Consider the following 576,716-nt stretch of genomic DNA (forward strand, 5'->3'; position numbering starts at 1 on the left):
TTGTAACTCTCCAATGGCTACAACTGTCAACAATATCTGTCAGCTGTTTCGGTCAAAATATTATGTTTTTTACTGAGCCACAATCATTCAATCAATCCTTCTCATTTATAGAGCAGAAGAAGTGAGGTCGTCTCGTGCTGTATCATGTAAAATAAACGTGATTTAATCCAATACAAATATGTTTATTTACTTGTGAGTTATAGATAATGTTGGTTAGTAACAGTAGGACTTCTACTTTAATACGTAAAATTGTTTATAAAGCCAATTTAATTGTCTTTCGGATTTAAAAAGTCAGTTAAGTTTATTTCCTATCTGGTACACTCAGAAAACATTGTATAGTTCAAAATATTATTAAGTTTGAGCGGAACTTAACACTTGATAGCATTTTTGTTCCCGATTTTTCAATTTTAAAAAGAGATGTGTGTAAGGACATGCCATTGCATAAGCTATGTAAGAGGAATTATGCATGATAGAAATTGAGGACATTTTATAAGATTCTAAAATATTTTTTATTTAAGAAGCAGCTTTATGACAAGATTATACATATATAACGTTAATTACCACGCGAAAACATGATAACTAAATCCTCTAACAATGAAACATTCTTTTAATAACGTCTTTTATTACCTCGTTATTTTTGTATTGTTACATATTACAGACATTGAGTAATAAAAATACATTAAGTTGGCTTTAAATTGTATAAATAAGAAAAAGTTATCAGTTTTAAACAAGAATGATATTAGTTTTTAAAAGATTTTTTGTAATCCCTCTATGCTTGCTTCTTAAAATACATCAGGAACGTATCAAATTAATCATAATGACTAAAATCGATGTTATGCAAATTATTGCTCTTAATTTTTATAATATTACTCATAATTGTTACTTTGTGGAAGGTTCTGGAATTATTCGATATTGTTTATTTACATTTATTTTTTTACAATGATAGCGAAAATCGATTACATGCGATTCCGTGAAGTTGAATGTCAAAAAATTGTTATGTAATACCAATAAATTATATTAATTTGTACTTCTCTTATTTTGCATCTTTCTCTACTGAAATTATTTTTAAGTAGTATACCATTAAACATATTTTAATTAATAATGAAAAAGTATTAAAATATTTAAACTAAATGGGAAAGTGTTGCCATTGTCAAATAATGAAAGCGGACATGGAAACACCATTTGACAAACTTGCTTCGCTAGAATTAGAATGACATTTCTTGAGTTGACTCGATTTTGAGGACGGTAAAAATAAAAGTTTGAAAAGAGAAGTGTTCCGCGAAAGTGATAAAAATCTTGTGTTATTTAATTTTCAGTAGTACAATTAATTTATTTTAAGTTTTTGTTAGGTGTTTATACATGAATATTCGTTATTGAAGTTGTAATATTTATAAATTACGACATGATTATTGAGAACCCAGACGCTTTCAAATCTTGGTTGACGTCCATATTGGAACCACTGTGAGTAATTTGTAACTTGTTAAGCGTAATCCATCGATGCACAAAAATATATATTTACTCAATAATATTTAAAACGACGTTAATTTTGTGTTGAAGGTACAATATATTTACTTAATAATAAATCTAACCTAAGTTTTAAAAGTTGTCCAGGTGTCACATTACAGTTTCGTAATAATCTTATCTGGTCTTCAATATTATAAAATTCACATAAAAACTTCATTTTAAAGACAAAAATAAATTGTTACAACTGTTTATCAATTCAAAATTCTATTTCTTGAGATCATATTTACTCCTCATTTTCCAATTACATTCGATTAGAAATTATTTAGATATGATAATGATCGCTAGTTATTGTAATCAAATTATTGAACGTATACCTATTTGTACTTACATCAAATGCTGACATATTCAGCAAACAATAAAGAAAAGAATCCTCACTTGCATATCTCGAAAAAAGCATTCATTTGTTTTTTTTTTAATTATTTATAAAATGGCTTAGGCGCCATTGCTGAGAGTACAGCATAAAAATATTCGTAGTGGATCTAGATGTGACCAACATAAAAGTCCTCACTTTGCTATATTTACCACCAAAATTGTTTCTCCGTTCCTGTACCTGTGAATGCTGCATAATAACATATAAAATTTGTCAATTTGTGTTACCCAAATGATGTTATTACATATAAGTATATATAAACTATCAGTTAATAATAATCAAAGGAAATCATTGGTTGTCTAAGTCAATACAATATTTAGCGGAGATATATTTCTAATACAGTTAATTGCCATTTGCAATAATTTTTACTGTAAATTTTAATTTAAAATTCATCAGTTTTATATATACATATATAATTTTTTCTTTTTGTACATTGCACATTCGCATGTACGAAACAAAAAAGTCCCTGTTATGTGCAAAAATAACGTGATATCATGTTAAAAGAAATTTTTATTGACATTTAAACAAAAATTGTAGGACAAGCGAAATATCTAGTCACAGTCATAGATTAAATTACTGTTGGTAAAGTTAATCCTATATAATCTATCCATGTTTAATGTATAAATTATTACCGAGAGAATTATAATCTATATCTAAAGAGCTTAATATATGTTTCAATAAAACCTATATATATATATATATATATGTGTGTGTGTGTGTGTGTGTGTGTATGGACACATGAAACGGCGTATATGTGTGTGTTGGTGTGTGTATAATTAGTATCGGACACACACAGAGATATGAAATCTATTTCTGTGTTTAATTTCAAATAAACTCTGTGTTGGTATTTGATATAATTTTAGAACCTGTTGATAGTTTTTTTAAGCTATTTTCATTCTCGATGCTGGTTTTATGGTATCATGAGAAAAATTAATGTTCTATGTAATTAAGGAAAACATACCTAAAGTAAGGAAATGAACATTTCTAAGTGAATTTAAGGATATTGGATTTTAATTTTATTGTATATATTTATACACATATATATATATATATATGCAACTAATATGACATGTTAAGTTTATGTACATCAGCTTCATGGAATTGTAGGATAAATTCTAGGCTATATCATATCCTGATGCCTAAGTTAAAGTACAAGAAGGTTTCATCAAAATCAGTAGAGCAGTTTTTGTGTTAAAGAGCAATAAACATACATACTTACAAAGTAACATTTTTACTATTAGCAGGATTTACAAATAAGATCTCAAACCGCATCTGTCTGTATGTGAATCAATAGTTGTTTAATTAATTTATTAATGAAAAAGTAAAAAGCAAGACATAATTATGTTTACTTTCTCATTTATATATATACATATAATTAATTAAAAATCTAACACACAATATATAAGAGAATTTTTATTGTATATTAATTACTTTTAAAATGACCAAACATACATATTTAATAATATCCTTATCAGTTACAAAAATTTTTTTATCAGTTGTGTCACCATTAACATGTAATCTCCCTTCAAAGATAATATTGTATGATATATGTATTCACATAAGATTTGTAACATACTGTACATTTGTTATTTCAAAATAATCGCCATATGTATATAAATTTAGTAAATCATGTCTGTCTGTAATAATTTTAATGGCTGTGTTCATTTTAATGGAACTCAAATCATAGATCAGTTTATCAAGTTCAAGAGGACAGTCACAGTGTAACTAACTGTTGCCTGTCTTTGCCCATACTATAGCTCCCTTTGAGACATACTATAGCTCCCTTTGAGACAAACATTATTACCACTATGAGGTATAATTAGATTTATTGAAGACCTTTTTATCAAAACCTGACTTGTGACAACAGAATTGGCAGTGCTATTTCAGTTAATTTAAAAATAACAGAAACAAATATTTAATTAAATGCTTAGCATCCATCTTCCATAAGTCAGTTATAAAGGTGCCTAAGTTACTCTCTATCATTGTTTGTGAGTGAAATTACCATCAAAATTGGTTCAGCATTACTAGATACTAGCCTGAATAAGCAGGCAGCCAGACAGACGAACAAAAAATAAAAAAAACATGTTATGTGTAGGTATTGTATATGCTAATATATTAGTTTAAAGTTATTTATCATTTAAATCAGATATATCAAACTAATTTCACAGAGACTAAGAGAACTGTCTCCAATACATTATAAGATCAGGAATCTGCTAGTACTAAGGTTATATAAAAAAAAAAAATTAAAATAAATTATTATTTAACTATAAAACTTAGTACATGTTCATTTTAACTATTAAAGTGTCCGTGTATTCAATGATGTTAATCGTAAATTCTGAACAGATGTGACGCGGACCCAGCAGCGCTGGCGAAGTATGTGTACGCGTTGGTGAAGAAGGACAAGTCCTTGGACGAGCTCAGGGATGGGATGTTGGATCAATTGGATGTGTTCCTTCAGCAGGGTGAGTGGCACATCCGTACAGAAGCTCTTCATCATGAGAAATTGATAACAACATATAAATGAAACTAATATTTTCGTATTACTACGCGTTATCTTGTTATTTTTAAATGAATATTAACGAATATCTTAGATTTCATTAATAGAAGCTCTTCATCATCAGAAATTGATATCGACGTGTAAATGTAACTAACATTTTAAACTACACACTCCTATCTCGTCGGCCTGTGATCATTGCTGCAAACTAACGGACACGTCGGGAGTATGTATTCAAAAATAATAAAACGAAGCGCAGTAATCGGAAAATATTAGTCTCGTTTAAATGGATACTCGCGGAAGTGTTAGATCTCATTGTACTGCTATACTAGCCGGCACGTAACTTGGGCAGAGACGATAAGGATCTAGTGACCACATTCAGTTGCACTAATTGTACACGCATAAACTTATCCCCACTACGACAAAGCATGCCAAGTTACGTGCCGGCTAATGTAACACGAAATCTGATCAGTCAAGCAAGAAAACATTTATGTATTTAACCAATTTGAGGGAATCAGTGACAGAAGTTTGAAAAATTTGAGAAATTTACGAATATAATGTTCAGTTCGACAAGCAAATCGTTATATTTAAACCTATTAGATATATGTAGGTTATTTACCTTATATGTCATTATAGTTATATAACTCTAATTCAATGAATTTATAACCTAACATCCAAAACTGCCATTGATTTTTAATATATCGTGTTCCAGAGACGAAGCCGTTCGTAGATATGCTGTTTAAGTCTCTGGAGAGTCAGGAGTACTTGAAGCCGTCAGCGGAGTCCCGCGAGCCCCGCGAGCCGTCACCGCAGCCCGAGCAAACAGAACCCGACAAACAGCCTGAACAAGAAAACCATGGTGACATGACATACTAATATATATATGAAAGCTCGTGAGCATGTCTGAGTTTGTGTGTTTGTTGCTCTTCAACACAAAAACTGCTGTATGGAATTTGGTGAAAGTTTACAGTGATGCAGCTCAGACGGCTGAATGAGACATAGGTTGTGAGTTATCACGACATAAGAATTGTATATGAAGTGACTACAGATGTCGCTACCGGTTGGTAGACGTAATGTGGTTTTAATAAACAATTACGTATTTTAAGGAAGGAAGTCGCGGGGAGGATTTGTATATTATAAACATCATCACCATGGCTCTTTGAATACAAAACATTAATCAAAAATCTAATATTATCTAACATATCAAAAATAAAACTTTATCCTTACCACAAACTGAAAACGCACAGTATAAAGTTTCCGATTGTTCTTCCTATGTTCATACTATTGTATTGGTAGATTCATCATTACTAACAACTGCACATTTCGTTTTCAGTGTCAACAGCCCCTACCACGGTTGTGGAGAAGCCGCCAATGCGTCGCTCACCTCCTCATAGAGTGGTGGTTCCTCGACTGAGACAACATCCACAGCACGAGCAGACCCTCGTGAAGGTACAATGACTTAGTCTTTTTTTATGAGAAAGTTGTCAAATGAGCAGACGGTCTATTTGATGGAGCTTAGACACCGTTCTCCATGGACATCTGTAACATAAGGTGTGTTGCGGTTGCGTTGCCGACCTTGATTGTGGAAGAGGGAGAGGAAAGAGTGGGAAAGAGGAAGCGCAACCGTCTCTCTCACTCGTCAGACGAAACGCAGCCATTAAAGACTACTTCACGAAGCTCTTCTGTGAGAGGATGGTACTTCCCTGGTCGAGCCAGCCAATGTTCGAGCTGTAGCTACTAGACCACAGCTAGGCTCTACCACCACTGGACATATGTCACTCCTATAAAGAAATATAAAAATTGTAGCAGGTTCAAATCCTGGTGCACTATCATACAAAATTATAGAAACAGTATTACGCCTGATAATGCTATCAATTATAACAATTGATTTTGCATTAAGTCAAGTACAAAAACTCGATTGATTTCAAGTGTACATCACTAACGCGTAGAATACAAACGTTTTACAGTTGTAAAGCTGTAAAGTAAAAATAGGTATTCGTATAAATAAAAGGATACAATTAATTTTCAACACTAAATTGGATGGATAAATTTTTTTCCTTATACCTTTGTATTAAAAATGTATATTTTCAGGTGCTACCGACGGAACTCCTAGAAGAGCCTGTAGATGCACCTAGGCGGAGGGACAGGAGAAATGATTCTGTTAGTATATAAACATACATATATATATATATACATACAAAACAATTAGATTTGCTTATATAATGAAAAATACGAGTTTATTTAGTTGAAAATATCTCATAAACTACCAACAGATATACAAAATACGTTTAAAATACTGTTGTTTGCTATTAAATTACAATATCTCGTTGCTCCCCATTCATTAATCATTCAGGGATCATCTCTTCCATCTCCCTTCCTTCCATATTTTATAATTATGTTGTTCCACACTTATTCCACACCTGTAATCTTACCACTAGTTTACACGGTCGGACTACACACTGAGAGTTTAGAGTATTTCATTCATACACCCAAGTTGATACCATGTTGTACGAAGATTTATAATGAAACTGAAAATTCCACATATTATTTGATTATGGAGACTTGTAGTAAGGATAGTTTACTGTTAGTTTAACCTGTGTACTGATAGTTTGACGTATTTTACAGGCACGCGATAAAGAAGACCGCCGTCGTCGTAGATCTAGGTCGTGGGAGCGGAGAGCTAGACGAAGGTGCGCTAGGTACGCTTACTAACATAGATGTATGTCGGTTCATCACTAACTATCTCCTCACCCATACACATTGTATACAGAGAAAAAATATATAACTAAATATCAGTAGTAATCTCTCTCTCTCTCTCTATATATATATATATATATATATATATATATGAGATTACCTGAAAGATATATAAAAGTTGTTTTGTTTTTTCTCTCAGTACATAATAACACCTCCCATGCTAATCGATCCACATCAAATCAAATCACACTAATGATTATAAGAACATGAACAAAACATTCAATACATAATTTTAATATTCTATTAATAAATACTTATATTGTAAATAACATTAATCAGCGTTACAGTGTGGCGAGCCTTATACGTAGAAGTATAAGGCTCGATTCACATGGTGATGCTGATCACAATTGTTTTTGTATTTGACAAATAGAATATCCTCTGTTTCTGGCGATAGTGTGAATTCAGTCTTATTACGTATGCAATAGGTATTATAATATCACTAATGATTTTTTGCAATGTACTTAAATTGCACGTCTGCGAAATCTGTAACCCATTTTTATTTTCATGTATCTCTTTTGATTGAAAACTGGCTTCCGGCGGCGATAAAAAAATATATTTTTCGAAAATTATGATAATTTGAGCACTTTTCACTATATTCCATATTGTATATGCTCGTTTGAAGATTTCCCGCGTGCTACGGGTTCGGTTCCCGGTCACAGCAAGCTGGGAATCATTCAATCGTTGTAAGGGGGAACCCACACTATATGAGATCGAAGACTTTCGCGAGTTTTGTTCATTCAAATGAAACTAATATTTTTCGGATATACTATGCGTGCTATATTTTTGTAAAAGACTACATACTATTTTTTTTTTTTTACTAAAGAAGCACTCGTAGTATATCCGAAAAATATCAGTTTAATTTAAACCACACTAAATAATAAATTAACTAACAACATATTATTTCATGTCTATAACTTAGGGATGCTATTTTTATGACTGTAATATTGTAGTCTACAATATATGTGTGTGCATATGTTTGTATGTATGTCTGTATGTTTCACAGACGCTCGTCCCGCTCTCCGTCGCCCCGCGGCCGTTACCGAAACAGAAGCCCGCCGACGCTCGATCGCCACGGTTCTAGATCACGGTATACTATCATACTCGCAGTAACATAGTTTAAATGCTGTATATAAATATATATTTTTAGATACTGTGTCAATTATTATCGTTATATGTGAATTAATGTTTTGTCTCCAGATAATAAATATCTTTATCATATTAAAATACAAAAATACATAATGTACATCGGATTTAATACAAATTGGTTGTCTTTAAAGAGTGACGTCAGCATCACTGACGTCACTTCCTCCAGTACGTTCCATGATATTTCCAAATGAAGCCTCAATTCTTCTCGATATCCGTGTACTTCTAGAAGGTTCTTCATATTCACACTCTTCAATAGTACACACTCACTGAACTTCACCGTCCGTCAATACCAATAAGTTTTTATAATAACTGGTGACAGCCTCAAGTCATTTTCATGTCGCATCCGTCATTAATGCTGATAGCTCCGATATATATGTTTAATATTATAAATGATCTTCAGATCGAGATCGCCGGTCCCGATCAGGGACAGAGAGTTGGAGAGAGAGAGAGACAGAATGAGACCGCTGAGGGAGATGGACAGAGATAGGATGTCAAGGGATAGAGAGCACAGGGACAGGATCACCCGCTCCAGGGATAGAGAACGGTGAGCGACATAAACATATATATATATATATGTTTGTTAGTTTGTTTGACATAACAAACCTCAGAAATTTGTAAAATTCTCTCAAATCATTGATAATTCCTATATTATAAAACTATTTCAAGTGGGATAAACACAATTAAATAATTTAATTTCACCGACAAAGAGAAAATCAATAATTTTATTACAGGAACTTAATTTCTTTGTATAGTTTGTATAACAAAATGTATGAAGCAATAATATACTCTTCAGGTCTAGGGAAAGGTCAATATCACCTCATGAAACCAGGATCGAGCATGCTGATGTGTTTAAGAGAAGGTGCAGAGACTTTGATGGTTTGTATGAAGATATTATATTATTGTATGTATGTCTGTGTGTAATTTAATCAAAAACGTTTATAGTACATATAAAATAATTAAGTGCTAGAGAATTTTTTTATATATTTTAAATATACAAGAAATGTCGCAGTTTTAATATATGTCGTTTTCCACTAACTAATCTAAAAGTCATTAATTTAGTTCAGTTTAATATTACGTGAGATCTAAGTTAGTTTCTAAATTAGCAACAAAATAAATATATTAATTAGAGAATATGCTATAATGTCTGTAATATATAGAAAATATATTTTTTGGACATATCTTATTTAATTCAAGTGATTTAAGTATTTATCATTTTTCTACTTTTCTTTCATTTTAAATCTTATACCATACAATATAATAATTTAATAATCAATTATTAGCAATAATCGATTAAGTTTGAAAATCGATTGTTAAGATTAGTTAGGATTTGATGTGAATATTGTCTAAACAGATATTTTGGATCTGATGCGTTGGTAAAAAAAAAAATTATAATATTTTGCATATTACGACATATAATTTTAGTTAATGTATATATCTACCTATATATACTATAGTGTAAATATTTGAAACTTATTGTTTCGAGCCATATTGTATCTGTGAGCGATTTAGTAGGAAATTAGCGTTTGATGGTAGAAAACGGTTTTAATCATATTGTTTTTATATTTTATAGTGAAGGGTTACTGTATGCGTGGAGACCTCTGCGAGTGGGACCACGGCGCGGACCCTGTTGTGTTGGAAGACGCCGCCCTCACCAGGGTACTGGCTGGACCTCCCGCACTCGCTGGTACGAGATACACACTCACACAGACACACACACACATGTGATATCTCAAAATATATTGGCACAAGTACATATTCACACACACGCAAGCACAGACACAGTGTTAAGGTGACTCACATATATAAATAGATTATAGTGGTGTGCATTACACATTTACATACACACACATGGTTAAATGAAAATAGCACGGAGTACAGGGCACGGAGTCGCCGGTGGGGAATGTACCCTAATACATTGACAAAGATAATGTAGAAAACGGTTTTAAACTGAAACATGCCGCATCTGACTTTATATCAGAGTAAAGCTATGGATTGTTAACTCAGTACTGTATGTGTAAGAAAAATTATATTTATATTGAATATTTGTTGAAAAATATTACCCACCATTCCAGAATACAATCCCGCCGCTCCGGACATCTGGTCTGGCGGAGTGGTGGGCGCTTTCCCCCCTCCACCGCCGCCCCACCACCTCGCCCCCCGGGAACTGGTGCCCATACCACGGTAAATATATATCAAAAAAGTCTTTCATGAAAAATCTCTCCAATATAACATATAAAGATATATCCAATGAAAACACGCATTTTGCAATACATTTTTTAAGTATAAAAATGTATTGCAAAATATATATTAATTTCATATTTTCCAGTGTTCGTCACGAGCCGCCAATGGGAGCAGCTATGCCCCCTCCACCAAGACATCCCCCTCCACCCAAAAAGACCTTTGAATACAACAGATTAGGTAATAAATATAATGATAAGTAAACATTTCATATAAAGTATCTTAATTTACATCATGTTAGTTATTTTTTGACCAAATAACCTCACTCCAATGTTAATTTTAAATATATAAGGACATATCGTTGGTCACAATGAACACTGATGTTCTTCACAAGCATTAATTTATTACTGGTCAATCAAATATATTGATTTCCTATAATCAGTGCTAATCAATACGGAAGTATTTACTTATATCAAGAAGGAAATAGAAAGTATATAACGGTAAAATTATTATCACAAACGATATTCGAGCCCGCTACTATGGAATATAAATGCCAAGTTATTTAATAAAAAAATTTCATACAGTATTTTAACTGCTTATGTCCTTATTAGTTAGGTTTCTATACAAATAATAATATATATATATATATATATATATATATATTTATGTCATATATCTCCAGGTCCGCCACGGCCGTTCCAGTCCAACGCGAACTGTTCATTGGAAGTGAAGAAAGTACCTCGCGGCTTGAACGACATAACACATCTGAACAATCACTTCTGTAAATTCGGCAAAATTGTTAACATACAGGTCGATATACTTATAGTTATATAATAATGTTATATCTCTATAGTCGCCATATTTATAGTATAAATGTATCTCAAATATTAATTTATACATTAACTTGGTGATATCTAACACTTGCGAGTGCATTCATATAAATAAAACTAATATTTTCGGATTTACTACGCGTTTTCGGTTTAAAGACATTTATTTCTCATAATGAACACAAAAGTTCACTTATAATAAGAAATTACAAGAATTTTGCTTGTACAATACATAAGGGTACATTTAAAAGTCTGCCTTATGAATTATATACAGTAAAATGAAATGTTGCGGGTAGTTATATTACACAAGCATGTTTAGGTAGGCGTTACATTAACTTATAAATTATTTTGCACATATTCCATTACTTGTATATATTATCTTGTAATATATTAACAACATGCATACATCCACATCTCGTCCGTCCGTGATCACGGTTGCTGCGATGTAACCGAAACGTGGGTCTGTAGTTGAAATAGTAAAAAACGCGTAGTAATCAGAAAAACATTAGTTTTATTCAGACAATAACTTGATAAATAACTCAATAGAGTTCTCCTGTAGCTAATCTTGCTATATCAGGATGAAGAAAAAAGTTAAAATCGTGCACAGAAATAAATGAGTGTATCAGATAATACAACACGCGCGTTGTTGGCAGATCATTATAATTTTATTATTATCACAGATTAAATATATTTTTCATATTTATACACTAGTATAATGAATAGACTTAATTTTGACATTTTTTTTTTTGTAAACTTCTACAAGTTTTTTCTACTATAGATACTTCAAGTACACCAATTATTTTCTATGTAATTAATACTATCAGCAGTCATTATGATTGTACTGTAATTACTTAGTTTTTAATCACTATATTATAATTAGTTAATTACTAATATAATTACTCTGATAATTTGTATATATATAACTAATAATTTAACGATCGTAGGTCTGTTTTGAGGGGGATCCAGAAGCGGCTCTTATAACGTTCTCGAATCCGACCGAGGCCAATGTCGCGTACAAGAGTACGGAGGCTGTGCTGAATAATAGATTCATTAAAGTCTTTTGGCACAACCCTGAGGTGAGAATTATTTTGATATATCTCAAAATTATATTAAGTTATAGTATTTAAAATTATAGTAAGTTTTTCTTATATATTATTTGAGTTTCATAATTTTAATATGTTCCTTTAGACAAAAACTCTCACGTTTTGTTTTCATAGACTGTTACTTTGTAAAACAGTGCCCGGGTACATGATATGTAGTAAGTTACAATAGTACTTAGTTCTTAAGCGTATACATTAATATATATTTTTACATTTTTCACAGAATAAACAAGAGAATACAGCACCACCGGGACAACAGGCGCACAAACAGACGGACAGACAGAATTCACATCCAATGTCACACAACAAGGTGCTCATCAACAAAGAAAACATGAAAGCGACAGCTGACAACAAAACTGTTGAGAAGGTTTGTGCCTTATGTAATATATAGACATACATACATACATTTGGTATATATATATATCTTCCCGCGACTATTTCCGTGACACAACATATTATAAATATCTCTATATAATAATAACGTAGCCTATAATGATATATACATGTATGTATGGAGTATAGTCTGATTTAGACTTCTCACCTTGCTAGACTATGAAACAGCAATAATTATTATATATATCAAAACTATCAGTATAATAAACGAGAAACTATAAAATACGAAACCATAGAAAATACAATAAAATTGTCAACATTATCGTTTCAGAATACCAAAGAACAGTCTAACGGTAATGATGCCCCGGCACCTCGTCCGAATCCTCGCCAACTATCAGAGCATCACCGACGCGCCCAGGAACTGCTCCAATCACAGCTGAGGCAGCAGCGGTTGATGATTGAGAAGCTCGAGGCTGGAGGTTTATCAGATCAACAGAGGACAGCTCTCATGGACGCTATCAAGGCGTCCCATGACGGTATAGAGAAGCTGAGGGAACAACTTGTCGCTTACAACGGAATGAGAGCACAGATGCAGGTGATTATTGTTTACTATTAGAACAGCGTATACACTCAAGTGACTCACATTACTCACGTACAGAGTATAGAAGGGGTAATTAACACTTAGATGACAGGACAAGTAACTCACATAGATGACAGGACATGTAACTCACATAGATGACAGGACGTGTAACTCACATAGATGACAGGACGTGTAACTCACATAGATGACAGGACAAGTAACTCACATAGGTGACAGGACGTGTAACTCACATAGATGAGAGGACGTGTAACTCACATAGGTGACAGGACGTGTAACTCACATAGATGAGAGGACGTGTAACTCACATAGATGAGAGGACGTGTAACTCACATAGATGACAGGACAAGTAACTCACATAGGTGACAGGACGTGTAACTCACATAGATGAGAGGACGTGTAACTCACATAGATGAGAGGACGTGTAACTCACATAGATGAGAGGACGTGTAACTCACATAGATGACAGGACGTGTAACTCACATAGATGAGAGGACGTGTAACTCACATAGATGAGAGGACGTGTAACTCACATAGATGACAGGACGTGTAACTCACATAGATGAGAGGACGTGTTACTCAACATAGATGAGAGGACGTGTAACTCACATAGATGAGAGGACGTGTAACTCACATAGATGACAGGACGTGTAACTCACATAGATGAGAGGACGTGTTACTCACATAGATGAGAGGACGTGTAACTCACATAGATGACAGGACGTGTAACTCACATAGATGAGAGGACGTGTTACTCAACATAGATGAGAGGACGTGTAACTCACATAGATGAGAGGACGTGTAACTCACATAGATGACAGGACGTGTAACTCACATAGATGAGAGGACGTGTTACTCAACATAGATGAGAGGACGTGTAACTCACATAGATGAGAGGACGTGTAACTCACATAGATGACAGGACGTGTAACTCACATAGATGAGAGGACGTGTTACTCAACATAGATGAGAGGACGTGTAACTCACATAGATGAGAGGACGTGTAACTCACATAGATGACAGGACGTGTAACTCACATAGATGAGAGGACGTGTAACTCACATAGATGAGAGGACGTGTAACTCACATAGATGACAGGACGTGTAACTCACATAGATGACAGGACGTGTAACTCACATAGATGACAGGACGTGTAACTCACATAGATGAGAGGACGTGTAACTCACATAGATGAGAGGACGTGTAACTCACATAGATGACAGGACGTGTAACTCACATAGATGAGAGGACGTGTTACTCAACATAGATGAGAGGACGTGTAACTCACATAGATGAGAGGACGTGTAACTCACATAGATGACAGGACGTGTAACTCACATAGATGACAGGTTACATGAACTAACTCACAGGCGGCGAAATATTAGTTATTAAAGTTATCATTAGTATTGTTTTTATGATCTCAATGTGAGCAAGTCGTGCGTTATAAGTGATACCTCTTCCATGTCACGACTGTTATAACGTAAACAGTGTAAACATCCCAGACTATACTTATATTGTATACATGTACATACAACAGAGTGATTTACAAACAGGAGGATACAGTCGCCCGGTCCATGGCGCGCCTACAGCTGCAGGTACCGGCGCATGCGCATGTTGACATGCTCACGAACATGCATACATGCACATGCCGGACGTGACGTAACGCGTAACACATACCAGACAGACATACACATGGGGATGTTATGGATAACTATATATATATATATATATATATATATGTATGTCAGGCTCATGTTTCACTTTGGGTTGCATCAAAATCGTAATCAGTACCTGTGGTTATCTTTTTTACAAATGTTAAGTCATCCGCTCCACGGCTTACCGTATGCGACAGTCCCATGCCGTCCCCATGCATTATGATCGTTTGTGTGGCATGTCACCTGCTATATGTCGTGGTTTCGAAGCTTGCTGTTCGAGTGAACTTATATTTATATGAGCATTCAGACTGTATTTAATCAGAACGAAATCATATGTCAGCATGACATACGCATGCGCGTACAAACGAACACACAGGACATCATAGCATACTTACAATTAGTATAAATTAATATATTACCCGTAAAAAAATATAGTTTTTTTTTAATTATTAGTAGTTTCCTATAGTGTTAACCGATTTCAACGTACAAATTAAAAAAAAATCCCGGGTCTCTAAATGTAAAAAAAAAGTACTTAGATGTAGGTATTTTCTCTTAGTCGCGTTTAAATACTGGAACGTATATTAATATAAAATTTTTGAACGGTATAAGAAAGATATGATTTTTCTTTAAATAAATTCTCCTTTAACTATTTTTGAAGTCGGTTAAATGTACCAGTTAGTTAGTTGTTCAGGTATTGTTATAATGTAGATTACTTAATTATGACTAGATAAAGTTATGTTAGAGACGAGAAGTAGTTATAAAGAAGGTATCGGTTTTTAATGAAAAAAAAACATACATACATACATACGTACGTAGGGCCAAATGTATCATAGGTTTTTGTCATATAATCAATTAAGCATTCATTTGGTGCGCTGTACAAATGCATTTGTGCTAATCACTAACTTTAAGTATAGCGATGACTATATATATAACTAACACCGTCTGTCTGTCCGTCAGGCTAACGTCAAGAAACCGAAAACGGCCCAGGAGGCGCAGAAGGAGATCCTGGACGCGGAGCTGGACATCATAACCAAACAACAGGTTGGTTGGACTGTTAGTGTAACACACACACACACACACATGCATACAACATTAATAACAAGTCAGTCATATCTTCCCTGTGTGTAGTTAATTTGCAAAGATTAAAAAGTATAAAAATATTAATTTTATTATTATTTTTGCTGTAATAGTTGATTGCTTGACTGAATGAATGATTGATTGATTGAGTTCACGATGCATTCATTGATTGGTTAAGTGCTTGAACATTTGTTTGTATGTTTGATAGCTTACAAGATAAAATGATTATTCTCTGAGCTCCTAAATGTTTTACTGTTCAACAATCGGTTGAATGGTTGATTGATTCACTGAATGCTTGATCGATTGATTGATTGATTGATTGAATGCTTGCTAGCTGATTCATTACTAAGCTGCATATTTGTTTGTATATGTCCGGAATTAATTTTTCCTTCAATCAATTTCAGGAGGGCCAGGACGTGTCGGAGTTGTCGCAGCGCATAGCGGCGCTGAGGAGGGCGGCGGCGGCCCTCGCGCCGAGGAGGACCAATAGGTAGATACTATATATAGGAAATGAGTTACGCACAGACCGACACCCCGCGGACATAGTATATTATATGTTATCTGTATTATAATGTCTAGCCGGCTTAGAAGATCGGATGTAATATTAAGATGTTCTTTTATTTGAGAGGTAATTATAAATATTATACGCGGGCAGTTTAAATGTCTAGACGATGTGATCAAAATTATATTCACTTTTTAATTAAAAATCATATTATCATATTTATTTCTAAAAACACTAGATTTTTTTTTTTTTTAATAAAATGACATCTATGTGATAATATACAAATATTCCTCCGTATGACTAAAGGGAGCTTTTATATCTCCTGTTTAATATGAAAAGAATGATATCTATGCCATTATTACAAGTTTAAACTCAAAACCTACAGTTTTTAGTTTATCATTCATATAAATTGGTACATGATACCGTCACGTCTGGTGTATGAATGAGAAACCACTAACTGTAGGTGTTGAGTTTGAAGTATTATACTCATATTAAGGCAAGGGCTTTGTATTATATAGGATGTCTGTAGCTACATTAAATTAATGTCAGATTTTTCCCATTCTATACAACAAGCTACCGAATTGTGAAGAGAAAGATTAGGTAAGGTGAACATTTAAAAATTAATATGTTTTGTATAATTATCAAGTTTTTGCTCGGCTTGTTTTGACAATATTTTTTTTGTTCTGATAAACATCGGAGATTATTTCTAAGTATTTTCACTTGAACAAATGAAACAAATGCAAAATTAATGATACATATACAGATATATTATTTTATCCTTAATTTTTTTTTGTGAATTCTTTGTATATATATATATATATGTAGAATATTACTTAAATTTTCATAGTAATATAATAAAATGCATAGAGAAAGATTATGTCTGTGAATGTTTTATCGAGTTGTGAAGCTGTACATTGCAACATGATTTTTTTATTTTAATTTACCTAATCATTTTGAACTATGTAACCCACATGATGCGCACGGTGAGTCATGCTACTATAAACTCTGTTAGCGCCCTGACGGGGAACATGGACACGTACATACATATATTTTATATAACTATTGACATTTGTATTCGGTATGTTGGTACACATCGCTCAAAAAAGTCGATTGGTCTCTTAAATCACTCTGAGAAGCATATGTTTGTTTTAATTAATTTTAATGTCAAAAATGCAAAAATAAAATATTATAGATTTGACGTTACGGGGCTGTCCTTTCTGGCGTTTTATATCGACTATGCTATGTATAGGACTAACCTTATCCGTGTGCTAGGGGGGGTCGCTTCAACCCGGCCATGCGTTTCTCGCGGGCGTCGAAGGTGTTCAGCGTCAACCAGTCTGTGGACCATCGGCCGCGGGCGCTGCTCGTGTCCGGCTTCGAGCCCGACGAGCTCGACGCCCTGCTGGCGCACTTCGCGGTGAGCAGACACACACACACACACACAATACATCATGATACATAAGCATTACCACATTTTATTTAATTTATATAGTTTTCAGCGTCTGTAGTGGAATTTTACTTTACAAAAAACAAATCTGGATCACGTAAAGCGTTTTTAGTCAACAAATAGAACGATAAGCAAATTACAAACGCGAAAACAAAATGGCTGACGTGTACCGAGTTCCTATCCGTCTTAATTTAGGGAAGTCCTGTTAATAATAGTTTTGATTGTCCATGTGTGTTGCAGCAATTCGGCGAGATCACTGGTAAGGAGGTGAACCTGTCCGTGCCGGAGCTGGTGGTGCAGTACCGGGCGAGGCAGCACGCCGAGCACGCCTTGCACGCCGCCAGGAACTACAGCGACAGAACGCTCTCGGTGAGGGGAGGGGGAGGGGGAAGCGCTACACACACACACACACAAAAACATCAAAGAATATAGTTGTCTTACAAAGCCACCACGTTTAAATGACAAATCAAAACTCAACTAGAACCAGCTCGTTTTGAAGATTTTTAACTAATCATACATTTTAAAGGTTCGGCTCAAATTAAATGCGTGTTGCCTATACATGTATGTACATACTATTATATTATACAGGAATCGGACATGAATTTGTCAAAATTTCGATAGATTTAATCAAATCACTATACATACACTGTACCCAAAGCTTATCATACAAGCTCCACTGAGGATGCAGTCAGGGTGTCACTGCGAGGAACCTGACCTCTTGGACGCAAAATCTTTTGTGTCAAAGCCCACATCATCTTCTCGTCTAACACTAACGTAACACCTTCCAGATCACGTGGGTAACGAACAGCAAGCCCATCGCAGCGCCCGCCCTCAACGGAGATTCATCTCACGAGATAAAGGACGTCACGGTACGGAACCTGCTCATGATACAATAACTCCGGGACAGTAGGAACTAGTATTGGATGGTAAACGTGGCAGGGTGTATGGGTCAGGGTGGAACGTGACCAACGTTTCGGGTCAATGTCCCGTGTTTATTTTGTATTTCTGAGCCTGAGTTCGCCTTTTAATCTATTACAATCATTCATTCATTCAATCAATCAATCAATCATTCTGTAGACTATATAACATTGGGATCCTTTGAATCTCTTGATTGTATTAAAATAAGGACTAAGTGTTTAACGAGCTCTGCTTCAGTATCTTAATAAAATACAAGTTTCTGAGATAACAGCATACAAACATAACTTATCATTTAGTTAGTGATTGAAAATTTTAATAATATATGCGTATAATGTTAACAGAGACCAGCTCGTCTGGACGAGGACGAAGAGGACGAAGAGCATCGCTCGTGGAGACGCTGACGCTGATACGGAACACGGAACCCACCCGCAGCGGACCGGACGCGGCGAACCGCCCGCCCGCCCTCAGCCGCCCTCACGCACACACCGGCCTTAATATATTTAGTTACCGCCCGATGTTTACACTACTGTAAACAATATATTAAACCTTTTTATCATACTGTGTGGACGCCTTCATGTTTGTGAGACATACTACATCCGAACGACTCTCGCTAACACCTGTATTGACTAGGATATTGAGAATATATTATATACGTAGGGTAGACATATATTTAGTTTAGAGAACCGCTAGTGATTTGAAATTTATACAGATATAGCATTAGTGTAAGGTCAGACTACTATTTGAAGCGTATCATGTATTTTATACCTCAAGAAAGCAATAATATATATAGAGCGGGCGCGCGGCGTGGCGGGCTACACACTAACTGACGCTTCCATAGTACTTATAAACTTTAAGCGAATGTAACGCGGCGAGCCAGGCGTTTTAGTACAAGCGAGTTTATCGTAAGGTTAAAAGATATTGTAACTAATTTATACTGTGAGCCCGCGAGCTGTACGGAACACGCGGATCAGATCTGGGAGCGTACTGCGGTACGATGTGTTTTTTTTTTTTGTAAAATATTTATATTGGCACGATGATGTCGCTCTTACTGTCAGTTTGACGGTTAGTTAGTTAGTTACTGAACTACGGAAGCGACGTTGGACTCGTCAACTATGAGTGCCTATGTTGCACGTCAGACTGACAGTAATAAAGGACTCTTTTTTATCGAGTTGTTACTTAGGGCGTGTCGGTTTAAGTTTGATTTTTTTGTATTGTTGAGTGTTCGTGTAGATGTATTTTAAATAGATTTATACATTGTATGTAATTATGGAGCCCGCTGTCGCTGTGGTGGGGGTATTGAATTATAAATTATAAAGCTGGTGACACACTGTTAAATTGATGGACGTTTTTATAGTAAAGATGTCATCCCGTCTTTAAGAATGGATATTGTTCGAGTAATTTTTTTTTTTCATTATAATTTTATATTGGATTTATATAAGAGATTAATTTAAAACACTAAGTAACTTTTGATAGATTATCACCACGTATTCTCCCCCATTATAAATCTGCAGTCGCCTCCATAACCTTTTGCGTCGGCTTTGTTCGTTTTTTTCTTATTATAATTCTTTTAATATATATGTAAATTGTAATTACTAGCTGTAGTCGCGTGTTACTGACTTAGGTGTAATGAAAAAAATATATATATATGTGGCGAAAAAAAAAACCGAGGACCGCCAAAAGAATAAAATATGGCGGAGAAAATATTTTTTGACGAAGTCAGTGCGTATTTTTCAAAGGCGGTTGCTTGTTTATACGAATGTAACACAAGAAAAGAGAGGCTTGTGGTTTTGTTTTTTTTTTTTTTGTAAAAAAAAAAATGGCTGTTGAATAAAAAAATAATGCGACCGCCACAATAAATGTTCAACGTTTCGCGCAGAACGTCTCAGCCTCGGCTGCACAGGTTTTTGTTTCAGGAAACCAGGAAAAACTATGGAGAAACTGCGACTTGGAGGTGTCGTTACGAGCTGTACGAGCTGTCATTTAAATATAACCTATATTTTCGTACGTACGGCGAGTTTATTTAAATTTATACTGAATACTCCCGCTCGGTTGTGTTCCAGCGACCGTGATCAGGCTGACGAGATGAAATTTTCCTAAATTTTCCAAAGAAAGCGCTAGTGAAAGTGAAAATCCGATGATTTTTCGTGTCTTGTACTGAGCTTGACATTGTGTTGCTGGAAGAGCTGTAATCAATCCCGGGGACACTCCATCGCGATACAACACTAATCCTAGTCCTCCGTGGTGTGAAGCGTAAAACGGTTTTGATGAAATGACCAGGTAGTGAATCTTATACCCTGGAACGGAATGAGGTAATCCCAGGATCTCTTCGACAATCAGCTTCCAGGAGCCGTCACCGATCGCTGACGTAAAACCCATCTCAAATAATCATATCAGTAAAAAATTGGCCATAGAAATGTCTGCTAACAAACACTGCCGCTCCCGGCTGAACAGAATTTGATGCTGTTTAATCAAAAACAGAAGTTCCAGGTGCTTTTACACATGATACATGAACTCATTGGTATACTAGAGATAGTTATAGAGAGATCAATAATTGTAACAGCTGGAGAGGTGATGGTAACCGTTGATTGTCAGAGCTTAGGTATCTGGTTGTTTGTGTCAAAATATTAGGTTACGCGTAAGAATTTGTAGAAGAAATGGTTCTTTACATGATGATTCAGCGGTCAACATCCTCACCGTCACCAAACTTGATGATTCAGTCAACGAACAGCTGCCTCATCCTCTGTACCATCTGGATTTGGGTTTATTTTTAACCGATTTAAAAAAGGAGGAGGTGTCTCAATTCGAGCGTATATACGCTTTTTGGTTCAATAGTTGAAAAAATCCTTCTACTTTCAAAAAAATCATATTTTAAAATTTTAAACGTATTTTTCAATAGATTAACTTCACAGTCGACTGATGATTAACTGGAATATATATTCAGCAAGATCTATTTGCTTTTATATTGGTAGAAATGGGGTTTACCAGTGTTGGCATACTTGAACGAGTGGAGCTGTTCCTTGGGAAACCAACATCCCCAAAGACCCAAAGACCATACCATCAAGGTCAATAAGTATTTTGAGCTCATTACGAAAAGGGTCGTCGTAAATTTTTATAGAAGCGAGAGCGAGAGGTTTACCTAAAACTTTACAACCTACTCAAAGACTTGGGCCTGTCCAGAATCAACATCAATTCATTCTTAGAGCGTACTTAGAAGGCAGCCCTAGTAGGTTCGTTTCAAATTAAGTTAGGTAGAGAGAGGAGCTTGGTAGAGGTGAGCGTTTAATGCACGTTAGATAGGGTCCCTTAAACCTAGGGTGGACCGCCGACACGGTTACTTGACCTTCCGGTTGGTGCAGATCCTCTCGGGGCACGGTAGCTTAGGGCGGTATCTGAGCCACATAGCCGGAAGAGAGCCGATGGCGGCATGTCACCATTGCAGTTGCGTGGATGATACGCCCGACCACACATAAGCGGAGTGCCCTGCGTGGGAAACGGAGCATCGCCAACTAGTCACCGAGGTTGGCGCGGACCCTTCGTTGCCGGCCGTAGTTCAGGCTACGGTTGGTAGTGAGAGGACTGCATAAAGGGGAAGGGAAGACGATCCCTCCTCGGCGCCGATGTGCCGACGAAGGCTGCGTCGTAGGCAGTGGGCTTATGCCCGCCGAATGCATCCCCAGTGAGAGGAGCCGGGTAATCCGATGCCCGATGATCCAGGCAAGTCGAGAGCTGCAGGTCTTGCGTTCTAGCAGGCAGGTCTTAGAGACGGAAGGAGGGTGTGGGTGGGGCCCACCTCTCCTACCAAAGGCGGAGTCCCTAGAGCCTCGTGCGTAGTGAACGGATGAATAGCAGGCTGTCCCCGCACTGCGCCAAGAACGTCGAGGGGTTTTAGTGGGTGGAAATCACACATGCCCCGGTCGTGTTCCGTCTTTGAAAGATCTCCCCTCGTAAAAAAAAGGGTCCCTTAAACCTACATATGGGTCGCAGTCCTAGGCACTATTGAAGCTCCTCTCCCTACACTGATGGACCCGGCACCCGCACGGTGAATCCATAGAATCGTGCGAGGTTTTGACTTTTGATAATGTATCGCGGACAGGCATTTTGGTCCCTGGAGTCGATTCATTACATTTACACCTTCCAACACACGTGTTGTAACAGTTCTGTGTAACTGTCGCCGGGTCCGATAGTGGTGGTGTGCAGACCAATGGCCCTATTAATGATTTTGTTACTTTTATATTAAACTACTTTTCTGGTTTGCTCCCATTTTATTTAAATTTTGCCCCACGATTTTATTTCTAATAACAATGATTCCGTAAACCGAAAGGAAAGTGTCTGTCAATTTGTTTAGTTTTTTGTCGTTCTTCTTCAACGATTTCTTAATTATCTCGCGTTATACTCTAAATCAACATAGAATAATATAATATTCTTTTTGAGTTTTGAGAATTTGTAGAAATACAGCTGCAGTCGGTCCACCAGAAACGTTTGGATCTTTTATGTTTTCTGTGAGAAAAGCTAGGAACTTTTCAAATACATTATAGTTTCAAGACGAAAGTATCTAATAAGGTATAGTCGCTGCAATCCTGTGTATTTACACCAGGTCTTGTATATTTTCAACCCCTCACACTGTTTTAAAACACGCCGTTGGTGCAAACAGTTGTTATCTTATTCCTCATACTCTTGATTTGTGTGAACCAGAACTTTATATGTACATATGTGAACTAAATGTAAATGACGCTTTTTCGTGTAAATAGTATTTCCTTGTTAGTTATAATGTCTCTGTTTATTAACGCAGAGTTTGAACACTAGGGATATGATATAAGTATATTGCGAATTACTAATACCTTCGTTAGTAATTTTCACGTACGGAAAGACGTGTGGAAGTTGGAAATATTTGTCTAATGGCCACATTATTGTACAAATCTAAGACAAGGGAAAATTCCTCAAGCATCAACAAATCCAAGAAGGCTTGTTACTAGTTGCTTGTAATATTTTTTGAAGATTTCAAGTTTGGGCCCATGGTGAACGTGTCTTATATTAAAAGTTATTACGGGAGGGTCTTTTCAAATGTGAAAGTTCTTTATATATATTCTTATTCTACCCGTTAATTATTCGTTAATTAGTTAAGTCGTTTCAGTCTCGAAGATCTTTAGTTTTATTTTTGCTGTACCATATGAAAATTAATATCTGTTTATGTACTACTGAAAATCATCTGACATTTGACGCTTCCGTCTTTCGGCCTACATCCGGTAAGTTTCCCGCAAACACCTTTTTTGTATTACATACGTATAGGTACCTAAAAACAAAAATTTTGATTATCGCACCTTTGTAACTGAAATAACGTGTATTCTGGCTTCTATTAATAAGACCTGTAAATGACATTAAAATCTGGATATTTGTGATAAGTGAAAATATTTGAAGGTCCCCAGATATAAACATAAAAAGGTTCCACTGTATTTACTACTTTATTTGTATAATTTTTCTTGTTATTACGTCTGAAAATCTAGTTTTTTTTTGCTTTTCACAACCTCAGCAGGGTTTGATGGCCGTATAATATTCTTCAGCACTAACATTGAACGACATTTAACTTCATCGTATCCACATTTAATTTCATCGTATCCACATTTAATTTCATCGTATCCACATTTAATTTCATAGTACCCACATTTAACTTCATCGTATCCACATTTAATTTCATCGTATCCACATTTAATTTCATCGTATCCACATTTAATTTCATCGTATCGAGTGACACATTCTTGAAAATATTGCATATTCTGTCAATGACTCCTTTACACATGGTAAAGTCGCTGGTTGTGGCTTCAGGTGGTTCTTACGATGCTGTCGAGGCATCTTGCAGATGGGTGAAAGCGTGCATCCCATCCTGCAGTTCGGCCTGTGGATGTTCAGCACCCCAAACGTTTTTGTCTATCTGACACAAGAGCTTTGTCGATAGTAGCTAATATGCTGGGGAAATCTGGTGAGTTCCACTGTTATATCTGTTTGTGATTTTGGATTTCCTTTAAGCGGCATATTCCTAGATGTTGCCAGAAATCCTAGACACTTATGTCAAAAGCTAAAGAATGAACAACCTGAATTGAATCCGTAATTCATGTTTGTAGGAATAGAAACAATATTATTAGGACTATTTGTATTTATCTAGTGTTGTTTGTTCGTAATATTGGGAATTTTTCGTCTTCTATTTCATTATGCAACAGCTTTACGACAAGCATTTCCATGCTTCCAGTTTTTCATTCAAAAATCTTCTCAGATGATTATATCCTAGGTTCATTCAGATAATTATTTAATATCTTCCGTGACAGCTATAATAAATAAATTTAACGTTTTAACAAGCTTATCTTATATAACTCACACTAACATTACGTGACTGAAAAGGCTTTAAAGTTCAAATCGCCATCCGTAATCCGAACCCACTACATTAACAGGATTATATCTGTGTTCTGAATCTTGTAGTTTTGTATCTGTCAATGATTTTCATCTTTTGTCGTATGTTCAACTTTAATGAATATTTTAAATTGAATTAAAGTTTAAATTTCTTATATTTTCCGACCTGACTAATCTGATCATTTCAAATTTATTCTGAAATATATCTTTATAGGTGACACTAACAAAATAATTATCATGTACACATTCATTAGGGACTTCTTTATAGCACACTTACTTCCGCACATTTATCTCGGCTATTTTTCTCTATTACTCTACAGGCAGTATTTGACTTTATTGTATCTTAATCAAGTCCATTCTCACTCATTGCACTCTCCTTATCCAAAATGCAGCACTTACTATCACTCATAACAGAGTTAACAAACAATAAGATAAATAATGGTTGACAAATGTGGTAGTGTAATTGACGTGTCAGACTACTGTAAACAGTAAAACTAATTTTGACATATTATGACACTACAGATATAATCTCTGTAAAAGGCGAATAAATACAGATAAACTTATTAAATAAACAGCCGGTTATGACAGTGACATTTATTTTTACTTTTTTTACAGTACACTATGAACTAAATTTATTTAAATAATGTTTTGTAATAACAGCATAATGTTAATACCATTACTCAAAAATTTTACAGGTTTATTATCTTAATTGCCACTTGAAAAGTAACCATAATTAAAGGTTTGATTAGTTCGTATTTATTAAAGTATATTTTTGTATACAATGATGTCTATATTCCTTCCTATTCTAATTTTGTTATTATCTAATTAAAAATTTTATAATTTCCAACACTGCAGTTCAATTGTCTGCCACAATTGTGTCAATGTCACGGCTTGTTTATGACTGGTTTTTCTAACTAAAAATAAAAATCATTACTCTCTCGCATAATCTCGGAATTAATTATGGTTTTTTGTTGTTTATTCTATACTTTGTTTCAAAGAATTCACAAGGTTAACTAATTTGTTGGAATATTTTAAGCACTACGCCTTAAATCAATTTTTTTTAGGTCAGTACAAGCTGAAGCTGAGGTTTGTGGGGTTGCCACTCTTTTCCTCGGACTCGATGTTCGAAAAAAAAGCGCAAAGATTTTTTGAGCTTTAAGTCTTTAAATGGCAACCCTACTAAAAACAAAATTACAGTTTAGTGGAATTAAATTAGTTTTTGTAAAATAATTAGTGTTGGTGAAATAGTTTTTTAAAGGCTTTATATTTTTTCTTTCTGCTAATATTAAATTCAATCACAATAAAATTACTTCATAATAATCCCATAGAGATATATCCTTAACCATACAGATCTCTAAAGTTCTTGAATTCTCGTAAGACTTGTAAGAATCGTTAAGCTTATTTTTCTACAGGTACAAAATATACGTATATGCTTTAAAAATAAATAAATGTATGCGTATTAATTAATTTCTTATAGACTGTATGGTTTCTTTTCCTCGAACCAAATAACGAATGTTCTTATTTGAGTCGGCTTTAGAGTGATGACATAGTCTTGATCTGGCTCCTCAGCGCTTTGGTAGGTTTGTTCGTCATTTTGGGTCGCTCTGAAGAACATCAGCAGTTGTAAACGTTTAGATATTTTTCAAATTAAATAATAAATATTATTATTCTTAATAAATAATCTTAATAAATAATTCTTAATAAATTTATTATAATAAAATAAATATTATTAACGTTATATCAGAGACGAAATATTGTAGGATTTCTTAGGGTGTGTACTGAGTAACATTATATCTATATATGCTTTGTCTTGTAAAGTTTGTATTCAATAAAATTACAAGAATACATCTCAATAGTTTCTGACAGACATTTTATTCACTGTAGGTACTCTTCTCACGAGTATATAGTTATGATTCTTCGTATATTTTAATAGTCTTTGGTCGGTTGGACACTAATTGTTATTCTGATTTTGAACGTTCGAAGTATTTACCTTTTGTTTCTCGTATATGTCTCCTCTTCATTGTAATCTTCGTAAGCTGGTGAGTTCACTTCTTCCTCCTGGGAGTAGTCGAGATACTCCCGTCTGCCTCTCCTTCTTCTTTCCGAAGTTTTTGGTTTGGATTCTGGGGGAACAATCATTGGAATGTGTTATTATCTAATGTTCTCGTTTTAATTGCGAATGTTAACTTCTTGTGGTTTATTTTATTAGGCCGTATGAGGTGGAATGATTGATGCAGAATTGACAAAAAAGTATTTATTACCTACTAGCAGTTGCCCACGGCTCCGCTCGCATGTTGGTCGCTTTTTGCATAACCATATATATGTCAAACTTAAAATAATAACATACAGAAAGGAGATTATAACAAATGATAGACAACCACAACCAACAAACGACAATGAACATTCGAACCGCATGGTAGTCATTACACAACGCAGAATCTTAACACCGCGATCTAGGTTGATGACGTATTTTATCAACGCCATCTATCGAGCAGTGTTCAACACTTCAACCGCGCCCGCGCGCACTGCGTTATTTGTTATTTTTGTATAAATAAAATAATAAAATAAATAGTACGAACCTCTATGAGAATACATATTTCCATGGTCACGTCTTTTGTCCGGTTTGTCAGAATTTCGGAGTCTCCCCCCTTTCCGCCCCTTACTTCTTGTATTGGCGACTTCCTCACTTGAATAGTCATCGATTCTCTTAACCCTTCTATCTTCCGTCACCTCCGAGCTTCTGATGTAGGGTTTGAAGGAACCTTTTCGCGGTTTGACTTTATAGTACATTTCATATATTGATTTTGTTATACCGTCGTCTGTGTCTTCTGTGCATAAATCTGAAATAGAAGATAGTGGCAGAAGATTTAATGTAAAACGTCGTTTTATATTCTTAGGGGTAAGAAAATCAAAATACAAAATATTATCAAGTGATCATTTGGTTAGGCCTCTTTTATAAAGGAACACACGAGCCGTGAGTTTTGATTGTTTTAGAAATCAATAAATTGAAACGAAGCCTCTTAGCATTCAATGGATTCACCGTGCGGATGGCGTACATCGCGTTGTAGGGAGAGGAGCTTCAACAGTGCCTGGGACTGCGACCCAGGTGTAGGTTTAAGGCCCCTATCTAACGCGCGTTGAACGCTCACCTAGTTAATACTACCTATTTAATACTACATTTTTTAATGAAAAGCCTTCTATATGCAGGTAATATGGGGTTTTCCAATAGGGACGCTTGAACTTTGACAGCTGATTGCGGCCATGTTGTTTGAGTGACAGCTGTTAAATGCAGTGTGTTATATTCATTCCGTCCTCCCAAACCACCATGGCAGGTTACAGTGCCGAGCAGCACGTGCAAATCATAAAATTGTTTTATGAAAATGGGTCTTCAGTTCGAGCAACGTTCCGCGCACTTCGCCCGTTTTACGGTCGCGATGATCGTCCTGCCGAGTCGACTATCCGTCGATTGGTGGACAAATTCGAGTCAACCGGGTCAGTTAACAATCAGCCGGTTCCTGTGCGTCAACGTAACGCGAGATCTGCCGAGAATATCGCCGCTGTGCGCGACAGTGTCCTCGAAAACCCGCGGCAGTCAATTCCGCGTCGCGCACAGGAACTCGGCCTTTCGCAGACGACAACTTGGCGAATTTTGCGTTGTGACTTGAGCCTGCACCCGTACAAGATCCAGCTGACCCAAGAGCTCAAGGTTAATGACCATAGACAGCGCCGTGTGTTCGCTGACTGGGCATTAGAGCAGTTGGAAGTTGACGCCGATTTTGGCAAAAAAATCATCTTCAGCGATGAGGCGCATTTTTGGATGAATGGCTATGTCAACAAGCAAAATTGCCGTATTTGGGACGAGACCAATCCACACGAGGTTCACCAAGTGGCAATGCACCCGCAGAAAGTGACTGTTTGGTGCGGATTTTGGGCCGGAGGCGGGATTGGTCCGTATTTTTTCGAAAACGATAATGGTGTGGCCGTCACCGTCAATGGTGAGCGATGCCGGTCGATGATAACCAACTTCTTTTGGCCTGAAATCGAGAATATGGATCTGGACAACATGTGGTTTCAACAGGACGGCGCTACGTGCCACACAGCACACGCTACGATGGAAGTTCTGCAGGAGCAATTTCTGGACATGGTCATCTCGCGCGGAGGCGACGTGAACTGGCCACCGAGATCGTGCGATTTGACCCCGCTGGACTTTTTCTTGTGGGGTTTTCTTAAGTCGCAGGTCTATGCCAACAAGCCGCAAACCACCGATGCCCTCAAAGTCAACATACGCCACGCCATCGATCAAATACAGCCCGATTTGTGCGCCAGAGTCATCGAAAATTGGACCTTTCGTGTGCGCGCCACCAACCGAAGCCGTGGCGGTCATTTGAATGATGTCATATTCCATACATAATGGGGTCGATAGACCTTCCAAATAAAAAAAAAATTTCGCAAATATCTTTCCTACATGTATTTTTTTTTGCATTTCAAAGATCAAGCGCCCTTAATGGAAAACCCTATATAATTGAAACATTCTTAATATTGCGGTACGCTCATCGCTCACCAGCCAATGAATACGATGTGAACTTTTTGGTTGCATTTTTTCTTTTGGATGATCGTTTTTTCAGGTCAACAGGGATATCCTCATCAATTTCATCGCTCTCGTTACTTAGATCTCTAAAAAACTTCAGTGGTCGAGCTTTTAGGGTCCTGTATTTCGATTTTTTATATTTTTTTGTAACTGCTTCGGTTTTAACGACATCGAAACCTGTTTCACTAATGTTTTTTGGTACAAAAGTCCTGCTTTCGAAACCCAACAGTGGCCGGTTATCTGTGATATTTATTGTCTGGTCGTTTGTGTAATTGGTTTGAAGTGTATCATTGTTATTGGAAGATCGTTTTGTCCTACTGTAACTGTATTTATTTGATAGTTTAGAATCATCTTTTTCAGAGCTTCTTTGCTTTGCTTCTTTTCTTCTGGGATATCTCTCCTCCATAACGTGTTCTGTAAGAAAATTTATAATTTAGTACCAATATATAGTTATTTTAATTATATTAGACTAGGTTCAAATAATGATGGGAAGTATTCTTTACCATTGTCTTTATTGTCGGATTCCTTATTGAATTTCAAATCATCGATGTAGTCTGGGTTATCTTCTGGTAGTAGACCGTCATCACCACCAGCGTACACGTATCTGGAAACAGATCATCCAGAAAATTGTATACTTAATTTATGTATGTATGTATAATGTCTCATCATCATCAGCCTATCGGAGCCCACTGCTGAGCAAAGGCCTAACATGGAGAAGGTTCTTCTTTTTTTCACTCTTCTCACATGGAGAAGGTTTAAGCATTAATCACCACGCTTGCTCAAGGCGGGTGGGCGATTTCAGTCTTATAATTTGAAATTATAAGACCAGGTTCCTCGCGATGTTTTCATTCACCGTCCGTCAGTGGTGTCTAATAACTTTTTTTAGAAAGTACATATGACTCGGAAAAGATCACATTGGTACTTGCCAGGTTTCGAATCCGCGCCTTTGAACGAAGTCGTGGTGGCCTTTAACCTCCAAGCCACCACGACTTCGTCTTATAATATCTACATTACCTATTTTTATATATTTATTCGTATTCTTATTTAATTATATCTCGTTTTTACACCACAAATACTGCTCATGGTTCCTTTATCAAAAGGGTTCCGACAGTGATCTCTATGAGAAGATAAGCTATTTAATACTGTCATCAATGTATTATAAGTCAAATCACCCGGTTTACTTCTGCAAGCCGAAGATGTCAAACTGATTAAAACTATAAAACTGATGTATGAATATATGACATAGAATTATATGATTTTTAAGTTTAACATATTAATGGTATCAAGATAAAAAAGGATTTTATTTGACTACATAATTTAAACGGAAACCATTGCGTGGGTAACCAATAAGCAACACGAACGCTTACAACTGCTTTGTATTATAACACAACATACGCAGTGTTATTATACACATATATACATACATATATATATATATATATATATATATATATATATATATATTCTTAGAAACAAGATAAGAATTGACTTTTTAATAAACAACATTCGATACAATTCCACTAGTAATTTATTAAATTTAGATAAAAATAAAAACAATTCTAAATGAACAACTTTCAACTATCTTGATTTAAACTAATCGTTAAATGAAATCCGAATATAACACAATCGAAAGATTTAAACACACTTCTAAAATCCACTAACGACTAAACTATCACACCAACGCGCGTTACGAACGAAAAAGAGCCCTGATGTCCTCTGACAACTGCTTATATGTCGTTTGAGTCTCTCCTACCCTCTCATATTCCTACATTGATTCTCTCCTACCCTCATATATTCCTACAATAGATATATGATTATTATAAGGGTACTATAGTTTTAGATTATTATTTTTCATTCAATACTCATTCATTTCGTTAGGGAAATTATTTCAGATGTATAATATGTGTATGCTTATATCTTACACACCTTACACCCACAATCTAATACAGAACTTTAGTAAATAATTTGAAATTCATAATACTTTAAATATATCATGAACGCAAAAATACAGCATACATTTCTTAGATGATTTTTATTTTCATATAGTCTAAACTTATTATCTTAAATTTTTTTAAATATCACTAATTACGCCGAAAGTTAAAGCACGTACATAAATGGAAGACTTTTTACTGTTAAATCGATAGAAAATTGTTAAAAAAATAAATAAATTCTGAAGTAGTTTAACACTTATAATCTTTGGCTACCATTATACTTGGTGGCAAGCATAAATAGCGCCTTAGAAGATGAGCACACTATCTCAATTAAAGCCTATCCACTTTTAGCTTTCAAATCTCTAAATTGTAAGTGCGAGGCAAGACAGAATCAGGCAAACTGTTCCAAATTTCAATCCTTTCCTGTAATGAGAAAGGAGGAAGTTTTATATGCGAGGAACATCTACAAGACTGGTAGAACGTTTCTTTATCTATTGTTAAAAAAATGGGGAAGGAGTCGTGTCTATAAATTAAATCTTATAAATGACGAAGGCTCGCAACTTTTATCTGTGCCCAAAGCTAACTAGAGTCGTTTTAACCTAATGGTGATCACCAATTTATTGGTCTCCGAGGAGTCGAAGGCTGTAAGATGGTAATCGAAAGAACCTCTTCAAACATGACTGCAGTACTCCACGCACTGTGCTTTGCTTGACAAAGAAAAAGGGAGAGCAGCTGTATGGAAAAAGAGTAAGTTTCCAAGAACGCCAAGTTTCAAGTTTTCTGTCTCACGTCAGAGTTAAAGTTCTAGTTAACATTAGCATCCAATAACTGAAGCTCATATTAACGCATCTTATAGAAAAATTGTTTTAACTTTTGCCATATCTTAATAAACACTTTGATTTCTCATTTTAAACTCATCTGTAATTGAAAGATACGGTAATAATTTTAGAAAACAAGCTTTATATCTACCTTGTGCTCCAATCCATTTGGCGGGCATCTTCCAGCCATTGATTGGCTGCCAGCGTTGTCTCTCGTACTGATTTAATCGCAGCGTGGAGGAATATCTTGCGGAGTTCGACTGTTATGTGGGCGTTTCTTACGTCATGCGGCAAGTCTTTTCCTAGGTTGTGGATTGCTGACAATAAATGCTATTACTAAACTAAAGCCTATATTATGTGTGATATGTAGAGTTAATTTAACCGTATGTGTCTACACGCACGAGTACACTATGTAACGCAGTCCTATTTTAAGGCACAAAAACAGGGTTTACTCCAAAATTGTGATTAAAAAGTTTCAATTAATATAATATTATGTTTGGACATCTCTGCTAATGTTTTGAAATTAACAAATATGAGAGAATAATTACCGTGATAAGATTCTAAAGTGTTTTCCAGCCGCAACAGTACCGAGCCTCCCTTCCAAGGCTCTAAAGTAAGCACGTGTATATGACGCGGTAAGCCGTGCAGACGAAGGGCGGAAAACTGACAAAAAGAAGAAAGACATTTTGTCATATTACTATTATTATGTTGAATCATTGAAGACGCAGTAAATGTTTATAAGACATCATCATCATCATCATCAGCCTATCGAAGCCCACTGCTGGGCAAAGGCCTCTTCTCACATGGAGAAGGTTAGAGCATTAATCGCCACGCTTGCTCAAGACGGGTTGGCGATTTCAATCTTATAATTAGAAATTATAAGACCAGGTTTCCTCACGATGTTTTCCTTCACCGTTTGTCAGTGGTGTCTAAATACTGTTAGAAAGTATATATGACTCGGAAAAGATCACATTGGTACTTGCCAGGTTTCGAACCCGCGCCCTCACGTATGAAAGGCGAGCCTTTTAACCTCCAGGCCACCACGACATTTATAAGACATTATATGTTTATTATATAAGGCAGTCTAATCAGCTTTACTTTAAGCTCAAAGTACTATCCATCACATAATTTATCCTCTATTCAAAATCATTGCAAAAAAATAACAATAAAACTACAAAAAGTTGGAAATAGCTCAGATTCTCATTAAAATTTTAATTTTAGATAAGAGTTCTTTGGAAAGGACATTCATAAAAGAGTGGTGGGTTTGTTAAAGAAAATTTTATAAGAAGAAGTTTCGATAAGTGGAAATTACAGAACAAACAGTATTCACCCTTTTGTTTCTAATGTTTTGCCATTTCCGCCTGTTGATCTTCTCAGCAGAAGTCATGAACGGCCACGGCTCAAACATCCACTTCCTCGCCAATTGGGCTGTTCTTTCGAAAAAAGTTTGGTCGTCGACTGGAAAGAAGAATATTAATTTCTAAAATTTCCTAACTCATTCATTAGAAACACAAGTTTGATTCGTACAACCTTCTTGGTGGTAGTTTCCCACGTACAACCTGTGTTTTCCTCTCACCACCAGTCCGACTCCGTAAGCTTCCTCATTCAGAGACTCGTCTAAACCAAAGCCGTCGTCTGTTAATAATCTTCGATGGACCTGTAAATTTTAGTATATATTGTAGTCATATATGAGTCGTAGGGCGAACGACATATAAGCAGTTGTCAGAGGAGATAGGACTCTTTTTCGTTCGATCGTAGATATACGGAGTGTGTTTTAAACTTTCGTTTGGTTTATATCAGATTTATTTCACGATTAGTTTAGATCGACATAGTTGAAAGTTATTAATTAACATCGTTTTTAGCTCTGTATAAATTTAATAAATGAATAGTGAAAATATATTGAATATTATTTTTAGAAACTTTTGAAATAAATAAGTTTTTTTCAAGTGTGTTTGCAATTAGTTGAATGAACACTCTTATTTTAGGCACTTCAAGTTTTGTTTGAGATGGTACCGTACATAATAAGTCAGTCGTTACGTTGACTACAACTGCCTTCCACATGTACGAGATGAATGAACTCAGTTGTGGCACAGATTTTTGTTCCGCTTTGTATTATGTACAACCTTTTTTATTTCAAAGACAGCAAACAAGCAGACGGCCAACCTCACGGAAGGTAGTCACTGTCGCTCATGGACATCTGCAACATGAGGGATGTTGCGGATGCGTTGCCGACCTTGATTGTGGGAGAGGGAGAGGAAAGGGTGGGAAAGAGAAAGGGAAAGGGTGAGAGAAGGGCTCTAGTGCTCTCACTCATCGGACGAAAAGTAACCATTAAATATTACTTCACGCCGATCTCTGTAATAGTGTTATATTCCCCGATCGAGCTAGGCCATGTTCAAGCTAAAGTTACTTGACCACAGCTAGGCTCTCCCACCTAGAAAACCTAGCTAAATTAAAATAAATTTTCATACCATGATCTCAATGCCACCCTCGCGTCCCACACCACCCATCGTTCTGTCCGTCAGCACGCACATCCCGTCGCTGCTGTTACCCTCGATGCAGATGCGTGAGCTAACCGGAGCGTAGCAGGAAGACACTGGTTTCCTTTGTTGTGTTACTATTGAAATTGTTACGATGAATTATGAATCTGGTTGTATTGGACAGGATATTAAAAATATTGTAATGTAATGGGCGTTAAAAATCACTAGAGAGAATGTTTGATGAAATTATTGAGTATGCTTCTCAACTACATTTGAAATGTAATTGTTTTTGTTAATTTTATAAAATAACAGAATATTCCAATTAACACAAAATAATCATGTTATTTAGTATTGTCGCAAGTGTATGCGTTATATGGTTTCCTGGCTTCCTAAGACCAATATTTCTTATAAGTGTTCTTAAGTTATTAGTTAGCAAACTTTCTAAAATTTATTTCATAATTACTTACTCGAAGATTCATTCCAACACGACCTTTTGATCATTTGTCTCGAGTTGGAGTCGGTGTAGAAGACGTCGTTATTGCTGATGTTGGTTTGATATATTGTGACAACTTCCTTGCCAAGATCAGTTCTGAAGTAAGGTGCGGATTGAGTAATAAATAAGCCAATATCAGGAATTTGCATAGAATCTGTATATAACGTATTTAACGTAATCGATTTAAGAAGTCAAACAGCGAGACTGATGAATAATCATGTTTTTATACCATGTCCTGCCTTTGACGAAAAGTAAGTAAAGATTTTTGCCAAACAATCAAATAATTGATTTTTGAACTCACCCAATGGGCACGGGTCCCACGATCCACTCTATCTCCACGAACTCCTCTCCGCGATGGAGTCGGACTACTTGGGTGATCCAATCATTGAAACGCTGTCGTATTTCCTTCACTAAAGGGCCTCGTATAGTGTGAAAGGTCACTTTGTCAGTCACCTTAGAAAACATAATACTTACAGTTGCACTAGCCAAAATCATCAAAAGGGAGACGAAAACGTAACATAAGTAATTATTTTCCATTATCTGCTAAACTTCCTATTAAAAAAAGAATTGATAACAAAAAAAAATAAGCCTATCATTTTGTATGTGCTTAGACTACACATGATAATAATTTTGTAGCTCAAGACTCAATAGCTCCATAAAATTGTTTGTTTTCTTTTCTCGTTGGTTGTAAAATCTTTCCAAAACATTTAAGACCGTCTGCACAGCCAAGAGGCTGCCAAATTTATGAGGTTCCGCTCATTAACAACAAAATTACCATATAAGGATGGACTATAAAATTTAGCCCAAAAAGATATAATGAATAAGATTTGTGATTTTACAAAAACCTGTTTGATTGTAAATGTACTATGATGGATGAAAATAAACTAGTTTTTTGGCAACTCACAGGAGTAGGTTTTTCTTTCTCCGGTCTAAAGCTATACGCCCCAGATTGTAAAACCTGCTGAGTCTGGCTGTAGAAGTAGAAATTTTGGGACAGACTTATTTTTATCCCGTCGACGTGCTGGAAAGATTCTAGCAGACCGGTGGTTTTGTCGACAGTTATTTTAATATACTGAAAAATTAAAACATTTCTAATAGCTTCTTGATAGTACTTCCCTACAAATATAGGAATTAAGGCGTTGTATTTACTTGTATATTTTAATTTAGATATGACTATAAGTAACGATTTTTGGTGTCTCAGAACGGAAAAAATCTCTTACATATGATATAGCTCTCTATAATGTATATAGAATTACATTTATTTAAAGTCTTACTTCATTAGAAATAAAGTTAATAAGGTCTTGTTGGACGTCTTGTGATTTCTTCAAGAACTGGTTCTCAGCCTGCAAAATATCAATCTATATAAGTAATGCTAAAGATATTAATATTTGTTTGTGACTGAATCATGACAAAATTACTGAACTCATTGCGATTGCTTTGCTAACGCAATGTAATATTTTATATGTATGCAATGTTTTTTGAGAAACCCTGGTGTGTGGACCAAATTTCTGCGCAAAAATCACGCTGTATAAAATGGTGTTATTACTAATACCATTTTGATGACATTGGATTAACCACTGTGCATTGTAAATGATCATTTGGTGCTCATAACTATAATGGAAAAGAATAATTGTAAACGTCCTAAAATAATTAATTAATTATTTTTTTTCCCAATGAATGAGAAAATTGGAAAGTATTGAAAATAGAAATAACGAAGGGTCTATGAAGGCAATTTTTTGCTAAATTATGACCAAACAGATTAATAATTAGAGAAAATCAAAGAAATATTCATTAAAATCTCATTCAATCTATTCATTATGAATTTAGGCTAGAGATAACAGATAGACACACCAGTTGATCTCGTATTGGTGATATGTGGTAGGAGGTAAATCCCAGTGGTGGGACGTTTTCAGCCTCAAAGACCAGCTCCTGGATGGCGGTGGAACTGCGCCCTGGCAGGTTAATGATCGCAGCAGGAAGTGGAACCAGTTGGTACTCCACTTCATCATCTGTAATAGTCATGATGATGATCACCGATATAATTAAGGTCATGAGCACACCGAGATTTTGTTTGTAATGTAATTCCAGCTTTATTTTTGTATTTAGTTTGTTTTTGGTCAGAAATTCAGACTTTTCTTACATGAGTTCGTTATACATAGTATGTTAGAATTTCTTAATTTTTTGAAATCTAAGATTTTCGCGAGTTTTATTCATTTAAATGAAACTAGTATTATTCGGATTTACTACGCGGATTTTATTATTTAAACACTACATACTCCCGACGATTCGGTTACTTTGCAGCAACCGTGATCACGGACAGACGAGGTGATTTTTTTAATTTTTTGTTATCGACGAATGGATTTTGAGGTTACAAAAATTTTGTTAATTTCTTAAGAAGTCTAGTCATTATTATTTAAAATTTAAATACACGTGTAATGTTTTATTATTTTTTATTTGAGACCAAAAAATAGATATTTTTATGAATTTTTAATCTTTAAGCAAAGTAAACCAAACTGCAAATGTGCAAGCAAAGTCCAATAATAAGTCTTACCGTTAAAATCTCTTATAGAGTAGTGTAGTGCTACGGCTGGCAGTCGTACGTGAGAGTATGTTTTAACGCTGAGGGGGTTGTACACTACCAGCAAAATTGATTCTTGAGTCTCGGAGAACTGAAATGGTGTATATTCTTAGCAAAATAATTCATGAACTCTTGCTCTGAATTCTATTACTTAATCACTCTTAATATTTTAAGAATCACCAATCCGCCTTGAGAAGCGTGGTGATTAATGCTCTAATCCTCTCCCTGTGAGAAACGGTTGCTCAGCATTAGGCAGATGATGAGGATTATGATGAATATTTCAAGAGTCATCCGATAAAGTTTACGAAACTTTGATATAAAAAACACAGAGTTAAAAAGTTTAATGATGGTATCATATTCCTTGCAGAATAAACGGTCTGGAATCCAAGTAAAAAGTAGTAATAATAATCTTTATGCTCCAATCGAAGACGAAGTTTGAACTGCATATTCTAGTGGACCTATACGTAAGATTATGACAGGCCAATCGACACCATTATCACATTTAAAACAATCGAATTTTGTCGTTTATGTGCTGCTTTTTTGTATCAGCAATGCACTATTTGTTCTGGACAAAACAATTCCAACCAGGGCTTTGACTTATCACCGGCGGGAGCCATTACACTGGAAACGTGACTTTTCACTCCCTGCAGAATAGAATTCAGATTTTTCTGACAGGAAACAAGTCTAATTACACGTCATAAGTGGTGTCAAAGGCAATGATCTGGTTACCCTAAAGGTTCAACGACGATTAACGGTCATGTATCTGAAAGGGTCACTGGCAAAAAGTGGTATAGTCACCAACAAACGGTTTCCCATATTTATATTTTAATATAGATTATTCTTCTAGATCCAAAAGCTTACGACGCTCTTATTTGTGATCCAAGTACATTGTAACTTCTGTTTTTTTTTTATTCTAATAAGGCTTAACTTACTTTACATTGGCTCATATTAAGTTGATGGCACATGACAAACTGTTGGTAGTTCTTCGACCGACGACTCGCTCCCCACGTGGGCGTCAGAATACTGTAGTATAATAAAAAAATTACAAAACTAGTTTAAAACGGATTCTTAACAATTTTTTTTAATCAAGCAGTATTGATATAAAAACGGTTCATAAAGAAAATAATATGACTCAATCGAGATTAATTTTATAGGTATATATTTTGATATTGATCAAAATGATTTAAAAATTTCTATAATTTACACCGGTTTGGTAAAAGAAACTATGTACTAACATTTTAGATTTCGAGAATGTCAACCAGCGAACAAGCCTTGACTCACCTTAGAAACTGGGAAACTTTTTTGGAACAGGCGTCGATGGCTTCGGATATAATTCTAATAAAATCATCAGATACTCGTTGTTGACTTGTCCCTGTAATTAAATATTTTATAAGATCCTTTGTAGAAAGTATGTGAGCGCTGGAACTAATAAACAAAATAGGCCCGTAATAAGCCTATGGTAAGGAGTGTCGTCTGTCACCTTGAGATACCTCGCCAGGAAAAAGATCCTTTCTAATTAACATATGCTATCCTTTTCCCGCGGCGTTGCTACACGAAAATCGCATTGTCTGATCTTCTAGATGCACGACCAAATATGTTTTAATTTTCGCAATTCCAATCCTACTTGCATTCATATAACTATTTTACTTAATATTAATTTTTTTTAAAGTAACTTCTCGTAATCTCCTAGACCTTGTTAATTGTGAAACGTTGTGGCCAATAAAACAAAATAATATTTTTAAAAGTCTTTTAAAAAACATGTATTTTTGAGACTATTTTTTGGTGTTATCATGTTCTTGGAAATTTTGTCAATTTTATTATTTTAATTGCTTTTACATAGATCATAAATTTAACAAGAAAAAACTCTCTTTAACACATCTACGTAAACCTGAACATCCAGTAACCGTTGTTGATTTTTTTTTTAATTCAATTTATATTATTCCAAAACCGCTTTTTTATGTACAATATTCTAAAAGTGATATTAGTTTTACCAGTAATAGCATCATGATGAAGCACCAACGCTGTTGCGTGTCGCAGTAAATGCAATTCGTAAAAATCTCCCATACGAGAAATAACCGTCAGCTGCTTCACGATCTACATACAAAACAATTAACTATTAAGTATAATATTTCAAAACTGCAGTGGTTTTGTTTTATTTGACAGCACCAACACGTTGAATGCTTCCTTATGTGTTAGATATTTCCAATCATATTATATTTTATTTTTGTTTGTCATGTAGACTTTGAACCAAATCTTAAACAGCTCAATTTATATTAACTGCATTCAAATAGTGATCAGTCAAATGTGGATCAAACCTGAAGAAATACGTGAGCCCTTCTCGCCAAATATTTCAAAGATGGTCTTGATGTGTAGAAGCCTGTCCAATACGTATTTATATCACTGCCGTATGGAAGATGGTCTCCCTGGATGATAAGAAATATTATGACAAGTTTCTTTTTGATGTTGCGATGATTATAGTTATTTTTGAAGTGAAGTTTCTTATGCCACTTCCAACTTCTTGAGCGGGAGGGAGTGCGCGACGTGAACGCATGAGGACAATCAATTGTGACTTGTGAGTAATTTAAAAAAAAAATTGTCTCAAATAAACACTAAATATTAATAAAAAATCTATTTCTCTGCCTTGCTATTTGCATTTCAACATTACGAAGTTTCACTTACTCCGCGTGTGGGGACTCCAAGCAACAATTTTTTTCTTAATATACGTATATAAAAACATGTCCCTATTCGTCTTTATGAGGGTAGGAGAATAAAAATAATGAAACAAGTGGTATTGTCAAATTTCACTTCAATGATTCTTGGTAATAAACTGACACTTACTTTTTCTGTGTGAACAGCTTTATCTCTTCGTCCATACAAATAAATGGCTTTGAGGTAGCAGGCCGGTGTGGAATAAAATATATTGACATCTGATATATTAGCTGGGTGAGATGAGACGTAGCTGACAACAAAGAAATAACATACATATATACTTTATTAAACCGTATTGGCATTTTGCTACGTATGTATTATTTTACTTACATAATCTTACCTAAGATTTTCGCGATTTTCGTTATATCCGAATAACCTTAGTTTTATTTATTCTATATGTATATATATATTATATATATATATATATATATTATATATATACGTTTATGGAGAATTACTTCAAACCGTTCGTCATGTCTCTACAGTCCAACGCGCTTATTCAAGACTTAAAAGCTAGTCTAGACTGAGCGGTAAATCTTTAACTTATTATATCATACTTATCACTTATACTACCAATAGCAGATATTAAAAACTATAATTGTGAATTTTTAAGCGCTACTAAAATAAGTCGTTTCCTGTTCGAGCACACGTCGCTAACTTAATCACTGACATTATTTATGTAACTGACACTTCCGTCACGTTACTATGATCAAAATGTACGTAACGTTTGAGCCACAAAAAGCAGTAAGGTCATGGTCATTGCCGTAAGAGCTCATTTGAATATATATAAAAATATTATAAGGTTCACAATTACCCTTTTCTTCATTGAATTAGTTATAAAAGATGATTTAATAGCATAACTGGAACATACTGATTACATGGAATTTTTCCATTTGATTAAATAAAAGTTTTGCTTAATATTATAGATTTATTTACAATATAAATTTTATTGTTTTTTTTTAATCGTTTTGTTTCATAGACTCATCGTTACATGTCGACGCACAAATAATATTATTTTAAATAAGTTTGGCATGGCGTAAATCAATCTTTTTTGTTTCGTACGCGCCACATTTTGAATATTAATCGAACACGGCCTGGGTAATATCTTTGTATTTTAAATATGTTTGTATTTTAAAAATGGCTCCGTTGACTCCCAAGAACTAATTCCTGTCTTAGTGAACCTGATGTTTCCTGATACCACACCAGCTGGATGGCATTGCTTTCCTGACATCGGGGCAATCATATAGTCTTAGGTATACGTTATGTAATTCTTATTATATTATACATATAAGTAAGTTTCCTGGACCTTTTTGAAGTTGCATACTTATGCTACTTGAAACAAGGTTGCGTTAAACGTTTTACGCTCCCGGGGAGGGGGAAGGGTATAAAAAAGACAGAGCGAGAGGGAATGAGAGGGAATCGAACGCATGCAGGCCATCAAATGTGACTTATAAGTAATATTAATAAAGTTTTGTCTTAAAAAAAAATAAATAAATTCCTTAAACATAATTTTCTACCACTACCTGTTTTAACATTCCAACATTACGAAGTTTCACTTGCACTATATATTTTTTTTTGATAATAATTTCTTAAATTATGTAAATATAATAAAAAAAACGTACTTAATTAGTTTGTCAATATTCATGAACCAGTTGGCTGCGCTTTGATAAGTGAAGTCCCCGCCCAGTGTCACCAGGATAGTGTCGTGGTCATAGTACTTGGCTTGTCTTTCTATTTGACTGATAAAATTATTAACCTGAAAATATACATGTTAATTAATATTTGTACTTAATGAAGCTAATATTTTTCGGATAAACTACACGTGTTTAATTTTTTTAAAAAACTACATACTCCCGACGTTTCGGTTGCTTTGCAGCGACCGTGATCACGGTTAGATGAGACGAAAGTGGTTTCATCTCACGAAAATAAAAAGGTTGTATATAAATTATTAAATTTATTATATTTCATGGCATTTGCTTTTTTATTTATATACAACATTTTTAACTAATAATTTTTTGTCTTATTTAAAGCTCCAACATTTTAAACCGTAAAGCCAACTTAAACATTTAGATGTAGATTTAGAGGTGGGTACAATTATTCATTTTACAGAGTATTATTTGCACAATAATTTTTTTTATTGTAAAATACCATTAAACTTTATTTACATTTTGAAATGAAAATATATTTTCAATTTAAAATCAATCTACTTTTTTATTTATCGCGACTGCTTGATATTCAATATAATGTGTATAAAAAATCTATTCCTATCCTCTGCAGCCTATCGGAGCCCACTGCTGGGCAAAGTCCTCTTCTCACAGGAGAAGGCTAGATCATTAATCACCACGCTCGCTCAAGACGGTTTGGCGATTTCAAACTTATAATTTGAATTCACAAGTCTAAATACTTTTAGAAAGTACATACATATCATGAGATCTAAGACTTTCACGAGTTTTATTCATTTAAATGAAACTAATATATTTCGGATAAACTACGAGAGATCTCGTCTGCCCGTGATCACGGCTGCTGAAAAGTAACCGAAACGTCGGGATCATGTAGTTTTTTTTTTAATAATAAAATCCGCGTAGTAAAATCCGAAAAATATTAGTTTCATTTAAATAAAGTACATATGACTCGGAAAAATCACATCGGTACTTGCCAGGTTTTGAACCCGCACCCTCAAAGTTACAAATGCTGACTCTAAAACCTTTAAATCGCAATGCTTATTGAATGTCAAAGAGATTTTAGTGAAAAGCCTAGTTGTGACGCGAAAGATGTTTTTAATAAAAAATTCATTACGTACAAATAAGTACTACATGAGAAAACTTATTTCTACTAAACTCGTGTCCCAGTTTTCCTCACAAATAATTTATTCACAAGTTATTACTCACTTTATCTGTCTTTATGATTTTGGACATTTCACAAGGAGTTATAATTTAGAGATCAATTGGGTGCTGAAGGGGGGTATTAGCTTTTTTTAAATTATTTTTTTATGCCTAAAGGGACAACCGAGCAGACAGCCTACCTGATGGAGGTTGTACCGTCGCCCATGGACATCCACAACATATTTTTGCGGACGTGTTGCCACCCTCGATTAGGGAAGAGGGGGAGAAAAAATGGGAAAGGGAGAGAACAGGGAACGGTTAGGGAAAGGTGGCAGAAGGGAATGGGCAACCGGCTCTGTCACTCATCGGACGATACCCAGCCATTAAACTTCACGCCGATCTTCTGTGAGAGGGTGGTACTTCCCCGGTCGAGCCAGTCTATGTTCGAGCTGAAGTAACTTGACCACAGGTAGGCTCTAGCACCCTTAAAAGCTTATTGCTATTGGACTAATTGTAAGTGATTATTTTAATTATATACTCACTAATTTATCAGCATTGAACACCCTGCTATCAGGATCGTCTACCACTGGTTCGTCATTGCATAGGAAGTCGAAACAGAAGCCTTCGGGAGCGTTGTACAGGTTAAACATCGTGTGAGTCATGATATCAGACATTTTACCTGAATTTATTAAAATTACTTAATGTTTACGTTTGATCGCAAAATACTCCTTTATCTAAGAAATAATTAAATTTTTTATCTTTGAATCTGTCTGCGAGATATTTTTTAGGTTTAAGTTACAGAATATGTTATATAAGCTTAGTTACCCAAAACATCACTTCCTCGCCACATAAACTCCATTCTACCCTCATCCATCATCGATTCTCTCTCTTTGTGGTCCACTCTTCCTGTGAAATAAATTTTGCTTATACCTTAACAGACATACTTAACTTTCAAATATTTTAATTTGATAGCTTTACATAAAATACGATTTCAAGTTATGCACAGATTAAAAATAACAATTGTAATACTAATTCAGTCTATTTCTGCCGCAATTTATAAAAAAAAACTTTTCTATCTATTAATTATTTTAAATTCTGATTTATTACTTTTAAATAATAAAAAAATTACCTATGAATAGTCCATCGAAGCCCATTTGTGCTAATAAAGAGGTATGTTCCCTTGTATGTCCATAAGTATCTATCTGCCAACCAGCTTTGGGTTTGCCACAAGGGCCCAAAGTGTCATTCAGTTTTCTATAAAAAATTAAGAACGCTCATAATCTACGACGGACCAATTGAACTACTGTCTTTAGGATCAGTAAACATAGTTGTTTTACTTTGTTTCCAGGACTTTTCCTCTTTAAACTTTGCTTTATAATTAATAACTAATTTTATAATGTTATAATACATTCTTAAGCAAATACAAAACGTTTGGCCCATGTGCCAAGAATGTTTTATTTGGCAGTAAAGTCATAACATAGTATCAAACCTCAAGCCCCAGGTATACAGATCCAGCAGTTGGAGGTAATCAGTGGTAGCTTCATCAGGCTGTACCCAGCCGCCTCCGGCGAACTGGATACGACCTTCCGCGACCAAAGACCTGAATGTAGCTCGTGTTGCCGCTCGCTGTTCCTTCCACCATCGCCAAAAATACGCTGTCTCAGAGAAAGTGAACCTTTCAAACACAAAAAAATTATTAAATTAATTTGTTTTAATTAACAGGTTATAAAGTATGGGTTATGTAATGTAATATTGCTGGACATAATTCCGTTGATAATTGAAAAACAAAAAGGGATGGTCTTTTATGAAGTCGCGAGAAGACTATCTTTATCAGACAATAATCTGCAGAATTCATACGTATGTATACGTCTTATGGTATGTAAAATTATAGCGAATGTCTATCCACGATACACACAAGTAGTCACTACAGTACTTTTCAAGTCTACTCTTTTTAATTGGAGTGTCCAGTTGTTCCCAACGAACTACATATTAAAGCAACTACTACAAAAACTATTATTTTAACATTAGTCAAATATAAATGAACAAAAACATCCATGAATCGCATAAAAATATAAATATTCTTAACAACATGTATTTTTTATTCTTCTAGAAGAATTGCTATAACATATTTTATATTTACTTTCTTCTCTTGTCGTGCAGAAGTTCGGATAAAACAGAATGGTAGATGAGTTGGACGTTGGCGGAGCTGACGCTTGTCTTGGCTGGAATATTAATTACATAATAAATTGCAAGCTATACATTCCAGGGCTCATCCAGTTATTTTGCTAAAAAATAAGTTAAACCTCTTATGATGCTGTTTTTAAACATGTATAGTCGAAATATTTGACAAGGGGTTGTTATTATATCGCACACTTATAAGCGTTAATTAATGGTAATGTTTTAAATCTTCCTGTATTTAATTGCAAAATGTCGCGTTGAAGTAAATTATATTATAAATGTAAAATTAGTTCGATCGCCATTGTTTCTCTCTCCAGATTTCATTATCGTGATTAAAATATCATTATATCTAACCTAGGAATATATTTAGGAATAGTTTTTTACGAGTTAGACTGTATTTGTCTGTAACTATCATTGTAAATGATCCTAAATTTTCCTTGGTTCCTATTATAACTTGCCCGGGGGTGAATTGGTGAATTGCTACAGCAGGTCCCAAATCACCCTAAATACGGGCAGGAAGGGAAGCCGGGGAGTTTTAGTGGGTATTCCCAGTGCCAAATACCATCAGGCGCTGGGCGACCCCCACACAAAACTCACCGTCGAGCCAGGGCAGTGAGCAGTCTGTAAGAGGATTTCTCCCCGAAAAAAAAAAAAATGGTCCCTATTATAACTTACTGCCATGATAGTATTCATCAAATGTCTTCACCCATCCAGCATCCATATGAGAATGAGGGATGAGATGGACATTCAAAGCGCCGTCTCTAGTTGGAGGACATTGCTAGAAGAAGAATTTAATAAAAATCACTCTCTTAAACCGCTGCAAAAATTCACTAAAAAAAAAATGAGAATTTTAATAAAACTATTGTATTATATGTGTGAATCAAATATTGATTTGTGTGGCTTGTTATTGAAATAAATATATCGATATCTGTAAGACTGTTATCATAAAAGATTTTATAAAAAAAAAATAAGTTTAATTCAACAAAAATATACCTTATATCCGCACTCAATCTTGTTCCCTGGTACGGCTTCACTATAATTTATCAATACAGATAATAACATTAATTTAAACATGTCCCTCATATTCATATGTCTTGTTAAAACATTGATTTTCCATATATATTTAATTAAGATAGATCGCTAAGTGAAACTATTATATGTAAATAAGTTTACTTAATACATAATTGACAATTGACTTCTAACATCGTTAGAGGATTGAATCAAGACCTGGCCTCACAACTACTACAGATTATTAAGGCTTCTTCATACAAAAAAAAACCGTAAATTTTTGTAAAATACTAAGTTTGTTTTATGTTGTTCTTTCCACACATTGATCCTTTTGTTTGACAGTAATTTTTTATTAGAATCTATATATAATTAATTAAAAAAAAAATACTGAAATTTGCAACAAATTGGGATATTGAAAAATTAAAATTCTAAATCAATAAAATCTACAAAAAAAAAACCGATATATTTAGCACAACGAATTAAAACCTCTAGGTCAATGCTGTTGACTCCCAAAGATACAATTTGACAAAAATCATTCTAATCCCATATCCAAAAACATCAAATTGTTATTTAAAATTAGTCATTTAACTTCGAGAATCACCACCAAAGACAAAATACAAAGCTTAAGACGAGAGCATTTTAAGATATAACTATATTACCATGTGACCTAATGCCAGATACCAGAAGGACTAATGGATAACAAAATTTTGTACTATAATGAAAATATTATATATACAGCGTCTGTATGTGCCCTTATGCAGTGAAAGATGTTCAAATTCGGAACAAAAACAATCAACATTATGCTTCATTATTAGAAATATCCTCACAGGGTCCCACGGCTGGGAGCATTGCTTTCACGATACACTAACGACTAACTTACACATGTTTTATTAAAGGAATTTCGATTAAATTTTCTTATAATTTGTTATGAAATTTATTATATATATATAACCTATATTTCTTCTTTGCAACTGAAATTAGTGAAAATGTTGCTTAGACCATTAAATTCTTTGAAGTTGTATGTTTAACTAATAAATAAAAATATATGTGAACAGCATCAAAAACATGTTAGATCTTTCGTTAGTAATTGTATTTTCAAGTGATTTTTATACTAAATGATCCTTTTGGTAACCAGCACTATGACCGTTGTTTAAGGTTAACAACTAATCTAACCGTAACCGAAACCTTTCAACATTTTATATGTTTTCATATATCCTTATATCATCCTTAAATTAAATATATCCGTAACTGAAATAATCTTCAATAATCGGATGATTAATTTTTTTTATAAAAAAGCGTCTAGGATATCAATAAAACCCTTATGTTAAAAAAGATGTTGAAGTTATAGGTCGGGTTCCCGATATCGGCTGATTCAGCAATATTCAGTGATCGCAATAGTGTTGGAATGAGTCATAAAAGCCTAAGAGTTTCCAAGAGACATGTCCTGGTGAAATCCCATGACGTCGGTACATCACTCCCAAAAGACAAAGATGCCCCAGAGCCAGAGTCAAGACTTCAATTCCATAAACAGTTTATGATAGGAGCGCAAAGTAACAGAGTAGGGTTAGGATGAAGTAAGAAAGCCAAGGATAGGGATATATGAAAGTCTTTAATTGCCAAGGTGAGAATGCCAAATATAAGATCCATGAAATGAGTTTAAAATACAGAGAGAGTAGGTAGACATAGGAGACTTTGGAGACATAGGAGACAGAGGACATAGGACAGGTAGACATAGGAGACATGACCGGCTGCCAGCATTGTTAAAATTTTATTTCAATGAGTTCAAAATGACTCTCCCAGATAAGAGTAATTTAGTAAGATAGAGTAAAGATACCGAAAAACTTGCTATATCTACGGGAAGGCAGTTGGAACTGCTAAGGAGGTGCTGAAGGGATGTACGGTGCTCCTGGATAGCGGTCCATCCTCGCGTCGTCACGATAGGATTCTGGAAATTATACATGAAGCGGTTAATCTTTCAGTAATCAGAGCGCAAAGAGAAATCACCACAAACGAGCGATTAGTAGGTTTTGTGAGAGAGGACACTAAGGCTATCAAATGTCAAGCCTTACTCCATCCTTAAAGCGGCTTCGGATTGGACTATAATGATGGATACGTATGAAAAACAATACTAAATCCCCGAAGATATCCGCGAGGCCTCCAGGCCTCCAGATATTTATGTATTTGCGAATTTTAAAGCGTGTTATGATGATAGAGCTTATGGTCCCTTGGGAAACTAATATCCCCAAAGATCACGTCATCAAGATCGATGAGTATTACGAGCTCACAAACGAACTCTCTAGGAATAGGTTCGTCGTAGATTTTTGTATATTGTAAATGTGGGATCGAGAGGTATAACAGCTAATATCTGTACAACCTATTAAACGTCTTGGGCCTGTCCAGAGAGCAGCCCTAGTAGGTTCGTTTCAAATTTGGTTAAGTAGAGAGAGGAGCTGTTAAGTTGTAGGTTTAGGAAACCTGTAAGTTTAGCTACATTCAAATTTAAAATAAGTCATTATGTTGGGAAATTGTATGCATGTAACCGTCTCCTTGAAAAATATTTTCATTTTATTGCTGTTTGCCATCATTGAAAGTAAATAATCGAAATATGTGTGATAAATTTTTTTGGTCAACGTAAAGATAATCAGTGAAAAAAAACTATAGAGAAAATATTATACGTACTAATATAAAAAATATTTAAATTGAAATTCTTTAATATTCTGAAGCCGTTCCAGTTCAGCTTTCGTATTTTAAACAATTTTATTCACATTCATTTGAAAGATTAAAAAACGAAGGCAGATCAAAAATATGTAGAAAAACATAACCTTATAAGGTTATAACGTATTCACCCAAGTAAGGGTTTACTATATAACTGTTGGTATTCGTATTTTTAAATCAATAAATAACCGAAACGAAGATATTCAATGTAAAGTCTGAAACAATTATATCTTAATACATTTGTAATTAAACTATTAAGTTAAGAAATATTAAATAATTACATGTAATTTGTTCATCTTAAGTGTTCTTTAATCACAAGTAGTTGTTTTAATAGTTTTTTTTACTAATTAAGTTTATTTTTTTTTTATTTTTAATAGTCTCGAAGATTTTTTATTGAACTATCAATCACTTTATTATCAAATCGTCCGTATTAGTCCCTCGGTGATTACGACTGACGTTAGTATCCGAGTCATATAAGAATAATTTTCGGTGCCTCAAATCTCATTAACCGTAAGCAATACGGTTACGGTTCTAATATTTCTATTTCGTAAGTAATTTTCCGAATATTTCTAAGTTCCAATACCTTAAGCGTTTTCAAATATTTCAAATATCTTTTAGAAATTTATATGGCTTCATGAACGCCGCGTGATATGAGAGGTGTGAGTTCGTCTTGTTGTTTTGGCTGGTGGCGCCAGTGACAGCGATTTGGATTTCCAGGAGGTAATGAATATACGTATATATATACCAATGTTTATAAAAACTTGTAAATTTTAAGTTATCTTTCATAAATAAGTAATATATATATATATAATTGTAAGTCATATGTATTATATTTTTATTAATAAAATAGTCCTCTCTAATTGAGATCACGCCTGCGGTGATTGTTAGTAATTCCCCAGTGAGTTACTACAATGCTGTGCAGTATATGAAAAATAAACAGATTATTTTTTATTTTATTTTCATCTTTTATTATTAATATTTAAAAAAAAATATTCTTCTTTAAGAATCTTTTTAATACATCTATATCAAAGCATATCAATTATATATATATGTAATTACAAATTATCTAAAACTTTTAACTATACTACTCCGACGTCGGAACCTTGCCCCACATAATTCCTCAACCGTCGTTGTAATAAAAAAAAATATGCACCTTTAATGATTAATATTTTATTGGAAGTACAATTTATCAAATACAAATAATAATTTATTAATCGAAGGTTAGGGTTGATGGTTATCTAACCGGTGTGAAGTTGATGTCGTAACTTGAAGAGGTGTTAGGTAACAAGTGAAAAAGATTTGGCGAGTTACTTCTGTATGGGAAACAATATACGCCTTCAATAGTTTAAATTTGTAACCAAGTCGTTTCGGACAGGAAGGAGTTAATGAATTACTGTAATATATTATATTGTCACGTAAAGCATTTTTAAATGAATATTAAATACATATATATGTGAACAAACTGACGATATTATAGTATTGAACGAAAAAATAACAACGGAAATTATAGAATACTTATATTTAATATATATACGTTAGTACGATATATGGAGATACTTCAATGGGTTACTGGATACGCTCCGTTTCCCGTTTGATGTAATCCAAACACGTCTTAAGGTCCATGGTCTCACAAGTTGGTAATGTCTGAAAGCTGGTTCTATATATGACCAGTGTTTCGGCTATTAATTTATATTTTAGGATAGACAGGCCATAAAAGGGCTTTTTAAATACACACAACAAATTTATACAATTCAAATTTGGTGAGGTAGATAGAGGAGATTGGACGGTGGAGGTGAGCGTTTAACGTGATTTAGTTAGGGTCCTTAAACCTACACCTGGGTCGCAAGTCCCAGGCACTGTTGAAGCTCCTCTCCCTGCATCATGGACCCGGCACCCGCACGGTGAATCCATGGCATGCTGAGAGGTTTCGTCTCTATACAATTACTTATTTATTGCTAGTGTTTATTAATATAAAATATCGATAAATAAAACCTTCTTTTATTTATTATATTTTGTGACCTTAATGACTAGAGATTACATAGCTACACTTGTATGCCCTTCATAACTTTGTTAAATTATATAGTTATGATTTAAAATTATTCTAAAAATACATAGGAGTATAAAAAATCAGGATACAAGTGTACCTAAAACACATTCAGTTAAAAGGTAAAGATAAAATTTTAATATACACTTATCCTAAAGTTAATTTAAATCTATGTTAATAAACCTTAATACTTTTATGTTAAATATATCATTTGGACCTTGGTTCTTAAACGCCTAAAGGCAATCAAACTTGGCATTACTGTCCTATCCTATGAAATTAAATTTGATTGATCAATGCCTATACGATAATTTTAATAAAAATATTATAATGATTTTATTCAACGATTATTCAACTATGTTTTTATGTTACTATAAATGTCTTATATATATATATCTGGCTTAGAATAACCATAGAAAATATACATTAACCATAGAGAACAAGAGAATGTGTGTTATAACTTTGTCAAGGACCCCGTTTTGTATATAATAGGTTAAGTTTACATTATTTTACATCAGAGAGATCACGTCGAATGAACTAAACGGGTTACTAATGATGTTTTTTTGTACATAGTCTAATCATCGACGTAGATTATCTTAATGATCACAGCTATAGGATAGGTAAGTTAATTCCTATATATATATAGGACATTACAGTAACAGAAAATCTTTCAACAAATTGCCCGCTGTACCAAACTGTCTCCTTCCGTACCCTATCTCAAATACTATTTGACATTACAAAGTATTTATATTATTATTAAAAAAGAAATGTATTAATTTAAAAAGCAATGATTCTTCAATGAGAATTACAGAGGTTATAATATACAAGAACAGTAGCCGGTTTTGTCTGTTCTTATACACTCACAAACAAAGGGAAAACAAGACATATTATGTACGCTAATAATTTAAAATATAACTTTAACAAACATACGCGTTTCGTTGTTATCTACAGCGGAGTGTGACAGCAGCTAGTATTTTGTATAAGTCACGTGTTACAAAAAGTCTGGGCTGCTTATTTTTGATTAGTAATTATATATACATATATATATTATAAAATTTTTAGAGAATAATTGAGTATCGTGAATTAAACAACTTGATAAAGTTTATATATTAGTTAATTGTGTGCGTATGTTTTTCTGAACCTCAGTCGTTACAGTATCCGAAACAAAAAGAACTTCATATTTAATTTATACCCCTTGAGCTATTCATTCGTATATATATATATATATTTAAGTCATAAGAATAATTAGGTGCTTATTTACAAACACACACACACACATATATATATATATATAATGTAATTTTCCATTTTAAATATATAAATACGTAAACGAAATACAGACATTCAATATTATTTTTAATTCTTAATTTGTTATCTATTCCAGTTTCGTAGAAGGTAAAATTTAACTATAGATTGCAAGCAATATTGTTATAATTAAGAACTTGCAGTTGTAAATCTCGTTTCTATAGAGCCTCGGAGATAAGATTGATCATTACAATGAAAATTGGAGCGATAGTTAAATGTGATTTTGCTGATTACGTCTCATTACAACGATGTTCAAAGAAAGAATTTATTTACAACGATCCTTTCTTATTATTTAAATTGATCACCAATAACTTAATTGTGTGCTATAATAATTGAAAATTTTTCATGTTCCCATTAAATGTAAATAAGGTTTTCAGATACTAGGCGTCTTTTATTAATTTGTAACTGAATGATCGTTACGTATCCCATAACTTTAATATCATTTAAACCGTTTTATATTTATATTTTCAGGGATAACTTTAGTTTGAATGTTTTAGTTATTTGGAACTGTACAATTCAATCTAGATAGCAATTTTTTTCACAGTATCACATATATATATGTTTGTTTATTGTCATAGTTATAGGATGAATATTTGACAAACATACATACATATATACAGTTATTAATTTACCACCTGAGACGACCTTTGTCATAATTACCCTTGTATTATATACTTTTTACGTAAAACAAAAATGGAGGCGTCCTAATTAAATAGAATTTTACGGCTGATTTAATCGAAACACTAACAATTCAAGTTTAACTTTGTTAGTGAAAAAATCTACAGAATTATTACCTAATATAATAATTGCAGCGTAATATTCGTGCTGTGATAGCTGAATGCGTTATAACATCTCCTATATACTACTATTTTAATACGTTATTCTCTAAATAAGCACACACACACACATACACATTTATTTAAATATATATATATATATTTATATATATATATATATATATATAAGTATAAGTATATATATATAAGTGTGTTTGTTATAAATAAATCAATATGATAATGAATAATCATATATCCGTGCCTAACATATTCTCTGTTAAATGTCTTATGATATGATTTTGTTTTAAATAATGTTATTTTTATATATAAGAATTGCTTGCTTGTCTCAATTAACTGTTTATTATAAAAAATCTTTTATGAAAAGACTTGATATATTTTTAAAAGATTTGATATATATTTTTTCGAAAAAATATATATCAAATACATTCGACCTCTGAGTAAGTTTAATTTAATACGAACTGTAAAATGAATTACTATATTTAATTAATTGATTATACAATATTAATAAACATTGAATTGGCTTTAAGTAGAGTAACTCAACGATTTTAGGATCGTAAAATGTCTTGAAACGGATTTCCGGTTAAAGCCAGCCAAGGTTATATATATATATATATATATATATATCAATAACTGACTTATATGAAGCAACGTATTTGTTTGTGAGCCAATAGTTGACAAATCATTTAATAAATTCGAACATTAAATTGTTCGAGTCTCTATTAAAGTATTTTTTTTTCTATTAAATAAAATAAACAATAATATTGAAGAAAAAGTCGTGGCGGCCTGGAGGTTAGGCCCGCCTCTCAAACCTGAGGGCGCGGGATCGAAACCTGGCAAGTACCAATGTGATCTTTTCCGAGTCATATGTACTTTCTAAGAGTATTTAGACACCACTGACGGGTGGTGAAGGAAAACGTCGTGAGGAAACCTGGTCTTATAATTTCAAATTATAAGATTGAAATCGCCAACCCGTCATGAGCGAGCGTGGTGATTAATGCTCTTACCTTCTCCATGTAAGAAGAGGCCTTTGCTCAGCAGCGTGCTCCTATAGGCTGATGATGATGATGATGAGGAAACCTGGACTTGTAATTTCAAATTATAAGTTAGAAATCGCCAACCCGTCTTGAGCGAGCGTGGTGATTAATGCTCTAGCTTTCTCCATGTGAGAAGACGCCTTTGCTCAGCAGCGGGCACATTATTTACTTGTGTACTTTACCAATGTGTAACTTATTTTTTTATACAACACCAATTCTCACATGAATGAAATAAAGTTTCATTCATGTGTCTTTACACAAATACACCTTACCACAAGTCTTTCGTCACTGCACACTGAGCGTATTATAGTATCAAAAATCTTATTCAGGAACATCACGACAACTCCATAAGTATGACGATTTATAGCAAAAAAAAATTAAACGCACAGCTTTCAGGTAAGCAATTGTAATTCGTACTAAGGATAAGGGTTATAGCGTAAAGTAATTTAATTTGTTTATTTAAATATATGAGTGATAAACTGTTTAAAATTAGATATATATATCTTAGTAAGATATAGATAAGAATAAAAAAAACCGGGTCGAATATCCTTAGTCCAAGTAAACATTATCAAATTACAAAATCATTAGTAGTAATACTGACGTAGATTACGATGAGAAACGTTAAACGGTCCGTATTTAGTGACGCGCGACTCGTGCTAAGCACGCTTTTATATTTATTATCAATGCTATTTAAAAGTGAGTGGAAATACAAATAAGGTATTTATAGATTAAAGTAAAAGGCTCGATTACATATGCATTATGCCTCTGTTATGTCCATTGAAATGTGTTTTTCTTTAGATGTGACTAGATGTAATTAAAAATGTATATATTATATTGTTATAAATAAAGGCAGGTTTACATTATATATTTCTCATATACGACTGTGATATGCTGACTATTTTCACAAATGCACACAAATAGAGGCACAATATTTTAGCTAATCAAGCCACATTTTAGTGACGGCTTGTAAAAATTTACTTTTAAATAATTTATGTCACAACTTATAAACACGTCGTCTTACTTCTTTTTATATTATATTTTATTTGGGACTTAAGCTATAAGTTGGAAATTGCCATTCCGCTTTGAGCGAGCGTGGTGATTAATGCTCTAACCTTCTCCATGTGAGAAGAGGCCAGTGCTCAGCAGTGGGCTGTTAGGATGATGATGATGATGATGATGATGAAGTTGTAAGTTAACTTTATTAATGTTATTTAAAGATATATACAAAACATACACAAGTAAACATATAGTATTAAATTTTTAGAAGTAGATTTAAACCTACGCTCATTTTATACCGAACATAAGTTTACCCATTATTACTAAATGTATTTAAATTATAAATTAAATGAAATAATACGTATACAATATAGTATTTTTTTCTGTGTGTATTTGGGCTCCTATCTGTAACTGCCGGAATGTTTTGAGGGTAATTTTCCTAACAGTCTAACTGTTCGAGTGGATGTAGACAGTCGAGGGCACAGCTAGTTAAGTCAGAACTTACTCCTTTCTTAAATTACTGTAAAATAAATTTATAAATGTCACAAGGTTAAATAAATAATTAACTCGCATTCAGTTAAGAAACAAGATTTTTCGAATAATTCGGTTATTTTTATAATCTTATTTATAGTAAATTTATTTTTACACTGACACACTTAACAGAACTTTTACGTGTGGATCGTATTTTTATGTTGCCTCGTAAAATATGTATAATGTACGTATATATTAAATTTGTACACTTGTAATATTAAAACTTAATTATATTATGCTTTGTTCATATGAAGACTTAGATTTAACATTTAAAAATTCAAAAAAAAAAACGATAACGTGGGTCAAACGATATGTTAAATAGAAATGCAACCTTCAAAAATGTATACGACCTTTAGATTTTCGAACCAATTTCCTATGTCAATGGATTATTGGACGAGGAAGTGCAGGGGCGGCAGACACGAGGCCGTCAGCGGAATAAATGACAGCTTATTTATGAGGGTGTTAGGATGGAGTCGCCTCAGTGGCGAGGTAGACGCGGCCGGACCGCGTTTGCTGTTGAGCGGTAAAAACACAAGTAAATTTTCACGAAAACGTTAGTTACTTGTGATAGTGTGATTTGAATTTTCATCACTAGTGCTGTGAAATCTTTTATTTGGATAAAAATTTATCGGCTATCGATAAACAGTGAGTCTTTTTTATGTACTATTATTATGTAGTTGGTGCTTATATTAAAAGTACGAAGGTTTATGTATGTTTGTATGTATGAAATGAAATAACGTCAAAACTACAAATACAAATAACTTCTCTGTATATTTTACTTAAATAATAAATACGTAAAAATAAATTGCTATAGAAATTTTAATTTCAGTGACGATTAAAGCAAAAGTTAAATAATTCGCTTGAGAGGAAAATAAAAAATTAATATATATATATATATTTTTAATTCACTTAATATCGATATAAAACAATAAAATAATGCCACTTCTTACTTATGAATTATTTATTATTATATAATAATACATATACGTAGTACTAACAAAGATAGTAAGTATACATCTTTGGGTGTACGCAAGCCTTAAATGCAATTTAGTCTTGTTATAGACAAAATGTGAGGGCCATTAAATTAAATCTTGTTTCACACTAACTGTATCATTTATTATTTCCAAATATATATTTTATCAAAAATCGTAATAATAAAATTTTTATTTTATTCTATTTACCTAATCATAAATTATTAGTTATTAAGCTAACATAGGTATTCAATCAACAGGACAATAGGTACATAGATTATATATATATATATATATATATATATATATATATATATATATATATATATACTATGATAATGTTGCAATTACTTAGTCCATTTATAAAAGGTCAACAATTAATATCGCATTGCAAATACATTACAGAGGGACGAGGTGATTTAGAACAGACAGGGACCCTTCATTACGTACGTGTCTAAACGGTATCAGTGTCTAAATTTAGATACAATCTGAATAACATTCATTCTTAATTTACCTAACATATATATTATGAAATATATATATATATATATATATATATATATATATATACAAAATAGCTTAAATTACTCACTATGGAAAGGTTTCAGAGGTGCGCCGGAACAGACAGACAAACATTGTAAAATAGAAATTTAGATGTAAACGATTATTATATAATATAGCAAAAAAATCGTGTTTTTATTATTACAAACAGATATTAGAATGTTGATGATTTATAACATTACTGGTTTCCTTATAAAATGTTTGAATGTGTCACTTACTTGTACACAGTGTCTCAGTTGTTAGTATGGCGGTAACTTAGCTAAGTTGCGGTTCAATATTCAAATCATTATGTCCCACTTGTGAATTTTTCCGTTCGCGTTAACTGAAAATACATTTAACCTTTGACCGAACATTAATAGTTATGTTTCATATAGAATTTATTTATAGTTTTTAATAGTATTTGATGTTTTTTCAATAAGAATTTCGTTTGTGAAAAAAATATATGTTTATAACTGATAGACGTTTGTTCAATTTATATTAAAATATGTTTTTGTAATGATTAATATCGAATTTTAATACGACGAAAGGACTTTTCGTTTCCAAAATTTTGTATATCAGAATTAATTCTACAGATCGTATTAAAAAAAATTGTAATTCCTATATTTGTTTGGTTGTAGATTTTTTCTCTATTACTGAATCAGCAATAAAAATATTTCAATGGCATTAGAAGATTAACAGAATATAACAGTTATTTAACAAAGACATACAATCTACTTAGAAAATATAACTTTTTTGATAGCAATGTATTGCTATATGTTAAAAAATAATCATGTATTTTACCTAGTGTTAAGATTTAAATGAATATCCCAAGTATGAAACTAAGTTAAACACATTTCAATAACTATAATAATAGCTCACATTTAATAATAAATCAGAGTGTGACAAGTCCCCTTCCAATGCCTGTACTGTTCTACAATTGAAAACCTTTAATATATAAAATTCAAATTCTAACTAACTGATTCGTTTTATGTTAACTGCGTAACATGTTATAATTCCAAGTTAAGTATATTATAAAATAGTTTAGGACTTATTTAGTAGAATAGAGATATTCTGGTCTACACAAACAAACATACATCATAAAAAAAACATTTTAATATTTATTCTAATCGATACGGACATTGTGTTGATTTCCTCGTTCTTGTTTTTATGTTATAATTTTATTATATACTAGTTATTACCCTCTACTTTGTACGCATATAATTATACGTGATAGTGCACTGTGTAGGCTATATTATAGGCGTGATTACCATTAAAACATTCAGTCTCACGGAAAATAGTACAAACACTTATACTATATCTTACATTAAGAGATTAAACAAATTAGTTATTTATTTTAAACTTACAGTTAAATTTACCCCAATATTAACTTAAACGTTTTATTTTACGGTTGTTTTTTAACTACAAAAGTAGACTTAAATTGTGGTGTACGCTAAATGGACTTGACCGGAGATTATAGCTGTCGGATTGACCTTGTAACCTTTGTGAATGAACAAAGGTATGCTGGATTGATCCCGAGCGTGTGAAAAATAAGGAATGAGAGAATGAAAATTTATGAAAGACGTGTTTTTTTTTTTAACAGGAACCTTTAGTTTTTCATAGTTTTCGATATATAATCATACTTATACCATAACAAATAGCCTGAGCAAAATTCATTGAAGTTTATTATAGTTTAATTAATAGAAATGTTTACTTTTTTTATCAGTACTATAACTAGTAGAAGCCAAATAAAAATTAAATTTTGTCCGAGTCATATGTACTTTCTAAGAGTATTTAGATACCACTGACGGACGGTGAAGGAAAACATCGTGAGGAAACCTGGACTTAAAATTTCAAATTATAAGTTTGAAATCGCCAACCCGTCTTGAGCAAGCGTGGTGATTAATGCTCTAACCTTCTCCACGTTAGAGGATTTTGCTCAGCAGTGGACACCGATAAACTGGTGATGATGATAAACGCAGGTTATATTAAAATTTTATTTCAATGTTGATTTTTAGGTAATATTTATTAAAGTTCTGTTCGTAGTTCTGTTTAGCGAATCATTTCCCGTATAAAGTCGCTCGCATAACACTTGCTTGATGTTTATATTCTTTGAAGCACCTCGGTTATTGAGAATTGAATGTTTTTTTGTATAGAAAACTTAATTTAAAAACATTAAGTTAGTAAAGCAGGTGTTAGTCACACTGTATTTAGGTTGATCTAGCCTTGTCTGGGCTGTGTGTTCGTGACCGTGTTAGTGAGATCAATTTTGACGATTGATTTAAAGGAAATATATTGAACTATAGTAACATCAATTTGGGCTATGCCAAGTGCCGAAACTTCCTCCTGATAGAGGAGCCTAAAAGGAATTTAACAACCTTAATCCGAGTTAACGAACACGATACGGAGCGTCAAAAGTATTCTAGTTATTTCTTCGCAGTATTAACTTAAGTTATTAAAAGCGAGATGCAATTTATTCGGGAGCATACTAAGTACATTTAAGTGTCATACTATCCGTTCAGCAGTTAATGGTGTAACAAACACACATTCATATTTATTTATCAACCTATTCATGTAAGTGGTAAAGTATTACTCCCCAGCCAACCTCGAACCTGCGACCTAGATATCAGTCAATTACAAAACGAATTATATAATGTTATATCAGAGCAATTGGTGACGGTAATTTAGTTCGAGGTCGTAGGTTCGATTACTGTTTAAATTTTTTTTTTATATTATAGCTATATTGATGAAAATTTTAATTAATTATTTGCATTTTCTTCGACGAAATATTGGCTGAATGGCCGAAATAATTTATTTATTTCTGTCATATTAAAAATCAATTTGAGATGATTGTAGGCATGTTATATTTTATATACATTATAAAGGAATACTAAGTCAGTTTTTTAGAGGCGAAACCTCTCAGCATTCCATGTATTCAGCGCGGGTGCCGGGTCCATGATGCAGGGAGAGGAGCTCCAACAGTGCCTGGGACTTGACGTACTCGTATAGTTGAGATATTTATAAAGCATTGAGATGTTATTTAAACAGTTCTGTTTAATATCAACTCCACTTTTTGATATTCATATATATTATTTTTATCCTCAACATGATACAGTCATCTTAAATGTATTGACAGTCATTAAATCTTACGAAAAGTAATAATAATTTTAGTTAATTTATAATTTTGTGATCCAATAGTTATGCTTTTTGTTATTATCGGTGGTATGTATGTATGTTTGTCTAGTCCGCTGTACCTTCGTAACCTATATTGTAATTAATAAACTTTGTATGTGTTCCATTACAGTTCACTTACGATCGTACGAATGGTTTCTCTGTGTTGATAGACATCTGTTTTGAATGAAGGAATCTGTTTATGATTTGAAGTATCTCGTGTGTTGAAATACATTAAATTAATCATATAATATGCGAAATAAGTTACCAATATCAGCTTAGAGCATAAACAGAGCTGCAAGGAATTATTTAGTATACTTATATTAACATAAAAAATGTTTCCAATAGTTAAGTGTGACTAAATAATCACTTAAAACTATTTCTACTCAATATTTTCCACATAACAAACTATCTGCAAGGTAAAATCCAATCAAAATCCATCTATCACAGGACAAAACTACAAACAATTTACATACATTGTTATTCTGTACGTCAAAAGCTTTCCAAATGACTATTTGGATTTGCTAAACAACAATAATTACTAGGCCTAGCGTCTTAAGGCCGTAGTAGTGTCATTAGAATGGCGCAACAGTACCTTGAGTGTTGAATGGTCTAAGCGTGTCGGGGAAAAAAACTATCAAATTTTTAATAAGAGATCCACGTAACGATTAGATTTTAACTCCTTGTGTGGAATAAACATTTATATAAGATTCTTAAAATTATCATGAAGTTATTTAGGAATTTAAAAATACGTTAAATTCTATACAGATACTTCATGATTCATATTTTTTAGTTATTAATTCACATCTATATAATTTGTATATATACATATATACAAATTGTTTGTCTAAATGCGTATTTAAATGATCAACTGTTGAAATTTATTATTAACTAAAGAGTTTTTCAACCTTAAGATACTTAAAAAAATCAAGGTTACAATTTATTAAGTTACTTGAAATATATAAATAAGGTATTTTTGATTACTGATAATCACTATACAACAGAACAAACAGACGTCTATGCATTAAATACATTAACATAAAAATTCTACTGCCCAAGAAAGATCAAAACAATTTTAAAATACTCTTACTTACTGTGGTTTTAAATCCATTATTTAATTTAAGAAGTCGTGGCGGCCTGGAGGTTAAAGGCACGCCTGTCATTCGTGAGGGCGCGGGTTCGAAACCTGGCAAGTACCAATGTGATCTTTTCCGAGTCATATGTACTTTCTAAGAGTATTTAGACAGCTCTGACGGACGGTGAAGGTAAACATCGTGAGGAAACCTGGTCTTATAATTTCAAATTATAAGATTGACTTCACCAACGTCTTGAGCAAGCGTGGTGATTGATGCTCTAACCTTCTCTATGTGATAAGAGGCCTTTGCTCAGCAGTGAGCTCCGATAGGCTGATGATGATGATGATTTAATTATAAATTTTATAACATCATACGGTTCCGCGGTACACTTAAAAACTGTCAGTTTAACGTTTGCTGTAGTTACATAAGTCAAATATATCGGTGAACAGAAAAACCATCTATAGCATTGGTAATCAGAAATGCTAGCGAGTATCAATATTTAAAAGATATGAATATTTTTTATCCATTGATTCTAAACTATATAAGTAAAGACAGGTAATGCGGAACATTAATATCTCGTCAGCTATTTATTTGTCAAATTTATACATATATATATATATATTTTATATTTTACAAGGATTTTACAAGGATTTTGAAATATTTTTCCAAAGTTATCTAACATTATATAAAATGTTATAATTGTAATATATATCGTTCCGTCATTGCTCTGTTGAATAAATATTTTTTTTAATCTAAGTCGCAATTAAAATTTTATAAATGCGCTTATACCTACATATCTACATAGAAACCGTGCAAAGAACAACTTATAGTGACCTCGCTGTAATAAATTAATCAAAATTTTCAAGTTTGATCAAAAAAACATATTCTTTTATCCAAAATAATATAAATATATGACCTCTATTATATATTTTTTGATGATTTTTTTATTTAAAACATATTCATGCATATTAATAGGTCTTCCTGAATATGAATCTAGATTAAGATGATGTAACAACGAAGGTAACTAATCAAATGTTTTGGCTAAACGTAATGAACACGCGTTCCTAGTTTTCCTCTCTAAAACATTGACAAAATCGTTTAAGACATTGACCCGGTTGATTTGCAGCATGGACTAGAAGCGAGATTATCTAACTCAGTGTTACACGAACAGTTTTACGTGATACAATATTTGATCTCTGTTCATTTTAGTCTCATCAAAAGAAAAGTAATTTGTCCCATTACGTAAATTCCTTCATAATTTTTCCTCTTATTAAATATGTATAACTTAAATCATCACCACTTATTAATGCTTTCGTTTTTGTTACAGATATCAAACACAAAGAGTAATATAGTATGCGCGTATAATAGCGAGATGGCGCCACAAGAACGTACAACCTGCTGCGAGGATTCCCGCCAGGAAGACAATTTAGCGAACATAGATCTTAACAACGGGTTCATTAATAAAGCCTTCACAAACGACGTGAGCGATAATGTCAATACAAAAAATCATACGGAGGAGCCCAAACCAACAAAAAAGGTCAAAGATTTCGACGACCTGCTGCCATACATCGGAGAATTTGGCTGGTATCAGAAGATTCTGTTCCTATTAATGATACCATTCGCGTTTTTTGTGTCTATAGTGTATTTTTCGCAAATATTCATGACCATTGTACCCGAACAACATTGGTGCTGGATACCTGAGCTGGCGAATTTGACGGCCGAGGAAAGGTAAGTCACTGACGGCTCTATTTATTCTGCAAAAAACTGCTCTACATCAAAGATGCTAATCACGATAAACAACAGAAAGGTCATTTTAATATCAAAAACGTGAGCGAACGAATATTATTTCACTGTGCACATAAGTTACGAGAACTATAATTAAAATATGTGATGGTTTGAATACAATTTCAGTTTGTTTTTGCCTGGCGAAATAATAAATAAAGTATCTTAAAAGAAGCATATAACTATTCATCGAAGCCGGAAATCAAAAATCGGCTGTATTTCCTGCGGAAAACCGACCGTGGTTGTGACACTGATAGCAGATCAACAATTACCTCAAAAATTTTCCGGTGAAAGCCCTTAGCTGAAAGCGTTACTTTTCTTTATTCTCAATCCAATTCTTTGTCGTTCCAAGATCTCAAAAGTCCCAAAAAAATAAATAACAAATCAAATTAATACGGAAGTACAGAACATAGCTAATTTATTGTGTGGCATTGAAAATTGTTTAATAATATAAAGATTTCGTATAAATGCAACGCAGTTTTGGTAAAATATTTTAAATTTACATTTCTTCACTGTAATAACGAAAATGATGAGGGTGATGAGTGTGATAAAGACGATGAAAATGGTGAGAATGATATGATGAAAATGATGAAGGTGATGATGACGGTGGTGTCTATTACTAACATGGCTTATTATTTACGAACAAAATTATTATTTTTTAATAATATTAAATGAACAAAAATGTACGGTACCAATTAGATTACATCCTTATATAAATATGCAAATACATTAGCATTTAATCTTTGTATTGTAAATGTAAATGTATTTTAGATTCAGGATATAATAAATTACAATACTTAGCTTTACATATTAGCTTAGCTTTACATATTATTATAGTACTGTTTTTATACTAAAATTTTTTGCAAATACAATTTACGAAAAAATTATATGTGATACGATTTTTAAAGATCATAAAAATCTCATTTTTCGTACAATATATTATACGTTAAAATATATTAAATTTCCCACAAAATAACACTCGTATAGTCTGTAGTACTTGTTCCCATGAAACTAATTACAATCAGTTTAAACGATTTTTTTTACAAATCTTTCAAACCGTCTGGTCTTTCATTTAATATATTGACTATCAAAATAAAGAAAGATGATTATATCAAATATGAAGTAAGTTAAAAATATAATTTTAGGGTAGTTAAGAACTTCTGTAATATTTTCATATAAACATGAAAATACTTAGCTGGGAGAAACGCGCTTTCACACGTTAAACGCTCACCTCTACTGAGCTCCTCTCTAACTGACCAAAATTTTAAAAGAAACATTGTTTAGGTCTCCAACGTAAAACCTTAAACCTTATGTATTCGTGGGATCAAGTCCGATTCCACCTTATGGTGAGATTTTGTTTGATATTATCATCTATTCGCTCTTAATAAATAAACAAATTATTTGATTGTTCAAGTGTCGCGGTTTTTAAAGAACAAGATCAAAATCTCACTTGCGTACGATTTGATAAGTTTTTAACGACACATTTATTATACTCATTCGTTAATTTAATTTAGGTACATCGTCTGTTTTTATAGTATTGATAGTTTATGAACGTGAGTTAAGTTTAATTTATATATAGTTCGCTTCTGATAAATATAATCTTGATAAGCAAATAACATCAAACCGAAATATACTAAGACAAAAAAATACTTGGAATAAAATCATGTATAATCTAAGTACGGAACCCTCGGTCCGTGAATCAGATTCTCGCTTAATGTTGATCCAAATTTTTCCTCATTAATAAAAAACAATATGTATATCTTTACCAAACACTCACGATTCCCACAATGTAATCCGGATCTAAACAGTGATGGCATTGCTCTCAGCAAAACAAACACAAAAAATGCATCGCTTCTTAGGAACTTATCAATTTGAAGACATTAAAATAACGCGCGTGATGGGACTTGGGGATTTTGTCGATTCCAAATCTATTGTATAAGCCGAGATAAGCATTACAGGCTTTCAAGGTTCCTGACATAATGATACCCATAGCTGTTACGTCCACTACTGTACAAAATCAGCAACTATGATGCCTAGACATATGTTTTTATGTTTGACCTGTCAGGGTAGGTGTAGCAAGTCTGAGCAGTTTCCTACTTTAAAAGTAGACGTTGAAATGTAGGCAGCCAAGTTTGACGAGTGGAGAGTCAGCAAAACCTATAGTAAGGAATTGATATCTTCATTCTTGGTTCCGTAATTGTTACCGCTGAAACTCACCTAGCCGCGCGTCTGCTAGATCATTGTCTTTGGAGATATTGTGTTCTTTAATTCGTTAAATAGTTAGTGACTTGAAGATACCAATTGTTTCAAGACATGTTTTATATTCGAAATCAACTCAAAGAATTATCATAATTGTCCAAGGTTCAAAAAATGAAAAAAATCCTCATCCTTCTGTCAAGTGCAGATCTCTCTGATAGGCATATAGTCTTCTTAAAATTATGGATATCTTGCGGCGATAGACTTCATGTTTAGGATCCCCAGAAAAGTCTCCAGAACCCCTCTAAACACCAATGTTTGTCAGATCAATTGAGGTTCTCAATTCATAGTAATTCAATCAATATTTAATTTTTTTTTTTTTTAATAAATACATCGCTATCGTTATAATCAGCGAGTTTCTCGTCGTTCCCATTGAATGGCTCACATTTTTCCTCATTAAGTACATAAGAAAGTAGACCAAGTTAACCCAAATCAATTCAGGAAAAAACTCAACAATAGACTGAGCTCATAAAATTGCTCGATTGAATCTTAATCTCTCCTTCGAGATCACAATCGGCAACATCCTCGAGTTCACGTGACCCTGAGCATATTGACCGTATAATTGGTCTTAATATTCTCACAAATAATTACAGAATCTCAAACTGAAGGTCATGGGTGTTGTGTTTTAAACATTATTAAAATGAGAATAAATTATCTCATATGCCGTTAGTAATTACCGCAATATTTTAACAACAAAACTGTCGTGTGTTCGTGACGGGACATTGAAAAACTATAGACAATAGATATGTTAGCTAATAAGTTCTATTTAGGAAAAAAACGTACGTAAATGTATACGAATATCATTTTATTAGTTTTGGAGTTAAATTCCAACAAGCGATTTTATTTTCTTTCGATTAAATACAACGGATGTAATGTTTTTTTTCCAGTCTTATCCACAAATAAATGTCGTATAAATCATAATATATATATATAGATTCCATAGAATATTTTGCCAAACCCAGTAAACTATGTCCATACATGTCCTAATAAAGACATGTAAATATAAATTAATCTAATATTATCTTATTTCCCACGCGTTTTTAATTCTCATCCCGTCTGCCCGTGATCACGGTTGCTGCAAAGTAACCGAAACGTCGGGAGTGTGTAGTTTTTAAAATAATAAAATACCCGTAGTAATCCGAAAAATATTAGTTCCATTTAAATGAATACTAGCGAAATTCTTAGATCTCATTGCACGTAAATATTTTTAAATTACATCAAATGATGAGCCTAAAACAAATTATCTTGTGTTGCATAAATAACGAAAAACTGTCATGATTCACGTTGAATTTGAGTTATTGAGGTTAGACGTCCTTTGAGCTGGTCGAGGAAGGTCATCCGACCGCTTAATCATCAGCTTCCGTTACCCAGAAAACTTGGAACGATTCAAGTGTATTCCACAAAAATATATTATACAAAAAGTATATTTTTTTTGTATATACATTCTCATTTAAATAACAAGAAATATATATTTAGTGCACCTAAAAATAGGTATAGTTTTAAATAGATTTATCGATTTAATTGTACCCAATAGAGTCATGTTAGCGACTTAAATAAAATTTAAAAATAATATAAAAGGGGTGGGCACAATTAAGTTTTTTTGGGAATAATCGGAAGACTGGTTTCAAATAGGGAGATTCGTGATTTAAGGAAGAACCTTCGAGTGATTATCGGACCATGATCGTCAATTGTGAAATAAAGTAAATTTTTAATAAAAGCAACTTAACCTCGCTAGAATATCTGAATGCACGTAGCGGGGAATTAAAATATATATATTTCAAAGGACATTAGATTGTTTATACCGATACGATGGGAGCATAAAACATAAACATTGATACAGAAATATAAACTGAATGTATTCAGTATTATACAAACTTCGTACTAAGGGTAGGTACATTTAGCCACGCTTTAGATACTTCGGAATTGTAAACAATAAGTAGGTTTTAAGAAGTGACTATACGTTTATTAATTTGTTATTCTCATTATTTTCATAATGGATGATCGTTATACAGAAATTTGTACGGTCTCAAATCAATCAATCATTTATGATTGATGCTTGACATTATTTTGTATGGAAAATTTTTACTATTTATGTATACATATGAATAAGTTAGTTATAAATACACACTTGATACCGGTATATCAAAGTCAAACTGGCGATTACCGATGTTGTTACTTGACGCTTTGTGCCGAGTCCCCGGTCTTTAATAGTTTTTTTCACTAATAACTGTTAAAATCTCCGTTAAATCTTTGTTTATGTTATGAGTACGTCAAAAAAACGAGTGTCGCGCATATTAATTTTTAATAGATTTCCATTCTTAAACTTAACACAATAGACCCAAAGACCATGCCCTCAAGGTCGACAAGTATTACGAGCTCAGTAACGACCTCCAAAGAATAGGTTTGTCGTAAATATGTACGCGGTAGAAGTAGGAGCGTGAGGTATAACAGCCAGATCTCTGTACAACCTACTAAAAGACTTGAATCTGTCCAGAACTAACATCAATTTATTCTTGGAACGTACTTCGAAGGCATCCCTAGTAGGTTCTTATCAAATTTGGTTAGGTAGAGAGAGGAGCTTGGACGGTGGAGGTGAGCGTTTAACGCGTTAGGGACGTAAGCCTACAGTAGTTTATTGTACAGAAACGTGGAACGCATCGTAATGAGTGTGACGATATACCTTTGAAAATGCATACGCTTGTTACGATACGTAAACATGAGATTAATCTATTGGGTGATCTACCAAGAACTTAATATTTTCTTGTATGAAAATATTAATTAATTATGTTACTACACAAAATCCCAATTTAGCATACAAATACCAGTTATAAAATATGCATTAAATAAGTTAATAACTGCTCTTAATTATACCTTGTATATCTATGCATTAGTAATGACACATAAAAAATAGGCTTTTCCAAACTAAATAAGGCTACTCTACAAAAACTATTAACAGTCATTCATTAACTAAAACCCACCTAAGGAAATTAGATATAAACTTAACTGATTTTTAATAAACAAAAAATATGCTTTGAACATTAAATTCAGAGTTTTTGCATATTTTTTACCTATCTTTTTTAAACTCTATGTATGTTTATCAAAATTGTTATAAAATTTCTTTATTGCAGTTTATTCGTGAGTAAGTTACGGCATTTTCACGTAAACAGTTTGTTACATGCGCTCGTTTTGAAAAGATCACTAATAAATAATTCACTATGAATGAAGAACAATGAAACATACAAATTTAAAAGATTTACTATAAGATATTCATCATCATCATCAGAGTTTCGGCGCCCACCTTTTTTCACAAAGAGAAGGTTAGAGCATTAATCACCACGCTTACTCAGAGCGGGTTGGCGATTTCAAACTTATAATTTGAAATTATAAGACCAGATTTCCTCACGATGTTTTCCTTCACCGTCCGTCAGTGGTGTCTAAATACTCATAGAAAGTACATATGACTCGGAAGAGATCACATTGGTACTTGCCAGGTTTCGAACCCGCGCCCTCACTTATAAGATATTAGTTCAGCGTTAATACTATGGAGTAAAAAGTGCGTCAGTTTATCAATATTGGTGACATTTATATACGTACGAGAGAGAGATGAATAGCTTATAGGTTAGATGTTTTATATTTAGGGCAAAAAATATTATTATATTTGTACGTATTTAATAAAGTTCTCGTAAACAATATAATGGATACAATATTTTTATGAATTCTTCCTAATTTTTCACGTAAATACAGCTACAGGCAAGATATATACGCATTTTTCATTATTATAGCTCATATATAAACAGATATATATTTTGTAAATTGAGATATTCTGATCGAAAGCAATCCCTATTAAAATAAATATATAAGTTTTTTAATATTCGCATAACATAAAGTAAATTGATTTCCAGACGAGCTTTAGCCATCCCAGCGAAATCAGATGGACCCTTCACCCACGACAGATGCAATATGTACTCAGCGGACTTTTCACTGGCTCTGGAACAAGGTAGAACCACTCCTGATGATGAGTGGAAGATCATACCTTGCTCTCACGGCTGGGAGTACAATAGGAGCGATGTGCCTTATGAAACAATCGCGTCACAGGTCAGTTTATAACTGGACAATTCGGTCAAATAGGCCAGAGAATTTGCTGTCTTGGATGGAAAAAAATATATCTAATATTTTTTATTAGATAGAGATTAGCTATTACTTTCTCGCATCCATGCTTTTCGTTTCAAAATTATTTTAAGAAAATTTGGTTTCCCTATAATTTTAAACACTTAAAATGCTAATATAGCGTTGATTTGGACTGCGCCTTATGAATTTAGAATAGCAAATCCAAAGATCGTACGATTGCTATTTTAATCAATTACAAAGACGATAAACTGCTGCATAAAAGAACTTAAAAATGTCCAAAATGTTTATGCTAACAAAATAACATGTGTGGTACATGAGTTACTTTTTAAGATACATGGTCGTAGCCTCTTAGTAGTTTATTGTGAACAAATTTTGCCACTTCAATAAATATAGGTATGTATCCTTATTTCACGAGACTATTTTATTGGATTTCACGGTATTATTTCTGATTTGCTTTTACTGCGTAGGCAATAATATTGTTTGTCCAAAATTACTTTGTGGGTAGATCCACCACTTTACAGTCTTTATAACACTTAGAGAATCTATCCTTAAGATATTTTTTAAAAATTAAACACAAGTTCCAAGATTACGAAACTTCATCAGGATGGAAGAGAACAAAACAATTGTTCTTCTTTCAGGCGACGACACTAAATGTATTTTTTTTTTAGAATATGGGATTATACAATACAATTCACAGTAATATTTTAAGCTTACATAACTTAACAAAAAGAATGATAAAACCTCCTTTTAGGTAGTAAAATGGGAAATGAAAAAGGATTTATGCGTTTAGATTGTTGCTGGTTGGAATGATAAACACAAATTTATGTTGCAGCTCGACTGGGTCTGTGATAAGGACAACTACGCAGCGACCGCCCAGGCTATATTCTTCTGTGGTGCGATTGTCGGCGGTTTAGTGTTCGGTTGGATCGCTGACAAGTATGGGAGAATCCCAGCCTTAGTAGGTAAGAATAATCTTTTTGATATACAATACATTTAGCTTGAACATAGGAAAAAGAGTTTTAAAGCCAAACAACTACGGGTATCTGAGTTATTGTAATATTGTTTGGTAAGCATTTCGTCAATATTTTCACTACTTTTAAACGTCAATTTTTTTTTTGATTAAGAGAGCAAACTATACGTTATAACTGCCAACATGACAAACAATTTCAATATTTTTATGCAAATAAATCTTCAGTGATCAGAACGTAATGCCTAGTTAAGGGTTGTAACGTTGCAACTATCGGTATTGCGTATTATTACTAAAGTTTTACCTGTCCTTTTCGACTACAGGACTATGAATATTGAGATCTAAGACCTTCGCGAGTATTCATTGAAATGAAATTAATATTTTTCAGATTACTACGCGTATTATAATGTAAAGATTCTTTATTAAAGATTTCCGTGAAGGGGATACTGGGAGTATGTATTTTTTAAAATAATAAAATACGCATAGTAATCCGAAAAATATTAGTTTCATTTACTCTTTGGCCACCAGACGTTATTTCTTGAGCCCACGATGCTGAACACAAACAACATGACTACTTTCAGGTACAAACCTCGTTGGGTTCGCTGCCGGTGTTGCCACTGCCTTCTGCAACACCTTCTGGTCCTTCACACTTTGCCGATTCCTCGTGGGTTTGGCGTTCGACAACTGCTTCACCATGATGTATATCTTAGGTAATCGTATTAACTAAAACTCCTTTAGTTTCAATATATATCCAAAAGATGTCGCTGTTAGTATGACACAAATCGAAACGATTTTTAAATAGCGAGCAACGGTATTATTATAGAAATAAATATTTATCTTCGTGGACTCATAATACAATATAAAGTATTTATAATAAGCTTATAATATTTTTTCATTCCAGTTTTAGAATACGTAGGACCAAAATGGCGTACATTTGTTGCCAACATGTCAATAGCTATTTTCTTCACCCTGGGCGCGAGTCTCCTGCCCTGGGTTGCTCTGTGGGCGGGTGACTGGCGTCGGTACGCTCTTTTCATTAGCGCGCCCTTCATAATAGCCGCTGCCACACCCTGGGTTGTACCGGAAAGCGCCAGGTCAGATATAGAAACCGGTTTTAAGTATATTAACAACAGATGGCGCTGATTTAAATATATATAGATATAACCTTTACACTGTGTATTAGCTTTCGGTTAAGAAAGAGACATCGTCAAACAAATTTGTAGTAAATATTCGTACAAACATAATTTATCATCTTATTTCATACTTCCATTGTGTAATAAAATCCTTGAATATGTTTGAAATCTTACCGTAGTAATAAAAGAACTTTCAGCAGTGTTAATTAAAAAACGAAGCAATAAAACACTAGTTACTATTACTGTTGTTACTTAAGATATAGATTTATTGTTCTCCTTGGATTAAAAAGTAAATACTTTTCTATTCCAAATCAGACAAAGTCCCTTATTACTTCGGAGATCTCTTTAAAAGGCAGTTCGACATCTAAGAATTTCATTGTTTATTCTTAAGTAATTTGAAGCAAGTTTTCAAAGCAAATATAAATTTAGATACATAGACAAGGAAAAGAAAATTAAACAATTATTATAAAATTCAACATGTCTTGAATTAAATTTCAATGTACACACTATTATAAATTTGCTTAAATTAGCAAGTAATGCATAATCTTTAAATATTGCATACAAATATTATTTTCTTTGATATAGATTATATATAGAATAATGTCTTAAAACTAACAATTTTATATTTGTTTCAGGTGGTTACTGTCGCAGGGAAAAATTGACAAGGCTCTGGTTATAATGAAAAAGTTCGAAAGAGTTAACAAAACTAAGATTCCTGACAAAGTTTTAAATGAATTCACTGTAAGTTGTTTATTATTTTACTATAAGTTGCTTGTGGCTTTCTCTAATGGTCGAGGAGTAGAAAAGATTGTACAGTTTAAATCTTTGCAGCGCCATCTATTATCAGAAAGAAGGTTTTTATTTATCACATAACTGTTACTACGAGCGAACAGATTTGTAATTAAATTATCATTATTAATTCTAGACAGATGACTTGATGTATTGTACATTTTTATAGGAAGCTACCCAACAAGCAATCAAAGATTCTGAAGCCCATAAGTCGTATTCAGTTCTGGACATCTTCAAGACACCGAGGTTACGGAAGAACGCTTTATTATTGATAGTCATCTGGATGGCAATATCCCTGGTCTTTGATGGGCACGTACGGAACGTCGGCTCCCTGGGACTCGACATTTTCCTGACCTTCACCATCGCTACTGCAACCGAGTTCCCGGCGGACACCTTTCTAACCGTTGTACTCGATAGGTTAGACATTTATAACTAACAAAATCAATATATAATACATACTTTTTATATTTCCTATATACTATGTATCCATGTCCCAAGTATTTCCAGGGCTCTCTATATTAATTACTTTCATTCTTCCTTCATAATGTTACCAGGTGGGGTCGTCGCTGGCTTGCATGTGGATCGATGGTAGTGAGCGGCATCTTCAGTCTCTTGGCCACGGCGGTACCAATTGGTATGTCAATAGCCTTTATATTAACAGACCAAAAACTTAATCAGAATTTGTAAGTCCAAAATCAATGTAAAATACCATCATCAACGTATTTTATATTCATTTTAGGTCTTTATAGGTATTTTTTCTATTAATTAGTGTAAATTCCTGATCATCATAGAGTATCTCTTCATCCAGGTGGTCCGTCAGCATCCCTGGCGATCCTGGGACGGTTCGCGGTAAACATCTCCTACAACATAGGGCTGCAGTACGCCGCGGAGGTCCTCCCGACTGTAGTCAGAGCCCAGGGTGTGGCCCTCATTCATATCATGGGATACGTAGCGTCCATTGTGGCACCGTTCGTAGTTTATCTGGTAAACGACCTTCTCTATATCCTGCTATTGTCATTTAATTTGTATTCCACTGACTTTTTTCCTTTCTTTAGACAATCTATTCTTCCTCTATATGGATGTCATGGTATTGGGAGATCTCCGTACAAATTAATATAATATTTTTGGGTTATATATTTTCTGTTATATAAAGTGTTTAAATTTCTCTTAATATATATATATTTTACTTCTGTATCTGAAGAGTCGGAGGGAAAAGTTGTTCTCTATTAAAGTGTAACAAAATTTTTAATACTTGATTTTATTTTACATAAATTTTTGGGGATTTTTTCTTTCATGATCGTTGCTAAACGAATAAGAAAAATTGGAGTTTAGACTTAGTTTGGAATGTTAACCCTTTACCAGGCCAACATATCTCCTGACCTACCCCTCTTAATCCTGGGTGTTTTGGGCATCGTGGGCGGAGGGCTCTGCCTGCTGCTACCAGAGACCATGGACACGGAGATGCCACAGACCCTCGAGGATGGAGAGAACTTTGGTGTAGACCAGAAGTTCTGGGACAACCCTTGCTTCCCGAGGTAAATTTAAAAGAATTGGATGTATTTAAAGAGAGAGCGTGTGAGCGTTAGTGAATTGTTTTATAAATAATGTTTACATGCATTACATAATTTCATTTATTTTACTATAACACTGCCTCGCAAGTAAATATTTAAATATAGAATAAGTACTTCGAAATACATTTAAGATAAAAAAAAAACCAGTAAATTAGGCATTGTAAACTAAAAAAAACTTTTATTTTCCAGAAAAACTAAAGAATTTCCAGAGAAATACATACCCTCGCCTGTAAGAGAAGACAATTTCATCAGATCCTTACCAGCATCCGGCTCTAGGGCATCTGTGCGAGCGTCCATCAGACTATCCAGCAGATCCAGAAGACATCAGGACAACGGAGTCTAATCTAGACCTGTATATTGTTCGAATGCAAAATATTCCAGAATAGACTTGTGGGTAGATCTCGACTGCTTTGTTAAGTAAATTATTTATTGGTCCTCTACATTTGATAACATTATTCGGACATTAAAATTTGTGACTATTTTAAAATTATCTTAAAAGATATCTTAATAAGTGATTTAAAATATTTTTTTTAAGTGTTGCATAGAATAACATTTAGCCGTTTAAGTTTATTTAAATTGTGATATTTTGGAAAATATTATATAACTATTTTGAATAGAAAAGTATTTTTTAAAGAATTTTTCTAAACATTTCACCGTATTTTGATCGCGACAAAATCTCTGTGATAGTAATTATAATATACTAGATATATGATGACATACTTATGACTTTTATTTATTAATCTTAAATGATACATTGTTCATTATGTCACATTATTCATAACGTGTATGAGGTGACATTTCATTATTAGAACCGTTAGAGCGTACTTCGAAGGCAGCCCTAGTAGGTTCGTTTTATATTTGGTTAGGTAGAGGAGCTTGGACGGTGGAGGTGAGCGTTTGACGCGCGTTAGATAGCGACCTTACACCTACACCTGGGTCGCAAGTCCCAGGCACTGTTGGAGCTCCTCTCCCTGCATCATGGACCCGCCATCCGCGCGGTGACTCCATGGAATGATGAGAAGTATCGTCTCTCTTAGCAAACCATTCGCTACTGTAATTCACTGTTATTATAAAAAATGAGAAAATCTATACTAATTTAGATTTAGATTTGTGAATAAAACATTCTACTCATTTCATAATACAGTGTTTTTACTGGTTGAATAAAATTATGTTTGCAAGCTCTCACATCTAACTTCCAAGCCTACTGTTGCGATAGATTCATCCCGATGTTAGTTAAGATGAATACTTTGACAACAAATACGTGTTACTTTGCGATATATATCATTTAAATGTCATTGATATCCTTTATAAAAGTTGTTCTGTCGAAAATAAAACTCACAATAATTATGAGTTGTTTTAACGCAAACTATACAGTTAATGGTAAAAACTAGTACTAAGCACTTGAAGGCGTCTGGCGTTGAATCCGATGGTAAACATAAGTATAATAAATCTTCTTAAAGTGCTGCTATCTGCTGACGTCAAATTTTACAACAAGAAATTACTGGTATCACGGTTTTTGTTTGCTAATAAAAAATAAATATTCGGATCAAAATATAATTCAAGTTATTTGCAGTTCACGCACGTTCTTGTAGGTTTAAATACATATATAAATAAACTTCATGAAATCTAACTAACAGGAATGTTTCTGAATTTAACATATTGATAGCGATCACTTCTTTAAATCACGGTTAGTATTTTTGTAAAGGAGCATCTTCGCATTTTTTATAGTTGCAAGACGAGTGATGCGTCCTCAGCGTTTGAAATTAGTGGTGCGATCGTAAATTTTTTTCGGTTAAAACTCGCACTAGATAACTGGACTAACGAATGAAATAACTTTTAACGGTCAGACATTCGGTTGCCGAGATCATCTGCGCGGATGAAAGACCAGAGTCGCGAGGATAGATCTCTCGCTACACCCAATAAAAAAAATCTATTTATAATTACAAAATTCTTAACATGTTTTGCCATCATGACATTATAGGAAATCAAAATGTCACTCAATGCCACAATGCCACAATGCCACAACGCCATCTTTGGCATAAAATTCTTAACTCAACGTGGCCTTATTAACAATATTATATAACTTATGTTTGTATAGTGATGAAATAAAACTCATAAAGACATATCACTTAGGCAGATAACATTTATTTGGTGAAGATATTAAATCTTAAGAGATTGATGTTTGAGATATCAATATCCGAGTTTAAAATAATAGCTCTGATAATAACTACTAGGTATATTTAGCCTCAGTTTATATTATCCAATAAAAAACTAGACAAGGCCGTCCTTGATACAAAGCTCAAAGAAAACGCCGTGCCGGCGAGATACCATCACTCTTAATACAGTGCGGTTAACAAATATAACAAATACATTACAAACGATGCAATATTAACCCATATTTATATAAAAATAGAAGATAATATCCTTTGAATAGTTATAGCATTGCGATCTTTCGATACAGTGCAACAATTAATGAGCAATTCATATTTATAACAACTGAATCGTCATCAGAGCAGTTTAATTCAAATAATAATATAATCGATTGAAATAAATAATAAAACATTGATATATTTTGACTTAGAAGAAATCAAAGTTAACCCATTTATAACTTATCAGCAAATGTTTCGTGCGTGGCCAGTTATAGTTAAGATTATACGTTACTGATGTGAATATAACATTATGATAGTCTAATAGAGTAATTTTCTGCTAGAAATCAATGAACAAAAGCAAAAAATCTGATACTAAGTAATTTATATATATATATATACATACTGTATACATATAGTCTGTACTAACTTAAATTTTAGTTAATATTAAAAAAAATTAACAACATGCGGGTAGGTCTCTTGATTGAATTTTATATGAAACTACCGACTATTTGTAATATTGATTACAATTAATGTAAGTATTTCAATAATAAAAACAGTTTTATTTATTTTTAGTAAACTTACTCATTCCGTTCATTTAAATGAATTACGATTTAGTTATTCGATCATTGGTAAGGAGGGATCGGAAAGTTTATGATCGTCTAAAAATAATCTAAAGTTAGTTTTAGTTGTTAAAAATAGTCCGGTGCTGGCATTATGGGATTGATTAAGGGTGATTCATGATACTTATTACGGAACCAATGTCATCTATTCTCAGACGAAAGATATATATACATATATATATATATTTAATATTTTATATATATATATTTAATATAACAGAGAAAATGATCCCAATTGTAGGTACTACTAACGGAACATATATTCGTAAAGCGAAACGAACTGGTAACTATTTCAATAGTTTCCTATACTTTGTGAATATTTCAAAAATTTTAATAAACATCAACGACAGATATCTCAAAAGCTTTAAGAAATAAACTTAACTCTTACCACAAGTTTACATTCACACTAGTAACGGAGAATTTGAAGTTTTTTCAGTGATAAATCATCGCAAATTAGATGGCGTTAATGTCTAGTTAAACCAACACACAAATAGTTAAAACGTGTCTGACTTACATATATACATTATGTATCCCAGAATGCCAAGCGTTTAAACAAACGAAAATTTCTTAAGAACTAATGAAAGTTAGAATACTTTAAAACAAAATCAAATATGAACAACTAGAAGCTAAATAACAACATTTTATTTTAAAATTTACTAAAAAATATGTTTGGTATAAGGTACGTAAAGTCAGACAATAAGACTAAACGATTTTTAATGAAACTATCACGGTTTATAGTCAATACATAGGATGTGGTTCAAATAAATGCTGTACACCAAACAGTATTTCTATTCTCTTTTATTCTAAGGTTCTCCAAAGTATAAATCGGGACCTTGTTACTAAGATTCGCTGTCCATCCACACATATGCTCGTCTATCCCTCGATATCCATGCTGTGTTTCATAAACCATTACTATAACATTAAGACATAATTCTTATTGACCTCAAAATCAGAAGTACTTAATACAATAAAACATTTAGTCAACGAATATATTCTCTTTACTCGTTATTGAACCTTCTTTCGTGATTACAACGCTCTTGGACGGCTATTTTTTAAAATCTACACCAGAAACACAGTTAAAAAATAGTTTTCCTAAACGAAAACATATTAAATATTAAACTATGCCTATTTACGTAACTATTGTGTAACTTAGCGATAAAATAATATCTATTTATTCATTTATTTTTGCAATAAATAATCATAATCTTATAAATATTATTCAAACATGAAAATTTATAAAAAATATTCGTCCAAAAACACATTATATGAATATGAACCTTCGCGTATGGTGATAAGGCGTATAATAACGATGTAACGAGCACAATTCCTGAAAAGATAGCCCTAGTTACAGCATTAAACACCTTATTAATGGACGCTAAGAGCTATAATAGCTTGACAAAACGTACTTCATTAGACTTATATATTAAAACAATTGATGGAATATTTCACTCTGCTTAAACGGTGTTCGAGGGACGGACATTGAGACGAGAATTGATACACACTGAATAGTGCGCCTTTTAAAAAGTTATAGGTGAGTTTGTAGGATAAAATTTATAGTAATATATTATATGTGCTAGATATATATAAAAATAAGTAATATTTTCAAAAGTTACGAGTGTTTTTTTTAAGTAAAAGTGACTTAGAATTTTGTTTAAAACAATGTCCTTAAATAATTATCCGTGTAAGATATCTATACCTAATACTTTTTACTTTTCTATATTTTTGTACTGAATAAGTGTTATTGACCGATTATTGCTAAAAGATTAAAAAAGAAATTAATGTTTTTTCATCATCTGTACATCGCTAATAACAATAATCAAAAAATTTTATTGCAACGGACAGAAATCAAAAGAGACCAATCGTTAGTTCATGTTCTTTATAGGAACAATATTCATTAATAATTAACCGTACCAAATTTAAAATAGCAGTTAAAATAAATCATTTTTATATACAAAAAATAATAGCTAAATAAACATAAAGTCGTTTATTTTGGATACATAATATGTTACGCCTTGTACCATGAATAAAATCGCGGTGGCCTGGAGCTTAGAGGCCCGTCTCTGGCGCATGAATGTGCTGGTTCGAAACCTGGCACGTACCGATGTAAATTTTCCGAGTGATATGAACTTTCTAAGAGTATTTAGACACCACTGACGGACGGTGAAGCAAAAACATCGTGAGGAAACCTGGTCTTATAATTTAAATTATAAGATTGAAATCGCCAATCCGCTTTGAGCGAGCGTGGTGATTAATGCCCTAACCTTCTCCTTGTGAGAAGACGCCGTTGCTCAGCAGTGGGCTCCGATAGGCTGACGATGATATATATGTAAAGCAAGTTTTGTTATAAATACGTTTCTAATATGCTATAATATCACGCGTATATCTTAATTCTGAGATTTAAGACAGCTAAAAGTGTTGCCATGATAATTACAATGTTATGAGTGAACTACACTATTTAAATATTTTATTACGCGGCTCACAATAAACATATGTGATAATAGCGTTTATACTCAGCCGTATTTACTTAGATGGATGACATGGTCTTATTTACTTAGGTTTTATGTGAGAGACAGGTTTTCCGCATTAGTTATTTTTCATTAAAGTACTTTCAAAGTATAACTCGGTTTTACCACATATATATATATATATATATATATATATACGTGTTAGTGTTCGTGTATATATATATAAATCTTATTCTTAAGTTGTAAATAAAAAAAATAACTGATAGTCTTGCTGTAAACTAATAAGACAGAGCACGTCTAAACAAACAGTAATTTTACAGAAATAAAAGAGGCTTTAGAGACACCATGAAAGCTTTTTACCTTTTCTTTCGTATTAATAATTGAATATATTTTTAAACACGTTAAAGAAGAGGCTGTTATATCAAAATATAATATCTCCCTCTATCGCTGATGGAAAATAAACACCACCTTTGTTGATTACTTCCATGTTTTATATTAGTCGTGACTTTATTCGTTCTTGTTATGAAACTAAATAAGTTTGATCATTATTACAATAACATCGTGAGACAAGCTGGTCTTATAATTTCAAATTATAAGATTGAAATCGCCAACCCGTCTTGAGCGAGCGTGGTGGTTAATGCTCTAACCTTTTCCATGTGAGAAGAGTTATTGCTCAGCAGTGGGCTCCGATAGGCTGATGATGATGATGAGCACTATAATAAGATTCTAAATATATAATTTATATGATTGTTGGCGACTGTTTTTAATCTGTACTGAATAAAAAGTTTATTAATATGTATTTTACTACTATAATCTTTAAATTACTTTTTCAGATTAAAACAAAGGAATCATTCTAACTGCTGCAATTTAATTTTCAGATCAACATCTAAAGCTTCAGGTTTAGTTGCCAGGAAGACGTCAGAAAAAGTGTCTTTTAAGGGAAAAGCGGAGTTTGAGGATGGAATCACATGAGAAGGTGGTCGAGGTCCTGGGCGGAAGCCGCGACCTTGACCATGGACAAATAGAAATGCAAAACACCAGGGGTAATAAGATTTGCAACTATTTGTACTGTAAATGGAAAATATGTGCTGATGTATGGATTTTTGTGGCTCTTTTAAGGAAAATACTTTTTTTATTATGACGAAACTATCATATAATGTTTACACATTAGGATATAATCTATAGGTTTTCCTTAAATATATGTAGTCACGTGAAACAAGCAACAGATGTCGCTGATGACCAACCATCAGCGACATCTGTTGGATGGATGGGTATTACACAACATTATTTACTTCTTTCTGAATACAATAACAAAGGCAACGCGGACTAAGACATTTAAGTCAAAGTGTGTTCCAAATTTAATACAACTTTATATTAAACATAGCTCACTATAACGTATAGGTTGTAATTTATTTCAAAGTTAAAATGAACAAGGATGAAATTAACGATTTGTAATGTTTCCCAGTAAACGGTTCAAGAACTTCAAAGCCACAGCTCAAAGATCTTGACGACTTGTTCCCGTATATCGGAGAATTTGGCTGGTACCAACGGATTCTGTTCCTCCTCATGATACCCTACTCTTTCTTCTTCGCGTTCGTCTACTTCTCTCAGATATTCATGACCATTGTGCCAGAGGAACACTGGTGCTTTGTCCCTGAACTGGCCAACCTGACTGTGGAAGAGAGGTCAGTTTTTGATATTAATTTTTCATTAGAAATTTTGGATCGTACTGCAAAATAAACACCAACATTATGTTCTAGAAAACTATGGAAGAATTTAAAATTGTATTTGTCAGGATCGGAAGAGAATTTGAAAAGTATTCTCGAAAAATTATAACATTCTCACGTAACACATATTATGTTATTTGTATCTGTTTAATGTTAAATGTAATATTCAAAGAGATTTTGATATTCACATTAGACTGCTTTAGATATTGTGAAAATCTTTATCTATTCATGAAAATCTTGCCACTGTAACTATGTGTATGGTTTAAAAAAAATTAAACAAGGAGAAAATAAAATTAAAATATTTGCGTATTTTCAAACATATTTCCAATCTGAAGAAGCAGTGGGTAAGGTACCTGCTGTGTAATGTCAAGGAGAAAATAAAATTAAAATATTAACGTATTTTCAAACATATTTCAAATCTGAAGAAGCAGTGGGTAAGGTACCTGCTGTGTGTTGTTTTAAAATCATTATTATGTACGTTTTAGGCGCTATCTCTCGATCCCAATGAAAGATAATAGTAAATATGAAAAGTGCCACGTATACGACGTGGATTGGTCGAAGGTGTTAGACACGGGGGTCCTAACACCGGATTCTAATTGGCCAGTGAAGAAATGTGAGCAACAATGGGAATATAACTATACTGATGTCCCCTATGAGACGATCGCAAGTCAGGTGAGATCATTCATAGAACAGCCGGGGTCAACCTGTCTTTTGCGTCATGTCTAAGATTAGGGAAGCTAGTTTTCTTGTGATTGTGAGGTCATTATTTTGTAGCTGGATTGGGTGTGTGACAGAGACAACTATGCCGCAACTGCCCAATCAGTTTTCTTTTGTGGGTCCATCATCGGAGGGCTAATATTTGGATGGGTGGCTGATAAATTTGGGCGAGTTCCAGCTATACTGGGTATGCTATAACTAAAATTTATTTATGACTACGTAGACACAAAAGATATATATTTGAGTAGAAATAATATTATTTTGTTTTTTAAATATAATTACAAATAATGCCATTTGTCTTCTTTTTTTAAGATTCCCAATAATAAGATTAAAATCTATTTTCAGGTACGAACATGGCTGGTTTCTTGGCGGGGGTCGGAACTGCGTTTGCGAACAGCTTCTGGTCTTTCTGCCTCTGCAGATTCCTCGTGGGCCTGGCCTATGACAATTGTTTTATGGTCATGTACATAGTCGGTAAGTGAAACCAAATATTTACCGTTTTTAGTGATATTTATGTTTCCGGTTGCATCTTATTGAAATAACTTTCTATTCATACAAACTCTTTATGATAAAAGTTTAGGTAAATCTGTGCAAAGTCTCTAAACATTTAAGTTCTCATTGAAGTTGTCTATATCATATACAGAATACTCAAGTTTTGATAGTAAACAAAAGCAAAATGTATTATATTCTTATAAAATTTCAATTTCAGTGGTCGAATACGTTGGTCCAAAATGGCGTACCTTCGTTGCCAACATGTCTATAGCAGTTTACTTTACATTCGCTGCATGTCTTCTACCGTGGATAGCGCTGGCCGTGGCTGACTGGAAGATGTACACGCTGATAACCAGCGTGCCATTGGTGCTGGCTATTTTCACGCCATGCGTAGTTCCTGAAAGCGCTAGGTAGGGTGCTTGGTATTAAATATTTATTGGAGAATTAAAAGTATCTGGCCATTCTAAAACACCAAAACAAATGTGTTCATTGTTTACTTATTTCAACCAATTTAGATTTCTTATAATTTTAGCTTTTTTATCACTGGAAAACTATCAAAACATAGAACAGTGTAATTTAAGTTTTTTTTAATGAAAAATAAAATGAGACGAGTAATTTTTTGTAAATCATAAGACACGGTATATTGTACTGTGTTAAGGTAAGTTTATTTTCGTCGGCTCAAGGCCGAGCTCATCAGCTTATATGTTTTGCAGATGGCTTATATCCCAGGGACGTATAGACGAGGCTCTTAAGATATTGAAGAAATTTGAAAGAATAAACAAGAAGAAAATACCTGATGAAATATTTAAAGAATTTAAGGTAAAAATTACGCATGTATTTACTATTTCACTGATAGAAAATTAATATTTGCTCTAAAACATGAAAGAATTTATAGTTTAGATAGCAATGAAACCTTATATTTTTTGATTACAAAAATTACCAGCTTTACGATCTTAATAATTAAAGAATTAAAATAGCTACACTTTATTTATCCTCAAGAGACAATAGCAGTCAAAGTATGACAAGTTTTATATGAAAAAAAATTAACTCCAGGACACCGCCACAAAAATAGCAAAAGCCGAAGAAGAGATCAGGAATTATTCTTTTTTGGATCTCTTCAAGACCCCTCGCCTGCGGCGTCACAGTCTTCTTTTGTTGGTCATCTGGATGTCGATAGCCATGGTCTTCGACGGTCACGTCAGGAATGTCGGTTCTCTGGGCTTGGATATCTTCCTGACATTCACAGTCGCTACCGCCACAGAGTTTCCCGCTGACGTTCTGCTGACTTTGACCCTGGATATGTAAGACTTGCAAAATTATCTAGCGTATCTTTCCTAACAAAATCTTTATCGAAAAATGAAACTAATATTTTCGGATTTACTACGGGTTTTTTAATATTTTAACAACGTACATCCATTCTCATCTCGTCTTCGTGATCACGGATGCTGCGAAGTAACCGAAACGTCGGGACTATGTAGCTAAAATAATAAAATAAAGCGTAGTAATCCGAAAAATATTAGTTTCATTTAAACGAATGCTCGCGAAGTCTTAGATCTCAAAGTCTTAATGACAAAAACCAGACTCTTAACAGTATTTATTAAACTATGTTTGAATACTCCTTGTATAAAAAGATTGCTTGCTCTATAACTACATAATCCTCACACTGACAAAATTATATTATTTTTAATATGCAATTATTAAATGGCGGTAAAACAAATTATCGTCCTCTTATTATTTCTGCCCAGTACCTATTACTTGATAGTTAATATATATATATATATATATATATATATATATATTATTTTAATACTAATGTCTTAATAATGAATATTTGTTTCAGTGTCGGTCGTAGATGGCTCGCTTTCGGATCCATGTTGTTAAGTGGTATATTCAGTTTCCTCGCGACAACGGTGCCTCATGGTGAGATGATTTTAAAGAATAGTTTGTAGAAGAGAATGTCCTATTGGTGACGAAGAAAATTTTTTTTAATTATTACCTTCTAAACTCCAAGTCTTCATGAAATTTCAAACAATCATCTTTATTTAAAATAATATTAATATCGCATCTCGTGTTCAAAATGGTCAATGACATTAATGACATCAGTAAGGACACGATGACTTAAATATCAAAGACTGAACGTGGGATAAGGCACGTTACTGATTCGAATTCCGGGATATACATTTCTTTGTATTGAAGGATCTGAAAAATTCTTATACTCTGTTCCATTTAAATGAAACTAATATATTTTCGGATAAACTACGCGGATTGTATTACTTTAAAACTACATAATCCCGACGTTTCGGTTACTTTTCAGCAACCGTGATCACGGGCAGACGAGATCTCTCCTAGTATATCCGAAATATATTAGTTTCATTTAAATGAATAAAACACGCGAAAGTCTAAGACCTCATTACTCTGTTCCATTTCATAAAAACAACAAAGTCAAATCCTAACCAAAGTCCACAGTATATATACAAAATTGTATAATTAAATAAAAATCTATGCCTTGCTATTAATACGTGATAATTATATCCCAGGTGTACCATCAGCAACATTGGCTATAATCGGTCGCTTTGCTGTGAACATATCCTTCAACATCGGCATGCAGTACGCGGCGGAGTTATTACCAACTGTGGTGAGGGCCCAGGGTCTGGCACTGATACACATCACGGGTTACGTGGCTACAATACTTGTGCCATACATCGTGTATTTGGTAAGATCTTTATATTTTCTGACTATAATTTCGTATTTAAATATCACGTTGCTCATATTGTAACGGTTAAGGAACAAGCGTTTACTATGTTAACCGTCTTTCTCTTTAAATAAGAAATCAGCGATATACAAAATCAAATTTTATTGTATAAAAAAAAAGTATCAAAAGTTATGCGGGTTCTTTTTTTATTGAAAACTCATTACCTCCAGTCTATACTTCTTTCTTTTCTCATTTCGATTAAGAAAATGTTACTCCTGGTTAAGATTATAAATCTTCTGTCAGGCAACAATATCTCCTATCATTCCTCTTCTAATCCTTGGAACCATCGGAATCTTCGGTGGCTGTCTCTGCCTCTGTCTCCCAGAGTCCCTGGGCAAGGATATGCCGCAGACTTTGCAGGACGGAGAAAATTATGGAAAGGAGCAGAAATTCTGGGACTTCCCCTGTTTTAAGAGGTATTGGACTGAGTAGACTTGTGAAAATTGATTTTTAACAATGAATCTATGACCTAATTTCATTTAAGATAAAAAAAGATCACTGTCAGTTATAGTTTTTAACTTTAAAACCTAACTTGTGGAAATTATAAATTTTATTATGTTTTTCAGGAAAAACCAGGTTCCAGTGGAAAACAGATACTGAAATCGAATAAATCGATACGCTTCTTACATTAAAGACTTGGCAACAGGAACAAAACCATTCTAATTGTAATATTTGTAAAACTGAATATATATTTAATACTATATACATTATATAGTCATTATTTTCAAAATAGCCACTCTTATATATATTATATATTATATTTATATAAATAAAACATTATGTATAAATATTCCTTTATTTTATTCCAAGACAATGACAAATTTGTCTTAAGTTGTTCATGTAATAACGTCACTTTTTGTTAACATGTCAGATAATGTTAAAGACTGAACGGGTTATATCATATATTAAACGTAACTGATGAGAATTTGAGAAGCAATCATCATCATCTCAGCAGTGCGAGGTCCACTGCTGGTCATAAGCCCCATCGACTTCCACTTGTTTGATCAAAAGCGGCCTGCATAAAATGGTAGCCGGGCGTCTACAGCAATTCTTCGCACTCCTAGTCCCACCGTTACGGAGACCGCTATCATAGTCAAGGCTAATGGAGCTGTCATCATGAGGGGATTTGTCGATACTCGCCACGCTTGGCAGTCGATTTGGCGAGCGTAGTATAGACGACATGCTTCAGGGATATTCTGCTTCCCATCTTCCTGGTATATATTTCTTTAGTCGCCTTTACGACACCCACGGGCAGAGAGGGGGCAGTGCGATTCGCGACCGGTACAACACGATATAAAAGAAGGAACTCTCTTATTATTATTTATTAGCAACGAGTATTGAATATTTTTTTTTCTCGTTACTTTTAATGCCTATATCATGAAAACGGTTGCAGCGATTTGATTACAAATTTCACTATACATAACAATCACCTCCACCAATAAAACAAAGTTTTGTATTATTTAATAATAATTAAACAAATACAAAAGTAAGTAAAAGTTGGAAATAATTGCGAAGTTGATAACGTGTACGAAGTCGGGAGAAGAACTTGGTATATATGTGAGAGAGTGGATCCTCGTGGATCCTTGGCCAAGACCCTAGTTCCATAAAAAGCTTTCGAGTCTTGGCGTTAAGTACCGATGAGGACAGTCGGCTTTCAATTTTGTAGCAAAGATAGTCTTTACTGAAAATGATACTTGTTTTTTACTAAAAAAATCTTACAATGAATGTCAAGAATCGTACAGCAGAGTTTCTACCACTGTGGCTCCTAAGAGCGAAAGTAGATTGAATTCAGTACGATTATGCTTGGACTTTTATATGGTAAATTTTGTATTACAATTGTGGGTACTTCAACAAAACTGATCACCTGATGTATTTTAAAATTATTTACATCCGTGAAGTGGGTAGTTTGTATTATTACAAGAAAAGGAATATTTTGATTGACTGGACCCTCGGCGCGGCATATATATCATACCTTTAAATAAAACACATACATACATTTAATTATATCATATAAAAATACGTCTAGGTTGCTGTATGATCTTTAAACTATTCAGTTAAACCATTGATTCCTGACAAAACTACTCTCCTCAAACCAAGGTAATCCATGATAAACCAATGTTTTGTCCACGTATGTTTTTTTTTGTACGTAAATACTAATATAATTCATATACTAAGTTTAGCATGTAAATCACAATAACCCGGAGGTGTTAGGTTCGTATCTCGGGTCGACGAGTTTTCCGTTCTACACAATATATTTTAATTCATATAAAATATAAAGGAATTGATTATGATTTCATTTTTTTATTTGCTAGTTAGTACGCCACGATACTTTTAACGTGCCAGTATTTTACAAACATCAATATTTTTATGTTACAAATAGAGAAACATTTTACAAACTCTTAAGTATGAAGTAAACAATAGTGTTGTACGCTGTTATCGATAACATAACGCAAATTCACATTATTGTTGACATAGCATCGATTTTATACCTATATTAACTATCGATTACAATCATTATGAAAAAGTTATTTTGTATGTAGTTGTTTTAATAAAACTTTTTCGTTATAACCTTTCAAAATTTATTAAAAACTATGATAGTCTTAAAGTAAAATAACGAAACATTATTTAGTTTGCACAAAATTTATTGGACATTACAAAATTTTTGTTATCAATGCTTTAAGGAAATTTTAAACAACCTAGTTTTTATATTTATATAACTTTCATTTATTATTTCACATAGAAGGGCTTAAATACTTTTTTGATGGCCTATATCTATTTTGTGTATTGAAGTATAAATAACGAGAAGATCTATTCGATATAAAAAAAAATCAAAGTCTTGTTAATATTAAATATAATAAACTTTTAATCGTAGCGATACCAATCACTAATGTATTTACAAACAAACATAAAACTTCGACCGTAGTATACAGACTGAATAACTCTCGCATCCGTCATTCCAGTCACGAGAGATGTTAAAATAAGTATTATGTATAAGCAAATATTGGCAACGGTAGTTTTAAGTTCATTAAATTTTATATCGACATCGTATTTGGAGGCTGAGTCAAATTATCTTAAACCGAAACTCGAAAGGAACAACGTAGTCAACAAAGGTCTCTGGATAAGACGAAAGAATCTGAGGAACCCCAACGAATTCATATTCAGGGCCAATTCGTTAGATGTAGACAAAATACTGCAGAATAACTTCGATTTTATAGGCACCAATGTGGAAAGTTCACCCATCTTCAACAGCTACTTGGACAGAAACAAAAGAGCGATACGTGGTAAGTAATTTAATTAATAAAAATGTTTATTTAACACATGCAGTTAATCATGCATATAATGATTTCCTGGTTTTAGTTTTATTTCCTAGTAAGAGTATAAATAGTTACTAATTTCTTTATACTATAGCCTACCGCATAAAAACTGCTTTGAGTTCCTAACTTTATGCAAATCTAGATCGCTAACCAACAATGTAATCAACGACGGAATATCCTTATGAGTCTTTTGAAACCAATCTGCTTGTAAAATAATAAATGGTAATTATATGTATAATAACTTTATTGCAGATAAGCAAAATCTATCAAAAATATGCGAAAACAATGATTGTAAAACACTCAGTGCTAACAAATTGTCTATAATAAAATCGAAGCTCATTTCTACTCTTAAGCCAGCGTCAGTTTTCAATGACTACCCTTATGAAGTAGCTGTCCTACTAGACAACAAGGACTTCCAAGATAATAATGTAATGAAAGAAAAAAATATACGTAACAAAGACAAAAATGAAACTTCAAGGATACAAGATAATAAAATAGGAGAAAATTTTTCCAATGAAGTCGTAAAACATTTGACAACGACTACAGATTTTAATACTACGCATAAAAATATAGCTGTACCAAAACGGAGTATGGACAGACATAACTATGAAACTGAATTGGTGAAGAAAATAGAGTTCACTGAAGACTTGAATAATGCTTACAATAAATCACACAGGAATGTATTTGATACAGAAGACATGGAATGGCGTGATCGGAGTCCAGCACCTAACATAAACATATATAAAGTATTACCAAAATCTAAAGACGTAAATAGCAAGGTTATAACAGAAAAAGGACTACTGAAACTATTGACAATGTTGACCAGAACGTTTAAGAAGATTATGAAACAACATCACGACATAAAGAGAATTCACAGCACTATTAACAATTTAAACAACGATTTTATCCAGAACATAAGAGATTTGACAAACAAATATGAAGATATTAATGTAAAATATTCAAAAATAATGAAAGTGAACGATGAACTTCGATTTACTGAAGCTAAAATAAAAGATAAAGAAGTCAATTACGATAAAAGGGAAAGAGAGCTGTCCATAAACTTACGCGACTTCCAAAACCAACAGAAAAAGTTCCTTGATCAGCAAAGAAAATTTTATAACATGCAAAAAATTATGCTCGCACAGAACGAGAAAATTAATATGAAACAGAATGTTATCGCGCAAACGCAAAGCGAAATTTCACGGAGGCAGCACCATTTCGCAAGAATTTTTAAGAAAGCCAAAGAAATTTACACAGAATCCAGAAAATTGGTTCCAAATAAATTGAACTCGGCGATCGCTAAAACTGAAACCAAGCCGGTTACTGAAACTGAGGATCCTATAACAGTTTTGACGACATCAGCACCCTCCCCAACCACTGAGCCGGTCAAAATAAACCTCTTTTCAATACCACCGATGAACAAATTAAAAAATCAAGATCAAAAAATATTAGAAGAGAAAGACGAACAGACGGTCGACGATTTAATATATAAATATTATTTCAACAACACTTTCATAGACGAGCTTATGAAAAATAAAATTCTTGCATCATTCGGAGCTGTAAATGATAACAGCGACAATAATAACAACAAGAAAAAAAGAAACGAAAGCAAATTGAGAACAACCATCCTGTTCCCCGTAAATAAAAAACATGAAAATAAAAATGAATCGAGAAGAAAAAGATGGATAAGAAATGTCAACAAAAACAAAAAGAAACTTGTCCCACCGCAACCACCGGTCAGAACGAACAACCCAGTGATACCTGACCGTGGTAACCAAACGAATGTTATAGATTTAAACAACATAAATAATGATCCTTTCGTGACAATGGCCTACAATTTTTGCAAAGAAATAGGACAGAACGTCAACCTGCAAATACTTAAATGGTGTATAGAAAAAGCGTTGAGGCGATTAAAAGCTATTGGTAGGAACGAAATACTGTAATATATTTATTGTAATAGCAACATTTTATAACGGAAGAACATATTGCAGATCTCGTGGCGCCATTTACAATGACCACTGTGGGAAGGAAGAAAACGGAGGAGAAATTTAGTACAACTGCCAAACTAGCTACAGATGTTAGGACAACTTTAAGTGAGTGCAGAGCGTGTTGTTTACACCATACGATACGATTTATCTTATTTTAATCGCTTACGATACATCGTTTCCTCTAACAATTTTAGCCACACCGATATCGCTTTTGACTAGCACGCGGAGATCAGATCACAAAATCACTTCAAACCCAATCGTAACATCTAGCCCAACTATGTTTTTTCCTGGTAAATATATTTTTGAATACATTTAATTATTATTTTTTTTTAATATATACATATATATTATTATTTTATTATTTACAGATAACGATGAATTAGAGAGTAAAATAAAGGAATACGGTAAGCAATTTTACGCTGACCAATAGAATGAAAATAGTTTTTCTGTTTGTCTAAGCTCGAACTGTTTTAAACAAAGTTTGTTTGCAAATTAGAGGTCCTTTGCAATAAATTTTGCTTCAACAAACTGAACTGGGCTCTTACACTATTATAATCATTACTCCATAAACAATTGTTTTACGTCCAAAAACAGGAAAAGATATTTAAGGTGTATTTTTTGAAATTCCACAGAATTGCTCCCCGATCCCGAGGGAACAGTTTACTTTGACGGTAGCTTACACGCGAGTGATCTTGGATTAGTACAGAAAAATGGTGAATATTTTTATAATCAGACTCGCATCGATTCTTAGATAAAAAAATATTGATATGTATGTAAATTTACATGGGTATATTTTATATCTGTTATTTTTCTTTTACGATCATGTGATGCACCCTTCACTTAATTCTATGCAAAAGAAGTTATCACTCTGATAATAGATTATTTATATTTAATTATACCCCTAACAAAACACCCTTTCAACGACGTTCTAAGCCAAGGTTTGGATTATACTCTTGAAACGAGCATAGCCTTTCGGCCATTCAGGCTCGCATTTCGAAGATCAGTCCACTCGGACTTCACTTCCTGCTCGGTGGCAAAGCCTTAAAAAGGCTAACATCATTAAACAAATCGGATAAAACATTACTCTCTATGAAAGTCAGAATACGTCTAAATTGTTTATAAATGTCAGATCTTAAATGTGTTAACAATTAAGAATACTCGACTTGTCTAACATTTTCCTTCAGGTGATTTAGACAGTGAGGGTTTTTCAGACATTATGCCTGGTTTGGAAAGCAACTCCAAGGTGGAAGTAGATCCTTTAGCATTTGACCTTCAGGCGCAGAGGAGAGCCAACGTTCGCAGGTAAGTCGTGACATAAGTTACTATAGTTTTGAAGTAGCTTATCTGGCAATTTTTACATGTAAAGATCGTATAAATCGTCTACACCAGGAACTAGAATATTACTTCATATCTCTTTGTACGATTTAAGTAAAATGGATTGATTTTTTCTATATACGAACAAGTCTTTATGATCGCAAACCATCGAATGTCAGCATCACAATTTTGCTGTCACAAAACTTTGAAAATGATAAGATTTGCTCGGATAATTCGTTAAAAATATATATTTTATAACACGAACAAACTGACACATTGATGATATTATAGTAAAATAATGATTTAATAACTTCTGTTTCAGAATAAACGAAAAAATCATAAACATGAAGCGGGGATGATTGAAAAAATAACAATTGCCACCACTGTATATACTTAGAAACATAGCTGTAATATTGTTAATACGTGTTAATGAATATATTAATAAATATAATTCAATCTTTTTTAATGTAAATAAGTTATAAATAAAACATTTTTTTGTTATTATTTATAAGTGACAATAAACAGAGGTTTTGGTCAGTATGAAATTGAATTTCTTTTTGACAATTATTATAGAAAAATTAAAAGAAATGTACAATATATACGAGTTTAATTAAATAATACAGATGATGCCTTAAATAAATAACCACAGTATTTATTGATGTAACTAAAATATTATATAAAATTTATGTATATAAGAATCTACGTAAATGCTACGCCGTTTCGTGCACAAAGGTCAACTGATGCGAGCCATAGTCACTGCAACATGACTGTAATGCGACATGCGAAAGATAGAGCAAAATTTTAATGCTACACTTACCTTTATCCAATAATATAAGTTTCGTTTCAAAATACTTAAATTTTTACAATTATGGTTAATATGCAGAAAATTGAAAATTCTTTTTTAATAGAATTTTCTACTTAAAAATTTTAAATATATATTGAATTGCAATTTGTATTTTTTATCCATCTATCAATACAAACATTCAATTATTCGTTCTTAAAACATCAGATATACATTATTGTTAAAGAGTACTTTAAAATTTAAACACTAATTACCTAACCTCCTTTTGTACGCGACAGGTATGAGACAATTAGTTCAGGGGTTACAAGAAAATATTAGAATAACATTGTAATACCCGAATTTTGTTTATTAAAGTGATACATTTCTCATAGATGAAGGTTTAAATAAAAAAAAAATCTTTATTCCTTAAATAAAGTCATTATCGATCATAATTATTAGCTATTAAGCACTTTATTTATTATAAAATTATCTGAACAAATTTTATATCTGTCCCCGCCCTACTTATTCTGTTGAGAATTTAACGTACCATTTCTTATGTAATATTTAATTGTTTAGTGCAGACTATGCGACCATATCGGCTTTTGAACAAAAGTAATTAAATTTATTATATATACTTATTAAAAGCTAACAATATTTTTACCGATTATTCAACAACTTGTGACAACCTTTATTGTAAACAAGACTTAAAATTGTAAATTCTTATTTTTTTTTTTATATTTTTATATTGAACATTTTAATAAGACACTAACTATACTTCTTTTAAAAGGTCAAAAATTAATGTAAAGCATATTATATTATAGCTTACTCAGTCAACAAAATCAAATTGTACATAAATCTAATAGTTTTTGTCTCCCAAAATATGTATGCAGAAAATAACATTAAAAAAAATGTTAAAATGCTCCTAAAATAAGAAAACTCAATAGACAATTTTGTATCATTATTTTTAATTACAAAATTTTTATAAACCTCTCATCAGTTCAGGAATGAAATCGAAACATTGATAAACAAAAAATAATTCACTAACTTTGTAGAAGATCCGGAAATCCTGTAGAAAATAATAATAATAATAATAAAAATACTCACAAAAAAACACGAACCGCAAATAGAAAGGCCATTGTGTAGACGAATTTAATAGCTGTATTTTGTAAACATCCTTCGCAAAGCTGTAAACAGATATGCAGTTTAGAAACTTAGTGCTCGAGACTCGTTTGTAACGATTCAATGTTATTAATAGCACTTACAAAAACAAAAGTTACAGAAATATTTTATATAACTTACAGAAATAGATTTTACAAAAAAATATATTTTATTGTAAACCATTGATGCCACGATGGACCTACGACGTTGTCTTCTACAGGATGTTCTGTGTCACGATGATATCTACGGCGATAATTTTCACATTGATCCTGACAAATATTTTTATTGACATAGATGGATTGTTGACGAATAAGAAAAAGGGTGCGTTTGAGTATTTTTTTTTGATATAATTTAACAACAAATCATAATAAGAATCGAAATATATATATATGGAACCTTCAACTCCTATAAATCGTAATGAGACAGATCAATTACACGGAGTACTTATCAGGAATTATTTAAGTGTTATTAATATAGTTATAAAATATAATCGTCAAAATTTTTACAGTTTTTCCTCTTGTGTCTGACGTTTCTAATGCAATATCCAAGGTAGAAAATTATTTTCCACCAGAAGATGCTCAATCAAATGTATTCTATGATGAGAATAGCAACTATGATGGGGATTTCAGTCCAGCACAAAGAACAAAAAGATCCACAGGTGAGTCAATATATTTCTATTATATCACTTAAGTTCCTACAAAAAGCTGTACAGTAAAAATAACAAATTTATCTGAAGCAGAAACTGAAAACATATTACTTCAAGTCAGAAATCCGCTGATGAAAAAACTGATAACAAGTAAACTGGCAAAACTTTTGGAGGAAATGGATAAAGAAGGTCCAAAACAAAGAGAAGACTCGCATCAGGATGTCACCACAGCGAAAGCGGAAGTGACGGTAACTGAAGTAAGCCCACTACAAAAGACCGTTGTTAGAGAGGACCTGGTGCATCTCGCCATGCATAACATTCTTCTGCAAGGTCTTGTAGGTCATATGGATTTGAATCACGTCTTCAAAAAGGTCCATTTACTTTTTAGAAACATCAACGAAAATACAGCAATCGACGAAGGTAACTAAATTGACTAAAAACCCAAATAATATAGCCTTTTTTTGCTATAAGAACTAAAAATAAAAATTGTATTCTCATAAAAGGTAAAGTTTTCGAATCGCTAGTTGAATCGAAGGAAACAACTGAAGCGGCCATCAACGCAGGAACAAGTCGCACTTATGAAGAACACAAATTAATTGACGAAATTTTAAATTGCAAAAATTTACAAGACGTTGTGTCAGAACATAATGAATGCAAACATACAAACAAATCTGAAACCTCACATCGAAGAACAGGTGAACTATTTACTTATATATATATATATATATATATAATACAATATATAAGATATTTTACAATAAAGAACATTTTTTTCTCATATAGATAAAGAAGAAAATGTAATTATAAAAACGATTATTGAAATAAATGATTCGAATACTAAGAAGTCATCGTAAGTAAAGATCTCTAAATCTTGTATAACATTCCGAAGATATTCAATTACCAATACATATTTATTTGGCTTTGATTAAAAAAAAAATCTTGGTCTCATTGAAATAATGTCATTACAAAGTATTGTTAACATTTATTTTGTATCATCAACTATTTCAGACGTCCACAAAATATTCAAGGATTAATAAAGCTAATATACAATGGTAAAGCTATAAAAATTAAACAGTTAAACGAAAAGTTACCGGATAAGAAGGAAACAAAATATAATCGCGACATTAAAGAAACGACTGTCAGCAGTGTAACCAATAGTCCTGAGGTAACTGCTCAGGCATCGACCACTATTAAAAATATGTACAAACAAGATCAGAACCCACTTAATATAGTTATAGAAGAATATTTAAAAAAACATCCTTTTCCTAACTTTTTTGAAGACGGCAGCGAGATTAAGGCCTTCGAATCGAAAAGACTGAAGCGACAGATAAAAATAAGATATTTCAATGACGATAAGACAATGAAACCTAAACAGATGCACAATAAAACAAAAGCCAAAGATGATGATCTGTATATAGAAATAGAGACACACTTCGATGGAAAAGGAGTAAAAGGTGAAAAGAAGAAAAAGTTAGTTAAAAATCTTATTGAAAAAATACAGAAGGCCCTCAATTCTGACATTCAAAAACCACATGACAAAGAACGCATAAAATTTATAAAAAGAATACAAGATCCAATTGATTTTAAAGAACATTCGATTGTTGTAAATAAAGTAGTCACATCTTACGAACCGGTTGCGGAACGTTTGCTCGATCCCATTGGGAAGACTCTAAAGACCCATGAAAACGTAATAAATAGATTTGGGGAAACGTGGAAGAAAAAAGTAAGTGGACCTAGTTTTTTGACGGTTTCCAAATCAGTTAACTCGGCTGAAATGAGGGAACTGAATATAAATTATGATGCTGTGTCCAGAAACGGTATTCCTAAGAGATTGCAACAGCCACTTAATGCAGAGGTAAAAGATGACGACATCACAATGAAAGCTGAGTCAAATACGGGTAACATGAGTTTATTTTTTAAAGATATAGATGGCACCGGTTTCTCTATAGGAATCAATCAGTACGTTGGAGAACCACCCGACAAAGATAGTATGCGAATATTTAACGGTATTGAAAGCCTTATAAGAGAATATCATAAAAGTTACGACCATGGAGATGTAAGCAACGAATCTAATATTGAGAGAGAAGACAACTACGTTCAAAGGAGACATAAAATTTCAAAACGAGATGCCGATTATCTGGAGGATGATTTAAATGAATACACCAAAGCAATGGACACGGATTACCATTCAAATACATATAAAATGTTCATGGAGGGAAACGTTATAAGCGAAATAAAAAATGATAATTATAAAAATGTACCCATAGTCATCAACGGGAAATTGCTGAATAAGGAACTGAAACCCTCCGAAATACTGACTCTAGCCAATTTGGCGAAAAGAAAAAAACGCGCTTTAAACGTAAAAAAAATATCAAATTTAAAATCCAAGATTAAACTTAACAGGTACATTAACACAAAGGCTATGGCGAACAAGAAAATATTCCTTAAGAATAAAAGAAATAAACGTGAAATTCAAAAAATCCGGATCATAGCAAGAGATCATTCTGAAATACCCAAACAATCGGATGAGAAAATATTTTTAATATCGAGGGAAAATACTTACTCTGATAAGGTCATAAGAGACATTGAAGACCCAGAGACAGTTATTGATAAAAAAACTCATGACCTCAACGACGACACATTCCCATTCGGAGACTTTTTTAGGATGCAAAATCCAGAAGCACAACCTATATTTTCCGATAACGAATACGAAACAAAAGTGCGTCCAAATGTGGTTTTGTCCAAATACCCTCACATTTTTATGGATGACATGACGAATTCCAAAAGCGAAGATTCTAAAGACACCTACGTGAATGAAAGGACGACGAAAAGTAAACAGTATAGAATAAAATATGGTCCAAAACAGGTCAGAGCAAACAACAGAGTCGAAGCTACAACTGTAGCTGCTGGAATTTTTGCACCAGACCAGAAAGTCAATGACTTCGTGAATGCTCTACTACCTCCGATATCAAGAGCTAAATACAAAGTATCCGTCAAAGTTACCCCAAAAAACATCTCAACAAATTCAGGATTCAAAGAGGTCCACACCAGCGTCAACAAAAGCTTCGATCAAGATGGCGTAAGATATTATTCCCTCTTGAATGTTTCAGAAATATCCAAAGTTGAAAAATTAAACAGGAGTGACAGGAAATTTGATCTTAGAAATAATCTCGGCATCGATATTGCACAGCAACGGCAAATGAAGACTTTGTTGAGATTACACAAGAAGAGAGTGGACCAGCAGTTGAGTAATTTGATAAGAGAGAGTAAACATCTCGAGGCGATGATGAAAGAGGACAGCGAGATAAATATGAACGGAACTATAAACATCCTGAAGGGTGACGACGAAGACAAAGATGGACTGAAAGAGGAAAAGATCAATAAAATACTAGATTCCGTTAAAAAGTTAGAAGAAACCTACAAAACTACATCATCACACGCAACTACGGAACCCGCAACAGACTCACCAGTTGAAAACGACAAAGCCAAACTTATTGACACAATAAAATTAAACGAGCAAGTAACTTGTGAGATACTGAAAAAAATTGACACAAACACGAACATACTTAAAACTTTCTTACAAAAATTTGGCAATAAGATTGACACAGAGAAACACAGCGCGGAAAGAAATTACGGTGGTGTAAAGTTAGATATGACCAAGGACTGGAAATTATACAACGCTAAAGATCCATTCTTTGCTGGTGAGGAATTGAAAAATGATACAGTCCCGTTTATTTACGCCTACCAACAACAGATGCCTATTGTGGGGAAAGACCAAAGTCTCGCAAGCTTGATGTACCACGGTCACATACACGCGAACTCGGTCCAAGACATCAACCATAATAAATTCAAGAAAGCAAATATAAAAGACACCAACAACACTGCTTACTTCGTCAACGCAATGGACGACTTTAATACTAAACCAGGACCCTTCGTATCAGCGAATATTAATATAAATACAACGAATGCTTAGAAATAATATTACTAAGATATAAGTGGCAAGAGAGTCGGAGTGCATCACATTTCCTAACGATTTAAACAGCAGATCATATAAAAATGTTTATAGTATACTTAATACAAGTTCGCGTACACTAAATACGTTGCGTTTCACGTTAATCATTCTATACATAATCCACGTTAATACTATAATGTGAGATTCATGAATGGAAAAACTATTAAAGATAAAACTCGGTATGTACACGGGGTTATCTTAGGCTAACTGGCATCGTACGATTAAGACTTTAGTAACTGCAAAGTTCAGTAATTATTTCAACTTTATGTAAGTTTTTAATTATTATTTTAGCTTCACGTGTAATTTTTATAAATAAATATATTTTTTTAACTACGTTTTGAACATTTTTATTTATTAAGATGTGTATTATTTTCATATTCCTTATTATTCTGTGAAAGTACCTACGTATAAGACGAAACCTCTCATCATTCCATGGACTCACCGTGCGGGTGCCGGGTCCATGATGCAGGGAGAGGAGCTTCAACAGTGCCCGGGACTTGCGACCCAGGTGTAGGTTTAAAGGCCCCAACTAACGCGCGTTGAACGCTCACCGCCACCGTCCAAGCTCCTCTCTCTACCTAACCAAATTTGAAACAAACCTACTAGGGCTGTCTAGTATATCGAGTGTTTTTGAAAGAAATTACAAATCTCTCGTTTTGTTATCATCCACGATTCTAGTTACACGTCGTACATATATTATATTAAGTGTGAAATAAAGATATAAATACTTCAACAATTTTTAAAATCTAATTATGTTGTAATTATAATAATTAAATTGTCATTAAATCTGCTCAACTCCGAAGCCATTAGACTTATTTATCATCCACATTTAATATATGTGGTAATTAACTTATCTTTTCAAAATTTTTATTTATTGGATAGATTATATGTACAGACAACGTGATTTACCAAAATGATGTAATATTTTTGGATCAAGCATAGATATAAAAAATGAATCAACACTTACATGATGTTAATATAAACGTTTAACTGACTTTATTTTAAACATAAATAACGCTTTAAAATTATTAAAATTTAAACCAACAACGTCAAGGGAATTCAAGAACACTGACTTATTTATTACTAGCTGTTGCCCGCGGCTCCGCCCGCGTTAGTCGCTTTTCGCATAACCAAACTTAAAATTGACCATAACTTCTTTTTCCCTTAACCGATTTTGAGGAAACAAAGTTTTGACAATGCTCCTGTTTATATGTAATCCGAATGTGAAAACGTTGAAGTAGTTTTGAAGTTATAACGTACCAGACAAAACAGACAGACAGATAAAAATTCCAAAAAATTGTTTATTTGGTTTCTATGACTCTTCTTTAATTGCCTGCTATCGGTATTTGGAAAAATATTTAATGTACAGACATTCGATTTTTACGGTCTTATTATATGTATATAACTCTTATTCAACTGTTAGAGAGATTATTTTTTTCCCGAAATAAACATTTTCATAAAACTGATACTTATTTTTATTTAAACACTCGCATTTTCTACATTTTTATTATACTCATTATTTATGAAACGAATGAACCCGTTCGTCTCGTTCGTTCACAGGATTTAGTTTTTAAGGTATTTGAGATGCAAATATGTTAAAAGTTTCTTTTATTCACTTTGCCTTTTTTAATATTATACTGATAATATAATTTAAAAATATTATAATTTTATAACATTAATATTTCATTTTAAAAACACAACCAAGTTTTTTTTTTTTATAACATTGTATACTTTTTTGACGACATTTTAGCAAATGAAAATGTTATGTTTAATTTAAATCTAAATTAATTTATCTAGATAGATGTTTGAGTTGATCTAGATTTTATTGTTTTGTTTATAATCATTGCTTGATAGGACACAAAGGCTGAATTGGAGGTAAGGGAAAAATTTCCCCCTGTTAAGCGGTATATACATTAGCGATTCGAAGATAAAAAGAAGTAACGATATCTGGAACCAGCTACCACACATTAATATGCAACGGTATTTATATCTCGTGATATAAGATAAGAAAATCATTAGTTAGTATTTAAACCGAAAATCGGTTGCTCGATAGATTATTGTGTCGTGAAGTTAACTCGGAAAAATGTTTTTAAGTGTACGTATTGTTATATTCACATCAGTGTTTTTTTTTAATATTTCCTTGTATTCAAATAACAAGGCTAACTATATATATATAATATATTTAGAGTGTATATGTGTAAATTATGTTTTCAGAACTTTATTCCGCTGTTGCTGTTGGCCCTGGGCTCGTCTGCAGCTACCCTTCCTGCTGTACAGGTAACATGGTGTCAACAAAGTTATAGTAAAGATATAATTTAAAAAATACCAATTTATAGCTACATACTATGATAAAACTGTATTTTTATATATATATATATATGTGTGTATTTTATAATAGTTCGTAAAAATTATTAATATAAGTTTTCTTTATATTTTTAAACAATTAATTTTTATTTAACGACAAAACATATTAAAAAAAAAATACATAATATAATAATTATTTGTATGATTTTAAGAGATAATTTAGTTAACGAAATTTTAACAGCAGTCAATAGCAACCAAACACGCTGACTCAAGTTAAATCTGGTCCAAGAATATAAAATACTTTTTCTCTATCAAACCTTATATCTCTCTATTGTCTTCCCTTATAAGTAGGTCTTGAAATCAGTTCAGAAAAATCTAAGATTTCCTCAACCTCTAACATAGAAAAACAGAAAATTACGTAAGAAATTCAAAGTACTTTTTAACTGTTAGCCAAATAGTAGTTATACGCTATAAAATATATACATATATCCTTTATTTTAAATAAGGAAATAATAATGTTATTACATTACACATACATAGAATATAAGAATTAATAAAATGAACATTTAATTTCAGATGAAAAATGGGTCGGAGATTTTGGAAATCGCAGACGGACCAAGTGTTATACAGATCAGTGAACCAACGACACAGCCAACGATGCAGCGAGAGGCGTTGATATTGGATATTAATGAGGAACCTTGCAACACAGCGGAAAAGGTAAACTTGATTAAATCTGATTATCAGATGAAATACTAAGTAAAATATAACTATATTACATTTAATAATATATCAAATAATAAATGTAGATGACTTTTTTTCGAAAAATGAAGAAAATTTTATCATGTGACGTTAATTCGTGTATATTAACATAAAATATTTGTTATGATTTATTTAATAAAGTGATTACACTAATACTACAAACGGAACCTTAAAAATATATATATTTAACTAAAGTATAATTATGGTTACGTAAAAAATCTAATAGATGGCAGTATGTTAACGGCATGACGGTTATACTTAACAGGGTCTTTATACGCGGGTGAAAGTACTAGGAATCTATATAATTTAAAAGCGTATGTTTATATCTTGCTCGCGTTGATGGAAACTTTATTCTACATTATTGGTGTAAATTTAAATTCTAGATATTACTACTACGACTATCAAAGTCTTTTAACTAGAATCAACGATCGCAAGTTCTGACAGTCAAAAAAAACGGTGGCTTTCAAAGCTCATATGTAACTTAAATATGAGGTATTTATGCTGTATTTATAATAGTAAATTTTAATAAATAGTAATATTTATAAATTATAAAATTTAAGGACATCTTAAACAGAAGTTTTTTTTTAATATCTATGGTCTTAGTCATATTTGGGATAATCGATTTTCATTCGCACTTAGTCCGAGTAATCTTTGACTGCTTTGTGACTATTTTAGATATTGTTAAGTAATGCTTATTGTATATAAACACTTGAGTGGCAGCATTAGCATCAGGGCAACTGAAAAGCAGCTAAAAGGAGAGTTTGCTTCCTTCTTACTGAAATCATAAATTATTTTCACTTTTGTTCCCGTTAACATAATTTTTGCTGATGATTTGACCGGTGAATAAAAGTATTATTGTATCTTATTTAAATATTACAATTTAAGTTTCGACGACCACCAAAGTTTTAGGCAAATCACTCTCACTTAGGGATATCCACCAACAAAAAACCTAACGCTTTAATAGATATCAAAAGAATTTGTCTTAATATATCCAACCAGATCACGATCAGCTCAAGACACACATATGTTGTTCTGCTTCTGTATTTTTAAACGAATTATCTGATGACAGGCAAAAGAGTGCAAAGAAGATGATCCTGATTTGGATCAAACGATAAGACATTTCACCAACGGTCACGGCTATCAATTCGTAGTCTACGGACTAAAAAACGTGAGACCACATATAGCTTACTTATAATATTATAAGGGAACAAATTATAGTTAAAAAATATATAAATTTGTGGTAATTAATCGAAATATTTTGTTAAAAGGACGACAATTCCGATGAAGAGAACAGCAATGAAGAAAACAAGAACGATAGAAGGAATGAAAGTAAAAAATATAGCAATGATGACAAACATGACGGCAACGAAAGTAAGAATGAGGAGGAAAAAGGTAAAAAAGATAGCATTGGAGACCAAAAAGACAGTAAAGAAAGCCCAAAAGATAATTTAGATAACAAAAATGATGAAAATGTGGACGATAAAGGAAAAAAAGAGTTACGCGAAGACAAGAAAGATGGTCCAGAAATCGAGATTCACGATAGTGAAGACAAGAAAGAGAGCAATGGAATCATGAAACATGGTAATGAAGACATTAACGAGTCAAAAAAAACACGCCGTAAAAGGGCCATTAGGGTGAGTAAAATATCTTAAAAGACAACACAAACTGGTAGTCTGAACATCTAAGGAAGCTTCTTACCTAAAGGAGATATAAGACAATATACAAACCGTTTCAAAACTGTTTGCTAGTATAATGTAATAAACATATAATTATTAAATGGTTTCAGAGTCCACCTCCGCCCCCGGTCCTGCCTCCCATGGACGTGAACATGTTTCCCAGCTTCATCAGAAACATGATATCAAACATACCGGTAGGTCCAGTAACATATGTTAAGAAAAAATCGAAGAAACTAACAGTGTAACTAATATTTTGCAAAACATAAAGGCTGTTGTTATATTTATCTACTAAAAAAAAAACTAAATTTCAACAAATTAAATACACTATTTGTGCTGTGTAAAAAATATTTTTGATTTTGTAAGAATTAAGAAACTCAGTAAATTGCCAAATTGTATTAAAAATTTGATAAGTATTATAGTATTTTAACAAAAACTTGTAAGTCCCGACATTATAGCATTAAAAATTAGGTGTAGCGTAATTCACATTACATAAGTTAGAATAACAATGTCAAACTGCATCAGGTCTTGAGGAATATGTTGGCTGAAACTGACACAGAAAGACCAGCTCAGGACGGAAGTAGGCCAAGAACCTATGGTTTTCACCTTAACCAAGATAAAGCCACAGTTTTTAACGTAAGTTTTTTCCCCGCCTTTGGTTAAGGTTTCACGTAACTTTCTGCGCAACTTTACAAAGCTGATGTAAAGCTAACATCTTTATGATTGTATTGTCTATGCAAAACATAAATAGCTATGCATTTAACATTTTCTATATAATTGTATTTTGCATTGAATATTTTAAGCATTTATACGACACGCCAAACTATACTGGGAACAAATTTAATAAGAATGGTGAAAGAATAGAAAAATCTAAAGCAGCCTATGAACCAGACGATTCTGATAGCGATACTGATGATGATGATTCTGGTGATGAAGATAATGCAGGAACTGACGATGATGGAGACAAAGCTGATGATGGAGATTACGGCGATAAAGTTAATTATGTAAGTACAGAAATACCGTCTAATCAAATTGATGAACGATGTAGATATACGTACCAATATATTAAAATCTTTCAATACAAAGTAACTCGAAAAGACAACAAAATTTCTTAAGAAAATGTAAGTTTCTTCTTATAGAAGATGTCTATAGGCCTACATATCTTATTTGTCGTATTTATAAATTTGTAGATTACACCGTATAATGGGCTTAACTACAAGAAAACAGTAACAGAGGAGCCTAAGTTAAAGACGGGAAATAATAAGGACTGCAAGCAGAACAAACCGACTGGTGAAAAAATTGTGGTGAGACAATATTACTTATAAATGAATCAAATAGCGTTAAAGATCATAACTTATCACATAGCTACGTCTATAGACATTACTTAAAACCTTTCTAAACACCGATCAATAAACAAGTGTTTCCATATATTTTTTTAGTGTTTAAAACCGAAAACAGAGAAAATTCGTGAAACAACAGAGAATATAAATGTCCCAATTTCTAAACCAAGAAATAATGACAAAGATAACGTTAAAGATAAAATAGCAATGTCCATTAACAAGGCGAGGGAAGTGATACCACCGAGGGTAAAAAATGTTGGGCGAAATCCCGCTCAACTTTCTTTCGATGGAACGCCAAAGACCTTTGGACTGAAATTAATTGGAGACCACGGGTATGTGTGGAATGTGAGTATAATACAAACATTTTGGTGGTATCACGACTTCCTAGGACTAAATAGATCCTAGGGTATTATCCTGGTTGTAAAAAAATATTCGTCTTGATTAGAATAGAAAAAAAAATATATATATTCTTTGGTAGTTGGATACTCTAACAATTTAAATCTGAAGATAGGTTTAATAGATTTTTTTACCGCTTCAGGATTTATCTGATCCCGGTAGTTACTACGAAGTTGGAGAACCGAACGAAGATGAGGATAAAGTAAGTTTTAATTAATTATAGTTTTAGTATTGTATATCAATATATCATATCAAGCTAAATGTTGAACCGTTTAACAGGAAGACAAACATAAACCTGAAATCGTCAAACCAAAGCCGGAACCGAAACGACCAAATATCGTAAAAGAATGCAAACCGAATGAAAATGACGTAAAAACTAATGTGGTGACCACAGAAAACAATGCAGTAACTGAGGACCCTAAAAAGGTAGGAGAGCCGATTTAAACTAACTTAATGTTATTATATTGTTTCATATGGCGTTAGTACTGGCTTATTTTCAGCCGAATGTTGGACACAGGTTTTAGAATTATATAGGAAACGAAAACTGTTACATATTTTGAAACTTAGATAATTTATACAAAACTCTCTCTTCATAAATTTCCTCAGATTAGGCTTTCAATTTCAATCAAGTTGTATTCCAAAAACTCTTCATAATGTACCGTTTTAAAATAAAGGATTGACATAGTTTTCAGCATTAAAGTTCAGAAATAAAATTATTTTAAAGAAATTATCAGTTGTTATTTATAAGGAATCACAATATTCAACAGCTTGCTCGTATTTTATGATACATTTCCTCTAAACTGAATAATCGCTTGATTTATTAAATTTCCGATTATATAATTTCAGGAAGAGAAAAAACACAACAACAACAACAACAACAATAATAATAATGACGCCGTTAAAGATGCTCTCGATGATCTTTTGAAAAAGGTATGCAAAAATTGTTTATATATATATGATTTTAAAAAGTGGTAGAGCCTAGCTGTGGTTAGGTCACTACGGCTCGAACACGGGCTGGCTCGGTCGGGGAAGTACCAACCTCTCACAAAAGATCAGCTTGAAATAGTCTCTTAATGGCTGCGTTTCATCATATGAGTGAAAGAGACGGTTACCTTTTCTCTTTCCCACCCTGTCCTCTCCCTTTCTCGCAAGCAAGCTCGTCTATGCATCCGCAACATACCTTATGTTACAGATGTCCATGGACGACAGTAACTAACTTCTATCAAATAGGCCGTCAACTCGTTTGCCACCTTTCTTATAAAAAAAATATTAAACTAAGTTTTAATACACTTCCAGAAATAATCTCGACTATATTTTGATGAGATTATAATATATTAAGAATCGTCCTGACTAACTTGTGCAAATAAAAAATTAACTCAAATCGACAGTTCAGAAAAACAAAGCAATGAGATCTAGGTTCCGTAACACAGCTGATATATTACATTAAAATTAGAGTTATCTTGAGGCTCAACTATTCAGTAATGTTTTATACGAACGTTTTAAAATATTTTAACTAAAACACTAATCATTTTCAAATTTGTTTCCTTCGACCTCAGGATGAGTTTTGGCAATGGCTGACAAAATGGACAGCAGCTTACATTGAAGTTTTGAATGAGGTATGAAATCTATTATTCGTATCTCATATTAAATTATTTACCGTTAAATTACCGTAATTAATATTCCTTATTTGTATAGAACATCGATCGTCTCGTGAAAAAGGAAGTTGCGAAACAAATCCGTAAAATAAAAGAAGCTAAAATTGATAAACAGAAAGCTGCGAATGTCACAGCTAATAAAGATGTTGGTGGGAAAAACCAAACCGCAACTAATAGTACTCTGGCAGAACAGAACAATGGAACCGATAAGAGCAGTCCAATGAAAGCAAATAGTACAGAAACTCCGGACCAAAGTAAAAATCATACAAACGTACACAAAACTCCGCCTAAACTAAATTCCAACACGATATACGGGAACGCTATAGACAGTGATCACGTGACAAATATATTTATATTTTACCCAAACACAGCTAACGATACACGTAAAGAACTAGAAAATGTACCGAACAAAACTAAGGATGGTGTTTTGAAGAGTCCAATAAATAGTACTGATGACAATGTTGCAACAAAACCAAGTTCTTCTGACGGAACAAAACCAAATCCTTCTGACGGAACAAAACCAAATCCTTCTGACGGAACAAAACCAAATCCTTCTGACGGAACAAAACCAAATCCCACTAATGGAACAACTGCCGCACATTCTACAGATAAGAAGAAAGACCCTGTTCCGGAATCTACTACTGCTGAAAGTTCTTCTCCTAACAATAATTCTACTCAAAACCCAAACAGTAATGTAGCCAACAGTGATGTAGCCAATAGTACCGTAGCCAACAGCACTGTAGCCAACAGTACTGTAGCAAACAGCACTGTAGCCAACAGTAATATAGTCAATAGCACTGTAGTCAACAGTAAAGTGGTCAACAGTAATCTAGCCAATATTACTGTAGCCAATATTACTGTAGCCAACAGTACAGACATAAGTAATAAGGATACACCAACTAAAACGGAACTAAGCAGTAACACTGCTACTCCAACATCTGTAACTCCAAATGTATCCAGCAATCCCGAGGTTTCCAGCACTAATGGAACAACAACCAGCAACGATGCAGCCAAAGCTACAACTTCCGATACTGCAAAGCCTGTAACTCAGGCCACGTGATGCAAAAATATGCAATTCAATATATGTACATAATATTTGTTTAAATTAAGGATATTTTGAACAACGTCAATATAATGTTACGAGTGTTTGTTTCGCTTGTGAATATAAATAGTAGGTTGTCACTTAAACGAGCATTCCATCTTTAAATATTAACAAGTACAAAGAAAATCGGTTTCTTACAAAATAAATACAAATGGGAACTAAAATGCATTTGTATTTTGTTTCGTAATCGTAAAAAAAAACATTGATTCCTGGTATTCAAGCCAGTGATATATTACTAAAAATATCTGACAAGTGGGCGTGGCCAAGTGCCATGATCCAATGACATCACACGGCGTCATCGGCGCACGCGCAGACAATCACTTCTTAGCGGACTTTCGAAAGACACGCAATCATATTGCACACATAAATATGTATGCTTGTATTTTATTTGATCTTACCTACTCTTTTCATTAAAAAAAATATATTTAGCTTGTATTTACAGGAATAGATTATAATAAATAATTATAAACAACAAAAAAAAAAGGAAGTTTTATTGTAATAAACATATGAATTGGCAGTATCATACTGTATCAGTAAATAAACTCTGTATAAAAATACATTACCCTTATAAATAGTTATTATTTCTATAATTAATCTTATATATAATATTAAAACGTTAAAACGTGATACTAAAAGCCGTCGCTATGAGGTACAGTATATTGTAATACATATGAAGAATATGTAAAATTATATATATATTTTTTTTAATATGGCAAGACTTTTATATGGCAAACACCATTATAGGAAGTATATATAAGACTATCAAAAAATTTAATACAATAACAATACAGATCATAAAAGTTAATAGACATTGAGTATGTTTAGATTTTTTTTTTGATATAGATATATGTAACTTTTATTTAAAACTTTGTTTTTATTTAAAAATTTAATTTAATATTTTAACTGTACTCGACAGTTAAGAAACGTTTAGAAACTCAAATGATTTTAAATATGAATCTGTGTTAGTAACCTAATAATTTTTTTAAAAATTCAGTCACAAAAAAAAATCCTTAATATACATTTTTCATTCTCTATGTCTATTAGTTTATAACAACCGCATACAAAATTGTTATAAAATTTTCGACAAGCATCTAACCATATTGAAGGGCACATTTTCTAACAAAACTCTCAGTATATATACTTTAATTGTTTAAAAATATTTAAAAAAAAATAGAAAGATGTGAACGCTTATACAAATATAATATTATTATATCTTGACTTAATTTAAATGAGCATGATAGGACTGACCTTGAATTGGGACTTTTTTCCAATTCTTGTTTTTTTTTTCTTGAATTTTTAACGGTTTTTTTTTTCCAAAAATATATTATTATGAGACAATTTTGAATGGTGCTGTATTAAAAATCTGATCTCTAGTTGTCTGTGATTCTCAATTCAGCCAATTCCTTCTCGTCATCAACTTCGTCCTCGTCTTCAGATCCGTGAACTGACGCCGCGGGGGTCGTAGCCCCTATACCAGAGGAACAGATATTAGTATCAAACGAAAATTCATCTAATTACTATGGAGATAAGTCTATTTTTCTTCAGCTGGCAAAGATTCACAATGCTTTAGTAATGCATCAATAAGACCAAAAGTGCAAAAAAACTGAGATCGCTTTAAACATTGCATTTATCAGTTTTTTATTTGGTTCCTTTAGCAGTCAAATCTTTTAGGCTATTTTATAGAATTAGCAAAAAGAAAATTATAAAATATAGTGAGAGAAATCGTGATTCAAAACTAGTTTATCAAAGAAGATACAATTAAAAGACTCGGTGCGAGACGTTGCTTTTTTTATGAAGTGTCAAGCGGACAGTAAAAACACTCGTGAAGAATCTGAAGTGCTCCAAATTAATTAATTACTTTACTATAAATGTATGTATTTTTTCAAAGCGTTTGGTGCCGTGTGAAGTCCGGGGAGTTTGATAATGAATTCCAAAAAATATATTAAACAGCTAAGGTTATGTTTTGATGTGGCTCTTGGAGAATATTGAATATAAGATTATTTATGCCATAGTATTGCAATCCATGAACACTTGTAGGGACTTACGTATGGACAATTTGGGATCTATAGGAGGATGTGACTAGGGATTCAGGAAAAAAACTCTGTGATGGCTCTCTGAACCAATGGGTATGACCAACTTGATAGTTATATAAATAATCTGAATGTCATAACACATACCAAAGGTATATGTATATATATTTGTGTGTGTGTGAGTATGTGTACGTGTGTGTGTATTTGGAAGAAAAAAATATTTATTTCCTTGGGTATAATCCAATAAGTAGGTAACATAGGTTTAAATGGTGACAGTGAATGTTGAATGTGCTGTATCCAAACATAGTGGTAAGTGACACCAAAGTAATTTATTTCATCTTCCTACCACATAAGAACTCATCGGAGATGAAAACTGTGTGTACTCGTGAAATCTCTCCGTCACCAAAAACAAATTGTGCTGCAATCTAACCACGACACAACCAACGGACCTAGCTATGTATCCGCGTTCATATCGCTGATCATGATTTCTATCTGGTCGGCTTCGGTCACATCTAGCAGCTCTGTGGGCGTCTGGAAACTGTCGGACTCTGACAGGTCCAGGTTCCTCTCGAATGTGACCTCCAGGTCTTGACCCCCGGGGTCGGATAGCCCTAATATCTCCAAGGACTTCCTCCTCAAATCATCAGTTTGAACAGCCTGATCTTTATAGTCCTTATATTGTTCTATTTCCTTGTGATATGACGCAGTCAACCAAGAAGTCTCGTGGTTGCGACGCACTATATTAAAAGTTATTTATCTAATCCGTGATTTTAACATTATTTTAAATTTAAACTTAAAAAAAAATGCTTTATTATCGAGTAATACAACTGCACTAGCCTGCAGCTTACGAACAGAAGTGAACGATTAACTTTGATAACCCACACAAGAAAAAATATCAGAATAATCTTATATAAACAGGATGATCAATTCTAGCAATGAACTTGACCAAATCCATCTCTTAGACGAAACCTCTCATCATTCCATGGATTCACCGTGCGTGTGCCGGGTCCATGATGCAGGGAGAGGAGCTTCAACAGTGCCTGGGACTTGCGACCCAGGTGTAGGTTTAAGGACCTCAACAAAATCACGTTAAACGCTCACCTTCACAGTCCAAGCTCCTCTCTCTGTCTAACCAAATTTGAAACGAACCTACTAGCTGCCTAGCTGCCTTCGAAGTACTTGGCAGGCCTAAGTCTTTTCGTAGGTTGTAGAGATTTGGCTGTTATACGTTCATTTACTTACTAGAATGTGTCGGACTGGGTGGTTCTGATATCGGTCGAGGGTAGTTGAACCTTTTGCCCAATTCCCTGTCCATGTGATCGATGTAATCAGGGTACACGGTCTTCAGCGCCTGGGCCCTGGCTTGGCGGTAATACTGGTGTAAAAAATATAATGAATATGTTTAATGAAGTGCATATATATATTGAGAATAATTTAAATCACTTTAAAATATATATATATATACTCACAATGCCTAAATTTCTCCAATCCATGAGATCTGACAATCTTTCCGTTCTATTCCTCTGTATAATGCGCTGTCTTCTCGTCAGTCTGTCGCATAATACATATGTTATATCCAAGACACATATAATATATCAGTAATAAATTAATTTTTGTTCATTTTATATATATATATATATATATATATATATGACATAAAACAAAATGGCCGATATTGCGCTGCGGTATATACACGTTTTATCTATACTGATGAATAAGATTAAATGTATGTGACCGACGGGCTGACAGATGGAACGGCTGGACCGATTTCGATGGAACTTTCACCGGCATAAAGCTGATTCAATACAGCACTTTATTAGAAATATAATTGTGTTTATTGCTATGAAGAATAAGGAACTTTATATAAGGAGGTTAGAGTGAGTCGTGTATAGTAAATAATTATACATACTTGGTGAAGTCGAACATGTATTGAGCAAGTTGTTGTACGGAACCCTCGAGAGATATGTACCGCCTGTCCACCACGTAGATGCCGTAGGACATGGGGTCGGCGATGTGTTCCTGCATGAAACAGCCGAACCCTGGGCATGGAGCATGTCTTACTGTACTATACATAACATTCGACTCGCAAACATCTTAGAATATATATGTATGTAAATTTAATGTATCAAAAAAAACACTGGAATTAAAAACCTTTAAAATATATCTTAGAAGTGTTTTGTATGATGACGAACAACCTTTATATAATGTGTGTGTGTGTGTGTACGTGTGTTTCTGTGTGTCCTTGTGAGTGTGCGTGTGAGTGTGTGTATACCCACCAGATAAATTAGTGGTGATGCTCGGTATCCCCATGACGGTACACTCAGCTGGTGTATACCCCCAGGGCTCGTAGTACGAAGGGAACACCCCCAAATGACACCCACGGACGAACTCCTCGTAGTCTAAACCGAACAACGGGTTAGTGGACGTCAGGAACTCCGGGTGGAAGATCACCTAGATTTTTTTGGAATAAAATAATTTTTATAGACATGTTTGTACGAGCTACAGTGTGTCTAGATCCTTAATGTTCAGCGTCACTTCCAGTAATGTCCTACAGAACGTCTGAAGCCAGTATTCATAGTCTCCAGACACAAGTCCACACTTAACGTTGCCATCACAGAACCACGACGGGTCAGTGTCATGAGTAATTATGATCAGTCAGAAAAATCATTCTAAGGATTATAGCATATTATAGTTAGCGCGGCACAGATGGCGCCACTTGTTCGTTAAGTGAAATATATACAGGATGTTCCAAGACGGAAACTTGGAACGTGAAGTATGATTTTTCCGAACTCAATTTTGCGAAATTGGTAAAAAACTTATAAAACTTAAACTTATGCGGTTATAACTAGTTATTTTTTAAATGCGGTTTTGTAATATTACGAAACTACGTTAGCATGCAAAGCAAAGCGTGTGTAACTATTAGTAGGAAAATGTATTTACAGGTTCATTGGATATTTGTGAAATACAGATTTATTACTTAATTCCCTAGAAAAACAAAGGAATATCATAGATTTTGATATCACAGCTGAAGTTAGATAATAATTAAAAGAAAATTCCCTTAGAGAACCGTCAAGAATAGATAATTAATTAAGAAGCACTTAGTATTATATATTATAGTGGTATATGAAAAAAAATACATATATATATATATATATATATACTGACTCACCTTAACTTTATCATTGACAGTGTTGAACAGTTGACAGCGGCGGACAGAATTTAATACGGGGTCATTCCAATCATCCACCTGCAGGAGTAAAATACATTAAAACATACATACATACATACATACATATATATATATATATATATATATTCATGTGTGTGTGTGTGTACGTACGACATTATGCGTGGTAACTGGCGGGAGACCATCTCGCTGGAGGGCGTAGATACATCTCTTGAGACGAACCGTGTCGTCCTTGTGAAGTAGGTCCGACGGTTCTGGGAGGTGGCCGCTGGAAAATACACCGTGTTGTAATGTTTTAAGATCTGATTTACAATTGACGGGAACAAAATCACTTTTTTATGTATATAACTATACATCTATATGTAAACGTGCCTATGAGTGTGTGATTGCTTGAGTGTATGTGTGTGTGTGTTTTTGTGTGTGTGTGTTTTTGTGTGTGTGTGTGTGCGTCTCTCACCGTAGACAAATGTCGTACATCCTCCGGCCGATTTCCTGCTGTATGTCGCTGATGGTGTCCCGGAGCGCCTTGGTGACGGCGTGACCTCGGAGACTCTCCACGTTGAAGTTGTTGGTCTTGGCCGGGAAGATGAGGAACGCTATCACCGTCATATCTGATCCTGAAGACTGACACACGATCACTGTTATTACACAGTAATGTTGGAACAGAGTACTGTTAGCACACAGCTTTGGTTATTACAGAATACTGTAAACACAGAGCACTGTTAACACAGAGCAATTTTAGTACAGAGTACTGTTAGCACAGAGAGATTCACCTAAAAATGAATCAATACCTTCACTAAAATCGATTAGAGACCAATAACCGCCAAGATTAATTTGTAATTTAATAATATATCTTCTTCAATTAATTTTAAAACATCTGAACAGAAACATTTAAAAATATATTGCTAGGTTTATGGATTTGTAAGAATTACAACTACCTTCTTTTTGTTAGTGGATTAAAATTGCAACACAAATCAACATTTTTTACGTGTGCGTGTGTATATATATATAAATGTATGTGTTTTATGTACCTTTAAGTAGTGATTCAACCTGGCCAAAGCCTCTATGAATATATCAGCTCCCTTATTACCGAATTCATATCGTCCAGCGATGAAGAAATATAGGGTCTTGTCCAAGTCGAAGTTGAAATGACTGAAATTGAAATATATTGAGATTTTTATTACATACACATATATTCGATTTGATGAAATACTAACAGATATTAAAAAACCTCCAATTTATCCCTATGATTCCCATTGATTACTTATAACCCAGTCTTACCCGTAGAAATGCCCCCTAGCGAACTCGTTAATTTTGTTCTTGGCAAGCGCGTGGAGATTCTGAAACTCGTGAAGCGCCGAGAACTTCTTCACGTTGAGGCCGTTTGGCGTAATGAAGTCAGGTTTCCTCTTGAGGAGGTGTTCCGCCTCGTAGCCTGTGGACCAGCTTTAGTTGGACTCGGAATGCTTTGTGATGTTTAGGCAGGTCGTATCAACGATCATTGGTCGTATTTATAAAGGCCAAGACAATTTGATTTAAAATGTAATCCAAATCAGAATCTGCGTCGAACATGAACGCCTCATATACCATGCATGACCCTTATTCTTCTAAGTCGGTTAACCCTAGTATTCACCTGTTATATCCGAGACGGTTGTAAACACGTGCGTCATGTGAGCGGCCGCTCGCTCCATACAGTACCTGTGATATATCTGTCTCTTTCCAGCCTCCTCGTCCACAGAGAACTAGAGAGAGATAGAGATATGCGTGAGTCATGTCATAGAGTGTAGTGGATTATGACATTCTAGTGAATAACCAGGTTTTGACTATTGTAATGAAAAGTTCCACTGGTCAGTTTGTGAATAGTCCATATTATGATGACTGCCTGCGACATCTTCTATCATACAGTAAATATATAAATTTAAAAAAAAGACAAAAAGTTTTTTTTTAAGTCAATTTATATTAAAAAACAGGTATTTTAGTGTTACTTATAAGCTCACATAATTATATGTACTAGACATTTCCTTCCGAACCACTATAGTAGGTCAAATAACAACTTCGTTAGTACTATAGACATGTCATTACGCTTGACGTCTAGTGACGTCATAGCTGTGGTAGTGTGCGTGATGTTTATTTTACACTGTATAATATACTTGTCACACTTCGTATTGTCTTCCACGTTCATTATATATATTAACTTTATTGTACCTTATCTAAATTATTATAGAAATCCGTGCTGCCAGCACACAGGTATCGGCCGAGGAGGGTCGCGTGTGTTGTGAACACTGTCGCCACGTCGACGTGACGGATTCTAAAACAGACATACATACATATATATATATATTAACATATCCAGTATATGCTATTGTTTTATTAATATAGGGAAGGTCAACAAACCTCAAAACTATAAGACCTATACCAGCCTGCCACTCGTGGAAATGTGCGACCACTCGCGGCGGAGTGTCGCTGTAGTTCTCGGCTGCTTTTCTGAACTATAATTAAAAGAAATTACATTGAAACAACATCTGATATTCTGGGAGTTGGTAGAAATGGCGTTGGGATTAGTTTTCCAGCTGCCCAAAAAATGTTACGAGAATTTGGTGAGAAACCGTCAACTTGGCCCAATGTCAGATAGCTGGTAACATTAGGATCTCTTCCAAGATTTAGGACATCTTGAAATGTTACCAATATTTTCGATTTTGTTGTTTTTTAATTTAAAAAAAACTACATACTCCCGACGTTTCGACTGCTTTGCGGGCTGTAGTTTTTTTAAATAATACAATCCGCGTAGTAATCCGAAAATATTAGTTTCTTATTAATGAATACTTGCGAAAGTCTTTGATCTCATTATGATCACACCTTATAAGGAGTCACATAAATATCACCCAATCCGGTATCGAACCCGGGATAAATCGCAACGAAGCATTTTAGCAACAACTTTAGCTGTACCTATACATATTACTAATTTCGAATTAAAAAAGATTTCTCGACATGCAGAAGTCTTATTAAACATGCCAAAAACAAAATCCAAGCTTTCACCAAACAAAATACAACTTAAATAATAATAATAATATTATGACCTATATTAACAATCTTGTATATGACAGAAAATTCATAATTTTTTTTGTGGAACAGAAATCTAGATCAGTATAATAATTGAAATAATCGGTGTGAATAAGCCCAAAAAAGATCTCACCTCTGTTATAAATTGAGCCACCATGAAGCCCAAAATAACGGCGTCGTTGGCCTCCACGTCTAGGTGCGGTATCCCGACAGATGTCGTATCCCACAGCTCCTGCTTGAAGGAATCCATCTGCCACGCAGCTGAACCGATGTCGAAGAGGATGATCTGAGGGTTTCCATCCACCAGCCAAGTTCCTGTGTGAAGCTGGGAAGATGGGCATCCAATGATAATTTATATGGTAACAGTTTCCTGATATAATTTAGATGTCTTCATGAAAAGTGAATAGGCTGTTCCCGAGATAGTTCACAGCCTCCGACTTCACTTCAACCTTCCACCCGGATGAATGGAAGGTTGAAGTTGATGAATGACATTGAAACACAATACAGTCGTTGTAAAAATAATTGATTCGTTGATAATTTATGTAGAGTTTTAGTAATTATGCAAAACAAAATTCTGTATGCGCATGCGCATTAGAAAATTGTTATATAATAAATTGTCCAAATATTCACTGTCTGGTTCAGTTTTCCAAAGGAATAGTGAGACTCGTTAGCTAATTTATTTATTTTTTGGTTCAAAGAAATATTATTTATATTTCGCATAGAGCTTTAAGATTATTTATTATAATACTAAGTCCACTTGTAACCTTCGCAACTTTAGCTTCAATACTGATGGCTTTATGCTAAATGTTACGAAAATATATATAAATGTAGCATAACAACGACCTATGCTTAGTTATCTTATTGTCAAAAACGTCCTAGGCCCAAAAATGAAAATATACACCTAATAAATAAAATTTCGAATTTTCGAACGAGATGGCGACGTACTGTGGATGCCCTCTGCCCCATCTAGGGGACATAGGACCAAGAAAGAAAAAGAAAAATAAAATTTGAATCCTTGATGAAAAGAAAGAGTTTTATCAAATCAAAATTGTATTAACGTAATGGAGAAACTTAAGGAGCATATTTGGACGATATTATAGTTACCTTATATCCTTGACTTCTCATGGCATTCACTGCTACAGTAAGAGGAGAGTTGGGGGGAAAGTCTGATTCCTCCACTTCAGTTCTGGCACTGGTCTCCTTATAAGGACCTGGTTTATACACACTGAATCGATAGGATTTCACTCAAAAATATCCAAAAGTATCTTAAACTTTGCCAAGATTTCAAACACATTGAGTAACTTTGTATGATATATAATATTGGTAGTTACAACAAAGATTTTTACCACAAACATTTTGTAGCCTTTTTAGGAACAGAGTTTATGTGAACAATTTGTGAAGGAGCCACTAAATTAAAGATGTCTTATACATACCTAATAAACAGTAGTTATCTCCCATTTCCTCGGTTGATACATACGCCTTTGATCTTATGACAGTGTAGATGCCACCAACTAAAACATGATTGGGATAAAATAATTACATTTTATACAAAAACTTAACTGTCATTTAACAAACACGAAACGCGTAGGGCGATCAGTCGAGTAACCAAAGGCCAAAAATACCTGATACGCTTACTGTTTTGGATCGATATTGACAAACGAAGCTTAAAATACCTGCTCCCTAAAATTGACTTTTAAATGAAAGAAACGAATCGAAATCTGTCGATCCGTTTAAGAGTTACGATGTCACAGATACACATACAATCTTAGACTTATTATCGTCACTATTTATCAACAACAATGATGATATAAAAAACGTAAGTAATATCGTTCCTTATTAACTCAACTCTATAAACTCTTGTATGAGCTTTGTTAAAAAGCCTTAGACATATTTCCAATAATTCTAAAAATACGAATAAGTTTTGTCATCTTTTATGAATCGATGTTTCTTTCGCTAACACCTAAGGTGGAATAAACTAAGTAGTATCTATTTATACATAAACATACATATATATACATATGCTACATACATAACAATTTTCTTAGCTTAAAATTTTGGTCAAGTTCCGACTTGCCCATGATGACGACTTATCTGCATACAACAAATTGGCAATGAGACCCAATATTTATTTTTGGCGAGCGGAGATCTATGTGAATAATCTAATATACAATGTTAAAGTTAGCATAAACGTGTGTTTGTTTTAGAAAAAAACCGAATTAAATATAGTGCCTAACTAAATAGCGTTTATGTCCCATAGAGCATTTTTTTGCACATTTTTTGCCAAAGATCTTCTAGATGAGATTTATTTCAGATATGCTTATCAATAGATTCATATTTTAGATATCCCAAGGCTAATATAAGTATTTACATTAAATACTTAAGTGTAAATAACATAATTTTCTTGAATAAGTATAAGGTTCTAAATCGCATGTAGTAAGTCTAGAGACATACTGTCTGGTGAGGTCTAGAACTGTTCTAACGAGTAATCCCAGTTCCACTATACGCTCTGAATGCTGACAATGGCATTGTTGTGAATAGGTACAATGTATTTTATTGAAAATTAACGCTTTACCGACAGCTGTACCACTTTTTAAGAGATCACAGACAGACGGAAATGTTAAACGAGTTTTTTTGTTACATTTAACACATCGAAACTTTAATCTCAAAAATTCCTGTCAAAATTACAACTCCAATAAGATTTTTATACACTAAATGGGTTATCAAAAAATATTTAAGTTATTACTTTAACTAGAGCTGTTTTAATTAAAACACAACTTACATTGCGGCTTCCGCTGTCTATAAAAACCACATCTGTAACCGCGAACTCTAACACTAATAGTTATGAATGTACAACAAATAGGTTCTTTTTTAGACTTTTCAAAGATAAAAATAAAAAAAACTGCCGAGTTAATTTATAATAATCGATATAATTATAATACATATTGCACAACTTTTTCTTAGACCCGTCATGTGAAGGGAACGGGTCTAAACCCATCATGCTGACGTATTGCCGGGTCCATCACCCATGTCCTATCAATAAACCATGATTTTTGAAATTCTTGGAAACCGAGAATCGAACCCACGAAACGTCAAACAAAGATAAGGTTTTAAACAATTACAGGAGATTACAAAAAACGTCTCATATTCATTCTTTTGTACTATGTAGACCAAGCTGTGATTATCGTCCTCAGTCACAAAATCGGATCATACAAGTTCATTCAATCTCTATTGGTTAAAAAGTTTAGACTCAGTTTTTGCAGTCCCTAAGATGTTCTTAAATCTACAGGAAGAAAGTTCATACTGCTTGCAAAAGTCATACCTTTATTGGCAGCCTCCCAGGCTGTCTCGAATGTCCATCTATTCTCCTCGCAAGCAGCCTGACCCTTGTCCATGTACGACAAAAGGTCATGGGTCGACTCAGCGCGGTAAAATCGACGTGATGATCTGTCCCGCGACATTTTTACCTGAAAATCGCATGTTCTGTATTGTTTTTGCTTATATCTTTTGTCTGGTTGTTAGTTATTTGATCGGAAATAATAAATTTGAATCAGCTATAACAATTGTGACAACAAAGAAGTTAATCGGCGTTGGAAGTCTGTAATCTGCCAGCCTCTACCCTCACATATAATCGAAGATAATGGCAAGATTTTACAATTGAAAAACTAATAACAGAATGAGATCCAAGATTTTCGCGAGTATTCACTGAAATGAAAGTAATATTTTTCGGTTTTTAAATATTTTTAACTACAGACATCCGACGTTTCGGTTCCTTAGCAGCAACCGCGATCACGGACATCTCGTCTGCCCGTGATTACGGTTGCAGCAGATAATTGTTAAAAATAACTATAAAAGCGTAGTACATTCGAAAAATATTAGTTTTATTTCAACTAATAACAGAACTTTAAATATATAATTATAAAAAAGATATAGACATGAGCAGTAATCGAACCTGCAGCCTCCGGAATATAACTATACAGTTACTTATCTAACTGGGCTATCGTACTAATATAAAAATATACATCTAATACTTCGCTGGTACGCTATACAAATTATTTTTAAAAAATAAGGGAAAAATGTCTGTTTTTGATCTTGCAAAAAAAAGGAATAACACAAATGTTAATGGAAAAGATTTGGAATAGGTTTGAGTATTTTAATTCCATTCTTCAGACTTGGTCAGAAACTTTTTCAACTTTTAGATTAAAATAGGTTATTTATTTTTATGGTTTTTGTGGCTCCACGCAACCAATTTTCTTAAAATATCGGAATTTGAATTAATATCAAAATCTTTTTTTGTTACCCTCAATTGCCATGCTATACTTGAAACAGGAAAAATTTTAATTTAATAGCTTATTTCATAATAAATTACAATCACGCTTAAGGACATGCAAGAAAGCTATGTACACTATTTACCCAAATAAGTTATCCACTTATTTCATTAATTGATGATGAATAAACACTAGATATCCCAAGAAAAAGCTTTATAGGGACCAAGCCAATCTACACCAAGGCTATATAAAAAATTTTGCACCTTATTTGGGCGCTAATTTATTTTAATGACAGCCTCACCGACGTTTATTAATTAATTCTCAATGTAATAACATTCAGTTGAACTAAAATATTTAAAAACCTTTTTTCAATAAACAATTATTTTTTTTGTTTTCTATTAATATCTGTCTTGAATATATATAGTACTCTGTGTGATGCGTCACATACTTTAAGTGGATTTGGAAGAAATTGCTTGTAGCTTACGTAAATCTGACAAATATTTTTTGGGGGTTATAGGCAAATTTAAAACAAATGACAAATAGATCGTTATATCTTAAAGGAAACTGAAAAACGTTCGATTATTACTTCATAATAAGAGCCACGTTCGTTTTGCATGTTAAAATAAAGTTACAATCACATAATATTTAACTAATTTTTTTTGATAATTTCACAAAAAAATTCGATCTTGCCTGTTACGTTTCTAACGTGATTTTTTTTCATATCCTTATAAAATTAGACAAATCTAAGATTATTTGTACATTTTTTCCGACATTTCGATTACTTCACAGCAATCGTGATCACGGGCAGGCGAAAGAATGATGAAAGTGTCATAGTAGTTCCACTTTTAATGTATTCCCGGGATAATCTTGGACATCGTTATAATAAAATCCAAGTTATAAGAATCCTCGATGTTGATAACTCTTTTAGTTAGGAGATATATTCAGACAAAAATACATATACATAGTTAATAACATAACCTACACTCTACAGCATGACCGCAGTCGGGTAACTGAGAGACCTATAAGTTACCACCGAATATAACACGCGAGTATATATGAATGTTTGTCACATTATTACAAAAAAACTACTGTATGAATTTTAACGATATAAAGAAAATATATAGCTAATACGTGACACAGCCTATAAATGTGGCTGACGGTTGGTTAAAATGTACATCCATTATAACACTTAAGATTCAAGCGAGTGCAGTCGCGGGCGGAAGCTTGTTAATACTAAATATAATTAAAAAAAACTATTAGTAATAATGAAAGAGAATTTCAATGTCACTACAAGTTACAACGCATCTCAACTGGCGTATGTCCAAGGCATAAATATCATGTTTGCAAACACGTCATACCAACGTAAACATCCTTACCACAAGTCTCGGTTATGGAACTGAAAACGTATAGTATCGACATTTATAAACGTTATTGTGAATGAAAAACTGTTAAATGTCCGTATTTAATTTCTAAATGCAACTTGTGGTAAACGTCAGTAGCTTTTAATTATTCTTGAGACAAATTTATATATATATATATATATGTATATATATATATATGTGTGTGTGTGTATATAACAAAAATTTGGACACTTATTACAAAGCTTTAAGAAACCCAATGTATTTTATAACAAAGCAAAAATTTTTTTTATATCATACGAATTTTATTCAATATATAAGACGAGTATAGTCGCCGGCAGCAGCTACTATACACGAACGTTTATTTTTGTGATATTGTGTAACAGTTTTGTGCGTTGGGTCAATGGCGACCGATAAAACATCTGATAAGTGATATATTGTGTGTACATCCGTCAGTTACTAAGCTGTTTAGAGTTAATCTGATGCTTTTTTTTACGTTTTCTTTTCTATTGGTATTCTGGTAGTGTTTAGAAAATCTTTGAAATTTGTACACACACACACAAACAAATGTGTATGTGTGTCTGTTTGTGTGTGTCTAGATATTGTAATACAACGTAACACATCTTGTACTAAGCATAGCATTGACCATGTTTTCTCGAAATATTATTTTTGTATTAACTCATTAGATCTTGACAAATACATTGCTAGATAATTTCAATTGACATATATATATATATATATATATATATATATATAATAAATGGTAGTTTTTTTTTTACTATTGTAATAAAGAGATAAAATTGATATATTTTAAGCAATTCAATAAGTTTACCGTTGTTAGAGATCCACTCAAACACACTATTAAATCCTAATATACTATTTGTTTTCAACAGCTCTTATTGTTTTTAATCCCCAAATTACTAAAAATCACTATAAATTAATATTAACAGAAAAAAAAATAACATCAGACCAACATTAAATAGCACACTATTAAATAATTTAAATTAAATATACATGATTAAGACATTTATTTGCAATGTAGTTCTGTAATACAAATACAGATAATATATTAAAATGAATTTATATAAAATTCAATATATACATATATAAATAGAGAAAAAACTAAATTTGTATTTAATTTAAATACCACACATAAGCTTTGTTAGAAAATAGGTTGTAAATTTTAACACTAAGCAAATTTATAAAAGATACTTTTGTATTTTAAGCACGGATTAATAAATATTATTAATTAAAAGTTAGATAAAGGATTAATTTTGAAAATGTTTTTTCTCTACAAAACAAGAATTCTGCTTCAATATTTACGTTTTTATATAATAGGATTCATATAAGTGTGTGATAGTATCTTTTTTTTTTTAATCATAACAAAGTATATAATAAACTGACGTTAATTAAATGTCTAATAAATTATTTTTTGATAATACTATGATTACTACCATTTAAAAAAATATATTATTTTATTTATACATAAATACGCATTACAATTTCATTCAAGAATAATTTAAAAAAATCACATATGATTAGCGATAACTATTTTTTTTTAATCATAACGATATTCTGATCTTTACGACTCCAGAAGATAATGAAACTATTTTTATACCACGCCGGCGTCTTAAATGGAAAGACGTAAAAGTTAAATTACTTACCAAATAAAAATAAAAGGAAAGCTATGGAATCCGACCCGTTCGTCCACTATAACACTCAAACACAACACGTGGCACTGAGCGTATAAATACTATTTTACATATGATTTTACGTAATTTTTATTTAAATGATGCTACATGTCTACGCGGGTAGAAGTTTCAAATCGAAATAGTTCCCTGCTAAATATTTTATCAAATGTCAAAGTCGCCGGTGAAGGTCACCTTGAAATCGTACGAGATTGCTAGAATGAAATATAAAACGGTTTAGATAAAATAATCAAATGATTCACTTATAGAGTATGAAAAATTAAAAAAATTATATTTAAAAATATTCTTTATAGTTGAAACACTTAAACAATTTGTTATTTTTATCTTTTATGAGGAATGCTGAAAAGCAAAGATCAATTTTTTTATTTTTAAAAATTCATTTTTTTTTAATCATTGAGCCTAAGGTATGAAATACATAACTTAAAGTAGATTGTTACATTAGAGGTGTTAAAGCTGTACAAATATAGTCCAAGTCAATATTATATTTTTTAATACGTTTTAAAAACTAATTAATGGAGAGGAGAAATAAAACATGTATGTAGATAAAAGAAATAATTTATGTTTAAAAAAAATCTTTATTAAATCTTATATTATATAACAGAAGTAAACAAATATAAAATAAAAAATGGTTCAACGATACAACAATGTTTCTAAAATAATCAAGAAGTGTCTAAACTTAAAGGCGGACTTTCTGGTTCTTCGTTATTATCCACATTAAAATTTAGTTTAACAGGATTAATTTTAACGAAGGTTTTATTTAAAACTGGACTAGATATTTTATTGCTGGCAACATCATTATCAATGTTGGCAACGCGTATTGAAACGTCATTAGAAATTAGCGGGCTTTTGTACGGCGTGATATGGGCTCTATTCCTGATATGTATTTGATTTAATGGCGGCGGTTCGCCGTATTTTTTTAATTTATCGATTCTCCGTTCGCTTTCTTTCTTCTTCCTTAACATTGTTTCTTCACTAGATCCCGGCTCCAGGGCCGAACCTGTGATATTTAGATTTGAATTCCTTGTCAGTGGCGAGTCTAGAAACATTTTGTTTCTCGATAGATTAAGTTCACTGCAGTGTCTAAGCGGCGACACGTCGTTGTTTATGTTACTGTAATTGTTTTTCAACGCTACACAGTCCCGCACGAACTTTACACCGTCCATTTTGTTGTATTTCTTTAGAAAATCTGTCAAATATGTTTTCAGTGAGTCGTATTTCGGCGTTTTTGTGAAGTAAGATAATTCTGTGGCCCTATACTGAGGTATGCTTTTGGTGTTGCCAGCCCTCTTTTGTATATTAACACAGGCAACGACATTTCCAACATTCAGTATGTTTTCGTAGCCAAATTTTTTGATGCCACCCCAGAAATTTATAGATATAATATCTTTATTTATCCCACTTATATATATATTTTGGAATAATTGTTTGTTACTGTCAAAATTCTCTGGCTCTATGAGGAATATTGCGCCGAATGTGTCTATTTCGTTGTACGGCGAGGTCTTTGAACTCTGTAAATCCTTTATATTGTAACATTTCCTTTCTAATGTATGTTTTAATATCGTTTCTCTGTCTGTCTCTTTGTATTTCGACTTACAGAACATCGATTGCCGCCCCGCTGATATCTGGATCTCAGAATATCTGAAATAATAGAATATATTTATTAAACACATTATAATCAGATCATCCAAATACGAAAAATCTCAATAAATAAATCAACATATATATATATATATATATAATTCTACTGTACGTTGGAATGTCACTGAATTCCTAAGCGGTTGGACTGATGTTTTTTTATTGTACGCCTTCGTGTGTCGCCGCAGATGGTTTAGATTTTCACATCATCCCGGCAGATGGCGCTGTCTGTGTCTAGGATATTTAAAATCAAAAGGTATCGACTTAGGTCCCTATATGTATTGTTTTAACAGACTATACAATACTCTCTGAACGCTACTCTGATGTTCGCGCGGAGGAAGTCGCGGGCAGAAACGAATATATATGTTCTTACCGAATCGATGTAGGTACGGCATTATAGACATCGATCCAAGCGCCCTCTCTGATCACTTCATGTAGCGATTCGTTCGGTCGCCATATTGTTATAAGAGCTGAAAAATAAATCAATCAGAATTCTAGATAATTTGTAGGTAGGGCGACATTTGCACTTATGTTGACATTGTCTCTGCGCTTTGTATACGTTTGTTCGTGATTTAAATGTAACGTGACGATTTTGACGAAATTTTACGACCTTCTAGCTTTAAATTAAATCTTATTTCTTTAAGACACTAGTGATATTTAGTGCTATATGTGTGCTAATTTTCCTTACATCAAAATATAAATAAAAAAATATACATATATTAAAAATCGTTTGTAACTTGTCATGACGTTATGTCAAATATCGTGTCATGTCACGTCACGTTACGTCAGTTTATGTACGTCACGAAGCGTTAAAATGTCACCTGTAGTAACATCATCTCGTAGGTCAGCTACCCGTATCTTCATTAAGGGCACCACACTCCTGGACACATTGATTCCTCTCTTCTTCATCAGATCCTTGACTTTGTCTTGTATTTTCTGTATCAAAGCCTCCTTCTGTCTATGTGTGTGTTCATTTAGTCGTTGCACTTGACTTGATGTGAGGGTAGCCTGAGAACCGTATATATATATATATATAGACAGAGAGAGAGAGAGATTATGAATATATATTATTTTTCAATACTGATTATATAAAAAGTTATTATAATGAGAATCATTCAATCAAAATTATATGATATTTATTTTATTATATAATACAGTAATAAAATGAGTTATCATGATAAATTATATCATTGCTTTTAAACGTAGAGAAATAAAAAAAAAAAACTTATAAAAATTTAACAATCATAAATACCAGAAAAATTTAAATAAAAACAATATATGTTTGTGAAGGAAATAAAATATGTCTTAATCTGTCTGTGTTGAGTGTATGAAGCTATTATTAGCCATTACCTTAGCCTGTATATTATATTTATCATTAAATATTAATTTTATTATAATTTCCGTTCATCACAGACTATATTGTAGTGTCACCTTCAACTCTGATGGGTCTTGGTTCTTCATCATCAGCTTTGCTATTTGGGAGCCGGTTTCAAGATTGTAGTTCTGTGTTAATTGTTCTGAATCTTGAGATTCCTAGAAAATATGCATTTATATATATATATGCCTTTTAGTTGATATTTAGAATAAGTTTATTTTTCATTATAAAAAAAGTGCTAATTTAATATGATTAAAGCAGTTAAATTCAAATAATCACCGTTTCAATCATCTTCTCCACTTCTTCATAAAGTTTCTCCATCTGCATCTGTTTCTCTGCTTCATATTTCATCTGGTGCAGGAGTTCCAGGCGTTCAGAACGAGTTACTGGCAACAAATATTACTGCATATATATTAATATATAGATGTAAAACATTTTGTTTTGTCCTATAAAGACTTCATAAAATCTTTGTGAAAAAGGCTTTTAAATATTTCTAAATTTTTGCACACCAAACTCAACCGTCGTGACATAGATAAAAGCAAACATTAAATTATCGAAAAATAATACTTTACTCGATTCTAGACAGTGTTTTAAAAACATTAAACTCACCGGTACTGCCATCTTCAAATTTCTCGACATACAAGGTCGGATACACTCTAGTCACGAACACTCTCAGCTTCGACACTTTCCCGCCATCCAGCCTGGCAGCTGACAGCGGAGTCAACATGGCGGCGTTGCCATGGAAACCGAGGCGGGCGTCCCAACGCGCGCGTTTCGTTGAATTTCCGGACAACTTGAGACGCACGGAATTTATATCCTGGACGACATAACGTCTGTATTTGAGTATAATCACAGAATGACATTAAATCACATGATATCACATTGGAATAAGTCGTTGTGCGGTTTTCATGGTAACCGATATGATTACAACCCAGCCACTCGTTATATAAGAGACGGATATTTAAAAAATATATATATCTAATCTATTATTAGTTAATTTAAATTTAAGGTAATTCTGGAAATAGTTTACTGTGACTTAAAAGACGACATAACATTAAAAGAAAGATCTAAAACATTTTTTTTCCACTAATTTCTTATAAAAATCTAATCTTTCTTATAAAAAATGTTAAAGATGTGAAATAAATTATATTTTTGCCGGATAAACATTATTATCTTGGCATTTATTAAAGTATTTACCTCCCAGGGAGACATCCCTTGGTCACAATTCAACAATTCCGCTCCATGGATCGCTAGTTTCATACCAACAACTATTTTCCTATCGACGATAAGTTTTTCTATCATTCTGTCTACACACGCCTTTAAACAATACCAACCGTCCGTAAGTAACAGTTCCACGTTTTTGCTGTCATTGGTAACACTGAAATGACACAACATTTCGAAAAGTTGGAAAATACGCAAAAAATTATTGCAAGCGTGAATAGGCTGATAGTGAGGTAGTGAGGTACCACCTAGTGAGGTACACGACCTCATTTCCATCTTACAACAAGTGGAATGTCAGTCAAGCACTATCCACTCGAAATTAAAAAAAAAATGAATAAGTACAGATACAAAAGCATAAACTAATTAAAAAATAGTGCGTGGTGTCCCTCCGCGCGGAAGAAGTGAAACTTCCTTATGTGGAAACGAAAGAGGAACGAGCAGAAATAGATTTTTAGTGAACTCGTATCCTTCTTTAAGACAGACTTTATGAACATTGCTTACAATTCACTAGCGCCCACCCGTTCACTCTCGCTCCGTCTCTTTCTATCTCCCCTCACGAGCGTTGAATGTTTAACGCAACCTTGCAAATGTCGTATTAGAAGTTTCACTTCAGAAATAAACATTAAACCTATATCAGTTCTTTCATACCTACGAACACTAACGCCGGCTTCGTGAATACTAGCGACACAGAGAACCATCATCTTAGTGGAGAGATCGTCTCTCTCCAATATTCTCCTCAACGCCGGTCTCTCAACGTTATACAACTCCTTGTCGTATCTGTATTTCAGCTGTTCCAGAACATTTTTAACTGAACACACGTTCCTCATGGACTCCCCGAAGAAGGTTTCGTAACAAAGGAGTTTCCATATGATCAGTCTCATGTGGTTCTCCACCCAGCCTTCCGGTACGATCTTAATGTTTACGTTGTCTGTGAAATATTCCTTTATTTTGTCTGTGCCCCACACGTCACTGTCAATGTCATTTCGCTGATCACGAAAACGGAATTCGAGTAGATTATCGAAGGAATACTTCAGAATATAAATATCTATGTCTCTGGATGTTATGCGATTCTTCTTGAGATCTTTTAATTTATATATTTTCGTTCTCTTATAGGAGTCTCTGAATTTGTATGAGTGTGTGGTCTTTGGAACTTCTACGTTATTTATGATGTTTCTATTAATGCTCCTCGGGGGTTCGAACTTTTTCTTCTTGGCTCTAGGACAAGACAGTATTGGGCTGCCAGATCTCTTCGACTTCGGAGTATCTTTTACTATTTCCTCCATGTGTAGGGATTCGTCAAAATTCTTAATAACCTCTGTATTCAAAAGATCGTCTATATTCAGCTCGAACTGAGTTATATCTTTATCTTTATCATTAGGTTTATTATCTTTTGTATCTTTTGGATTATTTTTTATAATGGAATTGGTTTTTAATTTGGATTTTATATGATTTTTAAGTTCTTGGTCACAGCTTTGGGGCTTCTCTCCACTTTCAAAACCAGCTTCTGATATTTTTGCTTGTTTGTTGCTTATCAGAACGTTGGGATCAAATCCACTTTCTGCCTTATTCAAATCTATATCTTCAAAAATCTTTTTGCTTTTCGCTAAAGCCTCTTCCGATACTTTGACGGGTTTCTTGTTTGCCGTCTGAAAGCCTATAAAACCTTCATTGACTTTAAACTTCTTTGTGGCTGTATGATCACCATCCTCGTCCAAGCTCCGAAATAATTCCTTACTCTTAATGAGGGCTTCTTCAGATATTTTTACTTTTTTATTACTCGCAGTTTGGAATCCAACGAAAGAGGTTTGTATACACAAATTTTCTTTATTTTTATAATTGATATTGTCCGATATCTTACTTCTCATGCCTTCGTCTTTTGATATCTTCAAATTATTCGCATTTTGAATTCCTACAACCGATGAATTCTCAATAGTTTCTGATTTCGACAAACTTTCTTTCCTTTTTAGACGATGTTCTACTTTTTCTATAGTTATATTATCAGATTTTACTTTACATATATTTTGAACCTTGTTGTCCTGAGAATAGGACGTATTTTGTATCCCATCTCCGTATGAAATATCGTGAAAAATTTTCTTACATCTACTTAGAGCTTCTTCTGATATAGTCACTGGTTTCTTGCTAGCTGTTATGAAGCCTTGCATTGTAGTTTGAGTTTTGTATCCATTGTCTGATGGTGCAATTTTATTAAACATTTTATTTCTTTCCATATCCTCATCATGTTTCTTTGTATCATCAGTTCTAAATCCGTCTTCATTTTCTCCAATATCTTCGAAGATTTTTTTGGATTTTTCCAAAGCACTTTTCGATATATACACATTTTTGTTGCTCGCAGTGCGAAAACCTCTGAACCTTTCTGTGTCTATGGATTTATTGTTACGAAAAACATCTTTCGTAACTTCAGTATTTTTGGAATTGTGTAAATTTGGTTTGTTTTTTGTAAATTTTTCAACAGATTTTGGTTCGTTGCATTCTTTTGTTGATCTATATCCACTAAGTTCGAGATCGTCGATATTGTCAAAAACGTTTCTCGTCTTTATGACAGCCTCATCTGATACTGCAATCTTTTTATCACTCGCGGTCCTGAATCCAACAAAATTATTAACTTTCGTTTCTCTATTTTCAATTAATAAACCGCGACATTTTGTCGAAGAGCTTTTTGTGTGAGCTATATTGTGTTCTTCAGAACTTATATTAATAACGTCATTTTCATCGTTTTTCAATCCCGATTCAATACACATTTTATCGCTATTTTGTGTATCGCTTACTATTTTTTTATTATCGAATACATCACTATCGCAAACTACACTCACATCAAATTCCTTTATTAACTGTTCGTCTATATATTCTGCGTTATTATGAGCAGTTCCACACGCAACTGATTTCTCATCAACTATCTCAATAATATCCTCTTTCTTGCAAAATTCTTCGACAATCCCTCTAGGATTATCTGACGTGTCTCGCAGATTATTCAATCTATATTTATCTTTGATATTCACTGTGGAATGACATCCATCTGGACATTTCCTGTCTATATCCTGAACTAGTTCAGTCACCGATTTGTCAGCGACTTTTCGGCTGACATCATCAAAAATACATCTCGCCTTATTGAAAGAGTCAGCCAGAATTTGTATGGACCTATTGCTGGCTGTTTGGAAACCAACATATAGAGTTTTGTCGAGGAGTCCAGGTTCGTCATATGTTTCTAATGCACAAGTCAACGGCAAGACATCTATTTCATCATCACTATCGAACAGCATTTTGTCTTCATTGGTAACTTTGACATCAAAACTATACTGTGTCCGTATATCATCACCGACTTGCATGCAATCATCAGCTTGATTGACAGCATTGCGAGTGGCACCGAGTACATTTTGAATACCCTTGTCACGATCATATTTAACTGATTCCGAATGACTTTGGATGGCAAAGTTTTTAGCTTTCACCTGTGTGTGGATAGCACGTTTTGCTTCGTTGAAATCTGTAAATTTCCTTAATACAGGCACAGCTAGCTTTTCGAAATTGTCAAATTCTTCCAACATACATACTAAGGGCTTGGACGTAGATCTCGACGAGCTCAATATAGGACTTGTGGGTGCTTCCAATTTATCACCTGAGTTAGATTTGTTATGTAAATCTGTGATGTCATTACTATCTTCCTTATTTCCGACCTCACAGCATTTATCATTTATTTTTCCTCCGCACTGTCTTTCTTCTGTAATATTTAGTACCTTATGCTGTTCTGGCATATATTGTTTTGTGTTGTCCATCAAAACTATTCTTTCTTTCTCACTAGCCACATCTCTGGGAGATGTCAATTTATTTTTTTCTCTATCATTTTCTTCTTGTATCATAGCTTCAGCTTTTCTAACAAAATCAATCAATTGAGTGTCCATACTGCACTGTGAATCAAAATTGTTTTCAGTGTTCATCGACTGGAAGGAGAAAATAACATAAAATTTCAATGTTGGTCGAAAATATGTTATATTACTTAAAAGAGTATTACAGTTGAGAAAAGTCGCAAAATTAATATATATATATAATTATTTATAGGGATTATAAAGAAATTAAATATTTCTAAACTAGGGACAGTTTTCTTTGTAATGCCTCCATTACAGCAAATTATTACATTATTATAAACAAATAAGCTTATTTAATAATTAATGGTAATTAATTAATTGTCTCACTGTCTCCGCTTGAATTGAAGCAAGAGGTATGAATCCACATTTCTTATGACTAGATAAAGTAATATTTTTTCGCACATCTTGGTTAAGACGATCAGAATTTTTGATAGTCATTATTTGTTTCGAAATTGTTTTCAAAACATCTCCCACTCTCAATTCGTCATAATCCTTGGAATTGCTTCCGCTTTCACGGTACACAGAAAACGATGCACCCTTACGATTTTGTAACTTATGAACGAAAACATCTATATTATCCTCGTGATCCATATTATTAAAAGGATTATAGTCTTAACTCGCAATAAAATACCGCGAAAACTAAATATAACAAAAATACAAATAAGATTTCAACTTTCAAGTAGTTTATGTCAAAGTCAATCTAAAGACTATAAGTACCTACACAATTATAAATTTGTCAAAATCAGAAAAAGGAAGTACGCAATATAAATCGCCTTATTGCCTTAATATTTATCATAAATCGTTGGAATCGAGAAAGTTATTGAAGTTAACCTTTAAAAATTGTATGAGTTTTTCTATTTATTTATTTTACATAATAATTTTTTATTCATATAACTTATTTTTAATTAATCTTTGTAAATAAAATAATAAATAGTGCTATGAACAGATCTTTTAAAAAGGTTTTAAAATATGTTACTTAAAATACAATAAATTAGTTTCTGAACGCAAGCGTTACTGAACAGTGCATCTGAAGAGCGGTCAAGACTCAAGTCAATCGACTACAAGCAATAGATATTTCTCGAATTTCTGCTATTTCGTTATTATTACTACATTTAAGTTAATTTACAAAGATAAAACTTTATCGTTTAATTAAAAATGGTGATTAATTAGCAAAAAATATTAATATAATATGTCAGAAAAATGGCGCTAAATAGGGTTATATTTTCAGTCCCACACAATTTTGTTGGTGCAGCCGGGTCCGAAGCCTGAAACGAGGACGTACTCGGACTACGAAAGTGTTAATGATTGTATGGAGGGAGTTTGTAAGATATATGAAGAGCATTTGAAAAGGCGGAATCCTACAACTCCTACGATAACATACGATATATCACAATTGTTTGATTTCGTTGATCAGGTTAGCCAAATTCGAAATATTAGTTTTACGTAGTGCTAAATTCGGTGTGACATATTTACAAAGTTTAGATTAAGACGCTAAAAAGTATCTAAAATTCTTACTCTAATAATTTATTTTGCTATTATAACATTTATAACGTTAAGGCGCTGAAATAAATAGTTTTATCGTTTTGTCATTAATTTTCAAATTATATTGTTAAAACTTCATAATGATACGTACAACTCAATATTTCATATAATTTTCTATATTTTTAACTGGCATTATTTTTCGAATATAATCATTAAAAATTGTTATAAAAAAAATTTCAGCTCGCAGATTTAAGTTGTCTAGTGTACCAAAAGTCAACAAACACGTATGCACCATATAATAAGGATTGGATTAAGGAGAAAATCTATGTACTTCTCCGCCAAGCGGCCGGCCAAAGTGATTGAGCATTGATGTTTTGGGTGGATTTTGGGCATATAAATTAAAATAGGTAAAAGTGTACTTGGAAATTATTAGCACCAGGACTATTGTACATTTGAAAATGTGACTACATTTCGTCATATAACATCTGATAATATTTTTATTTTACTTCATTATTTTCAGTTAAGTTATGAATGAAACTATAATATAGTCTGTGGGTATAATAAATATAGTTAATTAAAAAACAAAATACATCTCCCCTCAGATGTATGATTCAGTATATTTTAAAGCCTACTCGGTGTATGCTCGAGATTGTTCAAACCATATGTATATAATTAAAGCTGGGTTTACACTATATCCATTGTCCATCGATTTGTACTTTTGTGATTCTAAAGAACTCTTTAAGTCTTCAAACTCATAGGCTGTTTAAGTGAAGTGTAAGATGTGTTAACATTTAGAAAAAAAAAAATCTCAAAAGTTAGACAAAATAATACAAAATTTAGTGTAAACCTGGTGAATATAAAACAGAGGATGATTTAAAATGATTGTTCACATGTACAAATTATTCGTAAACAGACAAAATTGTAGCAATAGTTGATTAATTTGCCCGGCTGAATTCATCAAACCTTCAGCATGATAATCAACTAAATAATTTAAAAATATATTTTGTAACATTCTTCATTAACAGGATGTCAATTAAGATATATTCCGCATCATATACGGCACGATAAAAAAAAAAGTGAAAAATGCCAGATAGTTTGATATATATATTATATAAAAACTCGGTATAAATAACACAACAGTACGGACAACGAAACAAGATAAAAAATGTAAACAATATATTGTTAGCTAGCAAGATTTATCAGGTTATAATTCCTTGTCTGGTGATTTGAAGATATTTTTTTTTCGTTTAATTATCACATACATATAATCATCTCAGTCATTTACTTAATAATTACCGTCATTTTACCAGCGTTCCACTTATATATTTATATCTGGGTTAGTTACTAACTCTACTCATCTATCGTACTGACACGCGTGTGATTTTGTTTTGGATTTGTTAAATTTAGTTTATAAGATATGATTAAGAATAAACAATGAAAATTTATGTTGATGTTGTTGATTTAAAATTTCTTTATGTAACCAAATAAAATGTTAAGTGGCGCTGTGATAATACTGGCTTAAGGGGTAACAGACTTAAGGTATCCAGATGAAGGTCATTTGAACATTAATTTACTATTAGAGCATACTTCAAAGGCAGAACGAGTAGGTTTGTTTCAAATTTGGTTAGGTAGAGAGAGGAGCTTGGTAGAGGTGAGCGTTTCACGTGTCATACATAGGGGCCCCTTAAACCTACACCTGGGTCGCAAGTCCCAGGCACTATTGAACCTCCTCTCCCTGCAACGATGGACCTGGTACCCTCACGGTGAGCCCATGGAATGGTGTGAAGTTTTCTATGTGACCCACAAATCTGTTCTTAACTAGTATGGTGGGTGGAGTCCCAATCAATAATAAACAATGTGAATATATGTTTTTAAAATTTTATTCTTTCGCAACATATTTTACAGTTTTGGTAAATTCTTATCGTAGTTTCAATTAAATTTATTATAAATAACATTTTTCTAAGACATACATAAAACACGTTCAGATTTTAACCTAATGAATTAAGGTACGTTATTATTTTTAATAAATACGAGAAGTTTTTTTTGATATACAGGTAAATGTATGTACAAAAAATTTTTACTTTTAAATTCTTTAATATATTTTGGTAGATTTTTTTTTTATTATTATTATATACATAATACATGTAGTGTGAAAAAATCCACAACAACGATTTACAGACAAAAATCTATACACATATATTATCAATGAATTAAAAATTACTTAACCTTAAAACGTATTATTATGAAAATTTTGCATTTTCTCAATGACACTATGGCTCAGTGGTTAGTCATCATCACTTAGAAGTCCAGGGTTCGAATACTAAACTTTTACATAGACTACTATCAATGAAAACTTTCATCCGATAATGAAGATATAATAAAAAAACTTATTTTATATCTAAGATATGTTCCACATAACCGATTAAATGGCGTGGTGGGTAGATCTCTAATCCAATACCTATACATCAGCCTGGTGAACTGACTCAGTCACTGCCCACCTCCACCTTAATCTTAGGCTTGGGATGTACTTTATATATATGCCTTCTCAACTCCCTAGCATTTAAATATTTACACGGGCACAATTTGCACATGAATTTGAACTCTTCTGGGTCCCCGTGGTATCTGATGAAATGCCTGTCCCTGATGTTCTCAGACACAAATGATCGGTGACAGGTTGTGCATTCAAATGGCTTTGATGTGCTGTGAGACTAGAAAAAAAAAATTATATATATATATATATAGTAATTAATACTGATTAACCCTATATAATATATATGTTTCAAGAAACTCCTTACTTTAGAAAAATGGAAATCATATATCATAAATAAAATATTAGTAAATCCTCAAAGAAACTAATATGACTTGATAGCTAAGTATTAAATGGGAACGGACTTGGTTATGTTTATATATATCTGATTTTATTATGGACTTGTTGATTTTCTAATATTGTAAGTCTAGACTGGTCTAGAATAAGTCTATACTAACAACTTTGAGATGCCGCTTGAGACTGCTGTTTGTGCCGAAACTTGTGTTACATATCTCGCACACAAACGGCCTTTCATTCCTGTGTGTTCGTTCGTGAGCCTGGGAAATAAAAGATTAAATCTATTTTACTTCACTTCTGTAACAATTATCGTAAATTATTTGGACGTGATCTTTATTATAGACCACCGCTTTATAGTTTATACAAATCTGAGTTTTATGTCTTCTTAATATTTCGTTTGTTACTAGAATTAAAAAAATACGGCCTTCATCTGTGCAAAGACTTGCACAGTATATTCTGCCAGTGTCGTGTAGAATGGAGGAGACACGATCCGGGATTGACTTATGAATATAATAAAATTTAACAGCTTCAACGATGGACCCGGCGCCCGCGCGGTGAGTCCGGGATGATGAGAGGTTTCGTCTCATATATGCCATAAGATACCGTGAGGAAGCTACGCTCTCATGTATCATAAGAGTATGCACGGCTTACTTTCCTCGGTCCAGGTACCAGGTCACCAAAATTCCAAGGTTCAGGCGGGATACAAGTCATTAAAGAGATCGTACAATAGTGTTCATAGAAAACTTAGCACTGTCTCTGGGATACCAACAAGTTGATAGCTTCTTAGAAATACACAATCAAATTTACACTATAATGAAGGACTTTTCTACAACTTCATCATCAATAAATACTATTTAACAGACTAACCTGAAGACTGTAACTTTCGAAGAATCCCTTCCCACAGTAGGTACATCTGAATGTAGCTCCCCGGAGCACCCTCTCGTGGGTCTTCATGTGTACATTAAGCAGGGCCGTCGAGCCAAACTTTTTTGGGCATTGAGGACATTCCTCGGTTTTCTCCTGGAACACAAATATTAGTCACAGTATACACTAATGAAACACAAATCTTTAATATCAAAAAAAAAATCTTTAGTCTATGCTTTTACAAAAAAATTAATCTGAGACGGAATTTTTAGTATATATGTAAGTATTATTAAAAATTTGCAGTAACAATCCCATCATGAAACAAACCAGAAATAGGTTCATTAACCTAAACTTGTTAAATGAGGGCACCGTACCAGATGTGTATCTCTATGTTTGGCCAACGAGTGGGCATATTTGAACCATTTTGGGCAATCTTCGCATTGGAACCTAGATTCTGTTGTGTGAGTAGTTACATGGGCTCTCAGAGCTGCCAGGCCCACCATCGTCTTACCACAGATCTTGCATTCTCTTAGACGTGTCGGGTGATATCTGAGAATGAGTATTACAGACTCATTAGGATAGATGTATCGACTGAATTACATTATATTTTGTTGAAATAGCTTGCATTCACAGAAAATAGCTATCTCAAACTAAAACACTCTGACACCCAAATAGTATTATATACCTAAAAAATCAAAATTTTAGTTTTATTCCAAAGGAATACTAATATGTTTGACAATATTTCCTGAATAAGGTGTCTTAGGTAAATTCCCTCAAGGTCAGAGTTTCAATTGACTTGACTTGAACAACATTTAAGATATAACTAGATAAAATACAAGGGAAAATTCCTTGATATTTGAAGTTGGCTGATGCATATATGTCCGCTGTGTATAAGTTATACTTGGTCGGTGTTATTAACTAAAAATATCATAAAATATATAGTAAATCAGTTTGTTTAATATAGTTTTTTTGAACACTAATGACTTACTTCCGTCTATGATTCATCAAACTCGGTGTACTGCTGAACGTTCTCTTGCAATCGGTGCAAGGTATGATACCTTCCTCGGTATTGTCGTCACTTCCGCTAACTTTGTACTTCCTGCTTCTAGGCTTAACTATCTTCTCCTTTTGCGACCTCAATTTCTTTTCGGTTATGTATCCGAACGTATGCCACTTTGTATGTATTATGAACCTCTTTGGATTGTTGAAGAAGAGCTTGCAGTGCGGGCATTCAAAGTACGTCGCTATTAGTGAGGCACCTGAAGAGAAGGCGTCTTGTTTACAGCTACATAAAATTAAATCGTTGATATTGAGTGTTTTACTTCGCAAATATATATTTGAGTTTTAAAACGGAACCTGTTTTAACTTAAAAGCTGTATTTAAGTAAGAGAAGAAGAAGAGAAATGAGAAGCTATTCGTGACTTTGTTCATACAAAAATCCCTTGTTACATTGTTCAGTATAATATTGACACATTGGAGAAACTAGTGTTATTCGGATTTACTACGAGGATTTTATTATTTAAAAACTACATAATCACGACGTTTCGGTTACTTTGCAGCAACCGTGATCACGGGCAGACGAGATGTGAGTGTCTGTCAGTTGTCTAAGTAACCGAAACATCGGGATTACGTAGTTTTTAAATAATAAAATCCGCGTAGTAAATCCGAATAACACTAGTTTCGTTTAAATGCATACTCGCGAAAATCTTAGATCTCATTACATTGGAGAAATCTATAAGAAAACGCCACTAACTAAGAGAGAGAGAAGTTTTTGAGAAGATTGGCTTAAACTAATATGTTGTTTTATGTCTAATAAAGTTGATATAAATACATATATTTTCAATAATACAACTAAAAAAATTATCAACTTATAATAAGAAAATTATCATTTGATATCTAAGGCATTTATGTGTATACATTTAAAATTAAATTATCTACTTATTCCAGATTTATTTAACTTTTGAAAATATACCAAAATTAGAATTTTTATATATGTAATAAAACGGCCGTTGTTCAAATTATGTCCCATTCTTTTACTACTTAAAAACTAATTTTGATGTCAATAAAAAATTTATACTTCCAACGAATGAAATGTCGAGTACCTTTTTTAATAATTTCCTTCGCAACATTTATGCTGCTCTCGGCTCCGATGATGTCATAATTTTTGGTCTCATCGCTCTGCACCCCGTGTGTGTCCTTTAGGAATGGATTGATCTGCTCTATATTTAGTATAGACGGCACCACAACCGTTCTAGTAGAAGTCTCTTGTATGTCTTTGTTAGATGCCTTATCATCATCACACAACCAATTCTCGGTTTTCACTGTACTGCATAGTGTGTCGAGACTGTTTATTCCTGGTTTGTAAGATTTGCTCATGCCCCTCTTATCATCTGCATCATTATAATCAGATTCACTTATAACAAAATCTGTGTCCGATGTTTCCGACAAGTCTTCATAGTTTTCGGTTTTAATGTTATGTTCCAATTTAATCTTCCTCGAGTTTGACGGATGTGATATAATATTTTCTATGATCTTGACTGTATTCGCTAACCTTTTTCTGGAATCATCTCTAAGCAATTTATTACTTAAATCTGTGATACTATCTGTATTTACATTATTTACAGGTTTTCTTGATAAATCTACTTCAATTTTATAACTAGATTCTTGACTAATTTTTGTTAATATATCACTCTGTGGTTTAATATCACTTGTTTTTGTATCTTCATTGTGTTTACGTAAACTTAGCGCCATGCCGGGTGTGTTTACATGATTAACATCGTAATTAGGTTGCTTATAGCTATTTAAGTAATTATAATCTATATCCATTTGTTTGTGATACGCTTTTGTAAACACTTGTGGATAATTTTTGGTTAAAACTGAATTATTCTGTACATTCAAATTCAATGGGAGACCATTGTTTTGAAAACGCTGTGCACTCACTTCAAATCCATGGTTATATGGAGTCAATCCTAGGTTCACTTGGTACGGAACACTGAAGTGTATTTGTCCTGATTGATCACTTTTGGACATAATATTGTTACTAGATATAATTCTATCTTCAGACGATAAATTGTTTTGTTTAATTGGCACATCATTCTGATCAAATGTTCCCGTATTATGTAACATCTTAACTATTTACTGAATTTTACATTTAACTATTTATTATATATTATAATAACTCAAAATAAACACCACTGTATTAACCATTTTGATTTTGACATCTTCTGTAAAATATGGTGACTGGAAACGCCTGCCTCGGACAATGTTTTAGTTTTACTCTATATTTTATTTCAAAACATTATTTTGAATAATAAAAGAGGTTTTTTAATATTTTGATTATTATCACGATTTCATAACTTAGTGTTTTAAAACTTTCTTAAATCTTACATTTTTATTATTGACGAATGATATATTTTTAAGATGTATTACGTGTTAACACATTCAAATCATTTGATTATTTCAAATATTTTAATAATCATTAGAACCTAATGATACAAATATATTATATAATAATATATTTTTTACGAGCATGTTTATTTTGATGGATTCATAGAATGAAAAAATAGATTCGGGAAGAACGGAACGTTTTGCAAAGTAACGTTTTGAATGTAATTATTTCATACTTAATTGGTCATTTATTCGATTATTTCACAATTATGTATTTTGACGTGAACGTAATCGGTTGTGCATTTCCTATTTGTAATCGCAATTAGTTATATGTAATTACATGATTATCGTATCAATAATCAAATATTCTGAGTGAAATAGTTATATTTTTGTGCAATTATGGCGTTAAGCGCTGTAGCTGATGAGTATTTTCGTACCATGAACCCACTGGCTTCTAAAATTTACGAAGATATAACGGAGACTAAAAACGCTTACGAAAATATCTGGAATACGCTTACGGAAAAAGAAAAGGTATTCTAATTAATGTGGGACATTTTAAGTTTAATGTGCGCTGTATTATTAATAAATAACAAAATATATATTTAAAAATTCATATTTTGCATATATTTCCGCAGACTCACATAAATATAAAATAGTTAATACAATAAAGAAAGCTAATTTTTAAGTAACGAAACATTCCGATTCACGAGTTTAGACGACAACATTACATTTATTTACAATTATGACTCACTCTATGAGAATTTATTTTAATTATCTTTTCAGGCGGAAATAATAAACGAATCTATAATAAATCCAGACATAGCTAATAAGTATGCTATATTAGACTCCCTAGACTTCGATATAAACGATCCACCGGTGCAGAAGGACAATTTAATGTCTTTCTTTGGTCGCGAGCATGGATTAAAAATAATTCAAGATGAAAACACATCTTATCGAGATGAACACTCCGCTCCATTCCTCTACCAAACCAAGAGTCAGTTAAATCTGTGCATTTTAAGCGAGCACAGAGTTACGAAAGAGGTGAAATGCACATCACCACCACCGATCATGACCGAGCTTGCTCTCTCTCATTCAAAAGTCGTGAACGAACTGAAAAACGCTCTCAAATCTCACGACGTATTAAAAAGTACATATAAAGATAAAAAAGATGACCGAGAAGTATCACAAACGGGTTTCATAAGTAAATTTATAGGTAATTTCAAAACTAAGGACGAGGAGAGAGAATGCCTGGTGCCGTCCTTGCCGGTAACACAGATTGTTGCATCATCTGAGAACTTCTTTAGAACCAATTTCAAGAGTCCGTCCAATGAATGTAAATTTGATAAGGACTATCGGAATAGTGTCGCCAGATCTAGTAACGGTGAGTGTTATTTTGTTTTACATTCAGTAATACTATGAAATATTCCCTAATGTATTTTAATAATTCCCATTAAAATAATGCTAAGTCAATTATGGGAACTTATTAAATAGTTGAATACCGATTAAATATATATTTATATATTTATATATATATTTAATTACATTATTTAATGTTTTGCTTGAAAAAAAAAATTTTTTTTTGTTTATCACAAGCTAAGGAAGACATAATCATGATAATTAAGTTAACAAAAGTCCAGGGCTTTTCTTGTTAATATTATTGCTTTTGTATATAATAATTTAATAAATAATTAGTGCTTAGAGACTAAAGTGTATTTGTATAAAGACATTGTGTGTATGTACCAACTGACAACAACATCTATAGTATGTGGCATATGAAGTCTTGTGATACAAGATCCATCTGTTGTGACTCGGTTCTGTGAGAAATACGTCACATGAAGGGATATATTCCAGCGTCTGTCCTCGTCTGATGTCTGAGCTATGATACTGTTGAGTTTAATCATAATCTGTTTAGTATTTTTTTTAATGGGCAACACACGTCTGTACATCCTAAAAACTCATATATATAAAATATTACCGTGATTCACGTGGCATGAGCATTTTTTATATGATTAAGTATTAAAAGGATCTCATCCTACACTTTCCATTATTGCCAATTATATATCATATATATATCATTTTACTTGACTATCAGATAGTAATAGTTTGTTCAAAATATATACAGCTTTTCATTTTTATGGCTATAAAGACAGACATTACTAACAGAATATATATATATATATATATATATATATCTAAGTCAGTTTATAGTTAGTGTATACTAAATAACATAGATCGTAAACCTTCCTTCTATAATATTATTATGTTGTTAAATCATAATACCTATTGTGATACCTACAGATTATTATACAACTATATGTACATAAAAGCTAATACAATAGCATTGGAATAACTTATTCCTATGATTTCTCTTCGATGCGTGTCTTTAAATTGAGAATTACTAAAATTGGATTACTTCTAGTTTTAATTGAACTAAACAGACATATATATATATATATATAAATCAATCTGTTTTTGAGATTTCACATAACAAAATTAGGTATATAAATTCGTAAATTCAGAATTAAATGAGATTATTTGTATGTGTGTTTGTTAATCACACTCCATAAAAGTACTGAACCGATTTTAATGATGTTTTGTGACTAATACTTATACTCGGAATAATTGTTCCAACACACAACCCAAGAACGAGTCGCGTGATAAAACTAGTGTGTAGCTTGAAGCGTACTATTTTCATGGCTATATTTACTTTGGTTTGTGTATAAGAAGTAACGTAAACTGTTTATTTATTCGTTATGAAACTTTCCGTAACGCGTTAACTAAACAATTAAAAATAACTATGCTCAATTCTAATGTTTAGACTCTCGGAACAACATCCGTGAAACGCGTACTAGGTGAACTTTGGAACCCTGCGATTCTATTTACGTTACACTTTTAGTGTGGGTAACGATTAAACTTTAGGTGTTGATGAAAAGATATATAACGCGTACTAAGCTCAGTTTACTTTATAGTTAACTGTGTGTTGTTATTTTTTCTATAGGATTTAATTTCTAAAGCGGTTTATTTTTTTTTATTTTTTGTACGTTTTCAACGTTATAACGTGGGATTCTTTATGTAACTAACACATTTGAAAATTGTTCAATCGCTCTGTATTATTTAAAATTAACTTAAATAACGAGAAATTCTCAAACATTTTCTTGTAAATTGCAAAAATGAAGCAAAGTCCGATTATATAGTAAACATTAAGAGTTGGAACAATTGTTGAGATAATAATTGTCTGCAAATATACGTTTCGTATCTTTGAAAATATAGAAAAAGTGTGGAGGCACAACATGTTTATATTAGCTTTAGATATTTTAAACTTATTGTCTTGCTCGGGGTTGATACGTCTAAACAAATTGTACTCTAGAAAAAAGCTTATTCCTTAAGTTACTTAAATAGCACTAAAAGACTTGGGCCTGTCCAGAACTAATATCAATTCATTCTTAGAGCGTACTTAGAAGGCAGCTCTGGTAGGTTTGTTTGAAATTGGGTTAGGTAGAGAGAGGAGCTTGGACGGTGGAGGTGAGTGTTTAACGCGCATTAGATAGGGACCCCTTAAACCTACGCCTGGGTCGCAAGTCCCAGGCACTGTTGAAGCTCCTCTCCCTGCATCATAGACCCGGCACCCGCACGATGAATCCATGGAATGCTGAGAGGTTTCGTCTGTATATTATTTATATCCAATGTTCCAGATCTGTCTGAGGAGAACCGTGGTCTGCTATCCTCGAGTCAGGCTTCTTCATCAGATTTCCCATCAACAGACACCCTCACGGAGACATTACCCAAGACAGGCTACGACTTCCTAGACAACTGGTAATGTTTGTATGTATCAACTTTACTACACGTTTCGCATACTACATACGGAGCGTTTTCAGTATTCGTGCAATGTAGTAATTTTAATTAATCTTTTCTATGAATCTCATTTTATGTATGTATAAGGGTGGGTACTCGTATTTTTCACGTACCCAACGAGATATTGGAACGTCTGGTACTGAAAAATATATTCATTATTACTATAAGTTTTGCGTTTGAACTATATACAGTGCGTTTTAAGTTTTTTAAAGATTTCCGTATTATTTATAATGGAACCTTTCATAGGTAAGATTCTAAATTATAATTTTTATTTTAGTTAATTTACGATATAAAACAATTAATTCTTTATGTAATCACATTTATATGAGCTCGGCTAATACCGTGTCCTTAAAGTTTACAAAAAAAATTCAAATACAGCCAAAGTAGGCTTCACTATTGAAACATCGAGCCATTAATCTTTATTTACAAAAATTATCTCGTCTCGTTGGCTGTTATATTTATTGGTTCCAAAGCGGAAACAAAGAATTTGATTGTGTAAATATTTTATATACATCTTGGAGTCTGTTTAAAGTTATTTTTATTTAATGTATATATATAATTTAAACCAAGTCTGTACGTTGATGCTCTCAAACGTGTGCATTTATTATTATAATTGTTTTTTTTTGTAAATCATGTGCTATTGTTAATATAAATAAATTATACATAAATATATATATATATATTTTTAGTGGAGACCCTAAACACGCGCACCTTGTTGGTAAATAATTTATGTAGAATGTGTATTTTTTTTAATATGAATGAAAATAAAAATGCCCTCGAACCAGTTGTGTGCAGAAATTACGTAGAATCGTTATAAGTTAGTAATATTTTAACAGATTACTGATATAGATAACACTCGAGTATTTAAGTTCTGCCATTAAAGTACTAAGGAACAATGAGTACATTTCAAAGACTATTTGAATATGTATATAATATTATTATTGTTGAAGCCGTAAACAAAACCGCGGCTCTCGCACGGTACACTCTCCGGGTAGTTGATTGTCTCTGATTGGCCGAAAAGTGAGCAACCTGATTGGTCGGCCAATCAGAGGCCTTGCGCTGTTTTGTATAAATACAGGAGAATTTCTTGCAGCAGAACCAAATCTAGTCTGAGTGTGACACAGCGCAGTATGCGGAGCAAAGGAAAAGAAAGGAAATAAAAGCTCGTAGGCTCACCACCAGTCCAATGTCCCGTATATGAATGATTTCATGGTTAGAAAGATAATTTTACGCCAAACAGCACATAATTCTAGATAGGGTTTAAAGAAACAACAACACTCGTTCTAAGCGTAGTAAATCTTAAAACGTCTAACGTTTCCACTGTATGTATATATCCTTACTCTAGTACCCTACAATAATCATTCCCTTTTCCACCTGAGCCGACTTCTCTTCACCGCACAGCATTTCAATCAGCTTCAATCCAAACCAGTAAGCTGTTCCCGGACCCTGGATAAAAGAAAAATCATAAATAACTCTTCGAGCCACAGTTCGTCTAGATCCTTAATGTTCAGCGTCACTTCCAGTAATGTCCTACAGAACGTCTGAAGCCAGTATTCATAGTCTCCAGACACAAGTCCACACTTAACGTTGCCATCACAGAACCACGACGGTTCAGTGTCATGAGTAATTATGATCAGTCAGAAAAACCATTCTAAGGATTATAGCATATTATAGTTAGTACGGCACAGATGGCGCCACTTGTAAAGAAACGTTTTTAATTGCAGTGCCATCGTGTCTCATCCCGGAGGCAATAATTCCTAAAGTCCTTTATGTGCGGGAAGTATTTACGTATGTATGTATGTATGTTTGTCACAATTACACCTAACCTTGGAGACATAAGCATATTCTATCAATATGGCCCTCAGAAAAGAATTTTATATTTGTTGGACTCTAAATTATACTACATTTTAACATTCTAACGGGCATTTAAAACGTTTTTTTAAGCCTCGACGCAAAAAGGTGTTTTGAGTTAGACTCCATGCCTGTGTGTATCTGTCTATGGCGTTGTAACTCTTAAAGAGATCGACCCATTTCGATAATATTTTTGATGTTCGCCAATTTCCTTGCGATGATCCTTGGCGATGTTTTGTTAAAATCATTCTAGCAGTGTATCAGCTCTTTTCCAAAATAATGTAAAGTATTTTTAGCCTTATGATAATTTTAAAAAATTAATAACAGTTTGTCATGTTTGTTAGTTCTTAAAATGTATGGTAATTTTTTAATGTGATTCATAGTATAACTAAAGAGGAGTAAAGAAAATGATGTTTCCTTCTCGATAACCGTCTCATACTCACCCTGCTGGTGACAATGTTGCCATCAACAACTACCCTCTCCCCCTCCACGTAGGTATAGTCAGCAGTTATTTTGTCCTTGGTGGTGGGGTATGACGTCACTCTCTTACCGATGGCAACACCATGCGCTACGAACGCCGTCGGGGCTGGCGAAGAAATTAAACAATATAAGTACACATATAATATTTAATGATTTTTTTTCACAGTAATGATGTTCCATACGACTTTTTTATTATAGTTATATCTAGCACATCCCTAGCTAGTTATAATAAAAAAAATAAAAAAATATCGTAGTTGAATAATAAATATATATCTTACCAGCACATATAGCCGCGACGATTTTTCCACTGCTCTCGTGTTCTTTTAACAAACTACCCACAATATTTGATTTAGAGAGACGTTCAGATCCTTCAAGGCCTCCGGGCAGTATTACCTTAAAAATATATACACATGTATATTAAATCAACAAAAAAATATTAATACTTTTTATATATAATACTATTAGTTTTTTTAAGATATTATAAAATATAGAGAAGGAGCAGATGGAAACATTAATATTTTAAGTAATATAAATTTTAATTTCAGGCTATGTTGAATAAATAATTAATGTATTTAAAAAATCATTGAATTTAAGAATGAGATGTTGTATATTTTTATTACATAAACTTCAAGTGTAAATAAAAACAAATATATATATACATACAGCATCATACTGAGGCTGAGCTGCCAATGCATCAGCCAAGGATTTATCAGGGACCAAGGTCACCTGACGCGAGCACAGCACCGGGGAACCACCGTCCAAACCGGCCAGGGTCACTGTCACCTGCGTGGCATATAATATTGGATTGTATCACCAAGAAGGATCCATTGTCAATCATCAGATCCTATGAAACATGAAGCTACTGTTAAAAGAGGTGTACAGAAACCTGAAGTGTGGATGTATCACAATTAGTGTTACAAGTGGCGCCGTCCGTGCCGTACTAATTACGTTACTATAATATTTAAAATAATTTTTTATGACTGATTATGTATACTATAATACTGCATCATTGTAATTTTGTAATGGCAACATTTAAGTATGACCTTGTATTTAGAAAACTATAAATACTGGCCTCAGACGTTTTGCAGAACATTACCGGAAGTAACGCTGAACATTGAAAAAGAAATCTGAACTGTACCTCGGACACTAGGAAAATATATATTTTTTTTTTAACTTGCAACATTATTTCTTGGAGACGATCACAGTAAACAATTCACACTCTGAGGTTAGGCAAAAATTAACTTACTGGGTAATGCATATTAAACTTAATGAGATCTAAGACTTTCGCGAGTTTTATTCATTTAAATGAAACTAATATATTTTCGGATACACTACGCGGATTTTATTATTTTAAAACTACATAATCCCGACGTTTCGGTTACTTTGCAGCAACCGTGACCACATCTCGTCTGCCCGTGATCACAGTTGCTGAACAGTAACCGAAACGTCGGGATATGAGGTTTTAAAATAATGAAATATATTAGTTTCATTTAAACATATTAAACTTGTTTTATAGTCTATTCAGCGGCTGAAAGACATCTTAATTATCGCTTTATAATAAAAAAAAAAATGTTTGTCATATATTCCACTGAGTTATTGACAGTTAAAAATCATTTTTTTTTAAATATAACAAAATTTTTTATACTTATCAATTGGTTCAATTCATTTAATTGTGATATTTTTTTATTAGGGTTCTCTAAACATATACAAATGGGAATCCTTAATAACCGAAACCGTCTGTCTGTAACCCGGCTATAATTTGTGAACCGTGGCAGTTAAGACGTCAGGAATTAAGGAAATTATGTAATTTATTGATTTCCCACACCAAATATAGATAATGGTAACAGATATAATAAGTTTTCAATAACTATATCGTTCAAAATAACTAATTTGAGATTAATATGACACACTTTTGTAAATTTTTTTCACATAAGACATCAGATCTAGCTTTTTATTCAACAAAATTCAATCTTACCAATACCGCAATATTTTTAATCTTCCTTAATTAGTTAATATAATATTTTTCAATACTTTTATTAACTTACACCACCGCGGCGCAACATGTCCACAGTGATGACCGTCTCCATTTCCTCTGCACCTTGAGCGAGTATCACCAACGCTGACTTCGACATAGCCGACGATGATCTATAATGAGGAGGTCCTAGTACACAAAACTTTACCAAGTATAACATACCAAGCAATCAAATGAAAGTATTTACTCTTGTTAGTAACTGCATTAGGGTTTTAATTGTGACATTAAGCAACAAACAAAGAGTTTTTACTAAAAAAAAAAAAAACAAGAGCTGAAAGGTCAATAAATAAAAATTCTACACACACTTCTTGACAAATTAACTATGCCAAGACTAAAAGTCCAATAGAAAACTATATGGAAAATATTCAATTAATACAGATATAATATAATGTAATTTTGTTATTAATATTATAATAAACAATGTTTTAAATTTCGAATCTCAATAAATTATCAAAATCATTATCCTTTTCTCCTCTTGTAAGTTAGAAGCTCATAGGGTATCAGAAAATTTGAATTGAATACAGCACTTTAAGCACTGCACAGTCTGATGAGAGTTCAAGATTGCTTGATTCATTTTTATTCAAATCCTTAACATATTTTAGAATCATTGCTTGATCGATATAAATCTATAAAAACACATTTTATTGGTTGGTTGTTTTAAATATGATCTTTAGCCGTGCAAAAGTATACACTTATAAGTTTCCTTTCAACCTAAGATTTGCAAAACTGTTCTGAGTAAGTGATAATGCGGTCTCAAGTGCAGATGAATAATTAATTAATTTATTATAATAAACAAATGGGTACTTCAATACTGCCATTGACTTGCTAAATATTTTAATGGATTTAATTATAAATAGATTTTTTTATAACTTATAGGAAATAAAAAATGATTGTCTAAGGTGCTTACTTTCTTTGCGTACGTAACACAGAAGACACCGAGTGAATTATGACAGGACTATTCGAAAATAATTTTGAGCTTTCAGTACAAAGTTTTCTCACCGGTAACAAAAACATTAAAACCAGGTAAACTGTCAATGTTTCAAAGTCGTTTGCAAATATCTAGAATATTCGATTATATAATAGTTTTATAATATGTATGTATAATGTTGAACAATTAAAAAATTTTATATATGCATGTCAGTATAATTATTAAAAATATATATTTTTAAAAAGGTGTTATAATTAAAATAAACTAAAAGCTTTAATGTGGCAACATCTATTAAGTACAACGACAGATGTTCGTTGACGGATTTTCTACTTTGTCTATGACCAGCTTCCTTTTTTTCGTCCGTCAAGCGAACAAAAAAAACCTTTTTCTTTTTATTAGTTTTACGAATAAACTTGACCTTTAAATGAAACATGTAATTCCGTAACCTCTTCAATATTTGGACATATCCTACAAATTTGTGTGAATGTTTTATGTTATTAAATAATAGTTTGGTGCATTGTTAGGTTATGATTTGAACGTTAGACTCTTTTTAATTTAAAAGTTGTTTAGAAATGGATTTTGTTAAGAGAGAGGATAATCATGTGTTGGAGGAAGAAAATTATAAATTATACATGCAAAACGTAAGTAAAAGTGTCATGTAGAACATTAATTTAAGGTTTTAAAATCAATTCTATTGAAAATATAAACTCTTGATACAAGACGTCTTTAATTGTAAATACTGAGTATGTAAATAGAAAGATTTTTATATATAAGACTGGAATATAAAACCAGGTATATACTTTATAGTTTAAAGAAAAGAAATAGTGAGACCAACTTCCTTATAGTATTGGACATCTGGTTTCTGTCATTACTCACTCATATAAACATTATTTTACGTAAAAAGACGTCAAATAAGCAGGATATTCGAAATAAAACGTGTCTTTGGGAAAATATTGTATACATTTTCATTAAAATATAATGATAAAACCAACCAATTTTAAATATGACTGAAATGAGTAAATAATTAAGTGCTTTTAATCTACATGTAAGTACATCCAGATTTTTCCTCCTACGTGAGTATATCAAAATGATGAAAAATATATAACAATGATTAATAAAATAATTTTGCATTCTATTGTCATGATGTTTCTAAAGTTATTCTTCATAGAATAAATTATTTATATTGATAGCTAAGTACTCAAATCTCTTCACTGAATTAGGTTTATATGGGAATCAATGACTTAATTTCTTTCATTCATGATTTTCCGACCAGTATTATTTTAACCATGGATAAATGTTTTTCATAGTGCCAATATCATTCAAATTCCTGAACCGAACAAGAGAATTGAGGATGAGGCACTCTTGGTAAATATATTATATATTAATTAGTTTAATAAAATCATTAAATTCTATATTCCAGCTACAAAAATCACATCAAATCGATACAACGGAATATCAGCATACTGCGATATCAATGGAACAACTTCATCAAGCGGTGCAGTCCACACTCAACAATGGATCATTACACAACTTCCAATTACCGATATCCCCTCGACAAATGTCCACACTCATGCTGAAGACCAACCACCTCACACGATCACTCACTTATAATGATCTCCCGCAACATCTCTCAAAGAATCTGGCCATGGACATGGAATTGTTACCAATGACGAATGAAATTCAGCAAATCCGCCATGAGGATATACTAAGCCAGAATCTGTCGAGAAATCTTGATATAACACTGGCACGCAATCTTAACAATGAACTCGAATTACAGAACAGCTTGGCTCAAATACAGAGTTTACATGAACATGAAATGTCAAGGAATGCGGAGATCACTCAGAATTTAAGTCGAGTCAACGAATTAACACAGAACATGGGTCGTGAACTGTCACATGAGCTGATTAACGAAATCGACTTATCACAGCTGAGTAGACACGGCTTAGATCAGAATATTTTAAGTCACGATGAAGGGAGACGAAGCCCTATAATTCATTCTGTTGATAATCATTTATTGGAGCACCACATAGCTCAAAGATTGGAACAGAATATAGCCATGCGATTGGATTCAGACAGATTGGATCAAACGCTATCCCAGAGGTTGGATCAAACATTAGCGCAAAGGTTGGATCAGACATTGGCCCAGCGATTGGATCAGACATTGGCCCAAAGATTGGATCAGACATTGGCCCAACGATTGGATCAAAGACTATTGAATCCTGGTGTCATACATGATCACAGGGTACTGGAGCAAAATGAGAACTTACTACCCATGCCTTTCCACATAAAATCCGAACAAGATGACGATAGCTATTTCTATGACAACCTGAATCAAGGAATCAATACAGCTTCCGTCAACAGTGAGTATACACCTTTATCATGAAATAGTTGACCATTAAGACAAAATTTGGAGTTAGGTGGAAGTATTTTGGAGAGGTAGGCTATATAAAACTAATAGGTATGTCTAAAAATATGATATTGTAAGATGAAATAGGGACGCAATAGCTCAGTTGACAAAGATACTAAGGTTTGATGTCTCAAATGACGCAAGTTCGAATCCTTCTCAAAATTTGTATTGAAATTTTTTGCTAGATTTGTCTACACTTAAGAATTTGGGTTCAGAGAGATATGTATAAAGTGTAAACTGTACATATGTTGACTAACCGGAAGTAACATATATAGTGTGTCACGTGACTTCATACACTATACAATTGTTATGTCCTGATATTTCGGAATCTACATGGAGTTGAGGGCAAATTTTGTCTTATGTCTTATTCTGGACGTCTGAGCTATGTTGCTGTTATTTCATCAAAATTTGTTAAGCATTTTCCTATGATAGAGACACAAATACACATAGTTACAAACAAATTTAGTTAAAATATTTGAATTTTAATATCTTTCCATATAAAAATTTAGAGCTACTAAAAACGCATTAGCTGTTTTTACATATACTCCTTTGTAGGTAGTATTTAGGTAGTATTTCAATATAACGTAGATGTGTAGTTATAAACATAATTAAAATAATCATATATATATATATATATGTAAAATTCAGCCTTTCTGTGAGTATTTTTTAGTCTCTATGAACAGCTTATATTCCAGTTGAAGTAACCTTGAGATTTCTCTCCATTTCTATAGAACTGGTCATATTAGGAACAGGTCTTAAAAATTAACTTTGACATTCAGATCAAGTTTACATATATATTTGGCATTATTAATTAATAAGTCTTCTATTTTCTTTGAATACTAAAATTTTACACTAAATAATGTAATCAAATGCTATATATAACTGAGAATTTTTAAATTAAAAAAAAAGGTTTGATATTTTTACATAGGTATATTGGGAGAGATAGGTATATATGACTTTCTTGTCATTGCTGCGATACCTACAATTGGTTTTAATATTATATCACCAATTTAACTTGAACTCTTAAATATTTATCAACAAATATATAAGAAACGAAAAGGTTTTTTCCATTCTATTCCATGTTTAAAAGGAGTATATTTTTGATCATGGTTTTAATTTTTAAAAAAAAGATCAATATGGTAATATTAAATGTCAAAAAATGTCATCAAAATAGTGACGTGATTTGTTAGATACATGATATCTTCAACAAATTTGTATGTTAAAATGAATTATATTTTTATTAAATATATTATATAACATAACTTTTAGAATGCAATGAATCATATTTTAATGGATATTTTTATCATAATTTCAGATGAGTTACAACAAAACGATCACAGTCAGACGAGTTCAATACAACATGAACAAATGTACTCGTTATTCAATAACACATCAATACCGGCTCTGAACACCATAGACTTATATTCCCGGACCCCATACATACAGAACTATCCAGAAATTGCGCGGGAAAATCCACAGAATCTAGTCGTTCATAGACAATACGACAATAACAGTCCATACGCTGACGAAACAAAGAAGAAACAAGAGGATGTCAAAAAGAATACCAAAATCGAACATCCCAAAGAGAATTTGAAACCTAACGATCAAAATAAACTATACTACGATTACAACGATTACGTGAACGTCGAAAAAAATGAGAACGATTCTAGTTCGCATAACAAAATAACAGAGGAACTCGCGTTGAATATAAAAGGTGAGTACGCGTGTTACAAGTGCAACGAAGTGTTCCCATCGAAGAGGTTATTAAAACAACATTCTAAGAACTGTGAAAGTGCTGATAGTGATTTAGATAAATTGGGTAAATTCAGTTGTTCACAGTGCGCGTATAGATGTCAATCTCCCGCCATTTTGAAAATACACGAAAGAACACATACAGGCGAGAAACCGTACGCGTGCACGTTCTGCGATTATAAATCAGGTCAAAAGAATAACGTGGCCAAGCACATACTAGTGCACATGAAACAGAAGCCTTTCAGCTGTCAGTATTGTGATTATAAATGCGCTCAAAAGAATAATTTAGTTGTCCACGAGAGGACTCACACGGGTTACAAGCCATTCGCATGCCCCTACTGCGATTACAGGACGGTTCAGAAGCCTAATTTAGTCAAACATATGTATTTGCACACCGACCAGAAGCCATTCAGCTGTGATATGTGTAATTATAGGTGCGTTCAAAAGACGAACCTTACGAAACACAAGCAACGTCATCTGACCGAATGCGACAAAATGGATATCAAAAATCAAGTGAAGCCCTACAAGCCTAGACAGAAATCGGTCAAATGCGCCCATTGTTCGTACAGGTGTGTACAGAAATCTAGTTTAGATAAACATATGCAATTCAAACATAGTGACATACAAACGGATATGCAATTCAAACAAAGTGATTTACGTACTGATTTGCAATTCAAACAAAGCGAATTGCAAAGTGACTTGAGTGACGGTGTTAATGGAACTAGTGACTTTGACAGTATACAGAATTTGAGTATAAAAGACATGTCTCAGGAGATCTGTACTTGATATGTTGAGTTTAGTATAGATGTAGCTAAGTATAACTATGTTTGACGGATTTATATATATATATATATTTTAATTGATACTCTGTCATTTTATATGCCAATATATAAAGTGTTGCTTGTAACAATATTTCTAGGTTATTATCATTTTAAAAAGTATGTAATAGTCGATTGAAAGTTGCCAGTGATAATATTTTTTTTTATAAATTAGTACTGGCAGTGTCGCCACATCGAAAAGCTCAATTGTACTTCAAGTACCTTATTTTTATATTTTAGTAGACATCCTTTTCTAAGTCTTATTTTAATTATGTAAATAGTATTTTGTAACTGTCAACACAATATTGTATATTTTAAGTGCTGCATTTAATTTTAATTGATTTTTTTTTTAACAATATTTTAATCACTATTTTTGTACTCAAAATTCCATCAATACCCAGTAATTTTTTTTTCTTATACTTATATATATTGAAGCAAGACAAGAAATTTTTTGCAAACAATTTATTTTGTGACTCTTTATTCTTGTAATTTTTTTAATATAATCGAAATAATGGAAGAATATTCAAATCAACATATTGTCCATAACCCACCTTTCTATTATATATATATATATAATGCTTTTATAATACAAATAACTATACACATGTATCAGAATTTGCAACCCTCAACTATGCAATGATCATACAAATATACAAATCTACCCACATTTTGCATCTATACACAGTACTTCATAGCATTTCTCATTGTATGTATGTATTTCCCACACCTATACATGAAACTCAATCCACATTTATTCAGAAGATATGTTGTCACAGATGCACATACACTTGTTTTAGTAAAATAGCATGTATGAAACTAGTACCGTTGGCTATTTTAATTAAAATAAAAATGTTCACTTTACAAATCAATTATTTTTGTATATTTAGGTCGACCGTTTGTATCTGTAACGGCTCTACTTTCACGATAAGCTTGAAATTTAGACTTATTTATTGTTAACATTGTTTTATAAAAGACTAGGTCCGCTCTCCGACTTTGTCTGCTATCAATCAATCATGCACAAGGATGTCTTTGTAAGTAAAATTGGGTGCTATTTTATACAGTACATTATATATTGTCTCTCAATACGGCCAATATGAATTTCAGTAGTCATAATAGCCTAACACTTCCGTATGATTTGGTTGACTAAAATTTAGGGCACTGTATCACAAAACGAGCAAATAAGATTTGATATGACAAAAGGGTGTTGGAATTTACTCGCATGGTGGTTGAGATAACTCACGTGGGGGTTGCGACCCCGGTTGGGGAACAATTCTCTGAACTTATTTTTATATATGCCTATAGGCTGTGATGTATTACTATAGTGTTACCAAGAGATTGTAGACCTTAAAGCATCACATACCTAAGTATAGACTAAGGTGATCCTAGTGATATAATGTTTAAAACTTTTTTTGTATGTTCATTTATTAAATGCCTCACCAAAGCAGGGCCTTGTTTTCTTTCGCACGGGACTCTGGCGTTTTTAGTCGGATGGAATTGTTCACTAATATTGAATACAGGAATGACTCGTTTAAATTCTTTTATTGGGTAAGTAAATTGTTGAAAAATAATATCTGAGACTAATACTTGATGGTATCGGACAATATTAACTTGATTTAAATCTCTATATTGTTTAGTTCGTTTTATAAAATTAAAAAAAATATTCCTTGATTTTGATTCCATAGACCTTGTAGATTTCCCTGTGATAATGTCTAAAGAGCTGAACCCATCACTTTCTAAGTGTTTTTTTTATGTCCCAAAGGGGAAACAAGCAGACGGCCTACCTGATGGTAAGTAGGTACCGTCGCTCATGAACGTCTGCAACACAGGGGTTGTAGACGCGTTGCCGGCCTTGTGTGTAAAAATTCCAAACTTTTACGTGAACGCGTCAATCGTCACACTAAATACGGAGCGTTAGTAGTATTTGATAAATTGGGATCGATACTGTCGCTTGGTTGGAAGCTTGGAAACGTTCCGGGATTAGTATTACAACGCAAATTTCTGTTAGCAATAGTGTTATCTTAAGTTTATAAGTCAATTCAAAGATCAAACAATTTCTTCGTACATTTCCACATCAAGCTGCACGATTTAATACAGGGTAACCAAAAATTTGGAAGTCCTTTAGTCCCATCCGGTTTTTTCCGATTAGCAGAAAAATCAGTGTTCTTAGCAGATGTTTGCATCATCACCCCACATGCCCAAAACTCGTCGGTTGTCATTCAATGACCTACTTTAATACTATAAAGTACTAAGATTTTTGAATGAAAAATAACATTCAAATGAATATAGAATGTGCCCTATGTCTTCCTGGTTCAATTGTCACCTAAAAACAAATTTTAGTGTTTCAATTAAATTAAACTAGAAGTGTATGCTTTATTAACAGAAGATTCAATAATTAGTGACACATAAAGACAACACCGACAAAAAGATGGTGTCAAAGGTTAAGAAATGTTTTAGTTACAAACGATAACCTTTACATGATTACTCTTGAAGTATGTAGTTGCAATGAATAAAATATATTGAATAGAAATATGTACGGCTAGGCTAGGTTATATAGTTTTTGTACACTGATTAAAGCTCTAAGGTAGATCGCGATATATATAGGTTACAGTCACGTAGTACGGTGATGTTATTAGAAAGAACGAATAGGCAATATTACCAGAAAAAGTAATTTAATATTTAGGTAAAGAGTAGAACGGTACAGTGATAGGAAAGTTCAGTTATATTGTCGTAGGCCACGTAACCGTTTGTATTGACTCCTGTGATCGATCTCAACCTATCACTTCCGAGCGTCTTCTGGTATTTTCGGAAAATCCTTCTGCGAACATGTTCTCCGGCAGAAAGTGAAAGCAGAGAGACAGCGAGAGGACTGCTTTTTTTGCTCCGTCATTCCTCAGGCAAAGCAGGTTGCATGAAAGCAGAACTAACATATGAAAAAGTCGGTTGCGTATCCGCCTGCTTCTGTTCTTCTCTCTAAGACGACAGGGGGTCAGCCCGTAGGACTCGCTCACAAGTAGAGTAAAAAAAAATAACATTATGCCAAAAGAGCGTTCATTAAATAGGTAATAGTATAAAATTCATGACTTCGAAGTATGTCATTTCTAATGTTGTAGTCAAGATACATCTGTATGTACCTCAGAGATAATTCAGAGCAATTAAATGTAACTAATATTTTTCGGATAACTACGCGTATTTTATTATTTTTAAAAATTTCATACTTCCGACGTTTCGGTTACTTTGTAGGATCCGTACCGTTACGTTACGTAACGCGTTTACGCGTTACGCGTTACGTTTAAATTCATACTCGCTAAAGTATTAGATCTCATCAAGAGCATTTGTTAGATTCTATGGAATTAGCAGCATCAATTCAAACAATAAGGATTCGGGACTACTATCCCAATGGTAGTTAACAAACGAACAATCTTTAGCGGTATTTTTTTAATATCTACTCAGTAACTGCTGTAAAATAAATGGAAACAAATTAGTTTACTTTGACTGCAACCAATGAGTAAAATTTGTTACAAATAGTTTTTTTGACATTCTTCAGTTCTATTCTAAACGTAACAATTGATTAGTTATCACGTATGGGCTTGTTAACGGCATATAGGCACATAGGTTGAATCAAAAAAAATTGGGTGCCCAAAAATACTTGTGTTTTTTTTTTTTTTTTTTTTTATTTTGATCTCCTAGTGTTTTTCTTGGTATAATAAGCATGCAATTCAACACATATAAGTATTTCAATATAATATATAATGTACCTAGTACAAATAATTAACGCATCGCAACAGGTACCTACAGGTTAAAGCAAATGTAATAATAATCCTGGGAACTCGGGGTGGCGGCGTGGGGACGTCGTCGCCCATTGTACCGGGTCCCCGAGCTGGTTAAGGTACGCATCATACTCCATGCGTGCCGTAAAGAAGAAATAGAAGGGTGAAAAACACTCTTGCAGAGTCGGTCCTGCTAGACCCACACGGCAGGTAGACTGTCGGCGGAGTCGCGGAAGTCATACAAACAGTTCCCGTGGCTCCTCCAATGGCGGTGAAGAGGGAGTATCGCTGAGTTTTTAGTGGGTAGAGGCTGCTTCCATTTACCATCTTTCGGGAGCAGCGAGTCCCACATACCCGCGGTCGGTTTCCCCAACTGGCCTGGATGCGGAAAAGCATTTTCTCAGGGTAAAAAAAATAACAAATGTAATAATAATGAATTTATATGGGGTTTTCCAATAGGGACGCTTGAACTTTGACAGCTGATTGCGGCCATGTTGTTTGAGTGACAGCTGTCAAATGCAGTGTGTTATATTCATTCCGTCCTCCCAAACCACCATGGCAGGTTACAGTGTCGAGCAGCACGTGCAAATCATAAAATTGTTTTATGAAAATGGGTCTTCAGTTCGAGCAACGTTCCGCGCACTTCGCCCGTTTTACGGTCGCGATGATCGTCCTGCCGAGTCGACTATCCGTCGATTGGTGGACAAATTCGAGTCAACCGGGTCAGTTAACAATCAGCCGGTTCCCGTGCGTCAACGTAACGCGAGATCTGCCGAGAATATCGCCGCTGTGCGCGACAGTGTCCTCGAAAACCCGCGGCAGTCAATTCCGCGTCGCGCACAGGAACTCGGCCTTTCGCAGACGACAACTTGGCGAATTTTGCGTTGTGACTTGAGCCTGCACCCGTACAAGATCCAGCTGACCCAAGAGCTCAAGGTTAATGACCATAGACAGCGCCGTGTGTTCGCTGACTGGGCATTAGAGCAGTTGGAAGTTGACGCCGATTTTGGCAAAAAAATCATCTTCAGCGACGAGGCGCATTTTTGGATGAATGGCTATGTCAACAAGCAAAATTGCCGTATTTGGGACGAGACCAATCCACACGAGGTTCACCAAGTGGCAATGCACCCGCAGAAAGTGACTGTTTGGTGCGGATTTTGGGCCGGAGGCGTGATTGGTCCGTATTTTTTCGAAAACGATAATGGTGTGGCCGTCACCGTCAATGGTGAGCGATACCGGTCGATGATAACCAACTTCTTTTGGCCTGAAATCGAGAATATGGATCTGGACAACATGTGGTTTCAACAGGACGGCGCTACGTGCCACACAGCACACGCTACGATGGAAGTTCTGCACGAGCAATTTCTGGACATGGTCATCTCGCGCGGAGGCGACGTGAACTGGCCACCGAGATCGTGCGATTTGACCCCGCTGGACTTTTTCTTGTGGGGTTTTCTTAAGTCGCAGGTCTATGCCAACAAGCCGCAAACCACCGATGCCCTCAAAGTCAACATACGCCACGCCATCGATCAAATACAGCCCGATTTGTGCGCCAGAGTCATCGAAAATTGGACCTTTCGTGTGCGCGCCACCAACCGAAGCCGTGGCGGTCATTTAAATGATGTCATATTATATACATAATGGGGTCGATAGACCTTCCAAATAAAAAAAAAATTTCGCAAATATCTTTCCTACATGTATTTTTTTTTGCATTTCAAAGATCAAGCGCCCTTAATGGAAAACCCTATATCTTTCTAACTTTTTGCCTTATATATCAGACTGTATTTGTGTCATAATGAGATCTAAGATTTTCGCGAGTATTCATTTAAATGAAACTAGTATTATTCGGATTTACTACGCGGATTTTATTATTTAAAAACTACATAATCCCGACGTTTCGGTTACTTTGCAGCAACCGTGATCACCTCGTCTGCCCGTGATCACGGTTGCTGCAAAGTAACCGATTAAGTAATTATTCGAACATAAAAAATGGTCCTTTAATACCGTTAAATTACTCGCTCGCTCGCTGCGAGCCAGATAATCTAGAAAAGTTGATTGTCGTTAATTGTAGGGAAGGTCGAAGGGAAAAGATCACGTATTAGAACACCAAGCCACTGGTGTGCCTAATCACGGCTTTATCGGGTCTCCCCATAACAGTGGCGTCAAGAGAAGCAACTTACCGAAGGAAGTGGAAAGATATAGTGAACAAAGCGTCCAGAACTTTCAAGGACACGACTTTCAGTAACCAAGAAGACGACTAAGAACAAGAATATCGACAACAACTATAGCATACAACGAAGATTAAGTCTCAGCAGCGGGCGCAAGCATACGGTGTGTGTTTAGTAGGTGAAGGGGGTAAATTCTAGTTACTGGCGAATTTCTTTGTATTTTAGCCATTATTGCTTAAAAACGTTCTTGTAATAATCCACTTATGACCCATTAATTTTGAAAAATCGACGTAGGTGCAGCGATTCTTCTTTTTCAGTGACGGCAAACAAAAATTAGTTTCTATGTGGTCATATTTCCGGTTCTGATAACCCTCGCTCAGATGTCTTCAATATTTACCGCGGAAGATACGTGACACAAATCCTTGATCTTGTCAGTCAGTTGAAGAACTGCCCGTGTCATGTAGGACATGAAATATTGTAAAAAAGTTGTTAGCGCGATGGGTACCTCGTTAACTTACTTGTTACCACCGTGTGGTAATTTCTTGGCAATGTTTTCTAACCATCAAGTTTTCTAACTGTCAAGAAAACCTTGATCCATTCAAGGTGTATATAAAACTTTGTCCGGATCTGCTTCCGAAAGCGAAGTTTATCGTGATGGCTAGAATGGAGATGGTTACTGTTTCTAGAACTTACATTACATTGACTTTCTGTACAAGGGCAAAAATCAACTCAATTTACTTCGAACCTCGCGAAAAGAACTTGGAGAATTTACAATGTCGCTGGTGCGTGTGGAGATGAAAAAACCTATTTAGATAAGTAAATTGTAATTTATACAAATACTTCATTGTTTTATCTGAGCTAAGTACTTGTTGGAACACACTAGTAAAAATCATACAGTTTTAAAGCAACAGTTTTACTTATTTATCAATTCATGTAAAATTATTTACATCCAGTGACGAAACTTCTCATCATTCCATGGAGTCACCGTTCGGGTGCCGGGTCCATCGCGTTACAAAAAGAGGAGTTTTATATAATTTAGTTTCAATGGAAATAACTCAAAAATTTTATATATACATATTTTGATAAGCCTGTATTTTTAATAACAACAAATAAGAATATTAAAAATATTCTGGCTTTTCTCAAAGTAACGACTATTTTATCTTAGTAAAATAAATTCCAGAAAGAATATTACAAATAGTTATACCTACTGCTTTTAAAAAAAATCCAAATTCAAAAATGCCAACTTTTTACATTACAAAACAAGTTCGTAATGACAAAATATTCCACAAATCAATTCTCAATGAAGCCATAGCATAAAAAAAAACTGTCATTGTCGGCGTTATATAAAATTAGTTTAAAAAAAAATGATATTTACTTAAAACTGGAGAATGTGTATTATAAAATCCTTTTTTTCCAATTAAATTACTTATAAGAAAAACTAATAATCTGAATCCATAAGCATTGATTTATCATACAATTGAAGCATTGATATTACCATTTAATGTTTTAAGTCATTATTTTCAAATTCCAATGAGATCGTTTGTTGTTACGTAATCAAAAATATTTTAATGTTTTACAGAAATATAAAAATTTAGATCTATATTATATTTAAAATAACGAAATAGTTGTAGTGAAAATATGAGACTTGAATTAAGATTGAAAACTCAAACTGCTAAACAAAATGACGTTTGTGACGTAACAGATTATGAAGTTAATTACAGATAATAAAGTTGATTGGCGTAAATTCATCTCAATATATTTATATAAACATAACCATTAACATAACTCTTAAAGTTTTATGTATATATACAAAGTAAGTTAAATATTTTTCATGCTTAGAAGTATGGAAAGTTGAAAGGAAAACACGATGTCATCGAAATTAGCGGTACTAAATTTACTAATTAGGTAAGATAGATAGATAAATAATTTGATTGAAATAGTTCAAAATTATACTCAATGAAAAGGTTTTAAATTAATAGCCCTCATTGAGGATTTTTTCCTAAATTTTCGTTATTTTTTTTTTGTATATACATGTTTGTTTATTAAGTTTTGACTATCGTTTATATGTGTATGTATATCGCTAGTAAGTTCACTGAGTCCAAGCCCTAAACCGGTTGTTTGGGTTCCATTCGTTTTCACAGAGATCTTGAATTTTTCAAGGACTTTAACGCTATTCTCTATAATATTTTTACTAGATAGCTTAGTATAAGTTTACACTGTTATCATAGACAATTACTTTATTGGTTATGGAGACTTAGTGTGAAGTCTTTGAACACTGAAATAAAGTCACTATTGTTCATTAGAGAATTTTATATATAAATCCTAAATGTTTTATGTCAAGTACAAATATTTAAGTATCATGCGAGAGCGCAATGATGTGACGCAGCCTGGCTCGGAGCAGGAGAAGATACGCGGGGTTTTTAGTCAGTAGGAGTCTGACACTCCCTCTTGCCCCACCCTGGGCAAGAGGGGCCATTCGACGATTTACCCCTTTAAAAAAAAGTGTCATGCCAGGAAGTTTAACGTGTTTAGAAACTCTTTACTATTTACTTAGATTCTCATAGTTTTGCGTTTTTCGTCCAATATCGATACGGCCTCCCAGTCAAGTTGACGCTCTTTCGTTGCCCTAGAATATCAAAATACAAAAAAAACTAATATGTATTTTCCGGATTTACTACGCGAATTTTATTATTTTAAAACTACATCTCGACATTAAGACGACATCTCGCCTTCCCGTGATCACGGTTGCTGAAAAGTTACCGAAACTTCGGGAGTATGTAGTTTTTTACAAAAATAAAGCACGCGTAGTACATCCGAAAAATATTAGTTTCATTTAAATGATTTAGCGAAAGTAATAGATCTCAATATTAACTAATGATTTTATAATCCGCCGGCCACGTACTACGTACTTCTTAGACACATCTCAACTATTCCCATAAAATATGTTTATATAAAGAGATCACACTTGACCTACTCATACCGTTTCTGCTGTGTCGGTTAATTTGTAAATTGCGCTATGATTCAAAAATGATATTTGTGCTAATTTGTAATACGATAGCTAAATTATATTTTGTTTCAAGGCTTCCGATAAGCACATTAATTTTATTTTCTTCCATTTAAACATTTTAAATTTTTTGAGCAAAAATTCTCTCCCAAATTTAATTAAATAAATAATCGATTTCCAAATACATATATCTGATTTGAGATGGATCCAGAAAATAAGCACATTACAAAAAAAAAAAGCAAAATCATATCGTTTTAAAGTTATTTGTACAAATATATATATATATATATATTTCTAATAAGACGAAACCTCTCAGCATTCCATGGATTCATCGTGCGGCTGCCGGGTCCATGATGCAGGGAGAGGAACTTCAATAGTGCCTAGGACTTGCGACCCAGGTGTAGGTTTAAGGGGCCACTAACTAACGCGCGTTAAACGCTCACCTCCACCGTCCAAGCTCCTCTCTCTACCTAACCTATAAACTAAGTAAAACCATTAAATAAAAACAGAGTGTATTTGTAATGACTTATCTAATAACATTTCTCGTTAGCATTAAAAGCATTCGTGTGTACATTCGTGTGTACAAAATCAGGTAATTAGCTTTAAATTACTAATTCACTCCACATACCCGGAACGTATTAAATATGCTGATGGCTGTTAAACTTATTTTAAATTTATTTTACTGTAATAATAACTTTTACGTCTCACTAATAAGTGATTTATTTACAAATTACCTACTTAATTATGTCAACCCTAAGTACATTCTTAATGTACGTATTACATATTTTATGTCAAATTTGACTCACATATTTTTTTTTTTACGTACTTTTAAAACGACTTAAGTTCGATTGTATTCTACCAATGGATAAATAAATATATAACTTAGAAATTTTAAATAATACTAAGAAAAAAGGAATACTTATAAAATGCTAAAGTGAAAAAAAAAAGATAGAATTTTCAATACTATCAAAATTAAAGAAAATAAAAGGGGAATGTTCACGACGAACGTTCTATTAAAATGTGTTTTTAATAAAACACATGTTTTTATTTTCGTATAAAAACGTTAAATAACGTCATAATAATCGGTCACGGCTGACAGTTAAAATTCTAACTGTCCCTTAAAAATTGTCATGAAACCAGTTTTTTTTTTAAATATAATTAATCTATAACAAAGATTTCAAATGTAAATTGTAACAATAGCGAAGATTCAAAGTCAATTTCCCTCAGTTGTGGTTGAGTTAGCGGCGGAAACGCGCGCTTTGGCAATATATATATATATACGTATATATATATATATATATATGACTTAGGGTGTATTGTGAAAATTAATGAATGAGTGATGAAGAGCCAGAATAAGAAGTTTATGAGCCAGAAGGCTTATGACATGGGAAATAAAGAAGAGAAAAGAGAAGGAATAGGCTTTTTTGATTTGGTGAGTTCAGTCTTATTATGAAACAAAACGATAACCGATATAATACTTGTTTTACAAATAAAAAATAAAATAAGATTCTCTTAATTATTCAACGTGGAATCATTTATGATTTATTTTATGTGAATTTAAAATTTTCTTATGCGGGTAGACGTACATTTTTCAGGTACCGTTAAATTTAAACTCGTTAAATTAAAGTATTTGAAAACGAAAAAAAAAATTAAATATTTTTGGTAACGAACACATTATTTTATATTCTGTTAATTCAGTTTTGTTATTTGATTTTACATATCGGAATAATATCAAAATGAGAGAAACCGGTCCGCCCTCGATGTTACTTATTACAAGAACTTAAATTTTCGTATCTATCGTGGAAAAGATTTTGGCATATATATATATATATATATATATATATATATATATATATGTGAGAGTTGTTTTCATTATTGAGAAAATTTGCAAATAATTTTATATAAAATTCCTATTTATTGTTCTCAAACTTATACATAATTTTATTAATTTTCGTTCAACTTATTATTGACAATGAAATATTTTATTGCGCCACATTTATATAATAACTTTAAACGCGCCGTTCTTCGTATCATGTTACTTGTGTCCGCTACATACTATGATAAACCACTACTCTGCTTGATGAATGAAAACTTGTTATACTTTGGCTATAGATAAATAAACTCAAATAAATCATAAATATAACTCACTGTTATATCAGCCATGATTATCAGTTATTTTATTAACGATATCTTATTAATTGCTTTATTAATTACGTTATTCATTTGTTTTTTTTTTTTATTAATATTTATTTAGAAAATCGTCATCACACGAAGCAAATAAGTACGTGCATTAGAGACGCAACAGGAAAATGTAAATCGTATATTTATTCTCATATTTTAAATAGATTTCAAGATAACTATATTTAAATCGAAATCATATTAATCAATGTTTTTTCGTTTATTGTTATTTATCTAATATTCTGCTTATTTTTTTACGTTCTTCTAGATTCTAGAAATTTATTTTATGTAAGTATATCTGTCGCTAGATAAGACCCATTTTAAAAAGATTCATCTCGCTTATATAATATTTTTATAAGAAAACATAAATCAATCGTTATTTATAAGAAAATAAATAGCTTCAGTTTATTTTGAGAAAACAATAATTATTTGTTTATATGAAATTATTTAAATTATATAAATCTGAGCAATTCACAATAAGAAAAAATTGTGATATGGTACAGGCTAAGTTGAGGGAGCGGGTTCGAAACCTGGCAGGTACCAATGATTTTTCCGAGTCATATGTACTTTCTAAGAGTATTTAGACACCACTGAGGGACGGTGAAGGAAAACATCGTGAGGAAACCTGGTCTTATATTCAAATTATAAGTTTGATATCGCTAACCCGTCATGAGCGAGCGTGGTGATTAATGATCTAACCTTCTCCATGTGAGAAGAGGTCTTTGCTCAGCAGTGGGCTCCGATAGGCTGATGATGATGAAAGACTAAGTAGGTTAATGAAAAGGGTAGTAAACTTTTAAGTTTTACTATATAAATAATCTTAAAAATGTGCGTATGTTTGTTGATGTTATTGATTAATAAAATTTTTATATCTATCATCATCATCATCATCATCTATCAAAAAAAAAATACCTTTTTGCATTTTAATATATATGTTTAGGAGACACTGAAGCGGTTTCTAGTATTTGTGGTTTGAGTAGTTGATACTGCATATTATTTGTATATAAGTAAATTATAATAGTTTTTAATATACAAAAACTTAATTTTCTTCTAATAAAATGATTTCAAGATAAGTTATAAAATTGCAAATACGTCCAATCAATGTCGTTCACTGAATTTCGGGCCATTTATACAGAATGACTTAATTTAACTTCAAGACATAATAGACTCAAGTATTCTGTGTACTACATTTACAACTATTTACAACTAGAACGTAAATAATGTCGATAAAGTGATATTGATAATTAAATTGGAACAACTACAGTTTTTTTTTAAATATTTTAATTGAACTATCAGTAACTCTAATCTGCGTATATCTAGTTTGCCTTTTAAAATTATTATCACAATTGGGAGATTATATTTTTGTTTATTAAGAAAATGTATGTCAAAAGTATTCTATAGAGAAGATGACTTGCAGTCTTAGTCCAAGTCTGCGAGAAGATAACTTGCAGTCTTAGTCCAAGTCTGCGAGAAGATAACTTGCAGTCTTAGTCCAAGTCTGCATCGTCACTCATCGTCACTCAATAACGTACGTTAATACTGTGATGTGAGTCATCTAGATATAGCAACTGTTAACGCTACGTATTCAGTGATGGAACTCAGACTAAGCCCGCTGTACTTATACCAATAGTATTTTAAAGTTGGCAATGCAATTTCTATAAATTTATTCCCTTTTGCTTATTTGGTTTCCAACAAATGTTCATAAATAGACCTGCGTTACAATGTATGATATAATTTACATGTAATTTTAATGTCATTAAACATTATAATCTATATACAGATATATATAAGATTTCTATAATACTAGTTGATTCACGTGACTTCGGCTGCTGTTAGACAACGTTAACAACAACAACAAGCAACAACAAGCTGTTAACGAAGCTCCGTATGTGCAAGAAAGGCGTGCAGATATGCTTGTAATTTAAATTTTCGAATTAGTTTCGAATATTTTATTAAAAAAAAGTTTTAATTTGCATTGTATCTCGTGATAAAAATCTCAAAAATATTTGCAGATTAATGTATATATGTATATTTTTTTTCATAACGAGAGTGTTTTTTGAATCTTTTGCTTTTATTATTCAGCATTTCCAATAAGTCATTAGTCAAGACATCTCGCGTCATTAGTGTATATAATGACTTCCATATAAATACTGCGACTGTTACGATTAAGGTTAATTAAGTTAAGCATGAAGGATATAATAAACAAGATGTGTATATGATTTGGGGTAGTAACGTCACTTCCTTCGTTTTCAAATCATTTATTTATTTACAAGAAGATTCATACACATAAGAAGTTATATCAAATATTTTGGCAAAGGCATTAATTTTAAATTCTTCCTGTCAATCCTCTTTGTTAGTTTGGCTGTGTGTTGAAGGTTCATGTGATGGTTGTAGTTAATGTCTGTGGTTATCGATTTTTTGCTTCTTCTACGAATCTTTGTACAGATTTGTAGAATTCTTAGCTTGAATGTTGCATCTCAGTAATAAATAGGACTAGATTTCAATCAATATTTTATTATTGTTTCTGATAAAACTAATTGTTTGAAAGTGTTCATTATATATATATGTATAGGCACAACCGCTATTTTTTGAATAACTAATAATCGAGGGTAGTTGAAATTATCAGTCGTGGCGGCCTGGAGGTTAAAGGCCCGCCTCTCATACGTGAGAGCGCGGGTTCCAAACCTGGCAAGTACCAATGTGATCTTTTCCGAGTCATATGTACTTTCTAAGAGTATTTAGACACCACTGACGGACGGTGAAGGAAAACATCATGAGGAAACCTGGACTTATAATTTCAAATTATAAGTTTGAGATCGCCAACCCGTCTTGAGCGAGCGTGGTGATTAATGCTCCAACCTTCTCCATGTGAGAAGAGGCCTTTGCTCAGCAGGGAGCTCCGATAGGCTGATGATGATTAATATCATGCTCTTGGCACACCAGGTACAGCACGCTAAGTGCCCTAACTGTTTCCAGAGCTATGCCATATGAAAGACTAACATGCACCAGAATATCTCGAGTCATTGCACTGCATTGTTGGTTACTAACATAACTATTGTCTTAAATATGCGATAAGGTGTCCATGCAATACATGTTACATAGACTTACAGAGTAATAGAAATCGGACGATAATCAGCAGGGTCTATACTTCAGGGTCAACCTGGTTCCTTTCCTCGGTACAGGTACCAGGTCGCGAGGCTTTAAGTTACGTTCACTAAGAACAGAGGCAAGAACAAGACAAAACAATACATTCACCCCATAATTTTCGTGTTTTTCCATGAAAATATATATAATTGTGATATTTTATATTGAATTAAGATTTCGTAACCATTGAGCCGGCCGTGAAACATTAACAAAACATATTAATGCCTAGTAAAAAAATTACGACACATTTATATCTGACATGTGAGATAATATGCTATTTATTCAGCGGTCCTTTTGGAGGCTGAAACGAATCTCTACAAATTATTTTTATCTCAATCTAACTGAAAGCACTTGACCTCTTTGTGAAATTAAATAACGCTTATGCCAAGGATCGTTATCTAATAAGCCCTTTGGGGGTTATTTTTTTATACAGATTGTTTAAATTAAATATATCTTTATTGGTACTTATTTATTTATTAAAATAACGTTCATTAGAAGTATTTACGCTGATGACATCAATTGAGCGGATATAATATGGGTAATTGAACGAAACTACATTCATGATGTAGGTATAACTTGTCCAAGTTTTACATATAGCGAATAGTTACGGTCATTCCTATATTATCAATCGTTGAAATTAATCAAATTCAAATAGTGTATCTTAAGTCAGTAATGACTGTTACCGAATAATCTCAAACATATATATATATATACGACTATGTTAATGTTTAAAATACGACAATATATGTATATATATATATAACATGGTACTATCAGAATTTTTAAACATACTACATACTTTTAATGTTATATTTTTAGCTATTAATGAATGTTCAAACACGTTTCTAACATTAAAAATATCATAACTACCCACACTAATGTTATATTAAAAATAATTTTATTTTAGGTTAACTACAAAACCAATGGCTTGTTAAACATATCTATAAAGATATATTGACTTACGAGATAGTCAATTTTATAAATATTAACTCATTAAAATACTTTCATTACTTAAACTATACTAAGTTATAGTAGTGTGTACTACAAGAAACTTAATGTCGTTGAATACTGTGGAGCGAATTCTCTATTCTTGGTTCATAATTATATCTAATAAGGTCATGCGTTGTATGTGATAAGAAAAAAAATTTGGAGGCTGGCCTGCCTAAACACGGCCTAGAGATAACGATGTTTTATGAGGGAAGAGAAATAATAAATAAATATATATATGTTTAAAACATTATATATAATATTTTTATTTAATAATTCATTATCAATGTTTTTGCATTTTATGTCAAATTATTGTGATGTCCTCGTTTTTATATAATAAAGTATTTTATGTTATTAAGTACGTACGATTATTATTTTATTTGACATATTATTTATTCGATAAGTTTTTTGGCTTGAGTTACTTTTACAACGAAATTATGTTTTCGTGAGTATGTAGGTCATTGAACTTTATATTGTCGAGTGAACGACTGTACCTACAGTCTACAGTCTACACGTGTAGTAACGGATATATCGATAGATAAAATAATATTTTCACCTTAATTGATATTATTAAAACAAACGTGGACCGTGTTTATGAAATGGAATTTTACGTAATTCTTGATTTATTCCCTCAATATCAGAATAAAATATATACGTTTCCGAGAGAAGAAAAACTAACAATAACGATTATCGTTATATATACAATAATTAGAGCAAATGTGCTGTTATTTCTGTTTGTCATTATCGTTACTGAAACATAAAAATCATTTGTGAGTTTTAAGCTCTCTAGTGTGATAGTATGTTTGTCCTACGTAGAATAAAAAAAATTACACTATTGTGATGAAAATTTGTATAAAGTTATGTCTTGTTTCAAAGTATATATGTATTAACTATTAATGTAGATAGGAAACAATAGCGGCATTAAAATTGACCCTTCAAATATTCCTTGCAGCAATTTTTAACTCTTAAATAAAGCCTGATAGGTATTTACATTTTCATCTCGTCTTGGTTATCACGGTTCTTGTAGAGTGACCGAAACGTCGGCGTGTGTAGTTAAAGTAATAAAAACGCGTAGTAAATGAGAAAATTTTAGTTTTATTTTAATGAATACTCGCGAAAATCTTAAATCTTATTACCTGAGGAGTATTTTTAATAATCGTGAAGCCTGAGGCTTGATAACTGAGAGTCTAAAAAATTTCCATTTTCCCTATATGTTCTGGAATTGTTAATAGACTTAAGGGTCCTGGAATTTTTAAGAGACTCGGTATCAGATCATTCCTTAAGTCAAAAAATACATACATATGCTGTTAGCAGGAACAATTTATTCTCTTATCATACGGATGAGTTACACTTGATGCTGTACTGGAATAAAAACTTCAAAATTTTGAATTTTTCATTAATAGTAGTGACAATATGTGTCTGAACAAAATAACATGAATCAAAAATAGATTTTTAAATGACTAACTTCGCTTCCATATTATCGTAGTTAATTAAGACATTTTAATTTGTTTAAATTGAATTCCGTTGATAATACAAAATAGGTATAACGATGTGGACTTTATAAAAATTTTCCGTAGCACATCGTTTGACCTAAAAGGAAGTAATTGTATAAGCAGAACGTGCTTACAGATTGCCTTCGTTAATATCAAAATATTATAATAAAAGAACCTGTCGCTGGAATTACATGTTTGTTATGTCTAAATTATACAATTTTACTCCACTTTATTAGTCCCTAAGTCCGTTATATTCGTTACCATGTAAAAAATTTAAGATATAATTAAAGTTTTGCGTGATCACCGGCGATGAAATATCAAAACAGAATTTAAATATAATATTGAGATTGATTTGCGAAATCGTATTCTTAAAAATAGTGCTTTATCTGTGTTAAAACACAATACTTTGTATGATAAATTATAATATTGGAGTTGTCAAAGAGATTTCTAGCATTCATTTCTTAAATATATATGACATTGATTGGCATTATGTTTGTTTGTGTGTTTCAAAATTAATTAAACAAGGTTTATTGCCCGTAATATAACGCCTCCATAGCTTCTGTCGTCTTATAAGATTTATTCATTTAAATATTTTGATAAAGCTGACGTTATTTATTATTTATCTATACTTATAATAAATCTGTAGAGAGGTCATTTGTGTACATGAAATATATTTTCAAAATAACTACCAGGGGGTGATTAGCGATCGATTATGATGCCAAAAATGTGTGTCTGTCTGTCTGTCTGTCTGTCTGTATGTTCTTTATAGAAACAAAACTACTCGACGGATTTTAACCAAACTAGGTACAATCATTCTTCATACTCCCGAGCAGGTTATAGTATACTTTTCATCACGCGACAATATTGGAAATATTGGAAAAACGCAAGAAATTACTTCATTCATTTTTTCATTAGAAATCATGTATAACGGAAATGTTCTACAAAAAAATATATAAAAAATATCTCAAAACAGCATATGTCTTATGATTGACTCACAATAACACGTGTGACTCCCGACAGCTTAGCAGTTCGGAACCTTCTGATTATATTTGTTTCCTCTTACATTTATAACTCTCGCTCATCCCTAATTTAAAAAAATAGCATTATTACCTATTCAGTAAAAAAAGAATCATAGAAATCGGTACAGCAAAACCAAATTTATACATTAACACGCTGATAAGCCATCGCGCGTGAATACTGAATCATGCTATAAGGATTTTTGCGTAACGGTAACAGCTATTAATAATAATATTCTTATATATTTCAACAGTATTGTGGATTGACATATTATATTGCCCAACAAAAATACGAAAGTTAATCTGTCTGTGACATCAAAACCACTGAAACGTGTGGAAGGACATATGCTACTTTTTTACGAAAGGGACGCAAACGCGGACGAAGTCGCGGGCGAAAGCTAATATCCAAATATAATTATTAATATTATCGAAGACTTACGAGAATATTAATTAATATAATAAAGCGAATATTTTCGGATTAGTTAGTTTTAAATCTCATCTCACGCGTTACTTCATCTCTGATGCTCGTCATCACGTCACACAAAGTAATAAGTAGTCTTGTGCTTGTGGCAACACTGGCTGAGTAAGGTTATAAGGCTCAAAAGGACTCGTATCATACCCGTAAAAACATATACAAAAAAAGGTGAAAGAATACTAATTTATTTTGAATAGTTAGTTTACATGAATAGAACAGAAAAACAAAACAAAGAAAAGTATTTAAACATGGGTAAATAATATGCGAATACATTTTACGCAAATTATGAAAAATTACGTGAAGTAAGCCAGTAATTGGCTTTTTCCAAACAATTTCTTACATAATTTAACATTATCTCGGAAAAGTATTTACAGATCTCTATTGTCTTTTCACATATAAATATTATTTTTTTATTAATGGTACTTTCTTAAAGTTTCTTTTAATAAACTAGGCAAAGGTTTTTCTTTGGATCTGAAACTTTTATTTTATTAATTAAAATTTTTTAAAATATCCTTGTACTAGATACTTCAATATTTTGGATGCTTTATTTGTCTAATAGTCTTTGATGTCACGGATCGTTCTACATTGTAAACAAGACTCATTATCAAACTTATAAGGCACTTGATAACGCATAACAAGGAGATATCTCATTCAGTAAACTACGTAAAAGAGACGAAAGGCTTCATCATTCCACATCCAACGTGCGGGTGCCGGGTCCATGATGCAGGGAGAGGAGCTTCAACAGCTCCTGGGACTTGCGACCCAGGTGTGTTGTAATGTGCGAAAATGTATTAATTGAAAAATTGTCAACACTTTGTAAATGTTCACAATTTATAGAACTTGTTTATTTCCATTAATTGGTATGCTTCATCCACTATCCTTATTAAGGATTTAGCAGACTGAAAATGATGCAAAAAATGCATGCACTACTACGGCGTATACTGGTGCATCAAGAACTCCGATCTACACAGAGATCCCAGGCTTCCTGAGATAGCAAAGCACTTCAAGACGATCTATATGTGATTTTTTGGGGGAGCAACTTTAAATCCAATCCTTCTCATCATCATGCTACCAACTACTCCCTGTTCCCAAATCCCTGATAGGTAACAGAGGCCCTAAAGATCTGCCCTTAAACACTGACTACAAAATAACTGCGGATAAAATGCGTAAAAAAAATCAAAAATAAAAGTAAAGCAATCAAAACACACACACAACCTTCGCGCGTAAAGACGAGCTCCCGTTTCTTAAATATGGCTCTAGCTTTCTGTCCTTCTGTCCTGTTGTCACATAGCCTGACGTCATTTAACCTTCAAAAGGCGTAGCCCACTGATCACTTGAGGCTCGTATTTCATGCATTTTCCCCATTCGGACTACCTACCGTGGTCAATGACGCTGTCCTAGCCAATATTATCAAAAGCAATCTCTTTTTCTTGTCGGTCCCTCATTACTGAGGATAGTGGTCATGTGGCATCCCGCAATGAACAATCTGACGCTATATGTTCCGGTCAGCTGTTGCACTCACAGCCTGGTAAAAAGTTTTTGAGGAGGTGGCTTCCTGAATTTTTTCAGCCCATCGAGTAAGTGGCGACCTCCAGCTCTTTTGCCCTTTATGTCACCCACTACGGCCAACTTCTCTAGGTTGTCACCTCCTCTTCGGATAATATGGCCAAAGTATGTCAATACGCGTTGACGACATATAGTTGACAGCCGAGTTTTGATTGAGAGTGAAGAGAGAACTGAGGCATATGTGCGTTTAGCAGTCCTTGGTGTTTTAAGCACACGCCTCCAACACCACATCTCTAATGCGTCTATTCTCTGCGCCTCGCTAGCTCGTACGGTCCACTAATAGCAATAGTCTTTACAAAACCCATTTAAAACCAGTTTGGAATGGAATAAAGCTTTGGGGAACATGCAATAGTAACATGGAAATCTTAGAAGGATTTCGGACTGAAGTTATGAGATCCATGTTCATCCTTTCTAAATTCATCCACATTAAATATACTGCAGGATCTCGGCCCAAACACAGTGAATTAAGAAATTTCTGATAGCATCCTAAACTACTAACAAAAATTAATAAGTTGCTAATGATCTAGCTGCTAGGCTAACGGGTTCTGCGAGTATAATTTACGCAAAACTGATAAGGAACGTCTTTCCAAACCTTATACATCAATTCCCCAAAGGAATAGTGAGTGGTCAATGGCTCCAACAACGAAACAGTTAAATGTCTTGAAAGATTGCTGTGCTAAGCAGGATTGAAAGAGAAAAAAGCAATAGTCAAGTCGAAAATCAAAGTGCGGATAAAGTGTGAGAACGCGAAGTAGGGGTAATCATATTGATCTTATCATACGGGACGAGATGATGATTTTGTGATGTTGCTGTGCCTTGCTCCATTGCTATCTATGATTATCGATTGATTTATTCTTATTCTACAAATATTTAGTTTAATTCAAGTTTTGACTACACATTTATTTATATTTACATTCGTTTGAAAATATACATCTATCACTCGTCATGCCGTCACTATTTGTATGTATTATCATAAACATTTTTACTTCATATTAATTGCGTATTCTAGGTTCATTATTTTTTTAAATACAAACACACAATACATATGTATATATATGACTCTTAAAATACGAATCCAACGACTGTGTATTACGAATAGCCAGTTGTTAATGCGCAAAGATGTTTTATTTATTACTCATGAATTAAACAGGGTGGCGACTAGAGGTTCCAGGAAAACTACGAAACATACTTATATGTGTGTTATAATAAGAATTACATATTGAAACTTATAACCTATACCTAAGACTACAAGATTGCCCCGACGTTAGGACAGCAATCCCATCCATAGCTTGTGTGGTATCAGGAATCTTCTGGCTCACACGGCTTGGTGTTCGTTCCGCGGAGTCAGCAACGTCCCTCGTAATGTGATATTTTATCCATACAACTATGTCGCCCCGGCGATGCTTATTTATTTTTCAGTATGTTGCGCGTACGTAACTATTACCTCGGAAACAAATACTTATATATATATATATATATATATTTGTCCGTCCTTACTTGATATCAATTTTAAACCAACTGGCTTATGAAAACGGAACTGTCTTTCTATTTCTGCCTACCTTCAAATATTCTGGAAGTTAAACAGGTTTCTGACGTGTTCGTTTAAACAAATCATACTTATATTATATTGTAAGTCCAGTTCAATATTAATGGAAGTATGTAACACGTGGATATAGATTTATATCGTAGTTTTATATAGCACAGATAATTGAAATTTAAACCGTATAATATATGAGACGAGATTATCTATTAGGTATATTGGTTACGTAAAGCCATCGCCATGTTATTTATTTTTCACATTAATATCCTACATTATAATAGTAGTTTTTTAAGAGAATTTTGTGGAGAAATTTTTTCTATTGTTCTAAGAAGAAATACGCCATTAGTAGGTTTAAAATAACTTTAATGGGACTTATAATAAAACAAGTGAGGTAAAATTCAATTAGTAAAGATAATGAAAGCGATAATCGTAAATAATTGGTTAAAAAAAGTTTTTAGTAATTTATTTAAATTATCTATAATAATGACACGTTTGCGTTCAAAAGACTACGTTAATACTATATAGTGAGAGGATTAATGTACTAAACTGTTAACTCTCCGTGTGTAGTTACGATGAAACTTAGAATAAGCATACTGTCGAAAATCTCAGTAACTATCAGACGATTACAAATATACTACAACGCCTTAAATAATATTTGCTTATAAAAGTGATTTAATAGACTTTTTTTTTATTATATAACTTATTTAGTACCTACTATATTTATTTATCATAACATATTTTAATTTTACGGCCCGTAACATGTTTACGCGTACAACTTAACATTACAAGTTCGAGAACTCATCTTAATTGTGTGTTGTACCTTATATCTATTTTATATACGGATAAAAATATATTATCATGTCATAGGTATAGCGTGAATGTGAACAATATATACTTCCTTGTTTATTTCTATGTAGATCTGTAAATGTATTATACAAATTAATCGATTTATAGGAATTTTAAACTACGGCCTTCGTCAAACCGGTTGTTGTATACTGTGACAAAACAGTTTTAAATTAACGTCTTAAAAAAAAGATAACATCTTTATTTAAAACAAAAATAATAGTGCGTGGAGTCGCTCCAACCGGAGGAAGTGAAACTTCCTTATTTGGAAGTGAAATAGGGAGGGATAGAAATTGTTTTTAAGGAATTTTTAGTGTTTCTTTAAGACAAAACTTTACTAACATTACTTGCAAGCCACACTTGGTTGCCCTCATGCGTCCGAGCGCCATGCAGTCTGTCTCTTTTTATCCCCCAGAGCGTTAAACGTTAAATGCAACCGTGTTGGAAGCCACATAGGATGTTTCACTTCAATAAAATTATGTCTTTCCTTTTTTTATTTCGCGTATTAGCTATACAAGGTCTTTATCCTCCGTCAGGATTATTCTCAATAACTGTAGTCAGACGAAGAGGTAATAAAACTCTCTATGATGCCAATTTTATTCCACTTTTCTGAAATCCCAATATACTGTTATAACCCGTCACGCCCTGGTTGGGTTAAACTAAATAAAAACTATGCTAGTTAAGTAAGCTTCAAGGTGGTAGAGCCTAGCTGTGGTCAAGTAACTACAGATCGTACATGGGCTGGCTCGACTGGGATAGTACCACCCTCTAACAGAAGATCGGCGTGAAGTAGTCTTTAATGGCTGCGTTTTATCCGATGAGTGGAAGAGCCGGTTGCTCTTTTTTTTCCCACCCTTTCCTCACCCTCTCCCACAATGAAGGTCGGCAACGCATCCGCAACATCCCTTATGTTGCAGATGTCCATGGGCGACGGTGAATACCTTCCCTCAAGTCGTCTGCTTGTTTATCACCTTTCTCGTAAAAATAAATAAATAATTGCGACTGGAAGGTCAAGGGACGTCCTCTCTCCGACCTTATAATCTGTCTATAAATGGCCACCTTGGTGATGAAGTAATGAGCATTGTCTCACACGATAAGATTCAGATGATCTGGCTTTTGAACTTATTGATTAATAAACATTATATACATATATAGGTAAGCGGAAAATTCTAAAGTGTTATATTTTCCGTATATTTAAAACGAGTATTCATTGTCAAAATAGACACGACCTATTTATAAAACTCTTTCTAATATTTTAGCGTGAACTTATAATAAAGTACAATAATATTTTATTTACAAACCGAAAGTTATGTGTTTTATATTATATATATAATTCCGTTACAGTGTATCAAAACTACGTAAGACATATTTTTATATAGAAAACCTTTTTTTTAACTTAATTTATCATGATGCATATAATTTCAGTGGCGCTTTTCGACATTGATTGAGAGGTCAGCTACAATCCTCGGCGCCGTCTTTGGCTTCATCTGCTCGATATGTCCTGTGGCTGCGGTCATTGTGTATGCTGAGATCACAGCCCTGATGATCAAGAGGCACAATGAGAAGAGCGTGGAAGGAAATACTATTGTACTCAATGTGTTCGGCGGGGGGAGAGACGTGTGAGTTTTAAATGGTATTTGATATCTTTACGGAGTGTGACAACTTTTTCGAGGTGGTAGAGCCTAACTGTGGTCAGGTAAACTCTCCCACTATCAAGGTCAGCAACGCATCCGCAACATCCCTTATGTTGCAGATGTCCATGGGAGACGGTGGCTCCCAAACTTCCAACCTTCCATCAAGTAGGCCGTCTGCTCGTTTGCCACCATTAGCATAAAAAAGTTAAAACTTAAAATATTGTACCTTCCAAAAAAACTTTAAGCAATTACAAACATCATGAATTAATATTGCATTATTTTTCATATTTTGTGTTCATCGATATAAATATAAATTATAGTTTGAAAAATTCTAAATATTCAATAATTCCACACATTTGTTGTTGGTGATCATTCTGAGAAGTAATTAAACGAAAATGTTCATGCAAAAATATTGTCACTTAACTGAATAACATGTTATATGAGAAGGAACACCAAGTTTTGGGTAGACGGTCAGAGATTTGATGTTTAAAAAAAAAATGAACCTGTTTTTTTTTCAATAAAATTTCCATTAATATAATCTTCGTGGGTCCAATATTTCGTTGCTGTTTTGCTGATAAATGTCGCCTTTATCACCAGAGGAGAGAGCAACCGCACCTCCCATATGGACGCGCTAGTGGACGACTCCGTGTCCTACTTGATAGTCAGTGTGATCATTATGGCGTTGCAAATCGTCACAGCAGCTACAGCCCTCACTCTAACAAACTGGGCAGCTGGAAGGATGGTGAGATCACACCGAGATATAAAATAATGCTTTCAAGAACAAAATCTTAATATTTAAAATGTCCTTATTTTGCGTACATTTTTTTGTGAACGCAATCAGTGCTTTCCGTTTTTTTAGCATCTCATTAGGAAGGAAGGAGATCCAAAATAAAATTAAGGGATTCCATTTAAAAGCCACAAAAATGAGGTTTATAACTTTAAAAAAAAATCAAAACAGTACCGTATATATCAGTATGTACATAGAAAAAAAATATTAGATAGTTTTTTCAGGAAATAATGCAAACGTAGAACTAGAGATGTGTATTTTAAAAATTCGAACACATAAAAGTTTTTTCGTCAATTAATTTATCTAATTCCTATCTTCTAAATCTGTTCAACAGGCTTCTAGATTACGGTTCAATCTTCTACGCTCTGTGTTGAGTCAAGAAATCGCATTCTTCGACACAAACGCTACTATGAATTTTGCAACTACTTTAACAGAGTAAGTTATTTTAAAAAACACATTAATTTGCCTTGGAAATACTGAAAGCGGAGCTGTATTGAACAAGGCCAATGCATTGTGCTCATAATCGTTGACTTACTATGATCATAAATTGTAATGAGTATTAAGATTTTCGCGAGTGCTCAATGAAATAAAACTAATATTTTTCGGATTTATTATTCCTCTATAATTATTTTTAACTTCGTACTCACGACGTTTCGGTTACTTTGCAGCTACCGTGATCACGCGCAGAGGTTGTGAGATGAAAGAAATTTGTTTAAATTGTCCCAGAATTTGCTCATTACAATTCTATGTATCTCTGCTTTAAGACATTGCTTTAATTAGAATAATATTAACTAAAGCTATTCTTTAGTGACGTAGAAAAGCTGAAGAATGGGGTCGGCCATCACGTGGCCATTACGACGTACTTGGCCAGCAGCGTGGTGGTATCCTCGGTGGTCGCGTTGTTGTACGGATGGCAACTCACACTGGCGGGGATGGCTGTCATTCCAGTGGCTTTAATAGCAGTCAGCACTGTAACCAAGGTTTGCAAATTGTATGGTTCCTATGTCACTGTCATTAACCTTTCAATTTGATGTCTCAAGTGCTTGAATCTATTTGGGCCATGTTAGGTTTTTTTGGACTGCTCTTACGACTTTTCTATGCAAAGGTAAGTATTGGTGTAAATGACGGTTAGACCTCGAGACTAAATAATGATAATTTTATTTAACACTTATTTTTAGGTTAACTCAAATTTTGTCATCATCTTTTCCGTTAGAAAAATTAATAAAAGCTAACTATAATTTACATTTGGTAAACGTGTAGGACATATTGTAGATTGCTTTTAAAAATTTTAATATTTTTGTCTGATTGAGTTATTTTTAATATCGGAGCTAATTCATTTCCAAAGCCAGTAATTTGTTCTTCACATAATAATTATAGTTTAGGATAATTCTTATAAATTGTTGAACATAAACATTGAAGGCACTAACTATATGAAGAACTTATTTTACTAAAGATTTTAAACTTACTTCACAGTATCAAACCCGTTGTTCTTCTGACGAAGTGTCTTCTCTCGGAACAGCTGGTAGGATAGTGGAGCAGGCTTTATCAGCTATTAGGACGGTACGAGCTTACTCCGGCGAGCACGTGGAAGTCGACAAGTATGGCGTTATATTGTTAAATGATTAGAAAATATAGATTTAATTGGTTGATAACCTTTTGTTTGAATACCTTCAAGGTATTATCACTCTTCTGATACTATAAACTTTAAAAATAAAACCTGTATGTAGAAAACCCGCTCTATGTTTGATTACCAAAACATTTAAATTACGCATATATTAGATGTACTCGTATAGGGTCAGGGAAATTTTAAACTAATGATTTTTGATACGGAACCTGCATCCTGTACTAGAACACAGTTTAATTAATTAGAAATTATATGTTATGTTTGTATTAGGACATTATCAAAAAATATTACATTTAGTGTCCCACGAGACGAAAACGAAATGGGTTTATTATAGGACGTTGGTCATACTTGGTGTTTTTTCATCAGATACTCCAAAGCCCTGGCTCCAGCCCGTAAGGCTGCGAGTCGCCGCAGTGTTTGGGCTGGCCTGGGCGCTGGTGTTGGCTGGTTCCTCACTTTCTTAATGAACGGAGTGATCCTTGTGTACGGAACCGCTCTCTGTGTGAGAGATGAGGAAGAAGGACATTATCACCCAGGGATCATGATAACTGTGAGACATTCTTTGGTTCTTAAGTTTTTTGCTATCTATATTAGTGATATTTTATTGTCTTTGGGAGTTTCAAAAGCAGACAGATCTGTATCTGAGGAGTTCCTTTCATCAGGCATGGGATACATTAAATATTATTACAGATCATGTTCTGTACGTACACGGCATCCCAGCACATAACGCTCTGCAACCCTCACATAGAAGTGATATCACAAGCAAAAGGAGCTGCGAAAAGTCTGTTCAAGATTCTGGAGAGGAAGTCAAAGATCAACGCTCTGGAAGACATCGGAACAAAACCTGAAGGCTTCAAAGGGAATATTGTGTTTGATAACCTGTACTTCAACTATCCCTCGAGACCTGATGTGAAGGTAAGTTACAATATGAGAGAGCTTCGTCTTAATATTATTACATACAATATTTTGCCCGCGACTTTCAGAAGTAGAAACGTGTAGATGACCAGCCGAATCCTGTTTTGTCTTACAGGCAGGAAAAAAGCAGATTTTGGACTTTATTATCTTCATTTCTTTTTCGATCCAACGGGATGAAAAACATAATCTACCTCCCTAGCAATTTTCCAACCGGTACAACAGTTCTTGTGTTTAAAGAGCGTAACTAAGACTTTCTTGTATCTATATAAATATTGATAAATCAATCTATAAAATTCATCCATTTACAAGTAAATTATGAAGCTGATTATTTCTATTATTTTTTAAATATAACTCCATTTATTGTGATCAGTTTCCTCTTATGAGGATACTTAAAAAAAAATACATGTAGGATACGTATTGTTTTTAAATTCAAAATTATATATAAAAGAAATTTTGTAGATTATGTTTGTTTTATGTTTTAATGTCAACAGAGACATTGCAAGCCCAGAATAATTTATTATAAACAATTTCTATTTCTTGAACTGTAACTTCAATATATCATAAAACACTCCGATTCCAGGTGTTGCGAGGTCTGTCTCTCACAGTAAATGCAGGTGAAACAGTAGCTCTGGTTGGCGGATCCGGCTGCGGAAAGTCAACCCTGCTGCAACTGCTGCAACGAGCGTACGAACCAGACAGCGGACAAATTTTCTTGGATGGACACAAACTGGACAGTTTGCTCTTGCACCACTATAGAAGAAGTATTGGTAAAATAAAATTGAATTATACTTGTCTGCATATGACAGTTCTTTTAAGGAGTATTCTGATATAGACAGCGTCTATTGGATTTAATTAAAGTACCTTTAAAACTAGTCCGTACCGTCAAATTGAATGAAGCGTTTCTTATTCTACCTTCATAAATTAACGGAAATAAGAAAGGGTTCAGCTTTCTCTAGTTAGTGGGAAGTTGTTTTGGTTCCTGTTTGATGAGCCATACTGGACATTGGTATAAAATGTACTATTCTATCAATTCCGTAAAAATAATATAAATTGACGTATTTCTGAATTAATGAGAATTTTGTATAGCTTCATGTGTTTCATAATTTGAATAGGAAGTATCTATTTAGAGGTCTGAAATAAACAACTATAGCTAACAAATGAGTCTCAATAACTAGTCTCAGACTGTGTCAGTCTGGGTGGTACTGATTACCTTCTCCTCGTCAGGTGTTGTCGGCCAAGAGCCAGTACTCTTCAGCGGCACCATCCGATACAACATAACAATTGGACTTGAGAATGTGTCAGAATCTGACATGATCAAAGCTGCTCAGATTGCGCACGCGCATCAATTTATCACTAGGCTTAGTAACGTGAGTGATATACTACTCAACATTATAATATAAATGAATTACGAAATTATTTGATTGCAAAGAAATTCTATCGAATTCACATACAATAGTATAAAAATGTTCCCAACTTAAGTTTAACAAAATCTTTGTGTGTCAAATAAAATAAATATTTATTATTTGTATGAAAATCTGATTTGTAGATAATATTACTCGTTAGCCTTGCGATTTGGGCGTAAATGAAAATGGCCAGATTTGTATGACATATACCTATACTCTCAGGGCTACGATACGGTTCTGGGCGAGTGTGGAGCCCTATTGTCGGGAGGACAGAAACAAAGGATCGCGATAGCTCGAGCTCTGGTTAGGAATCCAGCTGTGCTGCTCCTTGATGAACCTACTTCAGCTCTGGACCCAGCCTCGGAAAGACAGGTTTGTTCTATATATATGTATATATGTGTGCGTTTCTGTGTGTGTACGTGTGTGTGTGAGCGTGCGTGTAATTAATAATAGTTTAAGTTTATATATACATACAATATAATACGTATTATCCAGTAAGAGTGCGCTGATTACAAGATTATATAAAATTAATTTTGTTCATAATAACTACATCATTTGAAATTAATAAGTTATGCTTAATCAACATTCCTTAAAAAAAAATTGAAATAATACAATTTGTTGTGAAAAATACTTACGTTTCAATTAATATTGTACATATTATATATATATATTTGGATAGGTCCAAGCGGCTTTGGATTCCGCCAGTGAAGGCAGGACCACGCTAGTCGTTTCACACAGGTAATTAAAGAAATTTATAAATTAATTTCATGATTTTCTTGCTCTAACTGGACGGGAAACGATTGTTTGTCTGTTTGTCAAAGACCGTCGTTTTGATCTTTAATTACAATACTGCTGAATTTTATTTTTTTTGCATTTTATTTTCATTTCTTCACCAATAATCTTAATATAGCTTTCCATTGTAATACGGACAGTTCGCAGTTTTTATAAGTTTTGCCCATGATAGTAACAACGTAAATATAGTTGTGGGAGTACACATGCTTAGCTTGCTGTACCTGGTGAGCCAAGAACATGATATTAATCATCACCAGCCTATCGGAGCTCACTGCTGGGCAAAGGCCTCTTCTAACATGGGGAAGGTTGGAGGATTAATCACCACCCTTGCTCAAGGTGGATGTGCGATTTCAAACTTATAATTTGAAATTATAAGTCCATGTGTCCTCACGATGTTTTCCTTCACCGTCTGTCAGTGGTGTCTAAATACTATTAGAAATTACAATAACTCGGAAAAATCCCATCTGTACTTGCAAGGTTTCGAACCCACACTCTGATGCAAGAGAGGCGGACCTTTAACCTCCAGGCCAACACGATTTACATGACATTATTACATAATTATTGCAGGCTGTCGACTATAGTGAAAGCATCCCGAATAGTTTACGTGGAACAGGGAGCTGTTCTGGAACAAGGAACTCACGAAGAGCTGGTGGAGAAGAAGGGCGCCTATTGGAAACTGTTGCAGGAAGACATGACGCACAGGTCAGGTTTAAGGTCTATTGTAATGCAAAAAGAAGATATTCAATATCAGTTCATTCCAACCATTTACAGGAATTTACACTCATAACAAATAAGACTTAATAGATATTCCACCTTTCTAATGCTCATTTTACACATAATATAAGTAAATATATAATATCTTATTCATAAAAAAAATATTTTGCAATGAACAGAACTATTAAATATTTTTTTTCAATCATTCCAAGAGTAATAAGATATTTAATATGAACCTAGTTCTAAACTGGTAATAATTGATTACAGAAGTTTTGCCAATTTGACAGCGGAAGATGTGGACGACGAGGTGGTGGAAGAAACGACTAACAAAAGAAGTAAAGTCAGGAGAAACAGCAGTATGTGTTCCATTAAAACAGGTACGTTCGTTCGTTCGAGCTATGAAATACAAATATGTTCAGGTTAAGGAGTAATTTGGGTTTTTTCTGGTAATTTTACCGATGCCGTGACAGTTCCAGTACTGAATACTTTAAGCGTAATCCTTTCCTTATTCAATGGCTAATGGCTAAGTTTTTTCCAGTGAATTCTCTCCGTGATAGCATCATTGGTGGTAATCGACGTTTAGGTTCCATGGCCATACCGGAGTTACCAGATGTGTTTTGCGAGGAAGACGAGGTTTGTACTCCTTCATTAAAATATTAATACATGTCAGTTAAAATATTTCTTATTCCTGTATGTCCCTCGGGGAAGGTTCCCGGATGAAAACGGGAGCATGTTAATAGACTTTTGTGAAAAATGATCTCGTCTGCGAAAATGTCTGAAAATAATGTCCGATTTTGTTTTTTACTATTAGTGAAAATTTAATAATTGGGGCAGCTAATATAGATAAGCTTCGTATTTCTTGGTTGTAAAAGTTGAAGAAATTGTTAAATCACTTTTTACAAAACGAACTTTAATGCGAAGCCTAAGTCCAAGAGTTAAATAAGTATGTGTAAGAAATGAAAGTGTATATATAAACAGATTTTTTTTTTTGACACAACTTGCGCCAACGATAAATATAAGGTATATGTCCAAAGACTGCGGTAATTGAGACGGAAGGATTTGATTATTTAACGGCCTTATCCTTAGTACGAGTTTTGCCTCGTCACTACATACGAAGCGATTCCCGTTTCTCAGAAGTTGTCAAGATTTATGAGTGAAAAACTGTTAACAATCCGTAGGTTATATGACGAAGTTAGCTTCGGGTGACAAACAGAAGAATGACAACAGCTCTTACTTAGTATCAAATGAGGTCAAATTATGTTACGACCTCTTTTAATTTATATACGTAGATACATATAGGTCTATCCCTGCGACAACGACAGAAAATATCAGACTAATGTCTGATTACTTAAAAATTAATATTAAAATCCATTAATATTAACATTACAACATGGCACAACTATTCCTTAACGAAGTCTCAAATTTGATTAACTCCATACAACCATTATGAGATCTAAGACTTTCGCGAGTAATCATTTAAATGAAACAAATATTTTATTATTTTTAAAACTACATACTCCTGACCTTTCGGTTACTTTACAGCAACTGTGATCACGGACTGACGAGATAGGCACGTCAGAGGAGAGAGTAAGGTTGGGAGTATGTAATTTTAATAATAACAAAATACGCGTAGTAATCCTAAAATATTAGTTTCATGTAAACGTGTTTATTACGTCACATATTAATCTGTGTGCCAATCCCTAGGAGCCAGTGGAACCGGTGTCCGTTTGGAAGCTGATATCCTTCAACAGAGAGGAGTTACCGCAGCTTGCTGGTGGAATTTGCGCGTCATTAATCATCTGCTGTAGTTTCCCAGCGTTCGCGCTTCTTCTGTCCAAAATGTTCGGGGTGAGTGACCTCTTTTTTAGTACCGTCACACATGGACATCCGCAACATAGTTTTTCGGATGCGTTGCCGAACTTGATTGTGGAAGAGGGAGAGGAAAGGGTGGGAAAGAGAAAGACCTATAGTATTTATTTATACATAAACCTATCTAATATTAAACAGCTATCCAGGAGATATTGCTGTAGAGACGGAATTCAACAAACAAAGGAAAGACTAACATCTGGGAAATTCACTTACTTTATTTTTCTTTAGTCCCATGGACTTTGGCAGAAACAGCAATATAATAAATTTACCTAAACATTCATTAAAATGTTAATTCTATACTATTAATTTGTAATGAAGTTTTTAATTAAGAATTGATCCGGTTATTTAGGTTATAAGGTTACAATATAAAAATATCAACAAGACTTTTTAATCACTGTATTAATTCTAATATTTCCTATAAATTTATTCTAGATCTTCGCTGATTCTGATTCCGAGACGATTCTCCAGCAATCACAAATCTACGCGGCTATGTTCACGTGCTGTGCTATCCTAAGTGGAGTCATAACCTTCATTCAAACCTGGCTTCTAGGTTTAGCTGGTTCAAAACTCACCACCAGACTTAGGACTCTCATATTTAAGAACTATTTGGAACAGGTGAGATGCAAAGATATTTATTCAATGGAATATGAATTAATTACTAGGAATTAGAGGGATCAGTTTTGGTTGGTCAATTGACATCATGATAATATAGATAGGGACGGAATGCAAAAGATAAATGTGATATATGGAACTATTCATCTCATGTATGCCTATGTCTAAATATTTTTTATATTGGAAAGTTTTTATGCATATTGGAGGGAGAATAATATATATATAGACTAAAACTGTTGTGAACACTCGCCTCCACCGTCCAAGCTCCTGCCTCTATCTAACCAAATTTGAAACGAACCTACTAGGGCTGCCTTCGAAATACGTTCTAAGAATTAACTGATGTTAGTTCTTGATAGGCCCAAGTCTTTTATTAGGTTGTAGAGAGATTTGGCTGTTATAACTCTCGCTCCCACATAATCCCGACGTGATCACGAACTAGCCGAAAAACTTAGTTTCATTTAAATATTGATAGAGATATAAATAGTACATTACGTCACAGGACCAAGGATGGTTTGACATTCCTAAGAATTCAGTGGGCTCGCTGTGTGCACGACTGGCCACAGACTGCGCTGCTGTTCAGAGAGGGACTGGTGAGAGAAAATAATATTATGATTAAAATAAAAATAATAATTGAATTTGTCTTCATCCCAAACTTGTTGTGAGAGATTGTTGGTATTATAATTACATTGTAACATTTTCTTGGAAGTATTTGTCGATCTCTACAAAACCTTTCTCTTATTTTACTTTATACATTTAGATTAAATTGTCTGTTCTGAGTTATATAATGTTTATCAAAAGGTTTCTATTGAATGTAAATCGTAACAAAAATTATAATTTCATGAAAGGTACTGGTTTGGGGGTGATGCTGCAAGGATTAGGGACCATGATCCTAGCTGTTGTGATCGCTATGGCCTACTCCTGGAAGATAACACTCGTCAGTCTTCTGTGCATGCCCTGTGTGAGAATATTATACATCTAGGAAAAATCAAATACAATTTACTCCTCATTGCAATAACGAATTTAAGTTGTTTCAAATCTGATAACATTCAGTATATAATATATTGGTATGATGTCATTGTCTCTGACAGGTGACAGTCAGTATGTATCTCGAGAGCTGGGCGTCCAGGAAGTGCGAGGAGAGGAACAGGGACGACCTCGAGGACGCGTCAAAAGTGGCTACGGAGGCTGTACTCAATATACGAACAGTACACAGCCTGGGTCAGTGTATAGATATATGGATGATTTATGGCGTATCAATCAAGGTTTATTTTACTAAAATTAATTTAAATACTGACATTTCCGACGTAATGGCTACAATTTTGAAATGTTTGCTCTTCAGAGTGTGATTTTGGAATGATAGGACGAATTTCGTAATAGGAAATGTTTCTCGCGTTGCGAGAGACATTTTTTCTTCTTTTACCAAATAACCAAGAATTCCAAGAATACGGAAAAAAATCGCAAAAATCTAATTAATGTGATTTTATTCTTTCTATATCTTAATTTCAGTGTTACAGTAATTTTTAACTTAGTCCCACGTATTCCCAACCGCAGGTGTTGAGCGCACGTTCCTGTCGCGTTTCTCTGAACAGTTGCAACGCTCCTCCAAGTTGTCTCTTTACATGCGTGGTCCAGTCTACGGTATTTGTTTAGCCATGCCGATGGTTGGATACGCTCTCTCACTAGCTTACGGAGGATACCTCGTGGCCAGCGAGGGCTTGCCGTATGAGTACGCTATATTGTGAGTACCAGACATATATGACATAAGTATACTCATTTTCGTATGCCTATGTTAATTAATTGGTCTCAGATTTATTTATGTTTTTTTTAGGTTTGAACCTTTGATAAAAATATTAAAAAAATAAGTAACGTTTGTGTAAAATAATATAATATCCAATGTAGGGTATCGGAGGAGCTCATTTTCGGTTCTTGGATGTTTGCGGAGGCTTTATCCTACGTGCCAACGGTGCTCGCTGGTAAACGTGCGTGTGCTAAAATCATCAGCGCCTTGGAGAGAAAACCTAAAGTTATAACGGAACCCACCGCCGTAGACGACGATTGGGTCAGTTTATTGTGCATTAACTAACTATATGATAATATATAAGTAAAAAGAAATACATAATTAAGTATATAACAAGTTAATAGAACTCTGTTGTGGAGTTAAGACGACTAGCCTTTAGCAAATAATATAATGAGTAAATAGAATTTTAGTTAATATGAACATAGCGTGTTTGTTTATTCAGCCATAACTATTCATTAGTTTAGATTTATGAAAAATTTAAATTAAACAAAAAATTATTAAAATCGCTTCAACCAGACAAAAGATGTGAGGTAACAAACAAAAAAATAAATACAGACGTATTGACGACCTTTTTTTTTAAGTCGGTTGAACATATGCTATAATGACTTCTTCATCAGACTTCCAGCGGTAATCTGAAGTTCTCCAACATACACTTCCACTATCCAACTCGTCCGGAGACGACCGTCTTGAGGGGTCTGTCCCTGGACTTGCCCGTTGGTCGCACGCTGGCGCTCGTTGGACCCTCGGGCTGCGGGAAGTCTACCATTATGCATCTCCTCTTGAGGAGTTACGACCCTGTCAGCGGTAATGTCGTAAGTGTTATGACTATTGACTATATGTACTTCTGTGATGTCGTCTGCAGGTGATCACGGTTGCAAAGTAACCGAAACGTCGGGAGTATATAGTTAAAATGGTAAAAACAAGTAGTAAGCACGAAAAATATTGGTTTAATTTCAATGAATACTCGCGAAAATAGAACTGATCCATAGTTTACGTCGTTACAGCATAGTGGCCGTTTTTCCAGTTAGATACCCTCGTGGTACGATGTTTGGCGATTAATGTACAATAAACTATCAAAACTAAGTATTTTTCTGATATATATATATATAATTGGTAAGAATACGAGTATAGTGTATTGCATGTAAATTTTGGATCTTCTAACTTAGTGGTGCAAAAAGTTATGATTCGATTTTGATGGAATTTTATCTTTTTATAGTTATGGTATTGGAATAACTTTTATTTTCTTGCACTAAAAACTGACGACGAGATTTGTAGTCTGGAATAAAACTAGTCTCACATTAATTGTGCTCTTATGTAAGTAACCGATGTAATATTTTCTTAAATTATTTATATAAACAATAAAAACAAGCATTGCCTGTATTTGTTATATATGTACTAGTATGGATATATTTACTTTATTATATACTTAAATATTTTAACTTATTCATTGAGTCTTAGAGTTATCGAGAAGGCTTCTGTTGCTATTAAGAAAATATGCCACAAATTTTCGGAGTTGACATTATAGCCGGTCAAAAGTATTTTTTTGTGTCCAGGAACAACATTCCTCCTAGCGATATGATTTAAAATCAAAGTATTATTTTTTTTCACAATAGTAACTATTCTACGTGACGTATATACTAGTGTTTCCCTCAAACAGACGCTAGATGGCAGAGACATCAAAACGTCTCTGACGTTGAAGAAGCTGCGGAGTCAGCTGGGCCTGGTGCAGCAGGAGCCTGTGATGTTCGAGAGGAGCATCAGGGAGAATATAGCATACGGTGACAACACCAGGGAAGTACCGCTGCAAGAGATAGTCACGGCAGCACAGATGGCCAACGTTCATACCTTCATAGCTGGCTTACCGTCGGTAAGTTAGTACCAACATCGCGATCTAAGATATGTGTAATTTGCGTAATATTGAATTTAAATCCATGCATGAATACTTCACTTTTACTAATTCAAATGTAATATTTATAGCAAGTCTCATATAATTCACTTTCATTGGATACTTATGGAATTATTACTCCCTTCGTGTGTAAGATACTTGACAGTTATATAGAGAGGCCGAAATAAAATTGACATTCACATTTTTGACAGATCCTTTTATAATAAAGAGTAAGCAATATCCAAACTTTTATACTTTTATAGAAAAAATGCATGTGAGATAAAAGTGACAGCATGTTAGGTTTGGGTATATTTTTCTTAGAATTAAACATCACTTATCCGATCTTTCCGATTTTTCCGATCTTTCCGATCCGATTCTTGGATTACACAATCATCTATAAATTGTTATAAGGGTTACGAAACGGTTCTGGAAGCGGGTAGTGCTGCACTGTCTGGTGGTCAGAAGCAGCGTGTAGCAATCGCCAGGGCTCTCATCCGGAACCCCCGAGTATTACTGCTGGATGAGGCGACTTCCGCTTTGGATGCTGCCAGCGAGAAGGTAATTATAAGAGCACACTAAATTGCGTTACATTTGTACTGTATACACTACCATAAGCAGATTTAAAGTTCTATAACTAACGTCTAACTTACAATAAGTTGATGATATTTTCACTTGAAGATAGATAGTGGTAAATTGTTATATATTTAAAAGAATTAACAAATATTAGGATTTTAAATACTAGATCAACTATTTTATAATGTGAGTTACAGCTGGTATGAGAGACCACACTGTAACTATTTACTTCTTCCTTATTTCTGTGACTTTGTTTGTGATGTGTAGTCCTGTGATGTTTTCACATGTAATCTTACTCAGTGCGTGATCAAAATTTTCGCGTAATGACGATCTCTACAAACTTTACTAATAGCTATTGGGAGACGTCTTCCCTTGTAGGGTACTTGACCGGATGAGACATATGTATATAATATTTAATACTTTTTTATCCCCAGGTGGTCCAAGCTGCTTTAGAAGTGGCGTCCAAAGATAGGACTACCATTATCATAGCTCACAGACTCGCCACAATCAGACACGCAGACCTTATATGTGTATTGGACAAAGGTAAATTACATTTAAATTCATATTCATAATAAAAGCAAATCAAGTTGTTTGTTAAATTTTAAAAACATTGTCAATATTTAAAAAAATCAATTGACTTTTTTTTAATATACTTAAATAATATTTGAATTTCTTTAACGACATTTTTCTGTTACATTCTGTGTTTGCGGTAGTTTTAATTAATTTAATCGTTTCAAAACCCGTATGTATGTCACTTATATATTTTAGGTGTGATAGCTGAGAGTGGTACACATGAAGAACTAGTTCGCAAACGTGGTTTGTATTGGGAGTTATTACAACAACAGGGACCGAATGGGGCGTGACGGTTAGTGAAGGTTCGAAGTGACGTGTAGTGACATCTGTTGACAGATCGGGAGCGTGACGATTGAACCTAAATCATTTAGTATATGTACATATATATATTACGCAGATATTACGCAGCCCATTAAAAATAATATTATTACAAATAAAAACGTTGACAGAATCAAAATATTACAGATATTCAGAGTGAACGAAGACGTAGAATTTATTGAGAATCTGCATATATATATTATATGGTTCTGTCTGATATAATTGTAAAATATAATTAACATAGTTTTGAAATAACTTATTTTATGTTTAGTAAGAAAATTCATATTCTTATATATAAAAAAAATCGCTATTTTTGATGCGATAAGATCTAAAATCCGTTTTTTTCATTTTAATTTCTTTATTATTATATGTTATCGAAGTAAATTGTTTAGAAACTTATAATGTTATCAACAACAGCATTCACTATTTAACGTTTCGTTTGTTACTTCCGAATGAACCTGCATAAAACATATAATTGTAGCCAATTTTCATGAATCAATCTGTACCTTATTTTTAAATCATCATTGACTTAAAGTTGTAACTTAAAAATATATGTTTATTTTTAAAATGAACCGCGAATAATGTATTGGTAGGAAAGTATTATGTATTGCCATCCGAAGATTTATATTTTGGGTAGTTTTTAGTATAAGTTTCGTTAAAGTTATTGCTATTTAAAATATTACTTAAGATAATTATTAGAAATAAAATTAATATTATACAAAATGGAAGTGTTATTTGTAGTTTGTATAGATCGGCGTGAAGTGGTCTTCAATGGATGTGATTTGTCAGACGTGTGAAAGGTTGCCCTTTCCTTATTCACACCCTTTCCCGTCTCATTATAACAGTAGAAACTTGAATTATTGTAGTGTCCTGTCACAGACGCTAGATGTCGCTGACGGTTTGTTGATTTATATTTTGTTTTCAGTTTTATCACAATATATTTCCCACTGAACCTAATTAAAAAGGTCGCTTAATAACAGTCTAGCAATAATAATGTGTACTAGCTATTACCTGTGACTTTACCTGATCATCATTATGAGGTCACATACGATTTCTCAAATATTATTCAGATGCCTTGGTAATATTTAAAATACCGCTGATGGACTATAAAAAAATGCTCGGAAATCGGCCTTAAGGTGATTTATGAATAATAGCGTAATTACCTTACGGTTAAAAGAATCCTCAGTAACTTCTGATACTTCCTTGCGAGAGAAATTACCATCAAAATCGGGTCAATCGTTCTAGAGAAAAGTCGGAATAAACAGACGAACAGTTAAAAAATTGCATATCAGCTAAGACTAACAGGATACCCACTTCCATGTCTTTAATGGAAAGCTGTTAAGTTTAAATTATAGAGAGACAATTCAATTTTACTTATTAGGAAAAACTGGGAATATGTATAATCAATATTATCTTTAGAATAGAGTATCAAATAAGAATATATAGGTGGTAGGATTTTCTCTGTTGAAGATGAAGTTCTGGTGTCCAGAAATAAAATACAGTAGACCCCAGGTTACCTGGCTCCTGTCTCATCTTTAGACCCATTAATGCGACAAGCTCTATTATCAACTATTGAGTTTTTTGTCACTTCACTAACTCACGGTTGAAGCTATCCCCACTGTAATGCTGCACGTTGATTCTGATTGCCTGGTCTCAAGTATGAATTTGACTTCCTGTCACGAATAACTGTATGTTTTGTGCTTCGTACTTTTATCTGACGTACAGAAAGTTATCATTGTGTCTCTAATTTGTAGGATTAAAAGGACCTCTTTTGTAATAAAAATCCGGAGTATAAAGGGTCTCAGGAAGTACTTTGATGCGACCCCACAGAAAAGATATTGAATCATTTTAGAAAACCTTTAACGCATCAGAGCACGGGAAGAAAAATTTCGTATTATATAATAATTATAATACAAATAAAAACGCCATGGCATGCGAAAAATTTATTTTGCGTATACTGTACAAGACATCGGCTGAATCGTCAAAGCTGTTGACCGGTTCATTGACAACGCTCTCTGACAGCGGCTGTCAAAAGTTTTGACAGTTCTCACAGAATGTCGGTAAAGATACAAAAGAAAAGAATTAAAATCAAAACAAAAAAATAATAATTTTGCGACTGTTTTTATTGACTAGTAAAATTATGCCTTACATTTAATACTAGAAGCTTGTATACTATGGTACACTAGAAATGGACAATCTTTAATAGTAAGGATGAGTTTCATATTTCATCGTATATATTTTTATTAAATTACCGATTATACTTATTAATTTTATTATAAAAACTTATCTTTCACAATATTTACGTATATCCGTTTCATCGTATAACAGGATCTGCCGACATTTATATAAAATCAAAATCAACTTTAATATTCCTGAACTGTACTATGGAAATGGATGAGCACAGAAGATATATTAAAAAATATACAGTCAAAACAATAAGTCGTATTAAAACCTGTTTACATTAAACACTGAATAGTTTTCATATAAAAAAAAAAAAAAATGTCGGCCATCTTATTTTAAGTTACATCTAATTCACAGAAATGGAACAATAGCTTGATACTAAGTAAATTTTAACAAAAATATCTCTTATGCTATATATTAATACAGTTCTTTTTTTCTTAAAATAGAATGGAAGAAGCGCTACAATCACAGGCTGTTCAGAGAACACCCCCCGGAGCCTTAAGGGTTCCGGAGCATAGCAAAACAAAGGACAATCAATTATTGCTAACCATAGATAAGAATACTGAATCAGCTCCCTTGCATCATCACGATCCGGGATCAGCCGTATACATGTTCAGAGTATTCACCTCGACCTTAACACTAGTATGGCGAACAGATGAGTATATCAAAAGTCATTTATACAAATAAATATCTCGTCTGTGGACGGTATTGTCTGTAGTTCTGCTGCGGGTTCTATGAAGTAATCCTTAAACTATTTCCTGTCAGTCGGTGAAAAGAAACCTAAGTCACAACCGGTTACATAGAAATTGACTTTATAATATTTTTTTTTTCATGGGAAAATTATTGATGAGTAAAAGTTTTACCATTATCTGCTTAAACTAAATAGAAGCCTTTTAAAGTAGTGAGGTAATATTACGTATACTTGTTAAAACGACTTACAGCTATGGTATACACATTGTCTTTTATTCGCAGAGAATTTTGTCAGCGGACAGGAATCTGCAAGGGAAATTTTGTTTATAATATAAACATGATAAAAAAAATTATCTAATTATATTATTAAATATTCATTAGATGAATAAGTCATATTTAATATTCGTCCAATTAAATCCCTCCATCTATCCATCTTCCACCCCCACCCCTCCATCCCCCCATCCAGTCAATACTGACCTCTCAGTGCATGGTCTGCACGGTGTACTGTTCATTGTCCTGGGGGTCATGCTCGTCGGCCGACTGCTCGTTCTCCTGCTCTTCATCCTCAGACGATGACAGTAGACCTGGTGGTACATATAATACATTTATTTTTGTTGCCGACATCACAACTACCAAGTTTATAAGCAAAAAATCCTATTTAAATCCAGCTATAGTAATTTGAGCCATCAACAATTTATACGTTCCGCCATCTTGGATGTTTGATGACGTCACAACCAAACATTGGTGTCATAGTGATATATATATCAGATTTATTACAAATTCATTGTTTTTAAAGACAGGACGCCAGCCTCGCTGACGTCTCTAATGTCACTCGTTTCAGTACGTTCCAGATATTTTAAAATCAAACTTCAATTCTTCTAAATGTTCTTGTGTTTCTCGAAGGTTCTTCATAATCACATTCTTTATGCTCCGCACTCGCTGAACTCTGCAGCCCGCTGTCGTGCGTCCAGACGTCATATTTAAACCAGAATTCAAACATAGTTCTATTCTCTTTGATTTCGTTTTACTTTTAACAATAGTAACGACGACCAATAAGTTGTTATAGTAATATAAGTTATTTTCATGTTGGATCCGTCATTGAAGCTGATAGCGCCGATATATATAATATAGTATTGTTTCAAGATTATACTGTTATGATAAAAATATATGCTTCATATAAACACATACCAGCTGTGAACTGCTGGTTGGTGAGAGCATCCGGCCAGTACCGCTTGCTGATGGATGACCCGTTTTTACTCTTCTTACCACCTGGAGATGAAACAGACATGATATGTACATACAAACCAGTAGAAATTAATAAAAAAATACGAAGAAATGTAATAAAATTGAAGTAAAAGTAAATCTTTCTCTCTAGATGTCTGTGACGTACCAGGTTTCTCTTGACAGTCCAGCATGGGCTGGAGTATGCGTCTTCTGGCGTTAATGAACCAGTTGTTGACCTGGAGGAGGGTGAGTCTCGTCTGCGCCGCCAGGGAGCGCTTTTCCTCCTCCGTGGGATAAGGATGCTGGGGAGAGAGAGAAAGTTCCAGGAACGAGGATTTTTCATAAGATGGTCCAATGCAAGAAAAACATGGACGTAAATCATGATTATTGATTTAAATTTCAATATTTTGCTAAGCCTCAATGGAAGATGACATGACCAAAAAAAAATTTTTGTTTTAAAGCTTTACATATCTTCCAAAATGGTTTTTCAAAAGGTCATTATAAAGGTCCCGATTAAAAGTGCTTACGCTTTTCAATTCATTGTAACTCAGTAAATATAAGATTGTTTTCAAACTCTTTTGCTTTATATCTACTATGTTACTAGATTGGTTGCAAAAAAATCTGGTTACGTTCTGAAAAAGTCAAATGAGAAGAGAGAATATCCAACTATAGTCCAAGGGACATTATCAGTTAAAAATTGAAAGCCATTATTCTAACAGTGTGAAATAGTTATTGATGATTTATCTCCTATTAATATCAAATACATACTATTAATTAAATTTTTCCATTTATTTCGCTATCTATTTTGGAAAATCTCATCGAAATCGATAGAGTGATTTAATATTAAACATATAATCCATTGCTTTGTATGAATGCAGGTTTTAATCTCACCACCAGGTGTTGGAACAGCCAGGCCCTCATGACCTGGGTCGCGTGTCGCGGCAGGACTCCCCGCTTGACTCCCTCATCATCATCATCAGCCGGTGGCGGGGAACCAGATACCGAAGAACACGAATTAGAGTTGGTGCCTGCGAAGATTTGATGGGTAAGAACGGACCTAACTCTGGCAGACAATCTATTAATAACATGACTAAGACCTGGTAAGAAAAAATTAATGTATCTCACCTGTAAATGAATCAGTGGATATTAAACCAGCTCCGATTTGACCGATAGGTGTTGAACCTTGGACTACGAGAGATGCTGGGAAGGTTATAAATGAGATATGTAACGTAAGGTTCAGTGATAACATAATATACACACTACTTATGAGGAATTATATAACAAGGCTGTTATGAGTATTGTATACTCACCGCTATCTCTGGGGTAGGCTAGATCAGTCAGCGCGGGGTAGGGCGGGGGGAAAGATGGCGGCGGCGGGGGAGCCGGGGACTGGTGGACATATAGAACAGAAATTATTAGTAATTCTTGTAGACTTTATACTTATATACAATGTATTGTATAGTACTTAGAAGAGGAACATTTTTCTGCATAGTGATTCAGCCAATCACCTGTCATATGAGTCAAATAATTCCTCATTATTTAAGTTGATCAGTCTTTTCCAGGTCATTTTGCTTATCACAGGCTATAATTTTTTGGCATAAACACCTTTATTGCTGATACAGAACATGGATTCCGTGTGTGAAAGGTTCAACTTTTTTTGGCTGACATATATGTGTGTGTGTGTGTGTATGTGTTTGTTTGTGTGTTGTCATATGCCTCTAATGACCTGGTACTGCGGTGAATTCGATGTGCTGGATTGATCATCCATGGTTCCAGATAGATTGTTGTTGCTTTCCACTCCACCTGGAAAAAAATAACAGCACTATGTAGTCGTTCTTTATTTTTAACTTCCTACCCTACAAAAAGTGTTACGGGTATGACGTGGTATGTGTGTGTATGTGGCCACGTAGCTCTCAAACGGATTCACCGATTTCGATGCGATTTTTTTTCAATGGAAGGCAGTTTCCTTGAGCCGGTTCTTGGCTGTGTTTGTTTAATATCGGTCCTGCAGTGTTTATTTTCAAAATTATGGCCATTTTTGGTCTTCGGTCATTATTCACGCGTGGCGTTGTAATGAAAAAGAAGAATTAAGCGTTAGGGTTTATTTTTTTATTAAATAAAATGAAGTCATTACACAGTAAAGTTATTTACTTTATAGTTATTTATTTATTAAATAAAATAAAAGCAACATTAAAATGTTTTAATGAGAGAAACCATTTGTCAGATTAAGGTTCGTATAAATAAGTCAATAAAAAAATTGTCAGTATGTTCTGTTATGCCCATGAGTTGATATCTCCAAAACTATATTTTGGGTGTCTACTGAACCCGTCTATGGCTATATCCAAATGAAATCATCATCAGCCTATAGGAGCCCACTGCTGAGCAAAGGCCTCTTTTCACATGGAGGAGGTTAGAGCATTAATCACCACGCTTGCTCAAGACGGGTTGGTGAAGTCAATCTTATAATTTGAAATTATAAGACCAAGTTTCCTTACGATGTTTTCCTTCACCGTCCGTCAGTGGTGTCCAAATACTCTAATAAAGTACATATGACTTGGAAAAGATCACATTGGTACTCGCCAGGTTTCGAACCCGCGCCTCACGCATAAAAGGCGGTCCTAACCTCCCGGCCGCCACGACTTCAAACGAAATGAAATGTCCATTGAAATGAGAGGCTTTGACGGAATGATAGTACCACAGACGTTGGTAATATTTACGTTTTGACAATCTAGACACAAAAAACTATTGAAAATTTACTTAATATATATGTATAGAAATTTTAAAATTATGATATTTTAAAAAATCCTTAACAAATAATATAATTTGACCTCTAAAGATTCCTTATTCAAGAAATCCATCAATCCCGGATAGTGAAATGTTCAAGTAACAGACCTTACTATCAGTTTTATTGTTCACGTAACAACAGTCAGTTTAAGCGTGTTATTTTATTTAATATAATAACTAGCTGCGCCCCCGACTTCGTCCGGACGGAGTTGTTATTTCTATATTATTTACATCAATAAAATAAAATTAATTAAAATAATTAGCCTGTGTTCGTTATTGTTGCATCAGTGATCTATCTGAGAGAGCCTCATCGCAACTGGTCCAGCCGTTACAGAGATTAATCGAAACAGACAGATAGACGAAGATATTGAAAAATGATATCTTGCTATATGTACCATTTCTTATACATATAAACTTATTAAGGACCAGTTGAATTAATGATCAAAGAACCCTTGTATATATATACATATGTATAAACGAAGGGTCAACTTTAATTGGCCGACCTTTCCTATATATACATATATATATGTTGAAAATATTTAAATCTCACCAGCAGAGTAATCGGTCCTCAGAAGATTTTCACTTTGCATCTTCGTCTTGAGACAGGCTATGTATCTTCCGCAGAAGTCCCTGCACAACTCCTGGACCTTCTCCAGCTCCAGTAGGTGTATGCGGAGCACCTGGAAATACAGTTCCAGATGTACATAAGCCACCCGTTCTTTTAATCACTGCCAACATTACGACAACAGACGAGCGATCAGAGCCAACAGCAGATGTGTTTACCTGGATGCTCTTAATCATCAAGCCGTCGATCTCGGGGTCGTCCACCAGGAAGGGGCGGCGGTCCCTTCGCTGGTGCTGTACGAAGGCCTGCAGGTCGGCCCCGAAGGCATCCGCGGCCGGGGGCTCCGCCCCAGCAGTCGCCTGCTCGCATCGCTCTAACAGCAGCGCCAGAAGCGGGAATAGAGGATGTCTGCGAGATGTAAGACAGTGACATATGTCAATATAAGAAAAAAAACATTGATTGATTGTTAAAAATCAGACATATGACAGGATGGTGTGTATTTGAAATTTAATTTATTTATAAAGTTGATATATCTGAGAGAGAGAATTTGATGGAATCGTCAGTTGACTTCAGACGAGATTGTGTTCATTTCTCTTGTTTAACATTAGATACATGATAAATATTGCTGTGAATGATAATATATGAATAGTGTAATAGATAACGAACAGTAAAAAATAAGACATTTTAATCAAAATGGATTTAGTAACTGAAATAGCGGAAAGTTTAAAGTTTTAAGGTCTTTTAAGTCGGTCAAGAAGAGTAATGCTAACGTAGTGAGCAGACTATGGTACTCTATACAGTATGTACGTATTATGTGCAGTTAAGACTCGTGTTAAGGTTTCTACTTACTTGTAGACAGCTCGCTTGTCCGCCTCGAACTGTGCCTGATCGGCGTCAGTGACGGGGGCGCCGCCCTGCATCACGGCCGGTTACCACCGCCGACGCATCTTGATGGTGGGAAGAAGTAATGACATTATACACAATACATACAGATACTATACTATACTATACTATACTATACTATGCTATACTATATATATATGTGTGTGTGTGTAAATCGGCGCTATCAGCATTAATGACGAAAGCAACATGAATATGACTCGTAAATGTCATCAGTTATTATTTATTATAATAACTTACTGGTATTCATCTTTATTGTTAAAAGTTAAACGAAATCAAAGACTGTTTTAATGGAGAATAGAACTAGGATTGAATTCTGGTGCAAATACGACGTCTGGACGCATGACGGTGGAGTTCAGTGACTGTGTACTATTGAAGAGTGTGAATATGAAGAACCTTCTAGAAGTACACGGATATCGAGAAGAATTGAAGCTTCATTTGGAAATATCATGGAACGTACTGGAGGAAGTGACGTCAGTGATGCTGACGTCACTCTTTAAAGACAACCAACTTGTATTAAATATATATATAAATATATATCGGATTATGTATATATTGAATTCCGTCTTGTCTTTTTAATTTTTTCTTTTAAATTCTACTTATATTATTTATATGAAAACTTGTATGTATGTCTGTTCCAAACTAATCTACTTAACACATTCTTAGGGAAGTTTACAGTGATGTAGCTGAGATATCAGGATAGGATATACACTATATCTTATCCCGGATTTCCGTGTAGCTCCCGCGGGATTACATAAGTGATTGTTTCATGTAGGAAGTGTCGCCACACATTATCAGGTCGCAGACACGCAGACGGTTGGTTACAAAATCTATTGTTACATACAATTTAAATCAAACCCATTACCGGATGTTCGAACAGAATAGACGCGGGAAAAACTTATATCATAATACATTATCACAAAAGTTACGAAGACGATTTTATATTACAAAGAATTTTATATTTATTTTAATAAATGAATCGATAGGATCAAATTAATGCACATATACAAATATGCTGTTATTAAAGCGAGTTAAATATATGTTACTCTAAATAATAATATTATAAATATTAATAATATTTTTAAAATCATTGTATAAACAGAAATATATCAAAAATATAAGTATAGTGGTATTATATATCAATCAGATGGCAACACTTGTGATAAATGTCCAGTAACATTTTTAATATCCCCATTTATTGCAGCGTCTATCCTTTAAAGAACACACTGCGCTAACGTTGCCGGATTCCGTGAAATACGACTTTAATCTCGCAATATATACGTTTATATATATTGTAAATGTAGGAGTATTGAATTTAAAAAAAAATTGGATAGTTTCTTAATTAATATTTTCGGATTTTACTAAGAGTTTTTGTTTTTTTATTTTTTATTTCATTATTTTAACTGCATACTCTCATCTCGTCTGCCCGTGATCACGGTTGGAACGAAGTAACCGAAACGTAGGGGGTATGTGGCAGAAATAACATAGAAGACGTAGTGCATCAGAAAATATTATTTTTATTATAACGATCTGTCAAAAAACAAAAAAAAAATATTATACGAACCTGCGATAAATGAGTGTATTGCAAAGATTGAGGAAAAACTGATAGTTAATGGTAAAAACTATCACGTAATCATTTAGCAGACGACGGTGTTCTTGTATTATAACGTAGAGACTGTTAGTATCGAGTTTATCAGCGCTAACTCGTACTAAGTGACCTCGTTCAAAGACCAGTTCAATTCCATTTAAACGACGCTAACAGATTATTAACTTCTATTAGGCATCGCATTCTTCGATATGAGTAACGGAAAATGATTAAAAAAAAGGTTTTAATAAAAAAAAAAATATATAGTTAATATTTTTTTTTTATACTCAAGCATTATTTTAATCAAATATATACATTAAAAGGATTCTGTCAAAATACTTTAAAAAAATGGAATAAAAAACGAAAAAAAAAATTTTTTTGTTGATCAATGTTATTTCCATCGCTTGGTTGAAATCCTGCCTTTTTAACTCTCCACAAAACAGATATCAACATATCTTACAAACGGATACAACTTACGCAGTTGAAATCAACAGCACTTGCTTGTTTGTTTTTAAATTAAGATCACGCTATGGCAGGTTTTATTTAATATAAGCAGAGAGATCTTCCAGGGAGCAGGGTTTCTGTACCAAGCATGGCCATTATCCTCCCTAATAAACCCTTGCAGGGGTTTATATAATTATATTCCGTTAGAACTCACGAAAAAAAGAGCAGCCATTTTGTGAGCATCCCAGACGATAGGCTTGTGACACACAGGCTTGTATCTTAATTACATTATCTAAATTAATTTAGTGAATTTAAAATAATTTCGTTTATTTTTAATCGTGTAATGTTAGTTTTTTTTTAAATGGTAAATGTGTTTGTATCATACCGATTTTCATATTTTGGAAGGAAACAGAAGTATAATAAAAATAATAAGAATACTAAGTGAGTTATTGATTGGTTTCAATCAAATATATTTAAAAAGAAATAACTGTGACAGTCCGCATTTTTGACATTACGACGAAAAAAATAACCTAAGCCCAATTCAGATTTCCAACACACCGTTGAATATAACGCCCAGTGCACATCGGCCCTAAAATCATAATTACGAAATCAGGAGGGAGGGGATCACGTAAACTCAGAGAAAAATGTTTATTCACTTCCACCAACGAAAATATTATCTGCGGATAACGGTCGTGATGAAAGTAATGAAAAAAAAACACACACACACACACAAACACCCACACCCACACACACACACGCACAATTCTTATAATTATTTGTTACCATAATGATTCTCATAAACGCGTTTCATATTCTAACACAACGCTCTACATTGACCGTAATTCCAATATGTAGTAATTGATTACCGTTCGGAAACATGCGAATAATTACAATGATTACGACGAATTATGAAACATAAAATGTGTTTTAATTTTAACCGGAGGCGTGATTACCGAAAAAGAAACTCAATTATTCTAATCTATAACGCTCGGGGCTCGTGTTTAATTTTATTAAACGCGGCTAGATTCAGTTATAGATACACATTAAATATGTACAAGTTAGTGTAAAAGTAGTTACTTATATAAGGTACGCGTTTGGAAAGACCGTTACTTTAGATTACAACTTATATAAGAAATAATTAAAAGATTTTCTTCAGGACAACAATCGTACAATATTAATAATGAATGCGCTAAATAATGTATTTTTTTAATTATTTTCATTTCATGATTATCAGATTGGCTGAATGGTTGTAAGTAGAAAGATGTTTTGTAAAAAAAATTCCTTCATATTAATTTAATAACTATCAATATTTATAGATGTTATTTAAAAAAAAAATAGCCAAATTATTTCAATATTTTTAGCTTATAAATAATATGTAATCAAAAATAGCTACCAACTTAACAAAACCGGCGCGTCCCTATTGCCGCCAAGTTTTCAGCGCGCGTTGTTGTAAATATTCAAAATTCGAACGTCGGTACGAACGTTGACGGCATCCAAATTGCTCACTTTGTTTTGTTTCTCGTGAATCGATAATATTTATACTATTAATATTCCCTTACATAATAATATTAACAATATATATTTGTTTTAAATAAATTCATAATATTTAATTATGTAATGTAAACGAGGAATAATTTTCAAAGCTTTCAATAATATAACTATTATAGACGTGACTCAAAACAAAACCGTTTAAAAACATTATAAATTTTTCAATGCAATAAACCATAACAAATTTTAAATATTCACATATATTATTTATTGTTCGTTCAGAAATCTTTGACATTATGTTAAAGAACAATAGTTGAATATCATAGCGGAAGAATAACTGTTCCTTTAACATCTCGAGCGTATTATAAATAAAGAAAGTAATAAATATCTTTGTTACTTTATATTGGAAAAGAATATTTTATCTATAGAAAGAAGCCTTGTTGTTAAAAAATAATTTAAGGAACAATAAACATTCACAATGACAAAGTTAGTTGTTATTAAAAATACATCTTGTCTATGGCTTTTAAAAAATATTTCAACCGTATCAGCTATTATTCTTCTTTTTCATTTCTAACAAAAACCAAATATAATTTGAAACTTATAAGCAAGGAATATTAATATACTTCTAAGTAAATTAACACAAAACAGAAAGAGGCAATTCAAATATTCAGGATAAAATTAACCTTCGTTTTCGTAGCAGCGTCTGCCTAAAATTTTGACATCCCCTTCGTTAACAAAAGGAAAAATAATTCCGTTCAATTCATTACGTTTCATCTGTTAAATTAAAAGCTTAATTCAAGATCTCTCGATAATTATAAAAAAACGGAGACAGCAGACGATGGACTCTCAAAACTCCCTCCAATTATTTCAATCCGAACGTTGCCAGTGCTAAATTAATTTCATTATGGTAGTTTTTATCTTTTATTTCTTCCATATTAAATTGTCTATGCTATTTTAATCTTTCTTATCTGTGTATTGGAAGTGTCTTTTGTTATTTATTTGCTTTTGTTTTGACAAATAATTATATATATATATATATATATCATGAAAACTATTTGATTATTGAATATTTTAATTTTGAGATATTATAGCTTATTGATAGATTTATTAAAGAATTAAACTTCAGTTAATATTTAGTTGGGAAGATACCAAAATGCCCAACACTAGTTTGCATAGCCAACTTAACGTAGAAAATTTCTTGATTCTTGTTATAAATTTTGTTATTATCGACATATATAATTGAAAAACAGAATACTGTCTGTTTGATTTGACGATAAGATTTGTGGTAAACGTGACCGTATACATTTAACGGAACACGTTTTAGACTCTACTCAATATAGTGTGGTCCAAGTCATAAACTATAACATCAGTGAAAGTCGAAAAAAAGAAATATTTTGACAAAAAAAAAATAATACAAAAAGTAATAAAAAATATAATTAAGAAAAGTAATGAGATGTGAGATCTTAGCGAGTATTCATTTACATGAAACTAATATTTTTCGGATGTACAAAGCGTTTTTTTAATACTTGAATTACGTACATACTCGTCAAAATCCCAAAATATTAGTTTTGTTTAGAAAAACTATTTAAAATTGTCATTTTTTCTGATATTATTTAACGTCCTGTCAAAATGTTAAGTCAAAAAGCCTTTGCCATTTGAAGTTAAAGGATTTATTGGGCCATAATAAATTTATTATATATTTTCTTAAATATATCTTTGCAATGTGTTAAAGTTTCAAGAGGTTTTACTCAGAGGCTTTTTTTAAGTCCTGTATGAGGAGACACTATTAAAGAATATCATTTTTATATTAAGCTGCCCTTATCAGAATTTGAAGGTGAAAAATAAATAAATGTACAAAACACGAGTAGTTATCATTGTAATAAAAATGATATTAAAACAGGAATATATTAAGTGTTCAAATAAAGTGAGATTTCAGAATATTTCGCTTACGAATGTTTCGACCGTATCATACTAATGATAAACAACAATTTGTATAGTAATGTAATTAAGTCCTATTCAATTTTACAAAAACATATTTCCGATACAGATATATAATATGACGTTAGAAGTATTTTTTTGTTTAGTTTTTGCTCCTATTTCATAGTATAAAATCCTCTGCTGTAACTCTATTGATAACGAAATCGTTAGCGGATCGTATTATTTAAAAAATATATATAAGTACAATCTATTTTTAAAAAATCCTATGTTATATATTTTGTAGTTCCAGAAAAATCTTTAATTATTATTTAATTCTCATCTATGAAATAATTTCAACAGATACAGAACGAGTCGTGAGCTCGTAACTTGCGCCACAGACCACACACGTTACGTTTGAAAGCATTAACCGTGAATTTGGGAGTTCTTTTTGAGAATGTGTTAATTTTGTTAATTTAACAGACACTTTGTAACATTCAGTAATTGTTAGAATAAACTCGTTCCGATCGTTTTTCGTTTATGATCCTAAACGAGGCACGCTGATATTAAAAAACTTTACTTTTTATTAAAATGATTAGCATGGTATATGTTTGTTATAAAATTTAAGATTTATATAACGGCTATTAAGTTATCACATACATAAAATATATATGCGATCATATATAGGGTGATTTTGTGCAAAAATTTTGCTTGTTTTTTACTCCAATATCTGCACAAAAAGCTTTTCTCACCTCCAAGTCAAACACCAAGGGAATCCTTAAAATAGATTCAGCTTAAGGATCGCAAACAAAACTGTTTCTAGAGTCTAGACCCTGAGAAATTTAATTAATGATGTTAATATATAGAAGAATATAATGTGTTATAAATGTATTACGTTTAATTTTCTTAAACTACCTACACAAATTTCATTAAATAAATGACACTTGATAGTCCTTCTGGCGCTCGAAGGGTACCATATTATAAATGTGTAAGTTTTTGCGGATGTACATACGTATATTTGTTGCTTTTTCTTTCTTAACAGCCACGTTACTTGGCTGTAATATTTTAATATAGATACATATTATATAGCTATAATTTTTCCCTTCATTTCGAGTCAGTCCCGCGGGAACGAGTCATAACAGCTGTATCATGTATGAAATCTCGTGACACACACTACACATGTCGCTGACGGTTAGACCGTACCTATACTTATTTAATACACCGTACATTTCACTTCACAAAAACGAGAAAAAAATCACGTTCATTCTATTTGAGACCACATCAACATTCATATCATTTCGTTCTTAGGTCTCTGTTGCAAAAAAAATAATCAAATAAATGTGTATTAACTGTCACAGATGATACATGAAATTTTCAAAAATATTTTATGTTTTTTTTTTGTGCTGTCAGAGCGATGAATGCCGTGAGAAAATTGATGTTAATTATAAATTATAGTTTTATATTCAAAGTTCAAATATATTGATTTTTTGCATTGACCTTAATACTGACAGTTAAATCGTTTTCCCGCCAAAACTGTTGATGTAAACACGACAAACTATTTATAATCTATGGCAAAATAATATCGAATGAGAACCTAAGATATATGGCACGAATCATTAAGGACAAGATTGCTTTAAGATAATTTATACAATCTATCAGTAAATAATTTCATATTAGATTAAGAGGTCTAAAATATGTCAGTACTTCTTATGGGATTGGCGTCAGTGAATTTTCTATCCAGCATCACTAACTTTCCACCACTCAAACATATTTACGTTAATTAAATTTGACCTTTTAAGGACACGGAAAAATCTCATGTATACCATCATAGCCACAATTTTCTTTGTTTGTCTTTCCATCTTTTCAAATTCTCCCGTAAACACGAGATGAATCCGCGAGAACAGCATCTGTTTCTTATGATAATATTAACTAAATAATAGATATGTTGTAATAAGAAACAAATTCCTGTTTCCTTGGGGCGTTGGATAGGGAAAGGGTAAATATTTGATAGTGATGGGAATTTATCGATAATGTTTGTAACACAAAAAAAAACAGAAATCGATAAACAATAATAAATTAGAAAAGACATTAAAGATTATATCGAATACTGAATATAGGACAGGACAATAGTATTATGACACTTTAAAAAATGTTATTAATGTATATAAATTAAGGTGTTAATTTATTACAATACATCATAAGAGACTTAAAAAACTGTACAACAAACAAGGTATACAAATCTTTATTTAATATACCTTCATTCTATACAGACACACCAGAGATACATACAATCATAAAAAATATATATTTTTTTTTGTTTAATGTTAACTTAATAATTTATTTGGACATGTAAAACCATCGATACATAAGATCGATACAGCACCGACAGACATTTCCATGTAGGTCGCATAAAAATAACATTTTCACGCACCCCCCGAGAACGTCCGCTCAAATATTGAGTCTTGAAAAACATGCCGTGCCATCTGGACCCGCTCGGATAAAGAAATGCTCGGATTACAATCGTATAGCAATAAATATCATTATATATATATATGGTTTTTACTGATAATGTGTTACAAAATTGTTTATAGATGGAAATATTTACGTCGAACGAGAAGACGTATATTTTAGTTGTATTTCTTCGGTAGGTAAATATTTTAATGTTATTACCGATATATGTGGCACGTAAAATCGCTATATAAATGTAAAAATATATATTTTTTCTTTTTATTCAATGCTTTAGATAGATATATTTTATGTTAAGAACTCCGAGTAGTGGTGGTTGTGTAATTAAAAAAAACTTTTTTGAGTTAAATATTAAAAATCAACAAATCTCATTCTTTAAGACTTTTCTGTAATGAAAAACTTTGAAATAGCATATATATATTATCTGTGCCTATTCAGCTTTGCCATTTGTTCAAAAAAGACAGCAAAAATTCACAGACGGCAAAAATACTATACCTCGAAAACCTGTATTCATTATTAATGATTTGATTAAAATAAAAAAAGGAAATTCTTGTTCAATTTTAATTTAAAAAAAGGTATAAATAAGTATATATACTTATTAATTTTACTAACAATAATTTAATATATTTTAATTAAACAACAATTTCGCTCTGCTGACAATTAAATGTCACGCGTAGATGTGGCAACGGTCTACAAAGGTCAGCCAGTCCTAGAATACACATACACATTTTTTATATCCAAAGAGTTTGTATATATTATCATTCTAACTACGACGTTCTTAAAGAACCAATAAGTTTTTCTGATTCGTTTTATTCAGAGATAAAGTGAAATTTATATGAGAATCGTGTTATTTTTTCTTGGAACCTACAAATATTAAACATTCATACGTAACCGGAAGTGGATTCAAATTCGGTATTGTGTAAGGGTTGCCGAGTCGGCGTTACGAGGGTTAAACTGTGTTTGTTTTTATTTATACAAGAAACGAGAGCGAGTTGAACGATCGGTTGGTAGATCAGTCGGCCGACCAGTTGGTGGATCAGTTGACGGATTCATTTAGAATCACTCACAATATTGCGATCTAGTCAGCCGACTAGTTGGTCAAGCAGTTGGAGATGTGATTTCGATTTTTTACCTATATAAATATTTTTGTCATTTTCCATAAATTGTAAAAAAAAAATTCTTTATATTCATATATATATTTGAAATCTTATGTTCCACGACCCTTTCCCATTAACTGATTTACGGTGATTAGCCTCCGTATAATGTCCGATAGGAGTGAACGCTTTTTAGGAAATTTTACATTTATATACAAAATTGCCTATAAAAAGACGCGATTCTGTTTTATAGAACAACTTGTTGAATATATTATTCCAAACTATGAAGACGTTAAATTAAAATGAACATAAATTTAGTCCAAATTATAAATTAATGTCGATTTAAGAGAATTAAGAGAGTTCATTAATTAAGATCCATTGAGATTGCGATACGAAAGAAATCTGGCGAGATCTGTTGAGATTTTGAAGAATTTCGTGTTATATAGTATTGCGAAGATTCATATCGAATCTGAACGATATTGATTTATCCGTGGTTCAGAAACCCCATCGGAATGTGCTTTAAGTAGACAAAGTCATGAAAAAACATACATTATATATAATATGTATAAAACCTCCCATCTTCTTTGAAGTCGGTTAAACACAGACAGTAGAACCTTAATTAAAAATAATACTCATGAATATTCATTAAAGGTGATTTCTACATCGATAAGTTTGGGAGGCATCATTTCGTATATACGACTGGTAATCGGTTAACCGTATTACCGTCAGTTACATCGCCACACTGAAAACGCTGCGTTTCCAAATTGATTCATACTAAGATTGATGATATAGGCTTAGATATAAAGTGATAATGCAAAGTTAAGGAAGGGATACAATATATATAATTTTAGATTCGGCTGATCGTGTGCTAGATGCGAGGGATATGAGCTGATTAAGTCCATTCAGAGGTTACGAGACAAAGCATTAAATGAAACAAATAAAAATCGGATACTACGAAATCTCTTTCATCTCGTCTACCACGGTTGTTAAGTTACCGGAAATTCGGTATCATGCAGATATAAAATATTTAAAAAAAAACGCGCAGTATCCCAAACTTATGTTCATTTAAATGTGTGCACGCGAAATCTTGGATATCGTTATTTATTGCGTCTTCAACGGGAGCTGATCTGCAATAATTTGCTTACCACAAGACCTTGTCACTACATACGAAGCGTTCCACGTTTCTAATTCAATACCACGTTAATACTATACGCCTCTAATCTAACGCGCGTTTAACCCTTAAACCTACGCCTGGGTCGCAAGTCAGGGCACTGTTGAAGCTCCTCTCCCTGCAACATGGACCCGGCACCCGCACGGTGAGTCCATGTAATGATGAGAGGTTTCGTCTTAACAGATTCTTGAATAAAACTATTACCACTCCACATGTAGTCTCATATCCTGGTGTAGCCTAAAGCTGCTCTTTATGACCATAAGTATACTTTCAAAGCCAAATCATTCTTCGTCCATACGCCAGTGCTTGAAAGCTATTTATATACAAGACACCTGGTATATTGGCATTGATCATTTGTAGTTAAAGGCCCGTTTCCGAAACAAATATATACTGCGTTTCAATTGGGAAATTAAGATGAAATTTTCATCACTAATAATTTAAATTCACATTGAGGTATACTATTTAACATTCAAAGGATTATACTGTAACTTACCAGACAAACGAAAAACACGGAAATTATCTGACTTATAACATTTTCAGGCAAAAACTTATATCCACTGAAATTACCTAAAATATTGTATGAAAACTGAAAAATCACAAATTTAAAAATTATTAACCGACCACAAAATAGGAGGTAGTTTATTTATTAAAATGTCCTCAACTAATGAATGTTTGGTGACTATACGTATCAAAGCGAATGAATGCATTTAAATGAAAATGTAACATAATATAGTTCGTACATTAGAAAAAGATTTGGGATGCAATTTATGAGGAAATTCTGTCAAGTTCCCCGAGGAACAAACCACGAGTTGTATTGTGTGAAGTCACGTGACACACACTACATGTCGCTGAGGGTTGGTTCACAGATATTATATATTAAGTACATAGCATTATTTCTCTCCGGAACAAATTAAAATATCCAAGCAAACGAAGCCGCGAGCACAAACTAGTTAGATTACATATGCATGTTGTATATTATTTTCAATAATATGAATAAAAAAAATATTAAATTTTTAACTTTGTCACTGCTATATACACTTGAAGATTTTAAGTGTAACGTGTTCAGAAAACAAATATAAGACAAGATAACGATAAAGGAATTACATTAGAAAAATAAATAACGAAAAGAAAAGTCTTTTACCGATTTAATACTACGAAATTATTCATAGATAAAATCTAATTTCTTTTTCAGTAACTCTCATAAATCAGGAGTACAAAAAAAAGAACTTATCCGGACTTATATTAAATACAACATCGTAGTTATTAAAACTCGTCCATAACCCAGCCAACCGCTTACAACGTCACTTGTCCGTAATGGCGCCTTTTTCGCTGTCACGACCGTTTTTTGGCGCGTTCGTTTCCGCACTTGTGACAGTTATATTTTTTAAACCGGTCTAGATGCTCTCCTGAAATTAGTTTCCTCTGAGATATTTCGTGTTAGAGAAATCTCATTTTACTTTATGAAAAATTTTTCTGTAACGTCCCGGAGCGGTCGTATTTCGTGGGAACAATCCAAGTTAGAGTATATTTTAAATTTAACGTGACGCATCAGACGAGTTTACTTTTCGAGAAGTAGAATATATATTAAACGAGACGAAACCTCTCATCATTCCATGGATTCACCGTGCGGGTGCCGGGTCCATGATGCAGGGAGAGGAGCTTCAATAGTGCCTGGGACTTGCGACCCAGGTGTAGGTTTAAAGCCCTATCTGACGCGCGTTAGACACTTACCTCCACCGTCCCAGCTCCTCTCTTAATTTGCTGCTCAATACGAAAAGCCTCTTTTCGGAATCTCTCATATGTACACACACACACACACATGCACATGTACATGTGTGTGTGTGTGTTTTCTTAATTAAATCAAACGCTGACTATATTTAGTCTACGCTACATTTGCAATCTATTCTTTGTGATAATTGTTTTAATCGATATTATGTTAAAATACAACAATAAAAATTAAATAGTATATATATATATATATATATAAATTTTTTAACTTTAAATAAGTCGAATTAGTTTTTCTAGCTTCGTCTGCTTCTATTTTATTTTATTGTCTCTCTTTACCTCACACTGAAATTTCACGTCTGCGAACTTTATTATTTTATATTATTAGGTAAAAAAGTTTTTGCTGTTTTTCTTTAATAACATTTTTCAAAGCGATTGTTTTATTTTAAGTTGATATTGAAAATCAATATTATGTATACGCTATTATAAAACTTCTGGAACCTTTAGACGCTTTTTATTTATAACTAGCTACCAGCCCCGGCTTCGCACGGGCTCTTTACAAAAAAAAATAGCCTATTTAATTTTGAGAATTATTAAACTTATATTATGATAACCTTCAAATGGTACGCCCGATTTAAATGATTAAAAAAGTAATTTACAGATACTGATGTAGGCTTAAAAATGAAGTAATTTATTTTGATAAGACTTAGTACCGTATTCATGTAAACAGCTTTCCAATAAAACTTTAGGAATGTCAATTTGTAAAAGTTGTAAAATGGATATAGTATGTTATCCTTAAGGTATAGACACATGCCACCGCGGAATTTTCTGTAGACCTATGTAAGATACACAATTCTGCCATTTATTATTTTGTTATATCTCAAAGACTTCAGGCTACGTTTTCGTTAAAAGCTCTCAGACGGCTCATGTCTTCCCGACATCCTCAACAAATATGGTTAATGTACACACAATTAAATACAAAAACTTAACAAATTACATACAAAAACCTTCCTCGAGGATCACGCTATCGAGTGGTGACAACTGTTTGATAATCGGTGCAGTAGTTTTTCCGTTTATCGGAAACAGACAGACAGACGCGGCGAGGGACTGTGTTTCATAATATGTATGGATTATTAGGTAAAAAAATTTTTTTACTGTTTTTCTTTAATATCATTTTTTAAAGCGATTGTTTTATTTTAAGTTGATATTGAAATTTTATATTATGTATTCGCTATTATAAAACTTCTGGGACATTTAGGCGCTTTTTATTTATTACATTCTCGGCCCATAACTTTATCCGTTCGGAATTGTTATTTTTTTTAAATTAGATATCTAAAAGTTTTCAAATATACCCAGTCTATGTTGCGTCTTATGACATCAGCTGCCAGGGAAAGTTTGTTCGAAATAGGTGAAGCCATTTCAAAGATTGACCGAAAAAAACAAATAGACAATAAACTAAAAACATATTTTGCCATACGTCCCTTGTAAACGGCGGTAATAATTTAATGATACTAGTTTATTATCATATAACAGACAGACCATTAATATTTATATAATTTTTAAAATTTCATGTAAATAAAAAATCGACAAAAACACACAAGTTATTTATTAAATGAGAACATCACTAGGAGACATTCACATCATTATTCCCATTCACAAATAACTCGCATCATAGCATTACCGTGCGCTATTAAATGACAAACGAGAAACGCTTCGTATATAGTGTATGCAAAATTTTGGTAAAAATACACTTATTACACATTACATATGTAGATATTATTTATTAAATTCTTCTCCATGTTTCAATATAATCTTTACATTTTTTATCCGCCAACCAGTCATTCTCCTACCGGAGATAGAGGACATCACTATTATTATACAGACAAAAATTATGTGATTTACACAAAATAAATTTAATACAATTAAATTAAAAAAATAATAATAATATAATATATTAGATAAAAAAATTAATATGCTTGAATTTACTGCCCTTAGTATGAGTTTTAGAGACGGTTATACATCCCGTCCTTGAATGCTATGTAGCAATGCAAAAATTACTGCGAGTCCGTAAAAACTAAATACACACAGTTTAGAGTACATTTATAAAAAAATGTATAAATGTACTCTATCAGTTCGTCGTATGCGAAAAAATACCAATGGAAAACTAGAAAGTGTCTGTTTAGTTTGATGTAAACAAGTAGTAAGGAAGGATGACGATGGCTACAAACTAACCGAAACGTCGGAAGTATGTTGTTAAAATAATAAAAAACGCATAGTAAATCCGAAAGTATTAATTTCATTTTAATGAATACTCGCAAAAGTATTAGATCTCATTAGTAAGGGACAAATGAAATTTTAGATAATGTACGTTATTTCGAATTAATTATTTCACATATAAATATATAATACTCGAGTCACTCATAACACTCTTTTCCGCGGTCAGTTAAGCTATTGTTGAGTTAGTTTGTCTTGACTCCAAATGTTCAGCGTTACTTCCAGTAATGTCCTACGAAGTGTATGACGCCAGTATTTATAGCTTTCAAATACAAGGTCATACGTCAATGTTGCCATTACAAAATAACAATGGTTCAGTGTTATAATTAATTATAATGAGTCATAAAAATAATACTAAGGGCTATAGTATATTATAATTAGTACGGCACAGATGGCGCCACTTGTAACTCTAGTGGGCACTAACATACAAGACCCTCCGCTATTTCTTGACTGTAAGCGTCGCTGGCGTAACGAGAAATACACTTCAGCAAGAAACGTGATTCTAACCAAAACATATATGTAATATTTTACAAAACTAACAAACTTTTCGTTTACAAAATCCTACTAGCATTATGAACGCGAATGTTATGTGATGGATGTTTGTTGCTCCCTTACGTAAAAGATACTGGATTGATTTTGATTAAATTTCACAATAATATAGCTTCCCTATCAGAATAACATATAGGCTGTAAAATATCACGGAACTACGTGTAGTCATCACGAGATCAACGAATAACAGTTCCATGGTGTATTAAGGTCACCTGACACACTATAGATGATGCAGACGGTTGATAAAATATAGGTTGTTTAAGAGACTATGTATTTATCTCTGAGATCAATAACAAAGTCAAGTCCCGACTATATAAAACTAAATAAATCCATATATCTATCTACCATAGTTTACAAGATACAGGTGACGGACAGATCCACAGACAGCGGAGTATTTGTAACAGGAACCCGTCTAATAAAATTATCGTCCATCAACAAACAGAGCAAGGTGAATTGCATTAGTCTAGTAATTAACTAATTTCAGACACGCTTCAGGGGTTTAATGTTCCAGAATTATCGTAAGTGCGTAGAAACAACACATCTATATAAAAAAAAAATTAACACTTGACCAGCTGTGAGCTGCACGACGGAAACTACATCCTCATCTCGTCTTCGTGATCACGGCTGCTTCGAAGTAACCGAAACGTGGGTAGTATGTTGTTAAAAATGTATTATAAGTAAATTACTTATTTATTGAAAAATGCCATGTTTTATTGGATATAGTTATTACTGTGAATAAACCACAACACTATATGTATTTAAATGAAACTAATATTTTTCTGATATACAACGCGTGCGTTATTTTTGTAGAAAACTACTTCAGTAACCGAAACGTCGGGAGTATGTAGTTTTTTACAAAAATAAAGCACGCGTAGTATATCCGAAAAATATTAGTTTCATTTAAATGAAAAAAACTCGGGAAAGTCTTAGATCTCATGACTATATATACGATACGGTACGATATCATATATATATATATAACATTGAGTACATAGGATCAAACAGTTGGGTGTGCTGTATACATAACATATAACATCGCGTTTCATCACCGATTTCAATTATTTTCAATATTTTCTATAGGTTCGTAAGATGAAAAGTTTCATTAAAATCGATATATCCTTTTAGATTTAGGTTGTTTAGACTTAGATATCAGTTTATATGCACGCAAAATGCATTCTATGCAAAAATTAGAATGTATGCAGTCATGAAGGATTTTCAAGCACCATAGGCTGATATTCATTGCGATAGGATCTCACTTATCACATCTTCCAAAATCCTCTCCATAAATATATTTATCACCCAAATTCTCCAGTAAATTAGTTAAGGTCAATGACCTTATAAATTATTGTTTGGTAAGTCAAATCATTCTTTTAACTAGCCCAAACTGACTTGATCGAGATAGAAATGAATACATTCTCGTTAAACAATTTAGCTGATTAATTTTCACCCGGCAGGTGTACCAGCAGAAACGAAAACTTATCTCATCCAAATATATATCCGGTGTGATCTGGTCGCATCGTTTATAAACTGACTGATAGCCGAGTATAATATAAAGGTATGCGGAGGCACCTTAATGCGGAGAAGAAATCTAAATGTATATTTTCTTACATACAAGATCAATCCAGATTTCACTTAATGGAAAAGTATCAAATAATTATTAAGATATTTCTAAATAAGACTTAAGACTTACTAATACTGAATTAATCACTTTCAATAACAAGGTAATGGAACAATTTTTTAAAAACAGGACTAATTGTTGCATATGCAAACATGCAAATATGAGAGTATGCGTAATTCGATATGTAATAAAAATACATACATATATATAAAGTTATATCAATAACCGACATTTATGTGATATAAGTACCAGGATTACATAAAACTATAGAAGCCAAAGAAGTCACTAGAATTATTAATATTAAAATTCTATCCGGTTGGTGTCTATGGATTATGATAAACAACTAAAACCATAGACAACATTATATTTTACTGCTTTTTATATTTCAATCTCTTTTCTAACAATGAATTAAAAAAAAAAAGAATTATAGTCTTGTCCACATTCGTCAATAGCTCTAGGAGACTATTAAATCATTTTATATGGGATATTGAAGGAATATTTTTACAAATTTTATAAATATGAAATACTATCGATAAGAAAGAATTAATTTTATCATAATTTTATCTGATAATTCATTGATTATTTACAAATTAATAGTCACCAGCACATAGTCATCATTCAAGATTATCCTACTCTATTTCATATCTTGGTAAGTCACAATATACAGTGCTTTACAAAAGTATAGATTTTAATTAATACAAAATGTCTCTTCTGTTTATAAAATATGTATTATATGTTTATAATTATCTGTCTAAAAGTGACAAGGATGCGGACGAAATAGTCTTTAATTGTTTTTTTTTTTCATCATTAATATATTGGTCAAGGAAGCATGCCATACAGCCTTATTCAGTATATGTCTAAGAAAATAATGATTATAAGAGAACTAATTATCTGTTAAACTTATTTAAGATATCTTTTTAAAATATAATATACAATATATAACATCCCAGTCATAACTTAAAATATATTTTTTTATAAAACCTTCCTTAATTTCACTTTGATACATTTAGCTGATTTTAATTGTACAGAGTGACCTGATAAAATCACATCTAGAAAATTATTTGACATAGAATTCATGTTTTTACAATTTAAGAATTTAATTTATGTTAAAATATCATTTAATTGACATAATTAGCCTTTTCTTTGATGCAAGAAACTTAATAACAATAGACAATAAATAATTTGAATATAGAATGAACTGACTTAAGGAAAATAGGACACTTAAAAATTATAAAGTTTGTAATTAATTATTATAATGAAAGGTAGCGGAATAACAGGAAAATCTATTGAAGATAAATAATAAAACTAAGTAGTGCTACCATCACAATTAATATAAAAAAATACGTTATGTCTTAGTAGGGCAAAACTTATCGACGGTAAAAATATTTAGATTACAAAGTAGACATTTCACGAGCTATAAATCATTATTACACTTTTACATTACTTAACACGGTGGAAACGAACTGTTAATTATGATTTTTGTTATCAATTAATTTGAAATTAAGTAATTACAAATTTTTAACACTCACCCGATTTTTATAATAAAAACAAACGATAATATTATAAAATAAATATCAATCACATTGAAACTATAAACAATGTAGTAATTAGTGATGTGAAACAATTAAATCGTTAAAAAAAATAATCGATTGTCAGTCACGTTAATTATAAAACAGAAAGCATTTCCACAAACCACGTGGTGCTTCAAGGTCGAATTTATGTTTTCAACTTGTCAAGCGCGGCGTGTGATAAATTAATTCTACGGGCTGTTATCGCGGTGCCCATCGAGGCATTTTGTGCTTTATTATTTTTATACTAGAGTATAAATTCGTCTGCGCATATACACCACGCATAGTCGCCAACCCAGGCAATATATCTTAGGCCGTATACTGGCCGTGACAGCTAGTAAACAAAGTGGAGCTACCGCAACACTAAACGATGAGATATTTACCAGCAAATATGTGATTTACGAACTCAAATAATACTATATCTAGCGAACTTATATTCATATCGAATGATAACAATAAAAATTTTTACGATTGTCAATATTTGTTTGCGAAAATACATAATATCACTCACCAGATGAATACCACAGAGTTGAATAAAACAGAGAGTCATCTGTAATACATCTTGCACATATCGATCACGTCTTGCAGTTCAAAAACACAAGTAAAAAAACGAAGGAGGTTAACACCAAAAAAATCCGTCCGATCGAAACGATCTATCACTTCACGACTCGAAATTAATTATCTAACGTTATAATAATAAATCGATACACTTAATGTAAATAAATTCAACAATAAATGGTTCACAATCAAAATAAAAATAGTCTTGCAGACTATGTGTCGACGGCCGCGGCTGTCTGTCTGCCGTGCTGTCAATATTCGTCAAAACGAAAATGGCGACACCCTCGTCGGAATACGATCGCCGTCGGCCTGAGGGTCTCCCGTCCCGCTCTAACACCAACATCAAAGAGGGACGGAGCGAGCCAGTGCTGTCTTCAGTCCAGCGACTGATTTGTGATGTCACGCCCAGGAGCGTAACGTTTTGCGTAATTACACACCAAAGTTGGCATGTAGACCTGTTTTAATAAAATAATTTACTACCGTTACGTATTGTGGGGTCGGAGGATGAAAGTGTCGGCTTTTGTGTATGTTTATGATCATGAAAAGAGTTTTAAATGTATGTTAATTCGTCTTTGCGCATGTTAAGCCCGTCCCACAACTCAATATCTGTCGAAAAAGCGCCTCCTACTTGTTCTTATTTTATTCAGGATTTTTTTTTAAGTCTTCGTCTCGACTGCATTAATACTCTGCCATCGTACAGGCGCAATGCAGTTTGATTAATAATAGAGTTAAGTTTAAAAAATTAGAAAAACATCTACTAAAGTACTAGTTAAGTTACTTTAAAATCATTTTGGTGTTTAGTTATCCTCATCCTACATGTTTGATTATGGAAATAAAATTTATTTGTATATATAAAGAAAAAGTTTATGCTGATTAACATCATTATATACACCATAATAATAATATAAAGATAAAAGAATCTTAAATTTCAATTGTCTTTTGTTTTGTAACCCTAATAAAATAATTAGGCTGTACTATGTACAATTTTTATTTTGATGTCAATGTCAAATCAAAAGCTTTGAAATCACAAGATCGATTACGTTAACATAAAGACAACACTATAATAGTGTTTCCAGGTTATAAATAATACACATTGTTTTGTTTTATAAAAACAAGTAAATTTTTTAATTGCGTTGTATAAACGAGTATATTTATGGTACAAGATTTGTTTTTAGGCACTAAACATTGTTATTTTTTGAAACATAATAATATTTAATATATGAAATCTATATATACTCTGTTATATTTACACGGTTTATATACATTATAAGCATTTCGCATCCAATTTAACAGAATATATACTTGCATTTTAAATTCATTGTCTTAGATTTTTCATAATGGCAACACAGGAATCATATGGTAACCGTCCATTGGCGGATAGGACAAACCGTTGGACTTCGAATACGATCGGATTGTTAATTACGAACACTGTTCATTGTTAAAGAAGCACTCTATTTTTATATTTGTTTTATTTAAAATGTCCGACGGAGTTAATAGATCACGTTTAGCGTCCTACAAAAATGCCGGCCAAGGAGTTACAGTGAGTATTCTAAAATTAAAAATCCTTTGTTAAATCGTCAACTTTCTTTCTGATAACGTGGAGTTAAACATAATGCTATTTATAAAAAAAAATTACAATTTGAAGTATCTTTTATTAAAGTTTTCTTACATTATATAGTTGTTGAAATCGTATTGTCAATTTTCCAGGAGCTTCGTCGTAAGAGAGCTGAATTGAGCGTCTCCCTACGTAAACAGGCTCGTGATGAACAGCTTCTTAAGAGGCGTGCCATGTCTCCTGAGGCGGGAGAGGAGCCAGAAACAGAAAAGGTCATGACACCAAGTGAAATAGTCCAGGGTAAGCTTCATAAAAATTCACTGTAGGTATGTGTGATTGATAGTTTTGCAACACCGTTTCTATTAGCAATCTATGTGTAGTAATCATGCAAAGTTATCTGAATAAATTAATTTCATGCTTTTATAATAACTATATAAAATCATTTTCTAAATACACACTTAATTGTCAGGATATATATATATATATATATATATTTTTATAGATGTTATAGAATAAAATTACGTCCAAATTGACTGTATGGAATGTATAGTCAGTGTAAATAGCTAAAGAATACGAGTAATTCGGAATTAATGCAACATGAGTCTTGATTAAACCGTTTTATACAGTACAGTTTATGTTACCAACTAATGTTACACACTAAATATATCTAGAATAATTACATGTTTACTCAACACCAGTTCTAAATATATGTACAAACATTTTTAAGTACACACATATATATATATATATATATATATAAAGTAAAGATAGATTGCTGATTAAAAATGTTGTTTAATTTTTGACAAAATTCAGTAACATAAATACTATTTAAAATAAAATCGAATTGTTCGTTTGTATTTCAAAATTAAGTTGTTCTATAAATACATATATATTATGTAAGTATATAATAACTGCAATTATTGCTGTATATATACAAAAAATCTTTTGTGCCTGTGCATTCTGATTAACCTCTAGAATAGTGGGACCGATTTTGATGGGAATCTCACTTGAAGGTAGATAATGTGATGTGGAGTAATTCGGGCCACTTATAAATCAGAGTAAATTTTCCTTACTTTATTAAATTAATGGTAGTTTTTCATAATTTTTATACCGGGATCACTCAAGTCTTGATACAGGTTCATTGTTTCCGAGTCAGGTTTCTTTGAGAAATCAAATGTATTCTAATTTTGATAAGGCATATCTGAAGGACGTCCAGATATGTGTAATGCCGTAGCCAGGAGCTCGGTAATAGTATATTAATAGTTACTTGTAATAATCATAAGTATATATATATATTTATATGTATATACATTTAAGTAATCATATATATGTATATATTTGTGTGTATATTCTGTTACATAATATTTCCCAGATATAATTAAATATATACAATGAATGCTTACAACATTGTTTTTGTTATTAAAAGACAAGTTACCCCGTTAAGTCAGCTGGGTTTAACGGCAGGGATTGCTTGTACGAACCCTGCTAAATGTATGCCATATGTGTTATTACTGATGACAATAATTATGATCGTGATCACTATAAAATTTTTCACTATCATTCAAGGTTTGAAGTCATCCGATCTATCGGTGAAGACTGCATCGGCTAGAGCTGCTCGTCGGATGTTGTCCAGAGAACAGAACCCTCCTATCACAGTGATGGTTAATGCTGGTGTTATACCGCCCTTGGTCAGCTCGTTGGATAGAGATGATTGGTGGGTTCTCCAATAACAAATTACCTTTAAGTAATTTGTTAGGAAAAACATATTTTTAGTACAAAAAAATATATTTAAATGTCTTAACAAATAAATGCCAATAATAACTCAAACTAGTATATACATATGAGTGTAATTTATTTTTAAATATTATTCTAAATTAATATTGAGAAGGTTTTGTTTAATGTTCCTATATTAATTTTTCAGTCCTGATCTTCAGTTTGAGGCGGCTTGGGCCATCACTAACATTGCGTCTGGGACCCATGATCATACATTGGCTGTTATAGAAGTGAGTTTATATATATATATATATAAAGTAAGTTCTACTGTATGTGTGTATGTCTTTGAACTCCTAAACGACCGGACCGATTTGCTTTTTTGTGTTTGAGTGGTTTATATTCACAAATCATGCTGCCAGATGGCGCTGAAGGCTGTATCTAGGTAATTTAAAACGGAAAGACTGCGACGGAGCTCACTATCTGTATTATTTTAACACACTATAAATGTCACTCTGGACGCAACTCTGATGTCAACGCGGACAGAGTCGCGGGCAGTAATATAATTATGAAAATAATTTAAAAATTCACGAGTTTTTGTATTAGGACATGAAATCTTTGTATTTTCTTGTAATCCATAGTAATAACTTTATTACCAATACAAATAATTTTAATGTTTTTGTATGAAAATATTTATTAGAGTGATATCCTTAAGTCAGATTCGACAGTTCATTTATTCTATAAATAATGATTGAGACGAAACCTCTCATCATTCCATGGAGTCACCGTGCGGGTGCCGGGTCCATGATGCAGGGAGAGGAGCTTCAATAGTGCCTGGGACTTGCGACCCAGGTGTAGATTTAAGGACCCTATCTAACGCGCGTTAAACGCTCACTTCCACCGTCCAAGCTCCTCTCTCTATCTAACCATATTTGGAACAAACCTACTAGGGCTCCCTCGAAGTACGTCCCAAGAACGAATTGATGTGAGTTCTGGACAGGCCCAAGTCTTTTAGTGGGTTGTAGAGAGATTTAGCCGTTATACCTCTCGCTCCCACTTCTTCCGCGTACAAATGTCGATGAACCAATTTCGAGTGAGTTCATTAGTGAGCTCGTATTATTTATTGACCTGGATGGCGTGGTCTTTGGGGATGTCAGGATCATCAAGAACAACCGACTTTACAATGACAGAACAGTATCTCTTTATTTTATCAATCTATATTCATCATCATCGCAAGAGTCTCTGCAGACTCGTCGTGGTCATCACGTATACATGATGACTTGCATGGGAAGATAGTTGCAGTGGTTTCCCCTTGCCTTCTGCACCAGCACTTTTTGGGGCTATTCAGACCCCAAGGCTTGCTGTAGCCTCTTCCAGCCAGACGTGTCTAAATGCTCTTAAACGTGTCTAATGCTGGAAAACATCACATTGGTACTCGCCAGGTTTCGAACCCGCCCTCACGTATGAGAGGCGCTCCTTTAACCTCCAGGCCGCCACGACTTTACTTTATATCTATATACATATAAAGAAAAATATCATTTTCTTCACGTGTCATAGACAAACACCGAATATTGTTATCTGTGGTTAACTTTAAATTTCATAATGTATAACTAAACTGTTACCAAGAAGAGAACTTGTATAGAAGATCAAAGTTATCGGAATCGACATTGTAAATTAATATATTTAAATGTCGTTTTCTTCTGACAGGTCAGTCTCGAAAAATTTTATTGCGAACCTAATATAGTCCGTAAACTTTGTAGAAAATCTAACAAAAAAACCTTTCATAGAGAAACTCTTTAATATTTTAATTGATGGTGTCGTCCAAATCACGATACTATATCTTGTATATAATGACGTCATAACCCCAGGGTGGTGCAATCCCGAAATTGGTGAATCTTCTATCAGCTGGTGGTGCTGTGGGAGAACAGAGCGCGTGGGCCCTTGGTAACATCGCTGGCGACGGGCCCATACCCCGCGACTCAGTACTGGCAGCCTCAGCATTACCCGCCTTGCTACCTCACCTCTCGATTGGAGCGCCGCCCGCCACTCTCAGAACAGCCGTTTGGACCTATAGCAATCTCTGCAGGAACAAAAATCCACTCGTCCGCTTCGAGTTAGTATCTCCCGCGCTGCCTGCTATATCTGAACTACTAACGGTCGCTGATCAGGACGTGTTGGGTGAGGAATTTGATATATATAAATATATTAAACCTTGTGTGTTTGCATGTCTGATAAATCTCAGAAACCGTGTCATACTATAATGCAAATAACTAAGATATTACATCAATTGGATAACAGTTGAAAAGCTGTTAAAAAACTGAAAAAAATATGGATATTGATAGATTTAGGGATACATCCGACGTTATGACCACAGAGATTGATAGGAAACACATGTACTCAGAGCTTTTCTTCGCACAGATGATAACACAAATGTATAAAAACTATTAATACAATACACACACAGACACAGACACACACAGACATACACAAACAAAAATCTCACTGTTTAGTATTGTACTTAACCAACACTGAGGTCATGTTTACCCTCTACTAATATTTTCCTGTCACCGTGTACTCATGTATTTGTCATAGAAATAATAATTTTTATGTTACAAAGTTATGTTACCAAATAAATACATATACGGGGACATATTGTTATGTGCTGTATGACATAAACTGTGACTATCAAACTTGGTCTCATCGGAACCTGTTAAGACAGGGAATAAAATTTTTGTTACATATTAAAATTGATATCCCATCCACGTTATCAACTTACTTTGCTTAATAGATATCATATATTTCCAGCGGATGCATGCTGGGCGCTATCTTATTTAACCGACGGGCCTGATGAGAGGATTGAGGCGGTGCAGAGCACTCCGCACCTCCTTGGAAGACTCGTCTCCTTGCTATCACACCGAGCGGCATCAGTTAGGACACCAGCGCTGAGAGCTGTGGGTAACATGCTGACCGGCTCAGACAGACAGACGGATAGGGTCTTGGAGGCTGGATGTCTCGATCCATTGGCGACGCTCCTGAAATGCGGCAGATCCTCGCTGGTGAAGGAGGCCGCTTGGGCGTTGTCCAACGTGTTCGCTGGTACGAGCCAGCAGATACAGATAGCTATCGATTCTGGTGTCTTACCAGTCTTAGTGTCTGTTTTATCTGCGGATGATGCTAAGTGTCAGAAGGAGGCTGCGTGGGCTATCAGCAATGTGTGTCTGGGTGGAACACCAGCTCAGTTAGACAGGCTGATAGGGGCCGGGTTTCTGGAGCCCTACTGTGCGCTGTTGGAGGCGCCCGATCAGCGCACGGTCGCTGTAGTATTGGATGGTCTCGCTCATTTGCTACAGGTTTGCTCATTAGTGTAATTTACTACTGTGTATATAAAGACCTCCGCGCGGAAGAATCGAAACTTCGTAATGTGGAAATGAAAGAGGAACGAGTAGAAATAGATTTTTAGTGAAGTCACATCCTTCTTTAAGACAGACTTTATAAACATTGCTTACAATTCACTATCCCCACCCGTTCCCTCTCGCTCCGTCTCTTTCTATCCCCCCTCACGAGCGTTGAATGTTTAACGCAACCTTGTTGCAAGTCGCATTACAAGTTTCACTCCAATAATTAATAACAAGCGTAATTATAAACGTAATTATGCGAACTTGGTATCGGAGGTTAATCGAAGAGAATATAATTTTTTTTACATTTACAGCATATAATATTAGTAATGACCAACACAGAAAATCAAATCTAATTAATGTGTTCTACATACGAGAAAATTAAAATCATTACACACATTTTATTGATATTAGTCGAAAAGAATTATATATATAAATAAGTGTCTGTATGTATGTACCCAGTAAAATAGTTTTGGTTTAAACATTATTTTATATTGAATAGGCGGCAGCGAAATTCGGTCAAGTGGATCCTCTCTGTGTGAAGCTAGAGGAGGTTGGAGCTCTGGACCGCATCGAGGGACTCCAACAACACGAGAACGAACAGGTACAGTCGGGGTATACATATATGTATACTACTAAAACCTCCATGTGGCTTCCATATATATATATATATATCACTACTATAAGTTTTCATTCACAAATCTTGACACATATGATTAAGTATCACAACCACTAACTCCCTAACGATAAGCGAGAACAGACTGAAAATGGTTACAGTAGGTTGATTTTAACCGTAACAAAACTAATGAGATCATTTTCCCCAGATCTACCGCAAAGCCTTGCATATCCTCGACACATACTTCGTGGACCAGGAAGATCAGTCCCAGCCGGAGCAGATTGGTGATGAGTACCACTTCAGTGCCCACGATGATCAACAAATACAATTCTAACAAAAACATGTATATAGTGTTTTCATACATCAAACATTTCTTCTGGTAACGAGCTGGCCTCAACTTCAAACGGTTCATTAATAAATATTATCGTTTTAGTTAATTTATTTTTTAACCAATTTTAATTATATGTATAGGTCTCATTTACATTACGTGCACAGTTCTTAAAATATGATAATGAGAATTTTTTCTAATTGATTTATAAAGAATAATATTCACAACTATTTTCTTTTATATATTAAAAAGATATATATAAGACAGCAGATACAGGTGATAGTCTTATTTTTGTCGGTCTATCGTACTAATTAACATTTTGATTATTACGAGAATTATTAATGTTACAAAGAGAAAATTATATTTTATAAATATTGAGAGAGAAGATTAAAAAAAAAACTGAATTATAGTAGTTTCAATTTTGAGTCTGTGATGCTTAAAAATTTGACAGCCGATATTGGCGGGACAAATGTCAAGTTTGACAGTTGTACGTGACGTCACTAACGGAATCCGCTAGCTGGCTTGATGATAGTTAAACGTGTGTTTCTTTCGAATTATAATTTGGGTTACTCCAAGACAAGGATAAATGGGCTGTTACTGAGATTGTTCACCACCTACGGCTTCATTACCACCTTTCAGCGGGTGGAATGCTAATCAAGATTATCCAGTCAAAATTAGAAAAAAAATGATCTACGATTTTCGCAAGTATTCATTGTAATAAAACTAATATTTTCCGGATTTACTACGTGTTTATAACTATTTTTAACAACATACTCTCGACGTTTCGGTTACTTTGTAGCAACCGTGACGACGGGCAGACGAGGTCTGAATGACGTTTATTAAAAAAAATACTTACATCTCGTTAGTATAAGTTATCTCGTAATAATTTCTGCTATGAAATACACGAGCCTAAGGTAAGTCACCAGAGAGTGGATTAGGGCTTGTACCCAGAATTTTTCGTCAGATATAAGCTTCAGTCGTGATATTTGTAGCTTTCAACTCCTTTTGGGTTCATTTTCTGTTATTGTCAACAACCTCGGTTTAAGTTCCTGAACGTAATATTAATTTATTGCTAATACTATTCACATCGTTGGTGATTTATTTTAGTATGATTAATCTTTCGACTTGACCGACTTGTAATTTTAACACGCGGATGCCTCGATCTTTACTGCTCTTGACAGGCAGTATTGTATCTGTTGATAGTACGATACACGAATATACCTCCGACACCAAGCTTTTAAGTACTGTATAACAGGCTCCAAGCACATTGTACAAAACGATCACTGCAGTCCTGTTTTCTTTAACACCCCATTCCATATAATAAACACGAAAAAAATTGTGAAATGGCGCAAAATCGTGAACAATTTTTAAGATATTATACGTGTTCCAAATTCAAAATAATTTAAGGAGACGACAGAAGTTTTTAAAAAAGAATTTTCTTACATTTGCACTTAACGTCATAGTTCACGGGATAAAAAGTTATAAAAAACTAGTATAACAGTGCTCAACTAAATATATAATAACAATTTTCCCAACGTTTATGCAAACCAGTTAATTTTATTACAACCTTGTCGCTTACAATCACTTACTAGGATAGGGTATCTGATTAAAAAGATGATATGATTTTATTTATTTTTTATTATAAACAAGGAATTGAATACAAAATTGCCTTAAAACATTAATTATTTACATTTAACCATAAAATAATCCTTACTACCCTTTCATGACGTATAAATTGGAATGTACTTACATTAACTAAGGTATTAGAACGAAGTCTTCTTTTTTAAAGCTTAATATGAGCTTTGATTAAACAATATTATGCCGTTTGTGAATTATATATGACAATTATATAAAAGATTTCAATAACTGGAACAATAAATAGATATATATTATTCACAAACATTATAAACACATCGACACCATCTCATTGAGTGACATATAGTAAACTATATTTCGAATAGCTTTTTGGCGCTAAAATTCTGACAGTACTCACACATCAATCGTTCAGAAATCGTATTTGATTGGAGAAGGTTTTAATTTTATATCACGGTTAAGATAAATTTAAAATTTATTATAGCTGCAGGACTGAAATATTAAAAAATATATTTTATAGATTTTTGTATCGTTTTATAAAGCGTTGAAGTAACATCATGGAAATATTAATGGTTGAGATATGTTAGCTAATTTTTGTATCCTAAAAAGTTGATATACTTGACCTAGATAATAATCCTGGTGAAGTTATCTGGACTGTTAGTTGTAGATGGTGTCGATGCCCAGCCCTACATATTATTCTAAAGATTTCCCCCAAAAATTGAGCAAAATTTCAAAAAGGAATACTTCACAATTATCGCCAAAGTAATTGACTATAAACACCTCATAGATATCCGCATCTAATATATATATAAAAAAATAATGTATTTCATACATTTATATAAATCTCGTAACCTCCCATAATCATCCCCGTATGTCTAAATATAAGCGTAAAAATACCCAAAAATACATCGGTATTAATCATGACGAATTGAGGAAAAATGATTACAAGATAACGTAAAATATATCGGAATATATAGATAAAGAAACTTAATCAATACACTTTTACAATATGGTAACATTTTCCTTAGGATATTCAGATCTAGCTTGGCAATAATATTATTTATTTAGATCAAATTCGATGTACTTTTTTAACGATACACTATGTATGTCGACTAGCGTGATTGGTCCGTTTTATTATGCATTTGTTATATATATTGCAGTCGGTATGTAATATATTTACAATCGCGTAGATCACATTTGTACAAATTATTATATATTTTATACGATACCGTAAACTGTTTGACGAATTTATTTTCATAATATTTATATTGGCAACATTCATTGAGCAAATACAGATTAAATATGTTTTTAATCACACGTGTAGTTCGTTATTTTAAAGATAGTATAAATATAAGTAAAATTTGGAATTAAATCATCTATTGTATTAAAATCATCTCCATGTTCCTCATGTTTGATGTTTGATGTTACAGCTGGTAAAATTATTTATGAACTATTTTCATTATCAATAATAACTATCAGGCACTTTAAAAACTCTACATCGACGATGTTCGGATACTATGAAAGCGTTATCCGAATGTATCAGCGATTCTTTTTCTGTTTCACAGAAATTTGTTTTCACGAAATCCCTATTGAGTATCGATTTCAATTCATCGATACTCTGACTTATATTGTCCGTTTTATCGATATAATTGAGCTCCTGCAGCCTCCCCTCCTGACTGCCGTGGGCGGACGAGGGAGTGGACTGGCTCAGAGGTCTGTACGACGTTTCTTTGTGTGCCAAAAGTTTTTGGGAGCTGTTCATTAGGAGTGTAGAACTCCTTCTAATAGTTTCTCTTCCTATTTCAACTATTTCTAAGGAATTTTGGCCTATGACGATGTTTTTGTATGCCTTTATGAAGGCGTGTATGAGAATGGCAAGACCGAAGACTATCAGAGAGTAGGATATGATGGGTGCAGCGATCGGGCCGAAGGTTGTGGCGAGGAATATCCATCGCCAAATCGGCGTGCTGACGCCTTCAATACCCTGAAATAATTGACAACATTCACAACATCCCGTGGAGTTCATGAGGAATACTTTACTATACATGCAATGTTATATGTCTTATCTTAAATATACAAAGCCTTGCTGGAATTTTGTTTTTTTGGTAGAGAACAGCTTATGGTTTACAGAAAAAATGGTAATTATACGAATAAAATTAATATCTTCATATTAAAGACAACCAAGGGTATCTCGTGAGAGAATTTTATGATAATATAAGAGCCTTAATGATATTGGCTGTATGTTTTAGACTTAGTTCTATGAGTTGAAAGGAAGAATTAAGTTGGACCTCACCTCTTGGACCCACATAATGGGAAATATAATGTCTGGGAATTTGTGAATGTCGTTGACCATGATGTTGGGAGCGCGATCCACCTTCAGGTTGAGTTGGACACGAACTTGACCTTCCAGAGGCACGCCGATTTTCTGAAATATAGAAAAGGATAAGATTATTTTTCCTATTTACCAATTAATTTAATTCCGCCCGATTACTTTATAAATAAAAAAAAAAAGTTGCACCCAAAAAGTTTCTATATTTGCGATGTCTTAAATTTAATTTTTTTTTATACAAGTTTTTTTTTAACGTTAATAACCCGAGATACGTTCGTTTATTATGAAGGTAGAAAAAAAAAATAAGTTTAGGAATATTTATAATAAACTTATTACGAAAAAATATCTAACGAAAAATGAACTTTCATCTGTGAGGTGATGATTAGTGATTACGAAGATGTTGTAAATTTCCGAGTTGGTTGTACTCCGAAACTGGTAAAGGTGTGGTCACAATAGTTAAAAGTTCTTCAGTTAATTTGACACATATGTCTGAATATTGTGTAATATTGACTATGGCTATACTTAAACTATTTATAAGACCATGTCAGTATACCGGCTGTATGTAGAAGTAGCTCTCGTGTTTGTTTTGCTCTGGCTTAAGTCCTTCGAAGCGTTCCAGCAACGACGGTTCAGCATCGTAGAAGTGAGGGTAGGACAAATAAACGGGAGCGTCTGCAGGTGAACACTGACATATAATATATATGGCAAAAAAACCTTGTGTGTATTGGTACCGGTTGTTTTTGGCAAGGTCCTGGGCCTATGTGAATTATTAAGGAATTTATTTTTGTATTTTTGACTAAAAATTTTACAAAAAAAATGGTAAAAAGACTAGGATATTTTTTTGCAAAAAAAAAAAATCAAGTAAACAGATTTAAGTGAATCACCAAAAAACAAACTATTGTAGGGCAAAACGTGTTCCAACGCACGCGAAATAAGAAACCAAAATTTATAAAAGGAACATTAATATAAAAAATCCCAATACAATTATCATTTTTATTTATTTTGGTTTTCGATAAACATTAATTGTCTGTTATATTAATACATAAGCGTATATAAACCTGATATTTTACGTAACTTAATACTCGCGTCACTTACTGTATTGACAGGGGCTGATATTTTGTAGACCACGCGGAGGACATTTCTCTCCTTGGCAGAAACATTTGTTGTCAGGATTCACGTCTGCGCTCTCGAAGGTCGAGTTTGGTGGAGTGTAGAGACCAGTTTGTATACCTGGAGAGGAAGTAGACAGAGTAGAAGTAGACTGGACAAACAGTAGACCAAGTAGAATACTACAAACAAGCTTACTGTTTGAAACGGAACAGCGCTTTTTGTGTTCTTAAGTAAATGAAGCTCAGAAGGAGAATATCAAAGTTTGATATATATTTAGTATATGCAATATTTTTTATATATATATATATATATATATTTATAAGTTAGACCTACCATTTATGTATACATCCTTCCTGTAGGTGAACGGAAGTATTCTGCACAAATCTTTGTCGTAAACATAGACAGTGTCCGCTTTGGTAGACAGACGCGGCGGGAAGAAGGAACCCTCGGAGGCTCTGGAAATGAAACAAAATTTAAGTTATTGAGAAGATTCCAAAACGAAAATATAACAAAACTATAAAAGACACTGCTTGTTACATGCGCTCAGTAACAGTGAAAGTCCAATCAAAATCGGTTTAACCGATTGAGATGTTTTATAACACAAACAATACAGACCGATTATAATAAACATGTATATATATTGCGTGTAAACATGAGTACGCACAATAAAAAGTGGTTATATTTTCACGATCGTAACCAAAAATTAAATTTATTTATATAAATAAACAGAAAAAATAATATTCATAGAAAAATTATTGCATAAAAGTTATCAAACTAATATAATCTTCAAAATACTTATAACGAGACATAATTTTCTGGGATAGTTGATTTTAGCAAAAGCTGTGTCTGCCAAAAACACAGGTTTGTCTCGTTACAGTGACGTGTGAACACGAGACTAGGAACTAACCTGAGGTAATGTTGGTATTGATTTTTACTTAGAAACTCACTGAGAACAAATATTTACATTGAGCACTCGATTCACATTGTTTGACTGCGGGCCGTTGTTACTTTAAATTGTTAAATAACAACATTTATCCCGCGGTTTTGCTTGTTGTAATATCAAGAGAAATCTTGGTTGTAATTACAACACTATGTATAATGTAATAAGGTTATTTCAGGTAGTTTAGCATGATCCATAGACAAAATAATTTATTAACAAATACTGTAATTATTTGTCTGTGATTTTTATTTTTTAATAATCTACGTATGCAATTTGAATTTAGCTTCGGGTGTGATTTGGGTTTTAAAGAATTTTGTCAGACAAAATATTTTTAAATTAAAAATTTACCAAATGTAATTGTGAATAATATTTTGATAATTTCTAATACAAAAAAACTTTAAATCTTCTAGATCTTTCGTGTTGTTTTAGACTTTATATTTTCAAATATTGTAAACATATTTTTTGTTCCTCAGCAACATGAGTGTAGGAAAAAAATTGTTTCTCTTCAATCATTTATTGAATTTATTACTTTTTGACTGTTATTTTATGAAAAATTTATATACAATTCGTGAAGGTTTTTAACAAATAGAAAGCACTACCAATTGTTTGTCTGTTAGGTACAAAAACACGCATATCCTGATGTTTGAGCCAAGACTCAACGAGTCAAGACCAACACTTACAAACGTACTCTCTCATCACGACTTCCGGTAACAAAACATTGACTTTGTCAAAATTTCGCGTAATTCAAGGATTTCATTAGTCTTATAGTTATTAAATATTAAGATTTATTAAAGTTTTTATAAAAGTACTACATTCTTTCGTATGTATTAATTATTTTTGTTTATAAGTTTCTATTGCATGTGGTATAGATTTGAAAATTAATGATAAATAACATTTATATGACAAAGGCGAAATTAGCGATTTTTTAAATAAAATAAACTTATAATATAAAAATACTTTTTGGTCAAAACAATTTAAGTTCTCCCGAAATATTGGTATCTTCTCATCTAATACAGCTCGGTAAAAGCTATGAAAACAGATTTAAAAATATGAAAAGTCCTAAGGTTCAAATTAAGGAGCTATATTATATCGAACGTATTGAAAATTAGTAAAATTCTCGGTAGTTCTTTATTATAACATGACGAGATTGTCATGAAAGAGTCACATAAATTCAAACAGTCGTAAATTTAATAGAAACAAAACATTATTTTAAATGTATTCTATGATGTCCCATGTATAACTAATTGGCACTGTTACCAGGAAATCCCCTTTGAATCATCATGAGCATTGTGTACACTTTACTAACTTGTTACATACTGACTCACTGACTGATTAACCTTCAACTTGAAAGAAAGCATTGTTATTTCATTACTATAGGATGTAATTTATACATAATAAACGTCTATAACTCATATACAGATGTCAAATAAATTGTTTTAGTAACAAGAAAAACGATGATGACATTTTAAACAGATAAAAAATTAAACATACGATTATTTTTCAAGTCGTATTGCAAAGTCAATTTATAATTTAAATTTATAATTTTAAATGAGAGTTTATATTTTTAAATTTAAAAGAGTTTTACACTTTTAGGTTTTAAACGTTGACATTGGCAGAATACACCACGATTCCAGTGTGTATGTAGCAATAGATTAAAAAAAAAGTTCGATTAAATTGAATTCAAATAATCCCACGACACAAGTCACAATGTTAATTGTTGAAACATAATTGAAGTATCAGGAAAAACATAGTATATTATAGAATTAATAATACTTAATATAGAAACATCGTTATAGATTTTTTTTTAAAAACAAGTTAATTAAGAATAATTGATATATTTCGTTCGGAATTCTAATAGTTTCATTATAAAATAAAAGGGACTTTATTATAAAATAGATATACAAAAGGCGATTCCTAAACGGACTTACAGATGTAATAAATATTTTTACTTAGAATAAAACGCAATTAAATGTTGATATGTATCAATTCTAGGATTCTGACCTCAAGTCAAGGCGTCATAGTGCGTCATCGCGAGAACAACATAAAATGTCTTCCGTGGCATTTTTTAAATTAATATATTGCATAACCATTATGCTATGTTAATATATGTGTTTCAATGTAAAATTAACTAATGGGAAAAATGTTAAATTTATTTTTAACAACGTTAAAAAACGTGTTTGGTTTAAAAAAAAATCTAAATTAAAATATTAAACGTCGGCTTCGTGTCGATCTTGAACTGCTGATAATAATTTTGTTTTATATATATATTATATTTTCAAATCTTAATGATATTATTTCAAATTATGCGTCGACATTAATATTCTGGAAATTCCAGGTTAGTTTGCATATGCAGACTTATTAGCGTCATGCATTGAATCAATTATCTTACTATTATATCATTTGTTAAGTCCATAAAATCTCTCGGATTTTCATCGTTTAAAAGTAATTAATAATGATTAGCATACTATATTTTTTAACTACAACATTGGCTGCTACAACTACAACAACTATGTCACGACCGTCACGTCATGATTCTAGTTTGATGACAATAATGTCAGATATTTATTTAACGAGTCCTGTATGATAATCTTATAATATTGTTATTTTAAAATAATATCTTTCATGTTTTGTCATTCTTCATTAATTCTAATATTTCGTTTGAACGATTTAACCGATTTTATTTTTTGTTAATTCTACTACGCCTGTGAGTATAAATTCTATGTATGTATGTATGTATGTATATACATTTGAATGTGTATATGTATTTTATCAAATATCGTTTAGATTACGGTCAATATAAGAAAAATAACTTTTATTCTCAGCGTTTTTTTTTTTATTAATTTAAATATTTTTTCATATAAAGGCGAATTTAATACATTGGTGTTCTCCCGAACTCCCGACAGCATGGGTCGCGAGTTAATAATCTAGTTCGCAATTCATATAATTAATTTATATTTAAGGATCAGTAATAAAAAAATGTATAACGTATAACGCAATATGTCCGTAAACAACATCCTATCAAAACATTATTAATGCTCAATAGTTTTAGCGTGATTGAAATACAGAAAAAACCATGCATTTTTAATCAATCAATAACTAATAGTTTTTATATTCTGATTTACATTTTAGTTTGTAGTTTTAAGTGTATAAAAAACGTTATTTCGTTAGCTAATATTATAGTTGTTTTGACGGTTTTACTCCGTATATAATGACAGAACTGTGAATGTGTTGCCACTAAAAAAAAGCCTAACTTTAACTATGAGATTAATATTATTATAGTTATCTTGTATATATAAAGTATTAGTCTTTTAGGATCCAATGAATAAATATATCTTCAATTTAAGCTATTCTTATTATTTCATCAAAATGTAATGTTTGTTTAATAAATGCTATGTAAGTTTGGGGCGAAAGAAAGTAACCTTAAAATATCTAGTTAATCAGTATTAGTGACGAAAATATTAATAAAGAACACTTAAAAAATGAACAAATATGTATATAATTTTTGTTCGAGACATCTATCACATATTAATTCTGTTTCACTAAGTCTTTCTGTCGGTCTGTTGGACAAACTTAATATATTATTGTATGTTATATAGCTCGGGTGACATTTTTTTCCGATTCTGTATTCCTTCCGTTCCGTGTAATTTGAAGATAACTAAACTTATCACAAAGCATCACACTACACACGGAGCGTTACACGTTTTTCACTCAATAACCTACGTTAATACTATAATATATATGTATATATAGTTGTTTAATTATATTTACCTTATGTCATTACAGGGTTTATCGCTCCAATGGGGCAGATGGTCCATACCATTGATGCGATCTAAATATCCAAAACTTTCCATGTCCTCTCCGGTATGTATCGTGGACACCTCCTCTAGAGTACCGTTCCTCTTAAAAAAACAATTTCGTACAAATTTTATAAAACAAAAACTGATATTTTCTATAATAATAATGTTTTTGTGTGATGTTCGTGTGTTTGTACTGTCACATTTGAATACTTTTCCTGTGTTTGCAAGGTTTTTATTTTAAAGCTATCTTTATAATACTCACAGCAAGCAGGAGCCCCATTTGTGTGTTAGGTCTCTTTCCTTTTGGGTAGAAGTAATGAGCGAGAGTGACTAACGGATCGTCGTAACTGAATTATGGAAAAATATATGAAAAAATTAAATAGTTTGTATTATATACGAAGCGAATTTGATGTAGAAGAAAAATGAAGGCTTATATATATATATATATATATATAACAAACTAAGTAAATAAAATAAGACAATTCGCTTTCAAAAGACGTTCTTTGTCGTTGCCCAAACTTCATTCTTCAAATGTTCAAGCCTTTGATTCATTACAAGTAAATTACACTGTCCTTTAACAAAGAACTTTACCACCAAACGTTTTTATGTTATTTTCTATATAAATATTATTTTTATGTGTTATTATAATTTATTCACAGCAATAAATTCTACAACACGCGCGGGAGACGAACCTATGACCTCGCTACCACACGTATCCTTTTGAATCACAGAACCAGTCCTCGTAATAATTTAACGAAACTCACCTAAATGAATGAAGTTAAAATTATAAATGTATTTTAACAAACATATATATATTAACTTAGGTCTATATAAGACATTTTGTTTGTCAAATCTATGTCTGAAGTATGACAACTTAATTATTATTTAATATGTATGAAATATTAATGTTTACGAACCCAAAGACCAGTTGTTCAGCAGTCACGTGGACGAAAGGTTTGGCTCGCTCTCTGTAAGTTATCGAGAGGCCGGTGGCTAGGAGATTGAAAAGCCAGCCAGCGAGATTCGGAGAGAACGAGGTTACTGTCTAAAAGACGAACATACGAATGTAAAACATGGTTAGAATGTTGATATAATAGAGATGCTTCAGTTCTTAATTATTGAAGTGAAACTTCTTATGCAACTTCCAATAAGGTTGCGTTAAAGGTTTAACGGACTGAGGGAGGGATAAAAAGAGACAGAGCGAGAGGGAGTGCGTGGCGAACGCATGTTGGCAATCAATTGTGACTTGTGAGTAATATTAATAAAGTTTATCTTAAAGTCACAAAAAATTCCTTAAAAATCAATTTCCCTTTCCTGTTTTCGTTCCAACATCACGAAGCTGCTTCTTAATTCCCTGGATTGACTCCACGCACTCCCATATTTTTTATTTTTTAACTTAACCTCAATCATGTATAGTTTTCAAATTGTCACGTAAAATGATATTTGTTCACAATGATTATTCACGAGGACATCTTTATGTAAAAGTTTAGAAAATGAAAAGATCTCCAACTGACCAGGAGAGGTATGTTTGGCACGACCAGCTTCAGATTTTTGTCCACCGACAGTTCAGGCACGAAGCGTAGTATCTTGTTGTGCTGGTAGGTGACAGTGTCGTTGTCGTGGAATTTTATATTAACTTTCTCCATGTCCTCCCTGGGAATTAGAGTTACATCAAAATTTGTCTTATAAAACCGAACGATGCTCGTTTTAACTGATCCGAGTTTTATTATAAACACAGACGTAACAATAGCCTGCGTTTAATAATAGTATGCTTTACGTATATACCAAGGAGATTTCTAAGGAGATGTAATGAGATCTAAAACCTTAGCGAGTATTGATTTAAATAAAACTAATATTTTCGGATTTTTTTATTATTTTACTCCCGACGTTTCGAGAGACGAGATGAAATTTTCATCCTGACGAGATGAAATCTTCATCCGAAAATATTAGTTTCATCTAAGGAGTTTTATAAAACAAATTTAATACCTTCATATTTTTTTTTATTAAAGATATTAATTAATATTATAATAATATTTTGTGTGTGCAATCCGCATTCCGCTATCAGCATCCTGTGGCTCACGGACACTTAACTAGATCAGTGATAAAAAAATAATTTTCGATCTACCTAGACTGAAATCTATATTAGTTCTCCGTTTAATAACTACAATCGATTTATTTTTCATATAATTTTCTATTCAATTTATATAATTTTTTTATGTAAAATCAAAAATTAAACTCGGTCGATAATTCAATTGAACCGGTTATTTAAAACGATAACAATTTCGTTTCTTCCTGTATCGTTAAAGCCCTTCTTAATTTGACAAGGTCGCTAACGTAATATCGATGTGTATAGTAATTTAACTGTTTTATATTTAAATAGAAAACTAAACATGTATACCTCGTGATTTTATTCGCGTTTTTCAACATGTCTTCATACTAACTTGTTTTGCTTACGTATAATCTGAGTTCGCGTATCGTGAACTATATAAAAGATGTATTTAATAATTTTAAATTATAACACATATGTATATTACTTATAATAGATATAAATTATAATACTTATATGGCAAAAAAAGCTAGGCTTTTAAATGAAACTAATATATTTCGGATAAACTACGCGGATTTTTATTATTTAAAAAACAACATAATCCCGACGTTTCGTCATCCTGTCTGCCCGTGATCACGGTTGCTGAAAAGTAACCGAAACGTCGGGATTATGTAGTTTTTTAAATAATAAAAATTCGCGTAGTTTATCCGAAAAATATTAGTTTCATTAAAATGAATAAAAGTCGCGGAAATCTTAGATCTCATTAAAGCTAGGCTTATACACGAAATCTCCTTATTTATTTATAACAAGATTATTTCACCTGTACACAAAAGGGCCTATTTCAGTGAGCTTTGGTTTCTCCCCATTCTCCAGGAACCCTTGAGGGTTGGTGACATTGAAGATGTAGACCTTGGTCAGCCTGATGACACCAGGTCTTTGCCAATAGCTGTAACTCAACGACCCATTCCATAATTTCAATTCCTGGAACAAAACAATTATTGACAGACAAATATGTATTTGAAACGACATTAATAACTTTATGCTTAAATATGATACGAGACGAGATTAAACCTCTCAGCATTCCATGGATTCACCGCGCGGGTGCCGGGTCCATGATGCAGGGAGAGGAGCTTCTACAGTGCCCTGACTTGCGACCCAGGTGTAGGTTTAAGGGCCCTGTCTAACGCGCGTTAAACGTGTAAACTGAATTTTAAGTTTTATGGAAAATTTTGACATTTTTCTTTTGATATTAAATTCTTGGTTTTAATACTTCTAATAACGGCTGGTTATCGTGTTGCTTATATTATTAATAGAAATTTCATATAATTTTATTATGAAACAAAAATTACATATATATAAAAAGAAATATTGATCTACTCGACTCGCACTTACTTAAAAACTTAATATTTTTGTCGCAAAGCATAGATATATAAATACAAGTTTGTCCGGAATATATATTTTTTTATTGTATTTAGAATAAAATTAAGTATATGTATTTAAAAAACGCATTTCCACAAACAAGAGAACCTGTGAGTTATTCAAAAAATATATTAAATAAATCTTTTTAAATTTTAAACAAAATACTAAGAATTATTCTTTAAAGTCCTCAGAGTCATCGAAGTTCAATGATTACATGTTGTGGACATTTTGTTATTGAAAGAAAAAACCGTTTAATATTCCGGTTCCTGTCAAAGAACCATTTTAATTGGATTCGTTTAAAAAAATGATGCTAGTTTGCGACGGAACCACAAACAGCGGAGAAATTGATATGAATGTGAGAGGAATAAAACAATGTTATAATTTGTGAAGTATCTTTGATAAATCAATCCATTACAGCCTCAGAAATCGTTTGTATCAAATAAAGCCGGGAAAAATAACTAATATTACCACAGATTATATGCTAGAACCATAGACAATGAGAAATAGATGATATTCTTCATTCGTTTTTGTTATGTCCAAATAGATATATAATCTGTGGTCTGTTACAATCTCGACAAACCTATGTATAAATTCATAGTTATAATATTTTTCTTTCCACTTAGTAAATAGCGACACACGTCTAGTTCTTTAAAATATTTGATACCGTCCTGTCCAAGAATAAACACACATACAAATCAATTAATGGACTTGTTAGTCACGTTTTGTTTTAAATATTACATGTGTATAATATGTGGGAAATAAATAAAATAGCAATCGTTGCTAAAATACACGCCTTGTTGAATAAATTTCGATCGGTATCGAATTTTCTTAAGGTGTATCTTACGAACTATTTTTTATATTTTGTTTATTAATAAAGTTATTTTTCTTCTAATTCACCTAACCGACTAAATGGCTTCCATGCATATTACAAATGTCTCAAATAATAGTTAAGGCTTTATTATATAGGATTGGCGATATTTTTTTTACCTCATTTCAGGTTTTTTGTGTTCATATTATTGCGTATTACATGTATTCATGTATATAAATATATATTATTATTCTGCCCTCGCATTATTTCGAACTAATATCTTTTTAATGGCATCCAATCTTTGTCGTTGTCAAATTTTAAAACGTTGAAAAAAAATTGAGATTTTTTTTTGTATATGTCTCGCTTATTCTACTTATATTTTAAATGGCATTTGTCACTTAATCTGTTTGTGTTGTGTATAGACAAAGAAAAACTGTACCTTAAATATGATATAGTCGAGCCAGGGTACGAACGACAGTATCACGCCAAGAACCACTGTTGCTATGCTGAAAGTTATAACAGCGAGACGCCCTGCAACAAACAAACATAATTAATAGTTATTAGTAACTCTATGTATATATGTATATATATAATTTTACTGTACGCGTGTATGTCACTGAAATCCTAAACGGCTGAATCGATTTGTATGATATTTTGTTTGCATTCGTGCGGCGCCCCAGATGGTTTGGATTTACAAATCAGCCTCGCAGAGGGCGCTGTGTCTCGGTTATTTCAAATGAAAAGGCCACTATATGAATCGCTTTAACACTTTAAACGAGTCTCTGAAGTCAACTCTGTTGTTGAGGTAGACACAGTTTGGACCACAAACTAGTTTATATACATATATGTATATGTGTGCGTGTCTGTTATGTAACACACGGCGTCAATCAAGATGGCGGTATTGATTAAATTAGCGAATGTCAGTGGACGTGTTGTGAAGGAAGCGGAAAATTTTATTATTTATAATAAACACACATACATCATTGTCGACTTCGAAAAACTAATTATTTATGGAAATTTATGGATCCTTTTGTATTTAATTTATTTAAATGAAAAAGTTCCATTCTTTGGTTAGTTTTCGTGAGCGGTTAAGGGTGCTTGTACCTAGTTAGGATGAAAAAATCATCTGCAATTATATATGTGTATAAATCTCTAGACAAAACAGAAAACTAGACCAAGAGCACTCGTGCTAAAACAATATACAAGGTAAAATACCTAGTTTTGATGGGAATACGACGTTTTATTAAATATGTTACCTTGGAACAGATCATAGCTTTTTTTTTGCTTATATTTCGTCCCCATCAATTCAAGCCAAATAACTATGCGAATAGCATTAATCATATAATTTTTTACTTACGCTGTGGGAATATCTTTTGGTTCTCATGGAATTTTTTTTTTTCGTACGATTCATATTCGACATCGAAATGTGATTTGGTTTTTCGTATTTTGCATGATAATAACTATTGCTCTGTGACGTCTTTCGGTTTGATTGTGGGCAATAAACATCTTGTTTACTGTGTACCCGTGAAACGGACGAATAAAAAAAAGGTTATTACGTCAGCAGATTTAATAACTCCTATAACTCCTCGGATGAGGATAAAGTGTTGAGTTTAACGAAGAAAATATTTAGCATTTAAAACGATCGTCGTGTTAGGAGCTTTGTAAGTTGCGTCACTAATATTATTACGTCAGAGACGAGACGAGCTTTTGCATTTGACTTTGTGTGTGCGCCTAATACTGATTATAGATTTCTCTCATTCAATAGATACGGTCTGTATGTCCGTCTTGACGAACGTTAGTACGGAACTAATTAGAAACCTTTTTTACATATAAAAGTTACCATTGACATATATATTTTTATTCTTATAGTGAAAGGAGACACGGAAATTATTAATAGGAAGTTAATATAGATAAAAACGTGATTATATTTTAAAGTATTTTTTTTCTTTTATAGTAAAAGTGTAAATATGTCGATGTGTGTGTCTGTGAATCTCAGCTCATGAACGGACCGCCCGATATCGATGAGGTTTTTTCCATATGAATGTTATTTTCCTTGCGCCGGTTCTTGGCTAGGTATGGTTAATATCACTGGATTACCCGCCTCGTGCGTGTCCATATAATCGTTGGAAGACAATTAATTCTTTGGTTTTTATTATTTCATTGTTATTTAACAATATTTTTGACGGATTTTTTTTTGATTTCCCAAAAAAAAACACAATTGTATTGTTATAACGTGGCAATGAATTTTTTTTCATAATTTTTCACAACATTGTTTTAGTTAGTTAAAATAAAAATAAAAGGTTTTGGTTATAGTTATAATATAAATTTTTAGTTAAATTTAACAAAAAAATTTTGTAGTAGTCAGTATTTAAATTAAATATTTGTTACTTTTAGAACTTAACAGAGATTAACGTTTTGTTAATATAAATATTTAATGGGACCGAAGATCTCGTTCAGAAATCACGAATTACGCCACGAGCCACGAGCTTTTTCGCATTTATTATATATATATATATATATTTAAAAAAAGATACTCTATTAAATTCATTTTTATAATGGAGATATATTTTTGACTTTCATAGGCATCAATTGACACGAAAATATTTTAATTGTTACACAGAGACGGGTGAGATTTGATTTACAAAAAAAGTTCTGCTATAATACTTTGTTATATATAAGAATATAATTCGTTAATGAACACACACACACATATAAACACACACACACACACACACACACACATATATATATACAAGGTATACTGTTTTAAGAGTGACATTAAAAAATCTACACCGATCAATATTTTCAACAAGTTCGTATAATACAAACATTTGGCTGAATAATTAATGTACTGTACTTTGATTTTCTAGATTTATTAACATTTTTAAGGTGACACTGAAAGGTTAAATTATTTAAATGTAGGTATAATTTTTTTTATATATAAAACTTCTCAAAAGCTCTTTCATATTATTAGTATGACATAAACGACGTCACAACGGGTCTTATATCGTCGAACCAGTGTGCTATTAAAGTTGAAGGTTACGCCATTTTGTATTTTAGTATTTAAAAATGTCTTATCAATACGTTTAATGTATTTAACCCAGTTCCCTCTGACGAAGAAACTAAAAACAACGACGAACGGTATACACTGAGAAAGTATTAAGAAATTATATATACATATACTTAATTAATTTATTGTGTGACTATTATCGCTTAATGTATTAATAGAAATATTTTAAAAAATATTGTATTAACATACAAAGAAAATAATTAACTATCATCCACTGAATAGAATCGTCAGTGACCATAGACACGAATGAGTCTGTCAGGGTTACTAACAGTAAGAAGCAAATTGTTCCCACCGGCAATATTACACATTGTCGTACCATTTCTTAATGATTTTCGCGATCACACATTTAATTGAAACTGATTTTTTCGAATACTACGTCTTTTATATTATTTATATAACTACATAACTGACGTTTCGGTTCCCTAACAGCAACCGTGATCACGAAGACGAGGTGACAATCATTAGTACGAGTATCCGAAACGCTTACTTTCATTCACCCTATATCTTATATCAGATATTATCGAACATATTATATTATAATGATTGGATACTATAGAAGACATATTATTTTTACATTAAAGCAATGATAATTTAAGATTTTATAGTAAATTCAATTAGTAAATATAAAATTTGCAACTTGCAACTTCAAGAACATCGCCTCCCGGTCGTTTTACTATGCAGACACGATAGCTCAGTCAGCTAAGCCACTGGAGTACGGTATACTGGTCACAGCACAGGTTCAATTCCAGACGGTAATAAATCAATCAATTTCAATTTTTATTCGATTATCGATTTTCTTTAATACGTTATTATGTATTAAGTGAAAAAATCATTAAATATTATAGTTCAAATCACATTTACTTACAAGTTTTGGTAATAAGCCCATGTTCATTCGTGCAAAAAATATATATATATATATATATATATATATATATATATAAATTAAAATAACACTATAAAAAATATTATGTTATTATTTATGTTTTCTTGAGATATTGTTGCATTAATTGCAGATATTTTTGGACACATGAAAACTGACGAACTTTCATAAAAATCGGTGCAAACATAAATAATTGATTTGATCATTGAAGTCGGCTTAACTGTCATACTTACAATAAAAACAAGTTTCTTAGGAAGTGTCACATGAGATGTAATTTTACTTCAGTACATATAATTTTTATTACTATATATATATATATATATATATATATGAAAGTCTAATGTAAACCACGTATATTGCTGAAGTTTCTTTAAATATTGAAAAATAATATGAATAATATATTATAATATGTAAAGTATGTACATTTTTTAAATATTGAGATCCAAATTAAGTTGTTAAAATTTATATTCATTACTAACGAGGCCAAGTGACAGACATTTTCAGACGTACGTGATCACGTTCGCTGCAAAGTAACCGAAACGTTGCGAGTATGTAGTTTTAAAATAATAAAATACGCGTGGTAATATGAAAATATTAGTCTCATTTAAATCAATACACTCGAATTTTTTAGATATCATTACACTTTTCTCAGTCTGAAATTTCCCCCTAGTTAACGTATCAGTGACTAAAACAATGTTTTACACACCCTCATTACGACCCAATTTACATCCTTAGTAAGAGTCGATATAGAAGACGTAACACTGAAGGTATTAACGTATTTATTTCATAATATATTTCCTGTTTAAAGTTATAATGTTTGAAAACAAATAGATTTGTAATAATACCAGTACAGCCAGGTCCATGGAATTAATATATTTATTTATTTTTGATGTACATCTTGAGTTTTTATAACAAAAGTGTAGACTTAAGTTTTCTTTAGGTATAAAGGCCGTTGCCGTTTGAAGCCTTACATGACTATATCGTTTAGGTATAACTGTTAAGTGTTTTCACAACAACAATTAAATTAATAACAATATTAACAACAATATATTTTTTTTGTTCATTTTACTTTAATAATATATAATTACCTATTATTTAAAGTATTTGATAAAGGGAAAGGTAATTACGATTTGAATGGACTGACGCTGTGAGACAAGATTTTAAGGAAAACTTAAAATATTGTCAACGCAGACAGTCACATGTCGAGCTATAGACATGACAAGAAAAATAATATATGTGCGGAATTCAGGTTAAGATAGAGGCTTAAAATAGAGATTCCTCTCGTGAGATAAGTATTTGTCGCACCTACCATCTATTGGGACTCTGGGTCAAGTGAAAAAAATACATGACACGGAAGGTATAACATTATTGACATAACATAATATTGATATAGTTGAACAAGCAAATAACATGCGAATCAAACAGGAATTATTATCAAGAAAACATTATTAAGGTAATGAGTGATAAAGAAAAATTAGTATAGCTATTAGAGTAGATCTTCTGGATTTGTAGCAATTTTAAAACAACAATTTTCACAGATGAAAAATAATGAGGAAGCTGTTGTATGAAGCGACTTCTAAGAGATATATATATGTATATATATATATATATATATGTATATATATATATATATATATGTATATATATATTCTGTTACAATTCTCTGAGATTTAAAGCTTTCGATATATTCCATACAAGGATATTTTAGATACGTTAATAATTTTGTTAAATAAATTTAATTACCGCTCGCCTTGATAGTGAGAGGTGCCGGGTTCGACGTTCGATGTTAAAATATGAAATAAATGTATATAATTCGTCTTAATATTAATAAAAACAGGAAAATAAGTTTTCTGTACCGAATATATATACACTAGGAAGGTTTGAATATATATATTTTTAAGTAATATCAATTTATTTTATATTTTAGTTGATAAAACACGATTGTTGTAGATTGTCGTGATGTAACTGTCGTGGTCAGAGACTGTCAGTGATATTAACGCTTTTTCTTCAACAAAAATCTCAAACATAACTTCCTTCAACTTTGCTCGCGCCAAGCAACCAACACCCTTTGTTTTATTTGCAAGCAACAGCGTCTGGACATGCAAATGGACGAATTAAATTATATGTACAGCTAAAGAACTTATTCAATTTTAGTTAAAATACTTTTTTTTTCTAAGTTTATTTAAAAATAGTAACTACAAATTTTTTGCCATGTTTAATTTATAATTAAGTGAGTTGAGATTTAAATGAATTTTAAGTGAGTTGAGATAAGAGTGCAAGACAAAGTTGTTTCTACAAATAGTCACAAAATATGCCCACTGTGTTGTAGTGTTCCTATATATAAAATAAAAACTTTATATAAATCAGGTTTTTGATTGATATTTAATTCACAAAACGCGTCGCCCTTATCTTATTAGGTTGGAATTCATTAAAAATATCTAAATGTAGCAGTAGCCTTAGCACGAGTTCGCATCGCCGTTCATACGAACCGTTGCACGTTTCTCATTCAATACTACATTAATATCGTAATGTGAGAAGATTCATGTGTGAAAAACTACTAACGCTTCGTATGTAGGGTGGCAATGTCAATTTAGTGTAAGCATATATATATATATATTTAGGGAACTCGCATTTGAACCGAACCTTTAAATTCCCGAACGCACCCGAAGTGACGTTAGGCGATGACATTTGTTGTGTCACTTTTACGCGGGAAAGTGTTTGTCGCCGCGACTTGTGTGTTCGTAAATTGAATTTAACTTATTAAAAGTGTTTCGGTTCAAGATAATAGTGATTTTGTTCTAGTTGAGGTTTTATTTGTTATTTAAAGGTGCTGGCTTTATAAGACAACTATATATTTTATGATTTTGGTAGAATCCTACATATATATTTCATGCACTGCAAAATCAACAAATATTTTGTTTTTTATTTACTTATTAATATGTATATGATACAGATTATATACCGTGGGTGTAGGTGGCGTGTTTTAAAACAGTGAAAGCTGGGGAAAAAAAGCTCGTATACATCGATGGAATTAAATTTTTAAGGCGGGTACAGACAAAGATTCGGTATAGTTTATTTTATTGTATTTGTGTCACCTGTGCTTGGGGACTATTAGTTTTGCATTGGATGAAAAAGGTTCATTATGTTAATGATTTTTGTTAAAATAAAACTAATATTATCGTATGTAACACTCGTTTTTTTATTATTTGAATCTATACACTATCGACGTGTCGGTTACTTTGCAGCAAAATAATAATAGACAAATATTAGTCTTACGTAAAAATACTAGTCTTAGTTACTAATAATAAAAATAATATTAGTCTTATTTAAATGTCCGTAAAAACATAGACATTTTTGTCTAAATGGAAAGCAGTGTTAAAATAAAATTAGAAGGTAACATAGGATGTATAAGTTAGTAGCTATTGAGGTCTTTGCAATTAGTCTCAGGGAATTGTATATAGCGTGGTAAAAGATATGATTTAGTAGCGGACAGCGACAAATATAGTGTGTATTATGAGTTCACGCATTACTGGAAAGTTTCATGACAATCCGTTTAGTAGTTTTTGCATGGAAAAAACAACATCCTAACCAAAGTTTTTAATTAAACCACCAATATCTTACAATATGTTTGTATACAAATAAAATTAAATGAATCAACAAAAAAAAAGGTCAACATTTTGAAAAACTATTTAAAATACCGTCACGACTGAGGCACGCGAGAAGCAATAATAGAAAAAAGTACAGGTTGTGATAAATGACTTGAGTTACGGTTTCACGTTTAATTAAGATCTACTATTTCCTGTAGGTAATAATATGGTATGTAATCTGCAAGTTGATTTTTGTATGATCATACAGAGTCTTGTAAATATATCAGTTCATCATCATCAGCCTATCGGAAGCCCACTGCTGAGCAAAGGTAAGGCCTTCGTTCAGCATTGCCTACATGGAGAAGGGTAGAGCATTAATCACCACGCTCGCTCAAGGCGAATTGGCGATTTCAAACTTAAAATTTAAATTATAAATCCAATTTCCTCACGATGTTGCCGTCACCGTCAGTGGTGTCTAAATACTCTTAGAAAGTACATATGACTCGGAAATATCACATCGGTCTCTGCCAGGTTTCCAACCCGCACCCTCATGCACGAGAGACTGGCCTAACCTCCAGGCCACCACGATTTACTTCATATAAGCATGTGTTGGACGCAGTGACCTCTGTTTTTGAAGCGGTATTGAATAGAAAATTTGTTACATGAAGAGACTATAACCAATTTTTACATTTATTCATTACGAACACATAAATAGTCCGAAATATATATATTTTTATGTCGTAATGTAAGATTTGTCTAATTTACTTATCCAAAAACATAAAATATTATTAAATTCTATTAAATAAGCGAGCTGAAAATTAATTGATAGTTTTATTCCAAGCACAACCATATTCCTTTAAAAAATGCGATATATATAAATTAAAAGAATTTTTTTTTGTTTGTTTTTCTTAAATCAGGAAAAAATGACAGTCACTAGCCTTCGGAGGTGCAATCCGATTGGCGAGTTCCCAAAATGTTCAGCGGGTCTTATTAATAAATACTGTCATGGTGATACAACTGAGACGAATGAGGAACGCCTTGGTAACTGAGTATTCCGTACCAAAAAAAAAAAAAATGCTTATATATATTTTTTTCCGTGGAAACAAGCACTTAAAAGGGATTTTTTTTTATATATTTGAGATTCATACATACATACAACTTGTTGTAAACGAAGGTCTTGTTATGCAAAGAAAATTTAACACAATATTAGACTATTACTCAAATGTATGTCGCAGTCCAGTAGAAATAGTTTGTTAGACAAAAAAAATACGAAGATTTCAAGTACTATATTAACGAACCCTAAAAAATATAAGGTCTGAAGAAAAAACTAGTCCAAAAATAAACGAAAATAAAAGCGTAATTTAAATTCACGTACATTTTACCTTGTAGAGAGAATTAACATGTTAAAAATATTTTTTTTTCTTATTAATGTCCATAGAATATACAATTTTTAATTAAATTAAAATAATATTCTTACATATGTTTACAATAAAATCAACCTTCAAAAGCTGACGAATATATCCGGAAGGTATTTGAGAAGATATAAATCAGAACTTCCAAAAAACTGGGTCAACGACCTGAGACAAGTGCCGTTAAAATTCATTGTGCTTATGATTTGGAAGCGTGAGCCGATTTAACCGACTTACGACAAAAGAGTACCCCCTTCCTACTTTTTATTCTTCATTACTTCTGGAGAATATAGTATTTAATCATCAATATTAATTGAATAGATTCAAATAAGCCCTTTAATGACAATCTGTGCTAAATTATTTACTAACATTTATAAAAAAAAAATAGTAAATGTAAATCGGAATAATTATAAAGAGGAGGGTAGTTACTAAGATGAAATGATAATTTTTTAACTCTGCAATAAATACGCTAATTGATTAAAAAAAATGCCTGTAATATGAAAGAAAATACATTGGAATCGTTAATCCAGTAAAAGTATTATTAGTTTGAAATTTGGTAAGGCAGAGAGAGGAGCTTGGACGGTGGAGGTGAGCGTTTAACGCGTTGGGAGCCCTTAAACCTACACCTGGGTCGCCAGTCCCAGGCGCCGTTGAAGCTCCTCTCCCTGCATCATGGACCCGGCACCCGCCCGGTGAAACCATGGAATAATGCCATGTTTCTTTTCGTCTATACTATGTTTTGTACCAAATAAGGACTCATATAGTTATTAATGATATGAAAGTAATCAAAAAGACAATAAGTAAAATGCTCCAATGGTCATGGCTGACGAAATATATAACGCATATTATAATGATACAAGTTGGTAGTTTGACAGGAACTAACTTTATTCTTTTAATACACACATAATCATAGGTGGCGCCACTAGTTGCAGTTTGTTAACAACTTAACACATATAAAAAAATATGTATTCAATGTAAATTTTTACGTATATATATACATATTTGGCGGCATTTTGTAGTCTGTGATCAACAATCTTTATTCCTCTAACTAGAAAAAATTTACGGTCGCCGAGCTTAGCCGGAACAAACAGAATAACAGACAGATAATGTTTATTTTATTTGATTTAGCTCTTTGTTACAAAACATACATATAATTATTCTATATTGTTTAACAAATGTCTATTTGTCATACCGTCTTTAAGAATTATAATATGTTAGAGAGTATCCTTTTATATCTGATAAAATTACAATTTACGGAGAATGCTTCAACGTTAAAAACTATTTAGGTCCCAGCTATTAGAGATCATCTTTTATTTGTCCATATATGTATATATACTCGTTTTTGTCCGCGACTTCGTCTGATTAAGTCATCATCATCAGCCTATCTGTGCCCACTGCTGAGCAAAGGCCTCTTCTCACATGGAGAAGGTTAGAGCATTATTCACCACGCTCGCTCATGACGAGTTATCGATTTCAATCTTATAATTTGTAATTATAAGACCAGGTTTCCTCACGATGTTTTCCTTCACCACCCGTCAGTGGTACCTAAATACACTTAGAAAGTACATATGACTCGGAAAAGATCACATTGGTAGTTGCCAGGTTTCGAACCCGCGCCCTCACGTATGAGAGGCGGACCTTTAACCTCCAGGCCACCACGACTCAGTATTAATTGATTAGGTACCAGAATTAAAAAATATAGCTGAGCGGGTGAAATTTGTCCCGTCTTAGAGGCAGAAAATAACCAGGTTTTTTGATTTTATTATGTTAAATTTTTGCCATTCTCTATCAAACGGGAAGAGAAGTAGGTATCCTATTTCCGTCTTCTGGTTCCAAGCTAGCACCTAAACAATTGTCAGCCAAACCCGTACAACCGTTCTTCAGTTATAAATAGTGTAACTAACACAACTTTCTTTTACCTATATTTTTACGTATATCTACGACACTGACACTTCCCTGACACACACATACATATAATACGTCAGTGTGCGTGTGTCACTAAATGTCAAACAAAGACATTTCTATTATACAACTTCAGTTGAAGTAATCAAATAATTACAATCGAAATAAACAAACTAAACAGCGCGTAACAGCTAGTGTAGAGTGAAAGATACACAGCCATTATAATATCAGTGAACGAAGCTATTTATCAATGTGAAATTGATAAAAAATTCCCGTTTGATAATAATGTAAGGCTGTTATCAAACGGATGAGGCTATCGCGCGTGATACGGCCTTCAGATTGAACTTTTATCTCGCCCTTAATATCTTCAGGGTTAAATTCCCTTTTAAAATTACTTTTTACATTTTATACTAGCGGCATTCCGTAGTTTTGCTTGTACATTTTTTTTTACAATTTCAGTGCGATATAAAAATAGTGAAAGAAATATTAAAACATGTTTTTTGGAATTATCAACAAGCGCTTTGATTGTGTTAATAGTGTATAGTCCGCCATGTTGAATGTTCCGCCATCTTGAATATTGTATCCATGATAACCTCACAAGCAACCGAATACTGCTATCAAAGCCAAACGTACATCCAGAATGTAATCTCAATTTGTAGATATATTTCAATCGATTCGTAAGATTTCGTAAATATGTAGGTACATAATATTTTAATTAAAAGTATACATAAGGGTAATAAGCAATATTTACTTTAACGAGTATATATATACATGTCGTTTTCTGTGTTTATATTTGGATGTATAAAATGGTAGTTTTACGTTTCCATAAAAATAAATATGTATAAAACTTTTTACTCGTTAGTATCTTTTTATTCGTTTTTCACATTATCAATTGTACCTTCAAACACATAACGAGGTACACAATGTATTGACAGTTGTTTAACGTTTATACAAAAAAAAAAACAAACGTCAACCAGCTGTCATTGTCAAATGTGAACGAAGAATCACAGACGCAAAATACGAAACGTTTACTAACAGAAGTAAATAATAATTAAGTATCGAAAGTCCAGGGAATTGATCAAGTCCGCTACGTTTCCAATGTTCGTTACAAAATATCCCGCTAATGATATAATAGTGTCTAATCGGAATTATTATGGGCAGTTTGAATAGAATACTATTTTTATATATATAATACCACTTTACGTGTGTATGTTACTAAGCTCCTAAACGGCTGGAGCGATTTGAATGAATTTTTTTTTTATGCAGAGTGGTGCCCCGGATGGTTTAGATTCATAAATCATCCCGGTAGATGGCGCTGTAGTCTGTATGTATGTCGGTCACTATGTATATAGTTTTAACACTTTAAACATTTCTCTCTGAAGCCAACTCCGATGTTTACGGACGGACTACACTATACACTATAAAATTTATGTTACATGTTAAGATCAGAAAAAAAAAATGTTATAAAGTAAGTAGAAAACGCTTAACAAACGGTTCGCCCCTTCCGCTTCCTGTTTCACAATGAGTTGATCATGAAATGTAATTAATTAAAATTAATTATGAAACTAACTAAGTACCTCCATTGTGACATTTATCTCTCATTTTAATGACGAAATAAAATTCTAAATACATTAATACGTTGTATGGAAATTAAATCAAATTAGGATTTTAAGTCATCATTAAATAATGATTCTCATAATGTTATATATGTATGTGAAATTTTTTAAATACGTCCGTTGGCGTCACGGAAAAAAATTACTGAATTTATTGTTATGAGTTTTTTACTGAAGTCACATCAAACAGAATGAAAAAGTTTATATATATATTGTTAAGTAATTTTTTTTTTTTAATTTATGACGAGTTGACACTTGACAAATTATAAATTTAATCAAAAGGTAGCTATTTTAACCTAGTTAAGGTTCTTTTGGTAGATAATATAAACATGTTATTAACCTGTTATGCATATATATGTTAAAATTATATAACACAGATAGGTTTGCCTTATTTTTGTATAATTAGTACGTTTGTGTGATTTGATTCCATAACACTATATGGGTATTATGTAATCGAATAAAAATATCTTCGTTTTCTTAAAAGAATATTTTTTTTATTTCACATAGTATACAGGTGATAAATAAAGGAATTCGTTTTAAATAAATCACATTATATAGTTTTTTTGTTGTGTTGCTTATAACGTATATAGGAACATTAATTGTAACAATAGAATTGAGTACTTCTCTGACACGAAACATATTAATGGGTAAATCTCATGCTTTTAAATCCTATAATGATAATAATATTTTATAGTTAAAGGAAAGTTTTTAACTAAATAGCGTCTCCATGCATCCTTGACTTACTCCCAAATTTAAACAAGTCTCGGTGTCATTCAAATACCCTTTATAGTTATAGCGTTTACATCAAAATTAAACTTGTTCGGAGACATAGTGTTGACTCCTAGGATAATATATATATATATATATATATATAGTAATACATAGGAGCGTCTCAATATTATTTAGGATATGTTGTCTCATTATAACGTCGTCTGTATTGTTCAAGGGTTATTCTTCAAACACAGAGACCACATCAGAAAGTTATCATATCATTTTATATACATATATATAACCTTACTGTTTTTCTACTTTAAGTTCGTTACATTTCAGATAAAATAATTACACATAAATATGTATTTTATTCAGTTAACCGTGTTCTGGTCATGCGAATGGAAAGTTTATGTATATATATCGATAGTGTATTGTCGGGTATATCGATTGATTTGTGAGATATCGATATATGGACAGCACTAGTGTCATCTTTTGAGAATGTAGTGTGTCCACTTTCAAGTGAAGGTCTCCCAAGTGACCTACTTGTCATCGGATGTTATATTACTTTTGTTTTAATATAATGACAGGCATAGAGTTAACTCCGGACTTTGCTTGTTTTTTTACAGTAATAACGCTTGCTTGTTTGTATGTGTGTGCATTCGCGTTATAATTTCTGAAATATTTTTTGTTAAACTAAGGGTTAAGTTTAGTTTACACGTGTTATGTTCATCTCAAAATTAAAAATAAAATATCCGTCGTTTATAACAACTGATGAATGTAATGGGTTTTAGGGAACCCCGAAATTTTGAAACAAATTTGTATTAGCATTTTGAATGTAAATTGATTTGAAGTGACATAACGAACAGGTTATAACGATCCGATGACAATAATGAATTAGTGAGGCATTTGAATGTCACAGTTACTGGTTCTTATGTAGTTAAGTTAAAATGATTTTAACCTATATTAAGGACTGACAACAGATATAATTAGTTTAAAATTTTGTTAACTATAGCTATAAGTTTAGCTAGCTAAAGCTTAAACGACAGTTTAATGTAAGATTTTCGCGTGTAATAACTTAATGAAACTAAGGTTTGTTTAACTAAATTTTATAACTAAAAAACCCGAAGTTTCGGTTAGTTAAAGCAACCATGACAGGCAGGCGATATGAATTTGCCTGTTGGATAGTTTTTGATGATAAAATATAATAAATTTACTCACTTTAATTCCATATTTTTTCTATTAGCAATAAATACATAGACACGTAGAAGTAATGTCAACTTAATAAACAAGGCTTTGATGTGTCACTGCGATATTAGTCTCGGTAATCATGTTTTTTTAACTTCGAACTGACCGTTTCATAGTTTTTCAGTTTGCAGTCAGATTGTAATCACTTAAAATGGTTTTAAATTAAGTTATCAAATCTCTGTATGCTTAGTTAAAAGTGTTTTATTAGGTAATTTTTTTTTATTACAGTATTAACGTAGGTTATTTAATGAAAAACGTGAAACTATTCGTATCTAGTGACGATGATTACTCATACTTAATATTTATTATAAGTAAATGTTTTTAGCAAATATATTATTGTATGATTTTTTGATTTCCATTAAATATATATAAGTTTAGAGAAACGCAATATGTACATTGTCTTTTTTAAGTACATATAATTATTGTAGTCTTGTTTAAAATAAAAATTTAATTTTTAGAACACTGATAACTCATAAGGTACAATATAGCTAGATAAGTGATAGGTTATTTATATATTTATCAAAACTGGTTTTTAGGGTTCCGTAGCCAAATGGCAAAAAACGGAACCCTTATACATTCGTCATGTCTGTCCGTCCGTATGTCACAGCCATTTATTTCTGAAACTGTCGGTCCTAAACTGACTGGTAACCGCTATTCAAATTTTGAATAAAAAATAAAAAAAATTAAAATTCAAGGGGGGCACTCCATACATGGCACTGATTCAAAAATCTTTTTTTTCAGCTAACCACCACGTGGCTTCTAAATACTCTTAGAAAGTACATATAACTCGGAAAAAAAATCACACCGTTACTTGCCAGGCTTCGAACCGGCACCCTCATGCACGAGAGGCGGGCCTTTAACCTATAGGCCACCAGGAAGTAGTGCTAAGTTTACACACTAAGTGTATAAATTACTAAAAACCTCTGGGATTATTATATATTTATATACAAATAACACAAATCAATGATTATTCCAATGCTGCGTAATGTTTGTAGTTTTTTGATGTCTATTTTAATTTCGTTTGTTTGATTTTAAATAGTAATCAGTATAAGGACATCGACCCACTGGCCGGGTCGCTAGCACGTGAAATACGAGCATACAACAATTGCAGTTCCGTTGCTCACTGTTTGTTTCATAATTATTAATTCTACCACAAATTGTAGGATTTAGCGGGTATTGTGTAACATATGTACACACACACATATATATATGCGCTCGAAACAAGTAAAAATTATAACATTCTGCGTAAATGTCTTAAGCAAATTGAATTTTGAGATCTAAGATTTTCGCGAGTATTCATTTAAATGAGACTAGTGTTATTCGGATATACTACGCGGATTTTATTATTTAAAAACTACATAATCCCGACGTTTCGGTTACTTTGCAGCAACCGTGATCACGGTTAACACGTGAATGACACTAGTTTCATTTAAATTGAATTTTATCAAGTAATTAAGTTTTCGTAATTAGTTTTTCGATGGGCTAATGAAATGCATTCCGTATTTGTTATTTACAGCACATTATTTGTGTTAGATCGCTTCAGCTCATGACTTGGACAATACAACATTAACACGCGATCATAAAGAATTCAGTACATCGTTTTCATAACAAAAAATTATTTGTTTCGCAATAAGTCAAAGTCAGCGAAAACGTGAAACACAATATGCCTGTTTTACAAGGATTTGTATGAAAATGTATGTAATATAAGTAGTAATGGCTATTCTTTGTTAATAATATGAGCTCATTCGAACGAAACTAATATTTTTCGGATATTTTTTTTAGAGAATAAATCACAATCCGAAAAATATTATCTTCATTTAAATCATTCATTTACTCTCATTCATTCATTCTCACATTCATTCACTCATGAGTATTAGATTAAAAATATGAGTTTTCTTTTATTTACACTAAAACTTTTAGTACATACATTATATATTATATTTTATTTATAACAATCAAGTTAGTTATAATAGCTATGTATTTAAAGATTAATTTGATATTTTTACTTTAGCATCACTTCCAAGTTCCTATCGAGTGATTTAAGAATTTTATTTTATTATAAATTATCATATATATATGTGGTTTTTGGTAAACATTGAGCTATTGACTGGACTTGGTTATTAAATGTTACGCTGAGACCAAAAACATGTCATAGGTGTGTACTTAAATAGTCCTGAACGGGTCTTCCAGTTGAAGCTTTTGAGAAATAAGTTCTCCGTGATGCATATGATTGTAAAGCAGTTAGTAATAGTTGCATACTCACCATGATTTAATTTGCCCTGTTGAGATATCAGCATGCTTAGTGGTACAGGCTTGGGACTGAGACCGAAGAATCGATTACGAGCGGTCTGACCCACTGCCATGTACTGCTTATGACCCATTGTGATCTGGAAAAAAGGCCCTATTAGATTTAGACCCTTGAAATATAAACCAATTATTATGAACTTTGCATAAAAATTCCAAGTAGTCTCTGAATAAGACGTTAATAGGGTTATATTTTTGAAAAAATGGCGGTAAATATAAAAAAAATATATTATTTCTTTTTTTCTTCTTTCTTTTCTTCTTGAATTTAAATTTAAATCAATTATATTCTATATGTTATACAAAATAACCAAACACGTGCCTTTCAATAAAAAATGAATGTGCTACAGTCAGATAAAAACTACTGAGTCGGTCATGATGATGTTTAACACTACTAGTAAGTTATAAACAGGTCTTTGGTAAACCTTCGTAGATCTGTGAATATAAACACAGATATTTATATTGTTTACTACAAGTTGAATAAATTATAGAATATTTATTGATTATTCCCAATGATACGAAGGCTGTGTCGATAAAAAAAAATATGATATATATATGTATATTATGGCGAAATTTTATTTATGATCAATACATTATTTATGTTTCCGCTTCCGACATAAATATTTGGTAGTTATTAAATTATAATATGAGAAATATTATTTTTAGTATATATGTCCGTTTGTTGGTATATTTGTTAATTTATATAAATGTATGACTTGTTACATGCTAGCCATTCTTATAGCTTTTGTCTATGGGATTCTTTGAAACAAACAAATTTGAGTACATCCAGGTTAAATGTGGCTTATTACAATTTTTTTTCGGTATTAACCCCGTTGTTTTTTTTTTGGTTGTTGATTTATAGTGAACTATATTATTATTTAGAGACCAGATTAACCCTCTCATCATTCCACGGATTCACCGCGCGGGTGCCGGGTCCATGATGCAGGGAGAGGAGCTTCAACAGTGCCCTGACTTGCGACCCAGGTGTAGGTTTAAGGCCCCTATCTAACGCGCGTTAAACACTCACCTCCACCGTCCAAGCTCCTCTCTCTCTACCATTATATTATAATGTAAATTCAGAAGAGAATTCCTATGACAAACGCAGAACTAGTCGAGCGATAAATTTAAGTTTCAAGATTGTCAGAGCAGACCGGAAGAAGGTTATAAAAGAAGGGTAAAACTAATTTGTAGTTCCGGTAGTCAAATATATTTCTGTATTTAAAACAGTCGGTATTATTTTTGATGTACACATATTGTAGAAAATAATGAATTTTTTTAATAAACATAAGTAATGGTAACGACGGAACATATCCTGTTAAAATACAAACATAGCAGTTCATAAACCGTTAGTTTTATATTGCAAGGCAAAGAATACCTTTATATTTTGTCCAATCGAGTCACACATACGTTAAAACGATGCTGTTTTGGTAAATATCTTAAAAAGTAATTGAGACTTAGTTTCAATTACTTCCCGTGCCTAACAAACGCTTACATCACGCCATAAAAGCAATTGTCTCATGCGTGACAGCTTTCAAATTCAAAGACGCTTTCCCTAAAATGATTACATGTGGAAATTTAAAAAAAAAACTTTACATTTAGCCACAAATAATATATATATATATATATATATAATAAATTAATGTGCAGATTTACAATATTCTACTTGTGACTTTGAAACGACCGTTGATATTTGCTCTTTTCAAATTTTTTTTGTACAAAATCGGTGGCAAACAGGCTTACGGTCCGTCTGATGGTAGGTCACTTTAGACTAACGCCAGGGCATAATTTACAATACCAGGGACGGTTTTTGCTGTAGATATGTAATTGGCACTGATTGTGATCCCTTAAAGTTAAGTATGAATTCTGAAGTTTGTAGCCACGATGAAGGGAAGAATAGGGAAGTTTCTAGAAACCAAGAATGAACAGAGGAAATGCTTTGTTGTACTATCACATTGAGCAATTTATCTGTGTACGAGAATGTTCCTAATAATAAGTGCTTAAAGGCTCAGGTTACCAATTGCCATTAGATATATTATCTGAGTATGCACAAGTTAGACAGGAAAGAGATAAATTTTGGATCGCAACATATAAAAATACACTATTATTTGTCGGTCCCGGCTTGTTGCTTGTTCAGTGCGTCCGAGGCGGGACTGCAAGGCGATCATGGACTCGAATATTAATAGCATCGATTGACATTCAAAATTATTATCTTAATGCAAATTTGTTCTAATAAAAAATTAAAAAAAAATAGCTAACAACCATTTTTGATACTTATGTATACTTTTTTGTTAATTAAGATATTTGTTCTTTTGTTTTTATTTGAAATGATAGTTTGTTTGGGATTTTAACTGTAAGAGGATCCGTCGTTTTCTGCCGTCAACCATGAGCGTATTCTAAGAGTGAGATATATCCTATCTCGATCCATATCCAACGACCTGATGTGCAAGATTTAAATGATGAATATTCCCAACTGTGACGAACACACATACAGCTTATACTAGATAAACTGACAAGAAACTTCGGATATTTCTCAATCATCATCATTTTTTTCATTTATTTAAGGTCCTTATCACAATTTCTTCTAAATCATGGCGCGTTTTAACAACAACAAAAAAATAAATAAACTAAGAAAATGATTCAACTCTACAAATAACAATAAACTGATCATTTTTAATAAAATTAAGATAAATAAACAGTACAATCCAAATTAATTCCCACGTCATTTCAAAGCAACAACTTAATCAGGAAATTTTATAAGCGATCATAATTATTCCTCTCGTATATATGAAGAGTGCCAAAACTCCGAAACCTGAATGACAAACTAGTTTCTTAACTAACATTAATGTTGCCTAAAATTATTACGTCTATATTTCCTACATGATTTACTTATGTTTACGACCGGTCCCTATGACGTCAATACAGACTGTATCATTAATTTACATATATGTCCAAAACAAAATTAATTTTTATAAAATTAATTGCACGCGTCAGATATTTTCGGTTACAATCTTAACGGGTATCAAGTTTATAGTAGGTACCCATATAAAATTATCAAACTGAAAACGTCTCCAAAGCGATGAGAGGTCCAAAAAATTTTGAGGCAACAATCATGAGACGCGAGATAGAGGTCTTGAAGGTATGGCAGGGGCTGGAAGATGTTTTAAGCCTGCAGAATCCTTAGATCAGGAAGACCTTCATGCAAACAACTGTTTTTAGAAGAAGGGTTTAACCAAATTCAGAATAGAATAGCCACTTGCGGAATGAAATGTGAAAAAACTATTAAGTAATATGTATTGATACCAAAAAGAAATAAGCTCATAAGAGAATTTGAATTTTATAAAGGAAAAATGAATTTCGATATTTGGTCTTAAGTTTCCAATAACTCGACCTGATGCTGCTTCATCACCCAGAAAGAAAGTTACAGCAAACTCAGTTCTCACGAACTTGAGAGGGACTATAGTCGTAAAGATTAAAAAGTAGGGTAGACAAAAAAAAGTAGGATCTTTGAAACTAGCTAAAACCTAGGCAGCTTTTGTCGTGACTCGTAAATGTGTAAAATCAGTGAATGAATGAGGATCGACTTAAATGATTAAAGACAATCATAACCAAATAAGAGATCAAGTTCATAGTAACCGTCTGCAAAATAAAAATTGTGACTTTAACGAAAAAATATATACAAAATAGTTTAGTTTTTATCACGAATTTTGTGTCCGAGACACTCTTCTTGATACACTATAAAAAATTATATATATATATTATATTACATATAGATGTCCAACATAAAAACTAATTTATCTACTAACTGGTTGGATATAGCGCTGGGTATCCGTATGCTTACGCCTTACTATAAGTTTGCCGGGTCACACCACGTTAAACGGAGCGTTAAGAGTTTTTAATTCAAAATTATTGCACATGTATAGCATTGATATATCAATAGTGTGACGTTTTGTGTTCTCCTTCCTCTAATTCTCTACTATTCCTTCCTATTCCTTCCTATTCCCCCTCCACCCCCTTGCCTTCAATCTCCAGCTCTAATGGTATTTAACACGTAACATAAAATACCGTTGTCATTGGGTTTCATGTCAGATGATTTAACTGGAAATTTTGCAGTTGCACAACTTCCTAGAACTGTGGCTCTTATTTATATATACTTAAGGTCGATATTGGTATTGGATTGCCGCAATATTTGTCCTAAGAGCCGGTCAAGGAGAATTTTTGCTTTTCGTGAGGCTAAATCTACGTGAGTTAGATTTTATCAACACTTAATTATTAATAAAAAATTATATAATATATTTTTTTTTATCAAAAATAAAAAAACACATCTTAAAAGCAGTTCCATGTATTATAATATATATTTAAAATTTTGCTATATTTTTTCGTTTTTATCTCGTTTAATTGCTTTAAAATCTAAAAAATTTTTCATTTATGTAGCAATTTGGAATAGTAACACACCTATAACTTAAGCATTTAGTCTTTATATATGAGAAATAATCTCTTCAACAACACTAAATCTAGAAGAAAAATATTTTCTCCTTTTTAGCTATAGATTATTATTTAAATTTATCTAGTATGGCTTACTTAAATCTATTTATGAACTTAAGTTATCATAGACTGAATATGGCGGTTATTTGTGGCTATAATATTTTGCTTTACATTTATTTGGGGTCTTATAATTAAATATAAGTTATGTAAACGTTGATGACTTATCTCTCAGATCCAAGGAGGCAGCTCGCGGATGTCAGATTTCAGAACGTATGTTTGTAAACATAAGGTCGTCTTAAATTTCGCAAATCTATGTTTTTGAACTCCGTAATTAGAGGTTTTATGAGGGTTTGAAGATAACGAAATAAAACGCACTAATTTGCCTTTAGTTTGAAAAAGTAGACGAGAGGTTTTTACATCCGGGAAAGATAAAATATAACCTTTAAGATATAAATAACTTTTTGGGCATTTAAGAAGGCTGATGATTTTTCCATTAATTAATAATCATAGCTTTACAGTTATGACGATTATAATATAATAAATTCAATTTTCATTTAACTTTTGACATAAAATCTTAAACTGTAAATAACATAATATTAATTTATTTAAGTCTAACGGAACCTTCATTCGAGGCCAGTTTATGAGACGATCAGAATGAAAAAAAAAACAAAATTTATTCATATATATATATATATAAATATAATTCTTATTAGTTGAGCCCACCGATCGTTTAAGTCGATATAATTCAATGTCAATGTCATCTTAAAATTCCTTATTTGTAACTGACATTGAGGCGTAACGTCAAAATCAATTCTCACGAAACGACAACCGCACCTCAGTAAGTTAATAGAAAAAAAATATTGCTTAATGTATGTTTTAGTATTTCGTAGCTGGCGTATGTTTAGTAACACACACCTCTGCTAATTTCTTGCTTTGGTAAAGACACATACTAGTACATACCGCGGGTTTGTGTGCGTTTTCTCACGTTAATGGAATGTATTGCAATGTTTATTTTATTTTGTCTAGTTGGTATTGTGAGATGCTATACTTATAATGAAACAAGAATTATGCTTAACACAGACATCTTCACTACACACGAAGCGTTTCGCGTTTCTTATAAAACTTTGAACGCTCCGTATCGTGATGATTCGCAATAGGACTAAGGGTTTCGCGTGACCTCTACATACTATATGGCATTTTGATGATAAAGCATTATTATAGAATTGAAGAGTATTGATATTTAAATTACTTCTATGACATATCACATTTTAATATCTTCATGGAAAATACTTACGCAGTATTAATCACCCAAACTGCTACTGCTATTTTTCCTGTATGTATCATCATCATCATCAGCCTAACAGCCCACTGCTGAGCAAGGCTTCTTCTCACATGGAGAAGGTTAGAGCATTAATCACCACGCTTGCTCAAGACGGGTTGGCGACTTCCAATCTTATAATTTGAGATTATAAGACTAGGTTTCCTCACGATGTTTTCCTTCACCGTCCGTCAGTGGTGTCTAAATACTCTTAGAAAGTACATGTGACTCGCAAAAGATCACATTGGTACTTGCCAGGTTTCGAACCCGCGCCCTCACGCATGAGAGGCGGTAACCTCCAGGCCACCAGGACTTATACTATACTGTATGTTTATATTCGTTTAATCATTTAAAACAATCAGTGCGGTTGTAATTAAGGAATATATGACAAATATTACACACCAGTTATATTCTCAACATATTTGAGGGTAGAAACGAAATTTTTTTTTTGTCCATTTAAATTTAATTATATGTTATCCTGTTTAACAACTTCTATTAAGCTCTTTTAAATATTAATTTATAACGTCGTTGTGTAAAATAATTAAATTAATTAATCAATAATTCTTGTTACAATTTAATCTAATTTATTTATTTTAATAACAAAAGTAAGAGAGCCTTTATTTTTTTTATGTTTTGTTATAATCGGTACATTCCAGGTCTTTACAAGCCCACAATATATTGTTCATTAGTGACGAAATAGAGTGACGGATGTCAGTACCTTTCTCATGACACGGACAGACATTTGAAGTAGTTTTATATATATATATATATATTATTTTTACGATGATAATGTATTAATAGTTCCTAACGCATCACTTTCACAATTAGCACGTTTTTTTAAGGTCGGTTAAAAGAAATTTTGCAATTTCTAGTAGTTACGTACTTACGTAATGTTTTCACAAATTATATGTTGTAACTAATTTGTCTTATTTTGTTAAGATTATTATATTATTATGTTTATTTTCCCTTAAAAAGGGATAATTTTGTGTTATTTTCAATATTAATTTGAGTGTATTTATAATTTAGGTATATTTTATAATTAAATTATACGTAAATCATGTAGTTTCAGCTTGGTTTTATTTTAAGGATTTGAATCGATTAGGATAAAAAAATATTTAATCACTAATTAGTCTGATAAGATTCTGTCAGAACCGATCTGAAGGATCTTGAGCGGTCGTCGAGAAAAAATCAGTAATGGACGTTTATGACTAATTTGGGTTCTAATAAAATTATATATAAATATATTCTGGAAATAAAGAAGACTTAAAATAAACGTAATCCATAGTATAGAAAAAAGCATTAGTGAGAACACGCGAGGCCAATAATAGTTAGTTGCAGTAGAAAATCAAAATCACAATACTTATCATATTTAATTATGTGTTCAAATTGGAATTTCTAATGAAAGTACATAGAAAATATGTTAGAAAGTCATGAGATCGTCACTGCCAGCTGAAATAAGCTCAATGCTGACATCATAAGGTTGGTTTTGCATTAACGCCAGACCGGTACGTAGTCGAGACGTAATTTTTATGCCCAACCAAAGTTTCGGACAACAACAATCAAAATAATTAAATTTTGCATCACATAGAAGAGAAAAAATAATATTTTTATTCTAAACTTCTTTATAACTTATGTAAACGGATGGAGGTTATCTTTAAGTGATTTTTATATGTTGGCCCTAATAATTCGCCGCTCGGTAGATCTGAAGGCGATAGTAATTTGTGGCAAATAACCGTTAAGTTGTCACACTTGGTTAAATTTCAGGGTTAAGTTGATGAAATTACTATTTAAATCTCATAAAATAAACCCATGATATACCTATATATACCTCTTATATATATAATGTATATATAAGTGGATTTTTTTAAATATTTGTTGGATTTAAACTGTGTAAGTGTCAACGAATTCTAACTCACTCTAGCTGTCAATAGATGGCGCTATCTTAAATACACAAAATCATCAGACGTTACAAAAATATACCGTTGATTCACAATCTGATTTATGACTGTGACATAACTGTGTTGATTTATTTAAAACCATAGACCTAGATAAAAGAATATGTGGGTTGTCTTGAGTAACATGCAACCGATATCATGAACGTTACATAACGGAACGGGTGTAACTTGTTTTAATGAAAAAAAATCAATGTCCGTTCTATGTCACGGAACATAGACGTTCATATTAACAGGTAGCCGATAGATCTGTTTTATTTTTGGCAGTATTTTTCACACATCCTATAAATATTCCTTCTTTTCGAATGGTTTTAGTGAAAAATATATTATATTACTCGTATATATCATCGCTTACGTGAAAGAATGTAATTTTGCGGTGAGTTGAATGTAACGAAAGAAATCGAGCGGTTATTGAAGCAAAAAATATACGAAGGCCTCAGAATGATCAGCGGAATATGTCGTTACGTTTAACTTGAAAAGTTTTTCGGCAATAAAAATTCCGTACAACAAAATCTTTATCACATTTTAACAAATATTTTTAATAAATCTTAACCATTTTAAAGAAAAACTAATTTACTGTACACATTCGTATATTATTGTAAGATTTCAGGGATTCGGGATAAGATGGGATAGGATAGGATAGGATTTAGGATTTTTTCTTAATATTATTAACCAACTGACAGTTTTTATGAATCATATAAACTTTGGTTTCGACATTTATTTATCTCACTAATTAATATGTTCGAGCGATTCCTGGTCAGTAGTATAGTATATATACATACATATATATACTATTTATAATTTAACTAAAACAATAAACTAATTATAACCGGTGAAAATCAATCACAGTGCACGCTCCTAATACGAGTATAATTAACGTACCTACAATAGTGTACGCATCGATACGCTTAGTATAAGTTTGCAACGTCAAACTACATGGTGAGCGTTTCGAGTTTTTTTATAATATTATTTACACAGGTTATCGAATGAGAAAAGGGAACGCGTCGTATGTCGTGATGGTGTAAGGTTGGACTAAGTTGGTTTGACATTCGTCCTGTGAGTAAGCAAAGCCTAAACAAAACTATTTGTTAATACCAAAGTTTTTCACATCCAAGGTAACTTATTTACCCTAATCATATTGTATTACCTTAATTTTGACGATTAGAAATTTTGACAGTCCAAGTAACGGAACATTTGTCAGAAAAAAATCTATATTTTGAAGCTATTTGACATGTCAAATGACAGTTAGCAACAAGCCGTTGACGCTTGATATAATAGATTAATTTAAATAATGTTTAATATTCAGCGTTAACTACACAGATAAAAAATTTCAGCTTACATTAATAAAGTAGTTTGGATGAAAAACTTTGAAACATGTCGTATGTAGGTCGAGAACGAACGCGTAGTAAGTAACGCGAACCTATTTTATGCGCACGCTATTGCTTAAGTTTTGGTACTCCGATATTAAAATTGCTTATTTCATTCATATTAAAAATTCATTAATTTATATAACTAACTGTTCAAATTATAATCTGTTCGTCAAAGTATAGATTTTCTGTAACAAAGAGATCAAATTAAGCGAGCTGGCCGTGGACGGAGGAATGTCATTATGGTATCTATCGCAAGACCATAATTATCGTTGAAAAAATTTCGGGGATCCAATCTCAAGGACGTTGACCTCGTCGGCAAACCGCAACAAAAACTATTGTCGTTTTAACAAAAAATAACCGTTTCCTGCTTTTAACTTTTTTGTTGTTTCGAGTTAAATTGACAAGACGTTCGAACTGATGTTCCTAACAAAAAGTCACTAATTTGCCACTTATGTATCATACATATATAAAAACGTTTCCTTAATACTACCATATTTTATATTCCGTCAAAAAAAATCAAGTTATGGAAGACAGAAATTTTTAAAAAACAATTTTTTTAAAAAATCTTTATTCTTTATGAACTAATTATGTCATATTCAATGTATTTGCATCAATTAACACGCTTGGTGGAAGCATAAGCGAAAAATATTTTGTTGCCCTCAGCCTAAAATTAGGAACTTCGTCAACATTACTACAGGTTAACCAATGTCTTTAACTAAATTAATCGAGACTTCTGAAATAAATTTAACTGAAAGACATGAAAATTATAATAATAAAGCTCTTTTTTAACCTGTAATAGAAATGTTTATTACTTATTGATACAGTTTCGGATATTACCTTTGGCAGTAAGACCTTATTTATAAGAGCTTTTCAAAGTGGATTTGGTTAAAAGTAATTTTACAGCCTTAATATTAGAAGCTCTAAATACTCCCCCTTTCTCTTTATCTTACACAAGTTATTCCTTGACTAAAATCCCCAAACAGCAGAAAATACTTATCACACAAAAAGGATATAATAATAATAAAAAAAAACACTTTTTTTCTACGCAAAATGTTAAAATACAGTCGTTTTTTGCTCAGGCTTTAGGCACAATTATCGTGTGGACTACACACGGAATCACATAGTCTTGTTGCAGATAGTTAGTACTTTCTAAAATACTATCTTTATACATCGGGACAAACAAACTGAGGGACAGTTAAAATGTTATGATGGATTTACAGTTACTCTAAGAATACACAATGGCAAGAGCTTTCTCTCTAATGACACGAAAAAGTGGGGGGAAAGAGAAAGATAAAGAGATTAAGAAATAACATAAACACATCCCATGACTGGGCGAGTCCCAAAATTATAACTAACCTGCGTGAATCTTTAAGAATAGTACAGTCTCTGTTTGATGCAGTCTTTTAAATATATTTTACCTTCATTATAACAATTTAAATACAAAATCACATCGGAACAGCTTCAATGGTTTTTGACTTATTTAGCAACACGCTAACAAACTTTCAAATATATTATATAATACGTGGTGAAATATCTAACGTTGGTAAGAAGTTTGGACGAATGTATATTTTGGAGCAAACGAGATGTGTCCCGGATGCTGGATTTATTGAAATCTGTACAAAGAATCAAGGACGTGCACTTTCAACGAAACAATATTTAAATTCTGCAAATCATAGCCAGGATCTAGCACACTAGTAGTTTGTCTTATTTATGTTTGTATTATAAGAATAAATAATAAGATACGATTTAATGTTGCATTTGCATATTGTTAATAAAAATAAATTTTGCATCAAAATAGAATTATCTAATAGTCTTTTATTAGATCAATGAGCAGAACAATCTAGAAGAAATAGCTTCCAGTCTAGTTCCAGGGTTCGAAAGACGAAACACACGTAAAGAAAATTGTAAAGATCCAAGGACGTACTTTTTTCATTGTTTACAGATAATTAAATCATTTAACAAAATTGTATATTAATATTTGGTTGCATTACTTAAAAAATAAAATAAGTACAACATGTATTTCTCATAAAATAAAAATTAAAAATGGCAACACTATCAGCTATGGTTTTCTAAGGACTTACTTTAAACAAATCGATTGCTTTGTATAATGTTAGTAAATTCGAATGAAAAAAAAAGTGAATAACGAAATATTCATTATTTACTTAGTTTTATGACAAAAATGACATTTCAAAACTATAACAACTAGATTTTCAAACAAGCATCTGAGCATCGAAATTAAAATAAAAAAACATTTTGGTAAAATAATACATTTAGTATATAAATCAGACAACAACATTAAGTTGAATCGATTCTAAATGTCCCTATTTAAATTCCAAATAACAGGACGCACATAGTTGATACAAGTTGTTTTTTTTTTTACATAAAAAGTTTATTATATGACTGCACGATAAAATATAAATATTAATGAGTGTTTGTGTTGTAGAAACTAATATTAAATATATAATCACTAAATAGAAAAAAGATACGGTACTATTTATGAGCCTTGATAGCAGTTCACCTGGATACTTTCCGTTCAACAGTTTAAAGTTACGGATACGTTTATTATAAAAATAAGACAATAAAATTTTATGTGTGCAACTTAAAAGTTTCACAGGATAGTGTTAAATATTGTCTGAACTTCATAATCTGCAATAATCTTAGGAAAGCCATTCAATTAACATTACAAATTTGGATATCGTTTGTCTAAATTAATTTAGTCTTACTACGAAAGGACTAAGTAATTAATTTTATTATATAATGTTATAATAACAATTAACTGTGTTATTGTTTATCACGAATACAGAGTGCAGTCACGACAGAAAGCTAGTGTTATAAAATAGGCGAGGCCATAAAGTTGTCAGGTGTTAGTATTTAATAAAACCGTTTTGTCAAAGTTAGATGCAAGCGACGAAGGTGTTGAGGTTTTGGCTCGGGCTCGCGCTATCGGCTGATTCATCAGCTTGATCAGGGATCGCAATAGTTTTGGGATGAGTATAAAGGTCGTCGGAGCTCTATAAACACTTAAGAGTTTCCAAGAGACATATCCTGGGGAAGCCCCATGATGACGACGTGACATCGCTCCTAAAAGACAAAGATACCAAAGAGCTGGAGTCAACACTTTAATTGTATACAAGATCCTTTCAAGGAGTTTAGAAATGCAGAACGAGTGGTTAGGAGATTTTAGCATCCCATTAGCACTTAATTGATGATTGGTCAACAGCACTCCTGAAATTTTATCACAATGCTTTCCAAATTATACTCCCAAATCAGAGTCATTTTGTAGGATGGCCAAAATTTTCTAAAAAAACTTGGTATATCTGCGGGGAGGCAGTTGGAACTTCTAAGCATTTGCTGGGGGGATGTAGGGTACACCTGGATAGCGGTCAATACTCGCGTCGTTACAATAGTGTTCTAGAAATCATACGTAAAGCGTTTAGTCTTTCGGTAGCCAGAGAACAAAAAGATTAAGTCACAAGCAGGCGATCAATGGGTTTTGTGAGGGAATGCATTAGGGCTATAAAGTCAAACGTCCAGTATTGCTCTATCCTTAAAGCGGCTCCAAATTTAACCATAATGATGGATACATATGAGAAACAATACGAAATCCTAAAATATATGTGTGCGTGCTTCATCGTGACTAACTTCTGTATTCGCGAATTTTAAGCGCGTTGTTCAAAAGCTCACTAATCAACTCACTAAGAATAGATTCATCAAAAATTTGTTCGCGATAGAAGTGGGAGCGAGAGGTATAACAGCTAAATCTCTCTACAACCTACTAAAAGCTTGGACCTGTTCAGAAATACCATCAATTCATTCTTAGAACGTAATTCGACGGCAGCCCTGGTAGGTTCGTTTCAAATGTAATTAGGTAGAGAGGAGCTTGGACGGTGGAGGAGAGAGTTTAACGCGCGTTAGTTAGGAGCCCTTAAACCTACACCTGGGTCGGAAGTCCCAGGCACTGTTTAAGCTCCTCTCCCTGCCACTCAAGTGACCCAGCACCCACACTGAACTATTAAGATATTTGCTTTAAAAGAAAATAAAAAAATAAAAAAAAATAATAACTTACAACGTCCATTATATTTTAGAAATATAGACTACAAGAAAATTTAAATTAAAAACACATTAGTAATAATATTTGCATCTTTCGACAACTCAATATTTTTTTCTTAAATTAAATTTTTCTATCGCTAATATATTCTCATAAAAAAAATTACCAATTAACATCACCTGCTCGGTTCAACAGAACCTGATGCTCGGTTCAAAGACAAATATCGCAATGAATATCTAACTACGTAATATAAGGAAACGTGTGTATGTCAGTAGGTGAATTACGTAAAGATACGTAACCGTAGCTAAGAATTTGTGGGATAACTTATCAGTGTATCATCTGTTAACTTGTAACTGCCAGTTATTAACTCGGAACTCTAATATATTTCTATGTTAGAGTCAATTCAACTTATTTTACATTTCACAATATTAAACTTTAAAAACGAGAGCAAGAAAGGAATTTATTTGCGAGTTAAGTATAGCTTTTTGTATGCGGATCTGGAAAATTATACATAGGGAAAAATACAAATATGTTTCTCATTAAGGTAGCTTGCTATGCAAACTAGGACGTCATTTACCAAACGGTTTAAGTCCTATTCGTGTCTACATTGCATTTTATATTATTTTTTTCTTACACGACACAATGGTTACATGTCTGATGTCATTGTTATCAAAAATGTTTAATTCTCACAAACTTTGTTCCGATATTTGAAGTTTTCTCATGCCATTTTATTAAAACATAAAATACATTGACATTTTTGATATAATTATTATATACACTAAAACATGATTTGTATTATAAATGTCATCAAATAATAGATTGTGGAAAGAGCATTGAATCTTAAATGAATACTCACGAAAATCTTAGATCTCAGCATTGAGTCTTAATGATATATATATATATATATGGGGGCAACGGAGCAGACGGCCTACCTGATGGAGGTAGTACCGTCGCCCATGGACATCCACAACATATTTTTGGTTTTGGTTTTGGTTTGATGCGTTGCCAACCTGGATTAGAGAAGAGGAGGAGGAAAAAGTGAGAAAGAGAGGGAAAAGGGAAGGGGCAACCGCCTCTCATTCATCGGTCGAAACGCAGCCATTAAAGACTACTTCTGAAGAATCTGACTAAAAGATTTTCTTGTTTATTTGACTTTTAAAACTTATTCATACATTTGTTTATTTTTTATTAATAATTCAAATATATTTCCTGTCTTTAATAATAAAATTATAATATTAATTCTCATCTCGTCTGACCGAAACGTCGGGAGTATGTAGTTATTAAAAGTAATTAAATAACGCGTAGTAATTCGAAAATATTAGTTTCATTTAAATTATAATAATTTTTTACTAAAAGTTATTGGTGTACAGATTTTTTATTATTATACGACCTTTTAACAAATGACATAGAAATCTATTTGTAAGATTTTGTAGGATATAATAACTATTTAGTATTTTATTATAATAATAAACTGAGTTAATTTTGCCTAATTGGTTTTTCATGTTTTTTTGTGGTATCGTAACTTCGTTTTATAATTTTAGTATTTTTCCGTAATTTTTTATTCCAGCAGACAAGTTTCTGAACGTATGCAATCTGTCTAACATATTCTATTTTTAAGAAACAAGTCTCTCGAATAAAAGAATATCGCAAATGTATAAATTTGTTTATTTTCCGTTAGTATGAAATAAATACTGGTTTAAATTATTTTATTAATGAGTGGATCATTTATCAAGGAGCGCTTAAATCCAACTAGATATCAGCTTTGTAAGTTGTCGCTTAAGACGAGTTGATACTTTGATACTTTGAGTGACATCGAGTAAAGTACGATAGTTTAACTGGCTAAGCGACTATAACTATACACTTCTTGTTGCAGGTTCAAATCCAGTTAGTTTTGTTTAATTTTTAACCCACTATTATATAAATTAAAAATTCAAATTAACTCTGTTGTTGTCTTAATGCGATACGACATAGACATTTAATTACACAGACAACATAATCCAAGGCGCCTCAATTAAGATATAATTAGTGTTACAAGTCCAGGTCACCTGCACTTGACCCAGTATTTACATAGCTGGACTAGATTATAACATTTAACTAAAAAAAACTAGCATTTAATAAAATATAAGGAAAATCAGTTAATAGTTCCGATGAAAAATAAAAGAATTAATTAAATTATTACACGTTTACTTCTTTCTTAATAAAATTCCTTCACGCTAAAGTAGAATACAAAATAATATCAGTTAATGTCATCAAAGATTTCCGTGAGCACACATTTGATAGACACTACGTTTTTCTCAAACATTACGAGGTTTGTGTTAATTTTAAATCTGTCTCCCGTTTACAGCAACCGTGATCATGCGTAGACGAGATTAAGGTATGTCAGTTGGGCATATTATTTCGTATCATAAAAAAAAAATTAATAAATCAAATGGATATAGATGTTTTAAAGACAATATATAATATAAGTTAAGTCTGTTATACGGGAAAGTTTGAAATTAAAGATATTTTTTTACTTTAAATAAAGTTATTCGTGTTATTGAAAACGTCTCAAGGAATGATAATTTACAAAGGCTTATAGTTAACATTACTTGTTCCTGTTTCAATACGAGTTTTACATTAATACGTTGTCTAGTTGACAGACATCTTGTTTATATATATTAAGATAAAAATTGTATTTTTATTTGATTCTTGAATATTTCTGATACGGCATTTAGATTCGATAATGCCGTATCCATTAAGATTGGTAGCTTCTGGTTTGGTAACATTGAAATACTGTAGTGAACTTATTTTTGACCTCAAATTTTAAGGTCACGTGCCAACGCTTGACTCTAATTTCAAGACCTATGACCTAGTGTTGCAACACACGACTTGTCATACATTATCTCGTTTAGTATAATTTTGTTGATATTTTTTCAGAGCCCTCGCTTTGCCCCAAGTCAATGATAGATCAAGGCCCAATTGTATCTTACGTTCATTTATTAAAATATATATATAATCAATATTTAAATTAACAAAACAAAGCACATCAACAGCAGCGGAGAACGAGTTACACATGATTGTAACTAGATTTTAAAATCAACGGATAATATCGGATAATATACGCTGAATATTTCTTATGTTTAAACTATTTTTAATATAATATCTGTATGTTTAACACAAGTTTCTTTCGTCACTACACACGAAGCGTTTCACGTTTCTCATTAATAACATACGTTAAAAGGCAAAACTTCTCATCATTCCATGGATTCACCGTGCAGGTGCCGGGTCCGTCGCGTTTAAATCTGAATGAATAACTGCTAACGTACCGTACCAACGTAATAAACTAGTAGTAAGCAGTTAATACGATCTTACAACATTATATTCAAATTATTGTAATGATATTACGTATTACAGAACTTTCATGGCGCGAATCTGCAAGCTCATTCATATGTACAATGAAAGAATGATTTGCTGACAATAATTTTGAAAGGAAAATTTAAAGAAATTTAAATACTTTCAACTCAAGATTCAAATAATATATAATTGCCAGTTATAATTTAAAGTTATTTATATATTTGAGATAAATATTGTTTTTTGTTCAATATATTATTGAGTCGGAATTCCTATGTTGTTAGTTTTTAAAAGCAACTTGACTGTCACTACTAGGTAAGGGGTTTTCCAATAGGGACGCTTGAACTTTGACAGCTGATTGCGGCCATGTTGTTTGAGTGACAGCTGTCAAATGCAGTGTGTTATATTCATTCCGTCCTCCCAAACCACCATGGCAGGTTACAGTGTCGAGCAGCACGTGCAAATCATAAAATTGTTTTATGAAAATGGGTCTTCAGTTCGAGCAACGTTCCGCGCACTTCGCCCGTTTTACGGTCGCGATGATCGTCCTGCCGAGTCGACTATCCGTCGATTGGTGGACAAATTCGAGTCAACCGGGTCAGTTAACAATCAGCCGGTTCCCGTGCGTCAACGTAACGCGAGATCTGCCGAGAATATCGCCGCTGTGCGCGACAGTGTCCTCGAAAACCCGCGGCAGTCAATTCCGCGTCGCGCACAGGAACTCGGCCTTTCGCAGACGACAACTTGGCGAATTTTGCGTTGTGACTTGAGCCTGCACCCGTACAAGATCCAGCTGACCCAAGAGCTCAAGGTTAATGACCATAGACAGCGCCGTGTGTTCGCTGACTGGGCATTAGAGCAGTTGGAAGTTGACGCCGATTTTGGCAAAAAAATCATCTTCAGCGACGAGGCGCATTTTTTGATGAATGGCTATATCAACAAGCAAAATTGCCGTATTTGGGACGAGACCAATCCACACGAGGTTCACCAAGTGGCAATGCACCCGCAGAAAGTGACTGTTTGGTGCGGATTTTGGGCCGGAGGCGTGATTGGTCCGTATTTTTTCGAAAACGATAATGGTGTGGCCGTCACCGTCAATGGTGAGCGATACCGGTCGATGATAACCAACTTCTTTTGGCCTGAAATCGAGAATATGGATCTGGACAACATGTGGTTTCAACAGGACGGCGCTACGTGCCACACAGCACACGCTACGATGGAAGTTCTGCACGATCAAGCGCCCTTAATGGAAAACCCTATATATACAAAGTCATAATTTTATATAAACTTAACCAAATGACAGTTAGTTGATATACAATTGGTGATATCCGGATACATTAAAATAATAAATCAATCATTTAAATGAAACTTATATTTTTCGGATTTACTACGCGGATTTTATTATTTTAAAACTACATAATCCCGACGTTTCGGTTACTTTTCAGCAACCGTGATCACGGTTACTTTTCAGCAACCGTGATCACGGTTACTTTTCAGCAACCGTGATCACGGGCAGACGAGATGTCGAAACGTCGGGATTATGTAGTTTTAAAATAATAGAATCCGCGTAGTACATCCGAAAATATACTAGTTTCATTCAAATGAATAAAACTCGCGAAAATCTTAGATCTCATTATAAATCAATTAGTTTTATTAAAAAAAAAAATTAACGTATAAAATTTTTAACAGCGTTCCCGTGATCGTGCGTCGCAAACGCACATTCATAACAATTGTCGAGCGACGTACAAATTGAGATTTGATCTCGATTTTTTATTGTCGGTATAATTAGGTCGACCGCGCATAACGCTTCTGCGAAATATTCTTATGTGATAAATGTTAAAGATATAAAAATCGATTTGTGATAAAAATCGATTTTGATTTTTTTTTTTTTTTAATTAAATCGAACAGTTATTTTTTTTGTTGATATATATATTGAACGTATTAACTTTTCTTACATACATTTAACTAGTTCATGCTCTACAAGTTTCCCTTTCATGATTATTTTTAAGGTTAGCCAATACAGCACATCTAAGCAAAAATCTCGTATTTTGTTTTATAATATACAAACTAATTAGGACACTCGCATTATATTTGTTCAAGGAATTCAAGAATCAATGAATAGATAAAACGTTGAAGTCACTACTACAATATCCTATATTCAAGAGTTTTGATGTAAAAATTTCATATTTTCGTACTTAGAAATATATTATTATTTATCTGTAATGTACTATAAAATTTTTGAATTAAAACTATTGTTAAAAAGACTGTACAAACTTTAGCATTCAGTCTTTTTTATTACGTTTAGTTAATATATTTATTTTATTTTATATCACGTTTCTATTAAGTCTTTAAAGTATTCTCGACATTCAAAACGAGGCTCCGTTCCAATACGATGATCAGTGACGTCTCGTTTCGATCCGCCGATAGTCAAATAATTACTTTTAAATAATGAAAACTGTATTAACCGTAAGAGTATTCATGTCAGTATATTTATTTAGCTATTATGATTACGTACGATTTTATTGTGACTTATTTGAAATCACGTCTACGGGAAAACAATAAAAAATGTGTTTCTAAGTAATATATATATAGCAACATCTCGTCTGTCCGTCATCACGGTTGCTGAAAAGTAACCGAAACGTCGGGATTATGTAGTTTTAAAATAATAAAATCCGCGTAGTTTATCCGAAAATATATTAGTTTCATTTAAATGAATACTCGCGAGTCTTAGATCTCATTACAGTATCTCAATCAATCAGTTTCTATGCCTGTTGATATCGATTATTTTATTTATATTAATTTAGTTTGATGATTCCATAATCTTGACTTAATTATACTTCACACGAAATAAGCTGTACCGATTATGATAGACTTTCTTTCAACTAATTTAATCGTAGTAAAAAGTGTTCATGTATTTTCGTTATTCATATTACATTGCTCCTTTGCGTTCCTTCCACATACAGAGCGTTACAATTTTTATTTTTATTTTACTGTTAACGTGAATTATTGAGTGTGAAACGGCAAACGGTTCGTATGTAAGTGATGCAACGCTTGTTTTAGATGTAATCATAGTCACACAAAATAGCGAGAATTCAACCCAAGAAATGAGAATAGAGTATTTATACTAAATGTATTTGGTTGTACGAAAATTGTTCTACTATGTTATGATTAAAAAAAATAATCAACTGGAGGATAAAAAAAATATATATGAAGTTAAAAGAACGTAAAATTTATTCCAGAAAATGCTCTACATCCTTGAACGATTCAGTAATTCAACTAAATCAATCAATTGCGACTAAACTTGTAAGGTTTTAAAAATAAAATTATAATGGAAAGGAGACGTTACAAAAACAAACAAAAAATATAATGAATTAAAACATTTTATAATCATTTTATGTTAATATTTTGTAAATTAATGCAATTTTTCTCAGTTTTCTTATCGCAGAGATAAAATATTAGCAACTTTAAACAAGTTGCTATGAACTCTTAATGATGAGAATTTAAAATGTCTATGTCTATGGGAGGCTTCTAGAACAAATGTCGCTGAATAGTTTGAGAAATGCTAATTTAAACAGAGTAATTCATAGACGAGACAAACATCACGAGAAATTACTTATCTGTGGTCTAAAAAATTATCCCTTTTTTTTATAATTAAAATTATATTTATGACGTATATATTAAATAAAGGCACTAACATTTTTATAAGACCGACTTTCGTTTGTTGATATGAAACTAAGCAATGATTTAAGTTATAAGAATTTTTAACAACAAAACACGAAGTTAACATTGTATTGAAACTAACGTAAATATAATAATTATAACTAATTCTTATAAACTAAATATAACGAGACGGATGTCATTTAAAATGGCCGACAAATTATTGCAAAAGACTTTGTATATCATATATGGCAACACAACGAACGGAAATTTATATATATATATATGATATGTTAGCCTTTATAAGGGTAATTTGATTCTGTATTCGACCCTTGTGTATGTTTGTTTCATGCGTATTTTATATAAAACTAAAGATTTGATAACAATTTCACTCATAGCTTGTTTTACGTAATTTTTTTTTTAACATTTCTTTTTATTTACATTATTAACAACACATTTTAAGTGTTATACATATTTTTATTGAGAAAAAATGTTAATAAAACGTCTAAATAAAGCGTTCCTAGTTATGTGCAAGCCTTTATACTTTTTAAGGTTTAATCCTAACATTAAAATAATAAACATTGAAAGGATTGCAATAGCACTTGACAACAATGTAACTTACATATAAATAAAACGAATATTTTATATTTAATGTGAAAAAATACATAAATTTTATATTTTAAACGTAATTTTCGAGTTTAGAAGGAACTAAAAACAAACATTGAACCGCTGGCGTACAAATCCTTAAAGTTGTTACAACACTTTAACGCAACAAGTTGTTGGTCTAAATACAACTCGCCAATGTTACAGTCTGATTCGTAGATAATTTGTACGGTTTAATAATATAGGAATTACTATTAAAGTAATATAATACAACACTAATAGATGTTACATTAATTCTCTTATTATCAAAACTAAAAGATAATTTAGATGAAATTTTCCATAACGATTTGTGTTATAAATAAAGTTAAGTTCGTACGATTTTGTTTATAATGAAAACGAATGACAAGCGCGAGTCAGATGTAACGTGTATTTGAAAAATAAAAAAAATCGAAGTTTTTAAGTTATGTTAAAAGATAATATCAATAGATTATATCTATTTATTTATACGTTCGGTTAGTTTATCAGCTTGAAATATTTTTTTAACGGAATCCGAGTAAACCAGTGAACAGAGACTTGTAATATGCTGTTTCAATATCATAGTAAAATATAGTAAATTTTACGTCATATTTTTTTGTAAGTTGATAATGTGAGAAAATTAACACTTTGTCTTGAAGTATGTGGATATAGGATTGCGGTTAGATTAGGACTTATTAAAAAAATCAATAGTTTATTAAAATTATATAGTAACTTGGACAATAACTACGATATTAACTTACGCTGACATAAGAATTCAAATAAATGCCACTTATTTCAAGACGTCGTCCCAGTTGTAACAATTAATGTATATATATTATAATATGTATTCTGTATTCACTGTGCTTATCATTATTTATAGATACTTCGAGTTTCAACGATAACTTTCGTTCACACAACACTATACTCGACGGACATTCAACGAGAATGTCGCAACAATACATATAACGTCCACGTAAACTAGAATTTGTAAATGTTTAATCTCGTAATGGAATTTGGAAGAAAAAATTTAATTTTAATACTCAAAAAATTATCCTACAGTGAAAATTTTCAGCGTATAACAGAATACATGTTTACGGCCGCATTTGACATTTGACCGACGGATGCCTCGTGAGCTGTGTGTCAGGACGCAATAATTATTGTCTTGTCAAATTCCATAAATAAGTAAATTGCTAATGTATTTTTTGTCCGTCCTTTGTTAGAGGAAAATGTCGTCATTTCGTAAAAATATATATATAAAAAAAAATCAGAGATTATTAAACATAAAAACAATCTCATCGGAATATAGAGAAAAAATGTCCAAGTGTCAAAATTTTGTCAAAATATGACGGCTGTTTACTTAGGTATAAGTAATAGATTGAAGGTCAATCTTATTGACGGTTATTTTATTGTGTTAACATTTGATTAGAGATATATTTAACCTAAAAATATGATATTTTTTTATTTTAAATAGGGCATAAGCATGAAATATAGGGAATTTAAAATCTACAGTACTTTCATGAAAATGTATTGGAGATATTAAATATAGTTTTTCGAGTTTGTGTTTGCTATGATCTAAAGCAGAGTTAGTGAAGCAAATTTTACATGTTATATTAAGACAGATTTCAAATAATAAATATTTTTAAGACAAATTTATATCACAAATAACGATCTTTAGCGAAGTTGGTCTAATGTAACATTTTAATTAAACTCTTAGAGACTCCTATAACGTTATTTAACGTTATTTAACGTATTTTCTGCATTTTTTGGTTAAAAAATATATATATTTTCTCACACGTGTATGTAGAAAATCAAATTATATTAATCTCACCACTATTTATGTATTTTTTTGTATTAATTTTGATAAAACGTTTAAACTGAAAGTCTGCGTGTTTTTTTTTTTTATCACGGAATAAGTTAACTTTCACCAATCAACGGTAATATTTTTGATGCCAATGTAATTATTTAATAATTATATCAATTAAGTGTGTTTTTTTACAGACTGGATTCGGTTTGTAGATTTAAGAAAATATGGGAAGAAATAATGGCGGCTTTAAAAACATATATCTCTTGAAAAATGTATACTCTAAGAATTTTACGTTTTAATTATATATATATATATATATTAGATATTTATTAGAGATTTTTTATGTTATATACAAATTAATTTTTAATGTAATTAATGATATTATCTGATTTATTTTTTATGGTTTTGAACAAAAACATCATATTTAAAGAATAAAATAGTTATCTATTTTGTCAGCAAAACGCTGCCATGGGAAAGTACAGCATCAAGACAATTACTGGAACATTATAAGAAATAGTTTTTCATATTTTAATGAATTTTTATGTTGTCATTTAATAAACTAAGTTAATTTTAATCTATAATACAGATAAGTATAAAGCTAGCGCATACAATGACGATTGCGTGAATATAGAATATGACAAATAAATGGATTTAGAATAACTAGCGAATATTGTTACGTACAATGTGTATACTTAAGTTATTTTGAAGCCTTCAGGAAAAATCAAATACAAGCCTGAGTATTCAAATTGTAAACGATTTTAAACCTTTTTCATACTTTATATATATATATATATATGGTGTTACGGCCTTTAATGTAGAACAGAAAGCAATTTATGTTTAATGAGATCATTTTCTCTGAATAGAGTAATTATATGCGATCGCTACACGTATTTATGAACGCCGCAAAGAAGCGGTCCCTTTCACTGAACCTATGTCTGTTATGGAAAATCAAAAATGACAAAAAGATTCGGATCACAGAAGAAATTGTTTATAAACAAACTTACAGGCGATTTATAGATAAATTATATATATTTATAAAGCAAAGTTAAATTTTATCTGCTCACATTGAAGGTGTATATATATATTGTTATAAATAATTAAATTTTCTCATAACTGTATCAATTTTATTTGTTTTTAATGTAATATTCTCCTAGAATGTCAAAGTTACAAACATCTGAATTATCATTAAATTAATATATATATATATATATATATATATATATATATATATATAATGTATTACTTCTGTGTGTATGTTTGTCAAGACAGGAGTTCACTGTTTTCGCAAGACTAGTTTGTAAAATTAAACTCACTAACCAGAATGACATTTAATAATTTTGTTAATCCTTTTGCTTATCCTTAACTTGTTTTAAATGATTTAATTATAATTTTTAAATTTGTAATCACATCGTAGACGATAAGTAAAAATAAAAAAGGTTAGTTGAAGGTAAACCGTTAAAAAAATTTGCCTTATAATTAGTATTTTTAAGAATTTTCAACTAATTAAGTTTAATACAGTATAATGAAGAATCCGTTTATTATAAAGAATGTATTTACTTTCAAAAACCGGTGCCGCGTTCAATTTCTTTGAGTTTCTGCTTTCGTTTTGAGATTTTTGTGAAATACGTACGTTGGCTATTATAAGAGAAAGGACATTTTTATCGTGAAATTTATAATGATATTTCTACCATCGGATTAGTTTAATAACTAACAATGATAAACTAGTCTTATAAGTAACGTTTTTTTATTATTTTAATTCTATTAAATAAAACTATGAATATTATATTAATGTCTTTGACAGTGCGCCATCATTCCATAAATGTTGCATAAATAATTTTGTGAATGTGAGTCAATAGTTACATAATTTCTTATAAACTTATCTCGTACACAGTCGGTGTATATATGAGAAAACTTTGAATATATTTATAAGTTATAAAAATGAAAATTTTATAACTATTCATATATAAAACAAATGATAATGCACCTTACTTGAATATTCAATTCTCTAGTTTTCCAACAGCTCAAGGCAACTGCAATTTTCATACGATTATCCAAACGTTTATGTTTATTAATTATTAAATATATGAACTTGGCCTCTATTTAAATGTACAGCCTCCGGACCATTATCACTTTCAAGTGCCCCACTGGCCCGGATTCGAGAGTGAAAGCTGAATGACATAAGTCATAACCTACCTCAAATTCGTTGCAAAAATAAAATACACAAACTGTCACATTTCCAAAGAAAGCCACCAAAATAACTGTCACTGTCAAAAAAGCGCGGCAACTTTTTTTATTTTTTTCACAAGCACACGTCGTATCGTTTCGGGCCGGAGTGCCCGACTGCAGCCAGTGTGAAGCATTCACTGTTTCAGAATGGCGTTGTTTTTATTTGAATGAATATTGTCACTGGAAAATCTAATTGGTTAAGAAAATTACACACTGAAAACCTAGCGGAAGATTTTAATGTGTATTTTTTTTTAAATCGTATGTTATAGAAAATTCACGTTGTTATGATTTTTCCTTGTAAATATTTTTTTTCTATACAACGGACATTACTGCTTACTCGCTTGAAGCCTACGTTACTATATGCAATCACAAAATAAATTGCGTTAAATCTGAATACAATTTAATAAGTTCTGTTAATTAATAAAAAATATTGTTAAGTATAAACTAAGATCAACTCAGCAATTTCATTTGTACGTAAAAATATGGCGTGATGGCAAATTAAAGTTATGGCATGTTATTTGTATGTATGTACATATATTTTTTCCGTCTGACGGTAGTTCATAAATAGATTGTCATACAATCGCATTTTCTCACTCAAGATCATTGTTACATTTGTCTAAATCTAATATCGATTAAACATAATATAATACAACCTTCTAACCGCGACTTCGCTTGCGTAGATTCAAATATTATGTTATGTTTATTGTGCAACACGATATTAACTATAACACTGAATCTTTATTATAAGTAAGTATTTATCAGTACAATAGTAAAACTACCCTCTTTTTAACAACTATTGTTCGTGATAAAAATATTCATGCAATAACCTTTACCAATAAAGGAACTAAATAGTCCCATAGGAATTAATTAAGTCGATCCTGTATTGGAGATCAAATCAAATATTACACGACTCCTTGTCTTTACGTGCATACAAATTGATGGTTGAAATCAGTAATGTGGATTAAGTTGACGCGTATCAAATTAGTTATTGCATTAAACATAAACTGTGCTATTTATTTCGTCAGAAAAAATCTTCTGGGTTCAGTCAACACTACATATGTCGGTAAGCAACATTTATATTTATAGAATAGTGTTTTAAATTAGCGATTGGAATACTGAATTAGTTTTTGACTATATGTATTACGAGCTCACTAACGAACTCACTAAGAATAGGTTAGTTGTAAATTTGTACGCGGTAGAAGTGGCAGGCAGCGAGAGTAATAATACTAAAGACTTGGGCCTGTCCAGAACCAGCATCAGTTCATTATTGGGACGTGTGTTGAAGGCAGCTCTAGCAGGTTCGTTTCAAATTTGATTTGGTAGAGAGAGGAGCTTTGACGATGGAGGTGAGCGTTCAATGTACGTGAGATAGGGGCTCCTTAAACCTACACCTGGGTCGCAAGTCCCAGGCACTGTTGAAGCTCCTCTCCCTGCAACATGGACCTGGCACCCGCACGGCGAATCAAAGTTTCGTCTCGGTCTCTGTGTATGGATGAGACTATTTTATTTATAGCCTCTTCTAACGACGTTAGCATGTCACCAGGTTCAATTCACAATTCGGCACATTCTGATTTACATTTGCCATTATAAAACTCATTAAACAAGCGTTTGAAGAACATAATATTCAGTGAATCTTTGTTATGTTAAAATTATAGACCTGGTATGTTGAGATCCAGGTGTGGGAGCTTACATATTCACCTGCATCTGGAACCAAAACAGTACTCTGGGTCAAACCTGACGACGTATTCTATCCAGAACTATCTAATTACTGGATAATGAATACTCCAATCTTTTTTCTTTTATATAATCAATACAAAAAAAAAAACTAAATAAAAATATTTTCTTAAATTTAATTTACGTATATTTACATATTCCTAAGTCTTTCAAAACTTTGTCTTATAATTATACTCTGTTGACAAGAGCGAAATAGGAAACATACGTAATGGCGATACTTCTACGCTACAAGCACTTCTATACTTGAACTCACAATTACGTCTAACTACTGTAATTATTGCATAATAACGTAAACGGTCCTCCGTCATTGTGAGCGAACAGAATTGTCACATACTTCAAATATTCTTACAGAGAATTAAATCACAACTGATGATATTTAGATCGCTTAAACACTCAATCAATTATGGGAGGACATTTTTATTATAAGAAACTTAATAGTAGTGAAATCTTTATTAGTATGATGATTGTACTCTGTTACAGTGTATACATGCCTTTATATGTGTGAGTATAAAAAAAGTTTTAAAAGTAAATGTTAGAAAGAAGTTGACGGAAGTAACAAAAAAAAATTTAGATATTCATTGTGCTTGGAGTCCGTCCGTGAGGAAGAAGTGACACTTCGTTATGTTGGAATGAAAACAGGAAGAGGAGAAATAGATTTTGAAGGAATTTCTAATGTTTCTTTAAAACAAACCTTATTAACTACAAGTCACAATTGATTGCCAACATGCGTTCGCCACGCACTCCCTCTCGCTCTGTCTCTTTTTACCCTCCCTCGGAGCGTTAAACTTTTAACGCAACCTTATTGGGAGTGCATAAGAAGTTTCACTTCAATCACAAAGATAAGACAAATCAAAGAAAATAAAAGAATTTTAATTAAAAAATGATAAATATGAATACATTATTGAATTCCTTTTTATATACGAAATTATCATATATATATATATATATATTAATATATATAATATTTTAAAACTAAATGAGAGCCGTCACTATGTGTTATGTTGGTAATAAAGTTCTTTATCGACGTGTTAATTGATAAGTTTATTCTACAAGTAAATCCTCGCCACAACAGAAGCTATTAATTTTATGACCCATTAATTACTTATTTAGCATATTAACGTTAGGAACGATAAAACGGGAGCTGTTCAAACAAATTAAAATTAATATAGTATGTATCATATCTATTTATTGATACTCTTAGTCCGAGTGTCATCCAAGTAAAAAAATCTCCGTATTTCTCTTCTCTGAAACGTTTAAACGGTCTGTTTAGATTGTAGATGCAAAACTATCACATAATCTTCAGCCTATAGGAGTCCACTGCTGAGCAAGGCCTCTTCTCACATGGGGAGGTTAGAGCATTAATCACCACGCTCGCTCAAGACGGGTTGGCGATTTCAGTCTTATAATTTGAAATTATAAGACCAGGTTTCCTCACGATGTTTTCCTTCACCGTCCGTCAGTGGTGTCTAAATAGTTTTACTATCACTAAGGATGCTAATTTTTTTTTAATAATTTTTCACTTCTAATATTTATTCCTGATAACGTTTTTGTAATTATCTCACGAAAAAGACCTAAAATAAATCGAAGACAAAATTACTCTGAGATATTTTCATTTAATATAAAGGAAATACAAGCGCAGTTCTCTAATTTTTCATAGCAATACTAGAATTGTATAGAATATCACGGTTTTTCCAATGACTTATTTCATATTACCGAGCCACTGAAATCCCTGTATTAAAGTTTTAAAAAGAAAACATATTTTTCAGCATTAGTATACATAATTTCTTTAAAAATTTCGTTCTAATTTTTATTAACTCGATGCGTTTTAATACAACATCTTTTGAACCGTGAATCAAAGCACTTAAACCGCTTGCCGTCATAACGTTAATGTAGGTGCTTTGACCCTTTAATAAAGTTAAAATTTTTAGCACATTGTGAGCGCGCTTTTGTCCATCTCCAGAACAAAAGCGTGCTGACGTTAGTACAACATTTTCCCTCCATTATATATTAATTATTTGTTAGCCTTCATACTAAAGTATATTATAATACTATGGTCTTTTATTGTATAACTAGCTGGTACCCGCGACTCCGTCTGCGTAAAAAAAAAACACAAAAACAATGAAAAACTCTTAAGCGCCTCAAGAGCTTCGCCTCCAACTCGGGCGTGACAACGCTTGATTTCGGAATCGGGATTCGGGAAAAAAGTAGCCTAAGATACTCATTACATCAGCTACCTGATATTAAAAGTCCCATCAAAATCGATCCAGCCATGTCAGAGACTAGCCGGAACAAAACAGACGGACAGACAAAAATTTTTAAAATATCATTTTGGTGTTACATACATGTATATATTATATACATCTATGTATATATTAAAAAACGGTCACTTCAATATTACAAACAGACACTCTAAAATCTATTTATATGTATATATAACAAGTATTATGTAAGTACGTGTTGGCGGAAGTAACAAAGAAAAGCTTTTTACTATAAGTTTTCATCGCAGACTACATGCAGAGAGTGTAGGGTTGGGTGCTTTTTTGAGGGAAAAACTGATAACGCTGCGCGTGTAGTGTGACGTGCAAACATGTGGTAAGCATATATAAAATCTTCTCAATATAAACCTTAATACAGTTTCTATATATATAATTATAATACATTATATTTATTTAATAAGAAAAAGATTTTACTATCCAAAATATGCTTTGAGATCTTCAAAATATTATTTAAATTTTTTATAAATTCATCATCATCATCATCAGCCTATCGGAGCCCACTGCTGAGCAAAGGCCTCTTCTCACACGGAGAAGGTTAGAGCGTTAATCACCACGCTTGCTCAAGACGGGTTGGCGATATCAAACTTATAATTTCAAATAATGAGATCTAAGATTTTCGCGAGTATTCATTTAAATGAAACTAGTGTTATTCGGATTTACTACGCGGATTTTATTATTTTAAAACTACATAATCACGGGCACACACCCCGTCTGCCCGTGATCACGGTTGCTGCAAAGTAACCGAAACGTCGGGATTATGTAGTTTTTAAATAATAAAATCCGCGTAATAAATCCGAATAACACTAGTTTCATTTATAATTTCAAAATTATAAGTCCAGGTTTCCTAACCATTTCCTTCACCGTTTCTCAGTGGTGTCTAAATACTCTTAGAAAGTACATATGACTCGGAAAAATTTGGCAAATATATTAATCGCTAGACAAATAGAAACAAACACGCAGAATTATTATGTATTATTATTTATATTATTTTATAATCCGCCGCAGTTGATAGGGCCGCTATCAACTGCATGTAAATTACTAGTTTAGTATAAATTATTAAAATTTCTTAAAATAAACACTACCAAGTTAGTAAATAAATTACACCTATAATAGGTGGTACATTTTGTAGGTGGTAGAGGCTAGCTGTGGTCAAGTTACTGCAGCTCAAACATGGGCTGGCTCCACCGGGGAAGTACCTCCCTCTCACAGAAGATCAGCGTGAAGTAGTCTTTAATAGCTGCATTTCTTCCGATTAGTGAGAGAGCCGGTTGACCTTTCCCTTTTCCCACCCTTTCCCACTTTTTCCTCCCCCTCTTCCCTAATCCACGGTGGCAACACATCCGCAAATCAATGTTGTGGATGTCCATGGGCGACGGTACTGACTCCATCAGGAAGGCCGTCTGCTCGGTTGCGCCCTTTAGCATAAAATAATAATATTAATAATATTTGTTATCTGTTGCACTTAAATAGTAATAAGAGATTTAAAACATATTCAAAACTGACTTAAGTACTTCATACAGAAAAATAGATTTGGATAAAAAAAAATATTTAGTAAATCTATTAAATTCCATTAAAAGTACATAAAAAACTATCTTTTTCATTGACTCTTCATTACATGTCTTAGAATTAATAAAATATTCAAAGTTTTCAGTTAAGATTAAGGCTGAAAATATAATATAAATTTCTGTTAACTTATAACCTAAAAAAAAACGCAAAAATTTATGAAAAATATTATTGTATTTTACTGTTGGCAACACAGACTTATTGTTCTGACTACCATCGTACGCCTTTACGTCAATGTCGACGTTTTCAACCACGATAACACGAAAGAAAAACTAAAAAACTGTCAGTATGGAGTCCAATATGAATTTATCTTTGTTAAAAAATAACAATTAATCGTATTAATAAAGAAATAAAAGTACAACGATTGTAGATTTCTGCTGTATATATAGATAATTCAAGACATCACGGCATTTCATACCTAACTGGAGTAATTACGTTGAACGTTAGCCAACGTTACCGGTTACGTTGGGAATAACCGTAGTTTCTGCGACACACAATATATCATAAGCAATCTTATTATTAACTCACGCTAAGTAATCAAATTTTGCAAGGTCGTTGAACCGAGCCCTTTCAAACGTCTAATGTTGGGACGACGTTAATCCAATCGTAGATTGATTATCGTGTTAACGTTTTCGTTCATAAATTAATGTTATTGATTAATTTGATTTTGTGTATTCGATTAAGTTTTACATTTTTTTCATATATATTTTTATGATATAGCATCATTCGCACTGTAATAGTGGAATATTCTGCCAATGTCAACGTTTTCATTTTTTGGACGAATTATAATCTTATTACTGTGTGGTGAAACACGAATGAGTTTCTCGAATGGAATAAAGGCAATAATTTAATTATCATTATTATCTATTTTACGTTTTAATAGAAGAATAGTTATATTTTTACTAGCACCTGGTACAATTTGATTTATCTAATCAAGTCAGATATTACGAACGATATTTCGCTAAATAAAAATATAATTATTTTTTTTGTATAATTTAATTTATAATAAATATATAATATATGCAAAGTTTTTAATATGGTACGGTTGACACCATGAAAGCTGCGAGAGGTTGCTACTGACTTGTCAGTGACTGAACGCACACGATATATCTGAAGATAAATAAATCTCAAGATAACCAAGCTACCATCTGTATAACAAATAATGGTTCATTGCTGTGTTGTATATATATTTTTACTAATTAAAATACTCATATAGAAATGTTAATGAATTGTTAACACTATTTTAACTTTACTTTTGTATCATATATGTCGGATTTAGGTCGAAACAGGGGTTTTTAACCATCATGACGACAGCATCACTGATGTCTCGAATGCCTATAATCTCGACCGTCATCAGGCTCTCACGCTGTTGAAAGTAACTTCGCAGAGGTCGAACCGCGACAACGGCTCGAGCGAGAATGTTTATAATCTGAACCCTCGCCTCTATTTATACCCAACGCTCATTGTTGTGACTTCAGGTGACACTTGACAATTTTAATCATCCATAATTATTAATTACGTAAATAAAAGGTACTCGCTCAGATATATATTATTTTATGCAAAACTTGCTCCAACAATGTATTTTAATTACAATATAATCATTTTTAACATGAAATACTACAGATATGAAGCAGTTGTAATTGAATAGACGGGAATGTCTTCAATCTATACATCGCTATCACAAAACTTCTATATCTTTAATGTGAGTTTAGAAAACACAAAAAATAAGCTCACAACAACTTCACATTCATAAAAAATATACACAGCGAAACTTAAACCCTTTTTTGTCAAAAGCCTTACAGATAAACTAATCGAGTGTCCTTATTTCTATCTCTTTCTTTTTTATCGTCTCTCTTTCCCCCACTTCCAAAATGGCGGAACCTGTGTAAAAACTATTGTTTTGTATTTTATATTAATAGCAATAACACATCATAAATACAGAATGTAATTAAGAAAAAATAACTTGTCACATTGACTTTATACAAGGAAAAGCAATGCAAAAACAAAGCGGTAAAGGCCACGAATTATGATTATAATTTTATGTGATAAATTTAATTATTAAAGGTATTAAGGTCGCGGGATTACGCGTCATTAACCCGTGTGGCATCGGAGGCACTCCAATGGAAATATACCCACTACCCATGTTCGTGTCACGTCATACAGACATTATAAAATATATTAAAAAGAAATCATTGTGCTTGGAGTCCCTCCGCGCGGAAGAAGTGACATCGTTATGTAGCAATCAAAACAGGAACAGGTAGAAATTGATTTTTAAGGAATTTTAGTGATCCTTTAAGACAAATCTTATTAACATTACTTACAAGTCACAATTGTTTGCCCGACTGCGTTAGATCGCCACTTCTACCCTCTTGCTCCGTCCCTTTCTATCCCTTGACCGTAGTGTTAAACGTTAAACGCAACCTTGTCGTAAGTCGCGTAAGAAGTTGCGCTTCAATAAATATATGATTTAATGCCAAAATAACAGAAAAATTTATAAAGCAGTGAAAATATAACTAGCGGGTTAGTAAGTTATGTGAATGCAACCAGGCAGAGGGTTCGGGAGTTATACATTTTTAAGAACTTATACTCTATGCCTAAGAATACACGCATATAATAAGTACTAATGTTAGTAAACCAAAGCCATCAAAGCTGGTGATCGGGAATCAGGAGTCTTCTGCTTCACAGGGTCAGGAGTTGGTTCCTCGGAGTCAGCAGTCACTCATTATATGATGTTTAACCATCTCATCATCAGCCTAACGGTGCCCACTGCTGAGCAATGGCCTCTTCTCGCATGGAGAATGTTAGAGCATTAATCACCGGTCGCTCAAGGCGGATTGGCGATTTTTTCCATCACCGCCTGTCAGCTGTGCCTAAATACTATGAGAAAGTACGTATGGCTCGAAAACATCACATTAATTTTTTTATAATTTTTCCTCGTAACAGTCCAAAGGCTCATAAATCGTCGTGTATAAGATGTTCTAGGGCATAACTCCAGCAGGTTCGAGGTCCTGCAGGTGTCATATAAAATACAGATTAGTCTAATAACAGAATTTAGATCTTCCAGCTCTTAATCATTACATCTCTGCGACCGATATAATTACCCCAAATTAATATTATTAAATACATACGTATAGTTAACAGTTTTACCATTCACGAATCTCACGTTATTATCAACATATGTTATCGAATGATAAACGTGATACGCAATGTATGTAGTGTAAGCAAACTTTTGTTAAGAATACAAAGAACCTTCCCAGACATACATATACACGGATAGGTAGTCTTAATAACTCTAGTTCTGATAACGTACCCAGTTAAAATGAATATCGAATTTAACTGTTAAATTAAAAAAAAAAACACAAATTGAGTTCAACTTACGAACCAAGTCACCTTAATTTAAACATTAATTAATATATATATTATAAGTGTATAAGAAAATTAATTAGGAAACGATATATGTGTGAAGGTCGATTTTGTAACTAGATGTTGATTTGTTGTTATTTAATTGATCGTTATATCAATTGTCAAGTGTCAAGGTCATCAAAATAGTTCAGAGGTCATAGTACAGTAATTGGGCTCTGATGTGTTACAGATCCTCGATCAGTTACTTAACAGATACCGTCATCGGCTCAATGTAACCTATGTTCCGTTCCTCATTAAATAGCCTCGTTTAGGAATGTTATACTTTTACGTATTTACGTACGGCATAGATATATTAAATTTATAGTAGTCGAAAATTAACAATAATGACATGTATATATGAGTAAAATAAAAAAAATAATATATTAAATGTTAAAAGAACGTATAAATTATCATTATTAAACGATTAAACTGACATCCGCGAGGCATTCGAGGAATCACAGGCCAAAAATGCTGTACATCATTTTGGTGAACAGCTGATACTCTCACACTGCTGGATCGATATCAACCAAACATAGATAAGAACCATCTCAACGAAACTGGCTTCCAAATGACAAAACCGAATCAAAATCGGGAGATCAGTTTGAGAGCTACGATGCCACACACAGACATCTTGGTCTATGAGACAAAAGCTTCACATCATTCCATGGATTCACCGTGCGGGTGCCGGGTCCATGATGCAGGGAGAGGAGCTTCAACAGTGCCTGGGACTTGCGACCTCCACCGTCCAAGCTCCTCTCTCTGACTAACCAAATTTGAAACGAACCTGTTAGAGAGTCTACTGAAAAAGACTGATCTATACTCCATTAAACATGAGGTTTAAATAGTTATGTATAATACAATCTACTTTCGTATAGGCTTTTTTGGGTATACAGCCTCATAAAATGAGGTGATAGGTCAACTCGGTTGGAGCATCCGATTTGCGACAATTCAATACACAAGCCAGCTCTATTTTACCCTATAACAATGTATTTTATAAACTATTACACTGAAACAGTTATAAATGTAATCTTTAATAATAATATAAGAAAATTAAGTCGCCCACAAACGAATCCATACTATTATATACAAAATCAGAAGTCATTTAAAGTATTAAATATACACTTAAATGTTTATTTTATTCTGTTTTGTGTGGTTTGTTGTTATTTCAATCGTCTGACAATCGGTTATAAGTATCCGTTTTACCCTTGATATACGGAACCCTAAAAGTAATTAAGGTAATCCAAACAAAACAAATTCAACATAAAATATAATGTACGATTGAAATAACATCTGAACAAGACGAGCGTTTCTAATTTCGATCGTAAGATTTGGTATGTACTTGTAACTTTCACATTACAAATATCATACAAATGTTCAAATGTATTATAATTTAAGGTTTAAAATATAAATGGTATTAAACAGGATCCTTATAAATTAATCTTTGAACTTCCTGAAACCAAAAACATATTAGGTTGCCATTCAGTTGTTGGTTGGTTGGTTGTTTTAAATATTGCATTCATCCGTGCCAAGACGTGCACACTACATTCTGCCAGTGTCGTTTAGAATGGAGGAGACGCGATCCGGGATTAACTTATGAATATAATAAAATGAAACAGCTTCGACTTAACACAATTAGAAACATTGTTTGTAAATCTAAAACAACACTAATTCAATTAAATGCAAACATAGGAGATATACCATTCAGTTGTTGCCATGTGCGTTCTGTGATACAGTTACGACACAGTCGTTGAACTTTTGACAGACTTTTTGTTTTTATTTCAATCCAAGCGAAGTGTACTTACAAAGAGCCGAGAATACTAGCAAGATTTTAACTTTCAATCACGATGTCAATATATTTAGTAAAAATATACATTAGTTTAAGAGATTTTAATATTTTTAGCTAAATTCAATTAATGCGAAAAAGGCGGATAAACTGACTATTAAATTTTTAATATTTGACGTAAATAATCTGTTGGCTGACAGCGATGTGGACTTTATTTTTAAATTTATGTTAGCGTATGGACAAGGACATATTAGTGATAAATATTTGTCATTTTTGTATAAAGTCATTCATACTTCCGTTTTACCCTTACTTAGGTGTGTTAATCGCTTGATCGTTATCAAAATATATGGTTCGGTTTCCGTATTTTATTTTAGTTTATATTATTAATATCAAAATTTATTCAATGTCAATAAAACGTTGAGTCTTCGTTTTTTTAGAAAACACAAATAGTATTAGAGTTTTTATGACGTTTTGTAAACAATTTATAAATATTCATTAATATTGCTCAGTGCCATCTATTGCATGATTCGGTCATTTAAATCTTTTTTTAAACAGTTCAGATACTTCAAAACCATATGAGAATTTACTCAATTAAAATTAATACCTTATAAACACTTGTATAATTCTAGTGGATTTTAAATTTATTATCATATACATATTTATATTATTTAGGGAAACCCCTTTTTTATTTACGTTGTCTCTCATATTTTTTAAGATTATGTAAAGCGCCATCTTGTAGAAATCATAGAAACAAAGAAGTATAACAATTATTATAATTTTATTGTTCTGAATGGAGGTGGCACTACGATAAATTTACTATAAATATAAATAATCAATAACTAAATGGCTGAAAATAAAAAAATAATTAATTGTATTAAACACCGAATTGATTTTATTTTTAATCAGTTTCATTTATTAAAGTGTTATATAAATATGTGTTTGTGAATAAATTCCAAGAGATGTCGCTCACCACTTTACTATTGGTAAAGAGGTAATTGCTATTCTATAATTGTTATTTACTGCAATTAATAATGATAAAATAGTTATAAATTATATCTGTCAGACGGGGTCATTCGTATAACCCTCCATTTGCTTATTTATAATTATTGCCTCTGCATTTGTTTACTTGCAGAATGTTTCCGTATGTGATTTGTGTTTATCTTTCCAATATTTCACAATTACCTACATTGAATAAATTCTAATTTTTTATAGAACGTTTTCTAAAACAAAGAAAGCGTTTCATTCAGTGTATTATTGATTTAAAATAGACTTACATACTAAAAAGATGAACTTTGAGACTTTATGAAGAAATAAATCTTTTGTCGAATTTTTTTTATTAAGTCTTATAAATATTATTGCAAATTTTTGACTTAGTTAACAATGTAAAATTTATGATTTTTTTAATCCGGTTTTTTTATTGCAGAAATACATTTTATTTTATTTTTAGGGAAAACATATTTATTGTACTGGCAATCTGTTCAGTGCCATGCCCTCAAGATACGAACAACTGTTTATGTAAACTTTCTGTCAAGCGAATACAGTACAATGGTGTTTCGAAATACTCTTATTGTGATTTGAAAATGTGCCAATAGATTATAATATAATATTAATTGTTAACAGTGCTGTTTCGTTTCTGGATTTATACCAGTTTTAAGTGTTACCTAGGAAAGTGATACATGTTGATTAAAAAAACAACAGGGTGATAACGTACAACGTCCTGCTTTTTTAATTAGTTTTTTATATTTGCCAAACTTTTTCGTTAGAAATGTATAACACGGTTATTTATAAAATCATTGCAGTGCTATGAACAAGGTTTCTAAAAAGTTGGTTCTGTAATTCGAACTTAATATCGAAAATGTATTTTGTCATTTTAAAATAATGTTAGCGCAGCCAAAAAATAGAGTGCAAGCTATTAAAAGTAAATTTGAGAATTTGAAAACCGAAAACGAAGTGCTAGTCGCCAGGAAGTCGAACCATCTGAACAAACAGTTTATCCAAACGGTGCAGTCTAAACGTAATGTAAATATTGAAAATAACGTATCAAAACCCAGCTTTGAAAACAAAACCGTCGATGAATGGTCGCCTGAACCGAATACTAGTTACTTATACAGCAAAAGCGACGTTAAAAGGTCTTTGAGTGACACAAAAACGTCTCTTACTCGACAAATAAGTGATCCGGGCAAGAAGTTACACAGAAGTCATGCATTTCGTTGTGACCGTAGTCAGAAAATCAACCAGAGTCCCAAACGTCATGGCAGCTGTAATGGAAGGTCCGAAACCAGTGACTTCACATTAAAAATGGGTGACAGAAAACTTAGCAAGGAGCGATTGAAGCTCCTCGGTAATTTCCTAGAAGAACAAATGAAGAAAGAGAACTTTGTACCTCCTGATTGCATCAATTCAGGGGATGATGTTGATGCTAAAGTATCAGATTCCATTCCGGACTCCGAGGTTCCCAAACACATTCTAGATCAATATGCGAAGGTAGTGAAAAATAAGAACTCAGATAACCGTCAGGACTCCATGACTGACAGTGGAGTCAGTTCAGAAACTGAGAACATTGAAGAGGAAAAAAACAAAATAAAGAAACTCGTCTCCCAATACGAGCAACCTCCAACCGAAGATGTGCAGCCTAACTTAGAAGCCATGAACGATATATCCGCTTCCAGTGAAACTATGAAACTAGAACGGAAGAATCCTCATCTCATCCTGACCGATACTCTGAAGAAGGCTTTGAAACAACCTCTACCACCCGGACCGCCGCCTAAAAAACCTCCAAGAACCTTCGGTGTCCCAGCAATACAAGAATCTCCGGAGAAGAAAGACACTAAGAAAATGCTTGAAAAACTCGAACTTGTATTACAGAAACGAGAAGCAGTTCAGGATAAGACTATATGTGATGTAGCTAAAACGGAACAGTCCAAACCACCAAAGGAAATTCACTATCTGTGCACTGAACTGCTCGATATCACACAGAGGAGCCTGAATCCTGTGAATCAATCCCTTCGGGATCCATTGTCCAAATGCTTTAACTCCTTAAACTGTGCCATAATCAACAATTCCACTCTAAGCTTGCCATACACTCGACTAAGTGCCGAAGCTTGTCGCACATGCAGCAACGAGCAGTTGAATTCAGACAGGATAAGCACATTTCTATCAGAGAAATGCTCGAAATGCCAGTCCAATGACACAACCGACGGCTTCAAATGCCATTTAAGTTGTAAATGCCGCGAGGAGAAGTCGGAGTTCTTTGTCAATGAACACATATATGATGTGCCGTTTGTTGAAGTTAAGTGTAAAAGTGAATATGGTGCATTGAACGCTGTCCAGAGCAGGAGTCTGGAAGACTTGAAGGTAGCTGATGAGGTGAGCTCAAAGAATATACCACTATTAACATTATTATTTATTATCTGGATTTTGGTGAGCATTTTAACTAATATAGTTATCTTTTTACTCTGTGGTTAAGAATTTAAATGATATCAAAAAAGGTTTTTCACTAAGCAGTTGTTATTTGAATTGAATAGTTCCAAGGCAAGCCAAATTATTATAATATTTTGGTAATATGTCAAAAATATATTGACTTATATATGACTACCGTTGAAAAGACATACATACATACATATAAACAGTTGTGTGACGTTTAGTTTAACTGTATTTTGATAATGATTCATTGAACTAATCATCAAACACTTCATTGATCGATTACAATGTTATATTTTTTTTTTTTTTGAAAATCACAAGTAATATTTTTAAATGAATATAACACAGAAATATTGATAACATACGATGTGTCATCATACGCTTCACCCAGAGATACGAAATATTAATTTCATTACTATGGAAAGTTTTCGTGTAAACTACGTCTGGGGGGGTCGAAAGTTTTTGCCATATTTTGTATGTTTGATTCATTAAGTTTTGGTTGTTTAGCGAAGCGAGCGAAACGAGCGATGCACTATACTTGCGTCTCAGGTCATTCATCCACGGGGATGATCTCGGTAACCGAATGTCCGGTCGAGACGAGGTTTTTTCTATACCCCAGTTATCTGGGGTGGTTGTATCAAATAAAAATGTAAATAGGACCAGCAATTTAAACTTTAGGACCCGTAAACGGAACCTATATCACGAAAATCGCTGAGACCGCTTCACTCAACTTAGTATGTATTTGTGCAATGACTTAATCTGATATTTGCGACATCTCTGTAATGTAAAATGAATATTATAAAATATCATAAAAGCGAAAATCTATACATATGAACTATAAAAAATAACAATAATAAAGAGACTATACCGAACCAAAGAAATAAATACGTGTGATAAGTTATTTTTGTCATATTTTTTTTGTCTTCTGATTTTAAACGTTCCCAATAATATATAAACAATTATATTATAGCAATAAATAGATGAATGAGATTTAAAACAATCTGTTTTACAAGTTTAAAAGACGTAAAGCAAAGGATTGCTCCTCACTCCTAAAGATCCACTTTCTTCATCATCCAGGCGTGATGGCATACAAGCGTGAAGGTCAACTCCGTCACGCGTCACAGGATGAGAAGCAGTGCTCAGACCCCACTTATATTATGAACGACATATTATAGGTTTAACTTGTTACATGCACAATTTACTGTACGAATTTTGATCAAACTCTCACCGATGTAGCGTGCCCATCAGGATATACGTAGATTTTATTTCATCCCTACATTTCGCGTAGTTCTTGATGATATCTGTGAGAAAAATTTGCTGAACCCATGTTTGTATTATCACACTACAAACGTAGCGTCAACAGTTGCTCATTCATAAATAACTCACATCATAGTATTAAAGTATGCTATTGAATGATAAACGTGAATCGCTTCGTATTTAGTGTGTGGAAACTTGTGGTAGTCAAAAAACTCAGAGTTTTCTTTGTTGTCTGTTAAATATAGGTAAATTTTTCTCTTAACTCAATTCCGCAATCCAAGTAGAAGTCGCGTGTAGAAGCTAGTGTATAAACTATGCTAATCTATCTGACATTAGTAAACGTAAATATTTCAAATCTATATAAATGTTAACAATACAATAACAATTTTCTCACCGATAAGCAATATTTAATTATTCTCCTATTGACAGTTCCTATAGTTAAAAATAAAACTAATATTTTTCGGATTTTACTACGCGGATTTTATTATTTTAAAACTACATAATCCCGACGTTTCGGTTACTTTTCAGCAACCGTGATCACGGGCAGACGGGATGTGAGTTCCTATATTTTCATAGGAATTGATTCAGTAATTTTATTTCTCGATAGCAAACTTTAAAAAGGCAAAACTATTTCTACTTATGTGAAAGTGATAATATGATTTTGGTTAAAATCAAAACGACTAAAGTCTAATATTCGATAACCAATTATATGGAGTGATATACAAAAATCCTATCTGGCGCCATTAACTGCGACATGTCAATTAATTTCTAATTAAGTGGTATTGGAAGCAACTTTCACTGATCAATTTCTAATGACGTAACGTCCGTAAAAAATGAAAATATACTGGGCTAATATCGGCCAACTTGGGCCACTGTGGATATATATATATATATATATATATATATATATATATGTGTATATTAAAAATAACTTTGGATTTTAATTTCATAGTCCTACAAACATGTTGGTTGTAATTCAACTGTGGCACGACCTTATCAGCTTTGAAAATTTAATCAAAATGAGTACAATCTTCGAAGCTGAAAGTTAACTTTCTCAATGTAGAAATATTATCGGAATCAACGAAATACTAATAAAGTATGCGTTATTTAAGTTACTTCATTTACAAATGTTAATATCTACAGTAAATTACACTAATCAATCTAAATTTTAATTCACTTATACAACCGAGATGACTCCCAGCATCTCTTCATCTCAGAGTAGTATCGATTACCATATAGTAATTAATTCGAGATGAAATCTAAAAACGAGCTTCTCACTGTCGACCGGCCTTGACTCGAACCTGTTGTTGAGCAAAAACTACATCGAAATCGATCAAGACGTCAGGTTTAACGGACAATGTTATATAGGTTTTTGCGAATAATTGTTCTATTTACAGAAATAACTATACAATACAAACATACGCCCGTCCTTGAACTGTTAATAAATAACTTTAACTTATAGGATGTCACGAATCCTGTATGTTTACTATAAGTTGGCAACGTCACTACAAACGAAGTGTTTCACGTTTCTTATTCGATAACCTACGTTAGTACGGTAATGCGTGAAAATTTATATATATATATATATATATATATATATATATATATATATAACAAAAGTGCATTTCATTCACACATTCTATATTTATTACACATTGAATCTTAATACAGTAGAATAGAGTTTATTTTAGAACAGTTATATAAGGTATTAGTTTAAACTAGGTCATTGACACTTATTTCTACTGTAGACACAAAAAAAAACTATATGAACATTATAAGGCTTGAAAGTCGTTTGTTTGTGTACACTCATCTCAGAAACTATTGGTGGAATTTGAAAAATTTTAAGTGTTATGTAGTACATTAATAGAGGGAGGTTATAGCCTGGACAGCGTCAGGATATGATGAATAGGAGACTAGAATTGATGAGCAATATTGAAAATTTGTATATAGTTGTAAAATTTTAAAATCTATCTTAATTTTTGTAGATAATTTAAAAAGTGGCTTGTTCAACGTCTTAAAAATATATATACGAAGAAACAAGAAAAAAATTAGGCAAGAATTACGTATAAAAATCACAGCGTTTAAAAATACACAGAGAATATAATAAATCTTATATGTTTTTTTGATAAAATATTACAAAACAGTTCCCAGCGGTGTGAGTATCGACACCTTGAGAGCCGGTTCCATATCCTGTGTTACTACACCCGGCCGTAGATAAAATGTATCTATATCTACAGACTAATGTGATAACATCTATAGTTATATTTGTTAACCTATATATTGATTAATCAATTAATCTTGCTTTTCAACGAGATAATCAGGTGGGTCACGTAATTTTATAAAGGTCATTAACCTTGTCTAATTTTCCATAAAAACGAAATAAATCATATGTGTCTTATTATTATTGATTATTCTATCATACAATACAGTTTTGTCTAAATTATATTAAGAAAACAATTACTTTGTATTTGCACAACACATCCGTATAAAATCCGTAATTATCATACGGACATAAACTTTTATTTACTACATAGTTAAAAATCAGTTCAACTAAAACACTGACCGAGACACGTATGATATATAGAGATGTTGTTTCTTCACATCTAACTGTGACCGGCGACAGTTATGTTTGAATAAGTGGACATGTAAGATTAAATATAACAGCTGGATTTAAAATTTCACAGGTCCAGCTGTGAGATCCAGGTCAGATTTAGATGTTAGGAAGCCATTATGACGCCATAAATGTAATGAGTTGTACAGATTCTTTGTGCGTTATAAGCTGGTCATTGACCAAGGTTATCAGCTGCAAAGATTCCAGAAGATAATATTTTTTCTATCTATTTGTCTGGTAAATCCAGAGGTAGGATGCAGCATAACCTGATCTACACTACATGCTCTTCATCACTATATTTTTATCATCAGATATACCATTCTACAGTCCACACAGATGGTACGAGCTGGTGGAATATCAGCGATCATGCGGACACAAAAAATATTGATTAATTTGCGTTTTTTTTTTTTTGTTATCAACTTCAAAAAAACGAGGTGCGTGTTTTAGTTGTTCGTTCGTCCGTCACACGCAAGATAAAAAATATAATCGTTGAACATTATGTACATGTATGTATATAAGTTCGTGAGTGGATTTTATGAAATAGAAGAAATTATAGATTAAAATTTACTTTCAATGTTTTTCAAGTCTCTCCCTGAACCCAGATCTGATAAGAAATCGATCTGTGGAAGAAAAAAAAATAAAAATATATATATGTATTTATATATTTTTATTTATTTATGTTTATAATGTCAGAAATTCGACTTTTTTTTTGCTTCAATGTAGGTACATAACTGATATTACTTATTAGGATTATCTGACAAATAATATGTTTATACTCAGATGATTAACGCCCCTAGAGATGGGACATCATCTTATTTGGTCGCATGCTGGCATGGAACTGTGTAAAGCGGAATCTTGTTTATTATAACTAACTAGTTAACGTGTCTGTTTGTGTGTTCACAAGCGAAAGTCATTGTTTTAATATCGCGTGTACTACTAAACTAGGACTGTCAATGAGCGTTTAAAATATTTTATTTATAAAACATGTCTGTCTGAAAGAATGTCAATTTTTTTTCATACCATATATAGATGTCCGAAACATTTTGTTAATACTTTTTTATTAAGTTTGTTTTGGGCTTATCTGATAGATTTGTTCTGGGTCCATATATCCGTAGTTTAGTGGGACCTCCCCTAGGGCTTCGCCCTCGCTGAGAATAATGTTTAGAAGTCCCTATCTACTAATAGTACTATTTCAGACAAACATGTGAACATAAGTATCTTATAATACAAAGTTCTTTTTTTTTACCTAAATTTAAATAAAACATAAAAAATTTCTCAAATAAGGTGAAATATCTTAAACGTCCCGCCATATTGGATCAATAGTGACGTCACACACCTGACACACTGACACATAATTAAATTTGCACACGCAGCATCGTCTCCAGATATTAGATATTTTAACACAATTGATTTTCTATATTAAATGCGAACAAACAAACACACATACATATAAATTATATAGAATCGTAGGAAATATGTTATAGCATTCGTTCAACCCTGTTACTATAAAGTTTTTTCCGAACCGGAAATACATAACGTATGTACGTACGTGTGTTACATGATTTCTGCGTAACTTTATCATGTACATCATTGTATTGTTTTCATGAATTAAGTCGAGTAATTTCCTTATAACTATCTATGTATTTGTTTAAGTTTATTCAAAATGTGTATAGCATTATTAAATAACAGCTGATTGAAATGTTTTATCTATATGTTAGTAAGCTTGTGCACCTGACTTCGTTCGTATTAATTTGATTTGAGTTCAGAGAAATGATAAATTATATATATATATATATGTATATAAATGTTAGTGAACCGGTAGCTATATATAGGGTGTATCCCCCGTCTTCGTTCACTGCGGGAACTACACGGAATACCGGGAAAACTTATTATATAGCCTATGCGTTTTTCTGATGTCTAAACTGCATTCCATTAAAAATTTCATCAGGAACTGCGCAGTAGTTTTTGCTTGCACCACTGACAAACATCGGGTGAAATTATCGCGTTTATAATGTTGTTAGTATGCCATTTAAGTCCACAGAATTAGTTAAAATTATATTATAAGCCTCACAGTAGGTTGTTCCTTTTACTTGGCTGGTTGTTTTTTTCTTTTAGGTTATGAATCTGATATTTTTGTTATGTTGGGGAGTTTTTATTCGTCTGTCGGTTGTTTTTGGGTCGACAGAACTATTACTGGGCGTGTTCGTGATATAACTACGTAATTACAATGACGTATGAACTCCGTCATGGGTTCCCTCAGGGCTTGTACCCAGAACCATAGTTTTTTAAAGTTTTTGCGAATAGTGTCTTTATTATTACTATAATTCGTAGTGATTTTTTCATGTTTACAGAAGTTTTTAAAGTTATAAAAAGCTTTAACAATGATCTAAGTATAACATTCAGGAGTATTAAAAGGCTTTACATTTAGTGCTCAATAAATCATTTTATAGTATGTATAGAAATTAGAAAGTTATTTAAATACAGCGCTAACACTATTAAGTTAATTTATTTGATACGACATTATGAGATCTGTTCTTAAAGATTGTTATGAAATTCGAGATTTGGTAATTAATATGAATAGAAAATGAACATTTCTACAGCGTTTGAAAGTAATTGAAAATGTTTAAGGGGATATAGTTTTCATGACGGGATCATCTTCATCATCAGCCTATCGGTGCTCACTGATGAGCAAAGGCCTCTTCTTATATGGAGGTTAGAACATTAATCACCACGCTTGTACAAGGCGGATTGGCGATAACAAACTTATAATATGTCCAGGTTTCTTCACGATGTTTTTCTTCATCGTCTGTCAATGGTGTTACTCTTAGAAATTACATTAAGGTATATATATAGGTCTAAGTCAAAATCACCACTCATAAAACGCGCAAACCATTTCCGACACGTTTGGTTAGCTAGAACATTTTCACCGTAAACTTCGTACTAAAATCCGATGACTTTCTGCAGCAGTTTTGTACATATTAAAATAATGTAATAAAAATCCCCGCAAAAACACTTTATTCGATATAAATTTTAACATAATTAAATGGGTGCCACTTGTTATTGACGATTAAAAATGAGATGCGTCGTAAGAACAACACCTAATAACAGCTGTTCAAAGATCAATTTGTTTCTGAAGCTAATAACAGAACTCCACTAATCACGCCATCTCTCGTCAGACGCTACGAACTAATTATAATATATACGTATAAAAAGTCCATCATATAAGAGAAACAGTTGGAAAGAAGTACGTAAGACATATGACCTCTTTGGATGAAGGTGAGACATAAAATACAAATACAGAGGTCAACGCGTGCTGTGTAAGATGCTTACCCTTTCGGTAATAGAATTCTACTTTATTTTACCTGTCTAATAATAATAAAAGTTTATTTTTTTATATATGTGAAATGGAAACGGCTAATATCTTAAGTAATTAAATGTATACCTAATATATAATAGTTCAGTATGATATTCACACATGATGGTGGCGGAACTATAAGGAAATACCATTAACTCAGAGTGGAGGGGAGGCAGAGAGAGAGACAGAGAGAGTGGTAAAAAAGGAGAAAAACAATCTCCGAAGTTAAGGATGGTAATTACATGTAGAATACTTCAAATGTACTTAGAACTCTGATTCTATAAGAGAGGAATATTTTCTAAGAACTCAAAGAGGAGAGGGATGGTTGGCTGAAAATAAATACTTAAAACGTATCCAAAGGGAGGAAATAGAACATGTTGTTTACGAATAAGAAAATATCAACAATTGAGCAATGTTTAGACAGTAGAAGACAGACTGTAGAAGATTTCTAATTAGTTAAAGAGTATATTAGATAGAAGAGTGCGTTAGATAGGGTCTCTTAACCTACACCTGGGTCCCAGGCACAGTTGAAGCAGTCCCAGGCACTGTTGATTCTCCTCCTAAAGCTAGATCCACGGAATCCTGGTTACAAACGATCGTCCTGGCCTTTCAGAGCTGATTTGTGGCTATCAACGACTCCTTATCCTTATTCACAGGACCATGGTTCATGATAATTTTTCTAGAGTAAGGTTTGCGCTAAACGCTGTGATAATATTAAGGGGTCGTAACAAGATATACGATATACGATAATTTTCCTATAGAAGGAATGCTACTACGAATAAATGGCGTCACAGTTTAAGGGACGGTTTAATCTTGATATAATATCATTGTTTTATATAAATGTATAAAATTTTGTATGTCAGTAAACAGTATATATTTTCGCGGTAACAATGTTTATGGGAAGACTGATTGAACAAACTAACATTATCAATTAATATTAAAAAATGATTCAAAAAAAAAAACTCAAATCTGTTCGAGATTTTGGACATTTTTGCATCTGTACATATCTGTATATCTGTATATGTCTGTATATCTGTAAATGTGTGAATATCTCCAGTCATGCATGATGACGTCATCCAGACTTATCTGAATAATTGAACCCTTAGGTCACTTGCGCTCTAAAGACTATTTGTTAGTGTACATAACTATTATGATACTAGCTGTTGCCTTCTACTTCTAACGCTTTATCTTGTATATAAACAAAAAAATCAAGTACAAAGCACACATCACAGAACACGTGTTACTAATAAGAATAGCTGATAATGCAGTAGTCTTTTTACTATAAGGGCGAAGGGCTAAAATATAAGTCTTAAAATATCATTTAAACCTTCTCAGTAGTTTTGCGTTAATTGCTGCACAACTGCTGATCTATTAATTAATTTATACAATAAAATCTGGCAACGTATTAGCTTAAAAATAAACAAAAGTTACTGCTATTTACTTGACCTATCTACCAGTGAAAATTCCGTCAAAATTGTTTCAGGGGATGAGCCGTAACACACAGGCAGACAGTACTTGTAAATAATGTTATTCTTGTTATTTTACAATGTATTGTACATTTATTTAATTTACAAACAGACATCACAATAGTATTTTTTTTCTATATATAATAAGTTTTTTGCAGTTTCGATATCATGAATGACAAACTTAGTTACTTATTATATATAAGATGGGGTAAGGTTATAATTTGTTTGTAATGCCGACCATGGACGGTTATGACAAAGACCTTTATTCCGACCAAAACAAAAACTTGCATTAAGACAATATAATATAACATTGCTTTAGAACTAAGCGATCTCCGTAAATGATATTGATGTTGCACGATCTGCCTGGACAGCTGACGGACAACTGTCAAAAAATTTGCAAACAACTGTCAAGCAACTGACAGTTGTATCGGGCGTGCTCAGCAAAGAGATAGTCGTTTTGTTAATTTTCTGTAAAAAAATTTTGACTCTTCTGCCATCTAAGAAATTGTTAGGCAGTGACTAATAATGTATTCGGTATAAGTTAGGGCGAGATCAAGAAAATATGAGTGTGTAATATATATTGTATCGGTATTTATGTTGTTTATAAAACTTTGTTCTTTATTTTATTAAACAAAGACCACTGTATTAATGTAAATCTGTTATCTTCAGTGGTCGCATGTTATCGGTCAAATGATAACAATCTAGGTAATCTTAGTTAAGTGTTCTAGATATCTATAGATAAGATTTGTATGTGTACATACATATGCCTTCAACTACCGTACGCGGATTGCCACTGGTTTTTTGTAAAAAAAAAACCATAAAATTCGGGAAAAATGTACTTATAATATTGTTAATTTTCATACCGGTAAAAAATTAATCCACCTTCAGTCATCAATCCATCCATCAATCAATCTCATGCTATATACATATATCCCTCTCACTTCATCGCTATCCGTCTCACTCCCCCAGGGTTACTAGGTTCTAGGTCTCATTTAAACAACAAATTACTTCTAATCATTTACAAATAAATTACAAATTGTATTATTTTATATCACACATGATCTTGATCTCGTGTTATCTCGTCGGCATTGAGAGTGTTTTGTAGGAAGTTGTATAGGAATTCTTAGCTAGTAGATACATCCAGGGCTGCAAAAAGATAAACCAAAGCTCTGCTAAAATCAGCTACTGAGTTCTGATGCCATTAATGAAATTAACTGCATAATATTGGCATTTTCGTATTCCTATTGGCATTCCTCGTACTTATAGCTTTGAATCGATACTTTTATTTAACTGAATATTACATAGGTACGGAAATTTTCGTTAATCTTTTATCTTTATGGTAATTAAATCCATTAAAAGAAGAAAAATATGCGTTTGGAGACCAAAAAAAAAGCGGGAAAAGTTAGCTTACAGAAACAAAATAATTATAAAAATACGAAACTTCACAGAAAATATTTTGCAAAAATCTCGGACAAGTTTACTGAGATCCTTAAGCTATGAAACAAAATCTAGAAAATATGGTTGGAATATTGTTATTATTAGTGCTTCTGTCATTAAACGGGCCATAAAAGATAACAAAATGTTTAAAAGACGTATTGGGGACCATGATTTGGTTAAAAGCAATCTAATCATCCTTGAGCAAAGGTAAAAAAAATCAGCCTCTCGGTATTCTATAGGAGAGTGTGCTCAGAAACTGCTCTCGTCTATTACTGGACCTTCTTTTCATGATCAGACGATCGGACACACGGAGACTCCTCTCTTTGTTGATCTTCCTCGTATCTGGACGTGTGTGACGTGTCCTCCTCATGAGCCCTTCACGGGATTGGAACAGTTAACTTGCTTCCATGATGCCTTCCAATTATTTACTGGTCTCCGATACTAGAGACAGGCTGTTACTGAGATAGTGTGTTCATGAACTATTAGCACATTTACATCTTCCAACGGATGAAATGACAGTCACCTACTATTCAGTCATTGTCAGTCAAAAGAAAGACTGGGAGATTTCGTATAAGTCGCAGATTTGATTTTATTTCTTGACTTGTCTATTAGTGTTACAGTCATTGGCTTCGTGAGTGTCATCGGGGAGGGGGTAAGTTTGGAGTTTAAGCTAACCTTACCTTTAAACTTGCCCTCACTCTTACTTACCCTTGCCCTTTTTTAGATGTTTGCCCTTTTTTTGTTAAGTAATTTTACCTTTAAATATATTCATTCTAATTTTAATTTACACCTTTAGCTTAAAGTTAGTTACACATTAAAAAAACTTAATTATAGTCTACACAGTACACACAATGGTTTTGATTATTAAGGTACTGATGAGATACATTAAAACTATCCGTGTGTCGGTTAAGACGCCCAACTAACCCATGTAAGTGTTAAATAATATTATAGTCACGTAAATTAAACGGAAAGCAATTAAATTTAATATAAAATTTTCTAAGTAATAAACCCAGGGGCAGCTGTCGGTGTTACAAGTGAATCCACAGTATATAATATGTATATGAGTATTATAAAAATATTACAATAATGAGAGCGGCTGGCCATTGTTCGCTCGTTGTCAATGGACATTGTTTGAAATAACTTGTTCAATATTACGTACTGGGAGAAATGTGTGACACATTAAGCTAAATTCAGAGCAATCTCTGACTTATAAAATACATGTATAATATACTAGCTTCTCGTCCTGGCTTCGCACGTTTTTATTGTTATTATTATTTTTTAAACCCAGTACCAGAATCTTTTCTTGCTATCAATATAGCATAAACTTGCGCAGGGTGAATGCAGCTTCCCAAAGGTCAATGTTTCCGAGCAGCGAAGTAATTTTTGAGTTTAATCATGACAAACATACATACATACACGATAATACAATTCTTCTCTCTTCATAATATTAGTATATTAAATGTTAACAAGTATATATATGTGTGTGTCTGTGTGTGTGTATTGGGACTAAGAATCTGAAATAATATATTTTTCACTTACTGATAACAGTTATCATTCCCAAATCTTTTTTCATCTCATCTCCACATGTAATACCAGTGAGTTAATCGTTTTTACGCCCCCTCTATAAACTATGTACAATAACTACATTTATTTACTATCATTATCTGTTGATTTTCTATTTTATAACCCAGCTTGCTTTATTAATTTCTCTCTTGAAGCCAATCACGAAGTCGGACGATGTCGCGAGCATAAATCAGTATATAAATATATATATATATATATAAAGTTGTCTTTCTGCCTGTTACTCTCATTACACCATTATTATTATTTTTTTTTAAACGGTATACATTAAGGGATCCAAAAAATTTTTTTTTTTTAATTTACGTTACTGTCAAAGTTCCCGATCTTAAATAAAAATTGTCGTTGATTTTTTTGTGGGCTTTGTTATTTTATTTTTATGTAATATGTAGAAATATATATATATGTTTATTTTGCTGATCAATCCATATCAAGAATAACGGGATTGATCTTATTATCTGTCATCAGTCGTCAGTTTCTTCGCCTGCGTTTAACATAGTCTACAATCCAGGGGAAGTTTTAAGACAAACTGTTGGTCCTTAGATACGTCCGTAAACGTAATACGGTTTCTACGTTATTTTATGTAATGCTTTTACTTATTTTTTACTTGTGCTAAAAATTATAGGTATATATATATTTATATAATTGATAAGTATTGGTGAGCATATATGATTATATTTTAATGCAATGTACATATATACACATATATATTAATTCACATTAATGATGTCTAAGACTTTCGCGAGTCTTCGTTTTAATAAAACCGTGCTCACGGTCGCTGCAAAGTAACAAAAGTAACCGAAACGTCGGGAGTATGTAGTTTTAAATAATAAAAAACGCGTAGTAGTTCCGAATATATTTATATTAAGTAAATTGAGTCATATTATAATACTAGAACGAGACACGACTGCGTGTAGCTTTGAAAGAATTCTGTGGAGAGATGGACGTGGAATTTAACGAGGTCTTAGTTACATTATTAACATCACACACACTACCGTGACTGACACACGCATATAATACGTCAATGTGTGTGTGTGTGGGTGCGTGCCTGCGTGCCTGCGTGCGTGTGTGTCACTAAATGTTAAACATAATGACATTTCTATAATACTATTGAAGTTGAAATAAGCGATTAATTATAATAGGTCGTAAGGCGATGTCTAGTTATTTTAAGTTATATATATATATATATATATATATATATATATATTTAGGTTTTAACAAATATAAGTTTATATTGTAAAATATGTTTTGTATTCAAGATGTATATAAGGCATTATTTATATATATTTTCTAGAAAGTCTAAGTCACCTCAGTCGTGTAGAAAGTTTTCCTTTTTAAGTCACAAGACGGATTCTATCGTACGGCTACGAGCAGTGAACACTCAAACATCAAGACTTAAAATTGATTTGATTATTATATATTGGTAATATTTATTGATTTTTTTACCCTATTTTTTATACCATAATATATATTTATATATTTGCAGATTAAGATGTGTCTCCATCTAGGTACAGTCAGAACACAAAATGTTTAAAAATAACTCAATTTTTCAACTGTCGTTCTACTATCTTGTTTCCAAATTTAGGATTTACGAGTGAGTGAGATCTGGGTGACAGCTGATGAGGTCTAGAAGTCAGGTCGTGGTTCTCCTATGACGTACTTTGTGGCCGGCTCCCGTTCAGCGTCCTTGTTTGTATTGACGTACATATATATACCCTCAGAGTACTCACAAATGATATCAGTAATTAACCTTCATATAAAACTTTATAGAAGTTATTGTAAGAATTTGTGACCGTGCATTCGCCTACCTCTCGGACTACGTTTATTTATATTAATTCCAGTTGTCACCTCATACAGGCGTCACTAAGATTTTCCTATCTTCACTACGTCAATGATATCGGTTCTCGTTACCGTATTTTTAATATAAATAATTCCGTTTGTCAATTGTAGTGTAATAAGTATACATAATATAAAGCAGAGCTATCAAAAAGTGTTTTTTTTTTGTTTACAAACAAACACAAGAACTTTTATTTATTTTATATATATCCTGTAGTTACGGTTCATCGACCGTTGTGGTGTAGTTGCGGTCTTACAGACAGACACACGGGCGTTTTGATGTAATAATATCTTTAACTATTAAAGCTATCTGATATCTCTATAAACAATATATACTTCACTGCTGACTTTGCTCGCACGGCTCATTTTATACAGTGTTCTGTAACTTACCTCCATACTGCTTTATTATTATAAGATATTTTTTCATTTAATTTTAAATATAAAGAAAAATATCGTTAACATCGAATAGCGTTACTACATCTCATCATACGTTATGAGTTACTCTGAATACTGAAACACTGACAGTTTAATCGTTTAATCACTCACGAATTTTATGTATTTAAATCTTTAACTTTACAATATTAAGAAAATTATATTTTGAGTGTAATTAACGAAATGGTATTGACTTGAAGTAAGATTTCGAATTAAAATAATATTTTTTTCATTCAATTGACTTCTAAGTTTTACAAATTATAATCAAGATAAGACAGGTCATGACGAAAGTTCATCACAACCAAGAGGTGGCCTTCTCTAAAATGAGAATATTTAAAGCTATCTCCAGGTTCTAAGACAAATATCGTATCATGATTGGGGTTATAATAATTGTTAACTTCAAATCAGATAGAAGTTACAGAAACGAAACCTCTCATCATTCCATGGATTCACCGTGCGGGTGCCGGGTCTATTGCGATGCAGGGAGAGGAGCTTCAACGGTGCCGGGGACTTGCGACCCAGGTGTAGGTTTAAGGGGCCCCTAACTAACGCGCGTTAAACGCTCACCTCCACTGTCCAGTCTCCTCTTTCTACTAAGATGAATTTGAAACGAACCTGCTAGGGCTGCTTTCGACGTACGTTCCAAGAATGAACTGATGTTAGTTCTTGGCAGGCCTAAGTCTTTTAGCAGGTTGTAGAGAGATTTGGTTGTTATACCTCTCGCTCCTACTTCTATCGCGTACAAATTTACAACGAACATTTTCTTAGTGAGCTCGTAATACTTGTTGACCTTGATGGCATGGTCTTTGGCGATGTTGGTTTCCCAAGGAACCGTGAGCCCTATACGTACAACGCGCTTTAAAAATCGCGAATATAAAAATATGTCCGGTCTTGAGGCCGATGCACAAATATCCTCTGGGATCTTATATTGCTTCTCATACGCGTCCATCATTAAAGTCCGAAGCCGCTTTAATAATATAGTAAGGCTTGACGTTTGATTTTGTAGCCCTAGTGCCTTCTCTAACAAAACCTATTGATCGTTGGTTTGTGGTTATTTCTAATTGCGCTCTTGCTACCGATAGACTAACCGCTTCACGTATGATTTCTAAAACCCTATCGTGACGACGCGAGTATTGACCGCTATCCAGGAGTACCCTACATCCCACCAGCAAATGATTAGCAGTTCCAAGTGGCTCCCCGCAGATGTAGCAAGTTTTTTCGGTACCTTTGCCACATCTTACTAAATTACTCTGATCTAGAGAGTCATCTGGAATGCATTAAGGTAAAAATATTGCAGTGCTGGCGACCAATCATGAATTAAAGTGGGCCTTTTTAGTGCTAATGGGATGCATCTCCCATGTGTAGCTAGTCATTCTGCATTTCTAAGCTCATTGCATGGATCTTATATTTAGAATTCTCGTCTTAAATATATCAGTAAAGTTTAAGTCTAAAGGTCTTTAATATATCCGTATCTTTGGCCTTCCTACTTGATCCTAACCCTAATCTATTACTTTGTGCTGCTATCATAAACTGTTTGTGGAATTGAAGTCTCGATTGTAGCTCTAGAGCATCGTTGTCTTTGGGAGTGATGTAATAACGTCATCCTGGGATTTCCCCAGGATATATCTCTTGGAAACTCTTAGGTGTTTATAGAGCTCCGATGGCCTTTTTAGGTTTATCCCAAAATTATCTTTATCCCTGAATAACGCTGACGAATCAGCCGATAGCGCGAGCCCGAGCCAAAACTTTAAAACTTTACGACATTTTCCGTAACCGTAGAAACGCATTGACCGCCTAACGATAATCCCGGATCGTAGGAGGTATATTTTGTATTACGCCTACCGAGACACAGACAGTGACATTTATTTGTTTTGTCCTCAATCCATCCGTCCACTCACAGAATCTATCCACCTCATCCAATAGAAAGTGACAGTGTTTGGGGTTGCGTGTCAGTATTGCGAGATCGTCAGCGAAGGCTAAGATGGATCCTTTGTATTTGTTATTGAACTTGACGTTTCAAATCTGTACGTGGATGTTACATCTTAAAGATATCATTTAAGTACGTTCTTCTGTCCAGTGATGGATGAAGGACCTGCCCCAAATTATGCAAGATGTTCAGGGTTTGTGCCTACTATATATTCCGACAAATTCCTACTATATCAATACTTATGACTGCCTGTTAGAAATTCAAGTACTACAAGGGTTAAAAGGTTTTTGAAAAATTTATGTGGTTTTGAAAAAACTTAAAATATGTGAGGGAAGTGAAAGCAAATTCAAAATATAGTTTAAAATCAATATTTCTTTGGCTTACTAGGATTACTGTGATCTCTTTTTAACTATGTTGTGTGCTATTATCATATTTATATGTCTTCTTCCAGGAGAAAATTTACGACCTGCCCTGCGAGGAATCGAGGCCGCAGACGCCGGAAGCTAAATCGGAATTCCAGAAGCTCAGAGATAATTTCGAGAAGCCCAAAGAAACGACGGTCCCACTGAAAATTTGGAAGTCATCTGAGAACGTGTCCAAGGACTTCAGGATAGCGAAGATCGCTGTGGAAAAGAAGTTCTCCACGGATGTCAAGAGATATAGGAAGAATGTCACGAGTCTGCCAAAGAGAGATAATCAGTTGGATGTAGACAGGGAGAATGTGAGTACCCATACAAGCTACCCTTAATATTGATTACCATTAGCATTCAGCAATAGCAGGACCAACCGACATACACTTCATCTCGTCAGCCCGTGATTACGGTTGTTAGAAAAGAGCCGAAACGTTGAATTATGTGGTTAAGAATTATAAAAAGACGCCCAGCATCCGAAAGACTTAGTAACATTTATATTAATGCTCGCGAAAATCATTTTATCAGAAAGTGAGTTCTTCAAATCTTTTTCATCCGATCCTTGAAACTAATGACTCTTCAGTTACAATTGATTCATCCATAGAGCTCATTACCTCGCTCTCCGCTGTGGGTTAACTTTTAAACCACTATACACAAATCACATAAATTATTAATTTATATATATGATATAAATAGTAAAGTTGTTCCAACCTAATGGGTCTAGCTCATACCTGGAGCAACTTGGTCACTGATGTTTTTGTGATGGGATCCCTTCATTTATAAGGAATCTGTTCCTGCTGACAAACAAATAACATTATATGGAAGCTGTAAGATCAGATTTCTAAATAGATCACACATCTGGATAGAGTCTCACAAAGGGTACTCTGTTGCAGCAATCTGTTGAGATTGTTTTATGGCCCGTGCAGTGACGTCACTGAACAGCTGTATAAAGGTCATGACCCCCACTGACCTTGAATTATCCAAATTGTATAAGTTGTATATAGGTTTTGGAAATCTAAACGTATATCACTTCCTATTGACTTACAATGCCTTAATTATTTAATATAAAGGGAATTCATTTTAAACAAATACAGTGTTTGATCTGAGAGCCGGATATCGGATAATAAATAATCTTCTGAAATCAACAAACCAATCGCGACCCATATGTATTTACGATATTTTTTTAACTTTAATGGTATAATAAACCATTAATCCCATTATATTAAAACTAATGAAAAAACAAATTTCTCTCCCAAAAACCAGATATATTTTTTTGTCTCCTCGGTTATATCTCCCGTCCCCAAAACTTTATTTTTTTAAATATATACATGTGTATATATATAAACTAATTGCATGTAGCCAACATAATGATCACCCACCACGCTTAAAAATGGGTTGGTGGGTTAGTAATATAATATGTCGTGATAAAGGCAATTTAACCAAACAAAGGATCGGAATCCGTTACGATTACTTATAGTAATTGTTTGAAACGAAACTACATGCAAAAATAGATTCAATGTCGTTCCAAATAGAGTTCAATTTGTTAAATTTTATAAAACGTGTGAAAGAGATAGTTCCCGAATGAATGAGATGATCTATTGTACTAATTGCGAAGTACAGTCTAGTAGAAAAGTGTTGAGATTATTTTATTTAATATTTAAAATTAATATTAATGGTATTGCGGACCAATTAAATTGTTTTATGTCAATGATGATATATAAAAAATATAAAATATTCTGCTGAACTATTTTAACAAGTCGTGGCTTGTGGCTGCCTTGAATGAAGTTCGTGACCTTTAGTAAGGCTTTACAGGCTGGTTTTGGTAACTACATTTCCTGGATTCCACATGATGTGCTGTTGTAGCTGCCTTCTCAATAAACTAGATATTTCATCGATCTTTCTTTCCTAATATTTTTTTTTTCATATTTTCTCTTTCAAGACTGATTGCTCTTCTTCATGCTCTAAATTCTACAAGATCAGTTCTTGTTAACTATGCAACTCGTACTTACCAACAAAACAGACTTTTTAAAATTTAATATTAATTAAAATCTCACTGCTGGTCTTTTTTTTAACTATGTAGGTGAAGGTTAACTTTCAAGAATGCAGTTAACTTTAACGTAATATCAGATAATCTTGTAATTATCAACATCAAATTTAGAACTGGCAAATAATTTACTTATTTTTTTCTTCTGTCAAATATATTATACAATGGCCAAAAGATAATATTCTCTAAGTTATTGTAATTATGGTGATGGCTTTATTACAAACGTTCGACATTATGAAGCCGAGCCTTAAAGCTCAAGGGCGACTTCCATGGAAAATCGATGCTGAAATCTACTGTGACGGACAAATGTTTTGGAAATGTCACATGGGTAAAAATTTTGTCATCTATAATGCAATGTTTGAAGGTTTGTTATATTTTCCACTTCCATCCCGTTATCATGGATACTAAAATTAAAAAAAAAGCCTAATTATCACAAAAACTTAGTTTCAATTGAAGAATTTTTGTTATAAATTTGTTTCATAGTTTTTACTTGTGGATCAAATCAATCAATTTATGCTCGTAGACAGACAAAGATGTAAATCTAATTTAGTATATGAAATAAACAATGCAGCGCTTAAATCTGCTTTAATGGTTAGCTATAAAGCTTTTTCATACAGCTTGAAGCTAAGTAATGGAAGCCTAAAAGGCTATAATATTTTAAAATTTATACTATAGTATATGTCTTATTAATTTCCGTTTTAGTAACGCTACTTCCTCTCCGTATTCTCAAAACATCTCTCGTCATTATAATCATTATCTTTATAAATCTGACAGTATGTTAATAAGAATGTTATATATTTTTAAATTATTTAAATATTACATTTTATTTTCTTAAAATAATATAAAATTATATAAAGCACTTTTGTTATTGATTATACAAGAAGCAACCATTGTATGTGACTCACGTTTAGGAAAAACTTCGAGGCTTATATGGTGCTGTTCCATTTTGGAAATATATATATATATATATATATATATGTTTGTATATGTACATAAGGTATGACTATCATAAAGTTTATCTTTAATATCCTACAACACAGCGAAAGACAATAAAATCGTAATTAAACTGATATTTTAACGATATAATACAAAGGAATAATACTTTTGTTTTGACCTTATATTGAATCACGTTCTGTAATTCTTGTTAGATGAAAATACAAATACGTCTTTTATAAATTTAACCGATTGCGAAAGTTTCATTGATGTTTTGACAAATTTAAAACTACTATATATTCTGCAACACCATGTAATACCATGAAGTTGTCGGAGGCGTCAGTACAACACTAGCTGTCTGCCTGTACATACATTATCTTTGTATTAATAATATTATAGTGTAGTGAATAGTGATGTGATTTATCGATTGAATTGATATTTATTGGAATGTGTTCTAAACTTCCTCATAGAATGTAAGTCAATAAATAGATGGGAAAAACAATTTTATTGTACGAATATCAGTGCGGTAGAGTATGTTTGTGATAATAATCTGCCATAACCTCTATTCATGACAGTCGGTTAAACAAGTTGTGTGTGATGTGTATTTGTGCATTGTTTTAAAGTTTGTATTGGAGATGATTTGGAATGTGGAGTGTAATATTGTCTGTTTGTCTGTCTCCAAACGTCTGAAACAAGTTGGTGATTCTCGTTAAGTTCTTTTTGTATTCTGTAGTATTTTTAGATTTGTTTTCTTACAAAAAAGATATTCTATTTCTTATGTTTTAATTGATTTCAAAGTTAAAACCCTCGTTACATATAACCTTTAGATATACACCATCAGATACCTTATCACGTGTTTGTGTAATCAACTCAAGACTATCAGTTTTAAACTTACATTAAAGACACTTATTTCGATATGTTTCACGTAAAAAAAACAATATTTATACTGTAATTGATACAGATCTTATATTTTATACAAATTGCTAACTACCTACTTATATATTGTTTACTAGTTTTTGCCCGCAACTACATTCCGTAAATATAATTTGGACTCAGAGAGAAATGTATAAAGTGTGTTAACAAAATGCTCACAGTAACCAACAGACAGCGACATGTGTAGTGTGTGACACGTGACTTCGTACAGAATACATTTGCTATGACTCGATCCCGCGGGAACTGCACTTAGTCCCGGGAGAAATTATAGCCTGTATGTTATTCTGATGTGTGAACTATAGTGTTGTGAACTTTCGTCAAAATCTACACAGTGGTTTTTGCATGAAACGGGAACAAACATACATACATACAATCACATAAAACGTCGCTTCTATATAAGTGGGATATGGTGCGTAACTTAAACTAAAATATATTTGGTTAAAAAAATTTGGCGTCATAATATGAATTAGAGTGGCCGCGAATGTTCGGCTACTATTCGCTATTCGGCCTATTCGGCGACTTTTTTTTTTGGTATAACAGTACGTATTATTCGGCCGAATAGCGAATACCAAGACATGGACAAAAAAGACACGTCGTATTACTCAAGATTTGTATTTTTTCAAGGTCAACTTTAATAGTTAAGTTTTGTTAAAATAAATTAAATTAAATTTTAGTCTTAAGCTGGCTGTGAAGCCTATTCTGAAGGGAGGCTTTGTATCTTTCACTTTTCGTTCCAACAACGTAGTTTGTACGGAAACATATAAAAATGGTACGTAATCACGTCACCTCGACGATAGATGTCGCTGTCAGTCAGTCAGTTAGTTGTTGAAATGTACATAATTATCATATAAAGGCATATTATTAACTGCTCTCTAAACACAATGCCGACGACAATGCGAATGAAGTCACAGAAAAATACTAGTATATGTCTATATCCGGTACAAGTTTGTGGGGTTATACTTTTATTGTTTTTTCAAAATTATTATATATTTATATCAGCGTCGTCATCGCATGAGTCTCTGCAGACTGGTCTTGGTCATCACGTATCAGTGATCCGTATACATGATGACTTGCATGGGAAGATTGTTGTAGTGGTTTCCCCTTGCCTTCTGCACCAGCAAGCTTGCTGCAGCCAGTTTCCCGCCTGGGCTTGTGGTTATCCCGCCACTGCTCGGTTGGTTTTACTTAATTTATATACTTTACGAAAATGTATCTCTTCAAAGACAACATATATATTCATATGTTTGTCAATTAAACATTTTTAATCATATTTGTTTGCGGGCAAAACTGTTCATTGTGAGTATTAACGCTTCGTATGTAGTCTGTGCAAACTTGTGATAATAATGTATTTTTCCCACGACCATATTAACTAATTACACGTTATTAACACGTGAGTTACAACTACAGAACACTGGAAACATTGTCTATAACACAAAGTTACTATACTATTCGTATCATATTACAGATAATGTACCCTCAGTTTAAGCTTTGCTTCCTCTTTGAACCGTATATATATATATATGTATGTATGTATTTCCATATTTTTTTGTTTACTATTAGTCCCAGGCACCGTTGAAGCTCCTCTCCCTGCATCATGGACCCGGCACCCGCACGGTGAATCCATGGCATGCTGAGAGGTTTCGTCTCGTCTAGTAGACTATCACATAATGTAATCTTATCAGGGTTTCCTTCCAGTTTGATATGTCTGTAAAGTATCCGTTGATTTTCCATGTCCTTTCTTTTTTTCAATATTGCTCATCAATTCTCGTCTCCTACTCATCATATCCTAATACTGTCCAGGCTATAACCTCCCTCTATTAATGTACTAAATAACAGTCAATAATTTATCAATTTACGCCAATAGTTATGACATTACTGGATGCAAACAAATAGTAGACATATTTCTTTATCTACTAATATCATCTTTATTATCGTAAAATTAAAAAAAACTTAAGAGCAACAAATGTCGCTTTAAAATACCCGTTATTTTGAAGTATGTATAATAATTGTGTTGTTTAAAGCAATCTTTATACACACACACACACACACACACACACACACACACACACACACACACACACACACACACACACACACACACACACACACACACACACACACACACACACACACACACACACACACACACACACACACACACACATATATAAAATGATTACTTTGTTTGAACGCGTGTGATTCATTGTAAGTGGGGCTTCGGCAAGTGCTTCGCGGCCTCTTTGACTATCTTAAATTAGCACTACATATGAAGGAGAGCTAATATTTTTAAAACAGAACTTAATAACAACAAAATATAGCATTAATGAAAGGAATTTCGCAATAAAATGTTAGTTTTTTGTTAATTTTGTTTAGAATTACCGATTTTGATGGAGCAAATATATTAAATCAAATCTTTTACCCTTCCTGTTGATAGTTCAATCAGATTTTTAGTATATATACTATCGTTTGTCTGTCAGTATAACTTTGTTTTATCGTTAAATTATCTCTTTACGTAACTAATCAACGTCACGTATAAACAGTGGTGATAATGTATGGAAGAATTCTGTTGTCATTCTTGCGGGAATCTCTTATCGTTAGTTCAGTTCAGTTCAGGACTCCTAATCAGTGATGATACCTACCCTGCTGAACTATCAATTTCGTTACAGCATTTTTGGACGCTGATAAATTAAACATTAAACATATTAACAAAATAAGTGTCTATTATATCTTTAAGTTCATACAATGTATTTATCTTTAGATAAATAACTAAGTTTTTACGTGATTTAAATATTATTTCCCATAACAATAATAAGTCGTGGTGGCCTAGAGGTTAAAGGACAGCCTCTCGTGCATGAGGGTGCGGGTTCGAAACATGGCAAGTACCGATGGGATTTTCCAAGTCAATGTACTTTCTAATAGTATTAAGACACCACTGACGGACGGTGAAGGAAAACATCGCGAGGAAACCTGGTTTTATAATTTCAAATTATAAGTTTGAAATCGCCAATCCGTCTTGAGCGAGCGTGGTGATTAATGCTCTAACCTTCTCCGTGTGAGAGGAGGCCTTTGCTCGGCAGTGGGCTCCGATAGGCTGATGATGAATATACAATAAAAACAACACGATACAATAAAACCTATATCTCTAGTTTAATTCCTTTTGACAGATATTATTTTCAAATCTTCAACGGCTTATTTTAAATAATTTGTTGTGATAGTTTATGTTATTCCTCCTAAATTAGCATCAAAATTTTTTCTTTCCTGGATATAGTCTTCAAATTTATATTATAAATATATATCTTTTATTATTTAACACGCTAATAAAAATATTATGTTCCATCTATAGTATGTTTTTCGTCCCGTTTCGGCTATAATTGTATGTGTACCTAAATCATTGACCCTTTTAATTTATCTCGTGTAATAAAAGTTAAACTCTAACCTTTGGTTCTGTGTCGTCGGTGAGTTTAAAGAATTTGTGTCGGCGACTTACTGTCTGACAGACAACTTCTATTGATGATCTGGGTCAGTGATGGAATGACACGTTATCGATGTTTACGAGTCGATGTAATACACTACGTACATATGAACGCGGTGAAAGAGTTATATCTGAAAAAAAATTCCCCTCCCCAACCTGTTTGAAGTGAAACTTCTTATGCGACTTCCAACTAGGTTGCGTTAAATGTTAAAGGATAAAAAAAGACAGAGCGAGAGGGTAAATGTGGCGCTAAAACGCATACGGGCAATCAATTGTGACTAGTAAATGATGTTAATAAAGTTTTTCTCAAATAAACACAAAAAAAATACTAAAAATCAATTTCTACACGGAAAAAGTGAAACTTCGTAACAGATTTGGGATTCGCACGCACAATTAATTTTTTCTCTGTCTATCGCATGTCGCGTTACGGAAAGTCAAAGGGCAGGGTTAAAGGAGATGGCGATGAGCAAAGGGCTAATGCCAATATTTTGGACACAAATTCTCTTGTCAGCGTTCCATATTCTATTAATATAGTCCTTTGTGTGTGTGTGTGTGTGTGTGCATATCATTAAAAAAAGTTATTCGTTTTTGTTACTTTGTGTTTATTTAAAATGAATATTTCAATGATCGAGATCCAAAAGCATGTACGTGAGGTATAACGAGTCAATCTATATGAAAGTAGATTTTTAATGTACTCAAAATAAAAGGATGTTCTCAATTGATGTGCTGTCTAAACTTTCTACTTATTAACATTAGATAGCACATCCGGAACATAGGTACATTAATACATTTGTAAGTTCTCTATATATAATAATTAAGAACTTATCAATTAATTGATTTATCACATCGAATGTACGCATATAGACTTAAAAGTTTTCGTGCTGTTGGTGAGATTGATTAAAAAATTTGTAAGATTATCACACATTAAAATTTCGAATAAAATCTAGCAAGAGATGGACCAAGATTCCTTAACAGACCTTTCACCTATGACAAGTATAGAATTACCACTGGTTTTACGTGATAGTTTGCATTCATCTAAGAAAACACAAGAGTAAAGATTTAGCGTGCAATATCACACTTAAAGGCTAACATATACTGCCCTTAATACTAGTTCACACGGTCAGACAGCAAGTATCCAGTCTTACATTCCTAAGTTAAAACCGTCATTTTAGAAAAAGATTATTAAAAAAAAATTGGAAAGTAACTGTATTTTGTCTGTCAAGCGAGCACTGAATGCTCTCAGTATATAAGACTAGTTAGTAAAACTATAAGTACATTATTAAGAAACATTTTAAAACAAAATTCATATCACCCGAGACTCGAACCCCGGACTCCGTATGACGCAGTTGTCACTTCTAATATTGAGACAGATATCAATAAATCACACTGACATCAATCCTGCTACATTATCGATAGTATACACATCACTAATTACTATTATCATAATTATTATTGTGTGATGTTTTCGTGACCTAGCTGGCTTGATGCTGGAGTGAGACAACAACTTATATGAACACATTTTTTTTTGATAAATAAAAATATATATATATGTTCGACCCCCTCTAATATCGACTGCATATCCAAGATGGGCCAACGACCTGGTCAGTACGAAAGGATCTCGGTGAATCCAGAAGGTACAAGACCCTTTAAAGGTCAAGAGGACCCAGGTCCAGGAGTACGATGAGCTGGAATGATAATGTTATACGAAATATACTAAGTATATTGTTTTCGAATACATCGTTTATTAAAAAAATATATATAAATTTTATAATCAATGCTTTTGAAGAGACATTATTTAATCATATACGAAAAGGTTATATATATATTTTGCTGTGCTGCATCTCACATAACAGCATCCCAATTATCAGTACAAAGATTCGTTTCTTAATAACCAAATAGTGTTCCAACTCCGCTCGGGTCGGTGTTTTGATTGCTCCCGTATTAATTTTTGTGAAAATTCTCATTAAATGTAGTGTTAATGAATGTTCAACGAAATGTCATCGCAAGGTACCCACAGTTTTAATTTGATCAAGCATTTATATTTTAAATATGCTGTAAATAAAATGACGCGAGTATTTTTTAATGGCGTCGTAGATTTATTTGTTATTATTGTAATTATCTTACGATTTGTACTGAGTACAGAGTTTTAATATTTTAATATAAGTCTTGGATTCGATCATTAACTTTGTGTGCGGTTGGAGGAATGTTTAGGGTTAAGAAGATAGGTTAGCCTTAGTATCAGTTTTAACGTGAATGATTACGTTCGTGACAAACTTTGAATAACTTCGTATCCTGTTTCCTTGTGATAGAACAGTATTAGGTTGTGACAGTTATGAAGCCTTAACTTAAATATTTATGTAAAAATTTAGCCACAATAACTTTCAACGTTTAAATTTAACCGAGTCTAACCTTGGTGGAATAAAACTTAAAATTTAATCTCCTTTTGAATACCTACGAAGAAATAATTGCTGAGTTTGTTAACCCCACTATCAACAATGAGATAATATTATCATAAATAAAAAAAAATATTAATTCACTAGTCAAGGTTGGTAGCACTCTGTTTGATAGTGACGTCCTTCAGGGATTTTGAATGATGTTGTATCGTCATAGGTATCTGTTTGTTTGTCACACCTCTACTTTATATATATGTTGTAGACGTATTATTTGATAAAATTTCTTCTTGGGAGCTTCAAAAGTTTCACCGGGATCGTTGCATGCAATAATGCTTGGAAAAAACCACGAATAGTTGTATAAGGAAGGAGAAAAATAAGTTAAAAATATAAATCAGTTCTATTCCATGATGTTGGTCTTCTGTTTCCAGTTGAACCGTCTCATGACGGAAATATACGAAACTGTGACAGCTGCCTGCAACATGGAGGAAAATAAACCGGGGAGCTTCCCCACAGACCTGTCCGACACCAGTGAAGGTGAGTAGACTGAGTAGACCGTGATGAGAAATGAAAAAACCGAGCCCTCAGCTTGCGTTGAGTCAGTAGACCTTGGTGATTCAGCTCACAAACACTATTAAACAGTTTTTTTATTATTTCCTCAACTGTACGTCATTCTACAATCTTTATCTGATAAATTATGGACTAATATTTCCAGAATCAGTGAAATTAACAAGAAGTCTGACAGAGAAGCGTAAGAATTACGTCCGGCGGGTGTCATCCCGCGTAGCGTATTTGGACAAAAATGCAAAGAATCACAGATTCAGACACCAGACATCTATTTGTTCATACAAGTCGGAGATCATAGACAATCCATATTCCACCTTCCGTTCCTGGAAGAGCTTCAGGTCGTCCCAGGGCAACTTGAGCAGGATGAAAAACGACAGCGATTCCATAGATTCCAAACAGAATCTGACGGATTCCAGCGGGAACTTGATAACGAATGTGGAGGATATGGACAATATGAGTATAGATGAGAAAATGGGCTGTGTGGACATCGACTTGCCGTTTGAGCCGAGGGAGAGAGGCCTGTTCAACTTCTGCCTTCTCGTCGGTTTGAACTACATGACCGGAGAAGCCTACGTCAAGAGCGTGTTCCCAAATCAGGTATGGTTATCCCCTATCCAGATTTTGATTATTTAAGAAGTTAGTCGATTTTAAGACCTATTCGTAGCTAAGCGGTTAGATTTCCTAAAATATATACCAAGATTTCTTTCATAGCACTTCAAAGACTTACCTCAAAAATAATTCTGACCTAATATCTCCATATAGATGACCACTATTCCTATTACCGTTTTTGGTTTAAACATCTTAGTTTTTTTCTGAAATACGTGTGTTTTTAGCAAACTGAGATAAATATGTCCAATCACAATAGTGTAAATAAGTAGGTAGGTAAGTGTAGTAAGCAATAGTTTACAAATCCAAAATGACAATGAATCTGAGGCCGTTTGTATTATTGCTTAATATTGATATCACTACGCGTAATACTAACCTTTGTGCCAAGAGATTATTTGAGGATTTTTTTATTCTAGTAACATACATATATTAAGTAAAATTGAACCATAATTATATTACAACATGGATCCATTTCCAACCATCTACTTAAGGTTTCTCAGCTCTTAATTGCTGATGTTCTAGCCAAGTAAGGAACTTCATAAAATTTTGGAATGTCAATAAGATGGGACATAAATTTAGCTAAAAAGAAAGTAAGGATTTTCTCAGCGGTCGGAGCTACGTAACACTATATCCAGGTGTTTGACCCCCAGGTCCAAGTTCCACCGCACATTGAAAATCTGATTTTCCCTGAGACGATAAGCTCTAGCGGCGTAACGGATACAGAGAAGATCACACAGAGTTACTCGTTAGTGCTGACAGACGAGAGGGGAGAGAGATCTTACGGGTAAGGCATACTCACATCAATCCCTTCGTTCTTATATTGTTGCCAACGAGACGAGATAAGTTTTGTAAACAAAATTAAAGATATATGATATCTACGTCAGATTTAGAGTACTTTTAGTATGAATATTTATTTAGTTGCTACGAAAAGAAAAAAATAGTGCGTGGAGTCCCTCCGGAAGAAGTGAAACTTCGTAATGCGGAAATGAAAGAGGAACGAGCAGCAATAGATTTTTAGTGAACTCACATCCTTCTTTAAGACGGACTTTATGAACATTGCTTACAATTCACTAGCGCCCACCCGTTCCCTCTCGCTCCGTCTCTTTCTATCCCCCTCACGAGCGTTGAATGTTTAACGCAACCTTGTTGCAATCGCATTAGAAATTTCACAAAAACTGACCTTTATCTCAGCATGACATCCTGTTTGTATTATTCTCTTGCCTTATCTTTGCCTCCTTTGTTTTTCTTTCAGTTATTGTCGCCGAGTGCTGCCTGAGGGCGCTACAACCTGCCTACCCCTCTGTTACTGCCTCATCGGCAAGTATAGGGCGCCTGGGTTCTACTATAAGGTAAAACTACATTAACTATCTTATAATTTTTTAAGCGTTTTACAAAAATATCAGCTATTTATCTGAAAATACGAAAAAAAACCCAGATGAATCTTCCTAGCTGCAGGAAACTAAGGAATCAAAACATCTAATATGTTGCCATATAACAAAAATATATTGCAAAAAAAATATATATTAACATAAATTTCTAGATACTTCAAGAAATAGAATCTCACCACGGCAGCTCTGATGTAGAAATGAACACGATACTGCAGCAGTTGTTCGAGACGGATTTCCCCAGTCCCGGGGAGAACATAACCGTAGTGCACACTGACGACGCCGCGAAGAACAGGTCCAGGACACTCCCTAGCAGGAGAGCATCCGACAGACAAGTACCAGGCGCTGGGAACTCCTTACCGGAACATTACGATGCCCAAAATAACAACGAGCCGAACAAATATGACCACACGGGCCGGCCAAGGTATGGAAAAACAGGCACAGAGTATATTATATAGAACAAGGGCAGGTTGAAAACTATTTGTCACAGCGATAACAACAAGCAGTGTCTAACATACAATAAAAAAAATTACACACACATATATATATGGCAACTTCCAGATGCAGAACAATCAAGATGGCGTTAGATCCTCGAGCTGAAGAGAACAGTCTGTCCGTTATGCTGGATCAGCTGGGGGCTGGACTGGCGATCAAGGTTTTCGGTTCACTACTCCTGGAGAGGAAGGTCATCATCATGGGGGATCAGCTCAGGTTGGCAGATAACGCTTGACACCTTCAAATCTAAATCAGACTATTAGAAGCCATAGTCCCATTGATATATGATAAGTTAAGGAGCCTCCTGCTTTGATTGTAACTAACGTATTTTGATATTTATCACACGATAAAAATTTCCTTACATTTAAAAGTTTAAATTTAAATTCATATAAACTTATATAGTATGAGTTAAGGTTGGGTCGTGGTGGCCTGGAGGTTAAAGGTCCGCCTCTCATACGTAAGGGCGCGGGTTCGAAACCTGGCAAGTACCAATGTGATCTTTTCCGAGTCATATGTACTTTCTAAGAGTATTTAGACACCACTGACGGACGGTGAAGGAAAACATCGTGAGGAAACCTGGTGTTATAATTTCAAATTATAAGATTGACTTCACCAACCCGTCTTGAGGAAGCGTGGCGATTAATGAACTAACCTTCTCCATGTGAGGAGAGGCCTTTGCTCAGCAGTGGGCTCCGCTAGGCTGATGATGATGATGATGAAAGTTCCATTTAATTGTTGATTCAAATAACATTTATTTCCCCCGCAGCATAATATCGTCGTGCCTGGAGGCGCTCCAGCACGTGCTGTATCCCTTCGTGTGGCAACAGCCTCTGATATCAGCGATCCCGGAACAGATCGCTGGCGATGTGCTCAGCGCTCCGCTGCCCATGCTGGCGGGAATGCTGGAACATTCAGCTATGGGCCTGCAGGACGTAAGTAGACACTGATACATATACATGTGTGTGGGGGGGGGACGGAACGTTGGGCACGAGTGAGAGGCAGAGAGGTGTGCGAGAGAGAGGTGAGAAGTGAGCGAAGGACTATTAATTACCTGTTTATTTTAAAAATAATGTCCTTTTATGTCTTTCTCTACAACATCTTACTAACAGTAGTTAGTAGAGTATATCTTTTTTCAATATCAATGTTGTTTTTTTGCGCCCAACTCAGCGGTGAAGTAATGTACTTTTAAAAGCGTTGTATGTGTCCAGTTTTTTACTAATTGCACTCGTTATTTTTTTGGGGCGTAATCGACCTGTCTGATATCCGTTATTAGATCTTACCGAATAGTTATCCAGTGTAATGAAGATATATTGTGAACAATATCCGCTAACTAGTTTATCTGAGAGAGGCCGTTATTTAAGTGCTTATGAAATGTATGTATTTATGTCATTTTTTATTTCCGCAGGGCATGTTGATAGACTTGACAAATCCGTCGAAGGTGCTGTTCTACCAGGGGGACGAGTCCACCATACTCCCGACGTCCGCCTATAAGTTACTCAAAACCTCACTACACATGGAGAGCCTCAAACACAAGGACAAGTCCGAGGACACCAAGACGAGGAATGTCATGATATCGGAAGCGTTCCTGAGGTTCTTTGTTGACATTTTGGGTGATTTCTGGAGATTTTTCACGTTGGGCGAACTCAAGGATGGAGATCTGGGGAAGAATGGCGTAATTTTTGATGTGAGTCTAATATATATGTACAGAAATTAGTAGTTTGGGCTTCCTTAGAGTTTCTGCTCGGTATTAAAGATCAGGAATCGGTATAACTCGATTTCCAATATCTAAAGGCAAAAATAACTATCGGTTTAGATGAAACTTATATCTGTACCAAAATGCACGATAAATTAAATTCCTATAGCTGACAACGACATCTCATCCACAGAAAGACTCATTCGTGAAGCAGACCTCCTCCAAGCAGAACCAGTACTTCCTGGAGTGGTTCACGGAAACGGCTATGTTCAACCACTTCATACAAAATATGGCCGTCTGCTACAAAACCGCGCCGCACGCTACACCGTCCGGCTACCACAGCAATCTAGACAGCAACCTAGCGGATCTAGTAGATCTAGTCGACACACCGCTGCCGAACTTCTACGAGCTGTTCTTCGAAAGGATAAAAAGTCGATCGAAATCGCAGAACGGCGACAAGTTAAATTATAAGAACGCAGTTAACAAGAAAGTTAAAATGTTGAAGACTAAGCTGAGAGATCTGGTCGCTTGAATCTAGACACGACGAGTCAGTCAGGTTTATTCGTCGAGTCTGTTTAGACTTCCACTCGGTACTATTAGGTCGGTAATCTAGATGCCAAGTAAGTAACGTTCGGTCGAGTCAATCTAGACATATCTAATTCTAGATCAGCCGACAGACTACTGTCTGTTTGGCCGTCTTAACCTAGATATCCCCGCTCACCATACCATATGGTTACTCCAATCTAGATTTTAATTTATCTAGTATTATTTTGGCCTGAATATTTATGTTTACTCGCTAGTGATTATTACAAAATGTCTAAGTTTTATACATTTTTATTTTTAATTCGTCAGGTAATCATTAGATTTAAATTAATTTTTTAAGACGGTTCTCAGTGTGGCGATTTTATTGATATTTAACTGAGATCTTTTTGATTGTAGAAAAAAAATATATTTTGTTAGAGATGTAGCTTGGAAAGTAACTCGAAAGAATGAGCATGTTGTCGAAAAAAAAAGGTTTTGGGTAACTTTGGAACGATCTGGACAAACAGACACACAGTCACATCAGAGCATGTAGTATTATTTCAGCACTCAATATTTCAAGGCCAGGCCGCGAGTGTGTCCGCGCCCTAAAGCTGAATTAACGTTCATGAAACTCCGGACACAGTTAGCGACGGACGGAAGGGCCTTTTGATTGAAATGTTTTAATACATCCTGATCTTTGTCGACTAGTTTCTTCTGTAAGCCAACGGTACTAGTATTGAATTAATTTTAGCTATTTATATATGAATGGGATGATTGGTACTTAAAAAACAAGAGGAATATTTTATATATATATATAGATATATATATATATATATATATATATATTTCCTATTAAATGAAAAATATTCCTCTCTAAAGTCGGTATCTGTAGCCCCTTGTCCTCAGGCGGGCGAGCATCACAGTAGATATGTTTTGTATATAATCTAAGAAAATTAGACAAACATTCCTTAACTATGTATTTTTAACAAAATATTTACATATAATATTATTTGTAGAAATTTCATAAGTGCCTTCATATTTCTAGTGCTGTTAAATATGCTTAAAAATACACAGACTTCTTAAAATATATATATATATATATATATATATTTATATCTTATATATATATATATATATATATATATATATATTTATATCTTATATATATATATATATATATATATATATATATATATAAACATTCTATATAGATCTGTTTTTTTATAATTTTTTTATACTCATAATTGTTGAGATCTTGAAATAATAACGAGACAACTTAAAAGTATGAAAATAAAATTTTTCTCATTCAAAATAAAGATCCCTGTATATTAATGTTATTCTCTTAACATTCGTTCGTTCAAATTCCACGCAACAATATTTTACAGAGTTTTTTTTCATAAGTTTTCAGTGTATAGTACATTAAGTTTTGTAAATAAATACGAACTGAAAAAAAATTTCGTTTTTTTTTTAAACATTGCGGGCAAAGGTCTCGGGGAGGATCGTCCTTAGACCAGCCTTTTTTGTTGATCGACCTGAATAGGAGATGTGCAAGTGGGGCGTGGGTTCTGAACCGACATCTCGAAAACATACATCGCCTCCCTGACTTATAAATGCCTTATAACTCCCTCTATCCCAGGAGGCCATCAGTACTGCCTGATGGAGAAGTCTCGTGGACGTGATCTTCATCACCGCATAAAGCGCTGCGCCATAGGATTCAGTTTCAGGACGCTATGGGAGTGTTGCTATGAACTCGCTCCACGCGAGTCCGCTGCTCGGAATGTGGGTGATTTTTTTTCCACGTCCGTACAAACATTTTACCTTTGGGTTCATTTCAACTTACCATGAAGTGGAAAAAAGTTCCAGCACCATCCAGTTTGTTTTATAAAAACAGGGTTCGGTCGGGGGGTGTATTCTGAAAATAACTGAGTGCCAAGATACCCGCTAACTGGCCAGTCTGTGGCGATACGTAAAACAGGCTTTGTGGTTTGGGTGCTTAAGTAACCGGAGTCAGGATATTGGATAATCCTTCAAAGCCTCACTGTTGCCCTTCATTTTGGCCGAATTTTTATGAGTATCCTTACCATAAGAGCTGGCGAATCCCGCATAAACACGTCCATATTCCTCAGGATAGATGGGTAAATACAAAATCATATTTATATTATATAGTAATTAAAAAAGTCCCAGCAGTGACAGCGAAAACTTGTTATGTCAAATTATTTTTCCTTTAACTTCAATTTTTAGAATAATAACGTAAATTTTTAAAAATTTGCATCATCAATTGTCGTCTGATTGGATTCCTGGTTTCAAATTAATATTATTAACCGCTTAAAGTCACCTTGACCCTTTTATAAGCGATTCTCAAACAGATTACTATAGTTATTGTTCACCCACGCACGCTCCCAAATATGCCAAGGCTCAAATAAACGATAATTTGACGAAATTTTTTTAACTCGTTAACGTTAAATTTGTCAAATTTTACAGTAATGTGCAAGTTCGCTAAATATTATTATAAATATTTACACAATTTAACGTGATTAATTATATACAGCCACGCTTCACTGCGTTCAAGACCATAAAGGATTCAGAAATCCGCGTATTGTTGTACGGAATAACACGTCAGACATACCGAATGGTACAATTAATAACTAGAACGAAAAAAATCTCATATCAAACAAATTAACATCAGAAGTAAAAGGATGTAAATATTTTTTTAATACATTCGAGAATAAAAAATAACTAATATTCCAAATAATTACTTATATTTAATTCAGAAACATTTGCTAACATAGGTACGAGCCGCTCAAATTGGTAGGTGACAAATATATGAAGGAAACTTGCAACATATAAAAATAACTCGCTAATTTTAATATAATCTTTACAATAAACATGGAATAAAAAATAAATTTACTGTAAGTTCTAGAAGCGATTTGCGTTCACAAATAAAATAGCACACAGTTTTTAAATTATATGAGCCTCATTTGACCGAGGAAATATATTATTTAATTAATTTATTAAAATTAATAACTGGCAACATTTAATTTGACACATGAAGTGTTAAGATGGACGCTAACTTGGTAATGAAGTCTATCATTGAATGTGATGGGATACTTATTCGAGTCCAAACTAAATCGTTATTTAAGAATATAATAGATATTGAAATTTCCTTTTATAATGTTTTATATTTAAAACAATACTGTGTATACTGTTACAAACTTATTACTGTTTAAAACTTATAAATTAAAGAAACTATATTTTGTCGTTCTATAAAATATGCAGTTATTTGTAAATGAAAGTAATATTAGTTGTATTTTCGTCAAATAGAATCCGAGCTGTCTTTGACCTCTCTTTTTGCACATAGGTTTGAAACAATTTTTTTTATAAAGAAATTAATAAAAGTAAAGTAACGTAAGTGAACCAAAGTAGATGTAGTTTAAATTATCACTTCGTTGGCACTTATTAATGTTTTCTCCTAAGATCAATTGAGGTAGGTAGTAGGGCCTAGCTGTTTACAAGTTACTACAGCTCGAAAGTGGGCTGACTCGACTGGGGAAGTACCACCCTCTCACACAAGATCGGTGTGAAGTAGCCTTTAGCGGCTGCGTTTCGTCCGATGAGTGGGAGAGCAGGTTGCCCTTTCCCTATTCCCACCCATTCCTCTTTCTCCCACAATCAAGGTCGGCAACGCATCCGCAACATCCCTTATGTTGCTGATGTCCACGGGCGACTGTGACTACCTTCCATCATGTAGACCGTCTGCCCGTGTGTGACCTTGGAAACAAAATAAAGATAATTCCTTTCAGATATTTTTAAACGATTCCCAAAATTATTAAAAAAAAAAAAAACAAAACATAAAAACACGAACGCAATTATAAATTTACAATTAGACTAACAATAATTGATCTTAATTTTGAATTTATTTCATACGAAAAAAAGAAAAAAAATCTTAAAATTTAATTGGCTAAAAACGTCAGTCAGATAAACATATGGAAAAAACATCACAGATACAGATATTTCATAATTTATCACTTGCGTTATATATTCAAGAGATCGATAAAAAATTTCTTAATAAATTTACACACATATAAATATAGCAAAACTATTCAAAAATATATACTGTGATGATTTGAGTTTGAGTTTTTAAATAAAAATATTAATATACGTATTATTTGTACTAGCAACTAGTAAAGGGATTTTTTCACTGTGTTTCACTGTGTTTATCTCACAAAAAATAATATATACAATATATTAATTTTATTAAAAAACACAAGTAAATCCTGGATAACAACTAGTTTATTGTATGTTAAATTTTGTAACTACGTATAACTAATGATTTCAATCAACTAGAATATTGCTATATGAATTAATTATGTATTTATATATATTTATTTATTTATATATATATATATATATATATATATATGTGTTGTGTCTGTCTGTACTATTGAATGACTGTTTTTTTTATTATCCTTACGGTACAACAAAATAACAGTATTAGATAGGGTCATTTAACCTACGCCTGGGTCGCAAGTCCCAAGCACTGTTGAAGCTCCTCTCCCTGCATCATGGACCCGGCACCCGCGCGGCGAATCCATGGAGTGATGAGAGGTTTCGTCTCTCTTACAATTTCTGTCAGGTAGCTGATTTAATAAGGAGTGACTTAGAATATTTTTTATCCCGAACCCAAATTAGACTTTATTAACGCGTTTCATCAATCAATAGCTTTTTGTTTTATTGTTCGGGCGGAGTCGCTGGCAACAGCTAGTTTATATTAGTTATTAAAATCGATTAAGTCATTAACTCATACTTTTCTTATAAATATTGCGTCTCAATAATAGTCATTGTGTTTGTTAATAAATGAAAGTTTTATTTAACTTCTATATAATACTTATTGAGGTTTGAATTACACTTCAGAGTAATAACTATCTCAAAATTTAAAAGATTTCAATTGTCTAAGCAAAACACACAACAACACACACGCACGCACGCACGCACGCACGCACCCACGCACGAACGCACGCACGCACGCCCATATATATATATATATATATAAATAATAATATTATTGTTGAGACTATGGCTGCCACGCCGATTATTGTTTTCCGCCTTGCGTGTTGCTGAGAAACATTTTGCAAGATAAAACAATAGGAACCTGTAAGATGAAAGCTAAAAACTAAATTATTTTAATTGATAACGCAATAACGTTAGATGGAAAGCAATTTCCAGAGACCTTTAGTTATAATACATCAAAAATTATTTATGTATTTGATAAAAGGCTAGTCATACACAAAGAGCCTTTGAAAGGCATTTTTTTTTTTGCGTAACAGACAAACATATATACAAGTAAGTATGCCAGATTGTGTTGTCAATTCACATATTTTTTGAGACCTCTATACATCAATACATCTGCTTTCTTCTATCATCCTCGTTTTTTGACCTTTAAATGTCGTCTGGATATAAAATTTCCCAACACATCAAAAACAATGTCAATGTTGAGTTAGCGAAACATTCAATTAAAACTTTATATTAATTAAATATTGAATTGTAAACATGTTAGGACAGATTTCCTCCGTCTAGAGGTCAGGGTTTGGACCCCCGATTTTAAGAATTAGCCAACACGAAATATACATTTATATTGCGATATTAATACGTAAATAGGAAATATGTTTAATGAGATCGAAGACTTTCGCGAGTCATTTTAATAAAACTAATATTTTTCGGATTTTACTACGCGGATTTTATTACGTTAAAAACTACATAATCCCGACGTTTCGGTTACTTTTCATCTATTTAAGTGCGGATTTCCAAAATAAAAATCTTATTTGTTCATAAATGAAGAGTCCAGAACATAGCTAGTTTTAAATATAAATGAATTTTTAAGTTTTTGAAAAGGTGGATGAAAACGTGGGAAAGGGAGGGAAAAGGGAAGGGGAACGAAAGGGTGGGAAAAGGGAAAGAGCAACCGGCTCTCCCACTCATAGGACGAAAGCCATTAAAAACTACTTCACACCGATCTTCTGTGAGAGGGTGGTACTTCCCCGGTCGAGCCAGCCCATGTTCGAGTTGCTGTAACTTGACAACAGCCAGGCTCTACCACCTACAATATAATAAAAATTAAAATATAATAAATTAATTGTAAAAATTGTTAAAATATATATAGTTTTTACAGAAACGACCCTTCATTATATCACAATCAATATACATATAGGTCTTTCTAGGTTCTACTAAAATGTCATGATATATCCAAAAAAATTACTTCACCAATGAAATCAACTTTAAAACTCAAATAAAAAAAAATTAACGAATCAGGTTTAAATATCAGTTATATGTAATGTATCGCTAATAAAATACATTTAATTAACGTAAACTTTGTGTGTATGTTTATCTTAGATCCTTAACTCATTAAAATTTCAAGGGCAATGAGGATGCATTTATTATAAATCATTATTTTTTTTCAATACGTCTATTAATTATATGTGAGTATGTCGTAATATTTCTTTATAGCAAATTTAGGAGAAAAAATATATATATGTATATATGTTATATGATTAATTCGTGTCTCGTGGCTATTAGAATTGATTCTCTGATACCTTTGATGATTCCAAAATGATATGACAAACATGCCGACGTTTCCAAGGACGTGATTAAATTGAAATTTATGACAAGTAAAAAAAAAACAAACGACGACATAAAAATTAAACTTGTAATTAAACCGCAGTTAATATTAACTAAAATATATTTAGCAACTGACAGGTGTAGTGACTCGTTACCAAATACTAACTCCACACATGAATTAAAGAATTATACGACGAAACCCACTATATATAACTTGTATATGGCTTTGATACAATCACTTAATATTGAATATTATTTTAATTAATGTAGATTATTTTACTAGTTTTTATGTCCTTAATTTATCAAACATCTAGTATGTTGGATATAGGATACACAGAATTGTGAAGATCAAGTAATGAATTCCCGATCTAACGCACACGTACTGAGTTAAATGACTGCAGCTTTAAAGATGTGTTTCCGTATAAGGACCGAAATTATGAATCTTTGTTAACTATCGGCCTCCCTGAACACATGGATGGACATGTGAGTGGCGTTGTAAAAGTCTTAAGCAGATTGTGCTCACTTCAGGCTGTATATCAATCAGAACTTTCTGGATAAGAAGCATCTCATCGTCAACCTATCAAGAAGACATGGAATTTAAAATTTTCTAATTCTTTTCTTCGCCAACTTGAACCACATCCCAATGCTACAAAGACCTTTAAACTAATTAATTCGTTTCGCGAATCAACCAGCCGTGTGTATTTCTCTTAATTGACCGAAACGTGGAATCTCCAATTAGGAGTCGTAGTCCAATGTCGTAGTGTATTTTTCCAAAATATTAAAAAAATAACGCGGTTTCCTCGGTTCGCTGGTTTCGAGTCCACAAAAAATTTATAATATACGGACTTTATTTTCAACCTACTTCTAGAGACGAAACCTCTCATCATTCCATGGATTCTCCGTGCGGCTGTCGGGTCCATCGTTGCAGGGAGAGGAGCTTCGACAATGACCGGGACTTGCGACCCAGGTGTAGGTTTAAGGGTTCGCCAGCGAGGGGCTGGATGTAAACCGGATTCCCAGCCCCCCGTCAGTCAGGCGAGGTCGGACCGCCACTGGATTCTTTTAATGGGTATACCGGGAACTTATTTTCCGGGGAGTCCTACATACCCCTCTCCGTCCCCCGACGGAGGGGATGCGTAAGGCATTTTTTAAGAGAGCTCACAAAAAAAAGGTGTAGGTTTAAGGGACTCTTATCTAACGCGCGTCAAACTCTCACCTCCACCGTCCAAGCTCCTCTCTCTACCTTACCTAACGTAATTTATTAAATTCACACATCGTAACCATGGACACGTCCATTGATAAACAGTTGTCTTGGATTATAGAAGTCCTAGTCATATTGCTTAATTAAATAATATTTTTTTATCCACAACAGATCCATCTCGTTTTCCACTAAAAAGCTCTAAGTAGTGTTCGTATTATGCTATATATACATATATTAAAAACTGCCTGATAATGGAACGTCGAAACTAATGTCTAAATAGAAAATGATGTCAAATAAATGTATTTACTTTATTAAGATTTTCAACTGCTCGTTACATATCTGCGGCAATCCTTGCTGCTGATGATGGCAGCGTATAATTTTAAAGGTATTAGACGATCTAATAACACCATCATAAGTAAATTACACGCTTTCAGTGATCGTCCTTAACACACATGAAGTGGACAGAGAACCTCCAGGGGGTGAAGGTGGTTTTTCTTAGAACTAAAGCTGGTAGAGCCTAGCTGATGTCAAGTTACTGCAACCCGAACATGCCGAGCCAGCCGACCGGGGAAGTACCAACCTCTCACAGAAGTTCGGTTTGAAGTAGTCTTTAATGGCTGCGTTTCGTCCGATGAGTGGGAGAGCCGGTTGCGCTTTCTCTTTCCCACTCTTTCCTCTCCCTCTTCCACAATCAAGGTCGGCAGCGCATCCGCAACATCCCTTATATTGCAGATGTCCATGGAACGGTGACTGAACACAATGTTAAAAAGAGATCTATTCTTAAAAATAAAAACATTATAAAGAAGTTATAAACACCTTACAATATGTTTTCAACTAGAAATAATGATTGTAAATATATACAGATAAAATGAGGACATAAAATATATTAAGATGACAGGAACAGCGGCTAATTTAGTTTACGCTTTAGAAAAACTATTTTAGAACTTATTCGCAGAACATTTTTAATATTAATAATAGTAACTCCATTGTTTAAACTCAAACATATTTCACACAAACGTACAGACTGACAGTTAAAAGTTAATACTTCAATAGTTTTGTATTCAATTCATTATACTAGGATCGTGAAGAGCTGTTTCACGAGTCCTCGGACGCAACGCATGTTGCAAATAATCACTGGTAGTGATCAAGAAACGTGTGCTCAAATGATTTGAAAATTATATTAAATAAACATGTATATATATATATATATATATATATATACATGTTCTGTTGGTTGTGTTCTCTATTTACTAACACATCTATTGCTAATAAATAAGCAAATCTTCTTGCTATTTCGAGGATTTATGACTGTATTAAAGGTAAGGTATCTATGTTATTTTTTAATTACTTTCATCATCTAGAATATAGTTCAAACTATGAAAAGTCAAGTGTGGCTCGTCTTCAGATTTTTAATGAGATTTCTATTGAAACCTAATATTATCTTGTTTAATGTTTCAGTCTCATAACTAATCACTTAACGAAGTAGATGTAATATTTAAGACTTTCGCTTGTACACATTTTAATGAGACGAAACATCTCATCATTCCATGGGTTCACCGTGCGGGTGCCGGGTCCATCGTTGCAGGGAGAGGAGCTTCAACAGTGCCTGGGACTTGCGACCCAGGTGTAGGTTTAAGGCCCCTTTTTAACGCGCGTTAAACGCTCACCTCCACCGTCCAAAAATCCACTCTCTACCTAATCAAATTTGAACTATTTTTTTCGGATACTGCGAGTTTTTATTATTTACAAAGAATCTACAACTACGTTTATAATCTACATGTTTTCGTCGCCCAAATTGATTCACAACAACCGACGAGCAAAGGACATGAACACTTTCGCATGTAGAAAAATTAAAAAAAAATTAATCGCGTAATTATCAGTTAGTTAACAACTTAGTTTAATTTTAGGCAGGAGATACATCCATAAAGTATTGTCAATAGATCAGTGTTTAAAATCCCATGAAATTATAGGCCACGGACATTTATCTTTTAACTATGGATATTAAATTTTTTAATAACTATCTGACTCACTTCCGTCTCCGAAACTGACTCGGGTCCTATTCGCTCCTACATACCTTACCTTATTAGTCAAGTTATATATAATCGATTTAACGTTGCGTGAGAAATATTTTAGACAAAACAATGATTTATTTGACTCGAAAATAAAGAGTTAAAATTCATTTTTATTAAACGATGCGCTCTTTTGTTTTGTGGAAATAAAATTTAATTTTTTTTATTAATATTCACAATTTCAATCGGTTATTACTAGTATCAGTTAAGTGTCTCAGTCTGTCTGAACTATGATTAACTTAAACCGTTTTGTTGTTAACAGAAAAAATATTTAACTAGGCTTGCGATTCAATTTCAATGTCAATGTTAAAACTTGGAAAGTTTATGAACCGAGTTTATTTCAATATATCACTGCGAATATTAATTTTTAATATTCTTATATATACTATTCGTTATTTCATACCTACAATAATGGCTACGATATATTTATAGAAGCGTCCATTAAAAATCATAATTACTTTACAATATTTGACTTGTGGTATCTTCACAGTGGAAATGAGGTTTATTTTACGTTGTAGTTATTTATGAGACGAGATGAGATTAAACCTCTCAGCCTTCGATGTACTCAGAGCGGGTGCAGGGAGAGGAGCTTCAACAGTGCCTGGGACTTGCGACCCAGGTGTAGGTTTAAGGGCCCCTAACGCGTTAAGCGCTCACCTCCACCGTCCAAGCTCCTCTCTAGAGTCCATCCATTTTAAGCGTTTTCTTTGTATTTCTTTTTATAAACACAAATCTATATCTCGACCTGATATTATTACAAAATTTTAATTGAATTATAATCAATAAAAACATGTTACATTGATTACTGTAATCGATTCGAAAATTCCACATACAAATAAATTAGCGTTCTCCACGAACGTGTGATGACCTCATCTGGTAATTTATGCAAGTCGCTCGCTCTGTTATGACGTTTGTATGAAATATCAAGGACACTAAGACAGCGATAGTAAACAGAGAGATTATTTAAAATGTCCTTAATATATACAGCTACTGTTGTGTTTGTATGCTAGTTTTTGTTTTGTTGGAAATTCTACAAGAATGAAAGAATGTCAAACCACGTCTATAGATCCGGATGTGACGCCTACACGAGATTTAGACTGTTTATATTTTTGTTATTCCCAAATATACCATAATTTATAGAAATATTTTTCTATACACCAGTTCCGGATATTTTTTTATGTGACAAACATTACATCCATTTATTATTGCCAATACATAGTAATATACACTAATTTCGACCTAAAACCACAGTTTTGTCAAAAAATTAAATCCTCTAATTAGCAGCACAGGCATCAGGCATCCGCCGTTATGGAAATAAAAATTTATATCAACTGAAATCTCGAATTAAAGTTAGATTTAATAAAACGAGTTCAGATAACATCATTGTTACTTAGGATAGATACTTTTTATAACAAGAACCATGTAAAACTGAACTAATATTCCGGTAAAGAAAAAAAATTACGATTCCATAGTGTAGTTGTGCTCACTGAATACAACTTTGGCGGCTGTTTTATCGAAGCGTACACACGACAGTCGGCTTTCGTATTAATTTTTGATACGCACAGTATTCAGTGACATAACTGTGATTTAACTGTTGGAAAATTGCGAGGCTAAGTGAAAATATGACTATAATATATATATCGGATTTATTACAAATTCATTGTTTTAAAGAGAGCACGCCAGCTTCGAAGACGTCACTAATGTCACTCGTTTCAGTACGTTCCAGATATTTTAAAATGAAACTTCAATTCTTCTAAATGTTCTTGTATTTCTCGAAGGTTCTTCATAATCACATTCTTTATGCTCCGCACTCGCTGAACTCTGCAGTCCGCTGTCGTGCGTCCAGACGTCATACTTATACCAGAATTCAAACATAGTTCTATTCTCTTTGATTTCGTTTACTTTTAACAATAGTAACGACGACCAATAAGGTGTTATAATAATTGATGCCAGTTATTTCCATGTTGCATCCGTCATTGAAGCTGCTCGCGCCGATATATATATAAGAGCATATCTTCTATATAAAATTCTCGTGTCACAATGTTCGTTCCCGTACTCCTCCGAAACGGCTTGACCGATTCTCATGAAATTTTGAGAGCATATTGAGTAGGTTGAGAATCGGCCAACATCTATTTTTCATACCCCTTAGTGATAAGGGTTGTTCACCCTTAAACTTTTTTTTTTAATTTTTGAACGAATATGCTTGTTTTTATATTTTTTATAATGTGGCATCAAAAAATACATACAAGCCTAAATTTTTGCTTTTTTAACACCAACGCCTATTTTTTTTATATATATGTAAACACAATACGAGTGTATGTTTGTTTCGGCTAATATCTAAAATGGCTGAACCGCTTTTAACGGGACTTATTGGCAAGTAGCTGATGTAATAAAAAGTAACTTAGGGAAGCGGGGCGCGTACGGGGCTTTAAAGTTTTGTAATAGTTTCTTATTATTTTTCTTACGCAGACGGAGTCGCGGGTAACAGCTAGTATATATAAACTCTTATTTGTTTGCACCAAGAGCGGTATATGAAATACTGAAGAAATCGGCGGTAAACAAATAACAAAACTAACTGACATGTACTATCATCTCGCCTATTTATGATCACGGTTGCTGTAAACTATAAAGTTGTGGAAAAGAGGGACAAATCTAAAATATAACACAAACCTCGTAATGTATGAGAAAAACGTAGTTTCTATAAAATATGTGCTCACAAAACTCTTTGATAACATTATACAATACGTGTTAAGTTATTGTACTTAGAACTTGTATCTTTAGCTAGTGTTTTCATACCTTAAAGTTTACAGAGTATGAAGATGTATGAGTTACGAATAGAAACATGAAATAAAAAGAAGAGAAGAAGAGTTTTAAATCTCATAGAAGCTTCAAGTAAGAAAAGTAACTCAGCTGCTAAACTGATTTAATTTTATCTTTTTTAAGTTGATATCTTTTTAAACAAGCCGAAGTTGAAGTAATCTGAAAATTAGGATAAGGGAAAAAGTACTAGCGCATTCACTTATCAAAGAAAACTACGTCTAATTTACCCTAATTTAGGGGTAATCACACTCTTGATCTACGTTAATATTATCATTTGCAAGGCAATATTGAAAACCCGAAAACGCTTCGTGTGTAGTGCACCGGTGGAAACTTGCGTCCAAATACAGTACTAATTATCATTCGTTCTCGCCAACGTTAAAGTCTGTAAAAGATTTGTATGTAAGCTAATTATACAGGGTGGCGACTAGAGGTTCCAGGAAAACTACGAAACATATTTATATGTGTGTTATAATAAGAATTACATATTGAAACTTATAACCTATACCTAAGACTACATGATTGCCCCGATGTTAGGATAGCAATACCATCCATAGCTTGTGTGGTATCAGGAATCTTCTGGTTCACACGGCTTGGTGTTTGTTCCGCGGAGTCAGCGGCGTCACTCGTTATATGATATTTTATCCATACAACGATGTCGCCCCGGCGATGCTCATTTATTTTATAATATGTAGCGCGTACGTAACAAGCTGTTAACGTATTTAGTACAAATGTTTAATTTTATACTTATTGTAAATAAGATTGGTTGCTGTCGAAGCTGTGATTATGAACACCCTGTTCTATGCTGACATTTGCTGGGGACAGTTTAGGATCCTTGAAGTCCAGGCCATAGCCTCATAAATCATTAATGTTTACGATTAGATATAACATCTATAAAACATTTATAAAATGTTGGTTCAACGGAACGAAGTCGGAAACGAAGCGACTAAACATTTCTTTGTTAAAATTGACGTACAACCTTCGGTGATGCGTCAAGTTATTAACGAATTTATTATATAGGAAATGTCAATAAAATAGCTTTGAATAAATATAATCTGATCACAATGGCACACGGATGTTTGGACTTTTTAATTACTCTTGCGAGACGGGACAGAGACGGGCGAACAAACGACAGACATGAGACCGTCTTCCGCGTTTAAAAAACAAAATGGCTTCGCAGGAGTCCTCATCGAGAATATTTTATCGTTGACATAAAAGTTTGGCAGTTGTTTTAATAAATTAAAACGTTTTAGAAATATACAGAATCACCAATAACATACTAGCTACACACGTATAACTCAGTCGCTTGTTTTCATTGCACGTTTTCCCTACAATCTACGCCATCTATTAAACATTTGCTTTTTATGAGGTCAGTTTCATTAAAATTGTTTAAAAATAATAAATTTCAAATCTTATAAATTTATGGAAGACCATGTTTTTATTAATCAATTTATTTTATAGATCTGGGAATAAAGAATAGTTAAATGTGATTAAGTTATTACACTATACTATGAAATAAAGTTTGATAAAATAAATTAATTTATGATTTTGTGATTAAATTAGCTTCAACTGAGTTCTTTTATACCACATCAGTGCCAAAAGACCTACGAGCAACCTGATTTTAAGCGAGCACTGTTGAGGTGTCATCACCGGGCTGGAGACCCTTCGAATACCTCTTCTCGTGAAGAACCGCATACTGTATTCTCTTTTGGATTAGATTCTATAGCGCAAGCGTACTTGAAAGGAAATTCCTCTGACACGAAAAAGTGCAAGTATTGCTACGGAACCCTTGCTGATGGCAAGATATTTCATGGCAATATATGGCAATTATCATCAGCTCAAGCAGTGCCATCGAATTCAGCCTCTACAGGTGGAAGATGACAAGCACGGAGTCAAGGACCCTTAAATATAATGGTACAATTCAGCTTGGAAAAAAGGGCATCGTCAATCATTAATTATAGCTCGCTGCTAAACGGAGTTAAAAAGTGCAAATTGGTATCCCAGTGCACCAGCCTAGGACCTCCATGTTTGTCTGCTGTTTATTTTAAACAAACCGAATTCCAATTTCATCTTCCGATATAACAAAGGTAAGTCGTCTGACCTTATACCTTTAAGGTCGCATCTATGATCCTTGACCTTTAAAGAAAGTTATTTGTACAAGTCCAAATGCTTTTAAAAAACATCTTTTGTTCGAACTATTAATAATGTTCTGATCGAAATCACGAATGTCTAAACATGACTTATTTGTATGTCACTTTGTTGAAGTACAAATATGATTTATAATACCCAGAGCATTCCTTCAGAGAGGAATTTTTGGAGAGAGGCTTACTATAAAAGCTGGCATGTTTAAAGTCACGAAACGGATTTAAAATGAGCTTGCATTTAAGAACATACAGACAAAGCTGTTAGGTTACAACACTTAATGTTGAACACTTCACTAATAGTTGATAATTAACAAAGTAACTGTTTTCTTTTTGGGAATAACTCATGTTTTCCTTTCACAAAAACTCTTACAGGTTTGTGAATGTGAAAAAATCATTCTTGTGCCTTTAAATATTTCAGTATTATTATTTAAAATGAGCAAAGTAAATTTGATTACACTATAAGTATCGTCCGTTACAAAAATAAATACTACGTATAAATTGAAAGTTTCAGTAATACGTAGTGTGTATTAAATATGCTAAATGTTATAAATAAATAAACTGAAATTTATTGTTTTCTTTTGTATGATATATTACTTTGTTTTTATAAATCGTTCTTACTACTAGTCTAAATGTCTATACAGCGTAAGAAAAGTTTCCTGTCTACATTAATTCACCAACGATAGTATTAGAAAGATAACTTATCTTAGATTTGTATAAAAATGTCCATGTTCGTAATTCTGACATCCATTTAGTTTAATTCTTAATAAGTCTATTATAAATTTATGTTTAAATTAATCTCAAATAATAAGCAAAAATACGAAGACTTTTGATGAAATTGTGATGATGTTTTGACAGCTCTTTCTGTAACATGCCAAATCTTTACAGCTGACCCCAGGTCAAACCATTGCTGCCGGATACTGGGTATACCGTACTCTTTAACTTATAAGGAACCTTCTGTAGAGCTCTCGGGTAGAGATAGAGATAAAAAAATTCTCGTTCGTAAACAAATTTCTGTGACCTTTTATCCATTTACACATAGTTTAGATTTTACCAAAATTTATTCATAATTAAAGTATATTTTGTTTGTCCTCTGCCCATGATCACGGTTGCTGCAAAGTAACCGAAACGTCGGGATTATGTGGTTTTTAAATAATAAAATCCGCGTAGTAAATCCGAATAACACTAGTTTCATTTATATTTTGTTTATTAATTATAAAACTATGTATGGGCAGACGAATAACGAGATACCTCTCTTGTGTCCAAGACTCAGACGCCTAAGAGCATACACATTATGGCGCCTGTGTTCAAAAACTCCTTTTTAGTGTAACTTTCTCTTAATTATAACACTCGTGGTAAGGCTCTGTTCCGAGAATGCCTTTTTATGGTTACACAATATTATATTTATGCAAATAGCCCGAGATTTTGTGGATAAATATGAATAAACAAAATATATTATACCTTTCTTCGTATAATATATAATTACGGCTCGCACATTAACAGCTCTATAGATTAAAAAGGTTTAAAATATGATAAGAGCTTTGAATGAGACACGTTTAGGAGATGTCTTGCAATTTCATTAATTTTTTCAATATTTTTAGTGTCTTTGGTGTTTTTTATTTGATACGCATATTATTGTGGTTTCCATATATATATCGGCGCAAGCAGGTTCAATAACGGATGCAACATGAAAATAACTGGCATCAATTATTATAACACCTTATTGGTCGTCGTTACTATTGTTAAAAGTAAAACGAAATCAAAGAGAATAGAACTATGTTTGAATTCTGGTATAAATATGACGTCTGGACGCACGACAGTGGACTGCAGAGTTCAGCGAGTGCGGAGCATAAAGAATGTGATTATGAAGAACCTTCGAGAAACACAAGAACATTTAGAAGAATTGAAGTTTCATTTTAAAATATCTGGAACGTACTGAAACGAGTGACATTAGTGACGTCAGCGAGGCTGGCGTCCTTTCTTTAAAATAATGAATTTATAATAAATCCGATATATATATGTATATATAATACACCATTTTGTTTCTTGGGCATTGTAAATAATGTCATGGTGTTTCAAACGTATTTAGATACGACTTCAACTTAGTTAAAGTTAACTTTATTGAGATGTTTTTAAAACTTTTGATTATTTTTAAATAAAAGTAATAAATCGGACATATTTTTTTATATTCAATAAAGATAATTTTAAAACAATGTCAATAATTAAACGATATTTTGAACATTCTACGTCATGGATGTATTATGTTTGGCAAAATATATATATATATATATTTTTTTTTTGTAATACTTTTTACGGCTCTGGATACGAGTCCTTTTGAGGCAAAATATATATATTTTTAATTATGACCAGACTTTAAAATTTACGGTGTTGTCATAATAAAAAAAAAAATTAAGTTTAAATAAACGATGTGTTTAATAAAATATCTGAAATATATACCTAATTTATGTTTTAAATAAAGTAACATTTTTAATGAAGTAAACATTATTTATAACCTTTACTTCTGATAGTAGTAAAATTAGACAAATCTTTAAGATATTTAAAAAAATCACATTTCTAAAAAATTATTCCTATGTGAAAATAAACCAACCTAAAATAATAGATATGTTGATACGATTGTTGACATATTTTTAACTAAACATATTCTACGGTCGTTATAAGTCCAAATTAATCTTGGATCTTGACAGATGTTGTCGTTTCCGTGAGATCAGTCTGATTGGATACTGTCAGTGAGCAAAGGATCAGCTATAGATAATATGAGACTTTCAACGGAAGGAATTTGGAAAGCAATTACTTTAAGGGGTATAAATAAATTAAAAACAATTACTTTAAATAAAAAATTAGCAATGAAATGACATACGAAATTTGAAAATCTGAAATTTTATAGAGAAATCTAACTACAAGACTTACTTGATGTAGAAAATTATAATGTCCGTGCATAACTATGTAAAATATATATGTAAATATATATGTCTACTCTTATAGTTGATTTAGTACGAGGCACGAGGCGAAGCACAAGGTGAGAGTGTAAATAGTCGCTCGCGGCTCGCCTTACGTCTTGTCTCGCGCCTCGCAGCGCTCGCGTCCGGATGTGCGAGCTGTGATACGAGACGACGCACAAGACGAGGTACGAGGCGAGAGTGTAAATAAGAAGTACATTTTTGCAAAACTCGTCTTATAAACTCAACAGTAACATCCATAAGCGAATGCGTGAGCATTATGAAACGCTGTCTGATACAAACAATTTTATTTAAGGGAATTTTCATGTTTTCCCTTTAAACATATTCAGTTCAAAGGTTATTATCCCGTAAACCATTACGACTGCAGTACCTGTAAGTGAATATTGAATAAGAAAAATTCTTAACACATTCAAAATATGGTCTGAAGAAAATAGCTACGTCTCAGACCAATTAAAACCTTATATATGTTCTAAAACGCAGTATAACGTCTTTCAGCACTTGTATAGATTCAGTAGCAAAGCTAAAACATGCTCCGATATTGCACATACATTATTATATTTTAGTCGTGGTGGCCTGGAGGTCAGGCCCGACTCTTATGCATGAGGGCGCGGGTTCGAAACCTGACAAGTACCGATGTGATTTTCCCGAGTCATATGTACTTTCTAAGAGTATTTAGACACCACTGACGGACGGTGAAGGAAAACATTGTGAGGAAACCTTGACTTATCATTTCAAATAAGTTTAAAATCGTCATTCCGCCTTGAGCGAGCGTGGTGATTAATGCTCTAACCTTCTCCATGTGAGAAGACGTCTTACTCAGCAGTGGACACGATAGGCTGATGATATATATTGTAATACATTATCACCTACCCGATGAACTTCCTAATGTTTTCATCAGAAAATTTAAATCCAAAAAGTTTATTACAAATGCTATATAATTTAATCTACTATATTTTCTTTGATTACACACATAAATATCGGTTTAAAGCTTTGTATTTACATCTGTAAGAGTTAATAACCACTAAATTTTATACGGAACGCTTTGTATCCACAGAGACGTATTAATATATATTTTATTGTGTAATACGTTACGGCGTCTCGATTATCGATTAGATACAGACATCTTCCTTATAGCTCGTGTCAAAACAAAAGATTTCATATATCGCATATTGTGTTCTAGTGATGTATTAGTGAGAAAATAGAGACTCTTTTAAATTAAACTAATATATTTTCGGATATAATACGCGGTTTTTATTTATCGATAAATAACAAGGACCGACTGACAGACACTCACGTCTCGTCTGCCCGTGATCACGGTTGCTGCAAAGTAACCGAAACGTCGGGATTATGTAGTTTTTAAATAAAAAAATCCGCGTAGTAAAATCCGAAAAATATTAGTTTCATTTATATGAATAAAACTCGCGAAAGTCTTAGATCTCATTAAATAGAGACTCTGTTTTTGTCACTTAATAATAAAAAAAAACCGTATGAAACTAAGGTGACTAAGGAGGTCGAATAGCATTACTGCCCTCCAATTATTGCCCTCCACTTATCTTTAACTAGCTATCTGCTCCGGTTTCGCACGGGCTCTTTGCAAAAAATATAAAATAGCCTATTTAGTTTCGAGAATTATTAAACTTATATTATGATAACTTTCAAATGGTAAAACCGATTTAAATGATTTTAAAAGTAATTTACAGATACAGATGTAGGCTTGAAAACGAAGTAATTTATTTTGTTCAAACTTCATACTGTATTTATGTAAATAGCTTTCCAATAAACGCTTTAGGAATACCAATTTTTAAAGGTTGTAAAATGGATATAATATGTTATCCTTAAGGTATAGACATATGCCACCGCGGACTTTTCTGTAGATCTATATAAGATACACAATTTCACCATATATTATTTTGTTATATCTCAAAGACTTCAGGCTGCGTTTTCGTTAAAAGCTCTCAGACGGCTCATGTTTTCCCGACATCGTCAACAAATATCTTTAGTGTACACACAAGTAAATGCAAAAACTTAACAAATTATATACTAAAGGAATTAATTAAGAGAATTAATAAATAACGAGAACCTTCCTCGAGAGTTACGCTTTTGAGTGCTGATAACTGTTTGATAATCGGCGCAGTAGTTTTTCCGTTTATCGCGAACAGACAGACAGACGCTGCGAGGGAGTTTGTTTTATAATATGTATTGATTGATGATTGATAATAACCTATGTTAGTTTAAACGCATCAAAAATCTATGTCAAAATGAAAGTTATAATAATTGTATGATATTTGTATATATTACGTGTCGGCACTAAATTCGTTAGTCAGTGTACTGCGAGTTGTTTCTTAAATATTAGCCCTTAAAAGGTCTAATTGTTTATGTGTACTGCACTGTAATCATAATTAGAAATAACTTCTAAATAATTAAATCTTATACTTAGAATACACTGTTAACGAATGGTAAGCGAAATTATAACGAACGAATAGACTGAAAGACAAATTATATATATATATATATATATATATATATATATATATATATATATATAATTATAATGTTGTTGAAGGAAGCTACGAGAATAATGGAACAAGCTGTAACGTTACTCAACAAAGCCTGTAAACAGCCGTAATCTGTTCCTTTGTATTGACATAATTGTGTCCATTAATTACTTGTCATTAAATCAACAATGGCACAGTTGACGTGAGAATTTATATCCCTTTCAATGATGTATTAGTCAAAAGGATGTTCGATATCAATCAATTATTCTCATCAATTAAAACGGCAGGCTTAGATTTCGTAGCAGAATGATTCGAGATTTGTAATGTACAGGTTGAGGGTAGAATGGAATATTAACAATAATAAAAAGAAGGAAATTTAGATGTTTGAGAATTAAATTAGAAGATTTTAACTTAATTTTTGAGGTGGTAGAGACTAGCTGTTGTCAAGTTACTACAGCTCGACCGGGGAATTACCGGCATGAAGTAGTCTTTAATGACTGCGTTTCATCCGATGAGTGAGAGAGACGGTTGCCCTTTCTATTTCCCACCCTTCCCTCTCCCTCTTCCCCAAATAAGGCAGGCAAGCCATTGAATGAAGAGAGGTTTCGTCTCATTTTACTCATCACAACATTTTCATCATACCATCAGCTCAATACAAACATATCAAATGATTTTATCAGTATAAAAGATTTTAATCAACGATATCTGTCTCAATTTCGATGACTTATACTTTCACTAAATATCTTTTATATTAACCGTACATAAAACTGTCTCCTACATTTACTAACAGATAAGATAGTATCTGCTGTCTCGATAGCATCTTTATATTAGAGAAGTTAATAGACTAGTAATCTATAACTAATATAAAATGATTTAGTTATACGTTATTTTATTTTATTATATATGTATTTTGTTCAGTACTAGTCTAGTAGAGTCTAGAGTCTACAGTCTACAGTCTTGAGTCTAGAGTCTAGACCTCACAGTGATATCTGGATATTCTGTTGCAGTCAAATGACATAGAGTTGGAGAATCATAATCTCCACTGAATTCTCCACCTGGTTGAGGGAAGCGATCAAATTAAATCGTATTTTTCGACCCCAACATCTGTTAAGAAATGTACTTTATTTTCAATCTCATTGGTTTCCGTTTCGTTGAGCTTTCTATGAAGTTACGTTGGAGTGAAAATTCATTAGATTAAATAATTGTTTTACTATTATTTTATGTATAATTTAAGACACATTTATAAATAGTATCTTATATAGAATAGATTAGAATTTAAAATAATCATCCATTGTTATTTGTTAATCTAAAACAATTCGATTGCACAATGAATAAAAACGTCCCACTTGGTTCGCGAGGTCGCTGACGAGGTGAGAGAGGTCCCTTCATCAAGGTTCAAAGGATCTTTAACAAAATATATCAACACTAATTCAGTTCATTGTACATAAAAATATAGTTATTGTTAACCGATCAAGAAATGGGAGGTTTTGTACATGACTGTATGTTTTTAAATTACTCAAAAAAACCCTAAATTCTAATATAGTTGATAATATTTCAGACGATAATTAAATTATTATTTTTTTTTGTATTTTTGTATACGTATAGTGTAAATGTCATAATTCTTTATAAAAATACCTTTGAAACTATCCTTCCGTAAATAATGAACCCGAAAAAAAAATTCCTAGTTTTTATGGACTTGCTCTATTATTATATAAATTATAAACTATTTACGTCTGAATATGTCTCTTCGTTCGTAATAATTCATTTATTTAAATGTAGATTTTTTGTAACTCATTCCAAATTGTATTTACTGAAACAAACATCATGTAATTAAACAAAATATTTCTAGAGTTAATCAAGAATATTTATTATAAACAAATTTTAAACTAATCAGAGAAAATATACGAAAATATTTTCGAAAAACACAAATACAACAGGACTTCAGGTACCATCAAATAAACAAATAGATTTAGTTAACCTAAACATTCCCTCCAACCTTGACATTGTTCCGAAAAATCGGTCGATTATCATAAAGCATAATTAAATAAAACCTGAGTCACCCACACTCAGCCACTTTGATACATTTCGCGCTGAGCCGATGAGCCGATGAGCCGATTACGACAGCATTGACACAACATCCTGAAACTTATGTTCAATGTGAAGAAGCAATGCAATTTTGTCATCGTCTTGTTTTAAATTTATTATATATTTTTATAATACATATATATTGACTTATAACCTATTCATACTTGTCCTAAATATTTTTGGGATAAAAGTGGCGTTTTTGGATTCTGATTTAAGATAAAACTTATATTTTCTGGAATGTTCCCAACCAAGCAAACAAAGGAGGCTACCTTTTCAGTAACTTTCAAATCTTTCAATATAAGGTAACAGTGGTTATTATCTTTAAGATAAATACGTTATTTAAAACACGTAGCCAATGTTTTGTGTATAAATTTGACAAATATGTGACGTAATTCCTCATGAGAGTTGTTGAGGGAGGGAGTGGGAGGGAGGGAGATCACGAAGGTATTTTTTATCTTTCGATGAAGAATGAGAGAGTGGTATAGAATCCAATGCAAAGTCTTGATGTAATCTAGAAGCATCACTAAAATCGATACATCAAAATATAATTATTGAAATTGGTATTTTTTTAAATATTTTTATCATAACTTTATTTTTTTTTTTAGATAAATGTAAATTAATTAATCTATTAAACATATTTCTTAGGTTATAAATCAGCTGTTTTTTTTTTTTTTTCATTATTTTAATAAATGTTAATGCAATAGAGGAACGCTATTAGCTTTTTTTAAGCAATATAAATGAATGTTGATATTTATAAAATGGCGTCGGATGTTGACGAGAAAAAAAAAGTTAGATACGAGCAAACGTTTTTCATCTGTGCTCCAAAAAAAAAAGTCCGACATTTTTCGTGATTTGTGTAACAAAATGTCAAAGACGTTTTTATTTCTGCTTGAAATTTTTCGTAATTAAAATTTCAATCACAATTTTTCTTATATTTTATTTTTACGAGAAAACAATACGATGTATATACTGAAATTATATCACTCACGCATTTTTTATCTGTTTTCATCACGTGAGATATTTTTTCAGAACCCGACCAGCTAAAATGAGACTACGTTTTTCGGATACTACGCGTCCTCACTATTCTACTATTCTATATCTAGATGATCCCTACGTTTCGGTTACTTCACAGCACGTGATCACGGGCAGACGAGATGAGAGAAAGACTACTAGCTCTTGTCACACAACAGCTAGTTACAGAAACATAAATTTAATACATTATATGTGTCATTGCATAAAGATATATTATAATAATCTATTAGTAATGACATCGTGGTCAAAGTTGACATTCTGGCAATCGCTTGAAGGTCGAACTAACGAAATTAATGAACAGTGGCCAATGATTCAGAAGATAAACAAAACTATATCTTTCTAAAATCTTCTAGAAATTCTACTTTGTAATTGATGTGAAAATTACCGTCTTTCTGGTATACTTAGTCAAAATGTAATGTAACACTTAAATACGATCAGTTTGATTTGTATTTTTGTCCCGCAATAATCAAGTAATGAAAGTTAACGTAATATTATCTGTATTTAAGTTAACCATACAAACTGTGGTCGGATATACAACGTGGAGAGCTTTGCAAAAGCTATGAATCTTCAAATTTCATTCAAATCTACCAAAATTACTTTTTTGCTCATCCAAATTTTATTCTAAACAACTTAATTGTCGACATCCTTTACAAACACAAGCAAATTTATTGCGGAACAGAAATTAAAAGGTTTAATTTAAAATACTATAATGCAAACATTGTCTATTCTTTCAGTAACATTTAAATGAGACATCGACAAAAAATCCATACAAAAATACGAAAACATATTTTTAATATAAGCCTTAAGTTATCGATTTGGTTTCTCCAACTATTAAATCGGGTCTTAAATTTTAATTTGTCCGACTTCGACTGAGGTTAGTAATTCCGATGACACACTAACGACCTTGCATTAAAAGAAATTCCTTCAAGGCGACATTACTCACAGTTCTTGGCGCAGACGGACATACAAACATACGTCATCTATAATACAGAGCTTCTAATGGTTTTCCTTACTCCTAACAACCGGGAATCGAACCTGTTTTTATGTTAACAATCTCCTTACGCATTTAACTTTGACAACAGACATGTTATGTCATTATTGTTAGCTTTTTTTTCTACAACTACCCCCAAAAAGAGATGACCATATACATTAATGTTTCCTAAATAATTTAAGTCCGGTCCAAAAGAAACAAAAAGCTTTTTCAGTTTACCTAATTTATACCATCTCTGTTTCAGACACCTCTCTGTCCCCATGACAACAGACGGACAAAATATTGAATATAAAAATCGTTTTCTCTAGCTCAATATAATTAACATACAAAACATATACATAACGTATAAGGACATTTAACTTTTAATATATATATTATATTATTAATGGTTCAAGCAGCAGTCTCTGAAAACACGTTTTTAGTGAAACAGAAATGACTTTCAAATTCGCGTATCTATTTAATGAGATCTAAGTCCAGCGAGTGTTCATTTTAATATAACTAATATTTTCATATTACTACCCGTTTTTCACTATTTTCGGTTGCTCCGCAGCGGACGTGATCACGACGATTACGTCTCGATAATTGAAACTTATTTTATATGAATTACGTTTATCGGAGGGAAAAGATTTACCATATCTTTGTCATACTTTTTTTTAACTTTGCAAAATTATTTGATATAATTTAAATTCAAACTTGTTGCTTGCGATGTCAGAACTGTTAAATCGATTTCGATAAATATTTTTATATTACAGTTTATTAATGTTTTTATTAGATAAAATAAGAGAATGATTATTATTATTTTTATCTCAATGCAGTTTAAAATCAATACAAATCAAATACTTATTACATTCGTTAAACGAATGAACATTACGAAAAGTTTTATGTACTTAAAAAATAATTTAATTAATATTATTATATATATGTATGTGTAGTTATTTACATTCCAAATAAAACATAAACCCGGATAGTCTTCACTCGTGATGTTAAGTTATTAATGGTACAATATCCTATTTGTCATCTGAGTTGTTATTCAATGATTTCCAGCAAAACTTTAATATATTGAAATAATGTTTATGAAAAATTAACTATAAATAATAATTTATAGAAATTGAGGCTTTTGATTGACGTCATATATATATTAAAAAAAAAATCTTTGCACAAAATATTTCTCGTATTTTAACAAATCGCCTGAACAACGGAACTTAAAACCTATGTTATTTTGATCAAAATAAGATAGGTTTTATATATATCTTATATGATAAATTGAAATATTAATTTTAGAATGGCTATTAAATATATATCTTTTTTCTTATAAAACGAAGTCAAAAGTGACCCACTTTAAAAATTGATGAAATTCGGAATATTCAGACATTTGATTGCCGTACAATGATGTAAGTAAGATTTATGGATCTGAATCATTAAGTGAAGATTGTTTGATAATGGGCTTCCTTATATGTTGCTTTTATATATTATACGTTGTAGTAACAGGTTGTTGATAATGTTTATCAATTCCACATACTTAGTGTTACCAAAACGTATCTGCCAGCAAAAGTTCTACTAGAATCTGGTTCGCTATATCCTACAACACGCTACGTCACATACAGACGTATTTTATGTTAAATTTGATATAGCAAACAAATACATCCTCCATAAATAATAGAATACTTATCAGCGATTAAGTAGAATGAGATACATTAAGTTTTACCTCAGTAAAAGCCTGCGTCCCGGATATCCGGTTAAAAATCGTTCAACAACTTGTATATCTAGAAACTAAACAAAACGATGTTTTTAATCGCATTAGTCTTTGTTACATAGACAACTTTATTTCTTTTAAATCATCAAAGATAAAAAGAAATTATCATTTGAACTTAAAACCTCTAAACGTTATAAGAAAATATTATATCGTATGTTTATTAGACATATTCGTAACCTTAGTCGAATGCATCCAGGCGAGCTGAAATGTCATAACTTAAAGATCAAAATATATGATCATTATATTTAAAACTGATTCCTCTACGAAAGTATATGTTTGTTAATTTTATAAGGAAGCTTTACATTCTACTAAACGTTGATAAAAAAAATTTTGGCTGCCTAGTACTAGTGTGATTAAAAAATAAGGTAAATTAAAAGTAAGACATTCTCGCCTATCCAGATAGTTTGAGATGAAAATGTTGTTTCTGTTGTAATGTACTTTGTCAGAATGTAAATACAACTTGCTTTAATCTCAAATATATTAAGGTTTTACTAGCTTTAAACCTTATTTAATCATATTAACTAAAGATCATTCTTATAGATTTATGTTGTAAAATGTATATATATATAGATATATATAATTTTCTTAGTGACCAAAGCTATTTAATATTTTTGCTAATCAAGATCAGGTCTTAATAAGTATATAAAACACTTATTTACTATGTGTCTTTTATCTCCACATTTATATGTGAATATTCGTTACCCTCGCCGCTAACCTAGCTCTTACACCTGGCATCTCATTGTACGGGACTTTGGATGGTCACGAAATAGTAACGTACTTAAAACTAACACATTACTTCACCTACGACTTCACCTGTTCTGATATATTTATTTTTTATCAGTTCAAAACACAGACTATCGTTATTTCAGTATGATAACGCCTACTCTGTTATAAAGGGAATGGTAATACGTTATTTTCTTTCTTGATTTGATATTTTGATGTATAGGCGTATTTTTATGTCATCTTTAGTCTAAACACTATCACTCAAAGAAGTTGTTTTTTTTTTCAAATTATTTTGTTTACTGCCTTTCACTTTTCAGCTTTTACTGGTTCTTTCTCCAGGAGTAGGACTGCTTTCTTGTGGAACACACACAAAAATACAGTACAACCAGAATTGGTTGCTTTTAAGGAGGCTTTTACCACCGTATCCATTTTAACCTAATGGAAGGTCTGTACTCAACAGTAGAACTTGAAAAGTTGAGCTATTTATACTGAATAAATAGAATTGATATCTCTAGAAAGATACCAAGTCTAATGTCGAGATAAATGCTGACCTAATGAGTACAAATTACCCTTAAAATAATTATCTATCCAAAGAATACTTGTTGACTTTAAGCGCACAGTTACCTACAATCCATTACTGAATCTCTCTCCTTTGTAACATTTGTTTGGTTACGAACCAACTAAAAATTAACGCGAAATCTTTCAGACATAAAATATCACCACGCTAGAAGTCAGCACACTTCAATACTAGACTTCTTTAACTGTATATACTATTGAAGAAAAATATATCGTTCGCCGTGTCATCTCATGTAGGTACTTGGTAACGTAATTAATAATCTATTATATGTTATTTATATATATATATATTTAGAGTGTGTCCTATCTTATAATTAGTTTTACATAGTGCTTCCCCATCGTCTAGGCTGTGTTTTTAGGCTAAAGTGAGGCACACATATTTAAAGCGCCGTATCGCTTAAAGGTCGCGTCACTAAACCTGACTATATAAGCCTCAAGCCTTTGAGATTCTTGATTACTCGATAGTGTGTATAGTGGCTTGTGTGTAGTGTCGTGTGTGTAGACGCTGTGAGTTAATTTTTATAAATATATATATATATAAAAATATAAATAAATTTAGGGTGCCTCTATCACAGACATCTCATTTAACGTAAACAACATTTAAAACTTTCATGTGATAGTAATTTGCTTATATTAAATAATATTGTTTTAGTAGAAATTGATATAACTTGAATTTTATCAAAATTTTATACGCTTAGGTATATGGATAGTATATTATTTTCATTGAACTAACAGCAAACCGGTGCCTGTGTCATGTTCCTTGCAAACCTAACACACGAGAAGACTTTAAAATGATTGTTGATTTAAAATTAAAATGTTCAAATAATATCTATATATATGTACGTATATTTTACTCCTATGATATTATATTTTTACTAACAAAACTTTGTTATGAAATTTTCTTGTTATTCGAATTTAATTATCGGATACGTTCATTATATATCAGCTCTCTTACTAAACCTATTTCTCTATACGTCTGATGATTTGTAACATATACCTACATATATATAGGAAATCGTCTTACTAAAACTTAATTAAAATAATATATCTTTGCAAATTAATAACTTGAAGTTATAAGTATTTAGTAACGAGATGTATTTCGTACTCAGTAATTTAGTAACAGCCTTTACGAAACATATTTTTGTTTATAACAAATAAGAAAAGTTACATATGATAAATAGTCTTTGATAAAATCTCAATCGCAGACACACAAACGTCGAACACAGTACCCGATTTGTTTAAGTCGGTTAATATATTTTTTTTAATTTTATTTAAGATTTAATAGGTAGTGGCTTTTTTCGATATTTTCTTTCTTTCGCGTAAAATAAAAATATGTGTATATACGGCCTTACGAAACAATGACATCACCCGGATTCTGTTATATGTAAATTGGAATTCCATTGATATAATTTTTTTTTGGGTTTTCGCTTAAATACGTCTGTTTGTTAAACGTGTGTTGGGTTTTTTAAGATTATTTACGACCGACTCCAAGCGGAATAATTATTTGAGTTGTGACTTGGCAATCGCACTCTGCAATAATACGTGTATAAGACTGAAAAGTTATATATATATATATAACTTTTCAGTCATGTCATAACTTTTATATAGGAGAACTTTCTCATAATGACTTTTTGAGGTTTTTTAAATAGAAGATATTTAAATTATTATATTTTAAGTTTACATATGGTTACCAGCGACCTCATCACGGCTACCTGCCAGTTAATTCCGTTGCGCGTCCGAAAATATTAGTTGTATTTTAAGCAAAATATTCGCTGCCTTTGATATCGTAATATTCATATAGATTAAGATTTCAATAAAAATTTTAATATATGCATCACCAAAACTCTTCAGGTAGAGCATAAGTTCGGTATAGTTAATAATAGTCACAGATTTGATCACGATTTTTTTGTTAGAATGTTAAAATGTCTGAACTCGTAATTTTTTTGTAAATTTATGCTTAAATTTTTTTGCTTTAATTTTCTTTAATTAAGACATCACAGTTGTTATTTTTTTTTTCATCGAAAATATTACAGAAATCGCAATAAAATTCTTACAATTAAAATAGGAAGTAACTTTTCCCACGACGAGGAACCTTCAACAGAATGTGTGGTTTAATATAGGAATTTAAAACAAACGTGCAATTTATAACTACAATATAATATATATATATATGAAAATTTTATACAGAAAGAAAAATCGTTATCTCTTAAAACACGAGAAAACTTTAGATAATTAATCACAGCAAAAATGACATAAGATTGAAACCAAACAAAAAAAAATGTGTTGTCCGAAAAATGTTGACTGTTAAGGTTTATATAAAACTAGTACATTTTGTTTTACAAACACATTATATAATATACATTTATATGAAAGACAATATCCTTCTATTTAATTAGCACCAATCACATTTCAAACATAACCTGTCGCACTCGCTCTTACGAAAGAACCGTGTATTGTTAAAAGTGAAATTTAAAGTTTATAATGTTAAGTGAAGACAGTCGCGTCCAGCTCTCGGATGGGTGACCGGTTATTAAAATATCTGCTTGATTAAGATTAATTCAAACTTTACCTACTAAAACAATTTCAAAACATTTAGACTTTGTATTTGATGACAACGACTGTGACGATTTGGATGAAATCGTTTAGATTTTATAAAACAAAAAGAGGATATTCAAATTATATTGAGTAATAGTTTATTTGTAAATCAACAAAATTAAATACTTTATCGGTCGGTTAAAAGACAAATATAATATATATGACCTGCTTATGAGTTCAGTTAGTTACAATGTATTGATAGTGTCGTTAATCTCAGCCTCATTAGGTATAAAGCTCGCACTAAGTTCAACTTTCTAAACCACAGTAAGTTTCACTCCCTCGGGGTGTCCACGTAATAAAAGTATTGGACATTCCAATTAAAACTCGAAATGCTATCCTAATGAATTTCGTAACATATCAACTCTGAAAACATCAGAAAGCCGATCACCTTGTTAGCCAACATGAACGAAGAAAATGATCTAAATTTTACGAAATTCTCATAAAAATATTCCAAGGTCCAAATTTTACATAGATATCTAATAAATTATAACTTAACATCTGCTCTACATTCCGTCTTTGTTAATATTCTGCAATACATTCACGTGACATTAATGTTTCATAATTTTACAAGCGCGCGCGTCCACATCGAAAGCTGAGGGATGTGGTTAGTATAGAAAAGGTTAAAATATTAACCCAAATATTAGATTAATTACGTTTTGCAACGCACTCAATAGAACGGTTCTATTTTTACTGTATCAAACTCGTTGACCCAAGGTCTGCAGATGTCAAATATTTCGTGGCCCGAAATCCGCTCAGCCACATCGTGTTCTGACCCGTGGGTCAATTGCCAAACTTATTAGTAGAAGCCTATATATAAATGTCACAAAAATATATGTCAAAAACGAATAAAAGGAATGAAAGTATTCACATAAAACAGCTGTGGTATTTGATATTTATATATATATAAAATTAATCGTAAGTTATTAACAAAGTATTCCTGTCAATATAACATACTTAAAATATAATTATTCGTATGTGTTTTTAGATAAATGTCACAGATATAACTAGTGAAAACAACTGGGAGGCGGCTAACCTCAGACACACTTATATAAACTAGCTTTAAGAATTAAACTTAAAACATTACATTGCATAATAGCTATGTAATGAATATTTGATATTTTACGTTTGTTTCAAATTATGTATGTATGTACGTTCCAATTCTATCTACGAAACAGCGACTATATAAAATATGCAAAGGAAAAACCATTAAAGTCGAAGAGAAAATCTTTTGGAATTGTCTAAACTTGAACACCTTCATTTGTTTATTTGAAACTCAAAGCTTATTTTACCAAACCTTTGTTATAAAGAGCGTGGTTACTTCTACGATGCATTTAGCACGTAGACATTTTAAGGCTTAACATTAATAAAACGTAAGGCTTTTGACGAAAAGTTTAAATAAAACTGACATATATAATATATTTATGAAGTATATATATTTTAAAATAAAAATAACGAAAAAAAATTATTATTGTAAAATTCATGATCTCTTTTTTTTTTTGAAAAATAATCTAAACAGGTCAAGATTTCAAAAATTTTCAATGTGTTTCATCCGATAACATAAGTAACGATAATTAATTTGTATCCTTGCATAATATTTGCTTTGTTTTAATTATTCTCTTAGCGAAAAAATCGATTAAAAAATTTAAATTTTTTTTCACATAAATTAATTTTTTGAGTTAATGAAATTCATGAGTTCTTACAAAATTATACATAAATAGGTTTTTTTGTTTAAAAATAATAATAAAAGACATTTCATTATTTTTGTACGAAAAAAATTACATATACATATATTATAACTAAGTTATGTATTTCTTTAAATATATTAAACGAATTAATGGAGAATTTAAACAAGAAAAAAAAATATCTCACTTAATGAATTTTTATTTAAATTTATCAATAAATCACTTCATCGGATGTACATTAATCAATAAATATTGATTCCGTACAAGACAATATAATTTCATACAAAAACTATTTTATTATAAAAAAAAGTTTACCTTAATTAAATTAAAACACCAAACTCAACGACTGTTCATAGATTTCTAGTTATTGGAAACTTATTCCACGTTCTGTGAAGTATGAAGAGAGTCACTGATAAGTGAAAAAGTTACAAGTTTATCAGCGAGATGTTTTCGAGATCAGTGTGCCGTCACCAGCCTTGCGCAACACAAGGTCCGTGTAACCTGTTTGGTTGCTGGTGTACATTTTATTGTGCTCCGGGGCCGTGCCATCAATTCTATCAATATTTTCGCTTCCGTCAAATTTTTTACAGACAATTTCGCATATTTCAAAAATTTTATAAACAACAAAGCCTATGAACAAATCCGATTATAAATGGTTGTTGTTTGTAACTGAATTGTATTTTAAAGTACTCTATAATTTTCTCGACAAGTATATATAATGTCCTTGGCTGGCTGTCTCCGTTTTAGTAAAACTATTTAAATGAGCGACGTCCCGCCCACGATAATTCCTTGTCGACTATGTCATCACTTTCAAGCCTTTCAAAAGCTAGATTATGTGATGTAACATTAAGAAATTCAATATATTTTGACAAAGAAAGCACAAAAATGTATGTATATATCTTAAATAACATACTATACCTTTAAATAAGTAACAAAAAACCTGCCAAAATTTTTTTGCTTGCCAGTAGAGTCGTTTTTGATGAGCAGATTTTGATACAACTGATCACATCATCCAAGACAAAGGAATTTAAGCGTTAACTTAAAAATATTAACATCTCCGTTAGACGATGAATTTGATTTCCGGCTTCAGAACCTTCGTCACCGGAAACTCCGTGAAAAATCTTCCGTCAATTATCGATGTTTGTTAACAAGGATTGAGTATAATATTATCAGTCAATATTAAGATCGAAGGTCCTTTATAACTCTCAAGTTTGTTCAGTCACATAAAACAGTGGACATTCCAGACGTCAACAGAATAAGTAACAGATAGAGTCATCACTCACAACAGACAGTCATCTGTAATCCAAAATGTATCGCGTTTGAAACATACTTGTGGCTATTTATAAGATAACTAACTTTTCTTTATACATATATATGTAAAGTAGATAATTTTTTTGGCTAGATTTACCGAGATGTATATATATATATATATATATATATATTCTCAAAACTCGATAGTTTAACACATTATGTTCCAATACTCGCCTAGCAACAATTCAAATTGCTTGACCTGCCTTGCTTCGTCCACCACAAAAAAAAATATTTCAAAACTTTTACACGTTTTATTATATAATCTTATACTAACCGAAATGAATTTTGAATAGCTTATTTAAATTATCTTAACGATATATATTTTCACTTGAGAATAATATGTTTTAAAATATCAAAAAAAATCTGGATTTTAAATACCTTTTCTTTATTGAAGAAAATTTATCCCAAAAAAACAATATACTCCTTATTTTGAGTAGGTTACAATCTGTATGTAACAAAGGACCATTGACTCATTTCACATACAAGTGTGGGCGTCAAGGTTTGCTTGTCAATCCTATTAATAACTATGAACCAGTACACAGAACCTTCCCACAAGTTAACCGATATGATTTAATATGCTTGTTTGTTTGTACGGTAAAATACATTAATACGAAAAAAACACCGAAAATATTATGGCCTAATAAAAATTTAATTTTCGCTATCTTTATTTTATGTCTAAATTTATGATTAAATTTGACTTATAATTCAGGTAAATCGATTGTTTTTTATATAACATTCTATTAACACCGCTATTAAGTTAATTTATGTCTTTACATATTAGGATCTTCGCCCACTCTACAACACTTAACTTAGAGACAAGAAGCTGTAAACGGTTAGGGATATATAAAGTTAACCAGGCGTGTTATTATACTCTAAAGGGATTTTAGTTAAATATTTCTAAAGAATAAGATATAATGCTTCATATATAACAACACATCTTTTATTAAAGTCGGTTAAATTGTTTATTGAAGCTCCCAGACGAATAGATGTAAAACATAACCTTTCTTTTAACCTTCAACGTAGACTTTTTATTAGTTTTAATGGTAATAACTCAGTTAGTTATACAAATAGATTTTTTGAAATTATTCTCGCAGTTTGAGGGTAGGATAACACAGATAAAAGATAATTCGTGAAAAAAGTTTAAATATATATATAAATAGCCAAGAAGGAAATTGAACTCTGTTTGTATTTCTATAATGATCGAAATCGCAACTTTACAATATTTCTCAGTCCGAAGATTTTTTTTAAATATCCTGAAAGAATGCACGTTCAAAACCGAAACTTATTTAAAAAAAAAAAATCTATTTTACAAGAAACTATTCATTATTAAGCGACCGTGAACGATTGAAAACTTCGAATAACCTTAGAAATCAATTTGACAAAAAAAGCAACAAAGGGTCCGCTCGCAACGTGTGTTATAACTATCATTACTTTACTAATACCTAACTATATCGGGGACATTATTAACTTCTGTATCCGAACATAGTTTCATCCATTTATCTAAATTCCATCCAATCCATCCATCCAGATAACTTTCCCATCGATGGAACATCTGCTAGGATGAAATCCTATATTTAACCAACACATTCAGACAATATTTTTTATCAGTCTTTTTGGCTTTTTTATTTCGAATCATAAATATATATTAATTGGAATAATTATCTAATAAAAAGCGAAAAATCAATCTCATTTCGTTTTATTGATGGTTCGTTTATGATAAAATATTTATTTGTTGCATAATCTGTAGATAAATTAATACAAAATGGCCGCCTGATAGCATTTCTATTAAGAGTTTTTTTCAAACAACGTTTGACATTAAACCGAAACGTAATTTATACTTTTTATTACCTAATTTTATATATTTTAACCTCACATAAAAAGGTCTTCACTAATCTCATTGGAATGTTGCAACTTGGATCGCGACAACTATACTGCTTGCTAAAGTTTTAGATAAAACTCATTGAAAATTAGAGAATAAAAAAATATCACATTTGATGTATAATATGATCATTGTTTCAGATAACAAAATGAAGCCACTGCTATCAGTGGTGTCGCTGTGCCTTCTGCTGTGCGTACACGCGCTGCCGGAAAACATCGAAGACGTCAAAGAATTACCTCAATCCAAAGAACCAATAGTGGAAGCAGAAGAATCGAAGCCTCAAGCGAGAGCCGAAAGGTGCACGACCTGTAGCACACTTAAACTAGGCCTTAAGTCCCCAAAAGAAGTATTAGCGGCTTTGCATTCCTTGCCGGGAGCGGAAGTACACACTCAGCAGTCCTTCGAAGGCTGCTCCAGCGATAAAGGATGTGCAGGACTGAAGCTCAAGGACGGAAAAGTCATAGAACGTTTCGGGAACGTAGAAGCCTTCAAAGCCGCAGCTGCCTCCGATGTGAACAACGAGTTCAACTTCCACGCCGGTTTCGGAAGCGATTTGTTCAAAAGCGCCAACTCACCATTCTGGTGGATGAACCAAGACAGTCCTTTCAATGGCGGAGCTAACGGTGCTAGCTTTGAGAAATTCAGCAAATCCTCAAGTTTCTCCTCCGGTAGTGGAGGTAACGCTGCATTCACTGGAATGGACCTATCAGCTAACCCGTTCTTAAACGGACAGTTTTCCAACCTAGGCCTTGCTGGTGATGCTAGCTCTGTAAATCCCTTCCAATCATCAACCTTCGAGTCATCGGCATTCAGTGCCTCTAGCAAAACCGGTCAGGCTGGACTCCAAGGTTTCGGAGCTCAAAACGCTGCTTCAAACTTCGGAGCTAGTGCCTTCAACTCTGGTTTCGCTGGCAATAAATTATCTGGCTTCAGTGGTTCAAGCCCAGCACCTTTCGGATCTGGAGCTAACGTCAACCTCATTCAGAACGCCCAAAAGAACGACTTCGATTTCGAGCAACAGCAAACTCAACAGAACATCGACGAAATCTTCCAAAACGCTGGAAACCTCGGCGTGGACGCGGGGGTTACAGCTGGGGAGTTGCAGCAGACCTGCTCCGGCTTGGGATACGCATGCGTGCTGAAAACACAATGCAACAACGGCGTCGTAAACATCAACGGAGCGGCTGCGCTACAAGCTAAAACTAAGGTGAGTAACTTACAGAATCTGAAAATTCGTAATTCTCATTTAACACATGTACATCCGAATTTTTTTTGCATTTTATCGTTTTACTTAAAGATTTTATCCGCCTTTGTTTTTCATTGAAAGTATGTCTCCTAAAAACACGAGTATGTCTTACGAAAAACGCTCACAGAAACACGTCATTGCTTTGGTAATTTCTCCATTGTCTTACTCTGGACACTACACCCTGTAGGTGTATACAGTATGTGTTTTTTCTAGTGTCTAACATGAAACAGTCAATTATATATTTTAACAAAGGCATAGTCAAATAATAGACGACCTTGACACCTCGCCGTAATTATGTAAGGCCGTGCTTGTTTATTTTTAAATGTCATTTATAAAAGGTCACGTGTAATGAACGATCGGAAAAATATAATCTCTCTTTAAAATATAATAAATCATCTCCATAGTATTGATCTATAGATTATTAACGAAGCTAAAAAATACACATAAAATAAATACTTTAAGCTCGCTATATATTTATATTGGAAGTGTAATTTATGGAATTAATAATATATAGTGACAAAGATTTTACGTTAAGTTGTTCTTGTCTGAACCGAGATCGATACAGGTTTAGAGGATGGATAGTCAATTAATAAATATGAAACATAAAATTCGTGTAAAATTTCATAATTTATGAGATACGTGTTAACAATAAAACAGAAAAATTCACATTCAAACCAGTTTAAAGAATAAATAACGGAGTTTTAAACCTGTGCTGTCCAATTAAGATTATTGTTAGTTTTTTGGAAATACCATATAGACAGCTAACCGGATCCTGGTCTCAGGGGAAACAAACATTCTATCCTTCATGATTTATGTCATATACTATATAATCATATGATATCTTTATCATAAGTTTATGTTAAAAAAATTACATCTCAACAAATAATTTAAGTTTTATATCGACTTAGTTCAACCGAATAATGAAATTACTGAACGGAATCCAACAGATAAGAACATATTTTATCTTAATATTATCAGAAACTAGTATCTAATAAAGTATTACATATGTAATTTTAACAATAACAGATAATCTTCACAAATAATTATTACGAAACGCCATTGCGGGTAAAGTGACCGATTGTCGCTAAATGTCAGCGTTACTCGATTACAGAAAAGACGGTATTGTGTTATCATCTGACAGCGTAATGAAAAAAACCTTATAGCGGCTATAGCACACAATAATACAATTAATTTTGGGCAAAAGATTCATTTCTATTCAGGATTTATTGCATGTGAAATTATGTTGCAAGTACGACATTGTTTAATAAGCTAAGCCGATGTTGGTGAAACCTTTGCTTAGTAATAGTTGTTATAAAAAAAAAAACATTTTATTTAATTTTAACCAGAATCATGGTTTTAACTTCGACCAACAGTATTGAAACTCCTTAGAATTGACGAAAAGATCATTTTATAGGAAAATATAAATTTTAAATCGTTTTATTCATTCGAAAATAAAATTTGGCTGTGCTTGGAGACATCAATAGATTCTTTAGATATCATTTCTGTATCCACGTACCGAAATATCTGCAAGTAACATTGTAATGACCATATTCTGTTGAGAGAACTGTCAAAAATGCCAATATTATTTACGAATAAAATGTCAACAATGTTACCATATTGAAATTTAAATTTAAATAAAAAAAAATCTCAAATAAATTTGTCACAACTCAATATTAATAATCGGTTTATTAAATTCAAACCTTTAAATTATTTACTTTTCGTTTTAATTAATTTAAAAACTTCAACGCGATAGTAATAGTAACAGGTTTTTCAATGAAACGCGTACTAAGAATATTTAATCGTAATCAATCAATTAAGTTTTTTGACCGTGACTTCGAGTCGAAAAGACGTTAGATGTAAATTTTATTAAATACCTAATTATTTCTCACCTTGTATGTGTGTTCATGCACATTGTATGTGTGTTTATATAAACCGATGTTTCGCAATTTCTATAAAACTTTAATTACGCGGACATCCGTCTCATCGTCTTGGAAACACGTCAATAAAAATAATTTATATTTAATACATTGTATTATAGTTGAAAAGATTTTTATTCATATACATCGAGATTTATCTGCGGTCAGCGTATGTTTAAATGTACCTTATATACAACTTAGTATATATATATAGCGTGGACATTTCTGAATTAAACAACGGAAAAACAGTCGGTGTTTGAAACAAGGAGTTTGAGATCCAAATCATCTATTCAGTTTCCCAAATGTCAAGGTCTTTGAGCAGGATGCTGGAGGGTCAATGTATCTCTATATTTTTTACCTAATCTTCCCATATAAATAACAACTAGAAAAAGATATTCTTTATTATAAAATATAAGTAAATAATTATTTTCGTTCAATATGATTATTTAGTAAACGCGTTTAAAAATCAATAGTTTTATATTTTGCCCAGTATTGAGTTTAACAATGTCGTTAGTTGAACATGCATTTCATCATGTATAAATAACTCAAAAGATTACATTATAATAGTTGCAACGAGAAAGCAACATTAAATACGAGATTTTATTAAAGTCGTTCCATTAAAGTCCAAAGGAACTTATATATATATGTGTATTTCATTAGCACACCCGCTAACCTGTGAGAATCTTTATCTATAGATGATAGATTAGATGCACATGGTGGCAGGTTTCTAAGATTGTGTGTATTTTAGGATTTTAGGTACATTTAGATTTACTTGAGATTACGAACTTACCGTCTGCGATATATCAGTCTAATACTAAGAAAATTATTAAAAAATAAAGTTGTCTTATAAAGCCAGTACTTTTAACTAGAACAAACTCGTTATTATCTTAAATCAAAACACCTTAAATAAGTTAAATTCAATTTACAAAGACACAAGTCATGTCGACAAAATACTTTCCCGCGTAAAAGTCAGCAAACCAGACGTCATCGCTTTAACGTCACTTCGGGTGCGTTCGGGAATTTTAAGGTTCGGTTCAAATTAAATGTGTGTTTCCTAAATATATATATGTATATTTATTCATATAAACTTAATTAAAAAAAAAAGACTTGTAAAATAAAGAATCTTTAAAATATTGAATGAAAACATCACACAATTTTATATAATAGGTAATTTAAATTCTTTAAATTCTTCAAATTTCTACATTATTAACACGTAATAAATTTTATATAAAACTTAAAATATATAAAAAAAGCAATAATAATGTATTCATAGCAATTCAAAAATTTCAACTTGTGACCCAGAGAACGGGTTCCATACCGTGAAGACGTGGCTCAAGAAAAGTAAGGTCAGAAAAAAAATATTTAAATAACATGGAATAATATAATAAATTTAACGTTTTTATAAACAGCACACTGGTTTTCCGACTTTTCTTGTATTTGTTTAATTTTTTATTATATACATTACTGTTACCAGAAATATTATACGTGAACAGTATTTACTTGTATTCTGAGATAAAAAAAATACCTTCTGAGAAATACATAATGTAAGTATTTTCTTATTCAACAATAAACTAATAAAAAAGCAGAACAACCAAGGCAAGAAGCATAATATAAAAGTTTCATCACAAACTGTTTAATGGTTTTTAAAAAAAAAAGTGATTTTTATAACAAATCCTGTTCATGAATTGACAGTTTTATAGAATTTTACCAAAATTATATAATTAACATGTGTTTTTGCCGGATGTACTCACTGTAAGATATTGTCAAAATGTCATTTTAATACCTCTCGAGGCAAACGTTTTGTACAACTCGCAAATAAACATGCGCACACACTTAAGACGCTTTAGGTATAATAAAAATTTACTTTTACAAAACAATATTAACTTAAGTAGAAATAAATGCAAATCTTACACACATTAATTACGAGCCTACATATAAGGTAGGTACACATTTTAAATCATATAATGTCGGCTTCAAAATTTGGCTTTTGTGAATTTGCCGAAAATTTTAAATCAAGTTTGTTGCCATGGCAACCAGATAGTAAGATTATCATGTAAAAGAAACAGTACTGATAAATAAAAACGTTGACATTGGCAGAATATTCCACGACTCCAGTGCCAATGAAGCCATGGCATAAAAAATAAAAAGTAGGCAGCAGAAATACTTTACAAATATCTAAGATCATTACCAAAAGTTTGTTTCGTTACTACGCACGGATCGTTTCACGTTTCTCATTCAATAGCCTACTTTAATTCTATAACGTGACAGGAGTGGTGATGCTAAACTATCAACGCTCCGTGCGTAGTTAGATGTAACTTAAAAAAAAATAGTAAGTATATTTTTTATTAGTAATTATATTTTTATTAACGCAGTAATCTAATTCAATGTTTTAAAACATGTAACAATGAAGATTACTTCTCACGGATACCATTCATTGTAATTGTATCTATCATGTAGTTTATTTTTTGCTTTCCGTTAATAAATGTCGTTTTTATGAAGCTGTAGTAATCTTGGAAGCGTTTTATTATCTTTGAGATAATTATTTAACATTATAAAACTTAATTACACTATGGAAACATAGTTAGAAGGCTTGTATATACGTTTTTGAGATTAATACGTATAATCGTTTGTATGTAATTGATAGTGTACATTACTCTTTATGTATATGATTAAGAGGTAGCTCCTGATGATTGCCTGGGCACGTCTCCCAAAGCGCTGAACTAACTACGCTAATTCAATGCTAGTAAAATCCGTATACCTTCGAATATCCGACATTATCTAATAAGGTAAAGCAATAACTCCGTAAACATACAAACGTGCATATCAAATACAAGACTATCTTTATAAAAAAATCGGTCAAAAACATCGGCTCATTCAGTGGCAACAATTAAATCACATCATACTGTAAGTTCCATTGTAAGTGTTACGTGAACATGGACACGTAATAAAAAAATTCATTGCAATATTTTAACACCCCTGTGTCGTAATCTACGGTCGCTTGCGTGTTGAATAATTTGTTTATTGTATGACCTCAAACACTATCACCACCATAGCTTACCATCGACACTTAAAGGAAAAGATTTACAATAAATATAAATAAATATTCCGCTGTTAAGTTGTCTATACGATTATATGTATACGTCACAATAGATCAAGAGTAATCCTATTGTCACGTTCGAATCAAATCAAATCAAATCAAATCCTTTTATATTTAAATCTGCATAGTGCCTAGATTTTACTCAAGGATTATTTAAGATTAATGTTGTGAAAGACGTTGCTTAAATGCCTTTCAATATAATATAAACAGGATATGACCTGGGCTAAATATAAAATAATTATTTTATGAAACCTTTGTGCATCTGCTTGATGTTTTTTTTTTGACACAAAAAGCAGCATACGATATTAACGTTCAAAAACCAGCGAATTAATATTTTTTTAATAAAATTAGGACTTTTTATTTATTAGTACTTCTACTATTTTTTTTTCTAAAATTTATTCAAAGGTAATAAAAATATTAATTAGAAATTAATATGCTTGTATATATATATATTTAAGATTTAAATTGACATCGACTTCGTCGGATAAACAGACGCCAAACATCATTACTTATATCTAGTGATGATATCGATAAAGATTATCCATCGTTCCCATACTTATATCAAAGCTACTACAACTATTTGACAGCTGTCAAAGTGACTTAGCATACGCAATCCACCAAAAAGGTTAAATATATGATTTATTTATTGGGAAATATAATGGATTGCATTATCTGTGCAATTCGAGAATTCACTAAATACCTTATATAGCTATTTGTTTAAAATTAATTACATGTTTATACTATTATTGAACGATGCTTTGTATTTAATTTATTTGTATTATCAACTATAGTCATTATATACGTGTATATTGTATATTTATTCCTATTATTGTATATTTATTCATTGTTTGTTTTTTCTATAAATAGAGAAATTATTTTTTTTATCGTTTTCCATAGTTTTTGAATCTGAAACAAAGGAAATAATACATTATTTTATTTTATTTTATCACCGTCATTAATTATAATATACATTCCAAAACATATACAAACTCTATACTGAACGTTGTCCGTTTTATATTAAATCTAGGCAATAAATTTTATACCTGGCAACATTAGCATACAACAATAAATAATTTTAACAAGACATAGGTTATATAAGTGTTTAGTGTCAGATAAACCTACGGTCATTCTATTAATTTTATGTTAATTAATATCGATTGAAAATGATTTAATGATATCGATATTGCACATGAAATAACTCGCACACTTAAATATTGTTTATCAAAATACAAATAATCGGTGAGGTATTAATAATGGTTACACAACGCGAACACTGAACCTGCTACCCGATAGTCGGGATGTTACACACTGAGCAGTCGTGTACATAACTGTTTCATCACTATGTTACACCACATCCGAGCAATCGGTTGATAAACTTATAATATACGTGTTATAGGCTTTTATTGTACAACTCAAATATCTTAAGTTACTGACTGCATCAGTTTTATGATTGCTAATTTGTGAACTAGATGGCGCTTTAAACAATAAAATGTGAATATTACGCACTTAATTTTTTTTAATCTATGGACGAATAATGGGATTTCGAGCATAATGTATACCGATCTGTGGTATTTAAAAGAAGGTTACATTTAGCAAGCAACGTTTTTCATTATCAACACTTCGATTTTCATTCTATGTCACAGTTTTTTTACTGAGTTATCTTTCAAATCCTGTATATTCTCCTTGTTTTTAACATAACTGGTTAACATCATATAAAACAAATATATTCATTCAAGCAATTACTCGCTCGAATGTATTTCTGTAAACAAGTACGTAAGACAAAAATGTATGTCGTCGCACGACCTCAGGGTGCTGCAAACGAAAATTGTACCTTAACACACACACCATAGCATCTTTATTGCATCGACGAAGCTGTGACGAAATATATCGAGAAGACATAGTTTTGAACTTGGATTCAGAAACGTAAAGGTCAGAGGGGTGAATAAAAAAAATACGATGTTTTACAAGAACTCGATTTTAATATACATTTAATCATGTTTCGTTATTACGAAAGAGAATGATGGCTACTGCCTTTTCTATTTTTGACCCCCAAATATAAAGCGTAGACGTATTATTTGTTATCTAACTTATGGCTTCATTCACACTGAATTCGTGTAGTATTTCCTACATAAGGATCTTGGAAACGTCTAATCTTAACGCCTTAAAAATAAATTATCTGAAAAATTCTTATTCTGGAAGACTTGGTTCCTTAAAATATCACTAATAACATTATCAAAGTATGTCATGATGCTGTCTCGTTGAAGCATCGAGATCACACAGCCAAAGATACGAGATGGTCGAAAAATATCCCTATTAAACGCAGAAAAACTAATTGGCAACTTATACTTGGGATTAGTATTTGTAGAGTGATTGGGTAAAGAATCTTTAATAGTTATCACCCATTCATTATTCCATATCAATGATGAGTTCTATGCTTAAGGTCATCAGAGTTCCTTGTAAGTTTTTCTGTCGTTGCATTTGTGTCAAAAAACAGACACAAAGATGATTTTGTTGTCGTAAATATTTATTTTATTTATATTTCACAGAAGCAATACTGCAACCTTGCGACGGAAATATGCTGCAGAATCGAGACCGCTCAAGGAGCCGTTGGATCTACCGCCGGCCAGGGTTCTGGTCTCTTCGCTGGACAAATTGGTTCCGTATCAGGAGGTTACGGCAGTCAGACAACCCAAAGTGGATTTTCAAACGGATTTGGTGCTAAAGGCACCTTTGCAACCGGAGCTTCTTTCGGATCTGGCATCGGATCTGCCAACAGAGGCATCACGGTCGAATCCACTAAATTCGGATCTGGATATGGCTCGACTCTCGCACCCACCACATCCAGATTTGGATCCAACGGCTTCAAATCCACGAGCCAAACGAACTTCATCGACGCTGATTCACTAACCGCTGGCAGTGAAGCTGCTGGTGTTTACCGACCTGGTGCTGTCGGATCTGGTTTGAAACCTGGTATCCCCTACCTCCCACCCATTGACGTCACAGGCAGTGGCAGTAATGTAGTCTCCACAACCGTCTTCCCTACCCCTACCATAATCACGACTCCTAGACCATTCACAACCCCAAAACCGACCTACCTGCCCCCTATTTCATCAACCTCAGCCCCAGGTTACTTACCACCTATCGGAGAACCAACCAACAACAGAGAGACCATCGTCCCTAAACCCGATTATCAAGATGGTTCTATAATCCTGGACGAAAACAGATTCCCCACAGCTAGACCTACCCCCGTGCCTGTACCGAGTAAGTAAATGAAACCAAGACTTTGATGTGCCTGTTTAAAGCAACACTTATTCGATTTGCGATGTATCATGTCATTGTAATGATTGCTTACCGTCGAGGAGTGTGACTCGTTCGTTTATTTAATTGATGCCAACATTTATTACTAAAATAAGTTCCGGATTCCCAGACGTAATGAATTATTTATGTGAACAATGTTTGCTATTGTTTAAGTGTAGGTTAGTGCTGAGTAGAGGAAAACTATAGAACTTTAACAACATATTAGGAAAACCTATTGACTTATACTTTTTTCTTTTTTTTTTGTGTTATTACTTATTAATGTTTGATCCATAGTTAGTCGTTACTTTCACTTTCGACTCCCAGTAAGTCGTTGCTTATTTTTGTTCCACGCTCAGTAAGTCATAACTTACTTTATCAGGTGAAATCCCCGCTGGATGTGCCGCCGCCCTAAAGTGTACTGCCGTCGAGTTCTGCACAGCTGAAGGTGTGATCTCAAACGTTACTGTCTTTTTGACCAGAGATCAAGAGGCTTACAGAGTACCTCTCACGGTAAGTCATAGTTTATTTCTATTTACAACGACTATTCCATGCAAACGCCAAAACCGCGAAGATTTACTAGAAATATTAATAAATTAACAAAGAAAGCTTAATATTTTATTTGTATTTAATAAATAAAACATCCTTGAGACAACAACAGTAACACATTAAACATGCTACAACTATTTACGTTCATAATAAAACAGTTTCCATCCCAAGTCAACGAGATTTATTCAATGGATTTGCGTGTTTCAACTCCTCTGTTTTATGTATCATCCACATACACTGAGATTGATTTGTAATCCACATCTGACTCACGTCTCAGTTTTACGATAACATAACGTATTGTGAGGACATAGTTAAATATAGTGTATACATAGACGATGCAAAAAATCAATGCGTAGAGCTAATATTTGCATTGATATGTTTGCGTGGACTTATTCAAATTCTACGATAATAATGTAGGAAAATAAATGATAGAGGACACTTGTGTAGGATTGCCGTGACTTGGAGACTGGACGCATTGGTAAATGCTGCCGGGATCCTTACTACACCGACCCCTGGCCTGTGAACCAGCTGGGTAAGTGGGTGCCCGGGGTATTCGGGGGTAACGACGGTAAATACGTTCCGGATAGCAGAGTTAGTCCAAACAATATCAGACCCAGTGTCACGGTCCGCCCTCCTGTCACCGGTTCCGTCATATCACCAGCCTTCCTGTAAGTATTTTTATACTGAGAAGGACTATGTATATAAGTTTCCCGTGAAGCTATAAAGTAATTGTTTTTTCAGGACTAAACCCACGCCTACACCATTTGGGCCCAACCAAGTTTCTCCTGGTTTTGGCTCCACTGTAACTCCATTGAATCAGAGAGGTCAGGGTCAGTTCCCTATCGGAGGTCAAGGACAATACAATAAAGGTGGTCTGGGACAATTCTCTCAAGGGGGACAGGGGCAATTCACATCAGCTGGACAAGGACAACTTGGCATCATAGGACAAGGTCAGTTTACTCAATAGTTTGTGTTAACTTCAATTTAAATTGTAAATTAAATCAAAAATTTAAAAGTTACCACATCAATGTATTTCTCATTAAGCCCCAATTAGTTTGACGTAAACGCCATGGATCAGCTGGTTCTATATTCACCGTTTATTGGCTGCGACTGACTAATTGTAATTTTATCCAAAAAGGTCAAATTGGATCTGGATCTGCAATCAACACAGCTTTCGCCCAAGGACAGGTTGCACAAAAGGGACAAGGGTCGTTTGTGTCCCAAGGACAGGGAGTGGTTGCATCCAGGGGCCAAGGTCAAGTGGTAAACAGAGGTCAAGTTAGCAAGGGACAAGGTTTCTTGGTGAATCAGGGTGCGGGGGTTGGAATCAATAAGCAGCAAGGACAATTCGTCGGTCAGGGTCAAGGGCAAATAGTGTCCCAAGGTCAAGGACAACTTGTTTCCCAGGGAGTGGGACAGGGAGTCAGACAAGGAGTCGGGCAATACGGCCAAGGACAGCTTGGTATCCAAGGACAAGTGAGTGTTTCTTCATGGAATTCACCAAAAGTTCAAAGTTGTTAAAAATATCGTTACTAGGAGATTATATATTATTTAGTTCATAAAAGATAATAAAGTCTTCATAGCTTTTATTCTCTGTAGCATCATATGCAGAGGTATATTTTTTTTAATGATAATAATTTCATTTCCATGGCAACGACTCAACACGTTCTATAACCTTATTTCTAAATAAGTAAGCTGTGTATGATATATTTATATCTCAAAGACAATGAGGAACGCAGAGTTTTTAGTATACTTATATGAAGAATGAAGTTACACTTAGTCATAACATTTTTTGCTTAATAGGGTGTCCAGTCGCAATTTGGTGCTGGACAAAATGGCTTAGGCGTAGCAGCAATTGGAGCACAAGGAGTGAACGGTCAGGGACAGTTCGTAAATCAAGGACAGGGCCAATTCGTATCAAAAGGTCAAGGCAGCGCTATCAATCAAGGATTTGGTACTGGCATCCGTCAGGGAAGCGGCGTGGTTGCGTCTCAAGGATTCGGGCAGGGAGTGCGACAAGGACAAGGCACGGTTGTGTCGCAAGGATTCGGTCAGGGAGTCCGTCAAGGACAAGGACTCCTGGTCAATCAGGGAGAGGGACAAGTATCTTCGCAAGGACAGGGACAATTTGTGAGCCAGGGTCAAGGACAACTCCTAAATCAAGGACAGGGACAATTTGTGAGCCAGGGTCAAGGACAACTCCTAAATCAGGGACAGGGACAATATGTATCGCAAGGTGAAGGACAGCTAGTCTCTCAAGGACAGGGTGCTCTTGTGTCCCAGGGTCAAGGACAGCTGGTCTCTCAAGGAGAGGGTGCTCTTGTATCCCAGGGTCAAGGATCTCTTGTTTCCCAAGGATTCGGACAAGCCATCCGTCCAGGACAAGGCGCTTTCCTGACTAATGGCCAGGGACAAATAGTCTCTCAAGGAGGAGGAGCTCTGATCAATCAGGGTGAGGGAGCATACGTCACAAATGGCTTCGATCAAATCCGCCGAGCTCAAGCCCAACTCGTATCTAAAAAGGAAGGGCAGTTGGTTACGCAAGGGGAAGGAGAGCTTGTTTCACAAGGCCAGGGGCAGAGAGTGTCGCAAGGATTCGGTCAGGGTGTCCGCCAGGGGCAAGGATTCTCTGTGACGCAGGGCGGAGGGTATGGTGTTGAAAACGAGTACGGTGAATCAGTGCAGAGGGTTTTCCTTCAACAGTACAACGCTGGCGGGCAATGTGGAGTTCTGAATGTAAGTGAAATTTGTAACATATTATTATAAAAAAATAAATATTTTATACGGTTATTTACTATATAAATAATTGTCTTACAAGATCATTCCACGTTCGGACTGATTAGTGATGTAATTATTCAATCAACGCACGTTTAAAAGAAATAAAACGAATACATATACATATATATTATAAAATAAAACGCGATGTTTAAATTATAATATTAATTAAGATAAAAATTGTGATTTTTCACGACGCACCAAATAAAATATATTAGAAAAAACATCAAACAGCCGTTGCGTAATTTCGTTAGAGGCTGAATTTGCATTCGTTTATTTTGGACATGTTATTAATGATGCATGCATGATATTTGCATATGCTTGGTATTATCGGCTTCGGGTCTTTGGTAATATGTACATATAAATACAAACAACTCAATTAATTTAATATGTTCGGACGTTAATCAGTTGTTAACAAACTGAGCCTCCGTGTGTTGCGTAGTTGTCATCTTAAATGTCAAATTTCATTATACTTTTGGTTGTTTAAGCTAGATTTGAAACCTGACTCCGTTTGAAAGATGATTTCCGTAACAAAAAAGCTGCGATTCAATTAATGCGTGTCGTTAAATAAGTCACTGTACAGCTTGATGAGGATAAATAGATTTTGAAGGACGGACATTTACATTTAAATTGTACGACTTCGTTAACTAGTAATGGATAAGATTTTGTCGAAAATAAACACTATTTATATAGAGTTAGTCTTTAATTCTAAAGCTATATTTGTTTTTTAACTTCACATTAACCTGGCGTCTCGGTTCAGGGCCAACGTCCTTTTGGCAACCGCAATGAATTGGAAGCCGATTTCGCTGAGATACCCTGGCAGGCGATGGTGCTGTTGCAAACTAACAGAAGCCTGCTGTGTGGAGGAGTCATCACCAGACCTGATGTGGTGGTAACCTCAGCCGCCTGTGTTGAAGGGTGAGTTCTCCAAATAACTTTATAGATAACACCATTTTAACCACTTTTATTATAGATATTTTCGTTTATCTTTAGATACATATGGGTTATACTTCTATTAATACTTCTGCATCCACAGCCTGGATGCCAAGAACGTGCTGATTAAAGGAGGTGAATGGAAGCTCGGGATAGACGACGAGCCTCTGCCGTTCCAGATCGTCCAGGTCAAGACGATTCTCCGCCATCCGCTGTACAAACACAGCAACCTCCACTACGACGCTGCTATCCTGGTACTCGCTGAGAACTTGAGATTCGCTAAAAACATCTATCCCATCTGTCTCCCTGACAAGGATGACAGTTTGGACAAATACTACAACGGCGTCGGAGAGTGTATTGTAACGGGATGGGGCAAGCAAGTTCTCCAAGGTGAGTCCATTATTAGCCTTCAAATAATCCGAAACAAAAGCTTTGATAAATAAAAATCATCTCCCACTCGGACACATCTCACGACATTACATTAATAAGATCTGAATAAACATCTGATTATATTTTTTAAATCAAACGATCTATGGACGCTGAAAACTATATCACGTGTTGTAAATCTAGAACCGTCATCTGTAAATTATTGTAAACATAGAAGAAGCTACTCGTTGTGTACAGAATGTGTTTAGTATTGCAAGAATAAAAATCAACAAGTGTTTACATACCGATGCGCAAGCCTTACATCATTGAAGCTGGACAAATGATGCTAGGGCGTCGTAAATAATGTAAAAAAAAAAAACAAAGTAAACTCTGTATTAATGATTTGGTAAATGATTTTTTAACAGAAGATACCATTTAATTAACTTGATTAATATAACAGTAATATAGATTTTTGTCGTTACAGAGACAATCAATATCAATATTGTATTTTGTGTCTGTGACGAAAACTGATAGTGTGAAGAAAATGAAAGCGGTCGGTAATGTGTTTTGTGGGTCATTGTCGAGATGGCGACTGGTAACATCGCTGAGACAAACTTAAAACGATTGTAAAATATCTTGCACGTAAAGAGGACTTCGTCTGAACGGATTTTGAAGGGATTTTCGTAAGATAATTGATTAATCGACATAAATTTTGGTTTTAAATCTAAGTGTCGTTTCGGGTTTATTTAGTTACGAAGAATCTTTGATAATTTAAATATGATATAGATACCATATGAATCTTTTTTCAACTATAATAATATTAATTTTTACCAAAAACTGTAATTTTCTATCTGAATATATGTAGATATTTATTAACAAGTAATTCCTTAAAAGGGTTTTCACTGACACAATATGAAAAAGTCGACATATATATATATACATATATATATATATATATATATATATATATATATATATATATATATAAAGACTATATCAGAAACTAATGATGTAAGTACGTCGGTAGTTTTATGAATTAAGTAAATATTTACAAACGAACGATTGGCTGGCGAAATAATTATCAAATAATTGATTAATGAACAGAAGTTACGTGACACACATACATACAAATTCACATATAATTTGTAAAACTTTTAACATTAAGGAGTCGAATGCAAACGTAAAAATACTTGAGCCAATAATGACCGTCTGTTTGTCTATTAATTTAATTCCAACCTAACGTGCAAACGCTATTTGAAACCAACAGGTTAAAAAAGCGAATTTTAAAACACTGAGATTACTTACAATCACATTGTTAACTAAACCTTTAGCCTTACATATCACGAAAACCAGTGTCTGATCTGTTTTAGCATCATATCACGTCCAATATTAAGCAAGTAAAAATGACTTTTCAAAACCTTATTTCATCAGACATCACATCAAATGGTTATATGTACATAGTTCACTAACTGTTACACATTACTAGATGTGTTAGAGAGAAAATATTTAACAATTACACAATATTTAACCGCTGGTTTACATAAGAATACAAATATATAGCAATAGCATTAAAGGCCTACAAAATAAACAACATTCGTTATTTACCTTACAAAAAAAAAATAATAATAACTGTAATAATATAATAAATAAATATTATAACTATAAATCATAGAGGTCGCAGGTTCGAGTCCGGAGATTAAATCTAGATTACTAAGTTTTGTAACGTGAGAATTCATAAAACATTATACGCTGAGAACCTCTTCAAATAAAATAATTTTCAAGGCTAACATCTGGATTCTCAAACCGAATGATTTGCATACAGACAGCCGAACCATGAATATATTAGATAGTGGTTTAATAATTCAGAATTACAAACAAAAAATCTTGACGTGAAGTCTTCATATATATGTATATGTATGCTTTTCTCGGATGACTGTACACTAAACTGGTCGCTGTTCATCGTCTGTCAATTGTGTAACATATTTAAGCACTAAACGGCGGGCACCGGAGAGATATAATTTAAAAAAGGAACATATATATATATATATATATATATATATATATATATATATATATATATATATATAGAGAGAGAGAGAGAGAGAGAGAGAGAGAGTCAAGCTTATCTTACTTAACTTACCTTCCTAATAATATGAATGCCTGTCTGTGTGGATGCTTTTCGCTCTTGCAAACGAAAACTATTCGCCAGTTTTTCATGATACCTTCCTGTAACCTAGTTTAGACATAAGAATAAGATATAGGTTATTATTTTTCTCAGAATTCCCTGTACTTTTTGATACGCCTACGTAATAGTTGTAATGTGTATGAAGTCACGTAACACAGACAATAGATGTCGCTAGCGATAGGTTATGATGTCTATTATTTTAAACACTTCATTGATTTCTGTCCGAGTAAAATTCTAAAGGTCACGCAGACGAAGAAGCGGGCTAAAACTAGTATATGTATAATTGAATTCCCTGCCACTATAAAGACTCTATGCGTATATCCTCAGCAAATGTTGCTGATTTGGAGAAAGTTACCATTAATATATAGAGTAAAAATTCCAAACAATAGTTTAAAATAATATATTTATTTTTTTTAAAAAAGTTTCTGACCAAGTAATTATACAACTACTTATTAAATTTTTTATGAACTCAGTTGACTCCAGCACGAACCGATGTTCCTTTTATCATTCTGTGAACAAAAGAATATGCAAACTTTTCATTAATCACCTCATTTATTCACATATCTTTTTAAATTTTTCATTCTTTTTTATTATAAATATAATAGCATTAAATAACGGAAACGAATTAATTGTCTGTTACCTCAAACACTCATAATATTCTACCATAACGTAATATAATCTTAAATACCGTGTAATAAGGAATTGTATACAAAAGATTACATGTTATGTAAGAGCTTGAATATTTTAAATAATATTGCGAATATTCAACCCATTATAGGGGTCAAGTATCTGGTACGTGAATAAAGAATCGTTGTTTATGATAATGGAGGTTTAATGCGGTTGTGTTGGCTGAACTATAAAAAATATTTTACTTACAATTAATATTAACGCCTACAAATTTTAAATAGCAATTACGGTTACGTACAGAAGTGTAAAATTTTATTTAATTATGTACATTAGATAAAACAAAAATTATTATTTTCTGTTATCTATTAACGAGTTAGAGATTTCTTATCTTATGTACAAATCTGCTAGCAGCGAATAATATATAATTCTTAAATAAAATCATCAATAAATTCCTTAATATTAATGAAACGAATTATAATCACAACCTGACCTTCGACCGAATTCATAAAATTTTTCAACTCATTTTTACTATGCGACATAATTCTTGAATCGCTATAAATATTTGTGTAAATAAAATAAAGTATGTTTATCCTTGTACTCAGCATCAATAACAATATCTTACTGTTTATAACAACAGTACGCCTCCTTTAACCTCCTTAAAACGTGTAAAATCAATGAGAAAACCTGTATCCTATAAAATTATTCTCTTTAAATTTAGTCTTTTAACAATCAAATACACTTGTGGGTATAGGAATTTATATAGAATTCGTCTACGTTTAATTTAATATGATTTTGGTTATACAAAATATTTTCTTTCGATGTATTTCTTCTCAACCTTTAAACGATTTCGTAACACTTATTAATGGTGCGGAGATTTTTTTAAGACATGTCAATGATTCATTATGAAATAGCATTGAGATACACATATTCGGATGTTATATATACGAATTAATATATAAATAACATGATCATTAATAACTCACCCATAAAACCTAAAATACTTTCCTATGATTGTTGAAAAACATTAATCTTTAAGCAAAGATTTAAACCTTCAAGTTTGACATACGCTGGTAAGGTTCAAAAAAGATTTTTATTTTATTTTTAAAATCTAAATTGATTTAGACATTATATGTCATATATCTAAATATTATCCGTGGCTGTTTTTTTTTGTATTTTTCGGTGCTAATGACCCCAGAAAACTGTCACCCGTGTCATTTCTCGTTCGTTAAGGTGGAACAAGGATAATTTTTTTTCACTGAACCTGTAATAATACTTTCTATACCTTCCAGCTCACCTTCAAGGCAGTATAATGCACAGCATCAACGTCTCGCTCATCAGCCCAGGTGAATGCCAATCCAAATTATCATCAGAATACCCTCACCTCCTGGACCTGTACGATGAAGACAGCTGCGTCTGTGGCCAACCTTCGAACCCTCTAAATAATATTTGCAGGGTAAGTCATTCTATCCTAGTTAAGGACTTCACGGTTTAAATTAGAACAAGATAATGGACACCACAAAAGATATTTAAAAAATTATTTCTGATGGCCAATAGACAAGATAAACAAGGATCATAACAAGTAACTTAGTCTGAATCAGAATTTAAATAGAAAGAGAGACGAAAGAGAGAGAGAGAGACGAAAGAGAGAGAGAGACAAAAGAGGACGAATAAAGACCAAAAACTTACAAAAATAAGCAAGTGAAGGATATTCAGATAATATTGAAATTATAAGACAAAAAAGTTATTATAGTGTTGGATACTATTTTTTTATGCCTTATTTTCAGGTTGACATTGGCAGTGCTCTTGCCTGCACGACTGGCGACGGTCATTACACCTTCCGAGGAGTGTACTCCTGGGATTCTGGTTAGTAGTCAATAGCAATTAATATTAAAGCTCAATAATAACGCGCACTAGGTTCCAGCTTACAGCTGGACTGATTCACGTCTACACAGAATATCTTTGTGTGAATAAAAGTTATTACGTAAATGTGTTTGTTTGAACGCAATAACTGAATACTATGTTCCTTTTCAGGATGTCAAGTCGGAAACCAAGTGGCTGGTTTCTATAGATTCGACCTGGAATGGTACCAATGGGCCATTGGTCTCATCGAAAGCGTCAGATTCGCTCAATACAGTACAGTTACCAAGGTCACCACGGGGATATACACTGGTCAAATAAAGGGTGGAGTGAAGGGCTTCTCTGGAGTCAAAGGAGTCAAGGGTTCGTCAAACTCTGGATCATCGATCAGAGCTGGTGCTGTAGCTTCAGTATCATCTGGAGCAGTCTCTTCGGGATCATCAGGAGTCATAAGTGGCCTTAATAGCTTCAACTTTGGAAAAGGTCAATTCGGATTTGGACAAAGTCAAGGCCAGCTGTCTGGTAACCAAGGGCTGGTCAGTCAGGGACAGTTCGCTGGTAAAGTGAACCAGTTCCAGGAAAAAATAAACAGTGGTAGCTCAAGCCAAGCCGGTTTTGGAGATGGATTCAACTTCAGCGAAATCAAACCGATCACTAACGGCTTCAGCGCCACCTTCTCCGAGAAGAAAGTCTTCAAGACCGAACCGAAATTCGTGACATTCACAACGAAACCAGAGATCGTGACGTATACAACTAAACCAGAAATCTTCACATTTACAACCAAACCCAAAATTATCACTTACACAACCAAACCCAAAATCATAACCTACACAACCAAACCCCAGATCATCAGATACGAGACATCCGGCAGTGGGACCAACCCCCAATACGTAGCCCCAGGGGTGACCTTCAACCCCTCCTTTTCAGAATTAGTGGGTAAGCACGAACACACAGCCAAATGCAAATGTTTAGAAGGTAAATGAGAGAATATTGGTCCGTAATTTCCAGTGCCATACAATCTATATTAAAACATCCACGACACAGTACAAAAACGAGACAACAGTTCCTAGTTCAGAGAAAATCAAAATGGCGACCAATAACTATAGTCAACTGTACATAGGTAGATATTCGGTAAAAACTTTAAAACAGGCTCTACCTAAAATAATATTTATGATTTTATTATTTTTTATAATAATTAGATTTTTGACCATATTGGTCCAAACGACCAACATGGTCGACCATCTAATGTGAATTGGTTAGTAAAATAAGTGTATTTTTATATATATATAAAAAAAAACTGATATACAGATTATGTAAAAAATAAGTATTTAGTCAATATTTTATATATTGATATTTTGTAATTCTAATATTAAGATTAAATAAAAATTACTTTCTTTATATAATTACTGCATTTTATTTGACATGACAACTTACGTATGAACTGTCATTCCTGTCAGTTTTAATTCGTCAGCTAAAGTCTAAACAACAGATAAAAAATTATATCGCTATTAATACAGTTTAAAATATATTCTTTACCTAGTTGATAAATATTCTCATAACTTTAAAATTTTCATTGTTATTTGATCTATAGTTTTAATATACATTCACATTAAATTATCTTTTTATCTTTAAAATTATTCAAAATTATTTAGACGACGAGTGTTGATTTTTCAATAACTTTGTTTAGTTTATAAAGTACTAACTGTTGCCCACGGCTCCGCCCGAGTGTTGGTTGCTTTTCGCATAACCATATATATATCAAACTTAAAATAATTACATACAAAAAAGAGATGATGACAAATGATAGACAACCACAACTAACAAACATCAATGTACATTCGAACGGAGAATCTTAACACCGCGATCTAGGTTGTTATTTGTTATTTTTGTTACCTCGCATAAGTTTTAATATTAAGATTAAACTATATTAGAACATATTTTTTAGTAAGTAATATAACTAGTTAACTAATATATGATATATAACTAATCAATATTAAGTTGTTGTGTTTAAAAGTTTTGAAGCAGTGCCTGAAGTAAATTTTCAATTGACCATAACTTCTTTTTCCCTTAACCGATTTTGACGAAACAAAGTTTTAACAATGCTCCTAATTATATCTAATCCAACTGTAAAAACCGCGTTCAAATCCGTTGAGTAGTTTTGAAGTTATAACGTACCAGACAGACAGACAGACAAAAATTCCAAAAATTGTTTTTTAGTTTCAATTACCCTACTTTAATTGCCTCCTATCAGTTTTTTGGAAAAATATTTAATGTACAGACATTCGATTTTTACTGTCTTATTATATTAGTGATTTAGCTTTCATAATGTTGCCATTAATGATTAAAAATTTGACCTATTTTACATTTAGCATATGTAATTTATACTTCGACGAGGCAATATAAGCTCTTAAATTGTTTTAAGAAATAATATCAATACTCAAGCCCATAGTATAACTTTCAAATTTGGTTACGTAGAGAGAGGAGCTTGGATGGTAGAGGTGAGCGTTTAAGGTTCGTTATATATGTAGCCTGTAGGGGCCCCTTAAACCTACACCTGGGTCGAAAGTCGCAGGCATTGTTGAAGCTCCTCTCCCTGCAACGATGGACCCGGCACCCGCACGGTGAATCCATGGAATGATGAGAATTTTCCTCTCATAGTTCCGATTAGTAAAACATGTATATTTCTAAGAAGTCAAAAGTAGTGAGAATTTAACTGAAATTAATAAGTTCTAAATGAAAATATTTAATGATAAATATGTGATGGTAAAAATATAACGTCATTCTCCTTTAAAAAATAAATAATTTTTATTCTGTTTAAATAAACGCCTTCATTCCATTCGACAAACTCCTCCGTGTTTCCTCCACACAGTACTCAAGGTTATAATTCGTCAAACAAATAAAAACGTTCGCATGGGCGAAATATTCCACGATTCCGGTAAGAATGAAGCGAAGGCATTAAAAAATAATAATAACAGAAACAAATTAAATAACTCATACGTATTGCTACATTTATTGTATTTATTTATTTGGATTTTTTAATATATTACTACATAGATCGTATATAAAAAAGATCATTCTTGACAACAACAGTTATAAATCTAGAATAACAACAGCTGTTCAGTCTGTCAATTTTTTTTTAACACAAAATTCTTGTCAAAATCATACGTAAATCTACCAAAAAATATTTAAATACTAATATAAAATTTCAATATTAAATGTAACGGTAAGCGATTAAAATTAATTTTAAAGTAAGTTTAACTTTAAATATGTGTTGAAATCGTATCTCACAATATTTATATCAATAAATTTTAATTATGTTATTGCTCAAACATTTTAAAAGGCGTTAATGACCTATTCTCAATATTTTTATATTGTTTTAAAACACACTGCAAACAATAAATTTTATAATCAATATATTATAAATATATTTTTATAATTGCAATTACACATTCTTGTATATTGCGTTTATTATTTATCAGGCGTTTCATAATGAAAAATAGAAGACGAGGCGTATGTCATCTAAACGATGAGTCATCCAACAGCGATTCTCAAAACGATTCCAGTCGTTATTTAAATAACTCTGACACCACATCAGATGCTGCAACTTCTGTATCCAAAGCCTCATTGACAACTTCAATTTCAAGGTTATTAAAACAAATAATATGAGAGCCGGAAGAATTTTACTTAATTCTAATTTAACTGAATTCTACTTCTCTAGGTAAAATCTTTATAATATCTTAGAATTATTTCTTCTGCAAACGTTATTTTAAAATTAAGTCTTTGTTATTCGTATATTATATTAAAATTTACATTGTTGTTCTAAAGTTACAACAAACGTTAAAAACACAGAACCTCTTAATTGCTTACGTTATAACGTATTATAACACGTAGAAGTATATTAGTAATTGTTTTTTTAATAGATTCAGATCTGACTTCGACGATTTAAAATGCAAAATACGTATATTCGGGGAATCCCTGAACCTTTGTCACTGTATCGCCAACGACTTTCAAAAACGTATGTCCTTCATGGAGAAAAGGTTACAGAATTTAGAAGAGAGGCAGAAGCTGGCGGTAAATATATGATGGTTATTAAAGAGGATTAAAAAAATCACTTGTTATAAGAATACAATATCCTTTATAATGGCTTCCAAAGAGAAAGTTTTGAGATTGACTATGGCTCTCCAAAATATTTTCTCGTCTCTATCGCATGTTTTAATGTAATGAACATTTTACTCGAACTCCATTCGAGTCCGAAATATAAATCACGTTCTCATAGAAACAAAATGATAATCATTTATTTAGGTACCAAAAATATTAATAATTAAGACATTTTACAGTACCTAAATGTGATGCACTAAAAATTTACTATATCTTAATAGAAATGTCTAATAAAATTATCTTCATCTCAAGCATTTTTCTCTTTTTCTTTGGAAGATTTATCGGATTTTTTTCTTAAAATTCAAAAATTTATTTACATATGTTATGATAGTACAAGCTCGAGATATGACTGTAGTAAATACAAGCTCATCCTGGGGCAGTTCCGTGTCAGACACTCCAGGTCGATAGGATTACATGACAATAAAGCATAATACAAACAGTCAAGGCTTCTTTATCCGAATCAATTTAAGAGATAAAATTTAAATTTATATAGTATTTTAAGTTAAGTATGAGTTATATTTTCGTAGGACTATACTTGGTCTTGTATGGCTTGACTTAAGATTGAGGAAAACAGTTCCAAACAGAGCAACACTCGGTTTCTTAGTAAATAAACATTTTTATACTCTCTTCTTGGTCCTATGTCCCCTAGATGGGGCAGAGGGCGTCCACAGTACGTCGCTATCTCGTTCGGTCTTGAGCTTCGCCTTTCATGTCGCTCCAAGTCCTGCCGATGTTTTTGACCTCTGCAATGATCGTCCGCCGCCAGGTCTGCTTAGGGCGGCCAAGTTTTCGCTTTCCTTCAGGGGTCCAGTCAAGGGCTTGTCTCGGTATGTGTTCCGGATCCCTTCGGAGCGCGTGTCCGATCCACTTCCACTTGCGACGTTTGATTTGCAGGTCAATCGGTGTCTCACCGCAGCGTTCCCACAGATTAACGTTGGAGATTTTCTCGGGCCAGTAAATACCGAGAATACGGCGAAGACACCAATTGACGAAGACCTGAAGCCGATGCGAGATGTCCTTAATAACCTTCCACGTCTCACATCCGTATAACAGCACGGATTTGACGTTGGATCGGAATATTTTGAGTTTAACTCTCCTGGTCAGTTTGCGCGACTGCCTTTCAGGACGGAGTTGCGCGAAGGCTGCTCTTGATTTGGTGATTCTCGAAGCGACGTCCTCTTCGGTACCTCCACTCTGCGACACTATGCTTCCTAGGTAGGTGTAGTTGTGGACTATTATTCATGCCAAATGTCTTCGTAGTTTGATCGATCCGGTTTTGTACTGTATTGGTTTCGCTAATCTTTTTGGATTTAGGTAGCGGTCACACGTCTGCGCGGTTGCAGCAGTTCCTTGGAGGGCCGAAGGGGACGTGGGTAACTCGGACTTGCTAGGGCTCTGCGTTAGAAAGGTGTTCCGCCACTAACACTGCAGATAGTTTCTTGGCATTTTGTAGGTAATACTGTCCTCACCAACAGTGACTCCCACCAAGAGTATACCCTGCCTTCTCCCCCCCCCCTATTTTTACAATGAAAATATTAATCCACTGGTGTCTTCTGTTGTTTTATTTTAAGGGCATAAAACGGTAAATAATCTCCAATAGATAGCTTTGATAATTCGACTTATAAACACATATGCATGTTCAAGAACTCAGAAGTGATGCGAATCCCTCTCTTTTTATCATATTAACGAGGTTTAAGTCACAAAAACAGCCCAGCCCAGAAATAGATAAGATATTATACAATATTATTCTAAGAGTAACATTTCTTCTTGTTTTAGGTCCGTGAAAGCAATTATTCGGCTATAATCCAGAAGTATCAGCGCCTGTCCCACAAGACGAAACAAGAAGCCAAGGTTACTTGTACAAAATACTGCATAGTTACCTTCAGAGCGATTAGTTTGTATATTAACTTACATACGGTCAGTTACAATGTTTGTTTGTCAAGTAAGGATAAGTAATATCAAACAACTTTCACCTAACGCTTAAGTTTTCAAGATACAATTTTTTTTTGTTTAAATATTATGAGGGTTGGTGTTGCCACGTGTTTGATTTGGAAGGACGCTTAGGAAATAGGTTTTATGGCGATCAAAGTAAAAAACAGATTATGTTCAAATCTAAAGTTTACAAAGGCCCGGATTTAGTTTTACGGCATTCGTATAAGCACTATAATTTATATTTTTTAATTTATCAGCTGTTTGTTAAATAGGTGGTGACATATAAGACCTATTTCGTCGGAAACCTAATTCATTTCATTTTCAATACCTTTTAATACTACGATAAGTTTTTTTTCTCAAAGTTGCCAATCTCATACCACCATGAGAGCTACCGTCTATTGATATACGAAGTTAACAAATTAAATGTCAAGAACAAAATCCTTTTATCTAACTAAATATATAATATAGTTGACACTTGTGTGCGTCAACTATCAAAACACATACAAACAAACCTTTAATATACAATAATAGAATTATCAAATTGTTTATTCATCTTTATTTTTAATGTCCAAACTAAGTCAATTAAGACAATGTAAATAAATGACAAAGTAATTACTGAGATATGGAAAAAACCTCAGCGCCGTTTGGAAATTCTACATCAGCGACAAAGAACCGGTTACATAGAACCTTCCAGGATAAAAAGTTGAAAATTAAATTCGCTGTAAGGGTTTCTTATCTTATTTTGGAATTATCTCAAAGTATTAGAAATAAAAATTAACTTCATTATTGTTTACATTATAAATATGTATCTTATATATTTTTTATCTGTAGGATTCCTTTGTAACAGTAATTCCGTGTATTCGATTTAATACGTCGTACAATTGGTTAAGTTGAAATAAAACACAATTCGTCATTTATTATTTAAGATTTTATCACCGTTGAATATTGACTCCACAAACATTTCTTAGTTATGAATTTCACTGATAAAGAGTTTGTATCAATATAAGTGTTATCTATAGCCTCAATGAAATATTTCAAGTAACGATAAACATTACAAAACAATTATACTTATTGCAAAACAATATAATAATCATTTTATATCACAAAAAATCATATTGTAACTAAGGTAATATAATTACATGCTATTGCTTTGTTGATATAAAAAAAAATATCAGACCATTTAATCCGACAAAATTAAATTGTTGAAACACATGTGCATTACTTCGCGAATTATTGATATTATATTTGGTCGTGTTATAGTGACGTAGCGACACGTCGAACAACGGGGGTTGCATTTCTTCGATATTCGGCTCACATCGTTCGTATTCGTGTCTTCCATCTCTCTCGCACTCGTGGTGATACCAATATACCATTCTATTGAATTTCCAGCCCGCTCGTTGAATCAGTTGATATTTTTAACTTGACGTGTGCGGACGTAATAGTTGTATTACTAAGACGGTGAATTTCAATTGAATTAAAAAAATATATTTATACAGCATCGCTCATATTGAAGAGTTTGTTTGACAATGGCTAAGGTAATTTGTATATTCAGTCATGACATGTTGTAGATGATTTAGTTAATTAGAAATCTTAAACATCGCACCACTGTGACGTAGTCGAAGATAATTTGCAGTAATTTTTTCGTAATTTATGTAATTTCAGAAATTACAGCTTATTGTTTGAACTAAATTGATTTTATCTTAGATTCAGTCTTTTTCATTTATATTGAATAATAGATTTGAATAAAATTTTTATATAATATCGTAAAAAAAAATGTATTATAGAAATTTATCACCTTATTTCATGGTATACGATATGTATGACGGTAAAAACATGTTATTAAGACCAGGTTCTATTAATATCAAAAAATTAATTTAGTAAACAAATCTATATTTATGTCCTCTGTTCATAGCTTTCGCAGTGTTAAAACCGTCCATATGAGCACTTTAAGACTTAGTTAAATATTTGTAAATGTCTCGCCATATAATTCTTTTATTAAAAGCGTTATAATAAGTATAACACGTTTTTTATTAATTCAGATGATATCATAATTTCGTGACGGCAACACTGCCGTACGTCAAATCGATACGTGAAAAAATCTGTCAGTGTTGTGAAAAATATTTGTTTCGGTAAAAACTGATGTCTTTCTATATTAAAAGTATATTAGTAAATGCAAGAAACTGTTATAGAAGATTTGTTGATACAAATAGAAGTAATATGCGGGTATGTTACAATCGTTTAATTAAATTTTACTTTATAAAATGATACGCAAGTTGAAACTAAATGATTTATAAGAAAAATGTCTCTAACCTTGTATTTTTCGTTAAGTCAATTTTAATTTGAATTACAATAATAATCTGAGTGCTTAGGGTCAACTAAGTAAACAATATTTACTGTGAAATGATAATTACGTTATTAACGAGGAAGTTGTTATGTATGTTGGACGTCATGATAGTATTTTGTAGGACTAATGATTTAATTAAACAATATATAGGTCATTATTATGATAATTTTAACTTCTATCACCGATATCCATATTATGTAACTCACAAATTTGAATGTTAATTTTCTACACAACAATTATTAAATTTTTAAAACTATGTTAACTTTTATACGTTAACTAGCTGGATAAATAAAATATTAAAGGAATAGACATAGTCAAACATGTTAAATAGTTAAATCATTGGGTAATCTAGTAATTACTTACGACGTTTTGTACTCGAACATCAGATCTGGAATATGTCACAATATATAACAGCAGGTCTTAATTAAACGGACAAACAAAAATGTTATTTTGATCAGCGGCAACACTGTGCTGATAGAAGCAATTAATTCCAATAAAAATCTGTGATAGTTGCAATTTAAAATTCAATCTTAATAAACCTTTGCAATTATTGCAATACACATAATGACTTTCAATTCATATTCTAGCAAATTTTCCAGACGATATCATTATATTTGGCTTGTATACAGCACTATGATCTTATCATTATCTTTGAGGTGTGTCTATACAGAGAGTACCTGTATCTGATAATGTTCAAGTACTGCTAAGTTGTGATGGCTTTATTCGTAGTACAATGATAAGTGTTTATCAGATACGTTATATTTTTGTTGTAATCACTGAATAAAGAATTATATATATATATATATATATATATTTTAAGAATTTACATAGTCAGTACAAGGTTATATAAAGCTAGCTTTAAGATATACCCAGGGTAAATGATTCGCTAGCCTTCTAATGTTACATTTCTTAGAAAATATGATTAAATCCTCATATAAGTTGTATCGACGTTTATGACCTAGATCATGCCAAGTGAGATAAAAACTTGTAGTTCTAGTGCACTTGATGTAACATTATTGCTATATTTATATATATATATATGTGTGTATGTATGTATGTTTGTATGTTAACACATATATCTGAAACTCTGGATCAAATTTATGAAATTTTTTGATGATTATTTTTTCTTCTTATTATTTTTAATTTACTCGAATGTGTCTTGAATTAATCTTTTAATATATTGTGTGGGTTTTCATTAACTATTCCCAATAATATAAAATATATAACAATAGCTGGATATGTATTGTGATATTTTTTTTTTATTCCGGTTATAATTTAAAGAGTCATTTAATAAATTAATTCTTTATTTTGCTAATGATTTGAGATTTATTTCTATGTATCATTAATGTTTTATCAGGAACAAGCTTACATACATACATGTAGAAACATAACCCCCTTTTTTTTTAGTTTGGCGGGTAAGAAAGAAGTCGATCATTTAATATTTGTCTTTCTATATAAGGATCAATGTTAATGGACTGGGATTTGAAGGATCGATATCCAATGTAGGGATTTGGATGTATTTATAGTTTTTAAATTTTCTCAAATTGCCAACCGTATTGTTATTCCATGTTCCATTATGTGGTACCCTAAACAGGTTCAGTAATAATCATCTTTTAATTCTATTAAGCAAATAACTTAAAAATACGAGAGTAAGATTGTTCGATGTTCTTCCCTTATTGTGTCATTACGTCATGTATTTTCGCAAGTATCTTTTTATAACACTAACGCTGCCCCGCGTTGTCTACCGTTCAGACATCAGAATTGTATTTGGAGTTACCGATAATGTGTGCTCAAAACGATAGATTTTCCAAGCGATCTCTAGCGACATCTATCATCAGTGTGACAGCAACATATACTACATACAACTATAACGATGTGTTGCCTCGGGTGTTAAGCAGAGTTTTTAAAAATATAGCATATATGCTATGCATATATATATTATTAATTTTTCATTGAAATCCGTTTAGTAGTTTTTGAGTTTGTGTGTAACAAACGATTTATTTTTTTGTCAATAAATGCGGTCTTGTTTCCCTTGTCGATCAATCCATGCATGCTAATGTTTATATTTTTATAGTTCAATGTCTAACGATTTTGTAGACACAGTAAGATGAAATAGTCCAGCCGTTGTCAGGGTAATTTATTATCTCAAACGCGTGTATAATTTTAGTTATCATTATAGATCTATAACTAATCATTTAAAATTTTAATCCTTGGCACGCATCACAAATTTCCATTCCACAGCAATCGGTCTTATCGTTGAGATAACAATAAGCCTAGAATATAATGTAATAATTCAATTAATCCGAGATAAACTCGTACCTCACCTCGAATCTTAACAATAACAATCGATGTGCGAAGCAAAAATTAAAAATGTGGACTTTAGACAAAACGTAAAAATTCTCAGAAGCCAATGCAAAATTTAGAATATTTTTGGAATAAAACTAATATTTTTTTACTACTACTAAAACTACATACCCTCGACGTTTCGGTTACTTTGTAGCGACCGTGATCACGAAGACGAGATGCAAATGTCTATCACTTGGTCATGTTATTTGTCATTTCATTGATGGTCATGAAATTTTCCATCCTCGCTTCAACGTCAGTCCATTTCTTTGTTTTTCATTAACAATTCTAAAGAAAGCTATTCCAAGGGTTACACGCAATCAGCCCAATAATACTTTATGATACACTTATCGTGTCCGTATCTTGTCTCCGAGTCATTTAATCATGAATCTTTAACCTTCTAATTTAAACGATTCCAGACTTATTAATCAGTCAATACCTTTACATGATAAGAGCGACGTGTGCCACGCTTCTCTGAGAATAAGAAATTATTTATTTTTTTAGATTAAACCACTTATAAAGTTTCAATAATATATCAATATGATTTTTTTTTAAATTAATATTTTTGATACTTTTCTAGTGAGATATTATTTAGTTTGACTTCAATCAAAATTTGTTTACTCTCTAAGTTCACGACGTAAACATCGTTTCGGAAATCCTTGTTTTTGGTCTTAATTAAATGAATTTTATATTGACAATAACAAACGTAAAAAATAATATTTATATGAGGAACATGTCTAGGGTACATTGTAGTTAATAAATAAATAATTTGTTTATCATTTTAGTGCGTTAAGTTTTATAGGTTAAAATATTATTTAATGACACCGACACGACCTTAGACTGGCGGTAGACGAGTTATCTTCACAGAGTATAAACCTCTTAATACCGGATTTGTTGTATTCTGTGCAATTGTAAATAAATCTATTGTTTCCTAGAAGCGGTAAAATAATGACTCATAGATAAAATTGTTTTTGTCATAAAATTGTTATATTGGTGGTGTCTAGGCTTTATTGGAAGGAATTTTTCTGTAATTGTCAACTATACAATGCTATATTAACGATAAAGACAATCTTATCTCAATTGGCAACAGAATAACTTTTATGGGCCCAAAAAATAGCCTACAAAAAAGATGAATTGTTTTGTAGTCAGATAAAAGGATTACGTTTTACAAGTTTCGGAATCCCAAGGCATTCTTTGGACTTTTGGTATCTAATCACAAACGGATCACGCTGGATTAGGACCTGCAAGTGGTAAATTAATAATAAAAAAATGTATTTGATTAGACATTCAAGAACATCTTTAATATTGGGACATGACGATGAAAATTTGCTTCTTAATGGACACTATAAATTGGGAGAGAATTAAATTGTAAATATTTCCCCAGAAATTACAAATGTGCGGCACTGAAGAGGAAATGAGGGAGGTCGCTGGCAGAATTTGCAGGAATTATCTCCATGGAGCCTGGAAGACAGTCGATCCATCGGAGCTGGACTTCAAGAGAATCAGGTATGTACAGCATGCAGGGGCGTGCATGGAGATTTGGGGTAGGGCTAGCAGAATGTGTTTGAAAAATAAAACACAAATCCTCATCATAATAACTCCTCCTCTAAAATATTGATAATGTTCGCTCATAAAGTTACAGCAGTCCGTTCAGAACTAACATCTATATATTTTATGAGTCTATCAACTAGGTACCTCTGAGCCGCGAAATTGCGATTACGATCTGTTTATCACCGCTTTATTTAAGTTATTTATATCGGAATATCCAGTGAAGATGCAAACATTCTTAATATTATTATTTGAAAACAACAAAAAAAAACGTATTTGTGTGTACACAACTTGATGTCAGATAACAACTATCATAATACTTTTTATTTAAATCTAAACTGGTCCCACACCTTCCCTTTGTAATTATTTTAAACTAATCATCAAACAACATTAAAGATGTACTCGTAATTAATTTCGTTAAACACACATCACTACAGAGCTATAATTTTCCATTATTAGTTAATAAATTAAGTAATTAGCTAATTAAATCTTATTCACTTGCGAGTAGAAGGGCAATAATAATAAAAAGGCGAAAAAATATTTGAACGGTACACCGACAAATTAAATAGTCCCATTTCATTTGACAATCTATTGAGTTTCTGAGACGTTTTAAACGAGTAGGGTTAAGGAAACGGTGCCTCTGGAATACTAACACATGCATAGTTTTTGCACACACACATGCAAATATTTCCCGCATACGACAAAAGATTTGTAGATCGTCCTTGAGATGATTAGTATGGAATATATGCACCGAGTAGCTGTGCTTACGGCCGCTTTGGCTGGGAGGCGGCACTGGCCGCCAGCAAATCGAAATTGTTAGTTTTAAGTTGACAGATGGCACTTTTAAACAATTTTACCAAATCAAGATGTCGTAGTGTATGATTAACAGTATGTAAATAAGAATTAAACAATATAGGTTTAGTTGTGATATGGGCAGGGTATGTGCTTATATACATATATGGTGTGCACGCCGCTGACAGCATGAGAGAGTGGCGGGAATGATGGAAAATATACTTGATTGCGAAATGGAAATATATTTTAAAAGCAATTAAATGATATCGTAATATCGTCTACGTGAAGTGTGACAAAATGCTATGTCTGTTAATATTGTAGTCAAGTGCTGAGTACATTGCGAACCAGGAATACTAAATGTACCCATACTTCGACAAAAACATCGTCATGCAGAGGTCTTTTTGTTTTTTCTGATACATTGGCATATCCAAGCAGGTAGTTGGGAAGCACTAATAACCTTGAGTAGCGTCATTCAGAAAAAAACTGCCACTTTTCACCATATAAAAGATAGCAAAAAATCTATTGTCGCAAGCCTGGAAAAAATGCCATAACAAAGATACATTTTTTGGTTGAAATCCTTAAAAAAATATCCAAATTTACGACAAGCGAGTGGAGCATAAAAAGTTTCATTACTGTCCATTGTAAAGAATAATCGTTTGCTATAAAAAACTTTGAAAGAGTCGCACAAAATTGTCCTTGATTTGAAACGTAAGTTGTGTGTTTGGGTGACTTTATAATTCAGCTTTTTCCTGTTTTTATTAAAAATACAGGTGTAATTTTATAGCCTTGTTATTCAAAACATCGAATTATTATTGTTTGATACAAAAATAGCAACTATCAAGCAAAGGCCTCTTCTCACATGGAGAAGGTTAGAGCATTAATCACCACGCTCGCTCAAGACGGGTTGGCGATTTCAATCTTATAATTTGAAATTATAAGACCAGGTTTCCTCCTGATGTTTTCCTTCACCGTCCGTCAGTGGTGTCTAAATACTCTTAGAAAGTACATATGACACGGAAAAGATCACATCGGTACTTGCCAGGTTTCGAGCCCTCACGTATGAGGGGCGGGTCTTTAACCTCCAGGCCACCACGACTCAACTATATACACTTTATATAAAATTATAGAGTGTATAATATATATATTACTATATTGATTTTTTTTAACATAAAAAAAGGACTTGATATAACACGTCCAATCCTTGTACTTGATAAGAAAGGGTAAGTAGAAGATTAATAATCATAGGAAACAATATACATAATGGGTCTATTCTATTAATCCTCATTTACATTACGTGAAGTAAATAACAATAACTCTGAGTTATATACAAATAAAAACTTATCCGTGTATTTAAAATTTTCATCGATAAGAGGAAAACTTGATGGAAATAGCGTTACTTTAAAATAACAATAGATTTATTTATCGTCAGGTAATTACCGGTTTTTTGTATGCATTTTATAGTATTTTTTTCTCGCACTAGTGATTTTTTTTTCTTAAATTTCGTCGTTGTATAATTTTTCGTGACAATATAGACAATTAATTATTTTGATTATTAAGTTTATATAAACTATAAATACTTTTCACGCATTAATTCCAGTGCTAGGATATAGGAACGTTAATTCTCACACGTAATTTATAAGAATGATGAGTTTTATCAAAATCGGTTCTGTATTTGTATATTGGCATTTTCTCGTTAATTATAATATTATGACATAACAATGAACATATCTTATTCAAGTACATTTTATTGTCTTTCCAAAAATTTCACATTTGTATATAATATATATATATATTAAAATAAAGTGGTACTAAAAAAAATCACGCCTTATCAATATGTTTACAACCTTGACACAAAACTTGTTCCAACTGCGTGAAAAATCAATAATTTTAAAACGCAGTAGCATAACATGGTTGTTTTGTTTTGACATAGCGCAGTATGTATCATGAGATATATATATATTGAAATTACTTAATTACCTATAGTGTAACGTGTTTCCGCGGAGCTGTTTGTTTTTAAACAGTTGTTCACACGGACGATGTGCGCGTGACGGTATTTCAATAATTTTCGCTGTTTAGTATGATTTTTTTTTTTTGTTTTCTTGGTATAACGTGCATGTGGATTTAATTGAAAAATTAAATGACGTTTATCGCGAAGTGAATATTATATTGATATATAGATTGCTTAAAAACTTATTATATTTTTTTTCCGATAGTTGTAACACGCCAGTGTAAACAGTTCTTTCAATGAAGTATTATTAAAATAGTACGAACAATTAAATTTACACAAATTATTATAAAGACAAAAAGAGGAAAATCTCTACCGGCCCAAAACAAGTGATTGACTACATCTAAACGTAAAAAATCTCAAATCTCATTATTAATATTAAAGCATGTTAAAATAACTTATTTAATAAAGCTACAGTGAATTTTAAACAATAAAAGATACCATCCTAGCTGGTGGATTGAAAGATAATGTATAGATCCTATCTCTGTGGGAAGATCGCCTTACTTGAATACTAAAATTATAAGAAAAAATAGTTTACAAATAACTACCAAGTCTAACTAAATAACTACCAATATTACGAATGTAGTCTTGGTCAAAATGGACAAAAACTCTTCTTATTTTCATTATTCCTCATAAAAATCCTTAACTGTACAATTTTTTTTTATAATGGTAAATATTATATGTGTGTAGTGGAGGCCTATCGAATTTCCTATACTACGTGGCGCTCCCAGACACAAGCAAGATACGGTACACCCGTGAGAGTTCCTTGGAAGCTGATGAAGCCAGGCTTCAGAGGCGACAAATCATGAGCTCCCATTCATTCTCCATGGATGAACCGAAAAAGGTGAGACAAATACCACATTAAATGGGCCATTGAACGAGTATGCCCAAATATTTTTTTTTTTTTGGGCTAGTGAAATTTAGCAAAGAAGGTCGTTAATTTAGCGTTTTTTCTGTTTAACTCAAGGTACTGCTGCGTATATACGGCCAGGTTCATGGAGAAAGAGCAATGGACGCTATAGTCACCGAGTCAGTTATATTCACTCTATTATCTGAAAGAAGACTCGGTCCGAAGTTGCACGGAGTGTTCTCTGGAGGAAGAATCGAACAGTACGTGCCGGTGAGTCGAAGCTACAAGACAAGTCACACGGATTTTACTCGTTTTACCATACGTTATCTCTTTTTATCTTGATTAGAAAAAAATATAATGACAGCTTTACAATAGAATGATCTAGAATGAAGAACAAGAAATTTTTATATATAACTCTAGTAATGTAACAAGAGTTTTTGCTTAAAATGCACTACATTTTTTAATACTTTGACATCTGAATGATAATTGTGGCATCGATGGAACATAACAAATCTTGGTCAACGTAATGTTTGGGAAACTTTAACACACATATAGCCAAATAAAGGGAAGAATAGCCATTACAAGAGAGAATTTTCGTTAATTCGTTAAATAAAACTAATGTTATCGTATTTACGACACGATTTTTAATTACATCTCTACGTTCCGGTTACTGTACAGCAACCGTGATCAAGGTTCTATTTAGAAGAATACTCGCGATAATCTTTTAAAGTCTTTTAATAGTCCATTAATACCCACAGGCGAGGTCGCTTCTCACCAAAGAGCTCTCAGAACCCTCGCTCTCTATGAAGATAGCTGAGAAGATGGCGGCCATACACTCCATGGACGTGCCGCTGTCCAAGGAACCGAACTGGCTTTGGAAGACCATATACAAGTGGAGCAAGATAGTTAAAGAAGAGAGGCTAGATAACACAGTTGTTGGAAAGGTAAGGGACGGATATAAGACTAGTTTTTGCCCGCGACTTGCTTTGCATCTTCGTAATTTGACTCCGAGAGATATAAATGTGTCCTATTACAATATATATGTTAATGAATCGTCAGCGCCATCTGTCGTCTGTGTCACAGTACTATATTACATGTTCGTGTAAACTGCAAGGAGTAATAGATAGTATATATATAGCCTGTGTCTTATTCTGATATTTAAACTATATCCGCGTGAAGTTTCATGAAAATCCGTTTAGTACTTTTTATTTGCAACGCAACAAACGTCCTCAGACAGATGTGTATTTAAAATAGTAGGAAAAACATTATTTTAAACAAGATAATTGTTTTTATAATATTAAGTATATCCTTTTTGATATCGATCCCAACAAATACATGAATTTTTCTTGTAGAACGATCAGGAACAGAGTATCATCAAGCATCTGCGTACGATAGACTTCGATAAGGAAATTGAATGGTTGAAAAAATTCCTGGCCACGGTCGAGTCGCCCGTGGTGTTCTGCCACAACGACATGCAAGAAGGTAACGTTATATATATACATATATATTTAGGACACTAACAAAATTATTAAAAAATATAGTTGTCTTGTGAAGCCAGTACTTTTAAATAGCAAATCAAAGCCCAACTAGAACAGACTAATTGTTATCTTAAGCTCAAAACACCTTAAATGAGTTAAATTCAATTTAAAAACACACATCTCGTCGACATATACTTTCCCGCGTAAAAGTGACAAAGCAGATGTCATTGCTTAACGTCACTTCGGCTGCGTTCGGAAAATTAAAGGTTCCGTTCAAATTAAATGCGTGTTATATATAATATAATATTAATTCCAGGCAACATCCTAATGTTGGAGGATGACACTCCGAACGAGGAAGAATCCACGGCCTACGTCGGCTCGTACGAGGACAAGAAGGACATCCACTACGACGACGAGGACTCCATCATAAGCCAGATATCGGACAGCGGGGAACCCAAGCTGGTGCTCATAGACTTTGAGTACTGCGCCTACAATTACAGGGGCTTCGACATTGCGAACCACTTCCAGGAGTGGTGCTACGACTACACCAACCCCGAGACGCCCTTCTACCACGAGAACCACGACAACGCGGCCACGCTGGAGCAAAAGGTTGGACACACATATAGCTCACCGCACACACATCATCGCTTGTTAACACAATGGCTTCTATCAGTACGTGTGTATACCGATGAGATTTTTTGTTAATTTTTTTGGTTCAATCTAATACATTTATGCCAAAAAATTTCCCGTCTATACGTCGCTTTTAATATTATTATTTTTTTTGAACCAAAACCTGTTCGTGTTTCCATACTATACAAATCTTTCGCGGGCCAAAAGTTTTACTGGTTCATATCTCTCATGACTAAAGTTATATCGGAATGTGCTCAGACACTATGTGGCGACAAAAATATAAACTTTTGGTTCCTGAAAGAGTTTATGGAAATCTTGTAATGAATAAAAGATATGTCTCCGTTAGAACAGGACGCGGAGCCGTAAAATACGAAGCTTTTGTTTGTGTGCTTATTTTTAGTTCCTGACAAAGGGTCAATAGTTCAATACCGGGGCAGGCGGCAAGTGAAGTCACCGGACGAACACAGTATTATTGTAAATTTTAGACCAATTATAGTTAAAAATAGGTATATATTAAATAATGTGGTATATATATATGTTATATACTAAGCGGAATCGTAATTCGACGGCCCTCTAACCGATTACGACGAATATAAATGGCGGTTGTGTGTTTATAATTGCTATTGTCATTAAATACTCAAGAATAACCCGAGACAAGTCCGATTACGATTCCACTAAATTAATATACCATTAAAATTAATATTTTATTAGCCAACGAGGTGCGGCCTATTGTGCAGACAAGGCCGCACTTGTGCTTTAAATTAATTTGATCAATCCACAAACATGCAAAGCTAATCATTTAAATAATATCATTATTACTTATTAAGTGCTCGGGAAATTTGCCTTGGATAGTAGTATATATAAAAATTTCTCATATATACAGAATATTAAAAGAAATATTTTCTGTTACATTGAGACATTGTGTGGGATTTGTTGTTTAAAGAGTTTTTATTTTATAAACAAAACATACCTTACATATCATTTGATAATTATTTTTTTCACAAATCTTACAAAATCAAATCACAAAAGCATTTATAATGACTAATATGTAATGTCAGCGCTGGTTACACAAAAATGTGGTAATAACGAATTGATTGTGAATTTTCAGGAGATTTTTATCAAGGAGTACCTGAAGCATTATCACTCAGGGGAGGACAGGTCACCTTCTATAGATGATGTGAATCAGCTGCTAGCGGAGGTGGAGGCCTTCGCGTTGGCCAGCGACCTGTTCTGGTCTCTATGGTCCATTGTCAATGCATCCAAGAGCCAAATACCCTTCGGTTATTGGGTAAGCGGATAAGATATTCCTATTATTGATTATAAACATCTAAATGGCATAGATATTTAAAATATATAATCTAAAATCGTAATTAGTATATATATTTGTATTTATAGGAATACGGGCTATCAAGAGTGGAGTCTTACTTGCGTCTCAAACAGGAAGTCATCAAGAAAGCCAACTACGGTCTACCGTTGAAAAGAAAAATATGTGAAGTTGATATATGAGTCGAGTTGAAACAGTGAAGGGTACTCTGAGAGACGGACATACAGTGAAAATTATTATGACTTTGTATATAGGAGTGGTGATTTACTGAGAATAAATTAAAGGCTGCTAGAAGGAAAGACCCGTTGTGGACTCGGATATACACGAGGATGTTATCTTAGCAGTATTAACGCACAACCGAATGACATTCCTATCTGTATTTCATAGATGACTTATGCTTTTAAAAAATTTAACATAGAAATTTATACGTAATAATATATGGAAGAGATAATTAAAAATTCACATATATCAGTCGGCACCAATGATTAAATGAACGTGCCTTGGCTGTTAGTATAGTTTTGACGGTGTGAAAACTTCCGAAATAATAGATTCGGTAGTTCATTATGTTTATAGATACTTAATGCTAAGTACTTATAATAAAAATAACAATCTCAATCTCATACGTTTCCTGAACAGTTTTTGTAAATAATATTACCAAAGACTCGGGCTGCATGTATATAGATACTCTCACATATACGATATATTTAAGCGAAACATTAAAAAATCCTTTTGTAAATAATAATTTATGTACAAATTTATATTGTGGTTTTTTTTTGTGATACCGTTCTTATTTAGTGATGACATTAAACGATAATTACCTTAGTGATGTTTCAATTGACCCCCACACTAAAATTCGATAGTTACGAAAACTATTTACCTCAGTTTATATTCTGTTAAAGGTTTTTAGTTTTCTTCACACTATTATATATATCTCAAATGTAGTTTTTGAATGTCAAATTATGTTTGGCGCTTATTTCATCGATGACATTCAAGATGGCTGAAGCCAGTGTTTACAGTTTATAAAACTTAAAGTAGGATAACTTTTATTATTGATTACGCGAATATTTAAATTGCGTATTTATGACGATTCAATAATTTTATCCCGCTGTATATTGTACAAAACCTAAACATTATAAGAACAAACTATAACAATGTCAGTCGTCACGCGTTCACCTTTCCACGTCCACTGACAGATTATTATTCAATGTTCGAGAGGAATATAAAAACAATCTATGTAAGGTCGTTTCATTTTATAATCTTTATTTTGAAGTGACTGTTGCTAAAGATATTTCAGTTGTAACTAGTTAAATGCCATGTCAGTGGTTACTTGTAATTTTATTATCACTTCCAATTTATATGAACAATTATTTAAAGGAGTTTTTGTGTTTAAAAAAAAGTAAATATATACATTTAGATAGGATGCAATTGTTTTATTGTACAATATCTCATGCTGGGTACATTGTTAGGAGACACCTGCTTATAACCTTCATGTATCTCTCCCACGCGCTCTTAAGATCAGCCTCCCTGGAAAGATGCATACATTAATTAATACATAACTCGGTAATTGGTTTTTATTTATATGTATGTATATAATGACCTGAGCACATCCATCTGAAGCGCGCATTGCTCGTAGGCGCAAAGAAATTGGGCTAAATCTGTCTTTGGCCAGCCTCCGAGACGCAAAGGTTCTATGCAACTGAGAATACAACAGAAATCAACACATATATATTTATATATATATATTAATCTTCGGCTGTTTATAATAATAACTAAATATAAATTGGTTTCTTTGATTCAAATAATAAGCTCACCGTTCCAATAAATCAACGAACAGTGATCTGAGTTCCCTTCCTCTGTGTAAGTTACAGGCGAGTCCGACCAGAGCGCGCGAGTAGAGCCTTAGACACAAACAATATGAGTGATTTGTAAAGCTAACAAGAAACTTGAAAAGAAACAAAAAAAACATTTGTTTTTATTTTATCATCGACAACGAATGAAGGAAATGAAAAGAGATAATAGTAAAGGATGCCAAGCATGACCTGGCTGTCGTGAGATTGTGTGTTGAGAATTTATAAGACAAAAATATTCTAATGTACTATATTACATCAAACGACTTACCTGAAGTTTAGCTCCAGCTCTTGATATGACTTCTCAAGCAACTTGGGCTTCAACCGCATGCATATTAAACTGAATATAGATGAAGGCCAGACATTAACGATACCTTTGAAATACAGTCAGATATACACATGACGACACCTCACACATCACGACACCTCACACATCACGACACCCCACACATCACGACACCCCACACATCACGACACCTCACACATCACGACACCCCACACATCACGACACCCCACACATCACGACACCTCACACATCACGACACCCCACACATCACGACACCTCACACATCACGACACCCCACACATCACGACACCTCACACATCACGACACCCCACACATCACGACACCCCACACATCACGACACCCCACACATCACGACACCTCACACATCACGACATCTCACACATCACGACACCTCACACATCACGACACCCCACACATCACGACACCCCACACATCACGACACCCCACACATCACGACACCCCACACATCACGACACCCCACACATCACGACACCCCACACATCACGACACCTCACACATCACGACACCCCACACATCACGACACCGCACACATCACGACACCCCACACATCACGACACCCCACACATCACGACATCTCACACATCACGACACCTCACACATCACGACATCTCACACATCACGACACCTCACACATCACGACACCTCACACATCACGACACCTCACACATCACGACATCTCACACATCACGACACCCCACACATCACGACACCCCACACATCACGACACCTCACACATCACGACATCTCACACATCACGACACCTCACACATCACGACATCTCACACATCATGACACCTCACACATCACGACACCCCACACATCACGACACCCCACACATCACGACACCCCACACATCACGACACCCCACACATCACGACACCCCACACATCACGACACCCCACACATCACGACACCCCACACATCACGACACCCCACACATCACGACACCCCACACATCACGACACCTCACACATCACGACACCTCACACATCACGACACCCCACACATCACGACACCCCACACATCACGACACCCCACACATCACGACACCCCACACATCACGACACCCCACACATCACGACACCTCACACATCACGACACCTCACACATCACGACACCTCACACATCACGACACCCCACACATCACGACACCACACACATCACGACACCTCACACATCACGACACCCCACACATCACGACACCCCACACATCACGACACCTCACACATCACGACACCTCACACATCACGACACCTCACACATCACGACACCCCACACATCACGACACCCCACACATCACGACACCCCACACATCACGACACCCCACACATCACGACACCTCACACATCACGACACCTCACACATCACGACACCTCACACATCACGACACCCCACACATCACGACACCCACACATCACGACACCCCACACATCACGACACCCCACACATCACGACACCCCACACATCACGACACCCCACACATCACGACACCTCACACATCACGACACCCCACACATCACGACACCCCACACATCACGACACCTCAACCCACTGTTTGTGCTCCTTCTCCTTGTCCAGCAGTATCCTCAGCTCACGAAGCTCTAACAGGAACTCTCGGTCCATCTCAGTGTCGTAGTACTCTGGACCTGTACAGCTGTAGGTCCAGCTCGACATGATGGCCTGAGCGGGAGATTTAATCCATATCATAGTTGAACACAAATTCCATTCCATGCTATGAACAGTCGCGGTCAGCTCGTCGCATACTCACCTGAGCGCAGTGATAGAAGTCGTTGAACGACAAGTACTGCAGCTTGCGCTTAGTCGTCTCAAACCTCATGCACGCTATGAACACTACGGCGCCATATTTCCTATTCAAAATTATTAATTTTAACATTCAAATTAAGACTGAACCATAGACCTTTAGCATACAACATGGAAGCAAATAATCAATTTGAAGTCGGTAAACCCTCACTTAGCAAGCGGCTCTGATATAAGGAAAGTTGTTCGTATGTTCGTCACCACGTTCCCCGGCATCTCCTCAACAGCTTGGAACACACGACGGACGTTGTCGAACTGACGGCGACAGCACCGTAACGGAGCACTCGAGCGTTCAGCTACCTAACGTTAGGTTTAACAGTTTACGTCACCCAATTCAGACTAAGGGTATCAAATATATCGACTTAAAACAGACAATCAAACGGTTTGTATTAACATATTTTATGGTAAATTCCTTTTTTTCTCAAATAAAACTGAAAATCATGAAATATACCTATCCAGAAGTATTGTCACGCCAATAAAACCTTCAAAAATTTTATTTGCATATATATACGACAAGAAAAAACACACTGTACATTATGTATAATAAATAGTTATATTTATATATAGTTACGTATATACATACCTCATCCAAATCTTTTCTGTGTCGCGAAGACAGCTTCCTTCCGAGGAGTTCCCGTATAACCGTGTCATCAAGGTCATAGTATCTGAAGATGTCACCGTTCCTTTACTAATGTACTCCTAATAAATCCTATCGGGATTACAAAGTTGAAAGTTATGAGGACTCCTAGACAGTTTCCGATGGAACTTTCCCGTGATGTAGTTTAGATATTAGATAAGATATATGTTGTAACCTATTCAAAAATCCCATGTACTCCACTTTTGAATGAAAACAAATAATTTCAGTTATATAGTATAGTACAGTGCCACTGACAATAGATGGCGCTGTCAGTTACATAACAGACTTACATTACTTAAGTTTATATTATTTTGTATCCAAATACAATTCTTAGGGCCTTATGACAAAGTCGAAGGTATAGTATAGGTTAGTTACTCACTAACAATGGGTTCGTTGTAAATTTGTATGCGGTAGAAGTAGGAGCGAGAGGTATAACAGACAAATCTCTCTACAAACTGCTAAAGGACTTGGGCCTGTCCAGAACTAATATCAATTCATTCTTAAAACATACATCTTCTCAAATTTGGTTAGATAGAGAGAGGAGCTTGGATGGTGGAGGTAAGCAATTAACTCGCGTTAGATAGAGGCCCTAAATCTACACCTGGATCCCAAGTTCCAGGCACTGTTGAAGCTCCTCTGCCTGCAACACGATTAACCCGGCACCAGCACGGTGAATCCATGGAATGATGAGAAGTTTTGTCTTATTAGTTATACACTTACTTCTCAATTAGCATATGTTTGGTTTGTTCATCAATCTGAAAGGTCATTTGTTCTGATAGCTTTGAAGGCACCGTCAGGAGTCGTTCCAGAAGAGCAAAGGTCCTGTAAATAAAATACATATAAAGTCAAACACTAAGATAATATTTTTTAAAGTATATAAGAACTTATTGGAGTTTAATAACAAGCTGAATGGTTGTGGGTACAATAGTAAAATCAATAAAAAAATTAATATACAACATACAATAGACAATTCATCCAAACAACAGGTTGTGAACCCGACACCTCTGGGGTGTTGTATTCCAGCTGAAGTACTCATTAAACTATCGTGTCTATAATTATTTTACAGTCACAATTAGGTTTTTACAAAAATAATTTTAAATGTTTTTAATTTAGACAATAGAATAGAGATAAAGGACAGTATGTATTTTAAACTGATATAATATTATATGTATGATATTTAAAATGGGTTAGTAATAATTTAACATTCACAGAGGTCTACATGATGTTATAATCATGTTTAGTTGGCCAAGAACAAAAGCTTAACTGGGCTGAAGTAAGCACTATTGGTGTCACAATATGTAAGAAAGATTCATATAATATTTAATATGTATGTATGTATGTTACCTATAATGGTCCAACACATCGCTAGCAATAAGCTCGACTGTAGCTCCCGTCTGTTTCGCTACAGATCTCTGATGTAAAGTTGAAACCGCTTCACTTGCTGATAAAAAATAATATCTTGTAAATTCTGACTTAAAACAATTTTGTTTAACATTATAGGAATCGAAAACTTATTCCCTTATCTTCATTTTATATTTTTTTATGGTGAAAGAATATGGATAATTGTTTTCTCTTTCTATGTCAAGAGATTAAAAATTTCGTATCATTTTATATACAAATTGTTATTTATTATCTTAAATAATCACATAAATCATTCTAAGAATGTGATAACCTACAAGAACATCCTTCAATCCACAGTTGGTATATCTCTGGATCTATCAATGTGTAATTACTAACAAATACATCTACTTCTGTGTACATTTTTATTTACTTTATCCAGTTTTAGTAAACACTATAACATTTTCTAATTTACATAAGCTAAGTAATTTTGACAACGAGTATAATGTTGCCAATCAAATTTATTAATCTGAAGTAATGTCTAGAAATTGGAATCTATTTTATTGATTTTTTTTAATGAGTATGCACACACGTTCTCATAGAAAAAATATATTATTCTAATAAGAAAGAACTTTTTTGGAACCATTATACTTATTTTTATTTTTATTAATTTAATAAAAATGTTAACTTAATAATTTCTAAACGAATTAAAATCATAATTGATTTTTTTCAGGATTGAATCAGTAAAAATGCCATTTTATTTGGCTTTGTTTTGTAAATATTAAATAACATAATAGCTCCGTAAGTATGACTGCTTTACCTAATAATAAAATTCATTATCATTATATGAATATTGTAATCAAAATCCTACGAAGGTGATTCTTGGCAGAATATACGTATGCCAAAGGTCCTTGTATTTTTATTTTATTTATGTATTAATATCCCTAGCACAATCACTAGGAAAATGTTCATAATTTATCAGAAGGGTGGGTTGTATTTCATTATTATAACGTCATAATATATTGGACACATGATTGCTTAGTTGCGCTATCAAAATAAACAAAAACTTAGAATTTTATTTTTCACTTCAGTACATTATGGGTGATACCAGTAAAGATGAGGATTCTCCACCACCTGAAGAGGCTGACAACGAGATGATGAGCATGTTTGCAAGTGTTTGGGTTAAGGTTGAAGTAGAATCGGAATCAGAGCCTGAGGCGTAGGTTTAATATTATTAAGAGTATTACTAGGCATTATTATTTTATGTTATATAAATAAATAAGCTGTATTACTATACACTTTCAAAAATATACTTCCCCACCAGTTTTCTCTTAAAAAAACTATCTAAAGTTTTTACATCTATGTGTTTGCAATAATTACTCTTTATTACAATAATAATTGCTTATGGTTTGATTTAATTTTAAAAATTTTGTCTTATTATGTAAGAAAAACATACAATGTTATATATTAACAAATTTTAAGCAGAGTATATATTTATAAAACTAAATAGACAAGAGATTTAAACACATGATCTAAAAGACAATACAAACACTCCGGAGTTGGGTTGTAAATATTTGTTCTGTTGGTTTTCTGGTTCTTAATATGTTATAAATTTAAAATATAACATTTTCAGACCGCCTAAGAAGAGCAAACGGAAATTCAATAAAGTCCTGAACTGCTCAGAGTGTGATTACACAACGGTTTATAAGAACTGTCTGAAGCTGCATATGGTCGGGCACACTAACAGCAAACCGTTCTCTTGCCAAATATGTTCTTATACAACGAAATATTCAACATCACTACAAAGGCACGTCCTGATCAGACATCAACCTAAGGAATCCGAGATCACGGAAGAAGATAAGAAGCTGTTAAGTCTTCATAAGTGTAACGACTGTGACTACACAACTTATTTTAAGTGGAACTTAAAAGCTCATAGACGAAAACACAACATAGATAAGCAGTTCAAATGTTCCGAATGTTCATATTCTACGGCGTACAGGCACAACTTCTTAAAGCACAGTAAAGTCCACAATAAACAGGAATCTCTGTACAAATGCGACAAATGTCCGTTCATTACGAAATTTGAAGGTCACATAACGAGACATCTCGCTAAAATACATAACGAAGTTACCGAAAAGGCGAATAAATGCGATTTCTGTGACTTTTCTACGTTAGTACGTTGGCGACTTAACATCCATAAGCAAAGGAGTAAGCAGGAGAATCCAATAAAATGCTCCTACTGCCAGTTTGAGACGATATACATGTGTGAGAGTAAAAAACACAAAGTAACGCACTACAACAAAATATACGGCTCGGGTGTAGTCCACAAGGAAGTCAGGCACGAGGCTAACATACCAGAAGCAATGATTGTTGAGCAGACCCCCAAAAAGGATGGCCAAAATCAATACACGCTGGACCCGAACTGCCTCGATTGGAACAGCATTCAAGTTCTTGAGTCTGATGACAAAGAGCGACCGTTCCTATGCCACATGTGTAATTACACGTCCAAGTTCAAAGCTGCCGTTCAAAGGCACTTCCAAAGACATCACACGGGGAGCCAAAACAGGCCTTACAAGTGTGTCAACTGCGACTTCTCGACTAAAACGAAAGACCAAATAGCGCTGCACAACAAGCGAAGCCATTCAGACAAGATATTATACTGTGGCATTTGTAGCTTTACCACAAACTACAAATGCCAGTTCGTTATGCACCAGAAATGCCACTACGCGTACAAATGCTCCATCTGTTCGTATTCGTGCCGTCACAAATACGAACTGCAGAAGCATTTCACCACCCAGCACCTGGGCAACGGCCATAAGTGCAGTTACTGTGATTACAAGGCTGCGAGGAAGGAAAGTCTTCTGTGCCATGAGACGATACACACGGGAATAAAGCCCTTCAAGTGCAGCTACTGCGACTACATGTCTGTCAGGAAGTCGCTGCTGGTGAACCACGTGAAGAGATATCATAGTGAAGTCAGAAATGTCGTCACCATAGTGAGCACCAGCAAGATAGAGTCCTTGAAAGTACAAACCGACAAGGCGCCTGATAATATATAAAACTCAACTGTCCAGCTCGTTTTGTTGTTAAGATATGTACAAATTTCCTTTAATTTATGGGCCATAGTCCCAAAAGACGGTTAAAAATTTTATCAAGTTATTAATAAACATAAGCAAGTGTAATAAAAAAATATATTATTATTATATATATTTTTATTTATCGGATATCGAATAAAAAGATATTATCGATAGTATATTCTATTTACCTCATGACGGTAGGCAGATACCGGCTACCAGAAAAAATGCTTGGCATTTTGGGAGTAAGATTTTATCTTCATCCAACCAAGGGATCAGAGAAAGGTACCAATGTACCAGGTTATCCACGAGCTAGACCATAGTCCAAAAGCTGGACATTAGCAAAAAAAATCCTACCCTAAAAATAAGCAAATAATCTATTTTGTGGGTACGGATGTATTTTTTCGCTCCATTGGGATAATGTCAGACTTGCATAAAAACATGTGTTAACGGTTTGCTGGTTCTAGCAAACGACTGATATCCCTTAGTCCCATATTAAACAATTACGTTTCCTCCAGACGATATGGGATCATTTCACATTTCAAACAAGTGGGTCCACAAATATCGGCTAGTGAATAAAACCAATTCTCACTTCCTCGCAAAAAAGTGCGATAATAATCTGTCATATGTTTTGGTCCTAACATCTTGCATGTTGAACGTTTCTGAACTGAAACGAATCACCATTTATCTGTCACCATAAAACTGACAGTGTAGTTTGCTATCAATTGATTCGGTAAACTAGGAACTTGATACTTTTTTACATATTCTAACCCGACAGTAGTGGCCTCGTCTAATGCAATAACTATCATATATATATAACAGATTATTTTATTAAAATGAGTCTTATTATGGGCATTTTTTTTTTCATTTATCGCATGTCGCAATACAACCGGTCGAGGAGTAGGGGTGAAGACAAAACCAATATAATGGCTGTCCTCAGCTGATGGTTTAGTTTTAATCTATATAATTTTTTTATTATTATATGAGAATTATTGTTAACAAATATAAAATCGAAATAAAGCTTAGTTAGCTCTTTGATTTATAAAATCGCAACACTAAATATTTAACACTTAGCACTGAACTCGGCTTATCTATGAGGAAATTTTTCATTTACTTAAAATGTTTTAAAACTATTTGGTAGCTGTTATGAAATACAAAAGAAAAGACATCTCATATCACAACTTGAATAATAATATAATGCTGAATACCTCTTTGTATCAGTGACAAAACTAAATAAACGTTCGGTCTTTACTCTTTCCTGTTATTTGAAAAGTTCAGTGTTGTGTTCATGTAAGCAGTAAATACAGAAAAATACGAGACAAAATAAATAAACAGTTCTTAGAATTTACTTGCCAGGTGTCGATATGAACTATAACTAGTGTTGGTTTCAGGATTGTCGATAACAATGTAAATAAAAAAAAAAACAAATAAAAAAGATAGCTGTCATTTAAATAGTTAAGTTATATTTAAACTCTTAAGACATGTTTGTAATAAAAGAATATAATAATTAAAATTGTATTTTCCATAAGAGGCAAAGTTCGGAGCATATTTTTAAATTACGAAGCAAAACCATGATAGCATGATTTGTTTTAGTAATTTCTACAGTTTGGATTTTCCAACCCAAAAAGCAAAAAGAATTAGTTTTTGTAGTATTTTCTTTCAGGGTCTTTAGTTTTTAGCAACCGGGTGAAAAGTCGTGTTCTAAAGAAATTAATAGAATAATATATGTATGTATCTACAACGAATAATTAATAAAAAATTCATTAAATTTAACAGAAAATTTGCGAAATTTTACGGAAGCCTAACTATTTCAGAGAATATTAGTGTTTGACAAAAAAAATGCAGTCTTTTTTGTCAAAACATCAGACAACAACTGTGAGCATACAAATTTAAAAGTAATGTCACTTATAATTATAATTAAAAAAAAAAACATGGAATAAAACATTCAGAGTATCGATACAGTATACAACACGGTTGAAAAGTAATTTTATATTTTCCGAATCCCGATTTACTTTCACGGGTTCATCAGATTGTTAGTCGGAACCCAGAAGTCAGACGTCGGTCGATCGGCGCGCGCGGCGGACGCCATTTTATTAATATTGCGCGCTACCAAAGTGACGTTTTAAATTTCTATAAATAATATATGACTTGTGTGTGTGTGAACAATGATTTTGAATGGGTGAGTGAGTATTTTTTTTCTACTTTTTGTGGGGTCGTGTGCACTTCGTGTGGGATGACGGTAGAGTAAATTTCGAAATACCTACCTACAAGTATTATTGTAGCAAAAATCCATTTCTTCAGCACATATCAACACTCATTCATTATAACTTTACGTAATATAAATTAAAGAACAATAAAAAGTTTTTAGACTTCAATAAGATTACTTATCGTTAAACATTATTGTCATTTGAATTTAAGATTTAAGTTAAATAAATTATATGTATAAAGAAAGTTTAGACATGGTAAAACGTAAAAATATAGAAAAAACCTGTCGCGTTGATTGCTTGTTTAATAAATGCAGCTCTAAAATAAGCTTCAAAAGAACTCGCAGATTTATGTTCAGAAATATATTTTTAAAAATAAACAAATCACTATTGATAAACGGCTGAAGTATTCTTGAACATTTTTAAAATTTTGGCATTGCATTGCTATCACTTTAGTTCTATTAGTTTATAAAGAAACTTACATATAAAATACGCTAAATATGTAATAAAAAGACTTTAAATTTTCCAGTAATTTTTTTTTTATGCTACGGCATCATTCGCACTGGAATAGTGCAGTAAGTTACTAACGTCAACGTTTTTATTTACTGGACGAATTATAATCTTGAGTACTGTGTGAAGGAAACACGAAGGTGTTAGTCGACAGTACATGATTTATTACTTAATTACAATTGCACCTGCAACCTAATTTTTTTTCATATTCAAATTATTATAACTGTCAAACGTCTCTCTAACTTTTAAGACGCGACGCTATGTACTTTTTTTTAAAATCTACGTTTAGAAATATAGATATTATAATTTATTGAACATTTTAATTTATAATTCTGTATAAATCACAATTTATTTTCATTCTTTCTTTGTTTCTTTATATTGTTTTAATGCAAATCTTATTTGTTTTGTTTTTTGGGAACAGATGTTTCGAGTCGTTCGTTTTTATTGTAAATTATTTAATTTTCTTCAAAAGATACAGTTTCTGTTTTTAGTTTAAGCACCTGTGTTAAAAAACGATTCTGTTTGTTGATAAATACAAAGATTTTAATATTTTTTAATACTATATTTAATTTCTGGAAACGTGAAACATTTTGGTAATTATTTTTTTACTCTGTTAGTTATGTTTTTTTTTATAACCGAGTTATGTAGTTAGTTAGTAACTAGTTAATTTCAATTTTAACTTAATCAATATCATATTTTATTAGCCGTATGCATTCCTAAATATCACACAGTTTTAAACATATATTATGATTCGTTCAATAAATAAACAAGTTGACATTGCGTTAGATAAAACAATTATACGATGAACTAATTTATATCATATTTTATTAAACACAATCATGTATTTTTCTTATAAAGCTATTGCAAGAATGTCCCCTAAAATGTACCTTTTTATGCATTGTAATGGAAAAACACTTAATTATATATAGATGGTGAGACATGTTGAATACAAGTAATAACCGGCTGAGTTAGACGAAGGGTTAGGCAACTTTCCACTTTCCATCACAGCAAACTTATGGTTTCTATGGAAAATACCATGTTTGTTAATTACGTTAGACACATGTAATTATTTTAAAAATTCCTATGAACCTTGCCAAAGATCTTGGTTACTTTATTTTTGATATAATTCAACTAATTGCAAGAGCAGTTAAGAATTATTATTCTGTGATGTTGATTATAAAACCTCGTGCACCTGAACTTTTTGTTTATATTCAGCGTGTAAAATTTCTGAACATAATCTCGGCGTAACGAGGAAAGGGAAATATCCCTTCACTTACATCCAAACGGAGACAGTACGTAAACGAAGAATGGAAAAGAAAGAAAATGAAAATCCTGACTGTGGTGTTCAGAAGCAGTCTTCCCAAAATTTTTCGATGCCCGCTAAAGTGATTCTAGCGTAAGCCACATAAAAATATACTCTAGTTTTGAAGTAGCTTAATCTTTTTGAGTTGCTCCTGAACATTAATATAACACATATAAAAAGTTTAAAATAGGACGAATATTACTTTTGTGTCCAAGTGGAACAAAAGTTATGCCAACAAACATCAATAGGACAAACTGAAAAGGAAATTGCCAACAAAAAATTTCAAATAGAGTATTTTTTTTCGCAACGTTTATATTATTATCCAAAATCACAGTGAAAAGATTCTGCAGATTTTGATTGCTGTATATTTGGAAGTCGCAGTGGGCGTTTAGATAAAAGAATTTATAAAAAACAAATAATCTTAGGATGTATGTCACCTTGTGGTACCACTAACCATTCGGCCTTTCGGAGAAAAAAAATTACAATGAGGAAAAGAGACTACAGTATGTCATCAGTGAAATGATTGCCACATAGTTACACGCAGTGCTGTAGAACTATTGAGGATTTGGGTTGAGATTGAAGATCTTTTGACATGTTCGAAGAGAGAGACATCTTGCGGCTGACACTATCAAGACTAACAGCATTCGGGGATTCCAAACGAAACTGATTCGTCTGATCTGATCATATTGACTAGTGAATAAAGAGGGGTTGTGGAAAATCTTCTAGAGCCTGAAAGATAATTGAGAATATCCTCGTTTTAGGACCATCAATATGTGGCTACGAGGAATACTCCTCTAAATAATCCTTCAATAAAACTCAAAATCAACATTAATAAAACTAATAAGAAAAATGTTCATCAAGAATTTACCGACTAATATTTAAATTGTGAACTTCTACTTAATGTATCGGGATATACGTCCTATTTGAAATATTCCCATTTTTTTAACAAGTCTTACTTTAATTTACGCTTAACCTTCGTCTTGCTCTATAATAATTTAATTGAGCCATTAATAATATATTTTATAACACCTCAATGTTATTTGTGTCTAACTTATAGCAACTAGCCGATCCCATATAATTGCATCTTCACAAAGTTTCGTCTTGTCAGTTCTAATAGAATAGCGAGGTAAAATTTTAGTGGTTAGGCATATGGGATGGAGACATTTATAAGACTCGAGGAGGAAATTGCGTATAACTGATTTTGATAGATAAAAACTTGGTAAATACACCATAGCGACCTCTACCGGCAAAATGATAATGTTACCGTTAGATAGATTACGGGAAACGGGAACTCGCTAGATTTTCATCTAAATTTTTCTTACTTTTTATAAATTTTTTCCTAGTACCCACAAATTGGGCTGTTGGTTTATCAGTAGCCAATTATTTAGCATTTATTTATGATATGTAAAGAGTTTGAAGTAGAAGGAATATATAATAGTTTAGGAATAATGCACTGACGTGGTAGTAAAAATGGCGCGTAAAAAATTTCAAGGTGCTTCGAGTTTGACCGTTGATATTCTAGTTCCTATCTTTAAGCTAACTTTGTAAATCAAATTCTCATCAGAATTACGAACATAAAAACAGTTTGAACTCAACTAATGGAAGCTTTAATTCGAGGTAAGCAATTATATTAATTAATTTAGCACATTTACGTATTTTAAACAATAACACAATAAGTTACAAACTAAAATCCACTTGAAAAAGTTTTTCACCTGTCAAATGATGACAAAGTGTTGCCAGTGTAAAATTATAACAGTACAGAATAAGTCATAGGAATAATTTTTTATGTCTCTGTCTCTGAAAAGTCATTAAATTTTATCGAAGCAATTGACTATTAGATTTTAATTTTTGTTTCTTGATTCCTTATGAAATTTGTTCAAGAGGAAAAACTAATATCACTGAAAAAAGGTTATATGGAAATTAGTATCAAATAATATGAAAAGGATAGATGGATTCAGGTGAGAATTTCATTTGGACCCTTGAGTTAATATAAATGAAGTAATTGCCAGGAATCAAGCTATAATAGATCTGATTACAAACAACATTGTTTCGTGTTTCTTATCGCGAGGGCACAAGGTTTACTTTACTGTAAATCGTAACTGCGTTTCACATCTATTATTGTATAAAATCCATGTGTTTTTGCCAAATCGTCTCACCCGTGTACAAATTAATCAGATTTTTAAATCTTTTGAAGTGAATTATATTTTGACATTAACTGTCCCTAACTTTGGTAATGCATGGTTAGTTGCGTGTAACGTGTCTTGTGAACGCGGAATTATGTTAGGGTCTGTTTGCATATATCTGAAACACATAGGCCTGAATTTTTTAAAGGTTTTAGTCGTATATGTGATCCAGAGTATGTAACTGTATTGGATAATGTCACTTATCTTATATATCTCTTTTATATATAATGAAACGCTAGAAAAACGACCGTACAGTTTCTTGGCTCATCCACACATCCAACTATTTCGGTTCCGAAACGGTTTAATGACCGACTGCAGGTTGAATTACAAGTAATGTTTTGTTCCTAAAATAATCTCCACTAACCCATTTTACCTGTGTCTTACTAGAAACTCACTCGTCACATAGCCAACATTTAGTTTTAATAATTATTTTGTGTGACGATCGTTTGTAGGAATAATATTTGTTACCTTAGCCTATCTATAGATTCCTTTGTATCAATGTCAGTTCTTTTTTCATTTAAATCTGTCCAACTATTTTAGATTGACGGGAGCACATATGAAAAATACATTTATAATGTGTTTATTGCTGTGCATTAAACAATCTCGTCAAAATATGTTTAAGGTGTACCAAGCTGGAAATAAAATTTGCAATAAAAAAAAAGTGAAATTATTTAATTACAACACAATAACACTCAAATGTAAAATTTTCCAGTTTAGCCATTTTATTTTCTAACACAGTAATAATATTGAATACATATTGTGAAGTAATAAATATTTAATTTAATTATATATACGGTAACACTATATTAAATATTCTTAATAACGAAAAGTCATTGCTGACAACAAAGTACAAAAGAGTTCCCGCATCTCAAACTGGGTTAAAGACATACTGAATGAAAGTTTAATTTCATTTTGAAGTCGTCAAGATGTTTAAGATTGTTGGAATTTTGTGTTGTAAAAATGAGGGCTAAAGACGAATACATATACCTATTATATATAGTGATGTTCCAAGCACTTGCCGAGAAAATCGCGTACCATCCCTATTTCAGGACAATGAAGTATATAGGGCACTTGGTGAGGACGAATGTCGTGTGCGGAAGAGTTGGTTTTGCCAAAATATATGCTCCAAATACGTTTCAGAATAAGGAAGTCTTAAGACCAGCACCAGCTGGATGTCACGCCACTTTTATTTTCATTGTTTTGGTCTTATATTTTCATTCTGTGAACGGAATTTTGTTCTTTATGGCTTGTTATTAGGATATATACAACTTTCTATTGTTTGAATTAATCTAGATAAACGTATGTATGCATTGTTTTTGTGGGCTTTTGTTTATAAAAAAAATTATTAAATTATGTATATTAAACATTTTTTAAGCCAACGTTTTATAAAGACCGCATCCTACAGATAACTAACACGCGTTCACATATTAATTGACAGTAAATATATTTTTGGTTTTATTGTTTATGAAATGCAAACATGCATCAAAATAGATTTTACAACACTCGCGTTGTCTGCTAACTATACATTTGGTTTTGCTAAATTTATACAGTTTTACGGAACATCACGCGTTTTGTAGTTTCAAAGTTCAAAATATTTTTTTGAGTGCCACAGATTTAGAAACAAACTACGAGCTCGTAAAACATCACTATCTCTCTTATTTAACAGATCTTTGAGCAAAAACTGAGTTCATAACTGTTTTCAGGATTCTTTATCTTTCTTTTTTATCTTTATGAGATCATCTATGAATATCTGGTGCGCTTGGTTGTTGACCAGGTCGCATTTAGTAAATGATTTGGCAAATTCATTTTGTTACAAAGATGGGGGGGAAAACGAAGAAACTCATTGTTGCTTTCCATCTGAAGTAGCATTACCAACTTTGAGATCTAAGATTTTCGCGAGTATTCATTTAAATCACGGGCACACACCTCGTCTGCCCGTGATCACGGTTGCTGCAAAGTAACCGAAACGTCGGGATTATGTAGTTTTTAAATAATAAAATCCGCGTAGTAAATCCGATTAATACTAGTTTCATTACCTACTTTATTTTGACCTTCTGTAAGAGGCAATTAGAACATGGTCGAGATGTTCAATTAATATTTGAAGTCCCTTAATAATAGTGCGGGCGGGCTACGAATAAGTTGCTACGTCCCCAGTCACCTAGACGTTTATCGCCTGAGAGCATCTTTACTGGAAATACTCAATATTATAATCTACCCCCCATTAAAATGATCTTTATCAAACACAAAGAAGAACTGTATCTACATTTATATCAAAAATCACTAATAAATTTTTCACTTAACATAGTTTATTATCAGTACAATTGTTGATGATTTCTTATATTATCAATGTGATATGTATTCTGTTACTAAAGTTAATGTTATTTTAAACTCGTCCTACTTTCAGACATAAACAATAAATATTTGTGCAAACTAAAATAGCGATTGACAGATTGACAAGGGTAAAGACGCGAGTATTATGTAGTACAAAATGGGAACAATGACCTTAGATCTTAATTTCGACCCGGTCTTAATAAATATTTTGGGGAGGATTTGTCTGATTAATGTATTTTAAAAAGGGTTGAATTTCCAAGTATGCTAGATGGAAGGAGCAATGAATTTTATTTTTGCTAATATTATTAAATTCTATCGACTAAACTCTTAGTAATATATTTTTTCAGTGTCCGTGGATTTGATTTTTCAGCATAGACGTTCTATCTTGCTCAAAAGTTTATGTAACACTGGTAGCTATATTAAATCCGTTTAATAGTCATGGTATAGCATCTTAAAAGACTGATTCAGTGACAATAAAGGATCAGCTTCTTTTGTGTTTCACGGTTATTTTAATATACTTTTTTATCAAATTGTACAAAATGATCATCATCATCATCATCGAAGTCGAAGCCCACTGCTGATCAAAGGCCTCTTCTCACATGGAGAAGGTTAGAGCATTATTCACCACGCTTGCTCAAGACGGGTTGGCGATTTCAATTTTATAATTAGAAATTATAGGACCAATCATTCCTAACTATTATAGGTAAAAACTATTGCTATTTGCCCAAAAAGACTATGTCTAAGAAATGTACAGTTGCAACTACCCTATAAAAATCCTAGATCGAGCTGACGAAAAAGTACGGTTTGACCGTTTGACCGTTTGAATAGACCGCAGAAGACACGGTCGGTATAAATATAATGGAGTTTTTATTTTGCTTGGAAGTATTTTATTTATATGACATTCGAATAAAACTAACGTGGATGCGACTTTTTCGTAACATCACAAGCAGGTTTTTGGATATTTTAGATTTTGACACATAATCTATAATTACTAATGAGGCAATCGATTTTCTTTTTATAACTGACGTAAACGTCACGATAGGGTGCATAATGATATGTGCTGATCTTTTCTAGATCACGTTTCAGATAAGTGATAAAAAATTTACAGATTTTTAGAGAGCAGCTTTTAAATCCCAGCTGTTGGTGTCTTCCCCAATGACTTGTTGAGATAAATGTCATTGAGTAAAGATGTCTTAGAAGCTCTCACTTAAAAATCAAATTCCGAAGGCTGGTTTCCAAAGTTCGCTGATGTCAGGAGATACGGTTTCCTTGAGTTCAAATTACATTAGACGCGGAGAATAATCTCAAAGTTTGAGAATCGAATAATTTACAATTAATATAAATCTCATCACCTTTCCATAATGCTTCTTATCAGAAATAGCAAGGGTCATATAAGTGTTTTATCCTATTCAGTTTTCGTCAAGTATAACTTCAAGTTACGATGGAACTGCTCAATGGATTATCTCATCCTTTTGAAGGACCTCGTTCCTTCCGTTGAACCGTTAAGGATCCTGTTTTCAGTTTCTGGTTGGTTTCTTTCAGATCAAATCTCGACCTGTGCTGATGTAGATTTTTTGACAACACAAACGCATTTTTTGCAAGGAATATAAACATTGCTTTGATTGATAATTTGATGCTTTTGAAGTACAATTACCAAAGCGTGTTATATTAGAGATTTGCCATATTTTTGTGGTACATTCAAATATAATAAAGGAAATAAGACCTCAACATTTTTATGTATTTTAATAATATCAAGATATAAAAATACTTTTTGGCACTTTCTGTCTTTGGTTGTCTAAAATAATAGTTAGAAATCCTGAACTTTTTTTTTATATAAATATATTTTACGTATGATTACAAAAGAACCTGTGGATTAATCGACAATTTTTTATTTAAATGCTGTCAGAGCCAAGTTCGTGACGTTCTGATTATCATGTCATATGGGCTCGGACGTAGGGTTATTGTTTAGTGCCAATTGATTAACGGTCATTAATACTTGTCATATATCTTAGTACAATAAATAAACAGCTCTCATTAGACCATCTTAAATATAGGCATTTAGAGTACAAATAACATAGGACTAATCTAGTCTTGATCTATTTTACTGATACCTACTTATCGATCTAAATAATCAACATTATTCCTACATTATATACGTGAGTGCAGACAATATATATATATATATATATATATGTACATAAAGTAATGAACGTATAATCGTCTATCAATATCTTAGTGACATTAAACTGTCTGCTGGTTGGATCAATTTTTATATCAATCAACAAGTCGTTGCACGCGGAGGCGTCTTCCTAATACACATAGCAGACATACTTGAATCTTTATATAATACACGATGTTGTGAGATTCTGTTTGGCTTCTACGAACAGAGATTCCTCTCTACACTGATACGTTCATAAGTAACTTTGGTAATGATTATTAAAAAGTAATTGTATATTTATTACATTCATATATTACAAATGATGGGATCAACATGAGAATTATATGTAGGCTGTAGTTTATCTTAAAACTCCTTGTAGTTCACACGGAGGTCATCCAACACAGGCAATAGATGGCGCTGACAGTTGATTGACATAATTATTTCTCTTCAAATACATATTATACGCATTACGTAAATTTGGTGGATGGTCTGTTAATATAGTCTCAGGTTTATGGAGACAATATATACATAATACAATTAAGACGGCTAAACGGCATTGTCCGGTAAATGGGACGAGCAAAATGGGTTAGCTCTACGACTAGTCAATAACCTCTAGTGATTGAAGCGTTGCGAACACTTGACACTTTCAAAAGAGAAACCAATCGTTGACATAGAAAAAGATTCCGCTTTAGTTCTAAATAAAAATTAATGCAAAAAATAGTGTACTGGTTGTATGTTTGTTACGTTGAGTTAACTTTTTTTCATCAAGAGAATTAGCCGATGATAATCAGGGCCTACCAAATAAATTTTGTACGAAAAAGAAATAGGAACATAAAGAAAAAAGAAATTTCTAATATAAAGAATATGGAAATCTGTCTGTTTATCTGTTTATCTACTCTCACCGGGAGAAATAAAAACTTTAATAAATAGGCATTTCAATGAATTTCAATTAAATGAGATTTTTAATTATGACTCTTAAGAGCCAATGAGTTATTACAGATTATTGAGCTGTTAAATTAATTTAAATTTCCACGCATTAGTAACACGAAATTCTGCTACATAGTAGGTACTAGGTACTATCGGCTACTAGTATATTAAGACGATCGATGTACGGAGATTTTATATAGAGATTGATGGATTTAAACCTGCAATACAGAAATCCAAAGAAGACACTGTAAAAAAACATTAAAATCCGTACTGAAAATGAGCTTGATTGATTTCTGACAGGCGACGGATAGATATTACAAGAGATAAAAGTTATCGCGTTCAAAACACAATCAGAATAATAAAAGCAAATTAAAGTGAGCTATTTTGTGAAGTATTCAAAATTGTTCATGTTATTTGTATACAAACTAACCCAATAACAAGTGAATATACGCCAGGCGTTCCTCCAAACTGATATTTCGTCATGAGGTTACCTTCGACGTATCTGGAGCGGCAAAACAATAATAGCGGCCAAAGTCAGGTGTAGTTTTACCGAGAGCTGGTTTGTATCACCTGGAATCTTCATGCTGATTGAGAATATTCTTTGGCATAAAAATTTATATTTGCGAATGCGTAATGGAACATAGAAGTTTAAATAAAAGAATATTTAATTTGATTGCTAAGGGACTCGGTTATTGGAGGACATGACAAAACATTTGTAATTACATATAAGTTTTTGGTCTCTTTATCATTTAAATCTTTATTAGTTAAAAGCAGAATGTTGCCTTCTTGGCTCCGCTGCTATTTGGTAAAAATAAGAACTGTCACAATTCCAAGTTTTGAGACACACCAAGAACACCAATTACACGGAACGGCGCTGAAATAAAGAAAAACTTGGCAAAATAATAAACGACTTCACAACGAAAACACCTAATTTAGGAAACCAAATTGGGTTTGGCTTGAAACACATTTAATACTTGTAACAATACTAATATATTAGAATACATTAGAAATAAAAATAATTTGTAACGTTAACGGGTAAGATATTTTTAACTAGATTATTTCCTCTAAGTCTCTTTAATTCAGAATTTATTTATTTTTTTAGTTATGCACCAAAAAGTAGTAAAAATTACAACAAAAGAATTGTGATGCACAAAAGATAACTTATCTCTTAATAAAGATCTCTGCCAGAAATCCTTTTGGTAGAGCTAAAAAGAGCTGAAATTGTGGTGTACAGATAAAAAGAGATGGAAAAAGAAAGAGATATACTTAAATAAGCAGACAAACAACTTTGTATCGATAGAAAATTTAGATATCGTACACACTTAAAATACATACATTCGTTTGGTAGTTACGACAGTGAAGTATAAAGTTTTGTGAGTACCAAAAAAACCCTTCAGCTGTTATTATTTCAACAAATGAGTGTCCTATTCATTTGTACTTTTTAGGCCAGAAATGAGCCTGAAGTTACGCTGTTTTCCTTAAAAATTTCCAAATATTGTTAGGTCTCTTGAATTTTTGGTACTACACTATCGATAAAAAATGCTCTTATCCAAAATTTTGTCGTCCAGATGAAATAGCATCGGAGCCAGGAGCTGTAAATAAACCTTTATCTACTTTAGGCAATGGACTCGACCTATCCAATTCTTTTTTCAGTTCATAAACAATATATATCTGACTCACTTTGAGACTTAATGTGCCATGATTATAAACCACGTAGTCCTAGGGCGTCCCAGGTGTTGACGGCTCGTGACACCTGTTTCACCTGGACGAAGCTTTAAGCAAAGTAAATCGAATTAATTCCTGCGTTTTAATAAAAATTTTATGTGCTCTTAAAGATTATTGTTTATTTCGGACGTCATAAGCGAATATTAAATTTTACAATATATCCTTCGATCGCCACTCAGCAATCTCGATAATTGAAAACGAGATGAGAGTTACTGTGGTTAAGTCTTGTTCAGTTAGCTCTCTTAGTTTTACAGCTTACTGCTCTCGATGCAAGTAGAAGTTAACTTTGTCTCGAGACCTTGTGGGGTAGTTTTATATTTTTGATGTCGGCTCATCATTGAACGTATCTTGTTATATTTAATAAACATTATGCTTTGTTTATTATCAGAATGAGACCGACATTTTTATAATCAAAACCTTTGAGAGGATTCTGTATACGTTATACATTTTCAGTCTGTATATATATATACTTCAGTTTGTTTGTTTTTTTCGCAAACGACCAGATCATCCGTAAGCAAAAACGCTAATTGGAGGGTCCTTTTATCTCGTTTTAAATTATTTTCGTCGAATATATTTAAAAATAAATGTAGATTTTAATATTAAATTATTGTGATATAATCTGTGCATTAATTCTCTGGATTTCCAATTATCAAATAATTTAGTGGAGTGTGATTTAATGACAGTCATTTGAGATTACTATTAAATATTATTAAACGCATAAGTACATACAATTATTGTTATATTTGTCTGTCGAAACGTTTAATTTGGACAGCTTCCAAAACACGGATACCAGACTGGTCAGAGATTCTCAAAGTTTGTGTGAGTGTCGCTATAATAGTGCACCCTCTATATGAGTCGTACCTCTAACTATCCGCACGTGTTATTAAGAATAGCTTTATATATTTTATTCCTCTTGCATTAATTGTTCAACGCGTTGAAACAAATTAAATAAAAAAATATTATAATTATAGAAAAATTTGATGAAAATCTATTCTTTGTAAGCAAATCCGGTTAACGACAGATGAGAGAATGGCCACTAGTTTGAGATCCATTGTACAGTCAAGACAAATGTGTAGAGATGATTAGTCTTAAAGTTTATCGGAACGAAAAAAGCGTTTCAACATCCTGCTATTATTGTGAAAACTAATGTTTTTGGATGCTCGGACGTTTCTGACCGCTTCACACAGAATCTGCTGGACGGAATTTGATAAAACTTTTTAGCAATATATTTAAGACAAAATAATATGAAGCTTAATATATTGCTGTAATTTATAGATTAATTCCGTGTAGTTACGGAAGAATCAAGGTATAGCTGCGTACACACTCACGATAGATGGCGCTGGTGATAGTTACACATTTAGGTATATATTTTCAATAATCTTTTTAAGTCACAATTTTCAAATAACTCGTTGGAAAGTTTTGTCTTAAATACCAAAATGATTTATACATGAAACAGCGACAAATAAAATGTAAGTCCCCTTCATTGTAATTTAGACGACGCTGATAGACAAAAAAATTAAATTTATTTGGCAAAAAAACCACAAACGTTCAAAATTTCCAGTACTTCCTTGTTACGCGTTACGTGTAAAAGCTATTAATATAAATACACTCGAAGTAATCTCCCGGTAATATGTTTGTAAATAGCGCTCTCTGGATATATTAAGAATACGAAAACATCAACGACGTACCGACGTACAGTCCGTTTTCCTGTAACATATATCAATAGGTGCAAATAATCTCTACATATTATATGAAACAAGGCTAAAATTATAATAAGAGTTAATAGCAATATGTTAAAAGAAACCAATTAAATGAAAATATTCATTAAGGTATGTAAAAAACATTATATTTTATAAATTCAGTGAAAAGTGTCTATTTACGTAGTATATATATATATTTAGTTATTCACAAATACAAAATAGTTAAAATTCTGTTAAAATCAACTAATTTGAAAGTTGTTTAATAAATGTACCTTATATTTACATTCAATATTAGACTTAAAAGTTTTCGAAAGAAACAAAAAAATAATATCATTTTATTGAATAAAGCTTCTGTAAGATTTTTTTTTAACATTAATAATACGATCAGGGTTTATCACATACAGCCAAAAAATAAAAAAGGTTATTTTTAATTGAGAATTGTTTGTTGTAACCAAAACAAAATACAATAATTTTTTAATAAATAAATAGATGTTCTTGAATTAAACGCTGTGATTTATTATCTGTACTGTAATCCGTGCAATATTTTTTTTACTATTCTAAAATTGTAATTTTACTAAACAATATATTTGTATGAAGAAAATCACAAAAGTATCTTAAATGCAACATATTTAACGTATATTTAACAATGCTCAGCTTAAAGATCAAAATAAATCACAAATAGTTTTATTCCCGTTGTATTTATGCGAAGTCTCCTGAATTGCTTTTGGCAATAATCACGTTGCGAATACTTCGTTGATAGTGCATATTTTTTCATTAAACGAAGGTCGTGTAGTGATTCGGCAAGAAAATGTTCCGACTTACTAGTGTAAATGCAAAAGTTACTCTTTCTGTTTGATAGCTTTTCACGCGTATACAGCTGAAACGATTTTGATGAATTTTGGTATAGAGATAGATGGAATCCTAGAGAAAGACATAGGTTATCTTTTATCCTGATCCAGACATCGATCCTGAAATTACACGGGTGGAACCATAAAGTGCAGATCGGGTTCAGTGGCCGTAATAGCAGAGAACAACTATAATGTCCACGCGGACGGAGACACGGACAAAAGCTAGTAAAATATAAAATTAACCACGGGTTTTATTTACTGGCCATATCTTGGTTTAAAACAGGTTAGTTTTATAAAACGGGCTTTTACAAATACAGTTCCATAAATTAAAAGTGTGAACAAAGTTTACTATGAGTTCGAAGTATTGACTTAAACGAGAAAGTTGGTTTGAATTTATACCTCTTTAATTAATGAAATTCAAATATAATTTATATACTTTACAAGAAAACAGTTAAATCATGAAGATTGTCGTAAAAGAATTGATAGTAGGTTTACACATAACATTAAAAAAAATCCAGGAATTTTCTCGATTCAGTAATTTGATTCAAATGTTTAGAGAGAGGAGCTGGGACAGTGGAGGTGAGCGTTTAACGCGCGTCAGATAAGGGCCCCTTAAACCTACACCTGGATCTCAAGTGCCAGGCACTGTTTAAGCTCCTCTCCCTACAACGCGATAGACCCGGCAGTTGGCACCGCGCGGTGAATCCATGGAATGATGAGAAGTTTCGTCTCCGTCTGCCTGTGAGGTTATTGATAATTTTTTATGACTGAAAGACAAGGAAGAAGACAATATGATACATTCTGATTCGTTGAATGATACATACATCTCAAACTCAGCTCTTGACTGCGAGGTTGGATGATCAGCTGCTATGCTTACGCTAAGCTTAAAAGATGGTTTTGTTATCCCTTCCAGTTCATTCAAAATAAAGCGCTTCTTGCACCTTTCAAGTCTTTTTACCTCTACCAGTCTGCAGTCCATCTGCTTTCTATGAGGATACAAAGCCATAATTTGCTCCAAATTCTTAAAAAATTAATTTCAAATCTATCAATATGGAAGGAATTACATCATCATTTTATTGACTTTCATGAATTATAGTATTTTTTTTATGTTCATTACGTTGTACATTTGCATATATTTAAACTATAATCATAAAATATATCTATGACATAATATATATGAATATTTATCAACTTGCAACACCTTACTATGTTATTGGCTATCTAAAGAAAACTAATATATTTCGGATATACTACGCGGATTTTATTATTTTAAAACTACATAATCCCGACGTTTTGGTTACTTTTCAGCAACCGTGATCACGGGCAGACGAGATGTCGAAACTTCGGGAGTATGTAGTTTTTTACAAAAATAAATGACGCGTAGTTTATCCGAAATATATTAGTTTCATTTAAATGAATAAAACTCGCGAAAGTCTTAGATCTCATTATTGACTATCTTCCAAGCGCGGTACTAATGTTACAAGTTAAACTATCTATAATTTAATAAATCTGTCATGAACATACTATATATATATATATATATATATATAATAAACACCAGTATCCTTACCACTGGTTCATATATTAAAACTCCTAACAGACAGTCTGCAGTTGTACATTAATATACCTATATCATGTGCGAATTTACTAACTACGACGTAAATACTGTCTGCGTAGAGTCAAACAGATCCGTGGTAAAATTAGGGAGTATACACTCATTGAAATGTTATGACAAACCACTCCGTATCCTGATAAGTCTTGAGTATGATTTCGTGATGGAAGTAAGTAATATCTGACGAGGATATGCACTTAAAATAAATTTCCTATGACCTTATCTTCACCCAGTCTCGGCTCTACCAAACAGAGATGACAAAGATATACTTTCTCTACTATTATATTAAATACTACGAAAATTCAATATTCCTTAAGCTCTTTGTAACCTTCAGTTAAGAAAATACGCTTCAGTCTGACAAAGAATTGTTGGTTTTAGATCTGTACGAGGATCCGAGGAATTTGTACAATGTTACGAAGTCAAGTGTGCAATAATCTATCAATCAAACATTGCTTTAGGATCAAAACACTCAATTTGCTCAAACCATTGAACAATTTGACATATACCTAATTTAAAGATAATCTATAAACTTAAAATAACGACATACTAAAATATTTGTCGTTAGATGAGTCCTATGAGAGGATACATCCTTATTGCAAGTTTCTTGGTTTAAACTCAGCACGGACAGTTATGAGTTATTGCGACAAAACTGTCGGTGTAATGTTAACTCAGCAAATTCATATATGGGATGGTGTTGAAGTGCATCCAGAGAGACCGCGTGGGAGGCAAACACAAATAAATGACCCACTTTTGTGACATTTTTTTGAAGATCTCTTTAAGATCTTGTAACATAGACGATTATATCTTAAATGTATTATTAAAACAGACAATTTTCACAGTTGGTAGATGGGTTGATAGAAATTAAGTCGTATGTGTTGTACAGCTTGCTGTTCACTTATATGATAAGCTATTTGGCCCTGGAATAAGCCAATTTATATTAGAAGGAAACAGTCGCAGGCAATCTGTTCCAATCCTTTGCTGTGTTCGTGAGGAAGGAGGAAGGGTATCGCTTCGTCCGGTTGCGGAGAAGGTCTACGGCGAAAGGATGGAGGCCCATCCTGTGTCTGCTTGTCCGATAATAGAAACTTAATGATGAAATTTCCTGCAATTCCTGTTCACAACTTCGAAGTGACTCTTATAATATCGGGATATTGATCTAGCGGTTGAAGATTTAGGCCATAATGTGTGGTCATCCGTGTCCAGAACCCTTGTAGATTTGCCAGTTCGGAAACAATTAGCAAAAAGGTGCAATTCTGCGATAGGCTCTTAGCGTTGTTAAATAAAAAAAAAACAGTTGTGTTCAAGGCTACCACTCAGCCTCGTCTCCTAGTCACGTCTTTGGGATCGGAAGATACAATGTTATGAACTATTTAGTCCGCACTCATGTCCACCAGCGTCCAAAATGTACAAAATTTGTGATCTTCAAAGCGGCTGAGATGCTGATAGCTAATGTCTATACGAAGTTTCTCACATTCCCTTGAGAGCTGAAGACGGTTATAGTCAAGAGTTTAACCTGGGTATGTGAGGCACGCCGCCTGTAAGTCAAGTGCCGAGTCAAATGCGGTCGACCAGTCTCTAGAGGGTGGTAGACTGCCAAGACACTACAGTGCAGGCTTCTGGTGGAAATGAGTTGGACTTTCAGAAAGAGGAAGTACAGCCACTGTCAAAACTTACTTTTCTACTTGGACCGATTTTTTTTTTTTTGAAGGAAAAGTACATAGGTGTATGTATTCTGCACTCAAATCTGTTGTAGATGTTTCTGACAACATTTTTATAACTATTATTTTGTGTTCCCCAACGTTGTTAAGTTCCCCAAATAATAAATACTACGTCTCAGCTATTTAGCACATAAAGACAGTTTTTAAATGTATTAATGGGACAGTTTAGAAAATCTAGCTTCTGTTTCAGATTGTGGTCGTAAAGTATTCTGAATTAAGCAAACTTATTTAATATAAACCAGATAAACAACAGTGAATTTTTTTTACGTGAGACAAAACTCTATCTTATAATATTATATAAAACCGCTGGTTCGACTAACTCCTGGAAGTACACGATGCCTTAGTTGTTGAGCCAACTGGTACGTCATATTCCAGTGGTCACAGATGCGGACCATATTCGTGTTCTTTATTCTTCATTCTATATTTTCTATTTTAAACACAAGGTTGACTTCCCTTTAAATTTTGATGGTAAAGAAGCATAATTTAATAGATTTTAAAGTGTTTTTATACAGAAGTAGTTATACCGATATTATTAAATGTCTACAATATTCCTCGTCATTCTCGTCTCCTATTCATCATATCCTGACGCTGTCCAGGCTATAAGCTCGCTCTATTAATGTACATAACACTTACAGAATTTCACAAATTACACCGGTAGTTTCCGAGATTATTGTACACAAACAAACATCTTCATCATATTATTCAATAAATGATCACGTTTTAATGTACTTATTTTCTTTTTTTCAGGTCTATTGAAAAACTGAGAACATAGCTTACGTAGCAAGAGTTGTTAGAAAATTATAAAAAGAAAGTGATAGAGAGAGAAAGAGATATGTCTCTTGTAGCTCCAAGAAGAGTCCAACTGGATTGGGCTCACTCCATACCATGGTAAGATAATTATATCATTAAAAAAGAAAATTCGCAGCAGTTACTCCTTATAACGTCAGCTATCTGCCGGTGAAAGTCTCATCAAAATCAGTCCATTCGCTTCAGAGATAATCCGTAACAAGCAAATAGACAGACAAATGTTGTTAAAAAAATATTTTTTTGTTAAAAACAGTCTCATATAACATAACAAATATATATATATATATACTATAAACTTTTTATGTTTCATTAAATCGGAATTATAATTACTAAATTGCCTAAACTGTTATTTCTATCAAAAACTATTTTCATTTAAACTATAGAGATAAAATGTAGGAGCAAAAAATAGTTGCATAATGTATCAGTCAATCAATTGATTAATCAATATATATTATAAAACGAAGTCCCTCGCCGCGTCTGTCCGTCTGTCTGTTCGCGATAAACGGAAAAACTACTGCACCGATTATCAAACAGTTATCAGCACTCGATAGCATGATTCTCGAGGAAGGTTTTTGTGTACAATTTGTTAAGTTTTGGTATTTACTTGTGTGTACATTAACGATATTTGTTGAAGATGTCGGGAAAACATGAGCCGTCTGAGAGCTTTTAACGAAAACGCTGCCTAAAGTCTTTGAGATATAACAAAATAATATATGGCAGAATTGTGTATCTTACATAGGTCTACAGAAAAGTCCGCGGTGGCATGTGTCTATACCTTAAGGATAACATATTTTATCCATTTTATAACTTTTAAAAATTGGCATTCCCAAAGCGTTTATTGGAAAAGTATTTACATAAATATTTAGTCTTATCAAAATAAATTACTCCGTATTCAAGCCTACATCAGTGTCTGTAAATTAGTTTTTAAATCATTTAAATCGGGCGTACCACTTGAAAGTTATCATAATATAAGTTTAATAACTTTCAAAATTAAATATGCTATTTTATATTTTTTGTAAAGAGCCCGTGCGAAGCCGGGGCTGGCACCTAATCATATTATAAACGCGTATGCTGTTCCCATGAATACGCAGATGTTTGTCACGTAGAAACTGCTGAATGGATTTTGATCAAACTTCACAATATTATAACTTCCTTATCAGAATAACATATAGGCTGTAACTTATCCCGGAATTAGCAGTTCCCACGGGATCGACATATAGCAATTGTATAGTCTATGAGGTCACCTGACATACTGTAGATGTCGCTGACAGTTAGTTTTAAGACACTTAAACACATTAAAAAATGACACACTAAAATAAACCTACTTTAATATAATAAAAATAAAAATTACATATTTTTCTTTTTTCAAATTTCTTTAAGCATTTACTTGGTTGTTGGTGAAGTCTGTCTCAAGTTTCCCGCCCTTTACTTGATTAATACAATCTGTGTTTCTTAAAATAATTTTATTCAAAATATGTCCAAATAACCTGTTTCACTTGATTTTATTCGCTTATATTAAATTATTATGATTTTATTTGAAAAGATATCTACTAATTGGCTTTTAATTAAAACTACATTTTCGATGAGTCGCTTTTTTTGTTGTTTTGTGTGTATTTTAAATAAAAAGTATATATATTTTTGTATATATAATACAAGTATGGTGAAAACTTAGCGTTTGTCGATCAAAAGTCCTGAATATAAATTTGCTGTGTGATTTTAAAAGCAGTAATAAAATAATAATTCAGTAATTTCAACATTTTTTTTGGTATAAAATACTTCTAAAACATTATTATTGTTTAAACTTAATGGTTTGAATTTCTGGAAGCGTTTTTTCATATTAATTTAATATATGTTGCGTTTAAGTGACGTTAAACGAATGTTTGTTAGTAAAAACATTAAAACTATCCGTATTTAAGGACTCACTGTTTTAACGTTAAGTTAAGGTTTAAAGTGTTTACATTTTTGCTGTAAATGAAGGACATCTATATTTCTTACATGACTTCAACATTTTGGGTCAACTATTCCTCGATACAGAATATATAACAATATCTTGAATAACTTGCAATGTATTATCTAACTATGCTTCCAAAAGCATCAAAATTACTTGCTCAGATATCATGTTAAAATTTTGATAATAATAATGATGAATAATTTGATTATTCTTAAAAACTCACCATTCTTAAACCGAAGTTTCAAGATATAACGACTACAGACCTAAACACAACCGGAAGTCTACTGGAGGTCTATAACTAAATAAATAGTAATAACTATTTAAATGACAATAACTAATAAAGATATGAAACCTTTTTTTTATATTTAGCGAAAAAGAAAAGTGAAAAGTAATAAACAGGGGTCGTTGAACTCATAGAAACGAACTTCATTCTCAACGAAAAAACCCGTCAGCTGAGCGGATCTCGCTAACTTCGCGTCAAAGACATCTGTCATGGCTCCGCGATCGATGTACGTGCCGTGCTAAAAACTAAAGAAAATACGAAAAATATGTCGCGCGTACCGTTTAAAAAACTCGCGAGCGTTGCGAAAAAGGTTTTAATAACAAAAGATTAAATTAAAACGCAGCAGTTCGCTTGTTGAGTGTATTTTCTGTGATTTTTCAGCGTATCTAAATTTATTCTGCGCGACCTATCTCGGTCTTCTGGGTGAGTTGATCAAATTTAAAAGGCGATAATTATATCAGTTTCATTATATTATTTTATATTCATATAAAATTTTTGTGGTGTTCAAATTTTATTACAATAATTCTCTTTGATTTGTTGAAAATCGATTATATGTGGGTGGGATAGCACGAAATACGGCTTTCTCGTTTCAGTATAACTCGACCGCTTTAAAAAGTGACGTAACTCTATGTTACCGCATAGCGTCATAGTGCAGACGATTTGGTCGGGTTTTTACGACTGTCTCTTTTCAGCCTATAATTTTAAAAATCATTAAATTTTATATATTTTCCCTTTAAGATACAATTTTATAATTAGTTTAAATATGTTTGTATATAAAAAATATTTTCTTTGAGTTCAGTTTATATAAAAAATTATGTTAAACGTTTCTTATGGGATTTAAAATAGATTTGTCGCGCTTCTGGCTTTGCCTTTTTTTTCATCGTTCGATTACAAATGTGACCTAAGCTGTATTATCTGGTTTCCTTTTTAAACTTATTTATCGTAATAATGTTTTGTAAATATTTATACGAATCGTAATTTTTAATAATTATATCAAGCCTGTTTTGTGCTCTCCTTATTATATTTATATTTTTATTATATAACAAACTAGCTAGTAATTGCTTCTCTGCCCACATAATATACTGTCTTTGATATTCTCGTCATTACCATTAGTTAGTTTTTTTGATTTCTCGAAGATTTCTTCACCAGATCCTGACTAAGCTACAAGGTAACTTACTAAGGACAATGTCCTTTTTTTAAATAAAATAATTTCGTAAATTTAAAGAAGTAAAAGAATTAAAATCATTTTGTCTGATTTAATACTTTCTCCTCTTTAAAGTTATATTTAAAAGAATACAGCAATATCTTTAATATTACCTGCTTGCTAGTGAAATTCCCATCAAAATCGCTCCAGCTGTTCCAGAGATTAGCCGGAACAAACAGACAAATAGACAAATATTTTTATATATCATATATTGTGTTTACAACCTGACACTTCAGTTATACAGACATAAATACATTTCATTATATACAGATATAGTAGATAATATATAATTTCTAAGATCTCGTGGTTGATGAAAGCCCTTGTATCAAAAGGGACGCTTTGAAACCTAAACAGTGCTTCGGTACTGGTCAATGGATATATCGAAGTAGGAGCTACACCTCCAGGTCTTAGGAGTCGTGGGACTGTGATGAGATATCCACATATATTGTAAATTTGTTGTAAATTTTGAGGGAAAAGCTTTAAATTTGAGATAAAAAATGTTGTTATAATGAATTCATTATATTTATATTAAATAAATAAATATGAGTATATGCTTTATCACATATTTAATAAGAAAGAATAAGGAATACATTTTTAAGACATTGTATAGTACCAAAAAAATATTAAATGGGACAAGTAAATTGATACACAGCTTTTAAAACAGGAGAGCTGTCTGATAGTTAACACAATTGTTAAGATCAACGCAATTTAGTAATTGATGAGATTTAAAATAAATGTTTTCCATCATTCCATCTATTAATTCTGACAGAGTCTAATCAATTTCTGTTAATTTTTTTTTTTGTAAATATTTAGGGCTTATTAATTAATGATTTATTTTAAGAAAAATATTATTTAATGATATGGAAAGTTATTGAAAAAGGGTGTCTTTAGGCTTGACAGAAACCAGTGAGTTTAATTTTCTATTATATAAATATATATATATATATATATATAGTATAATATAATATATGTGTATAATATTAAACTAGTTTTTGCCGTCGACTCCGTCCGTGTGAACATCAGGGTTGAGCTCAGAGAGAATTGTATAAGGGGACAAATCAATACATATAATTACCTGTGCTGTAGCCTTTTCATTTTAAACAGCCTGATGGCAGACTGCAGCGCCACCTGCCGGTCTGCTTTGTAAATCTAAACTATCCGGGGCGACAGAGAAACGCATTAAAAAAAACATTCAAATCGACCCAACCGTTTAGGAGCTCAGTGACATACACACGTACAGTAGAATTATATATATATATATATATATATATAAAGATTATTGCGAAAAAGTCGTGTTTATTCTCTGAAATGATATTGATAGCTGCCGTTATCCATCATAGTTCTTCTTAAAGCCGTACTCTTTGAGCCAACTGGCTTATGAAAGTTCTTGCGAGATTTAATTCCATTGGGCCAGTTGGATTCCTAACTGAGTACAAATCTTTCATCTTCATTTATCTTATATTAAGTTTTCGATGGCTTTGATTGTGGCCTCCAAGGAAACGTTGATAAGCATAGCATATTACAATACCACTAATATAGAATTTAGTTTAAAATAGGTGTGTTGCTGAACAGACTATCCTTCAACGTATAAAGGTTACCTCTATATAAATACCACAAGTTTTTAACAATCGTACTGCATACGCTGCGTTAACAGTATTCATAAACCTTCACGTGTATAAGTATTAAAGTGGTTTAATAACGAACACACCCAAAAAAAAATAACGTGTACGCTGTTAATCGCTTTGAACCTTATTTTAAACTCGGTGCTTATTACGAGACAGTATTTTTATGTTTAAGCCTGTGTTTCTAATGTCATACTCGATAAAGGATTAATTCATGTTGAATTAAGTAGCCGTTGAACCTTAAACACCTTTTAGCCTAATACACAATAAGTACCACGTAAATATGACGAGATCTGCGACGGATTCTCATCTCGTCTGCCCGTGATCACGGCTGCTGTAAACTAAACGTCTGAATTACGTAGTTTAAAATATGTATATATAAAAAAACGCGTGGTACATCTGAAAATACTAGTTTTTTAACCACGTTAATGTTTATATACAGACATTCTGTATCACACGATTAAAACGTTAATTGAGACTATCTTTCAAATGATTCATATAGAAATGTGGAAGGTCAAGTGTGTATTTTTCTCGACAATGTTAGACCTACGAATACCCCTCGGAGTTTCTGTGGGATATTTATTTCCTGTGCCCTCTGGCATGGTATTGATTTTCCGGTTTTAAGTATGAAATCTTGGTTGGTTTTCAATCCAAGGAAATGCAGAAGGCCTCATGTATACCATGGAAGCGTGTTCTATCCACCGATGTCCCCGGGGAAGCGATTTGATCGATACCCTTACCTCCCTATTATAAAATTAGCATAAACGCGCATTATGAATATAAAAATAGTTTTATCAACTAACGTTACTATGACGAAGGACTCTTAATGGTTATCCAAAGTTTTGATGATGGAAGAACCGTCTCTGTGATGGGGATTGAGTAACGTTGGATATCCTTATTATAATATTGTATCTTAAAACTAAGACTTGAATAGCTGGAACTGTTGTATCAAGAGAACATTTACATTCTATTCTATAATAAAATATATTTTTCTGTAGAGATATCTTTGGATCTATAACTTTAAACACATATGAAGCACCAGTAGACCTAATAGACCTTGTCCTGTCACATCAAAGTACTATTCAGACCAAGGTGCTGGGTGTGGAAAATAGTTAGTTTTGACAACCATACATTATAATAGTAAAATATTTATTACCATCAACCGTAATTCAAACTAAAGCAAAAAAATAATACAACGTTACTTTAGAATTAAGAGCTCTTCGTGGACGATCTTGAAGGTGTGCGATCTATCTGAACAACTGACAGACAACTGACAAACAACTGACAGTTCCGTATTTAAAATAAGTTCAGCAAAAAGTATATTAAAAAAAGTTTGCACTAAACGTAATTGTTATTTATCCGCTCATTTTTTTATGTCATAAGAACCTTCTCCTGACAATAACAAACACAACAACAGAAAAAACAGCTGAAATCGGTCCAGCCCTTCACGAGTGATGTCGTCACCAAGGAATGTAGGGATTAATATTTTTATATACAGATGTCTTGATTTGACAATTTCACTGGTTAAAATGTCTAGAGTTGGAAATAAATCGGTTCCAGTTTAGTATTACCAAATTACTAAAGTTCCCTTTGGTAAAGCAATTAAAATGCCTACTGCATCAATACTGCTTTCAACATATTCTATGATTTTTTTTGTTCCCTGGTAAGCTTTTTGTTAGGTATTTTTTATTATCTTTATATTCTTGATCATTTCCAGGGAACAGGAGCCTGGCTGTGAGCGAGATCAGTCATTCAAACGGATAGCGCCGCCTGAAAACAGATCAGGTACCTTCTAGAATTTTCTGTCACTAGTTCCGCTTCCAGCAGAATTAAAGAGAAGAGGCAGAAGATAGTCATATAATTGTCGCTAAAGATTCCCAATCCATTTCTTTCTATTTAAATTCAAGTGCTGATGATACCATTGTTTCAGAATCTTCTTCATCATCAGCAGACACTGAATCTCAGGGGTCAGGTTCAGCGCCTGCTCCAAGATCACGTAGAAATGAACCACAGGTAAATAAGATATACATACACAAAAAAATCCATTATCTATATACTTTTCGGCACTTTTTTTTCTTGCAAATATTTCTCTAAGAAATAAACACCTCAATTGTTTGTGCCTTTCGTTTGTTTTGTCGTTTAACAGCTGAAAGTTAATCTTAATGGCTATGACCTTGTCTTACACAAATATCAAATATTGTGGGACCGAAACAAAACTACTGAATACATATAGGAACGATATTATTGCGGCCTGGACCTGTGTTATTTACGCAATTTCGTAGAAAATAACAAATTTCAAGAATTAAGCAATGAGTTGATCATTAACAAAGCAAAATACCGGCCCGCTTTCTATCAAAACACTTTAAAACGTTTACTGCCGCGCGGAAACCACAAACTACCACGCGGAATGCGGTCGGATTGAAAAATACCGACGAGGGAGTTCGTTTTGTACAATAATTTTACATTGTTTCTTTAGTTTATATGTTATGTTACGTATCTGTATGTCTGTCAGCAGAGGGAAGAGCGGCGGGTGGAAGCCGCGTGCCCTCTCCGAGTACAACCGAACCCTCTATTAAGGTAACATCTCGTTAGAAAGTAGTATTCCTCATTATACTCTCTGTTTGAGTCTTCTAGTTTGTAGGCCATAGCTACTTATAATATAACTTGTTTTCTCTCTATCCTCTCTTGGTATCTGTGACGTCAGATCCCGGACGCTCCCTAACCTAAAGGCAGCGTCCCGGTCCGCGTCCCGCTGCGACACTTCCCGCCGCGCTCACCACATCACTATGGCAAGCGAGGATTTGCTGCAACCAGGACATGTGGTCAAGGAGAGGTGGAAGGTTAGTGGATTATTGGAAGACAAACGCAACGCAAACATACATACATATACATACACTATGTCTGATACAGCGCCAACCGAAGGAATCACTGAAAATGATCACAAAAGATTAAAAGCAGATGTGAAATATCTGGTGCAAAAAATTGTCCTTATTTACAAAATTTATCTTGTCTCGCTGGACCAAATAGAAGTCCATTTACGTTACAATATAATAAATATACGAGCTTATCGTTATATCTCAGTGTTCGACCTCTGCTTCAAATAAACAGGTTGTAAAGAAAATTGGCGGCGGCGGTTTCGGCGAGATCTACGAGGGTCTGGACCTGGTGACCCAGGAACAGGTCGCCCTCAAGGTTGAGTCGGCCCGCCAGCCGAAACAGGTGCTCAAAATGGAGGTGGCTGTGCTGAAGAAGCTTCAGGGTGAGAGCAGAATAGATAACGATAATCAATATATAATAATGTTCGTCTGATGAAACCCACATCCTTCACCCGTGCTCAAATTCAGTTTAGGGAGTTTTTTGCTAAAATAAGACAGCTAGAGCTGGCGACTCTCCTGATAACATCAGAAAAAATGACAATAACGTTTAATTTGTTTCCTTAGAAAATATTTTTTTCCTGGTATTATATTTTCAGTACTAAATTCTTAAGCGCGTTCATTTTTCCAGTTGCTTTGGAGTTTGTGATATCGGTAGCGGGTTGTATCGAGGATTTTTTTGACAAATTTAGTTTAGCTTAACGAATCTTTCATATTAAAAAACCGGTCTATTATCCCGCCCTTATGAATCCTGGTATCGGTATTGTGAGCTGGCACTAACCTATCCCTGGTAAGGAGATTCTAATCCTGGTGTAAAAGCCGCTGAACCGTCATCTTCCTCCTTCAGGTAAGGAACACGTGTGTCGTTTCATCGGTTGTGGTCGTAACGCTCGCTTCAACTACGTCGTGATGCAGCTCCAGGGTCGGAACCTCGCAGAGCTGAGGAGATCCCAGCCGAGGGGAGCCTTCTCATTATCAACAACTCTCAGGTACAGAAATGTCGAGGTTTTCTACCCTCATGGCCCATAAACTACATTTCTTGTGGACTACGAAATCATGCTCGTGTGGAAACGAAAAAAATACGTAATTTTATACGAAAATAAGCGTTTAGTGATGACGTATTGGTTCTGGTGTGTGATTTATCCTAAAATATTCTCATGTGTCACATTATATCTAACAGAAATATGTATTGTAATGGGTTTCGTCCGCGGCTCCGTCCTCAGACAAATGTGTAGCGTTAACCCAATGTACTCGTATATAGTAACTAACGTCGCAGGCTTTTCATTTTAAATAACCTAGATAAAGATCGCAGCGCCGTCTGCCGGGATGCCTTGTGAAGCTAAACCATCGGGGGCGACATCTGAAATGTCAGTAAATTAGAACGCAACTAAAATAGTATTCTCTACGCCAATGTCTTTATCTATCTGTAAAATCCTGTTGCCATGATTTCTGATATCTAGAAATTAAAATTTACCTATATAACCAAAATACATTTAACTATTACCACCACGAATTATATCCCTTTACAAATGCTTACAAAAAAATAATCATTAAGGTTGGTCTATATATATATATATATATATATATATAGTTAATAGGATTCCTCGGTGATTTCAGGTTGGGTCTCCAGATACTAAAAGCGATCGACTCCATACATTCTGTGGGCTTTCTTCACAGAGACATCAAACCCGTGAGTAAATAGTTACAAGCAACTATAACATACACAAGATCTGGTGATGCTCGAGGGTTTTGACTTGTAGATACTTCGTTTCAATTTACCAGGTTTAATCAAGATATCAAGGAAATTACTGAAGTAATCACAAAGATAAATAAAACTATATTGTTTGTATTGTGCTGATAATTCAGGGACATTTTGGAACACGGAGACAGACTAACATATGATGTCGTATCTTCAGAGTAACTTCAGCGTTGGACGTCATCCATCTAACTGCAGGAGAGTGTACATGCTGGACTTCGGCCTGGCGAGGCAATACACCACCAGCAATGGACAAGTTAGACCACCGCGGGCCGCCGCAGGGTTCAGAGGTGAGGCATCCGAGATGACAGGCCTCGAATCTCGAAAATCACAACCCGAAACGTATCTCGCGCCAGTCGATAACTGATGCAGTTTATTGCTAAGAACAGGTTAATTTTCACCAGGTACTGTTCGCTACGCATCAATCAACGCCCACAAAAATAAGGAGATGGGTCGCCACGACGATCTCTGGTCGCTGTTCTACATGCTGGTGGAGTTTGTTAACGGACAGCTGCCTTGGAGGAAGATCAAGGATAAAGAGCAGGTGAGAGATAGAGGGGGGGGGGAGGAGCGATTGATGTAAGAAGGTTGAGGGTCCAAAGAACTTAGTCAACGCAATCTCTAATAAGGCCCTACAGCGAGGATTTATGGGCCAATTGTATCCAAATAAAGACAATAAAAGTTTTATAGTCAAAATCTATGTGGCAATTGTATCCAAACAAAGACGATATTTTTGATCATACCATGGGCCATAAACATGTAATTCCTCATCAGTGATATATGTTCCAGGTCGGTCTCATGAAGGAAAAGTACGACCATCGTCTCCTCCTGAAGCACCTGCCGTCTGAGCTGCGGCAGTTCCTGGAACACGTGCAGCAGCTGGAGTACGCCGACACGCCGGACTACAGCATGCTGGCCTCGCTGCTGGAGAGGTGCTGCAAGAGGCGCGGCATCAGGGACACGGACCCTTACGACTGGGAGAAAGATGTAAGACGCAGACGGACATATATTTTCGGATTTACTACGCGTATTTAATTATTTTTAAAAACTACATACTCCCGACGTTTCGGGTACTTTACACCGACCGTGATCACGGACAGACGAGATGTGCCCGTTGTGTAGTTTTTAAAAATAATAAAATACGCGTAGTAATCCGAAAAATATTAGTTTTATTTAAATGAATACTCGCGAAAGTCTTAGACCTCATAACATGTTGTTGTGACCTAAGCAAGGGTTTTCAACAGATTACTGTTTCCACTTACAACATGGAAATAGGTCTCTATTGGGATAACATTCATCACATGTGACTTCACCACTCACCATCACGTCAGTCTGCCACTCTAGGTCGTACTATATATATATATAGGTCAAGGTCATTATGACTAGTGATTTATATCGATGACTTTCTTCTCTCCTTAGTCTGGACCCGCGCCTCGAGCTCGCGTCGCCCCGCCGGTTGATCACGCGCCCTCACCAGATCATCAGCCAGACAGGGTAAATACACACACACACACACACACACATATTTATATATATATATATAGTCTTCGTCACGATAGCTTAGAATATGTAGCAACTAAAATACCATTTTCCCGAGGCTACAAGTTCAAATCCCACTCAATGTAATTTTCCTTTATTTAGTATGTATTTGAATGTTAAGTCAATATATAAAACATAAATACATGTAGTTCTTCAGTTAAGTGATTTGGATAAACTCGTCCACTGTGTACACACGGCCTAAAATGTCAGTCTACCCTCATATAATTATAATGTTTGCTAACATAGATACAGCCTTCAGGTTTCTCACCAGTGTTTTGAGATTTTCTATACAACTTAATGACGAGTCTAAGAACTGATTAACCTTTGAGATTAGTTGCTTCAGTGTAGTGTTGTCAGTGCGGAAGCGATGTTTATAACTTGATAAAAATAAGGAACTTTTTTAAACTTGAATGTCTTACTTTAATTTAATCTAAAAATACCCACAATTAGGTTTTACTGATATTTTCACGCGTCATGTTATCACTACATTTATAAAATGGTATTGTGATCCCATTATGTTCATTTGAATCCCAGCCCATTGACGTTGAGCTTGCGGGAATGTCTCTGATTGTATGTTTGAATATTAACACGATAACTCCTCAACCCAGGCTCGTCGCCGCGGCGAGACGGAAGCTACGACGGCTGTGGCCACGGACACACAGACCAACGTGCAGAAAGAGAAGCTCGCTGAGAAACGAGCGCCGGCCTCGCCCAGGCACGCGCCCGCACACGTCAACGGATATGTGAGTAGGGTAGGGGGGAGGGGGAGGTCTTGGTGTTCAGTGCACGCAACGATGTATGTATGTCTGTATGTTACAGTCAGCTACCGAAAAACCGACCGCGGAGAAAGAGGTCGAGGCGAGAACTACACCAGCGCCCTCTCCCGACAGACATGCCAAGGTTAGTGATGGATATGTTAAAATAATGTGAGTGACCCTCTGAGAGGTCGACCTGCGGAAGACATACCAAATATATATAATTTTTTTTTACATTATTTTTTCTTAATGTTTGTTATTAATGATTTAAAGTTTGGTACAAAAGTAAGCTGTGTCACCATATATTATATTAGCTCTCTGCCAGTCAGCCGTTTCAGAGTCCAGCGGGAACAAACACACCGACACTGTTATATGTATATTTGTGTGTCAGGAATCGAACTCCGCCGTGGCGAGCACTCCGCTGTCACGCCCAGAGAGACAAAGCGTGCCGCCCTGCAAGCCGCGAGCGCCCGCCCCCGGTGAGACACACACCACACACCACACACCACACACCACACTCGTAGCACCTACATACAGCTCTAATATATTTCTCAAAAACTAAAAACAATTCTTCCGCCCAGTAATTAATTATTACTTTAATCTTGTATATGTAATTACTATCTAACATATGTATATAATTTCCCTTATCTTACTCATAGTAATCGTTTCCAGGTGGTCCGACCCTTCTCCGGCTGCGCGTGGTCACCGCACCGCCGACGTGTGTCCAGGAGTTAGCGCCCACTCCGCCCACAACCGGTTAGTATGGAACTCCAAGTCGTGTGAGAGATATAGGGGGTTTTACAGAAAGGTAAACGACGTGCGGACTACGTAGCGTGATGAGAGATATTGAAACAATAATAAATTTAATAATATTTTAGATTTATTATCTGTGACGTGTGTGGGGTCTGTTTTATATATTCTTTATTGTGTGTGTCCAGGCGAGGCCAGCAGTCCCAGGATTATAGCTGACGTGGACAGTGTGCACTCGGACACACACTTCAAGAGAGGTAACACACACATATATATATTAAGATATTATCATCAAACTAAGAGCCTCTGTGGTGTTGTAAGTATGGAAGTATCCCTAGTGAGATTAATTTAAAGCAGCCTCAGCCCCGCTGGCCGGGCGAGTGTTTTATTCGGGTCTCGTATTAAATTCCTTGTGCTTTGATCAATTTAATTATAAGGAAGCCCTGCGTCGCTGCAGCCTCAGGGCTGTTGGCTGTTGAGGGTCTAATGTATTCCTATCATCTTTACAATATATATATATGTATGTATGTGTTGATGTTTCCCGCATCAGGAACTCGCCGCACCGCCCGAGCCCGAGCCGATCAGAGCTACACGCAGTTCGCTGTCATGGACGATGAGAACGTGTCGGCGTTACAACAGGTAATAGAAACTAGCGCCACGGGCTTCGTGGAGGGGGGAGTGGTGGTGGATATTTGTGCTATTGACATTGTATAGTATTGTGAACAACTAGATCTTACCCGCGACTCGATTAAAAAAAATAATACATTGAATTTCCTGATGGGTATAAAAAGCAGCCTCAGTCACTCCCTATTACATTAGCTACCTGCCAATAAAAGTCCCGTCCCAACCGGTCCAGCAATTTCAGAGGTTAGCGGGACAAACAGACAGACAGACGAAACTGTAAAAAAAGAAGTATTTTGGTGTATGTATAGTATTATATACAATATATTTTGCTGCTTGTTTGAAGGTAACAAAGGGCGGCGCCCTCACCCTGGTGTCTCTGTGGAAGTCACAGTTCGACGACTCCGAGGAGACCACGGACAACGAGTGGAAACAGGAACAGCTGCAGGTACGTGACGCGCTGCGGTCGCTGTAGACACATGTGTCATATAGTGCAGACCTTGATGATATAACGGTTACCTCTTTGCAGCTAAATACGATAAAAAAAATACACACACACCGATAGTGTGGCGCCCGGTAGTGAGGGGATGATGTGTGTGTTTGTTGCGTGCTATGTATAGTGTGTTAGCCATCATTAGTCTCATCTGTATGCTCGTTCTGACTCTGCTCGTGTCTTGTCTGGATGTGTCTTACTAATGTCGGAGTGTCGCTACATACGATCCCCCCTCAGTCGCCGGAACATCGGAATGCCCGCGCGTCCGCTGTGTCGAGTTGCTCCAACGTGCGCACCCAGCTGCCGCTCACACACACGCACACGCACACACACACGCAGCTCGAGCCCAGGGTGCAGGTCAAGGTGGACGAGGTGAGTCTCAGGGACAGGGGACCATGTTACAGAGACACATGCACACACACAGACAGTTGTTGTTTGACACAATGAATTGATTTCGTTTTTTATTTACGTATCAGTACGTATAGCGACATTCACTAAAAAAAAAACTTGCATCACATTCACAGCCGGAGAAGCCAGAAAAGACTGAGAAACCGGAAATAGTTGAGAAGCCGGAAGTAGTGGAGAAGCCAGCAGTCAAGAACACCAAGTGTTGTCTGCACAATGTGGGGATAGACGCCTTCCCCAAACTACAGCCAGCTCTGCCCAGGAGTTGGAGTCTACCAGCCATAGGTAAATATAAAGAATATCATCACGAAATATGAGAAGCAGTCTTCTGAAAAATACCAGTAGACCGTACTTAATAAATAAATACTCTACTTAGATCCCCTTGTGACTGATAGATACTCTACAGCAGTTTTTCCCAATGTGGGCAATAACGGCCTCTTGTAGGCTCTGAACCTAAAGAGCGGTAAGAGACAGAAGAAGAGGGGAATTAAAAATAAAACATTCTCAATGTAGGCAAAATAACTTAGGAACTTCTGGTCTAAAGGAACGAAACAAAGCTAAATATTTTCAATATATCTGTTGGCCGTATCTGCCACCGAATGGTCCCGTCGCGGTTAAAAAGCCACTCCTGTCGCGTCACTTATTAAACTGTACTAAATAATATACAGCATGTCTGACAACGACATATTATTACGTTGCAACAAAATGTGACGTCAGCACGTGTGTCTGTCTCCGTGCATTCATCACCCTATATACAAAACACATATTCATTCTCAGGCTGTAAGGTCCGCGATCTTCGCCCGCCGTTGCTCCAGCAGGCGTCGTTCGATGCTGGCGTCGAAGGCGCCTGTTACCGCCTGGACGTGATGCGAGGTGTCGCCGCCCGCGGCGGGGGCGACCCTGCGCCCAGACGGGCTGCCAGTCTGCCGGTACACGTACACACTGCTCTACTCTCGACTGTCATATCCTAATATAGAAAACTTAGCCTCGTCTTATTTTTCCGCATTTACGCACCACGCAGTATTGCTAATTATTTTATACAGGAGTTTGATATATATAATGTCATTTCTCTCTTTTTTTTCTCAATTACCTGTACAAATTTGTCATAAATCTTAGTAGAACCAAAAAAGTTCAAGTTGTAGTTTCACTTCTGAGACTACTTTGTGCCCAAGTAAAGACAGAGAGTAATGATTTATAATATAATGGACATAAAAACTGTCGATCAGCGCCATCTATCGTCTGTGTCGTGACTACTACTACATACAAGTATATTGCGTCGGTGTGGACTATGGTCTATATCTTATTCTGGCATCTGAACTACCTCACTGGAAAGTTTCATCGGAATAATTTCAGTAGTTTTTGTGTAAACGACTTAAACACGTCGATACATAAATATGTTAATTTTCTTTACATTTGATAAATTGAAAGATTTATTCAGACATTTATATTACAAGGATTTTAATCATCATCGTATTCCCATTTCCAGACTCTCTCCAGGTGTTCTGTGTCCCCTCCCCCCGCGCCGCCTCCAGCTCCAGAAGCGACGGTCTCCAGCAGGCTGGAGATAAGAGTTAGACCTGATACAGCGAGTCCTATGCATTCCGGTAACTATAAGATGCTAAACTTGTCATTCACATAACTTGTGTACACTGGCTTATCTTGACTTCATTCGTGTAGACTTAGCGAGAGACTTAGGTTCAGAGAGATTAATAATAATGTACACTTAATGTGAAGTTAATGTCTGAGTCAGTGAGAGTTTTATCGAAATCTGTTAAGTAGTTTCTGTTGGAAGATCCTCCGGACATCCTGACAGATTCTCTCATTTAATGACAGTATATATTCTGTGAGTGTGATTTTGTGTCCATCGCTAGGTACCTACCTGCCGGTGAAGATCCACTCCGTAGTGAGCGGCGGCGAGGTGCGGAACCACGACGAGACCTCGGTCTACTACGACGCTACGGAACACCAGAGAGACAAACGGTGCGACTGCAACTAAGTCACTGAGCGACAGTGCTCTATAGCGTTTTGAGATTATAAAATCATTTTTCTCGATGATAATTTAAATTACAATTTGTTTTTTGCTTATTTTAATAGAATAACATATAAAAAGATATGAAAAATCGGTATACTCATTCATATATAACCCACATGGCCAGTCCATTCTGGGTTGGTGGTTTATATCTGATTTGATCCCAGGTCGTCGACCCGCAGCGGCGACAAGAGTCAGAGTCTCGTCGTAGAGAGAACGAAACTCGACGCTATACAGGACAGGTGAGTCGCATGTCCGTCTCCATCGAGAGAAAATACTAAACAGATATTAGCTCGTCCGTATATAATGAATAGTTTGTCCCGCGACTTTTTCCGTGAGGAATTTCAAATTAGGTCAAAGATACATAAGTGATGTGTGAATAAAAATTTATAGCAAATCAAAGACAGCGCCATCTATCGTCTGCGTCAGGTTCCTACATGCTTATAACATCTGTTATCATGTAATTCATTGAACGAAGGGTTAAATTTGAACTTATCTAAACCACGTCGCTAGATAGTTTTATGGAAAAATGCTTAGTAAATTTTATACAAACGGCCGTCGAACATCCACACGGCCACACTAACTGGCGCGTTTATAATATTCTGTGTACGAATCTACATTTCAGGAGCGCGTCGCTGAGACGCGAGGCGAGCGCGGGCGGGGACGGGTCGCAGAGCTTGAGAGACGTGAGTTATCATGACCTTTGACAATACGACATAACATGTACTAGAAATACACGTACACGTAACGATTAATGTACCGAGATGGAAGTTCCGTTTCAATTAAAATAAGAGAATTATAAAGCTGTTAGAGTAACGCGAGTCAGCTAAATACGTGAGCTGAATACGTTATATAGCTAAATACGTGAGCACTGTAACATACGTGATGTCATACACGGACATATTTGTATCGGCAGAAGTCATCCAGTGGGTCCCGTATACCCGTGGCGAGTGCGGCTGCCACGGCCGCGGCGCAGGGGGCGGGGCTGCAAGGGGTGCAGGGGGTGAACGCTAACTCCCTGCACAGACTCGCCAAGTGCGCCTCCTGGAGTGGGGACGGACCTCTCAATGATCTTACACCAGGTGATATATTTACACGGCCTAAAAATGTACTAGTAGCGCCACCTATCGCCTGTGGTGCGTGACTTACTCAACGCCAGTTTCATGGCACACTCCTTAGCAGTTAACTTTTGAATCAATTATAATCTGAATGTTCTTCCTGTGTCTTTATGTCGCTGGAATCTCGTCCAAATCTGCTTTGCGCTGGCTTGTCCGAGCCACAGTGATCCGTGTGGTAATAAATACATCCTGTATAATAGTAACAGGTTAAGGTGTCTTCTTAATATATTTTGCTATGTCCAGGTCTTCGTCGTCGTCGTCAGAACGCCGCGGACAAGTACGCCGCGGACCCCGCGCGGGACCTCAACCTCCGGTTCGCCCGACCCCGCCACCGACACCAGCCACCCCCCAATAGGTACCCACATATATCTTCATAGTAACCTGTCGAAGATCCTGCGGGTAGTCGGCACTTTGTGTGCTGCCAGTTGGAATGTGTGTATGTATTGTTTGTCTGTGCCGGCGACTGACGAGCTGTTAGCCGCAATCAATGTTAGGAACATAAAAATACTAACCGACCTCTAATAGAGTAGTAATGATTTTAAACGGGTCTCAAGGAAAACTTCTTTAGGAAATATTAATAATGTTTGCGGTCAAGCAACACTCGACAAAACCAACAGCACCAGCTCTGATCTGACTGTGGTTCCTGCTTCCTGTATGAGCAGCTCGTACTCATGAATATTGCTTCTGGTGTTTCAGCCGTGCAGCTCGTCTCCTTACTGACCGATAAGCTAAAGTCTGAAAGCTTGCCAATATGGCGTCTGTGCCACAGAACCGAAGATGTTCTTCCCCTGCTCATACTCTTCTAAGTTTAATCACCTAACCCTAAGAATATGGAACGTATTGAACGGACTTTCTGAAGCAGTGCTCTACGAGCACTTTTTTCCTCGGGAGTCTGTCTTCTTCACGAGCCTGTAGTTCCTTCACCTTAATGACTTCTGTCACCGGATGTGTTTGTAGTATTGATCCAGCCCAATCAATATCCGGAACGGGTTTAGCCCAAAAGATGCTTCGTGACACAGCGTTTCGGTTTTCACTTCAGGCAGTCTCCACACGGATGAGGCCGATCCTCTAAAATTTAATGTCTCTAAAGATTTTAATGACCGTTCTTGGTTGGATTCGTTAAACCTGCTTTCTGGGTGGACTTGGTGGTTAAAGCTGAGGCAATGCTAAATGTCGATAGTAGTCCGCGCCTGACAGCTTTTCTGTCTATATAAAGCATCCCAACCTCCTGCCAAATGTCAAGTCACGGCTCGGGACGCCTCGAGCGGACCTGCGTAAAGGTTTATTAATGACCACAATTTGGTTAAAACCGCCAGCCAGCCTTCAACACGCAGTGAAGAAGTCAGCTCCTCAGTATTCTCAATACACTTCGGCACTAGCTCCTACATTCCTATATCATCCTGCAACGTATCTCTCCGCCCTCGTCACTTCTTCACCAGCTGTCTCCAAGTCGAGCCTAAAGAAGTTTTGCTTCAAAAAACCTGTTTAAATCGTAATCTACTTCGTCTGTCCGCCCCCCATCCGTTCATGTAACCCGACTAACGAGCTGTCCATCAGCATGGCCCATCGTTGCCGTAGCGCGGCGGGAGGCGGCGCATCTCCCCCTTCGGGCGCGTCCTCGTCCTCGGGGTCTCCTCCCCCCCCGCCGCCCGGGGTCGCGCCCCCCGCACACAACGCGGCCAGAGCGCGGCGCTTCAGACCTCTGGCCACACGGGACCACAAGGACGACCTCCCGCCCCCCGTGTACAGTTCTATCGGTGAGATCATAATACATACCAAAAGAGTCCCATCACTGTGGGCTCAGCAGTAGGGGAGGTCATGCTCCGGGTCGCTGCTATTACTTCAATCTACTCTATTTAAAATTTGTTACATTGTCTGTTTTATTTCTCGTTCCTCTGCACGCGGCTCCGCTCGTTTTGTTTTGTACATATAACATATGAAAATAATCATCATTTTGTCACTAATGTCGCTTGTACTAATATAAAACCGAATCCGAGTATATTAATCCATTTGTTTTTGAGATGACTGTGAACACGCAGACAAATAAAATACATATAAGTTTGAACAAAAGATATTTTAAATATATGAGTATGTGGTGGGTGAGTTCGGCACACATACGATACACAAGGCTTCCGTGCAGTCTTTACAAAAAAATTGCTAGTGGTTTTTGGCAGAACATAGATGTACCTTCCCAAAACATCCGCGTGTAAAAATACATTATACACGTATATTTTCCAGTTTTCTTGCATGTCGGCTCCCAGGCTGGGCTCGGCGATGGCATTGATAGAAACACATCGTGTTGGAAATTATGACGCGAATATAAGGCTCTCGACGTTTCCCTCCACAGGTGCGGGCCATAGACTGTGACGTCACAGCACACGACACAGGACACACACACAGAACATGTGAAACATATGGCGATCCGACGGGAACAGAGGCCGGGAGCGGGTCCGCGGCGACCGGCTCCGGCCCGGGGCCGTCGGGCGTCCAATAAAATAATGACATGTTGACTAATACTAAGGGAGAGGCAGCAACGCATCGCCGCCCGCTGTTCTCATAAATACTGTAATTTTTCTTCAGATATTTTTTGTATAGAAGAAAACACAAACAACGCGGAACATGGGCACACGGACCCGCCGGACCGGACCTGTGAGGCCCGGCGGACGCTGAGCGGCTGTATCAAATGTAATATACGTTAAAGTAACAGAAACATACTCTGTCGATGATTGTATAAAGCCAGAATTATTTTTATATAAGCTGTGTAGTGTTCATTGATGGTTCCCGGGGTTAGAAGACGAGCAGGCCCGGCCCGGACTCGGCCCGGGGAGGCGGCCGTCGGGCCGGTCTGTACGCGGTCACGCTAGGACGTGGCTCAGCGAGCGGGAGCAGCGCGCTGTGCGGCGCTCCTCACGAGGAACGGCCGCGGGAGGGTAGTTGTATATGGAGCCGGCCGGGGCCCGGGGCGGGGCCTCGGACTATTGTTTATTCGTTTCGTCACCGCTTCGTACACACCTCGTGTCGACCGCCTCCAATCAACATATCAGGAGTGCGCCGCGACCAGTGCAGCCTGACCCGTCTGTCCGTACGTCGCGCGGCGACCGCCGGTCCGCCCCGGCTGGGCGGAGGCGGTCCCGCGGGCCGGGTCCGCGCCCCGCCGTCGCTTCTCGTCGCTTGCTGACGGAACCTTGATATTGTATAAACGTTATTCACGCGACGCTTAGCCGCCATTACCCTCTAGTCTCTTCTGCTTAATATAGATATTTTAAATATATAATAATGAATTTACTTGATGATAGCGTTAAGGGTTATGTATTTATGGCGGTTGCCGTGCCGCCATTTTGCAATTCTGCTCGTGAGTGAGACCGTCAGAATTGCAGAAGCGAGGGTAGGTTTTAATCGCTTGGGAGCGGAGGTCGTTCGGGAGCTCCCGTCACTGTCTAGTCTACGAACAGCTTCCGTCTCATAGTTTTATCGACGATAAAGTGAATATTGTTGAGACTTCGATTATTTTGAGATGAAAAAGATAATGTATAGAGATGTTGTTACACGGTAGCTGACGTCACTCACCGTGTCCCGGCCGCGAGCGGCGTTGTGCTGTTTTAAGGATGCACGCTCTGTTTCATTTTATTTTGCCATACTTTTTTTTTTATATTTACCGAAATATGCACAATGACTTTAAATAAAAGGTATTTGTCCTTTATAATGTGGTTTTATTGTTCGAGGAATTAAAAAGCTGTTTTCGTTGCTCGGTGACTTTTTATTGTTGTTGAAATCAAGGACCTGTTACTCTTGGACCGTGTCCGCCGACAAGCTGAACCCTACTCTGCGATTGCCGCGTCAGCAGTGCTCCGTAGCTCCTTCAATCAGAGCTCATGATAGAGCAGTCTCGATCAAAAATCCTCAACAGACGACTGTTTATACAGTGATTTCTGAAGAGCGCCTCGAACACTCTGTATAAGTTATCTCTAGACGAAACAACTCGTTAAAGTCTTAAAACCTAGCTTAAATTGCATAATTTTTAAAGACCAACCGTACATACAAAGCTCTGAAATCTAGTAAAATGCTTTTTTTATGTGAAAGGTGGCAAACGAGCAGACGGCCCACTTGGTGGGCAGTAGTCACAGTGGTCTATGGACGTCTATGCGTTGCCAACCTTGGTTGTTGAGGAAGAGGAAGGGGTGGGAATAAGGAAATGGCAGGAAAGGATGGCAAACAAGGGCAACCGGCTCTCTCACTCATCGAACTAAACGCAGTCGCTAAAGGCTACTTCACGACGATCTTCTGTAAGAGGGTGGTACTTCCCCGGTCGAGCCAGCCCATGTTAGAGCTGAAGTAACTTGGCCACAGCTAGGCTCAAAAATCTACCACCTCCATATTATAATATAAACATAAAGAGACTTGTATATTGTAAAAAAGTAGGACAAAATAACAAATTCCAAAAAGATTTAGCTTAGAAACATCCAACTTCATCTTCAGGTAAAGCAATGGCCAATGGGTAAGTTTCGCTCAGATTACAGTAAAACTTAGTACCTACTCATCGCGAAAAGTAAAATTAAAAATCATTAAAATACATCAATATATATAATATCATTACATTTTTCGAGTTTTATCAACGGACGAAACGACAGCAAGGACTGGCCAGTCAATAACATTTTTTTTGTTTATTAGTTCATTGACTTTAATGCACCTAAGGTCCCAAAGAAAAATACTTTAATGTTATGGCGATCCCCATTTGGGTTAAATTTTTGGGCAGCCAAAACCGAGCAATGCAACTATACTGTCATAGCCCATTTTACACTCGCAAAAAATCTGAATGCCGTTTCCACTAACTCACCATGGAGAATATTATCCATTTCTATAATAGACTAGGAATCATTAGAGAGACAAAAAAATCCCACCATTCCATGGATTCACCGTGCGGTGCCGGGTCCATCGCGTTGCAGGCAGAGGAGCGTCAACAGTGCCTGGGACTTGCGACCCAGGTGTGGGTTCAAGTGTAAATATCTACCGCGGTTCACCGTCCAAGTCTGGGACTTGCGACCCCGGTGTAGGTTTAAGGGCCCCTATCTAACGCGGTCCACCGTCCAAACTTCTTATATTTTATTACTTAAACCGTAGAAGTAACTGCACATTTATCACATAAAACGTAATGGCCACTGGCAGGGCTGCCATGGACTAAGTAAAATTATGTGACCGTTTATCTGTGAACATTATCCAGATACAAAATTAGAGTTGTTCTACTTGAGGTTAAGTATTCACAGTGACTGAGAATACTTATATTATATGATATCGAGGAGTTGTTCGCCTCACTCACGTTAGACGCGATTTATCAAAGACCACATACATTAGGTCTCTAAGCAAACCTCCGCCAGTACATCACCACATGTCCCATGTATTCACGCGAGAACACATGGCAGTGCCCAGACTAGGGTATAATATTACACAAATTCGTTTAGATGATGTAAGTGACATGAAATAACCAGAAGGGTTTTTTACCGGGGATTTCTGGATGCCTAGAACACAAAACTTTTTTGTCGGAGAGCTTAAAAGATGCCAGAAAAAGCGAGAGGCAAATAACAGTTTGTTGGAAAGACTTAGAGAATGCGTTCGGGTCGATAGAACACGAGGTAATGCTATTCGCGCTAAGATGGTATAACTTTCCAACAGTAGTTAGTGATATGATCGCGTCATACTACTCAAAATTAAAGTTTTCTGTTATATCTAAAGAAGGCGTTTCAAAAACTTTGAGATATAATGTAGGACTATTTCAGGGCTGTTGTTTGTCTCCAATAATATTTAATATTGTTATTAATATTTTAGTAGATAAACTAATCAGCAACGAGAAAAAATGGGGGTATCGGTTCAAGTTCAATAACAAATACACAGGATCCATCTTAGCCTTCGCTGAATATCTCGCAATACTCACACGTAACCCCAAACACTGTCAAGTTCTATTGGATGAGGTGGATAAATTTTGTGAGTGGACGGATGGATTGAGGACAAAACCAAATAAAGGTCACTGTCTGTGTCTCGGTAGGCGAAATACAAGATCCACCTCATACGATCCGGGATTATCGTTAGGCGGTCAATGCGTTTATACGGTTACGGACAGTGCTCCTTTTAAATTTCACGGTCGTAAGATTGATAATATAGGTCGTACTCCATCTTTAGAAGGAATAGTAGATAGCCTTTTGAACGATCTTAACAAGGTCGATAACCAACCGATTAGTAACGTCAACAAAAGCTTGGATCTACGATAATTATCTAATATCACGTTTGAATTGGCCTTCCCTCGTCTATGATTTTAGTAAGACTCTTCTGTCAAAACTAGATGCAAGCGTCGTAAAGGTTTTGAAGTTTTGGCTCGGGCTCGCGCTATCGGCTGATTCGTTAGAGTTATTCAGGGATCGAAATAATTTTGGGATGAACCTAAAAAGGCCATCGGAGTTCTATAAACACCTAAGAGTTTCCAAGAGATATATCCTGGGGAAATCCCAGGATGACATTATTACATCACTCCCAAAGACAATGATGCCCTAGAGCTACAATCGAGACTTCAATTCCACAAACAGTTTATGATAGGGGCACAAAGTAATAGAGTAGAGTTAGGATCAAAGATACGGATATATTAAAGACCTTTAGACTTAAACTTTACTGATATATTTGAGACGAGAATTCTATGAGCTTAGAAATGCAGAATGAGTAGCTACACATGGGAGATTTTTGCATCCCATTAGCACTAAAAAGGCCCACTTTAATTCATGTTTGGTCGCCAGCACTGCTAAAATTTTACGTCAATGCGTTCCAGATGACTCTCCCAGATCAGAGTAATTTAGTAAGATAGGGCAAAAGTACCGAAAAAACTTGCTACATATGCGGGGAGGCATTTGGAACTGCTAATCATTTGGTGGTGGGATGCACGGGCAGACGAGACGTGAAAGTCTATCACTTGGTCCTGTTATTTATCATCTACCGCCATCGATTTCTTAATTTTCTGGCGTACAGCTCTGGATGCTGGCAGAATGCGCTTACGGTGTCCCAAGGTCTTGCGGTGTGGTCACGGACCTGGGATTTTATATTTTTAAGGAGGGGGTCCCAGGTGGTGGATAGATTCCAGCCATCTTCTCTTTTGAAATTGGGATGTTTTTTTAATTTCAATAGCCTCGCGGATTAACCTCGGTATGTACCTGTCTTCCGGAGCGAGGATTTCGTCAGCTTTATGACAAACACATTTAAGCGGTTTCAATGAAGAAGTAGGTATAATATATAGTAATTGTAAAATACAATATTATTAATTTACAATATTAGATCCGCACATATAATATACCCAGATATATATGATAGATATAGGAACTCAATTGACCTGAACCAGGTCACTTAAATAACCATGGAACAATACTTGAAGATAGTCACTTGGATTTCTATTTTTTCATTCAGAAAACACTCTGCCATGGAAAAGAACGGTCTCAAGAAGTGGTTTTAAAGTAACTTATATGGACAGTATTCAATATGTAGTGTCACATTTATAATATAACAGCATAATGTTTGTCTGTGTGTATACAACAAAGAGAACAAAAACTAAAACGATACAACGAAGGACGTCTTTAGATGACTCCGTCCTAACACTAATAGAGCGATGTTACTGTTTCCATTGTAACACGAAGACGCGACAATAATTGATTGTTGTTGAATATTCTCTTTTTATAATATTAATGAAGCTTCCAATTGATTAAAAATACATTATAAAGCTGATATTCATTATTGAAATATTCATATTATAAAGCACATCTCTGATTTCAAGTAATTTTTAATTGTGTAATTACGATATGTATCGATTTTTTTATGACAATCTGTGGAAAGACTTCTCAGATGTGACTGTAACTTAACAAAACAGCTGTTTCTCGATAAATGTATAGGGTTTTCCATTAAGGGCGCTTGATCTTTCTTTTCTTCCATCGTAACGTGTGCTGTGTGGCACGTAGCGCCGTCCTGTTGAAACCACATGTTGTCCAGATCCATATTCTCGATTTCAGGCCAAAAGAAGTTGGTTATCATCGACCGGTATCGCTCACCATTGACGGTGACGGCCACACCATTATCGTTTTCGAAAAAATACGGACCAATCACGCCTCCGGCCCAAAATCCGCACCAAACAGTCACTTTCTGCGGGTGCATTGCCACTTGGTGAACCTCGTGTGGATTGGTCTCGTCCCAAATACGGCAATTTTGCTTGTTGACATAGCCATTCATCCAAAAATGCGCTTCGTCGCTGAAGATGATTTTTTTGCCAAAATCGGCGTCAACTTCCAACTGCTCTAATGCCCAGTCAGCGAACACACGGCGCTGTCTATGGTCATTAACCTTGAGCTCTTGGGTCAGCTGGATCTTGTACGGGTGCAGGCTCAAGTCACAACGCAAAATTCGCCAAGTTGTCGTCTGCGAAAGGCCGAGTTCCTGTGCGCGACGCGGAATTGACTGCCGCGGGTTTTCGAGGACACTGTCGCGCACAGCGGCGATATTCTCGGCAGATCTCGCGTTACGTTGACGCACGGGAACCGGCTGATTGTTAACTGACCCGGTTGACTAGAATTTGTCCACCAATCGACGGATAGTCGACTCGGCAGGACGATCATCGCGACCGTAAAACGGGCGAAGTGCGCGGAACGTTGCTCGAACTGAAGACCCATTTTCATAAAACAATTTTATGATTTGCACGTGCTGCTCGACACTGTAACCTGCCATGGTGGTTTGGGAGGACGGAATGAATATAACACACTCCATTTGACAGCTGTCACTCAAACAACATGGCCGCAATCAGCTGTCAAAGTTCAAGCGTCCCTATTGGAAAACCCCATATAAGTAACATCTTAAACATTTCAAAATCCTAGTTCTAGAAGAAAAGTGAAAAAGTTCTAGAAGAAATTAATCTTGTATCTCATTTATAATACCTATACATCTGAGATACAAAAGAATAAAATAAAATGACACTCGACTCTATAAGTGAATTACATTAAAAGTTGGTAACCTTAATTTTTGGCGATGAGATTGAAAGTCTTCCTCGGACACACAGTTTTATGTATTATTTGTTTAAGTTACGTCATTGGATACGTAGCAACACTTTACGATCAAAATAGCTTAGTGTATTGGAAACACGTCATATCACTCGCAACATCGCGAATGACGGCTCTATCGGTCGGTGATAAGGTCGCATTTGTGATAACAGGATCGGTTTTATTAAAATCATTCAGTCGCCAATCAGAAGGTCAAGCGAGCACATGTTCCTGTCGTATAACAAAAACGTAAGTTCGACAATCACATATAACGTACAAACTTTACTTTTATATAAATAAAGTTATTCTCACGTAGGTCGTCGCGGAATTACTAACACTAATCTAGTATTTTGATATACATTTTATGCCTTGTGATATACTTATATACCTAGCCTGTGCTTGTAATTTTTTATCTTTATTATGAAAACTGATTTGATTTGATTGATATTTCGTCTATGTGTAGTCGTCGTATAGTGAGTTCACACATTTTATACTCTACACTCATACGTTAATATTATAATGTGAGAAGTATTTTTAATGAGAAAATGTTAACGTTTCGTATGTAATGTATGTTAGTGTATTTTGACTTTAACCGGTAAACAATTTAAATAGTCCATATTTTAAAGTTGTTGTGAATATTTTCGGTCACTGTTTTAAAACTTGTATTTGTTTTTCGAATAGACTTGTTGAATTTAACTTCCCCTTATTAATATTCTGATCTCGTGAAGTGTGACTTACAAAGACTTCATATGAGATTTAGGTTTTTTATGAGATTTAGCCTTATAATAATTTGTTTTTTTTTTTACTCTACGGAATATTATTAAGGAGAATGTTTTAGACGAGTTTCGTGAACTTTAAAATGAATATTGATGTTTATGACGAAGAATTATTACATTAAATTGATAGATACATAAGTTTACTATACTTTTTATTGAACCCTTCAGGCTTTTCCATTTGTTTCTAAATAATACACTGCATCTCTTCATTAATATTTCCTATGGATTTTTTTATCAAACTCGTTTGAAAGAAACAGATATATATATAAGTTAATATTGTCTCCATATACTTAGCCCAAGTGTCCATCGTCACACGACATACGCAACGTTAAAATTTTATCATACATAAATCTTCTCACTGTAAGTATTAACGTAGGTTATTGAATGAGGAACGTGCAACGACTCGTGTGTAGTGTGACGCAAACTTGTGTTAAACATACAGTCATATGTCAATACGATAACAAACAATATTACCTATAGTACTAAGAGGTTTTATATCTCTCTGTTTGGATTATCTATAGATTGGACTCAAAGATAACCGTTATTATCTGAAGATAAAATATAAAATGCAATCGATTTACCTACTCATATTATTTAAGAGCGTATTATTATGTAACAAGTTGTAGCCGGGTTTGTTTAAGAAACGCGTGTCGTCATTATTGGCTTTTATTCGATTTGTCGTAGTTTTCTTCGTCAGATCCTGACTCCGTGTTAATATAACTTCATCAGGTCAATGTCCTTTTCTTTAAAAAAATAATTTCGTAAATCGGCTTCTAATTGAAAGAGTACCTAATAACGTCACAAAGATTTGGTCGAATCGAGAAATAGTGAGTGAAAGTGTCCTCAAATTCAGTCCAGCCGCGCAAAGTATAGCCATAACAAACAGACCTACACACAAAAAAATATTGTAATAAGTATTGTATATACTCTGGTAGAGTGAAATCTATTAATTTGAAATTACAAATAGACAATTCAATTTTATTTATTTACATATATACTTATGTACCAACAGGTCGGAAAAAACAATGGATTAGAAAAAGAAAGTTAAGTATTACGAAAGTCTGATAAATTTTAAACTCATCACTCATGAACTAATTCGATCAGAGCAGTAATACTACTGTTTATAGCAGCCCCGCCACAACATAGTATCGCCACACTACAGTCAGTATTAACGTATGTTTATCAGTAAAGAACTGGTAACGCTTCGTATGTAGTGTGACCATGCAAACAGTTTTCAGGGAACAGGTCACCAACGAAGCCCAATTTCAACTTTATGCGGCGTCCGCAAACCTTCCTTAAAACTGCGACAAGACGCGTCATACAGTATTAGTAGATTTACTAGCAAGTGTATATTTTGTCATTTTAGGTGTTGTTATTAACATGAAGTGGACGAGACCAGAAACTGTCCCTCTGGGGAGAGTTTGGAGTCGCTTTGAAGGAAAACAGAAAAATGGCAAGCCCGCAGAAATGTGAGACTCTTTGGAGATACATATATATAGTAATAATACTAAGGTTAGGTCGTTACTAATCAACTCTCTTATTGTCTGTTAGTAATTTTAATTTATAATATACCTATACATTATACACCAATCTAAAATCTTAGTTAGTTAATAGCAAAACATTTCAAAATGTATTAATAATAATTTTAATATAGAACAAAAGATAGTAAACTGTTTTCATATACGCCGCAATATGTGTTGTCCCTGATAGGTATCAGATAGTAGACATGAGCGAGTCCGTGAGGAGGCAGTGCCTCGACATGATGCAGGAGACATTCCTCCGAGACGAGCCGCTCTCACTGGCGTTAAGTATGACACTTAAAAACATATATAACAAAGTAACGTTAATATTCACAATCAGTACGTTTTATACGAGATTGAAACACAATTCAAATGCAAGAGAATTATCCTGTAACCTTATCATAAGTTTCTATTCCCACACTAAATACATAGAGTACCGAGTTTGACGTTCACAAATCTTCACACGACAGTATCGATGTTTATTGATGAAAGACTTGAAATACTCCGTATGTAGTGAGGTTAAGTGTAGTAAGGGGGCTGGTATTTTATGAAGACTACTTTTTTTCTAATGACACAATAGTTTTTTATTTTTGTTATTATTATTTTGTAAGTGTGCTATGTACTAGTAAAGTTGAAAAAATATATGATTAATGCTTCAGTAATCCTCAATTGCAATGTTATTGAACGAAAATAATATAAGAATATTTAGAAACATTTAGAAGGCTCTAATCATTTTAACTTTCAGATATAAAAACAGACGCGGAATCTGTCACATCGATACGTAACAATTGGGAGGAGATGCTCTCACAGAACATCTCCATCGCTTGTTTCACTGAAGAAGAGGGGCGTACCAAGGAGCTGGTGGGATTCAACATACTTATAGTGAAGACCAAGGAAGACGGTCACGAAGAGTTTGAAAATGTAAGGTTTTTCAGGTTGAAGGGTTCCTTTCGAGTACTAACAGTGCTCTCTCGCCTTCTTTTACTTTTCACGTTGGCGACAGACACTCCAGTTTCCCGATCGCTTTAAGTCCATTTCAATATGTCGACAAACATATTCATCAAATGAGGATAAATGTTCAGAATAAACGTAGTGTTATTGTAAATAGGGATATAATAGTTATATAATTGTATTCTTTACAGTCTCACGTATTGTAGTCAAAAGACTACAGTTATATTAGTCTGAATTTGAATTGTGGTATTAATTTATTAGGTGAAAGTAATTTTGACAGGCTCTTATATAGGACTGTGTTACTGGATACAGAGTTTCTTAAACACAGGGACAAAATCAGTGCTTATTTAGTTCATGTCTTATCTTACTTCTCGTACATCCGAAGTCATGTATATCTGTCGCGTATTTCCTGTAGTTATGATAATTGAAATTACTTATGTATTTTGTGTACAACGTTTGTAACTTACAATAAATTTCTTTCTAACTTCTATCAATTGATTAAAAGTTTGCGGTTATTTGATGAACTATAGAAGAGTTGTCTTTTGGGGCTTTTATGCTAGTAACATTTTTTTTACGTGCCATCGGCTCTAAATACCCAAATCATCCAACTGATTGTGAGTGGTCGGCGCGATCACGGTTGCTACAAAGTAACCGAAACGTCACTATCACTTACAAGCCGGCTCGCTTCTAGCTAAAAGCTGATCATTGATTATCGCGATAGGCCTGTAGTTGCATTGATTTGTCCAGTCAATATAAAATATTTTCCTCAAAAAGGCGCTATTCCTTTGATTAAAAAGTATGAAATGAGTTGCGCTAACACCGAAACCAACTCTAGAGCCCACGTCCTAAACACTATTACGGGGTTCAAAACCAGATCACTAGACGTTCAGGGAGAGTAGTACTAGTACTAAGATCCCATTACATTAAGAACTTCTCGGTGTCTATAGTCAGTAGCCACAAGACCCTAATGACCCTACCGATTTTAAGGACCCCTGACATTATTCCAAGCTCGAAGACAGCAGAATGTGCATCAAAGGAGTATGCTCTCCAATATTTTGGATCCCTCTAACTCCATTTTATGATTAAGAGTTTTTGAGACATTTTTCATAAGATATTGTATCGCCTCATGATTTATTTCGTGATTACAAAAAACATTATCTCACATAACTCATAATATCAGCAGCGTTATAAACTGATATTTGAACTGCGTGTAAGGAGCGGGAAAATCAAAACTTAGTGTTATCGCAATATGAATGCCCTTTAAATCATATGTCATATAATTTGTGTGTAAATTTTACTGAGGTACTTGTAATTTAAAGTTTTCATTCTTTTTTACGAAAAAATACCAAAAAAGTTATTTATTTTGAAATTAACTTTTCATTGAAAATAATTGGAAATAGGAAATCAGTTTTCAACAAAATACCCGACAATAGGATCATTTTAAATGCGTTTTAAAAATGCTGATCATTTACATAACAGATATATTCATCCGGGTGATTGAAGGATTAAAACTAAATAATTATCTTGATCAAAACACAGACATAACACCACACAACAACTCGCCTCAATGACATTATTCAATCTAATTACTACAAGCTCATCTGGCAGAAGCCGATACATTCATATTGCCCGCCTGTAACGTGACATGCGATAGAGCAACAAAAAAATTACGCTGTATAGTAAAAGAGTTAGATTATAATAAATAAAATGAAACAGCTCACCTTTAGTAGCTAAGTTATGTATAATCCTCAAGAAATATCTAAAAATTCAGTTAATAGTAGAGGTTCAATCCTATTTTAAGGTCAAAGGTGAAAAATGGGAGAAGCTTCTGAAGACCCTCATCACGGCCGAGGAGCTGGTGGATATTTTCAGTCATTATGACGTCGATACTTACCTGTCCTCGAGCGGACTGACAGTGTCGCCAGCCCACCGAGGACAGAACATCGGGGCGAGGATGATACAAGTCAGGTGAACACAGAGTCTTGACCAGCGCACTGCTAGACTCACCGAGATCGGCTCCTCTGATTTAAGGACTTAAAACTTCATGTCACAAATTCTATAGATCACAATGTTATCATTAAGTTATAATCATTTGATGAACTACTCCTTATAAAGCGATTAACTTTTCACGAGGTCAAGTTAAGGGATTTAAGGGTCAAGTCAGTTGAGATTTCGTTCGCTCCGAGAATATTATTTAATACATATATTATATTGTGTTTATGTCAACAGAGAGGACATGTGTAAAGCGTTCGGTATCAAGGCGGTGTCCACCGTGTTCACGGCCACCTCATCACAGGTCCTGGCAGCGAAATGTGGATACGAGGTCCTCGCCACGCTGCCCTACACCCACATGCTGCAGTACGGGATTGACCTGACTATGAGTGAGACCCCCCTCGCTAAAGTCATGGGAAAGAAATACTATTGATGCACATTTTAGTATAGAAATGTGACCTTGAATTATATATATATATATATATATATATATATATATGAGACACTTTTGTATCCCAGTTAGAGTGACAGGTCTTTTTATCTGTCTTCAAATAATATATTTTTATAATGCTTATGGGAAATGTAATTTTAATTGAAGAAATGAAACAAATAAAGTTTTTTACGAATAATTTATTGTTACAGACAAACATACAAAAAATATATGTGTTCTGCTTTAAGATTTATTTAATTTCACCTTTAAAATATAATGTCTTTGTCTGATGGGAGTTTTACATTTAAAAATAAAACACATATTCTTGTTGGGATTTAAACGATTCAAGTGGAGATATAGAGTTGCTATATTATTTTTATAATTCTTAATTATTATATAAATGCATAGAAATACCTATTTTAATATATATTACATGTTATCCATCGAGACTGGCAACACACTAGTAACGTTCAGTATTTTAAAGAGCATTTAAAAAAAGAACATTGTCAAATAAGACAGGAATGTGATGCAGGAAAAAGTATAAGACAAAATGGCGGCTAGCAAGTGTCATAATAGGATTCACTGTTATAAAATATAAATTTATCGTTAATAGATTTAAAAAAACGAGTATATTCACTGATTAGAATGATAAAAAACTTCCAAACTATCCGTGTACAAGTTACACGCCACTAGGACATGTCGAATACAGAAACCTTACAACGAGTTTGCCCCGTCACATCACAGAAGCGTAAATGTGACGCTTGGGACGCTTGGTGTGTGGGTTCATTATGTAATTACTATGGCACATGCTATATCGGTCTATCTTTTAAGTTTGTCGTTGAGCCATTCGTTGGTGAGATCGTCAATCTCTCTGACTTCCAACAGCCTCGGAGCCCCTACAGCAGCAGCTAAGGCACGTTGTGTTCCAGCGTACATCACCTGGCGTTGTAGAATACAGACGTAAAGGAAACATATATTAAAATGACATTTGTTTCATTAAAAAATATCTTGATAAAAATGTACCTATATCCGTCATAGCACAACTGTATATGAGATTGTTTACATAGTTTATCTTGTTTCGTTGGCGTTGCTATATATATATAAACGTACCTGCAGCTCCATGTGAGCGTCCCGCGGCGTGTAGAATATGAAACACATCGGGAATGATATCCGTCCGTCCGTGTGTTCCAGTTTGTAGCTGGAATTACATTTCTCTTATCATATACGGAACAAAGTTGTAGAGCCTCGCATCATATTAGGATTATGTTTTATAACCGGACATATTTTTTTGCTAAAGACCATGCAAAGTGGAGGAGTTTGAGCAGGAAGGCAGACCCTGGCTAATGCTGGGATAATTGCCAGGAAGAAGAAGATATTCCTTACTGGGTGTAATAGTTTAGTATTAATATTGAACATTAATTCGTGACATTTGAAATTAGTTACGGAACATTCAACACGATGAGCTCCAGTTATGAGGAGTCAAATAATGCGATGAATGTTTGTATGTTACGAATTACCTGTAAACTATAAACCTGGGCTGATGTGACGGGAGTATCTCCTGCAGGTCCTCTAGCTCTATATTGTCTAATTCATCATCCACTTCCAGCGCTTGTTTGTCCCTGTTCACCTGGAATTTAAATAACCAATACATATAAAACGACTCATATTTTATTAACTCGTTCTCGAGTTGTATGTGTGTTTGTAAATTATGTTATAGTATATAACGGCGCAATTGACTTTATTTTGATAACTGAGGGTAGTTGAAATTATCAGGTGTCAGCCGCAAAACCACCCGCAGATTACGGATAGTCTAGCTCGAGCTATTGCAGGGTACGGACCTCCTCGGAGTAAGGTATTCGTCAAACCGTCAACGAGGTTACCTTCAAGAGTCTGAGCTCCTGACGAAATTCAGGAGTGAAGTCATCGGTGACGTCAGTTATGCTGACGTCATTCTTTTAAGAAACGACAAAGTGCTCGCTACTCCGACATATATATTTCTCATACAATATTCCCTATCAATATTATATAATAATAATTCATGTATGTCTGTATGTACAAATACTTTATAGAATTATGTATTAGTTTTTGATTAAAAATCGGGTCTTATGATTAGTAAATATATCGAGCGATCCATTAACATATAGATCATGGCTTACAGTATCAACATTTTTTGTGGAAATAATGTCGGAGGTGATGTCAGCGTCTGTAGAATTTAACGTAAGTAATTTACATGATAAGTCGTGGTGGCCTGGAGGTTAAAGGCCCGCCTCTTATACGTGAGGGCGCGGGTTCGAAACCTGGCAAGTACCAATGTGATCTTTTCCGAGTCATATGTACTTTCTAAGAGTATTTAGACACCACTGACGGACGGTGAAGGAAAACATCGTGAGGAAACCTGGTCTTATAATTACAAATTATAAGATTGACTTCACCAACCCGTCTTGAGCAAGCGTGGTGATTAATGCTCTAACCTCCTCCATGTGAGAAGAGGTCTTTGCTCAGCAGTGGGTTCAGATAGGCTGATGATGATTATTAAATTTCGTAACACATACATATTATTCGGACTCATGTCTTATCAATTGATTGTTATATTTGTGTCTGACGGCTGTGAGGTGCTCAATCGTGTAACCACAGCCAGGAAAGACCTCACATCATTTTGTAAGAGCTGATACACTATTGAATAATATTATCTCAAGAACCGCCTCCGGGAAAATGATTTTCAACTTCAAAATTGGTTGCTACATTTGAGAGCTTCGATGCTAACGACACACAATGAAATTAATGTCATACCAACCTCTTTGTGATGTTCATAAAGATTAAAAATATATAAAAATAAAAAATTCTAGCTGAAGTTTTATTATTCAAGTAAAGTGCCAGTAAATTTAGTAAATAATAGTATTTTATACAAAGCATTTCTTGTACATATATATATGTATATCTATATATATATATATATATATATATTTATACATATTTATATATATATATATATATATACATATAGATATACATATAATAATAGTATATACTATTATTACTTGTTCATAATTTATAATTAGATAATTTTTTCTATATATCTGTGTGTGTGTGTGTGTGTGTGTTGTTACAAGAAAATATATAAATTTCTTATACAACAACATATAATAATTCTCAATATATTTATTAATTTGCACATGTTAGTGTAGCAAAAAATTATATTTTATTTTGTTTCATTACAAATACAACCTTTTTTATCCTGACTTGTGTTGATATTTGATAATATAGGTTCACATTAACCATCTCGTTGTTCAATGTAATGGAGTAAAATTTGGGTATTGAAGAATCAATTGCTTATATTATTTGATACCTAATAAGTACATTTTAGAATTGTGTTTATTAAAAGCAGCATTAAAAGCAGCATTAAATATTTTTTATTCTGATTTGCATCTATTTCTAAAATGTCTCCCTTTATTATCACAAATTGCAAAAGCTTCGAGCGGAAATAACGATTATAGTTTATGTGTGTAGAAACTATAATTATACAGATAAACATTATGCAGCATGATAAGGCACAATAATTAATTAATCATCAGTGTATGGTGCTTTGGTATGTTTTAACATCCAGTTTTGTGGAATAACTAACTGATTTACGTCCATTACTAAGTTATTTTCATTTTAACATACCTTTAATATCAGAGCACAGTTCGAAGTGTGTTTTTGGAAACGGAACTTCTTTAGTTTTTCCTTAACATCTTCACCAATATCACAGACGTTAACGTTCTGACCCGACATAGCGGTAATTATATTATATTGGAATGTAATAAATTATAAAGTTAATATTACTTTATTAAATCTTTCAACAAGTATCAACATTAAACACCGACACGAAACGTTGATGCCTCAACAAATAATTAATAATGACAAACGTCAATTACTTATCAAATAATGACAGCGCTTAGTTACGTTTAGAAATTTTTATATTAATAATTAATTACTAAAATTTATCATTTTATTTCATAAATTGAAATATTGACAGACGTTTTAAAATAAATCTTATTCTAATAATTAAATTTATGTTTATAATAATTAAGCATATTTTCAAACAACTGACACCCAGCTTCCGTCAAAATTCAAATATGTCCTGTCATATGTCACAATGTATTGTTGAATAGAAATTTTCTATTTGAAATGTAATTTTAATAAAACACATTGTTTCCTTGTCTAGTAAATTTATTGAATGGGTGTATGAAATAAAGCACAACCGAATGCACAAGTAAATTTAATTAAGTGTTTATAAATGTGTGTTTAGAAGTGAATTTTACAAATTTATGGAATCGCATCCAGTCAATTGTGCTTAAGATATCAGCACGGCCTATTTAAGGGTCAACAACTGATAAAAAATCTGTGAGTGCTGTCAAATTTCCGAAAATATATATCTATGCAACTTTCACTTATTTCGCGGTCGTAATGCATCGATCAACATAAGTAAAAGTTGTTTTCTGATTCAAATTTCTCGCATCTCATTTGTTAAACTAGATTTAACTCACAAATCCAACATCCTAAGTTACAACTAATATAAATATTACTATATAATATAAACAATAAATTAATGAAGACATTTTATGTTTACTCTAATTCATAACTTAATGTTAATAGTAATTAGATTTTTCGATATTTTCATAATATTTTACACGTTTCAGGTTTCAGGCATGAAGTAACAATATTATCATGGATGGTGCTTGTAAGTATTATTCTTGTAAGCAACAACCAAATAAAAAAAACATTAATTTCTTATAAGTACTTAAACAAAAATTTAAGTGATATCAGTCTATAAACTTACACAAGTTAAACTTTATATATAATATATTAAACTAGCTTTTACATATAGTTAGAAATTTATTATTGGATTTAATTCCTATTAATATATACCTGTTTGTATGCTTATTTAAGTATATCTCTTTCTCTTTCCTTCTCTCTTGATTTCGTTTCCTCTACCAAAAGTATTTCTAGCAGAGATCTGTATCAAGAGATTAGTTGCCCTTTGTGTGTAACATTTCTTTTATAATGATGTAATTATTATTAATTCTTGGTACAAAAATAAATAAATTATGTACATAATGCGGGTAGTATGAATTTTGCATATATTTTTTGTCCGCACAATCTATATAATGCTGTGCTAAGTCTTAAATGATTACATATCTCTGATAATTTGGTTTATTTATGACGAGTAACCGACTGCCGGTCTCGGTACGGCTCCTGTATATAATGTTTATCGCTCTGTAATCACGATGATTAGCTTCTATGAGAACTTGTTACTTGGTCAACTTTTTGGTAATTTTCATGGAATTTGGTGATAATAATTTTTTAAGGTAAAAAGAATTTGGGATAAAATCAATTGTACTGTTTTTGTAATACCTACAGACACGCAGACACACACACAAACACACATATATATATATATATATATGTATATAACATTTCCATGTTTCAGTTGAGCCGGCGGAAATGTCGGAGACGGAAAAACTCAAGTAAGTCATTAAAATATTTTGAAAACAAATGAAAATTACATTAACATTTAAATGAAATGAATGGCTCTTCCAGTATATAAAATACTTACACCAAAAATTATATTTGTACAAGTTTTGTCTGTCCGTTTGTTAAACACTGGGAATGCTGGACTAATTTTGATGGGCATAACACTCGCAGGTAGGCAATGTCATGGGGAGTGATTTAGCCTACTTGTTTATTAAATATTTTATTTATTGTTATTAATAATAGAAAATAACTATTTAGTGCGAACGAAGTCGCGGACACGGCTAGTTAATGATATATGTATATATTATTTAATTTTAATTAGTTATTTCGTATTGAGCTAGATTTAACAAGGCTAAAAGGTAGATTGCCTATTGGACGACAGATGGCGTGAAAATTAAAAATACATTCTAAGATCTTTTTTAGCGGTTTTCTTAAACACTTTATAAGTATATCTAATATGAAAGGAGTGTTTAAGAATATTATTTTAAAGTAATAATAATAATACATTAATGTATATATATACCGGTGTTAAAAACAACGCCATCTATCGACCAAGTGACTAAGTTTGCACGTCACGTCACTCCATACGGAGAGCTACTTATTTTCATTCATAAATCTTGACACATTATAGTATTAACGTAGGATGAATGAGAAACGTGAAACGCTTCGTATGTAGTGTGACGCAAACTTGTGGTAAATATACTAAAGACAACATTGAAAATGTAGAAACAGTATGGAACCAGCACTCAAACAAATCATTTTAAAAATATAATTCCATGACATATCACTGTTAGTACTTAAATGTATATTTTTTTACACAAACAAATTTCTCATTCAACCTATATAAGAAGGCATTGTCTTAAGATTTTTCTTGTTCAATAAAATAAATGTCTTAAGATTCGAACCCCGATAACTTTGTCTCATTTTATTTCTGCTTGTGACTCGCCTTTCACTGGACCACGTGACCAACACGTGGTTGCGAATCAAAATAAAAAGACAATGAATTTTAAACCATATTCCCTTAAAATAAGGTCTTTTTTTGTAACTATGAGTTTATAACTCTGATACCTCATAAACGATTTCAATGGCGAGTAATGAGACTAGTGACGGCAAGTCGACATTTTTATCGATATCGATAAATTTACTATTGATAGTGTAATGCTGTATATAACATTATTATTATTTAATTATATGAAATAATACATTTTTAATCTCGGTCAAGCTAAGGCTCCTGGATTTTCTTAGAACGCTTTTCCCATTTTAAATCACTATCGTATGTTGACAGGCGTTATTTGTGCTTAGTGAGATCTCAAATTTTCTTTACTATCTGTATGTTAACCACAAGTTTCACGTTTCCCATTCAATAACCTACTTTAATACTACGTAACAGGAATTATGAATGTAAATCTGTTAACGCGCTCTTTGTAGTGTGACGATCCAAACATATGGTAAGCTTATATATATTTACTACGTGTTTTTATTATAATTAAGACGTACATATATTTAGTATGTCTTACTATAACAGTAATATATGTTTATTTGTTCCACTATTTACATCGTCCAGCTAATTGAGGAAAGATCACAGTATTTTCTTTCCTATCCTCACATTGTTACTATCATGTTCACGGTTTGTCAACGGAAAACTATTAACGCTACGTATTTAGTTTGAAATTGTATATTTGTGGTTACCGAGATCGCTAAGCACTTTAACCTGATAACATTAACTGGATATACTTTATCGAAATCGAGTACATGGAGCGCAATACTGTCGATATCCCTGAGAGGCTCAGTCACATCACTATCACACTGCTCGAGGTCTGAGACTGTGGTGCAGTCAGTAGTGAGTAGTCACCAGTGAGCGCACGTTCCTGTCGGACGTTTTAAAAGTGAAAGTTTTTTTCGCGTCACGTGAATTATCCATTGTATTTTCATTTTATATATATATATATATATATATATATATATATGATGTGTGTATGTTTGTGTTGTTCCGATTTTTACTAGCTCTAAAGTGGTTTGTAGGTAATGTCAGTCTTGGTTTGTATACATACATATACACATACATACATACATGCAAGTTCCCGCCTTCATCATCTTTGAAGATGCTGCGAGTTGATTAAGATATTTATCTGACAATAATCCTCTCGTAACATCGATATACTATCACAAAGTTATTAATTTTCGCGCTTAAAACAAACGGCCACATAAAGTTAAATGTGTTTTCGGTTGTATTAATATTTTTTTTTCTAATTATTTCCTAAAATTACACAATGTCTTACGTGAGTTATTATAAGGAAATTGCATATAGTATATATAAATACATTACATGTAACCGGACGTGTAGTCATCAGTTATAATTACTTAACCGACTACGTAAGAAATAGGTTGTGTTTGTATATTTCTCTTCGTTATCTATGATAGAGTGTAGACTTGTAAACAAGTCTAGACTAGATGTTTCTTATCATGCAGTTAGTTAGAACATAATTGACTGTGGAAATTACGTTTGAAATGCATTTTCTAAAACCTTGTAGGAATGTTTAATTAAATACCGATTTTAGTTAACGAGAAAGAAAAAAAAAAAAAAAATATACTTTGTGTAATATATTTATAATTTTTCATTATTTTAATATGCTCTGCCGTTTTTATGTCAGAATATCCACAGAAAATACTTTATTAAAATTTAATTAAAAAGTTTTCATTATAACTACTTAGTACGAGTTTGAGACGACATAGTTTCACCGATAGTGTCAAAGTTTTAATTTCTACGCGACACTAATACATGTCAATCAAGGTGATACGTTGAAACTGCTCGTGTTTAGGTAAAATCTGTTCTACTTGTGTCTGCCTTGAGATTTAGATTAAGTATAATGGCTCCGATATCTTACTTATCTCGGATTTAAAATAATATAATAATATAAAGATAATTTCGTTGCAAATATAGATTAAAACGTCTCAACATACATCCCTGTCACGACATACGAGTTGGTACTATTAACTATAACGTGCGATACTACAAACGCTGCGTGCTCAGTAACTATGTACACTTGTGGTATCAGTGTCATTATCAGTACACATAATTAATAAATTTATCTAAATAATTCCACTTATAAGATATTTCTAATTTTACTCACATTATAATTACTATAAGTGAGCCGGATTTAATATTCTCCGTAACAACTAAATATACTATATATATATATATATACATATATATATAGTATATTTTACATATAATGAGTGTTTACAGTAATGACAGACAGACAATACATATTTACATTTCCGCCTTTGTTTGTTATGTATACTAATAATCTCAAGTCATTGTTCAATTTTATTTGTTTATGATTATAATTATATTAGATATATACATATATATACATATATATATATATATATATATATTGTATGTTGTATATATGTTATGCCCTTATTTCATCAAATTCGTTCTTCATGATCACTAATTACAAAACGCAATAGATTACACCAAAACCGGTCCGTTTAAAAACTATAAAACGTAATAATCTGACCCAAAAGACTTTAATGTATATTAAACATAAATTGAACCAACAGTGAAAGTCGTTACTCAACAGCTTCAAAGCGACTCCTTTCAATTCATCAGCTACGTTACAACGCTACTTGTTTGCCGCGACTTTGCTCGTGGTGTTCAACTTTTCATAATGAGATCTAAGACTTTGGCGAGTATTCATCTCAATGAAGCTGATATTTTCGGATTATTACGAGTTATTTTATTATATATAATGAACTACATCCTCCCGACGTTGCGCTTACTTTGCAACCGTGATCACTGGCCACTGGCAGACGAGATGTGAATGTCTCGTCTTCATTTATCTATTATCATTCAGAGTTTAAGTGATGACATTTATAACGACATCGTCTCAAGGATCTGCGATGATATCTCTGTGTGATTTTATATGCATTAATCTTATTAGACTTAGAAATGTAGAGAGTACATCTGTTGAACATTAGACGTGTTTGACGGTCACGGCTACAAAACTAACCTTATTGGAAACAAATTTCTAAAACTTTCGTCTCTTCTCGGCATTCATCGGCTGTTCTCGGTGATCTTCGTCTCTTCTCGGCAAACTTCGTCGCCTCTCGGTATTTTTCGTTTTCTCTCGGCAATCTTCGTCTCGACCACCTCTAGCGAAAGTCGTAGTTTGTAAGTCGTAGACAGTAACAAAGATATATTGATAATGTTTTTCGTTACTTGAATTAATTGTACAAATATTATAGCATCACCTCGATAACCTTGAAATGTCACCATTTTTTATAAATGAATGTTGAAAAATGTGATATTCTTATCATATCTAAATCAATATAATTTTATACAGCACTCATGCTTCGTATTAAAGTTTTACGACGAGACATTTCTAAGGAATATTGATTGATATACCTAAAGTTCCTAAAGTAAAAAAAAAATATTGATAAATAATTAAAATCGAACATTTTCATTTTATTTTAATTGATAAAACACATTCGGTAGTCATAAAGTCCGTTATCAGTTGTAATTATAAACATAGTGATTTTTTGCGGTTAACGAATAGATAAAGGAATTCACACAGATCAGTACCAAATATACGGAGATAAGGTTTAGTACTGTCACCGACCTGACCTTTGACATCCGGCTGAGAGATGCCGCTGGTAAGCTGAGCTTAAACTGATCTCAGATATAAATTAAGTGTTAATATTGTTTATGAAACAAAATCACAGACATACATAAGAAAATAAAATATAATTTAGTAACAAAATTGCCTTACGAGTCTGTATGGTTGACTTACATACCAACAGTTTGATGGTAAACGTTTATATGAATTGTTAATGAAACTCAAAACTTACAGTATATTTGTTTATACGTTATTTAGTCGTCTAATAGCTGTATGTAATGATTAAAAGAATATGTTTGGTAGTTTTAAAACAGTGACATACAGACATACATGTAGTGTGACACGCGTATCTCTTATCACAGCTATCATTCAACGATACTCTGTTATCAGTGCTATAAGACAGGTACATCATGTTTATGTGTCCCAGTGGAAACTAATATACCTCGTCTCTGTGCGTTTCAATTTATTACGTGTTTATGTTTAATATAAGAAACTATATATATAACAAGTGTAGATTGTTTGTTTGTATGAGCCGTCGTGTTTATTTTAGTTATTAAAGTAAATATAGAAAACGTATTTATATCATAGGAGCCATGTTTGCAATCGTATCTTCGGACGTTCTCGTGTCGCCGATGATTCACGAATGAGAAACGTGAGACTATCAGTGCTGTCGTTAACCGAACTCGTAGTAAGCACACGGATGTTTCCTATATATTTCTGACTGAAAATTTAACTGACATACACACAAATCACAGGACTGATGGATATTATACTAAATTAATATTAAATGATAGCGGATATCAATTAAAATCAATGATAGTGTTATCAAATTAGAGCATCGCTGAACTCGACGGAATACAGTGAGAAATAAGAGTGAATTGAGTGAGTGAAATAAATTATGAAGAGTTGAGTGAAACAGTGAAGATGCTGTCAAGAGGAGTTAAGTACAAGTTACTGGAGGATGGCGACGGAGGGTATGTGTCTTACAATTAATAAATAAATATATCTTACAGACTTCAGAACTGTAGATAAGTATGTGAAAAATGAATTTATACCACTGACACGATGTCTCAGTGGTTAGAGAGGCGGCAAATACTCTGAACACGTTGCATTCACACAACGTAGCAATAACCTAATAACTCGATTTCGTATCTGTACCGTAACAACAAACAGACATTCATACAGATAACAATTGTGCTAATATTTACTTTGTAATAAATTGATTTATATTAAATTAATAATTATGGTATTTAAAAAAGTCTGCGGTTACAATAAGCAATAGTTAATGTGGCTGGAATCCTTCGTATAAGTGAAAGTTCGTGAGGTTGTTTGTTCCTCTCTTACGCAAGAACTACTGAATGGATTTTGATGAAACTGTACAATTACGTAGCTCAGACATCCGAATAGGATATAGATTATAATTTATACCTTCTCTCCGCGTGGTTCCCGCGGGATCACGACGCAACAGTTGTATCATGTATGAGGTATCCTGACAGACTAAACATGTCGCCTCCGGTCGCTCACCATATATGTGTATAGTTTTAACGTACTATGTACATTTCTCTGAGAAAAATTCCAAAATTCCCACCTGTAATGTAGCGGCATAAACTATTATTTATGTAATCTCAAGTGTTTGTGGAAAAAATGTCTTAAATAAGACAAGAATGTTCTTTATTACGACAATATCACTAAGATATTTGAAATAACATGAAAAATATTCAGAAATATCTGTTACGTTTATATTTGGCAGTGCAAGAGCTGGTTGGCTTTATAAAGATTTTATGTGATCTATGACGAAACGACGAAAGTCCTGGTGGCCTGGAGGTTACAGAACGCCTCTCGAGCACGAGGGCGCGGGTTCGAAACCTGGCAACTATCAATGTGGTTTTTCCGAGTCATATGTACTTTCTAAGTGTATCTGGACACCACTGACAGACGGTGAAGGAAAACATCGTGTGTAAAAAAACTGTTTAGAAGCTTTTGATACTGCGATAATTATACATACATATATCTATACCTTCTATCTTAGAAGTCGGTTCCGTAGATAGATTAATTTTGCACTCACCAATACATACGAACATACAAACTATTATACAGAAAGTGCGGGGTTGTCGGAGATAGCTTTTTGTTAAACTCTGTAAAAAATGACCTCGCATGTTTTTATAGAATATGGCATTTGTAAATAAAGTTTAAAAAATCGACGTTAAAATTATAATCGCAATAATAACAGCACGTTATGAGATCAAATTATCATATTATATATCAAATATATATATATATCACTATGGCCATCTCTCCCAATCCTTATCCTTGATTTTACTCGTGGTATAGTTTTCAGCTTTATGTCTCATCTCTATGTTAACCCACCGCTGGCGCACAGCGTCATGGCCAGTCCTCGCAGACTCTAGTGTCGGAATAATTTCCTCCGAGATATTATCTCTTTCCTCTTCATCATTGTCTTATTATTATTTGCTGTCATGTCAATGGCAGCTCGTCAAGCTCCTAGAGGATCTTCGTAAGGCTTTTCTTTGTCTCTACATTACCTCGATGGATCACTACTACTTCTCTTAGCTGATCTTCTTTAAATTGATGAACATTTGAAAACATTTATATCCTGCCATCTCAGCTTCATTGTTGACTCATTCGTTGAACGGTCCGACAAAGTCGTTACAATTTTTCTATTGCCTCCTACAGCTACTGACATTCGCTTTTATTTGTTAGCAAATAAATATTATGCGAAAATCGTCTTATTATAAAATACTATAAAGTTTTTATCCCGGTATGAGATGCCCGTATGGACTCATACACCGACTGACCCTGCCCATCTCTCCTTATCGTCCGGGAGAGTGACCACGCCTAAAATAGTTATGTTATTATATATTATGGTCATTATACTCACAACACTTTGCGAGTCATTTCGAGGCTAGGAAAAATGTTTACTGATACACTTTGCAATCAAACCAAAAATGAGCTTTATTTTAGGAAACAAATATCACGACAACTTACACAAAAACCCTATAAAAATATTTCTACTAAACAAAACAATTAAAAATAAGTTTCACTGAAACTTTGCACGTACCTTCGCTGAAACGGACGTCACGAAGTTAACTAAACTAAAAATAGTAACATACTCGCATACCAATAGTTTAGGAATTATTACCCTACGTGAGAGACCACTACTCTATTCCTTGACGTGATCACATCGTCACGTTTCATACCGACCTTTCACTGTTTATATAATACTGATGACAGACAAACTCACACAACTTATAATCCGATATATAATACAAGTCATACATTTATTGAGGGATGTGGTGTGATATCCTTATCAGTATCACACTACACGCGATGACACGATAAGGATAGTAGATCCGTGTTATTGATATTGTTTTACGTGATTAATAATTATGAAGGCTTGTCGATTTGTTCTCCATGTTAATGAAATTCCACACACACACGCACGCACACACACACACACGCACACACACGCGCACACACACATATATATATATATATATATATATATATATATATATATATATATATATATATATATGTATTGATAAATTATTATACTATGTAGTACTCTGTTAGAGCCTTCACTTATACATCGTCTCATTGTTGTTCTGAGCCCTTACGTATAATTAAATATTCTACACGAATGAAGTAACGTGAAAAACATATAGTTCCATTGGGATGTATGTTACAAAAGATCTCGTGAGACTGGACGGTGGTTCTCCCTCTGTCAAGTTATTTATAAAGATTATATACACACGGTTTTTCCGATGGGTTTTGACCGTCAATAAGCCGACTAAAGAAATTACCACGACATATATTTCACGCTATTATTGCACCAGTCGAACCCCAAGGAGGATTTTGCCGATTTTATATAACACTAGGTACCAGCCCCGGCTTCGCACGGGATCTTTACAAGCAATATTAAATAGGCTATTTAATTTTCAGAATTATTTAACTTATGTTATGATGATTTTTAAACGGTACGAACGATTTAAATGTTTTAAAAAGTAATTTACAGTTACTGAGGTAGGTTTAAAAACGAAGTAGTTTATTTTGATAAGACTTTATACCGTATTTATGTAAATAGCTATCCAAATTCCAATAAACGCTTTGGGAATGCCAATTTTTAAAAGTTGTAAAATGGATATAATATGTTAGCCTTAAGGTATAGACATATGCCACCCTGGAGTTTTCTGTAGACCTATATAAGATACACAATTCCACCATATATTATTTTGTTATATCTCAAAGACTTCAGGCTGTGTTTTCGTTAAAAGCTCTCAGACGGCTCAAGTTTTCCCGACATCTTCAACAAATATCGTTAATGTACACACAAGTAAATACAAAAACTTAACAAATTATACACTAAAACCTCCCTCGAGAATCACGCTATCGAGTGGTAACTGTTTGATAATCGGTGCAGTAGTTTTTCCGTTTATCGCGAACAGACAGACAGACAGACAGACTAAAACGGCGAGGGACTTCGTTTTATAATATATAAATTGATATATGTATAGAATCATATATTTCTTTGTGTTGTTATTACTTATTTAAACTAAATTAAGAATGCATTCAGTAGCTTTTTCATTATATACATACTCTCGTTTGATTATATATACATAGTAACGTACAATAGGACGTATATATTTACAAGTGCTCGAGTTCCTTTCTATATTAAATTCTTCACGGACGGACCCCGCGTTCCGTCTCGACGCCCACAGATCCAATACAACATTCCTCTGAAGTAATTAAATTGTAGTTATTCAATTTAATAACAGATAAGGCATTGTTTTCATTATTTTCTTCTCCTGTGATCTCGGTTCGGGCGTATTTCGCTAGTCTATATACCTATGACTGTTTTGTCAAATCAAAATGTTTTTTTTTATATTAACGTTTTTTTATATTAACGTAACTCCTTTTTGTGTGACGACAGTAGGAATTATATTAATTTTATTTATTGCGAGTGTACATAGGTATAAAGCTCTTTAAATATATATAGGTCAGACTCAGCGTAGGCTCATAGCTATATATGTTGGTCGTAAGACACTATTTGTCTTGGTATAATATATACTAATTTTAACCCATGCTTTTAGTCATATTAACTTATAGTTAAATGTAACTGTTATTTTAACCGCGTGCTATTGTCGTGTTAGAAATTGAGCGTCCTTCGTCAGTGATCTCGAGGTCCGATTTAATTTATCTGTGACGTGGGTCGTTGGTTATTTAACCGATTCAGAAAAAGGTGGTGCCTGATAAAAATGTATTTGTAAAAAAAAATCTGATTATGTTCTGTTTGTATTTCATTTTTATTTATTTTGATAATTTTATGTCTGTAAATAGTTTGCGTCCGAGAATACGGTTATCGTAATTTGAATGTTTGATCACAAAGTGTTTAGCATATCCTAGAGTAAAGGACGAACCTAGAGATTTTATATGATATTAATATGACGCTCAGACAGAAGGGGGGGATTTTTATGACTGGTTCATGCAAAAACTACTGTGTGGTTCTTAATGAGACCGTAGAGGGAGTGGTGAGGCAGTTCAGTGATCAGAATGACAAGATGTGGAATGGTATTTATCTTTATAATACAAAAAGCTTTGAATTAATATGTTTATAAAGGAGTGTGAAATTGATTTTCGCTTTAATGTTTTCTATATTTAAAACAAAAGTTATGTATATAAATAGTATACAACGGGTTGCTTACTATAGGTTTGCATTCGAGACTACGCACGGAAGGTATCTCGTTTGTTTATAAATACTTACTATATGAAGGGAAGACTGGAAAACGTTATGCCACAAGTTACAATACAAACTATATACGGAGCGTTTCCAGTTTTTCTAAACAGTTTTCCATTAACCTTAATACTATACTACCGGAAACTTAATAACGATCCGTATGCCGTGAAAGCGCAAACATATAGTAGGTAATCGTGCTGTTAAGTGTCCGAGAACGGTATACTGTATTTATTTATGCATATATAATGACTTTAACAATATATTTGAGTTCCTGGAAGGTTAAGAATTCATCGGAAGTATGAAGTCAATGTTTAACAAGAAATAAGTTAAAGAAACATTATCGCATTCGGCATTATTAATAATATTTGATTATGTTTATAATTCCTAACTTTCAGTCCGGCGCCAGAAAGGAGAGTCGTGTTTTTATGCATATTTAAACTAGATTTTGCCCGCGACTTTGATCATGTGGATTCTGAAATAGAACTTTACTAAAACAATATGTAAATCTATAGGGACATGTATAATGTGTCTCGTAGATTTATATAGAGTACAACTGTTGTGATGATGCTGGAGTAACTACAGGGACTGACGGGATACATTATAGTCTGTGTCTTACTCTCACGTTTGAACTGCATCACTGTAAAGTTTCATGAAAATCGGTCAAGTAGATTTTTTGTTAAAGAGCTACAAACATCCGTGCGTTCTTACAAATTTTCGTATTTATAATATGTTGATGACATACATTAATATTATATATTTATATGTTAGATCGTAGTTCGTACATGCACTACCGTCCAAAAGTTTGGAAACACCATAGTAATTGAAATAAAAACAACAATAAAAGACATAAATCATGATTTGTTTCTATGAAATCTGAAACAAACGTTAGATTAACATTACGTGAGAAGTATTCAGTACAATTAAGTGCAAAAATAATGTTATTTTCATCAAATTTTAGGCCTCATCAAAATTATTATTTATTCACAAATTTTATTCATTCATTTGATTATTTCAGCGAAGTATTCGGACTCCAGCGACTTCCATTCATTCTGTAAATGTTGCCACAACTGTGCTGAGATCCATGGACTTTTAACTCTTCATCCAGCTCAGCCCATACTAAATCTATAGGCGAGAGATCTGGCTATTGTGATCGCCATTTCATAATTTGCAAAAATTTTTCGTTTTGTTTCTGCTGTAAGAACTCCTGGCATACTTTTGATGAATGCTTTGGACCGTCATAATGCTGATAATTAAAATTTCGGCCAATCAGATTCAGTGCACAAGAAATTGCATTTTCTTGCAGAATTTTCAGATAGCCTTCTTTATTCAGTTTTCCGTCAATTTAATCAAATGACCGGGCTTATTGTTACCAACGCATTCCCAAACCATTATACTACCACCACTATGCTTCACGGACTGCACTGGACACGCTTCTAAAAGCCGTTCGTCTTTTGATCGACGCACAAAAATACGTCTTTTATATCCAAAAATTTGAAACTTAGACTCATCCGTCCAAAAGACTTTTTCCGGTCTTCTTCCGTCCAGTTGTTATGTGCTTTAGCCCACTCTAGTTTATTTGTCTTATGGGTGATAGTTAGGCTTGGGTTTTTGGCTCCAACGCAACCTCTTGAGCCAGCAGACAGCAACGTCTCTTTACAGTTGTTATTGAAACTGGCTTTCCTCGTGTTTTATTTAAAGCAACACAATTTGTGACGCTGTTAAACGTCGATCACGTTTCGCAAAAACTTTTATAAACTGATCTTCTTAGTTTCTTGTAGATTTGGGACGTCCAGATCTCTTCCTGTCTCGACTTTCTCCCGTAGCTCGCTGTCGTGTAAGAGTGTTATGTACTTTACATGAAACGCCAACCATTTTTGCGAGTTGGCGTATAGAATATCCTTCTCTTTTCAAAGTACAAATAACAGTTCGCTCTTCAAGAGAAATCCGTTCCGCTTTTGCCATATTATGCAGCTATCAGCTGATGTTACTGACACACGAACCTCACAAAGTACACTGAACTCTAAACTAGATACTTGACGGAATTATATACATAATTTAAAAAACTTATCTCTGTTCAAAACAAAAGAAATTAACGATTGGCAGTGCAGCAACTCTTGTGGTCATAAAACACTTTTGCCGTTCTTTCGTCAAGGGCGGAATAACTGATAAGAAATAAGTAGTTTTCTTGAATATTAATTGTTAAAATAAATGATCTTTAACAGGAACGTGTATTTTTAAAGATTTATTTGAAGTAATTCTTTTATTTAATGAAAATATGATGTTTCTATAGTTTTGGACGGTAGTGTATATTAAAATAGTCAATGACTTTGTCAGCTGTCCCGCACAGTTCGTGTATTATATATATAACCACCCTGTATATAACAATCGTCTAGATTGAGACTAACATCAACAGTCAGCACGTGCACGAAATGTTTTCAAAATACCCTCGTGTTATGTTCTAGCGGGTTCACGACGAACAAACATACACACGTACAGTCACACGGTACTCTATTTTATTGTATATTAAACACGTGTGAAAAACATCAGAAAATAATGAGATTTTTTAATTGAATTGATCTTTTGGTTTTAGATTTTCATATTTTATTTTATCGATGATACCAAAGGCTCGTACTACCAGTGATAACTGCTAACTGCCTGTTTCAACGTCTTACTTGTATAATCCATTTAACAGACAGTTTTGACATTGACGGTTAAACTTATAGCAAAAACATTTTGACTTATACCGATAAAAATATTTACGTTGAAATTACTTTTTTTTTTGTATAAAAATTTTTCGTTTCTGAATTTGTTTTTTTAAAGTAAAATATATTTTTTTGTTTTAAAATAAAATATTAAATGGCGGTATCTAGTATTCGCTTTGGTTTTGAAGTTATGTATCTTAATAACGAGTTTCCATCACCACACTTCAATCTTCAACGGATACTTCAATCTTCTCATCATTGCAAGGATTCACCAAGCGGGTGCCGGGTCCATCGCGTTGCAGGGAGTAGCTTCAACAGTGCCTGGGACTTGCGACCCGGGTGTAGGTTTAAGGGACGCTCACCTCCACAGTCCAAGCTCCTCTCACTGTCTAACCAAATTTGAAACGAACCTACTAGGTCTGCCTTCGAAGTACCTTACAATAGTGATTTGTTGTTAGTTCTCGACAGGCCCAAGTCTTTTAGTAGGTCTTAGAGAAATTTAGCTGTGTAGTATTAACGTTTTTACTCACGAAAACCTGGATACTGTCCATGTTGCGTTTTCCAATACATAACCGTAAAAGTATTAAGTAATTAATTTATGACGAGCAATAAGGAATAAAAAATCATTTATTTGCTTATTACATGTGTTTCCTTATCAATACATACAGAATGATACGCGTTACCCCGGAATGTTCAGAGTCGAATCCGGGACGAGGCGGGTTATTGTATATTTTTGTATATATTTTTTAATTATAGATATCCTTGAAGTTTATTTGAGGATGTAGGCATTGGGTTCAGAAAGGAAATAATATATATATATATAAATAATGTAGGTATGTTATGTAAGTGACAGCGCCACCTATGGTCAGTGACACTGTACTATATAATATATAACTAAAATTATGTGTTTTCATTGAATTACATGGGGTTTTTGAAAAAATTACAACCTATATCTCATCCTGATATCTAAACTTCATCACTGGAAAGTTTCACCGCAATGTGTTCAGTAGTTTTTTATTACAAGACAAACAAACTAACATACATACTTATAAATTTTGGCATTCATAATATCAGAGGGATTTATTAGAAATATATGCCCACGACTTCGTCCGCACGTAAAAATATTTTTTATTATTTATATCAATAAAAATAAATAAAAGTTTCTTTTACGTCAGCTGTCTGTCAGTGAAAACCCCGTCGTAATCGGCGCAGTCGTCCCAGAGAATAGTAACCGACAAACAGATAAATATTTTAAAAAAAATCTGCGATACTTTGTTGAAATTAAATTACAGACAATCAGTTTTATATGACTGTATGTATAGATGACACGGAGCTAAATATTATTGCTATGACAGTGTGTTTATCTGTTCGGAAAATATAATGAACATAGCTCCTAAACAATAAGCATGGGCAGTTCAAATATTATTATCAAATACAAATCTATTGTATTCCTTTGTTTATAAACTTCGACGTGCTGAACCTTGCCGCAGCCCTAGGGCTCTCGCAGACCCTGATGGAGTACATTGATGCCCTGGTGGGCGTGTGGTGGTCTCGGAGACCCCCGGTCTGATCATAATTAATTCAAATTATATTTCTACCCACCAATCCCAGCAGTGGCCCTAGTTACCCCAGTTTATATGCCTTCCTTAGTAACACAAGTCTATTCAGTAATCTTTGTTATTTAACCCAAGTACTTACCGCAATGATACCAGTTATTCCAAATATTCTTGTTACTCCAGTGACCCCACTGACCCCAGTCGTATAACAATAGAGTTCAGCCTCTGTCCTAGACGTATAGTTCTCAGTTATTTAATCAACATCGTGGCTTCATAGCGCCCACTAATATAAACATCATATTATTACGTGTGTGTCCGTCTGTTAGATAATAATGCTTTAACAATAGCCGTAACACAATCAGCTATCGAACTGTCCCAGGAGACACACCGACCGACATTACATACAATTATCATAGATTTCGGTGCACTGTGAGTGATTTTAATCTTAAATGAGTTCTCATATTGGCTGTACGTATATTATATTTTTTTATTCTTTTTCTTAACCGACTACAGAGTTTGTATTCTTCTCATAGTTTTAATTATATCTGTGTATGCACAAAAAAAAACTGTTTTATATGAAAATATATTTTTAGTTTTTATTGTTAAATTTTTAATGATTCAGTTAAAAGCAATTAATATATTTTATTGATAATTTGTCTATTATCCTTTACCGCACGACACTAAATTGTCAAAACAGCGCTATAAGCGCTAATGTTATTAATATAATTCTATCAATTACTACAAATAACTTATAAAGTGGTTATATAATTATTTTTTAATCTTATTCAAATATTTGTTAAGAAACTGATGTTTTTAAACTATTTCATGAATCTCTGGAATAATTTCTTCAAAGAGTATATAAATAAATAAATTTTATGTTAAAGCGCTTAATTCGCTACAGTGTTTAAAGTTTTGCACACAGCGCGGCATACACGGGAATACAGTGACGTCATAGCGTCTAAGTTATTCGTAATTCGAATTTCGAACAGTGTTGTGTGAACTTGTTTATTTTGCAAGTTAAATTGTGTGCAAATGATGGGATTTTTTTTCAATCCTTTCACCATTTTTGTTTCGGAATTAAGTGTTTAATATTTAATTCATATATCGTGCTCTTGTTTTTGTGCTTTCCCAATATATTTGTTACCAAATATTTTATCTGTGATATTATACTTCGATAAACACTGATAGCGGTCGTTTAAATATGTAAGTATATCAAATGTCATTGAACTTGAGTAAATTTAAATTTGTGGTAATATCCATTGAAATTATTAACGTTTTAATGTTTATATGTTAAAAATAAAACCTAAATCGTCTCACTGACACACATGCGAACCTGTTGTGCGTTATATTATTATTTTTTGTCTTACTTTTACTGACGACGTGTATGCTCTGTTTGTTTTGGTGCTATCAAATTGATATCTTCTTTAGTACCGTTCATATTTTAAATTGATAAAATGTGGAAAAAGAGATTTTACCGTTTAAAATCTATTGAAATTTGATTATTTGTTACCTTGCAAGTCGTATTAATGGATATTTAAGACTTGGTATTCTAATATCTTAATGCTCAAGTACTGGGTTAGTTTACCATGAAAGCTGCTCGTGATCTGTACATCGTCCCAGGGTGACTCCGTCATGCCAGTTAGCGTCCAGATGATCTTTGGGGCTTTTTGTCCCTCCCTGTGCACTTTTCACAATATGGAAAGTTCAAAAAGGAAAAGCAAGTTTTCATAGCGGTTCTATTTCCTCAGTGAAAGTGCACCTTACTACCATTAGAGCTCTGCACTGCAATAGCTCACCATACCTTACCACCAACAGGCCAATAAGTCGCACTGTCTTTCTTTGATGGAGATCCAGATTCTACTTCCTACAGACGCGGCGTGCCTAGTGAGGCAAGACATAGTGATGTTTTACTCTGATTTCTGAGTTATATAACTCTCAAGTTTCATCGAAATCAGTCAAGCAGTTTTTGCAAGAAAGAGTAACAAATATCCATACATCGTGAATTTTAACATTGGAGGTTTATACTTACACTAGGTAACACAGATCTGGACCCAATCAAGAAAGTATAAAAAAATCATATGATTACTGTTTGGGGTATACCTACATCGTAGTAATATGTGTCATTAATTTATTCATTAAAAATCCTTTTTTGTTATTGTTGTAAAATATATTTACTTACAATCATATATTTTACATAAGGTTGCCTATATACCAAACTTGAACGTAATGTTTCACTGATAGTGTTTCAATAGCTGTTATCTCTTATCAGTTAAGAGTAAACTCCATCGACCCGGTTAAGTTATCCGCCACTATATTGATCTATACGTTAGATATTCTTAAAATTAACTCCGATTAGTTCTTGTATTAATGACACACAGACATACATAGTGATAATCGAAAATTATTTGGCAATTTTATTTGTATTTTTTGTCTTCGCATCAGAATGTTCGAGAAGTCTTGCCAGATGCCCACGCTATGCATCATTCGTAGCAGAGACCAACTTTCAGATATAACATTATTGGGTTACTTTGTAGTAACGACGAGTTACATAAACACGTTTAAATAGAAATATCGAAAACAACGTTGATTCATTCGAGTGTGATGAACTGACTTTGACCCAGGAACGAGTTCGTTGTCTCTCAAGCGTGTGGAACCTAAACCAGAGATTGATGCCCATTGATCGGCCTTTTATGTGAAAGGTGGCAAACGAGCAGACGGCCCACTTGGTGGGCAGTAGTCACAGTGGTCTATGGACGTCTATGCGTTGCCAACCTTGGTTATTGAGGAAGAGGAAGGGGTGGGAATAAGGATATGACAGGAAAGGGTGGGAACAGGGAAAGGGCAATGGGCTCTCTCACTCATCGGACGAAACGCAGCCATTAAAGACTACTTCACGCCGATCTTCTGTGAGAGGGTGGCACTTCCCCGGTCGAGCCAGCCCATGTTCGAGCTGTAGTAACTTGACACAGCTAGGCTCTACCAGCTCTGTAGTTAAAAATTATATAAGTACAGTTTCATAATGTTACCAACATGACACATTGTACGAGCTTTCAACGAGTAGTTCGTACATTAAGTTAGATTATAAGATTAATTTTAAATCAAATTAGTTTAAATTAATCTTAGTTTTTATCTGTCTGTGGCTAACGTAACTTACACGTTGTTTAGATAAACATAACATGACATTTTTTAAAGTAGGTTTCCAAGTATATTTCTATTTAAGAACATTTTCCTGAACACTTTATTTCCATTTCAAGGGCATGTGATAACAGACACGTAAAACATCATTACTCTTAATATGAGTCCGCATCTTAAACTCAGAATCGACAGTTAGAAGGTATTTTATCGGTAATGACACGGAATATAACTATGGTGTGAAGGTAGACGTTTGTAACTCAAACTAAAGGTAGTGCAATAAAATCCTTCCGTGCTGTTTATTTGCCTATAAATATCTTTATGGTAGAGACTTTTTTGATCGGTTTTATACATGTTATTAGTTGTTAAGATTATTATTGATTAATTCCTTTGTTCTATCAAATAATAGACGTCCTTTAAGAATTTTCTAGTCTCTTTGTTTTATAACCTTAAGGTGTGACTTGTAAAGAAAAACGTGGCTCATTAGTCGTCAGTCGCCACATAATGAAGGCACTAAACGAATCGCAATAAATCCTAAATTTTATCGGAATTCTATATATATGGATAGTGGATTGCAACCTGCGACTCACGGAGTGTTATGTCCCGGTCACTCTGTAAACTGAGCTACATGCTCTTTCTATAATCCGAAGAAAAATTAAACACTTTGTATTAATTTGTTTGTTCAGGCTAACAATATATTTAAAAAATAATAGAATCTTTTTCATCATACCTTCTTAAGCTCGTTGTTTCTGTTATTTATTTATTAATTCTATAGAAAAATATATTAAATAATAATAATATCGATTAGAATGTCTCGTTTATTGTAAATATGGATAATACAAGACTAATGTTGTACTAATGTCGTGGTCTCTACAGTGATCCCAGTCCAGACCTGGTCTCCGTGCGTGTCCCCATCCATGGCATGACCTGCCAGTCCTGTGTGAGGAGCATCGAGGGATCAGTCCGGGAACTGCCGGGAATTCACTACGTTAAGGTACAGCTTTGTTACATATGGGTAATAAACCTGTTCTACTCAGCAGACCGCTGTCTACTGGCTCTAAATAGTACCCCCCATCGCTCCAAATGACACTGACACACTATGAATCATATTTCTTTTCTTGATTCAGTAGATGAATCGTTCTACTCAATAGACTGTTGGTCTACTGGATAGACCCGAACGTGACTGTAATGTACGTTCGTTATTTCAGGTGGAGCTGTCAGAGAAGGCTGGTTATTTCAAGTATGACCCCAGCGCGTGCTCCGCGGACAGCATCCGCTCTCATATAGAAGATATGGGCTTCGAGGTCACAGACAACAGTGACGGAGAGACGCGGTACATACACACACACACGCACGCACATACACACACACACACATTTTATATATATACATAATAGAGACAACATACACTCAAATGGTATAGATTCCTACTAGACTGATTTTAGTGAGACTATATTACAATCATAGATAATAACACCAATAGATAACAGCATGTTTATAGTAGACTGTTTTGTTTGTATACAAACGTGTCACGTGTTTCTGTATGTATGTTCGTCCGTTACAGGAACCTCCTCAACCCAGAGATCCCCACCGACACGCTGATAGACATGAGCACGGACGCCAGCCTGCTGCTCGCTGTGGTGGGGATGACCTGCCAGTCCTGTGTCGACTCCATACAGGGTACACACACACACAAACAGACACACACACACACACACATATATATGTTGACACTGTACTCGTATTCTCTACTTTACTAATAAAATTACAAAATATTCAGTCATATTCAAATGTGTTTTTTTAAAAAAGCCGTAAATTCTCATAAATAATGTAATATCGAATATTTATATAAATATATCACGGGAACACATGAATTTATATATTATTTGTATCCAGGTGCCCTCAAAGACGTCCCAGGTGTAACCAGCTCAACAGTCAGCCTGGCCAAGGGCACGGCGCTGGTGACCTTCACCCCGGCCGAGGTCACTCCGGACCTCATTAAGGACACCATCTACAACCTCGGCTTCGACGTGGACATCATCAGCGTCACTGACAAAGGTCCTATTATCACCCCTAGTACGGGTCTTAAACTACATACTGACAGTTTGATCGTATCCAGTACACGAACAGTCAATATAAAGTGTACTCAAGATCGGTTCAGTAGTTTTCATATATTAAAATAAATAGAACGGAGCTATTGATAATGTTTAAAAACAATTACTCTCAACCGACTGCGACCGTGGAAAAGAGTATGTTACCAGTTGAAACAATATCTTATAAAAAATATGTCATACATCACGTTTAGTGGAGTCCCTCCGCCCGGCCCTGGCCAACGAGCATCATAATGAATAGAAAAATTAATAAAAATGTGTTGTACTCACCAGAAGCAGAGAATAAGGACCAGGGCGGCTCCGGGGACAGGCGGGCGCGCGCGGGAGGGGGGGAGGCCACCGCGAAGACGAACGTAAGCACTCGCGGCCCGCGGGGGAGAGACGGGACATGAGCACCCTGCTTAAAACTGACGCTCAGTATACGAGCCACACTAACACAGCTCCTGTCTTAAAGTCGCTTATATTAAATAGATAATATTGAGTCAATATATGTATAAAATAATTAAATTAAATTTGATTCATTATGCGTTCAAAAGTATTAAGGGTAACCGGCGTCTCCCCAGGGTAACGCGCCGTCAGAGATATCCAGGTGCACCCTGGAGGTGAAGGGCATGACGTGCGCCTCGTGTGTCGCGGCCATAGAGAAACATTGTGCCAAATTGACGGGTAAGGCTGGTTTTGGTTCGGCCTCATCGGGGTAGCGAAGGTTTGATGACAAGCACAATGTTTATTAATATTTACATATATATATATTTTCAAAAAAACCTTTTTTATATATAAAAACACAATTACCCTTAATTAATTAACAAATTAAGCGGTTTCCGTTCAAAACGCTTGGAGGGTAAAATATAACAAGCCGTTCCATTTTACCTCCCGGCGATGTACATGTCAATAACTCCCCCCAGGTGTGCATTCGATAGTGATAGCCCTCCTGGCGGCTAAGGCCGAGGTCCGCTACGAGCCGGCCAAGATATCCGCAGCAGCCATCGCCGACTCCATCACCGAGCTGGGGTTCAGCTCCGAGCTCATCAGCGACAGCGGGGCGCCGAAGGATTTGAACCTACTAGTCAGTTGCTAACCCGTCATGTACCGACTCACGGAGATATTCACAAAAACACATACACTTGAAGTAAACAGTCCCAACAAACTTGACTTGAGCAATGACCTGTTGAGATGAGATTAGATGAGATAGAGATAGAGATAGAGATAGAAGTTTCCTTTAATATTAAAAATATGATTTATTCAATTTAGACCCGTATCACACAAATATTTAGAGTACATTGTGTGTTATATGTGTATTCCAGATCAAGGGCATGACCTGTGCGTCGTGTGTCAACAAGATAGAGAAGTCCCTCATGAAGCTGAACGGCGTGGTCTCCTGTTCCGTGGCGCTCACCACCAGCAAGTTAGTTGATGCTCCCAGGGTTCGCTTATGTTTCGTTTCATATAAATATGTTAACTATCGTTCGACTAACACATTTCTAATAGCCGACGATATAATAGCCCCATGTCATGTGTTACCCCCGATCTTTCCCCAGGGGTAAAGTCAAGTATGACCCCGAGGTAATCGGTGCTCGCCGCATCTGTGATGCTGTAGGGGACCTCGGCTTCGAGGCCAACGTCGTGGGATCGCAGCACAAAGGCACCGCCAACTATTTGGAGCACAAGTCAGTTATATAATACTAGTTAACTAGAGATGATCTTTGACCTTTACGTTTGACCTTCTCATATCCACGTCCTCAATGGAACAATATCCCCTATAAAAAGTAGACCGTCAGTTTTTATTATACTAGCTTTACACTTGAAAAAACTAATACGACTTCTAAAATAAGAGTGAATTAATAGTAAAAGTCGTATCAAAACCGGTCCAGCCGCAGCGGAACTTGCAGTAAAATTATATAATAATGATTTGTTCGTCAGAGAAGAGATCCGTCGTTGGCGTAACGCGTTCCTGGTATCCCTGATATTCGGCGCGCCGTGTATGGCGGCCATGACTTACTTCATGCTGGGCATGGGCCATCACTCCGCCAGGGACATGTGCTGCGTGCTGCCTGGACTCAGTCTCGAGAACCTGCTGCTGTGGCTGCTGGCGACCCCCGTGCAGGTGGGCTGATAGGCTGAACATTACATACTATAGCAAATGAATATCGCTCCGTCGGTGAGGGTAGTTGGAATTTGAACGGATAGTTCATAGTTCTCTAAAAAAATTTACTTAACATTCTATATTTACATTGTAGTTCCTAAAGACTCAGTCTAGTCTAGACTCGTCTAAGCCGGTCTAGGCTAGTCGGGTCTAGACTAATAATTAAAAAATGTTTTATTAAAGTGTTTTATTTACATTTCAGTTTATAGGCGGCTGGCACTTCTATAAACAGGCGTACAAAGCGTTGAGACACGGGACATCAAACATGGATGTACTTATATCTATGACCACTACTATAAGGCGAGTTGTCTTGTTGTTAGTCGTGAGTTGTTGAGTTGTATTTAGTCATATCACTTTGTTATTTATAGACTACCCACACATGAAACTTATTTAATATATGGTAATATTAATGATATTTATGTCGCCAACAGTTATTTATATTCCGTGGGCGCAGTGAGCGCGGCCATGGCGCTACAGAAGGACACCAGCCCTCTCACGTTTTTCGACACGCCGCCCATGTTACTAGTGTTCGTGTCATTAGGCAGGTGGCTAGAACACATAGCTAAGGTGACTATGTAAGATAACAGGATTCGAAGCCGCGACCAGTGGGATGATTTGTCCCAGTCATTTTAACTACTGAGTTATCGTGTCGTTACTTGTATACAGATTTAGATTAATTATATTGTACAGTATCAGGACTCGAACCCGGGACTCTTGGGACGAGTTATCACTCATAAGACTAATTTTGTTTCTTTGTTCTTTAAAACATTATTATTATTATAATTTTGTCAGACGAGGTGACAGTATTCTGTTAGTTAATTTTTTGTTATATTTATTATCTGTTACATGGGTTAATTTAATTCCAGGGTAAGACTTCCGAGGCGCTATCAAAGTTGTTATCTCTGAAGCCCACGGAGGCTGTTCTCGTCACCCTGGACCCTGAAGGCCGCGAGATCTCGGAGAAGAACATACCAGTAGACCTGGTGGAGAGGGGGGACATTCTAAAGGTTGGCCTACTCGGTCTTTTTAATAATAAGTGTCTTAGGAGACTGTTTTAATTTAACTTTTAATAGATTTTTGTTGTGAAGAGACACAAAATAAAGTTTGGTCTATTCGTTCTTTTGGTCTTTTACGGACTGTTTCATTGACATCAATAACATCTGATTTTTTTTTCATTACTAACACTAAAATTATGTTCAGTCAATGTTTTTATAAAGAGTTACATGTATGTATGTCAGGTTGTTCCGGGAGCGAAGATCCCAGTAGACGGAAAGGTGATCTCCGGCCAGAGCACCTGTGATGAATCTCTCATAACCGGGGAGTCCATGCCGGTCGCTAAGACCAAAGGTTCGTCTATCTGTAGTATACTAGCTGGCGGCCGCGACGTGGTCCGCATCACACTACTGGCAGCAGAGGAACGGCCGACAGCGCTGTCTGACTCGTTTCATCCATACTCTATTCCTAAAGCACGTTTCGTTTTTTTGTTGCTGGAAACGAGCCGAGGCGTCATCACCATGTAGGAATAATATTAAAAAAAAAGTATCAGAAACTTAGTTTTATTTAAATGTGTTATAAAAAATCTCAGATGTTATATATAGATATTTTATTCTTGACCCTCAGATTCCCTGGTGATAGGAGGCAGCATGAACCAACACGGCGCGCTGCTGGTGAGGGCCACTCACACCGGCGAGGCCAGCACACTCGCACAGATCGTGAGGCTGGTGGAGGACGCGCAGAGCAGCAAGGCACCCGTACAAAGACTCGCTGACACTATCGCCTCGTGAGTAGACGGAGAGGGAGAGAGAGAGAGAGCGGGAAGGAGAGGATGTATAATATATTAATATACAAATGTTGTGATACCCGTCAGTTACTTCGTGCCGATGGTGGTGTTCCTGTCGCTGCTGACGTTGGTCTGCTGGACCATCAGCGGCGCCCTGGACGTGGACAGAATCAAGGCTATCACTCCGGTACACGCGACACACACACACATACACGCACGCACACACACACATAATAATGTAATCCGTGTAATATTAATATATGAAAATATGTGTTCTGTCAGGAGATCTACCGCGACGCGGGATTCTCGGACTGGGAGCTGATAGTGCAAACGGCCTTCCACTTCGCCCTGTCGGTGTTGGCGATAGCCTGTCCCTGTGCGCTAGGGCTCGCCACGCCCACGGCCGTCATGGTGGCCACGGGCGTGGGCGCGCGGCTAGGACTGCTCATCAAAGGGGCAGAGCCTCTTGAGAACGCTCACAAGGTGAGTTCGTCGTAGATTTTATTATACACCGGGAACCTCCTGGTGTAAGCACGAGATACGATCCTAAGATAGATTCGACAATACCAACATAATTATTTTTTTTAATCAAAAATGTACAATGTTTTTCTTAGACAAAAAAGCAATGTGAATGGAACAGAACATAATCATAGTTTGAATGTTTATTTATGTTTGTTTATACGGAAAAATTTAAAAACAGTGTATATAACCAACATTATGATAACTAACAGAGATCTTAACTTGGTTATCTTGAGATCTGTTCGTCGTCTAATATCTCGTGTGCGTCGGCCACTTATAAGCCTCACCACTGACATACTCATTATAATCACATACATATATTCTTGAACAAACTTTGTCCTTGCTCATGGAAAGTGTCTCCTGTTTATAACCAGGTCAAGACGGTGATATTCGACAAGACTGGCACCGTCACGCGAGGGGACACGTCCGTGGCGAGGGTCTCCATACTGACGGGCGACCCCTCCACCTTACCGGAAGTCATCACGTGTATCCTGACAGCGGAACTGAACAGCGAACATCCGGTCGCCTCCGGTAACATATATATATATATATATATATATATACATATTGAGTATATACAAGTTATAGTATGTTCGTATTCACGGACCGGTTAGGCCTCGACCGCTATCTCTATCCCAGTCAAAGTCTATTAATACGTGCATTCTTAATTTTATATCTCAATGAAATATCCCCAGCCATCGTGCGGTGGTGTACGAGCGTGGTGGGCTCCCCACGAGCACTCGTCCGAGGCTTCACGGCGGCTCCGGGGTGCGGGTTGCGAGCACGCGTGCTCCTGACCGAGCGACCCCCGGGACTGGACAAGGATGGAGTCCTGTCACATCTGGGGGGAGTCCCCGTGGAGCTGGTGGGAGGGGAGGGAGACGCCGCGCTCAGCTCCGCCCAGGCCGCTGCCAGGTTACAGAGGGTCATCAAGGCGGCGGAGCAGGGGGAGGTAGGGCGGCGATGACGATATCACCACGTGGCGCCATCTGCGCCTTACTGATTATAATTATAATCCTTAGAATCATTTTTGCAGCTGATTAAAAATTAATAATAATACTGAACTATTTTAATTTTTTAAAGGCAACATGTAAATATGCCTTTGTATTTGAAAAATATAAATTCTGGCTTCAGCCATTTTGTAGGACTTTACTAGAAATAACATTGCAAACAAATCTGAGACAGCACCTCGAACACGCTACAGGTCATACAAAGTCTCATCAAACCTCAGTTTAAACTTCAACCCACGACCTCATTCCGCACATTGTGATATCTTGTACAATCTCCCCCGTACCTTATCTATGCTCCATATATTCCTCTTCATCTATCAGGTGTGACGTGGACTCCATCAATATCAAACTTATTCCAGCAAACCCGCAGCAATGAGCAACAATGCATTATGACCACTGTTAGTTTCATATTTAAACTAAGACAGAATAGTACATTGTTAATGATGTAACATCTGTACTTTCCAGGAGGTGGAGCAGGTGGTGCTTATAGGGAACAGAGAGTGGATGCACAGGAACGGAGTCATGGTCCCTCGAAGGGTGCAGGAACAGCTGCGGACGGACGAGGAGTTAGGGAGGACGGCTGTACTGGTAGCCATTAACGGTAAGACATATAGCCAACGAAACGAGATAAACTTTGTAAATAACGGTTTATTCGTGTTCCTTTTCTATGTAACTTGATAATAATAATAAAACGTGCTATCTCTTTATGTTAGACCAACTGGTGTGCACGATCGGCGTGTCGGACCAGGTGAAGCCTGAGGCGCACCTGGCCGTGTACTGCCTCAAGAAGATGGGGTTGGAGGTGTGTCTGCTGACGGGAGACAACAAGAAGACGGCCGCGGCCATAGCGAGACAGGTCGCATTATATATGATGTGTTAATTTACCACTGTTCATTGATCTACCGACATGTCCTACACGATTGTTCAACGCCCTGCAGCGAAAACACCATCAAGATCTGTTCATCACTCAGAAATGCTCTTTCACATGATATCTGTTTTTGTACTCTACATGAACATAATATATGTTTGTATTGACAACAAATATTATCCGTCAGGTGGGAATCAATAAGGTGTTCGCGGAAGTGCTGCCCTCACACAAGGTGGCCAAGGTCCAGGAGTTACAGGACAAGGGGCAGAAGGTGGCCATGGTGAGTATTTATCAGTCTTTACCAAAGTGAGCGCTAACGCCCTCAGGTGGGCGATCAGAACTTAAAAAACATGGAGTGTTATGTATAGATATAGACCTGGGGTGACTAGTAAGTTCATTTAGCTGGGATAAGTTATAGTGGTTTTACAGTAGGTGAGAGGGCGATTTAAAAAATAGTTTATTCTCAAAGAGGACAGCAGTTGAAATAAGATTGATAACCTCTCATACAAAACTATTAATACCAATTAATCTGACAATTAAGGACTACGAGAGTCCTGGCTGATCAGCGGCTCTACCCGCGTCTTTTTCCTCTTCAATAATGTATCCAATGACGTCACTTCCTGTGCCCCAGGTGGGTGACGGTGTCAATGACTCCCCGGCGCTGGCTCGAGCTGATGTCGGTGTAGCCATCGCCAGCGGTACGGACGTGGCCGTGGAAGCAGCCGATTTAGTGCTTATGAGGGTACGAACAAACACACACAAGATTAAATAACACTTATATTTTCGAATGTACTACGCCTATTTAATTATTTTTAAAAATTACATACTCCCGACGTTTCGAGTACTTCACTCCGACAGACAGACAGACGAGATGAAAAACAATTAAATATAATAAAATAAGGCAAAGTCATCCGAAAATATTAGTTTGATTCACATGAATACTCGGCGAGGTCTTAGGCCTGGTACACACGAGGTTAGCGAAACATGTGCATGAAGTAACCGGTTGTTATCAGAGCGACCTGCTGGACGTGGTGTCGTGCCTGCAGCTGTCGCGGGTCACGGTGCGCCGCATCAGGATGAACTTCGTGTTCGCTTCCGTCTACAACCTGCTGGGCATCCCGCTGGCCAGCGGAGCCTTCGCGCTCTACGGCCTGCAGCTCCAGGTGAACACACGCCGCTTCCGGGGCGCCAGTGACGTGTAACACGTGATGGGCACTGTTCCAATACGCATACAAGTGGCGCCATCTGTGCCGAACTAACTATAATACAATCCTTAGAAGTATTTTTACGACTGATTATAATAATTATAATAAGGAACCATTGTGATTATGCAATGGTAACATTTAAGTATATATACGGCTATATATAACTTCAGCCGTCTTGTAAGACATCACCGGGAGCAGCCCTGGACATGGGAGTCAACATTAACATCATATATAACGTGTTTCAGCCGTGGATGGCGTCCGCTGCTATGGCCATGAGCTCGGTGTCCGTGGTGTGCTCCAGCCTGCTGCTGAAGACGTATGTGTTAGGAGACTGTCGGGAAACAAAATGTTTATTATACTATACCTGCCATTAGTTCTATAATAAAATTAGTAATAAAATAGCTGATGAATTATTTGACTAATAAACGAAAAACTCACGATCTCAGCTTCAGGAAGCCGACGATGGAGCAGCTGAAAACTCCAGAGTATCTCCAGTCCTTACACCAGGAACAGCTGGAGCAGCTGGAGGCGGTGGCGGTTCACCGCGGCCTGGACGAGAAGTTGGACCCTCAGGACAAAGGCACGCCTCTGGCCAAGTGAGGACATCGCCACATACATATACTCTCACCTCCCGCCTTCAGCGTTGCACTAAAAAATGACAGAAGTTTTTTGTATAATAGTTAAACTGAATACAGCGAGTTTTGAGTTTAACACATTAATTTTAACCTTTGAACTGTCTGTTCGTAGTGAACGGACACATCTGGTAAGGTTACCCGTCTAACATGAGATGAGATATCTTAAAAATGAATCTCTATATTTCTATATATATAAATTTCCTTACAAAAATGTCAATACAATAGACAAGAAGCTTATTGTAGTTATATGTGTGTATGTTTGTTCCGACGTATATAACAAACGTCACTCTTACTATTTATAATTATCAATTTGACTAAATCATGAATCGGTAGACATATATAAGCATTAGTTAGATTCCTATCTCTGTCTATCTCTGCTTATCTCTGCCTATCTCTGTGTATCTCCGTGTATCTCTACCTGTCGCTCTCTCACAGAAGTCGCGTCTCTCTCACGTCGCCGCTCGTAAAGTGCTGACGGTAATAATCATTATATATTATTTCCTTTCAATGTGTGCGTCCCGTGTGTCGGCTTCGTGTGAGTTATTTTCTCAATTCCTGTTAAAATTATGATTTTTGTGCATTTATTATAATTTATAATATATATATATATATATTTGTCCAGCTTTTTATATAGCACTTTGTGTATTTTCTAACACGTGTTCCGCACTATGTATGTTATATATACAGGGTGTTGTTCGGGATTTTTTTTCTGATTCCTTTGTGTCCGCACGTGATATAGTTTTGGTTCTCGCTGCTCCTCCACACACGTGGTATTGTTGTAATGTATTTTCCTTATTCGATCAGGTTGTTCACCCGCAGCAAGTCCACCGACGACTTCCTCCTGCGCGAGGAGGACGACCTGCTGACCGTCTCCTTCATACCGAAGAGGTCGAGCTAGGAGCAGCTGTCCACAGCTGATGTCACGTTACCAATGTTATGTACAAAATATATACCTGATTTATATAAAAAATATATTATTATTTGGTATCGCAAGTGAGGCTAACGTCGTGGCCGCCGTCTCAACCCCTACGGGTGTGGTTTCTGTTATCTATGCCCGTAGCGAGTGTTGCGTGCAGAGCCCCATACGTCTACAGACTGTCTGATCAGTATTGCTGTGTGTGTGTCTTTTCGAACTTTACTCCTGTAAATATATAGATGTGTATTATATTTTTGTATGGAAATAAATTATATATACAATCTGTGCGTGGTTGATTTTTTTTATATCCCTCCAAGGCTTTCCGTTGGTCTATCGCATGTCGCGTTACAGGCTGGGTTCGCGTCCGCTGGTCTTATTGGACATAATTTAAATCATCATTGACTGATGCGCGTTTTATTCTCACGGCGGACTATATCTCGTCCGGCATCTCGTCTATACATTATCTATACTAACTAATATAATTATCAAATCGTATTAATTTAATTTCTTATTCCCTGAACTTGATAGTTTCGCCAACATTTGCAACTAACTATTTTTATTAGTTTCTCATTTTATAGTTCCGTGATTATATTCCTCATTCTTTTTATACAGATCATTAGATTATAGAGAGTTATACTCCCATAGTCCCAAAAAAATCGTCTTTGATTTCGAACCCGCTACCGCCGGGATGTCGCGAGCCGGTTGGTAACAACTGAGCTATCGGGACAGTTGAGTAGTGTAAGTGAAGTGAGAGGCAACGATACATAGAATATTTTAAACAGTAAATATATAATTCGTTATTGTTATTTAAACACGTTTGTGTTTGTTATACGATCACGGAAACTGATGATTATATTGGAAAGGCGACCACGTAAATATGGAACGGATATGGGGTTGATGACCTTTGAATTTTAGGGAGAATATCAAAACTTATAAACTAGTTAACATTCAGGCGTTGCCATCTCGAAGATGTCGGGAAAAACGTCAATTTTGGCTCAATTATATTATTTACGATATTACAATGAATTTAGAAGAAATGTACACAGTACTGCGCGGGGCCAGCAGAGGACAAGGAGTTGAGTTTGACGTGGTGATGAAGTGGTTCGAAGCTTGCAGCATCATAGACGGAAGGTTCATCACACAGGAGCTGTTCGTACATTCCTACGAGCGTCTCGCGCCTAACAGAGAACACCTGACGATGGTTAAGTTCATACAGCTGGTGGGTATACTGTCCAGGGAGTCGAGACGAGACATCCGAGTGCTCTTGAACAGATTTGAGAGCGTCAAACCCGTTATAATAAGTGAAATACAAGAAATGAGAAGGACATGGAATAATGAGATCTAAGACTTTAGAGTAACTAACATTTTTCGGATACACTACGAGTGCTTTACTTTTGGTTATAACTACATAATCCCGACGCTTCGGTTACTTTTCAGCATCCGCGATCACGGGCAGACGAATTTCAACCGAAAATAAATCACGCTAGAACACGAAATAGTTTCTTAACCGGGTCACACACCGACACTAGACGCGCTCCGGCAATCGCGATTGAAAACTAAAATAATATTTCGTATTGTGTTTCAAATTAATAAATCCGTGTAAAGGAAATGTCTCCATTTTTTAAATATTCATAAGTTCAGGGAAACTCATAAGGTAAACAGATATTATATATTAGAAAAATACTAAATTATCTGTTTGTGGTCGCTTGTGACTATAACACACAAGCGCAGTTTACGTATACAGTGACGTTCGTAGAATAACATTAAAAAATATACACATGTCAATTATTGTCAGGACATAAACAAAGCGAGAAAATAAATTGTTAGTAATATATTGTATTGCAGTCCGATTTGGATTAGTTTTGTGTCATGGAGGACGCGTTCAGGAAGCTGGAGAGAAAAAACCAGAACTCGGTCGACAATCTGGTGCAGTGGATGAAGGATTGTGAGTAACAGAGGTCAATGACCTCCGGAGGGGATTCCCCACGCGTGGCCGTTTGAAATACAGGGAATATTAAAGACTACAATTTATGTATTTGCTGCCTGGTTTTTCCGTCCAATATTTATTAATTTTGACGTAACATCATATTAATGGCACGGAATTCTTGTTTGGAAATCTGTAATGTTTGTTTTTTAGGTAAAAATTTAAATTTTTACACCAATTTCCATGTAATGCTGACGAATATTTTTATTTATTTGTTACGTTTATTAAATATGATTAATATTTTAATTATAAACTACGTCATTAATAAGAAAAAAGAGTATATTCTAAAATAACGTAAAGCATCTTACCAGAGATTCTGTTGAGGAGTTTCCTTGAGCACAATTGATGTTTGGTAAATGTGATTAACATATTACAGCTAAAATAGTGGACGGCGCAAAGGTCACCGAGGAAAAGGCGAGGCACCTCTTTGATGACGTTAAAGACGCTTCCAACGTCGAGCTGGCCAAGTTCCAGGAAGCCATTGGCAAACTGGCGAACGAACAGAAGAAATCTATTGAGGATTTCTCCAAAACACTTGCAGCAGAGGCACCCAAGTTTCTGGAGGCAGCCATGGCAGCAGCGACCGCTGCCGCCGCCGCCGCAGCGAGCACGTTCAAGGAAGCTTTGAGCAAAAAATAAATACGTCAAAAACATGTTCTTATTAATAAACACGTGCCCTTCCCTTCTCTGATGTCGTGGGATTTTTATTTCGGACTAAAACTTCTATAAATTTCATCTAAGTTCTTTCCTTATTTTAAACAAGTAAATACATAAATAAAGTTACGTTTTTTTAGCAGGTCTCAAATTTATATAGTACTTATCAATAACCTTTTTGTTTTTTTATATTTAAGCTTAGAATATATGTGTGATGGGATGAACGCTGTTTACTAAACAGATTAAATTACATCATCCAGTAGCGGGACGTCGCGACTTGAGAGGATTATATATTGATGTATCTTTGGTTTCCAACAAGACTATACTATGGTTACCAAGAGTACGTGTTGTATAAGAATGTAAAGAGAAACAATACAACTAGTTACAACTACAGTTCAACTACATCTATAGTTAACAATTACACCGGAAACGGTATTTTAAACGTTACAACAGGAAAAGTCGACATAGTTCACGATAAATCTCATATAAACGTAACTTGGTCAAAGTTAAATTACGATGTTATGACTAACGACTCAGAGCGCGGCTCAGACCCACAAACGTAATATAAGGTGTGATTTACCTAATCGTGTACATTTATAATAATATTTTTACTGAAAATTCTTAAAACAGAGGCAGAGAAAACGTTTTAAAAACCTCTCCCATCTTTGGTGATAAGGAATCTTCGTATCCTTTCTCTGTACATTAAATTGTCTGTTATCTGCTTTTCTCTTTTGAGTCTGGGTACACAAACCTTTGACTAGCTCTCTCATACTTGTGACAAAATACTGACCCCAAGCCAGTACAACCACACTGCAGACGGAGCGTTTCTATTTTCATTCATTAAGCTCCTCACTTATAGTATTAACGTATGTCATTGAATGAAAAACGTGAAAAAGATCGTATTTAGTGTGACACAAACCAGTGTTAAGGATACATGATTATTTTGAATAGCACTTTAGTTTAAATTAGTAAGTAACCACTAACCACTATCTGGAGATGTGACAGGAATTCACAATAAAAATAATTTAAAAAAACCTTCTAAATTAAATAAAACTTGTATGGTCGTTTGAAACGAAAATGATGGAAGTGTCAACCACAAGAAGTTTGTGCGAATGTAACAAATAACGTGACCACAGAAACGATAATGACACAGAGAATGATACGTAACGTATGCATACAGACAAGCAAACTATATATACATATAAATGTGTAATCATTATGTTTCATCATCACGTCGAGTAATAATGTAATCCGGATAATAATAACTATATGTTTAATTTAAAAATAGATTTTATAGCCATTATAGATATCAATATATTATATATTGTGGGACTCGTGTCCGTCTATCATAAAGCAAGACAGATTATTATAAAACTTTTGATTTAGATAATGTTTTCGCTAGATATCATTAATATAAGGAAGATATTTGCTGCTGAAAAAAAATCTACGTGCTGTATTCAGCCAAGCTGTCCTCGTCACACTACACACGGAGAGTTAACAGTTCCTCATTCCTTGATCTATTCGTGTGTAGTCAGACTGATCTTAGCTATAACATCGAAATTATTCAAGATTATTTAAATTTCGTACAACGTGAATACAAAAGTTTTTAAAACAGGAACTTTGTAATAAAATTAAATCACTGATGTAACTCTAATTCATGTTGATACAAAAACGCTATTGAATTCCTACATAATGCTTACATGTGTACAGATTCCAAAAAAGTATTGAGTATCAACTGCTATTAAATCGGTAGTCGTTAAAGATAATTTATTTCCTTATTATTTACTCAACATTAATATTATACTAATCATAAATTGTGTTAGTGTCGGTCAAAAAACATACATTTTGATATCAAAACGCATAAATCTCAGGTTTACAGCAATGAGACTAAAATAATAAGATTGTCGTCAATGGCACCAACAGTTGCACAACAGATATCAAAAGGAAAATTACGCAACATTTCATTTGGTATCGCAATTTTAATTAACATATTGGCTGTATGTTTTGAAGCGTTTCTCTTGAATATATATCAAGGTTAGTTATTTAAATTACTTAACATATTTACATCCAAGTTTCAACGGCTCTATGACGTCATCACAACAGCGGCAACCTTCACAATGAACTTCTATCAAGAAGAATGTCATTAATAACCTCTCGCTTAGAGAAATGTACTAAAGTAATTATGTCTATTCAATTATTCTAAGTCGTTAACTTTTTATGTATATGCCTTTGTACAATTTCTATCAAAATCGGTGCAGGTTATTAGACCAATCAAATTATATAATTGTACTTAAAATAAATGCTTTATTATATAGATAATCTATAGGAGTTTTTTAAAAGGACGCTTTAATTGTATTTATATTAATGTAAGCGTTGAGAAAGATACATAAAATATATATTTAATAGCTGCCTGTTCATGGATTATGTTATTGTAATTGATCCAATACAACTACTGTGTATAAGTTTGCGTGTTTGTCTGATAGCTTTTGAGGGATAATCTCCGAAACTACCAAAGGGATATCAACAGAGCTTTAATTATCATGGTGGGCTTCACTAAAACAATAACTATTGTTTAATTAACGTAAATTAAGAAAGTTATCTATTTTTTGGGTTAAAAAATCAAACGTCTAGCCTTACTCTATCCTTAAAGCGGCTTCGGATTGGACTACAGTGATGGATATATATGAGAAACAATACAATATCCCAGAGGGTATTTGCGCGCGGCCTCCAGACCAGACATATTTTTGTATTCACGAATTTTAAAGCGCGTTGTGATAATAGAGCTGACGGTTCCTTGGGAAACCAACATCCCCAAAGACCATGCCATCAAGGTCAACAAATATTACGAGCTCCATAACGAACTCACTAAGAATAGGTTCGTCGTAATCAGTCGTCTAGAATTAACATTAGTTCATTCTTAGAACGTACTTCGAAGGCAGCCCTTTAGTAGGTTCGTTTCAAATCTGGTTAGGTAGAGCTTGCTTGGGTGCAAGTCCCAGGCACTGTTGAAGCTGCTCTCCCTGCAACACGATGAACCGGCACCCGCGCGGTGAATCCATGGAATGCTGAGAGGTTCCGTCTGTTTGTAAGGGTTAATACCTGTGGGTAGCTTATCATAAACGACATCAGAGGGTATTACATAACAGCCAATTAAAGGTTACTTGGAACACCCTCACTTCTTGACCTGATTGCTTGTCTGAGCGGGTTCGTCATTCCTGCACTCTCCAGGTTCAGATCTTCCACGGCCAGCGAGTCTAACTTTCTAGTTAGGTCATATATAGGCCTCGTTAAACTTCCACCCTCTGAAGTAGATCTCACTGCTCTGCGAGGTCGCGTCACACTACGCACCGAGCGTTTTGACTTTTACATTCATAAATATTCAGACGCGATCGTATCAATGTAAGTTTATGAATGAAAAAACTCCTAGTTACTTCGTAGTTTGTTTGACTGCGCGATCTTCTGCTATGAGATCCTATTCAGCACGAGCCGCGACGCTTAACTTGTACTAATAATATCAACTTCACATTAATCTTGTCATTATTTTTTAAACCGCATTTTTCTTTAACAGAGTTTATAAATAAGAAAAAAATTATTAATTAAAATGGGTACCTTCTGGATATCATTACGATTTCTCGTCATTTTCTTAGAATCCTTTTGTTACATTATCTTTTCCGATACCTATATTTTAAGTTCATACACCGTCTCAAGTATTGATAGCATTATTTAAAAAATTTCCACTTTGCTATACGTTCCATTCATGATTCATTGACAGGAAAAATATAAATGCCTAAAGTAATACAAAATTTGAAAAATTAAATAATAATATTTTTAAAATATAAAAAAAAATAAATTTAAATAATCAAGTAAATGTAGTAGTGTTTTAAACTTGAAATAAATTGAAAAATTCAGTAAAGACACGGGCAAAGCCGCGGGGGAGCGCTTGTTTGAATTTTGAAGTTTGAATCACAGAGGACTTCCCCAGAGGTGTTGGAGTTACGACAGAGCAGTATGTGTTGATCACGGGCGCTGACAGCTCGTCTCTGAGATCCTCATAGTAACTTGTTCTATAGTTTTTTCAACAATGAAAGGACAGAGCAAAAGATTCGTAAATCACAAAGGGAAAGCGTACGACATGGGAATCAAGGGAAATGTCGAAATAAACGAAGACGTCGGCTTCTTCGATCTGGTGAGTGCTTTGTAATAGTCGTTTGGTTACTAGAAGTGAGTTAAAGTGATTCTGTTTGCACTAACAATTTGTGTGTCGAATATTTTTGTGTTTTAAAGGTCTTAAATATAATAAACATTTGTGTAACCTTCAGTTTTTTGTTATATTTAAACAGTAATTTAAAAATGTCGATGGCTAAATATCGTTTTAATGATATCAAAAGTTCGATGTCAATGATTGTAATGATTTTCAACGGCGGCATGTTTCAGTAAATCTATTTATCAAACCGTCCCACTCTGTAAAGTCCGTCAAGTTTGCTTAACAATTATTTCTTCTGTTTTATTTCTAACTTCACTCGATCTAAAAGTCATTGCTACGTTACGTCGCACCTTACTTACGTATTTTTTTAGGGTATAGTGATATTTAATTTATTTGTTGGCTCGCTTCTATTTAGCATCTATGCTAGCTATCGCACGCGGCTTTGACCGAATAGCCGTTCTAAGATTCGCTTCACCCTCTCTGCGAGGTTTTATTTGATCACTTGAGAACTCCTGCATCAGCGACTAACTTGGTGATAATAAGACAGCTTCAGGACAATGCCCTTTTTATAAAAAAAAGGGAATTTTGGATATCGGTTAATTTCGGCGGAGTAACGGCGTTACCGACAATAGGCGAATTGATAGTTAACTATTTTTAAGCCGGTTGAATTATATCTTAAGTACCTTCCCATGAAATTACCTACCTCCGAGTGAAAGTGTCGTCAAAATCGGTCTAGCCGTATTGTAGATGAAGTGGAACAAACAGACAGACCAAAAGTTTTATACTTTCATTCTTGTTGTAGGTTATCACAGACAGACGCTCCCATTCTATCAATTTCTATGTATAATGCTTCAGAACAGCTTCACATACAGATGTTGTCACGTTACTCCGACTATCAGTATGTGACTTTGTTTATAAAATTATGCGAAATTAATATTCACAAATAATATAAATAATATTAACATTGAAAAAACTGGAACATTTTAACTGTATTGACGTCATTTACGGTGAATAAAAATTTTTTTATTGTGTAATTGTGGATTGTGAAGTTAAATATATATATATATATATATATATATATATATTTATTTATGTGTGTGTGTGTGTGTGTGTTTTGCTATTCATTAACTTTCTGAAAAGCTTCAAATTTCGTCTAATCAAAGTTATATTTTTGAGAACCAGTGAACCCAAAAAAAAACAGGTATCGAAGATACAGGTTTGAGACGCGAATATTTTAAAACTGTTTTTTGTACGAGTCTGAATTCATCTCGACAACACATGCATGTTATCTCTTTGTCCAAGAAATATTGTGTTGTGCAATAATAAATGATTTACGCAAACCTCTTCTATAAATATAGATTTTACGTATTGAGAGCGATCTTTTTTTGGTCTTGAAGGTAATACAGGTACTAAAGAAAACCTCTTTTTGTTAAATCTTTCTTTTCTCACGTCAAGTGTCCCTCATACTAACGATTCCGATTGATTATTCAGGTTTCTATATTTTGAAAACTTTTCACTTGCTTGTTTTTAAAGGCGAGCTGTCGGATTACTACGCGTATTTTATTATTTTAAAAAACTATACAACGGGCACATCTCGTCTGCCCGTCATCACGGTTGCTGCAAAGTACCCGAAACGTCGGGAGTATGTTGTTTTTTAAAATTGTAAAAAACGGATTACTATCCGTAAATATTCATTTTATTTAAATGAATACTCGCGAAAGTCTTAGATCTCATTTTGAGAAGCTAAAGTGTCATCAAAATCTACTTAAAATCAGATTTAATACATTATTTTGGTTAAAATATAATGTCACATAACTCACTCATAAAACCTACTTAGTCTTAGCGAGTATAGGAAATCTAGATTAAAGTAGGTACAGTCAGCGGTCTAAAATTGACGGAGACGCGTCATCAAGAACAGATGCAGCTGTTTTGGTTAAGTGTTCAAACAGAAAAGAATTTAAAAAGCTGTTAGACAGAAAGAATTGTAAAGCATTAGAAATGAAGAGATTTACATGAAGAGGTTTACAACAACTGTTTGAAAACTCGTAACAGAATAAAACCACGCACAGAGAGAAATACAGTTTCTTAAATTTAGATTTAAAATATAATTAGTCTCAAGAGTAAGATACCAGTAAGATGATGTGGCGGATGAAGATGCAATGCTTGATGGACTTATATACAAGACTATTGTAATGTTACATTATATAAACATTTATATATCGATTGTAGGAACATTTTTTACCTTCTCGTCTCGACAGAGGTCATTATCTTTGCTGACTGACCGCAGTATACGTACATAGCTACGTAGCGTTATTTATTGTTTTGTTGATTAAAAACAACTTTTTAACATACTGTATTCATTATAATATCGTATTTCGTACAAAACTTAAACCCTCCAGACTTCCTGAAGCTCGTCTCGATCAGTATTAGACAAGTTATTTTACAACACTCGTATCTCAAGGTCGGTTTAGGGAAATGTCAGTTTAAAACCAAGGCATGGTGTGCCCGAACCGAAACTTAAATTAATAAAACTGCAGTTAAAACAAACAAACTTAACTTAGATTGATTGTAATAGAAGTTGTTTAAAACTAAACGTACAGTTACGTTTATTTAACTATTTTTAACCATAACTCCACTTCTTTAATTGATATATCAATTTCAGTGTGGAGCGCACGAGGACTTGTTTTTATTACGTTCTAATCACTGCCATTACAGTTTTCAATCACTTATTGATTTGCATAAATATATTTATATTAATTATTAGTAACAACGTGTAATTGTTAGTAATTTTAGCTACTCGTGGATCATTTTAACGACATCCTTACCAACGACGCAGTTTAATAGAAACTGGTTTATATACGTTACGAATATTAGTCTTTGAGAAACAATACGTTGCAGACCGCGTGGTGCAATATTAACGATAGTGTAGCCGGAAGTCAGAAGCAGCTTACACCAGGTGAAACAAAGACTGAGTCTTGAAAGAAAACGTTGGAGATAGGAGCTTATGGCTTGGCTTGAAAGAAAACGTTGGAGATAGGAGCTTATGGCTTGGCTTGGCTGTCATGTTCGTGTAGATAGATTGAAGGATAGTTAGTTTAAAATGGATGAGAGTCTTCAGGTTATTGGAACGGACAACTGACGAAGTGACGTTTTGTGGGGATTTAGAGCATAAGAGTTAATGATAGAGACAGAATCTAGCTAAGGAATATTAGCTTTTAGTTGATAGAGCGCCTGTTTATCACGTCGAGCAGTTCTCAACCCTGAACCTGTACCTCGCAGTACCAGCTTGTTCCATTTGACTCCATCCAACGTACAGTCTGACAGAGAGGACGTTTAGATTACTTGACAGTGTCAGCCGATCTCTTTTGGCTTTGAAGGAATGACCGTAGCGTGGCTTATCGTCTGTAGAATTCTGCAGTTTGTGAGACATATTCATTACACATTTTCATGTTAATGCGAGCAGTGTAGTTTGATTTCTCTTTTTCTTTCTGTCTTCTCTCGTCTGATCGTTCTTAAGTTACCTTCTCTTCGTTGAATCTTAACATATTTGTATGTAATAAGCGCTCTATTGTCTTAGAGTCATTGAGTTCGATGAGTTGTAACAAAACATAAGAAGGTTCTCGTTAGGATTTAGATTCAAATAAATTGGTTAATATTAATAAAATATTGCACGAAACACTTCTCACGTTATGAAAATTTACGTATGGGCACGATAGTTTAAATGCCTATTGACCAAGACGCGGTATCTCTAAAGTCACTTGTTTAAACCCTGAACACACAGATATAAATATTTATATGTATTTTGAGTATTATATACTATATTAAAGTCATTTTAAGAATAAGTTTGAGTATATTAAATTAGTAATTCCAGTCACTACAAACTAGAATATTGTATATCTACCTTTATGATGTCCAATGTGTATTCTTTGTGGTAATTTTATTGCCTCGTCCAAGTCCGAGGTATATTATACGCCTTAGTAATATGTTATTTGTGATTCACACTTATATAATAAATATTTATAATTTATTATCTTTATACACTGTGTATTCTGTCGCTTCCGTTAACAATAAATTAAAAAAAAAATCAATCCTTCTCATATTTTATTAAGATCCAACAAAGTTGCTAGACGTTGTGACAATAACTATTCCGTATTATAAATCTAATAAATTTCTTTTAAATCTCATTTATTTTCTTTAATAACAAAGCCTATAAATAACTTGCTACATTATCAAACGAAGGTAATATATATATATATATATATATATATTAGTATTCAAATTCAAATAAAATTATCGTTTAAAGTACCAGCATAGTTTTTATTAGTTCGTGAGTCAGAGTCCACGTCAGGCAGCCGGCAGGTAGTTGTTGGATCCCGACTGTCCTGGATACGACGCCTCACCGCTACTTCCTTGTAGATAACAAAACAATATAATTGGTACACTTTCAACAGCAAATAAAGACACGTTTAAAACAGTTAAACGTTATTGTATTTACATCGTTACTTGCTGTATTTCTACATGAAAATATTTTCCTGTATTTTTTCGTTTTTTAAATTCACAATATTTATTATAATATTTTTTTACTGATTGCGAACATGGTGAAAATGAAATAAAAATCTTCATCTCGTCTGTCCGTGATCACGGCTGCTGCGAAGTAACCGAAACGTCGAGAGTATAGTTAAAATAATAAAAGACGCGTAGTAATCCGAAAACATTAGTTTTATTTAAATGAAGACTCGTGAACATCTCAGATCTCATTAGAAAGGGTAGTTCTTGAATACCATCTTTACTTCTCTGATTGTTTCATATTTATTTTTTTTTTATTATTTGTATTAATGTCAACTTTTTCTTTACATTAATATCAACTAAATCACTTAAATATTACATTACAACGAAAGACAGTTACAAATTACAAAACAATTAAATTATACACGAATTAAAGGGTTTTAAGACATTCAATATTTCCTTAAGCAAAGCCTTTTAGCCACAAACAAATTTCCTATTAAAATTATTAGGTAATAACATTTCTTGTTTTTCCTTTTTTTCAAAAATTTAATAAAAATTCGTATTTTATACAATCAAATGTCGGAAATCGATTAAAATATTGATTATGTGGAAGTTGTTTATGAATAGATTCTTAATTTTGGTGAAAGTCACGTTAAATCTGTTGAACGAGGATCAAATCGGTATATCTGTACCCCAGCTAAACCGAAGTATAACTTTCACATCTTCGCTGTGTGGTTATTTCCAGACGTTCCACCATGTGGGTAATACCCGGTGGAGCCAGTCAAGCGAATAAGAGATACCCACTCATTACATACGTACATGGTGGTATAAACGGCGAGGTCAGGTACAGCAACCAGAACTAGTCCCAGAATAAAAACCAAATAATATATTTTTGGGTCTACATTGAGGCTTCGTCTCTTGATATTTGACGCTTGCTTAAATTTCTATCAGGTTTTTTTGTTATTGGCATCATCCTGTCGGATGTACGTCTTCCACGACGTTTTATTGGTCTGACAAAAATTTACCGCATGTTTTGTTAGACTATAATATTATTGCCCAAAGTCCAGGTTTCTGGTTTTTACCCTTTTCATAGAAGGCTTGTTCTCCGCTGGGACAGTGTATATTTTTCAATCAAATTAAGTACAAATCAATTTATTTAAAAGAAGATTAAAAAAAATATTCAAATCTGCGAAACAACATTTTTGGTAACAAAAACAATTGTTGTGTGTGTTCTAAGTGGTCATAATAAGATATATATCTGTTTGATCCGATATAGACTATAACATGTGATATTTTAATACTACCATCGGCTCCTAAGAAATATTTTTTATCAAAAGAAAAATATACAAATACATAGAAAAGTTTAAAAACACATCTGAAATAAACTAAGGATCGGTAACACGCACATATGTATATTTAACAGCGCGTCGCCTTTAATAATAAACTAACATAATATAGATCAGGATAAATAAAAGGAAATGTGATTTGGTTTTACCAGATGTGAGTCAAGCAACGATCATTTGAAATGCGGAAATCAAATTGACGTAACTAATAGTATTGTCACAAGAAAAAAATATATAAAATATATAGGAAATTAATTGTAATGAGACCTCACAGCTTATAAGACACTTTGTTTATGCTGGAATGCTTAAATTCTTCCATGGAATAAAAATTAAAAGTCCTTTTAATTATATATACATATACCTATATATATTTTCATTCAATATTCGTTTTATCTTGAATAATTAAATAAACAAATTTCAACTTTTTCATAATATTGTAAATTATATATATTTTTCAGTATCAATGCAACCGATCGCTAACCCTTAGCTACTATTGTCTGCGCTAGGAACAGTGTCAAAGTCGTGAACATAATAACGAGGAATTAAAAAACAAATTAATATCTTCATAAAGATTTATTGACCTTATCTTGTGAGAGAATTCAGCTCGAAATGAAAAATAGTTATTTAAAATCCCTCAATAATTTATAATTCTTTATGCTTAGCATGAGATTCCATCGTCACTACATACGGAGCGTCTCCCGTGTCTCACTCATAAACTGTCAACGCTTTACGCTCCGTATTCAGTTTGCTGATGCAAGTTTAGGGTAAGCATAGGGTAAGCATATCAAAAAAAAATAAAAAACGGGACTATAACATATAATTGTGCGTGCCTACTCTTTAGACGATTTTTCTTATTCCTTCAAGAAATAAGTTCATTGGTTCCTATATTAAAAAATACGATAATAAAGTAAGAAGAAATTTAATTGTTCATATAAGTAAACATATGATTATCACTGGTCTTCACGTCCTTCGTTTAAATCAAAATTCAATTCATCGCAAAAATTAAAATCGTTTTATAACATACCGCCAGTATTAAGTGGTTTTAATAAATTGAAAATACTAATGAATCTAACTCAAATTATTAATCTACACTCTACACTCTACATATTTCAGTCAATGTGATAGCAATGTAAAGCTTCCTATTTAAAAATATTTTCTTGTCACCAACATTTTTTTTTTAACCAAAGATTTGGACTCATATACAAATCTATTATATAGTCGTCTCAGAACCTAGTGTAGACAATTTATTAAGTCATAATAAGCACTAAATTACAGTAACTTAGGTTATTCTTAATTACCTACTAGGAAATTTGTGTAAATAAAATTGCAAGGACAAGGTCAGTAGCGTGAGAATTAAAACGATACAGTACACTTAGTGTTTGCGATATCCGAACACTTCCGTTCAATTGAAGATCTTTTTAAAAGATATCAGAAAATAATTTGCGAAAATGTAATAACATTAATCGGAATATTTTTTAATAAATTAGGTGTTATATGTCTCTGAACTATCAAAAAATCTTTCGAATAGCTTACATTTTACACAAAAAACACTTCACAGGACGATATGTTTCATTGCTAAACATAGAATATTTTAATGAGAGATATGATATACATATGTAACTATTGGTTATATTTGAACAAACACTGACCCACGCGCATCCCACGCCAGCTCAAACTTTAACCGCGACAAACCTATAATTTTTAACCTCAAATTAAAATCGACACTATTTTTTTAAACCTTACGTCTATAAACAAAACACATCTCTTTGTAATGAATTAACTTTGATCTGATATAAATAAATAAGTTAATTTACAAAATACAATGCATTTTTTGTTACAACTATTTTTAATAGTCATTTCATTACTGTCACCTTTTGAATCATTGTAGTGAAGGTCAAGTGTTGCCAAAATACGGAAAGCAAATAATTTAGTATTATTCACTTTATATTACATATTTTTGATAAAAACTAACTCTTAATTATTTAGATTAAATAACTTTAAATTATAACGCTTACTATTTTAATAAATACTAGGATTTAAAAAAAAATACTAAAATTACGTACCACTTAATAGTTTTAAATATACTATTAAAAATGAAATGAAAACGAATGGTTTAATATTTATTATTATGTAATATATAATAATAATATTGATCAGGGTCAAACATTAGCATCTATATTAGAAATTTGTCTGTTGGCAAAACCGTTATATTGACGTCAGAGTTGATTTGAATCGTGTTATGTAAACAACAATGAAGACGTGAAGCAATATACTCGCCGACTGTGTTTAGTGTTACGATGAAGACTCGTGGTAAGGATAATATATCATATTTTAGTATTATATAATTTTAATATTTTCCTAATGATTGTTATACATTTTATATAATATTAGTTTACTTCAAGTTTTCTATCATTATTAGAATTTTTTTTTAGTTTAATAATTTTAATAACGCATTTAAATTGATGATTAGATAATTAGTTAGCACAATGTATTTCTTGTTAAGGCTAAGACTAAGTTTATCGCGGTATTAAAAATGAATGTGCAGACCTCGCCCCCCTCTGAGTACAACGAACACATGATCAGGTCCCTTCCACACCATTGCCAGACAATTAATTAATTCGTTAAAGGTCTAATAACTCAATTAAGAATATTAAAGCTGATATCAATTATATTCGTCAAATTAAATCAGGAGAGCTTACTCTTTAATGAACATGGATGCTTATAAAGGGCTAATCGTAATTTTCATCTCGTCTTCGTGTTCACGGCTGCTGCAAAGTAACCGAAACTTTCGGAATATGCAGTTTTAAAATAATAAAACAATGCCTAGTACTTCTGAAAATATTAGTTTAATTTAAATGAACACTCATGAAAGTCTTAGATCTCGTTACCAATCGTAAATGCAGACGACAAGGCGCCATTATCTGAATGTGCAAAGTAAATACAAAGCTTGTATTCGAAGCTCCTTCATCATGTTTGATATAATTTTGGACGTACCGGGGATAAGAAACAGGTCGCACGAAGGTCAAATACTTTGTATTGTCTTGCTATTATGAAATAAACACAAGGAAACGATAAGTATGACAGAAAAATTATATTATTTTTTGTGGAGAACCAGTTGTATGTTGTGTGTTGAGTTAAATATTGAATTTGTTATATATATATATATATTTGATTAAATTATGTTCCGGTGTTAATAACACATATATAATTATTAATCTTTGCTTCACGCTGAGACTTTTCGCTTGATTTATTTTCACGCTAGACCCCAAATAACTTTCCTGAGAAAATCGTAACTAAGGTAAATGTTGAACCTAAGCGGTTACCATGTTACCAAGGAACATGTTTCACAACTAAAGTCGTTGTTAATTCCCGTTGTCTCCTTCACAAATCAAGAATAATTTGTGTCTTGGAAAAAGAATTGTCTTCATTTAATTTTGTCACGTTTATGACTTTGAAGGTTTACAATTGATTAACTCCATAAATAAAATTAAAGACACAAATAAGATGAATAAAAGGTAGTTTTCTTAAATAATGTTTTATTATAATTTATTTAATGTATTTGTAATGCATTTTATATTAAAAATTAAATCAATTGTTACGTTCACACTTCTTCAAAAGCATCATATATATATATATATATATATGATTGTAAATAGTATTTTAATTATATTTAACCAACGAAGACGCTCACTTATTGTATGTACTTAATATACTTGTAAGTTTGTTTTATTACATCACAATGAATGTTCGCCTTCAACTTGAACTAGCTCAAAAACCTGTTCCACACATACATACATACTATGATAAGCATACTAAATAATTTAATGAACTATGTGAATTAAAAAAAAATGGTTTAAATCGTTATAAGGAATAGGAAGCGCGTAAGTTATTTACGACTACGTCAAATATTTTATATTTATATATATTTTTTTATAAAACAAGCTGTGTCGAGGTCCGTGGGATGGATTTCTTGTCGTATTTTTTGTTACACTTAATAACAGATGATTGTGTTAAGTGTTGTGGCCATTACGGTTGTACACACAGGCTCAGGACAGCGGCTTCCCTCGCGCATACCGCTTTTAAAATTCAGATTAAAATACGCTAAAACAAACATACATTATGTTTTACAACGACTGATGGAACAACGTACAGACAGAGGTGAATTTACCATAGTACGTATTCCTACATGTAAGATTATATATATATATATATATATAGTAGTAGGTGTTATCGACTGATTTTTGCTGGTCTAGTCTGGTTTCATCTCATTTGCTTGACATGTGTATCTCTTGACGTTTTTGGTCATACTTAAGTTTACTGCTTAGTTGTATCCGGGCAAAAAACGTGTTACTTTCTTAATATCATTATGCTTACTCCAAGTTAGTATTGTCACACTACATACGGACAGTTAATAGCTTTTTCATTCGTAAATATACTGACGTGATAGTATTAAAGTATGATATTGATTAAGAGACGTGAAACGCTTCGTATGTAGTATGACCCTAACTTGTGTTAAGGGTACCTACAGACGGCAAACAACAATCAATGTATCATATTATAATCAATGTATCATATTATATATGTAAATATTATTTGTACAATATTCATTACTAATCAAACAGAAATCGTTAAGGCGTAATATTAATTCATTCGGTATACAGTTATTGTCTATCAAAAGATAAATAATCAATAAAGACATACAAATGACAGGGTTATATAAAAAATACTTTGAAATTAAATTAGATCTCGTCTGGAATGTATGGTTTTTGTGGAATAGTTTGTGATAATGACAAATTATTTTGATTTTTGTCTTTCTGTTTGAATTTTGGTCGCTTGCAAATTGAAAACTTCCATTCAGTTTTGATCACAAATAATGTTCTCTAATTCAAATGTCCTCTCTCTCGCGTGTTAGACAGTTTTGTAAAGATGCATTCAGTGTTAACAGAATCGTTTTAGAAACGAAGCAACGACAATTTTTTTGTTCTAAGAAGACGATAACCATTTTAACGTTTTAATTATCTATTATAACATATTCTTTAAATAATGTCAATAGTGTACATGCTGTCTCACAAAGGGTTTAGACGGACAACCTAACATCGTTTTAAGTTCTCACTCAAGGGAAAAGCACTTGACGTAGTAAACATACATAGCTTTGTGCGTCTGTATTCTGTGCTTGAACCTGTATCAGCTGGATACGCATCGTCTAATGAACGCGACCTTCATCATCACTTCCTCTGACAACCGGTCTGACTGGAACTGTCAAAAAAAAACATTTCCGCAAAACTGTATGAACTCCTGTCATCAATAAGGTTCTAATTGTGAAATAGTTACTTGACAAAAAAAAACTTGATTGACGAATTGTTGATAGTATAACACGAGACATTTAATTCAGCTTGCGTCTTAGTGTTGCCAATATAATTAATTTAATATACCTTAATATAATTACTCTTTGAAATCACGTTCATATAATTACCTAACAATAATTTTAGGAAGTGATTTGTATAACAATTCTCCCTTAAATTTGTATTAACGGTTGTTCATTCATAATTCACACAGAGTATTAACGTTTGTTATTGAGTGGAAAACGTGAAACGATCCTTATGTAGTATGTCACAAACATGTGGTAAGCGTTCTCTTAATGGCATAAGTTTAAACATTATCAATATAATTGAGGTGCATTAAGTCTTCATAACTTTTATAATAAACGCATTCTCAGAAGTTAATTTAACTGATCGTTAATATACCTACCAGTGAGTACGCACTTTAACCGGCACATCATCGGGGCTTCACTCGATGAGGAAAAAAAATATTGTACCTCCAATTTTCCTTATTACGTGTGAATAACGGTGATGGTAGTGATTTTTTGCTTTTCGCTGATGACTAATTTTAATTATCACTTATATAGGATAACAATAATAGCTGCAGGCTGCGACTTCACAAAAAAAATATCTCCAACATTGAACCAGAATTAGAAAGTTTAAATAAAAATCACATATAGTTATGTTCTGACACCTATTGAGTTTAAAAAATAGACCTCTAACTACTAACGCCATCTATTGACAACTGTATAAAATAACCCTTACAACATTATCTGTGACGAACAATGTATTTCCTATTTTCTATCCTTCCGATACGACAAGCACGTGTTTCGTTTCGTAAAAATCTTTAATAGCTGAAACAATAACATAATGTAGAATGAATATCCTGTGAGTCTGTCATTAAACAATAAAAATAAACAATAAACAGCCTTGTTTAATTAAACAGAGTTCGCAGCAAATTGACCTTTTGATTAAAATGCACACTACTCATAACTTCATTGCTTTCGTGCGATGGTTCTGTGTACTAGCGACGGAAAATCTGTTTGGATTCAACAACATTGTATTTTATATAATGTCTTTAAGAGGTATTGAAGAAATCTGTTCAGATTTTCAAGTTCGTAGTGAATTTTTGTAACGTTAGTTAATGAAGACTCGGCCTTAATAGAGGACTTTTTTTTTTAATTTTGTTCATAACCGAAATCGTTAAGCATGTTTTGATGTATTTATACGTATATCTTTATACATTACTGTAAAAAATTAATGTGGAGTGCACTTCAGATATAAACAAAACAAAAAAATATATAAAATATAACTCAATTTGAAATCTTTTAAATATTTTATGAGGCTGCGAACATAAAATGTGTACGTCCAAGCTCGGTAATGGCCGTCATGATGTGAAGTAATAAGAATTCACTTTGAAAAATTTTCCATTTGTAAGGAAACACGATCTTTAATACGATTAATTGTCTTCTCGACTAAAGTAATAAATAATAATAAAGTAATCAAACACAACGGGATCTAAGACTTTCGCGAGTGGTCATTTCAATGAAACTAATATTACTACGCGTATTTTATTATTTTTAAAACCTATACTACGTACATACTCCCGACGTTTCGGTTACTTTGCAGCAGCCGTCGTCACATCTCGCCTGTCCATGATCCGGAAATATTAGTTTCATTTAAGTAATGAAACAGTTTGGAATAGATTTAAATCACTGTACTTTTAATGACTCGTGTCATAACATCTTTATCTATATACTACAAATATTACAAAAACTTACCAGAGATATATAAAAAATCAGACATGTTTATGTTTATATTTTTTCTGTATCTTAGGAAGGTTTTTTGTTGGTAACGTAATGTCTTCATTTCGTTCCTCTGATGACGACCCGTCTGACGTATTTCGTCTTATAAAAACCTCGATAGTAAACAGAATATTTAAAACATTTTTATCTGATATAATTGTAGCATGAATGTAAAAATGTTGTTCTTTATGTCAAATATAAAAAAAAAATCAGAAAAATATTCGGTACAGCGCCATCTATTATAATTTTATTGACTTATTATTTAAATTAATCAATCTATCTTAAATATATTTACGTAAAATTGTTATAATTGATGACTGTCGGGACGGAGAACATTTTTGAGAACTGAATGGCTTTATCCACGCAATAGAACCTTAAACATTGACTGTTAGAATTCTTAGAGTTATTTCGCAAACAACAACTTACCTAAATTAATTTTTATGTGCATCTTGAACTATTATAATGTAGATATACAAAAAAAATTGGTATGTTGTTGTATTTTAAAAATTCTCGTAGTTAGTTGCACAGAAAACAAGGTGTACGAAGACACGGCCAGTATTCACAATATGTATGTGTTTTTATAACAGTGGAGATATTCAACGTTCGTGGAAAAACTAGCTACAGCACTCGGTGCGGCGCTCGGCTTCATCTGTTCCGGAGGACTGGTGCTGGCTGTGCTCATATACGGAGAAATAACAGCACTCTTCATACAGCGACACAACGCAAGAGATACCAGAGGGGATGCGAACATATTGGAGATATTTGGAGGAGGAACAAGACTGTAAGTAGCGCAGACAGAGGAGAACCCTTTAACTGTAATATTATCGAAGGACCCACCTCCAAGGCATATTCTAAGTTAAAGTTATCGTCATCACAGCTGGATGCTGTCTGTTAGATGGACTAGATCACTATAAATATTGTAAGAATTAATCATATATATTTTTATATATACCTTTGATCAGGGACGCCGGTAATAGAACGAGCCACATGGACGCGCTCGTGGATGATTCAGTGGCGTTCGCTGTGGCGAGTGTAGCGATCATGATATGCCAGCTGGTGGCTGCAGCTGTAGCAGTAACCCTCGCCAACTGGGCAGCTGGGAGAATGGTTAGACCTTAAATATTATTATATTCAGAACAGCTGGAAGATTTAAGACTTATGATGCCCGAGGTGGCAAGCAATGTTGAGCTAACATTTAAATTTAGTTGTATAATGATTGTCAAATATGTCTGTTGTCCCACGCTTCAAATCTAATAATCAGTCATAACCATAAAGTATAGACGGCTTGTTCCTCATGAGTAATTCCCTGGATATTTTTTGTGACAGATAACGCGATTAAGATGGAAGCTACTGCGATCGGTCCTGAGTCAAGAAATTGCTTTCTTTGATACAAACACCACAATGAACTTCGCATCAGCCCTAACGGAGTAAGTTAGAGGGATCTTCTAATAAGAAAAACATGTTTTTGTTTAACTTTCCTTTCTATAGGAGTTACAATATTTTTGAAAGCTTTTTATATAAACTCAAGATACTTTGTCCATTTTTAAATGAGACAGCGATTTGGTGGCACTTGGTGCGAAAGGACTAACGACCTATAAACATACTACATATCACAAGTAGTCACAAGGTTTTTTGGAAAGGAATTCAGACTTTTAATACAAAATTTACATAGTATTTGTTTCTTTTCCTTAGAGACACGGAAAAACTGAAGATGGGTGTTGGAGAACACGTGGCCATGGCATCTTATTTGGGCGGAAGTATAGTGATGTGTTGCTCGGTCGCATTGGCCGAAGGTTGGCAGCTCACGTTGGCTGGGCTGGCTGTGGTCCCTGTGTCGTTGCTAATGGCCGCCGCTGTTGCCAAAGTAAGTTAACATTCGTCACATTTAGTTCCTTCAACTGGTCGGTCCAATTTATCTCGAGAGAAACGAAAGTCCAGGATTGTTGTAAACCTAATCAGTAGATTTTGAAGCGATATATTTTTTATATAATTTACTCTATATAGAACTTGACCCGCTGGTCTGCTGAAGAAGTGACCGCGTATGGTACCGCTGGGCGTGTCGTAGAGCAGGCGCTGTCTGCTATCAGGACCGTGAGAGCTTATTCTGGAGAGCACGTGGAAGTGGGGAAGTAAGTATTGAATATGATAATGTCTATAGCCAAAGTAAAGATACAGTAAGGATGAGCTCAGAGTGGTTTTGTAACCTTAAACAGGCGTAGGAATTCCCTTTTACAAGTCGTTTTAAGAGTACCGTTTTTATACATTTAGTGCAAAGAAGATAATATATTGCCTTCGATTATTTCTATGACTTACTTGAATCGATCGTTATGAACAGATACTCAGAAGCGCTAACAGCTGCAAGTTCTGCAGCCCGGAAACGCTGCGTGTGGTCGGGAGCTGGCGCAGGAGTTGGATGGCTGTTGACCTACGCGCTAAACGCGATCGTGTTCGCTTACGGAGCAGCTCTGATCGTCAGGGACAGGGACGGCGGCGATTATCATCCAGGAGTTATGGTCTCAGTAAGTTGGTGACGGCTGTTGCATACTCGTTACAATGTTGTAGGTGAATTTTTATGACGATGAGTACAAGTACCCAAAATTCTACCGTTTAATTGTTTCCTTATTTTAGTAGAGTAATAAATTAAGTGCAGAAAAAAGCTTTAAAAGCTGCTCACATCGTAAATAGACATTTCCTAGGTGGGAGCCATTATACGAGCCATTAAATTATCAACTTACTTATATTTAAAAACAATTCATTTTGTTACAGATACTCTTCCTCTCATTCATGGCGGCACAGAACATAGCGATGTGTAATCCACACCTGGAAATCTTCTCCACAGCGAGAGGAGCAGCGAAGATCCTGTTTAAACTGCTGGAGAGGAAATCCAGGATAAATGCCTTAGACGGCGGCGGGGTTCAGCCGGACGGATTTAAAGGAAATATAGTGTTTGATAACCTATACTTCAACTATCCATCACGACCTGATGTGAAGGTAAATAAATCCACTTTACTTTTAAAATAGATAAAAAGTTGATACATAAAGTGAGCTAACGGTAGCCTGTGTGTTGCTGGCCTTATAATGTTATATAGCTCAGTCGGTCAGTGATTTTTTCAGTGGCTTAGACTTTATTAATAAACCTATTTATCTTGTCTGTTACCTGTGAAGGTTCTTCGAGGTTTAACACTGAAGGTGACAGCTGGAGAAACAGTGGCGCTGGTCGGTGGCTCTGGATGTGGGAAGTCCACCTTACTGCAGCTGTTACAGCGGTGTTACGAACCAGACAGCGGGAACATCCTCGTGGACGGACATAAGCTGGACAGCCTTCACCTTCACCACTTCCGAAAAAGCATTGGTGAGATACAGATACAGCCAACCCGTTCAGCTGATAATGATAAGAGATTAGTTTAATTGATGCAAACGCAGAACCATAAGTAATGAATTGCAAAATAATATTTAAGTAGGTTTGACGTTCCGAGGACTACAGATATGTATCTAAATGTCGTTTGTAAAGATATAAAGAAGCTTTTCCTAGACCAAGCAAACTAAATTGAAACCTTTGTACATCAGGTGTGGTCGGCCAGGAGCCGGTTCTCTTCAGCGGCACTATTCGCGACAACATCACACTTGGAGTTGAGGGAGCGACCGAAGCTGACGTCATCGAAGCTGCAAAAACTGCGCATGCGCATCAGTTTATAGTGAAGCTTGCTAATGTACGATCATCCATTTCTCAAGACTCCTTATATAAAAATATATTTTTAAATAAGAGTTTCTAATTTTCTTCGCGAGTAGTCTGAACAAAGTAACAATTGGGCATCAACATTACAAAGTAACGTTGCCGAGAGCTTCTGGAGACTCGGAGCTCCATGAACCTGCTCCATTGTTTTCATATTTCTCGTTCCTGATCAGGGTTACGACACGTTTTTGGGTGAGAAGGGAGCGCAACTATCCGGTGGCCAGAAGCAGAGGGTCGCTATAGCCAGAGCTCTTCTTCGTAAGCCAGCTGTATTGCTTCTGGATGAACCTACTTCTGCGTTGGACCCAGCTTCAGAGAGACAGGTTAATAGTCGTGACTCGAATCCTTAAAACTATTCTCATTACCGTTTGCTGAGCTGCTAGTTTCTGAACGAATCCACTCATGGACACATGTAACAATAAAGGTTGCTTTAAGTAACCTTAGACCTGTAGTAACCTGACGTTGCGTTATAGATGTCGAGTATTCATAATGTATGCAGCTATGTATATATTATTATTTGCTTGTGCCAGGTCCAAGCAGCCTTAGATGCGGCTAGCGAAGGCAGAACAACCCTCGTCGTGTCGCACAGGTGACTCCTCGTTTAATATACTTTTACACACAAGATCATCTCAAGCGGTTTCTGTGGGGAACGCTCAGTGAACTCGTCGCAATAATATTTGCAACGCGTAATCAGATCTGAGGTTTCCGCGAGTGTACAGCTATTATTTTAAATCTACACACTGCCGACGCTTCGGTTTCTGCGGAGTCGGGAGTGTGTAGTTTTTCAAATAATAAATTAGCGTGTTGGTATCCAAGAATATTGGTTTTATTTTCCAAACCATTTTCTTCCCAATCATAGGTTATCAACAATAGAGAAAGCGTCTCGCATCGTGTACGTGGAGCAGGGAGCTGTTCTGGAACAAGGGACACACGAAGAACTCGTGGAGAAGAAGGGAGCTTACTGGCGTTTGCTGCAAGAAGATTTGACGCACAAGTAAATTAAATAGATCGTTGGTATTAGATAATTATTGTAATTTTTACCTTCACAAAAGACAGAGGCCTCACTATAATTGAAACCCACGGGTCGAGGACTTTCGTCCTATTCCTCTGTGCGTATTTGAATTAAATTTGATGTAGTTATTTTTTATGGACTTTAAATTGCAATAGGAATTATTTGTATCAAGAAACTTAACAGAGAGGAATAGAGCAGAGAGATGCGAGCGCTGGGTCATATGACCTCACTTACAACAGCTGTGACCTGTCGTGTCTTATGCTAGTTCTTGAGGTTTGCTTCTGTTTCGAAGTCAACACTGTAGTATACCAGGGTCTGTTTTATTTTTAGGAATATCGAAAATGTATTAGCAGAGTCTCAAGATGACGACGAGGTGGTGGAGAGGCAGACTAATTTTAACAGAGTCCATCGAACGAGTAGCGTGATCTCTACACAAAAAGGTAAGGGGGATCCATGACCGTTATCCTAGATACAAAGGCCATATTCTACTGAGTTATACCCCAACATCAATAAAGTGAAGTCACTATTATTCAATAAATCATAAACATTTGGACATTTTTAGTTAAAACGAATTGATTTTGTAAATACAAACAGAAAGAACTCGAAACAGTCGATATTTAAGTTGTTAAGGTAATATTTATCTCGTTTAGGTAATATTTTAAAGGAGATAACATTTTTCTATTTGGTTTTCAGGCAACTTTGTGAGAGACAGCTTCGTGCGCGGCAGTCGCCGTCTCGGTCCGATCTCCTCGACTGTTCCAACGACTCCAGCTGTCTCTGACGATGAAGAAGATGTGAGTAAATCAATATGAATGAAGTCAAGAAAAATAGTTCAATATATAGGACTAACTCATCCGTTAGTTTAATTTACTATCCTGTTTTCAACTATTTTAAGTTGAAGCCCTACTTTTTTATTCATTCTCATCCTATCACCTTAATCGTTTCTCTGCTCTGAACCCTTACATCTTCAGTCACGATTACTAAATCATTTGATATATAATAAGGAAACGGAAACGCCAGTATCCACATGGCGGCTCCTGGCACTGAACGCTCGCGAGTGGCGCTACCTGGCGGGCGGATGTGTAGCCTCCCTGGTGATCGGAGCCACGATGCCGGTGTTCGCATTCCTCTTCTCGAAACTGTATCGGGTAAGGCAGCATTATTAACATTAAATTCTTTTGTCACTCCACAAACAGAAGCAGAAACTCATAGCGAGCAGAACGTTCATTCAACTATGTATCTATTTCACTTACCACACGTGAAGTCTGTATGAATCGTAATATTTTCTTATGTTCTGATACTAATTACGAGCTGTTTATATTTTACTAAGATTTAACTTAATTAAAGCCCCATTGGAGACTGTCTAAAACGTGTACTGAGCACGCTCCACTATTGATCGTTTTCTGTTTAATCTGATTCTGACTGGCTCCAGGGCCGGGATCTGCGTAACAAAATCCCTCGGTATAGCAGATAGTTTATGGGCGCGAAGAAAACGGTTGCGGAGTGCGCAGTCCCCCAGACGAGTCCTTTCATTGACCATCCTTGGCTCAGACGAACAGCCATAAACTCTTAAATAACGGCTTCTCAGAAAGCTGAAAGATTGATCATTTAATACAGCAATAACTTTCATTCCAGATGTTCTCGTGGCCTGATCCTGATCAAATCTTAGAGTACTCTCAGTTCTACGCCGCTATGTTCGCTTGCGCTGCCATCGTCAGCGGGATTGTGACGTTCTTGCAGACGTTTTTGTTCGGGGTCGCAGGAGCAAAACTAACGGACAGACTGAGGACCACGACCTTCAGCAATTACTTAGTACAAGTGAGTGACCACTGTTTTAACAATGCGTTTGGTTGGAAGGTTGAGTTCAGGAAAGAAAAAATGTACATCTAGAAGAAAAAAACACAGAACAAAGTGAATCGATAAAAACGCTTGAAGGGAGTTCTGAGTTAAGAGTCAAAGACGAAAGACGAGCTCTGAACCTTGTGATGATAAATGCAGAAAGTTCCATACACAGCAAAATAACATTTTGACAACAACATTAACACATGATTTGCTCCTCAGGAACAAGGCTGGTTCGACTTACCAAACAATTCGGTTGGCTCGCTGTGCGCTCGGCTGGCTACTGACTGCGCGGCTGTTCAGGGTGCGACCGGTACGGAAATTGCTTCCTCCGACATTCTCTAAATACAATTAATTCTTAAAACGACATAAATTATGAAAGAAGAGATCGAGTCTTATAACCTATGCAAGGACGAATCCGCCCATGTCTTCTCGAGATGTATCTGATGAACCAATTTCATTCAGAGCTGGTTGTTTGTCAAAATTAACTTTACCGATTCATCTAGATTGTTTAGGTAATAGTTTAGTTGGAATCTGACTATTAAAATATATGTTTAATATAAATTTTCCTTCAACTGCAGGCACTAGATTGGGCACTATGCTGCAAGGCATCAGTACTATGGTGCTGGGAGTGGCGCTGGCTATGGCGTATTCATGGAAGATGACCATAGTCAGTCTCCTCAGCGTTCCTTGTGTGAGTTGTCAGTACTGGCGTTACTTTCACTGCCTGAGTCACGACTTTAATGTATTTCTATTATTTTTCCTTTTTACGTTCAAAGTGAAGACCAGTGTCAGTGTGAGGCCGTGTCTGTAGTGGATTACTCATACTAATCTCGGCCCTACAAGTTTTCGGCAAACGCTGCCATCTACTGCGTGGTTTTCGAGAAATTTTAAATGCTGACCCTGGTGTATCCTCAGGTTATTGGCGCCATCTGTCTTGAAGGCTGGATAACGAAGAAGTGTGAGGTTAAGGAACGGAAAGCGCTCGAAGCGGCCTCCCGCCTCGCCACCGAAGCTGTCATCAATGTCCGGACGGTACATAGTCTAGGTACTGCACAGTTCTAGCTATCAATTTTTATCGAGATATTTTTTTAATTTTTAGTGTATTCTTACTAAACATACAACAATATCATTAATGGTACATAAAAATTCTATCCAAATACCTGTCCACTAACTAAACAACAACGTAATTTAACCTGTACAGGCGTAGAGAACACAATTCTCGCGCGTTACTCCAGCCTCCTGTCAGCGGCGGCACAGACCAGCACAGCGTACGTGCGCGGGCCCGTGTATGGACTGTGTCTGTGCGCGCCCACCCTGGGATACGCCGTGTCTCTAGCGTACGGAGGATACTTGATAGCCAGAGAGGACTTAGAATATGATTATGCTATACTGTGAGTGCGGGAGATCGCATTAAAATTTACCAATTTTTCGAACAGCTTTTGACGACTTGTTTTCAATATAAAGGAATACACTACTCTTTTGGCCAAGTTATCAAAAATTGGTTTCCATTTTCAGAGTATCTGAAGCGTTAATCTACGGAGCGTGGATGCTGGCGGAAGCCTTATCGTTTGCACCCAACTTCACAGCTGCTAAGCGTTCCGGAGCCAGGATCATAAGGGCCCTGGATAGAAGGCCAAAGGTCGTCACTGAGGATACGGCCCGCGATGACGACTGGGTAAAAATTAACTTTAATTTGATCAGGATTACATGACCCTTACTGTAAATATCTTTAGAGATTAAAGGTGTTATTCTCGCGAGTCGTGGTCGGTGGTAGGTCAGTCTATCTCAGGAAAATATATTGTAATGAAGATATCTGTGAACTCTTTAAAAGCTTTTATGTCCATACATCACGCGACAGTCTGTTAGGACTCACAATAATATTCTGCCTTCACAGTCAATATTTTGCACTCTCCCAAATTCACTAACCCATAAATACTTTATTAACCTATTTGTCTTATTTCAAAGAATACAGGAATTCAGTTTAGACAGAAACATAATACTAATATTTCCGGATTACTACACGTGTTAAAACTCCATACTCCATACCGGGATCGCGGTTGCTGCGAAGTAACCGAAACATAAGAAGTGTGTAGTTTTTAAACATGATGAAATAGCGCGCAGTGATCCGAAAATATTAGTTACAGTTAAAGGAACATAATAATTGGCTTCTGGCTTAAGTAAATATAATAATATATGTAGATTTATGTTAATCTTTAAAATCTTTATATTTATACAGACAGCGAGTGGCAGTTTGAGCTTCTCCAACGTCCACTTCCATTACCCCACTCGGGCCAACGTGCCGGTCTTGAGAGGACTGTCCCTGGAGTTGACTGCGGGGCGCACGCTCGCTCTGGTCGGTCCTTCGGGATGTGGAAAGTCCACTGTAATGCATCTGTTACTGAGAAACTACGACCCTGTCAGTGGGGAGGTGGTGAGTCGGAGTTGTTTCTAGACATTTCCAAAGATGCCATTGATTTTTAATTATTTTTTGTGTTTTATTTTTGTCCTTTTAAATTTACTCCAAAATATTTCGAAACCAGACTTTGGACAACCGAAACATCAAAACTTCTTTGACGCTAAGTAAATTGCGAGCTCAAATGGGTCTGGTGCAGCAAGAACCCGTGATGTTCGAGAGGTCCATCAGGGAGAACATCGCTTACGGCGATAACACGAGGGAAGTCTCCAACGAGGAAGTCATCCGCGCAGCTCAGATGGCGAACGTGCACTCGTTCGTCGCGGGCTTGCCGCTGGTGAGGACTTTAATACAGATAATAATAAAATACTACTACATACTAACAACTTCTAGTAGTTACTAGTACAAAAACTGAGCTCTAACAACTTCCGCTCGATCCTCGGAACTAGTTTTATGTTGTTGAATATACCGTAGGAACATTATCTCATCGATTACGGTTACTTCCATAAATAATATATTTTTTAATTAACATACAATTCAAGAATTATTTTATAGTTTCTGCATATACATTTAAAGTCATTCTAGTTGATACTTTGAAACTAGTGTTAAAACGCTTGGGACATGAGCCTTAAGAAGCAAAGCTAAAAGTTTCCATCCGTTGAATTATTTCTCTATGTGTATATTAAACTTTCAGGGATACGACACAGTCCTGGAGGCGGGCAGCGCGGCTCTCTCTGGCGGACAGAAGCAGCGGGTCGCCATCGCGCGCGCACTCCTCAGGAACCCGAGGGTCCTGTTACTGGATGAGGCGACGTCCGCTCTGGACGCGGCTGGAGAAAAGGTACTGGATTGAACTTTGATGGTGACTGATGTAACGGGGGACGATGGTCTTACAAACCGGTGGAGCCTGGCTGTGGTCAAGTAACTGCAACTCAAACATGGGCTGGCTCGACCGGGGAAGTACCGCCCTCTCACAGAAGAACGGATGAATGAGAGAGCCGGTTGCCCTTTCCCTTTTTCCACCCTTTTCTCTCCCTCTTTTCAAAGGTGGCAAAGCATCCGTAAATCTATGTTGCGGATGTCCTGGGCGACGGTACCTTCCAACAGATATGCCGTTTGCTCGTTTGCCAATTTTAGCATAAAAAAATGTATGTAAAATTGTGTTCCCCAGCGTGATAATAAAGGTTTCAGATGAATATTAATCAACGTTCTTGGAGTTGAGGAATTGGTTTGTCAAAACAAAGATTTTTGGTTCTAACACAAGCTATGATAATATTCTACAAAGACAAATATTGTTACAAGTGGCGCCATCTGTGCCGTACTAATTATAATCCTTAGATATTTTTACGACTGATTTTAATTAATGATAACACTGAACCATTGTGATTTTGTAATGGCAACATTTAAGTATACAAGCAATACAAGTTGTATTTGAAAACTATAATAAAGGCTTCAGCCATTTTGTAGGACATAACTGGGAGTAACGCTGAACATTGAAAAACAAATCTGAGACAGCACCTCGAACATTACGTGCATTACACTAAAAGGTTACTTAAAATAATTCCGTGGTTAAATTGTCTGGTTGCAGATAGTACAAGCGGCGCTGGAGACAGCGTCCAAGGACCGCACCACCGTGATCATCGCTCACCGCCTGGCTACCGTCCGACATGCCGACGTCATATGCGTCCTCGACAGAGGTCCGTCCTATTGTACAGAGCCTACACATACCACAATGTTTGGTCATTTCAATTATGATAGAAAACAAACGCTGATTTCTGTCAGATTTTCAACATTGTTTTTTTAATTCGAGATCTGGAGCAATACATTAGACAAACTTATTTGGGTATTGGACATCAACGCGAGGTCAGCCAGCCCAGGAGTCTCATGACCCGTTTAAACATCTCGCTTCAATATTACCTATAACGCCAGCAACTACGCCGACATTAATCTTAAAACGTTTCTTCCAGGTGTAATCGCTGAAAGCGGTTCACACGAGGAACTAGTGAACAAGCGAGGGCTGTACTGGGAGTTACTACAACAACAAGGACAGACTGGAAACGCGTGACGATCAGTCAGACAGTTTCCTAAAATAGAATCAAGTTAACTGATACATGGGGCTGTGATCTTGGAATGTGAAGTCGGGAGACATGCTCTCCTGTAGCGTATTAACAGGGTTGCCTATAGTGAGAAATAGGTCTTTGAAATGTCACAATGACACCTAGCCAAAAGAGAATTAGGATTTTAAACAGGCAACCCTGGACTAGTTGTAGAGTATTTGATAAAGCTATTGTGGTGGGCTATGTCGAGTATATCAGAGGGGATTCCCTGACAGAATATCTCCTTTGAGTCAATGTAGCTACATATAACCATTAAAATGTTGGCGGAGCTGTCACAGAGCTCACGCTGTAAGCTTTAAACTTCTCATATATATATTTTATTCCTTATTTTAAATAATGATAATGAATACTATAACCACAGTGTCATATACTGAACGTAGTTTAAGTTATAAATAAATTAATATTATATGATTGTGATAAAAACTTAACTGTCGCGTCCCTAAGTTAATGTGTGATGTGTTTGAGAATATTGTTTTATGTATTTAATGGTGTGTCAGGTTGTAGTGAGAGAACCCGCCACGCACGGGAACGGCGTCGTGGGTTGAGCATATCATTTGTTATATTAAGGAAACGCCTAACATGAGAAAAAAATGTCTACTATTCTTATAAAGAGGCTGTCACAGACATGACGTTGAGATAAATTGAAATTGCTAAAGACAAAAAAAAATCTATTAATAAATTTAATGTTGCATGAAATAAATATGTTTTTTTGTTTACCCTCTCATACAACCCTAACAGACAGAAACCATCTTCATATTATAATTACCAAGCAGATATTAATAGTTTTATATGTCATTTTATTAAGTCATTAAGTTATAATGCAGCCATTTTCTTTTTGAATTCCGCGGACCCCAGGATTGCGGGATAAAACTATGGGGGTTGCGCAAGATTTTAGAAAAAAACTCGACCGTTCTGACCCGGCCTGTCACGTGTATCGAGTACAGCCGAACTTAGTCGCCTCTTAGTTACGCTACACCGCCACCGCGCGCTGTACTCGCGAGACTAGACGTAATTGTGTACAAATTACTTTGAGTTCTAGTAAATAAAAACATAAAGTCGAGATAACTTACACCGCATTTATGTATTTCAACTTTTATAAAAGTAACTATCGCGCCTCGAAATTTACCGTCCAGGAACCAGTGAAATAGAGTTTAAAGCAGGTGAAATGGATTACTTACGAGAGTCCCCAGAACAGGTCAAAAGGACACGAAGGAACCAACATATAGAAGTTACATATATAATATTATATATCCACGAGCTGATGATGTAGCTGAAGTCAAAGGCATCATCATTAAAAATATATTAATATTACTGCGTAATACAAACTCCTCAGACGGCCTCACTCAGGAGCCCTCGCGGTACAGCGTTAAGACCTTGTGAGAGTTTACAATACTAGTTCGTTTTTCATTACCATAATTTGTAGCCGGAACTCTGACCACGTTGTTATATTATTTAGGTTAGATTTTGATCACTGAAGCTGTTGCTATTTATGAAAATAAGATTAAGTCAGAGGAAGACGTTAGAAAGCTCTAAGATAACTTTTTTCAGAGAGGGAGACGTCACAACACCTTCACTTAATATCGAGTAAAGGAATCAGTGAAAAAATACTTTAGTTGTCATGATATCGTCAGACAGGTCTCGAGATATTTATATCTTGTGAGTAATTACCTAACAGATCTGAACTATTGAATCGTTATAGAGTGAGTTTACCACACTCCCCTACAGATACATACCTCGGGTGACTAGCTTTGCCACGAGGACAACAGAATACTATCACTGGTAAGGATTGTACGTGCATTTAACTAATAATCAATTTATTGAGCAAATATTATGGTTTCTAAATAATTCATGAAATTTTAATCCAACTTTTTTTTAAGGCTTTTATACATTATTATTGATAGTTATATAAATATATGAACAAATTTTCTATCAAACAAAAATAACATATATTGTTACCGGTGAAGGTAGTTCCATAGTTCAGGATGTGAAATAAATTGATAATTACTTGTATATGACTTGTTATACCAGGACTTTATATTATCATAATGAGGTAAATCATACAATATTATTTATTTAACTTATGTATTAGTAATTAAATTTACACAGAATATTTTCGAAAACATCAAAATGTTCACTATTGAGGTATAATTTTGTTTTAACTATTTATTCTGTTCCCTGAGCTTCTCCAACTGTTGTCTGAAACAAAAATAACATTTATAAGAACAATATTCTTTATAAATCTTTGTGTTAGAAAGATAATTACATCTGAAAGATGTTACATACAGCCTCCGGTGATATTAAATTTGCTTTCTTAATAAAATAACCTGTAATTTTTGTTATAAATGTTTGTAATAACTTTGTCACACTTGCTGTAGTCGGTTTTATAAATTACATGTACCCTTTTTCTCATTTGATATTTCGACTGAACTATTAATTTGTATAATATATATATGTATATATATATAAAAAAGGGAAATACCCTATAATACCCTATAACAATAAATACACTATAAGACCATCCCGTCCTACCTCAACTGCTGACTGAAGTCGTCCTGGACAACATCATCCTCCCAATTGTCTTCCCAAACAGACACATCCTCATCAACAGCCTCCTCTGTTCCCCAGTCTAGAAGATATATGTTACAATAAGTTAAATATCACACATAATATCTGGTTACCAGATATACAAAAACAGTTGAGTTGTAGGGAAAAACTATATATTATATACAATGTTGATAATAACAAACAAATTAAAATTAATATATTTTGAATTGTCTGTAATTGATAGGTTACACATACAAAACAAAACACATTGAGAATAGAAAAATAAGATTTCCATAAATATTCTGCTAACAAAGCCTGCACATGTATACACAATAAGCAAAAAATGAAATTTTATTTCTTAGCGTAATGCGCCGCGCATTACAAACAATGACGTAGCAATACTTACGTTCCGCTGGAAACTCTTCAAACTCATCATCCTCCTCCAGAAGACCGAGATCAACCTTCTGTTTGTCTGACATTTTATATATTATAAATTACTTAACGAAATCAAGACACTGTTGCAAGACAACGCTAATATGTTATTAGACATAAATTATATGTCAAGTCACGGATTCTTGAAGTTTGCTTCAGAGTTGCCAGCTCATTAACAAAGAAAATTGTTTGAAAATTGCTTTATTGTTAATAAATATTGTTTTAATTGTTAATAATCTTAATAAAACATTTTTCAATAAAAAAAAAAACAATGTGAGGATCGACCAGAAACTATATATGAATATTAATTGCATAGAATTATTTAATTTTAAATATCTTAATGAGATCTAAGATTTTCGCGAGTATTCATTTAAATGAAACTAGTATTATTCGGATTTACTACGCGGATTTTATTATTTAAAAACTACATAATCCCGACGTACACCTCGTCTGCCCGTGATCACGGTTGCTGCAAAGTAACCGAAATCCGAATAATACTAGTTTCATTTAAATATCTTACTGAGGATATCAAAATCGATTCCTTCTGTATAAATTTAAATAGATGATAAGTGAATATTGGATTTTATGTTTCACATCTTTTTTTTTGTAAAAGGACGATTATTTTTCAATAATATTTTGATAATGAAACTTTTCAACATATAATTTAATGGTCTAAGTTTTTAGTAATGACTGCGATTCTGAGTTTATAAACATTTATTTTAACACAAACGAATACGAACCAAATACTTAAAAAAAAAATGAAACAATATATCCACACAAAATTTATTACGCATACTTATGACTATGAAATACAAAAACCAGTCGAAATAAAACTATACGTGTAATATAGGCGATAGAATCACCAAATATTACAAGTAAAATACTTACAAATAGACATATCACAATATATCACATAGTAATTTATCAGACTACGACAGGAGATACATCAGTTTAAAATATATATATACTATTATTTATTTTATTTATTATTATTTATTTATTATACATTTTTAATATAAAATCTTCATGCATAAATTTTTTTTCAGATTTATTTTTGATAAAATTCAGTTGTTTATTTCATTACATATATTGTACATAAATCTTTTCAGTACACTATTTCATAACTCAATATAAAAAAATAACGTGTTTTTTTTAATTATACAAGTTTTTCTTCAAAATATATTTCTAATTCTATTTGTAGCGCGCTTATCGACAGCTACTAACTACTGCGTAAATTATATTTTCTTTTTCCTTAAAACAGTAAAATCCGAGTAATTTTTATGTTATTTCAAAAAAATTACCCTCAACGCCTCACAAGCTGCGTTATGGCAGCACCAAATAAAATGTCAAGTGACAGGAAACGTTCCGTTCTACGAAAATGATAAAAACCAATATTTTTTATCGTATAGTTTAACTGTACTCGAAAAGTAGATATCTTTGGAGAGTTTTGGGTATTTCGAAGGTTTTGATCGCATGAATCAATGTCGGACCGAAGAATCTCCGGAAAAATATCCGGGCTTGAGCCAGCAGGCTGATGGGTGTTTTGGCGCGATCTATCAACGCCTGTTTCTGTTTTGGTTGCAGGATGTTATTTCTTTTTATCATACACAAGTCGAAGGCTTCGGCAGCTTCTAGAAGGAGATAGAAGATGTGCTGGGACTCCACTGAAGTCACGTTCTGGAGGTGGTTCAGTATACCGTCCGGGTCTCGGAACTGAGTTTTCATTATAACCTGCAAGATAAAAATATTGAATTAATGTACTCACATTAAAGAGTAATAGATGGAGTGTACATTCTTCATTCTCGTCAAAGAATAAGAGACGCTGCTGCTTAAGATTTTAATAGACTGATGAGTCTGAAATGTTTTTCTATTTCATGGTTAACCCGAATACCATGGTTTCAAAACACTTTACCTTAAGTTGTTTCTTTATTTTAAATAATATTAAATTAGAATTAAAGATTTTCTAAGATTGTCGCGACTTGCTGTCACTTAATCTCAGTTCTCGAGTCTGTCTCACCCTCGCTCCATATCTCATCAGCAGCCTGACGGTGTCCGTGCAGGGTTGCAGGTCACCAGCGAGCAGTTCCGCCAGCGCCGGTCGCAGCTGAGCGCCGTCATCCTCATTGTACACCTTCAGGTTGGGATCCGCACCAGACTCGAGGAGGATCTGTAGAAATATTATGATTTATTTCATCTCGTAGGCCAACTCGTTTAAATCTTCGAGCTGGACATTCATAATATATATTTTTGGGCTCACAAAGCTTTCATTCTTACCCTGACTAACTCCTTTCTCTGCGAGATGCCGTCAGAACAGGCGACGTGTAGCGGAGTGCCGATCACAGAGCTGGAGGAATTCACCTTAGCTCCTGAAACATTTATATTCCATATTCTATGGCGCTTGTCGTAATACTAGTTACCAACAACTTGTGAAAATCTAAGCCCAAATATATAAATGACACGAAGGAAACCATAACATCTACGTCATCGTTGAAATTTGTTGCGACCACCTATCGCATGTTTCATTACGACGGTGAGAAGTGGGGGTAAAGTTAAAAGCGCTTCTGATCAGCGTAAGTCTATATTGCAGAGCCAAAACTACATATCTGCTCACCGTGATAACTTATCTATTTTTATTAAGATTTTAAGAATAAACACACGGCTTCAAACCAGGAATCCATACAAGGAACTTACAACTCCACACAACTTCACTAGCACCGTGTCCATTATTTATTTATTTATTTATTTTACACAAATAGAAAAAACCTATGTATTAGTGATTTTTTTTAAAATAAAACCCGTATTGATTTCCTGTAGTACATCATAATATACTTGCCAGCCGCTATCAACATTTTGACCATGTCGACGTCTCCCTTGAGTATCGCGAGGTCGAGGGGACTGGGCTTGTTGTAGTCAGGATCATAGTTCACCCTCGCTCCTTGCTTTATTAACAGATTAACCACGTCCGTACAGCCTGTGAGATTAATTTGTTTTAATACCGTGCTAAAGTATAATAAATGAAAACATTCATTAAATTTTATGTCATGCATGCATGTCTGTTGCATGTGCATGTACATCTATTCCACTGACCCCCGAGCACAGCATAGTGCATGACAGTCCTGTAGTCACTGCGAGCGTCCGTCGCCGCGTTCACATCAGCTCCAGAGCTGATCAACAACAGCACTGACTCTATACCCTGGAAGAATATTACAGACACGTGTTGTGTGGGAAAGAAACACGCTGGGTCCGGGATACAAGGCAGTGACAAAGGTCAGGGTTGATTCGTTAATTGAATGGTTTATATATGCTATTTTGAAAATTTACCTTTCTCTGCCTGGCAGCCTTCATCAGCGGTGTCAGACCAGCTCTGTCCCTGGAGTCAGGGTTGGCTCCGAAGGTCAACAACAGCTCTAAATATTCGGGATCCGATACGAGATTAATCTCGGAGCCGAAGAAGTAACGTTTGTTAGGGTCAGCCCCGTGTTCAAGAAGAAGACGAGCCACGGCCTGGTGTCATAGATATAGAAACTCTAGTTTATAACTTAGAAATATAATACAAATTCAAGATATTCAATATATTTATATTAAAAATATGGAAAATTCTATAATATAAAGTTTTTAATACTTAATGAACATACGTAATGCTTGTTCCTTATGGCCAGCCTCAGAGGTTCGTCACATAAGGTGGTCCTGGGGAACTCCTCGCCAGTGTCCGGTCTGTAGTCGACAGCTGCCCCTGACTCCAGCAGAAGTTTTACTAATTCTGTATACCTGGACAGTTATTAATAAAAGACTTCAGTGTGATACAGGTCCATGTTTACCCGACTTTAAGTACAGTAAAGTGGTAGTGGGTACCCATGTTCAGCAGAAAGATGTAATGCGCTGTAACCACAGTCGTCTGTGGCGTTGATATCACAGCCTCGGACCAGGAGGAGACGAGTCGCCTCCAGGTTGCGCTGCCAGATAGCGTAATGCAGAGGGCGGAGACCTTGGGTGACTGGCTCGTTGACCTTTACGTAGTAAGTACATTTTATTTTATTAGGAATGTTGAAGTGTCCAGTGTTTGAAGAATGGTTTAAATAAGGTTTGGTCACAAAACCCGAGTTTAATAAATTACAAATAAACTATAATTGAAGGTAGTTTTAAGTTCTTTTTGGTATTTTAATATTTGTTATGTTAAACTCGTCTTTTAATTTATAACCTTCGCTCCACACGCCAGTAGGATACGTATTTCATCCAAAGGTACCATCCTGATGATGGAGTCGGCCAGCTCGCGCTGAAGAGACTTGTCAGTTATCACCTCCGACGGCATTGTCCCTGGAAACATTATAATTTTGACATTTAATACAAATAGTTAAAAAAATCAACAATAGATGGCGTTTATAAAAACCGTCTAATAGATCGTGAACAAGCAAAAAGTTGTCTCATTTATAAAAAAAAATTGACGCTTAAAGTAAAGTATTCAAATAAGACGAGATTATAAAGGGAAATATCCAGAAACACAAACTTATTATTCAGGGTCAACAAAGCTTTGTCGAATTAAAGTAATTTACAGTGTGATTACAAAATTGGCGGTGGACATTATTTAATCGGTCGTGACATGCGGCGGTCTGAGAGTCTGGCAAACAGCAGTAATGCGATGTGGAAGCATGTGACAGCATCACATGCTTACCTTTATCACTCAGAGCGAACGACTTATTGTATCTAATAAAGAGTTACCTGCGCATATAAAATATACCACGCGCTTGTATTTCAAACAGTTACGTCATGTTTGATTGCAGTACAAGGATTAGTTCATATTAAAAAACAAAGATGGCGCTAATCCAAATACGTGACTATTGTTCATAGATTACTTACAAAGAATCTCATCGGGCGCTGACAGATTTGTTATTTTAAAAGATAGTCTCACATAAATAATAAATGCAGTTAGTATAACAAAAGTGTATACGTTTTATTTTCATTTATAGGTCTCTTAATTGTGTACAATTAAATACGTGTTATTGTACGGTGGTATGTAGCAGAATGATTAACAGAATGTGTCTCACGCTGTACCTACGGGAAGTCGACTAAACCCGGCCGCGAACTCCCTTGGCTCGGCGCCAGACTTACAGACGCAGAGTGTATTCCGCTTCAATTTTTAAAATGTTTTACCTTGAAATTAAATGAGCTACAAGACAACCACGTGCTTTTGTTTACAAACATGACCGAGCACGTCTTAATATACAACGCATTCGACCGATTGGAACGACATTTATAATACATCGTCAACAAAATTATTTCTTACACAATCAACAATAAAAAGTCACAGATCACATGTTAAAGCTGACCAAATCATTCGGGTTTGTGACTGAATTTAATTTTAAAGATGACAATCGTACAATACTTTACAATAGAAATGCATTTCAATGGAGAGCCAAGTTGTGTTAATATTTTACTTTCCCGAGCTCGTTTCAAAACTTTCCGACATGCCCTCAGTTACATCACCTGGCCTGTACAGACGCGTTCTCAGCCAAGTTTGCGTTTAATTGATTGACTTATTGAGGATAATCCTACTACAACTAGACTGGATACATCATGAAGTAACAGACATTATCATGACTTACACGGAAATGTCTTTGTCACAGTCATTTTAACAAGAAGTTACTTTAAACAATGGAAAATTCAATTTATAAAGGACGAGACGAATACTCTAATGATGCTATGGATTCCCCGCGCGGGTGCCGGGTCCATGAAGGAGGGAGAGGAGCTTCAATAGTGCCTGTGTCTTGTGATCCAGGTGTAGGTTTAAAAGGCCCTTACCTCACCTCACCTCCACCGTCCAAGCTCGTATTTATATATATTTATTATAAATACATGGGGTTGGGTAGAGGAAATTGAAAACGTAATTGTTGTTAAGAATAATTTCAGACAATGCTATCAGTAACAGAATATTAAAATATTTTAATATTCTACCTATTGCACCGTCGAATTCCCGATGATAAGAAAACTTATTTATGTATAAAACTTATGTATGCTATATCGTTTGTATATATTCATATAGTCTTGTGTCATTTAAACATCAAGTGTACATGACACTCTCGAACAAGAAATACCAGCAAACGTCTGCCGCACCTGGAGCTGATGAAGCGGGTGTAACTTTAATAATATCAGTGATAATTCAAGAGAAATTAATACAATCCCACAATGCCAAGTTTATGACTTGCATCATGAGCGACCGAGACCGCCAGTAGATGGTAACAGTGCTTACTAACAGCTGGAACTTCATCCGGGGACTTTGATGTACAATAGTAGCATTAGATTTGTCTAATTTGTAATTTCTAACACGAGTTATAAAAAGAGACTTAAGCGTTTAGTTTTATAATAAAAAATTACAAGTATATACATAAATAATTCGTCTTAATTTAACAACAAGTCATTATTAGTGTCTATATGTAGGTATTTCGTGTAAAATCGCGGGAAGAAAACAAAATGGCGTACAAATACTAAAATAAAGATCGGGCTATTGACCGCTACCTTGACATACTGACTACAGAACACAAATAAACACACACACAGACTGCAGGCTGGTTAAATACTTTGTAATATATATCAATATATATTAAGACTATAATATTTAAGACATTTAATGTCCTCTCGCTGAAACTTGTTTATTCGTTTGTGCTACTGAATCTATAAACAAAATTTAAATCACTTGAATAGTCTTTTAATATACAAACTAATTTGAAAATATTTATAACAAACTAAACCAAATTGTAATTCTCCAAATAGTTTTTATATGAAGGAGTCGACGCGACGTAATATGACGATCGCTTTATAATATTATTGTTTTATAATCTATGAGACGTTTTGATGATGTTTTTTATTTTCTCCTCGTAAGTGTGTTTCGAGTAAGTATTTGCCAACAAATTGTATGTCATCGACCTATTTACGACAAGGTTAACCGAAGCTGTGACACGGCGGACCAAATAATAGTAATAATATTATAAAAATAATAAAAAAATAACTGTCTAAAACCGACTTGGAAAATGAAACGTATATGTATATATTAATATTAAGGCCTGTTATTTCGTTATATTTTCATTCATCTGTATTGCAGACTAGAGAAATAACCGGTTGTTGTTTAATAATAAATAATTTTAAAGCGTAACGTCGAGCCAAAACTGTGTTTATCCCCCGGGTGGCGCTGTTCTACGCACCAGCCTCTTTGTTTACAGCGGGTTCATCGGAACTTTGGAGAGCTGACACTTTTCCTCCATCCAAAATATATTTATTATAAGTTAACATTAAAATAACTTAATGTTCATGTGTATAATGTAAATAATATTAGTACTAGGAAATCGTTTATGTCGAACCACTAATTTATAGATATTTCTTATAATCCATATTTAAGTCTACACAAAACAGATTTATATAATGAATACAAAACTCCGTTTACTTCTTATTTTGTTACTCAACATCGTGACTAGCCTGGTGTTGTTTAGATACTAATATATGTTACTTAAAAGTAGACAATGACAGCATTAAACTCACCAATTCCGACGATAAGTCCAGCAGATTACACAAACGCTTAGCTTAGATAATGTTACGTAAAATGACTCTATTTATACTTGTTCCGTATTATTAAATAACTCTTTATGGCTGAGATTCACAAATATGTTTAAAATCAAACGATCAGTGTAACGGTCGACGGTGGACTGTTGCGTGCGAGTGTTGCGGGACAGAACTGGACACAAGCCAAGCTGGAGGAACGCCAAGTACGAAATACACAAGTTTAAAGGTAAATGTGACAATAACGGACTTCAGCAAGGATAAGGAAAAAGAGAGAGAGGGAAAAATAAACATTACTGTCTGAATGCTTCTACAATGTACTTGTATACATTACATTGAGGTAACTTTCGTTTCGTTTCCAGAAGATTTCTCACGTCGTGATGAAGAAGCTCCTCACCTCACGAATCTTCCCAGGATGGTTGAGAATCCAACCATCTTTTTACGAGAATCAACACGGCACAGAGGATACTGTCTCGGTAGCTAATGCCCAACTCTCTGGTCACCTTCCCCCTGGAGACTCTGACTGATGAGACTGTTACAATTACTTTAATTACAATTTAAATTTTTAATTATTAATTACAAATTACATTCATTTAATATATATTTTACGTACGAGTGCTGTTAGTCGTTACACGCCCTCTCACCTCACACAACAAGACGCATGCGGGAACAACGCACTTACAAACGATGGCCTCCGCTAAGAGAAAGATCTCATCATCTTCACAGGTATTAGTAAACAAAGGAACTTCCTCCAGCGGTTCAGGTGTTCCAGAAGTATTCCAGAACTTACTTTAATACAACATAACTATTCCATTACTGATCTCTTTAAAACTTTTTAACTCTATACGCCAGGTTGTCTTTGTGTGTATAGCTGTCCTTGCATCGTCGCTTTCAAGGGGATAGACCGATTTCGATGCGGTTTTACTGGTGGTGCTGAGCATTGGTACTCAATATTATCTGTTCTTTACCATAAATATAAATATTCTATCAATTGTCTCACTCGTGAAGCGCGTCGTTATAATCGTTAACTTACAGATGTATTGTTTTTTTAATTTTTACAATTCTGTTTCACTGTTAAATATACAATTTAACTATTACTTATTGTTTAAATCTTCCAAATCTTTGTTGTTTATAATCTTTCTTAAGTGCATTATAAATTTTGTGTATTTTTTAATTTAACTTGTTATAAAATATCAGTATTTCCAACAACCCGCTTCCACATCTGATAATAATCTGTTACTAACTATTATAAAGATAGCGACATTTATATAAAACACTTATTTATTTTCGTTGTAACAAATAAATAAAATAAAAACGTTCTTATATTGTCTCTTCTTTATGTTTTTTCTCGTGTCTGATCGTCTCTAAATACATATTATTTATACAAATTATTGAATACTTTGAACGTAAAACCTCTGATATTTTTTAGTATTCACGATATATCGTGTGGGTTCCGCACGTCACGACATGTCGTGTGTTTTAAAGGAGATGTAAATTCCGCTTAGCGGTTTGAATTAGCTCATGACGGCTTTATTATAGGCTGAGGGCACACTGGTGTCGTTCATTATAAATATATATATAAATAATATCTCTAAATATTTTATATGTAAAATGTATTACTGTTGCTGTCTAAGTAAGTATACTGATTCACAACTACATAGAAACGGATGATTGTCGACGAACGTGACATTATAATGAACGATATTGAAAAAAATATATTATACAAGATATCTTATTGAGAAAATGCTCCCGGTGCGCCCCGGGCGTGTTTCATCCCTCAGCTATCAATTCCGTCAGTTAAGATCTAGGAGTCACTCTGACAGCAACCAAATAAGGGTGAGTGTTTTATAATAAACAAACTAAATAAATTTCAAAGACCTAATTAGATCTATTAATAATTAATTACTTTTTAATAATATATTTTTTCGCTTATAATCATGAAAAATTTATGCGACAATACTATAGAGATATTGAAATTGATTTTTAAACGAGTGTTATAGCTGTGTTTTCGATTGATTGATAACAATAATGGCAAATCGTGTGTCTTGAAAAGACTGTCTAGGAAGGGTCTAGGAATTTACAAAACAATTAAAAGAAAAATAATTTTGAATGTCTTCTATAAATGTTGTATAAGCGCTGTGTCAATACAACACACACAGACGGTCGAATCAATATATATATATATATATTATTTACTCCTTTAAAAACACTCGGGAATCCTTGACTCGAACAGTCATCTCGTGGGGTGAATATCATTTAGGTTTCATCAAAATTAATTCAAGTCTTTTATATCAAACTCGGCCCACTTTTAGATGATAATTCACTCATTATACCATCAACTTTTCATTGAAAGACTATATGTTCTATAATGTATTTAATACTGAAAAACGACTAAAATCTCAATATTAATTAAAAATATCATTAAGTGTATCTGTATTTCTATCATTACACATTTCTCTATTATCAAACACTAGTCACGTCGCCTTACTTCTCTCAAACACATGTCATAACTCAGTCAATACATCGTAGGTAGTATATTTTTTTAAACATAAACATTAGTGAGGAGTTTAGTGAAAAACTATTCAACAAGTTTATAAAATAGAGCGACGGGCATTGTTGAAACCTTCCGTGCGAGTTTTATAACACGGACGGAATAAACCTCTGATAGGAGACTGAATGAAAATAAGCCATCGGGTTTAAATTAATGTATCGATCAGTCAGCGGTTACATAGGAACATCAAAAACGTAAAGATGGCAGTTAGTTTGAAAGACGATAGGAACGTTTGTATTTTATTATATTTTTTATACTTAATGTATATGACATATATAGATGGTGTTCCGCCGGCCCGAGTCCCTGCCCCTGCCGTCCACGTGGCGCAGGTTCACCGTCTGTAACACTAACCTGGTCGTCAGAGACCTCACTGAGGACCTGCGGGAGACGGCTGTCCAGCTTCTGGTCAAGTACTTCACGGCTCATGAACCGCCGTGCAAATATATCGGTGAGACTCGGACAACTTGAAATGCGATACGATTGTTGAGAGGGTTCAAAGGAAAACTCGTGATACATTAATAATACGATACATTATCGCAGTTTTTCTTGATGTGGGTTTAGTATCGGAGACATAAGAAATGTGCATACACATAAAACTCCTTTATTGTTTAGAAATCAACAAACATCCAACAGCTTTGGGGGAATTGGAGAAGTTGTGGAGGAAAACCATAGACGACCAGCTCTCGATAGTCTGCGTGAAAGAAGACGACCCCACTGACGTCATCGGAGTCAACGTCCTCACGGTCTCTGACCAAAACGACAAGGAGGAAGAGTTTAAAGTGAGACGTTGCTGGATAACTTCCAAGTAGTGAAGATTACAAAATAATATATATTTATATATAATCAACTTGTTGCGAAAAGCAAAAATATATATGCTCTCAATTTTTAATTTAATTTCTATTAAAAAACATTCAAAAAGTGATTTAAAAAACAAGTTTAATTGTGTCCTCGGTGAGCCTCAAACAGACATACAACACATGTTTAAAAACTTGCCTTTAACCTAGTCATCACATAACAATAAATTGTTCTCCCTCCTCATCGCAGACGGAGGACAAGATCTGGGCAAAACTGTTTGGAGCCGTGGACCTGGTGACGCGAGCCGTGGACGTGTACCAGACCTTCGGCGTGGAGAGATATCTGACGGCATACGGATTGGTCGTGGATCCGCAATGGAGAGGCTGGGGCATCGGCAAGGAGATGCTGTTGGCTAGGTGCGATTTATGTTCGATGATATATTATAACTAATCACAAACCTTGCTTTCACACAGGACGACTTCTTTCGAAAAGAAATGAATCATTATATACTTAGTAATGCTTTATCATTAATTATCAAACCTAAACAACGTTTGGCCAAATGTTAAAATTAAGAATATATAATGTTAATATTGTATAAAAAAAAGTATGTGTAACTTTATATTTAAAGCCTTTCACTAAACATATCAAGGGATACACGATACCTAAAACAAACTGTTTTTTTTTTTAAGTTTTGTCTGTCTGTTTGTTACGTCTAATCTCTGGAACGGCAGTACTTAGCTTCTATTTAAACGACATCAATAAAAAGTTCACAATTCTATTAAATGTCTGTAATGCTGTCTCTGTTTCTGTTCAAGGTCGTTTTTCAAAATTATATTTACAATCAATAGTTTAATTGTCCAGGGACAGTTGTATTCACCAAGTCAGGGTCTGATCACGGGATCTGCGAGAAATAGAATGGAACTTAATAATGATGATAACGAGGACCTCAAAGACGATTCATTATACGGGCAAACCCGGGAGCTGGTTCTAATATAAATACACAAAAATTAATAAAGTTAAATTCATCAAGATCTAATCAGTTACAATAACAGTTTAAATAATATTAAAATTATCATCTCGTCTGTCCGTCTTCACGGTTATTTTTAAAAATTTTAAAATAATAAAATACGCGTTGTTATAATCCGAAAAATATTAGTGTCATTTAATATAATTTAAAATATACATTCGTAATAATTTTCGCATAAAAGATAATGAATTCGTCATTTACTAAACAAACGGGTAAATGAAACACACATGGCAACACAGACATTAAAAATGACACAAGTTTTTTAATGTTTTACAAGTATCTAACGCTAAAAAATATACTAACAAGACTTAATATGATAGTGTCCTTAGTTTAATTAACTGTAGTTAATAGAATATTTAATACTATTCAGTGTCTTATTATGTAGGTAATTAAACTTCAATGATATTTACAAAACATAATAAAAATTCTAAACGTGTTCGAGCATTCAATCAATAAATTCAATATCTGCCGATGGTTCCGTAATGAGACATTTCTTCGAGGTATTTCTCCTCGTTCTACGTTGGGAGGATGAAATTCCATTATCCATCACATCATATAAATTCCAGAAGAGGAATTCCGAATTCCAAAATATTTCACCGCAGTGAAGGTGATAACGGCAATAGGTCACTTTTATATAAAAGAGCGTTACGAGGTTTGGAATATTATGGAATTGGAATTAATAACAAAATATGTCGATAATATTTTAGTTAAATTCCTAAACTTACTACTGTATATCATTTTTTTTTTCAGTTTTTTTTTTAGTCGTCTTTAATTTCAAATCTCGTTGGTACAGCTTAAGTGTCATTGTCGTCTTACGTCAAATCCATCACAGTTTTAACAAACGATGAAAATGAAACTAAAATTGTAGATCGTTAATAATAAACCAGATAAAAAAATGAAAAAACCGACACGCAAAAGGAAATGCATCTGCGATACTGTGGCCATTTTGAAAAAGATAACAGGAAATCCGGAACCATTGAGTTCGACGGAAATTAACAGCATACGCCTGAATCTTTTCACTGAACGTAACTCGGACGGCACCGGGTACTTGGTGCTGAGAGGTAAAGACATATATGAAAAATATAACAGAAGAATTTGTGACAGCGACGTGAGAGCTATATGTCTTTACTTAAAACATTCACCAAGAATAATAACAAAAGTCGACCTGAGTTACAATTCCATAACGGATACAGGATTTTTTAAATTGTTAAAAAACGTTCTAATAAAGGGCAGATCCAGCGTTACCAACCTCAATATTATGAATAACAATATCACAGAGTTGTCTATATTGAACCTGTCGAAGTATGCGAAGTTTTTGAAACTTAAATATCTAAGAATTAATGGAAACGATTTCGGGACTAAAGGCGGCGAATATTTCGCCGATCTATTGTCGAATAACAGGAGTATTGAATGTTGCGACATCGGGGAGACGGGACAGACGTTAACCAGTGTTGCCCACATCATCACCGCCCTGCGCTACGATCACGCTGGCAACACTACTTTAAGAGTTTTCGATTTCAGCCGAATTATTCCATTGTTCAATAGATACTCGTATGAAACAAAGTGGCTCGCTTATCACATCGAATATTTATTAGAACGAAACGATACCATCGTAGAGTTACATTTACAGAAAAACGAATTAATTGGACACGACGTAGAATACTTAGTGCGAGGTCTGCGGAACAACAAGACGTTGCTGTACTTGGATGTAGGATATAATAAGATAGGGGAATACGGCGCTGAATTATTCGGACAATATTTATCTGAGAAGCCGCAACTGATATTATTGAACTTAGCGGGAAACGGCATCAGGGACACAGGCGCCAGAGCTCTCAGCTTCGGTCTCCCATATTCAAGAATACGTGCCTTAGACCTGGGACACAATAAAATCACCGACGACGGTATCCTGTACATTCTGAACACGATCAAGAAACCATTTTACATGAGATTCTTAAACTTGTGGGGCAATGACATCGGCGAGACGACGTGCGGCGTCATCCAGAGGATGTTAATAAGTGGGGCTCTGTTCCAACACACGATAGACGTCAGGTTATACTCGGTAGACGGCGTCTTACACGCCGCCTACTACCCCAACCCGGCCAACAGAAACAAACATCTTTATTACAACGAAATGGACTTTGGATGCGAACAGCCGATATATCATATAAAGAGGAACGTGTTGCCAGAGAAAAAAATTGTAAAAGTCGACTGCAAACAGAGACACAAGCTGGATAAAACAGATAAACATCGTTTTTAAACGGACTTTTTGTTACTAGACGAAAGACTGTTTATATTTTTTATTTATTTTTAATGTCACGTGAATATTGTATTTTAATTGTTTAGATTTTAATTTTATATCTTTTTTTTAACTTCATTTTATTTTATTTATAAATATTTGCTTTATTATGTCTGTGGACTTGTTGTTAATACATGTATTTATAAAATTTATTTAGTTGTCTTATTATCCTTATAATAGAGATATTCACACTTACCTGGCGACTATGTTTCGAAATATAAATTATGAATGAATATTAATAATATGGCTAGTCTTCAAAGGTTTGGGAGCGTTTGTTACATCTGGTGCCTGAATATTTATGAACAACCTAAAAACGAAGAAGAAATGTCACGAATTCCTGATAGCTAATAAATTTATTTTTCTTCAAGAATCCCGCTGTGCAAAGCTCTCGATATAAAGGTGACAGCAACCGTATTTACCGCGGGGGCGTCACAGGCCGTGGCTAGGAAGGCCGGCTTTAAGGAGCTGTACAAGATCTCCTACCAGGAGTTGGCAGAGCAGGGCTACAGGTTCCCGGGTATCGAAGAAGACACGAAATACTCCAAACTGATGGCACTGGAAATTTGAATGTTGCAATTGTAAAAAATATTACATGAAATTGGTAATCATTTAGTGTTGTAGACACACTGACTCGCTTTAGATTTTATCGTCATATACTATATACTATTATATATTACACTTAAGTACGTTGGATTTTAACTCTTCATTTAACATAATATACTTAATCTTAGTTTTTTCTTGCCACGTGATTGTATATCTAAATATTAGAATTTATGTTAGAACATTTCCAGTAAAGATGGACGCTTCGCTTCACTATAACGTTAGCTTGTAAACACTCAAATGCGAAATAATTTTTGTTCACTATAGATGTGTTTAAATTGATAAATATTTAAAGTATTTTAATTTTACTGTGATACTCAAGATCTCCTTATAATTGTTTAAGTTTAATTTTTTTTACATTAAAGACACATTTTATGCCCATTTATTTATAGAATTTACTGACAGAATATTTTTATATTATTTTAGTTGACATAGTTTATAGTAATTTGTTATACAAGTACTTTATAATTAAGTTGTATAAGATAAGTTTATAATTACTTTTCTTTTTAAGAGATTATGTTGTTATTATTTTATATTGTATGGAATTCATTGTTCGTATTAAAATTTAAAAATAATTTATTTGTAATATTTTTGTCTCGCGCTTAAAACACTATTATAACAATTAAATTAGGCTTACATTTCAGTGCTTCTAAGTGATTCCAAAAATAAAAATATCTCCTTGAAATGATTTTTATTTTTATTTTAAATGTATATTAGCTGTGCTCACCTTTCTAAGTTATTAAAGTATTTCATTGCAACTTCATTACACAATTTTTTAATTTTTAAGTCGCAGGCCTAGTGGTAGATTAGAAAAAACATAACTTGCTTTGTTATTATAAATTAACAATTAATGGTTGATTTGGCTCATAAAGGTCCTTGTAACAAAATGTCTTGAGATATAAAACCCCTAATTTTAAATTAAAGTTTCTATTGATTAATTGATTAAAAAAGAGTTAATTTTCACGACTCAATGGTTAATGGGAAATTTGAATTTGATGATGGCAACATTATAAAAAAATGGCGTAGCGTCCATGACCCAGGGTCCGAATCAAATGTCAAACGGTTGTTGACTCAGTCCGCACTCTGCAGCAGACTTGTCTTGATATAGTAACAACAATAACAAAATTAACGTCAATCATTGAAAAATGACTCAAAGTGAACGCTCCATAAAAATGGTTTAATCGAGCGTTAGTGTTGTTTTACGTATTCAGTGTGCGGTATAATTGTTTTGCTTTATACATCCTGTTTCGTATGTTACACGCCTTATTCAAGAGTTTTAGGTCTGTCACAAAATCTTTTAAATTCGGCTTTTTGTTTTAATTAGTGTCGCATTGTGTGAGAGTGTTTTAAACTGTGATGGATTTTCTTCGTCATTGATTTAACCCCCTGCTTCGTAACTTTTAGGTAAGTTTTATAATTTCGAATTTAATGTTAATAATGACAGATTATATTGCTGAGGTATTTAAATAAATATATTTCAATTTATACGAACCTAATCTATCAGTATGTATGTTTAAATGTTTGATAACGATAATTAATTGACGATTGATATCATTGACGACGTTTTGACGACATTTAACTTGAGAAACACAGAACTAAATAATTACGAATGACTTGATATCTATATGTGTATATATAAAATACATTGCATAGCTGAGGTTACGTTTAATGTCTCGAAGCACGTAATGCAGTCCACTTACTTTTTGTATAATATTTTCCATAATTCCCCTTTTTTCTTATATTACACAATATTTATATTCCACTGGAACATAATACATTTACATAACATATTGTTATGTTATAATATACAACAAATAGAAAATACATTCAAAGAACAAACATTTGAGGTAACATGACACAATCACATCAATTATCATACCATCAGCCCCGAGGAACCGGTGCAGGTGAAATTTGACCTAGAAACACTGCACTGAAAAATGACTCAGAATTTTCACAATTATTACAGTGTAAGGCGTGTTATGTGTATCTTCACTCAGATGTAGTGAGTGAGTTGAGAACATTAACAACAAATATTTTCATTATTCCAAATTTTTCTGTTAAATTTTATTTGATGATGAAAAATTGACAAAGAAAATGACAATGAAAATATATATGTATATATAATGAAGACAGTGTACAATTTGTATTGACTCAGGTATGTTAATGATTTGGTTACAAATATAGTGTTTGGACGAACACACACAGCACAAGTACATATCATATATACAAAAGACCTCCTTATATTATAAGTTTATAGAAGCTATACCGGAGAATGTGTCTTGTGATGATGAGCCATGGATGGATGGTTGATGGAAGGTTAGCGTGATCCATTTAAGGGGCAGTAAATTTGACCGTAAACACTATTATTACGTTGCTATGTATTTTAATATTACGGCAATGTTGGGATAGTGATTAGATTTAATTAAGAAAATGTACAAAACATTTGGTTTTGAGTCCGCAACCTCAATTTTGTTTCGTTTACTCTACCGATCAAGCCAGCGAGTTTAGTTTCATTGAATTACTTCTTGTATATGCCAATATAAGTGTTCGGCCGACAGGTCCGCCGGTGAGTACATAAGCCAAGTATAATGTGTGGAGGACTTGAAACAATGACCCACAGGCTTACTGTGACAGAATATATGTTCACACATACACACACACAGTTAGTTAGAATTAATGTTGAATTAACTTAGTAGTTTATATTTCTATGTGAATTTTGAGTAAATAAATGCATTATATGTATTGTGTGTGGAAGGGTTATATTGGAATATTGGCAAAAATGTTGATTAACTACAGGACTGGGGAATATATCTGTTTTAAAAGATCCTCTCAGTTAACTGAACTTGAACTTTTAACTGTATGTTTGCCTGTTAGTTAGTCTATCCAGTAACCGTGTATATAACGTCTTGCTCTAACTAATGGGGGAGAAGCTACACTAATAGTGTAAGTAACAGGTCAGAGCTAGCAGCGATGTGCACTCCAAGCCTCGCAGTGTAGTTTTCATTGTGCCATATGTCTAAATTATGTGTCTCCGATTAAATTCATTATCGCTAGGGCTCCAGGACTCCGGGGGCTCCGATGGCTTCTACACGATGACGTAATCGCTAATCGCCGCTGCTTCCTAATTGACCCTAATTGTACGCGATAAGCGAAACCTTTTAGTATGGACGGACCTCACGCTGCACACTCAGATACGACGTGCTCACATACAAGCGACCTCAGCCGACATTGTCTCATCTATTTTGTTAGTTTCATATTGGTTTGTTTATACATCGCTCCCGTCCACATGCCCATTGTTCATTGAGTTAGGACGTCGCCGACTGCCGTCATCACCGACCAGTAATGTATTATCACAATAGATGAATTAGACCTCCCTTACGGAACGTTATTATAAGCCCAAAATCTTGTAAACCTGATATCGTTAAATGTACCTTAAAACGCTCCCAGGAGGGTCAGGGCTGAAATTCCACACCACGGAGCCGGTGAAGTGGTGGAGTTTGAACCTTGTGTTAATATTAATAGAGGTCATCACACTGTAACCTGCCCGTAACCACAATGCGGTCGAATCCTGGATACAGTTACAAGTGTTATTCTGTTTCTCTTCATGTATATTCACAACACTAGCCTCCGAACGCGGCTTGCTTCGACTACGTCCTGTAATTTATATATTTGAAATAATTCCAATCGAAAGGAGACGTAGATTACGTTATTATTTAATAAAAAAAATATTTTATACATATATACATATACATATATTCATGAGTGAGCATGTCTCGTGTAAGCGCTTTTTAAAGTCACTAATAGTGTGGTGAGCGGGCGCTTTCAACTTTGTTCCTAATTTCAGATTTCGTGATCTCTCACCGAATTGTTTTATATACACCAGGTATCACACGGGGCGGAGGTCATTCCTACGTCTGCTGTTATCCTGAACTATAAAAACACAAACTTTGTGAAAGTAGCCAAAAGTTTAATGTTGGTAGAAAATTTACTGTCACCTCGATACTTACCACTAGTCCCGGGTCCGAATCGTTAACTCGACACGGAGAGTATAAAGTTTTCATTCATACACCTAAACTGACAGTCTCCCGTCACCAAAGTACGTAATTACTGTGATATCACCAAGTTAAAATTTTAAATAAGAAAATTTAATTACCAATCACGTTCCTTTAAAATTAATCACATTTTATGTTATTGTACAGTATATATGTGTTTATAAGTAAGTATGTATTAACTTTAAACGCTTACTGGGTATTGTGAGCATTACCATTTAAAACTGTCTTCTCTCGTATGTGATTATGCGAGATCCAAGTGGCGCCAGAGATTACAAGAGATCGCGAGAAAAACGAAATAACTATTGTTCAAATACCTATCCATAAATATCTTGTTAGTTTTATCAAAATCAACTAATTTAGTTCAGTTGTTTCTGAGAAGATATATAACGGATACTCATATATATAATGACTCGTGTTGTTTAGTTCCTGTACAAGTAGATACGTCGAAGGTCAGGTGACTCAGAGCCGCTCCCTTCCATCAACCCAGTTACCCCAATTACCCCAGATACAGCAGTGATTTATTACCCCTTCAAATGTATGTGGGGTGATCGAGGACTGGGTATCACATAATGATTACGCACCCACGCGTGATATATACATATCGATATATATATATATATTTCATTGTCTGTCTGTTGTGACAATTAAAACAAGTCATAGCGAGAATTATTTAATACATAGAAAATCAAACAAAGTCGGGGTCGTCAGTTAGTGTATGTAACGGCTGACGTTCTACTCCTGTGCAACATCTGTCTGTATGTGTGTGTGTGTGTGTTGTGTACTATTTGTAACTTAACTTTAGACTTTAATATAAGCCACGCTTCACAAACGTAACACGCCCCCCACATACACTATGGCTGGAGTGAGCTGTCGGTCAGTTAGAAAGTCTTGTATATATAGTATCAAGACAAACCGGCGGGCGGAACTAGTTTTAAAAGACATTAGTGTGATTCAGAACAAATGTTGGCAGAGTAAACGAAACGTGGTGATCAGCTCCCATCGGTACAAGACTTGTATGCTATATGACATATGTGGACTAGACTGATATGTATGGTGGCCTCAATATTACGTTACAAGACATATACGTGAAGCCCGCCAGTTAAATTTATAAAATAATTGTTCGTCAAATACATACAAAGTGCATAATATTCAGAGTACATATTGTTTATGGAAAAACCTATGTCCGTCTTGCTTGAGCGGCGGACCGCGAGGTCTCCATGATGTAGGAATCCAATAGACATATGTAGCTTCCGTCACGTGCTGCGTCGTCTCATATTTAAAATCTTCTTATAGAATATTGTCAAATTGCAAATTGGAAACATGCTACGGGCGGCTTCGTCATAAAATCCCGTCTCCCGGTCTAGACGAACTGTTTGTTCAACTTAATTGTCACAGTAGTGCTTACCCCGAGTTAGTATCACACTACATACGGAGAGTTAACAGTTTTTCGATTACGAATATTCACGTATTGTTATATTGATGTAGGTAATTGAATGAGAAATTCCAAACGCTTCGAGAGTAGTGTGATATCGCGAGCTCGGACTAATCGTAGAGGTCACTAGCAATACGTAAACTATATTCAAAAGAAATCAATATTTTTAATAAATATTTTAATTATGATTATTCCTTTTAAATATAACAAACTTATTGTAATATATGTAATGTAACGGCAGATGAACCCGTGTGCCGGAACTAGTGCAGATATTAATAGCTCTGCAGCTTACACTAGACATAATACATTTTTGGAACCGGCGCCGACGAGACGAGACATCCCCCGGAGGTGACGCATAGGAACTCCCCACGGGGGGAAAATGGGGGGATTTATATAACATAAGATCATAATATTTCATTATATCTTATGTTATTAATTTTATATTGGAATTTAAAAATCTGAAAACTAAAAAACATTGAAAGAGAGTTGAAATGATATTTAGATGTGGAGGAAGGATAAAGGAATGTTGAACCTGTTACAAGACAAAGAAGAGAAACGAGAGGCGAGACTGGAGAAGGGAGGTGGAAGAACAGACCGTGTGTGACACACGTATATATATATATATATAAATTACTGCATACATATAATTATTGATCATATTTTGTTTGGGATTCGTAATAAGGTATTAATAAAATTAATAAAATAAAAATTGAAAAATATATAATAAATGAAAAAAAAGCTTGTCGCCCAACGTGGGGCTCGAACCCACGACCCTGAGATTAAGAGTCTCATGCTCTACCGACTGAGCTAGCCGGGCTGTACGTGGCTGCTCGAAATGTTTATACACTAGTTCCTGTCCCTGACTCCGTCCATGTAGATTGGTATCGGACTTAAAGAGAACCACAAACATGTATTTCCCTTTAACACGAAACATGTGGCTAGCAACTGTCAGCGACTCGTACAGGGTGTGTGACGGAGTTATAAACACACATACGGCGGCTATGATGCGATCCCGCGCGGCTACACGGACTGGAGGGATTCATTACTATATATCAGTCTATTATTTGATCTGCGTCACTGTAAAGTTTCATCAAAATAAGTCAAGTAATTTCAGCTTGAAAGAGCTACAAGCATCGTCACACACTATAACGTTCTTAAAATTAATGAATTGTGCAGTATAAAATTTGTCAAAAAATGAGATAATTATTATTGAAAATTTTTACATTTAGTGAGTAAAGAAATAAAGATCTTAAATTTTTATTAAGTAATCCAACAAAACGGTATAAAAAAATAGATTAATTTTATGTGAAAACACACGTATTCCTTATGACATGAAACACGTGGATAAAGATAAACGTGGAATAAAATCGTTTAATTTTAAGTCATTTCATTTTCTCTGTAATTCATATTATTCTTATATTTGACAAAAGTATTATTTTATTTTTAACATACGAAACCAAACGACATTCGAACGAAGACATACACACACGTTAAACACACAACACATTTTGTTTTATCGCAGTGATGTAAGACTGATTACATAACATATTTTTCTTATTTATGTTACAACACAATATAAATATTTATGTATTTTTGATTGATTTGATTAATATGTGTATCGTATATACTTTCTACTGTACGTAATATAACGTTATGCGAATTAATTATTTTTATATTTAAGGAGCTATGTTTTGACGTGCTTGTCACATGTGAAGGTACGTCGCGTCGTCACAGTTAGAGTTTTACGTGTCGTTATGGGTGGACGTTCAGCAGGTGTGTGTATGTATGTCACACGGTTACTGAGAAACTCGCACACAAATACCCACACACGGGAATATAAATTAGTAGAGAAATTTTAAACCTGTCCTAAACACGTCGTGCGTGTGATGTCTTATATGTGTATATATAATACATAATATAGTATTATGTATTTACGAGGGAATTTTTAAAAATACTTAGTCTTAAATTAATTATAGGTAATTTAATAGAAAGTCGACGGCAGTGGAAACTAATAGTAACCCAAGTTGATGGCAGATTGGTGGGTTCGAGGGCAGGAGAGGCGGGCGGTGAGGAGAGTATGTATGTATGTATGTGTGTTACATATAGATAGTGTCGACAAGTTTAGAAGTTAGACAATTCCATAGGGATGTATCTGGTAGCTTCAACCGAATTGCACTAATTCAATGATTACATCATTATTATATGTATGTATATTTATTCTTAGTTATTCCGAATCTCTCCCTACAGCTATGTAAAGTTTCACCCAAAGAAATTTAGTATATATTATATAATTTTAGCGTCTATGTGATTCAAGATGAGGTTTAAATCACCTCCAATTATAAAATTAGTCGAGTGGTGAAATCTGTTGAGATTTCATACGTAGATGGTGTTTGAAAGAAATCTTTAAAGATTTTAAATAGAAATATAACGTACAAACACACGTTACGACCAGTGTATATAACGGCGTGATACAGAGGTCGTGTGAACGATCACAGCGACTGTTCTGAGGGTACTGTTAGGATTTTTTGTTAGTCTTAACAAGAGGTCGAGCCTCCAGGTCGACGTACTGTTACAGCAACATTATATTTACACGGCCAGCTGGTGGGCCTCCTCCTGGCGAGGAACACGATGGATTCATAAGTTATAAGCGAACAACAGACGGACAAACATACAACATAACACTCAATATCAATATTTGTCACTAATTGGTTGTTTGAGACGAATCCACAGAGAGCGACCAGCTTTCTCTAGCTCAGTGGTGGGGATGCTGGGCTTGCTGGACCAGTGGCCTGAGAATTAAGATAACGACCGTATTAAAAAATAAATCCAACATTCCGGGAAATAATTAATATGTTGAATGTTCATTGAGCTGATCATATCTAAGTTTTTAACGTGTACTCAATGAAATAAAACGAAGATTTTCGTACGTACTACGCGTTATTTATCTTTATATTAACATAGTCCCGACGTTTCGGGTCCTTTCCAGCAACCGTGTTCACGGACAGACGAGGTTGTAGCGTTGCATCCGAAAATATTTTTCATTTTAATGTATTGATCTGTTTTTTGATTTACGACACGTAAATACATTAATAGTATTGCCTAGCTTTAACCGACTGCGCACTAAACGTCTCACGGCAATTCATTCTGTTCATTGTAATGTGACGCATGCGATTAGTGTAGGTAGCAGTCTATACTTGTCTCACGGACACTATAAGCCCAGTTAAAATAACTCACAAGTATCCACGGAGGAAAATCTTGACGACTTTATTTATTGTTTAATTTTTTTGCTGAAATATAAAATTCAACAGTCTTAAGCTAAATCAATATGTGTACACTCGTCTTTGTTTTGAGTAAACAGGTAAGAACATAACATATACAACACGTTTTGTATGTTTGTATGTAAACAATGATGTGAATACAAATCGCCTAACTTATATCTGAAGTGTGAATTAAAATATCTGTTGTTGATATTAAAAAGAAAGAAAAACGCTTCAAACACTTTCGCCGGGTTAGAGATTTGACGGACCGGTGTTGCTAGTCATAGTTTTACCAACATATAATGGAGAAATTTTATATATATATATATGTGTTATATATGTATATATGTTAGTAGTAAGATGTGAAGTTTTACGAATTTCGGTTCAGTGATATGAAGCTTCAGAGCAACTGTTATATAATTCTCGGACATTGACTACATGATTATAAAGTTTAATCGATATCAGTCCATGAACGTTTGAACAGGAACCAGGCCGAGTCTAGACTGCGGCTTACGAAGCCTGTAGACTTGACACTAGAACAAATGTCTCACGTACGATACATGAATATTTGATTGTATTATAGTTATTACTATGAGGTAAATATTACGTTATATTATAACAAAGTGAAAGTTGGTGGTAGGTGACGACCGTCGGATGTAGAACACACACACACACACATATTATATTATATTATATTAGATATGTTAATATTGATGCCATCAGGATTATTATCTATGTAATATAGTTGTATGCGCTCGTATTTAACATTTATTTGTTCTTCATTACCATGTCGACCTCATGAAGCAGTAGTGTCGAGCTGGAGTAATTAGACTGGCCGGCCGTCAGATCACAAGACAAACACACATATACTTAATGTATCACAAGGACACCTGTTCACTGTGTAAATATATATAGTTGTAATGTTGAGCGTGTATGTTACGAGTTACAAGGAATAATATACACATATATATAAGCTAGAAATCCTGTCTGTATGTTTGTATACAGTAATCTCAGAAACTAATAGTGTAATATGAAAAATTGTGTAAGTGCTATGTAGTACATTAATAGAGGCAGGTTATAGCCTGGACAGTTAGACGAAGTTCCGGTGTGTGCGAGTTTAGTTTCACTCTCACTGCCAACAACGTAATGTGTTTTAAACAGAGACGTGAACCGAGTCGCAGGTGAAAGCTAGTATGTATGCGGCGAGACCAGCGCGAGTCGCGACCGATACATTATTAATTAATTGTATACAACTAATGAATTTACATCTACTTTGGTAGAATTATTTTAATTTACAACACACGACACGACACGCCTACTCATGGCACTCAGGGAAAATTAGATCCGACTACCGCGAGTGTACACTCGACGAACTACATACGGACAGTGTTCAGTTGGACGGTACAGACTGGTGGTAAGGTCACTGATGACACTATTATATTTTATATATAGCAGAAGTGTTATCATTGTTGTGAGTGAGTCAGCTGCTGTCATGTTTGTTTGTTTGTTTGTTTGTTCCCTAGCGTCTCATGAATGTAGGTGACACACTGATTTAACCGTCACTGTGCATTTAAACTACTTCAACTAAATTTTTATGATACTGCGCGTTTTTGTTTTTTATATCATTACTACGTGTTTTTATATACATATATACACATGTTAGTCCCCCATCGATATAGAGATGAATGTGTGTTTGTCTATCCAACTTTTAGAACTAACTGTGTAGTATTCATTATATGTTTGTATTGTATGTATGTACTTAACATTTTATAATCACACCTCCTAACTGCGATGTCGACTGTTTTGTCCGAGGTCATTGACACTAACGGTGTAACAGCTGATTGGATCATTACATATTACGAAGCAATTTCGGTAACAAACAGACTCACATACATCAATAATAGTCACTGTCCGATCTAATGATGCGTTACAAAAAATACCTATCAATACGCGTTTTAATGATCTATTCAATGATTTTTTATCACACGCACGGACGTATCGTTAACAGTATATACTATATGCTAGACGTTGTCTCGTCCATTTTGTAATTATCTTAAGACCACTATCCATATCACAAGTCTTGCGTCGCACCACACACGAACCGCTTCCCGTTCAATAAACAATATTAACACTATAATGTGAGAAGATTAAGGAGTGAAGTACTTTTAACTCTCCGTGTAGTGTGGCGATTGTAACTTGTGGCTAGGATACAGTGGGCTGTGGGCACACACAACACATACATTATTTATTGGTGGTCGGTGAGTGTGGCGTGTGGCGAACACTCTAATAGCGTCATTCAAATCAATTGTCTCAGTTAACGAGACGGTGTTCAGTGTACCATATTATATACTGGCTCTCGCACTCGGAACCGGTTGGTTAGTATAAATTATGGATCGTTTAGGAGATAGAGAAACAGTAGGTATGATGAAAAAGACGTACAAGTATTAGGAAAATAACATTACTTTATATACCTAGTATATGTCATTAATATTATACAACATTCAATGTTAAACTATTTTTCTTGGAAGGTTTGTTACTGTGAGTTTTGACTTGCGCTATCTGTGACTGTATTAACGAGCATACACACACACACACACACTGCAGACACCTTCACCCGCTGTTCTGAAACTTCTAGAGTTTCATAAAGTCTTATCGATTCCTCTGTTCCTCTACGTCATACTTACTATATACTGTACCTGTATCCGTAGAAGCGTTTACTTACCAACAGACGCTCTGTGCCACCACTATGACGTTTCATACAACATGTTAATTACCCTTGATTTATTTAGTTTAGTAGTTTCATCGTAATGAAAACATACATACATCCGCACATACATAATCACATGTAAAATTGGAACTTCCAAAAAAGCAAACAATAAATAGAATAAGTGTGGTGATGTAACTAGTATTCAATTTAAAAAGGCTCGTCCTTAAACATGATCTCCAAACATCTGGAACATCCTAGATTCCAATTAGTTGATGACGTCACACCATATGGAATCGTCTCCTACAGTAAAAAAATACGGGACTCGACTCTGATAATATAAACAATTATAATTAAAACAAAACATTTTATACACTGGCAACATTGGTTACATTCATTCAATGTCAAAGACTCAAAAGTACTCGTATCCAGAGCCGTAAAAACATTCACAAAAAAAAATCATTCCATGTCAATAGTACTTCACTTCATTATTATTTTGTAATGGTAATTTAATGGTCTAACAATATGCGTATCGATTTAAAATTAATTGATATACGATTCATTAAATCATCGTTATTAGTATAAGTTCAATTTTATAACACCGAGTCATGCTCAATGATGAATAAATACGATTTTAAAGTCGAGCCACGGATATGAAACTAGTTTTTTTAATGACTCCGACTTCCCGTATTTAAAATATCGCGATATCCTTTCTTGCGAATTAACTTTGTAATTGAAAATGTAAAGTATCTTATTCAATGTATATATTTTATTACATTATAGGAAAGTAAATTAATATGAATAGAAATATATTTCATTTTTTGACATTCACCATTCGTTGGCAAAATTTTATATTCTGACAACACCGAGATCGACCGCCGTTGGGGAAGGGAAGCGGATCGGGGCGCGGGCCGCGGGGAATGTCAAATCGAATTATGTCCCGCAGCTACGATTCGCGTTAATTTAAATTTAAAAAAGGCTTTTTCCTAAACTAATTACACAGCCATTTCTATTTCCACTGGGCGACGCTCCGCAATTTAAATAATAATTTATTTGCTGCCATTTTAAAATGAAGCGTCGGAAGGCATCTATTTTCGTTCAACCCAGTTGGTTTTAATATTGTTTTGGTGTCGAAATATACGCAGCGTTTTTTTTCATTCCCTCGTCAGCGGTGCGTGGAGTTGCGAAAAACATTTCCGTTGAACGGACGGTCGCTTTAAAAACTAAAACTATGTCATAATGAAACTGTCTATATTATGATGAATAACACATCGGAATAAAAAACAATCTGGTATATTTCAGCAGTGAAATATTAGTGGTTTATAACTTAAAAGCAGTCGTCGTATATAAATAGATATATGTAACATTATATCGATATGATTAGCTTATAAACTAACTTAGAATACCAGTTAGTAATTTAGAACAACTGTGTGTAGTGAAGTTCATTACTGAACTGACCTTTCCTTTGTGCTCTAGAGTAACTTAACACCAGTGAAAGTTCCGTAGTGTACGAAACCACGGCTCAAAATACTGTAATTTTATAGTATAGAAGTAATTAAATGTGGGAGTTATCATGAGGCGTGTGTTTGGAGTTTGCTCGGACGGCTGGATTCTCTGTGGTCACAATGTGAGCAGCTAGTGCCTGGCCCATCTTTGTTGTCTGTATGTCTTGTTTTTTTAGTTAACCTCTCCTATATATAGTGACCATGTGTTTAGCTACCAGTCTACCATCTCTGATCTATCAATATGTCCTTCTGACACACTTGTTCTGAATGTGGGGCATATCTTTTCTATGTAGGTCACATTCTATTTAAGAATACTGCATTGCTCATTATTATGACGGCTTCTCGATATAACTGATCGTGTCTACAGTTGCTTAAACTTGTATCTATTTTTCTGAAAATGGATTAAATGCAGATGAAGCGTGTAAAACTCTTGTAATAACTTTTATATTATTTTTAATATTTATGAATACACTTGTTATTGACATTCTGCGGTTCATATAGTATTGATATATGTTTGCTTTGTGTTTTCATTATGCTGGTAGCAAAATACACATACAATCTGTAGAGTTAGCATGATCTGAATTGTTAGTGCGAGTGGTTGTGATGATGAAGTCACTAATGACATCACTACTCCCGATGATGGAGCAACTCATCATATCTCATCATATTCAAGGAGACAACACAAATGCACTGTATATTATAGATGAGTTCTAATCAAGTCCATCTTGATCTCATATGTTCTCATTGTATCTCATGTGCATGCTGATGATATGTTTGTCCCGTCCGTCTCAATTCATGTCTTGTGTGTGTATAGTTCTATAGCTTCAATCTTATTTTAAGTGTACATATTACGATACATAACTTTGCCACTGCCAGACCATTTTATATATATTAATAGTATTTTTTGTACTAACCGTTTGTGTGACTGACTTTAAATATGTTGTGAGTATTTTTATTGATGTTTTACTAAAAATATAATTCATGTAGTACTATGCTATGTTAGTGGTTTTGATATCTGTGTCGTGAACGGAATAAAAAGGTAAGTGGAAATTATCTACGATTATTAGAAATTCCTATTAAGTAATGTTTCAATATATACGAGACTGTTTGCTTATCCTGGCTTACCCCGGCTGGCTTGATCATGGTTTGTGTTATGGAAGTTAGTGAATGAACAGACGGTACCTTAACAGTACATGTTGTTAGGAATCTATAAGGGAAGGAGAGTATCATAGCTGGGGGACCATCCATAATATCTGGCTTTCATCGTTTTCTGGTAGTGAATATCCTCTACCGACACTGATTTAGAATGATATGATGGATGATTACAATTTTTCTGGAATTAGAGGACTTTAGGGTTCCTTGTGCTTAAACAAGGTCTGACTAGGTCCAGGAAGGTCTATATTTTATACACAACCTTCCTTTCCATTAGTTCCCAAATTGTTCCGCAAATCTCTTGTGTATCATCATGAATTGTATCCACTAGCTTAGTGACCCGAGTCAAAGTGTATGAATATCTGATCTAGTTCCCATCTCTACTCCAGGGACACAGGTTCCAAGGCTAAGGCCATATTATAAATATCATTTCCCTTTCAATTAACATTTAAATTTGACATTTCGTACGCAGCTGACATTAGTTCGTCAAATGTCACAGAGTAAACAAAGTCGTCAACTGATTTTTTTGAAGAATTTAATTGTATTGAGTCTGTGTGACCATTATATATATAAGGTAATAAGCCATCGCAAGTCGATCGTGTAGTCGTTAACAGGAATACTGATAGCAAGGTTTTGAGGAACGTGCCTTGACCGACCGCGCAGATGGTGATTATTGTTATTAGACTGTTAATTCACCAAGTGAAAGTCGGTGTCGGTGTTTTCTTTTAACATTTGGGAGTTTACTATTAGTCTTGGGGAGTCAATAATGTTACACTAGCGAGCATATCAATATAGTGTGTGTGTGTGTGTCCCTGCAGGGCTCCCCTCACGGCTCGGTGATGTCGTGCCAGTCGCTGGCGGCGCGCGCGTTCGCCGAGCCCGAGAAGGAGTCGCACTGCGCCCGCGCCGCCACACACAGGTAGGTACCAACCCCTCCCCCCGCTGGGGGTGGACACTGGCTGGTGTGCCTCTATATGAACACCGACACAAGAGAAGTAAACGTATATATTAATTGGTACCTGACCGTCTTCCAGAACCGTACGCTTCAGCTCGGACCCTCGCAGCCAGAACAGGACCACGAGCGAGTCAGAATGCAAGAGAGAAACACCCGGTAATATATATAGTTATCAGTGCTATAATTAAACACTCGCCGAGGGCTTCATGTTAATATGATATTAAATAATAAAGTTCAGAAAAATGACTGTCTATTTTAAAGTCTGTGACGTCATACATCAGGGCTTGTGGTGGGGGGTGTTAGTCAATGATCTCAGTCATGTGTCTGCGTCTGCAGGTTCGATGTCCCTGAGCACGTTGTCCATGTCTCCAGCCATGAGCCAGTCGGCGCCGAGCGCCGCGGCCGCCTTCCACATGGACGACCAGGTGAGCTCAGTCCACTCACACAGTATGTATAGTGGGTTAATACTCACATATGTTAATCAACCCACAGAGACCTGCGTAGTGATCTCGCGGGTAGGTTGTGGTCCGCGTCTTATTCTGATGTCAAAACTATATCCCTTTAAAGTTCCAAAGAAATCCATTCAGTAGTTTTGATGTTTTAGAGCAACAAACGTAGTCACGAACAGTCGTATCTATTAGTAGAGTGATGAAGGGATAACTCCTAACCGACGCATATAACGTGTCATTAGTTTTTCGTGGAGGATGAGGACGTGGAACTTGGAGAAAGATGTAGTCTCACGTGCTGCTCCGTCAAACCCGTTGGTAGCGTGAAACGCTCGGAAGTCTGTTTGTGGATACTGATCATGTACATCCTCTACCTTCCAGCCGCCCACGTGTCGTTTCCCCAAGTTAGAGGAGTGCGCTCACTTCCACTACGAGCGAGTGAGTCTGGGGGGAATCAGCGTGGAGCTGGTGCCGTGTGACTTCAGCGGGGACTCTCCCGGAGAAGGTCAGCACTACTTACATTACGTAACCCACGAGGTCCCTGAAGGTTGAACTTACAATACTGAGGATGATGAATACGTTGCTGCAGGTTGGGTGTGTCTGAAGGTCAGCAGCCACGTGAATTCCTGCGAGGAGGACGCGGCCGGCGCCGGAGACGACACCTGGACGCTGACCAGAAACAGGGAACACTTCCTACAGCTGGACGACATGCTGCACAGGTGACGAAACACACACGCGCACACACTCACACACACACGCACACGCTGTTGCACGTTAGCCGATCACGAGTCACTACTCAAAAATATAACGTAGTTGTTAAATACTATGTTGAACAATCTTAATCAAGCAAAACCACACATACCGCTGTATATACAAATATGTTGATCACACACAACATTCACACATCCCTCATTTCAATTCGCCAGTGTCTCAACGCCTGTAAGAGTTTGCCTGACGACTTCAACTTCACATTCCAGGTGTATATATGACAGGAAGGTGTCGGGCCTGCCGTGTCTCTCGTCAGCGCTGTCCTCGTCCCTGGACGAGCAGGCGTACTCCCGGCTGGTGGCGGACTACGTCCATCACCTGTCCATCATAGCCGACGACTCCATCAACTGCGGCCCGGCACTCAACTGGCTTCAGATGGACAATAAAGGTCTCTCGTACTTTATAATCGTCCTTGCTTCCTGTTCTGTTTTCCAGACATATTATAATTCAAACAGTAAATATTATAAAAAAATATGTGAACACGAGCGGGAATTGAATTTGAAACCCGCTAAGTAATTCATTCTAGCTGCTTTTCTAGCTGAGCCATCGTGTCTCTACTCTTATCTCTACCATATGACATATTTGAGTTTATATTTTAATAAAATCTGTCTCACAGAACATATTTAACTCCAAGGTAATGCATGTGTCAGTATAAACCGTGTCCTAACAATTCAAATACATTCTCCAGGTCACAAACTGCTGGTGGCCAACGAGGACTCCAGCTCAATTAACACTCCAGCTGTAGCGGCGGCGTACTCCGTGAGGAAATATGTGTCCCAGGTCTATTGCAGTTATCATTGTGTGTGTTTCTGTATGTGATAGGAACTTCGTTAAGAATATTGTTTTTCCAGGCTCGGGATGAGATCAGCTTCGATGTGGGTGACATGATCTCGATAATCGACATGCCAGGTGAGCGTCTGGCCGCGCCCGGGAGGCAATAACGAGATATGTGAGAAGTAATCGTTGTATCTGATCTCTCCAGGTCCCCAGGAGTCCCTTTGGTGGCGCGGCAAGCGTGGGTTCCGCGTGGGTTTCTTCCCTCACCACTGTGTGGCCGTCATCGGAGACAAGGTCCCGCGGCACATGACGCAGCCTCCGCCCATCGTGGGGTGTGTACCTCGTGACCCATCGCCCCAGTCGCTTACAGTGACAGTTCCCTACCACAAGTAGCATCCCGTCTTACATTCAACTCTGTCGTTCTCCGTATCTAGTTTGTGTGTGTCGCTCGTCACGAGCGACTGGCTCAGTCCAGATCCACACAACACTCATGAATAAATTAAGAGATCGACAGAAATATCTCAGTTGTTGATAACTATTCACATCCTTCACAAAAAATCCTTGTGAAGAAGTCAACAGATATTACTTAAATGTTGAATTCTTTTCATCCTCGCCTTGGACCTCAAGGAACAATAATTTACTAAACTAAAATACTGCTTTGTTCCTTAATGTCTTCATTCACTTCATATTACACTAGAGAATTAATGTCCTTAAAATACTGCTAATGTCAATCAGTGGTGAGCGCCATCTGTCGTCCGTGTGCCGGTACTGTACTGATAAAGTATAGGCTTTGTGTTACTCTGATGTCCAAACTGTATCAGAGGAAAGTTCTATCAAAATCCGTTCAGTATGGTTTATGTGAAGAGCACCGACGATCCGCATGACCTCACGACCTTTCTCTTGACACGATAGGGTTTAAACTATGTGAACGCTAGTGCTGTAACCAGCCTTTGTCCAGGTCTGTGGCTGTGGCACCCATAAAACCGGTCCTCCGCAAGCACGGGAAGCTGATATCCCTGTTCCGGAGCTTCATCCTGTCCAGACCTTCGCGGCGGAGTCTCAAGCAGCAGGGCATCCTGCGGGAGAGGGTGTTCGGCTGCGACCTGGGAGAGCACCTCACGAACTGCGGACACGACGGTGAGGCAGACACGCACTCACGACACATTTGTATATAGTGAAGTTTTTTACAACTAAGTTTACTTCGCCTGCAGCTCTCTCAGTACTAATTATATGATGACTTCTACAATCTCTAAGGTCCCTTCCCTGGTCCAGTCCCTCAGGTGTTGGTGGAGTGTTCGCGGGCCATCGAGCAGCGCGGCGCAGTGGATGGCATCTACCGTCTGTCGGGGGGCGCGGCCCTGACCCAGCGGCTGAGGGCCGCCTTCGACGCGGGCCTCGCCGCGGACCTGCGGGCCCCACTCCAGAGAGACCCGCACGCGCTGGCCAGCCTCCTCAAAATGTACTTCAGGTAATAGAGCTCCGATCGAGTGCACATCTCGTCCGACGCGCCGTGACCCGTGTGTATCCCCAGGGAGCTGCCCAACCCTCTGTGCACGTACCAGCTGTACGACAGCTTCGTGTCGGCCGTCACCGCCCCGGAGCAGCTGCGACTGAAGGCGGTGAGGGACACCGTGGTCAAACTCCCGCCGCCCCACTACAGGTACCGAGTCCCGTACGACCAGTCCGGCCCGTGAGGTCCGCCGTGTGCTAAGCGTATGTCTGTTCGCCAGGACGTTGTCGTACCTCATGCGTCACTTGCGGCGCGTGTCCCTGCTGAGCGAGTCCACGGGCATGACGGCCAGGAACATGGCCATTGTGTGGGCGCCCAACCTGCTGAGGTCGCCGGCGCCGCAGCACGCGCTGCAGGGGGTCGCCGTGCAGGTACCGACCTACACACCTACACACCTTATACATACAGGGAAACACTGGTTAATTATTTTTGTACACGCCTCATATCATCTGCTCGGTAGCTAATAGTTAAGGTTGTATAAGAATATATTCCTATTGTATTCATGCTAGTAAACATCTCTTCAGGCGGTGGTGACCGAGTTCCTGATATGCTACGCCGAGGAGTTGTTCTCCAAGGAGCAGGGAGCTGACTCCGGACCGCCCTCCATAAGTCAGGTACAACAAGCGGAAGGACAAACATACATTACGAGACTTATTAGACAACAGTATTAACTCGTGATAACGATAACAATATAATGACATGTTTAAGGAGAGTCAAGAATCTCAAATAGAACTGCGGGGCCTGGAGGCCGGCAGACGACCCAAGAGTCTACCTTTGAACCCGCCCACTAAGTTGCTGAGGTATGGTGACACGACACGCGCACACATACACACACACACCCTTACGGTAGGCGAGTGTTTATCACACTGATACACGTTCCTCCTCACCAGCCTGGAGGAGGCCCGGCGCCGCGGTCGACCTGCTCGGACCTCTCCCCCCGCCGACCACGTGCGCCTCTCCACACCCGACACCATGGCGCTCCGGCCCGCCTCACACCTCACGCCCAAATATATAGAGGTACAGAGGCAGAGAGTGGGAGAGAGGGAGGGGGAAGTCATCATTAATTAGTGTGTTGAGTTTGTGGTACGTGTCTGTGCAGGTCGGCTCCGGCCCCAACAACCTGCCGCAGTACCACACAGTGCTGGAGCTGCCGGGGCCCGGGAACAAGAGACTCAAGCGGTCCCCGTCCGGCTGGAGGGGGCTGTTCACCAGGAAGAGGAGCTCGCGGCCTCCGCTCATACCGCATGTAATGGTACACATGACGGTGTGACTGACTCTCTTGCGGGTTCTCTCCCGTCCGGCATCCCCTTCACTGACCCTCATGTTACAGGAGCCGTCAGCGACAGCGCTGAGGCCGGCCGTCTCGTGCGAGTCTCTCAGCGAGGGCGAGGCGGCTCCTCCCCCGCGACCTCCACACCACACCAGGTACACTCTACACCATCACTATCAGCTAGCCTCCGCGTAGATTTCGTGATTACGATTGGATAAAAGATGAATAATGCGCTTCACGAAACAGTTATAGCGACTGACCGGCCGGGACACGGCCAGTCTGTGCTTCTCAGGAACCAGTCAGATTCAGGGTCCCTCATACCCGGTTCACCCTCACAGGGATCGTCCCGTACGTTTCTGTTGCAGGTCATCGTCGTGTGACTCGTACTTCGAGCCGTGGCAGGCGGAGCTCGCCACCATGAGGCTGAGACTGTCCCCGCAGGAGAGGGACCGGCACATGTTCAGCGAGGAGGACGACGCGCACGCGCAGCACGGCGCCGCGGTGAGGAGCTGCCCGCAAACAGACATACATACATACAGACATACAGGATCTGACCGGGGTGTGTGTTTGTGCAGGAGGACTCCCTCAACACCACGCCGGGGAACAGCGCGGTGGGCAGCGCCGCGGACACGCCGAGACGGACGAGAGACGACAACACGGAGCGGTCAGTGGAGGGGGGAGGGGGGGGAGTACACAACATTAGTAGACATCGCGATGAGAAAGAATATAGAACTGAACAATTAATAGAATTAGATTTTAATTGTCAAAATACTGGAATTGTGAACGCGAGAGACAAAAATAACTCAGTTCATAAAGAAATGACTAGTTTGTTTCACCTGGACGTCGCTTCGTGCAATAACCTGAGATCATGATACGGGCTATATAAACATGTGCGTGTTACAGGAAGAGGGTGTCCCTGGAACAGCTGGAGCGGCGCGTGGCCAGACTCGGCTACATCGACAGCGACGAGCCCGGGGACAACACGCGCGCCAAGAGGTGACGCTCGCCACTTGTATTTCATATAGAGTTTCACCGTTATCAGTTCTACGATTTCTGAAACAAACAGACGGACACATAATATATAATCGCTTAAAAACAACTCCGCAGATTGTGCAAGGACCGAGACAGTCCGCAGTCTTCAGGCCTAGAGCTGCCGGCCCTGACTAACGTTAAGATGAGGTAACTCACTATATAACGTACAACACACACTGACTAGCTCACGGGTGAACGGTTGGTGCCTTATACATAACGATACTAGCGTAGACCCCCGACCCCGCATGACTCGGACACCACCGTCATACCATACATTAACTGACAGCTCATTATATTTATATTGTGTAGTATAGAAAGGGTGCTACAGGAAGTATGTCACTACATATAAATATACTGTGCTGTTTAACATCTTGTATTAAAACGTTAGTATTTGCCAACCTCGCAATACTCGTACAGATATTATAAATATTAATTAAATATTTTTTTGTTCTGTGAATGTTCTCCCGCGTGTCGTCTGAGGACACGTCCTGTATGTCTATAGTCTCCCTGTCCGGACGTGTCGTTAGTACACCCTGTTGTAGCCCCCCCCCCCTCCTGTATGTAACTGTCATAATAACTATCAGTATTTAACTTCAGAAGCATTCGTTCTCATGTAATGAAACTAACCTCACATCTGACAGAGAGAGAACCTCCCCGAGGAAACAGAAACCCTCGGCTCGATACAGCGGTCTCCAGCAGCCCGTCACCGCGGACAGCGAGCGACTCACCTGGCACGGCAAGGATCACTCCACGCTGATACGGATCGACTGGCCGGAGACGCCCACGCCCACAACCCCCACCACCCCCGCCCCCGCCACACCGCTGTACGACCCGCTGGAGAGTGACTCGGAGCCCAGCGACAAGCACACCATCACCATCAAGAACAGCTGCCGGAACTGCGACGAGGAGAAGTGTCTCAAGTGCGAGCTGAAAGCCGCGGACTACGAGAACGTGGCGGCCGCAGACCTTGCAAGCCTGGGCTCCACAGACATCAGCTACCACAACCTGAACCGCCTGTCCGCCGTCTCCAGCTCCTCCGCCTCGGAGCACACCTCGCACCGCAGGGACGACCTCATGAAGATCATGACGTCCTCTCACGAGAGCTCCTCCGGCTACTCCAACGTGAGCTACAAGCAGGACGAGCCGTGCGACCGCTACGACTTCGCCAGACCCGACTACGTCAACCTGTCCTCCAGCACGTCCAAGAGCTCCCCGGCCAGTCCTCTCAAGAGTCCACTTAAGTCCACCATCAGCATAACGTTCCGCTCCCCGGGCAGGGTCCAGACGCCAGACTACGAACCAATAGGCAACGAAGACACGCCCACCAACGAGCGGGACTCTGTCTACGAGGACGTAGACCTGGAGAAGAGTCTCTCCATAGTGGAGGAAGCCAGCGTGCCGCAGACCGACGCCAGTCTCCCGACGCAGGAGGCCCGGCAGCCCGGGGACTACGGCCGTCTCGCCTCTGACCTCATCATTCTGGACACGCCCACCGACGACCGAGATCTGTACAGCCAGGTCAAGTTCTTCAAGAAGAGCATCGAAGAAGTCAACGCCATGATACTGGAGACACCGGACAAGGAGGCGGACTACGAGCGCGTGGAATTTAAGACGAACAACTACAGCTTAGACGAGACCGAGGAAGACGGGCACACGGAAGACGGGGGCGGCTCGGAGAGGGAGAACGGAAACGTGATCACGACCAGCAACAACCTGAACGTGCGGGAGCTGGCGAACAGGTTCGAGAGTCCCACGGAGCAGAAGGGGGCGTTCACCTTCGACAAATATAAGACGGAAGACAAACATGCCGCGGCCAGGAGGGACGACCACCAGCCCCGGACCACCGCGAGGACCCTCGCCCTCGCCCGGGACACATACACGCTTACCAAGAACGTCACCGCGAGGTCGCTGGACGAGAACGCGTTCGTCAAAGAGTTCGGATCAGACAGAGACAGGAGGAAGAGTCTAGAGGTGAAGGACGGACAGAGACAGGCGAGGGGCGTACCCGACCTCAACCTGAACACGGAAGACCTGCAGACCAAGACGGATACGGCGGAGGACAGGGTGGCGCTGATACAGGGAGCGGGCAAGGAACACGAGAAGATGCTGAGCAGGCAGAGAATAGAGAAGTACAAAGAGGAGAGAAGGAACTTCCTCAGGGAGAAGTACAGCTCCCAGTCCTTCAGGAGCAGCCCGGAACAACTCACCAGGATCAAGCTGAAGAAGAGCGACCACGAGACCAGGACGGACGAGCCGCACAAGTTCGAGAGGAGGAACACCGTGGACCTGGGACAGAGGATGAGGTTCACACTCGCCAGGAGCGCCAACGACCTCGACAGTATCCCCTCCCCCGGCAGCCAGGAAGACAGGTGAGATGCACTTACATACAACACGAGCTGTCCAGGATCCGCCCGGTAGCAGAATGATCATGATCATGCAACATGCACGAGACGTAGAACATGACGTAGACTAGACAGACGTACACCCGCCCACGCGTTCATGTGTGTATAATGATTCCAGGTCAGAGAAGATGTCGCCCTCCTTCAACATACGCGACATGACGGCCATCTTCGAGCAGAAGTCGCAAGGCACCGGCTGATGACGTCACTGTAGACGAAGACAGATGTTAATATTTGTATCTCAGCGCTTTACTCCTCTAACGATTGTTGAACTCTTTATCCTTGTTATTATTTATTTGCGAAAACAAACCTCTAGCGTCTTAGGGTATATAAACGCCGCGTGTGAGACATCACAAGAACAAAGTATTAACGAATGGTTGTACCTTTATTTAAACACCTCTCTAATGTTAAGTCTTGTCGTTTTCATTTTATTTGTTTTTATATTAAACGAGAAAAATCCAAAAAATATGTTGCCATAAACGTTGTTTGAGTTGCATTTAATGTAAGCTGTCGACGCTGCCTGCGGGTCCGAGAGAGAGAGAGAGAAAGAGATAGATAGATAGATAGAGAGAAAGAGAGAGAGAGAGATGACCTTCAGAACATGTTAATAAATAACACGAGACAATAAGTAATCGAATATTCTTGTAACAATGTATTGTGAGCCCCGAGCCGTGCCGCTGTCGTTGGTTTGATCCAAGTGTCGTAGACGGCAAGCGCTCGCTGCGAAGGAGTTGCTGGGACGTTCCCCGCAACATGACGCCCGACCCGCCTCGACCGTCGCCAGCCATTACACAAATAAACGGTATCACTCTACACGTGTTTTAATTACTCTCACTCCTACAGACACGGGAGCGCGCTGGTCGAGCTGCAGAAACTGAAGTGTTTTTCATGTTCAGCGTTACTTCCGGTTAAGCCAGTGTTTATAGTTATCGAATACGAGGTCATACTTAAATATTGCCATTACAAAATAGAAATGGTTCAGTATTATAATTAAATATAATCAGTCGTAAAAATAATGCTAAGGATTATAGACTATGATTAGTACGGCACAGATGGCGCCACTTGTAACACGGCCATCTTGTTTCTATTGTAGCAGCTCGCGGTTTTTTTGACACAGCTTTCTGCTTACGTTTGAGAAATACAAAACGGAATACCAGTACACTATTTCATATAATGTTAAATAAATTATCTTTAGGCTAGATCTTCCATAATAGCAGTTCCTATCGTTTCAACACTATTATATGATTTTAATAAAATATCGACGTAAATAAATTCACAAATACGTACCGTAATAAACACTTATGTAGAATTTTCATAATGCGCTCGGATCTATCAGCTGTTGGAACTTGCATCGGACGGCTACAGAAAAATGTTATTGTATTTGTTTGATTAGATTTTGTAATATGGTTGTTGTGAAATTTATACAGAACTGTTGCATCACACAGCATTAATGTAATAAAGAAAGCTATATGGAACAAAATTGTTATTTTTTTCTTTTCGACACAGGTTTTATTATTGATACTATTCAATGCCACTAATACATTTCTTGTGAGGTAATTTATGTTAATATATTATTACCATTAATCCTTCAACTCTCCAATAACTCGAGGAGACATCCCTATTTACTTCATGATCGGATTCAGGGGAACTAGCATACAGTTGCTTTACGGCACTAAACTCTGTATCCTTTCACGCCTTGGATACTATTTATTGTTTATGTCCGTTGTATGATCCGCTTTAGTGAGTTGATATGGTCCAGTGTATAAATGTCCAAGATTCTTCGTGATACCTATTCTGTTATCGCGGACTATTCCAACATTCCACAGCACTTACTCCCCTACTTGATATTTCTTACACTTGATGTTTCTTGTCGCACCGAGACTTCATTACTGTCATATTTTTGTCTATACGTGACTTAGCTTATCGCCTGCGTTCATCTTGTTGGTCCCGGGAATTACTTGTTAGTGAGGAAGTTGTAGGATAAGCGGGCAAAAGGACATTTTCACGAGAAAACATTAAAATTAAACGGTGCAAATCCGGTGACTGAGTGAGGAGAAATATTATATAATTTCTGTAGTTGTATTGAGGCCATTTATGATCGTAGCGTTAGAACTCCCCGAGGATTCGGTTTTTTTTTTTAAATAAACAAATTCAAAACACTAACTGTTTATTTAATATAGTAATTAATTAATTGATTGAAATATATTAAAGTGAGATAATTCATTAAAAGTGGTATCGCCTAAGAGAGCTCGAACTAAACTGAGGACCGGTGGTCGTATTGCGAGAAGGAAATAGAGCTGATTTGGCATTTATATCTGGAAAGTAATGTGAACGACGTGCGAGGTCTAGATCAGCAATACGGGAAACATTCCGGTGTTATACCAACCCCCGGATAAGATGAAACTTGCGCAATTAAAAGACATCGATAAGTTTTAAGATGTTCTTAAACGTGGAAGAGGAATTTCAATTTCTTCGTTAACTCCTGTACTGTGGACAGTTGGAGAATTAGGAATAATTCTTTTACCGAATTTCTTTAATAATGTAGAAGCTGGGTTCAGAAGCGGCTTCAGCACAAAGGACCATATCCAAGTAGTAAAACAGGTGATAGAGAAATTCTTAGAATATAATAAAGTAGCTCAGTATAGCCCACTGCTGAGCATTAATCACCACGCTCGCTCAAGACGGGTTGGCGATTTCAATCTTATAATTTGTAATTATAAGACCAGGTTTCCTCACGATGTTTTCCTTCACCGTCCGTCAGTGGTGTCTGAATACTCTTAGAAAGTACATATGACTCGGAAAAGATCACATTGATTCTTGCCAGGTTTCGAACCCGCGCCCTCACGTATGAGAGGCGGGCCTTTAACCTCCATGCCACCACGACTTATACAAACGATAAAACGTTATACAAATAAAAAAAAATAGACGTGGGTAGGTCGAAATAACAAATTAGGCCTTTACCGAATGGGGCCCAACAAGTAAGAAACCCACTTCTGATCTTACAAACAAGATTAGAATTGACTTTTAATAAAATTATATTCGATACAATTTCGCTATTAATTGAGTTAATTTACACAAAAATAAAAAACAATTTTATATTAATAAATTTCAACTCACTCGATTTAAACTCATCGTGAAATAAAATCTGAAAACAACAGAAACGAAAGATTACGAGCGGTTGATCTACCGCACCCACGCGACCTACGAACGAGGAGTCTCGACCACCTCTGACAACTGCTTGTAGTAGTTAATTGCTCAAATTTGAAATTGATGAAAGTCGTAAGTTTCAAACTGTCTGTACATAAATCTGGATCTCAAAAAAGTTTTGCAACTCAAGAGCACTGTTCACAGATCACCGCCTCCTCTCACCCAGCTGCAGACTTGTAGACATACCACCAAACATGACAGCAGTCCTCTCCTAGTGTTGGTTTTAATTTAACTCAAAACGACTGTTAATGAGTGTGAGGACATCTGATGAGACGACTCACTCACGAAGAGAAATATCGAGGTACAACGAAAATATCATTTAGCAAAAAGCCAACATCACGCGGTGTTCCCAGGCGGTCACCCATCCAAGTACTGACCGCGCCCGACGTTGCTTAACTTCGGTGATCGGACGAGAACCGGTGTATTCAACGTGGTATGGACGTTGGCATTCAAAGGTAGAAATTTAATATTCATATTAGAAAATTCAATCTCTATTTTTGTAATGCATTATTTATTTATTTTAAGTTAATCGTGAAACAACAAATCAACACTAAACTCGGAGTCCACGAGCACGAGTACACCCGCCCTGAGACAAGGAAACGAAAGGATTTATATGACATTTCATAATGATATTTTTTCTATAAAATATTTCTTTTTATTTAATTTTGACATTTTGTAACAATCTACGTACCCTCAGTTTCTTAACCATATCCTTAGAAACAATTTCTCTTCCTGCCTACGTTATTTTTGTTTTCCTTTATAAGTCTAAAAAATTACATTGTCTAAATAAATATTGCCTTTGTCTGGAAACTGAAGAATTCATATTGAAATATGAGAAGAATCCATTCAAGATAGTGGTGAAGAGGTGAACATGATCTCTGGAACTTCGGCGTGAAGATGACTCGGAGGGAAGGGACACATCAATGACATTTATCCTGACATGCCCCGACACAGCGTCCGATGAAAGGACTTCACCGTATCAACACAACTATTTCGTATAAATCCTGATCCACCTCACTCGAAGAGAGTCTCGATACGTATGTTCTGAGAAATTTAACTTTTGCTGGACAAGAATATTCTACACTTAACTAACAATTAAGTGACATCGACTGGACAAGATTTCGTTGATATTCAAAAGAACAAAAGAAATAACGAGGAATGAGGTTTGAACAAGTATGTGATTTAAATCAACGCCATCTAACAAAATAAAATTGGTTTTGGTTGTGGGAGACGTGAACTTATCAGATCCTCGGGTACTTAATACCACTACTCGTTCATAGATGTCGCCTTAAACAGTTTAAATCTTTTCGATAACAGATGGCGGCAGCAACGATCACAAAACAAGAACGAGTGTGGATGACTCCACAACAGCAACTCCTGGCCGTGTGGACCAACAGACCCTGATCACACACGAGAGAAATGATCTCATCCCTAACCCAATATCCGGACAATCATGAAGTCTCAGAAGGAGGTCGTAAGCTTCGCTAATGTATTTTTCATTATAATATCCGTCTCAGTGAGCCTCGTTTCACTCCTGGAGGCCGGACCCTGAGGCTCCTCATGGTAGAGAAGTCGGACTACGTATATTAACATCACATTGAATAAGCAACAAGTTACATTAAACATAATGCAAAACTAACGCGATGGCCCCGGCGCCGCACGGCAGGTCCATTGACGGCTAAGATGTCTCTTCATCCGACAGATTCGTTTAACGAAAAGAAAAGTAGTAACAAATAATTATTCTCCGTCAACAAAACATGGAGAAGGACTTATCAGAAGAGACACTGAAATAAGATCAACACAGGTGCTTACTATTTACTGATACTGGTAAGTGGTAAGGACATTTAAAGTTGAACTTTCTTAACAATAAGTTCAAAGGTCAAGTGAAAGCGAAGACAAGACTCCGGCCGCGACCTTCAACACTTCATCAAGGACTCACAACATTACGGAGACATTAAGGAAACGCACAAACCTATACATGTATTAGTTAAATGAACTGTGAAGTTCAGAAAAAAAACTAACGACTTTAAAATGAATGATAATTTATTACAATAATCTATTCTCTCGTATTGTTCCTCGCCGGCGTGGCGCAGCGCCGTGTCGGATCGCCTCGCTCATGTTGTCGTCAACAAAACACAAATTAAACCGAAGCCAGATTAAGCGGTCCGCGGCGGAGCGTGACGAGCGTCTTTAAAACGTTATAAATATTGGATTAATAATACCGCCGCTAGATGGCGACCCGCGGCTCCGCTCCACACCTCGCCGGGAGTGACAGAGGGGGGGGGCTGGAGGGGGGGCAAGTGTTGAGACTGTGACATCTTTAACACATACGTGTTGTATTGTTGCTCAACAGTCGATACCGACACCTGCAAGGTAGAGACACTCCAGCACGACCTTACTACCAGACGAGGTGAGTGTGTGTGGGTGTCTGTGTTTCTGAGAGGAGACATCTGAACAGCTTCACACGGAACGAACTCACAGCACCACAAGCACAGTAGCAGCTCAAACAAATGATGCCTTTCATCTCAGTCCTTGAGGTCCTCCGGTGAGACGTCGTTCCATTAAATTCATCTAAAAAATATGTTCAATAAAATTCCCGCTGAAATTCATAATAGACCTCCACGGTCGACCGTTCCGCCTCAAATACACTACAATTATTCATATTCAACCTATAGAACCTTTTTTTTATTTAACCTCCTTCGCGCGGACACGAGTCGTTTGTGACCCTACTACCGCTCCTTAAAGTTCACATTCCGCCGCCCGGCCGCGGTCGTGTTCTAAAGGCTGAATAAAACGACCAATAACAATCGGGGGCGGGGCTAATTTCAAAATTGGAACGCTTTTTCTTCTCGGAGTTTTTCTTTTAATTTTCCGTTCAGTCTCCGATCGAACGTCGGAGACGTTAGACGAGCGGTGCACGCCCGGATGAGGTCACGATAATTACAGTAATGAATGTATGTCTGTATGATGAACCGTCTCTTCTCTTTCCTCTTGCCTCTGTACTGTAAACACTCCTCGGACTGATAACTCTTTGACGGCTCCAGTCGAACAAACTCCGAGCCAAGTTCTTATCACGAGAAACTTCCCGACTCCCTCCCTCTGTGTCTCTGTGACGACTGATGGTCCCTTCAATGCCGAACATTAAATATTTTAACGTAGCACTCTGCTACGACACGTAGCATGCAGCTACGATAGTGCTACATGATACGAAAATAATTATATAAAAGTTTTGTATGAAAAATATGCATTTCTTTATTAATTATTTTTCAATTAGATAAAAAAAATCTAAAAAATATTAATATCTTATTTCATTTCATTTAAACAAACAATAAAGAGGCGATGTGTGAGTAGGTGGTGACGTCACTTCATGATATATAGTAACAGAGAAGACGTCTCCAACACTTACAACCCGCGGAGCAGCGAGCAGCGGAGACACGCGAGAAGCGACCTCACAGACGCGGGCGGAGAGGCGAGAATGGAGTGACAGGGGAGCGACCGGTGTAGCGTGAGCCCCGTGCGCTTTCACCCCTCCGCGAACGTGGTACTGGCGAGCCGGGCGAGGGGAAAGGAGGGCTCAGCGGAGACTGGTCGCACCCCGGAGACACGCCGCCCCTCGGCGGGAGCCACTCCCAGCCGGCCGGCAGTGTGGCGGCGACGGTGACCCGGGACAGACCCTCGCCGGAGACAGGAGATGTGACCTCCGACACACGACACATACACACACACACGCGACATGCACCCCACGGACAGGCACGGAGCGCTCGACCTCAACCTCAACAACGACCTCATGCTGAAGACCATCCAGGAGCTGTGCTGCCACGGCGCCGGCTTCACCGTGGACCACATCCTGCACGGCCGCGCGCCCGCCGCCTCCGACTCCGACGACGAGGAGCGCGGCGACACGCTCACCGAAGACCTGGAAACCGGCGCTCAGCTGCAGCAGAAGAAGCCGCTGCTCAAGTTCAGTGTCAGCGCCATCCTGGGAGAGGACGCCGACTCCGCCAGGGGGCCCGGAGGTGAGTACACGGATCCTCGCTGTGTGGCACGCTCAGAACGCGCTCACCGACACACACTCTTGATATAGAGTTCTCGTCACAAAGTCACTTATTGTATTCGTTTGACCGATTTTTATGTAATTTATATATTCAGTAGTTCTCAAAATCGGCTACCGGATATTTTTGATATCTCTAAATTACAAGGGTTGTTGACCCCTTTAATTTTGTTTTAGTTTACAATAATACCGCTTAAGGATACATCTTATATACGACATTCTCAAAATATTTTATATTAAAAACACGCGCTTTAAAAAAGTAATCGAAGGACAAAAAAACAGAGAAATACTATGAAACTACACGGTGCTAATACTGGACCCATTGTGATATAACTTTATAATAACAATCATCAGACTTGGAACATGAAGTGAACATTACTGAGGCGACTTGTGAAGTTAATAAAGTTTCGGCAAAAAGCCGTCTGGTCAAATATGTCTGACCTGTGGGTCGCAACATAGACCTTATATACTCACATATTATAAAAACAAACAGGGCGGGAGGGCTCGTGGGGCATTACTAGTGTTAAGTTCGATGAACAACAGAACAACATCTATAACAACCGTATACCGAACGGACTGACGAAGACCTGGACTCCTGGAGATCTGGCCGCAGGCTCCAGGTGTGACAATGAAACATTGAAGTTGCAAAAAGAACTTGTTAAAGTTAACCGTGGACCTTCAAACATAATACTACGAAGACATCGCAGTTACACTTAAGCGATTTTAAATATGTTGTTAAATGAGATGTGGCAT

At 34.1% G+C, this 576,716-nt stretch overlaps 37 protein-coding genes, 1 long non-coding RNA gene and 2 other non-coding genes across 80 annotated transcripts in view; 27 read left to right on the top strand and 13 right to left on the bottom strand.

Moving 5' to 3' along the window:
• The first annotated feature begins 1,205 nt into the window (after positions 1-1,205).
• Positions 1,206-20,783, top strand: LOC116776577 (RNA-binding protein 26). 4 transcript variants are annotated; one of them, XM_061525574.1, is made up of 23 exons: positions 1,206-1,461; positions 4,238-4,356; positions 5,101-5,247; positions 5,722-5,837; positions 6,480-6,548; positions 7,014-7,087; positions 8,149-8,232; positions 8,692-8,835; positions 9,085-9,167; positions 9,862-9,975; positions 10,364-10,472; positions 10,618-10,709; positions 11,152-11,279; positions 12,241-12,372; positions 12,620-12,763; positions 13,061-13,324; positions 14,881-14,922; positions 15,940-16,023; positions 16,464-16,549; positions 17,834-17,978; positions 18,249-18,377; positions 18,797-18,877; positions 19,268-20,783. In XM_061525574.1, the coding sequence occupies exons 1-23, from the start codon at positions 1,403-1,405 to the stop codon at positions 19,325-19,327; spliced, it is 2,505 nt and encodes an 834-aa protein (XP_061381558.1). In that variant the 5' UTR covers positions 1,206-1,402; the 3' UTR covers positions 19,328-20,783. The 4 variants fall into 4 exon arrangements, with proteins under 4 accessions (XP_061381558.1, XP_061381559.1, XP_061381560.1 ...); XM_061525575.1 differs by having other exon boundaries at positions 7,014-7,078; XM_061525576.1 differs by lacking the exon at positions 14,881-14,922.
• Positions 20,784-26,022: 5,239 nt separating this feature from the next.
• On the bottom strand, positions 26,023-47,034 carry LOC116776685 (lysosomal alpha-mannosidase-like). Its single transcript, XM_061525637.1, has 29 exons — positions 46,916-47,034; positions 46,598-46,700; positions 45,885-45,966; positions 45,234-45,419; positions 44,874-44,998; positions 44,570-44,650; positions 44,287-44,423; positions 42,545-42,678; positions 41,052-41,172; positions 40,529-40,636; positions 40,205-40,307; positions 39,495-39,585; positions 39,146-39,236; positions 38,187-38,304; positions 37,487-37,644; positions 36,910-36,978; positions 36,540-36,707; positions 35,937-36,088; positions 35,610-35,731; positions 35,134-35,279; positions 34,193-34,319; positions 33,993-34,120; positions 33,211-33,325; positions 32,814-32,979; positions 30,417-30,517; positions 29,887-30,327; positions 27,905-28,165; positions 27,316-27,448; positions 26,023-26,929 (listed from the first exon to the last, which is right to left on the bottom strand). Exons 1-29 carry the CDS (start codon positions 47,009-47,011, stop codon positions 26,797-26,799), a joined length of 3,996 nt encoding a protein of 1,331 aa, XP_061381621.1. The 5' UTR covers positions 47,012-47,034; the 3' UTR covers positions 26,023-26,796.
• A 9,791-nt stretch (positions 47,035-56,825) lies between these two features.
• On the top strand, positions 56,826-75,449 carry LOC116776639 (organic cation transporter protein-like). Its single transcript, XM_061525638.1, has 12 exons — positions 56,826-56,994; positions 63,432-63,832; positions 70,045-70,237; positions 71,103-71,232; positions 71,819-71,947; positions 72,139-72,331; positions 73,006-73,111; positions 73,329-73,576; positions 73,714-73,793; positions 73,968-74,143; positions 74,522-74,694; positions 74,920-75,449. Exons 2-12 carry the CDS (start codon positions 63,477-63,479, stop codon positions 75,071-75,073), a joined length of 1,938 nt encoding a protein of 645 aa, XP_061381622.1. The 5' UTR covers positions 56,826-56,994; positions 63,432-63,476; the 3' UTR covers positions 75,074-75,449.
• A 3,694-nt stretch (positions 75,450-79,143) lies between these two features.
• LOC116776609 (carcinine transporter) lies at positions 79,144-86,486 on the top strand. Its single transcript, XM_032669840.2, has 13 exons — positions 79,144-79,250; positions 81,063-81,227; positions 81,650-81,869; positions 82,397-82,583; positions 82,686-82,815; positions 82,974-83,102; positions 83,338-83,530; positions 83,834-83,939; positions 84,174-84,421; positions 84,961-85,040; positions 85,658-85,833; positions 86,116-86,288; positions 86,439-86,486. The coding sequence occupies exons 2-13, from the start codon at positions 81,143-81,145 to the stop codon at positions 86,470-86,472; spliced, it is 1,761 nt and encodes a 586-aa protein (XP_032525731.2). The 5' UTR covers positions 79,144-79,250; positions 81,063-81,142; the 3' UTR covers positions 86,473-86,486.
• Positions 86,487-88,817: 2,331 nt separating this feature from the next.
• On the top strand, positions 88,818-93,085 carry LOC116776657 (repetitive organellar protein-like). Of its 2 annotated transcripts, none has more exons than XM_032669904.2 (8): positions 88,818-89,153; positions 89,439-91,109; positions 91,178-91,279; positions 91,369-91,464; positions 91,543-91,578; positions 91,807-91,887; positions 92,359-92,476; positions 92,811-93,085. In XM_032669904.2, exons 1-8 carry the CDS (start codon positions 88,859-88,861, stop codon positions 92,845-92,847), a joined length of 2,436 nt encoding a protein of 811 aa, XP_032525795.2. In that variant the 5' UTR covers positions 88,818-88,858; the 3' UTR covers positions 92,848-93,085. The 2 variants fall into 2 exon arrangements, with proteins under 2 accessions (XP_032525795.2, XP_032525796.2); XM_032669905.2 differs by having other exon boundaries at positions 92,386-92,476.
• Positions 93,086-94,508: 1,423 nt separating this feature from the next.
• LOC116776656 (uncharacterized) lies at positions 94,509-99,418 on the top strand. 2 transcript variants are annotated; one of them, XM_032669902.2, is made up of 6 exons: positions 94,509-94,748; positions 94,936-95,085; positions 95,164-95,493; positions 95,577-95,768; positions 95,857-95,923; positions 96,082-99,418. In XM_032669902.2, the coding sequence occupies exons 1-6, from the start codon at positions 94,613-94,615 to the stop codon at positions 99,044-99,046; spliced, it is 3,840 nt and encodes a 1,279-aa protein (XP_032525793.2). In that variant the 5' UTR covers positions 94,509-94,612; the 3' UTR covers positions 99,047-99,418. The 2 variants fall into 2 exon arrangements, with proteins under 2 accessions (XP_032525793.2, XP_032525794.2); XM_032669903.2 differs by having other exon boundaries at positions 95,167-95,493.
• A 2,975-nt stretch (positions 99,419-102,393) lies between these two features.
• Positions 102,394-106,186, top strand: LOC116776521 (uncharacterized protein MAL13P1.304-like). The gene is made up of 10 exons (XM_061525501.1): positions 102,394-102,399; positions 103,218-103,316; positions 103,417-103,782; positions 103,935-104,018; positions 104,347-104,457; positions 104,625-104,825; positions 105,012-105,125; positions 105,261-105,506; positions 105,700-105,759; positions 105,837-106,186. Exons 1-10 carry the CDS (start codon positions 102,394-102,396, stop codon positions 105,999-106,001), a joined length of 1,452 nt encoding a protein of 483 aa, XP_061381485.1. The 3' UTR covers positions 106,002-106,186.
• On the top strand, positions 106,031-108,272 carry LOC133319812 (probable serine/threonine-protein kinase DDB_G0282963). Its single transcript, XM_061525502.1, has 4 exons — positions 106,031-106,063; positions 106,404-106,487; positions 107,114-107,173; positions 107,253-108,272. Exons 1-4 carry the CDS (start codon positions 106,031-106,033, stop codon positions 108,270-108,272), a joined length of 1,197 nt encoding a protein of 398 aa, XP_061381486.1.
• A 517-nt stretch (positions 108,273-108,789) lies between these two features.
• Positions 108,790-124,061, bottom strand: LOC116776589 (glycogen [starch] synthase). 2 transcript variants are annotated; one of them, XM_032669816.2, is made up of 18 exons: positions 123,879-124,060; positions 119,911-120,055; positions 118,025-118,102; positions 117,696-117,802; positions 116,725-116,916; positions 115,926-116,020; positions 115,737-115,839; positions 115,165-115,273; positions 114,813-114,966; positions 114,563-114,683; positions 113,989-114,155; positions 113,685-113,799; positions 113,514-113,591; positions 112,621-112,795; positions 112,254-112,383; positions 111,814-111,895; positions 111,587-111,719; positions 108,790-109,782 (listed from the first exon to the last, which is right to left on the bottom strand). In XM_032669816.2, exons 2-18 carry the CDS (start codon positions 120,047-120,049, stop codon positions 109,685-109,687), a joined length of 2,076 nt encoding a protein of 691 aa, XP_032525707.1. In that variant the 5' UTR covers positions 120,050-120,055; positions 123,879-124,060; the 3' UTR covers positions 108,790-109,684. The 2 variants fall into 2 exon arrangements, 1 of the variants encoding a protein (XP_032525707.1); XR_004353940.2 differs by lacking the exon at positions 108,790-109,782 and having other exon boundaries at positions 111,617-111,719; positions 112,621-112,743; positions 123,879-124,061.
• A 401-nt stretch (positions 124,062-124,462) lies between these two features.
• On the bottom strand, positions 124,463-132,726 carry LOC116776590 (breast cancer type 2 susceptibility protein homolog). Of its 2 annotated transcripts, none has more exons than XM_061525556.1 (9): positions 132,360-132,726; positions 128,803-132,074; positions 128,131-128,311; positions 127,543-127,750; positions 127,213-127,319; positions 126,990-127,091; positions 126,380-126,566; positions 125,932-126,028; positions 124,463-125,561 (listed from the first exon to the last, which is right to left on the bottom strand). In XM_061525556.1, exons 1-9 carry the CDS (start codon positions 132,621-132,623, stop codon positions 124,583-124,585), a joined length of 5,397 nt encoding a protein of 1,798 aa, XP_061381540.1. In that variant the 5' UTR covers positions 132,624-132,726; the 3' UTR covers positions 124,463-124,582. The 2 variants fall into 2 exon arrangements, with proteins under 2 accessions (XP_061381540.1, XP_032525708.2); XM_032669817.2 differs by having other exon boundaries at positions 128,803-132,107.
• A 313-nt stretch (positions 132,727-133,039) lies between these two features.
• Positions 133,040-134,959, top strand: LOC116776655 (enhancer of rudimentary homolog). Its single transcript, XM_032669901.2, has 3 exons — positions 133,040-133,190; positions 133,261-133,446; positions 133,755-134,959. Exons 1-3 carry the CDS (start codon positions 133,188-133,190, stop codon positions 133,875-133,877), a joined length of 312 nt encoding a protein of 103 aa, XP_032525792.1. The 5' UTR covers positions 133,040-133,187; the 3' UTR covers positions 133,878-134,959.
• Positions 134,960-135,378: 419 nt separating this feature from the next.
• Positions 135,379-140,618, bottom strand: LOC116776545 (zinc finger protein 16-like). Its single transcript, XM_032669746.2, has 6 exons — positions 139,305-140,618; positions 138,191-138,461; positions 137,577-137,751; positions 137,206-137,358; positions 136,500-136,598; positions 135,379-136,222 (listed from the first exon to the last, which is right to left on the bottom strand). Exons 1-6 carry the CDS (start codon positions 140,326-140,328, stop codon positions 135,998-136,000), a joined length of 1,947 nt encoding a protein of 648 aa, XP_032525637.2. The 5' UTR covers positions 140,329-140,618; the 3' UTR covers positions 135,379-135,997.
• A 200-nt stretch (positions 140,619-140,818) lies between these two features.
• Positions 140,819-145,227, top strand: LOC116776546 (uncharacterized protein C1orf198 homolog). Its single transcript, XM_032669747.2, has 3 exons — positions 140,819-141,120; positions 141,373-141,970; positions 144,282-145,227. The coding sequence occupies exons 1-3, from the start codon at positions 140,989-140,991 to the stop codon at positions 144,404-144,406; spliced, it is 855 nt and encodes a 284-aa protein (XP_032525638.1). The 5' UTR covers positions 140,819-140,988; the 3' UTR covers positions 144,407-145,227.
• Positions 145,228-145,718: 491 nt separating this feature from the next.
• On the bottom strand, positions 145,719-149,871 carry LOC116776547 (protein dj-1beta). Its single transcript, XM_032669748.2, has 6 exons — positions 149,712-149,871; positions 148,818-148,917; positions 147,436-147,555; positions 147,051-147,165; positions 146,736-146,878; positions 145,719-145,887 (listed from the first exon to the last, which is right to left on the bottom strand). The coding sequence occupies exons 1-6, from the start codon at positions 149,816-149,818 to the stop codon at positions 145,783-145,785; spliced, it is 690 nt and encodes a 229-aa protein (XP_032525639.2). The 5' UTR covers positions 149,819-149,871; the 3' UTR covers positions 145,719-145,782.
• Positions 149,872-150,075: 204 nt separating this feature from the next.
• LOC116776606 (zinc finger protein 33B-like) lies at positions 150,076-156,153 on the top strand. Its single transcript, XM_032669838.2, has 3 exons — positions 150,076-150,373; positions 151,153-152,092; positions 153,455-156,153. Exons 1-3 carry the CDS (start codon positions 150,305-150,307, stop codon positions 154,675-154,677), a joined length of 2,232 nt encoding a protein of 743 aa, XP_032525729.2. The 5' UTR covers positions 150,076-150,304; the 3' UTR covers positions 154,678-156,153.
• Positions 156,154-164,880: 8,727 nt separating this feature from the next.
• On the top strand, positions 164,881-193,110 carry LOC116776522 (multidrug resistance protein homolog 49-like). The gene is made up of 27 exons (XM_061525613.1): positions 164,881-165,080; positions 178,316-178,509; positions 179,122-179,266; positions 179,646-179,746; positions 180,120-180,291; positions 180,785-180,909; positions 181,302-181,485; positions 181,626-181,850; positions 182,431-182,617; positions 183,075-183,217; positions 183,476-183,625; positions 183,933-183,991; positions 184,613-184,747; positions 185,027-185,136; positions 185,298-185,392; positions 186,464-186,607; positions 187,061-187,243; positions 187,740-187,830; positions 188,086-188,198; positions 188,329-188,458; positions 188,792-188,978; positions 189,140-189,299; positions 189,656-189,850; positions 190,696-190,905; positions 191,335-191,481; positions 191,931-192,039; positions 192,265-193,110. Exons 1-27 carry the CDS (start codon positions 164,988-164,990, stop codon positions 192,357-192,359), a joined length of 3,882 nt encoding a protein of 1,293 aa, XP_061381597.1. The 5' UTR covers positions 164,881-164,987; the 3' UTR covers positions 192,360-193,110.
• A 1,207-nt stretch (positions 193,111-194,317) lies between these two features.
• Positions 194,318-219,457, bottom strand: LOC116776714 (homeobox protein PKNOX2-like). Of its 2 annotated transcripts, XR_009753312.1 has the most exons (13): positions 219,139-219,457; positions 200,681-200,778; positions 200,050-200,239; positions 199,817-199,946; positions 198,209-198,285; positions 197,793-197,871; positions 197,608-197,682; positions 197,374-197,510; positions 196,649-196,784; positions 196,447-196,527; positions 195,736-195,842; positions 195,508-195,564; positions 194,318-195,326 (listed from the first exon to the last, which is right to left on the bottom strand). XR_009753312.1 is itself a non-coding variant. In XM_061525614.1 (12 exons), exons 2-11 carry the CDS (start codon positions 200,749-200,751, stop codon positions 195,739-195,741), a joined length of 1,080 nt encoding a protein of 359 aa, XP_061381598.1. In that variant the 5' UTR covers positions 200,752-200,778; positions 219,139-219,456; the 3' UTR covers positions 194,318-195,564; positions 195,736-195,738. The 2 variants fall into 2 exon arrangements, 1 of the variants encoding a protein (XP_061381598.1); XM_061525614.1 differs by having other exon boundaries at positions 194,318-195,564; positions 219,139-219,456.
• Positions 219,458-219,586: 129 nt separating this feature from the next.
• On the top strand, positions 219,587-226,898 carry LOC116776713 (importin subunit alpha-1-like). The gene is made up of 9 exons (XM_032669969.2): positions 219,587-219,741; positions 220,513-220,725; positions 220,893-221,040; positions 222,307-222,454; positions 222,662-222,743; positions 224,319-224,628; positions 225,256-225,800; positions 226,348-226,449; positions 226,670-226,898. The coding sequence occupies exons 2-9, from the start codon at positions 220,663-220,665 to the stop codon at positions 226,793-226,795; spliced, it is 1,524 nt and encodes a 507-aa protein (XP_032525860.2). The 5' UTR covers positions 219,587-219,741; positions 220,513-220,662; the 3' UTR covers positions 226,796-226,898.
• Positions 226,899-228,409: 1,511 nt separating this feature from the next.
• Positions 228,410-282,486, bottom strand: LOC116776524 (scavenger receptor class B member 1). 3 transcript variants are annotated; one of them, XM_061525585.1, is made up of 14 exons: positions 282,323-282,484; positions 282,119-282,159; positions 257,513-257,636; positions 241,272-241,363; positions 239,426-239,586; positions 238,073-238,211; positions 237,476-237,603; positions 236,821-236,905; positions 236,530-236,660; positions 232,155-232,276; positions 231,807-231,941; positions 231,265-231,383; positions 230,676-230,807; positions 228,410-230,366 (listed from the first exon to the last, which is right to left on the bottom strand). In XM_061525585.1, the coding sequence occupies exons 3-14, from the start codon at positions 257,628-257,630 to the stop codon at positions 229,845-229,847; spliced, it is 1,884 nt and encodes a 627-aa protein (XP_061381569.1). In that variant the 5' UTR covers positions 257,631-257,636; positions 282,119-282,159; positions 282,323-282,484; the 3' UTR covers positions 228,410-229,844. The 3 variants fall into 3 exon arrangements, with proteins under 3 accessions (XP_061381569.1, XP_061381568.1, XP_061381570.1); XM_061525584.1 differs by lacking the exon at positions 282,119-282,159 and having other exon boundaries at positions 282,323-282,486; XM_061525586.1 differs by lacking the exon at positions 282,323-282,484 and having other exon boundaries at positions 282,114-282,135.
• A 12,123-nt stretch (positions 282,487-294,609) lies between these two features.
• LOC116776525 (uncharacterized) lies at positions 294,610-328,986 on the top strand. Its single transcript, XM_061525555.1, has 11 exons — positions 294,610-296,479; positions 312,884-313,153; positions 323,046-323,151; positions 323,330-323,778; positions 324,438-324,571; positions 325,040-325,136; positions 325,328-325,596; positions 325,734-325,883; positions 326,434-326,599; positions 327,073-327,351; positions 327,554-328,986. The coding sequence occupies exons 1-11, from the start codon at positions 294,992-294,994 to the stop codon at positions 327,890-327,892; spliced, it is 3,747 nt and encodes a 1,248-aa protein (XP_061381539.1). The 5' UTR covers positions 294,610-294,991; the 3' UTR covers positions 327,893-328,986.
• Positions 328,987-355,782: 26,796 nt separating this feature from the next.
• LOC116776575 (uncharacterized) lies at positions 355,783-383,070 on the top strand. Its single transcript, XM_061525685.1, has 13 exons — positions 355,783-355,862; positions 362,963-364,029; positions 371,628-372,342; positions 372,758-372,888; positions 373,372-373,592; positions 373,666-373,874; positions 374,063-374,400; positions 374,728-375,660; positions 376,460-376,617; positions 376,736-377,022; positions 381,100-381,263; positions 381,595-381,673; positions 381,842-383,070. The coding sequence occupies exons 2-13, from the start codon at positions 362,971-362,973 to the stop codon at positions 382,648-382,650; spliced, it is 5,103 nt and encodes a 1,700-aa protein (XP_061381669.1). The 5' UTR covers positions 355,783-355,862; positions 362,963-362,970; the 3' UTR covers positions 382,651-383,070.
• A 1,739-nt stretch (positions 383,071-384,809) lies between these two features.
• On the top strand, positions 384,810-388,029 carry LOC116776704 (uncharacterized). Its single transcript, XM_061525503.1, has 5 exons — positions 384,810-384,890; positions 385,147-385,311; positions 385,588-385,738; positions 387,602-387,676; positions 388,015-388,029. Exons 2-5 carry the CDS (start codon positions 385,157-385,159, stop codon positions 388,027-388,029), a joined length of 396 nt encoding a protein of 131 aa, XP_061381487.1. The 5' UTR covers positions 384,810-384,890; positions 385,147-385,156.
• Positions 388,030-389,161: 1,132 nt separating this feature from the next.
• Positions 389,162-401,893, top strand: LOC116776700 (choline/ethanolamine kinase). 5 transcript variants are annotated; one of them, XM_061525474.1, is made up of 9 exons: positions 389,162-389,292; positions 393,829-393,950; positions 397,480-397,633; positions 397,757-397,909; positions 398,398-398,583; positions 398,992-399,121; positions 399,434-399,726; positions 400,856-401,035; positions 401,143-401,893. In XM_061525474.1, the coding sequence occupies exons 1-9, from the start codon at positions 389,284-389,286 to the stop codon at positions 401,251-401,253; spliced, it is 1,338 nt and encodes a 445-aa protein (XP_061381458.1). In that variant the 5' UTR covers positions 389,162-389,283; the 3' UTR covers positions 401,254-401,893. The 5 variants fall into 5 exon arrangements, 3 of the variants coding, with proteins under 3 accessions (XP_061381458.1, XP_061381459.1, XP_032525849.2); XR_009753302.1 differs by lacking the exons at positions 389,162-389,292; positions 401,143-401,893 and adding exons at positions 389,829-389,980; positions 400,148-400,221 and having other exon boundaries at positions 400,856-400,998; XR_009753301.1 differs by lacking the exons at positions 389,162-389,292; positions 401,143-401,893 and adding exons at positions 389,829-389,980; positions 400,148-400,253 and having other exon boundaries at positions 400,856-400,994.
• Positions 401,894-402,476: 583 nt separating this feature from the next.
• LOC116776702 (acidic fibroblast growth factor intracellular-binding protein) lies at positions 402,477-407,545 on the bottom strand. The gene is made up of 11 exons (XM_032669959.2): positions 407,378-407,545; positions 407,046-407,142; positions 406,422-406,523; positions 405,648-405,729; positions 405,219-405,364; positions 405,015-405,114; positions 404,799-404,926; positions 403,190-403,258; positions 402,883-402,969; positions 402,669-402,767; positions 402,477-402,595 (listed from the first exon to the last, which is right to left on the bottom strand). The coding sequence occupies exons 1-11, from the start codon at positions 407,460-407,462 to the stop codon at positions 402,517-402,519; spliced, it is 1,074 nt and encodes a 357-aa protein (XP_032525850.1). The 5' UTR covers positions 407,463-407,545; the 3' UTR covers positions 402,477-402,516.
• Positions 407,546-407,744: 199 nt separating this feature from the next.
• LOC116776631 (zinc finger protein 808-like) lies at positions 407,745-410,242 on the top strand. The gene is made up of 3 exons (XM_032669867.2): positions 407,745-407,840; positions 408,131-408,258; positions 408,673-410,242. Exons 2-3 carry the CDS (start codon positions 408,137-408,139, stop codon positions 410,096-410,098), a joined length of 1,548 nt encoding a protein of 515 aa, XP_032525758.1. The 5' UTR covers positions 407,745-407,840; positions 408,131-408,136; the 3' UTR covers positions 410,099-410,242.
• A 1,906-nt stretch (positions 410,243-412,148) lies between these two features.
• On the top strand, positions 412,149-451,241 carry LOC116776527 (tau-tubulin kinase homolog Asator). Of its 5 annotated transcripts, none has more exons than XM_061525533.1 (31): positions 412,149-412,292; positions 430,080-430,220; positions 436,917-436,984; positions 437,130-437,212; positions 437,712-437,776; positions 437,904-438,039; positions 438,308-438,458; positions 438,920-439,061; positions 439,690-439,762; positions 439,989-440,118; positions 440,233-440,372; positions 440,618-440,815; positions 441,248-441,322; positions 441,976-442,110; positions 442,187-442,267; positions 442,514-442,601; positions 442,795-442,878; positions 443,061-443,129; positions 443,423-443,511; positions 443,840-443,941; positions 444,224-444,358; positions 444,511-444,676; positions 445,169-445,320; positions 445,878-445,995; positions 446,263-446,371; positions 446,588-446,662; positions 447,046-447,106; positions 447,337-447,502; positions 447,782-447,893; positions 449,096-449,295; positions 449,886-451,241. In XM_061525533.1, exons 2-31 carry the CDS (start codon positions 430,165-430,167, stop codon positions 449,903-449,905), a joined length of 3,279 nt encoding a protein of 1,092 aa, XP_061381517.1. In that variant the 5' UTR covers positions 412,149-412,292; positions 430,080-430,164; the 3' UTR covers positions 449,906-451,241. The 5 variants fall into 5 exon arrangements, with proteins under 5 accessions (XP_061381517.1, XP_061381519.1, XP_061381521.1 ...); XM_061525535.1 differs by having other exon boundaries at positions 437,715-437,776; XM_061525534.1 differs by having other exon boundaries at positions 412,168-412,296.
• Positions 451,242-456,696: 5,455 nt separating this feature from the next.
• On the top strand, positions 456,697-462,504 carry LOC116776599 (uncharacterized). Of its 4 annotated transcripts, XM_061525603.1 has the most exons (7): positions 457,029-457,061; positions 458,377-458,407; positions 458,731-458,833; positions 459,075-459,172; positions 459,630-459,805; positions 461,637-461,803; positions 462,065-462,504. In XM_061525603.1, the coding sequence occupies exons 1-7, from the start codon at positions 457,044-457,046 to the stop codon at positions 462,258-462,260; spliced, it is 789 nt and encodes a 262-aa protein (XP_061381587.1). In that variant the 5' UTR covers positions 457,029-457,043; the 3' UTR covers positions 462,261-462,504. The 4 variants fall into 4 exon arrangements, with proteins under 4 accessions (XP_032525718.2, XP_061381588.1, XP_061381587.1 ...); XM_032669827.2 differs by lacking the exons at positions 457,029-457,061; positions 458,377-458,407 and adding an exon at positions 456,697-456,837; XM_061525604.1 differs by lacking the exon at positions 458,377-458,407 and having other exon boundaries at positions 456,942-457,061.
• Positions 462,505-463,058: 554 nt separating this feature from the next.
• Positions 463,059-466,141, bottom strand: LOC116776600 (glia maturation factor beta). Its single transcript, XM_032669829.2, has 4 exons — positions 465,921-466,141; positions 463,775-463,884; positions 463,368-463,455; positions 463,059-463,196 (listed from the first exon to the last, which is right to left on the bottom strand). Exons 1-4 carry the CDS (start codon positions 466,026-466,028, stop codon positions 463,077-463,079), a joined length of 426 nt encoding a protein of 141 aa, XP_032525720.1. The 5' UTR covers positions 466,029-466,141; the 3' UTR covers positions 463,059-463,076.
• A 266-nt stretch (positions 466,142-466,407) lies between these two features.
• On the top strand, positions 466,408-497,008 carry LOC116776693 (copper-transporting ATPase 2). Of its 13 annotated transcripts, none has more exons than XM_061525629.1 (30): positions 466,408-466,640; positions 466,937-466,977; positions 467,728-467,764; positions 486,415-486,532; positions 486,747-486,871; positions 487,103-487,218; positions 487,435-487,596; positions 487,923-488,002; positions 488,213-488,315; positions 488,555-488,715; positions 488,954-489,054; positions 489,188-489,316; positions 489,570-489,753; positions 489,995-490,092; positions 490,224-490,359; positions 490,659-490,799; positions 491,031-491,139; positions 491,413-491,572; positions 491,660-491,759; positions 491,855-492,055; positions 492,466-492,622; positions 492,787-493,043; positions 493,567-493,702; positions 493,815-493,957; positions 494,157-494,249; positions 494,601-494,711; positions 494,983-495,132; positions 495,420-495,490; positions 495,621-495,770; positions 496,614-497,008. In XM_061525629.1, the coding sequence occupies exons 2-30, from the start codon at positions 466,965-466,967 to the stop codon at positions 496,705-496,707; spliced, it is 3,636 nt and encodes a 1,211-aa protein (XP_061381613.1). In that variant the 5' UTR covers positions 466,408-466,640; positions 466,937-466,964; the 3' UTR covers positions 496,708-497,008. The 13 variants fall into 13 exon arrangements, with proteins under 13 accessions (XP_061381613.1, XP_061381607.1, XP_061381609.1 ...); XM_061525634.1 differs by lacking the exons at positions 466,408-466,640; positions 466,937-466,977; positions 467,728-467,764 and adding exons at positions 469,730-469,808; positions 473,149-473,367; positions 496,245-496,286; XM_061525623.1 differs by lacking the exons at positions 466,408-466,640; positions 466,937-466,977; positions 467,728-467,764 and adding exons at positions 469,612-469,693; positions 473,149-473,367.
• Positions 494,733-500,511, bottom strand: LOC133319825 (uncharacterized). 2 transcript variants are annotated; one of them, XR_009753313.1, is made up of 5 exons: positions 500,348-500,511; positions 499,018-499,331; positions 496,228-496,950; positions 495,613-495,822; positions 494,733-495,505 (listed from the first exon to the last, which is right to left on the bottom strand). It is a non-coding gene; the product is annotated as an uncharacterized LOC133319825 (long non-coding RNA). The 2 variants fall into 2 exon arrangements; XR_009753314.1 differs by lacking the exon at positions 500,348-500,511 and adding an exon at positions 500,115-500,307.
• Positions 497,453-498,070, top strand: LOC133319824 (uncharacterized). The gene has a single exon (XM_061525636.1). It carries the CDS (start codon positions 497,747-497,749, stop codon positions 498,068-498,070), a length of 324 nt encoding a protein of 107 aa, XP_061381620.1. The 5' UTR covers positions 497,453-497,746.
• On the top strand, positions 498,234-499,400 carry LOC116776695 (uncharacterized). The gene is made up of 3 exons (XM_032669950.2): positions 498,234-498,379; positions 498,571-498,670; positions 499,086-499,400. Exons 2-3 carry the CDS (start codon positions 498,595-498,597, stop codon positions 499,346-499,348), a joined length of 339 nt encoding a protein of 112 aa, XP_032525841.2. The 5' UTR covers positions 498,234-498,379; positions 498,571-498,594; the 3' UTR covers positions 499,349-499,400.
• A 2,847-nt stretch (positions 500,512-503,358) lies between the features above and the next one.
• LOC116776630 (multidrug resistance protein homolog 49-like) lies at positions 503,359-528,356 on the top strand. The gene is made up of 27 exons (XM_032669866.2): positions 503,359-503,549; positions 517,127-517,320; positions 517,502-517,646; positions 517,866-517,966; positions 518,232-518,403; positions 518,544-518,668; positions 518,875-519,058; positions 519,306-519,530; positions 519,705-519,891; positions 520,107-520,249; positions 520,446-520,595; positions 520,803-520,861; positions 521,132-521,266; positions 521,615-521,724; positions 521,978-522,078; positions 522,289-522,432; positions 522,920-523,102; positions 523,346-523,436; positions 523,705-523,817; positions 524,042-524,171; positions 524,328-524,517; positions 524,642-524,801; positions 525,363-525,557; positions 525,667-525,876; positions 526,234-526,380; positions 527,128-527,236; positions 527,507-528,356. Exons 1-27 carry the CDS (start codon positions 503,445-503,447, stop codon positions 527,602-527,604), a joined length of 3,906 nt encoding a protein of 1,301 aa, XP_032525757.2. The 5' UTR covers positions 503,359-503,444; the 3' UTR covers positions 527,605-528,356.
• A 3,337-nt stretch (positions 528,357-531,693) lies between these two features.
• Positions 531,694-538,323, bottom strand: LOC116776653 (ankyrin repeat and protein kinase domain-containing protein 1-like). Its single transcript, XM_032669894.2, has 10 exons — positions 538,160-538,323; positions 534,831-534,946; positions 534,485-534,639; positions 534,268-534,400; positions 533,954-534,136; positions 533,720-533,825; positions 533,466-533,603; positions 532,907-532,998; positions 532,650-532,799; positions 531,694-532,363 (listed from the first exon to the last, which is right to left on the bottom strand). Exons 2-10 carry the CDS (start codon positions 534,939-534,941, stop codon positions 532,043-532,045), a joined length of 1,389 nt encoding a protein of 462 aa, XP_032525785.1. The 5' UTR covers positions 534,942-534,946; positions 538,160-538,323; the 3' UTR covers positions 531,694-532,042.
• On the top strand, positions 538,291-545,727 carry LOC116776675 (uncharacterized). 3 transcript variants are annotated; one of them, XM_061525596.1, is made up of 6 exons: positions 538,291-538,406; positions 538,540-538,653; positions 541,008-541,176; positions 541,341-541,507; positions 541,773-541,939; positions 545,215-545,701. In XM_061525596.1, the coding sequence occupies exons 2-6, from the start codon at positions 538,558-538,560 to the stop codon at positions 545,411-545,413; spliced, it is 798 nt and encodes a 265-aa protein (XP_061381580.1). In that variant the 5' UTR covers positions 538,291-538,406; positions 538,540-538,557; the 3' UTR covers positions 545,414-545,701. The 3 variants fall into 3 exon arrangements, with proteins under 3 accessions (XP_061381580.1, XP_061381581.1, XP_032525817.1); XM_061525597.1 differs by having other exon boundaries at positions 538,312-538,406; positions 538,543-538,653; positions 545,215-545,727; XM_032669926.2 differs by lacking the exons at positions 538,291-538,406; positions 538,540-538,653 and adding an exon at positions 539,985-540,013 and having other exon boundaries at positions 545,215-545,727.
• Positions 543,313-544,998, top strand: LOC116776674 (leucine-rich repeat-containing protein 34-like). The gene has a single exon (XM_032669925.2). The coding sequence runs from the start codon at positions 543,446-543,448 to the stop codon at positions 544,805-544,807; it is 1,362 nt and encodes a 453-aa protein (XP_032525816.2). The 5' UTR covers positions 543,313-543,445; the 3' UTR covers positions 544,808-544,998.
• A 765-nt stretch (positions 545,728-546,492) lies between the features above and the next one.
• On the top strand, positions 546,493-569,518 carry LOC116776688 (GTPase-activating protein CdGAPr). 5 transcript variants are annotated; one of them, XM_032669941.2, is made up of 25 exons: positions 546,493-546,850; positions 560,367-560,467; positions 560,583-560,659; positions 560,840-560,928; positions 561,331-561,454; positions 561,539-561,668; positions 561,927-562,105; positions 562,406-562,497; positions 562,569-562,626; positions 562,700-562,826; positions 563,453-563,631; positions 563,749-563,962; positions 564,026-564,154; positions 564,225-564,375; positions 564,529-564,618; positions 564,713-564,804; positions 564,895-565,021; positions 565,104-565,256; positions 565,335-565,429; positions 565,640-565,775; positions 565,850-565,938; positions 566,178-566,270; positions 566,382-566,453; positions 566,948-568,675; positions 568,827-569,518. In XM_032669941.2, exons 2-25 carry the CDS (start codon positions 560,388-560,390, stop codon positions 568,903-568,905), a joined length of 4,383 nt encoding a protein of 1,460 aa, XP_032525832.2. In that variant the 5' UTR covers positions 546,493-546,850; positions 560,367-560,387; the 3' UTR covers positions 568,906-569,518. The 5 variants fall into 5 exon arrangements, with proteins under 5 accessions (XP_032525832.2, XP_032525829.2, XP_032525830.2 ...); XM_032669938.2 differs by lacking the exon at positions 546,493-546,850 and adding an exon at positions 557,792-558,518; XM_032669939.2 differs by lacking the exon at positions 546,493-546,850 and adding an exon at positions 557,792-558,518 and having other exon boundaries at positions 563,767-563,962.
• On the bottom strand, positions 551,675-551,747 carry Trnak-cuu (transfer RNA lysine (anticodon CUU)). Its single transcript has one exon. It is a non-coding gene; the product is annotated as a tRNA-Lys (tRNA).
• A 2,722-nt stretch (positions 569,519-572,240) lies between the features above and the next one.
• LOC133319832 (5S ribosomal RNA) lies at positions 572,241-572,359 on the bottom strand. Its single transcript, XR_009753320.1, has one exon. It is a non-coding gene; the product is annotated as a 5S ribosomal RNA (ribosomal RNA).
• A 3,071-nt stretch (positions 572,360-575,430) lies between these two features.
• The window catches only part of LOC116776677 (homeobox protein DBX1-A), a 16,269-nt gene continuing 14,983 nt past the window's right edge, over positions 575,431-576,716 (top strand). The window contains exon 1 of the mRNA XM_061525683.1: positions 575,431-575,928. Within this exon, the coding sequence (XP_061381667.1) occupies positions 575,646-575,928 (283 nt within the window). The 5' untranslated portion in view covers positions 575,431-575,645. The remainder of the gene's footprint in view (positions 575,929-576,716) is intronic.

This window comes from Danaus plexippus, chromosome 30, assembly GCF_018135715.1.
Source record: "Danaus plexippus chromosome 30, MEX_DaPlex, whole genome shotgun sequence".
NCBI classification, from domain to species: domain Eukaryota; kingdom Metazoa; phylum Arthropoda; class Insecta; order Lepidoptera; family Nymphalidae; genus Danaus; species Danaus plexippus.

What these genes read in the sequence shown, in the direction of transcription:
- LOC116776524 (XM_061525584.1), bottom strand. Translation starts at nt 257,630, where the DNA reads ATGGGTCATAAGCAGTACATGGCAGTGGGTCAGACCGCTCGTAATCGA. An exon ending in TCGACTATATCATATTTAAG is followed by an intron (nt 239,587 to 241,271) that starts GTACAGTTTTTC and finishes GTTTTGTTCCAG; the next exon opens with GAATTGAAATTATGGAATGG. An exon ending in TATCAGCCCCTGTCAATACA is followed by an intron (nt 231,384 to 231,806) that starts GTAAGTGACGCG and finishes GTTCACCTGCAG; the next exon opens with ACGCTCCCGTTTATTTGTCC.
- LOC116776609 (XM_032669840.2), top strand. Translation starts at nt 81,143, where the DNA reads ATGGAATCACATGAGAAGGTGGTCGAGGTCCTGGGCGGAAGCCGCGAC. An exon ending in CGCGACAACGGTGCCTCATG is followed by an intron (nt 85,041 to 85,657) that starts GTGAGATGATTT and finishes ATTATATCCCAG; the next exon opens with GTGTACCATCAGCAACATTG. An exon ending in GACTTCCCCTGTTTTAAGAG is followed by an intron (nt 86,289 to 86,438) that starts GTATTGGACTGA and finishes TATGTTTTTCAG; the next exon opens with GAAAAACCAGGTTCCAGTGG.
- LOC116776688 (XM_032669938.2), top strand. Translation starts at nt 558,465, where the DNA reads ATGAGGCGTGTGTTTGGAGTTTGCTCGGACGGCTGGATTCTCTGTGGT. An exon ending in GGATTCTCTGTGGTCACAAT is followed by an intron (nt 558,519 to 560,366) that starts GTGAGCAGCTAG and finishes GTGTCCCTGCAG; the next exon opens with GGCTCCCCTCACGGCTCGGT. An exon ending in GACCGCCCTCCATAAGTCAG is followed by an intron (nt 564,619 to 564,712) that starts GTACAACAAGCG and finishes GACATGTTTAAG; the next exon opens with GAGAGTCAAGAATCTCAAAT.
- LOC116776590 (XM_032669817.2), bottom strand. Translation starts at nt 132,623, where the DNA reads ATGGATCACGAGGATAATATAGATGTTTTCGTTCATAAGTTACAAAAT. An exon ending in ATTTGAAGATGGCAGTACCG is followed by an intron (nt 127,320 to 127,542) that starts GTGAGTTTAATG and finishes ATTTGTTGCCAG; the next exon opens with TAACTCGTTCTGAACGCCTG. An exon ending in TGGAGAAGATGATTGAAACG is followed by an intron (nt 127,092 to 127,212) that starts GTGATTATTTGA and finishes CATATTTTCTAG; the next exon opens with GAATCTCAAGATTCAGAACA.
- LOC116776575 (XM_061525685.1), top strand. Translation starts at nt 362,971, where the DNA reads ATGAAGCCACTGCTATCAGTGGTGTCGCTGTGCCTTCTGCTGTGCGTA. An exon ending in ACTTGGCATCATAGGACAAG is followed by an intron (nt 373,875 to 374,062) that starts GTCAGTTTACTC and finishes TTATCCAAAAAG; the next exon opens with GTCAAATTGGATCTGGATCT. An exon ending in TCAGCCGCCTGTGTTGAAGG is followed by an intron (nt 376,618 to 376,735) that starts GTGAGTTCTCCA and finishes CTGCATCCACAG; the next exon opens with CCTGGATGCCAAGAACGTGC.
- LOC116776655 (XM_032669901.2), top strand. An exon ending in TGTTTGATTTCGTTGATCAG is followed by an intron (nt 133,447 to 133,754) that starts GTTAGCCAAATT and finishes AAAAAATTTCAG; the next exon opens with CTCGCAGATTTAAGTTGTCT.
- LOC116776695 (XM_032669950.2), top strand. Translation starts at nt 498,595, where the DNA reads ATGGAGGACGCGTTCAGGAAGCTGGAGAGAAAAAACCAGAACTCGGTC. An exon ending in GGTGCAGTGGATGAAGGATT is followed by an intron (nt 498,671 to 499,085) that starts GTGAGTAACAGA and finishes AACATATTACAG; the next exon opens with CTAAAATAGTGGACGGCGCA.
- LOC116776700 (XM_032669958.2), top strand. Translation starts at nt 389,897, where the DNA reads ATGTCTTTCTATATTAAAAGTATATTAGTAAATGCAAGAAACTGTTAT. An exon ending in CAAATAGAAGTAATATGCGG is followed by an intron (nt 389,981 to 393,828) that starts GTATGTTACAAT and finishes ATATTTCCCCAG; the next exon opens with AAATTACAAATGTGCGGCAC. An exon ending in AAATACCCTTCGGTTATTGG is followed by an intron (nt 401,036 to 401,142) that starts GTAAGCGGATAA and finishes TTGTATTTATAG; the next exon opens with GAATACGGGCTATCAAGAGT.
- LOC116776714 (XM_061525614.1), bottom strand. Translation starts at nt 200,751, where the DNA reads ATGCAGGGCGGCGCCCCCGTCACTGACGCCGATCAGGCACAGTTCGAG. An exon ending in GACAAGCGAGCTGTCTACAA is followed by an intron (nt 200,240 to 200,680) that starts GTAAGTAGAAAC and finishes TACATCTCGCAG; the next exon opens with ACATCCTCTATTCCCGCTTC. An exon ending in CAACCAGCAGTTCACAGCTG is followed by an intron (nt 195,843 to 196,446) that starts GTATGTGTTTAT and finishes ATGTACCACCAG; the next exon opens with GTCTACTGTCATCGTCTGAG.
- LOC116776653 (XM_032669894.2), bottom strand. Translation starts at nt 534,941, where the DNA reads ATGCCGTCGGAGGTGATAACTGACAAGTCTCTTCAGCGCGAGCTGGCC. An exon ending in TACTGGCGTGTGGAGCGAAG is followed by an intron (nt 534,640 to 534,830) that starts GTTATAAATTAA and finishes TACTACGTAAAG; the next exon opens with GTCAACGAGCCAGTCACCCA. An exon ending in TGATGAGATATGGAGCGAGG is followed by an intron (nt 532,364 to 532,649) that starts GTGAGACAGACT and finishes TTTATCTTGCAG; the next exon opens with GTTATAATGAAAACTCAGTT.
- LOC116776606 (XM_032669838.2), top strand. Translation starts at nt 150,305, where the DNA reads ATGGATTTTGTTAAGAGAGAGGATAATCATGTGTTGGAGGAAGAAAAT. An exon ending in ATAAATTATACATGCAAAAC is followed by an intron (nt 150,374 to 151,152) that starts GTAAGTAAAAGT and finishes TCTATATTCCAG; the next exon opens with CTACAAAAATCACATCAAAT. An exon ending in CAATACAGCTTCCGTCAACA is followed by an intron (nt 152,093 to 153,454) that starts GTGAGTATACAC and finishes TCATAATTTCAG; the next exon opens with ATGAGTTACAACAAAACGAT.
- LOC116776522 (XM_061525613.1), top strand. Translation starts at nt 164,988, where the DNA reads ATGAAGAGCCAGAATAAGAAGTTTATGAGCCAGAAGGCTTATGACATG. An exon ending in GAGCACGTGGAAGTCGACAA is followed by an intron (nt 180,910 to 181,301) that starts GTATGGCGTTAT and finishes TTTTTTCATCAG; the next exon opens with ATACTCCAAAGCCCTGGCTC. An exon ending in ACCCAGCCTCGGAAAGACAG is followed by an intron (nt 183,626 to 183,932) that starts GTTTGTTCTATA and finishes ATATTTGGATAG; the next exon opens with GTCCAAGCGGCTTTGGATTC.
- LOC116776527 (XM_061525533.1), top strand. Translation starts at nt 430,165, where the DNA reads ATGTCTCTTGTAGCTCCAAGAAGAGTCCAACTGGATTGGGCTCACTCC. An exon ending in GGACACACACTTCAAGAGAG is followed by an intron (nt 443,130 to 443,422) that starts GTAACACACACA and finishes TTCCCGCATCAG; the next exon opens with GAACTCGCCGCACCGCCCGA. An exon ending in TTGGAGTCTACCAGCCATAG is followed by an intron (nt 444,677 to 445,168) that starts GTAAATATAAAG and finishes ATTCATTCTCAG; the next exon opens with GCTGTAAGGTCCGCGATCTT.
- LOC116776702 (XM_032669959.2), bottom strand. Translation starts at nt 407,462, where the DNA reads ATGTACACAGAAGTAGATGTATTTGTTAGTAATTACACATTGATAGAT. An exon ending in ATATCAGAGCCGCTTGCTAA is followed by an intron (nt 405,115 to 405,218) that starts GTGAGGGTTTAC and finishes AATTTTGAATAG; the next exon opens with GAAATATGGCGCCGTAGTGT. An exon ending in GAGCTGGAGCTAAACTTCAG is followed by an intron (nt 402,970 to 403,189) that starts GTAAGTCGTTTG and finishes TTTGTGTCTAAG; the next exon opens with GCTCTACTCGCGCGCTCTGG.
- LOC116776685 (XM_061525637.1), bottom strand. Translation starts at nt 47,011, where the DNA reads ATGAATATGAGGGACATGTTTAAATTAATGTTATTATCTGTATTGATA. An exon ending in GGGCTCACGTATTTCTTCAG is followed by an intron (nt 40,308 to 40,528) that starts GTTTGATCCACA and finishes TTTTGTATGTAG; the next exon opens with ATCGTGAAGCAGCTGACGGT. An exon ending in GGGAAACTACCACCAAGAAG is followed by an intron (nt 34,121 to 34,192) that starts GTTGTACGAATC and finishes TCTTCTTTCCAG; the next exon opens with TCGACGACCAAACTTTTTTC.
- LOC116776546 (XM_032669747.2), top strand. Translation starts at nt 140,989, where the DNA reads ATGGCGTTAAGCGCTGTAGCTGATGAGTATTTTCGTACCATGAACCCA. An exon ending in CGCTTACGGAAAAAGAAAAG is followed by an intron (nt 141,121 to 141,372) that starts GTATTCTAATTA and finishes TTATCTTTTCAG; the next exon opens with GCGGAAATAATAAACGAATC. An exon ending in TGTCGCCAGATCTAGTAACG is followed by an intron (nt 141,971 to 144,281) that starts GTGAGTGTTATT and finishes CCAATGTTCCAG; the next exon opens with ATCTGTCTGAGGAGAACCGT.
- LOC116776545 (XM_032669746.2), bottom strand. Translation starts at nt 140,328, where the DNA reads ATGTTACATAATACGGGAACATTTGATCAGAATGATGTGCCAATTAAA. An exon ending in AACATAGAGATACACATCTG is followed by an intron (nt 137,359 to 137,576) that starts GTACGGTGCCCT and finishes TTTGTGTTCCAG; the next exon opens with GAGAAAACCGAGGAATGTCC. An exon ending in TCGAAAGTTACAGTCTTCAG is followed by an intron (nt 136,599 to 137,205) that starts GTTAGTCTGTTA and finishes TTTATTTCCCAG; the next exon opens with GCTCACGAACGAACACACAG.
- LOC116776589 (XM_032669816.2), bottom strand. Translation starts at nt 120,049, where the DNA reads ATGTCGCGGGACAGATCATCACGTCGATTTTACCGCGCTGAGTCGACC. An exon ending in ATGTACGACATTTGTCTACG is followed by an intron (nt 113,800 to 113,988) that starts GTGAGAGACGCA and finishes TGTATTTTCCAG; the next exon opens with CGGCCACCTCCCAGAACCGT. An exon ending in ACCCAGTCCGACACATTCTA is followed by an intron (nt 109,783 to 111,586) that starts GTAAGTAAATGA and finishes CCTCTGGTATAG; the next exon opens with GGGCTACGACCCCCGCGGCG.
- LOC116776674 (XM_032669925.2), top strand. Translation starts at nt 543,446, where the DNA reads ATGAAAAAACCGACACGCAAAAGGAAATGCATCTGCGATACTGTGGCC.
- LOC116776525 (XM_061525555.1), top strand. Translation starts at nt 294,992, where the DNA reads ATGTTAGCGCAGCCAAAAAATAGAGTGCAAGCTATTAAAAGTAAATTT. An exon ending in CCTGTCCGACACCAGTGAAG is followed by an intron (nt 323,152 to 323,329) that starts GTGAGTAGACTG and finishes TAATATTTCCAG; the next exon opens with AATCAGTGAAATTAACAAGA. An exon ending in GACCACACGGGCCGGCCAAG is followed by an intron (nt 325,597 to 325,733) that starts GTATGGAAAAAC and finishes GGCAACTTCCAG; the next exon opens with ATGCAGAACAATCAAGATGG.
- LOC116776656 (XM_032669902.2), top strand. Translation starts at nt 94,613, where the DNA reads ATGCCACGATGGACCTACGACGTTGTCTTCTACAGGATGTTCTGTGTC. An exon ending in GTTGACGAATAAGAAAAAGG is followed by an intron (nt 94,749 to 94,935) that starts GTGCGTTTGAGT and finishes AAATTTTTACAG; the next exon opens with TTTTTCCTCTTGTGTCTGAC. An exon ending in TCGAATACTAAGAAGTCATC is followed by an intron (nt 95,924 to 96,081) that starts GTAAGTAAAGAT and finishes CAACTATTTCAG; the next exon opens with ACGTCCACAAAATATTCAAG.
- LOC133319824 (XM_061525636.1), top strand. Translation starts at nt 497,747, where the DNA reads ATGAATTTAGAAGAAATGTACACAGTACTGCGCGGGGCCAGCAGAGGA.
- LOC116776547 (XM_032669748.2), bottom strand. Translation starts at nt 149,818, where the DNA reads ATGTTTTTGTTACCGGTGAGAAAACTTTGTACTGAAAGCTCAAAATTA. An exon ending in GTGTTACGTACGCAAAGAAA is followed by an intron (nt 148,918 to 149,711) that starts GTAAGCACCTTA and finishes TCCTCATTATAG; the next exon opens with ATCATCGTCGGCTATGTCGA. An exon ending in ACATGTTGCGCCGCGGTGGT is followed by an intron (nt 147,556 to 148,817) that starts GTAAGTTAATAA and finishes TATGCCACGCAG; the next exon opens with GTGACAGTGACCCTGGCCGG.
- LOC116776657 (XM_032669904.2), top strand. Translation starts at nt 88,859, where the DNA reads ATGTATAAGCAAATATTGGCAACGGTAGTTTTAAGTTCATTAAATTTT. An exon ending in AGATGTTAGGACAACTTTAA is followed by an intron (nt 91,280 to 91,368) that starts GTGAGTGCAGAG and finishes TAACAATTTTAG; the next exon opens with CCACACCGATATCGCTTTTG. An exon ending in AGGAGAGCCAACGTTCGCAG is followed by an intron (nt 92,477 to 92,810) that starts GTAAGTCGTGAC and finishes CTTCTGTTTCAG; the next exon opens with AATAAACGAAAAAATCATAA.
- LOC116776693 (XM_061525629.1), top strand. An exon ending in AGAGGGGGGACATTCTAAAG is followed by an intron (nt 490,800 to 491,030) that starts GTTGGCCTACTC and finishes TATGTATGTCAG; the next exon opens with GTTGTTCCGGGAGCGAAGAT. An exon ending in CTCTTGAGAACGCTCACAAG is followed by an intron (nt 492,056 to 492,465) that starts GTGAGTTCGTCG and finishes GTTTATAACCAG; the next exon opens with GTCAAGACGGTGATATTCGA.
- LOC116776675 (XM_061525596.1), top strand. Translation starts at nt 538,558, where the DNA reads ATGAAGAAGCTCCTCACCTCACGAATCTTCCCAGGATGGTTGAGAATC. An exon ending in GCACAGAGGATACTGTCTCG is followed by an intron (nt 538,654 to 541,007) that starts GTAGCTAATGCC and finishes TGACATATATAG; the next exon opens with ATGGTGTTCCGCCGGCCCGA. An exon ending in AAGGAGATGCTGTTGGCTAG is followed by an intron (nt 541,940 to 545,214) that starts GTGCGATTTATG and finishes TTTTTCTTCAAG; the next exon opens with AATCCCGCTGTGCAAAGCTC.
- LOC116776577 (XM_061525574.1), top strand. Translation starts at nt 1,403, where the DNA reads ATGATTATTGAGAACCCAGACGCTTTCAAATCTTGGTTGACGTCCATA. An exon ending in GGGACAGGAGAAATGATTCT is followed by an intron (nt 6,549 to 7,013) that starts GTTAGTATATAA and finishes CGTATTTTACAG; the next exon opens with GCACGCGATAAAGAAGACCG. An exon ending in TGGCGCGCCTACAGCTGCAG is followed by an intron (nt 14,923 to 15,939) that starts GTACCGGCGCAT and finishes TCTGTCCGTCAG; the next exon opens with GCTAACGTCAAGAAACCGAA.
- LOC116776630 (XM_032669866.2), top strand. Translation starts at nt 503,445, where the DNA reads ATGAAAGGACAGAGCAAAAGATTCGTAAATCACAAAGGGAAAGCGTAC. An exon ending in TCTTCTCGAAACTGTATCGG is followed by an intron (nt 522,433 to 522,919) that starts GTAAGGCAGCAT and finishes CTTTCATTCCAG; the next exon opens with ATGTTCTCGTGGCCTGATCC. An exon ending in CCGGACGGTACATAGTCTAG is followed by an intron (nt 524,172 to 524,327) that starts GTACTGCACAGT and finishes TAACCTGTACAG; the next exon opens with GCGTAGAGAACACAATTCTC.
- LOC116776704 (XM_061525503.1), top strand. Translation starts at nt 385,157, where the DNA reads ATGAAAAATAGAAGACGAGGCGTATGTCATCTAAACGATGAGTCATCC. An exon ending in TTGACAACTTCAATTTCAAG is followed by an intron (nt 385,312 to 385,587) that starts GTTATTAAAACA and finishes TTTTTTTAATAG; the next exon opens with ATTCAGATCTGACTTCGACG. An exon ending in AAGAGAGGCAGAAGCTGGCG is followed by an intron (nt 385,739 to 387,601) that starts GTAAATATATGA and finishes TTCTTGTTTTAG; the next exon opens with GTCCGTGAAAGCAATTATTC.
- LOC116776521 (XM_061525501.1), top strand. An exon ending in ACGGCGATAAAGTTAATTAT is followed by an intron (nt 104,826 to 105,011) that starts GTAAGTACAGAA and finishes ATAAATTTGTAG; the next exon opens with ATTACACCGTATAATGGGCT. An exon ending in ACCACGGGTATGTGTGGAAT is followed by an intron (nt 105,507 to 105,699) that starts GTGAGTATAATA and finishes TTACCGCTTCAG; the next exon opens with GATTTATCTGATCCCGGTAG.
- LOC116776713 (XM_032669969.2), top strand. Translation starts at nt 220,663, where the DNA reads ATGTCCGACGGAGTTAATAGATCACGTTTAGCGTCCTACAAAAATGCC. An exon ending in ACCAAGTGAAATAGTCCAGG is followed by an intron (nt 221,041 to 222,306) that starts GTAAGCTTCATA and finishes CTATCATTCAAG; the next exon opens with GTTTGAAGTCATCCGATCTA. An exon ending in ATACATTGGCTGTTATAGAA is followed by an intron (nt 222,744 to 224,318) that starts GTGAGTTTATAT and finishes TCATAACCCCAG; the next exon opens with GGTGGTGCAATCCCGAAATT.
- LOC116776599 (XM_061525603.1), top strand. An exon ending in AATGGCAAGCCCGCAGAAAT is followed by an intron (nt 458,834 to 459,074) that starts GTGAGACTCTTT and finishes TGTCCCTGATAG; the next exon opens with GTATCAGATAGTAGACATGA. An exon ending in GCGAGGATGATACAAGTCAG is followed by an intron (nt 461,804 to 462,064) that starts GTGAACACAGAG and finishes TTATGTCAACAG; the next exon opens with AGAGGACATGTGTAAAGCGT.
- LOC133319812 (XM_061525502.1), top strand. Translation starts at nt 106,031, where the DNA reads ATGGCGTTAGTACTGGCTTATTTTCAGCCGAAT. An exon ending in TGGCTTATTTTCAGCCGAAT is followed by an intron (nt 106,064 to 106,403) that starts GTTGGACACAGG and finishes ATATAATTTCAG; the next exon opens with GAAGAGAAAAAACACAACAA. An exon ending in TCGATGATCTTTTGAAAAAG is followed by an intron (nt 106,488 to 107,113) that starts GTATGCAAAAAT and finishes CTTCGACCTCAG; the next exon opens with GATGAGTTTTGGCAATGGCT.
- LOC116776631 (XM_032669867.2), top strand. Translation starts at nt 408,137, where the DNA reads ATGGGTGATACCAGTAAAGATGAGGATTCTCCACCACCTGAAGAGGCT. An exon ending in TCGGAATCAGAGCCTGAGGC is followed by an intron (nt 408,259 to 408,672) that starts GTAGGTTTAATA and finishes TAACATTTTCAG; the next exon opens with ACCGCCTAAGAAGAGCAAAC.
- LOC116776639 (XM_061525638.1), top strand. Translation starts at nt 63,477, where the DNA reads ATGGCGCCACAAGAACGTACAACCTGCTGCGAGGATTCCCGCCAGGAA. An exon ending in ATGAAACAATCGCGTCACAG is followed by an intron (nt 70,238 to 71,102) that starts GTCAGTTTATAA and finishes TTTATGTTGCAG; the next exon opens with CTCGACTGGGTCTGTGATAA. An exon ending in GTTGTACCGGAAAGCGCCAG is followed by an intron (nt 72,332 to 73,005) that starts GTCAGATATAGA and finishes TATTTGTTTCAG; the next exon opens with GTGGTTACTGTCGCAGGGAA.
- LOC116776600 (XM_032669829.2), bottom strand. Translation starts at nt 466,028, where the DNA reads ATGTCGGGTCAGAACGTTAACGTCTGTGATATTGGTGAAGATGTTAAG. An exon ending in CCCAGGTTTATAGTTTACAG is followed by an intron (nt 463,456 to 463,774) that starts GTAATTCGTAAC and finishes ATGTAATTCCAG; the next exon opens with CTACAAACTGGAACACACGG. An exon ending in ACGCTCACATGGAGCTGCAG is followed by an intron (nt 463,197 to 463,367) that starts GTACGTTTATAT and finishes CTACAACGCCAG; the next exon opens with GTGATGTACGCTGGAACACA.